Here is a 432500-nt window from a genome sequence, read left to right as displayed (position 1 = left end):
TTTTTTGTGACTTAAAGTCTCAGAAAGTTGCCAGGGACACTAAAAGGTGAAATGACTTTTCCCAGCGTCACATGTCAGAAGCAGGACTTTCACCTAGGTTTGCTGGACTGTAAAATGACCCTCTGGCCACTGTCTTAATAACAACAAATACAACAATAACAACATATTTATATGTGCTTTAAGTCTTCTCAAAAACCTTTCATTGCAATCCTAGGAAATAGGGTGAAATCTTCATTACCCCTATATTATAAATGAGGTTCTGAGGATTTAGGTAATTTGTCCATAATCATCCAATTAATAAATATTTAGAGCAGGATTTGAACCAATCAGTCCAACATTCTAGACACTGCCAGGTTTCCTCATAAAGAAAACAAAGTCTCAGAGAGGAGAAATAGTTAGGCCAAGGTCCCAGAGCTGGGACTCCAACAGAGATGGAGAATTAACAGTTAAATCATTTTAGTCCATCTGATGAGCAATGTGAACCTTTCCAAGATCCGTTTGGCTGAGGTGATCATCAGGTGTCATGAGAGAAGGCTGAAATGTGTGGCTTTGTCTTCTTATTATTTTGTTCTCCTTTGTAAATTGACTTGGTCAACTTGTTCAGTCATTCCCCAGTTGATGGGCATCCCTGCAGTCTTCAGTTCTTTGTCACCACAAAGAGAGTTGCTATGAACATTTTAGAATATATAGGTTCTCTTCCTTTTTCCCTAATCATCTTTGGAAACAGACCTAGTAGTGGTTCTGCTGAGTCAAAGGGTATAGGCAATTTAATAACTCCTTGAGCATAATTCCAGATTGCTCTCCAAAATAATTAGATTAGTCCCAATTTTTCCACATCCCCTCCAATATTTATCTCTTTCTCCTTCAATCATTTTAGCTAATCTGATATGTGTAAAATTATACCTCAAGGTTCTTTTACTTTGCATTTCTCTAGTAATGATTTAGAGCATTTTTATGACTAAATTGTTTTTTCATCAGAAAATTGCCTGTTTATATCCTTTGACTATTATCAGTTGGAGAACCATGTTCTTATATTTGACAAAGCTTTTATATAAATATATATATGTATGTATATATATATTTGAGATATGGAACCTTTATCTGAGAAACTGTCTATAAATTTTTTCCCCCAATTTTCTGCTTTCCTTCTGATCTTGGCTACATTTGTTTTATCTGTACCAGAACTTTTTAATTCAAAGTAATTGAAACTATCCATTTTATATCTCACATTGCTCTTTATTTCTTGTTTATTCAAAAATTTCTTTCACCTACCCATAAGTGTGATAGGTAATATATTCCATGTTCTTCAATTTTTTGTAATATCTTTCTTTGTATCTCGGTCATGTATCCATTTTGATTTTATCTTGGTAAATGATATAAAATATTGGTCTGTGTCCAATTTCTACCAGACTGCTTCCCAGATTTCCCAACAATTTTTATCAAATGATGAATAAAGACATTTGGAGAGAGAAAAAATGACTTGATGAAAGAAGTCTTACTATAGAGCTGAGTGTTTCCAAGATTTCTCTGAACCATCTCAAGAAAGACAGAATCCTTTCTGTTTATCACTTGTACTGTCACCAGAATGATTGAATTGTTATTTTCTTATTTTAAGGATTCACTTTTATTTAGTGAATCCCAGTGATACAATGCCTACCCCATGCATCATCTAATTCATTCTACATGAGTTATATTCTTATTTTAAAGGTTCACTTTTATATAGTGATCCCCAGTAATACAATGCCCACCCCATGCATCATCTAATTCATTCTAGACCACAGCTCAACCAAGTAGGTGGCATATCACTGACCCATTTCATATATGGTGAAATTGATGTTCAGAGAGCCTCAAGCACCAAAAGGGTGCAAAATAACTACATTTCAAAGGTTTTTCCTCTCCATTATGAGATACTGGTGAGAATGGTATTGGCTGCAGAGGCCAATATAGCCTTATTCATCACATCCATATTATTTCTATCTAGTATGATGCTTCTGATGTTTTGTAAGGTGAATTTTCTGTCTAACGACCTTTCCACATTCATATATTCATATTGGAGTGAAATCTGTAGCAACCAGTAAGGATTTGTCTTAAAAAAAAGATATTTCCTCATTGACTACGTTCACAAAGCCACACAACTATTACATGGCAGAGCTGAGATCTAACCCAACTCATCTAATGCCATGTCCAAATATACTTGCAATTGTAATGCCTATACTACAGCTGTCTTCTAATAATGGCCAGACATTTAATAAGTGCCATGTATTGGTGCCTAATTTACACACCTGCCATTTATTTGTTATTTTGAACAATTACAATGTATTAAAATGTATACCTTGATAAAATAGATAAATGATTATATATGTGTATGTGAAAAAATGTGAAAATTAGATATAAAAAAGAAATGAAGAGAAAAAAGAAAGGCACTTCAAATTTTTTTATATTAAAATTGAAATGCTTTCTAATTAGATTGCAGAATTTTTGTACCTAAGACCAAAATAAGCACGATTATATTTGAGTGAATATGGGGTAGATAATATTATAGCTGTTTTGCAAATATTTCGTATATATCTGTTTACTCATTCTAATTTTTATTTAAGCTCCTAGATGGCAGGAAATATTTTCATATTTTTGTCTCTCTTTGTATTTCTTGTCCTTAGAAGGGTTTTTGCACATAAATGCTTAATAGTATTTGCTTAATAGATGTGTATTGATTGATTACATCGAGGATTGGTACTATAAAAGAATGGCATTGTCTTGGTCTGATATGTTTTACAAGATAATTTGTCATTTGTCATTGTGTTATACCCTTTTCTCCATAACAGTGAGTGACAAAACCTTCTGATGCATGGCCTGTTCAATAATCAAAGGCAAGAATCACAGTCATTAGGTCAAAAATATTTCCCAGTGAAGCCAAGCTTGTGATGACATCTTCAAGGAACATAGTGTCCAAGAGACATCCACAAAAAGACGATAGTGGGCTTCTAACATAGTTTTAAGGGGGCATCTTTGGGCAATCACATGGCTAAAAACCTTCTGACCCAGAAAGATCTATGATGAACTCCACAGATAGCTCTGAAAAACAGAGATACACACTCTGAATCACTAGTAAAGTCTGTACACAGGTGCAAAGTAGCACATCTCATCTGTGGTCACCCACGCTTTTGCCTTGATGTTTTTTCCCCCAATATTTCCTTTGGATTCTAGTCCTCTGTTCCAGGTCTGTTGCACAACAGAAATGCTAAAGGGCATTTGTGACAGTCACACAGTCAAAGCAATGCTTATAATTGGAGACTAAAGAAGAAACATTTGTCATATGTTACAGATTTCCTAAATTCCTTTGATGTTGCAGGTTCTTTCAGAAACAGTATCTTTCTGTTTTTACTAGAGTAAAAATAAACACCAATTTGCAATTTTAGCATTTCACAAACTCTTTTTTACTCTCCTTATGGAAAAGATGAAGAGATGTGGGCTAAACAATGGTGATAATTGTTTTCTATGACAATGCAGTTAGGTGGATTTGGAACTGAATAAATGACAGATTTTAAAGAGTAATCATTCATAGATCAATGTCAAGTCTGGAAAGAGGGCTTCAGTGGAATGTCCCTAGAAATCCGTCCTTGTCCCTGTGTGGTTTAATATTTTAATAATACCTGGGTGAAGGTACAGATAGGATGCTTATCAAACTGGCAGAGGGCACAAATATGGGAAGAAAAGCTAGCATACTTGATGACAGAATCAAGGTCCTCATGTATCTTGACATCACTGAACAATCTGAAACTCAATAGGGATAAAAGTAAAAGTTCTACAAAATATCACCTTCGCAGGTATGATATAAAATGAGCTGCATCTAGAGAAGAGTTTGTAAAGGTTTTAGTAGGTCTCAAGCTCCATATGTGCCAACATGCCAATAAAGACAGCTGATATGGTCTTTGGTTGCATGAAGAAAGGCATAGAGCCTAGAATATGGATGGTTTTAGACCCGTTACACTCTACCTTAGTTAGGTCACATATACAATATAAGATACAGTTCTGGAAGCCATCTTTTGGGAGACTCATTGATAAATTGGAGATCATACATATAGCAACTAGTGTTGTGAAGGGTGTTAAGATTGTGTCATAGGAAGATTTGCTAGAGGAAAAATACCCTTAAAAATGATGTAGAGGAGAGATGAGCAATAGCCTTCTCTTAAGTATATGAAGGCTTGTCAAGTGGAAGAGGATTATGTTTCATCTGTCTGACCCCATGGTAGAGCTACAGTGGGTAGAAGTTGATGAGAGGCAGCTCAACGTAAGAGGAAACATCTTAATAATTCAAGCTATCCAGAAGAGGCATGAGATCGCCCATCAAGGAGTGCTGTTCCTCTTTGGAGTCAAAGGCTCACTTGTTGGGAATATTGTAGATACAATTTTGTTGAGGATTGGGTTGTACTAAATAGCTTCTGAAGTCTCTTGTGCCTCTGAATAATGTGATTCTATGAAGATTAGAGACCACGACGGTGGATTTGAAGGCAAGAGAATCCTGGTTCTGCTATTTACCATGTGACCTTCTGCAAATCTCTTCTCTTTGGGTCTTAGTAACCTCATCTGTAAAATGAATGGCTTTGACTTGCTTTCTAAGATCCCTTTTCAGCTTTAAATCCAGTGATCCCAGGATTGGGATCCTTCCCCTGATCCTTTGTCCCTCCAGACACAGCATGGATTGGGAAGATTTAACTTCCCCAGTCCTCCTTAGGCTTGTTTAGAACTAAATGGGAATCCCTTTCCCTACACATCTTTTTTTTCTGCCACAGACTGAGTTCTAAGTAACCTGGTACAAGGAATATGGAGCAGCTAAGTGGTAGAGTGGATAGAGTGCCAGGCCTGGGTTCAGGAAGACTCATCTTCCTGAGTTCACGTCTGACCTCAAATATTTACCGGCTGTATGATCCTGGCCAAGTCACTCAACCCTAGTTTCCTCAGTTCCTCATCTGTAAAAATGATCTAGAGAAGCAATGGCAAACTACTTCAGCATCTTTGTCATGGAAACTCCAAATGGGGTAACAAAGAGTCGGATATGAATGAAACCACTGAACAACAACACAAGGGATATGCCAATTGTAAACTATGCTTACTGTAAATATAGTATCCCATTTACAAACTCACAGGAAATACTATCATTCCTTAGGATTCTCAGAGCTCCCAGATTTGTATTTGTACCCTGGTAGGCTCTGGGAATGCTCATGATAATTTCTGCCCTTTCCAACCTGATGCTGAATTCCATTTTGTAATAGAGGCAACAGATCTGATACATCTTCAGGCCAGGCTGCTGAAAATCAGTGGTAACTTTCAGTGTTCCTCATCCTGTTTTTGGCCTTGAGGACTTAGCTTTAGATGATTTTCAGTGATGCATCTCAGTTACTCTTACCTAACTCAAGTAAAAAAGATGGAAATATTGTTTTATACAACTGTCCAAGAAGATTACTTGGCAAACAGCAAGGGCTCATGGAAGTCCACTGGGGAACAATATCTCAAACTCTAATAAGTTTTTTCATAAAAAATGATCTCCAGTAGTAGCTTATCCTTCATCTGTGCCTCTTACTCTTTCCTCGTGATCCCTGATAAATGCAAGAACATGTACCATGTTGCATCATTTCTGGTTACTCTAGATAAAGAAGCTATCCCTTCTGGTTAGTGTGACTTATCCTGGAAACTCACACATGTCACCTGAATGACTGAACTTGGCACAATTTCAAGTTTGTCTCTTTAGGGCTGAGAAGACTTATTAGGTTTCTAGAATTCTCTGGACTCACTTTAGCAGGACCTGCTTAGGAAGAGGCTGTTGATTGTGAGATGGTCATAGTGATGTACAGGATTGCTTTATTGTTTCCTAAATGTAGGCCAGCCTTTTTCATGAACTGACTAGGGATAACTCTCTGGGAACGGGTAGAGGAAGGGATAAGAAATTCATGTGATTTAAATGTAGAGATATATGTATGCATATATATTCTATATACATATACATATACATATTTCTTCTTAAAAAAAGAAAAACATGAGGTATACTAAATAAAACATGACTTCTGAGGGATGGTGGACTAATACATACCTTCTTGTGGGTCCCAACTTTCCACAGAGTATGTTTTAATTGAATGGAACCTTAAAAATCATTTAGTCTATTGGTATTTAACATGGATGTGAGGGCTTGTTTTTCTTTTTCTTTTTTAATAATATTTTGATAACTGTGTTTCAATGTGATTAGGTACTTTTGTAATTGTATATTTTATTTTATGCATTTCAAAACATTTTTCTATGAAGGGGACCACAGTATTCACTAGAGTGCCAAAGGGGTCCATGGCAGACACAAAATGGTTAAGAACCTCTAAGCTAATCTCTGATCAGACCCTTGTTCCATTGGTAAGGAAAGGCCCAGAAGGGTGATGTGATTTGTCTCAGGTCACCCAGTGAGTTTCACATATAGCTGTGTTTAGGAGTCAGATCTCCTTTCTATTGCTTCAGTACTCCACAGCACCAGATCATCTACCACCACCACCACCAGCACCACCACCACTTTCATGTCTCCTTCATTCACATAGGGACAGAACTTTATTAGAGATTCAAGGGAGACAGAACAGCCAGTAATGCTTGTAAAAAAGTCAAAGAGATAGAACAACCAGAGAAAACTATTATAGATGCTGAAGAAGACGAAAGTCTTGAGATGAAAGCAATGGCCAGATGCCACCAAGATTTCAAGGAAGATGAAGACTAAGAATGACATTGGATTGATTTGCAAGTAATTGCCAACCTTTGATTAGTTGATTAAGAAGTAATTGGTGACCTTGGGGAATGTGATTCAGTAGCATAGGATGGAAGGCAGAGAAACCAGCAAAAGAACAAGTTAGCTCAAATGAGGAAATAGATATGGTGGATATATTAGACTTTAAGAGTTTTAGAATGAGAGAAATTGGACATAATGTGAGCTATGTGGGGTCAAGAGAATGGTTTAGTTTAGTTGTTTTGTTTTTTTTTAATAGAAGTGAGCTTAGCAAAGGGTTAATGTCAGGAAGCCTTGATTTCTTCTGTATGGGATTGCGATTATTTCTGAGCATTTGTGATCCATAAGGAGCTCTTCCTTCTATACAAGTCTGTTTCTTGTGAGACAGCTCAAGCTGCTACTATTGTACTGGCCACTGGTAGATCAAATTGAGAGGCATTTACAAAGTGCTTACAAATGGCCCAGGCACTGTGCTAAGAACTGAGAAAAAAATAGGAGCAGAAAGATAGTTCATGTTCTTAAGGAGCTGGTATTCTCCTGGAGAAAGGTAATACATAAAAAAAGGAAGCTGAAGATGGGAGGGGAGGGGAAGCTACCCACGTTAGGTCATGGTGAAGAAATACATCTGGGCCATCAGGAGTGGAGCCCTGAGGAGAATGAAAGAACAGAGCCAGGTTTTCCAGCCAAGGGATTTCAGGGCTGTAGACTTTAGGCTGCTCTTTGTCCAAGCAGCCTACCTGGACACGCAGGGAGCTGTACACACAGTAGCTTCAGTGTGCCAGCATAGGCACTCTATCTCCCACCCGAAGCTTTGGGGAATGACTGTCACAAGGGGCCCCCCCGAAACCCTCACCTGATCCCTGGGGCCTTCCTTTGGGGGCATCTCTTTTCTCTTAGTAACTGTGTTGCCTATGTCTCCTTTCCTGCCCCCCCCCATCTGCCATTTACCCTTTCTATCTCACCCCCTGCCTCAGTCCAACAAACTCCTCTCCCTATACTGGCCCTGCACTCCTAAATTGCTGTAACCTGAACCCATTGCACCTCATTTTGAGGTCTCTGTTCAAACAAAACAAGCTTATTCTATCTTCAAATACTGAACAGTCCTTCAAATATTTGAGGATGGCTATCCTGTCCCTGATTAAATACTTTGATCTCTACTCTAAACATCCTCAGTTCCTCCAACTGTGTCCTTGTATAACATAAATTTAAGTTCCTTCATCATCTTGGTCACTTTCCATTCAACTTTCTCCAGATAACTTGTAAATAATCTTAAATAATAATCCTAAAACGTGCTGCCCAGAACTGTACATAATAATGAATGTATGAAAAAAATGCCTTAAGTACTTACTACGTGCAAAGTACTATACTAAACAGATAATACCAATAGAAAAGGAAGACAGTCCCAGCTCTTAAGGAACTCACATACTAATGAGGGACATAAGACATATTAATAATTTCAGCCGTAAGTCAGATGGCAAGGCCCAGTGGTCCATAAGAAGCAGCAGTAAAGCAGATGGTAACACATCTGTCATTTGCATTAATAAAAATATTGATTTTGTTGCTGTTGGAACATTTGAGGGTGTGAAGGACTTGGGTGTTGAGAACATACTTTTTGTTCTTTTGAGTCTTTTGTACCTGTTGCTGATGAGGAAATGGAGGCTATAGCAGCTGGAGGGGTAGTTTCCAGATCACATCTTCATAATGGCTTTTGGGGGCAGTCTGGAAGCAGTCCATGGGAGTGGGGGAGGGGGTATTGTCATTCCTGGGGCTCCTGAGTTTACCTGCTCTACAGTGGCAGTTGGTTGGCAGTTGGTGCAGATGGTGATGAATATATAGTCAACCTCTTCTCCACGGTTTGCTACCCTGGATGATAGCAGTGGTGGCAAGGCTAGGAGTAGAGCTGGTGGTCTGGGAGGGAAGTATATTGCTTCAGCTCCCTAGAATCTTAGACTTGCCTGCCCATCATGGCAATTGGTTGGCTACTGCCAGTGGTGGTGATGAGGAGGGCAGCTCCCTTCTCCATGGAGGTGGGGTGGTGCTTCCCAAGATGATCATGAGATGGGCAAGAAGAAGCAGAGCTGGTTGTCTGGGAGGTGCCACTAACCTGGGGCAGATAATCCTAATGTCCGCTCAGGACAATGAGCAATGGGGCTATAAACTTCTTCTAGATACCATGCTGGAGTTAATGTAGACTGAGGTAGTCAACTCTTTTGAATTCCAAACCAGATTGTTGACCCATGTCCAGCTTGGTGTTCACTAAATTCCCTAGACTTTTTAAGTAAGAACTTTTTTAAATTAGAATAATAGGATCTAGAATAGGAAGAGACTTTATAGATGTTCATGTCCAACTCCTTCATTTACTATAATGGCACTGAACTTTCATTTGCTTAGCTAACTAAACACAGACTTTGTAATCAAGGACATCTTTAAAAAGTGTGATCTCACTAATAATTATATACTAGTTCAGACTACTTTACTCTTACAGAAAGTAATACATCCATAGCTTCTCATTTTTTTTTTTCTAATCTTAGGGTAACAGATTTAGAACTGAAAGGGACTTGGATTTCATCTACCCTTTTACTTACCAGAAGGAACAGAGGTCTGATGAGATTAAGTGACTTTTCCAAGGTCACACAGGTAATAAGTGGCAGGGGCATGATTTGAATCCAAAGCCGGTCTTCTTTCCACCAAATCTTGGTTATTGTTGGTAGTTACAGGGTGAAGTGCTGGGCTTGGAGAAAGGAAGACTCATCTCCCTGAGTTCAATTCTCATCTCAGGCATTTTACTAGCTGTGTGATCCTGAGCAAATCACATAACACTGTTTACCTCAGTTTCCTTATCTGTAAAATGAGCTAGAGAAGGAAATGACAAACCACTACAGTGTCTTTGCCAAGAAAGCCCCAAATGGGTTACAATGAGTCATACAGGACTGAAAAAACAACAACAAAAACATCCATACAAGTACCCATTATCCTGCCTCGAGTTCCAATCACAAATCTCCTGCTCCCCGTAATAATGATATACTTTTTGCCACTTATTATTTACGAGTCATAATTGAAATAATGAGAGAGTGACTAGAAAGATGAAACGATTGACTCTCTTGATGAGTATAATGCATCCTTTATTAAGAAAGTATTATCAATTTAAATCACATCATTTTCCTTTCCATTCTTTGCCTAAATTTTAAATAATTTATTGCATTTAAGCAATAGGTATTTTTATCCTTTTGAGATAAATGCCCCTTTCCTCATCCAACAGAAAAATATAATGAACATGTGGACTAACATTTCCTAAATTAGTGGACCCATTCTTGTCTTTAAACTGAGCCTTCCTGTTATTTCCATTGCCACCAGAGGGAATAAGCATTTATCAAATATTATCTTTGTGATAAGCACTGTGCTAAGTACTTCTTCAATATTATGTCATTTGCTCTTCACAACAACCTGGGAGGTAGGTCCTATTATCACCATTTTATAGATAAGGAAACTGAGCAAATGGAAGGTGAGTGAATTCTCTAGCATCACATGGCTAGTAAGCATCTAAGGCTAGATTTGAACACATGTCTTCCTGACTCCAGGACTAGCCAGAAGTTTATCCACTGAACCACCTAGCTGCCTCCTAAGCCTCCAGTGGCTTAAGGAGTTAATGATTTTTTTTAAATCACACTTATCTTTCATAAATTTACCCTTACTTATAGCTATCCCTTGCCAGTGAAGGACACTTCAATCCAGCTTCATCACAATAAAGCCATCTGCTCATGGGACAGAGATGACAGACTCTTCAAGATTCTTATGTTTTTTTGCTCCAAAATTCAGCAGCAAAATTTCGCTTGTCATTGGTTAGTTCATTGGACTGAAGTCTGGAAGATTCCTCTCAGCTGTGTGATCCTGGGCAAGTCACTTAACCTTTCTCAGTTTTTTAGGAGAGATTAAAGCTCTTTGCAGACCTTGAAAGTGCCAGTACCTGTTGTTTGTTAAATGAGTGAACCAGGATTAACTTTGGAGCTACTCATGCTCAGACTTTGAAGGTCTGAGATCTATCCCTTATGTTCTTAGTTAAGCTTTTTCTTCTCTCCTTAGGAAGAAAACACTTGCCAAACTTCAGTGAGACACACTGGAGAGGAAAGAGCTTCAGGCACCCTGGTCCTCAATTGCCTCATCAAATATTAAGTCAAGGAAATAAAAGTGAGACTGATTGACAGAGATTCAATTACACCAATTCCTGTTTAATATTTGTTGTCTGTGATTCCTCACTTCTAATTGCTTGTCACATTGATTATTTTCTTAAGAAAAAAGCAGAAGAATCCTGCAATGGGTGTCTGAACTGATAAGATTTAGAGCTGAATGGGAACTTTGAGGTCAGCAAATTCTATCCCATCATTTTACAAATGAAGAAACTGAGACCCCAAAAATGGATGTGACTTTTTCATCAGCAAGAATACTGAACTCGGAACACAGATGGAATCCAATAAATCATACTGAGCATGGCAGGCAGCAGGTATGGAAAACATCTATTTGAAATTGGAGAAGATTTCTCAAAAGGCCCACCTGTGGCCTAGACTGACCTCTTTGCTTTCTATTTGGTTATTGCAAACCGGTGAGGGGTCTCATATGCATTCCTGTTCTTCACGGGGAAACTGTGAAGCAGCAGCAGGGGTTTACCCTCTCTTCAGTGAGGGGCTGAGAATTTACCCTGTAGTGGAAACCAAGCCAGGTAGTCTGAGAGAAAAAAATGGATTTGAAAGGAGAGGTGAGTTGTTGTGGTATTTTGTTTGTTTGTTTTTTTTTGCAGGAGGTCAGTAGATAGTGGTGGTGGGAGGTTGGGGAAAGAAGGAAGGTGAAAAGGAACCTGCTGGGGTTGGGGGACTAAGGGTTAAGGGAATTGTCTTATTTCACGTGATAAAACCCTTCAGGTCTCTGAATGAATTTCATCTCTAACAATCCACTGTGCTCTCTACCAATATTTTGTATTGACCTAGAATGAACAATTTAAATGTGGAATAAGCTAAAATTCAATATATGAAGTATTGTAGGTTTGTACTCTGAGCATCCTCTGCAAAGTCTTACAAAAATTACTGGGTTGAGATTTGACTTTACAGTATAAATGATACACCTCCCTCACAAAATAACCTATAGTACTGGGATTTCATACCTGACCCTTTAAGTTCAGATAGTCTTAGTCCTGGAAAAAACAACAGAGATTAGTTAACTGATCTGACTTAACTATCAATCTGTAAAAAGCTCCTCCATCTTCCTCCTTCACCTTCTATCCTCAGTGCACGCCAGTCTTGAGTGTCAGTGTTCACCTATGTGGTCAGCTCTTCTTATGTAGCTGAAGCCACATCCTGTATTCTTGTGGGCCATTGGTGATAGGCATTAACCTTGTGCTCAGTGTATGAATAAATGAAGAGTTAGTCCCTGTTTGTTTGTTGGTTGACTCGTTGGAAAAAGGAAATCTCAAGCTCCCAGAATCTCTTATAGAGGAATTGGGTCTGACTCTAAGGAGGATATTTGGGTTTAATTTGAAAAAAAAAATATTATAATATAGATTGAGCCCCAAAAAAATGATGAGGCAGGGTGGTAGTGGTATGTGAGACATTTGCCTTGAGATCAACAAAAGCTGGGTTCCAATCCTGCCTCGGAATCTTACTAGCTGTGTGACCAGGACAAGTCCCTTAAACTCTCAGTGTCACCGGGTAAGTTAAAGATGAACTACTGAACTGCATCACTGGAGAGAGTTTCTGCATTCATGAAATCGCAGGTCCTTCCTACCTTGTACTTTCACTAAGCAATGTTGCAAGTAATGTCTGTACAGTAAGTATTGTTCCCCTTACCGAATTGTAAATTTCATCTGGGTAGGGACCTTCTCTTGTTTGAATTGTGCACTACCTTCAGGTTAGCACAGCAGGCACTTTAAACATGTTTGTAAAAGAAATTTACCAGTTAACAAGTACTTACAAAGCAATGGTCCATCCCTGTGTGCACAGTCCATCCTGGAGATTTCTTTAGTGTGACCAAACTCTCTGCTCCCATACAGGTCAACAACCATACTAAAACTTAATCTTATAGTTGCCTGGTACATATAAAAAGTAAGTGACTTATCTAAGCACAGCTATTTTGAATAACTTGACACATATACATATTTACAAAATTTGTATGCAAAATAGGGACTGGACTTATGATTTAATTTGGTGATTCTAAGTGAGGAAACTCCATGTACCCATGATGATCAGCATTTACTTTGTAGCTTATAATTTTAGAGAGTTACTTGGGATACTGAGAAGTTAAGTGAACAGTCCAGGATTATACAGCTAGTGTAAATCAGAAGTAAAACCTGAACCTAGGTTTCACTGTTCTTTGTGTGTGCGCACATGCATGCAGGCGCATTGTGTGCACATTGGCATAAGCAGTTTAAACTGAAAGAGAAGAATTACCTGTACAGTGAAATTTCATAATTGACTTGGATGTTGAAGGCAAAAGAGGGTTAGTCTTTCTATGGAACTTTTTGAGTATAAAATACAAAGAATTTATCTGTGGGTCTCCTTTTCTTGAGACCCTCCACCTCATTTCATCACTTGAATACATCTTCCTCTGTCATCTCTTTTATCACTCCTATCTCAGAAGAATTCCAATTCATTTGTTCTTTCTTTCTCTCCCTCTTTTGCAGTCTGGCTTCCAGTTTCATCATCCAATCAAAACTTTCCTCTCTAAAGTTGCCGATGATCTCTTTATTGCCAATACCAGTGGCCTTTTCTCAGTCTTCATCTTTCTTGTCAAATGCTGCGGAAAGGTACTTTTAATCCCCTTCTCCTGAACACTCTCTTCTTTCTGAGATTTCATACCACATTATCCTGTGTTTCCTCCTGTCTCTAATTTCTCCTCAATTTCTTTTACTGGATTTTTTTTTTAAATTCTTACAATGACCACTAACCACATGTGTCCCCCAAATCTTTGTCCTGCATCCTCTTCTCCTTCTATACTCTCTTACTTGATGAACTCATTGACTCCCATGAATTTAATTATCATCTCCATGCAGATGATTCACAGATCCATATATCCAACTCTAGACTCTCTCCTGAATTCCCAAATTCCCAAATGCATTTTAGACATCTCGACTTGCATGCCCCATGGCTATTTTATACTCACAATATCTGAAATTGAACTCATTCTCTTTCACTCAAACTCTCATCTTTTCCTCCCATCCTCCCAGTCTCACTGAGGCTCATGACTTCCATGTCATCCTTGAATCCTCACTTTTATTCAAATTATTCAATTCATTGTCAAATCTTCTCATTTCTATTTCTATAATATTTATCATGTAAGTTCCTTTCTTTCTACTCATATGGCCTTCAATAAAAAAAATTAAGCCTTCATTACTTCTCTTTCTGGACTATTACAATAGTCTTCTAATAGGTTTTAATGTCTCAGGTCTTTTCCCAATCCAATCCATCATTCATTTAGCTACCAAAATGATTTTTTCCCCAAAGTACTAGTTTCAGCATATCATCCCTCCCAATAAAATTCACTGCCTCCCCATTAGCTCCAAGATCATATTTTTGGCACTTAGAACTCTTTATTACTGGGTACCTGTCTACCTCCCCAATCTTCTTAATTCAATTCTCCTCTACACACATTCTGATCCAGTTATATCAGGCAGCTAGGTGGTGCAATGGATAGAGTATCAGACCTGGAGTCAGGAAGATGAGTTTTCCTGAGTTCAAATCTGGCCTCAGACATTTATTAGCTGTGTTCTGGGCAAGTCATTTAACCTTTTTTGCCTCAGTTTTTTCATCTGTAAAATGAGCCAGAGAAGAAAATGTCACACTACTCTAGGGTCTTGCCAAGCAAAGCCTAAATGAGGTGACAAAGAATTGGACACATCTGAAACAACTGAAAAACATATTGGTCTATTCGCTGTTTCTTGAACAGAATATTCTGTTTCCAGCTTTCCATGACTTTGAGTGGCTGTCCCCCATGCCTTGCATGTCTTTTCCCCACACCTCCTCTTCTTCATTTTCCTAACTTCCTTTGAGATTCAGTTCAAATCCTATGTTCTATAAGAGATCTTTCCCAGTTCTCCCAATGCCTTCTCTTCAGATTGCCTCCCACCTACTCTTTGTGTACAAGACACATGTGCATTTATATAATATATGTACCTAATTATTTACATGTTGTATCTGCTATTAGAATGTAAGTTTCTTGAAGGCAGGGGCTGGTTTTCACTTTTCTTCATATCCCCAATATTAAAGAGTATTTAGCACCACATTAAAAAAAGTGCAATATAAATAACTGACTTTGAACTTTCAGAAATCAAACAACAAGAATTGCCTCTAGAGAGCCATTCATTAGTCTTCATGAGCATCATAAAAAGTCTTGTTTAGTAGTTACCCAGGAGCTAAATGTCTGTAAAGGAAACAAGGAGAGAGACTTTATTCTCAGGTCTTTTGATGGTCTGAATTTTACATAAGAAATCACTAGATCAATTGCTCAGTTATATGAATCTGGGAAAATAAAGCATCATTCTTGTGTCTCCAATCTATTTTCAGGAAAATTTAGGACTTTGTACTTGATTACAGTGAAATTTTATATAAACATTCTACCATATTTTTACTCATACATTAAGTTATAGGTACACTTTCTTCAAAATTTGGCATTCTCCTATAAATTTTGGTGGTTTGATTTCTCTACATGTTAAAGTTTTGCTTTTGGTTGAAAATATGCTCAATATTCTTTTTATTGGAAAAACTGAAATTTAGCTGAAAGTCAACAAAACTTTTTATTCATAGTTAAGAGATATGATAGAAGCCTATTAAATTTCCTAAACCAGTTGCCCCCCTATTCTCTTGGATGGGCAAGAAGGAGAGACTAATATTCAAAGTATTAAATTTTCATCAATATAATGTGGACAAGACAAAGAGGATTCTCTCGATTTATTTCTAATAGCCAAGCAATTACTTGAAACAATAGATTATTGCAGAATGATAAGAAATTTTTTATCTTTGTTAAAATGATCTCAAAGATCCCTTTTAGCTCAAATCTATGACCCTAATAAGCCAAACATTTCTGCTTCAAACTGCAATCCAGCACAGGCTGCTTTCTATCTAGATTCCAAAGAATCAGAACTCTTGTCCACTTAATTATTAAGTAAGAATGTTGAGAGGTCCAATAAGAACAACCTTCTACCTGGGTAGAGCATTTGGTACTTTTAAAAAAAATTGGCATTGTAAAAATACGATCATTCATGTTATGTGTACATAATTCTATTCTCTAATTACCTAGCCAAATCATTTCTATAACCAGTGCCTAGCAACTTTTCAGAAACTTAACAGTCAAATTTTCAGTATTTGTACTATTTATCTTTTTCCCCTTTTCCTTCACAACAATGTCAAGAAATTTACAAATCATCTAGTCTACTTTTCTCTTTTATAAAAGAAGAAACTGAGGTCCAGAGAGGTATTAATATGTCCAAAGTCATGGAGGTGGTATGTTATAGAGCCAGAATTTGAACCCTGGCCCTCTACCTCTCCACAGAAATACTGGTTTCTACCTATTTTCTTTCTGTCTTTTATTTGGATTTTTATCATTTATGTTTTAGTATAAGACTATACAAGGATGTTTAATTTTTAAAAATACTTAATCTAACCATGTTTACATAATTTAACACAATCTTAAAAATACTTTGAGTGTCAGTCCCTTGAGTTCTGTGAAAGGCAGTTGTATTGAGTCAAAAATTTGCCTGTGTTTCCACCCATTGGCCCTAGATCTGTCTTCCAGAGTAATACAAAGTCAAGCATTTTCTCATCCTCGTGACAATCCTATTGGATGTTATCATTTCTCCCTGCCCCCCAATCTTTACTTCATCATTCTAAGAACTCTTAAATTCTTTAGCAGAAGTTCTTGAAACACTGGTAATGAGTTCCTCTTACCACCCTGGTCTGGTCACCCTCCTGGATGTGCTCTGCTTTGTCAATATTTATATTAAAATGTGTCCCAGAACAGAATATTCCAGATGTTGTCTGACCTGGGAAGAGTATAGTGAAACTATTGTCAACTTTGTTTTAGACACTCCAATTTTATTAATATTGCTTAAGGTTATTATTAGCATTTTTTGCCTGGAATATCACAATGACTCATATTCATCTTGCAGTCAACTGCATCTTTTTATTTTCACAAGAATTTAAGCTAGACACTTTCCAGCCTGCACTTCTACTATTTATTAGCCTACCCATGGGACTTTACAGCTATGGTTAAAGTTCATTTCATTCTTCTCCTGAAATCTAATATATCTGGAAAGCACTTAATACAGTATCTGGGATGTAGGAGACACTTAATAACTGTTTATTCCATTTCTTTCTCTTTTCCCCCCAAACTGTTCCTTTAATACCTCATCCTAGATTGGGGGTGATGCTCAGTTCTCAAAAGCTTTACAAGTAGAGGATAAGTTTTGGTAGCTTCTAGCAAGTTGGAAATACTTTGAGTATGGGTCTAACAGAATTAGAAAAGATCTAAGCAATCTCTCTTCATCCAAGTCATTGATTATGTAAAACAAGACAGAACACCCATTGGCTGGTCCCTTTACTTTTTTCCTATGCCACTGAGGGCAGCAGACTAAAATTTCTTGTTTGTAATGGAGGCTCAGAGTAGGTGTGGTCATATTTACCTTTTTGGGGGGGTTATGCAGATAATTTGCTGATATTTTCTGCTTGATTAAAGCCAGCATGTGAAACTTCAGAGGACTACTTCTGGTCATATATGCCTAAGAAGCTTGTACTCTGCTAATGAGTCTTCTAATTGCTTGCTGAGCTGAACTTGGTGGATATACAAGAAGGGTATGTTGCTCCCTCTTTCTCTCTCTGTTCCTTGACTTTGAAACAGATGAGCTTCTGGGAGCTGTCCCCACCTAGAGTTCAGTGGGGGAAGGGTAGCTGCCCTATCTCCTACCCAGTTATGGTAACTATAAGCAGATGGCCACCATTGTCTTACTGTATTTTTTCATGGTCCTAGGAAAACATGTATCCTAAGATAAAAGAGGGTATAGAGACAGAAGCAGCCATGTGCTCACATAGCTAGGGGAGGAGACATGGCAGCCACTGAACTCACACATGACTGCTAGAAGGCAGAGCAAGACAGCTTCCAAAGAAAGGAAGCAGCGAAGGGGCAGGTTATCCCTTTTAATATACCCTGAATCCTGGTTTTACAGACAATCAGCAGATGTCTTTTCATCATGGAAGCCTCTTGGACATGTATGTCTAGGAACAGGCTTCTAAAGTTCTAAGAGATGGGTTTGAAACTGATAGGGAATATTTGCACATGCTCTGGAAGACCCACCAGGAAGGTCAAATCTGAGCATGCTTCATACCTCTGTTATATGTAAAATTATGGTGTTGGACTCAATGGCTGCTGAGGTCATGTTTGGTTCTAAGTCCATGACCCCATGCTCAGGTCATATCTCACTTACCCCCACCCCGAGTCTTGGGCAATTCAGCAAGAAGAGACCATGAAACTAGAGGCTTTCCTTTCTGAGCAAGTTATGTTGCTCATTCTTCAAGTAATAACTTCTACTGTCTAAACAACTTAGCCTGAAATGAACCTGTGTCCTTTGTCCCTTTCACTGGTCTTGCTTTTGGGAATAATACATAAAGGATTCATTTTTTCCTGGTACCATATTAATCATCTGATCTTTTAAAGCAAACATAGCCCTCTTCTGCTACAATCTAGGATATTTATAGCTATTCCCATTCTTATTCACTGAATCTGAGTTAGAAAAGCCAACTCTGAACAAGAATTTCATCTACTATGTTTGTAGCAAGTGACATATTTAAAGACCTCTAGGGAAGCAATTCCCAGGACCTTGTAAGACTTTTTATTCCACTCTGGATAAGTGTTTTTGTTGATCCTCTCTTCTAATTAGTTTTTCTACAACATGGTCCTGTTCAAGAAGTTTGTGACTTCCTGTAGTCTCTAGAATAAAATACAATCAACTTTGGTATCTTAAGCTCTCTCTTCATGTCTTGATCCAAACTATCTTTCCAGGGTGATTTCATATCATTAGCCATTCACAGGTTGTATGTTATAGTCAAACACCTCTTTTACTCTGTGTGTGTGACAATCTATCTCCTGACTCCATGTCTTTAGAAAGGCTGGTCTCCATTCTTGGCTCTCTTCAAGACTTTGTTCCAGAGCCACCTTCTACACAAGATCTTCCCTAATTTGATTGCCTGGTCTAATCCTACTCTCAAGTTACTTTGTATTTACTTTGTCCCATTTTTGCCCCCATGCTCATATTGTATTTTTAACACTAGAACATAGTATAGCGTCACACACACTTTTTTGTTGTTCCTGTTGCACCTTTGATTCAATTAATTAAGGAATGGTCTCTACAACTGCTCTGTAACTTATAGACATGGAGTATTCTCTAAATCACTGGAAATTAAGTGACTTACATAGTGTCCCAAAATCAATGTTTCAGAGACAGAGCTTGAAATCAGGTCATCCCGACTCCAAGGTAAGCTCTCTATCCACTGTGTCTTGCTATCTTGAACATATTAACATCTTAATAAGTTCCTCTTGAATTGAATTATTTCAGCAGCCTAGGAAATAATTGACTTGTGCCTGGTGACTTGATCTCATCAAGGGCAATTAAGTTACCTTACTATTCATTTTCAACATGATTTCCTTAGTAGCCATTTTTGTTTTAGACCAAAAATTATTCTCCTTGGCAAAGAATATAGGAAAAAAAAACAAATGTAAGTTCCTATTGTCACTATATTATTAATTATCAACAATTCATCCACTCCAAGAAGTCCTTCACTTTTTATGATCCTACTTTATTTTGCCAATATAGCCTAAACAGATACCCTCCTCTTCTATTGTTCTTAAATTCCACTGGTTTTATCTCATTTTGAGTGTTAGTTTCAGGCATACACAAACCATGGTCCAGGTGTCAGGTCTCTTGTTGGAATAGTCAGGTAGCATTTCTTTCTACCTTAGCCATCACTATCTTCCAGCCTGTGTTATACTTTATTCTTTTTGAGCTAAATAAACCTAGTTCTTTATATTGATTGGCATGTCATAATTTCCTGACCCTTCTCAATATTAGTTGCCCTTTTCTGGATACTCTTTAGTTTATTCATATCCTTCCTAAAAGGAGGTGGTATCCATAATGGAGCACCATCTTCTACATAGGCTATGACCAGGATAGGGAATAAAGAGTCTTTTTGTACTGCCTTAATTCTCTTAATGCAGCCTAAGATGTCACTGGCCTTCTTGGCTGCTTATCATACTTTTAGTTGACTATGGACTTACAATCCTAAAAATCCAGAGATCTCCAGCCAATGTCTCTTCCATCTGCTACTTGTAATGTTAATGATTATTTTTTAAATTTATTTATTTATTTTTAGTTTTCAACATTCATTTCCACAAGATTTTGAGTTCAAATTTTTCTCCCCATCTCTTCCTTTCCCCACCCTGAAATGATGTGCATTCTGATTACCCCTTCCTCCAACCTGTCCTCCCTTCTATCACACCCCTCCTTTCCCTTATCCCATCTCTCTTTTATTGTAGGGCAAGATAGATTTCTATACCCCATTACCTGTGTATCTTATTCCCATTTGCATGCAAAAACAATTCTCAACTTTCCTTCCTTAAACTTTGAGTTCCAACTTCTTTCCCTTCCTCTCTCCCTGCCTATTCCCCACTGAGAAGGCAAGAAATTCAGTATTTAGCACTGCATAAAAAGAGTTCAATATACATAACTGACTTTGAACTTTTGTAATTTTTTGGTTTCTCATAAAGTCATTAGCTTCCATCTGTTTCATTCTAATTTTTAAAGAACTATTTTCTTCAGTGAGCTTTTGAATCTCCTTTGCCATTTGGCTAATTCTGCTTTTTAAAGCATTCTTCTCCTCATCGACTTTTTGTGCCTCTTTTGCCATTTGAGTTAGTCTATTTTTAAAAGTGTTATTTTCTTCAGCATTTTTTGGGTCTCCTTTAGCAAGCTGTTGTTGCACTTTTCATGATGTTCTTGCATTACTCTTTTCCCAAGTTTACCTCCACCTCTCTTATTTGATTTTCAAAATCTTTTTTGAGCTCTTCCATGGCCTGAGACCACTGCATATTTATTTTGGAGGTTTTGGATGAAGAAGCCTTAACTTTTAGATCTTCCTCCAATGGTATGCATTGTTTTTCCTCATCTGAAAGGATGGAGGAAAATACCTATTCACCAAGAAAGGAACCTTCTATAGTCTTATTTTTCCCCCTTTTTTGGGCATTTTCTCAGCTAGTTACTTGACTTTTGAGTCCTTTGTGAAGACGAGAGTATACTCTGGGGACCTGTAAGTTCTCAGTTCCTCCAACGTGGCACAATCAAGGGAGAGGAGTTTACTCCTCTCCTGGCCTGTGCTCTGGTCTGGGAGCTACCACGAGATTTTCTGCCCAGGATCCTCTCCAAAACCTCCACCAGCTCCACCATGCCAGCACTCCTCTTCACCCCAGGGCTTCCACTCAGGGTTGAGACCCAGATCTGCTGCTTGATTCCCCCAGGGGCTTTAGGGCCAGGGCTCCAAAAATGGGTGATGCTACTGACTGGGGCTGCCTGGGACCACCTGGGGCTGGGCAAGAGGACCTTGCTCCCTTCTCACCCAGGTGAAAGAGCTTTCTCACTGACATTTGAAGCTGTCTTTGGTGTTTGTAAGTTGAGGAATATGGAAACTGCTGCTGGTGGTGCCCTGCAGCCTGTTCAGGTCCTGTCCCTGCCATGCCATTTGACTGAGGCTGGGCTGTGCTCTGCTCCACACCTGGTGCAATGGACCTTTCCTGTCAGCCTTTCGGGCTATCTTGGGCTGGAAATCTCTTTCACTCCATTGTTTTGTTGTTTCTGCTACTCTACTATTTGTTTAGAGTCATTTTCACAGGTATTCTATGGACTGTGGGGGAGAGCTCTTACAGGTTGTCCTTCTACTCTGCTATCTTGGCTCCACCCCCATTGTTAATTATTTTTAAGAACTAAAGTGAGACTATCTTTGTTGTCATTAAAACCCATCTGATTGAATTTCCTAGAAGTCAGAGTTTTAGAGGACCATGGAGGTGAAGAGACCTAATGGCTTTGCATAAAATGTTCATTGAAATTTTTCCATTCCTTTTAAAAAGTCCTCCTTCCAGGACCTCTATGGAACATTTCTGATTTCTGATATTGAGAGAATGGGAATACTAAACTTTTGAAAAGAAGGCCTTTATTTCTTTCCTGTCATCTTAAACTAGGGACAGAAGTAGAAGTGTCCCATATAGTCTCTGAGACTTCAAATTTGCCCTGTACTATTATAATTACTACATTATTTATTGCATTCTCAGTCTTGCCCTTAACGTTTAATCCTCCCAGGGTACTCTCAGCCCCTAAATCATTGAATGATGGTTCTAATATATCACATACATGATTCTTTTTGTTTAGGAAGTTTCCAAATGGTCTAGATTTAAAACATTAATTATTAGAATGATTAAGTATTATTTCTTTGTGATCAAATGTGAATAACTAGTCAGCAATGAAAAGTGAAAAAACTTGGATTAAGAAACTTTTCATTCATTATTCTTAATAAAGAAAAAATAATGGAGTATGTATGCTTTTAAGCTCCTATGTATCTTTGTCAATGACTCTATATTACACTCCCTGTCAGATCTCCAAAATTACCCATCTTAATTCCCATTCCTTTGCAGATAGGACTGTGATGAGAGGTCACTTTGCCAATGAATATCCATTACTGTATTATGTTTTCCAAATATAATATGTTTTAGTGAGGAAGCATGAATAATGGCCAGGACAATGAATTTGAAATCAGAGGACTTGACTTGAATTCTAAGCAGCTCTGATACTTACTACCTATATGATCAAATCACTTCCTCTCTATGGTCCTCAGCTTTTTGTTTTCATTTTTAAAAAGAGGACATTGGACAAGAAAAGGGGGGGTGTCTGCAAAAACTCTAGCCCATCTGGCCTTGCCTGGTTTTGTATACTCCAGCTAAGAATGGCTTTTTTTTACATTTTAAATACAATAAAACTTTAAAATGTAAGAACCATTCTTGGTTACCTGGTCTAACAAATGACGCATGAACTATATCCTTAAGGATCATTCCAACTCTAAATCCTGTGATTCATTTAAAATTTTGCTTCCTTATGAAGGCCTTGAAGACAAAATGATGATGGTGATAATTTTAAGAACTTTAACAAGTGACTGATGAACTTAAAGATCCTGTTCTCCTTCTGAGAATTGATTATTTCTCCTGCACTTATTTTTGCTGAGGGTTGAATGGGGGCAAGGTTAATGTCCATCAACTAAAGAGCTGCCTTAGCTACATATAAAGGTTTTGCTCTTGTTCAGTTATGTCTAATTCTTTGTGTGTTTCTCGGCAAAGATAATTGGAGTGGTTTGCCATTTCCTTCCCCAGATCATTTTATAGTTATGAGGAACTGAGGTAACTAGGATTAAGTGACTTGCCTAGGGTCTCACAGTTAATCAGTGTCTGAGGCCAGATTTGTCATCTTCCTGACATCAAGCCCAGCACTCTATTTACTGTGACACCAAGCTGCTCTACCTATATAGTTAGCCCTGGATATAATGAATAGCTCTTTTGGGGGCAAGGACCAGTTTAGTATATTAAATTTTTTCCTTCCTTATTGACTGTCCTAACTTCTACTTGTCTAAGAGAGAGAATTACGGAAGGAGATAAGTGTGAATCAGACCAAGTTGAAGTGTTAGATCCTTTCAATTCAAATAATTCTTACTTTCTAATTGATTCAAATAATATCAAGGGCTTATTGCAGGTATTTCATGGAAAACAATTCCTGTTGTTTTGCATTGTAGATGTTTGATTCTGGGGTGTCCAAGGAAGAGAGTTCATCTTTAAAGTTTACTTCTTCAACCAGAAAATTAATAAAACATAGCACACCTGTGGAAACCACACTCTCTAAAAGCATGATTTCCATAGAAAGTATATCCTACCTAAAAGAAGCTGGAAGTGAAAAAGGAACTCCAGTGGAGTCTCCCCTGCCCAAAACACCATTTTTAGAATTTTCAGCTCATCCAGAAACAAGAAATCTTAAGCTTATTGGCCAGAGAAAGAGGCTTTCTACAGTATCTGCTTCTGAGGAATCCAATGCAGAGGTACAAAATAGCTTGAACCTCTCTTCAGCCAAGCAGGGACATCAAATTCCTGATCCATTAACCAAGAAACAGAGTGAGATGTCCTTCAGAAAATGGTGCTGTTATGGATTACCTGGAATAAAGGACCCTGCCAAAAGAAAACGCCGTTTGAAGAAGATACGTGTGGTATGTAATGATTCCAAACACTCTTAATTACAGCCCTATCACTTATGGTTGCTATGAAACTTTTTAATATTGGGGTTACATTTCCATTGAATATTAGAACTCACTGACTTTCTTAGGCCTGTTTGGCTTAGGTTTTTTTCAAGTGTTAATTTTATATCCTATGTAGGCAATGCCTGTTTTATGATTATGTGAATTTTATACCCCTTATGTAGTGAGAGATCCTGATATTAATGGTAGAGACACTTCTTATCCCTTTCCTATAGTTTTCCTTTACTCTCAATGATGCCGTCCTTACCTTCTCTATTGGCTAACATTAATGCCGGCTTCTCATTTCCTTTCTACTTTGCCCTCCTCCAGAATAGGGTGCCTCCATCCCCATACCTAGCTCATCAAGTCTATTCCCATGGGACTTGCCAATAGTATTCCTATAGAAGCCACTTCTTCTTATGTTTGTCCCTTATATTACTATGGGAAGAATCACAGGAAAGAAATGTCCTGTCATTGTAAATTGACAGGATGTAAATCCCCATAGTAAATTGGGGATTATATATATGGGGACATCAAAAAAGGGCTAAATTCTATTAGTTCCTAAGATCTAACTCACAGCAGTTGAAAGGGTCTTTGATTTGAAGACCAAGAAATCTAGATATTCTATTGATCTCCTTCAAACATCAAAGCAGTTTCCAAACTATCCATTGTCAGAAGTGTGGTCAGAGAAGATAGTTGTCCCTTTTATCAATGGCAAGATTTTAGACTAGGTACAACTGGTCTGATTCTCCAGGATTAGATAGAATTCCTCTTATAGATTGGAACTAAAAATTCAGGGCTATCTCAAGAGCCTAGACATTCTAGGGAACATTGGATACATTCCATGGCTGAATTAATAGGTATCTAAATTAGTCACATTCAGGACCTGATCAAGAAAGAAGATGACAAGTAAAATTTCATTTTTTTTCACTAAATGAGCCAATTTCCTGGTGACTTTGCCATAGGTGAGTAGTGAGGAGAGTCATAACCTTATATTAGTTGTTGTGGAATCCATTTGCTCTACCATAGAGTACAAGAATCTAGGAGACTGTATTTGAACTATCTGAAGGCAATTCCCCATCCTAGGAGATGTTTTGTATGTCTAAGAATATCAAAGAAAGAGTTATTTGGTTTATACATTTGGGATCTTTATCTTACCTAAATTAGTCTCATATTATGTGTTACCATTTTATAGAAATGATTTTCTCTTAAACAGGCAAATGACTTGAGTCAATGGGAAATTCGTCAGCTTCAAAACATTGAAGAAGCCACACACCACGAATTAGTTATTGAAGACACAAGATGATCTTCCAAGAAAGCTTTTAAGTGGATTCTCTTTGAAATTTCTATAACTTCTTCCCATATAAAGAATGTTGTATTCTGTTATATCTAAATGAATAAGCCTCTTGTCTTGTGGTATAAGGCATACTTTTGATTATTGATATTTAATTGAATAAATTGGTTGAATGAGTTCTTGAAATGTAGGAATCCTCAGATCTAAGTTTGGAAACATAGCATTAATTCAGGTTTAATTAACATAGTACAATAAAAAAAAGATGATTGACCACAAAACTGCAAATCTATTATATACAACTTGCTATTCCTTTTAAATATGTAATAAAGTTATCATGTAAATTTTCTTCTTTCCTCTTCCTCCCCTCCCCCCCAGAGAAGGCTGCCATTAGACTCAAAAAAGTGTGTGTGTGTGTGTGTGTGTGTGTGTGTGTGTGTGTTTATGTAAAATTATTCTATGCATACTTCCATTTATCAGTTCTGTCTCTGGATGAAGCATGTTTTTAAAAATGTCTTTTATTTTTAATAAAAGTGTGTATAGATTAAGATTTAGAAAGGTGGGGAAGAAGAGAAGGGAGAGACTCTTAGAGCGGTGAGTAAAATAAAGAATAGGAGGGTAAGGGGAGAAGATAAGGTAACCAAGAGAAGGTAAAAAGAGAGGCTAAGAAGAAAAACGTGGGTAAAAATAAGAGGGAGGGAAATTCACAAATTGTAATTATAACTTAGAACTGGAATTCTATAACTGTGAATTGGATGTTTCTAGCAGCTCTCTTTGTGGTGGTGAAGAACTGGAAATTTCAGGGATGCACATCAACTGGAGAATGGCTGAACAAGTTGTGGTGATTTTGAAGGAATATTACTGTGCTATAAAAATGATGAGCTCAACAATCTTAGAAAAACATGGAAGATGCACAAAATAATAAAGAGTGAAATGAACAGAACCAAGGAAACATTGTATACATTAACAGTAATATTGTTTTAAGACACATATACTTTTAAACACAAAGAAGAAAAGAATGCAACAGGCTTAGATTCACATTGTGTTAAATCTCCTCAGTTCAAGTGTTTTGTAAGAGGAGAGCATGATTTTCTTACAGAAGAGGAATGTCTTACTCCTACTCTCTGCGTTACAAAATAAATCTCTCAAAACTCTTGCACCCATTTATAAGTAATGCTGTGGCTGCTGAGCAAAACCAGAGCTCTGAATTACCCAGATGTTGAAGGGAGTGGAATTCTTTTCCAGTGACAATTTTCCCAAAGTGGTAGTTTAGACTAATGCTCTGAATGTAGGGGTTGTATGAGATGATACATGAGGGTGAGGAACCAACTAGCCGGAAGATGGCTTACATCTCATTCTCTCTGCAATATGTTTTCTATTTCTAGTTAGAAGACCGCAGTCTTCTAATGTTTGGGGACTTAAGTCTAACAGTCACTGTTCATTTTGTCTATGTAACTGAAACTGACCCAACTCCTTTTATAATCGTAAATGTCTTAGATGTTGTTTTTCACACACCCCTTCTTTGTGATTCAATTCAACAAATATTTATTAAGCACCTAGTCTATGCAGGGCACTGTTGAATACCGTGAATATAAAAAGAAGGAAAAGACATTCCCTGCTCTGAAGGAGCTTACAGTCTGATGGGGGAGACAACATTCCAACAAATATATATATAAACCAAGCAATATACAGGATAAAAAGGAAATAATTAAAAGAGGGAAGGCATGAGAAGTAAGAGGGGATAAGAAAGACTTCCAGTAGAATGTAGAATTTTAGATGAGATTTAAATGAAACCAGGGAGGTCAGTAGAGTGGAAGAGGGAGTGCATTCCAGGCACGAGGGATAGTCAGAGAGAATGTCTAGGGATGAAAGAGTGTCTTGTTTGTGGAATAGCCAGCAGACCAATGTCTCTGGATGGAAGAGTAAGTTTGGAGAGTAGGGTGTAAGAGGATTGGAAAAGTAGGAGGGGGCTAAATTATGAAGGCTTTTGAATGCCTATCAGAACATTTTGCATTTGCTTCTGGAGGCAATAGGAAGCCACTGGAGTTTATTAAATAGGGAGGGTGAGCTTTGTGACATGATCAGACCTGCATTTTAAGAAAAATCACTTAAGTCAGTAGATGGAGGATGGAATAGAGTGTGCAGAGACTTGAGGCAGGAAGATCTATCAGCAACAGCCCAGATGTGAAGTGATGAGGCTCTGCACTAGAGTGGTAGTGATGTTAGAGGAGAGAGGGGGACTAATGAGAGATTTTGCTGTAGCAGCAAGCACCCTGACACATCCAGGATGACCTGCTAGCACAGGTTCTTAGATCTGCTTTTCTAAAAGGAAAGCAGTTTTTTAGGGGTCAACAATTTTCTTTAATCACATATACCAACAGAGAATATACAAGCAGATAAATAAAGAACAACAGATAGGACTTCTGTCTGACCATAAGCAATACATACGTCACAGATCAACAGACAGATCCAACTGTCTGACCATTCCATACATACATAGTTATCAGAGAGAGAAGCACCAACATCTGGGTTTTCAAAGACAAGGGAGAATCAATAATACCTACCTGGAGTCTCATCTGACAAATGAACCTTCTTCCAAAGAGTAAACTCTCAAAGTAAAATCTCACCATAGAGTATATATACACTTTTCAGAGCCAGAGGGCTCATTAGAGCCAGAGCTTCATTAGAAATTAACAAAAGATATGGACCTTCCAACAAAACAAGCCTCCCCTAATCAAACTTTGTTCAGTGGGTTCCACCTGAGGCCAATTAATGGGTGGGGAAGATCTTTAACTCTTATTAACATTATAGTTGCAAAGGTGAAATTGACAGGTCTTAGCAGCAACTTGGGTATTGGTGAACTTGCAAAAGTCCTAACTTTCTATAGGAAGCCTTTCCCAGTTCTCCTTAAACTTGATGCCTTTCCTTTGAGACTACTCCCAATTCATAATGTATAAATCTTTGTATATAGTTTTTTTAAATTTTTTGCATATTATATTCCCCATAATGAGCTCCTTGAAAGCAGGGACTATTTTTTTTTTTTTTTTTGCTTCTCTTTGCATCCAAAGCACTTGGCCTAGAGTCTGGTACACAACAGGCATTTTTAAAATGTTTATTGACTTGATGTCTTTGGCAAGGTGTTGTAATCTATTTACATAGATCAATCAGGGAAAATTGTTAAGAATGATAATTATTAAATACTTATTCTTCTAATTCAACAAACACTATTTTGTATCAATTATATGTCAGTCGTTATGATAGGTGATGATGATGCAAAGATAAAAATCAAATGTATCTAACCTCTAGTACCACAGATTCTACTAATAATATTACTAATTATTGTTGTTTTGTAAAGGCAGAGTAGCATAGTAGGAAAGAGACTTTTCTTATAATGAGGAAGACTTGATTTCAAGTCTTGCCTGTGATACATATTAGCTATGTGAATGTGAATAAATTATTTTATTTCTCAGTGACTTAGACATTTTTCTCAAAACTATAAGTGACAGCTAAGTTTATAGTTGCAAGCTTGCATTACTGGAAAATTTCCACCTTGGAGATCCCTACGTTGATGAAGTCACAGATCTTGACCAAATATATACATATACACATATATACGTATATATATATATATATATACGTATATATGTATGTATATATATACATATATACACACATATACACACATGTATGATTTCATGTGCCTATGATTTCAAAAGTTTATGGAACTCTCAAAGTGGAAACTCCCAATATAGAAACTACCTCTTCCAAATACTACCAAATGAGTACACACACACACATACACACACACACACACACACACACACACACACACCTCTAATTTACCATAAGAGCAGCATCACTGTAGCATGCAGATATTTCATATTGGTGCCCAGTGGCAAAAAACGTAATTTATCAGGGAGTAACTTTTTCACTTTAGAGACATGATTACAACATTGTCCAATAGAATTCTTTATGCTGGTTACATCTGATGGAATCATAGGAGCTAGAGTTCAAAGAAGCTTTAGAAGTTACCCAATCCAACCTGTGAATTTTACAGGTGAAAGAATGGAGGACCAGATAAGGTAAGGAATTTCAATGACATAGAAAACAGCAGAGTCAAGCTTTTAACTTAGGGCTTTTGACTGAATCTGGAACTCTTGTGCCAAATTTAGAAGAAATCCACATTATTGTGTTTCTCTGTTGGGCACTAAGAAAAGTTATTAAAATTTCTCAAACATCCATCCTACGTAATGGGGATTTCAACAATTAGATGAGGCAGTTTCAAGGTTTCTGGAATTGTGCTGGGTGAATTAGTCCAGAGCTATAATAGAAAGAAAAGATATATTAGGTCATTAAATTTGTCTTCTTGTTTGTGTGGAACATGTAGTGAATCATTTTAAATTCTCATGACTAAGAATATGACTATGTAGACACATTTCTTCATTGGAGTTTATTTTGTAAAATAAAACCTTATCTCATTTATTGCCTGGTTTTCAGGGAATTGAATGTTTTTGTTAATAGGTTCACATTTGACTATAATCAGATGATTCCTCCAAGACTTTTCCCAGCAAATAAATTTAGAAACATAGATTTAATGGGTCCATTTAACAAGAAAATATCATTCAATTCTATTCTTACATTGGTTCTCTGAGAATGTCAACTATGCTTGTCCCTGAACCATATTATCCAATGTGTTTACCAGAGATTATGGGGCAATAGAGAATAAATATGGATTAAGCTAGTATTTTAATAATTAAAGATTTTATACTAAACACTTAGCTTGACTTAGCTCTGTTTAAAAGGTATGGAAAATTAGCTCATTGAGCATCACAGGTAGTTCAAGTTCAAGTTCTGCTTGTATAGAGCACCTTAGTCATAGCCCATTTTCCAGACACATGTAATGTCACTCTTTGCTCAGCACTTTTAAGGGCCACTCAAACATCATTCTAAGTCATCCTGCCTTGGTTATAGTTAATTAATCATTTTATTAATATGTATTAGCATAGTCCTGCTGATTCCCAGTCCAAACAGCAGCTCTGCAGAAAATAGTCTTACTTCAATTGTATATTGAGGATTAAATTCATCCTTTGGTTATCTTGACTAGAGCTCCCATGATTCTGCATTTATTTTTGTGTGGCAATTTTCTCTTGTTGGTGTCTAATAAATCCTATGGGAACTGAGGACCTCCACTTGTCTTCTCCATCGTGCCTCTCTTGTATCATTGAGAAAAAAAAATACCTTCAGTAATATGTTGTTAAGATGAAAGCTAGAAAGGCTATTATAAATACTACTGAATAACCTTGTCCTTCATATCCTAGCAGCCTAAACCAGTCTCCTTTAGATCTTCCTCACTAGTTCTGAACTAGTCTAACCCCTTGGCTACTCTCTTTTTTAAAAGTTATTTTTATTTCATTAAATATTTCCCAATTACCCATAAAAATTTTAAACAATCACTTTAAAAAATTTGAGTTCTAAATTCTTTCCCTCCCTCTCACATCACCATGCTCCTTGAAATAGCAAGCAATTTGATTTAGATTATATGTGTAAGGTAGTACAAAACATTTCCGTATTAGCCATGTTGCAAAAGAAAACACAAACAAAATAAAACAATAAAATACAGAAAAAATTTTAAAAGCATGCTTCCATCTTCATTCAAAGTTCATTGTTTTCTCTCTGGAAGTGGATGGCATTTTTCATCATGGGGTTTTTGGGAATTGTCCTGAATCATTATCTTTATCAGAGTAACTAAGTCTTTCACAGTTGATCATCCTTACAATATTGCTGTTACTGTGTAGAATGTTTTTCTGGTTCTGCATACTTCACTTTGCATGAGTTTACATAATTCTTCCCAGATTTTTTTGAAACCATCCTGCTTTTCTTATCATACACCATAGCTTGTTTAGCCATTCCCCAATCGATAGACATCCCCTCAATTTTCAAGTCTTTGCTCCCACCACAAAAAGAGCCGCAATGAATAATTTTGTACAAATAGGTCCTTCTCTTTTTTCTTTGATCTCTTTGGGATATAGACCTTATACAGAGAGAGGAATTGCTATATCAAAGGGTATACATACCTAACCCTTTGTGTGTACTTTCTAATTTTCTCCAGAATAATGAGACTAAGTCACAATTCTACCAGCAGTGCATTAGGGTCCCAATTTTTTCTTATCCCATCCAGTGTAAGTAGTATTTCAGAGTTGTGTATATGTATATTCTCTAATAAGTAGTGATTTAGAGAATTTATATGTGGCCATTCATAGCTTTGATTTCTTCTTCTGAAAACTGCCTGTACATATCTTTGACTATATGTCAACTGAGGAATGACTCATATAAATTTGGCTGAGTTCCTTATATGTTTGAGAAATTAGGCCTTCATCAGAGAAACTTGCTGCAAAAATAAAAGTTTTCCCCATTTTCCTATTTTCCATCTTGTTTGGGCTGCATTGGTTTTGTTGCTAGAAATGCTGTTTAATTTCAGGTAATCAAAATGTCTATTTTACTTCCTGTAATCCCCTCTATCTCTTGTTTGGACATAAGCTCTTCCTTTAACCATAGATCTAACAGACAAATTTTTCCATGCTCCCTTAATTTACTCATATCAATCATTCTTTATGTCTAAATCATTGATCAATTTTGATCTTATTTTGGTATAGTGTGTGAAATGTTGTACAATACCTAGTTTCTGTCAAATTATTTTCTAGTTTTCCCAGAAATTTTGTCAAATGTTGAATTCTCACATAAAAGCTTGGATCTTTGGGTTTATCAGACACTAGATTACTACGGGAATTCACTAATGTGTATTTTGTATCTAATCTATTCCATTGCTCCATCACTCTGTTTCTTTGTCAATGTCATATTGTTTTGCTGATTACTGCTTTGTAATATAATTTGAAATTTAGAATTGTGAAACCACCTTTCTTCACTTTTTTTATGGATTGCCTTATAATTTTTGGCCTTTTATTCTTCCAAATGAATTTTATTACGTTTTTCCAGCTCTATAAAATAATTCTTTGGTAGCTTCATTGTTATGGCATTGAATAAATAATTAATTTAGGTAGAATCATCATTGTTTAAAATATTGACTTGGGGGGCAGAGCCAAGACAGTGGAGTGGAAAGATGCACATACTGTAGTTCTTCCTCCATGGCCCATAAAATGCCTGTAAAAATGACTCTAAACAAATTCTAGAGCAGCAGAAGCCATAGAATGACAGAGTGAAAGAGATTTCCAGTCAAAGGCAAACTGGAAGGCCGACAGGAAAGGTTTATCCCATAGGACACTGAGTAGAGCACAGCCCAGCCCTGGCCACAAGGCACTGGGAGGAACAAGACCAGAACAGGTCTCTGGGGCAGAATTCCCAGCAGGGAGGGTCTCAGATCCCTCAACCCACAAGTGACAAAGCTTCAAAGGTCAGTGAGAGGGCTTTCCCAGATGGGTGAGAGGGGAGCAAGGTTCCTCCCAAGCACAGGCCCCAGGTAGCAGTGACAGTAGCAGCAAAGAAGTGACAGCACTGCGTGGCAGTGGCTGAGTAGAGTGGCAACTTCCATTGTGGGAGCAGTTCAACTTAAAGCCCCTGGGGAAATTGAGCAGCTGATCTGAACCTCAGCCCTGAGCACTGGTCTGGGGTAAGGAGGAGCACTAGGACTCTCCTCTTGACAAAGGATTCAGAAGTCAAGTAACTGGCTGGGAAAATGCCCCAAAAAGAGGAAAAAAAGACCATAGAAGGTTAGTTTCTTGGTGAACAGGTATTTCCTTCCACCATTTCAGATGAGGAAGAACAATTCATACTGTCAGAGGAAGTCAAGGCTTCTTCATTCAGTACCTCCAAAATGAATCTGCAATGGACTCAGGCCATGGAAGAGCTTGAAAAGCAAGTCAACAGCTTGCAAAAGGAAGCCCAAAAAATGCTGAAGAAAATAACACCTTTAAAAATAGGCTAACTCAATTGGAAAAAGATGTCCAAAAAGCCATTGAGGCAAAGAAGGCTTTAAAAAGCAGAATCAGCCAAATGGAAAAGGAGGTTCAAAAACTCACTGAAGAAAATAGATCTTAAAAAATAAGAGTGGAGCTAAGGGAAGCTAATGACTATATGATAAACCAAGAAATTACAAAACAAAGCCAAAAGAATGAAAAATAGAAGATAATGTGAAATATCTCATTGGAAAAGCAACTGAACTGGAAAATAGATACAGGAGAGACAATTTTAAAATTATGGGACTACCTGAAAGTCATGATCAAAAAAAGAGCCTAGACATTATCTTTCATGAAATTATCAAGGAAAACTGCCCTGATATTCTAGAACCAGAGGGCAAAATAAATATTGAAAGAATCCACCAATCACCTCCTGAAAGAGACCTGAAAAGAGAAATTCCTAGGAATATTGTAGACAAATTTCAAAGTTCCCAGGTCAAGGAGAAAATATTGTAAGCAGCTAGAAAGAAACAATTCAAGTATTGTGGAAATACAATCAGGATAACACAGGATCTAGCAGCTTCTACATTAAGGGATTGAAGGGCTTGGAATAGGATATTCCAGAAGTCAAAGGAACTAGGACTAAAACCAAGAATCATCTACCCAGCAAAACTGAGGATAATACTTCAAGGGAAAAAATGGTCATTCAATGATACAGAGGACTTTCAATCATTCTTGATGAAAAGACCAGAACTGAGAAGAAAATTTGACTTTCAAATGCAAGAATCAAGAGAAGCATGAAAAGGTAAACAGGAAAGAAAAATTATAAAGGACTTTCTAAAGCTGAACTATTTATATTCCTACATGGAAATATAATATTTGTAACTTTTGAGACTTTTCTCAGTATTTGGATAGGTGGAGGGATTACACACACACACACACACACACACACACACACACACACACACACACATACACATGCACACGTGCACACATGTAGACAGAGAGCACAGGCTGAGTTGAATCAGAAAGGATGATATCTATAAAAAATAAAATTAAGAGATGAGAAAGGAATATATTGGGAGGAGAAAGGGAGAAATGGAATAGGGCAGATTATTACTCATAAAAGAGATGAGAATATCTTTTTTAATGGAGGAGAAAAGGGAGGAGATGAGAGGGGAAAAGTGAAGCTTACTCTCATCATATTTGGCATAAGGAAGGAATAACATACACACTCAATTTGGTATGAAAATCTATCTTACACTACAGGAAAGTAGGGGAGGAAGGGATAAGTGGAGTGTGGAAGGATGATAGAAGGGAGGGCAAATGAGAGGAGGGGGTAATTAGAAGTAAATTCTTTTGAGAAGGGACAAGGTCAAATGAGAGAATAGAATAAAGGAGGTGCAGGGTAGGATGGAGGGAAATATAGTTAGTCTTATACAACATGACTATTATGGAAGTCTTTTGCAAAAAGACACATATATAGTCTGTATTGAAGTGTTTGCCTTCTCAGAGAGGACGGGGCAGGAGGGAGGAAGGGAGAAAAGTTGAAATTCAAAGTATTAGAAATGAATGTTGAGAATTTTTCATTCTTTCAACTTTTATTTGTTTCTTGATATCTCATGTAATAATTAGCTTCCCCTTGCCCAATTCTAATTGTATCCCCTTTTTAATTTTGTCAATTCTATTTTTAAGGTAATTCTTTCAGTTTTTTTTTTTTGTTGCCTCTTTTACCAGGATGTTAACTGTCATTTCATAATTTTATTCTTTTGCTTCCATTTGTTTACTTAAATTTCCTCTACCACTCTAATTTTAAAAATCATTTTTAGCTCTTCTGGGAATTCTTCTTGGACTTGTGTGGAATTTACATTTTTCTTTGAGGCTTTGCTTATGGCTACTTTGACTTCTTTGTTTCTCTCTGAGTTTGTATCTTGATCATTCCTGTCCCCATAGTAGATTTTTATTCTATTGTTGTATATACATACATATATATGTAACATATATATGTGTGTGTGTATGTATGTGTGTGTATATATATACATATATATAAATAAAACCAGAGAATAAGAAATATTTATACATACATATATGTATATATGTATGTATGTGTGTATGTATATATGTATATACATGTATGTGTATATGTATCTATCTATCTATCTATCTATTTATCTATCTATCTATCTATATATGTATCTATTTGGTTTGACCATTTTTCAACCCTATTTCTTAATTTGGAGCAATGAGAAGGGGAGGGGATCTCTCTCAAACTCCAGAGTGTTTCGTGCTACTGTTTTCAGTGCTGATTTGGGGGCTTTGGAAGTTTTTGATATTTCCAAGGTGATATGATATGGGGGAAAGTTATGCTCACTGCTATCTTGGTCTGCACTTTAGTCCTTATTTAGGAAAGGTCCCTGATTCTCTGCAATTGCAATCAGTACTTCTCCTCAGGACTGCTCTTCCCTTGGGACTAGACACAATTCTAGTCCTCAGGGTCCCTAAACCCTCAAGGATGGAGATGATACTGCCCCTTAGGGCTTCCATTCCCTCTTGACTGAAAGTATTTATCTCCACCTTTGAACTATGACCATGAAGTAGTTATAGGCAATGTTCTTACCCAACAGTTGCTCCTTATGGCTCCTATTCCCCTTTGACCAAAAGTATTTTTCTGTGTCCTTCAACTATGACCTAGAAGGGATTATTAGCAAAGGAATTGTAAAACAGCATCTGTTCCTATATCCAGGAATAGCCTATAATCTTTTTTCACAAGTTATCAGTCCCTTCCTGTCTCTGGTTTAACTCCCAAAGCTGTTGTTGTTTCTATTACCACCATCAAGACCCACCACCATCATTTCATCCATGTAGACTCTGGCCTAGCCTCTTCCCCTTGTGTCACAGATCTCTCATTTTGACCTTCTTTATTGTCTTTGGCTGGAAGAATGTCTCACTCTAACCTTTTGTTGGCTTAGCCACTTTAGAATTCTGTTTGAAGTGTTATTTTCAAGTTATTTGAAAATTTATGTTGGAACAGGTCAGTTTTCTCTACTCTGCTGTCTTTGTGCTACCCGCTTTTCCCCCTGCACCATATTCAGCCCTTTTGATTATTCTCAAACCTTGAATCAATGTGGAGTTGGAATGGAGAGTTCCAAACAGAAAGCAATAGACCTGAGTTTTAGTCCAGATTACTGTTGAAACTTGGGCAAAGCATTTAACTCCTCTCAGCTTTATTTTCCTCAGTTTCCAAATGTACAAGTTTGAATTAGATGACCCTGAGGTTCACCTAAGAGGAAAATTAAGAAAGGTGTTGTGGTCAGTGGAAAGAGTCAGAGCACCTATGTTCAATTAAAATCCTCTGGCTTCAGTTCCATAATCTGCAATTTGAAGGATTTGGACTAGAGAACTTCTGAGGTTCCGTGTAGCCCTGACATATTATGATCTAAATTATTCTGTGTTTAAGTAATAACTAAGATTAATTTTGAACTTGAACTTTATGTTTTATAAAGCAATTCTATTTACATTTTTAAATTTTGTTTCATTTTCCTAAATCTATTTTATTTTGAAAATTATTTTACTCATACCTTTCATTTTCATAATATCTAAATTTCCCTCAGAAAGTCATTACCTATAGCAAAGAGTATTCTCAAATGAAAAAGAAAAAAAAACATAATTAACAAAACCTATTAATACATTGACAAAAATCTGAAAATATTTTATGTTCCATACTTATGGAACTCCATCCTCTGCAAAGAGGTGAGGTAGCGTCTTTTCATCTCTTCTTTGGGGCTATGCTTATTATTTGTAATTTTGTCACATTAATTTTGAATTGCTTTGTAGTTTTTGTTTTCTATTTTCAGCCTTGTGGTCATACTGTATTTTTTTCTCTATCTGCACCAAGTCTTTCCATGCTTCTCTGTATGCATATTCTACTGTGAAGTTTAGATTCAGTCAAAAGGCTACACTTGAGGACCTACAGGGTCATATGTGGCCTTGAGGCCACAGGTTCCCCATGCCTGAATTAGTTCAGATACAGGTTTTGCTACTTGATACATTTATTACCATGGGCAAGTTATTTAACTCCACTGCACCTCAGACTATTTGTTTTTGCTATCAAATGCAGGGATGAATTTATGAGATTACATTACAGCATCCTTTTCAGCTTTATATATATGATCTTATGATTTTTGCATATGGATATTCAACCAATAATTAATCCACCTAATTGTATTCTCAAGCCTGCCTCCATTCTTCTTTTCTACAAAGCATTATAAACTTTAGTGAATATTTAAACAAAATGTCTGGTCAACTATGTTTACATTTTCAAAATCTACCAGACCAGGAGCCCTATCCAGAGGAAAGAAAAAAAAAGAAAAGTTAGTCACATATGATTTATTCTAGAAGAAGCTGTATCACCAAAGAAATATTCACAGTGCTAGAGGTGACTATGAATATGCTGACATACTTCTCAATCACAAAGTAAAACAGACTCTCCATATAGAAGGCAGAAGAAAAACTTTTATAGAGATGTCAGAAAGCCAAATCCCCAAACCATAAAGCCAAATCCATCACAGTAACCAAGAAGTCAATATACATTATCATTGGAGGGGACAAAGCCATTCCTAAGCCTTCCCCCTCCCCCCAAGGCCTTCCCACAAATAAACACTCAGAAGCCTACTTGTCAGTTTACCTGTGTCCTCTCTCTCCCTCCTCTATAAATGCTCTCACTCACTTCCTCCCAGTTCTGCTCCACCCTTCCTATTCTACCTATGCAGCAAGCTCCTCCGACCACATGTGACTTAGGCTTCCATGTGATTTAAGCATATCACATGAACCTATTAATGAATAGGAAAGATCTTCTCATTTATATTACCATTACAGAAATCATGTTGGCTGTTTTTGAAAAGTGCTTCCTTTTTTAGATTTTCACTATGTCTTTAATAATGCTTTCTAGAACTTTACCAGGAATTTCAAGTCAAGTTTATTGCCCTTGCAAAATCTTTCTATTTTCCTTTTCTTGCAATTAGAACATTTGCCCTCTCTAATTGTCCTTCAATTCTTCCTGATTTTTCAAAGATCACTTAAAATGACTCAGTCAAGGGCAGAGCCAAAATGGTGCAGTAAAAGGAAGCTCCTTAAGAAGCTCTCCTCTGCCAGTCCATAAAATACTGTAAAAAATGACTCTAAACAAATTCTAGAGCAGAAGAAGCAGCAAAATGACAGAGTGAAAGAGATTTCCAGCCCAAGGCAGCCTGGAAGGCCCACAGGAAAGGTCTATTGCACCAAATGCAGAGTGTAGCCCAGCAAAGACAGTTTCAAAGGTCAGTGAGAAAGCTTTTTCACCTGGGAGAGAAAGGAATGCAGCAATCTAGCTCTAGACCCAGGTAGCTTCCATTGTTGGAGCCCTGGCTTAAAGACCCTGGGGGAATTGAGCAGCTGATCTGAATATCAGGCCTGAGAAGCAGCTCTGGGGTGAGGAGGAGTGCTGGCTGGCATGGTGGAGGCTCTGGATAGGGAATCCTGCTCACAGACCAGAGTGCAGGCTAGGAGAAGAGTAAACTCCTCACCCTTGATTGTGCCACCTTGGAGGAACTGAGAACTTACAGGTCCCCAGAGTATACACTTCTCTTGAAAAAGAACTCAAAAGTCAAGGAAATTGATGGGAAAGTTCCCCCAAAAGGGAAAAAGAATGAGACAATAGAAGGTTACTTTCTTGGTGAGCAAGTATTTTCTTCCATCCTTTCAGATGAGGAAGAACTATGTGTATCATCAGAGGAAGACCTAAAAGTCAAGGCTTCTTCATCCAAAACTTCCAAAATAAATATACAATGGTCTCAGGCCATAGAAGAGCTCAAAAAGGATTTTGAAAATCAAATAAGAGAGGTGGAGGAAAAATTGGGAAGAGAGATGAGAGCAATACAAGAAAATCATGAAAAGCAAGTCAACAGCTTGCTAAAGGAGACCCAAAAAATGCTGAAGAAAATAACACCTTTAAAAATAGACTAACTCAAATGGCAAAAGAAGTTCAAAAAGCCAATGACGAGAAGAATGCTTTAAATAGCAGAATTAATTAAATGGAAAAGGAGGTTCAAAAGCTCACTGAAAAATAATAGTTCTTTAAAAATTAGAATGGAACAGATGGAAGCTAATGACTTTATGAGAAACCAAGAAATTTCTCAACAAAACCAAAAGCATGAAAAAATAGAAGACAGTGTGAAATATCTCGTTGGAAAAACAAGTGACATAGAAAACAGATCCAGGAGACCCAATTTAAAAATTATGGGACTACCTGAAAGTCATGATCAAAAAAAGAGCCTAGACATCATCTTTCTTGAAATTATCAAGGAAAACTGCCCTGATATTCTGGAATTAAAGGGTAAAATAAATATTGAAAGAATTCACCAATCACCTCCAGAAAGAGATCCTAAAAGAAAAACTAGGAATACTGTAACCAAATTCCAGAGTTCCCAGGTCAAGGAGAAAGCAGCTAGAAAGAAACAATTTGAGTATTGTGGAAATACAATCAGGATAACACAGAATCTGTCAGCTTCTACATTAAGGGATTGAAGGGGCTTAGAATATGATATTCCAGAAGTCAAAGGAACTAGAATTAAAACCAAGAATAACCTACCTAGCAAAACAGAGTATAATACTTCAGGGAAAAAAACAGTTATTCAATGAAATGGAAGACTTTCAAGCATTCTATGAAAAGACCAGAGCTGAATAGAAAATTTGACTTTCAAACACAAGAATGAAGAAAAGCATGAAAAGGTAAACAGGAAATAGAAATTATAAAGGATTTTCTAAAGTTGAACTCTTTCCATTCCTACATGGAAAGATAATATTTGTAACTCTTGAAACTTTTTGGGTAGTTGGAGGGATTATACACACACACACACACACACACACACACACACAGACACATACACACACATATACACACACAGAGAGGGGAAGGGTGAGTTGAATCAGAAGGAATGATATGTAAAAAATTTAAAATAAAGGATGAGAGAGGAATATATTTGGAGGAGAAAGGGAGAAATGGAATGGGGAAAATTATCTCTCATTAAAAAGGCAAGAAAAAGCTTTTTCAATGGAGAGGAAAAGGGGGAGGTGAGAGGGAAAAAGTGAAGCTTACTCTCATCACATTTGGCTTAAGGAAGGAATAACATGCACACGTAGTTTGGTATGAAAATCTATCTTACACTACAGGAAAGTAGGGGATAAGTGAGATGTGGAGGGATGATAGAAGGGAGAGTAAATGAGAGGAGGGGGTAGTTAGAAGTAAACACTTTTGGGGATGGATAAGGTCAAAAGAGAGAATAGAATACATGGTGGGGCAGGATAGGATGGAAGGAAATATAGTTAGTCTTTCACAACTTGACTATTATGGAAGTCTTTAGGAAAACTACACATATATAGGCTATATTGAATTGCTTGCCTTCTCAGTGGGGATGGGTGGGGTGGGAGGAAGGGAGAAAAATTGGAATTTTAAGTTTTGGGAACAAGTATTGAAAATTTTTTTTAAATGTAACTTGGAAATAAGAAATACATGTAATGGGGTATAGAAATCTATCTTGCCCTACAAGAAAAGAGAGAAGATGGGGATAAGGGAAGGGAGGTGTGTGATAGATGGGAGGGTAGGTTGGGGGAAGGGGTAATCAGAATTCACAGTGTTTTGGGGTGGGGAGAAGGGAGAGATGGGGAGAAAATATGAAACTCAAACTCTTATGGAAATGAATGTTCAAAACTAAAAATAAATAAATTGGAAAAAAATGGCTCAGCTAGCACATCTGCAAGTTTTTTATGTCCTATGATATAATTTATCTGTTCTTGTATTATTCTTATTTAGGAATATCAGTTACCCAGTAATCATTTTTGTTTTGTCCTTGATTGTAAACTGTATTTGAGGTAGAAATAACACTGATGAAATCACAGATCCATTGAAATATAGAAATAATCTTTTAATTATTATTTAAGAGTTTTGAATAGAACTAAAATACAACATGTCTCAGTGATTAAAGAGCTGACCCTAGAGTCAGGAATACCTGAGTTCTAATACTCTCTCTGACATATACTGACTGTGTGACTCTGCTAGGTCACATATCTACTGTCTGCAGGTCAGGGGTGACAACCATGTGTACCCAGAACACTCCCCCAAAACATTCTGAACCAGATTAAAATGTAATTGAGAAATAATTAACAAATAAATAAAAATTAAATAAAACATAAATAGTCCTAGGTTGTCATGTACAGAGATCCTTTAATATCAACTAGTGGTCTCTGTTTCTATTTCAATTTGACACTACTGGTCTAGGCAACTCTAAAACTATGTTTCAGATAATGTGTTGACTTGCATTGGTAGAAGGAGTTTCCTCATTTAAAACTTGCCTATAGGGGGGCGGAGCCAAGATGGCAAAGTAGAAAGACGCACATACACATAGCTCCGAACCCACAAAACACAGAACGGCAGAGGGGACTAACCCAGGGCGAATTCTGCACCCAGAGACCACGGAATATTGGAGTGAGGGAGATTTCTGTTCTGGAGAGACCTGCAAACCTCTCGCGGGGGATCCTTCGCGCCGTGGACTGGGAGCCGGGGCGAGAAGCAGAGAGCAGCCCTACCGTGGCAGCGACAACGTGGGAAGAAGATCCGAGAGGGCTGCGAGACGGGATCTCCAGCGGCCACAAGGGTCCCCCCACCCACAGAGGGACCTGCAAACCTCTCGCAAAAGGTCCGTCGCGCTGCAGACGAGGCCCCCAGCCCGGACCTGCAGGGGCGGCAGCCGCGGCTCTGAGAGGCACAGTTCTAAGAGGGCTCCGGAGGCGGGATCTTCAGCAGCGGCACGGGCGCCCCCACCAACAGGTGACTGACAGGGGTAGGTGAGAGAGTCTCTTTGGCGGGTTGAGAGGGGAGTGAGGTGCCCCCATGGCTCGGGCCCCCCCGGGAGGTGGGGAACTGAGAGGCGGCTACGGACGGCGGATCCCCAAGCGGGCGGGAGCCTGGATCCATTGTGGAAGGTCTGTGCATAAACCGCCTGAGGGAATTGAGCCAGAGAGGCGGCCCTGCCCCTAACCTCAGCACCTGAACTTAATTTAACACTGAATAACAGCCCTGCCCCCGCCAAAAATCCTAAGGCGGGAAGCAGCATTTGAATCTCAGTCCCCAAATGCTGGCTGGGAGGACCAGGAGGCAAGGTGGGTGTGAGGAGAACATTCAGAGTTCAGGCCACTAGGTGGAGAATATGCCAAGAAAAGGGAAAAGAAATAAAACTATTGAAGGGTACTTTATCGGAGAGAAAAAAACACTTCCTCCCCTCCTTTCTGATGGGGAGGAACAATGCTTGCCATCAGGCAAAGACACAGAAATCGAGGATTATGTGTCCCAGCCCACCCAATGGGCTCGGGCCATGGAAGAGCTCAAGAGGAATTTTGAAAATCAAGTTAGAGAGGTGGAGGAAAGACTGGAAAGGGAAATGAGAGGGATGAGGGAGAAGCATGAAAAACAGATCAACTCCCTGCTAAAGGAGAACCAAAAAAATCTTGAAGAAATTGGCACCTTGAGAACTAGCCTAACTCAGCTGGCAAGGGAGGTGCAAGAGGCCAATGAGGAGAAGAATGCTTTCAAAAGCAGAATTAACCAAATGGAAAAGGAGATTCAAAAGCTCACTGAAGAAAATAGATCTTTCAAATCTAGAATGATACAGATGGACGCTTTGGACTTTTCGAGAAAGACAGATATCTCAGAACACACCGCGCAGATTCGAAAAATGGAAGATAAGGTGAAATATCTTATTGGAAAAACAACTGACCTGGAAAATAGAATCAGGAGGGACAATGTAAAAATTCTGGGACTACCTGAAAACCATGATCAAAAGAAGAGCCTAGACATCATCTTCCATGAAATTATCAAGGAAAACTGCCCTGAGATTCTAGAACCAGAAGGCAAAATAAATATTCAAGGAATCCGCAGAACACCGCATGAAAGAGATCCAAAAAGAGAAACTCCTAGGAGCATTGTGGCCAAATTCCAGAATTCCCAGGTGAAAGAGAAAATATTGCAAGCAGCTAGAAAGAAACAATTCAAGTATTGTGGAAATACAATCAGGATAGTACAAGATCTGGCACCTTCTACATTGAGGGACAGAAGGGAATGGAATAGGATATTCCAGAAGTCAAAGGAAATAGGACTGAAGCCAAGAATCACCTACCCAGCAAAACTGAGTATAATACTTCAGGAAAAAAAATGGTCTTTCAATGAAATAGAAGACTTTCAAATTTTCCTGATGAAAAGACCAGAACTGGAAAGAAAATTTGACTTTTTAACACAAGAATGAAGAGAACCATGAAAAGGCAAACAGCAAAGAGAAATCATAAGGGACTTACTAAAGTTGAACTGTTTACATTCCTACATGGAAAGACAATATTTATAACTCGAAACATTTCAGTATCTGGGCACTGGGTGGGAGTACACACACACACACACATGCACACACGCACACATACATAGAGACAGAGTGCACAGAGTGAATTGAAGAGGATGGGATCACATACTAAAAAACAAAAAATGAAATCAAGCAGTGAGAGAGAAATATTGGGAGGAGAAAGGGAGAAGTTATATGGAGCAAATTATCTCTCATAAAAGAGGCAAGCAAAAGACTTCTTAGTGGTGGGATAAAGAGGGGAGGCAAGAGAAAAACATGAGGTCTACTCTCATCACATTCCACTAAAGGAAAGAATATAATGCACACTCATTTTGATAGGAAAACCTATCTCATAATACAGGAAAGTGGGGGACAGGGGCACAAGCAGGATGGGGGGGAGGATAGAGGGGAGGGCAGGGGGAGGAGAATGCAATACGAGGTCGACACTCATGGGGAGGGAAAGGACCATAAGAAAATAGAAGTAATGGGGGACAGGACAGGATGGGGGAAAATATAGTTAGTCCTATACAACACAACTAGTATGGAAATCATTTGCAAAACTAAACAGATATGGCCTATATTGAACTGCCTGTCTTCCAAGGGGAAGGGGTAGAGAGGGAGGGAGCCAAAGAAGTTGGAACTCAAAGTGTTAGGACCAAATGTAATGTTATTACCACTGGGTAACAAGAAATACAGGTTAAGGGGTCAAGAAAGCTATTCGGCCCTACAGGACAAAAGAGAAGACGGAGACAAGGGCAGGGAGGGAGGATAGAGGAGAGAGAAGATAGGTCACAGGGGCAATTAGAAAGCTTGGGTCTGGGGGGAGAGGGGAAAAAAGGGGAGAAAATTTGTAACCCAAAAATGTGTGAAAATAAATGTTAAAAGTTTAATAATAATAATAAAAAAAGAGTTATATAAAGGAAAAAAAAAACTTGCCTATACAATGAAATTACTGATCCAGTTCCAATAGTATCTTGGAGTAGGGGAGTCATGATATAGAAGAAAATAATGACATTAGTCTTTTTTTTATAAAGCTCTTTGTTAATTACATGATTTGATTTAATGTTTACAATGACCCTATGAAATAATTGTTGCTATACCCTCCTTTTCACAGATGATGACTCTGAGGTTCAGGGAAGTTAAAAGGATTTGCCCAGGATCACAGTGCTAGTAAGTTTCTGAGGAAGGATCTGGACTTAGATCTTCCTGCTGAGAAGGCTATATCTCACATTGCCTTCAGTTTACAAGAAATGCTGTTAACTGATGTGGAGTAATGCCTTGCTACAGGTTTAAGAAAAAAAAGAAGGCTTCCCTGGGAAGAAAAGGGATTTTGTTCCCAGGGATTTGTCCTCTGTCTTGACCATTCACATTCTTTTCTTTAAATCATTCTATAGAAACAACATTGATGGGTTTAGAGGCTCTTCCTTAAATAGATGTGGATAGCACCACCAATAGCTTTGAATATCCATTGGCCATTTGGCTTCAGTGACTGGAGATCTCTGATTCTGCCAAAATTTTTTAGAACTGCATGTTCTGAGCTGCTTTCAGCAAAACCACTCCATCATTTAACTGATCAGGGACACTTTGAGTGGTGACAGTTATTTGGCAGAAATCAAGTCATGCTCCTAGAGTTGGCAAAGGTCATGCAAACATCATTGCCTCCTAAGCCCTTCCTGGCTCAGTCTCTATGGTTACTATGTTTGTTGAACTTCGGTATTGGTAGCTCCTGCTCCCCACAATAACCCTGCCAACCTAATTAGAGAGACACCACAGAACAAGGGGAATGAATAAGACCCAGCATGTGACAGAGAAAGAAACTTGCTGATGGTTAACTGACTTGAGCAAAGAGCAACTGAATGTCTTCCTGCACAGCAGCTGTGTAGAAGTTGCATTGGAGGCCAGCTGAATACACACACAGTGCTTGTATAGACTCCTCTGTGTGTGGCATTCATCTCTGACAGGCATGGGATTTGAACAGGGCTCTTGGTACCTGGAGTTTATGCACATAGCCATTGATGTAATTACTCAAGCATGCTACATTCCTGGGGCTTTAAAAGTCACATAATGATCCACACATCTTGGAAAGAGAGCGAATCTAATTCACTTCCATCCTGGTAATGAGGATTGCTTTTATTTTCTCTCCCTACCAAAGCAATTGACCAGTTCTAGGGACAATGAATTCAGTTAAGACATCATTTGAATGGATATGCCCCCTGCCCTCCTCTGCCCCCTCCTCAACTTGATTACTTACTTGTTCCTGGAACATTCAAGTAATTGGCAGAGTCTGGACAAAAATCTATTAATCTACTAACAAAACACCAGAGGCCCCTTTTCTCATGGCATATTTCATTCATTTCTTTTGTGCCAGGTAGACTGAAAGCTTTAGCTAAGCCTTATTACAATTCATGAAGTTACTACTTGCTGGTTGGTTATTTTTATAGAATCAAGAAGATCCTTGTGCTTTTTCATTCATCTAAACATACTTGAAGAATAGCTTGGCTTTTAAGAAATGTAGTCTAACCAACCTTAATAGAAGCCCCATTGAAGGATTTTTCCCATAGAAGCTACGTGGCCACAAAATATGGAATAATATATCTTATGAAAAATCCTAATTTGAGGTTGCCCAGAAGACTATAGAAAGACATCTGGGAGATAATCAGACTGTAGTATATTCCAAACTATGCCATGCAAACAGAGAAGCATAAAAAATGCTGCCAGGACAGATTTGACTGGAAACAAGTCTGTTGATCATGTAGAAAAAAAGTGCTAGATAAAAGAAAAAACAATATGAAGATTGCACTGGTACCCAGGAAATTTGCTGAGAAAGTATAGTTAGTAGAGAAGTACAAAAGCATCTCCTTTCTACAAACACACTTCCTCCCACCCCACCACACACTCCCATTCAGCCCCTGGGGAGAATGGGTTCAAAATTAGTAGTTGCTCCAAGGCATTCCTCCACCAGGTTCACTTCTGACTGTGGTATAGTTGATGGGCAGGTTATTCCTTGCTAGTTCGATATGGTGTCTGGATTGTGCAAACAATTTACTGCAGTGCTATAGGGCACTCTGGAAGGCTGGCTCCTTATCAGGCTCAGCTACTGTGGTTACTGGTAAACCTTTCTAGGGTCTCTAATTTCTAAACATCTTGTGACTTTTCCAACTATGTGAGGTTTACAAGGTTGTAATCTAAGATGTTCCATCACCTAAGATTAGGAAGTAATCAGTAGGGACAGAAGAAACAGGCTCCATTCATTAATGGCCACACAGTGTCCTGGGTGGAGAGATAAAGTAGCCAACACTGATCATGGCTGTCAGTACCTCTTTCTCACATAGGTAGAAGCAATATTTCTTCTTGTTCATTCAAAAGACACCATAGAGAGAGCCCCATGGAATGTTAAAAGAAATAGAAGAAAGCATCCAATGCATTGGAAAATCCAGTCTGACCACTTTCTTGGCCAATTGTTTTTTTTTTGGATAACGTTTTCAATGGCACTTCTTGAGCATGTCATCATTTGTATCATGCTCAACCTACTTATGCCCAATATAAATTTCCCTTTAAATTGCCCAAATTTTAATTCTTTGAACATCATGGTGTTGCAAAGAATCCCTTGGAGAGTACTGGTGGTAAAGAGTTGAGTTTTTGTTTAAGGGAGGAGGTTGAGGTCATTGAAAGTGCTAAACAATTTCCCAAATATGATCCAGGGGCCATTTTCTCTACCTATTCAAAGCTAGGCTCATCTTGCCTGGTCTCTCCAACACAGATGGGGACAGATAGACACAGTTAATAGGTTTCCCATTTAGCTGTAGATCATGATCAGGGCAATATATTTACATATATATGTATATGAATATATGAGTATGTATGTATATTTTCCATATGGATTCCCTTTCTCCTGTCATTACTTCTTTATTTCTTCTTTCCCTTTTTCTTCCCTCCTTTCTATAATGTTAATGTCCTGTTAATGGGAGTTAAAAGATCTTCCTCACCCATTAATGGGCCTCAGGTGGAGCCCAGTAAGGCAAGCTTGATTAGAGGAGGCTTGTTTTGTAGGACGGCCCACATCTTGTGTTAATTGCTAATGAGGCCCTGGGTCACAAGGGTTGTGATGCTCTCTGGCTCTGAAAAGTGTATATATATTCTGAAGTGAGGTTTTTCTTTGGGGGCTAACTCTTTGGAAGAAGATTCATGTTCCAGATGAGACTCTGGGTAGCCATTAAGGAGCCTCCAGGTTTTGAAAACCCAAATGTTGATACTTCTCTCTCTGGCAATTATGTATTTACGTAATGGGATGTAGGGTATGTTCAGGGAGTAAAAGTACCTTTGGTGTGATGGCTATGGAGCCCTTTTCAGGGCTCTTGCCATCTTTGTTGTCCACCTATTCCTCCTAATTCTCACCTGTGATTCCAAGAAGCTGCAGCATGCACAGAGGCAGTACCCTGGTAAAACCATTTTGGAAGACAGGCTATCACTAATGGGATCTCAAACCCATTAGTGAATTAGAGGGGTGTCTACCCCAAGCATGTGAAGACTTCCTCTGGTAGAATAGGTGGATGAGAGCAATTTGTTCCAACGGCCATAAAGGCAGATGAAGCAGGCGATGTGGAGTACTTAGAGCTTAGTTAGACACCAAAGACGCCAAGGTCATCCACTACATCCTGAATCATTGCCAGCCATCTTGACTGTGTCCTGCCACTGAGCTATGATGACTCTGGAGGAGAGAGTGAGGCTGACAACTTTGTGCAACTCTGCCTCACTTAAATCCAATTTACATACAAATCAAAAGACATTACCCATACTATTTCACTATTATGTCTCAAAGTCCTGTGGTGATAGGCAAGTAATGAAGTAGCAGGTGTGGATACATTGTACCCACACAACCCTGTACACAGGCGGCCCAGGCCATAACATCGTTTCTCACTGGAAGCAGCAGTGGAACTCGACAGCCCCTTGGGTGTCTGAGAAACCTTTTAAGGATCGCACTACTCACCTTCTGGTGTGAGGAAGGGGGCTAGAAAAGGTGTCCTAAACGTTGTCTGCTTACCCAAACCTGACCTGATTACTGCATCAGGAGGGGAATCCCACTATGAGGTCAAAATACAAAGAAATGTACAAAATGGCAGACTCATGACAATGTGATTGTCACTCGCAGAAAAAAGCCATGCCATCATCATCAGTGCCTATGCTCCCACCATGACAAACCCTGGTGAAGTCAAAGAAAAATTTTATGAAGACCTAGAGACCCTTATTGTCAATGTACCTAAAGAGGACAAATTTATAATTCTGGGTGACTATAATGCTAGAGTAGACTCAGACTACCATTCTTGGCAGGGAGTCTTAAGGAGGAATGGAGTTGGAAACAGCAACAGCAATGGTCATTTACTGCTGAAGACTTGTGCATCGCATGATCTTCTCATCACCAACACTGTCTTCCATTTACCTAAACAAAATAAAACTTCATGGGTGAACCCTCGCAGCAAACATTGGTATGTAATAGATTATGTGATTGTAAGGAAAAAAGACAGACAAGATGTAAGAGTGACAAAGGCAATGTGTGGTGCAGAGTGCTGGACTGATCATAGACTTATCCTTTCCAAGCTAAATATTCACATTCATCAAAAATGTCACCCTCAAGGCAAAATGACTACCAGAAGAATTAATGTCAACAAATAAGAGCTTTTCTCTGAGCTTGAACAGTTTATTGGTAACATGGAGGGAAAGTTGAGTCAACACACAGTTGGCAACAGTGGAGCAGAAAAGGTGTGGCAGTTTTCAGAGATTTGGTGTACAGCACTGCATTTGCTCATCTGGGTTAGAACACTTGCAAACCCCAAGACTGGTTTTATGAAAATGATGAGGAAATTCAGAAGCTGCTAAATGAAAAATTAGTACTCCACAGGATATATGAGCATGATAGTTTATCCACCTCTAAGAAGGCAGCATTCAATTCCATCAAAAGCAAAGTATAAGTAAAGCTCAGAGAGATGCAGGATTCCTGGCTCAGTAAGAAGGAGTAGAACAGAGGTCCGTACATAGCATTTGTAGATCTGACCAAGGTCTTTGACACCGTTATTCATGAGGGTTTATGAAAAATAATGTCAAAATTTGGTTGCCTGCAGAAGTTCATCAATACGTATGTCAATTTCATGATGGCATGTTCCCCAGGTTCTGGATAATGGGCAATGCTCTCGTGCTTTCCCAATCACCAATGGAGTGAAATAGGGCTGTGTGTTTGCTCCAATGCTTTTTAGCATGATGTTTTCAGTCATGTTGACAAATGCTTTCAATGAGGATGAACAAGGCATCAAGGTCAACTACCCTACTGATGGTAGGTTCTTCAATTTGAAAAGGCTACAAGCCAAGACCAAAGTGGAAAGAGTGTTGGTGCATGATTTTCTGTTTGCAGATGATTTTGCACTCAATGCAGCCTCTGAAGCTGAGATGCAACAAAGTATGGATCAATTCTCTGCGGCCTGTGCTAATTTTGACCTAATAATTAATACCAAGAAAACACAGGTGCTCCATCAGCCACCACCATGCATACGTGGAACCATCAGTTACAACAAATGGAGAAGTTTTGAATGATGTGGATAAGTTCACTTACCTTGGTAGTGTACTTTCTAGGGATGTACACATTGACAATGAGGTTGATGCACACATTGCCAAAGCTAGCTCAGTGTTTGGGAAGCTCCAAAGAAAGGTTTGGGAGGGAAAAGGTATTAGACTGACTAACTGAAGGTCTACTGAGCCATTGTGCTGATCTCATTGTTATTTGCTTGTGAAACATGGACAGTTTACCAGCGCCATACCAAGGAACTGAATCACTTCCATTTGAACTGTCTTAGGAAGATTTTGAGGATCACCTGGCAGTATAAGGTACCAGACACTGAAGTCCTTGCTCGAGTTGAACTGCCAACTATTCAAACTATGCTTCAGAGAACACAACTCTTATAGGCTGGCCACATTGTCCAAGTGCAAAATGTATGCTTGCCAAAAAGGCTATTTTATGGCGATCTCACATGGAGCAGCCAATCACATGATGGCCAGAAGAAGCGATACAAGGACACTGTCAAGGTCTCTCTCAAGAACTTTGGATTTGACTGTGCAACATGGGAGACACTGGCACAGGACTGCTCAGCATGGTGTGCCCACATCAGAAAGGGTGCTGTGCTTTTTGAGCAAAGCAGAATTGAGACAGCACAAAGTAAATGTAGGATGTGCAGATTTGAGATATCCACCCCAAATAGTCATATAGACTATCTGTGCCCAACCTTGGTAGAGCATTCCAAGCTCATCTTGGTCTGATGAACCACAGTCAAACACACTGAAATTTCACTTTACCATGGTGATGTCATTTTGATCCTCTTCAAAGATGAAGGACAATGACCAACCAACCATTTATGTAATGGTCAGACTGTTGATCTGTGATGTATGTATTGCTTATGATCAGAGAGTTAGAAGTCCTATCTGTTGGTCTTTATTTCTCTGCTTGCATTTTCTGTGTTGGTGAATGTAATTAAAGTAGATTGTTGACTCCCTTTAAAGTTGCTTTCCTTAGAAAAGCAAAAAAGATGGTAGTCAAAGGACCTGTGCCAGCAGGTCATCCTGGATGTGTGTCAGGATGCATGCTGCTACACCTCTCTCCCTTCTTCCCTTTTCATTCTCTCCTCCCTCCTCTCCCTCTCTCTTTGTTTGTCTTTCCTCCCTCCCTTTTCTTTCTTTCTTTCTTTCTTTCTTTCTTTCTTTCTTTCTTTCTTTCTTTCTTTCTTTCTTTCTTTCTTTCTTTCTTCCTTCCTTCCTTCCTTCCTTCCTTCCTTCCTTCCTTCCTTCCTTCCTTCCTTCCTTCCTTCCTTCCTTCCTTTCTTTCTTTCTTTCTTTCTTTCTTTCTTTCTTTCTTTCTTTCTTTCTTTCTTTCTTTCTTTCTTCCTTCCTTCCTTCCTTCTTTCCTTCCTTCCTTCCTTCCTTCCTTTCTTCCTTCCTTCCTTCCTTTCTTTTTCTTTCCTTCTCTTTCTTTATTTCTTACTTTCATTCTTTCTTTCCCTTCCTATTTTTCTTTCATACTCTTTCTTTTTTCCTTTTCTAACTTTTTCTCTTCCTTCCTTCCTTCCTTCCTTCTTTCCTTCCTTCCTTCCTTTCTTTCTTTTTTCTTCTCCAGCTAGGTGGTACTGTGGATAGAGCACTGAGTCTGCAGTCAGGAATACTTGACTTCAAATCCAGACTCACACGCTATGTCACCCTGGGCAAATCACTTATCTCTAATTACCCCAGTTTCTTTACCTATAAAATATAAGTTAGAATAGGTTAGAATAGCACCTCCTCCAAGAACTGTGAGGATCAAATGAAATAATATTTATAAAGTACTCAACATAGTGCCTGGCACATAGTAGGTGCTACATAAATGTTTGTGCATTTCCTTCTGGAATTGTTGGGTTGTGATTTGTTTGATCAGACCATTCTTTCCACATGCCCTTCTGAATCAAACTACCATCTTTTATCTTTCAGTTTAGAAGGGGGGGACTTTTGATTTTTTTTTTTTTAAAAATATATATATATTTCCTATTTTACATTCACTATTCAGTAGATTCTGAGTTCAATGAAACCCGAAACAATACTTACTCTAGCTGTGAGCAAACTCCACTACTCTGCAATTTCCACAGATACACATAAAGATAATGATAACAGAAGGTACTCTTGAACTGTTAAATCAAGTCAAATCAACCAATATCTATTAAACATCTGTTTGTGTCAAGAACTATATTAGGTAAGAATTTTTTTTTCTTCTTTTTTAAAATTTATTTATTTAACTTTTAACATTCATTTCCACAAAATTGTGGGTTCCAAATTTTCTCCCCATTTGTCCCCTCCCCCTACCCCAAAACACAGAATATTCTGATAACCCCTATCACCAATCTGCCCTCTCTTCTATTATCCCTCTGTTCCCTTGTCCCCATTTTCTCTTTTGTCCTGTAGGGCCAGATAACTTTCTATACCCCTTTACCTGTATTTCTTATTTCCTAGTAGCAAGAACAGTACTTGACAGTTGTTCCTAAAACTTTGAGTTCCAACTTCTCTTCATTCCTCCCTTCCCACCCATTCCCTTTGGGAAGGCAAGCAATTCGATATAGGCCATATCTCTGTAGTTTTGCAAATGACTTCCATGATAGTTGTGTTGTATATGACTAACTATATTTCCCTCCATCCTATCCTGCCCCCATTGCTTCTATTCTCTCTTTTGATCCTGTCCCTCCCTAAGAGTGTTGACTTCAAATTGCTCCCTCCTCCCATTGCCCTCCCTTCCATCATCCTCCCCACCCTGCTTATCCACTTCTCCCCCACTTTCCTGTATTGTGAGATAGGTTTTCATACCAAAATGAGTGTGCATTTTATTCCTTCCTTTAGTCGAATGTGATGAGAGTAAACTTCGTGTTTTTCTCTCATCTCCCCTCTTTTTCCCTCCATTAAAAAGTCTTTTGCTTGCCTCTTTTATGAGAGATAATTTGCCCCATTCCATTTCTCCCTTTCTTCTCCCAATATATTTCTCTCTCACCACTTAATTTCATTTTTTAAGATATGATCCCATTCTATTCAATTCACTCTGTGCTCTCTGTCTCTGTGTGTGTGTGCATGTGTGTGAGTGTGTAATCCCACCAACTACCTAGATACTGAAAAGTTTCAAGAGTTATAAATATTGTCTTTCCATGTAGGAATGTAAACAGTTCAACTTTAGTAAGTCCCTTATAACTTCTCTTTGCTGTTTACCTTTTCATGTTTCTCTTCATTCTTGTGTTTGAAAGTCAAATTTTCTTTTCAGCTCTGGTCTTTTCATCAAGAATGCTTGAAAGTCTTCAATTTCATTGAAAAACCATTTTTTCCCCTGAAGTATTATATTCAGTTTTGCTGGGTAGGTGATTCTTGGTTTTAGTCCTAGTTCCTTTGACTTCTGGAATATCATATTCTACACCCTTTGATCCCTTAATGTAGAAGCTGCTAGGTCTTGTGTTATCTGGATTGTATTTCCACAATACTTGAATTGTTTCTTTCTAGCTGCTTGCAATATTTTCTCTTTGACCAGGGAACTCTGGAATTTGGCCACAATGTTCCTAGGAGTTTCTCTTATTAGATCTCTTTCAGGCGGTGATCAGTGGATTCCTTGAATACTTATTTTGCCCTCTGGTTCTAGAATATCAGGGCAGTTTTCCTTGATAATTTCATGAAAGATGATGTCTAGGCTCTTTTTTTGACCATGGCTTTCAGGTAGTCCCATAATTTTTAAATTGTCTCTCCTGGATCTATTTTCCAGGCCAGTTGTTTTTCCAATGAGATATTTCACATTATCTTCCATTTTTTCATTCTCTTTGTTTTGTTTTGTGTTTTCTTGGTTTCTCATAAAGTCATTAGCCTCCATCTGTTCCATTCTAATTTTGAAAGAACTATTTTCTTCAGTGAGCTTTTGAACCTCCTTTTCCATTTGGCTAATTCTGCTTTTGAAAGCATTCTTCTTCTCATTGGCTTTTTGAATCTCTTTTGCCAATTGAGTTAGCCTATTTTTCAAGGTGTTACATTCTTCAGCATTTTTTTGGGTCTCCTTAAGCAAGGTGTTGACCTGCTTTTCATGCTTTTCTTGCATCTCTCTCACTTCTCTTCCCAGTTTTTCCTCCACCTCTCTAACTTGATTTTCAAAATCCTTTTTGAGCTCTTCCATGGCCTGAGCCCGTTGAATATTTATTTTGGATGTTTGGGATGCAGAAGTCTTGACTTCTATGTCTTTCCCTGATGGTTAGCATTGTTCTTCCTCATCTGAAAGGATGGGAGGAGATATCTGTTCCCCAAGAAAGTAACCTCCCATGGTCTTATTTTTCCCCCGTTTTCTGGGCATTTTCCCAGTCAGTTACTTGACTTCTGAGTTTTCTCTCCACACCCACCTTGCTTCCAGATCTGCCCAGCAAGTGCTTGGGGGATGAGATTCAAATGCTGCTTCCCAGCCTCAGGGCTTTGGGTGGGGGCAGGGCTGCTATTCAGTGTGAGATTAAGTTCAGGTGCTCAGGTGGGGGCAGGGCCACCACACGGGGCTTAGTTCCCTCATGGGGTTTATTCAGAGACCTTCAACAATGGATCTGAGCTCCTGCCTGCTTTGGGAGCCCCTGTCAGCTGCTGCCTTTGCTGCTGCCTCCCGAGGGGGCCTGAGTTATGGGGACACCCCACTCCCCTCTTGGCCAGCCAAAAAGGCCCTCTCACTGACCTTTGGCACCTGTGGGTGGAGGGACCTGTGCTGCTGCTGGAGATTCTGTCCCTGAAGCCTGCTCAGATCTGCTCCTCTCGGTGCTGCACACCCAAGGCAGGGCTGGGCTCTGCTCTGGGTCTGGTGCACAACGGATCTCTTGTGTCAGTTTTTCAGGTCTGTTTGGAAAAGAAATCTCCTCTGCTCTGTTGTTCTGTGGCTTCTGCTGCTCCAGAATTTGTTGGGAGTTCTTCTTTACAGGTATTTTATGAGCTGTGGTTTAGGAGCTAGCATATGTGCATCTTTCTACTCTGCCATCTTGGCTCCTCCCCCAAGAATTTCTTTTAAAAAATTTTTTTATTTTTGGAAGAAAACAAGCATTTCCATAACATAGTATAATAAAAAAAGAAGACTGTATATGAAACTGCAAATCTATTGTGTGCAACTTGGTACTCCTTTTAAAATATATAATAAAGTTATGTAAATTTCTATTTTTTCCTTTTTTTCTGCCCTCCCCCCACCCTAGAGATAGCTACTTTTAGACACAAATAGTTGTGTGTGTGTGTGTGTGTGTATGTATGTATGTGTAGATAAGGAGATATAGATACCTACATATCTCTCTATCTCTGTGTATATTTATTTCTCTCTTTGTGTGTGTGTGTGTATACATATACATATATATATATATATATATGTGTATACATATACATATATATATATATATATATATGTAAAATCATTCTATACATACTTGTATTTATCACTTCTTTCTCTGGATGCAGATAGAGGCTTCCTTCATATGTCCTTTGCAGTCAATTTGGGTATTTATAATAGTCAAGATGACTGAGTCATTCAAAGTTGTTCTTAAAACAACATTGCTGTTACTGCATACCACATTCTCAAAATTCTGTTCATTTCACTCTTCTTTATTTCATACAAGTCTATCCATGTTTTTCTAAGATTATCAAGTTCATCATTTCTTAGAGCACAGAAGTTCCATCCCAATCATAAACCACAACTTTTTCAGAAATTCCTCATTTGACAGCATCCTCACAACTTCCAGTTCTTTGCAAAAAGAGTTGCTACAAATATTTTACAACATATAGGGTCTTTCCATGTTTTTCTGGGACTGGCCTGCCCCGTGGGTTGCTCTGTTGAAGTCATATGCTGCAGTTTGTTCCGTCTTTCCCAGTTGATGAGCATCCTCTCAGTTTCCAGTTCTTTGCACCTCAGAGAGAACTGCTGTAAATATTTGGAGTGTGTAGGTTCTTTTCTCTCTCGTCAGATCACCTTGGGGTAGTGCTGCTAGGTGAGAATTTTGATCAAAATACAACTCAATTCACATAATCATAGATTTTGAGATGGAAGGAACCTTAGAGTTCAGGCATATAAGAGAAGAACCAGAAGAAAAAAAAAATCTCAAAAACTAAGAGAGAAGAGAATATTAAAGAGAAGAGGGTGATAATGTCAATAACAGCCGAAAGGTCAAGAATGATGAAGTTTCAGAAAAAAACCATTAGATCTGATTACTAAGAAACTGGTAACTTTGGAGATAGCAATTTCAGTTGAAAGATGAAGACAGAAACCAGATAGCAGAGAATTAGGAAGCTAATGAGAAGAAAGGAAGTGGAACCATTCATTATAGCTTTCTCAAGGAGTTTAGCTATAAAAGTAAGTAGTGATGTGAAACAATAACTAGCAATAATGAATGGGGAATATTCTGGAGGTCATTAGAGAACAGCCACCAGAATCTTGATTCAGTGATAAATATAGATTGTATGAATGTCAAAGAAAGAGTGATTACTGAGCAATGATGGTATAGCAGGAGCCTGAAAGTGGCAATGCGGAGCAAGGACTATTCCAATTCCTCCACCACTACAACTGACCTGGGGATATAAGTGAAAGAGCAATCAGTGCTGGAAAGGGTGGTCAGGGAACTAGTGTCATCAGAAGGGAGCCAGATCGCAGTGAGAACAAGAGGAAAGAAGGAGCGGGAAAGAAAAAGTTTTAAAATGAAAGCTGGTTTGTTACCTATGGAATAGACATCCCAGAGAGCACAATGGATAGATTAGGTACCTTAAGAGCAGGACATTGGTAGAATGGGGTTGACAGTGATATGAATCAGGGAATTGGGGGGAGGGTGCAAGAAAGGAATTTGAATAATAATAGATAAGATGAGGTGACTAATGGGATGTGAGTATGTTAATCGTTAAGGAATGAGTTCAAATAGATAATTATTGTCCAAAGAGGTTCAGCATAGGGGTTGAGGTGATCCAACCTGTAAGGCAGCTGACTATGGCAAGAAAGGGCTAGACAATGCATGGACACATGCAAGCTGATGATTATGGAGTTTGAGTGGCTGGAGATGGTGCCTACGTTTAGAACCAGTGGATGCCCTGGAAGGTTAGGAAGTGTTAAGAGGGAAGGGAAGGGTACACACGACAGGACAAGGCATTTACAAGAGCTGAGAAGGAAATGGCCAAAGAGTAGGGAGTAAAGAATCAGCTGCATGTCTTACAAGGAATGATAAAGTATAGCCTGAGAAACAAAACAAAGAACCTTTTCATCTTCTCCTTTCCAGGATTGTGATTTTGGCTTGTATATCTACATTTGCTTTATTATTTTTATTACTTAAAATGGTTTACACTAATGGAAAGTCATGAAATTACATTAAATATGATGAACAGGAAATTAATGAAACCTAGTCAAATTTCTAAAATCACAAGGAGAAAAAAAAAACAATCAATGATCTAGAAAAAAGTAAAACACAATTTTAGGTAGTTATTTATTTTCCTTAGAAAATCATAAAATATTCAAATCATCTGCAAAAATTAAAAACACTAAGAAAAGGATCATAAAGTTATATCCAAAAATTCTGGAAAATTAAAAAAAAATAAACATTAATTAAACAAATTAAAAAATGTTCTTTATTTCCATACTGCAAGTAGGGAAGTTTAAGGAGTGTGAGAGGAAATTCAGGAGAGAAGAAACCAATTAAATTAAGGAGGAGGAAGATGAAGGAAAAAACAGAAAGAGGGTGAGGGACAGAAAAAGAAAGCAGGGTTGAGGATCTAAGAAGGTAGAAGACAAGATTAGAAATTTGTAGGAGGGTAAAATCAAAGTCTGGATTCCGATATTCATTACTACTACTTTTTATGAATACGTAATAGCCAATTGTAGGGCAGCTCGCTCAGTGGGGCTATGAACAGCCCCTGAAATCAGGAAGATTCATCTTCTGAATACAAATCCAGCCTCAGACACTTCCTAGCCATGTGATCCTGGACAAGTCACATGGACAAGTCACTGCTTCGTTTAGTTTCCTCATCTATAAAATGAGCCAGAGAAGGTCATGGCAAACCACTACAGTCTCTTTGCCAAGAAAACCCCAGATAGAGTCATGAAGAGTTGGACATGATGGAAGTGATTTAACAACAAATACCAACTCTGTTATTTCTTCATTTCTTTGTATTATTATTTAGAGGCTATCTCATAGGTCTCTCAAGTTAGAGGGGGGAGAGAGAGAGAGAGAGAAAGGAGAGAGAGAGAGAGAGAGAGAGAGAGAGAGAGAGAGAGAGAGAGAGAGAGAGAGAGAGAGAGAGATTGAGAGAGACAAAGAAAGAGACAGAGACAGAGAGACAGAGAGAGAGAGAGATTGAGAGAGAGATTAAGAGAGAGAGAGACAAAGAGAGAGAGAGAGAGAGAGCGAGAGAGAGAGAGAGAGAGAGGAGAGAGAGAGAAGAGAGAGAGAGAGAGGAGAGAGAGAACACTATAGATAGTAGGATTATGCAGTAGAGATTGTAGGCTCTTCGGTTTATGAAAACTTGAAATTGCCTGTTAGCGTATCATTCTAATATGCCTTCATTACTTTTGGGACTCTAGAGGCAGTCATCTGCTTTTCCTTCCCCTCACACTTCATTCTTACTGAAGCAGAGGTATGTCTTTTTTCCATTTGCAGAGATACAAACCTCTCTCCAAATCTCTGCCCACTCCAAACATTAAACATATCAGATGAGGGTTTTTTTCATATAAATGCAAGAGGAGGAAAAACAGTGATAACAATGAGACGACAGGGAAAAATGGGAGTAAGAGTTCATTTGGACAGGAAGAAACCAGATTCTCATGCTGTTGGCTATGAAGGCAGAATCAGCATCTCTTACTGAGTTCATCTATCTCCAAAGGAGAGGAAATTGTCCGCTAGCTTAACCCAGATAGGAGCATTGAGATAATCCCTCTTTAAAGGCAAGTGAGGGGAAATACACTATTCCCTCCAGCCATTCTACAATCTCACCAAGAAACACCATCAGATCATCAGTTCTTGGATTTTGGTGGGAAAGGCTGTTCCTTAGTTCTAATTAACATGGTCTGCAACTAGAGTTCACCGAGTCACAAAGGAAGGGGCCTGAGTCTGTCTGTCTATCTGTGACTTTGTCTCTGTCTTTCTCTGTCTCTGCTTCTCTCTGTGTGTCTCTTTGTCCATCTCTGTCTGTTTTGGTATGTCTGTGTCTCTATCTCTGTCTTCCTCTTCTCTGTCTCTGTGTCTCCATCTCTTTATGTATCTCTATCTCTGTCTCTCTGTCTCTTTCCTTTTAACTTGTGAATACATTTGTTTATAGGAGTATATGCGAATACATTTGTTGATCGCTTTTGAAGATAAATGGTTACTACACTAAAGTTCCTGGATTATCTGGATAGAAACAATAACTCAGAAAGTTGGAGGTTTCCCACATTAAATTTGAACCATTCATGCCTGGAGGAAACTGTATTGATAATGTATTTTTGCTTAGTGTTAATGTAATTTTCTCTTTTCATAGGAATATCTTTCCCATTCATTAATAGACCCATGTGACCCAGACAGATCACATGGAAGTCTGAGTCACATGGAGCCTGTGGTGGGAGGAGCTTGCTGAACGGGTGGAACAGGAAGGAGTGGAACAGAGCTGACAGGAAGTTAGAGGGCAATCAGAGGTAGGAAGGATGCAGGCAAGCAGGCAGCTGGCTATTGTGAGTGCGAGATCTTGTTTGTGATTTGTTTAACAGAGCTGCTTTGTGGGAAATCTAGCAGGGAAAGGCCTGGGGATAGTGTTGCCTTCTGCATTGTTACTCTGTATAGATTTTTGTTACTATGATGGATTTGGCTTTCTGGTGTCTGAATAAATGTTCTGCTTCTGTTTTCCATGTGGAGTCTGTTGTATCTCATGATTCGGAATTGGTAGCTGGGGTACCCATGGCCACTATAGGTGCTGTGAATATCACATTGGCAGTAGAGAAGTTTATCATTCAAGCATTTTATCTTGATCAAAGAGACAGGGTAGAACTTTGGAGTCAGGAGAACTGAGTTTAATTCTGTCTTTAGAAATTAATAGCTGTGAAAAAGTCATTGAATCTTTAAGACTTTATTGTCTTTATATGTTAACTGAGGATAATTAAACTGTAAAATAAAGACAATGGTACTCCAGATTGGACAGTATTGTTTTGAGAAAAAAATGCTTTATAAACTTTAGTATAAAATATGAATTATTATCATTACATGATGAGAAATATTATGAGAACACAAAAAAGCTAGAGTCATATTATGGAGGGCCTTGAATGCCATGATCAGAAGTTTGTAATCTTTCAAAAAATTTATATTTTTCAATTCAATGTAATTTTTCAATCTTTAATAATTAGGAGTCATTGAATATTTTGGGGAAGAAGAATGACCTTATCAAGGCAGTATATTAACAATATCACTCTGGCAAAGGGGTGAAGGATGGGATGGACTACGAAGAAGGATGACTAATTAAAAGGCTATCACAATAATATAATTGAGAGGGCCAGTCAAAAGTCAATAGAATTTATTAACTGCTTACTGTGTGCCAAGTCCCATGCTGAACTGGTAGTAAAAACAAGGGTGAAAACCAACCAAACAAAAAAGTCCCTTTCATTAAAGAACTCCTATTCTAATGAAAGAGAAATTGTGTAAATAACTAGGTCTTTATAAGATGTATAGCAGTAGGTGGAAGGTAATCTGAGCAGAGAAGGCATTAGTAGCTGGATGTATAAACAAGAGATCTGAGCTGAATCTTGAAAGAATCTAGGTGAACAAAGAGAGCAAGAATGGATGAACTATTGATATGAGCTATATACACAGTTTAGATTTAGTGAAGTAAAATAATCTGAAATAAGGTGTGATCCGTATTGCTGAGAATGTTAGGATGAGTCATGTGTACTTTATTTTATGGACAAATGGGGAGAAGCTTTGATATTATTTGATCAGGGAAAGAAACTGTGGGCCTTACTTTTATATAGCAGTTTATCATTACAAAATATTATCTCATTTGATCCTAACAAACAAATATTAATACATATTATATATTGTCATCTTTTTATTTCTACTTTTTCAGAATTGTTTAAAATCACTTAGTAAGTTGATGGAGACTTGTGACTTAAACCCACACCTGACTCTCCATTCCTCTTTCCACTAAGCTCTGTCATTATTTATACAATCTACTGAGAATGGTAAAAGACAGGGACAACAAGAAAATTCTTTTAAAAGAAATTCAATAAGTATTTATTAGTGGGTCCAGAAAATGAAAGAACAGTAAGAAATGGAATGTAGTGCTCCATCACTGGAGAAATTTAAGCAAATCTGGATGATCAATTGTTGAGGATATTAGGGAAGGAAATCTTACTTAGGCAAAGATTAATCTAGACAAGGGGCTATTAACTTGGTGTCTATAACCTTGTTTATTGCAGAAAATATTTTGATAACCATTATTTCAGTATAATTGGCTTCCTTTGTAATCCTTTGTATTTTATTTTATGCATTTAAAAATCATCATTCTGAAAAGGAGTGCATAGTCTTTAGCAGACTGCCAAAGGGATCAATGACAAAAAGAAATGTTAAGAAATTTTGCTCTAAATGGTGTCTAAGGCCTGTACCAGCTCAGAAATTCTGAGGAATCCATGAGAATTGTTATTTCCCCAAAGAAAATAACTGTTTTTACTCAAGCAGATTTTCCTTTATTTTTGTTAAATTAGAGTCCAGAAATTATAATAGTGCAAACACTCAGTATAAAAGTTGCAATAAGAAATGTACATTCACATTTAACATTTCAGTCCATTCACTTTTTAACATAAAAATAGGACAAATATGCTCTTCTCAATTTAACAATCCTGAAAAAAGACTGGAAGATACTCTACAGTGTTCTATTTACATAAAAATAGACCCGTATTATTTATGCAAATCTATCATTAGAAGTTACCCAGTGATAACAAATTATTGTATTACTGAATAGATCTCTAGTATTTTCTTGTATATAAGCAACAGCAGTGGGTTATAGTAGTTGGAAAAAAATGACATTTTGCCCACTACTCTCTTCTTTAAAGCTATGAATATTAATTCATATTGTAGCTGAATATGTAAAGAGTCCGGAAAACTTCCATACCTCTTCTGCAGAGGTGGAAAAAAAGAGATGAAAATGGATTGACTTTCAATGAGAATGAAATTAATCTCTACAGGGGGATGTGTGGATATATCACATAGATTGCTTTAATTGTTGTGTTTGTGATTGCTATTAAAGAATGAAATCAACAATTAGAAAAAATGTAAAGTATTGATTAACCCCAAAAAACACCTATTAAAATTCAGTTCATTTGGGCATATGATATGTTGTAATGATGATATCTTGATCCTAAATTGTACAGAATAGCATCATTGTCCTGATTAAAACAATTAACCTTCATAGGATGAAAGGAAATTAATAGCTTAGTTATTTTGCACATGCTACATATCCTTAAAATGAAACAAACTATATTCCAAATGAATTGATAATTTCCCTATAATTTAATGCCAAAGTGTGAAATTGCTCCAAAACTTTCAGCATGTCAGCATCAAAGCATGCACAAGAATTTCGATTTTAACATTGCTAAAGGCAAAGTTGTATGACCCTCTAGGAAAGCCAAGTGCTTTGTGCTCTTATTGACATTCAGGGTAGGCAGGTACACCCTAATAAATGAACAGCCCCCATATAAGAATGTCCAGTCCAGACTATGCCAGGTGTGCATTCTACCAGAGATGAAGTGTTTTCTGAGCCATCATGCTACTTTCTTACCTATCGTTGAAGAGCCAGGTGTCTCGGGGGCTAACGGGGAAGGGAGTGTGGAGTTGGGGGGAGGGTTGGAAGAATTTTTGTGATGTTGCTATTTATAGTTCCTTTTAACCAGTGCTGTGGAATGACTTTTTTATAGGTATGTGGTCATAGAGAATGTTTAGGATCCCAGATTGATCTCTGAAAGCTCATTTATCCTATATTGTAGCAGATTAATAGCCAGATATGTTCAATAAATAGACTTTGGGCTATCCTTGAGACCTAACCAATATTTACATAATCATTTCTGTGTAAATAGATGTTCCAAGTTCTAAATTACTGATTTGGAATATCACCAATTTGGAATTGGGGACTAATGATTGGAGTTAAATTATTTCACAGAGGAATTCAATATTTACTAAAAAAAATGCACTAAATGATGAACTCCCCTGTCAGTTTACATTGTAGGATACAGACGTATTATTTTATATCTACCTTCCTTTCTCTTTGCTAGTTTTCTACCTCCTCAGTACTGAAAACATCTTGGCAAAGCTGCTCTGTCCATGTATTTTAGTCTAAAGTAAGAAAAGGGAATATGGAAATAAAAAAAGAAATAGCACAAAAAGAAAGCAATCAGAATATATTATAAATATATTACTAAACGTTTTAGGACAAAAATTACTTTAAAACAAAGCCCTGATGCTTTAATTCATGGATTAGATGTTAAGGTGCTATAAATCTATACTTGAAATGCCTCTGTAAATTGAAATGAGTGTAGAATTTCCCTCTCAGGCCTGCCATAGGCACATCCACTGGATGGTTTTCAGCTTCCATGTTACTGGAAAAAAAAATATGGCTTTGCCACATATGGAATTTAAATAGAGTAGGCCAATCATTTATTTTAGATTATTTTATGCTTAGGAGAAAAGGAAAGTGTCATTTCTAAGAGAAACATTACTTTATTTTATTGTTCCTTAGAAGATACACAAATAAAAATTCCTACTTTAATAGCATCTAATCAAATCATACATAATGAGCATTCACAGAACATTATATGTGTATGTACATATATACATATATCATATGTATATATACACATATATTACATCCAGAGGATTTGTCATACTCCTGTAAAGACAAGGAGGTAGAGGAAATGTTATGTTGTACTTTGAGACAAATGTGAACAATGATGCCCTCTGGTCTGTCCTACCAAAACATGAATGATATGTTTGGCAAAGCAGAGATGTTCAAGGGGGATGAGACTTGGTCCATGACATGGCCCCTGTCTAAGAGTGCCAACAGAGTAGCCTCTGGAAAAGCTCAGTGCTTTAAGGTCAATCTTCAGGTGCGATGTATTTTGCGGACATTGGTGTATAGATTCATAATAATAGTCAGTTTTGTGCTTAGTGCTCGTCCAAAGGAACAGTGATTTTCTAGAGAGTCCATTTGTATTACTTCCATTCTTAACTTCTCAATTACCAAGCAAGATTCATTGTTGTAGAAGAATGCCTCTGAAAATTGTATATTTCAAATAGAAAATTTCTATTTCACTTTGGCCATGTAAGTATGAGTGGGAAGTATATCCAATCCAAAATTTTAAGTTAGCAGTTATTGAGTAACTTAGGAAAAATTTGTGAATTTTTTTTTGGAGAGACAAATAAGATAAAATATTTTATCTCTGCCTTCTTTCAAAATATTAGGTATTAGAGACAAATGGATATATTTGTGATATATAATGGAAAGAGCCCTTACTGGTTCTGAAATCAGAAGACATGGGTTCAAATGCCATTGCTGATGCTTACTTCTTGTATAACCTCAAACAAGTCACTCTTTGGTCCTCAGTTTCTTCATTTACAAAATAGGAGAGGGAATGTGATCTAAATGACTTCTGAGGAATAATTTAGACAGTTATGATAATAAAAGGGAGATGGAGGTTGTTTCATTTTCCTTATGATAGTGGGCTATGTATCCAAATTGCTGAGACTCATGAGGAACTCTTTCATTTTGCCTTGTGCACGTATGTAAACACATGTATACATGTATTTGTGTATTCATTCTGTTCTCCGGCATATATAACAAGTGTTTAGATTTCTTTTTGGTTTGACTTGTGATTTGGATTATGATTATCTCAGTGGCGATAACTCCCAACTCATGATATGTAAACTCCCTGCACTCATTTTTATGGGCAATTCTCTAGTAGGTTACATTCTTAGAGGGTTGCCTAGGGCTACTAGGAAGTTATGTGACTAGTCTGGAGTCATAGAGCTACTAGGTTTCAGGGCCACTGTTGGAACTCATATCCTACTGAATTCAAGGCAGGTCCTCTGTCCATTCTACTATGCTGGCTTAAGAAATGTTGGGAATTGTATTAATGCTATAAATATATACAGAACAAAATCAAGCCTTTCCTAATTAACATTGGGGGAAAAAAAGTAGAACAAGGGAAAATCATGCCAATTAGCAATAAAACAACTAATCATTAAAATGCATGGTGGTTTTGGATTTATATCCTTTAGAACAAACTTTTTTTTTTTAACTGCCTTTGTTAGGAGACTTTGGAGGATGCCAAATCAAAAAGTGAAAACTGCAGTAGAGCAGCTGGTTGTGCTTACATGCCACTTATCAACTGATCAACTAATACTTTTATTAAATGGACTTATTTTTTTCAAATCAAAAAGAAACAGAAACATATCAAGTTAGTTTAAGGATCACTTTAGCATCTTGACTGGTTCTATGGATACAATCTTATTCAAAAATAAATCTCCTCTCAAATCAATTTTAATCATAGTAACAAAAATTTTTTGTTATTTTGCTGACCTTATATGGCACACATGGGAAACATTTCATTTAGAAGAATGTCTCCAGCTTACTAACTAGTTGAAAGGCACTGGGTGGAGTAAATTAGATTGGTACAAATTGTATAAATGAAGGTGATCATTTTTCATGTGTTAAAATATAAATCACATTCATCCTCAGCAAAAACGACAACCCAACATAATTTGAGAGAAACTGCTTATCACTTTGGTCTCATAGTACAGCCTCTTAAATAAGAAGGCAATTTGAGTAGGAGAACATAACTCCTTGAAGGCAGAGGGTTTTTTGTCTTGTTAGGTCATTGTTTCCCCTCCAGATGCACAGTGCCTGGTATATAGAAGGTACATGCTTGCTTAATTGAACTGAATTGCATTTTGAAACTATAATGCGAGAAATACCTTTTAACAGGAATATTTCATATTAGAAGTCAATTTGTTGAAAAAAGTTTAGCTATGTTTATGAAATGAAAAAGTGAAAAATCGTTTGTATATGTCTTGAAATATGCAAATAGTTCTATCATATACATAGATAAAATATGCTAGGAATGAATGGATTTTTTTTCTTTTACTTTGATTTGACATTCTGCCTATGGTCTATACAATTACTTTTACATAGGACAGGTGCATTTAAAAATCACTTAAGAAGGAAAGCATTTAATTGAAAAAACTTGTAATATTTGTGGAACTCACAAATAAAAAATAATTATATTGAAAACATGTTTTATTTTGGGTCATGTTCTTTTTTAGCATCAATGATGACACCTGGTTTTGTTATAAAATGGTCTTAGTTTCATTTGAATTCCCTGCCTTTAGTTGTCTAGCATTGTCTATTAAAGTACTTTTGCAGCCCTTTACATTCTTTAAGGTCCATAGCCTCTTCTCTCAGCAACAGTGTTTTTAAATCACCTTATCACAGTTGTTTCTATACTAGTGGCTCAGGTCCAGTTCAGCTGTGATCTGGAGATGGAAGGCAATAAATTAATGAACCACAGATAACCTATTTATTTTCCCCTACAAGTTGATGTGTGATCAAGTCTGTCTGGGTGATCAGCATTGATACTGAAGAAGGCCTAAACGTTAAGATTGATTGCTCTGTCATAGGTCAGTTTGGGAGACAGGTGTAGTAGATATGACCATTACCTTTTCCCCTATGAACTTGTCAGCTATGTTTATACCATCAAATCAAAGTAAGGAGGGGAGTAATGTTATGATTCATTTAATTAATTACAGTTAACATGGGTAATTATGTCCCTAAACCTTGTGTATCCTTAAGCACAGATCAGGCAATTGAAATTGCCTAGATAATTCCTTTCATTTACCATTTTGGAGACAAAAACCATTGTGCCTTCTAATTCTGTTACTTTACCAATCCTATTCCAGTTTTCAAATAGGTATCATTGTCCATCATCTTCAACCTCAGACAAATGCCTTCCATGATATAGTCATCAGATTGATCATAGATTCAGAGCACAGAAGACCAGTAACCAGCATTAGTCAACATCGAGAAAGTTCAATTTAAATGCTGGGTAATGTAACTGTGTATATCAAAGAGATGTGTAAATTAGTGGAATTCAAGAAACAATGTTGAAAGCACCTTTACTGTGAATCTTTCCCTAAGAAAAACAACATATATACAACCACTATACAATGTAGAAGCACAACATGGAACACAAGAAGTTTTGAAAGGCATAGGTTGTTCCATTTGAAGCACTTAAAAAGTTCAACACCAATTAAATAGCCAAAGCTTGATGATTAGGACCTGCTGTTTTGATCACAGTATATCCGTTGATATGAGACAGATGTAAAACATGACAGTGCTGCTCTAAAGACAGATAAAGGGAGGGGTCCCTTTATGATTTTAAAATCATTTACATTATTTGCTTGTTTCTTTTTTCCCCCAGAGGTTTCAGATGAACACATTTTGGATAAAATCCACTTCCTACACACTTCAGTAAGACAGATTGTGTTTGGGAATAGTCTTTATTAGTGCCCAGTGGGATGAGGGAAACAAAATGAGGCACAACCTATTGCTGTAGAAATATCTTCTGGCCAGTCAATCCAGCCTTCTTTATCATTAGCATTGGGATTTTTACCATAGATTTGGGATTTTAAAAGAATTGAATGCCATGGTGCTACATACAAAGAGTCAGTTAGGTATGGAAATTATGTTAAAAGAGAAGCAAAAATGATAATCGTGATTCAACGTTTTTTACCTTTTACCTTTAATTTGTATGGAGTGTTTAGGATTGCTTTTGCATAATTTCTCATACTTTTCTCATTACTTTCTTTCTTTTCTTTCCCTCTTTAGGCAGCCCCTTTCTGTCCTAGGCAGTTTTACTTATCTTTGGAGACTAGAAATCTAACCTTCATTTGTGCTTTGGATTTTACTCATCCGTTCCATCATCACTACTCTCCTCTTAAAACTCATGCTACTAACAGGGCTCCAGTGCAAGTGCACTGCTGGAAACGTAAAACTGAAGTAGGAGAACAGAATAAATCATAGTGGGAAGTAGGAAAGAATAAAACAGTCAGTGGATAGCCTTGTGTTGGTAGGGTGATACAAATGGTTGTGACCACTCTGACACGTACCAAACAGCTGTCAGGGCCTGACTTCTAGACTCTATGACAGCTCTAAGGTTCCTCTAAAAGTGTCAGGGAAGTTTGCAGGATTTATTTCAATACACTCTGGAGAACTTCCAACATCTGGTCTGAATCTGCATACATTCCTGAGATTCTACTATCTCTTAACCTTCTTAGAATATACTAGCTCACTCTTGAACTGGTATTTTCTTTGGACTACCCTAATTATAGCCCAATTCCAAAGGTAGTTCTAAGATAAAAACTTATACAAGATATAAAAACTCTTGTGGGACATAGGCAGAAATGACACTGTCCCTCCAAAGTCTGTTAGTGCCATTCACTGAGCTATAGGGCCAAATAGCATAACAACATTTGACTGCACCTACAGCCACAAAAGTAATTACATCAATAAATAAATCCAAAGCAGGTAACCAGATACCCCGCCCCCCCAAAGGGAAGAGATGCCTTATTTAAAAAAATCATGCCCTGAATTGACTACCCCATTATAATACTTCATTTTAGCATGTCATATTATATTAATCAATTTTGAAATACATATTTTTAAAATGGACATTGACCCTGGATTTTTTTAACACTTCATTAGATCTTATAAGTACAAATAAGTTGTACCTTCAAAGTGGTCCTTTTGAGATGTGATAATCATAATATAACTAAACTCAACTACTGGTCTAAATATTTTTGGAATGTATTGATTTCAAAGTATACATTACATCTTTTGGAAAAACCCAAACACACCCTCAAAAGCAGCAAATTTTCATCCTTTGAGGGAACATTTTTGGTACACAAAGCAACCAAAAGTTAATCAAAGATGATTCTGGTTAATTAAACTGGAAAGTACCATTTTTTTTTTCAGGAAGTGGTTTGGGGTTTAAAAAGGGAGATACAATTGATGATATTGATTTTCCTATGTATTTTTTGACCACAGATTGTGAAGTCAACTCTGTCAGAATTCCAAAACTTTAGATCTGGAAGGAGCCTTAGAGACTACCTAGAACAGTTCCCCTTATTTTACTGATGAGAAAATTTAGGCCTGTTGAGGCAAAGCCCAAGATCCCATAGGTCAGGTCAACCACAGAGTTAGGGTTTCAACCCAAATTCTCTGATTGACAATCACTTCTTTCCACTGACTGTGGATTCCTACTTTGAAGGGCAATACTCATTTTTTTTTGAAGGCTCAATCTTTATGATTAGCTTAGTGAAGAATTTTTTAAGTACAGTCCTAAAGCATAGTATATATTTCATTTATTTTCATGATGCAATTATTTTTGCTTCCTAAGATGAAAATTTCTAACTTATCAACAATGACAACAGTTAATAATATTCTTAATTTAAGCATGGTCCAATCCAAAATGGTTCTCCGCTCCCACCTTATCTTGTTACTTAAGAGCTTAGAAAGATACATGCCATTTAGATTGTAGATCACTGTTATATACATATGCCAGTGCTGAGAACAGAATTAGGAGCTTCCCTAAGCACCCATCTTAAATTTAGGGACAAGGGTTAAGTTCACAAGTAGGCAAATCATTTTGTATCTTAGGGACTCTTTCTTCATGTGTAAAATGAGGGAGTTGGGTCATTGTCTTTAAGATCTTTGTCAACTCTAATATTTGATGAACAAAGATACCCAAGTGGCAGCAAAGACAAACAGGGTATTATATTTACCCAGCCACTCTCTTTAATACATTGTCTCATGAAAGTAGATTAAACTTGGATAATTGAAACTTTTTGCTGAATATGCTGGAGCTTTTGGCAGAGACTGAACCATAGAGAGACCCTAGAGTAACTGTTTCATTAGGCATACTTTAAATCACAGAACAATGATACAGTGTCATATAATCAATATTTTTCATGATGAACTCAAAACTATTTTGATAAGAAAGATATCTCTCTTAACTTAGGTATTTGCACTAGAGAATACTTTTAAATTCCAACCTCCCTTCTATATTATAGTTGGACTTATATTCTACCTTGCTAAAGCAGGCAACAAAACTATTTTCTTTCTTTTTTTTTTTCATTAACAGTATAAAATCAGAGGCTCATGAGGAGTGGTAGAGAGACTAGACTGCAGCTCTGGGGGGAAAGAAATAATGCCAAAATGTTTTCATGTGGTTCTTTACTGGAAGCAAGTTTGAAAGTTAATTTGGGAGACTTTGGAAGCTTATAAACACAAGCTTCTCAATGGAAATTTAAATAGGAACAACTAATGAAAACTTTGAGCCAAATTCTGGCTTCCAAAATCCATGCCAGTTGGTTTAATATGAACTGTGCTCAGAAGGTCTGAATTTGTCTCTGCATAGAAACTGATGAGTGTGATTTTTTTTGTGTGTGTGTGTATCTGTATGTCAGTATGCATCCGTGTATATACACATGCAATGAGTCAGAATGTTTCTACCATATTTTTGTTTCAGATACAATAATTTATACCACTTCCTTGAACCAGCAGTACCTGGGTAACATCCCTACTTCTTTCTTTGATACTTGTCCAGTGTCAAATGAAGGAGTCCTCAAGCATCCAATGAATGTTTGCAATGTTTACATGATTAGTATTCCCATTCATTTTATGTTACAGTGTATAGAGTTAAATTTATTGCTTCTAATGATGGAAGGCGTGAAGTTTGAATAGATGGCTTTTACACTATGAATAATATGGATGTAACAATGAAATTATTGGCAGCAGGGGAGCTTTTTTCCCTGGGCTAGCATTTTCATTCAAAATTTGCTCAGTTGAATGCACATGCACAGACTGGGGACACTCAGTGTCAAAAATGATATGTTCAAGCACTTTAGAGACATCCTGGATTTTGTTTTGCTTTGTCACTTACATCAGGTATGAGTGGCATGCAAAGAGGAGCACAAAGAACGGCCATTTCCAAAGAGCTAGTCATCATCATGCAGGTGTAAAAACCTCTATTATGAAAAGCCATCAACATCCGTTAAAAGTGTGCCTGGTATGTGTGAGTGTGTGTGTGTGTGTGTGTGTGTGTCTGTGTGTATGTGTATGTGTGTGTGTATGTATGTGTGATGTCATTATTATGTGTGTGTTTTTGGTACAAGTGGACATGCAATTACCTATCACGGATAAACTATTTACAATTTTTTTCTCATAATAAACTCTTTAAAGTGAATAATACATTAAAGGCCAGCATTTGTACATTAACACTGTACAAGATTAAAAATAAATAAGGCAATATCATACAAGTTTATCACAAATTAAAAAATGTTGCTTATCACTGCAATACAAAACTCCAAAGAACATTATGGCTAAATAGTGCTCCTGTTACAACAGGGCCCATACAGAGCTTGGAATTGCTGATGATAAAGGAAATAGTTTGTTAAAGTGAACATACTCGTGCGAATCACTCACTGATACACATTCCCCTTTTCCAGGAATGGAAATCCTGTTGTTTATGCTCAACAGCTTTGAGCTTCTGGTCTGTGGCACCTACTAGTGTGATGTCAAGAGGCTTTTGTGTCTGCATACATTCTAGGCTGAATGGCCTATTGAGTCAGATTCCACAACAACTTGAGCTCTTTTCTAGGATGCCATTAGACATCATTGCCCCCATTAACTGTTAAGGCTAAATTCACTCTTTAGGGTCACTAGGCTACTGTTTTAGTGCCCTAGAACAGTCATGTACTGGAAGAGCTCTTTTTGCTTCCAAAAATGTACCTAAAGAACTCTACAAACATTAGCAAAAATGGAGTCAACATATTTTTACATGACCTCTTCATTTCTTCACCTGTGGCCACAAATGCACACACACATGCACATATGCACATGCACACACACACACACATCAATACACACACGCATTCATCCAACCATACACCTGAATTGACCAATTGGGAATGATGGGAGCAGGGAAGAGAGAGAACAGATCTGTGATTTCATTGGCATATGGAATTCCCAGCAAGGAGATGCTTTACCAATGCAGATTGGTACCTGGTCCATATATTACAGTCTTAGAGAGCTACCTGGGGTGCTGAGAAATAAAGTGACTTGCCCAGGGTCACATAACCAGTAGGTGCCAGAGGCAGGATTTGAACCCATGTCTTACTGATTCTGAAGCCATCTCTCTAACCATTATGCAACACAGCCTCTCTGACCAACAAATTCAATCAAACCACCAATTAATTCTATAAATGAGTGACTCCTTTGTTCCTTCTTCCCCCCCAGTCTTCCTCTCTCCCTCCCCACCCCTCCCTTCCTCCCTTTCACTCTATTCTTTCTGGAATTAATAGGCTACATGTTCTCAGAATGATTGAATTAGTTGTTTTTAAAGACACAACCATAGTCTCTGTATTGGCAAAATATTAACACACACACACACGCAAAACATCAAATATGACCATATAACAGGCTCTCTGAGATTTTAGGAAGAGCTAAATGTAAAACAAACCAAGAAAATTGTAAGGGGATGTGAATGTATTCAGCCAAACAATAGCTGCTATTCTAATGCTCAGGAGAGACATTTGCAGAGAAAATATATACAGTTCATCTATTTGAAGTATTCTGTTCATATTTGATTTAGTATATAAAACTCTTGGAACTATTTATTCAAGAACTTCATTGAATATTATTTTGTAGTTTTGAGATTATAAAAACTTGGTGGGAAAAAGTGCTGAGAGAGATTAATGGTTTGCGAATAGTCCCAAATATAAGGAAGGAGGATTTGGGACAGGAAGGATAGAAGAACAAATAAAAGACTGAAGAGTTCTTCTCATCTTCTGGTATAAAGATATTCATCATCACTATCATTTAAAGAGAAATCATGCAAATGAGAGTGAAACATTGTGCTTGCAATAAACAATCCTACAAAAAACATCATCAGAATTGGCACCTATTTGGGGAGGATGGGAGGGCTTCCTCAAACTGGAATGTTTTCTAGGTTTCAGGAATACAGATCAACTTAGAGGGGTTACTCCTGTCCTCTGAATGATCTGAATGTCATGACTATAAGGAAAAGAATACTCCCTTTGACAGGGTTATAGCAAGAAGAACCAGTCCATTAAGTCAGAGTTTGAATTACAAAGAGCTGTCATAAATCTCACGTACAGTGGGTGGGGTGGAGAGGAAGATACAATTAGGTGCTACAAAGAGGTGGAAGAAATTTGAGCCCTAGTGCTAGGTTGCTGGTGTCAGGTGGCTGAGGTGAAAAAGGCAACATTGCTGACTCTGGTGGGTAGCCCAGGATCCAAGCCCCACTTACAGAAGGACTGTACTACCCAGCCCTGACTGCCTAGAGAAGTTGCTGCCTTGTTCACCTGTGCCCTCCACAATATGGGGTTGGGGACCATCTTAAGAGATATGGCAGAAACCCTGAACAACCCCAAAAGAGTAGGGTAGGAATTCCCCAATGGGGCATAGGAGAGAAGGAATTCATTATTTCCTATCTCCATGCTTTAGCCTTTTTTTCTACCTTTTATTACAAAGTTTCTACCACTAAAATATGCTATGGGAATATATTCTCATTGTTAATAGAGGTATTACAACAGATGGTACATTTCCCTATTGTTGATATGAATTCATGCATTTGTGGACCATGTCAGATTGTTCATTATAATTATATCCTCTTCACAAATACAGTTCATATGAGTTATAGGCAGAAAGAATGTAAAAAAAAAATTCCAAGAACATGTGGGTGAAAAGAATTAACTTACTGAAATAAAATTAAGAATAAAATGGGAAAACATAATATAAGGGACTATTGTTCTCTAAAGAGGGATCCACCATAAAAAATGAAATATCAGATATCAACTCTACTCTTCATCTGAATTAACTTGAGCAAACAATTCTTAAAGCCCCCCAAAAAAACATATTTGGTTCCAAATACACCTTTGTGGTCTCTGCTGAACCCCTCTTGCTTAGGTGGACTCCAATTCTGGCTTCTTTTGATCAGACTTTTCCTACTACAACTCATGCTCTGATGTTGAAGAATCCTTCAATTGAAGTATCATGGGTCAGTTTCCTAGATTTTACTGGAAATCACTTACACACACTTAACCAGAGCATCCTTTGGTACAAATATGCCACTATCGTTACCTATTCCCTTGGACAAACTTCTTGGCTTTGAAACTGGTCATTTTTGTATGTCTGTTTTAATAGGATCCCAAATAATCTGACTTCATTAACACTTCTTTTCTCTATCTACCCATGTAATTTCCCACATGAACAAATTCTTCTGGCACTTATATTTAAGTTTGAATCCTTGACTGGATCCATTCATCCTTAAAGACTTTTTCTGGTTCAGATGAACTCTTCTACCCACACATTTAGGGAGGAAAATGAAGTCCAGTTGGTTAAGCGATACTTCTTCCCTCAAGAAATCATTTCATTTTTTTGTTCACATAATCTCTCCTGAGCATCTAAAGCTGGGACCCTGTAGGGTATCAGAGTAAGGACCAAATACTTCCACAGAGAGAATGCACCAATTACTTAGGTTTGTCAAGTTCTACTAGTATTTTCCGAGTTTTGTTTTGTTTTTTCTGAATTGTGGAACATACTGTGATTCTATTGAAGACCCTCATTTTTAATAAACTCTAATGAACTAAACTTTCTTTGCTAAACTCTATGATGAATTCATTTATTCAACAGCCATTCACTGAGCACCTACAATTTGCAAGGCACTGTGCTAGGCACTGTAGGGAATAAAAAGATGAATATGACAGAATTCATGCCCTCAAGGAATTTACAATTTATTAAGCACTACTCCTATTTTCACCCTGACTCCACATTACAATTTCCTCTCCCCAACTTTCAAAGGCAGAATGACCAAATGGAGTTCTCAAGGTAAAACCATCTTAAAGAGAAATGAACCTGAATTGATTTGTTTTACCCATGAACATGCCTTATCTACTAGTTGGCCACCAAACAACAGAACTCTCTGGAACAAGTATCCCAGAAGAAGTTTGTTTTCAGGAATAGAGACACCATTCTAAGTTATACAGTATATGGTCTAAATTATCATGGGCCATCAATAAGAAAAGCCATGGTAAGAAATGTTCCCTTCCCTCTTCTTTCCTGTCCCATGCATTCTTGATCACATTTCTTTATAGAACTTCCCATTGGTGTATTGATTACCTGGTTGCTCAAGAATCATAAGGGCAATGTTTTGACAGTAGGGGTGGTGATAGTAATGGTGGTAGCTGGGGAAGGAAAGTAACCCTGTAGATGATATGCTACCACACATGCTTCCCGATACCTGACAATTTTCTAGTTGCCACCTAGGATGCCCATCTTTACAGACAAACATGCTAAGTTGTGCTATAGGACCCAAATATTTCTCAGAGGCTGAGAGAACTCTGTGTGGGAGTTTTAGCTCCATCTGAAGTTACAATTCCATCTAGAAGGTATGTGTTCTTTTAACACTGTAACTTCAAGTTGTACAGCTTTATTACTATGGCTCCAAAATGGGATTACTGTAGTGAACACAAGATCTTTCTTAGGGACTTGACATTAACTACTATCTGTTCAAATGGATTAGCATTTTTACCAAATCAAAGTATCACAGAAGAGTTTGAAGGAGAATTGGGATTCAAATCTTAATTTTATTACTTACTGACTGTGTGACCTCAGGCGAGTCACCCATCTCTCTCTGCCTCATTCTTTTGTGAAATGAGGGAGGTGAACCAGATCATCTTTAAGGGCCACTGCTATGGATATTCTGTGTGATTTATTTTGATTTCTGCAACCCTTGATCACATTGATGGTAATGGTTAACATATTTATTGCTCTGACCCACTTTTCATCTTTCATATCACCAATCTAGTGTTTCCTGGATATTATGGTCAGATCACACTTGAAATTTACAATTTCTCCCTGTATTTCTTTTCCATCAGGGACCCTTAATGTGCTCTCTGCTTTTGGAAGGTTATAAAATCATTGGCACACAGATCTTGAACTATAAGGGAATTCAGAGGTCTTTTACTTCAACCTCATCATTTTAAAGTTGAAGAAAAAGAGGGTCAAGGAGGTCAAGTTACTTGCCCAAGGCCTGATCTGCACAAGTTCTATAACCCATCTCTTAGGTTAGTGGTTCTCAATCATTTTAGTCTCAGAACCCCATTACACTCTTAAAAATTATTGAAGACCTCCCACCCCCACCCCCAGCTTTTGTTTTTATAAATTATATCTTTCAATACTTGCTATGTTAGTATTACTATAAAAACAGTTATGACCTTATGGACCTCCTGGAAAGGTATCAGAGACTCCTAGGTATCCTCAGACCATATTTTGAGAACCAGTGGTAGAGATGAAGGGACTTTTTAAAGAAGACAAAGTAAATGCTCAACCAACATTCCTTGGAGTACCTCAGGTGTTTCCAAGGAGTGCCAGCAAAGTGTTGAATCTCCTTTAGTATCTCTCACAAAATTATCTTAAAATAAATACTTCCCTTATTTTGTACCCGTTGTGGTCTCTACCATCTCTTGCATAAATCCTATCTTGAACCTTCATTGGTTGTTAACATCACTAAATGGGGTAATCTCATGTGCTTGATTTATATCAGCCTGATCTGGAAACTCAGGAAGTCTGAGTAGGCTTACAAAAACCAGGCAGACATTTGGCACTTAATGGGAATCCCATTTTCTAGGATTCCTTTTGATTCCATGCTTTCCTGATTGATTTTGCCTTCATATACTTTGATCACATATTGGCATATTACATATCCTTTTTCATAATTTCCTTGTTGCCTTCATGTTTGCATTCTTGAATTCCTCCCCAAAAGCATCTAGGATCATTTGTCTTCTCATTCTTAACCATAACAATCTGGACACTAGGAAGATCATTCCTTCTGCTACTTTGCTCCTAACATAAGTCAGCAGAAGCCTCAGAGATATCTTTAGATCCAAATGAATTCAATAGAACCTCTTCTACCAACAAGCTAGAGAGTTGTAATAAAAAAGACTAATCTTGAAAGCCCACAAAATATGAATACTATTCATTCAAAAATCTAGACCTTTCAGTGTACCTATCCTAAAAACACAAAACTCTAAAGAAGACTATGCATACCCTTTAGTGAAAGAAAAGTTTCCATGAATATTGCTAGAATTTTTGAAACATTAAGTGGTAGGATTCAGCTGTAGTTCTCTGATCTCCTTCTGGCAATAACTTAGGACTAGTGCTACCACAACCGTATTTGCTAGTACTTCTCCTATAGACTCTCTAATCTTCATAAATCTAGACCCCGCTTAACTCTCTAGATCCTTTATATTTTTCAGATGCTCCTGAATTTAGATAACCTACTTTTCTCTTGGTTCTAGCTAACTCATTGGTTCTATTGCCCATAGTTCTTCCCTTCCTCTGAATACCCTCTGACCTTTAATGAAGTTTATAAGTCTAAAAAGATACATATATCAAATTCATAAAAATAAACCGCCATCACTTTCTACTTTAACATAGAATTCTGTAACTTTGGGATAGAGCACTGCTTTCTGGTCTTAAAATAATTTCCTTATCCTAAAATTGTCTGTTCAGAAAGATTAGGAATTCTAGACAAACAAGATGTCTGATAACATAAACTTCCTAAATGCTGTGTGTTTGTTTTTCTCCAAAACAAAACAAAATAACATATTGTTCAACTCATAAGAACTTAAAAATCATACATTGAAAAGATGAGAAATGAGATTTGTCTCCTTATTTACTTTGAACAATAACATTGGACATTAAAAATGAGTCTGGAGGGTTTTACAAGAAGCAAAAAGTCATCGAAGTAAAAAAAATCATTGGCAAGTAATACAAATATTATTACTGACGTTTATAGAAGGTGATGAATTGGTATGAAGCCCCTCAATCTCTAATCCTTAGCAAAGAGCTTCTTTTGGAAGAAATCCATTAGTAACAAACAGTCATGCAGAAGGAAAAGGGGTTGCTAAATATTATTGGCCTATTGCTGTACCTGAAGCATGGTACCTCTGGTTTGATCTGAACCCTGTGATTGATCATGGAGCAACCTCTGGGCAAAGATGCTTAGAGATGGTTCAAGTATTTGTCAGTATTCCATCAAGGTCCTGAGATCAGGCATTTTTTAACCTAATTTTGACTTATTGTATTAAATGTGATGCTGATTGGATGTCTTCCAGGGTTGTAAGAGGCAAGTTAGAGTGAGCAGATGCAGCTGTTTTGGAATTGGCTTAGTTCAATCTTGGATTAAACTGCTGACTTTTTTTAGGCTTGTTTATTAATTCAAACTCTGAGCAAAACTTTCACTGTTCTTGCTATAATTCCAGAATATGTTCCTAAGATCCCGTATCATATCCTCATCAAAATTTTAGGCCCAACTCTATCCAAACAATAATGGATATGAAGATGTGACATAGCTCCCTTATGCCATTGCAAATAAGATTTAAATAAATACATGTATCTACATAAATTTTTATGCCTATATATAGGAGAGTGAGTGTATATGTGTTTATATAGAGTTAGGATATATACACACATACATTATCATTTACACACACCTCTTAAGTATACCATTTACCTTTTTTAAAATTCCAAGAAAATTTCCTTGTTTTCAGAAAATCTGCATTATTCTCGTCCTAACACAATTGTTAGCCCTTGTTGCTTCCATTCCAAGGTTTCTTCTATGGAGCTTCCTGGCTTTCTTTGGTTGTGTTAGATTGGATCCATGGTTGATGCCACAAGCTATGACCTTAAATCTCATTGGCAAATATACATGCTTTCTGAGTTCACTTGCAATGGCACTCATCTAGGCTTCTTTCACAGCTGGCACAGAAGGAAGGTAATGGAGCGTTGGATTGGTATGGGTGCCGGCTGTCTGCAGGGCTCCAATCCCAGCTTTGACTGAAAAGCCAGCCACAGATGAGACAGAAGGGCAGCTGGTGCCCAGTTTTGTCTGAATGTTTGATTTCCCATATGGATACATTTTCCGTTCCAAGTTTAAGGACCTGATTTGAGAATTACTTCCATTTGCTTTTCCTTCCAGAAAATAGGTCAACATTTCACCTTTTCCCTTGACACTGACTTTCCCTCGACATGTAAATTCATAGCTACACCGCTTTAATAACCGGTGGACTTCTTCTGTGACCTGTTGGCAAAAAGAATTAAGGGTCATTCAATAAGCATTTACTTACTATATGTTAGGCACTATGCTAGGCCCAAGGGATGCAAGGCAAAAATTGTTGGCACTTAAAAAGCTTGGATTCTACTTGGGGAAGTAGACAGCCTATTCACAGGTAAGTGAATGGAAAATACATACAAAATAAACACAGAATTTGGGAAGATGGTTTCTTATCAATGATAAATATCCATTTTATCTTATTCATCTTCATGTTTTATCTCTTATTTTTATACTACCTTCATTTACAAATATACATTGCTTTCTCCTCCCCTTCCCAGACAGTTACATGTTGCAAACAGTAAGAAGGGGAGAGAGAGAGAGAGAGAGAGAGAGAGAGAGAGAGAGAGAGAGAGAGAGAGAGAGATTTCAGCAAGACTAAGCAACACTAATCAACACGTTAACCAAAGAATATGGCAAAATATGCACCTATAACTATCCATCTCCACAAGGAAGGGAAAAAGGTATATTTTCTCATGTCTTCGTTGGAGCTAAGCTTGGTCATTATAATATCACATCTTTCAGTTTCCTGTTTTTTCCATTTCTATTGCTGTAATAATTATATATTAAGTCTCTGACTTTGGTACTATACTTATATCAGTCTTCTCATACTTCTATGAATTCTTCATATTCATTATTTTTTAAGACACAGTTATACTCCATTATTCATATACCACCTTTCATTTAGCCATTCCTTAATTGATGGGTATCTGATTTACTTCTAGTTCTTTACTACTAAAAAATAAAAGTTTGGGTAGGGATATTTCAATGCGTATAAGATTCCCCTTTTTGTCTTTGATCTGCATGAGGTATATGCCTAGAAATGGGATCTCTGGGTCAAATGTCATATACATTTTATTCATTTTCTCAGGATAATTCCAAATTGTTTTCCAAAATGAATGGATCAATTCACAGTTCCACCAACATTACATCAGTGTGCCTTCAAAGGATCAGTTATAACCAGTTTTTGTAACTGCTTATTCTTCAAGTTAAAATTACACAAATTATTTTGTTTAATTCAATTCAGCTGTCATTTGTGGAAGGTTCTTCAATCACTTGGCTTTGGGGATGCAAAGATAAAAACAAAAAAGAGGTCTTTGCCCTCAAGGCATTCATAGTCTAATGGGGGATACATGTATACAAATGAATATGAAACAAGGTACAATGTGATAAGTAAAAAGGAGCCAGACAAAATAATATAATATAAAAATGTTAAGTAATGAATATTTTCATCTAGGATACTGATTCTAGTTCATCATCTCATTTTATAGATGAGGAAACTGCATAGGAAGTAGGGAGGCAGTGTCACATCTCATTATTATTCATGAATGCTTATCAGTCTCTAATTAAGGCTAATCCTACAAAGTTTTATGAAAACTAATGTTCCTAGAAGACTTATTTTAGAAAATAAATAACAGTGTTTTCTATGATTTGGTCAGTGTCCAGTTGAATGGCCCATCTTCAAAACAGTGATTGAAAATGTTGGGAAGATACTTCTAGTTGTGAAAGGTTAGGGCCAGGACTCTACCTGGAAGGCTGGACAAGGTCCAGATTGATCTCTGGGTTTTAATTTTGTTTTTTGTTGTTGTTTTACCAACACTTTACCAACTCTCTCTACTGACAAAACTTTTATACAAATGGAATCAGAATAACATGAACATTAAGCTCATCATTTAATGTAGGAATTCTTAACCTTTTTTTTTCTTTTTGATTTCATGAACCACTTTGGCAATCTGGTAGCAATCTGAAGGGGCCTATGGACCCCATCATAGAATAACATTTTAAATGCAAAATAAAACACATAGAATTACAAAGAAAACCAGTTATTTTGATACTTTTATCATATATATATATATATAAAGAATATGGACCACAGGTTGAGAATTCTGTTTAAAGGGAATTTTCAGAGGAAAAAATTAAAGCTGTCTATAATCATATGAAAAAATGCTCTAAATCACTATTGATTAGAGAGATGCAAATCCAAACAACTCTGAGGTACCACATCACACCTATCAGATTGGCTAACATAACAAAACAGGAAGATGATAAATGTTGGTGAAGATGTGGGAGAGCTGGAACACTAATTCATTGTTGCTGGAACTGTGAGCTGATCCAACCGTTCTGGAAAACAATTTGGAACTATGCCCAAAGGGCTACAAAAATGTGAATGCCCTTTGACCCAGCAATATCGCTTCTGGGACTCTATTCCAAAGAGATCATACAAGTGGAAAAGAGTCTCACATGTACAAAAATATTTATAGCAGCTCTCTTTGTAGTGGCCAAAACCTGGAAATCAAGGGGATGCCCATAAATTGGGGAATGGCTGAATAAGTTATGGTATATGAATACAATGGAATACTATTGTGCTATGAGAAACCATGAACAGGAAGACTTCAGAGAAGCCTGGAAAGACTTATATGAACTGATGCTGAGTGAAAGAAGCAACCAGGAGAACTTTGTACACAGCAAAATCCACAGCGTGTGAGGAATTTTTCTGGTGGACTTAATACTTCATTGAAATGCATGGGCTAAAAAATTTCCAATCGACTCTTGAGGCAAAATGCATTCCACATCCAGAGAAAAAACTATGGAACTGGATTGCAGATGGAAATAGACAATTTTCTTTTGTATTGTGTTTTGTTTTGTTTTGTTTCACAATTTTTCCCATTCATTTTAATTCTCCTATGCAACATGTATTTAATAGGAATATACGTGTAGAACCTATATAAGATTTTACATCATCTCAGGGAGGAAGTGGGAAGGAAGCGGGGAGGGAGGTGTAAGGAGGGGAAAAATTCTAAGATATATGGAAGTGATTTTCGAACTCTGAAAACAAGTAAAATAATTTAATTAAAAAAAGAGAAATATCAGCAAAAAACAAATTCCTGTTTAAAAGGGATGTGAAATCACTCAAGATTACCTAGAGGAAATGGTGGTAAGGAGTATTTAATTGGAGGAAGAGTTAGTTTTTTGCTTAAGTGATGAGTATGAAGGGGCTTTATTTTCATAAGATCCTGACTTTTTTCTTTTAAACACCAGTCGAAGGAGCTGCTCCCTTCTTCTCTACTAACTGTATCTCTGAGTTACTGCCTTACTAACTAATAGCCATAAAGTGCCCTCCATCAAAATATAGAGATCAGAGCAACTGCCCCAATTTACTATATACTCTAGGGATAAATCTGGCTCAGGTGATGTTTGCTAAAATGGAAACACAGGACTGTAAATGTTTTAATACCATGGTAAGAATCAAACAGGCGTCTAGTTGGAGATTCTTCTCATCACCAGGATGGCTGCAAGGTGATGACATTTTCAATCACATCTCTAAGATCACCACACAAGTTGTAGAGGGGCTGCCATCTACTGGTTGAGGGAATACAGCACTTACAAACATCACAAGTTCTTGAAGTATTGAAGAAGGATTAGGCTCCAGCTACCTTGACAATACAAAGATGTGTTGTGAAGTCATGAACAGGATGTTCCATGGGAAAAAAATAACATCAAGTCTAAGACTGTCTCATTTTCATATCAATTACTGTTGAGAGGAATACATAATCATTTTAGCAGGGCCAGATGTAGCATATGGTACTTAGGAGAGGAGTTTCGTGAAGCACCAAGGGAGGGGAACACCAAAATATTAATATTTGGTGAAAAGCTGTACTTTTCTCATCATGGTTATATGTGTGTTGCTCAGAAGAAATTACTATATATAGTCTATTAAACCTGTGAGGTCAAGGCATAGATGAGGTGAATGAGCAACTCATTCCACCATATTTAAACTAAAACTAATAGGTAGTAACTGAGGGTTGTCAGAAATGTATTCCAAATAATTCCAGTCAAGCCTGAAATACAAGAGTGTCATCAGAGCAGAAGCAAATCTGGGTCCTATTGAAGATCACTGATTGAACTAAACAAGTTATATTGAGAGGAGAAAGCAGTAAATTAGCCATGTTTTTGTCAGCTTAAATTTAGAAGCTGAAGAAATGATGATTCAAATATCTCCCCCAAATGAGGAAGAACATTTCAAACAGAAATAAATGATCAGCAAGGCCCCTGTGGTACGATGATTTTAAAAAAGAAGCTGGGTCTCTCATCAGATCCAAAGTAGACCAGCAAGGTAGATCTGCTCATTGGAGGTTGTTACAGTAAGCAGCTATTTTATTCTGAAGGAACATCAGATGAAGAAAACTTATAAAGGACACTTCAATATTTCAAAAGATCTGTGATTTCAATACCAAACTCCATTTATCAAGACAGATCCCAGCCTTTCCATGCCTTACTAGAAGGTCTTTGTGACTTGTTTTTTTGAAAAAAAAAAGTGCTACACTATGGCCAACCTCCTGGTGGTGAGCCTTTCTACATTCAGTGAAGCTAGTCCTGAAATAGCAGATTCCATATGTCACTGGACCTATTAGAGTTTTAAATCCTTTGATCTCACTCTTTGAAAAATCAGAAGATGTCCATGGCAGGATGAGAAAACAGAAAGTGGAGACTAGAAATTACATTAGCTGGAAAGCAGTGGTATAATGGAAGGCAGGGGCAGTGACCACAGGAATAGTGGAATGGAAGAAGATGTTTCACAGCACATCTTCTCCAAAAAACTTGAAAGAACAGTGACTTTTCAAAATTCCAACATCCACATGCTTCTAGTCCAGCTAAAGCAACAGACTGAGAATGAAGATGATGGGCAGGAAGTCTCAGAAATCTTCATAAAAATTTTAAGTTGCACTCTAAGTTTCAATCGTTTGGAAAAAAAAAAACAAAACAAGGAAACCATGGGCATGTTATGAGTTTCTTACTCCAGGAAAAGCTCCATAAGTTTGAGTTGGCCTGTTTAGCAAATCTTTGTTCTAAGGCAGCAGAAAAGTCTACACTCTGATCCCAGGACTAGTGGGTTTATTCTGAAGTTGACGATCCATAATATATGTGTGATGATATTCAGACCAATAGACCATTATTAGTACCCTGGAGCTAACCCTTCAAAGAAAAAAAAAAAAAGAAAGTTCCCCAAACTACGTTGTAGCTTAGAAAAACTCAATCCCACTCAGAGCAAGATTAGGACAGAAACTGAATCATGGCAGTCAGTCTAGCCTCCCTTGGATAAGGCATTCCTTACCGGTCTTCTATCAACAATTAATTCAAATGTGCAATAGTTAGAATTCTGATTCTGGAAATATTTGAAATGTAGCCAGGGTTAAGAATGCCATTGAATCTTGAATAGGTTTTGGGGTGACTTCTTTCAATGAAGGATTTCTAGGGTGATGAGTGAACCAGCAGCTAGATACTTACATAATCCTTCCTATGTCATGTATTAGAGTGAAATGATAAAAGAGGAAAGGATGAGGTGGGGCAATTAAGTAAGTAAATAATATGACATGGTAATGACTACGTCATACCACTAAATTTGGCACTATTTTTATTTTTTCATAGTTTTGTTTTGAATTTCAGACTATTGTGAAATATTTTGAAGCCAGATAAGAATATGTACAAGTAGCATGAAAAAAAGAGAAAGTTGAGTCTTATCTGAATGACAGGAAGAAAATAAAAAAAAAATACATTAAAAAAAACCTTTTAACAGTGCAAATATCTGTTAATTTTAAATAATGTCTTATTTTTATTTCAGCAGAGTATTCATTCATAACTCATTTATGCATTGCACTATTTGTTCTTAAAGACTGATCACTTAAGAAGAAGGGACAATAACTGTATTTTTTTCAAAATTTTACTGAAGGAACCATAGGGATCAAGGACTATTTAGCTAAAATTTACTATGGAGCACCATCTAACAGTGAACCAAGGTAACTGCAGCTTTATACTTTACACACCTGCATATAATTGTGACTCCTTGGCCACAAGTCATCTATGATGATGACTTCAAAGTGATAGCCAATGGGTTACACTTGAATAAAAAAAGGAGGGAGATAAGAAGAAAGAAAACTAGGGGATGGGGTGGGGAAGACATGCAGAAAGAACATGAGAATGGCTTGTAACAATAAGTAAGTTGACATTTCGATTTAGAAGATCTGGGTCTGAATTCCAGCTCTCTAATTTCCTACATGTGTGACTTTATGGCAACTCATTTTACTTTTCTGGACTTTAGTCTATACAACAAGAACATTGAACTAGATGATACCAAAGGTCCCTTCTAGCTCAGAATTCTTTGATTCTAGAAGTAAAGATGGAGTAAATATGGCATGCAGGAACAGAGAGAATGGAGTTTACTAGAATAGTCTAAAAAAAAAAAAAAGAGAGAAAGGTATATTCAAGTTGCCTTAATGGAGATAGCACGGTAGAATTCACAAGTTGGAAAGAGGAGTTGGGGAGAAGGATTGCCATAGGGTAGATCTAGGGAAACCAGATGAATTGATAGGAGAAGGGATCCAGTGGTATCAGTTTCAGCTAGAAGTCAATAGAGACAGATTTGAGATGCCAAACAGGAGATAACTTTACACAACAAACAGAACAGGTAAGGGAGAGGAGAGGAACATAGTTACTTGACTGGAAGGTTAAAAAAAAAAGGCTGATCAATTAGAAGAACCATAACTAAAAAATAAGTCAGGGGGTCTAGGACTCATGGACTAAGATAGAAATGGATGGAGCTCTGACTGTGCTTAGAAGGAATTGTAGTGCATTTTGAAATACCTCTCAATCTGTGCTGAACCCTTGGGATCTCATAATTTAAATCTGGGATAAAGAGAGTGGTATACATGAATTTGTGAAAAAGTGCCTCATCCATATATTGTTTATGTTACATACCTCCTTCACCCCCACACACAATTCCCTAACATTATACAACATCCCCCACACCATTTCCTCACATTATATAATATCCCCCTAACCCCACACATCATTTCCTCACAGTCATGTTTGGCTTTTGAACTAGGATCATAAGGGGATAAAGAGAGAATTGTAATGTTTAGCAGTAACTAATTAGGGAACATGAAAGTATAACTTTTTGTTTATTGCGAGTAGGGAAAAGTTTTTCAAAACTCCACATATTTTCCATTGAGAACAAATAGGAGCATTTATCCTAAGACCTAAGGGCCAAGAGAATAGAAGGTTCATGTCAGTTACTCTCAGATCTGAGTTATTCCTATCTACTGGCTGATCTCAGAGTAAGAAACCATGGAGTCCAATGGAAGTGGGAGGAAATCCAGTCTCAACCATTTCTTTTCCTGTGCCAAAGGGATTTGCCCATCAAAATAAGTCACTCAGACAAGGGAGTCCAACTGAAAATGCTGACTAGTGGATATGCCAGTATCTGAGAGGCCAAATATTTGGTCATGACCTAAAGGAAAAAGAAAACCAATCTATTTTATAGTTGAGAAAACTGAGGCACAGGTTAAGTGACTTGTCCAAAGTCACCTAGCTACTAAGTGTCTGAAGCTAGATTTGATCTCAGGTCTTCTAGACTCCAGGCTCAGTGCTCTATCCACTGTGCCATTTAACTGCCTTAAATATGTTCCCACTTCAAGTAGGAACCACTCTACCATGTTATAATAAACTCTACTTGCATATTTCAAGGGTATGTGATGTCATGGGTGTGGGAATAATCTTCAACCAATGCAGACTGCAATATATTTATGCCTTACTAGATGGCTTTGGGGGGTTGCTGAGGCCAGAAATGCTATAGAACCAACCACTTGAGGAGTCTCTTAAAACTTATGTTAGGTTAGTCTTCAGATGACATTCCATTTCTGGGCCAGCACTTGAAGCTTTTCCGTCCTGGCAAGGTCTGTTAGAATTTGTGCTTTGTCAAAACAGCCATCAAAGTCAACTATGAAAGGCTTAGTAAGTCTGATCAACACAATGTTCACCACAATTCCAAAGGACTCGATGTAAAATGCTATAGACCTCTAGACAGAAAACTGATGGATTCAGAATGAAGATTGAAAAATATTCTTTTCCTTCTAAAATTTTTCTTGCTTTTATTTTTTCAAAACATCACTAATGTGGAAATATGTTTTGCAAGAGTTCATATGTATAATGGGTATCACATTTCTTGCCTTCACAATAGGTGGGAGAGGGGCTGGAGGGAAAGAAAAAATTTGGGACTAAAAATAAAAAAAACAACCATCAAGAATATACAACAACATTGAAAGTAGGCATCGGGGTAGGGATTTACTATGCTTATTTATTAGTTTGGTAAGAATCATATCAGTGACTGCACAGCAGAAAAGAAAAAGGCAACAGAGAAGAAGGAAGAGGAGGAGGAAAGGAGAAAAGAAGAAAAAATCGTTGTTAACATTTATATAGCATCTGTTATGTGCCCAGATCTTTACATATATTTCTCACTTGATCCTCCCAACAATCATGAGAAACAGAGGCTGTTATCCCTATTTTACATTTGATGAAACTGAGGCAGAGAGGTTAAGTGAATTGCTTAAGGTTACACAGCTAGAGGTATCTGAGGCCATGTGTGAACTCAGGTCTTCCTGATTGTAGATCTAGTGTTCTAGCCAATGAGCCACTCAGATGTTGTGATAACTCACTTAACCTTCATAGGCATTAGGTAACTACCTAGGATTCATATTCTAAGTCATAGACACTTAGGGATAGGCATCATCAGATAAATTTCTCATATGGAGAGTTCTCATATTGATAAAATTACAGACTCTTTGTGCATTCCCTCATTCATAGCTACTCACAATTATTTAATGCTTAGGTATACAAAATAGCCTATTGAAGAAGACATACAGAACTAAGTTAAACAATATGGCCATTTCCTTGGAGAAGGGAAAACCTGATGCTTTGAGATGGGGCAAAAGGTTCAATAGCCTGTCTCTTTCATCACAGGCAAGCTAGGGGTCTGCCTTACATGGAGAAAACTCTACCCTGATCCTTTAAGGAACAAGTGGAAAATCAAGGCCTCCTGGGTGAAGGCTTCCTACAGATTTATGATAGACGTGAGAGAAAGAATGAAGACAAAACTTTCTTTCCTCTGTGGATGGCAACAAATTGGGATTGGGATTGGGGTAAAGGGTGAAGGCGTGAAGGATAAGGAAGGCGAGAGAAAGCCAGAAGTATTTATACCTTGAGAGTTTGGAATGGGAAAGTGGGGTTGAATGATTTTGCTTCTTCAGGGTTCGTATTGAATCAAGTGTGCAGACACACTAACAAGGCAAGCTTATGGTATAATGACCTTGTTTTTGGCTACATGAACCATATAGATATAAACAATACCGACTGCTATACAGAGGTTGATAAAAATTCATAAGGAAAATGTTCTAATAGTATCATACGGATAATGAATGCAGTTGGAAAAGTCAACAGAAATTTTTTAAACATTCAGGAATGTTTGTGACCTACAATAGGTCAGTCCAGGTTTTGCTTTTTTTTTTTTTACATTCTCTTTATTTTGCTTTTAATTTATGAAATAAAACAAGAATTTCTGGAACATAGTAGAATAAAAAAAAGATGATTACACTTGAAACTGCACATCTATTATGTACATTTTGCTATATCTCTAAAATATTGTGTAACTTTTTTCCCTTTTTGTTAATACCCCCACCCTACCCCAGTCCATCTTTTAGTGGCCACTTCAAGGACATAGGACTAGGAAAGACCTTATTCCATTAATCAATGTAAGGTAAAGGGTTTGAGTGCAGAGATATGGGGTATGTGTGTGTGTCTGTGTGTATGTGTGTGCGTGTGTGTATGACAAAGAGAGAGAGGTGTATCAAAAAAGCAAGGATAAGTAATGACTGGCAGTATGTTGAAACTATACAAAGAAAAGAAGGGAAAAAGAGAAGAAATTCTTTCAGAAAGAGAATATTCATATCTTTCCACTATGAAAGCCTGTTACAGATGAAAAACTGAAGGTATGCTTTCTTTTCCAATGACAATTTCTCTGCATTTGTAGGAAATTTAAAATATAACACTAGTGACTGAAAATTCAAAATAAGTTCCTTAAACTCAATAACACTGTAATACATATTTCAAACTCTTTAGAATATAACAAACCTGAATTTTCCCCTGAACTCCAGTACTATCCATTCGGCTGGCAACATTTACCGTGTTTCCCCAGATATCATATTGAGGTCTCCTGGCACCAATAACACCTGCCACTACTGGACCTACATTAATGCCTGGTGGAAAAAACAAATTTGTTTAACTTTGATAAGGCTTCACTTAAATGTAGAACAAAACTGATCTTGTTCTAAATCATTTTATTTAAAATGCTGTTAATCTTATTCTTGCTATATTAACAAGTATTTGTTGGCTTATGACTTTTATTCTACCTACTTCCTATGATGAGAATTTCCATGGTGTAACAAAAAGAGCCCTGGATTTGGAGTTGTAGTATGTGAGTCATAACCCTGGCTCTGCTGCTAATCTGACTTTGAAGAAATCATATCTCCAGGCCTTAGTTTAAGTGAGACTAAACCAGATTGGAGAGTTGGACTTTTGATTTCTAAGATCCCTGAGAGTACCAAATTCAATTATATTATGAACAATTAGATGTGTCCAAAACGGGAAATAGAATGATAAATAATTCTTTGTTACTGCATGTATTTGAAATATTTATCAAGAATTTTGTTGAGGAGGATATCATACTATGCAGGGATTTGCACTAGATTGCCTCTGAGTTATTTTCCAGTTCAGGATTCCATTTCGTGTAGTCCTCCCATATGTAGAGAGGTCGAACACATTTTTAAGATTATGATATAAATTCAGAATTACATGGTACTCTCACTTCCTTGGCCACTACCATGTTTAGGAAAAAGAGACATGGCTAAACATACTTTATTTACTTTAGGATCACAGCTTACCAACACGGAGGACAAAGTCGTTGTAAGATTGATAGTTGATTTCATCAAGGACATCGAACATCTCTATTGCAAAATCAGCTAGTGTGCTCAGATGTGAATAAATTGACTTCTTGGCCTACGTACAAAATAATCATATTATTACAATGGATCTTGATATGAGAAAAGCTAATTAGTCAACCATGTAGACATTTTACTGGTCAGTTAGCTACTTATCTGCGAATTACCAATAGCATTCAGAATTTGTATCCTAGAAGTATCTCATGACAAATAAATGGCCAAACATAGAGTACTTTGGATCAGTTGGCAGCTCATGTAGTTTCCTGGACTAAACTAAATGCCTGCTGGACTTATTCACATTTATACTTTACAATGGGATTTTATTTCACCTGACTCGGTAAGGATTAAAAAAATTCCTTTGTTGTACTACATTTTTCAGAGGTTTGTTGTGAAGAAAGATCTTTGTAAGTGTAAAAGTGCTATGCAAATGTTAGCTGTTCTTGCTATTAGAGTATTAGTATGATTTCTTGGGGAAAAAGCACTGAACTTGGAGTCAGGAAAACTATAAGTCTTCTTTTGAACCATAGGCAAGTAAGTCACTTAACCACCTTGAAACCTAGTTTACTCATCTATAAAAGGAGAATAATAACACCTCTTAGTTCTTGCCTCACCTTACTGTTATAAGGATCGAAACAGATAATAATACATATGAAGTGTTTTGGAAATGTCAAGGCATGTTATAAATATCAGTACCAGTTGTTGCTATTCCTTTATTAACTCTTCATATAACTTTTTTTTCCCAGTTTGGGCTCATAGTGACAATTAAAGTAAATGTAAGAATGAGTTGAGTCTGTGGGATTCTAAATTGTCACAGAGATCCAAAACCATAGTAGCTCTTCTAATTCCTTTGTAGATAGTAAAAACAAGCAGACAAAAACCCTATTCCTCCTTCCCAGTGAATAAGACTGGATTATAGAAAACATCACCTAACATCATGGAATGACCTTTACCACTCTTTAGCTGATGACCTGAATCTATGACCTTGGCTTGCATAACAGATTTGTTTTTGTTATCCATTTAATCAAGTCCGAAAGGTAAGTTGTTTGGGTTTGGGGTGTGTGTGTGTGTGTGTGTGTGTGTGTGTGTGTGTGTGTGTGTGTGTGTGTGTGTGTACTTGCCTGAGTGCTAAGTGCTTTTGTTTGTTACGAGGGCTAAGTACTTCAGTGATTTTTTGAAGCTGAAAATTTAGAGTTGCAATGATATCATTTTAAAAAATGTAACTTCGACTCCATTAAAATGAGAAACATTATTATCCAGGATGGCCAAATCCTTAAAATGAAATTATTCTTTTGCTGCAAACATTTCTTTTGTTGATTTCTAGTAATACTTGGATCTAATCCTCTATGTTTTTTGAGTTTTGCAAAATCAGTGGGACTGCTAAGGGTGAGACTATGTTGTGCTAGAGAAATATGTTTTATTTATTGTGTCCCAATAATTTGAAGAATTCCATTCATTCACCTTCTGTTACATTCATTTTATTTGACCCTCTCTCTACTCCCACAGTCAATCCTCTCTCTGAGGAAATAATATGGCAGAATCAAAATGCAAATATGTTGTCCACTAAAATGACCTGAATCCAAATGAATGTTTTGGGTTTGAACTTCAGATCTCCTTAAATCACCCCAGCTCTGCCACTTTATGTCCATGTGAACTTGTAAAAGTCACAAACTCTATGCACTTTTGTTTCTTTATATGGACTTGATCTCTAAGGTCCCTTCCATTTCTAAATTCTATGATCCCTTCAGCTTTGCCATTGTAATATAGATTTGTGATTGAGTGCTCTGGAGACCCACCAACATATTCATGAAACTTTATAGGTAGAAACATGGGCACCAGAATAACCCCTTGAGCCCAGATTTCACTGGGGAGCATTCCAGCACTGTAGTCTCAGCCTTATCCCTGAAAGCAGATGCTCTTTGTCTCTTCAGATTTCCTTCTGTCTATTGCCTTATATGTTGAGAGCTGGAAGGTATGTTGTGTATAAGCTATAGCTTTAGGGGTCAGGGATAAAGGTAAATAGCACAAAATTTGTTTTGATCTCAATCACAACAATAGTTCAGGTCAAAGACCAGCAATGCCTGAAGTATCGTGATCACAATCTGATTCTGTCTCTCTTAAACAGAGGGAATTAAAACCACATCAATCAGTTAGAGAAATCAAACCTCCAACCTACTTTTTCCTGTATTGATTATCTGTTGGGAAGATATTCTGTATATTTTTAAATGGAAATTACTCAGACTCACATTTCATATGAATGGATGTTGCCTAAATGTGTATAGGTTTTGGATCAGAAGTGTGAAAATTTAGCTTTACAAAAAGAGCTGGACTTGCATTAGACAAGACCTCTTCCTCCCTCCTTCCCATGGGAAGGTCATTTTATTTCTCTGAGCTTGAGTTTCACCATCAGCAAAATGGAGAAAACTATCTTTAGTATGACCCTCATAGTTTGTTTTAAGGATCAAATGAGATAATATACGTAAAGGATTTTACAAACCATTGGGTTCCATATAAACGCAAGTTATGATTTTTGTAGTTTCTGTCTTTTGGCTTCTTTTGATTTTGTCAAAGTTTTGATACCTGTACTTTACCATGTAAAGGATAGAAAGGATTCTTGTGAAAAGTCTGCTGGTAAGTACATTTTCTTTTCCGCATCCCACCTAGGCTGGGGGTGGGGGGAACTAGAGGGTATTCTATTGTTTACTGATAACTAACATTAATTTTTAACTTTGGTTGCAGTTAAAGTAGAGGAATTGAGCTATTTGGATGAATGCTGAAAATATAAAAGAAATCAGACGGATGGCCAAAGAACAGAATTTTTAGGCTGTTGCAATGTATTTGTATTATGTAAATATACACTGAGTTCTCTGCACATCCTGATAAAACTTTTAAACAAGTGTTTTCAATTCTGGACTAACTCACCTGCACTCACTTGCCATTGCTAAATCAAAGTGCACAAGGAAAACACCCTCTAGTAACATCACTATGCTGTGATCTGATATTGTGCTTTTTTTCAAAGTCATAGTTCAAAGGGCAATCAGCTTATTTACCTGGAAGAATACTGATGCAAAACTCAAGGAATTTGAGGAAACAAACAATAATTCAAGTCTATCAAAGGAAAAATAATCATTAGCATTCATACAGTCCCTAGCATTTAAAAAGTGGTTTAAGATTTGCAAAGCACTTTACATGTATGACCTCATTTGATCCCTATAACAAGGCCAAGAGGTAGGTACTATTATTACTCTTATTTTATTTATGAAGAAATTGAGACTGAAAGAAGCTAAGTGACTTATCCAGGGTCACAAAGCTATTAAGTATCTGAAATGGGATTTAAACACAGGTCTGCTTCTGTTCGATTCTAAAGTACTATCCACTGCACCACTTGCCTTCTAAGCCATTTGAGGAAGGGAAGAAAAAAAGGAAGGAAGAAAGGAAGGAAAGAAGGAAGAAAGGATGGAAGGAAAGAAGAAAAGAAGGAAGGAAAGGAAAACAAAAACGGAATGATATGTACCTCATCTATGTTTCTGTATTATTTCCCTGTAATAACAAAAAAAGTGAATAGGAAGAACCTCATATCTAAGGTATACTATCCCTAAGACCTAGCGCTGGACTCTGTACCCAGTTGGTATTTAATGTCTGTTGAAATGAAATAATATAATGAACTATTGATTATTCTGCCATTTCCAACAAGATGATTAAAATTGGGGAACATAAGTATATCTAGTCAATGATCTGGGCCTTCAGGATACCTTGTGGGATCCAGAATGAGAGACCTGTATACATACATTTCTTATTAGTAACTTGCATGCTTTTTAGGACTTACCTTAGTGCCTGTGGTTGGCACCAATCCCACTGCAGCCATATACGTACTTCCAATTGTCTTGATCTTTTCTAGGTCCTTATAAAATTCTTTGTCCATGAGCTTTGTTTAAAACATAAAACTGTTAAATATTACATAATATTTTAGAAAAGATACCACAGTTATCAGTTCTCATGTGCAATAGTATAGCAGATTAAACACACTATGAAAATCAAATTTCAGTAGATAGGCCTATCAGTCTATGAATCTATGAAGGATTTAGGGGAATTAAAATGGACTTGGGATATGAACTCAAGAATATGATCATAATGAATATTTTTTTCTCAAATAGCTGACAGCATCAGAGGTGTATCTGAGACTTGTTATTATAGATGATATTATGCATTATTATTGCTGATGTTATTAGGAAAGGAGATGGAGAAGGGAAAGGCACATGTCTTCTCGTTGTGTTTCTATGACTATATTAAAAAAAAGTTTGGGATGAAAAGTGTGTGGACTCATGAAAAGTAAAGGAAAAATGAGGGTATTTCCTGATTCTGGTCTTGAAAAAATATATTCTAGAAGGAAAAAAAAGACTGCCAAATTGGAAAAGGAATCTGAAATTAGAATCTGATGGCAGCTATGGGGGTGAACAGGAAGGGAGTATTGATTCTCAAGATCTGACAATGGAAAACAGTAGAGAAATTCTACAAGAGACAAGAAAACATTAACATTTCTCTCTACTCCCCCATCATTTAAAAAAATTATATCACTATGGAAATTTACCATTTATGCTTCCCATTAGCCCATGGGATAATGCTAAGAAAAGTTCATAAGGTAAGCATAATTTAATTGACAACAGAGAGAGAAAACTAGTTAGGCATTAAGTGAATGGTTAGGTAAGGATCCAGAAGAAAGAAAGGCTTCTGAAATGACAGATTCAAAACTGGAAGGGACCTTACACATCATTTCATGTGACATTATTTTACAGGCCCAGGAGGATAAAATTTTCTGCTTGAAGTTATGCAGATGAATAACATAGCTGAGTTTCAAACTCAGGTCTTCTGACTCTAAATTCAGCATTTTTTCATGGCATCACAATAGGAGATAGAGAATAACCTCAGCCTGATCAAATGCAGATTGGTCAGTGCTGCCAAAATTAAATTCATTGTAAGTAGCCACCTTATGTAATAATAAAAGCTTGAGGAAAGGCAGTACGGAATGGTGGAAAGGGGGCTGGCTTTGGGGTCAGATGTTAAGGGCTTATAAACTAGCTCTTTTGTTTACTTGGTCTTTTCCCTTGCACAAGTCACTTCTCATCTCTAGGCTCAGTTTTCTCATCTTTAAAATGAAGAATTTGGATTAAATGAGCCCCTCTTTTGGTTCTAGTTCCTATACCAGAATGAATTAGAAATTAGAACTTATTAGAATTATTTAATAATAATTAATAAAATTAGAATTAGAAAATCAATTAGAAAAACTAAGCCATTTCAAAGAGGAGTGTTTCATTCACAAAGGAGAACTTCTTTTTGAGACTAATACACTGGCAGCCTGGGCAACTACTTCCCTGTGCTTTGAAGCTTTCTTTCCAATTTCATCAATCAAAAACTGGCTATGTTACTGGATTAAATGTAGCATTTAACAGAAAAAGCTACATAGTCAATTGAGAAAGTGATTCAGTGCATTACTATAGAGAGATCTAGACCCTCCAGCAAAACATTCTAATCAATAATATCAAAATGATTGAAAATGGAGACATTACCTCATCAAAATCAGCAATAATTTCATTTAAGAGGCGCAAACACTCCACTCCCATGTTATTGCCATCCAGTTCGATGTAGAAATCATTGAAATTTGGGATGGAAGCAAACATCACGCCCACTTGTGAATAGGATTGGTAATAAAGATCCTGTAATTTTAGAAACATGAATTGCCTTGCATGACAAATGAAAGGGCATCATAATAAGCAAGTTATTATTGGGAGATGATGAAAATAAAAAAAGGCATGGCTTCCATAAGAATGAGTGTTCTATTGTATTATGTATTATGTAGTGCATATGTATTATGTGTGTGTGTGTGTGTGTGTGTGTGTGTGTGTGTGTGAGGGCTCTTGGATTCAGTACTAGAATTTAAAAATACACAAAGCTCAAACAATTCAAATGCAAAACCAGGTCTTAATATGCACCTTTTTGTTCCAACTTGTCAATCTAGTAGTCTTTTAAAATAATCACAATATTGATTCAGAAACACTTAACGTCTAAAATGATATGTTTCTCTGGCTCACTTTCTTTATTCCATTTCTACTGCCTTCTATCACTGACCCCCTTTGTCAGAGCACTGGAACCAGTCCATTCAAATTTAAAGGTCTTGACTAAGTTGTCCTTCTATGTCTAGTATAAATCACGGGAAAGTAAAAAATGGTGTGATTTAGCATATCATACAAGTGAATATGTGCTTGCTGAATTAATCCTTGGCTTTCCTAGGGGATCCCCTCAGGTGTCACCTCCTACAAAAAGTCTTTCTGAATTTTCCCAAGTGTAATTGTTTTCACCTTCATGTTCCCCTCTCTTTATTTAACCAAATAAACAATGTGTACTCTTATGTAAGCCCTCTGAGGGCAGGGGATCTTCTTTGGCTTTTGTCCTAGAATCTCTAGCACTTAGTACAATATACTGCACGTAGCAGGTGCTTGATAAATATATGCTTCCTTGGATTGCATATAGCATTGGTAGTATGTAATATACATAAAAATTGTTATAAAAATTAATTCCACAGCTATTTTTTAAAATGCAGAAACTCCAAAATAACTTAGAGGGAAAGTAATGCAACATTTTAAAGCTTTGTTTTTCAAAATTTATTTTTAAATCTGTGATTTTTTTCTATTTTCTGGAGGGAATGAAGGTTAAATGACTCGTCTAGTGTCATACAACTAATAAACGTCTGAGACTATTACTTAAACCGAGGTCCTCCTGACTCCAGGGGTGGTGCTCTGTCCACTGTACCGTCTAATGGCCTCTAAATCTGTGATTTCTAAAAAAGCCAAAAACCGAAAAAACCCCACCAAATTCTCTCTTTTAATAGATTTGTGTATCTGTCTTAATTAACACTAATTTCCTATCCCAAAACCACACACAAGATGATCAGAGTTATTGGAAGGGTCAGATGTGAATGAGACTTATTGCCACCATCATCACCAACATGATCTTCTGGATTATGACCATCATGGTCATTCTCACCAATGTCATGGTCATCACTGATAGCAGTGGAAAGTTTTAGAATCTGACCCTATCGTAAGGGTAGGGCAGTTTTAAGGGGAAAAACAAGGAGTACCCAAAATTCCCATAGGAATTTCATTTCCAGGAATGGAAAATATAACTTTGTAATCTTAAAAAATGGTTACAGTATATAAATAATCATAGTCCACCCTGTGGCAGCTAAGTGGCACAGTGGATAAAGAGCCAGATCTGGAGTTAAGTTCAGCCTGAGAAACTAATTAACTCTGTGACCCTCGGCAAGTCACTTTGTCTGTTTGCCTTCATTTTTTCATCGATAAATTGGGGATCATAATAGGACCTCTGAGGATCAACTGAGATGATGTACAATGGCTTGCACAGAGTAGGTGCTATAAAATGTTAGCTATTATTACTGATCTTCCATTATGATATATGATATTGCAGGTTCCTTATTTCAGGATGGATTATTTCTTTAAATTTTAAACCTGACTTTAAAAAAAATTAAGGTCTTTGTTGTCTTTGGATTTTGCAGTATGGTCATTTCTGGAGATACTTTCTCTATCTCAGTGCCCTCCAAATTGAGTCCTCTTTTAAAGAAAAAAATGCTAAACCAATATAGCCAATACAGTTACCACATATGAGAATGTACCCTTTGACCTAGAAGTCCAACCTCTTTGTCAGGAAAAAAGAAACCTGTTTCATTCTCTGTTCTCTGGATGATTTGTGGTTTTTTCAGTTTTTTCAGAGTTGGTTTCCTTTAAGAGGCCTTTTCAATTACATGATTGTAGTCATAGATAGTCTCAGTTTGATTTTAGCATCCCAAGCTGTATGGCTTAGAATGGTGCTACCTATGTTGCCTGGATCATCTGTGTTATAATTTTTTGATAGATACCCAAGCAAGTTCACATTTCTTACCATGTTCCTTGGATTGGACATAAGAAAGTGTTGTGCAACGTGGGCTGGCAGAAGGTTGAAGAGAATCCGCTTATTGTCCAGTTTCACTCTCTCCATGTCATCTCTCTCCTCTTCTGCCTGGGTTAGGGATAATATTGTAACATTTCTCATTTTTGTGTATTCAATGCATTTTTTTCAGGCCCAGTCTTTCTGAATATTGCATCACCACTCCACAACTACTGGCAGAATGACTGTGCCAACTAAAGCAAATTCTTGAGCAAATGTTCTGCTTGTTTATACTAAACAGTGGAAAGAGTGCTTGACCAAGAGTTTCAACACCTACCATTAAATCCTACCATCTTGGGTTAGTCACTTTCTCTATGCCTTAATCATTTCCTGAACAGGAATGCTATAAGTGTTTTGTTTTGTTTTCCCCCTCATTAAAGCTTTGGGTGCTATATAAAGGTGAGTTGATAACCATCTATTATTATTCATAGGTATGTCTTGCTGATGTGAAAATATGAAACTTCTAAAACAGAAGTTATGTGATAGAAGAAGCATCTTTTAAAATAAGTGTACCCCCTTATTTTTTTTAAATATCAGCTTACAGATCATTAGATAGAGAGGCTAGAGGACAGAAAAAGCTGGTGGATAACCCAACATTTCTCAACGATCACTGAAAAGTAAAGATGAAGCACCTTTGAAAGAATAATGCCATCCTGAGAACAATGTGGTTGGGTTTCTGCATGTTTGATTGATATAAACCTTTCTGGGGACAAGCTTATTCTACAAAACAGAATACAAGAGTAAAACTTGTTACTTTATCAAGTAGTGCAATGGAAACATAGTTGGATTGAGTCACTGGGTCTTCATTCAAGTATCAGCTCTGTCATTTCCTGCATATCTTTGACCAAGTCATATAAACTCCCTGGGCCTCAGTTTACCCTTCTGTAAGATAGTAAAACTTATAATGACATAAATCTCTCACAAGATTGTTTTCAAACTGAAGGCATTTTGTAATTACTCCATAATTAGCAGTAGTAGTAATGTTAGTAATGGTTATTTAAAAAAATACAGGTTGCTATCACTGACCTACAAATGCCGAAACCAATTGGATAAAAAGTTGACTTTGTTAGACTCAGTAGCTGTTAGAACATGCTGGCTTGGTTGAGGGTATACTGAGAATGTAAAAATATGCAAACAACAATTCCTAGAAGATCTCCAGCAAACTGCATAATCCAGCAAACTCCACAAAGTGGCATTGTGAATAATCTATGGGAATTCATGAATAACAATCACACATCATGACAAGTCAAGAGTAGGCTGTGACTGGCACTAAAGGAGAGCACAACCATGTCAAATGGGATTAGATATCCACTGACTTATTGTAACCTATACCATTCAGGAATTATGCTTGGTACACACAGCCCATAGTAATCCTTGGATTCTTATTAGGGCTCCAATATGGTGATATTAAGAATCTTCATTTAGTATATACAGTGTTTTATATGTATATTAAATATTGTATGTGAAAGAAAATTAATTTACCAGTTAAGAATGAACCTCAAGTTATAGGATATATTTTAAGTTAGCTTTCACTAAAATTTTGCCCCAATACCTCATCTGTCACAGTGACACAGAACATATCTCAACATATCCCTTGTCATATATGACAAGGGATGCCTCGTTTGTGAGTGAGAATGACTAGACTTCGAAGGATGTCAATAAAACTTCATTAAGCCAATAGAATGTTTCTTAGCAACTCAACTAAGGCCAGGGCCAGTGCCAAAAAAGAGACCACTTTCAATGAAAACCATCATTCTAAATGAACTTATTACATCACCAACATCTTCACCTACACTGAAAAAAAAGAAAAAAAAAACTAGGGCTTCAGGCAGTTCTGTGCCAAATATAATAAAAGACTCTGAATAAGGAAGACATGGAACATCTAGCAGAAAAATTGCCAGGAAGTCCTCTTCACTTCTTAAAAACAATGTAATCAGACAACTTATTTAACTGTAGTGTTGCTCCGTGGCAAAATTTTTAAAAAAAGAAAGAGTACATTGAGGAGAATTCTGCTTTCTTTCAGAGAGGTTAACTATCTGCCTTATTGTTACTACTGTGGGGAAGGAAGGAACGAATCTGCTACAGTTTTGAAATGTGTCCTCTTTGTGTTGAAATGGTTGTTTGCCTTTCAATATGCATTCAGTGATGTAAGCCGCCTCCAATTCTATGTCTTCCTACATTTTCTCCACTGGACTGCATGTGCCCAAACGAAGGTTACCTTGGTGACATACAATACATACGTTTCTAAATATAACACTCTATTTCTAGTTTCAAAGGCTGTAGCTTGCTGTAGCTGTCATAATTTCCAATGTTTCAGTGTCACCTGATATTTTTCTGCTGAAATTACATGTCAGAATAGTTCATACACTCAAAAAAATATAATTGGCTGGAGGAGTCCATTTATATAAGCAAGAAACAGAAGCAGTGACTTTTTCCTTTCGCTCCTGCCTTTCTCTCAGTCCTAAAATTATGGGGCCTCAGTTCCGTATCTATAAAATGAGGGTATTAGACTAGATGACTTTAAGGGGCCCCAAGTTCTCCTGTTACTTTAAATCTACAAAGTCATCATCTTGAGATTTAATTGCTAAAGAAAAGAACACATAGTTCTTATTTTTTATATTTCTGTGATAGGTGATGGTTGCATGCCAGGAGCAGTTCATAAAGTTTTAGTTCCATATAGCTGCAAAAATCCTTTTATTTTTCTTTCCTAGGAAATAACCAGTGTTTCAGAATCAAGTACGCTATTGTTTACATAGAAGCTACTATCTTGGAAGTATGCCAGTTATGAAATATTCATATCCTTTGGCTTAGAGATTTCACTTTAACACATAGCCCAAGGTGATCAATAACAAAGTGAAAGGTTCCACATACACCAAAATATTTGAACTATTTTTTGTGGTGGCAAAGAACTGGAAATAAAACTGATCTCCATCCTGGGGAATGGATAACCAAATCGTGGCACATGAATATAATGGAATATTACTGTGCTATAAGAATATGATGAATACAGAGAAACATGGAAAAATATACATTGATACAAAGAGACATAAATAGAGTCAGGAAACAATATACACAATGATTTCAGTAACGTACGTGTCAAGAACAATGAATGCAAAGCAATTTTTAATAATTAATGTTGCAAAACTATAAGGGTTACATTTGGCTCCAAAAAAGAGAAATAAGAAGTTATAAGTTGCCCTTCTCTCCATCTTCTCCCTCTTTCCTTTGTAGAAATAGGTCTGGATGAGAGTCTTCAAGCCAAAGATGGATCCCCACTTCTCAGTTGTGCTGGAAAAAGGATTTTGTGTAGTTTTGGATTGGACTAAATGGACACTGAAGGTCCTTCTAACTCAAATATTTCATGAACCTGTGACTATTGCATGATTGTGTTACATATGGTCTCCTTATAGATCCCTATTCAAAGCCCCAGATTGCGTGCTGTAGCTCCTTTGAAAAATCTGGAAACCATGTAACAAATTAGATATCACATGGCTCACTATTCTTTCTGAACTAACCATCTTTTTGAAGGATGTCATTTCTTAAGTACTGGGATGCTCTTAAAAATCCAATACTGGAGGTCAACTGGGTGGTAAAGTGGATAGAACACTGGTCCTAGAGTCAGGAGGACCTAAGTTCAAATGTGACCTCAGATACTTACTAGCTATGTCACCCTCGGCAAGTTAGTTAACCCTGACTGCCTTCAAAAAAAAATAAACAAATATAATACTGGCTTCCTAAAATGGGGCATTTCAATACTCAGATCTGTTTATAAACTCCTCCACTGTGGAGTGAAACAGATTTTAAATGCATATTTGAAATATTTTTTTTCCTATTTACTATTTACCTGGGAGAAGGAAAATAGGACCTCTTCATAGATATCTGTAGAATTCAGCTTATTAGAGAGCCCTTGATAATCATGAAGACTATACAGTGATTCCACTAGGCTGAAGCTCATTATTTATCCACTGTCATTAAACATTCACTTAAATGCAGCAGGTTTGACAGAGAAATGAAAAGGAACCCTTGGAACTAAAGGTGAAAAGTATTGTGGAGTACTCTCTTAAGAGACATGAGTAAGCACCAGTGTTTGTTATTTGAGTTTCACAGACTCTATGACTCTAAATGATCATAAACTGCAAAAAAACAAAAAAACCCCAAACCATCAGAATGTCAAAATAGCCCTTTGAGAGTGAGAGAAAAAGACGCAGCTAGAAGATTAGGAAGAAACTAGAACAAAATGAGAAAAGAGAAGGAATTTTATAAAGATGAGCAATGAACATATCAGATACAAGTTATTTCATTCATTCATTCATCCGTGCATTTGTTCACTCAGTAAACCATTATTAAGCATCCAGTACATGCACGGTGCTGTGCTAGATTCTGGGGGAATCATTAAGATCTAGTCACTCACCTTATGACCTAATAGTAGAGACAATACAAACACAAATATATAATATTCTACAAAATATTCACAATAACTATTGTTCTCTTGAATCCATATTCCTGTTGTAGCAGACGGAAGTCTAGACTTGGAGTCAAGAAGAACTGGGTTGGAATCTTGCTTTTGATATCTACTAGCTGTGTCACCATAAGCAAGTCATTTAAACTCTCTGAGTCTCCATTTTCCATCTCTAAAATGGGTAGTATACCTATAGTACTTACCACTCAGTGTTGAACTGAAACTTTAAATCTATATCAAATGCTCTACAGATTTTAAAGTGTGAAATAAATTCTGTCATCATCGTCATGATCATTGTCATCAGACCAACAGATTATCTTCCTAATTAGTATTATAGTATTTATAGCAAGGAAGAATGGACATCATTTAGCTCAATCCCCTCATTTTACAGATGAGGAAACTGAGGTTCACTGAGATAAAAATAACTTGCTAAAGATCACGATAATAGTTAAGTTACAGGAATCAGGATGTAAATCTATGTTTCTTGAACAATGAAGTCCACTTGTTACAGTGGCACACTGGCACCATTAAGCTTCTAATGTAATGAAATCTGAGTAATAATGTTTGTGTTTTTTTCTTGAATAACCAACTAATTGGTCAGCTTGATGATGGTCTACTTCACTTAGCAATTTTGTATATGGATGGGTGATTCTATGAAACCTCCAAGATATACATGAAAAGAAGTCTAACGCATAATAAAGTTGTACCTTTACCAGTAAGTCTTTAACCACAAGAGGGCAGGGGAATCACAAATAAGATCTGGAACTATGTGAATATAAGATACTACTTGAATACAAGCAACAATTGAAATAAGACCCTTTCCTGACATTTGGCTCAGAAAATACTATCAGCAATTGAGTATATTTTCCAAAGGGGATTTCTGAGGAAAATGTGCAATAAGATACTTTTATCTTTTTTTTCTCCCTCTTCAAGAAAAGGCATGGTTTAAGAGAAGAGATTTGTCAGAGAAATGAACTCACTAGTGAAGCTTTTGAGTTAAATTGAAGAGGCTTAAAGTACTGCCCTGAGTAACTCAGTCCAGGAGTGCTTACAGATAAAATTTCTAAGTTTTCAGTCATGTAAAAGATTTTTAAATTTATTTATTTCCCCCATCATATACCAACAAATTTACATTTTAATTGATGTATGCATGCTCTCCAGCTGTGGAGACTGAAATGTATCAACATCTGCCCTCTTGTCTACTGAACCCCCTGATATTTACCAGAGGGTAGTTTACCCAGCATCCATTGAACCTTCCTGGCTTCTTTCTTGACTTCATGAGGATACTAATGAAATATGCTCTTGTATTGAGCCCATCTTCTTTTCTATTCTTCTGTTTCTTTGATAACCTTATATCCATCACTTCTCTAATGTAATTATTTTCTATTGTGTAGCCTGCTCAACCTACCCCAAAGCTATCCACTGCCTTTCAATTGACATTAATTTCAATTTCATACTACTTTTTAGTTTTAGACTTTTTTTTTAAATCTGAGAATTAGACATTCTATAGAGATATCAACTTATCTCATGAGAGAATAAAAAGAAATTTTGATTCTGAACATTAAACAGAAACTGAGTTTAAGAGACAGAAAAGGTTTGGGGACCAAGGAGATCTTACCTATTTTCCTAGAATAGATGCTTTTTATTTTTCCTTGCTCTTAGCTTCAGGACTTTTTATAAGAGTATTTATAGATTGTGAGATTGTAGAACAGCAGAGTTGATGGGGACCTTAGAGGTAATCTACTGTCATTTTCTTATTTTGCTAATGAGGAAACTGAGGATTCAAGAGGATATGACTACCCTAAGGTCACACAATACTATATCTGGAACATTAATCCAGGTCATCCAGATCCAATGTTATTTCCTCAATACCACACTACCTTTTAAAAAGAATAAATTTATATATTTGATAACATTTTTTTCTGAAGTAAAAATAGGTGATATGACCTGACAGAGGACTTGCCTTTCATAAAGCCTCATGATGAGTACATTTTATTTTCTTGAAATCAGGCCTGTGTGATGCTTGACTTATTATAAAGGAAATATCACCCCTCATGGTGTTATCTAAGAATATCCATTTACTATCAGGGAAAAAGGATTGATGAAGATTAACCATACATAAAAATTCTTAAGTTCAAGCACAGTCCCATGACTCATAATTTACCACCCAGTGATACACACTGTGTTTTTACGAGGGAATATCAATGAAAATCCTATCCGAGGTGTGTAGCAGACAGCTCTAGCCAGCTCCTCAGAACCAATTGCTAAATTTTCAGTGTCAGCATTTATACCTCAGAAATCAGTAATCTACAAGTCATGGATTGTTTTTTTTCAATAGTACAGGTTTTTCAAAGTGTTAATAATGCAGATTAAGCTTAAAAGATTGTGTGCATCTGTTGGTGGAGTTATGAACTAATCTAGCTATTTTAGACAGCAATTTGGAACCATGACCAAAGGGCTATAAAACTGTGTATATCCTTTGATCCAGTAACACCACTGCTAGGTATTTATCTTGAACAGAAAAAAAGCCAAGGGGAAAGGACTTATTTGTACAAAAATATTTATAGTAGCTCTTTTTGTGGTGGCTAAAAATTAGAAATTGAGAGAATGCCCATCAGCTGCAGAATGGCTAAACAAGTTGTGATAAATGATTGTAATAGAATATTATTGTGCTATAAGAAATGACAAGAAGGATGGTTTCAGAAAAACATGGAAAGACTTACATGAACTGATGCAAAGCGAAGTGAGAAGAACTAGGAGAACATTGTACACAGTAACAGCAACATTGTATGATGAAGAATTGTGAATGACTTAGCTATTCTCAGCAATACAATGATCCCCCAGAACACATATGATATTGATTGGAGATCCTATCAGTGAAGATTAGTTATTTTTGAAAGCTTTTTAATTTTTAAGAGGCTCCTGTTAAAAGACAATCCTCCTTAGGAATGTAATACCTCAAGCTGATAAATCCAGCTAATGCATGTGGGTTAAAAGCAATACCTGAAAGGTGAGAGATCCAGAGACAAACTCTCCATTTCACAATTTTACCTAGGAATCTGATTCTCTTTACGAAGGTATAAATAGTATTCTAAACACTAAGACATCCTAGAGAAAGAAATGAAGGAATAGGTTTCGTATTTATTAAATCTTCAGGTGACATGAAGTTGGGAGGTATAACCTAAGACAGCAGAAAGAATCAAGCTTCAAAGATCTGTCATTAGGTTAGGTCAGGAATTCTGAAGTTTTCTATGTGTCATGGATGCCCTTTGTCAGTCTGGTGAAGCTGATGAACTACTTCTAAGAAGTATGTTTTTTTAAAAATACATAAGATTACAAAGGAAAACAATCATATTGAAGTATATGCAACAAAATATTAAAGAGACAAGATCACAGACCTGCAATACAAAATTCCAGGGTTAGACCAATGGCTGAAATTGACAATGAAATTTTACATACATAAATGTAAAGTCCTACGTTAGTTCAAAAAATCAATGGTTTAACCACAGAATAGAGACTATAGAGCTAGACAAGAATTAGCATGAAAAAGATTTAGAGTTTTTCATGGACTCAAAACTCAAGCTAAGTCAAAAGCATGACAGATTAAAAAAAGTGAATGTAATCTTAGGGTTCTTTAAAAGAAATATAGAATCCAAAGCAAAAGAAGTGAGAGTTCTGCTGTATTTTATCCTACTTAGAAAGGAGAAGAATCAGACAATAAGAAGGCATGAAGGGCTCATGATAATAATAATAACTTTGAGTGAGTATTTATATAGCTCTTTAAGATTTGCAAAGTGCTTTATATATGTTAAATCATTTGGAATCTGTCCTTGCCAAGTCACAGGGAGGCAAAAACTAAGAAGATCAAATGACAAAACTTACAAAGTTGAAAGCATTAAAGATTCATTGTGGTAGCAATCAGTGGAAAGTGCAGGAGATGTTCTATACCATGTTTTTGCCCGCTGAAGTGGTCTGTGGACTGATCTACAAGGACCTCAGTCTGAATTACTACTCAACCAATGTGAGAAACCAGTGAAATATGCATTTAGGGTTCCTGTCCTTGCCTGCATTTCTCCCTTATCAATACCTAGGACTCTCATGCTACCTCCAAGACCCCTCCAGACATTCAATCAAATAGAGAATCAAGAAGCATTTATTATGCACCTACTATGTGCTAAGACTTGACATTAACCAGGACTTGGCCATGAAAGACCCATGCACCCCATTCCTCCCCGTATTGAAATAGATTTTTCAGTGTAGTATAGTTGGGGGATTTCTTGGAGGGTATAGAATAATAACTTCATTTTAATATGTTTACTTGCAGACAGTGAAATAACTTGGGTTAGGAAGGGAGACAAAGCGAGGGCTCTAGGTGGGTCTGCCCTCAGTCTCCCTGGGGAATCTCAAAAAGTCCTTGCTAGATTGCGCAGAGTGGCTTCCTAGCCCCAGCCCCATATGGAGCCTAGTGCGTTGGTGTGCCTGGGAAGGAACAGAACCAGGCCAATAAAAAGGGTGTAATAGCCCACCTGGCCTTGTTCTTCTCCTTTCCCCAAGTTTTTAGCTTTTCCTCCTAGAGTGCTTTGGGGCAGTGAGCCACTAAAAACCTCAGCACACAAATGCCATCATTCTAGAGGCATGAATGCCATGAACCAAAATAGGGGAGTCAATCAAAAGTTTTCACAGTAAAGGCTGGGAGAACGGTTATGCTCCTCAACTTTGGGACCACGATGAGCTGCTGATAGAAAAACTTTTGAGGGGATGGATAAGCTTAGGCTTAGAACCCTCCTCTTGGTCCCCCCACATAATTCCCAAATATATGAATGTCTTGGAATAGCTTGCAGAGGTATGCTGGAAGGAACTCCTATCAGCTCTCTAGAAATCCATTTTTCGGTGGTAACATTTACTCTTCAGAAATCTGCAAATGCTATGAATCAGGGATTGATATATCACTTTCTTGACTGTATAGACTTAAGAAAGAAAAGGAGAAAATGTTAATTGTACAAATGAAACTTAAAAGTGTGTCAAGAATATATTTAGAGTGCTGGGCCTGGAATCAGGAAGATCTGAATTCAAATCCAGTCTCAGGCATTTACTAGCTCTGTGATCCCAGGCAAGTCACTTAATTGCTCTTTGCCTCAGTTTTCTCAACTGTAAAATGGTGATAATAATAACACCTAACTCCTAGGGTTGTGAAGCACTTAGCAAATGCCTGGTACACTGTAAGTGCTACATAAATGTTAGCCACTGTTAGTATTGTTTCTAGAACTGCTTGCTAAGCATTTATCAGCATGGCCCTCTGCATTGATCACAGCTTTGACATTGGGATGAGGCATTTCTAGGAACCTGGGAGACTGAGGCTGCAGATCTGAGAAGAGAGGTGAATTTGAAGCTTTATTGCCTATCTGGTCACAATAGCTGGACACAGAGTAAGGAATCTAGGGTCCAAATGTCATCTCTGAAACTTGCTAGCTAGAAAACCATGGAAATGTGACCACCTGTATGGTCCCCCTTTCTTTATCATATACTTCAAAGAAGAAAGATAAAGCATTTTATAAGTCTTAAAGAGGTCTGCAAATGAGCATTCCTATGTGGCCATTATCATTTGTTTTATGCTACCCCTTCTGAGGTCCATCTTTGAAGATGATGTGTCCTACATAAAGGATCCCATACCAATGAATCATAGTTGGTTGGTAGGAAGTCATATCAGTCACGATCCCTGACAGGATCTCTCCTTCCACCCACTTCCAACTACTGCTTATGGCAAAAAGGACATCTCCATGGAGATACCACTACAGTGACTTCACCAAGTTTAGTCAAGTTGATGACAAGAAAAGGCCATTGAACTTCCTGCTATCAGGGGGTCAGTTCTTTTGACTCCAAGTTCAGTGCTCCTCCTACTTCACCTGTCTACTTCAAGACAAGGTTTTGACAATGGCATTTCTTCCCTAAAGGGGGCTATCAAACTTTGATTGGTTGATCTTCAGGGCCCAACATAGCTTCATCTACTCAAACTGACCTGGTTGTTAGAGCAGCATTTATCAATTAGCTGGTTACAGTTTATTTATTTACTTTCCGAAAATACTGATAATTGTGCTATTTTGTTGCTGACATATGGTTTCAGTTTTCTTTTCTTCAGGGAAGTAGAGTTTTTATTCAGAAATTTTTTAGCATTTCTAATTACTTGGAAGTTTTTTTTTTTTTCCCCATGACTTTTGATTCAATACAAAGGTAGGGAAAAATTCAAAATGACTTGATTTTTTTTCTCCCCAAATAGAAATTTTAGGATTACACTATCCTGGAAAGTTCTTTTGTTTTGCTTTTGTTTTTCTATTAAAACCTTACATCTTTCTGGCTAAGAAATCAAAGGACCTAAGCAAACACTTTCAATATTTATTTTATCTCCAGGTTCATTGTACTCCAGGTTAAACAGTCCCATAAGAGTTCTGTTATTTGCTGCAATGATGTCACAACAGTGGCTGGATTAACCAAGATACAGAACTGAGGGTTAATGAACGCTTGGGTAAATAAGATCAAAATGTGGTGAAGCCTTCCATAAATTTGGATTTTTTTTTTAGCTTTTCAGCTCATCATACTAAATCCAAAGATACTGTAATAAACATTCATATGAGAGGTAAGTGGATTTCAACATGAGGATAAAGTTAGCTTTTTTAAAAAAAATATTTATTTTTAAGTTTTCAACATTCATTTCCACAAAATTTTGAGTTCCAAGTTTTCTGCCCATCTTTCCCCTCCCCCACCCCAAAGTGCCAAGCATTCTAATTACCCTTACCACCAATCTGCCCTCCTTTCTAACATCTCTCCCTTTCCTTATCATCATCTTCTCTTTTGTCCTGTAGGGTAAGATAAATTTCTATACCCCATTATGTGTATTTCTTGTTTCCCAGTTGCATGCAAGAACAATACTCAATAATTGTTCCTAAAACTTTGAGTTCCAACTTCTCCTCCTTCCTCCCTCCCTACTCATCCCCATTGAGAAGGCAAGCAATTCAATATAGGCTATATATGTGTAGTCTTGCAAATGACTTCCATAATAGCCATGTTATATAAGACTAACTATATTTCCCACCATCCTATCCTGCCCTCCATTTCTTCTATTCTCTCTTTTGACCTTGACTCTGCCCAAGAGTGCTGACTTCTAATTGCTCTCTCCTTCCTTTTCCCTTCCTCCCATCATCCCCCCCACCCTGCTTATCCCCTTCTCCCCCACTTTCCTATATTTTAAGATAGGTTTTCATACCAAAATGAGTGTGCATTTTATTCTTTCCTTGAGTCAAATGCGATGAGAGTAAGCTTAACGTTTTCCCTCTCACCTCCCCCTTTTTGCCCTCCATTGAAAAGTCTGTTTCTGGCCTCTTTTATGAGATAATTTGCCCCATTCCATTTCTCCCTTTCTCCTCCCAATATATTCCTCTCTCACCCCTTAATTTCATTTTTTAAGATATTATTACTTCCTAGTCAACTCACCCTGTGCTCTGTGTCTCTCTGTCTCTCTCTCTGTCTCTCCCTCTCTTTGTGTGTGTGTGTGTAATACCACCAACTACTCAGATACTGAAAAAAAAGTTTCAAGAGTTACACATATTGTCTTTCCATGTAGAAATGTAAACAGTTCAACTTTAGTAAGTCCCTTATGATTTCTCTTTCCTGTTTACCTTTTAATGCTTCTCTTGATTCTTATGTTTGAAAGTCAAAGTTTCTTTTTTAGCTCTAGTCTTTTCATCAAAAATGCTTGAAAGTCGTCTATTTCACTGAAAGACCATTTTCCCCCTGAAGGATTACACTCAGTTTTGCTGAGTAGGTGATTCTTAGTTTTAGTCCTAGTTCCTTTGACTTCTGGAATATCATATTCCAAGCCCTTCAATCCCTTAATGTAGAAGCTGCCAGATCTTGTGTTATCCTGATTGTATTTCCACAATACTTGAATTGTTTCTTTCTAGCTGCTTGCAATATTTTCTCCTTGACCTGGGAACTCTGGAATTTGGCCATAATCTTCCTAGGAGTCTCTCTTTTTGGATCCCCTTCCAGCGGTGATCAGTGGATTCTTTCAATATTGATTTTGCCCTCTGGTTCTAGAATATCAGGGCAGTTTTCCTTGATAATTTCATGAAAGATGATGTTTAGGCTCTTTTTTTGATCATGGCTTTCAGGTAGTCCCGAAATTTTTAAATTGTCTCTCCTGGATCTATTTTCCAGGTCAGTTGTTTTTCCATTGAGATATTTCACATTATCTTCCATTTTTTCATTCTTTTGGTTTTGTTTTGTGATTTCTTGGTTTCTCATAAAGTCATTAGCCTCCATCTGTTCCATTCTAATTTTGAAAGAACTATTTTCTTCAGTGAACTTATGGACTTCCTTTTCCATTTGGCTAATTCTGCTTTTTAAAGCATTCTTCTCCCTATTGGCTTTCTGAACCTCTTTTGCCAATTGAGTTAGCCTATTTTTCAAGGTGTTATTTTCTTCAGCATTTTTTTGTGTCTCCTTTAGCAAGGTGTTTACCCACTTTTCATGCTTTTCTTGTATCTCTCTCATTTCTCTTCCCAGTTTTTCCTCCACCTCTCTAACTTGATTTTCAAAATTCTTTTTGAGCTATTCCAAGGCCTGAGCCCACTGAATATTTATTTTGGATGTTTGGGATACAGAAGTCTTGACTTTTATGTCTTTCCCTGATGGTAAGCATTGTTCTTCCTCATCTCAAATGATGGGAGGAGATATCTGTTCACCAAGAAAGTAACCTTCTATGGTCTTATTTTTTTTTTCCCTTTTTTGGGCATTTTCCCAACCAGTTACTTGATTTTTGGGTTCTTTGTCAAGGATAGGGTATACTCTGGGGACCTGTAAGATATCAGTTCCTCCAAGGTGGCACAATCAAGTGAGTACTGGTCTGGGCGCAGGGAAAGATTTTTGTGCCCAGAATCTTAGCAGAGTTTCCTCTCCACAGGCACCTGACCTCTACTTCCGCCAAGCTAGCATTGGGGAGTGAAATTCAGTCAAGCTGAGGGGGCAGAGCCACCATTCAGTGTGAGACAAAGACCAGCTCCTTCAGTGTCCCCAGGGGTTTTTACAATCCAGCCATGATCTCAGGCTGCTGTAGGGGCTGCCTTGAGAACTGCTGCTGCCTGCCTGATGTGGCCTCTGCAGATGCTGCCTGAGGCCAGAGCTATGGGAAGGCCCTTCTCCCTTCCTGGCAGCTGAAAAAACCCTGTCACTGACCTTTGGTGCCTGTGGGTTGAGGGATCTACAGACTCGTTGCTGCTGCAAACTGGAGATTCCACCCCTCAGGGCTGTTCACGAGCAGGCCTGAGAGGCCATGGCTGGGCTGGGCTCCAAGCCTGGTGCAGCCAACCTTTCCTGTGGGCCTTTCAGGTCACCCTGGGCTGGAAATCTCCTCCACTCTGTTGATCTCCACTTCTGCTGCTCCAAATTTGTTGAGAGTCCCTCTCTACAGGTATTTTATGGGCTGTGTGGGGAGATCCTGTGTATGTGTGTCTTTCTACTCTGCCATCTTGGCTCTGCCCCCTGAAGGTATTCTTTTTTCAGGTAGTGCATTTGAGAGCATGTGGAAATATAATGAATAGAATCCTGAACACAAAGTTAGGAGGAATTCAAAACCTGCCAAAATATTTGCCACTTGTATAACCTTGGCAAAGTCACATAGCCCCTTTGGGCCTGTTTCCTGAGAGTAAAACAAAGGGTTGGACTCTAGAATCTCTAAGGTTCTTACTTTGTTGTTTAGTCATTTCAGTTGTGTCTGACTCTTTATAACCCCATTGGAGTTTTTTGTTTGTTTGTTTTTTGCAAAGATATTTCAGTGGTTTGCTATTTCCTTTTCCATTTCATTTTACAGATGAGGAACTAAGGCAACCAGGGTTAAGACACTTGCCCAGAGTCACATAGCTAGTAAGTGTCTGAGGCCAGATATTTCTTCTTGCCTCTAGGCAAGTTAAGCTGCTCAAGGTCCTTTTGAGGTTGGGCTAACATCCCTTCCAACTCTGAGATCTTTTCTTGTCTGTTTCCTCTTAGGGTACTCCCATCTTCTGGTTATTTGGCTGTTATCCTTAAGCCCTTGTTCTCTTTCACGCTAAACATACAGTTAGTTGCTAGAACTAGCCCATTCTATATTTTCAATATCCCTCTGGCATATATAGCCTCTCCTCTCCATTTACAGAACTGCCACCGTCGTTCAGGGCCACATCACCTCTCATCTGGATTATTTTAATAGTTTCATATTCAGGCTACCTCTCTCAAGCTTCTTTCCACCCCAATACATTGTTCACATAACCATGAAAGTAATTCTTCCTGAAGAATCAGTCTAAACATGTTATCACCATCCCTTTAAAAAAAAAAAAAAAAACAGAAGAGGAAAAAAATCTCTATTAACTCAAGGATCAGATCTAAATTCCTTTATAAGATACTTAAAGGTCTTCAAAATTTAGCCCCTTCCTCCCTGTCTACTCTTCTTACCCATTACCCCTCTCCACATACTCTTTCTAGACATGTTGGCCTATTTTTGGTTCTTTACAAATGACACTTCACCTCCTCTGTCCCAGTGCCTGCAATGTGCTTCCTCATCTCAGCCTCTTAGAATCTCCAGTTTCCTGTAAATTCAGATTAAGTGTGGCAGAACCAAGATGGCAGAGTGAAAGCAAGGAATTCTCTGAGTTCTTCCCCAAAGCCCTCCAAATACCTGTAAAAAATGATTCTAAACAAATTCTAGAGCTACAAAACCCACAAAATGACAGAATGAAACAAATCCCCAGCCCAAGACAACCTGCAAAGTTGACAAGAATGATCTTTCACACCAGGCAGGGAATGGAACGTAGTCTGGCATGGGTCACACTGGCACAGATGGGCTGGAGCAAGCCTCAGGGGACTGAATCATTGGGAGCTGTGGCAGTTTCCAAATTTCTCAACCCACAAATGCCAAAAAGGTAAGTGAGAAAACTCTGTGAAACCTGGGTGAAAGAGGAGGACACATGCTGGCTGAGTCTGGCCCCAGCCCCAGGGCAATGGGGTGCTGGTGGTGGTGATGGCAGCAGCAGTTGCAGAGGCGGCTTCCAGAGCTCTGGACCCATAGAAAGTGAGGGATCCAGCAGCTGATACAAAATCCTGCCAGCCTGGGAGAGTATACTCACCCCCAGCCCATCTGAAGCAGGGTCCTACTTTGACAAAGAGTTAGAAAGTCAAGTGTTTGGCCATGAAGATGAGTAAACATCATAAAAGAACTCAGACTCTGGAATCTTACTATGATGACTGGGGAGATCAGGGCATACAACCAGAGGACAGCAGAGTCAAAGCTCTTACATCAAAAGCACTCAAGAGGGATATGAATTGGTTGCAGGCCATGGAAGAACTCAAAAAGGATTTTGAAAATCAAGTAAGAGAAGTAGAGGAAAAATTGGGAAGAGAAATGAGAGTGATGCAAGAAAATCAGTCAATATGTCCTTTTGAGGTTGGGCTAAGTAGTCAATAGTTTCTTAAAGGAGACCCCCAAAATACTGAAGAAAATAACACCTTAAAAATAGACTAACACAAATGGCAAAAGAAGTCTGAAAAGCCAATGAGGAGAAGAATGCCTTGAAAAGCGGAATTGTCCAAATGGAATAGGAGGTCAAAAGCTCACTGAAGAAAATAATTCCTTCAAAATTATAATGGAACAAGTGGAAGCTAATGACTTTATGAGAAATCAAGAAATTTTAAAATAGAACTAAAAGAATGGAAATATATAAGGCAATGTGAAATATCTCATTGGAAAAATCACTGACCTGACAAATAGATCCAGGAGAGATAATTTAAAGATTATTGGACTACCTGAAAGCTATGATAAAAAAAAAAGAGCCTAGACATCATTTTTCAAGAAATTATATCGGAAAACTGACCTGGAAACTAGAGGGTAAAATAGAAATGGAAAGAATTCACTGATTGCCCCTGTAAAAGAGGTCCTGAAAGGAATATACTTAGGAATACTGTAGCCAAATTCCAGAGTTCTTAGATCAAGGAGAAAATAGTTCAAGAAGCCAGAAAGAAACAATTCAGCTATTGTAGAAATACAATCAGGATAACACAAGACTAGCAGCTTCTACATTAATGGAATGAAGTGCTTGGAATATGATAATCTGGAGGTCAGAAGAGCTAGAATTAAAACCAAGAATCACCTGCCTAAAAAACTGAGTATAATCCTTCATGGGAAAAAAATTGGATATTCAATGAAATAGAGGGCTTTCAAGCATTCTTTATGAAAAGACCAGAGCTGAATAGAAAATTTGAGTTTCCAATACAAGAATAAAGAGAAGCATGAAAAGGTAAACAGGAAAGAGAAATCATGAGACTTATTAAAGTAGAACTGTTTACATCCCTACATGGAAAGATGATATTTGTAACTCATGAGACTTTTCTCAGTGTTAGGGTAGTTGGAAAAAATAGATAGATAGATAGATAGATAGATAGATAGATAGATAGATAGATAGATAGATAGATAGATGGATGGATGGATGGATGACACAGGGTGAGTTGAATATGAAGGGATGATATCTAAAAAATAAAATTAATGGATAAGAGAAGAATATATTGGGAGGAGAAAGGAGCAATAGAATGAGGTAAATTATCTCACATAAAAGAGGCAATAAAAGGTTTCAGAGTGGAGGGGAAGAGGTGAGAAGAAATGAGTGAACCTTACTCTCATCCAATTTGGCTAAAGGAGGAAATAACATACACACCCATTTGGCATCTTACCCTACAAGAAAGTAGGGGGAAAGGAGGTAAAGAGGGATGATAGAAGGGAAGACAGGTTGGGGAAGGGGTAGTCAGAAGTAAATACTTTACAAAAGGGACAAGGTCAAAGTAAAAAATAGAGTTGGGGGTGGGATAAGATGGAGAGAAATATAATTAGTCATTTACAACGTGACTATTATGAAGGTGTTTTGCACACATGTATAACTTATATTGAATTGTTTGCCTTCTCACTGGGGGTGGGTGGGTAGGGAAGAAAGGAGAGAAGTTGGAACTCAAAGTTTTATAAACAAATGTTAAAAAATTGTTTTTACATGCAATTGGGAAATAAGATACATAGGTAATGTGGTATAGAAATCTATCTTGCCCTTCAGGAAAGTAAAGGAAAAGGGGATAAGAGGGGGAGATAATAAAAGGGAGGACAGACTGTGGAAAGGGGTAATCAGAATGCATGCCATCTCAGGGTGGGTAAGAGGGGAAAGATGGGGAGAAAATTTAGAACTCAAAATCTTGTGGAAATGAATGCTGAAAACTAAAAATATAAAAAAATAAAATTCAGCTTAAGTACCACCTACTATGTAAAGCCTTTCCTACTGTCCTTCTCCCAAATGACACCCCCTCCCATAACCACTTCCTAGTTCTCTTGTATAATGTATATACTTTTATGTATACAGGTTGTGCCTTCCTACCCCTCCACCCTATTGGAATGTTAATTTCTTGAAGGGAAGAACTTTTTCATATTTGTCTTTGAATACCCAGCATTAGTTTGGTACTTGGCATATAGTAAGCACTTAATGAATGTTTGTTGATTAACTGAATTTTATGATAGTCCAAGTCTTCCATCCTCAAAATGGAGAAATTAAGTGACTATGGTATGAGTTACTCATTACTATTTGCCTAAATTATTATAGTAACTTTCTTATAATTCTTCCTGCTTTCCTTGTTCAACCTCCATCCAATATATTCTTCATAACAATACCAGAATGGTCATGTATATTTATGGGTTATCTCTCAATGAGCATAGGGACCACATTTCATCTAAATTTTATATCTCCATCAATTCCAATGCATATTGTTTTCACAGTAAGTTTCTCATAAATGATTGCTGAAGGAATAATATTTCTAATCAGGTCATGTTCTGGTGGTAAGTCAAATATGCTAGAATAGGATCTTAGACTCCATTTTTTGTATTGATCCCTTTGGGCCTTAGTACCTGCCAAATTAAAAACACATTTGCATATTATTTGGGGATATTTTTCTATATCTTACAGAGATTTTTTTTTCAACAACAATAAACACAAGAATATATTGATTTTATCTGTTCTAGTTTCTACCCCCATTTGGATGACCTCAACAAAATAAGCCAGGCAGGTTTCCATGATGCCACAGTACTAGAGAGAGATTCCAGTGCCCACAGGTTACTGCATCATTCTACTTTACCTCAGAAGAGTTTTCAAACTGCAGGTCACCCCATTGCATGTCCTTGGGAAAATATGCCAACTGTACTCTGGGCAATCTAGCCCTGCTTCTGTGGCAGGCTACCACATTGGCCAGGATACTGTTGGGAAATGTGGTATCAGGGAATTTAGCAATCAATAAAAATACCTTTTTTTCCTCCAAAAATTCAGTTTAGAGAATTTACCATTTTGCTTGGCTTGACATTTAAAAAAATATATTTATTTCCTACCCATCCATCCCTAATAGCCAGAAGGTCATTTTGCATGCAAAAGTGACAGCATGGTAAAATGGACAATGTGCTGGCATTGGAGGCTGGTTTGGAATCTTGCCACTGACACCAGCTATTTGACTCTGAAAAAGTCACTAACTCTTTCTAAGCATTAGTTTTCATCACCTCTAAAATGGGAATCGTTACCTCTAGTACATGCATTATTTACCCTGGGATCCACAGAGTGCTGCTCTATGGATAGATTTCAGTCTGTGGTCTTAGATGAAGGAAAAAATACATCTTTATTTTTTATCAACTTTTAACTAAAATTTAATATTTCTATTAACTATGATTTTTTTTTTGAAATCTAATCAGGGAACTATAGGTTTCACTGGATTACGCAGAACACACAAAAAATTTAAGAACTCTTACTATCATAAAGCAATATCAATAATAAGCATTATATGCTCCAAGTGCCTTGCATTCAAAATTATTTTTAAAAAATCCATTATCTGAACTATGAGAAAACATAGATAGTGCAACAGTACATAGTAGGAAACTTCAATATATCTTTCTACATTTTGGGCAAATTCTATCAAAAAAAACAAACAAAAGGAAAAGAAGAAACTGAACAATTTCCTAGAGAACTTAGAGTTGAAAGACATTTCATATTCTGAATGGGACAGCACAAGAATATACATTTCTTAGCATCACAAAGAACTTTTGCAAAAATTGACAATATAACAGGGCACAGAGATATTGCAAACAAATGTAAAAAGGCAGAATACATTAATATATAATTTATAGATCATAATGCAGTAAAAATCTTAACTAGCTCAGTGACCACAAACAAAAGATTCAGACCAAATGATAACAACAATTGAATCCTAAATAACAAATGGTCAAAAAAAAATCACAGAAACAATAGCTATGAAAAAGAAAATGATAATGATGAAAGAACATAACAAGATTTCTGGGAAGCAACTAAAGCAGTCCTCATGGGAAAAATTCTATCCTTACAAACATTCATTAACAAAATAGAAAAAGAAAGGATTAATGAATTAAATATGTGTCTAAAAATTCAGAAAGCCAACTAAAGCCAATCGAAAACATGCATAAACGAGTAGATATTAAGAATTAGAGGGGAAATAGGTAATATTGGAAATAAAAATAGAAAGATGAATAAAATTAAAAGCTCATTCTTCAAAAAGATTAATAAAATTGATAAACCCTTGTATAATCTGATTTTTAAAAAGAGAAGGAAATAAAATAAATAAACCATCAAATAAGCAAAGTAAAATCACAGTAAAACCAGAAGAAATAAAATGAATAATCAGAGCATGTTATGCATAATTATATGCTAATAAAACTGAGAACACAAAAGAAATAGCAAAATATCTTCAAAAATATAAAAGACTGAACCTATAAAAAACTAGAAAGAGATCTTAAACAACCCAATCTCAGAAAGGGAAATAAATCCAGTTGTAAAGGAACTCCCAAAGGAAATAAAAACTCCTGATTCTGATGGACTCACAGGATAATTCTATCAAACTTTTAAAGAACAGTTAGTACCTAAACTTCACAAATTATTTTAAACAAAATAAGAACAAAAACATCCTGCCAGAATCCTTTTATGAGATAAATATAGTTCTAATACCTAAACCAGGGAAAGATAAAACAAGGAGAGAAAACTATAAGTTAATACTATTAAAAAATATTGATTCAAATTTTAAATAAAATGATGTTTTACAGACTACAGTTATTTATTCAAGAAATCACTCACAATAACCAAATAAGATTTATTCCAGAGATCACAAGATGGTTCATAATTAGGAAGAAAATCAGCATAATCATATAAAAAATGCAAACATCCAAAACTACATGATCATTTCAATAGAAGCAGAAAAAGCCTAAGACAAAATACAATATACCTTTGTGCTAAAAACCTTACAAAGTAAAGGCAGAGAGGAATCTTTTTTAATATCCTAAAAAGCCTCTATCTAAAACCAAAAACAAACATGAGAATACACTGGAGCCTTTTCCAAGAAATACAGGAAAGAAGCAAGGATGCCTGCTCTTTCCATTACTACTTTCATTCTCAAAAGCCTAGCACCTACAGTAAGACAAGAAGAAGAAACTGAAAGTATAAAGATAGGTAAAGAGGAACTAAAACTATCCCTATTTGCTGCTGATATGATGGTTTACTTGGAAAATCCTAGGAAATCAACAAACATGATAGTGACAATTAGTAGTTCCAGCAACGTTGCAGGCTACAAAATCCTCAAAAATCAACAGCTTTTCTATGTAATTAATATTATATTATAATATAATAATATTACACATTATTTTGGATTACAAAATTCAAGAAATAGCATCGAAAGTGAAATCTCATTCCAAATAATTACAATATGCATTAAGTATTTGAGGACTGACCTACCAAAGCATACAGAAAAAATTTGTATACATTCATTTAGAAAGTGTCCTTTAAGGAACTAAAGAACAACTTAAATAGTTGGAGTAATAGGCAGCACTCATGGCTAAGCCATGTCAATATAATAAAATGACATTACTACCAAAATTAACCTATAATTTTAAGGCTACAACAATCCAATTACCAAGGGGATATGTTATAGAGGGCAGCTGGGTGGTGGGGTGGATAGAATGCCTGGCTTGGAATCAGGAAGACCTAAGTTCAAATTCGGCTTCAGATACTTATTAGCTTTGTGACCCTGGGCAAATCACTTAACCCTGTTTGCTTCAGTTTCCCTTATTTGTAAAATGAACTGGAGAAGGAAATGGCAAAAACCACTCCAGTATATTTGCCTAGAAAACCCCCCGTGGGACCACAAAGGGTCAAACATGACTAACAACAAAAAACACTATATAGAATTTAATAAAGTAATACCAAAATTCATTTGGAAACACAAAAGATCAAGAACATTAAGTGAAATGATGAAAAACAATAAGAACAAAGAGGGAATAGTACTCTCAAACCTCAAAGTATATGATAAAGCAGCCATCATCAAAACCATCTGGTAATGGTTAAGAAGTGGAGAGACAGATCTATGAAACAGAAACAGTACAACTCAATAACCTGGTGTTTTATAATGCAGAAAACATCAATTATATGACCAGGGTAGGGGTGGTGGTAGGGCGTGGGGACTCATTACCTGAGAAAAATTGCTGGGAAAACTGTAAAGCAATCTGGCAGAAATTATACTTAGATGAATACTTCATATTCCACACTACATTCTAAATGGATATATAATCTTTATATTAAAGATCATATTATAAAAACAACTAGGAGAGAAACAGATCATATACCCCTTATGACTCTAGATAATGTGAATCCCTTCAAGAGCTGAAGAGGTGACAAAGAAAAAAAATTAGTATTATAATCCTGTGACTAATTAACACTGACTTTTAAAGAGTACACTAACATACTCTTGACGCCTTGAGTAAACGTAATATCAATGACATATAATTTCAACATTCGTTGTCAAATATTCTTCAAGTAAATTCTCCTCTAATGTACAGAAGTGACCCTAGGGTCTATAAACTATGGGCAAGTTCTTGCAGATTCTACTGAGTTTTGGACTGGTTCTGTCATAAAAGGACTAGCTCCACTCACCCAAAAGGCAGGTTGCAGGCTGATAAGTGTTTTGTTTTGTCTTTTGGTGAGGCAGGAGTAGGGGAAGGAGATTTCTGCCCAAAATGTCTCTAGGCTTGATCACTCAAGGAAGCCTCCATGGCCAAAAATATTCATCACTTGATGACCACCCTTCTGGTGATGGCTCTATCTGATCTCAGCTAATCTAATGTTCTATTGATAGACAATCCAACACCAGGACCACTCTAATACTCATAACACTTAGTATTTATAAAACACTTTATGGTCAATAAATGATCAATGCCAGCACCTATTTTACAACTACATGAGGTAGATGCTATCATTATCCCCATTTTACAGATCAGGAAACTGAGATTGAACATAGTTAAGGGACTTACTCAGGGTCACACAGCTGTTAAGTGTGTAGGAAAGAATTTGAACTCAGGTCAATCTGATTTCAGGTCCACTGCTCTATCCACTGGGCCACATAGATGCTTCCACATCTTTATGGTTTTGTAAGACTAGTCAATCTTAGGCAGCTAGGTGGAGCAGTGGATAGTGTGCCAGGTCTGGAGTCAGGCCGACTCATCTTCCTGAATTCAAATCTAGCCTCAGATACTTATTAGCTGTGCGACCCTGGGCAAGTCACTTAACCCTGTTTTTCTCAGTTTCCTCATCTATAAAGTGAGCTGGAGAAGGAAATGGCAAACCACTCCAGTATCTTTGCCACATGAGGTCAGGAAGAATAGGACAGGATTGACCAACAACACCTACAAAGACTAGCCAGGGTTTGTCCCTAGCGTGGAATCATGGTACTTGTCAAAGTCACTGAATGTTAATAGTGGAAACCACAAGAACATGTTAGGGCATTCATATTATGCACTCTTACACTGCATTAACAAGAACCCACCACTAAGGGCCACTAAATATCAAAGTTATTCAAGTAACATAATTAGGGATTTCAAAGGATAATCATACAAGAAAAAAAAAACCATCCCTAGGCTTTTGGTCAAAGGTTGAGAAGGCAATTATTTAAACATCTATTTATACATTCTTTAACCTCTCATAAAATTTCAAGAAATCATCAACCAGACAAGTATTTAGCAATAGGCTAGGATATTTGAAAGCCTACACATGTCCACATTTTAATGTATTCCCATAGTGCAAATGGTAACTGTGCATGAGCAAAGTCTAAAGATTCATGTTTTTGCTCAGGTTATTAGAAAAATAGTATATTTCTTGTCAGGCAACTACTATGCAAATATATGTAATATGCATAGATGAATATGTATATATATATTCTTTTGCATTCAAGCTAATGATAGTAGCTCATCTTCCCAGTTACCCAAGCTTACAACCTCAGTGTCATCCTTGGATCCTCACTCTTACACCACATATATAATCCACTGCTGAATCGTGTTACCACAATCTCTCATATAAATATCCCCTTCTCTGCTTGAAAACAGCCACTTGAGTTCAAACCCTCATCACTGCTTGCCTGGATAGACCAACGCCTTCTACTTGTTCTCTCTTCCTCAAGCCTCTCTATACTCCAATCCATTCTCTCCACACAGCTGCAAAATGACATTTTCTAAAGTGTAAGAATGACCATATCATCCACCCTTGGTAAGTTCCAGTGTTTTATCATTACCTGAAGGATCAATTATAAAGCCTTCATTTGGGCTCTTAAAATCCTTTACAACCTAATTCTGTCCTACCTTTAAAGTTTTCTTATACCTTACTCTCCTCCACAATCAACTAAGCTTGCTTCTTTGCTGTTCCTTGCATGTGACATTACAACTCCCATTTGAGCATCTTTTCATTGGTTATTTGTCATGCTTGCAATTTTCTATTCTCTTACTTCCACCTCTTAGTTCTCCTAACTTCCTTCAGGACTCACTTCAAAGTTCACTTTTTAAAGGAAGCATTTTCTGTGCCCCCCTGGCTGCTAGTGACACCCCTGTTTTATTACCTTCCCTATATTCTGTATGCATCTTGTATGTAGCTAGTTAATTACGTTATCTCCTCTATCAGGACTTCAGCTTCTTGTGTGCTAGAACCATTATTGTTTTTCTTTACATCTATTTTTCCTTTTTTTTCTTGATGATAGTTTTTGTTTGTTTAAAGCCAATTATTACTCTTCTTGACTGAGGTTTTAGCCAATGGTTTTGCCATACATAAACACTTCTAGGGAAAGGAGAAGGGAGAAGGGGTTTCTTACCTGTACAGCCCAGAGGTAGTCCAGACGTAACTTCAAGTCCACCTGCCTGGCATGAAGGGCCAGAGCACAGGAAAACAGCAAAATAGCCAATATGGGTTCATATCCACGGAGGTAAAATGTGCCACCCCTTAGGAGAAAAGACAAGATCAAATTAGTGATTAGTTCCTGAGGCCAACACTTGAGCTTAAGAAACTTCGTTGAGTAATATCATAAATGTAATTACTTTGGAGATACTATTCTTATATATTATAGATAGAATCTATTCTCCTGAATACAGAGTGAAGCAGACTATTTTTGTTTGTTTGTTTCACCTCTGTTTTTTTTTCTTTCTTATGGTTCCTCCCATTTGTTTTAATTCTTCTGTACAATGTGACTAATGTGAAAATATACTGACCAGGAATGTATATGTAGAGCTTATATCAGACTGCATGCCATCTTGAGGAGGGAGGAGGGAAAGGAGGGGGAGAAAAAATTACAACTTATGGAAGTAAATGATGCAAATTAAAAATAAATAAACTTTAAAAAGTAGCTCTATTTTTGAAAATGATATCTACGGTAAAACAGAAATGTAAAAGACATTAATATATTAATTTTTAATAAAGAAACCTCAATCCTTCAAAATAAATTTTCTTCTTTATCAGTATGTCCCAGTTCACTTTAGAAGCATTCAACATACTGAAAAAGACTTGATATTTTTTCCCTGAAATATACTTCCCTAAACATAATGATAGAGTATCAATAAAGCTATTTCTTTTCTCTATTTTCATTTTTTTTATTAAACAAAAAAATATATTCTTACCCTCTTCCTCCCTCTCCCACTCTTGAGAAGGAAAGAGAACAAGAGAAAAAAAAACAACCTTGTAACAAATATGCATAGTTAAGCAAAACAGATTCATGGATTTGTCATGCCTAAGAAATAAACATCATTTTTTCTCCCTAAGTCCATCACTTCTCAGACAAAAATGGAAAATTTTATTGATCATTGGTCCTTTGGAATACTTGATACTACATTGATCAGAATTTTTAATTGAAAGACCTGGAAATTCTGATCAATTAAACGACCAAACCTCAACTCCAGAGGACTTATGGTGAAACAAAGAACCAACTTCCAGATGGAAAGGTGATGAACTCAGATTGCATATTAAGCCATAATTGTTTTGTTTTGCTTTTTTTGGAGGGGGAAGGAGGAGGAATTTGAATAATATGGGAATTTATTTTGCTTGACTGAATGTCTATAATTTGTTTTGTTTTTCTTGCTTTTTCAGTGTGTATGGGGGAAGTGAGAGGGAGAAAATTCAGAGCTGAAAATATTTTAAAATTGATTTAAGAAAACTGTTGTCTTAAGAGTGGGAACTACATTGGAATTGTTGACAAATAGCTGATACCCTCCAAAGAGACCCATTAGACCCCTCCCCTAGTGATATTCCAGTAAATTCGCTTACCCCACTGCTTTTCTGTACCCACTGAGCTCCAAAACAAGTATATACAAGACTGTAACCAAAAAGAGAAGGATCATTTTTGGCAACGAAGACACACGGAGAAATATTGCCAGCGTCAAAGTTCCCACAATGCAGGAAAGGAATGTGTGATGGGCTGTGTCACAGGGCAGGACATTCTTTGTCTTATTCATTCCTCCAGAAGAAATAATCACTAAGGATCTGTTGGAATTAGTGTTCCATGACCAAGGCATGCAGCCCACCTGGGAGAGTAAGAAGAAAGGGATGTAGAAACGAAAATCTTGTAAAGTAATAATCCATTTTGAACGCACACACACTATCCAACACAGTCCAAGTATCTTATCTGTGAAAATATTTTTAGTTTAGAATAGGCATCTAGCTGTAATTGATCATTTGAAAAGCTCACACTTCATGTGGTTACAATGAGTTCTGTATATATTATTTCATTTGATCTTTAAAACAATACTATAAGCTTGTATATCATTCATATTTTACAGATGAGACAGGAAAATAATTACTCATATTTATCTAGTGCTTCAAGACTTACAAAGGACTTTTCTTTCAACAATCAGGTGAGGCATATAAGGCAAACATCATTATTTTCATTTTACAGATCAGGAAAATGAGGCTCATATAGACTGACTTTCTCAATGTTTCACAGCTAACAATTTTTTCTTAGACTTTATACCTCCCTCACCTCCCCAACCTCCAACCTCAATATACATATAGAAATACATATTACACCATGTTGCCAGTCTCCTGCCTCTCTGAAACAAGGATTAGCACCAGATAACCTTTCCACTTAGTGAAATCTATCCTACTTCTGGGATATTCTTATACCATAGCATTCTATCAGTTAACTTCCTGTCCTTTCTACATGAAAACCATGGTGAGAATTAGCTCTCACTCCCCATCTTTCCTCCAGAGGCTAAATAAGGCAGAATCTACTGCTTCTGTCTTACCTTGTTTATTGGAAAACCTACAGAGGGAATCTTCGAGAAGATTCACTACAAAGATTCATTGTGTTTTGTTTCTTTATAAGGTATTATTGAGAAAAATCAAAAAGGACCAACTTGGTTAGACTCTTCTGTGCTAAATCATGTTTACAAAGTTGGACAAAGTTGATAATCTTGTGTGTTTATAAATACATACATACATATGTATACGTGCATACATATGGATATGTTAATCTTCAAATGAAATAACTAAGTCCAGATTATTTGAACATATTTTTGAGGCATCATTTCAATGAAATGTCTTCATTCCATCCACAAAACAAGGAGTCCAAGAATTATTTAGGTACATATTGAATACCCAAGGCTTGTTGAACTGAATTTAGTTTAGTGAGATATTTCATCTCCCCAACACCATGCTTTCCTCTCTCAGATTACTTTCCATCTACTTTAGATATATCTTGTATGTATCTATCTTTTACATCTACATTTTCTGCCTATTAGAATGTAAAGTGAGTAGCTTTTATCTTTGTTTGTGTAATCAATGCTTGGCACAGTACCTGAACTACAGTAAATACTTAATAAATGCATGTTGGCTGGAGATGATTCATTTCCCCAATTCTTCTATTAAATAATTTTGCCTCAGTTCTACACCTTGTTTCTTAAATTTTCCTCCAGGAAAGACTGCATCTGATTCAGGTTCACATATCCATTATCACAATAACTTGGCATGGTTCATGTCACAGACATGTCATAATTATATGTCATAGACAACAGTTCAATAAATGTTGATTATTGGCTGGAACTGAAATTAATCACATGATTTTAAAAGGAAAAGGTTAATACTTTTATCATTTGAGTGGAAGATCTCATAGACTAAAAGAGTTTTAGAAATGGATATTTAGCAGAATATCTTCCATTTCTAGAATAAAGTTGTCACTCTTTTCTTATTGTCACCCCCAATTCTTTCTTTAAGATATGTGTATGTATATGTGTGTATGTTTTATATATATGTATGTATACATATATGTGTCTATAATATCATATTTTGTTGTTCTCTATGACTGGGACTTTAACCAGGAATTCTGGGACCTGGGGACAAATTGAGTTTGAGGAGAACATGGTACACAAAGGATTTTTTTCCCCTAGTCAAGTGCTGTTAGAGAGAGTATTGCCAATCTTCTAAATATTCTGGCCCCAGCTCCTGAAATATGGCCCATCTCAGGAAGATATTGTTTTAGGGTGCAGTTGTGTAGGAGGGATTGTACTTCCCAGAAGAGGGACAGAAACCTGAGAGACAACACCCGGGCATGGAGTGGGTGACTTCAGTTGGTAAGAAATAAATTTCCCTACTCAATGTTGGAGCCAGTCACCTCACCCTCATTATTGCTCCATCCATAACCCTGCTGTCCCATGGGCCAACAAAGATGGAAATAGTGTTACAGAAGCCATGCCAATATAATGCAAAGATAATGGGTTGAAAATTTTAAAGGGTAATTAGTTAACTGGTTCTTTTGCCTTCCACAAAAAAAACCCAGAAATGTTTTCTTGGATGGCAATGTAATATAGTTGAAATAATATTGGAATCGGATTCACTAAAAATCAGAGTTTAAATCCTGGCTTAGACATTTATTTCCTATTTGACCCTTAGGTAAGTCACTTAATTATTCTGAAACTGTTTCCTTATATGTACTACCTCATAGGGTCATTGTAAAGAAAGCACTTTGGAGACCTTGAAGTACTATATGAGTGACAATTATTATTATTCCTTGCAGATCTTTTTTCACTTAATTCACTTTTTTTAGACTTCTCGAAGATAGTTTTTGTGCTGACACTACTGATAATCTTCGAGCATATATATACAAGTCTAAATCAATTTTTAAAAATATGACTGACATGTTCCCAACCTTTAAATTTCTTTGCTGTCAAGTTAATCCAATTTTAGAACAAGAAAAAGGGGATATGCATAAAGAATGAACTGCAATAATGCTGGTGATAGGGGACTAAGTATGACACCCACTATACAGGTTTTCTGTATTATAATAAGTCCTACAGACTTGATACGCACATCCACATAGAATTAGGGACAGGGTCTGACCAACGGTATAACTGAAACTGCCATTAAAAAACACTTGAAGTAGGGATTAATATTTTATTAAAGCTTTGTCATGAAATGTAATTTCTAGACATCTGCCAGTGAAAGAATCTCAAGTTTTAATTTGCTTTTACTTCTATTATTTATTTACACAGAGGAACTCAAGATATTTGATGGGTTTTAAGCAAATTAAAGGTTGTTGTGAGGCAGGTGACAAATAAAGAAAATGAACAAACAATTTTAAAGTTGCTGAATCTGTAACATGGAAATATGTCTTGCTTACAGACACAGAAAGTACAAAATAAATTTGAAATAAATACTGTGACTTTTACCTACACTTGTAAGTTTTAGTGATTTTCATTATTCTGGGACTCTACAAACAATCCAGTGTCTGAAGTTGATTCCACACTAGCCTAGGTAACTTATAGTATTTATGGCTGACGTAGCAGTATGATCATACTTGTAATACTGCTAACAACACATATGGCTTTGAAAAAAAAAACAAAAAACAAGGCAGGAGACCAGTATGAGGAGTGCAGACCAGCCTGACAGAGCAGAGACAGAACCCAGAACAGGATTCAGGGTGCCCACAGCAGTTCCCAGATTCCTCAAACCACAAACACCACAGACAGCTTCAAAGGTCCGTGGGAGGGTTCTTTCACCCAGGAGGGGAGCGCAGTCTGGACCTCCAGCAACAGGCATTGCAGGGGCAGCTGCCATTTTCACAGAACTCCACCTAGAGCCTCTGGGGGAACTAAAGGGCTGGTCAAATCTCAGCCCTGAGTGGAAGCCCTGGGGTGAGGAGGAGCACTGATGGTGCAGCTGGAGGTGGTTGTGGTGAGGGAATTCAATTGCAGATTCTGAGCAGAAAAGTTTTTGGTTGCTCCCAGACCAATGTGCAGGTCAGGAGAGGAGTAAACTCCTTTGATTGTGCCACCTTGGAGGAACTGAGAACTTACAAGGCCCCAGAATATACCCTCTTCTTGACAAAGGTCTCAAAAGTCAAGTCACTGGCTGGGAAAATGCCCCAAAAAGGGAGAAAAAAATCAGACTATAGCAGGTTACTTTCTTAGCAAACAGCTGTTTTCTTCCATCCTCTCAGATTAGGAAGAACAAAGCATAAAATCAGAGGAAGTCTAGGCTTTTGCGTCCAAAACCTCCAAAATACATTTGCAATAGTTGCAGGCCATGGAAGAGCTCAAGAAGGACTTTGAAAGTCAAGTAAGAGAGGTGGAGGAAAAATTGGGAAGAGAAATGAGAGCAATGCAAGAAAATCATGAAAAACGAGTCAACAGCTTACTAAAGGAGACCCAAAAAATGCTGAAGAAAGTAACACCTTTAAAAATAGGCTAACTCAATTGGCAAAAGAGGTTCAGAAAGCCAACGAGGAGAAGAATACTTTAAAAAGCAGAATTAGACAAATGGAAAAGGAGATTAAAAAGCTCACTAAAGAAAATAGTTCTTTAAAAATCAGAATGGAGTAGATGGAAGCTAATGACTTCATGAGAAACCAAGAAATTACAAAACAAAACCAAAAGAATTAAAAAATAGAAGACAATGTGAAATATCTCATTGCAAAAACAACTGACCAGGAAAATAAGTCCAAGAGAGACAATTTAAAAATTAAAAATTAAAAATTAAAAATAATTAAATAATAATTATTTAAAATTATCTGAAAGCTATGATAAAAAAAAAGAGCCTAGACATTATCTTTCATGAAATTATCAAGGGAAACTGCCCTGATATTCTAGAACCAGGGGGCAAAATAAGTATTGAAAGAATCCATAGATCACCTCCTGAAAGAAATCCCAAAAGAGAAACTCCTAGGATTATTTTGGTCAAATTCCAGAGTTCCCAGATCAAGGAGAAAATATTGCAAGCAGCCAGAAGGAAACATTTTGAGTACTGTGGAAATACAATCAGGATAACACAAGATCTAGCAGCTTCTACATTAAGGGATTGAAGGGTTTGGAATATGATATTCCAGAAGTCAAAAGAACTGGGATTAAAACCAAGAATCACCTACCCAGCAAAACTGAGGATAATGCTTCAGAGGAAAAATGGTCATTCAATTCAACAGAGAACTTTCAAGCAATCTCAATGAAAAGACCAGAACTGAATAGAAAATTTGACTTTTAAAGACAAAAATCAAGAGAAGCATGAAAAGGTAAAGAGGAAAGAGAAAACATAAGGGACTTTCTAAAGTTGAACTGTTTACATTCCTACATGGAAAGATAATATTTGTAACTTTTGAGACTTTTCTCAGTATTTGGGTAGGTGGAGGTATTATACACACACACATACACACACACACACACACACACAGAACACAGGATGAGTTGAATAAGAAGGGATGATACCTAAAAAAATAAAATTGAGGGGTGAGAGAGGAATATTTTGGGAGGAGAAAGGGAGAAATGGCATGGGGTAAATTATCACTCATCAAGGAGGCAAGAAAAAGCTTCTTCAAAGGAGGAGAAAAGGGAGGATATGAGAGGGAAAAAGGGAAGCTTACTCTCTTCACATTTGGCTTAATGGATTGACATGATCACTCAGTTTGGTATGAAAGTATATCTTGCACTACAGAAGGGTAGGGGAAAAGGAAACAAGTGGGATGAGGGAGATGATAGAAAGGAGGGCAAATTGCAGAAGAGAGTAATCAGAAGTAAACACTTTTGGGGAGGGACAAGGTCAAAAGAGAGAACAGAATAAATGGTGGGGAAAGATAGAATGGAGGGAAATATAGTTAGTTAGTCTTACACAACATGCCTATTATGGAAGTCTTTTGCAAAACTACACATATGCAGCCTATACTGAATTGCCTGCCTTCTCAGTGGGGATAGGTGGGGAAGGAGGAAGGGAGAGAAATTGAAATTCAAAGTATTAGGAATGAATGTTGAGAATTGTTTTTGCATACAACTGAGAAATAAGAAATACAAGTAATGGGGTATAGAAATCTCTCTTGCTCTACAAGAAAAGAGAAGAAGGGGATAAGGGAAGGGAGGAGTGTGATAAAAGGGAGGGCATATTGAGGGAAGGGGTAATCAGAATGCAATGGGTTATGGGGTGGGGGGAGAGGACAGATGGGGAGAAAATTTGGAACTCAAAATCTTGTGGAAATGAATGTTGAAAACTAAAAATAATTTAACAGTACCTGAATCAACCAAAAAGTAAAAAAAGAAAAAAAAAGCCAAGTATTTAAATAGTACCTACTAGGTGCCAGGAATTGTGCTAAGTGCTTGACAAATATTATCTTATTTGATCCTCACAATAACCCTGGGGGGAAGGTGTGCTATTATCTCTAATTTATAGTTGAGGAAACTGAGACAGAGTCAGGTTAAGTAACTTTCTCAATGCAACACAGTAAGTGTCTGAGGTCAGATACAAACTCAAGTCTTTCTGACTGTGCAGTGGGGAAGGGCAATGTTATTTTGACAGGACTATGAAGATTTTTCAATGGCAAAATGTTTACTGTATATAGACTCTTGTATAGAGCTAAAAGAGAACACCAAGATTTCCTTACTTCTTCATTTTTCAGATGGTGCAGTGGATAAAACACTGACCTTAGTGTCAGGAATATTTTTGTTTAAAATCAGCTTTGGACTCTTACTAGTTGTTTGATCCTGGGCAAGTCATTAACCTCTGCTTGCATCAGTTTCTTCAACTGTGAAATGGGGATTATAATAGCACTTAACTCCCAGCTATAATGTGATAATCTGCACAAAGAGCTTGGTACACAGTAGACACTTAAGAAATGCTTATTCTCTTCTTTTCTCCATCCCTGCATGGATATGCAGTTCTAGTTGGCTTCAAGAGTCAGGGTAACAGCTTCATTTGTGTTTTAAACACACACACACACACACACACACACACACACACACACACACACACACATGATCCTCAGTGTAGAAAGAAGAAAGTGAAATTCCTACTAACATTCTATTTATCCCCAGAATTAAAATAAGGAGAATATTCTTTCCATATCCCCATTCACTGATACGTCATGGTGTAATGCAGTGATGACAATGACAAAAAATAATAGTAGCTAGCCTCTACCTCTTAGGGTGATTATAAACCTTAAAGTGATTATTATTCCCGTTTTACAGATAAAGAAACACAGCTAGTACACATCTAAGACAAGATTTGAACTCAGATTTTCTAACTCCCAGTCCAGACACAAAATCTACCTAGCCAGCTTATTTTCTATTTCTATTTCTAGAGATATCCTTCAGGTTGTGAAAGTGCCTGTTAAATCATCATATATTAACATATGTTGAAGATATTTTGGTCTTGCGTGTGTTTCTATCTTAATTCTGAAAGTTGATCATCTACATATGATTTTAATGGTAAGTCTTCATGAAGTATATTCCATTGACCAGGGTTGTTTCTTTCCTTAGTTCTGCTGAATTAAGAGTTTACAGTGAGTACATGCACAATGGAGAAAGATTTGTTGTTCAGTTGTTTCAGTCACCATCTGGGTTTTATTGTCAAAGACAGTAATATGACTTGCCTTCTCTTCTCTAGCTCATTTTACAGATGAGGAGTTGAGGCAAACAGGGTTAAATGACTTGCCCATGGTCATACATCTAGAAAGTAACTGAAGGTAGATTTGAATTCATGAAAATGAGTCTTCTTGATTCTAAGACTAGTGCTTTGAAAGATGCATGCTCCTAAAATATTCTGGAAATGGATTTAGGCCGATGTAGGTAGATTCAAATGTAAAGTATTGTTTAGGAAGTCAAAGGGCAGAAATTGCAAGTTTTTGTTCTTTAAGGAGTCAAAATATGTTTAAGAAGGTAAGGTCTTAGGAGTATGAATCTTTCTATCTATTAAAATTCTATGTTCAACTTTAAAATTGGACTCTATAGTGTTCTGACTAGAGGCTACTACACTTGAAGAGTTAGTGACAATGTGCAATTCAATTAACAACAATATTGCTGAAATTCTGCCTTTGCATTACAAAGTTAAATACTCACCACACATCCTTGAGCGACAGAGTAAAGCAAAATCACGATGAAAACACATAAAACAGTACGAATTTGAATTGTCAGGCACCCTGGAAAACACTGAAGAAACAAAAACATTATTAATCTTAACAAATATTATTTTAATCACATTTTTAAATATTCTACAAATGAACACTTAGAAGGAAGCCAGCATTTCATATCTTTCTATCTGGTCTCTCCCCCATTATGTAACTTCCAGCTTTCTGAGTTACATTCCTCTATCTCCTGTTTCCAAGAACATACTTTAGAAAGCAACAGTATGGTACCTTGGAAAAAACAACCATAGAGATGAAGGAGCAGCTTTCAAAAGTTCTACTCTTGTGACCTTGAGAAAAATGTTTCATTGATATTTTTGTCTTTATATTTTGCCATTATCATTCCTCCCTGTACCACCATTCCCTCTTTCTTGTGACAAGAAAACAATTATATAAATATATTTGTTGTAAGAAAAATCTTGTTTGACAATGTCTGTAATATTCTGTATTAGTAGTCTCCTGTCTCTTCTGTGAGCAATACTCTGCTTCAGGATATTTATCATTTGTCTTTTAAACTCAAAACTCAACTTCCTTTTGGTGATTTTTTAATTTACATTGTTGCTATTTTGCACATTGTTCTCTTGGTTCTGCTTATTTTCCTTTGTATCAGATCACATACATCTTCTAATGATTCTCTATCATTTCTTATGGCAAAATATGTTGATTATATTGTAACCAGAGGTTCAAAGTCCATTTATGTAGGTCTCTCCTCTTTGGTGAAGTCTGATTGCTTAATGATATGAAACTGTGTGAGAAGTAGAGGTGGTAAGAGCTTGGGAGGAGAGAGATCTTGCATTTCTTTCTAACATCCATTTTAAAGAGAAAAGAAACATGGTACTAGATTCTCTTCAGGGAGAAGCCCCTGAGGGGAGAAAGAGACTCTGGGAAGAAGCCAACCTCTACAGGATTCAGCATTTCAATCATGTCTCTGTCACCAGTCAGGAGCAAATGAATTTATCCCATGCAGAGGTATGGTTAGGAGTTCTGAAAGCCAAAAACAAGGCTTGGAAAGGAATGAAAACCATCTTGGTCTCTTCAACAAAATGGAGGCCCCAAGAAGAACACCACAAAAGTAGAAAGAGATGGGCCTACTGAGGAATATTCCATGTTGGAAGGCACAGGGAGGGTAAATTACAGCTTGTTGAGGGAAGCTCAAGGTTGAGACAGAGGCAGAAGCATGGTTTTGAAATCTGAAAGCAAGAACAAGGCAAGGAGGCAAAAATACACCATATTTTGTTTTTGTTTGTTTGTTTCAACCATTTCCTATATGTACCAACTTTACAAATAATTCTTTGTCCCCATAAAAAGTGCTACTATGAATATTTTGTTAGATTGTTGTTCAGTCATTCAGTCGTGTCTGACTCTTTGTGACCTTGTGGATGGTAGCATGCCAGGCAAATACTGTCCATGGAGTTTTCTTGGCAAAGATAATATAATAGTATAACAGGGCATCACCTTTTGTTATATCATTCCTTGATTTCTGACTTTGATTTCCTTGGCAAACTCCATCACTTTATACATAAGGAAACTTAGTTTCTGATAAATGGTATGACTTGGTCATGTTATACAGATGGGCAGCATGAGAGGTAAGATTCAACCCAATTTCTCCATTTCTAAATGTAATTTTTTTTCACTACAAGGCAGGGGTTTTTGATGCAGAAATCAAAAGTTGCTTTTATCCTTTATCTAGGGCAAGGGAAAACAGATCCGAATCAGCAACAGAAGCTTTAGAATTCTTAACCAGACATCTGTAGACTTGTTTTTTAAAGCATCTTTTGAAAATTGTGTTTCATTATAATTGGTTTCCTTTATAATCTTATTTTGTATTATGCATTCTGAGATAATGTTTTGGGAAGGGGTTGATAGGCTTCACTAGAATGCCGAATATCATGCATGCATACACACACACACACACACACACACACTTGTACACACATGCACACACATAAACACGCAGGGTTTAAGAACACTTGCTTTACATAAAAAATCCAAGGATGAATACTGGGGGGGAAAGGAATTAGAGTAAGACAAATTATCAAATGGTGATATTTTTTAATATATGTGACTACTCAGCTAAAGCTTCTCAAACCTTCTGCTTTTTATGGGTGCCTTTCAACCTACCGAAAGTAGAGTTTAGAACTGAAGGGAAAAAGTTGTCATCTTTTGGAAATTAAAAGGAGATTCTATTTGAAAAATAATCCAAAAGCGCGTTTAGATTATTATTTTTGCTCCTGTATTTTAAAACTCAATTGCTTTATTTTCCGTCTTGGTGATAATTAATGGTTCTTTTGGGGGAGTCATAGGGAAGGACATATTGAAAAACATAAATGATATAAAAACAAAAGATATTAATTTTTAAAACATTGAAATTACTTTAGTTAATGCTTTCAAATTGTCCCTTTTTAGTTTGAGATCAACCTCCAGTTTCTTATATTTCAAATGAAACATCAGTAATTTTCTTTTAAAGGGAATACTAATAATTTCTCAGAATCTTCTGAAGCTTCCTCTTTGTGTAAAATTATATAAAATTGTTGTGCTTTCCTCTTAGGTTTGTTTGGCATAGCTAAAGTCATCAGAGGTCAGTTTAATTTTTTTATCTTTATGAGGCCTACTTTGAAGTATGTTGACTCTGGGGTCAACGGCCTTGGTTATCAGGCTACAGATCTTGTTGGTAAAGACGTGTATTTCTAAAAATACTCATTTGAAAGATCAATCTATTTAGCTGAGCACAACAGAAAGAGAATCTGAGAGGAAAGAATGATCCCTCTATAACATCAGTTATTAAGAACTTATTATGTATACATGCCGCAAAGTGTTAAACTCAGTGACAGGTCTTGAAATGATCCTGTTGGGCTGAAACATGGTAGATGTATACAAGAACAGCAAAGCATCTGGATATAGTTCAAAAGGCAGTGGAGAGGCATTACAAGTTTTGGATAATGGAGTGATGTTATCAGAGCTTTACTTTAGAAAGATTAATATAACATCTGCATGTAGTATAGACTGGTACGAGGGGAGACTAGAGCTAGGAAGATCACTTAGAAGGCTCTTATCACAGTTTAGAAGAGAGGTGTTGGAGATCTGAAATAGGGAAAAGACAAGAGGAAATAGAGAAATAGAAATAGAAAATAGAAAAGAGAAATAAATGGTTCTATAAGAATCAAGAAATATTGAGTTCAGAGAATTCATCGGATTTGGTGACTGAACAGAATTGAAGCAAAGGACAAGAAAGGGCTAAAAAATTCCTGATGTTCAGAGCTTGAATGACTGGAGTAAAGGTGGCAAGCCTACCAGAAATAGGGTATGCAGGAGGAATATCTGGTTTGGGGGAAAAGATGAATTCACTTTTGGACATGCTCTTCAGACATAAATGTTGGTCTCAAGCTTGGGAGAGATTTAAGGCTGACTTTCTGACACTTATCCAGTTGGACCTTTTATCAAGTTCTTGGTTACAGTCTGAGGAAACTGGGTATATAGGAAGGTATATCATTCATGGAAGCCCAAGTGTAGTTTAGTTGAAGAATAAAGTCTCCATATTCAGTTTTATAATTTTAAATCCCTTAGTTACCCCATAAAATTTCTTTTGGAGAAGTCCCAACCTTGTTTCAGAATTAAAGAGATCATTGTGGAGGGGGGGAGGAAAATGTAGGGGACCTTAGAAACTGGTCATGATTCAGATAAAAATTAGGGATAGAGAGAAGCAGCTGGGCAACCAAATAGTATAGTGAATTGAGGGTGAGGCCTGGAGTCAGGGAGACCTGATTTCAGATCCAGCCCCAGATACTTACTTATTAGCTGTGTGACCCTGGACAAATCATTCAACCCTGTTTGTTTCAGTTTCCTCATGTGTAGGAAATGAGCTAGAGAAGAAAATGATAAGCCACTCCAGTACCTTTACCAAAAAGACACTAAATGGACTCACAAAGAGTTGGACACAACTGAAATAACTCAACAACAGAGAAGCAGCTAGGTGGTACAGTGGATAGAGTGTTGGACCTGGAGTCAAGAAGACTCATCTTTGTGAATTCAAATCTGGCCTCACATATTTATTAGTTGTGTGACCCTGGACAAGTCACTTAACCCTGTTTGCCTCAGTTTCTTCATCTGTAAAATGAACTGGAGAAGGAAAAGGCAAACCACTCTATTTGCCAAGAAAACCCCAAATGGGGTCATGAAGAGTGTGATATGACTGAAAAATGACTGAACTGAAAAGAAGCACAAGGTCAGGAGTAATTAGTGATGACTTCTCCTTCACAATGACTTTGAATCCACAATTGGATATGGTATAGACATGTGAAGAGGTAGGATAGTTTATATTTCTTGTCTGTGAAGAAGGAACCTGGTAAATGTTTGATGGCTGGTCAACATGTTCCCTTAGAATATATTGGGCCACAGAGTAATGAAGATATTTTCTTCCTAAAAACCATCTTTTCATCAAAAATTTCAACAAAGATGTGCTTCTTGTAGTTTTAATGGTTATGCTTTCTAAAAGCATTCCCTAGCCTAAGAAACAGCATAAAAATGGAGCTAGCTATCTTTGAGCATTCTCAAAAAAACAGACAAGCTAGTCAATGCAGTGTTCTGGAACATTAGACTTGGAGTCAGGTGGACCTGAGTTCAAATTTTGCCTCAGATATTTACTAACTGTGTAACCCAGAGTAATTTCTGCATCTGTGAAATGAGAAAATAAATAAAAGCACTTATAAGATGAGATAATATATGAAAAGTGCTTTGCCATCTTTAAAGTGCTTTATACGTACTATGTTATTATTATTAAAGTTCATAGGATTTAAAACAGCAAGTGTCCTTAGAGACAGTCCGGTTTAGCCTTTTCTTTTTATGACTGAAGTAACAATCCCAGGGAGGATAAGTGACTTTTTGCCCAAATTTACAGTAAATGGTAAAGCTGAAATTTGAAACCAGAGGCTTTGATTATATAGATCACCCTTTCCACTATCCTGTGAAATATAATACGAGGTTGTTATTGTTTTTTGCCTATTTGGATCTGTTTGTATAACACGTATAATACTAAGACATTCTTTATTATAAAAGGAAACAGAGTAGGTTGCTGTGGAGAAAAGGGGCAACTTTCTCTAGGACATACAAAAGGAAAATCCCCTAGGAACATGACCCACAATTACCTAAACATCAACACAGTAGGTTGCTGGGAACATGCTTCTAAGCACATTCTCAACAAAAGCAGAACTGACATTACCACTATTCTTAAAAGTTTCTGAAATAATGGCATGTCAGCATCTCAGGAGCTGGAAATGGAGAGGAAATGGCATTTAAAAGGTGCTGGAAACCTTAAGAAGAGGATGTCAACAGTGTGACAAGCATGATAAAGTATAATTGGGGAAACAGTTTAAATCTTAGAACAAAACACCTGCTTTTTATGGAACAAAGGATATTGCACAATGCACCAGGAGTAGTATAGCAGAGTAGAGGGAGAGCAAGAAGGGGATCATTCTTTGACAAGGGAATCAATTCCATCATATTTTCACTCTGCACACTCTAAGGGTAATCCCAGTTTCAGTGAAATGTACCTGAAAACATAGCTCCTTTTTCATTCCTGATTCATTTGTGAAATTCAAATGGAACAGATTAATTTAAAATAAGCAGAGAATGAAACAATCTTTAGGACATTATCTGATTTTCATTGGCCTGTTTTGATTAGGAAAAGGAACTAGGTGTCTTCCTGTTATATCTCCATAATATCTTGGTCATGATAGTCAGGTTGGGTGGTGAGGGGGTTGGACTCACAGGTGTAAGAGCAAAATTGACACAGGCAGATTTCATGTTACAAGTGATGATCTCAGAGACACTGCCAATAATACTGAGTGCTTTGCACATAATGGACTTTTAGTAAGTGTTTATTTTGACCCAGTACCCCCTCAATGAAGTTGCCATGTTTTCCAATTTGTATTTCCAGTGCTTAGCACAGTGACTCGCATGTAATAAGGACTTAATGAATTTTTTCTCTTTCATTTGCCTGCTTCTGCATTCATTAGAGAAATATTAGGAGAGAAGTCAGAGGTGATATGGTAGGCAGGCAAGGGGAACCGGTAGCCTTGGGGCCACATGAGGTCCTCTATGTCCTCAAGTGTGGCCCTTTGACTGAATCCAAACTTCACGGAACAAATCCCGATTTGTTCTGTAAAACTTGAATTCAGGCAAAGGGCTGCACCCAAGAACCTAGAAGACCATATATAACCTTGAGGTCACAGGTTCCCCACCGCTGGTTGGAAAGCAAGTTAGATTTGAAGGAAAAGAAACTGGGTTCAAATCCCAGTTCTGCTTGAGTAAATTTGGGGAGATGGTTTATCCTCTATGGGACTTCGTTTCTTTGCTTATAAAATAAGGTACTAGAGGACTTCTGACATCCTATTCAGCTATGCATCTACGTTCAATGTAGATATATAAATTGTTCCACTGATTTAAAGTGCAAGGGAGTGGGGTAAGATAGGGGCATAGGACTGCAGACTAGAAAGGTGAACAACAATGTCTGAAAAACTTCTACATCAAATGATAAAACAGATGGCATGTGAACCCTTAGACATGAATGAGATGATCACTATGAGTCTACTTGAGTTCACTGAAAACCATCCATGCAAAATCTTGACCTTTTTGACAAGATCCTGAGGCAATGTGGAATTAAACAAATGATTGGACCAGGAATCAGGCAGTTCTAGGCTCTGCTGTGCTCTCATCTACCTGCAGCATCCTGAGCAAGTTATTTAACCTTGTGGATTCTCATTTTCCTTACAAGCAAAATGATGAGACCAGACTACGATTATTTCCATAACCCTTTCAGTCTCTAAAACTTTATGACTTTGTGACTCAGTCCTGGATAAATTTGATTGGGAAATTTTTCAGCATGTGACCACAGAATTCTAGTGTTACCATTTGAATATGAAATCAAAAGACCAAGTCAAGTTGGGCTTTCATGTCTGAATAGAACTGCAAATATTTGTATATGGCTAGGAAAATAGGGAGGAAGACCTCCAGTACATTGGTGGCTCCTCTGTGAAGAATTACAGAGCAATATGGATGAGAATTCCTCAGAAAAAAGAAGAAATGGCTAGGTTGTAAGGTACACTGATAAAGGGAATAGCCATATTGATGAAATCCCAGAATTATTGGGCTAATGGAATATCAGACTAGTTGTATGGAATGTCTCTGTGTTTAAAGAACTTCATAGTTCACTATATTTTAAATGTACTGTCAGATGACTCAAAAATCCCATGAAAACTTGACCTCCTGATGCCACAGTTAGAGCTTTGTTGTGGCGATCGATGGTTCTCTCCCAAGGTAAATTGTTTTGGATTGCCTTCAACAAACTCAGTGGTGTGTAGTTATTATCAGGATTTACTTTTGCTTATTCTAAAGGTAATTTATATATGGGTGTGCTTAATTTATCAAGTACTCTGAGAATGCCTAGCAATGCTCTTCTTCCTTTTGATGAGAATATATTAATCTTAGGGTTAGGGGGCCTATATCATTAATATGGTATGAATTTTTCTTAGGATTCTTTCCAAGTCTGCTTTGGCTTTATAGTTCCTAATGTGCACATAAAGACTGTTATTATTTTTATCATTATTATTACCCATATCATTCACTGCATGCATTCTAATCACACACAATAATCAGAAAAGGAGCTGGGTCATGCAGTGAGATTAAGGGATAATTGATCAAAATCCCAAAATGTTGCACTGATGTCCACATAATGTTTAAAGCTCTAGGGGGTAAATTGGGTAGCTCCTCTATGAATAATTTATGGGGAGAATTGGACAAGGGTCATACAGGATGAGAAGGTAATGAGAGGTTGTGATTTTTTAGCGATGAGATAATGTGGCAAGGGCAGAGCTAGTAGTACCTGTGGAGCCAGAAAGCCTGAATTTAAATTCTGCCTTAAATATTTACCATAGGACTTAACCAAAAAGTCACTTAACTTCTCTCAGTCTCAGATGCCTCATCTGTAAAATGATAATACTATTGGCAACTACAATACTATTGGCTCCAATCAAATGAGTGATGTAATGGATACCATTTTGCAAACCTTAAAAAAGTACATAAAAAACAGCTGCCCCTGCTACTGCCAGTGCTTTTCTATTGCTACTATTACAACCACTACTATTGATGGAGAGAGCACCCAAATGGATGAGAATATATTCTATTTAAACATGGAAATATGATTATATCATAATATCCTAGGAAAGACCATCAAAATAGCATATGATCAACAAGCTGTGTGTAGAGATGGAGAAAAAATATGATCAGTTATTTGACACTGAGTATTAATATACTGTAGGTGGTTCCATTACCCAAATTGCTTACTCCAAACAAGCCCCTTCTAAAAGAATCATAGTCAAATCAGTCTGCTTTCTCATCTTCCACAGAACTTTGTATCTTTCCAAGTGGATTCATATGTCCTGCCGTATATAGAAAGGTATACAAAGAATGAGCCAGGTGGACTGGCATCCCCTAGATGAGCATTCCCACTGGCCCCGAGGGAAAGTATCTACCCTACTCTTTATGCAGTCAATGATTATATGCAGAGTTATTTTCATAAAACTGACCACTCTTTCTAGAATATGTATACCAAGTTTTATTCATCTTTTTTGATCTAACACAGAGCTTTGTACACTGAAGGGATTAAATAAATATTGGTTAAATTAATGATAATCAATTAATAGTGACCTCTCAAAGACTTTTAAAATGGATTTGAATTGCCTTTCATTATAGAATCATAGGATTTTGAGGCTGAAAGAGAATGTAGTGATAATCTAGTTCTACCTCTTTTTTAAAGATCAGGGAACTGACCACTAGAAAGGTAAATTTGAACCACTTCATGTGACCAAGAAATGGCAGCAATAGGATTCAAACCCCAGTCAGCAGAGGCAGAGTACTATAGTGAAAAGAAAGAGCACTGAACTGGAGTCTGATAACGAGGGTTCCTAATTCTGCCTCTGATGCTTACTAGAGTAATCTGGAGTAGTCCACTTAATCTCTTGGGGCCTCTAAGATTCCTGCCAACTCTAAATCTAATTATGTCAAATATTGCAGTTTCCCCATTACAGCTGCTGTATAGTAAGCTAGAATTGTCCATCTTTAGTGTGTTCATTCTTCGCTGCCAAAGAAGACCACGCCATCAGAGAAATAATGACATGACTTGCACTTGACTTTGTTTTGAGTGAGGGAGGGCTGTGTAGGTCACCAGTCTCACTTTTCCTCCAGAGACATCTGAATCCAGTGACCAGATATTCATCAGGATGACTGGAGATGACCCAGGATGAAGTAATTGGGGTTAAGTGACTTGCCCAAGGTCACACAGCTAGTGAGTGTCAAGTGTCTGAGGTGAGACTTGAACTCAGGTCCTCCTGACTCCTGCACTGGTATTCTATCCACTGCACCACCTAGCTGCCCCATGGCATCTAGTAGGCACTTAATAAATGTTTGTACACTCCCCTCAATACCACAGTCAGAGGAGGGGAGTTAAAGACATCACTAAACAGAAACTGTATGCCACAGGAGAGATAAGCACTTAACTCAATTTACTCCAATGAAGTCAGTCAAAACATTAAACTCTTTGCTGAAAATGGTAGGCCCAATGAGGTCAAAATGATTAAATGAAGAGAAAGAAGAGTTGAAAGTCTTTTACAGTTAAAATAGAATATAGTAAATGTTTCACTTATTCTCAAATACTCAGTTTTAACTAGAGCATTTAGCACAGCACCTGGGCTTGGTGGAGTTATATAAATGCTTATTCCCTTTTTTTCCTGTGTATACCTTAAGAGATTTCTTATAAAAGAGACAGACACCTAAATAGAATTTCCACATCCAAATATCAAAGCCAAGACTACAAACTAAAGAACAGATGTTGTTGGTCAGTTGTTTCAATCATGACCAACTCTCCATAACCTTTTTTATATCTTTAGATGAACAGGAAGTCAATTCAGTATGACTTGAGCAGCTTGAACCTTGGGCCCTTCAATCAAGTCTTAAAGATAACTTCCTTGGCTTGCCAGAAAAGAACCACCTCAAACTTTACACGAGAAAGGGAGTGAAGGGCAGACAACTCTAATTCTGGTTTTGGAGCCAAAGGACCTAGGTTCAAATCTTAGCTTATTACCCATGTAACCTTGGGCAAATTATTTAAACTCTCTGGGACTTGGTTTTCTCAACTGTAAAATGAGAGGACTCGATAAAGTGATCCTTTTAGGCTGAGAACTCCCAGCCTGTGCTGAACTGATACTTTCTGAGGGAGAGTCGGTCTGAACTCAGTCTCCATTTATTGATAACAAATGCACTGGCACTCCAGATAGCGATTTCAGTCATCAAGTATTTGGATTTGTAAACGCTTTGTTTGATTTTGAAATTTCCTCTGTGCCCAATTGCAGTTCTTTCACAAGGCAGAAACAGAAGCTATTTTATCATGTGTTGGCAATTGTAAGACCCCAAATCTGTAAAGTAGAGCACACAATTCTCTTTTGTGTGGTCTATCTGGTCTTTGGGGCAGCTAGATGAATAAAGCACCAGTCCTGAAATCAGGAAGACTCATCTTCTTGTGGTCAAATCCAGCCTCAGACACTCACTATCTGTGTGATCCTGGGTAGTTAACCCTGTTTGTCTTGGTTTCCTCATCTGTGTAGTGAGATGGAGAAGGAAATGGCAAACTAATCCAGTATCTTTGTCCATCTTTAAAGATTATGTGAAACATAATGCCTTTAGTACTTTTGAATAGCTGAGTTTACTACTTACTGAGATTAAACATGCATGCTGCTCAAGCTACATAATGCTTTGAAAGCTTGACTCTTTGTTAACATCTGTCTAAAAAAAAGTATAGTTACTAAAAGAAAGGCCTTGAGTATTAAGAAGGGAAAAATATCAATAAGATTCTGTTCAGCTTTTCGCTGACAAAATAAAACTTAGAATTAAGTCAATTGTTCAGACAGTTGAAATCGATGAATATTTTCACTCAAATTACCTGGGAATAGCTATTTCCAGAGATGATTAGCCACTGAAACTTGACTTGTTCTCATTGAGTGACATACCCTAGACAACTATGTTTGTGCTTATCTATTGGCTGTTTACTAAAGCATCTATTTACCTAACACCACATCCCTTTATCATGGTGGTAACTTTTTGCCCATAAAGAAAAATATTTTGATAAGAACATCACTACCTCTCACTTGTCAAGGAAAACTTCCTTAATTGTGACAAAACTATAGGCAGGCATCAATATATGTATGTCTATAGTATAGTATTTCAGACCAGACTTTGATAGATACATATTTGGTTCATGTTATAGTTACCTAGAGTGGAGGAAATAACAAAAATCTGAATTATGTGGGGTAAGGATTTTTTTATACTATATCATGGAAGATATTGGAGAGGTTCATGAGGCCAGATGTTCAATTCTGTTTCAAAATCCCACAAGTATAAAGATCTAGAAAAGTGGAAAAGTAGAACACAAATCTCTAGTGAATTTGTTCAGTGCAGACAGTTGTTAAGGGGAAAAGAGGATCATAAGATTTAAAACTTTAGGAATCATATGGTCTAACCCTCTTGCTTATTTTTTTTAACTGTACTGACATATTTTTTAACCACTTTCATTTCTAAACATACCTTTCCCTTCCCTCCCCAGCAAAACTCCTTGTAACCAAAAGGAAAAAGCAATCTAGCAAAATTAAACAACATGTCAATTCAGTATGACAGTAAATGCAATATTCTATAACCCTTGCCCTCCACTTGTGCAAAAAAGGGGATGGAGAGACTTTATCTCATCCTTTATTTGAAGACAAACTGAATCATTATTGTTTTCAATTATACACTGCTGTATATATTGTTCCCCTGGTTCTGTTTTTTTACTCTGTATCAGTTCATTTATCTTCCCATATTTTCTGAATTCTTGATGGTCATTATTTGTCATGCAACAGTAATATTCCATTACATTCATGTACCACAATTTGTTTAGCCGTTTTCTCAACCAGTGGGTATTTACTTTATTCCCAGTTCTTTGTTACCACAAACAATGTTGCTAGGAGTGTTTTGATGTACATCAACCTCTCCACTCGTTTCTGAGATGAGGATATTTTTGATTTGATATCAGCTTCTCCCTTGGACTTAATTACATGCATAATCAGGGAACGCTCTACTAAATCTCTTCATCTAACAGTTTAAAATCACTGACACAATTAATACAAAGTCAAAAAATAAGCGTATACCTGAACTCGTGTGACGTGTAGATACATAATACAAGCCACTAGGAAGCATATGCAAAACACCAGGAGAACCAGGACGATGATACTCCTAGGGAGAGAAATGAATTAGGGCACTGATTCAGTCATGTGAACATTTCTATACTTGTTCTTTCCACCAATATTCTTGTCATGTTCTTTTCCCTAATTCTTTTTAAGGTTCAACTTAAAGCTGAGCATGGTGGCACAGGTCTCTAATCCCAGCTCCCTTGGAGGCTGAAGCCAGCAGATCTCATAAACTCTAGAATTCTGAGATGCAGTGGGTGTTTGCACTAAGCTTGGCATCAATCCAAGGAGCCCCTGGGGGAAGTGCATTAGGTCAATAAGCTTCTGAGCCAGTCAGTGGTGGGATCAGGCCCATGAGTGGACACTGCACCTCTAACCTTAACAAGAGAGAGAGAGACTCAATTTTTTAAAATAGAAACAAAAGAAAAATATTCAACTCAAATGTCACCTCCTTCTTCAGATCATTTTTATCTTTTTTTAATCCACAATGCCCACAATTGTGCCCAAATAATGTGTACTTAATGCTTATTGAACTCAATTGATAAGATGACCTTGGGTTCTCAAAATCTATGCCAGCAGAATGATAGACACTATGTCTGTCTTCCTTCCTTCCTTCCTTCCTTCCTTCCTTCCTTCCTTCCTTCCTTCCTTCCTTCCTTCCTTCCTTCCTTCCTTCCTCCCTTCCTTCCTGTCAGAAATGAGGTGAATTAAAACACCAGTTGAAATTTTAAGAATCTGTACTATTGGCTAGATTCTTAAGGAATCTGAGCCTTTCTCTTTTTTTTAACTTGTACCCCTGGTGTTTTACAAAATGCATGGAGCTTAATAAATACTTGCTGATTGGTTGACTGATTGATTAAAAACTATCCAAGATCCAGATTAGTACAAATATGGGATGAGCTAATTACCAGATTTAGGGAGACACATTCAAATGCTAACTGTGTGACCTGGGATATGTCACTTAACTTCTATCTGCCTCAGTTTCCTCATTTGTAAAAGTTGGATAATAATGGCATTTACCTCCAAGCACGTTCTGAGGATAAAATGAGATAATATTTGTAAAGCACTTTGCAAAATTTTGGATTTGCTTGATAAAGATACTAGAGTAGCTTGCCATTTCTTTCTTCAGCTCATTTTATAGATAAGGAAACTAAGAGAGAGTTAAGTGACTTGCCCAGGGTCACAAAGTTAGGAAGCGTCTGAGGTCAAATTTGAACTCAGGTCTTCCTAACCCTGGGCCAGCCCTCCATCTACTGTGCCACCTAGCTGCCCCTCTATGAATGTTAGCTGTTAATATTAGGTAAAATGCTTTATGTGCAATATTTCACTTAATCCTCTAAACAGCCCTCTCAGGTAAACAGCAAAGGTAATATTATTGTAGAGATAAGGAAACTGATTCACAAAGGAAACGTGTCTTGCCTGAGGCTCCACAGCTAATAAGTGGTAGGACCAACCCCCTTCATCCAGATTTTCTCAGCCCACTGGGAACAAAGGGTGCTATTTCACTATGTGGAAGAAAATGCTGGCAAACAGAGTGCAAGGCCTCTCATTTTAAGCCCCTAACCGCACTTCTCAGTCAGGAGCATAGCTGGGAGGGAGTTTTCTTTCTAAACATTTTCTATGCATTACTTATGATCAATCAATATTTATTAAGTCCTTACTATGTTCCAGGTACTGTATTAAGCGTTAGGGATACAAAAAGAGGAATCTCTCAAAGAGTTTCCAATGTAATGGGGGATACAAGTAAAAATCTACAAAGCAAGTTATATGCAGGATAAACAGGAAATAATTAATAGAAGGGAGACATTAGAATTATGAAGGTTGGGGAAGGCTTCCTGTTAAAAATGGGATTTTAGTTAAGACTTAAAGGAAGGCAGGAAGATTAGTAGGTGGAAGCCATGGAGGTCAGTACGCAGAACAGAGGAGGAAGAACATTCCAGGCACGGACAATAGCTAGAGAAAATGCCCAGAGCTCAGAAATGGAGTTTGTTCTGGGGATGGCCAGGAGGTCAGAACTCACTTGATTGAAAAGTATGGGTTGGAGAAGACTGGAAAGGTAAGAGGGGACTAGATGATGAAGAACTTTGAATGCCAAAGAGCATTTTGTATTTGACCCTACAGGCAACATAGTGTTCTTCCAATTTTTCTTTATATTTCTTACTATATGAAACATGTAGAGATTTAACAATGGATTTAAAAATTTTTTTAATGAAAAATGTTTACATTTTAAATTTTAAAGTCACATATGACTCCAATTTGAAATAAAAGGCACCAATGAAATCTTTCAACCTAATTGTTTTCCCAAATGTTGATTTATTGTTTTGGAGTCACAAGGTTCACTTGAAAAAGTAAAACCACAATCAACGTAATTAATCTTTGATTGGGAGGAGTGGATTAAGGGAGCAAAATACTTAACAAGGTTTTCAACTATATTAAAGTTGGAAAAGCTACTCACTGTGGGATTATTAGAAGGTAGACAAGGCCAAATAAGGCAGCTAGAACCAGTGAAAGGACCACAGCACTGGTGAAATACTCATCTTGAAGCTGGTGATACTGTGGAAGAAAAAATGTTGGAAATTAGATGCTGAGGAGATGCTTGAAGACATTCAACTGAGAGGCATACAGGGAGAAACAGAGCCTCGATAACAGTCATAAAGGGAGTTTATGAAAATGTTATATTATCTCAGGAATTTTAAAAATGTTAAAAGAAAAATATCTTCTCTTACTCCCCAGTAAGCCAAAAAGAAAAATGCAAAAAAAGTCATAGAAATCAAACTCTAAATATTAACTAACTTTCACATGAGGCCTTGAGCTCAAATTTTTAAACCAGAAGCACTTACTTTTTCTTCCCGTTCTTTATGTTTGTACTTGAGGGTAAAGAAATTCAAGTCTGCCATCTCAGACTCTGTTTGTCGGGCTTCTATCAAACGGCTGATATATCTGTTGACTCGAGTTCCTGGAGTGGTGTATACAATGTTTGTAGAAAAAGAGGATCGATTCCTGAGTTTTTCAGAGGCTGTCCTTAATGCTCTCCTCTGCAGTATCAATGGAAACAAAAAGACTTGTCTAAAACCTTGATTTTTAAAAAGATCATACAAAAAACCTCATTTGACACAACATGTGTTCGTTTTCCCATCAACAAACAGCAACGGTTACCACTAAATTGTCCAGCGTTAATCAAACTAGGGACTCAGAAACTCTAAAGATGCCAAGAAGCTGACCCACAAGCCATCAATATATTCTTCTCACTCAAAAAATAAAAGGATATTTGGAAAATATTCTGGTCTCTACATTTCCCCACACATTGTATTTGTATTTAAATGCTTACTTCAGTTAATGTTTCATTTGACTTCGCACTAATCTCAAGAGCTCCGTAATGTAAATATAATCACTACCCCCATTTGACAGACAAAGAAACTAAGAAATGAAATGACTTTGCCCAAGGTGACACTGACAATAAGCAGCAGAGGGGAACCTTCAAACCAATGTCCTGTGACTCTGAATACAGGGTTCTGCAACCACTTCAAAAGACTCCCCAGGTCAAACATGCAGGAACCATACTTGCTGAAGCTTCTTTGTTGAGGATTAGTTATACAGTTTGTGAAGATAATTACTTATATGGTTGTGGTATAAATGTTGATATTAGTGTTGGGTAGAGAAAAAGAACCCTAGCCAGTTTCTTTGTTTTTCTCTTCGTAGTTATGAAAACAAACCTGTAATACAGAGGAAATTGGAAATGAACATGGGGATCTTAGGAAAAAAAAGTTTACTTGAGGGCACAAATAAATATTTAAGTATCAACTCTGGGTTATAAAATATGGATCATAAAATATGATTGACTTTTATAGAATCTTGAGATTTAGAGTCAGAAGGGATGTTATGGATCAGATAATCTAGAGTTCACCCATCTTAAATTTGGGCTTTGCAATGCATCTTCCATGACAAAGGTGAACGGAAATCTCTCTATTCTAACACTTCAGTTGATAATGATGACTTATTAGTGGATCATTTTCTTGCATGCCATTTCCATTTCTTCATAAGCTGTGAGAAAGAAATATTTTAAAGAAAGTCATGAAGGCCAATGGACAGTCAGAAAGTGTGTGTGTTATAAGAGACAGATGGCAAAAGCATTGCACTGGTGTACCTGGAAGTGTAAAAGACTTAAAGGAATGAGAACAATAGCTAGCATTTATGGAATACCTGAAGGTTAGCAAAGCATTTTACAGATGTTAACTCATTAGATCCTCCCAACAATCCTGTAAGGTAGGTGCTACTATCACCTTCATTTTACAAAGGAAGAAACTAAGGTTGGAAGAATTTCAGTGACTTGGCCTAGGGTCATAAAACTAGTGAGAAACTCGGGTCTGTGTGACTGTAGGTCCAGCTCTCTATCCAGTGCATGACTTAGCTGCTTGAGGAAGGCAGGCCTGTAGTATATTGAGCAGATTCTCTAAGGAAAATTTATGCCAGGGCAAAATCAAGACAAGATGAAAGATATGACTAAATTGCAATCAGGATCAATGGAGGACACACTTACCTCAGTGAGATCACAAGTTGATTTAATTATTGAATGCGTCTTCTCTCATCTCCTCCTTCCCTAAAGTGTCAGAAGTTAAGAAAGCCTCTCTCCCTTGCTAAAACTAACTGCTCCCACAATTCTCCCATTCTTCTTGCATGTCTCTCTCTGTCTCTCTCTCTGTCTCTCTCTCCCCCCCCCACCGTCTCTATCTCTCTGTCTCTCTCTCTCTGATCTCCTCCTCTACTGTTCCTTTTCCTTCCCTTCTACCTTTTTACCACAAGCTATAACTATACTTATGCTCCAGTTAAAACTCTCTCTCTCTAACTTACGTGTCAGGCTCTGTGGTAAGCACCACAATAAAAATAATAATAGTATAGCTACATTTATATGGCACTTATGACATGTCAGCAATGTGTGAAACACTTTACAATCATTATTTCATCTATCTCACAACAACCCTGGGAGGTAGGTGTTATTATGGTCCCCATTTTACAGATGAGAATACTGAAGAAACCAAAGTTAAGCGACATGCACAGGGTCACACAACATCTGAGGCCACAACTGAAATCAGGGCTTCCTGACTCTAGACTACAGTGCTATACACCGTATCAGTTGGCTTCCTCAACACCATGCATCAGCTGCCATTTCTCTGTTGAATTTCCCTTATCACCTTGAACCTCCTCACTCTGGAACATCCATCCTTCCCTAGGGCCTTCTCATCCTGGAATATTTCTCTGTCACGCTGGCCTTTTTCTCCCAGTCATTAGTCCTTCTTAGGGCCTCCATTTCGTGGAAGGTCCCATGCTAGCTAACCTTCATTCCTCTCCAGGCTCTGTTTCTGACTTTCTGGACATTGATACTTTACCTCCATGTCTACACCTACCCTGACCTCCCACCTTTATCACAACTTTCTTTTGTGTGTTATCTTTCCCCTTAGTCCATTGATGGTATGGACTGCCTTTCTTTGTGCTTGTACTCACATCTCCTGTGCTCACACAGTCCCTGAAACATGGTCCACACTTAATAAATACTTGCTGTCTTATTATTTGTTTGTTTTTCTACCTCACTATTCCTAGTTCCTAGCAGAGAGTGCCTATTTAACAAATGTTTGTAATCCGAAGTAATGAAGACAAGATGTTATCTCAAGTCAGTTACATTCTACAGGAAAGGATCCCTCCTGTTTGGAGTTTTAGTTTTCATTCCTATTTCTGTTTTGTTGTTTTACTTTTCCCACAGCAGAACATTATTCTTGTTTTTCCTCTCTTGTTTGTTTGTTTTTCTCTTAACTAAGCACTAAGCATCTCTAATGAATAAATCTGGGCAAAATTGACTATCTGTCAAAACTCCTGTTACCAAGATATCAACCTGGCTCTGAACAACAATTATAAATAGATAGAGATGATATGGATATAGATATGGAGTATATAAAAAGACATAGATGTAGATAGGTAGATGTACCCATAGAGTCTTGTCTTTAGTTAAATAGAGAATTTGGGGCTGAGTTGAAAACTTAACTCTTAGGGACAACCAGGGTAGCCCCTAGTATGTTGCAAGGTAGAAATGGGGGAGACAACTCAGTTGTCACTTCTACATTAAATTATGTCTTTAAGTGTAATCACAAGTCTCAAAGTTGTTCCAAGCCTTTTGGCTGGCTATTTTTTACTTACAAAAAGCTATAAATGGGGCTAAGCAAATGGAGGAAATAATAATCTTGTCCCTAAGACATTACCCTCTTAGCTCTATGGTAGAACAAAAGAAGCTTAGGGTTTGAAAACTAGGGAACTCTAACCCTCAGAAAGGTTTGGTGAGAATTAAATAAATAATCATTTTCCTGATTTATAGCCCAACCTTGTAAGATTAAGACTGGGAGGCCTATGGAATATTTACCACGAGCAAGAGTATTATTATTTCTCATGGTGATCCGAAGCTCAGGGACCAGGAAGTTGAGTCTAAAGAAAAGACTGAATGGTGGGCCTTCGCTTCTTGGGAAGACCATGCTATTTGTTCTAATGGTGCCAATGGCTGAGAATCTCCTGCTGAGGAGATGCAAGGTTTGGTAGCTATAACTATTAGGAAACAACATGGAAAAACATGAAGGAAGACTTTTTTTAGTCCCAAGCAAGGGTTTCTGCCATTTATTGAAAAAAAAATGAAGGAAAAGCCCATGGATTTAAGCTACTTTTCTCAAGGAAAACATAGTAAAGGATTTCAGTGGCTCCAGAAGCTGGAGGCAGAGAATTCAGCATTCAGTCAAGTAGCATTTGTCAGAAACTACAAGGTGAGTCATGAATCAATGAAGCAGCCAGCAAAGCAGTAAAGGGGTATTCACCAGAGCAGTATCCAGAAGGAACCATACATCCCAACTAGCAATGTTCACTGAACAGCTTCCAGAAGAAGCTGACTGGCCAAAAACAGCCTGTAGAACAGTATCCAGAGGAGGGTAAGAGACCAGCAGAGAGCAGGCCTAGTGGGAACACAGAATATTATCACTAGAAGACATCAGGAGCTCTAAATTGTTGGAGCCCTGCAGTTGACCCCTATATATCCTCTCTGTCTACATATGTCCTCCAGATATGATCTTTGGGTACACCTACTCTTGAGTGTATATGTATGGCAGAGCATACCCCAGTTTTACTGGAGAAGGGTATGCTTTCATTAAATGCTTTAACTTGGAACTAACTGAATCTTCTGGATTACCACTAAAGGAAAGCACATTAACAGGAGTTCTGAGCAATGGTTTTAGGAGATATAGACACCAGTGGTATGCTAGTAAATGTTTAACAATTGGCTCTCTGAATGACATACTATTAAGTTTAATTTACATTATTAACATTTCCCCTTGACTTAAATCTCATCAACAAAACAAGAAATCAAGTCCTAATTTGCAAATATTTTCCAATTTCCAAGGTGTATTTCCAAGGTGAATAGTTTACAATTGGCTTTCCCAAGCAAGTATAAGCTAACTTCAATGCATCCCTGATTTAGACATATAGAACACCTTGAATCTGAGGGGCCTACCCTGTGAGTTAAAGGGTTCCCCAAGGGGCTACATAAGGAATCAGTAGGAAAAATAAGTAGAAGGAGAAGAGTTAGTGACTATAGAAGTCTTCAACTCTGGGTCTAGGCACTAGCCTCAGTTTGTTGCTACTACCCTTGATACTGGAGATTTAAATAAAGTTATAGTTTGGGGGCTAGAAAATCACTCAATACTTCTCTCCTAAATAATGGCTTCCATTTCTATAGAACATTAGGGCCCACATCCCTCATAATACTTCTGTGAGGTAGGTAGTACATATGTTATTATTATCACCTTCACATGTGAAGGAATGTCTGAGACCTTTGGTATCTGAAGTACCTAGATTTTCAGAGTAGATTTATTATGATCACTTAGTAGCCTCTGGCTGCTGGAACTGGAGATAGAATAATTAGATCCCTCTGGCTTTCCTCCATTCCTCTGCTGCTGCTTTCCCTACTCTTTAGAATACTATCTATCAAAGCTGTCTCTGATTGTAAAGCACAATAGGTCATGCACACAGTAATCCAAAGAGAGAGGAATAAAACTAGTTTCCTAGTTCAGTATTTCATTAGGGTTTCCCCTTTCCTTTTCATTATAAATGTACATATGTCCCCGTGTGCCACATTCTAAAGTTGAAGTATGAAGTATTAACCTGTTTTGTGTCTGCCTGTAAACCACCTCTTTAAGAAATGCTGTTTTTCATCTGTCAACCCAGACCTTTCTACAAAGACAAAAGACTGTAAAAAGCTTAAAAGTAATCTATAGGAAGGGAAAGGAAATGAGAATGGTAATAAGGCAGGAATAAAGCTCTAGGGGTGAACATTCATTTCAGGATTTTTCCCTAGTAGCAAGACACTCAGCTCATAATCTAATTGCACAATGAGCTCGATAAGATCAATCATTTCCATTTCTATTTGCACTAGATGTATTCATTATCCACCCCCAGGAATAGGTTATAACCTCGGTGACAGCTGACATTGAAAAAAATGTATTTGTTATGAAATTCAGGGGTGGTGAAGATTTAAATCTGTGGATTTCTGGCAGTCAGGAAGTTTATTTCTGTGATTAACATTTTAGTTTTGAAGTCTCTGGGAACCAGAAACACTAAAAGGACTTGTAGAAATGGGGTCTAAGAACCACCAGAGGTCTCAGGTCTTTTGGAGCCAGAGATATTAAAGGACCTTAAAAGAGACATCAGAGCTGCCAGTCACTGGTTGCTGAGAACAGGCTCTTCCATTCAGGAAAATCCAATAATCAGGTATTTTTACTGACTCAGATGCTCAGATGGATTTTCCTTTCCCTCAGGTATTTGAGAAAACAAATTCTCCACTAGTCAGTCAGTCAATAGGCATTTATTAAGTGCCTTACCATGTGCTAGATAGTGTGTTAAAGACCTAGGATACAAAGAAAAACAAAGGACCACCTTGGCCCTCAAGGATCTTATGATCTAGTGGGGGAGACAAAATGCAGACCACTGTGTACAAACAAGCTATTATACAAGAGAAACAGGAAATCATTATTTGAGGGAAGGTACTACAATTAAGAAAGGTGCCTTGTGGAAGGTGGGATTTTATCTAGGATTGAAAGGAAGACAGGGAAATCAGGAGGAAGATGGGAAAGGAGAGAAGTCTAGGAATGAAGGATAACCAATGAAAATATCCAGAGTCAAGAAGCAGAATGTCTTAAATGAAAAACAGCAAGGAGGACAGTCACTGGATCAAAGAGTAAGGGGATGGGGGAGTATAAGATGTGAGATTAGGAGGGGCTGGGATGGTAAGAATCTGAGTTATGAAGGGTTTTGAACATCAGAGAATTTCTTGTATTTGACATTATAGGTGATGGGAATCTCTGAGTTTTATTGAGTGGCAGAAGGGGTTGTGACATGGTCTACAGAACTCTGTGACCATGATGGCACCACTCAAATGATGTTTTATCATCCTATGCCTAGCAAATGTTGACCTCCTCTCCTAATCCCTGTGATTCCCATTTATTTGCTATTGGTATCTACTCTCTTATTTTCTCATCAATATACCTTAGCCCCACTGCTCTTGAAACTCCATCCAATTCTATCCTCCCCTTCTGTTAATCTTTCTGCTACATTCTCCTCCCCCTGAATCCTATTCTTGTGTTAACAAACTTTCTTTAGCCTTTGACCCTGTTCTCTGATACTACCTTCCATGTCCTTGCACACATGGAAACCTGACTCCCTACGGAAAACAATGGCTTTCTGGACACCATTTCAAGGATTAGAAGCACCTTTCCTTCCATTCTTAGGCTGGTAACATTTGGAACAATAGGCCAGGAGTAAGAGTATAAGATTCTTTGCTCTTCACTCTTATTTCCTGCCATCATAAATGAGCAACCATTTTTCCTTTGGTATTTAATCCATCCATTTATATCACTTTATCCCAAAGGTTTTTAATATGAGTGTGTGTATGTGTGTGTGAGGGAGACAGGGAGAAAGAAAGACAGAGACAGAGACAGAGACAGAGAGACAAAAAGAGAAACAGAGAGAGAGAGAGAGAGAGAGAGAGAGAGAGAGAGAGAGAGAGAGAGAGAGATGGATCCCCTTAACAGTCTGTTGAAATCTATAGAAGCTTTTTCAATATCAAAATTTTTAAAATCATAATTCAAGGAAATGGTAAATTTCAGATAGAGATGATTGAGATTAAAGCCAAATTTTTTTTTTCTCATTTGACTTCATATGGACCCCAGGTTAAGAAGCTTTCCCATATTCATATCCTTGCCACTGTTATCTGCCAACCTTCAAGACCCTCTCCTTCCTTTCTCAATGAATTCTATACTTGACTCATAGTTTTCCTCTCCACACAAACCCTTACTTTCATGCCTGGGAACTTCAAATGTTTGTTGACCAATGATCTATTGATTCAAACATCCTGGCTTTCTAGTTCATCAGCCTCTTTGACTCCATTAACCACATCTGAATGCAAGCTCTGACATGCACAGGGGTGGACATAACCTTGATCCTCTGATCAAATCTGAGGACAACAAGAGCCTTTTATAAGGGAAGGAGGTAGAAATAATATTTTAAAAAGCTCATATGTCTACAGAGCTTGAAAGTTTACATAGTATTTTATAAACTTTTTTTTACTTAATCCTGATAATGTCCCTTTGAAGTAGATGGTCACAAGTATTATTAACTTCATTTTAGAGATGAAGAAACTGATTCAGAATAGGAAACTGACCAGTCACTTAGGTAGTGAATTTTACCACTAGGATTCATACCTAATTCTTCTGACTTCAAATCTAGGGCTCTTTTCACTATAGCAGTCTTCTTATTTCTCCTTTTTCTACTGTGGCTTGTAACAGCCTAGCTTCAACCCCAGAGCATTTTAATAAGTTTGGTCCATTATAAACAGAATAACATTAAAGGTAGGCACTGGACTCCAGGTCATCAGGCAAACCACAAGTTCTTACTGCCTTCTCCTCCTCTCCTTTCTTTCCAGCTCCTCATGACTTCCTGAATTTGCTCCTATATTTTCCCATTCCTTTGTACACAATGGCTTTCAAATCTGACTGCCCTCCTTATGTTTCATTAATACTTGTAGTGGGGGTGCAAGATACAGGAGCAGAGGATGGCAAGGATATCATATAGTTCTTAGGCTGTGTAAGAAACACTAATTTAACTGTTGGCATTCGGTGTGTCTTCTTTGTACAATGATCAAGTTGCCACTCTAGGAGAAACTAAATTTCATCTATTTACTAACAATCTCAGTATTGAAGAAACCAGAAGCCATTAAAATGGAAGGAAGCTTGGTAGGTTCACCTTAAAGAAATTAATAAAGGAGTTGGCTGAGTTAGTTGGTTTTCTCACGGAGACTGAAGGCTACAGCAGAACTTGAAGAAAAAAGACTTGGCTCAAATTGCTTATTAGATGTCTGACCCAGAACAATTTACTTAACCTCTCTGTTCCTCAGTTTTCTCATTTGTAAATTAAAAAGGGTTAGATTCCATGGCTTTTAAGTTTCCATCCAGTTCCAAATTTATGATCTGCTAAATAGGTCCCATTCTCTGATATATTACTTACTATCTGTATGGCTTTGGACACTATTTCTCTGACTGCAGTTTCCTCAAATGCAAAATGAAAGGGTGGGATTAGAAGATTTCACAGGTCCATTTCAACTCTAAACCAAGATCTCTACTCTGCTTCCCTAGGACTAAGCACCTTTCTGAAGACCTTTGCAGTGATGCAAACCATCCTTGTCCCTTCCCATTACCCTACCCCCCCCACAATGGCTGCTGCCACCTTATTTTAAAAGTACCAGTGTACAGAGTCTTAGCTGTGATGATGGAGAGGATTTCCATAGTTTTACTGGAAGGCACAGGTCAGTTCGGGACACGGACTGTGAGAAATGAGTTTTATCACAAGAGTTTAAAGATGAGCTCATTTACCTGCTATGGCAGCATAAAGAAGCCATATATTCACAGCTGTTCAGGTGAAAAGGACCAAGAGCTTGATTTGAATACAAGATTTTAAAAGATAATAGTGTGATATAGGTACTAGCTTTTGCAATCTCAGGTTTCATCGCATCAAAAGATATATATAGTATCCAGATAATGGGGAGTTATAGCTCCACTGGAGTTTGTAATGGACAACAGTGTACAGAATTCCCAATATTTTATATCTGTGGTATTGGGTCTAGTTAAAGTTAAAGAAAGATGTTGGTGATTTAAAGTTTATTCAGAGAAGAGTCAAAAATACAAAACCAGGTCATGTATGATTGAGGGAAGTGAGGATGTTTAGCTTGGAGAAGAAAGGGTTTAGAGAACAGAAATGAAACCTTTCTTCCAAAGACTGATGGTCAGTCACTACATGGAAATCAGAGAAAGGCAAGTAGCTAAGTGATGAAGTGGACAGAGCTTAAGACTTGGGAATGGAAAGACCTGAGTTTGAAACCTACTTTAAATATACATATAAGCTGTATATCCCTGGGTAAGGCAATTAACCATTTTCTGCTCAGTTTCTTCATCTATAAAATGGGATGGATAATAGCACTTACTATATGGGTTGTTGTGATGATTCAAGTGAGTTAACATATGGAAATTGCTTTGGAAACTTTAAAATATAAATGCTGGTAATTATTATCAGTGACCTTATTCCATGTGTCTCCAGAGACCCCTTGAAAGTTGAAAGTTAGAAACAAATTTATTCTCCATAAAGGAAAATTAGAATTATTCAAAATTTGAATAGATTGACTGAGATTCCCTTTACAAGACATCTAAAAATAAAGGATGGATGTTCACTTGTTGGGGAATATTGGAGAGCAAATTCTTCTTCAAGTATATGTTAAATGAGAGAAGTTTTCAACCCTCAGATAGTCCTAGGAGTTAGCTTCAGTTATGGATTCTTTCAGCATCCTATAAATCTCTCCCTATTCCAACTTCGGAATATTGTTGTTGTTGTAGTAGGAAGTGACATTTGACTGGTGATCTTACCGACAACCTTCTTCAGATATGAGAATCATCAAATCTAATGAGAGATTGTTGCTTGGAGCTCTTATTTCCAAAGCAATGGGATCCCTGAGGATAAGGGCTTCCAGATGGGTAAGAGGAATTAAAAATTCCCCAAAGATTTTAAAGTACCTATTACATACAGCACTCTGTGTGGTAGGTGCTAGGAGAATCACAAAATTTAGTGAAGATAGAGGAAAAATGTGAATATTAAACCACCTTCTCAGATAAAATACTTGATGTTAACTTGCTTTGAGAACTCCTAAATCCCATAAAATGAAAAGTCAAACGACTATTACTACTCCTGGAAACTAGGAACATTCTAACACTGACAAACTGAGGAAATGTCCTTTTACACTCTTCAGAATCTCTTAATAGAATAAGAGGCGGAGATCTCTGCAATGGCAACTCCCAGATATTTCCACTATGGCTCAGAAGTAAAGCATCAGGTGACGTAATAACCCCATCTACTGGCACAGAAAATGAAGCAATAGCATCTTGGATTCTTCCAGCCATAATTTTATACCTAAATTTCTAGTTAGGTTAATGGTCATGAAACAACTTTTCTAAGAACACTTTGGGAGTCTTTTTTGCCCTTATCATGTATATTCAACCTTGCATTTTGTGTGTGTATGTTAACACACAAACATATATATATATACATATATATGTCTGTATATAGTGCATATATACACATATATCTATAACATTCCCTCAGTAGATCCACAGTTGCTTGGAGAGAAGGATTATGTCCTTCTAATTGTTATCTCAACATTACCAGCTTTTAGCACCACATCTTGAACATAGAAAACACTAATTAAACTTTTGATAAGAGTCTCGCAGACTGTGGAATGCTAATATCAACACTCTCTAAATAGGAATGGATTTTGTTTCAAAAGTTGATTTGCTGATCAATTGCTTGAAATTCACAAGAAGAATGGTAATTAGGCTTCCAGCCTATCCGAAAAAGATTCAAGAACACATTGTAAGGATTAAAATATTGTACATTTACTATAGAAAAGTAGAAAAGAGTCTGTAAAAACTAAAGTGTTTTGTGTCTTCTTGTCACTTCGTGTGATGAGACCTAGCACATGAGAAGGAGAAAATGTTAAAGTGATATTAAACAGGGTGTGATTGCCTTAGAGTAGAAAAAACAGAAAAAAAGATCTGAGAGTTATATGGAGACTGCAGTGTAAATAAGACTAAAAACAAGGAGAAGTAGACATGGATTATATATCATATAAGCCTAAAGATAATATTTCATCTCACATTATACTGATTTTTGTCCCTATTTGAGTATAGGAGCTGAGAAGTTTGTATAACATCTTCCTTCTCCACCAGGTGGCATAGTGTATAGACAGCTGAACTCGGCATCAGGAAGATCAGAGTTCAAATGTTACCCAGATACTAGCAGTATGCCCCTAGGGTCACTAAACATCTCTCAGCCTTACTTTCCTCATCTGTAAAAACTGAAGTAATAATGACGCCTAACTCACATTGTTGTAAAGATCCAATGACAAAATCTGTATAAACTGCTTTGCAAGTTTTGCATTATAGTTTTGCTTTATAAATAAACCTTATAGATATTTTAAGTGCTATATACATGATAACTATTGCTGTTGTTATGTTTACTTGACTTATTTTGAATACCAGCTGTACTGATTCATGATCTCCTTCATTAACAAGGATTATCTTATTTTGCTCTTAGGTAGAGAGCCATTGCAAATATGAGGAAGGTCCAGTGGTTGATCCAAGAGGCTGGCAAGTGGTCATATCCCATTTTGATAGGAATAAATCTATGATTTCCTTGATATAGTGAACTCTCAGGTGAGGGGACTCCCTCTATCGATGCAGGTTAGCCTGTCTTGCAAATTACAGACTTATAGAGTTAACTAGACATTGACTTACTCCCAGTCACATAGCCAGGATGTGTCCAGAGACATGACTAGAACCGGGGTTTTCTTGGCTTTGAAATCAGTTATCTATCCACCATACCATGCTACCTTTATATCATTCTAAGTCCTTTATTCTGGCAAACTAGAATAGGAAATTAAATAGTCCAGGCACATAAAAGATGGCTCAAAATTATGTCCCTTACACCTTCTGCCATTCAGGGATTTATTCTAATTAAGGGACTTTTCTTTCTGAATAGAATACTGCAGGGATGGTTAAACCAATATCATTCCTGTTCTAATGTCAATTCCTTTAATAGCCAGAATCGGGATAATGGAAGCCATCTAGTGAACAAGAGGTTTCAGTGGGAAGTGGAGAATAATTCTGATGACATTTCAGCAGAGAGCACACCAGGGAAAGGTTGTAGAATCTTAGATAATACGGGTTTGTTGCTTGGAACTCTCATTTCTAAAGCCACAGGATCCCTGAGGATAAGGACTTCCAGATGGGTAAGGGAAATGAAAATTTCACCCAATATTTTCTGTGTGGGTTGTTGGGAAAAAGGGGAGAGGAAAGAAATAAATTACTGAGGAAAGAATAAAATTCCTGTTTAGTAATATTGTCCAATGTTTATATGATGTTGGATTTATTATTATTATTAATTACACTCATGATATCTTCACATTTTTTAACACTTTGAGGTTTATAAAAAGCTTTCCTTATAACAGTCTTGAAAGATAGGTGGTGTATATATATATATGTATACATACATATATATATATATACATCATGAATGATAGGCAGTATATATATTGGCAATAGGGAGGTTGAGGCGCAGATGAATTTGAGGATTCAATAATGACTTGATACACAGCTTAGAGAGAGGTGAGGCATGAAAGCAAATCTCTGATCCAAGATCAATACTCTTTCTCTTATACATGCTCTCCAATCATATAGACTGATATGAAAATCATCTCTGTATTTGCCTTTCTTGCAAGTGTAAGGTCATAGGTTATGATATTGGGGCTTTTGGGGGGGGGGATGTGTAGAGGAGATTTGAATGGGGCTTGTGAAGAAGAACTTCTTTTCTTCAGGTAGTATAATAAGTAAAATTAATTGGCAGCTCTCAGTAGTGTGGCCTAGATGGTTATATATTCCTTTCCTTTAGGAGAAGGAATTTTTTCCCCTTCCAGTATAGAAAAAAAATAAACTACCCCTAACCAAAAGAGCTCTGCTCCTAACCCTATCCCATCCCTCAATACAGAAGAAATCAAGGTTTTCTCTTCTGGTCAGCTTATCAGTGAAAGAACTGGAGAAGAAGTCCCCTCCTCCCATGCACTATGCATTGATAAGGCATCTACATGGAGACAGTATGACTAGGAGCCACAGGGGAAAGAAACTGGTTATAAGATCAGGCATGCTGAGAGGAGCCAAGGGGAAAGACAACGTTAAGCACTGTCTCAGTCTTTCACTGAAGTATCCTGACCCAGGGACAACAGCACAATACCTTCTAGCTACCCAGAGATAGTCTGGAGCCTAAGTATGCTTTCACAACTTGACCCTCAAGTTATAGAGAAGCTGCTTTTCCTCAGCATCTCTGGGAAGGATCAATAATGAGACTGCATTCATTTGGAAATAAAAGCTAAGAAATTTTCTTTATGTTCATTTCTTTATGGTTCTGCCTCAATTAAATATTTCACTATTTCAATGTATGGTTCATAGTTGGTTAATAGTAGTAAGTTGGATATTTAGACTCATTTTGGTGTTAGAGGTTCCCAGATTCAAAGTGAGATGTGGGCTCAAGTCAAATGATATGATTATCCCTCTTAATATCCCTAAGCTGAACCCACATTCATGAAAAATACAGTGTTGAACCATATAATTACACCAAAAAGACTTCATATCTTAGATTGCAATTCAGATTTAAGGGACATTTGTAAAGGTTTTAAGATTCCATTAAAAGGGATTTTCTGAATCCCCTTTCCTGAAGTTTCTTTTTTCCTTTTAAATTTAGAGAAATATATTTGACCATAACCCTACACAGAGTCATGAACTAGAGAGCAGTTTTCTCTTTTCTTTCTAATCTATTTATCATCATCCAAAGCAGATAAGCCACAGATAAGCACCATCTGTGGCAACCCATAGACATATCATTGGAAGACTCTTTACTACCTTGTCATCATCCTCACAGGTCATGACATTGGAGAATGGGATTTCAGCTTTAAACATCTTCCGACAGTGCATTAGCTGGACCAACAAGTAACAGACCGTTTTGAACTTCATCCTTTTGGCTGGTTTTATATCTGAGAGAATAAGTCCAGGAAATATCTGTGTAAATGAACAAGAGGTTAAAAAAAATGTTAAAATAAGTTGTAACAATCACATTGATTAAATATAGATAGCTAATAGATTAATGGAATAAAAATGGTTTCTAAAGAGCCTTCTTTGTCAGAAACTTTATTATCAGAAACAAAATTAACATGTAAGAAATATGGATACATTCCTTCTTGAATGCAAGATAAGGAAAGAGGGTAGCAGACAAACATATCGTTAAATGCTAACAGAAATAAAACTAAAAGTGGTGAAGAATATAAAATCGACATGTGAAAGTACTGAGACAGAGGAAAGCACAGGTTGGGTTTATGTAAAAGTCTGAGTGAATCTCAAATTGCTCTCAAATATATAGGTAGGGAATGGAGAGGAGGGTAATAAATGGTTGACAAGGAGTCTGTGAAAGGGTATGTTTCAAGAGAAGACTGACAAGGGACATTTTCTTCCCCCTGCAGTTTCTAGGAATGGGCCTCTAGTAACAGTGGGAAAAATAGAGAGGTAAGGAGGTGACAATCCAGCTGTGCGCCCTTAAATGGATTGCTGTCCTCCATTCTTAAAATCCCTTTGCACCTGATTGTCAGTTTCTGTAAATACCTTTAAAAGGATAAAATATATAGATCCATATCTCTCGAGATAAAAATGATAAAAAAGCTAAACCACTAATGCTAAGGTATCACACTGAAATGTGTTCACACAAGTGCTTCCAATGGTAACCCAAATATTTTGCTTCTTATGTCTCTAATGTATTTACCATGGATAAAATATGGTATGTTACTGTTTTCTGTGTCCAATATGAACCTTATCCTGGTATCAGACTTGACTTTCCATAAAAATGAGGGGCTGTTATCACATCCAAATCCAAACACTGTGTCACTCCATACTCTGAGTATCTCACAGTCTTAATGGTACATTCTTCAAAAATGTTTGCTAAATTGAGTTGAAACTAATTGAAATGAAATACCCAATAACATAGCTCAATAATGAGATTGTTCCCTGTCTGAATAGGTTAGAAGAAAGTGAAATGAATAAAGAAGGGGAAAAAAACCAGGTCCAAGAAATGGTGGCCAGAAATGCAGAAGGTACTATCTATACCTTTTCCTAGGGTCAGTCTTAGGACTGCTATTTTTTGTTTTTTTGCTTTATTTTCTTTATTTTTTTCTTTGTAACCTCAGCACTTTGCACAGTTCAAAGAAAAAAAAAAGTGCTTAATAAATGTTTGCTGCCTCAGTGATCATCAACTGGAGTGCAAGAGAGGGTAGAGGACAGGGAAAGAAAAAGAACATAGAGGGATATGCAGGTGTAATGAAGAAATGGCCAATGACAGCCTAGACCTTCAAGTATGAGCAGTATTCCCTATCTTCCAACCTATCACATGGGCACTTGATGAGCCTTTTTCAGCCATGAATGACTAAGGAAATGTGCTATATAGTTGATGAAGAATTTCCTAACTGCCTTTAAAGCTATGACACTGGCTCAGCAGAGGATGAAACAGAATTGAGTGAACACAAAATGTTTGAGTGAATGATGTCTTTCAATGCTTGGAAGCAAGAAAAGCAAGAATTCATGCGAATTACTGGATAGGGAAATCCTTTCCCCAGCCAGCCATCATGTGTGCATAAATAAATGGCACCTCTTTCTTTTGTTTCCTGTGGTTTTTCTTTTCTGATCATAGGTGAATGGATACCCAGAGATGAAATTGATCAGGTTACCACTTTGTGAGCTTTGAAAAGCTGGAAGAGACATCAGATACCCAGCAAATAGATCTGGTAGCAGGGTCATCCAGTAATTGCAGCAGTTCAGTCCAATGAGGACCTTGGGTAGCAGGCAACAAATATTCTTGACCCAGTCCACAGTGGAGTGGTCCATCAGCTCAGACACTGTGATCTTGAAGGAACCATCCTAGCTGATCAATGGAGTGAGTTCTCTGTCACTCATTCTAAAACTAACAAGGTAGGGATGCTGTGAGGGAAGAAAAGGACTCCTATGGCCAAGAGGTACCCCTTTAGCCATGTGCTCTCTACCTGTGTGGTTCAGTAACTTTGTGCTTCAAATTTTAGCCCGCGGATGAGTGAGTCTTTCAATTTTGAGAGATGTCTGTAATTTCTATCCTTGTAATATATGCTCAGCAAATATCCCTTTGTGAAAGCTAATTCATGTTAAATATCTCATTGATACTGGGGACATGCTATATGGGGCCCTTCTGCTCCATGCTGGCTGTATGACCTTGGGTAAGTCACTTAGTCCTTCAGTACTATAGGTAATTCTTTAAGGTAAGAAGGCTGGCCTGAACTAGCACAAGAAATTTCCTCACTTGGTCTACCAATGAAATCACAAGTCAAGCACCTCTGCCCACTGGAGAGGATTCTCAACATAGATTTTAACACATTGCAGTGTTCTTTCTAGGAAACTTATTAAACTATTGGTGCATTTTAATTATGATTCACTTGCATTATTTTTATGCAAGTCATTCCTCAACACAAGGTGTCTATACTGTTAAATACCGAATGAATGTCTCATTTCCATAGCACTTAAAGGATTATAAAGTATTTACTTCATAACTGTCAAAGAATCCTAACCCAAAACTATTTCAAATGAATCCATCAATGGGGCTGTTTTCAGTCACACCCAACTCTTCATGATATTTAATATTCTCCTGGGAAAAAACAAAAAAAGATACTATAACAAGTAATTTTCCTCGGGTAGTGATCCTATGGCCAAACGGCTCAAGACCCTGGGTCTGGAGAATTCATATCAGAAATGAATCAACTTCTGCTTAATGAGCACTGAAAAATGATGGAAAAGTCAGGTTTCCATTTCAGCCATGCCAATTTCAGGCTTTCCTTGCCCCCAAAGGGAGGAAAGATAACGGCTTTTCTAGCTTATGAGCTGATTAGAATGCTTCAGGACTGGAAGGAGGAAAGTCATGAAGGTGCATTCACAGCACTGGAAAGATCCCTGCCCATCTTTTACTACTCTATTACCAGCTAGAGAAGGGAACACTTGGGGTAGGGAGATCTATAGGATTGTTTAGGAGTGCCAGAGAATAGGCAGATTATTGTTGCAGGGGTAGATGCAGGGATCAGCCTTGGAGAACAGAGTTCTCCAAGGGAATGTTAATAGAGTATTTGGAGAGTCTAGGCTAGGGAGAATGAAGAGTGTAGAGCTTTATTGGAAGTCAAAAGATTGAGTGAGTGAAAAGGGAGAGTGGGAAATGCTGCTCAAATGGTACCAAAGCTTTTGTCTTGGGTCTGCCTCCTGTGCTGGGAGGGAAGGGATATTTGTTTCAACTGAACTTAGTGGCTACTATTCCATCCAGCTTACACTATTGTGGGACTAAGTGATAGTGACAGCTGGGGGATCAGATATGGTTTAGTCTCCTTATCTCAATTGTACCAACTGAGCTTGCTTCTGGCTCCAGTCTGAAGGGCACAATGGTGGCCCTGGGCAAGCTACTTAACAAAGTTTTGAAAGACTGGTTGATTAGTAAATAAAGAAATAGATATGGATCAGTGTAGCCCTATCACAATTAAAGACTCAGAGTTGGGGGAGACTTTAAAGACCTGATTCAGAATTCAACCCAATGCAGGAATCCCTTCCATGCTACTCCTGGCTATCCAGACTCTGTTTACATATCTTTAGGATCAGGGAGTAGGGGAAGGTCTTGGTTTCAGTTCTGCCTGGAACACTTGTAAAATGAGAATAGTAATACCTCTGGCATCTTCTTTACAGGGTTGTAATGAGGCATGAATATGAGCAAAGTCTTTTGAAGTGCTATACACTTGTTTGATTTTTACTATTGAGGAGCTGACCCTGGCTCCCATGTTGGCTACCAGTCCATCAGCGGACAGGATTGTAACAGAACAGCCTTTATGAATATGCTATGGTAGCTGTCACCTACTGTAACAGAGGGGAGCAGCTAGGTAGAACATTGGATAGAGTGCCAGGCCTGGAACAAGGAAGATTAATCTTTCTGAGTTCAAATCTGGCCTAAGACACTTACTCAGATCCTAGCAAAGCACTTAACCCTATTTGCCTCAGTTTCCTCATCTGTAAAATGAGCTAGAAAAGGAAATGGAAAACCACTCCAGGATCTTTAACAAGAAAACCCCAAAGGGGCCACAAAGAATCAGACATGACTGAAAAACAACTCAATAACAAAACTGTAACAGAGAAGCCTCCCTCCTCAACAAGAGACAGGATAGAATCCATAATCTGCTATTAGCACTGATATAAATTAGGAGGTTGATGGTCTTTAAAATCTCTTCTGGATGAGATAAGAAGACACCTGACTCATAGCTGTGAGAGCTGGAAGATTTACTGACACCCCACTCCATGCTCAATTTAGCAAAATATGCAATCCAACACTTTCATTTTACTGATAAGGAAACTGAGGCCCACAGACATTAAGAAACTTGCCCAAACTTTCCTGCCATACCACCTGCGCTTCACTTAAAGCTTGCTCTCTCCCTCCCTCTCCCTCTCCCTCTCCTTTCACACAGGTTGCCATGTTCCCCTGGAGATTACCTCCAAAGAAGCCTCCATACTAATTTGCAAGTCTCTGCCCAGATCCACCATATCATGAGAAGCACTAGCCACACTGCCCCTCTTTTCTTCTAGATGACTGTGTTCTACTCTGCCCCTACACCACCTGCCTAGGCTCCATGTAGATACTCTTTCTCTCCCCTCCCCCTTTTTAATTTTTTTTTTTAATTTTTATTTGACTTCCCCTATCAGAATATTGGCCTATTCAGAGTAGAATTTCTTTTGTTTTCTGGTCTTAGGATCTTCAGCACTTAGCATAGAGTTTGGTACATAGTAAGTGCTTAATAAAAGCTCTATCTATCATGGATATTTAGTGCATAGATGGGATTCATATCTATATCTCCTGACTCTAAGAGTTGTCCTCCTTTAGAATACCACCTTGCCTTTCCCCATAAGTATTGGTGGATATTATTTATTATAAAATGTATGTTTACCTTAGAAGCATAAGATTTTTGTTTTAAAGCAGCAGAGACCTTCATTAGTCATTCAGCCTATCTAAATCTGAACCAACAGGTCACAAGTCAGCAAGTACAAAAACTGATTTCACTCAATACGCTATGCATTAAGATCTCTCCTTTCAATAATGTATGGGGAGTGTGTGGAAGGTGAGGGTGGTGGTGGTGCTAGAGCTTAAAGGATCCAGTTTAGCATCAAATCATTCCCAGGACTATGTACAAGGGAGATTGGTTTTTCCATCTTCTCCCCTGGAGGTTTGGGTTCTTCTTCAGTGGTCTTGAATTCTTAGTCAAAACCTGATCTGTAGAACAACTGAGATATTAACCCAACTCCTAGTCTCCTTAACCTCTTTGGGACTAAGGGAGCACAGGGCTGCTAGTCTAAACCCACTTATTATGACTGCCAAATGAAATGGAGCCCCACTGGAAAGCCCAGGCCTGGGCTAACTCACCAAGGTAACAGTTCCTGATTGGTTTCAGGAACTGAGTAGAAAACTCATTCAATTTGCAACATTTGGTTATGAGTGATGCTTTCAATTGAACTAGGCTCTAATTCCCTAAAACTATATTAAATGGAACAATTTAGAATACATATTGGGAGACTAAGTATCTCATTACAACACAAATCAAAGAAATTGCCTTTTGATAGAGAAAATCTTTAAGTTATTATGTAAAATGTTTGCATATGTAAATGTTTGCATATGTTTGCAAATGTTTGCATTATGTAAAACATTTGGAGAATCAGCAAAACAGACATATACATAGAGACATATCATGTATATATACATATATACACATACATATGTACACATAACTACATATGTGAGTGTGTGTGTGTGTGTGTGTGTGTATACTCCTAGGAAGTAATGCAGATAAAACACACTTAACATGACTTGAAACTCTAGCTTCCCAGGGCTCCTTGTTTGTGAAAAAATGTTTATTTTCACATTTAACAAAGTCATTTCTGATATTTTTGCTTGACTGATAAATATGAAAACTTGTACCTCTACACAGAATCCTTTATTAAGTACACAGTGGATACAGTGCTAGACCTGGAGTCAGATCAGGAAGATCCAAGTGAAAATCTTGTTTCAGATAGTTACTATGTGTGTGACCCTAGGTAAGTCATAGCCTCTGTGTGCCTCAGTTTCCTCATCTGTAATATGGGAATAATAATAGCACCAACCTTATAGATTAAATGAGACATTTGTAGAAGTACTTTGCCAACTTAAAAGTGCAATGTAAATGCTAGTTATCATTATTAAATCTCAGATTGGCTTTACAAACATAATTTTGTTATACAATGTTTTGGATGGGTTTTCAAAAAAGCACCTATTAGAATTCACCACCAATTTTATATTGTTAATAGTTCATTGATAAAGAATAGGCCTTCCTATGGATAAAAATGCAAAGCAAAAGTGAACTATATTTATTATCCCATTAAAATATGCCTATGTGCATATTATATATATATCTATTACATATTAATTTAAAGCTATGATGGCACTGTGTTCCTGTATTTGAGGATTTAAGTAATATCTCAAATAGATAATTTGTTTTCTTGATTTTAGGTGATCAGAGATGATGCAGGGTCAACAGAGATGTCAAAAATCATCCCCAAATTTTCTTTCTCTTGATTCTTTTTTAATTCTTATATTGACTGCAAAGTCTTCTTTTTTTCTAGTAAAGAAATATGTTTTCTCTCAGGGTAAGTACCATAAATGTATATATGTGTATGTATGTATGTATGCATACATATATATAGTGTGTCTAAATATATATATATGTATATATACACACACATATATACATATACACACATATTGGTTGTTCTTCAGTCATGTCTGACTCTTTCTGAACCCTTTTGGGGTTTTCCTGGCAAAGATACTGGAGTATTTGCCATTTCTTTCTCCAGCTCATTTTACAGATGAGAAAATTGAGGCAAAGAGGGTTAAGTAATTGTCTAGGATAACATAGTAAGTGTCTGAGGCCAGACTCAGGAAGATGAGTCACTGTGACTCCAGGCGTAGCACTCTATCCACTGCACCATCTAGCTGCCCTATATGTATATACTTGATGTGGCTTTAACAGATTTTGCACAAACTATTATTTACGTCTGAATCACAGATAACATACAGCTTTACATTATAAATAGCTTGTAACTCTAACTACATGGTAGAATCAGACAAGCAGTCATTTGAAAGCCCTTACTATTCAATGAAAAATGCTCATTAATTACCCATAGTAGATCACCACGTGTTTCCCTTAATTCAGAAATCTGGCAATCTGCTAGGACTGATATACCAATAAAAATATTTTGAAAAATAATTTTGATGGCACATTTCCTTCTCACCATAGAATGAACACTACTTGATATTTGATTATCATCTGATATTAAGTAATCATCATGTTTTCACTTCAATTTTCTAGAAATACCTTCCTTAGTGGAACATCAGAGGGTGAATGAAAAGTCACAATGCCTTTCATTGGCATAAGGTACTGTTATTCATTTTCTAGGTCTACATACTGAGGAATAAAAGCACAATGTCCTGTTTCAATAGAGCAATTGTACATGAGATATTTCCCTAATATCTTTCATTTAGTGTCAGGTTGGAAAACCATTTTTTTAAAAATTATTTTATTTGTTTTCAGTGTTCTACAATCACTTCCATATATCTTAGATTTTTTCCCTTCCCTCCCCTTCCTTCCCCCCTCCCTCCCTGATCCCTCGCTGAGATGGCATACAATATTATACAGGTTCTGCACATACATTCTTATTAAATACGTTTTCCCCTTATTCATGTTACATAGAAGAATTAAAATGAATGGGAGAAACCACAAAACAAAAGAAAACATAATACAAAAGAAAACTGTCTGCTTCATTCTGTGATTGAATTCCATATTTTCTCTGAATGTGAAAGATATTTTGCCTCAAGAGACCTTTGGGAATTTTTTAAGTCCTTACATTGCAATGAAGTACTAAGTTTACCAGAAAAATTTCTCACACACTGTGATTGTTGGAGATTGTAGGAGAACTTCAAAAAGTTCTCCTAGTTCTGCTCCTTTCACTCACCATCAGTTCATATATGTCTGTCTAGGTCTCTCTGAAGTCTTCCTGTTCATAATTTCTTGTAGCACAATAGTATTCCATTACATTCACATACCACAATTTATGCAGCCATTCCCCAACTGATGGGCATCCCTTTGATTTCCAGTTTTTGGCCACCACAAAGAGAGCTGCTATAAATATTTTTGTACATGTGATACCTTTTCCCATTTTTGTGATCTCTTTGGGACAGAGTCCCAGAAGTGATATTGCTGGGTCAAAGGGTATGCACATTTTTGTAGCCCTTTGGGCATAGTTCCAAATTGCTCTCCAGAATGGTTGGATGAGCTCACAGCTCCACCAACAATGAATTAGTGTTCCAACTCTCCCACATCCTCTCCAGCATTTATCATTTTCTTGTTCTGTCATGTTTGCCAATCTTATAAGTGTGATGTGGTACCTCAGAGTTGTTTTGATTTGCACCTTTCTAATCAATAGTGATTTAGAGCATGTTTTCATATGACTATAGATAGCTTTAATTTCTTCCTCTGAAAACTGCCTATTCATATCATTTGACCATTTATCAGTTGGGGAATGACTTGTATTCTTGTACATTTGACTCAGTTCTATATGTATTTTAGAAATGAGGCTTTTATCACAGACACTCGCTGCAAAAAATCTTTCCCACTTTTTTGCTTCCCTCCTAATCTTGGTTGCATTAGGTTTGTTTGTGCAAAAACTTTTCAATTTAATGTAATCAGAATTATCCATTTTGCACTTTTCTATCTGTTTAGTCAAAAATTTTTCCATTCTCCATAAATCTAATAAAAAAATACACTATTCTTTGCTCCACTAATTTGTTTATAGTATCAATCTTCATACCTAGATCATGTACCCATTTGGACTTTATTCTTGTGTATGGTGTCAGGCATTGGTCTATGCCTAGTTTCCACCACACTGTTATCTAGTTTTCCCAGTAATATTTGTCTAACAGTGAGTTCTTATCCCATAAGCTGGGGTCCTTGGATTTATCAAACCATAGATTGCTATATTCATTGACACTGCGTCCTGAGTACCTAACCTATTCCACTGATCTACACCTGTGTTTCTTAGCTAGTACCAAGTGGTTTTGATAATTGCTGCTTTATAATACAATTAGAAATCTGGTAGAGTTAGGCCACCTTCCCTAGCATTTTTTTTCATTAGTTTCCTTGGTATTCTGGACCTTTTGCTCATCCAGATGAATTTTGATATTATTTTTTCTAGCTCTAAAAAATAATTATCTAATAGTTTGATTGGTATGGCACTGAATAAGTAAATTAATTTAGGTAGAATTGTCATTTTTATTATGTTGACTTGGCCTACCCACGAGCAACTGATGTTATTCCACTTACTTAGATCTTACTTTATTTGTGCGAAATATTTTGTAATTGTGTTCATATGGTCCCTGGGTTTGTTTTGGCAGGTAGGCTCCCAAATATTTTATAGTTTCTTCCCTAGCTTTAAATGAGATTTCTCTTTCTATCTCTTGCTCTTGGGCTTTGTTAGTAATATATACAAATGCAGAAGATTTGTGTGGGTTTATTTTGCAACCTGCAACTTGCCAAAGTTGTTTATTATTACAAGTAGTTTTTTACTTGATTCTCTGAGATTCTCTAAGTATATCATCGTACCATCTGCACAGAGTGATAACTTAGCTTCTTTTTTGCCTATTCCAATTCCTTCGATTTCTTTTTCTTCCCTTATTGCTATAGCTAACATTTCTAGTACCATATTGAATAATAGGAAATCCATTTTTTTCTGCCAATTGCTAGAGCACAATAATCATAAACCAGCTTTGATAATCAATACCATATTTCTAAGAACTGTTACCAAATGAACCTTAGGTTAAGGTAACAGGCAATAGAATGAACACTCCATAGGTTTTCTATTACCTTTTGGATCAAATATAAAATCCTCTGTTTAACTTTTAAAGCCCTTTATAACCTGCCCCCCTTTGCAGTCTTCTTATTCCTTCCCTCTTTCCCCTCCTTTCTTTCCACTTCCTTCCTACTCAGCAATCCAGTGACACTGGCCCGTTTTCTGTTCCTCATAAAAGACACTCTACCTCCCAACTCCAAGCAATTTCCCTAAATGCTCTCCCTCCTCAACTTGGTCTCCTGGCTTTTCTGGCTTCTTTCAAGCCTCAGCTAAAGCCTCACTTTCTCTGGGCCATCTCTAATCATCCTCATTTATATCTTGCAAGTGGATCCAGATAATTCTGGAGGAGAAAGTGAGACTGGTGCCTTTGCACAGCCCTCCCTCATTAAAATCCATTTCACTTTTAAGTCATGGCAATACCTTCCTGATTTCATGGTCCATGAGAGGAAGAACAGACAACAAAGCCCCAACTTCTACAAGGACCTTTCCTGCTTCTCCTTACTGCTAATGCCTTCCCACTGAGATTATCTCTAATTTATATCCCCTTTGTACATAGTTCTTGGTGTACTATCTCATCAATAGACTATGAATTCCTTGAGAGCAGACATTGTTTTAACTTTTCTTTTTAGGGCTTAGCACACATTGTGTGTGCTTAATATTAGGTTAATTAATATTAGATTAATTAATAATTAATTATTAAGTACACATTAGGTGCTTAATAACTATGCATAACTTGTCTTAGATGAAACAATGTTACCAGGCCCTTCAGGAATCTTGATTATACTCCAAATTAAACCTCTCTTAAAACCCACAGCAAATGAGTTTCTAAGAAGAGGTTATTAGAAAATTCTGTGAGAGATTCATTTGGTTTCCATTCTCCTTAAACGGAAGCAATTGCATTGTCCTCATTTTTGAGGAAGACTGAACCTTAGATTAGATCACATTCCCTTCCCCTCAGTCTTTTGCTAAAGAAAAGTGGAACAGTTCCACATCGACAAAATCAGGAAACTTGGGTTTAGAATGGTACAGTGAATTTAATTCAGTGTTTTTGGAAGGAGCTCCTCAAATGTCTTGAAAAAATATTTGCTCTTACTAATAATTAAGCCATGCTGGGAAAATTATCTCAGTGATTTTATAGAAAGAAAAGTAAAATGAATATTTAATCTTTTATATTTGGCGTATGTATGGAAGGTGGCTATTCCAAAGAAGTTTCACTTCCATAAGGGTAAGGATTGAACCAGTGATTTTATTGGTATAGGGAACTCCCATCCAGGTAAGGAAATTCCCTCTTTCACTGCCTGTCAGCACCTTCTTTGCAATTTCTAGTTGCAGAGAGTTGCCAAGAACACTGAGAGGTAAGGGAATTGCCTAGGATCCTACAGTCAATACGTGTCAGATGTGGGACGTGAACATAGAATTTTTTGGCTCCTAAGCCCCCTCTTTACCATATACCATCTGGTTTCTCTTCACTTCCATAGAATGAGGAAATGCCTCTATGGCATTTAGAGAGCATGGATTGGCATGAGGCCACACCTTGGTGGAGAATTCCCTTAGGTGCTAGCCCTGAGGAGAAGTAGAAATACTACAATTCTACGTATCCATGAGTAAATGTTGAAATAAAGAACGTGTAAAGCATTTGAAACTGTAGTGTTAATGATTTAAGTACAAAAAAAAAACAACTGGAGAATATTCTGATATCTACTTTTAGAATAATTGGTAGGTGGTTCATTTATAACATGTGCTAGCTTTCCATTTCGAGACACAAAAACACTCAGAGGCAGAACTACTCTTTGGGAGAAGGTAGGGCTAATTTAACCTCCACACTGCCAAAACATAAAAGGAGTATGTGCGACTTTAACAGAGGTTTGGTTATCTCTGCTTTTGTGCTTCATGGCATTGCATTCATTCTTCCCATTTTGCGATAAATGTAAGAGATATGCAAAAGATAGAATGGCATTCTCATATATGACCATATTTTAATGGTTGAAAGTGGGGAAGAAAACACGATGAGTCATTTCGCTCCATAAGTATCCACTCCCCAGTCATTAAAACGGACACTTTTGGAAGCTGGTTTATTTAGCTGCTTACATCTATTGTACCAAGTAGATTCTTCTTCATTCAGTGGTACAAGTACAGTTTCCAAAAGTGTCCAACAGCTGAGGCAAGAGAAGAATTTGTTCTGCATTAAATAACAAAAGATGACATCTTGATTTAGCTAGATAAATTCTCTAGATTGTTATGATCCTTCCTCCTTGCCCTTATCCATGGCAATCAACTGAAGTAACATTTGACAATGAATTCTGCTATCTACAGCCTGTGTAAACTTGGGCACATTGTTGCCCCTTTCTGGGTCTCAGTTTCCATTTCTATAAGCATTAGAAGTTTGGTTTAGGGAGTTAAGTTCCTTTTCTGCTCTCAAATGTGCTTTGAATCTAAAATTATGTTCTGCCATAGGAAATATTGAAATTCCAATATTGAAATTCTGGGGATACCATCAGTCCCTTTCTTCTTGCATAGACATTAAGGCTTGCTGTTCTGTGGGTGTAAGAGCTACAAATTAGAAAATATAGGCATATACATTTAAAAAAACAGTTTCAAACAGGCAGTTCGACATTATAGAATAGCAGAGGCAAGAATTTACCTACCTTTCTCCGATGGGATGGTACGATAAAAAAGGTTTCAATATTATGTTTCTTCAAGAAACTGTTTCTCTCATGTCCAAAACCTGGTTCTACCTCATAGTCCCCGTTTAGGCACTCTAAGGTCGTCTTTGTGATATGAACCTTCCTAGAGAAAAGGAGGCAGATGTTTTGGAAGGAGAAACATTACAAGAGCTCCTAGCTACTTCAAAACTCAATTCTCACCATGATGAATGCTTCATTGGAAGCACTGTTATCAGGGCTAAGTCAAAACATTTTGAGACTTTATCTTATGTAAAATATAAGAAAGTCCGCAGAGTATTGCTTTCATAGGAGGGCCATGGTAACCAATAAGTTTAGTATTTATCTTTCCTCATATACAAAGGTGAGTCACCTTGAAGAAAGAGGAGGAGGGGTAGGTAAAGCAGAAAGAAAAGAGATAGAGAAAAGAGAGAGGAAAAGGAAGAAGGAGCAAAGGAAAGTGAATCATGGCAGAATTGTTAAAAAACTGAGCATGGCTCCAATGAAGAGATAGGAGATACCCCACCCCCTACTCCTTCACGGAGCTTGTGGGGTTCACAGGTAGAGAACACTGCACATCTTTTTAGATTTTTTTTAGTGTCTTGATCAGTTTTGTTGATGTTTTCTTTGCTTTCTCTTTTTCTTTAAAGAAATTCTTTGTGACAAAGTATGACTTTTGGGAAGAGGGGAAGATGGGGATGCTAGGAGAAATCTAGACAATATTAAAACAAAATACTTTTTAAAATAGGAGAGAAAAGAGAGAAAAAAATGAAATAAAAAGGGGAATCATGAGAAAATGGTAAACGAGAATAAGAAAAGGGAACAAAGCAGAACCATTTCACCACATAGGCTGGGAAGTCCCATTAAAGTCTTCCAATTTGAACATTGTTACTTCCAAATGATAGGATCCCTTCCCCTCCCCCCCCAAAAAATCCCTTGGAAATTCTGACATCTGGTATAAATTCTTTAAAAATCATGTTGGAAAGGTGGGCCTTAGATCAAGAACCATTTTTCCCCCTTAGGAAAGTGGATTAAGGTAAGTAGGTGGCACCATGGAAAAAGTGCTGAACTTAGAATCAGGAAGACCTGAGTTCAAATCTAGCCTCAGACACTTAATAGTTGTGTGACCTCAAGCAAGCCTCAGTTTCCTCATCTGTAAAATGGGAACAATAATAGCAACTACTTCCCAGGGTTGTTGTGAAGATAAAATGAAATAATATTTGTAAATTGCTTTACAAACTTTAAAACACTATATTAAGGCATTACCATTTTATCATCATTATTATTATTCATGGTACCCTATCTTTTAAGACAGTAACTTTGGTCCTGTTCCTTAGTGCTAAGATCTATCCTTCTCCATTGAAAAGAGCTACAGGGGTTGGGAACCTGCAACCTTGAGGCCATGTGTGGCCCTCTAGGTCCTCAAGTACAGCCCTTTGACTGAACCTAAACTTCACAGAACAAATCCTTTTTATTGGGATTTGATGGGATTTCATTGGGATTTGAGGACCTAGAGGACCACATGCAGCCTTGAGACCACAGGTTCCCCAAGCCTGGAAGATGTCTATGGAGGAGAAGTCCCTTTGTTTACTCCAGGAGAGAGAGGAGTGTCCCACCTGACTTGGTTATTTATTCAGTTCAATTCAACAACTATTCTTGAATATTAACCCAGGTTGTATTTTAATATATATTTTTCTTTCTCAAGATTCCCCAAAGTCATCCTGGGGCGAGTCATGTTGGAGGGAGGACAGGCTATGTCAGTTTGAACAACTCTCTCATTCCAGGTTAGAAATGACTTGCTTAGAGATTAATGTTAAATTAAATAAAGTTGTTTCTGGAAGATGAGCCTAAAAAAAACAGGGAATTAATATGAATACTTCTTTCTTTGAAAAACCAAATGTTTTTATTAATAGTCAACTCATTATTGTATCAAGGATTATATGGGAAAATGTTTCAAAGAGTAAAAATTACAGTCTTTCTTTTGATATTCCCTTCAGAAGGAAGAAGGCCTTTCATCCTGTTGGATTGGGATTAGTTTCCAAATGCTCGCCAAAAAGAGAGCTACACTCAATTTAGATTCATCGTGTGCAGAAAAATGGAAAGAGGTGGAAGGCAGCCTTGAATGTGCTGTTATCTCAGCAGCCTGAAGTGTGACTATTTGCAGCCTCCAATCACCTAACTTAAGACTAAGTAGTTCCATTGGCACTAGGGGACTACCTTGCTAACAAAATAATTTCTCCCTAACTCACTAATCCTCAGGTCCTTGGATCGAGAAATCTTGGAATCAGCTCTGCCAAACTATTTGGTCTGGCACCTTGTGTTTGTGCTAGAGGTTCGGTCTTCTTGCTCTGTGGCTCTTTGGTTTAGGACAAGGACAGGGCAAGAGAGAAGAGCCTGGAATATGGTGATAATGAAAGAAGAGAATGAGGGACACAAGTGAGAGAAAGGGATAGAGGAAGGGAAAAGAATAGAAAAGGGGGAGGGAAACAAATAGGAGGGGAAAAGGAAACTGGAGAGAGGAAAGGAAAGAAGAAAAGAAGGGAAGTGAAGGAAAATGAAGGGAGAAAAGTAGGGAGGAAAATAGGAGTAGCACTAGGTAGGTACACAAGGAGCACAGGAGGCAGAGAGGGAAAAAAGGTGGAGAAAAAAGAGAAGAAATGAAAGAAGAAAAAGGGAGGGAGAGAGAAAAAGAGAGGAGAATAAGGAGGAAATGCAAGGAATTCCCTTTACTGGGAAGTGCCTCAGCAGCTAGGTGGCTCAGCAGATAAAGACTCCTCTTTGTGAGCTCAAATCTGGCCTCAGACACTTCCTAGCTGTGCGACCTGGGACAAGTCACTTAACCTTGTTTGTCTTAGTTCTTCATCTGTAAAATGAGCTGGAGAAAAAAATGGCAAAACCACACTATTCTCTTTGCTTGAAAAAAAAAACAAAAACCCAAAGAGTCAGGTACGAACAAAATAAATGAACAATAGCCCCAGCACTTGTTGGGTTTGGTTGTGTTGTTGTGTTCGTCCTTCATTTTCAAGAGATTATGGCATCAGAGAAATGATGACGTGACTTGCACTTGACTTTGTTTTGAGTGAGAGAGGGCTGTGCAGGTCACCAGCCTCACTTCTCCTCCAGAGTCATATGAATCCAGTGACCAGATATTAATCAGGATGACTGGAGATGACCCATGATGCAATAGGAGACCTTGGCCTTTTTTTGGCTAAGGCCTATTCAGGTATTCACTTAGAATGAGGTGATGCCCATTCAGTGAATATTCAGTCCTCTTTAAGAAGTAATCAAGGAATGGCACCCTAATGTATTACTGAAAACCCTAATGGCCAAGATATGGAGGTGGAAGGGAAGTAGAAAGAGAAAAAGTTCTTGCCCATGACACCCAAACCACTCCACCATTTTCTAGCACTGCCTCTTGGCCAAACTCAACCTTGTACTGGAGCATCTTTGGGTCACAAAGACCCCTCAAGAACCTTTTAAAGTAGAGGTTTTGTCTAAAGTAGTGATGAGTGATCACCAATCATTGTGATTATAATGGAAAAGATCCTTGACCAGCAAGGGGAACTACAAAGACCAGGAGTTGAGTGAAACTATTTAGGTAGAGGTCTGTCATAGAATGGAGAGGAAAGCTTCATACCTATAGTATAATACAGGCATATAGGGCACTTGGATTCTATTCTCGGACATCTGTTGTGTCCTCCAAAGTCACTTCGTGGTTCCACTTCACTGTGGACATTCCACTGAGGGAAATCCACTCAAAAGGGTTTGGAAGTCAGAAGATCTATATTTAAACCTCTGCTTTGCCACTTAATACCTATGTTACCTTGGGCAATTTACCTACTGTTTCTGGGTCTCAATTTCTCCTTCTATAAAATTAGGGGTTTAGGATTAGAACATCTTTAAGTCATTTTCCAGTTCCATAATCTATGATCCTACTGTCTTACAGATTAAATATGATTAGAAAATCAGGGAGAGGCAAGAAAAGAGCCAGTCTCAGAAATAGGCTGCGTTACCACCTACTGCCTCTCTATGAGGGAAAAAGGGTTTGTGTTAGAAGGAGCAAAAGACTGATAAAGGCACCTGTGCCTCCCAGAATTTGACTATGAGAAAATTAAAGATTTTGTGATCAGTGATCAATAGAGGGGAGAAATATGTGGTTCTTTAAAATGGAAGTCTACTTTTGTTAATCATACTCTCTAGATCCTAAGAAAATCCTTGCTAGCAAATTTCATAATCTCCAGGGAAATTCTAATTTATATGCACCTATTATAAATATTTTCCACTGAATGAAACATAGACATCACACATATTTTAGAGAAAATATTCTCTCCAGGTTCAACTCTCTCTCTCTCTCTCTCTCTCTCTCTCTCTCTCTCTCTCTCTCTCTCTCTCTCTCTCTCTCTCTCTCTCTCTCTCTCTCCCTCCCTCCCTCCCTCCCTCTCCCTCCCTCCCTCCCTTCCTCTCTCTCCCTCCCTCCCTCCCCCCCTCTCTCTCTCTCTCTCTCTCTCTCTCACACACACACACACACACACACACACACATCTCATAAAACTAAATTCCAGATTCAATCCCAATGTGCCCTTACATAACACACACAACTTAGACATATCCAAGGACTTCATAAGAGCATGGGCAGGTTCTGCCTTATCATACTAATAAACACTAATGGAGATTCTCTGGTTGACCAGTGATTGTCTATACTTGTTGTGTTCCATCTGAGAATGTTAGGATAATAGTGGGCATTGCTCTATGAGAGACGTGGGAAGGGATGAAGGCACAATTACTACTGTGTGCCGGACGCTGTCCTAAACACTATACAAATAGTATCTCAGTTGATTCTCACAACAACCCTGGGATGCAGCTGCTATTAAGATGCCCACTGTACACTTGAGAAAACTGAGACAGACAAGGGTTAAAGATCTAACCAGGGTCACACAGCCAGTAAGTGTGTGAAGTGGGATTTGAACTCCATCGTTCCTGGCCCCAGGTCCTGGGCTCTATAAATCGTTCTGCCTAGCTAGGTAAGAAGAAGGAAAAAATCAATGACATAACAAGACAGGAGGGTCTGAGAGGACTAGATCCATGAAGGAGGAGTCTATGGAAGCTATGACACATTTAGGAAACAAAAAGTTGGGTAAAGAGGAGGTGGGAATGAAACGAAGCATCTTCATCTCTCCTGCCACGGGCCAACAGGATGCTGGTTTCTAGGAAATATGGAGATTGTCCATTTTCAAAACTCAATGAGCCTATAGTTGCAAGGATATGTGGTCTAACTTCAACACCTTCAGGCTCACAAATCATAGGGTGGAGGCAATTTTTAAACTTGCCCTGTGTTGTTTTCTTTCTACGGATAAAGACACTAAACTTGTCCTAAGAAATAAGCCAAGGCGTTAACCAGGCAAAGGCATCAATGTTTACAGGCTGTTCAATCTGACCAAAAGGGCCGACACGGATTACAGTTCACATGAGGCTCCTTGTCCAATTCAGAATGAAAAGCATCCTCTTCTGCATCTCAGTACATATCATTCCTTCTCACCATTGTCCTCATAAGGCATGACATGAGTAGACAGAGCAACTTGCTTAAGGTCATGTGAAAATCAAGGGCAAAGCTTCTGGATCTGAGATTCCTTCCTCCCATTAAACCGTGGTAAACTGAATTAATAAGGATGCTGGAGCATATTCAATATTCGGCTTTAAGGTTATCATCGTTCAGAATGTTTGTTTAAGGAGGCTTATTGCCTGTAGCTGTTGCTGATGCCTTTTGGTTGTTACCTCCCCCCCGCAATTCCTATTGTGACAAGCCAAAAACTACACCACACCCCCCAAGCTTGTTTCTGTTTTTAACCCTACCCTTAAATGATGACTAATCATATCTTTGGACACTCTGATTTATAGTAATTAGACCATGAGAAGAAAGAGAATGCATTTTCCTAAGTGAGCAGTTTGCTCTTAAGACTTTTATTAAAATTAGGGATAGAATTTCACACAGTGTGAAAGAAAGCATCGCAAACAGAGAAAGCTGACTCTCTGAGAGCAGTGTATGTATTAGGACATATGCATTGTATTATCCAACACAGATCATGGCACACTTGGAAAAGCAAGAAGGAACACATGTTGCCTAATCATAGGAATGTATATGTATTGTGTGGATTTATATGTCTGCCTCTTGAAGATTTAGATATTTTGAGTTTGTCATCGTCAGAAATATTTCATTTATTTATTTGGGGGGTGTAGCAGAAAGGGAAGAAAGGAGTTCCAAATCTGTAGTTTCATGTAATTCCCACTCCGTGAAGATCTCCGTCTCTTCAGTTTTAGAGCCTTGCCTCAGGCACAGGGAGAAAATGATTTGCCCAGTCACAAAGCAAGTATGGGTCAGAGACTGGACTTGAATTTAGGTCTTTCTGATTGCAAGGCCAGTGCTATATCGACTACAATAAGCACTCTGTTTTAAACAAAAGATAATTGAGTCTAAAGGAAAGATGTTAACATGAGATGCACAAAGCATTATTTTGCTTTTTTCTAGACCTCAGCACAATTCACACCACCTGGTAGGCACTGAATCAATGCTTATTGATTGACTTTATATGAACAAATAAATTAGTAATAATAACTTTAGAAAGGCTGTGGGGATGAATTTTGATTCATTTAAAAGATATAATGTGCCTGTAATTAATTTCTAAAATCAATTACATGTATATATGCATATATAAATATATATGCAAACATATATACATATGCATAGACACACACAACATATATATCTATGCATCTTGCTGGGGTTTTTCTCCTTAGCCTTTAAAGATTTAACTTCATACTGACTTTTTGGGAAGACAATCTTTAAGTTCTACACTTATACACATAAGTCTGAAACAATAAACAATCTTGATGTAATCAGTATAATTTTCTGAGACTTACCCAGGTAATCCTCCAGTCTCCATTACATTTGCTAGAGTGACATCATTTGACCAGACATCATACTGCCATTTTCGAAGTCCTAGCACCCCACACAGGACACGACCTGTATGCAGTCCCACTCTCATGTTGAGGTCAACTTCAGTGGCTTCTGCAACAGACCTGAAATGGACAAGAAGGGATCTTAATTCCTTAGAGATCACTTTAATTTTTAATTCTTATGAAGTAATGGTGCTGTATCCTATGTTTTCTAAGGTACCATATTAAAGAGATTTTTTTCATGGTTGTAAGAATTTCATTCTTAAGAGCTCCCCCTTGAACTAGATCCCCACCCCCGCAGCAAGAGCACCCCCAGGATTTTCAGGTCATGGGATTGTATCTCTCAAAGAAATCTTCAAAATCCACTCTTACAAAATCTAGGGTGCTAACATTCAGTTTTCTCTTTATCACAGATTCTAAGATTCATTGGTTACTACCTCCCAAAGATCTCAAATCTACTTCAGAAACCAATTCCTTCTGATTATTTCTTCCTCCAATTTTCAAAGAACTAGATTATTATCAAGACAACTTAAAAATTATCAAACATTCTGTTTATCAAAAAGCAAGCACCAGCAAGATGTGTGGATATTTGAAGCCCCCACACTATATCATGCTTACATGATGCTTTGCCATGTGTTTCCTAACTCATCATCTATTTCTCTTTCTGGATAAGTGGTCTATTATGTAGTCTCATAATTATATTACTTCTGTATTCCCCTTCATGGATTATTTAACTGAAATGTTTTCCAAGTTACACATCTCCTCCAGTTTCTAAATGTTCTTGCATGAGACAACACAATTTAACTGTCCCTCTTATCTCTTTGGAGGAAAAGCTCCATCTTCTACAGGGAATCCAGCAGCTCCAACTCAGTGTGATACCAACAGCGTGATATCTAAAATAGAGCTCCAAAATTTTATCAGTCCTTCTTCCCTTTCTTCTCTATGTCACATTCTCTCACTCTATCAAAGGACTCTTCATTCTTTTCAAAAGCTTACAGAACAGGTAGACATTCCTCTGGTCAGTTATCATCCTCCCCATTTGGAAGGACATCTTGCATTTGTTTCTATCCAGCTGTTACTTGACACAGGCAGAAAAACAAACATAATGCTCTTTCTGCAAAATTCCTTTTCCCTTCTAGACTTGATGACAGTAACAAAGTTCTCAATTTTGGGTTGTTTTTGTGGCTAACTCTCATAGAAAACTACCTAAATGCCAGACTCTTTAGTTACTTTGGGGCAGTCTTACCTACTGAAGAAAAAGAGTTCCAGTAGTCTTTACCTTGCATAGAACACTAGCATGCTCAGCTAATATTGGGGCACAATTAGTAGATGCCTGCCAACGTCCTAATGCAAAAAAAGTGCTCAGTTGCCTATAGGAAGGAGAAATTGAGTTTAAGCCTCTTTCCATTAATCAGACTTCTAACAACTTCCTGTTTTGTCACTTATCTGCATACGTATATGTGTGTGTGTATATATATATATACATACAATATGTGAAATTACATGCGCACGTGTAAACATGTGGTTTTATGCATGCATATAATACAGTAAACATGTGTATACATGTGCATACACACATGTATACATACATTATATGTGTGTGTGTACAACATACACACACATGTACTGTCATCCCTCATCATTTACATATTTCACATTCCCAGTTTGAGTTATTCATGGGTAATAAAATGGGAATTTATGGACATTTGTGGCACACTGCAGAAAACTACAGATGACACATATATAAAAAATCAAGGTCATAAATATTGCAAATTACTAATCACTTACTACCATAAGTCTATATACATCCACAAATTCATATACACCCATATATATGTACATGTTTATTATAAACAGTTAAATTTTGTTAAAATTTTCAGTGTGTGCTAAAGAACTGTAGGCTTCACATCTCTTTGGGAATGCCTCCTCTTTCACTCTCTACCACTCAGACTCAGCTACATGATTTTCTCTCTTGGTGATCTTTGTACCTCATACTTATTGTAGGAAAAGGAAATCAGTAAAGCGGTTGCTGCAGTTACAGAGTAAGAGTGCAAAGACTCTGCCAAGTGTGCAAGATACTAATCTCTCTTGAGCAGAAATGGCAGCTTTTTTATGACCTCAGCATGTTGTTTTACTTTTTTTTGTATGTCAAATTAATTTGACCAGAATTATTATAAAATAAAGGTGGGGTGATTTTTCACAGTCTTGAGGGTCCTGCACCCCCAACTCCCACAGATGTCATGCTATGACTGTACATACGTGTACATGCATGTGTGTGGGTATGCATGCCACCACCCTACTCATATGTATTGTCTCTCCTATTAGAATGTAGACTTTTTGAGAACAAGGACTGACTAATTTTTCTATTTATATTGCCTTGTGTTTACTTATCACAGTGCTTTACATACAGTAAGTGGTAAATAAATGTTTCATTCTTTCATTCATTTATTCATTCATTCCAACATACCTTGTGCATCCTCATCTCCAGTATTCTTACAGACCCTTTTCTCTATTCCTGGGATTTGCTTTTTCCTTCTCTTCGTTGGCTGAAATCTATCTACATTTAAAGCCCAATTAAAATGGTACTACCAGTTCTCTGAAGCCTATCTGTATCCCCATCCTCCATATCCAGCTGGTAAAAGACTATCCCCTCAGATCTTATCTTACTCCTTGTTTTACAAATTCCTAATGCACTTATTATGTTGCCTGCACTTTATATGCTGCTGTTTTCCTAGAAGATATGCTCATGCCTAACCTAAGCTTTGCATCTTTCCTTACAACAATGTAAGAACCTTAGAGATGACCATGGTTCAACAAATGCCTGTTGAATAAACAAATGTGACCATATTATTCAATCATGGCCCAGAGTCTGGAGTATTTTTTAAATCAAGTATTATTTACTTCCAGTTAACCTTAAATATATTTTTTTCAAAGTCTACAAACTTTAAGCAAAGCAGGTTTTTTTTAAAGTCTTATGTGTAGTAGTGAGGGAGGTCATAACAAAGAAAAATCATCAAACCATTTTATTCCTGCAATCACAATTTTTTCAATGAATTCACATACATTTATATACTCCAGAGCATATCTAAATTCAGTACATTATAAGGGGCATTCTAGAGAAAATCCTCTCAATTTTTTCTCTATTATACTTCAAATTTCTAGAGCCAGAGCTATGGAATAATTAGGAGGAATTATTATTTGAGAAATTTATACAGTAGAGGGACCTTGAAATTCTTGACCTGTAAGTAGAAAATTCCAGTTTAATACACTAATCACTGATCCTACATGCACACATCCCCTACTCATTGAACAACTGCAGTTCTTCAATTCAATCCCTGGATGTCTTGGTTGCTATCATCCATGCTTCCATGAAGTAACTTTATCAACTAGCTGATACTGTTAACACCTTGGATTCCCAAAATAAAGATGCTAGCTTCTGAGTGAGACATTCTTTAAAAAGAACATCTGGGACCTCCAAATGTGATGAATAAGAAGGCAAACGAGCAGGAATTTGCCTTGGCTTCCAAGCCATAAGGCTTTCTGCTGTGGCAGCTGCCACATATTGATGAGCAAAAAGAACATAGTGAAGGCAGATTGAATTACTTGAATACTCAAAGAACTGAGCTCAAGACATTCACTCATATTGACAGGAATGACTTTAGCAGAAAAGCTTTAGTTTTAAAATCAGTCTGCTATATAGATCTAAAGGAAGTTGGAAATAAGGCTAACTTAAAACAAAATGTACCCAATACCAAATCATCCACTGTTTCCATCTTCGTATGAAGAAAATATCTTGCCATATGGATGTGGTGACCAATCATAATTTGAAGATAAACAGAACATACATTGTGGGATATATTTCTTTTGGAATTTCTATTCATCTAAACCCTTCCAGGAATGTACTCTACAGTGGTTTGCCTTGGTCAGACCACATTTGGAGTACTCTATTCAGATCTTGATACCACACTTAAAACAGCACAATGATAAACTGAAGATTTTCCAGAGAAGAAAAGCCAGAATGGTGAAGAGCCTCAGGACTATGCCCTAGGCTTACTGTTTGAAGGAACTAAGGTTATTTAGCTCAAGGAAGAGAAGCTTCCAGGAGAAGAGAGCTGTTTTTAAGCACTTGAAATGCTCTCCTATAGAAGAGGGATTCTTGGCCCCAGAATGCATATTACTAAGAGAAACTAAGAACTAGGAGGAATAAGTGGAAGTTGTAAAGAGGTTAAAGGAGTGTGGGCTACCTGGAGAGTCAAAAGAAACCTTCAGAGGAATCTCAATGACCACTAGTTGGGTAATCTTGAATGATTTCTGTTTAGGTAGAGATTAGAGTAAGAGCAGTACTGCATGATTGATATATATATATATATATATATACACACATATACATGCACACATATATACACACATACATACACATATACATACATATATACATACACATATGTGTATGTATGTGTATATGTATGCAGGCATACATACATACACATATTTTTCTGTTGGATATTGTGAAAACTCTCTTATTGGGGTTGACCAATATGGTATCAGGCTACATCAAAAGTGGATGATTTCCCCAATACTGGAAATCTTTCAATTGGAGATTAGATGATTATTTGTCAGTGGTATTACAGAGAGGATGCTGATCAGGTCTGGGTTAGCAGTAAATGATCTCTGAAGCTCCTTCTTGGCCTTCTTGGACAATCAATTTGGTTTTTGATTGGTTGGTTTGGTAGTTGTCCTTCGTTCTTGAGGAGGACCAAAATGATAAAGTGAAGTTTCAGTGTGTCTGACTGTGGTTATCAGACCAATATGAGCTCGGAATGCTTCACCACAGTTTGGGCCCAGAGAGTCCATGTAAATATTTGGGGCGGATACTCTAAATTTGCGCATCCTACTTTTACTTTGTGCTGTCTCAATTCTGCCTTGCTCATAGAGCACAGCACCCTTTCTGATGTGGGTACTCCATGCTGAGTGGTCCTGTGCCTGTGTCTCCCATGTTGCACAGTTAAATCCAAAGTTGTTGAGAGAGACCTTGAAACTTTCCTTGTATCCTTCTTCTGACTACCATGTGATTGCCTGCCTCATGCAAATTCTTCATAAAATAGGCTTTTTGGCAAGCACACATTTTGGACTTGAACCACATGGCCAGTTCATAGGAGTTGTGCTCTCTGAAGTATAGTTTGAATGCTTGGCAGTTCAGCACGAGCAAGGACTTCAGTGTCTGGTATCTTATCCTGCCAGGTGATCCTCAGAATCTTCCTAAGACAGTTCAAATGGAAGTGATTCAGTTTCCTGGCATGGCACTGGTAGACAGTCCATGTTTCACAGACTTACAACAATGTGATCAGTTCAACAGCTCTGTAGTCATAGAGAATGTTCAGGCAGGACCAGTACCTTTGATGTGATGGCTGCCTAGCCCTTTCAGGACAATCAATAAGTAGTTATTGGAATAAAGATAAGCACAAAATTTAAATTTTATCAGAGCAGATTTTTAAATCCCTTTTTTAAGAAGTCACTTATCTATATAGTGGTTAAAAGATCAATAAACTAGGACCTTGGAGAACCATATTGCCATATAACATGCTTTTGACTGAGGTTGACTCTTCGGTAGGTGGAAGAAGAGGCATTCTGGGGCTCATTAAGAGCCATGGGGTTTATAGTTTTGGAGCAGAGGTTCTTCACCTGGGGTCCATGAACTTAATGTTTTTTAATAACTATATTTCAGCATAACTGCTTTTCTTGATAATCACATATTTTTCTTGGTAATCCTATGTATTTATGCATTTTAAAATAAAATAAATTATTTAAAATAAAATATTTAAAACGAAAAATCATTCTGAGAAGGGGTCCACAGACTTCATCAGACCACCAGATGTGTCCATGACACCAAAAAAAAAGGTTAATAAGTCTTGTTTTAGAGGAATTAAGATTTATCATTCTCCCAGGTCTCCTCTGAGACCTGGCCTTTGCTGGTTGGGATTATGTGAACTGGTGGCAAGTTTGAACTGGTCTGGAGGAAAAGGGGGAAAAGAGTATAGCAGAAGGAGAAAGAGAGAGTTGTGGCAAGAGTCATGGGACAGTTAAACTGATTGGGATTGAGGCTAGCAGCAGCTTGACTTAGCTTCTACTTTATGATGAGAACTTAGACTGTGTCTTATTGAAAGAAGAGAACTATGAGGAAGTCCTGCAAAGGTCACTCTTTCCCACTTTTCCTCTCCCAAACTAGGTGCTGTCAAGAATACTTTTCTAATTTATTACTTTGCTACATACTATGTTATTTCTCTCTGTCGATTTTGGCTACTTTTTCACAAAGAATTCTATGCTTTTTCATGAAATTTGTGTATTGCCTTTGTGTGCTTTGGTAGCTTCCAGAGAAGGCAGAGAGAAATAACAGTTTAACTATGTAGAATCTAACAGACTATAAAAATTTTCTTTTTCAGCCCAGTGGCTAGCTGCCACCTGGGGGAATGATAAGCTGTTTATTAAAAAAAATTAATAATGACTATAAACTTTCCAGAAGCAGAACTTCAGTATAAAATGTGAGACAGTTGGATCATTGAGGATACTACTATGTAAAGACAGATGTTATATAATGGGAAAGAGTGCTAGATTTGGAGTCAGAGAATGAGTTCAAACACAGCTCTGCCACTGACCACCTGGACAACTTTAGATTGGTAATTTAGCTTCTATGGGCTTTAATTTATAAAATGAGAGGGTGTTAGCAAGATGTTCAGTAAAGTTCTTTCTAGCTCTAAATGTATGGTCCTAATCTATGAATGCTTAATGGAACAGAAAACTGAACCAATTACATAAATACATTTTGTAATCTGCTTTTGAGGAAAGACAACTAAATCTTGGTAATTTCAATTATCTCAAAGTTTCAAACTCACTAGAAAATTATGAAATCTTATAATTATGAGATTTATGAACTCTCCATCCTACATTGTTCCTTAATAATAAAGTTTTCATTTTCGTTCATTCCATTCTATGAATGGAAACTACTCCCCTTGTCATCTCAATAATGGCTTATGTTCATCAATAAAACAGTTGGAGGTAAACTGGACCTGGAGTCAGGAAGGTCTGAGTTCAAATGTGACCGCAGACCTTTGCTAGCTGTGACTTTGCCCAAGTTACCTAATCTCTGTTTTCTTCAGCTTTCTCAACTGTAGAATGAGAATAATGTTAGCACCTACTGCCCAGGGTTGTTGTGAGAATCAAATGGGGTAAAAATTGTAAAATCCTTAGCACAGTGCCTGACACGTAGTAAATGCTCTCTCTAAATGTTAGCCATTTTTTACTATTACTAATATTAAAAGGATTCCTACATGGGTCCTTACGCTGGCTGAGCTGTAGCTATCATCACTATACCTTTAACCAACATGCAATAACCCCAATCTATTGCATGGAACCATGGCAGCAATCCATCCAGACTGTTATGTGGTTGAATTTCCTACTCTGTGCTCATTCATTCATTCATTCATTTGTGTGCCATAAGCACAGTTCACAAAAAATTAAAATGAGATGTATGTCAAAATAATTTCCACTTCAAGAGAAACCCTATCAGGTTCAAACTTTTTTGAAAACATAAACTGAAAAAACTAAGTGACTTTACATTCCTTTCCCTTAAAATTGGCATTCTTGAAACATATGCCATATGAAAATGGGAAAGTCACTCCATGTCTAATCCTCATTTCCTCATCTATAAAATCTGGCTCATAATACTTTGAATATTTATCTCAGTGTTTTTTGAGGACAGTTTTTTGCAAATCTTAAAGTTCTATAGAAATGTGACTGGTTATAAAAATCATTGTAATCAGTTTTCATTTACGTAATAACTTTTTAAAAAGTGAAGTTGAATCTGAAAAGATACAAAGTATCTTTGAATATTATTGTATACCTTTTAGAGCCCTTCTGATGAAGTTGCCCATACTTAACACCTGGTGTTTGGAAAAAGAACAGACATACACCCTAATTAAACAGTGTTTTAAGACAAGTTTTATGCTGCATTTGTTGGACAGATAATTTAACATAGGTTGCTCCTGTTAAAATATGAATTAGCCCCATGATGAGACCATTATTACAATGTGTTAAAAAAAAAAACCCAAACAATCTTACATTACGGATGAGTAATTAGTAGGTGGCAAGCGCAGTATGTATGAGTCAATGGAATAAAATGGCTTCCCTTAAAGTTAATGGGAACTGAGGTAGCACAAGAAAGGACCATAGTGTCCAGGGAGAGAAAGGTTAAATTTTGCTGTATTCACTCGGTCCTGCTCACATTTCTTCTTTTGTACATTGTTCAAATAAATCCCACAATGGTCTAAATTCTCCTAGTTTCCTTGTACCTTATTCATTCCAGAAGATTTTTTTTATTCTACTTATCTTCCTTTCACACATGGCATGCCTAGTGCAGCTTTTTTCCCACGAGTCAGTCAGCAACGAAAGTAGGTTTGTGTGAGAATATCCCTGTGTTTTAAGGTTAGAGAAAGAAAAATGCTAAATATTTCTATGAACATATTCCCAAGAAATAAGCATCTGAATCCTCTGACAGAAGATCATTTCCTTCTGGTTAAATATTAAAAATGCACTTGATTCAAACACTCAAATGTGTAGTCAACACAGGCTTATGATTCACAAGCATTTACTACAATTTCTCTCTCCACTTTAACATTTACTTCATTCAATTTCTCTTTCAAAGCAATGATGGGAAATTCATTTTACCTTTCAGAAAAATCTGCATAATGCTTGAACACATCTGAACTGACTGTCATGTTTCAAGATATCCTTATGAGAGTGTTGTCAATGAGCCATTAGCTTACAATGGAAGGCTGAAAATGTTGGTCAAATACTGACATATGGGAAGATAGGAGTGAGAATTTCCTTCTTTTTCTGTAGTATGCTGGAGTTTGTATGAAGCAAGACATGCTTTTTGTGAATCAGCTTAATATGCTTTTATGTATATAGATTTCAATATGCATTACTGTGGGAGGAGGAGGAAAAGGGCAGGGAGGCTCTGGGCCCATGGTTTCTTTGGAGTGTATTACCATTGACTAAGTATTTAAAGTAACAGGAAGTCCTTTAAAACTTAAAAGTGGTAGACAAGTTGTTAATCTGCACATATTCACATATCCCATAAATATATAGGGTGATCTATAAGACAAGTTTGTTCATTTATACATATTCACATATATCTCATAAATTCATATGGTGATCTATAAATGTATTGGTGTATATGGTTATGCACCTACAGAGTGATTTGTTTAAATGGCAGTTGCTTGTATTGAATCCTTTCTTAAATATGTCAAATTTAAGAACACATCCTAATTCAAAATGAGAAATATATTTTAGGACACATAAAAATCAAGGAACTTGTTTTGCTTAACTTTGCAAAGTTTCTGCAAAGATATTATTTGTTTTCCTTTTAAATTGGGAGACTGCTTGTTCAATTGAAAAACAAAATTTTGAAAAGACCATTCCATAATGCTAATTGTCAGCATTTCCCAAATTCCCCAAATTGTAGAGAGAGTCAAATGGATTAAAAGTGACATTTGTTAAATGTCATGTTGTGTTTTCTTAAGTTCTGATCAAAACCAATGGATTTGAGCATGGCATCACCTGGGATTTCTCAGAACCACTACCAACAGGGATAGACATCTAGATTCAGGATAAGAGCTTTTAAAATGATGTATATTGTTCCAAATCCAAAGGACTTGGCCAAACAGGTCCCAGGACCACAAGGAGCTACCTTATAATTATATCAGTCAATTTCATAGGTGGTTCTGCATCTAAACATCTCCCCACAAAGTCTCCTCTTTTACCACAAAAAACAGGATGAAAATTCCATTCCCAGTATCTCTGCAAGTGGCAATTTTGGCAAATAAGTCATTAAAGAATCCTTGCTGCTCTAGAATGTGTTTCTCCCTTGTGCAGGAATCCAGCTGGGACCTAAAAGACCCAAGAAGTTTGTCCAATATACTTCACCAAAACACCTTCTCAGACTAAATTAGAAATGTCATTTTCTAATGAAAATGGAACTCCCTATCATGGTAACTAGGAATTTGTATGTCATTCCCATTGTAATTTTAGAGTATTTTACTTTAGGGATAAAAGCATGCCATGGAAACAATACTAAAATGTATTGAGATTGAAAGACTTAAAACTACAGTTTATGGCACAGAGGGTATAGACTCCCGCATTTCTTTCACATGATTATCAGAAGTCAATTAGAATACAGAAATTGTTCCCTAAGCCCATGGTGGTTGGAAAGTGAAGTGGGAGGGTGGTGATAGATAAAGGGATCTGAAAGAAGAAGATCCATTAAAAATGTTAAATGGGATCATCTGTTAATAGAAGATAACTCTTACTGGGCAAAAAATATTGTCCAAAATGATGTCATCGTCTAAGCACTGGGGCTATTTTGCTTGTGAAGCCCTTCTGGCTCCCCTTCTGAGATACTCACGTGATAGTGTCAATCATGTCCAGCCCCATTTCGACGCAGCAATGGGCATGGTCGGTTTTGGGCTGGGTCAGTCCTGACACGCAATAGTAGCAGTCCCCCAGGATTTTAATTCGTCTGCAGTGGTTTTCCTTTTGTAATAAAAAACAGAAACATATATCTTAAGATTGTGACAAATGATAATGTGTTACTAAAAAGTCTTTACCCTAAACTGGGTAAACTTTCAAGGAAAATTGAACAAAGCCTCACCACTCTCTTTAGCTATATCATGAATCCCTTTTGTTCTACAGTTTCACTGAAGCTTTTAAGTTAAGTAGGCTAACATTGGCATTAATAGATCCCATATTTAAGAAGAAATGTTAAAATCAATAGCATATCCTATAGCGTATGTTTAAGTGAAGACACAGAATAACAGCATTTAGACTTGGAGGCGACACTAGGATCATTCAATAAACATAAGACCATAGATCAACAGTTGGAAAGGACCTCAGAGGTCATTTAGAAAAGCTTCCTTGTTTTACAGGTGAGGAAACTGAGGTTCATGGAGGTTAAGTGATTTGCCCAAGGTCACACAGAAAACAAATGTCAGAGAAATGATTTGAACCCAGGTCCTCTGACTTCAGGGCTAGTGCTCTATCCACCTTACCATACTATGTCATAGTCCAAACTCCATCTTTTAGAGATGAGGAAGTGACCTGGTTAACGTTATACAGGTTTTCATTATTAACAATCCAGGATAGAAGGACAGAAGCTGGGATTTTGTTAATATAAGAAACTCTCCAGTCTTTCTACCAGTGTAAGCCAGCATCTTCTCTGTAACCAAGAGCCTGACCACAAAAAGCTAAAGCAAATTGAAATACTAACTCAGAAGAAAATATGAAAACAACTATATTTTTCAAAGAAAAAATATACAAAGTGTACACAAGTCCAGCAAGAGGTTCTGGAAGAGTTAAAGATACAAGTGGGAGAGGAAAAAATTGCAAAAAGAAATGATAGTGATTCAGGGAAATTATAAAAAGGGAAATAATAGCTTAGTAAAAGAAGCACAAAAAATGCTGAAGAAAATAACACTTTAAAAAAGAATTGGCCAAATGGTAAAAGAGAAACAAAAATTCACAAAGAATTGATCAAATGGGAAAAGAGGTACAAAAACTCACTGAAATAAATAATTCTTTAAAAATCTAAATTGGGCAAATGGAATCTAAGGACTCCATGAGACATTTTGCTGTTGTTTAGTCATTTTCAGTCATATCTGATACTTCATGACTCCTTTGGGGGCTTTCTTACAAAGATACTACAATGGTTTGTCATTTCCTTCTCCAGCTCATTGTACAGAAAAGGAAACTGAGGCAAACAGGGTTATAAGTGACTTGCCTGGGACCATATATCTATTAAGTGTCTGAGACTGGATTTGAACTCAGGTCTTCCTGCCTCCAGGTCCAGCATTCTATCACTACACCACCTAGATGCCCTCCAGAAGACATTATGAAACAGAATCAAAGGAAAAAAAAATAGAAGAAAATGTAAACTATCTCATTGGAAAAACAAACGACCTGGACAGTAGATTAAAGAGTAGTATTTTAAGAATTATTAGAGTACCTGAAAGCCACAATCAAAGAAGGAATCTATTTTAAGAAATTATAAAGGAAAACTGCCCTGATATTTTAGAATCAGAGGGTAAAAATAGAAATTAAAAGAATCTACAAATCGCTTCCTAAAAGAGATCCTCAAATGAAAACTCTTGGGAATACCGTAGCCAAATTCGAGAGCTCCTAGGTCAATGAGAAAGTATTACAAGCAGGCAGAAAGAATTCAAATGTTATGGAGCCACAGTCAGAATCACACAAGATTTGCAGCTTCCACATTAAAGAAGCAGAGAACTTGAAATATGATATTCCAGAAAGCAAAAGAGCTAGGATTGCAATCAAGAATAACTGACCGTGCAAGACTGAGTATAATCCTTCAGGAGAAAAAAATGTCCAATTAAAAAAAAATAAGGCAGGAAGGAAAGCAGGCACGCAAGATGGAAGGAAGGAAGGAAGGAAGGAAGGAAGGAAGGAAGGAAGGAAGGAAGGAAGGAAGGAAGGAAGGAAGGAAGGAAGGAAGGAAGGAATGGAGAGAGGTAGGAAGGGAGAGAGGTAGGAAGGGAGAGAGGTAGGAAGGGAGGGAGGGAAGAAGGAACAAAGGAAAGTAAGATGGAAGTAGGAAGGAAGGTAAGATGGAAGAAAGTAAGGTAAGATGGAAGGAAGAAAAGAAGGAAGAAATGGAGAAAGAGGGAAGGAGGAAGCATTTAGGTAGATACTGATAAATAGGTATTATTTTTCCTTTTTCTTGTTTTCCAGTCATTTCTTTACAGATGAGTAAACTGAGTCAGAAAGAGGTTGTTACCTGACCAAGGTCACATAAGTAGTAAGTGAGGCTAAATTTGAACCCATTTCCTAACTCAGGTACTAGCATTCTATCCTCTGTGTCACTTAACTCTATACTTCTTGGTATTTGTCTTGTGAATAAAAATAGTCTACCTTGTATCACTGGAATTTTTCCAGTTCCAGACACACACACATACACACACACACACACACACACACACACACACACACAAACACACCCCTCAGAAGAATCAGTCACAGTTCTACATCTAGACTTTATAAATACAAAGAAGAAACTTATCCTACTTCTAGCCTCTTGACACCCAGGAGACTGAGACATAGTATCTATGATCATATCCAGAACTTAACCTCAAATTTATCCATAATACTGAGAAGGGAACATCTGTGTATGTGTATGATTGAGTACATGTATACATATATTTTGTTAAAGAGCATAGCTTATTGTGATAAGGAAAAATCTTCCTATTACCATACTTTGTTAATACTTTTTTATATTCTTACTCAAGAATATATGTCATTTTAACATAAATGAGTGTTGTATTTAAACAAAGTTTTCCCCTATATTTATTGTTATAGTCCTACAATTTTTATTTTTTATTAATGATCTATTATACTAATTATTTTCTAATATCAAACCATTCTGCCATTTCTGCTATAAGTTTAACTTCATCGAAATGAAATTTCAAAATGTATTACTATATCCTACTGGACAGTATTCTCCTTTTTTTCCCTTTGGTATTCATTCATGACACTGGTCTATAATTCCCTTTCTCTGTCTATGTTTTCCTAGTTTGGGAATGAGAACCATATTTAGCTCACAGAAAGTACTGTGTAGAATGCTGTCTGTCTCTATTTTTGAAAATGCTTTATATAGCTTAAGAGTGTCTGATAGAATTCACTAATGAATGAATGTCTTTCTTATCATGACATCTCACAAAATGTGTATTTCATTTTTCTGATATTGAATTACTGGAATTATCTATTTATTGTTTTGCCAATGTATTTAACATTTTTATTGATAGCCATTCATTTCTTTTATATTTTCTGTTTTAATGAAATTTGCTTGTCATATTCTCTATGAAAAATCTTCCTTCACTATCTGTTGTGGTTTCTCACCTCTTATTTTTAAATTTGTTGATGTAGTTGTCTTCTCTCTTTGTTTCAGCTAAATTAGCCAACAGTATGCAAACTGCAGTGGCATTAAAAAAAAATAAAACAGATTTATGTTTTGCTCACTAATTTAACAGCGTTGGGTTAGTACTAATTTTCCTCCTTTCAATTCTGTTAATTTGTCATTTGATTATAGTAATGAGGTCTTCTTTTCTGCTTATTGTGACTGAAATAATATTCCAGCTTTCTAATAAAAAATCTGCAATGAAAACTCATTTTTTCTTTTTCTCCTTTATTAATATAGTTAAGCAAATAAATTTGTCTCTGAGAACTCTTTTAGCTGGATTGCATAAATGTTTATCATTTTTATTTGTCATTATTGTCATTACCTTTAACACAGTTGGTTATGTCTTTAACTTGGCATTTGACCTAATCATTCTTAAGCAAATCCTCATCATTTAATAATATTCATCTTGCTAGCATTATTTTAATTTTATTATGTTCTATAAAAGCAGCATTTAAATGTTTAATCTTCATTTATATTCTTTATAACTTAAGTATGATCTATATCAAAGATGCCACATGAAATCCAAAATACTCAAATTTGAGTATTCATCATGTACATTTGAATAAAAATTAAATTCTGTAACATATCCATTCAATTGTTTTCACCCATTTTTCAGAGTTCTGTGGAATGTTTAAATATCTGATTGTAATAGGTACCTATTAATATTTTTCTATCTATAGCCTTTAGCAATTCACTTAACCTTTCCTTTAAAATTTAGATGTGGTACCATTAGATTCATATGCATTAAATATAGATATAATTTGTTATAATCATTATATTCTTGTCATGTTAATGATATCTAACACAATATATGGTTTAGCAGCAGGATGTGGGTAGTATTCTCCCTTATTGAAAGGACCGGGCTATTTCAGACACAGAGACACAGAGAGAGAGGAAAGAGTTTCCACATCTGGAAAATCTAGTCAATGAACAAGGTCCAAACAAACTGTCTAGTGAAAGATAAATTTTTGTTAGTTGGGGTTATCTAGATTAAAGTCTTGGCTCTATGGTCTTCAGGATGTCACGTAACCTTTCAAAGTCTCAGTTTCCTCTCCTGTAAAATGAAGATAATAGTAATGATAATAATAATAATACATCCCATGGTCATTTGTCCTATAATCCTAAATAAACTATAGAAGTGCATTATTACCCTTGTCTGGATAGCTCCTGGTAGGAAAGCACAATTTTATTCCTCAATAACTTTTTAGTTTATATGATATATAGCCCTCTATTGTTTGTGTGTGTGTGTGTGTGTGTGTGTGTGTGTGTGTGTGAGTGTGTATGTTTGTTTACATAGCCTTTGGAAATTTCCTGATAATAAGAGCTTTAAATATTAGGTATATTAGAGAATATCCAATTTAATTCCATCCAATAAACATATATTCATGTGAGCATGATAATTTTTTAAAAATGATTTTGTTTTGATTTTACTTACACTTTATTCCCTTTTTAAAGTCAGGTATTTCATTGATAAAATGCATGTGAACATTATCTGGGTAAATGACTCTCCGTTTCTCTTGCTGAATATGTTAGCCAGAGACTGAAATCACTTCATACAGTCTAAGCTACCCACCATTGCCATAAATAGTCTTTGTAAGTTTGATCATGACAGATTTAACCATTGCGTTCATCTCCTTGATTTTCAATGGTCATTCAGGTTTCTTTGCCTGCTCAGGCCAATGCTTCGGAGCAGATCTGACAACCCAAGTAACTAGCTGTGGAAGAAGTAATGGGAGAGGTTGGGGAGAAGGATGCAAATCATATTTTCCTATAATTGAAAAGATAACATAAAGTGTCTGAAAGGAAAAATATGTGAGGAGAAGTAGGATCCCAAGCTTAATGAGAACATTCCTGGTTTCCTCTATGCACCAAATGTTCGTAACACAGATATAACAATGGAATCCCCTCCAAAAAGCTACGTATTTGCACTGACATTTAAAGCCATCTGCTTGAAACACACGTACACAAAATAGGCGCATATAGCTAAACTATCTTTAGAACACTATAGATGAAATGAACACACTCCAAAACTCAGCTTCAAATATAGAATTGTAACTCCCACCATTTGACTTTTCTAGTCTTGTCCCTAGGCTGCTAAACATTGCTAGAGATAGGGGCTGTTACCATACACTGTATATTCTTGCTTCATACTTTCTGCTGTATTCTCACTGGTGCTCAGAAATCTTTTTATCATATTTTAGAGATTCCCTAACTCATATCCTGAATTGACTATTTTGAACCCTTCCTTAATTTCCTTCATCTTCCTACACCCAGATTCATAGTAGATGATCATGACTCCTACTTTACCGAAATCGAGATCCCCTTGTTGAGGTCCCTCAACTTTCAGTTTTCACATTTCAAAAGTTCTCAGCATATTCCTCCTTTCATATTTCCCTCCCTTTTGTCTTAAAGAAAGGAATAACTTTTCTCCTTGGTGAGGCATTAGCAGGGACCTGTCCCCTTGACCCTGTTGCCCTCAATTATTCCCTTAATTCTATAGGAGACTATAAGACCTTATAACATTTTCTTTCTATATTAGTCAGAAGCTATCTACTTTTCCTCATGTAGCTCTCCCTTTCATGTCTCTTCTTTCTCTTCCTCCATCTAATACTACTTCTACAACCACTATCACTACCACTACTACCACCACCACTACCACTACAACTACTTTAGCTGAGAATTACTCAGAACATTTTTAAGGTTTACAAAGCACCTTAGATACATTATTTAATTTGTTCTTCACAATATTATGAAATAGTTATGAGAAGTGAATGACATTCAGTTGGCTAGGCAGTCATTGCATAAGTTCTTCCTATATGCTGTGGAAAAAATATTGCAGATAAACAAATGAATTGGGACCAGAATTTAATAGGAAAAGCAAATTAGGCTATATGGCATTTGGCAAATCATATTCCACTTTCAATGAGCCTAAGTTGATCCCTGAAAACAAAAGCTTATCTTTTTAACACAAATATTCCTTTTGTAAAGGGTGAATGGTTGCAATTCATGGAACATTACATGACTGGAATATACTGTGAAAAAAAATTGCTTGAATTCAAAAAGTGACATAAAAGTAAACTCCATGACAATATGTGGTGGATAAATGAGGTGGATCAATGATATAGCAAGAGTAAAAAATAACAAATATGATTGTAGAGTCATTGACAAATGGAAATACACACAAGTACTATAACGTTACTCCTCTGATAAAAATCCTACAACGGCATTTTATTGATTACTGAGCAAAGTCCAGGCTCCTTAGGCTAGCACTCATGATCCTCCAAAAATGTAAACCTTTCATTATTTCTAGTCTTAACATCTACTATTCCCTACTTTACATTCTAATGTATTGCTTCTTGTACATATCTACTGCTATAATGCCTGCATGCCTTTGTTAACAGTAGGTAGATTGTTCTCTTTTCCATATCTCTGGTTATTGAAATATTATTTATCCTTTAAGATCATACCTCTCCATGCACCTTTTCTCAAAGATTGTAATAGGGATCATTTCCTTCTTGGATTAAGCATAGCATATTACACCTCTGTGTATTTCTTAATACATTTAATTCTGCATGATCATAGCAATTTTATATAGTTATGATATATCTACTCTGACCCTCCTCGACTGGCCTGTTTCATGTGACAGAAGCAATTTGTTAATTATGGCACATCCCTCAGAACCCAGCATAGTCCTTTGCACATAATACGGGAATAATAAATCATGAATGAATGTTCCCTTGTGCTAATATGAGTCATAACAAATTATTCTGAGCATCAACATGGCCCTTGGGGCTATCTTCCTTTACATCTAGGCAGTCTCTAAGTCCTTTTTCAGTACAGATTATCTGTAATGACTTCATAGATCACTGGAATCAGGAGCATTTATTGTCAGAATACCCCATAGAGCTCTTTGCATTCATAGAGAGGAGTCACATATCCACAGGGACGTAAGGTTTACAAAGTAAGTTCCTCACAAGAACCCTGTAAGTTAGGAAGAATAAATATTTTTATTTTACAGATGAGGAAAATGGAGCAAGGAAAGGTGAATTGACATGCTCAGGTTAGCACAGAGAGTAAGGGTCAGAACCTGGACTTGGACCTCAGTATTCTGATTCCCAAGACCAGTACTTACCACTATACTGACTTGCTCCAACATTCTTATGTACATATACTTGCAGGAATTTTGATTTTCATCTTGATTCTAAATTTGAACCTGACACATATAGGCAACATACTCTCAAATATGGTGGGTATATGGCAGGTGTAAACAGTCTAAAACATATTGGAAATGATGATGTACAAGAGTGGTGGCATAAAACGTAACATCTAAGGAAAGGCATGCTCAGAAAAGGAGGTGGACAAGTTGAGCAGCAAGGGACAGATGATGAACAATATTCTATATGACCTTCACTTAGGTGTATATAATTAAGAAACCTAGATGAAGGTCCTCAATATAAAAGGATTTTTTGAAGATGTATTGGAAGACATGAGCAAGGGTCAATAAATGAATGAATTTATCATTCAACATGCATTTATTAATCAACCAATCTAGCAACAAGTATGTATCAATTACCTACCTCAGCAACTATATTTAGGTGCTGGGGATAAAAATACAAAGAATGAAATAATTCCAACTTACAAGGAGATCATAATAAATAGAACAGGCAATGTATGTATACATAAATTTAGGCATCATGAATATAAAATGAATAAATGCAAATACATACAAAGTAATTAAAAGAAAGGTAATTTGGATAGGGTGGATCAGGAAAGGCTTTGTACAGAAGACATTGCTTGAACTATATGTTAGAGAAAGACAAAGAATCTATTTGGAAGAGTAAGGCAGGAATTGTCATTATAGGCATGCAGGATGGCCAGTGCAATAGCATAAAGATGAGAGATGGAGAGGTATGTGTGAGGAATAAAGAGGAAGTCAGGTGGGTTAGAATGCATGATGCAGGTTAGTATAACATCCAAGGAGAATAGAAAGATTGGTTGGGAATTTGTGCTAAATGCAAAAACAGTCATAGCCTTCAAGGAACTCACAACATGTAGACAATAGGTACATGCACAGTATATACAGTGTGGCTGAGAGGTTATCCCAGAAGAGAAGACACTAGCATCAAGGGTATGTATGGTTGATACTTAAGATGTATCTGGAAGGAAGCCAGGGAAGCAAAGAGATAGAGGTGAGGAGGAAGAACATTGCAGACAAAGAAGATGGTCAGTACAAATGAGACCAGAGTCCAAATGCAGCAGAACAACAAGTAAAGCAGCTAGCTATATTGCTGAATGTATGGAGGAAAGGAGAGTACAATAAAACTGGAAATATACAAAGGAGTCATGTTTGAAGAATTTGTAATGCAAAATAGTGCTTTATGTTTGATTCTAGAGGCAACATGCATCCCCTGAAATTGTTTGAGTAGAGATGATATGAGCAGATCTACGCTTTAGAAAAATCACCTGGCAGCTGAGTAGAGAATGGATTTAAATTGGAGGAGACTTGAGGCAGGGAGGTCACTTAGCAGGGTACTGCAGTAGTCCAGGTGAGAAATAAAGAGAGCATGACTACAGTGGTGGACGTGTGAACGGAGAGAAGAAAATGAATACATGTTGTGAAGGCAGAGATGACAAGATGTGGCAAGCGATTGAATATAAAGGCATGCATGAGAATGAGAAGCTAAGTAGGATGCCAGGTGGGAGTTTAAGTGATTGAGAGGATTATGGTACCCTCCACAGTATTAGGGAAGTTTAGAAAAGGAGAAATTTTGAGGGCAAACAATGAGTTCTGCTTTGGACTTGTTGAATTTTCAATTGGTCTATGGCCATCCAGTGTGAGATGACCAAGATACAGTTGGTAATATGCAGAGCTGGAACTCAGGAGAGATTCAGGGTGGATATAAAGATTTATAGACCTTAGAATCATCTGTATTAAGATGACCATTGAGCCCATGGGAAGTTAGATCACCAAATAAGATAGTATAGAACAAAAAGTGAAGGCCTAGGGTGAATGAAGAATTGGCATAAGATGGAGGGATCAGAGAAGCAGGAAAAAGCAGTCATAGAAACCTAGCAAGGAGAGAGTATCCAGTAGACCACAATCAACATACTCAAAGTCTGTAGAGGGGTCAGGAAGGATAAAGACTGAGAAAAGGTCATTAGATTTAGCAATTAAGAGATCAATTTTAAAGTGGAAGTGAGAAATTTCAGTGGATTAAAAAAATGGCATGAATGTGCTAAGATTTGCACCACTGAAAGGAGAACCCACACAGATGAGATAATGGATCCCAGGATAATGAACATACAACTGAAACAGATACCAACTAACCCAAACCCTGCTTTTTACAATTAGGAAGCTGAGATGCAGGGGGGCTCACTGAATTATCCTCAAGTACAGAAAAATAGAATTTCCCAACCTTCTTTTCCATAGAAGGATCTAGATTCAGGGGAAAATACCAATCGAAGGACACAAATAAAAAGCAACTTAATTTGAAAAGAGAGAAATATGAGTACACTCATCTGCTTTATATATTGAAAACAAGTAACACAAAGTTCTAATAAGTGCAATGTACTCCAATTTAAAATGTATTTTAATTCCATATTATGGCCAATTAAAAGAGAAACCCCAGACAAGAAGAAAACAGAAATAGTTAATAAACAGATACATAGTCAGTGTTGGTAAAATCCCTCAAAGGCAAAAAATGAAATTCATTTATTAATACTCTCATACTTTGAAAAACACTCAGTACCACCCACTCAATTTAAAAAAAAATGGGTAAATATTGTCAAAATCTATTCTAAAAACATGGGTGTTAGTTCTTTCATTAGCACCAACATTATAGAGGTTCTCACGCACTTCATATGTATGAGCACTTCCCTCATAAGTGAGAAAAATTAGATTTCTTTTTTCCCCTTTCATTTCTCTTTTAAATTCTGAACAACCAACTTCCAACAATAAAAGTCCTATCAGCAGCGGCAATGAATCCAGTTCACTTGATTCAAGCAGATTCTGTTTAAAAATAGTTGAACAAATCAGTCCCTTAGGGATAATAAAAGGCTCACAGTCTGTTAGCATTTTCAACATACCGCATTGGGCAGGCAGGCTGCCCACCTGCAGGAGTCTCACTAAGAGAGGACTAAAATAAACTGCTGAACTCCCGGAAGGCAAAGGCACAGTTAGTCACAGTCAGGTGGTGGCCAGAATTCTGAGTACCGATAAAGGAAATCTTTCAAGTTGTTTTGTAACTTTGCTAAATTGTTCAAATGTCTGGTTTGTACATTGACTGATCCACATTGCATAACACATATGGAACATTCCCTAGTTCTGAATGCATTCGCCCTACATGATGTCTTATGGAAAGATAGATGGACTTGTAGTCAAAAGAGCTGGCTTTTAAACCGGGCTCTGCAACTAACTGGGTAACTGATGTAGGTCAAGCCCCTGAACCTTCCCAGAGTCTCAGTTTCCTCCTCTGCAAAATGATTCACAAATTTACTCATTGTTCTTCCTTTTTGAAACATTATTGATAACATACACATATCAAAATTCTGAAAAAAAAATGCAGAAAATAATATTATCCACTGGGAAACAGGTTCAGATTAAAGTTTCTAAAACTGCTTATTCATTGCCTAATTCAGTTTGTCACCGAAAACTAGGATTTTTTTTTCTGCTTATCCCTTTTAAAAACAGTACCAGAACGTCTTCTCTCTCTATGACTATCTAGGACTCGGAGTTGGAAGATTTCAATACAGAATCTATGAAAAGAGCCTGCATATCAATTGCCCTCCTAACTATCTTGGACCCTACTGCCCAATCAAACTTTTACTTTGAAACCTCCTTTGGGGTACTTAAAAATGTCAATGCCACCTTTAGGGCTTAGCATAATGCTTTAACATAGTAGGTGCCTTAATACTTATACATAGTAGGTGTGTAATAAATGTTTGTTGACTCACTGACTTTTATATCCTATTAATTAAAGCAACGTAACATGAGAGGTAAGACATGAGTTGTACTATAGAAAACATGATTAAATGACACACATATGTGATATGTTGATGTGATATATGATGTGCAATATATGATATATGTATGTATATCATATAATATATGACATATAATGTGTAAGCCTTTTTTGAAATATGGGTACACAAGTCCAGTAACTGTCAGTGTCCACACTGTCCTAATCTTCAATAAACATGAAGGAAAAGATGAAATATTACAAACAAAATATTGTCTAAGAAAGGATATTGTTCAACTGAAAGAAAGAAGGATTCTGTCTAAGCTTGCAGAGTACATGGTTTATCATCACGGAAGGCAAAGCTCAAAAACAGCAGCATGAATTCTAAGAAAGTACTTTAAGGCTAACTAAGAAATGATAAAATTCAATTGTATTCAGCCAAAATCTTCCCCCCATACACAATAGGAACAGTAGGAATAGAGGGTGGGGGTTAGAGAGAGAGAGAGAGAGAGAGAGAGAAAGAGAGCAATCATGCATGTGACATAAGTAGATCATCTTATCATCTGCCGTCCTAGCTGGAGACATTAACCTGAAATCACACGAGAAGTATCTCTGATATTGTTGATCTGATCTGGCCATTTCCCTTGCATTTATGTGAGAAACTTGGATTCAGAGGCAGAAGAATTCTTGGAGTCTACTGAGTCTACTGAGTCCAATCATCTCATTTTACAGATGAGGAAAAAAGACTCAGAGAGCAGGTGACTCTCTGTAAGAATCTATTGAAGAAAGCAGATATTCTGTGATTATTACAGCTGGGGTATCTGTTCCTTTTATTAGAGTTTGTTAAAGTACAAGGAAGCAAAAGTGAATGACCCATAGTGATGTTAGTGGTTCATTAGTTATTATACATTGCTCTAATTGATGAATGGGCTTATATGTGGATTTTCAATCATTAAAAAAGAATCTGGAAAAAATGTACAACTCTAAATTTCATAGAATCTAATTTTTCTTTTTTTAGCTAGAAGGGACCTCAGAGATCATCAGATCCCACCTAGGATGGCCTTCATTCATTTATTCAGTCATTTTTTCCTTCCCTTTTCCCTTTCCTTCCTTTTCTTTCTTTTCCTTCTTTCTTTCCTTGCCTTTTCTTTCCTTCCTTCCTTCCTTCCTTCCTTCCTTCCTTCCTTCCTTCCTTCCTTCCTTCCTTCCTTCTTTCCTTTCTTCTTTCCTTCTTTTCAGATGAAAAAGAAGTCCTGAAAATGAAATCATTTACTCAAGGCCACAAAGCTATGAGAGGCTGATTTTAAATAAAAATCCCAGCTTCCACTAGACCAAGCTGTTCCTGTGCCACACTATCTCATGTCTGGTAATCCAGCTGAGGGAAAATTTGAATTGGTCAGGGGCCAGGGCCAGGCCAAACTTTACAGAACAAATCCCATTAATAAAAGAATTTGTTCTATAAAACTTGGACTCAGTCAAAAGGCTGTACTTGAGGACCTAGAGGGTCACATTTGGCCTTGAGGCTGAAGGTTCTCCACCCCTGGTTAGGCAATCAGGTCTATTATGTTGTTGGGGTTTTTTTCCCCACTTTCAAAATATCTAGCCCCAGGGACCATAGGATAAGGCAGATCTATCATGTTGTTTTTGTTATCCCATTCTCAAAATATCTAGCCCCAGGGACCATGGGCTAAATCTGGTGTTTCTGGTTTGTTTTGTTTTTTTTTTTGTTTTGCTTCACTTTTTGTTTTTGGTTTGTTTTTCTTTTTACCTAGTCTATTTTCTCTAGGGCAAATATTCTTAACTTGCGGACCATGACTTTTTCTTTTTTAATATATTTTGACAACTGCATTTCAATATAAGCAGCTGCCTTCATAACTCTAATTGCTTTATTTTATTCATTTAAAAGCATTATTCTGAGAAGGGCTCCATAGTCTTCATCAGATGGTCAAAGGAGTCCATGGCACAAAAAAGGTTAAGACCCTCTGCTGTAGTGGCTGTCCCTCTAACAGTGGCTCTCAGCCTGGCTGGCCACATATCCTCTTGAATCCTGCCACCACTGTCTCTTCCCTTACGAGGACAAAAGCAGTTCCCCACTAGAGGTGCTCCAGATTTTGCTCTCAGACCACCTTTCCTTCAGTAAATCACTTCATTTTCCTCGTGAGAATGCCAACAGTAGCAAAAGCAATAATGTAAACTGTTCTCTGTCCTAGCTCCAGATGTAACTGCCATTTCCATTTATAGAATCAGAGGATTTGGAGCTAGAAAGGACTTCAGAGATCCTCAAGTTCATGACTACCGTGTCCCATCATGCATACATACTTAATAGATAAGGAAGTTGAGGCCCAGAGAGGTGAAGTGAGTTTTCTGAGGTCTCATAGTTAAAAACAGAGCAAAGACGCAAACCTGGGTATATAACTTCATATCCAATATTTTTTCTACAACATTATAGTATTGAGTATATAACATTATGTTGAGTATACAATTATACTATTAATTCTACTGTTGATACATTTATACTTAATTGAGAAATAAAAAATATGAAGGAAAAAGGGGGTGTGGGAAGCAAGAGAAAAGAGGGTAAATGAGAGAAAGGCTCATTCAAACAAATTTTTTTTTAAATGCAAATTGAAACAACACTAAATCCTATAAATCCCGCACAATTGAGGATATAAGGATAGTGAGGAAACAACAAAGGAATGGCAAAGAGTTTTGTCCTAGAGAATGTCAGTGACCTCTCTGGCTCTTCATTTTAACAGAAGGCTCAGCAATGTTGGTAGAAGCTGATGTACCACTGGTAGTTCTCTGGAAATAGTTGAGCAGGCAGTAAGATCCCCAAGACACAGTACTTGTGAACACGCAGGTCAAAATAACCAAAAAAAGATCCAATACAACAAGGGTCAATCTAATCTCTGCTTAGCACACAGAGTGGGCAGAAGGGATGGACAGAGTTTAGGGCCAGATTCTGAGGCCAACTTAATGAGACAGAAAAAAAAACAAACCCATGTACTCCACGCTGGTCAAAACACATCTCTTATTTGCTTATATTCTCTTCCTGGGATATCTCATCTGTTCCTCCTGCCTCTCATCACATATTTTTAAGTATCTGTTGAACATTTTCACCTGGGTGTCCTGTCATGAAACTTGGTATATTTAAAATTGAACTTATTCTCCCTCATTCTTAAAAATTACCAACAAAAATACGGCTCTTCCCCATGACTTTCTATTTCTGTTCCTTGCTCCACTTTCCCGGTTACCCAGACTTGATATCTTAGAATCATCTCTTAATCTTCAGTAGCTCTTTAAGTTAAGTCATCATGTCCTTCTGATTTCAGCTTCATAATTCCTGTTCCATTTATCCTTTTCATACCTTCTTCCCTAATTCTTGCCTTTATTACCTAACACTTATAATCACTCCTAATTGTTCTTTCTCTTTCTAGTCTCTTCCAATCTATTCTGAACAACACAGCCAAATTAAACCTAATAGTATTTATCAAGAATCCACGTTGAATGACCTGCAATGGCTCGCTACTTCTTATAACCTATAGTCCAAGCTTCTTAACCTAGCTTTCAAAATCCATCACAATAGTGCTCCTACTATATTTATAGGGCAGCTAGGTGGCACCATAGTGCATAGAGAACCAGGCCTGGAGTCAAGAAGATTCATCTTCGAGAGTTTAAATCTAGCCTCAGACACTTACTAGTTGAGCAACCCAGAGCAAAGTTTCCTCATCTGTAAAATGAGCTGCAGAAGGAAACAGCAAATCACTCCAATATCTTTGTCAAGAAAATCCCAAATGGGGTTACAAATAGTCAGGCATGACTGAAACAACTAAACAACTTATGATTTTATCACCTTCTACTCTTTGAACATTAGTTAAAATATTTTCCTAAACCCTCATTCTACTTAGTTCCATCTTCCCAATCCATATACCTTATTCTTTCTCTATGCTTTTTTGAGGGGCCTTTCTCTTTACCTATAATGCTCCTCTGTATGTTTATTTGTCAAAATTTTATACATCCTTCCATATTTGGATCACTCTAGTCCTATCTCTTAGAAGTATTACAGTGAGTTATTCAGGTGGCATGTGTCAGATGAGAAAGGAATCCCCCCACAAGCAGCCCCATGTATATTTCCCTTCTAAGGAAGTGAAAATCCTCAGAATAGAAGCATCAACCTTTACGTCAGTGTGGGTTTCTGGGGGCTGAACATGGGATTCAGGGGATGGAGCCAAGATGGTAGAGTAGAAAGATGGACTTGTAGAAGCTCTCCCCCCATAATCCATAAAATACCTGTAAAAAATGACTCTAAACAAATTCTAGAGCAGCAGAAGCCACAAAAGGAAAGAGTGAAAGAGATTTCCAGTCCAAGACAGCCCAGAAGGCTAACAGTAAAGGTCTATCATACCTGACTCAGAGCACAGCCCAGCCTGGGTCATGAAGTGCAGCAAGGACAAGACTGGAGCAGGCTTCAGAGTGCAGAATTATGGGTAGCAGCTGCGGTTCCCAGATTTCTCAATTCACAAACACCAAAGACAGCTTCGAAGGTCAGTAAGAAAGTTCTTTCACAAGTGAGAGGGGAGCATGGTCCCAACTGAGCCCCACTTCCAGGGCTGTGGCAGCCACTGCCACAGCAGCATCCACTTTTGGAGCCCTAACCTAAAGGCCCTGGGGGAACCAAGCAGCTTATCTGGGTCTTAGTTCTGTGTGGCAGTTCTGGGGTAAGGAGGAGCACCGGCACTAAAGCTAGTGGTGACTGTGGAGAAGGAATGTTACTCATAGATCCTAGGAAGATAAGAATACTTGGGGTTGCTCACAGAACAGAGCACAGCCCAGGAGAGGAGTAAACTCCCTTGATTGTGTCTCCTCAGAGGAATGAGAACTTACAGGTCCCTGGAGCATACCCTGCACTTGACAAAGGACTCAAAAGTCAAGTACCTGGCTGGGAAAATGCCCCCAAAAGGGAAAAAAAATAAGACTTTAGAAGGTTACTTTCCTGGTGAACAGGTATTTTCTCTCATCCTCTCTGATGAGGAAGAATTAAGCATCCATCAGAGGAAGACATAAAAAAAATCAAGGTTTCTGTATCCAAAACCTCCAGAAAAAATATGCAATAGTCTCAGACCATGGAAGAGCTAAAAAGGAATTCTGAAAATCAAGTAAGAGAGGTGGAGGAAAAATTGGGAAAGGAAATGAGAGTGATGCAAAAAAATTATGAAAAGTGAGTCAACAGCTTGCTAAAGGAGACCCAAAGAAATGCTGAAGAAAATAATATCCTTAAAAATAGTCTAACCCAAACAGCAAAAGAGGTCCAAAAAGGCAATGAGGACAAGAATGCTTTAAAAAGCAGAATTGGCCACATGGAAAAGGAGGTTCAAAAGCTCACAGAAGAAAATAGAAATAGTAGAATAGAATAGAATATTTGAGTTTCAAATACAAGAATCAAGAGAAACATGAAAAGGTAAACAGGAAGGAGAAGTCTGAAGACACTTATTAAAGTTGAACTGTTTACATTCCTGCATGGAAAGATGCTATTTATAACTCATGAGACTTTTTCAAGTATTAGGGTAGTTAGAGGGAATATATATGTAGGTGCATATGAGTAGGTACGTATGTGTATATTATATATGTGTAGGTATGTATGTGTACATAGGAGTACGTGTATATATATGTATATATATGCACATATATACATATATATGTACATAGACAGAGGGCACAGGGTAAGCTGAATATGAAGGGAGAACACCTTAAAAAATTTACCGTTGAATGGAATGTACTAGGACTAAGAGAAAGGGAGAGGTAGAATGTAGCAAATCATCTCACATACAAGATAGAAGAGGGGGGAGATGAAAGGAAATAATTGAGCCTTACTCTTATGAGATTTGGCTTAAGAAGGAAGAACACACAATTAATTGATATGGAAATCTATTTTACCCTGCAGGAAGGCAAGAGGGAAGGGGATAGGAGAGGGAAGATAATAGAAGGGAAAGCAAATTGGAGAAGGGGATAATCAGAAGCAAACATTATTTTGGAAGGACAGGTCAAGGGAGAGAATAGAATAAATGAAGGGTAGGATAGGACAGAGGGAAATGTGGTTAGTCTTTCACAACATGATTATTATGGATGTGCTTTGCATTGTTACACATATATGGCATATATTGAATTGCTTGTTTTTTCAATGAGGGTGGGTAGGGAGGGAGGGAGAGAATATGGAACTCAAAGTTTTAAGATGAATGTTAAAAATTGTTTTAGCATGTAACTGGAAATTAAGCTATACGGGCAATAGAATATAGAAATCTATTTTGCCCTACAGGAAAATAGAGCGGAAAAGGGATGGAAGAAGGGTGGGTAATAGAAGGGAACACAGACTGGAGGAAAGGGTGGATAGGTGCATGCTTTCCTGGGGTGAGAGGGATGGGGAGAAAATTATGAAATCAAATTCTTGTGGAAGTGTTAAGAACTGAAAAATAAATAAATTATATATATATTTTTTAAAAAAGTAAGATGTCACCTAGCTTTATAGTCATTTCCTTTTTCAGGGGGAATTCAACCATGGTTGGCTCCATGGACCCAGGGAACTTCATGCAGCCCTGTGGAAAGAGGATATCTAGAACGTCAGGTGTTTCCCTGAGGCAATCCCATGGTTTCTTCATTGCTGAAGGGTATATACTGTGCGTGGTGTTGTTATTACTCTAGAAGACTTTAGGGTCCTGGGGAAAATTTAAACTCGCTCAGCATGGAAGAGAATTGTATTGCTAGGCTTTTGTGAGTTCATTATATATTTTCTGATTTTTCTTAGGGATCTTATGGATCCTTCGGACTTTGTGGATTTTCTTCAGGGCTTTGTACTTGATAAATTCATGTTGCCCTAAGTGTATTTATGTGAACTGAGGATAAATTTCCCTACATCTGTAGAAACCTAGACACAAGCTATTTTCAAAAACTTTCCCCAAGCTAGCTGCGGATAGCAGCATAAAGAACTGAAGAGAGAGAATGTATTCCTTACGTCATACCAGATCCATGTTAACCCAGAACTTGGGATGTTTGAACACAGGTTAAGAAGGGAGTAGAACAATTGGGGTCAGAAAGGAGCAGTTGGAGAAAAAAACCCAAAATAAATAAAACCTCACAAATTGAAGAAAAATATGATAAATCTAATATTCTTATTGTTAGAGAATGAAAGTTAAGGAAATTGGTCTAAGGCTGAGGGAGTAAAGTGTTAAGGAAGTTCAGAGGCAAGGAATGAAGAGGAAAAAGGAACTTGCTACAATGTTAAATGATTCCCAAAAGCAGAGCTGCTGTCTAAAGTTGGGGTTTATAAAAGGAACTCAGATAGAAAGTGACTGTGTTTTGTAAGGGTCAGGGAAGAATAAGGGATTGGGTTTAAGCTTACTTAGGATGAAACTAAAAATCCTGCCAATAACAATAGCAACGTTGATATTTGCATGAAAGTTAATATTTACAAAGTGCTTTACATAGGCTATGCCATTTATTTCTGACAAGGGTATGCAGATAAATATTTAACAACCAGCTCTCAGGGTGGGAGTGAGGGACATACGTAAATACACTTTTAAATTTAATCTGCATCATTAACATTTTTAAAAATCATTTCCTTTAGGCTGGACAATCAACAAAACAACAAATCAAGCCCTGATTTGTATAATTTCCCTATTTCTGAGGTATAAATGCCCAATCAGAAAATTCAATAATCAGCTCTGGAAGATCTGGTTCAAACTGATTCTAGCACACTCCTGTATTACACTCACACTGAGACAGATAATATTATCCTCATTTTCCAGAGGGAGAAACAGAGGTTCAGAGAAGTGAAACAACCTACTGATGGTCATACAAGTAAATATCAGAGACAAGTTTTAAATTCAGGTCCCACCTAACTTTATGTCTTCCCAGTATGCTTCTTATATTTGGGAAACTGTCACACTTGATTCTGTTTTTTTTAAATGAAATCCTGCCCTTTTATCTTTAGAAGTAGAGTTTTCCTTCTAAATGGACTATAAAGAATGCCAGCCTTTCAGTACCTTACTACCACTAGGGGACTGTGGGCCCCTCAATTACCAAGGTCAAAATCTAAAGAGGAGGACACTCGTTAGATTCTCTGGCACTGACAGAACTGATGAGCAGAGAATAAAAGAAGAAGTGGGTTTGAAGTTGTCTTCATGGAGATTCTGCATGCCAGATGATAGAGCATGCAAGTGAAGTTAGCCTTTGGCAGTTAGAGATATGAGAGATGGGGATAAAAATGTGCTCACATTCAATTATTATTCAATATGAGTTTAATTGGCATAAAAAAGTTTTTTTAAGATGTCCTTGCTAATAATTTAGTTTATTATCATCAAAAAGCATTTATTAAATGCATAATTCCATATGGTGTTGCCCATAGATAATTTAGTTTCGGTCCTTTGCTTCAAAAAGTTTGCAGCCTAAGTTAGCAACTTAAATGTCTTTTTTCTCTCCGGACAAATTTCTTCCAAGTTATATAAAGTAAGGATAGGAAGGATTATGAAGCAGCCAACAGAGCTGATTGAATACTCCTTTTCCAGCCTTCCGTTCATAGTTCAAAATGACTGAGAGCAATCTGTTTCATTATTAAATCAGTAACAATGATTCACATTCAGATAGCACTTTGAGACTTAACAAAGTTCTTATCCCCTATCGACACAGGTTAAATTGTCATCTGACTATTGCTAATTTCTAGATAAGGAAACTGAAAAAAAAAAGAGGGAAAGTGAGGAGCATGGCAGAGTGAGCACAGAACTTAGGGTCAAGACTTGGGCTCCAATCCTGGTTCTACCATTGAGTACCTGTGGGCAGCTCACTCTCTTCCCCTGGCCTCAGTTTGCTTCTTGATAAAATGAGGGCTTTGAACAAAATGCCCCTTTTATATTTAAATCTATCATCTTCTGATCTGCCCTCAAGCATACAGCTAGTAAGCACTGGAACCACATTTAAAACACTATTTTCATTATTCCACCTTAGCGCTGTCTCCACTCTACGAAGACATCTCTCCAGAACATCACCCTGATAGCAGACTTTGGAACTGTACTGTCATTTTGTTAGTGCAAATAACATTTTTAAACAACTTGGATGGTAAATGGGAGGGAGGGGGGAGGTATGTGGGTATCCTATATTCCAGTCTTTTACTTAAAAAAGATGTAACTAACTATTTCATTTGTTTTCCTTCTAGAAGGCAACTTTCTCTGAAGGAGCAAAGCTTTGTTCTCTGTACAGAAATGTTTGAACGTTAGCAATGCCCAAATCACCCTTCCCGTTCCTCTGAATTTCCTTAAAGGTAAAGATGATGGCCAGAGGTGCTCGAGTCATCTGAGCAGTAAACAGCAAAAGAGAATTTCTTGTTTTAAAGGAATTCTAAGGAATATGTGTGTATTAGGTTTTAATTAATGTTTGTATATTTATATGTATATATATAAATCAGAATTCCTTTAAAATACTAGAAATATAAATGTTTCTTCTAATATATATGTATATATATATATATATATATATATATATATATATATATATACATATATTTTTATGTAAAGCCCCCACTCCACTGTAGTCTACATGTAACTGCTCAGAATGAAGCCTACAGGAAATACAGTCCCTCATATTCTGTCTTGTTATTTGCTGGAATATTTTCATTGTGGGGTTTTTAACTTCAGCAAAAGTTCATTATCTAATAATCATACCTTATAGTCAGATAAGGTTTTCTAGTTTCCAAAGGCCTTTTCTGTATATTTATTCCTGCTAATCTTATGAATGCATGAAGGTAAACTACTGAATTGTGACAGGGTTGTGATCTGCATCTGCAAAAGGGATGTCTACATCAAAGAAATCATAATTCCTTGAAGTGCTGAAATACTGAAAAAAGTAAGGAAATAAATATTTACTAAGTGCCTACTATGTGCCAGGTACTGCGCTAAGCACTTTACAAATATTGTCTCATCTGATCATTAAAACAACCCAGGAAGGTAGGTACTATTATCTCCATTTTACATGTGAGGAAACAATGAGAAATTAAGTCATTTGCCCAAGGTCACATAGGTAATAAATGTTTGAGACTGGATTTGAACCATGGTCTTCCTCACTCCACATCCAGAACTTATCTGCTCTGCCACACAACTGTCTAGTGCCTTTCTATAATAAATAAAAATACGTTTTTTATTATGAATGCCTTGCAGATTCTCTCCTTTGCTGAAGCTCCTTTCTTCTCCTCATGTTCCTAAGGTCCATATTTGCTTTCTTTTTACTGTTGTCTACCTCCTTTCACCCAACCCTATCTAGAAATCCTGACAATTCAAAGGATCATGGATTTAGAGTTGAGTGAGACCTAGAAGCCACTGAGTCTAGCTCCTCCGTTTTACAGAAAACTGAGGCACAAAGATAAGGGGGTGGCTATCTTAGGATCAAACAGCTAGTAGTATTTCAGGCAGGATTTTAACCCAAGTCTTCCTGACTCCCAAGTTCAGCAACTAATGCATAACACAGCGCTGTTTTCTCTAGACTCTCAAGATAATTGGTCTTGTAGGGACAGGGTCTTGCATAACTTCCCTTTTAAAACTTTTCCTTGGGCAGAAAGAGGTAGTGTGGGAACACATGTGCAGTACATGGAGGATAGTAACAGACATTGCAGAACTTAAGAGGGTTAGTGAGAGAGGGGGGCAGGGAGGAACCAGGACAAGGCAGAGCCAACAACTCAAATGGATGGACTCGGCAATCTGATCAGAGATTTGTATTGGGAAACACAAGGAAATATAGATCAATATATTCATAAAGCATGGAAAGGAAGTGAGGGCCAGGAAAGAGAGCTTTAGGGTCTGAAACAATCACAGCCATCCATTACCTCCTCTGTGATAAAATGCCTCTGTTGCCATTTAAAGCCCTGTCATTTAATTGCTCCCTGCCTCAGTTTCCTTATCTATAAAATAGGAATAATAATAGCGCCTACTTCATAGGTTAGTTGTGAGGATCAAAAGAGATAATGTATGTATAATTTTTTAAAATCTTGAATTATTACATGAATATGAGCTATTGACATTATTACTATTAGACTTGTATTTCAGTTATATCAGGTAAACGTGGCACATAAGCACTCTCTTGCATTCATGCACACATGCACACACACACAGAAAAAGCCCTGGATTTGAAGTCGTATCATTAAGGTTCAAACCCCCAGCTTTACTTAATAGCTTCATGTTCTTGGGTAAGGCACCTAATATTAAAGAACTTCCATCTCCTCATTTGTAAAATAGTAATAAATGATATTTAAAGTAGCATTTTAAAGTCTGTATAACACAACATATCTTGTCTAATTTAAGCTTCATGACAACTATGTGTAGTACACAATAGTTATCTCCATTTTACAAATGAGAAAACTGAGGTCGAGAGAGATTATAATTGCCCTATACATCGTCACAAAGCTAGCATGTGTCAGCAGCTGAACCCAAGTTTTCTGAATTTAAAATCAAGTGCTTTCTCCACTACATAACACCCCCTGTATTGAAAATGGTATGTCTTAAGGAGAAATGTTTATTTAAAGCACTACATGAATGTGATCTGTTAGCCTGACGCTAATGCTACAAAGTTTGGAAAGCTAAATACTTCATGTGCAAATTATTTATGAATTTCACTTTTACTCTTATTCCTAGCTATCACTTCCAATATAACACTGTTCTTGGGCAATTGTGTCCTATCTTTGAAAAACTCATCACTTTAAATTATTTCTGAGATAGCTTCAGTGGGGAGTTGAGAACTCACCAGCCTACAGTTCTTTGGTGATCCTTACAACATATCATCATCATCATCATCATCATCATCATCATCATCATCATCATCACCATCATCATCATCATCATCACCATCATCATCATCATCACCATCATCATCACCATCATCATCACCATCATCATCATCATCATCATCATCATCATCACCATCATCATCATCACCATCATCATCATCATCATCACCATCATCATCATCATCACCATCATCATCACCATCATCATCATCATCATCATCACCATCATCATCATCACCATCATCATCACCATTATCATCTTCATCATCATCATTGCCAACTTTTATATAGTACTTTTTATGTGCAAGGTTCTATGCTAAACACTCTGCACTTATTTCATTTGATATTCACCACAATCCAACAAATACCATTAGTATTCCCATTTTAACAGTTGAGGAAACTGAGGTAAACAGAAGTTAAATGATTTGCTTAAGTTCACACAGCTAGTAACTGAAGCTTCATTTGAACTCAGGTCTTCCTGACTCCAAACCTGCACTCTATACACCACACCCCCCACCCCAACTGTTAACTGTATACACAGAACGAGATGATCCCTATGCATTGCTAGTTCTTACTATTAGCTTTACTACTCAATGGATCTGTCATGCTGTATCTATCAGTATAATATAAACTTCTTGAGGGCACAGTTTTTATTTCTCATCTTGTACTTTTATCATTTATTCCTGCTGCAATCACAATAGTTTATCATTGCTGTTATCCTTCGTTGTTTCAGTCATGCACAACTCCTTGTGAGGCCATTTGGGATTTTCTTGGGGAAGACACTGGAGTGGTTTGCCATTTCCTTCTTCTCCTTCTCCTGACAAAAGTGAGGCAAATAGGGCTAAGTGGTTTGCCCAGGCTCGCAGAGCTAGTGAGTATCTGAGGCCAGATTTGAACGCAGAAAGATGAGTCTTCCTGACTTTAAGTCAGGCACTCTATCCTGTGTCATTTAGTTTACCATAATAGAAAGCTAATAGATGCTTGTTGAATTGAATTTAATTGGATCATGAACTATCGTGATTTTAGAACAATAAAATTTGTAGAGCACTTCAAAGATATATGTGTGCATATATGTTTACATATGTATCTATACATACATATGTGTGTATATACATGCGCACACACACATATATATATATACACTTATATAGACATACATACACAATCTCAAATGTATTACTAAAGATGCCTCATACACAAAAAGAGATGTAAATGACATAAAGATGACAACTACTCTGGGTCTCAGTTTTCTCATCCCTAAAATGAGGGGGTTGAACTAAGACCTAGATACTAAGCTCTAAAATTCCTTCAAGTTCTAGATCCTATGAGCCTATACTTGACTAAAAGAGTAGGTAAGCTGATCCTGCAGCAAAAGAGAGATACGGATGAACAACCCAATTGCTGCTCTGGTAATCCAGAAACACATTTTTTTAAAAAAACCCAGAACTATTAAGCATTATATAAAAACTCTTTGGAGAATTTATGGAAAGTCATGGGCAAGAATTACATAGAATCTCAAAATTCTTCTTGGATGAGTTGTGATCTTTCTGTCTATTATCTATCTAAACACATGGGCTTCAGTTCAATTATTTTAAAAACCCATCTAAATCATAAAACCAATTCTTCAAGCTAAGCTTATGGCTAGGTTATTCCTACATGAAAGTCTTACTCCATTGACTCCTCGTGGTGTGTATTCCCCAAGACTATAAATGTAAGCTATAAACTCTGGCAGACCCTATTGATTTGGAAAAACTTGAACATAAGATCCATGACTGAATGTCTGCCAATTTTTCAAGAATAGGACTAGCTATATTTAAAGAGGCTCATTGGGGACTGACTGATAGATAAAGAATCAGTCAGAGAAATTTTTGAAGACCGTCTCTCTCCTAACTTGGTGGAAGTGGAAGAAACACTCAAAATCATGGATCCCTGGTAGATAAAGTGGATATTAAACCACATACATCAATTATTTTGTTTTATGCTTGATTCAGCAGTTTTAGGCATAGAGATACAAACACAGGAGTAGTATGGACAGGTACCTAGCTACAGAATAGCAGTAAAGAAGTCCAAGTACCAGTCTTTTCTTTTTTTATTACTTTTTCTAGTATGAATCTATAAAATTCATTAATCTTACATGTGTGTTGTTTTTTCACCTGAAAAGGAACATTATTCCTCTAAACTGATCTGTAGTCTGTGAACTTGAATTTTTTAAAAATTTTGATAACTGCATTCAAATATAATTGGTTTCCTTTATAGTCCTATGTGTTTTATTTTGCTGCATGTAAAAAAAAACCAAAACATTATTCTGAGAAGTGCGGAGATTTCCCCATGCTGTCAGGGAGTTCATGACACAAAAATGATTAAGAGTCCCTTGTCTAAATGGAATTCATGAGCCAATGTTTGAAGAGTACTTTGCACTACTTAAAAAAAAAAAAGATGTTCATATTTTTTTTACAATTGCCTCATCCATAGAATGTTGGGTGTCCATTATTGACAAATAGTTTTAAAAATGCCACCTTGTCTATTTGTTTTTTTCTGAATGCCTCAAATTTCATTTCTGTATGGTTCCCACTTGAGATACCAAGGAGAAGCCTTAAATCCCCTTCCCATTCATTCATTCATACAATAAACATTGGATGCCAACGGGTTCCCACACAGTCTCAGTTAACAAGAAATGTCTTTCAAAGGAAATCCTGCAATTATACATCTTACTTTCAACTTCCCCAGTTAGAAAACTGTGAGTTGAGAGATATATCAGTAAGCTTAGAGAAAGAGTAGGTAGTCAAGGTTAGTGTTGTTCCTAGTTTCCAAGAAGGATTGTGGAATAGGGAGGAGGAAAATAGAAGAAAAAGAAAATGTAGAGAATTCTGTATCTTCTCCTAGTAAGTAATTCTTGAGTGCTTACAATGTGCCAGGCATTACGTCAAGCTCTGTGGATATAAAGAAAGGCCAAAATATGGTCCCTTGCTTTGAGAGTCTCACAGCATGTTAACAACTTTGTGTGTGTGTGTGTGTGTGTGTTTGTATAAACACACACAAAGTATATACAATAAACATATATATGCATATATGTATGAATATATATATATATATATATACAAATGAATCTCTGTATGAATGTTACACACACAGAAAGAGAGAGAGAAAAGAGGACAGAGAGAGGGAGGGGAGGGGGAGAGAAAAAGAGAGAGAGAGAGAGAGAGAGAGATTGGGAGAAGACAAGGGAGATCTCTTGCAAAAGGTTAAAATTTGAGCTGAATCCTGAAGGAGTCCAGAGAAGCCCATAGATGGAAGTAAAGAGGGAATACATTTCAGACACAGGATAGAGCCAGAGAAAAGACAAAGACTGTAAAAACCTTGGGGTGTTGGAGTGTTGTATGTAAGGATCAGCAAACAGCCCAGTGTTGCTGGATGTAGAATATATAGATGGGGAGTAAAGTGTAAGAAGTCTGGAAAGTCTGAGAAGGGGTCAGGTTGTAAGAGGTTTTAGAAGCCAAACAGAGTTTTATATTTGATCCAGGAGGTAATAGGAAGTCACTAGAGTTTATTGGGGGAGAAGGGGAGATGTGGTCAGACCCGCACTTCAGGAAAATCATTTTGACAGTTGAGTAAAGAATGGATTAGAGTGGGAGAAGAAAGGGAACAAGTAATCATTAAGTACCTACTAGATGCAAAGAACTGTACTAAACACTTCATAAATATTATTTCATTTGGTTCTTATAATAACCGTGCAAGGTAGGTATTATTAACTGAAGTTAAGTGACATGCTCAGGGTAACTTAGCAAATATGTGTTTTAGGCAGAATTTGAATTCATGGCTTCCTGGCAAAGCTCTCTACCTTCCTATATATACCTTCCTATACTATAGGAGTGGGGAGATATTTGAGGCAGGGAAACCAAGTAGAAGGCTATAGTAATAATCCAGGCATAAGGTGATAAACGCTTTCACCAGGGTGGTAGCTGTGTAGGTAGAAGGAAGGAAATATATGACAAAAGTGTTGAGAAGTTAAAAGTGACAAGATTTAGTAACAGATTGGATATGCTGAATGAATATGAGAAGGGATTAAAGGATGACACATGAAATGAAGCCTGGGTGACTGGGAGGATTGTGGTACCCTTGTCCATAATAGGGAAATTGTGAATAAAGGAGAGTTTGGGGAGACAGGTCACAAATTATTCTTTGAATGTATTGAGTTTGAGATATTCAAAAAGAAGCTGGTTATTTGAAACTTGAATTTAGGAGAGAGGTAAGGGCTGGATATATAGACCTGGGAATCATGTCCATAGAATTACAGATGCATAAAACTATAGAATTATAGTATAAACGTGTTCTTAGGGTCTATTTATTCCAACTGCTTTATTTTACAAATGAGAGACTTGCAGGACAGATAGGTTAAGTGATTTGCCAAAGGTCACATAAGCAATAAGTGGCAGACTTTAGACTTAAACCAAGTTCCTGAATCCAAATCCAGCACCTTTTTCCAATGGACTCCTAAGTGAATTGAAATGAATTGCATTAACGTTTATCTTCAAAGTGTAGTTTTAATGTTTTTTGAAATTATGAATTTCTCAAAGAATCCTAGGTATGCCCATGACCTAATAGGAATATTAAAAATGCATTCTAGGATCAAAGCCAAGATAGCAGAGCGGTAGAGAATAGCTCAGTGAGTTCACTGCCACAAACTCCTCTAAACAGATCTACAAAATGCACCAGACTGAATCCTAATGGAAAAACTCAGAAAAAAAGCACAGAGAGTCATTTGTGCAGGCCACCTTGGCATAGAGAGAAAGAGACAGAGGGGACTACAGACAGGCCAGGAACATGGCACACAGACCACTACAGAGCCCTGGAAAAAGTTGTACACCAAGGCAAGAGGACATTCCAGACCAATACTGGTAAACTCCCAGGCACATACTAGGGCACTGTGATTAGGACAGGTGTGAACTGGCAACTTTGTCTTACTACCCTATTTGGGTCACACATTTAGAGGGGACTGAGAAGAAGACTTGCCTAGGGATGGGCTGTTTGTGGGTCAAGTGGCCCTGAGTTATGTATAGAGAAAAGAAACAGCTGAGAAGCCAGCAAAAATAATGGTGCAGGCTGGGCTTCAGGCAGGGAGCAAGGTCTTGCTTCTAGCACCTCACACAGCCTATTGAGGCATAACTAAGATAGGAATCCCAGACTAAAAGTTAGCCTAAAATACTTTCCCTCTGAAGAAAACTTTCCAATGGTCTGATAGAGGCTGAGTCCAGCAGTCTTTTCTTACATAGACCCAAACCCAGGCTTCAAACTTGCAGTGCTCAGACCACAGAGATAGCAATCAGATTTTGCCCTGGATCAGACCACTCTGGGACTATTGGAAGCTTGCAGGAAGCAATCCTGTCCCAGACATCCTAGAATAACACAATATTCAATACTCTAAGAAAGCAGCCATAAGGCTAGCCCATAACTTCACCCAGGAAGTGTGGCAAAGCCCAGTCCTAGCATTAAGACCAAAGTCAGGAAATAAGCTGTAAGAATGAGTAAACCAAAAAAGAATTTCACTATGATGAGCCATTTTGGTGGCAGATAAACTCAAGACACAAAGCAGAAGAAGATAATGATCCCAAAATATCTACAAGCCTGGCCACAAACTGAATTCGAATTCCTTAGACACTGGACAGAAATTTAAAAATAAAAGAGGCCAATTAAAAAATAAATTAAATGAGAATATTTGAGGAAAAAATTAGAAATGAAGGAAGAAAAAATTGGAAAGGGAAATAAATATCTTGACACAAAGAAGTACAAAACTTTTCCTAAGCAACACATTCCCTAAAAATTAGAATGGACCAAATAGAAGTCAATGACTCCATGAGACCATAAGAAATGTTGAAGTTAAAAGGTTAAAAAATTGTAGAAAATGTGAGATATCTCATAGCTACAAACAACTTAACTGCAAAATAGAAAACAATTAAGAATCATTGGACTGTCTGAATGCTAGGACCAAAAAAAAAAAAAAGCTTAGATATTGTATTCCAAGAAATCTTAAAACTACTCAGATTTCTTAGGACCAAAGAGAAAAGGAAAAATAGAAAGAATATACCAGTTACTCTCTGAAGGAAGTCCTAAAAGAAAAACTCCCAGGAACATCATAACCATAATCTAGAGCTTCCAGGTCAAAGAAAAAAAAAACACAGCAAGCAGCCAGAAAGAAAGAATTCAAGTACCAAGGAGCTACAGCTAGAATCCCCCATGATTTAGCAGCCACACCTATGAAGGAGAAGGGAACGTAGAATATGATATTCCAGATGGCAAATGAGATGGGCTTATAGTCAAAAATAACTTAAATAGTAAAACTGAGTAAATGCTTCAGGAGAAAAAGTGGACTTTTAACGAAACAGAGGATTTCCCAGCATTCCTTTTGAAAAGACCAGATAGCTATAAAAACTTGGAAGTTCAAACGTAAAAGTGTAAAAAAACATAAAAAGATAGATATAAATGAATAGTGATAAAGGACTAGGATATATTGCTGATATCCAGATATGGAGATTTACCTGTAACCTCTCTGAACCTTATCATCACCAGGGTTCAAACTTTTTGAACAATTAAGTTCAATTAAAAGCCAAATTAAACAAGGATAGCGAGTGGTTCTGTTATGTCTTGATGATCTTAAGGAAAAAATGGAAAGAGAAGAAGAGGAATACACTGAGGAGAGGGCAGGAAAGTTAGGGAAAACTATCCCACATAATCACAGTACACAAGTAGAATCTTTACAAATAAGGAGGAAGCAATGAAGGGAGGAGTGGCTGACACCTGAACCTCACCCTCATCTGACGTGCACAAACAAAGCTGAGTTCAGAAATACATGTACTCAACGTGGAAATAGGAGAGGAAAGGGAGAAGGGGAAGGGAGAATTACAAAGAAGGCATATAAAAGGTGTGTGTGTGGGGGAATTTGTCCTAAGTAAAACAGATAATAAGGATATATAAAAGTATTTATAGCTCTGTTTGAGGTGGCAAAGAATGGGAATCTAAGGGGTCCCCATAAATTGAGGAATGGATGAACAAGTTATGGTATATAAATGTGATTATGTTATATTGTGTGTGTTTGTCCTTCGTTGCCAAAGAAGACCATGCCATCAGAAAAATAATGACATGACTTGGTCTTGACTTTGTGTTGAGTGAGGGAGGGCTGTGCAGGTCACCCGTCTCACTTCTCCTCCAGAGCCATCTGAATCCATTAACCAGATATTCATCAGGATGACTGGAGATGACCCAGGATGAGGCAGCAATTGGGGTTAAGTGACTTGCCCAAGGTCACACAGCTAGTGAGTATCAAGTGTCTGAGGTGAGATATGAACTCAGGTCCTCCTGTCTCCTGCACTGTTGGTCTATCCACTGCACCACCTACCTGCCCCATGTTATATTGTAAGAAATAATGAAGGACATAGTCTCAGAGAAACCTAGGAAGACCTGTATCAACTGATACAGAGTGAAGTGAACAGAACCAGAACAATTTAAACAATGGCAACAATAAGACAAAAGCAAACAACTTTGAAAGAATTAAGAATTCTTTATGTAATTACCAACAACAATTTCAGAGGACTAATGATGAAACATGCTACTCACCTAATATACGGAAGAAAAACTTGGAATGCAGAATGAGTCATTTTTTAAAAAATGTGGCCAATGCAGGAATTTGTTTTGATAGGCAATACATTTTAATGAACTTTGTTTTTCTTATGTCTCAATGAGATTCACAGGGGGAGAGGATATATTTTTAAATTAAAAAAATAATTTAAAATTTCAATTTTTTTAAAAAGTGCACTCTAAACCCAAGGAAAAAGTTCTGTATTTTGTGTTAGCTTGGAATTATCTGTGCCTCCTTACTATAACCATGAACATCTCAATATTGCCTTATATATAATGAGAATAAATTAGGAATTTGGGGCTCCTCTAGCTACGAAGCAAAAATCTAAATGAGGTGATTTCCATGCATAAGCATTGATCATCTTTCGATGGTGTCACTTAAATACAAAGCATTTCAGTATTCAAAGGATATACGATCTATTCAGATGAACAAGATGAAAGAGAAACATCTGTATGTGATTTTCATAGGATTATAGTTGGAAGGAACCTTAGATGCCTCCTAGTCTACCCCCATGCCATTTTTACAGTTGAGGAAATTGACGTTCAGAGAGGAATAATGTCTTCCCCAGGATCACACACCTAGTATATGTCAGAGGCCAGATTTGAACTCAGATTTTCCTCATTTCAAGTCTGTTATTCTTTTTGTTTTATTTTGTTTTGTTTTTTTAAATCCAAATCGCAACAGAGAATATATCCAAAGCACATCAACCATCGTTCCACTTGGAAAGCAAGGGTGGATTTACTTACTTGTTATTGTCCTTCATTCTCAAAGATGACCAAAATGATATCACTATATTGGGGACAAGATACAGTGTATGTGATTGTGGCTGATTAAACCAGTAAAACTTCTAAGGCTCTACCACAGGTTGGGCATCAAAATATTTGGAGTGTAGATGTCTCTAAATTTGCACATCTCACATTTTGAGTTACTGGAATTCTTCTTAGCTCTTGGAACACAGAACCTTCTTTAATACAGGCATGCCATGCTGAGCAGTCCTGTGCCAGTGTCTCACATGTCTTCACAATCAATTCCAAAGTTTTTCAGAGAGACCATGAGAGTGTCTTTGTTTCAGTTTTTCTGACTTCCATGTGAGAACTTGCCTTGTATGAATTTTCTGTAAAATAGTCTTTTAGACAAACATACTTTTGGCATTTGAATAACATGGCCAGCCCACCATAATTGTGCTCTCTGTACTGGAGTTTGAATGCTTGGCAGTTCGACTCAAGAAAGGACCTCAGTGTCTGGTACCTTATCTTGTCAGGTGATCATCATAATCTTCCTATGACAATTCAAATGGAAGTGTTTCAGTTTCCTGGCATGGTGCTAGTATATTGTCCAGGTTTCAGGAGCATACAACAAGACTGGCATAATGACTCTTTAGACCTTCAATTTGGTAGGAATTTAATATCTCCTCTCCCACATTTTCCTTTGGAAATCCCCAAACACTGAGCTAGTTCTGGCAATGTGTGTCAACCTTATCTACATGGACATCCCTGGAAAGTGTACTGTGAAGGTAAGTGAACTTATCCACAGTCATTCAAAATTGCTCCATTTGTTGTAACTGATGGTTTTATATATAGCTTGTGTAGTGCTGGCTGGTGTAGAACCTCTAATTTCTTGGTGTTAATTATTAGACCAAAATTAGCACAAGCAACAGAGATAATAGATCCATACTCTCAGGCTCAGAGACTGCATCAAGTGCACAACCATCTGCAAACAAAAAGTCACAGACCAACTTCCTTCCCTTTAGTCTTGGCTTGTAGTGTTTTCAAGTTAAATAATTTACGATTAGTGTGGCAGCTGACCTTGATGCCATTTTCATCCTGGTTCAAGGTGTCCAACAACATCACAGAAAATACGTTAAAAATATATATAAGCAAGCACAGAGCTCTGCTTCACTCCATTGATGACTGGGAAAGTGCAAGAACATTGTTATTATCTCGAACTCAGGCAAGCATGCCATCATGAAACTGATATACAATTTGGATGAACTTCTCTTGGCAGCCAAATTTTGCCATAATTTCTCACAAGTTCTCACAACTTAAAACTTGAAAGGCCTTGTTCAGATCAATGAATGTTGGATACAGACATCTGTTTTGTTCCTGGCACCAGCAAACACCTTATCAACCATTCCTCAGCTCTTTCTGAAGTCATACTGGCTCTCAGATAGATGGAAATCTTCCAGGTGATGGATCAGCCTATTAGGGAAGACTCTGGGAAGATTAAGAGACACCCCCCCCAATCTGGTGATCATCATAGGACAACTCATTTCATTTTCATTTCTAGAGATAAACATTGGAGGCATCCTTCAACTCTTGAAGGATAACATCCTCTTGCCTTATATAGCCCAGAAAACTTCTATCAGCTTTTGTATGAGCAAAGGACTCAATGCCTTATAAATATCAACTGGAATATAATTAGCATCAGGCACTTTGCTACCTGAGAGGAGCCTAATGGCATTCAAAACCTCTTCTTCAGTTGGAAGTTTGCTACAGAGGGACTGACTTCAACCTGTGATATACAGTCAATGGCTTCAGTGTGGATTAATGATGGTCTGTTGAGAACACTATGGAAATGTTCAGCCTATCTCTCCAGAATCATGTCTTTATCACTATTCAACATGACTTCTTCATCACTGAGTACCTGAGATGTACCATAGGTTTTTGATCCATAAATAGCCTTCAGGGCATCATAAAAGCACTTTGGATTGCTACTCTTAGAATAAAACTGAATTTCATCTGCCCTCTTTTTGAGCCAAGAATCCTGTATCTCTATAAACTTTCCTAACACTTTACTGTTGATAGAGTTAAACACTGACTTCTTAGAGATGGATGAACTATCCTACTGGTAAACTCTGTGGAGTTCTCAATTTTTGTTTAGTAGTTTCTCAATTTCCCTATCATTTTCATCCAACCTCTGGCCCCAGTGAGTAAATACAGTGCTGTACACCAAATCTCTAAAAGGTGCCCACTCTTTTCATGCTCCGCTCTGGCTATGTGTTAGTTCAGCTTTCTTTCCAAGTTAGAAATGAACTGGTCCCACTCAGATAAGTATTAACATCAAGCTTCTCATAGTTGTCTTGCTTTGGAGGCACAACTTTGGTTTAATGCAAATGTTTAGCGTACAGAGTGTAAATCTGTGATCAGTTCAGCAATCGGCTACACGTTGCCTTTATCTCTCTCACACCTTGTCAGTCTCTTCTCCTTGCAATGACAGTCTATTAAATGCTGTGAGGATGTGTCTGCAAAGTTTTATTGCATTTAGGTTAGTGGAAGACAGTAGTGGTGTTGAGGTCATGAGACACACAAGCCTTCAGTGGTAACTGATACTTTTGCTGTCCAACTCCATTCCCCTCAAGGACTCCCTGCCATGTCTGACTGTCTGTGCCTACTCTGGCATTAAAGTTATACAGAATTATAATTGAAAAATTGATGATTAGGGTCACCAGATCTTCATAAAATTTTTCTTTGACCTTATAAGGGTTCATCATGGTAATGGGGGTGTAGCACTTTCCTGCAAATGGCAATTGCATTTTCATGAGCCAGTCATCCACTCCAATTGGTATGAATACAAGCTTGTTGACTAGATTAGTTTTGATTACAAAACATAAGAGCTTCATGACACTCTCCATCACTACAGCCACACCAGAAAAGCATGGATCCAGTTCCAACTTGGACTTCATTTGCCAACTTTGTTTCACTCAGGGCTGCTATTTGGATGCAGAGTTCTCTCACAACAAGAATTATTCATCTTTTGGATCTACTGAATTTCATGTTGTCCATAAATGTGCACACATTCCATGTACCGGTGGTGAAAAGAATCATCTTCACAAAAGTTTTTGTACTTTTTTTGTGTTTCAGCTACAGAATAGGATCCCTGCCCACCATGGCAAGCAGGCCAGAGTTGGTTGAAGTAGACAATCTGGGGAGGCAGCTTTTCTAGCCCCTTTCTCATGCCAGGAGGTAAGCAGTGTGGCCCTTCAAAAAGGCTACTCAGACACCCAGGTGGCTGCTGAATCCCACTGATACTTCAGTCCAGGGAGATGATCCTCCTGTGTGTAAGGTTGTGACTACAGTTCCCAGTGTATCTGAACTTGCTTCTTCATCACTTGTCTGTTGCCACAGGACTTTGAAATAGGTAAAAATGGTCATGGGTGATGTCTTTTGATTACACATAAATTGGATTTAAGCGAGGGAGAATTGCACAAAGTTTTTGGCCTCACTCTCTCCTCTAGAGTCATCTGTGTCCAATGGTAAGACAAGTCTCAAGATGACTGGTGATGACCTGGGATGCAGTGGATGACCTTTGTGTCTTTAATGTCTAACCATGCTCTAAGCACTCCATAGCACCTGCTTTAGCTGCCTTCACAGCCATTGGAATAAAATGTTCTCATCCATCCATTCTTCTGGCAGAAGTCTCCATATGTTTGAGGTGGACACCTCCCTAACTCACTGACAAGTCTGAGACCTCTCAGTTACACTCAGCCCTGTTTAGTCCAGTTACCAAAACATTTTACCAGGGTGCGGCCACTGATCATGCTACAGCTTTTTGGAGCCACAAGTGAGAGTTAGATAAATCAGGTGGACACTAAAGGTGGAAAGCAGTCCTCATACCAGTGGTACTAATTTTCCCTGAATACACTACCCCCTCCAACCCCCTGGTTGGAGTAGATTTGCTATTAAGTAGGTCAAAAAGGATGTAAGCTTCAATTTCTCAAAAGAAGAAATGCAAACTGTCAGCAATCACATGAAAGAATATTCTAAATCACTAATGATAAGAAAAATATACATTAAAACAACTCTATGGCTTGGAAAGATGAAAAAAAGACCAAACTGATAAATGCTGGAGGTATTGCTGTGGCAAGGCAGTCTACCCAGGCATAGCATGATCTCTACTCTTATACTCTTGGCTGACTTGCTCACTCCCAATCAGCCCAGGGAAGTGCCCCCACTATGTTGCTATAAATCAAACTTTCAGAGTTCTGGGGTAATACTGGTATGGGGCTGGGGAAAGGAGATGGAAGCTTCACGATAACTATTTACTCCTTTATCTCCGAAATCCCCAACAGTTACATGCGATCCATCAATATGATTCCAGTAACTGAAACTTTTTTTCATTACTTAATGATAATGCAAAAGCATTATAATCACATATGCTCATGCCATGACCGATAGCAACAATAATCAAACATCAGAACTACTTTATGATAGGAAAATTTAAGAATAATTAAAATATGACAGTCTACCCATAAACCTGGCTCATGGTCTCCCAACAATAAATGTGTCCTTGAGGAAGAGTGGGCACACACTTAGAGAAGTTTTTAAAAGAGATTCATAAATGGGGGAATCCATTTGCCTGGGGCAACTTGCAACCTGGAGTATAAGATTGGATTTCCTTGGTCACTGCAGGGACAATTGTACCCCATTAAGCTGCTTTTCTGATAGCTGCTACCCTTCTCACAACTTTTCTCCTGGACAAAGCTGCTATTCTTCTGCTGCCAATCAATGCCAGCTTCTTCTCACTAACTCCTATCACCAGAAAGATAATAGACTAGGGCCATAGATACAAAATGAGGCAGATGTTGTCAAACATTGCCGATATGCTGGATTGCTTTGATTAACTGCACTTCTTTGTTACAAATGAGGATTAGAATGGAGTCTGAGATAGGGAAGTCATTGAGAAGTGACAAAACTTGTTTTTTCAAAGAAGTATGAAAGAAATTTGTTTTTTAAAAGAAAGGCTAGATTGCCTTAATCTTATAGAGTTCATAGCACTTATATCTACCAATTAAAAATGGTTACTTGGAGATACACCCAATGGTCCCTTAGAAGAATTAAGAGAAGAAAAGCAACTGAGTCATTGTCAAATAAAAATTGGGGCAGTCCTGAGCTCCTGAAATCACCCAAAGAATGAAGGTACACACCATCACTAAAACGGTAGTTTTAGAACATTACTACTGAGACAGCTGGAATTCTTAATAGAAATTTCAGGAAACCCAGAGGCTTTCTGACTCATATGCAAATTGAAAGGAAGAATCTGCTATTTTGTGCATGAAAAGTGACTATTTTTATGAGTTATTATTAGTTAACCTTGGGTGGGACTGCCCCATGGTGGTATGGGGCTCTAGAAAATCCCAGTATGACAACTGATGAATGTAAAATTGGGTTATGGTGAACACTATGAGTATCTGTAGCCTGTAGTTTGTCTATTGATAGCGCTCAGTTGTGTAATTACAGTGTAGTTTTATGAAACTGTATGTTATGTAAAATTATAAGAAAATTCATGTAACAACAACAAAACCAATTGATAAAAATTAAAGTTGGGCTCTCCGCATTCCAAAATCTATCTTCTCTTTTGCCTTAATTAATTAGAGTAAGGTAAACATTTAAGACAGGTCATGGTGACTGAAAGTTTACCCTGAATATGTCTGGGAATGGGTGCTTGAATTAGTTAGTTATCTGGGCTCATAGTTACATTGCCATACTGAGGTATCATGGGAGAAAGACAGGAATTAGTATGTGTCAGGCAAATTTGGGCTACTCCTCCCCCAAACACACACCTTGGCCATTGTCTTCCTTCATACCCCAGTGGAAACAGCCACATGCATACCTTGGTCTCAAAAGCCTTGGCAATACCAGTGCTTTTAGTCCTGGGAAGCAATCCTTTTGGGGCGTGATATGATTTTTATCAATGTAAATGATATTAAAGGTAAGCAATTTCTTTCTACTTTGCCAATGCATTACCAAGACTATTACATTAAAAAGAGCATGAGTAATTCCATTTTGCCTTTATCTGTCATTTTGTGAAGTTAAGTTCTAACTTCTTGTAAGTCACCTGACTACAGGGAAGTCACAAGACAAAAAACTTACAAGACTACCCTCCCCCCCACCTTGGTGTTTCCCAATCCTTTCTACCTATAAGAAGCCAAGTATCTCAATCCATACAACACTGTCTTTTTATTCCCTTCAATTATGTAGGAACTATAAAAATTAAAGTTCTAGGCCCTTATGATAGTGAGATCCTTGCACCCAATTTGTTTCTGAAACCATATTCATTGTTAGATAAATAACTGCCTGGACAGAACCACTTTATGTCTTTGTTATATCATAATTGTTATGGTGACCATGAAGGGACTGAGACTGTGAGTCTCCATGTGATAACCAGACCTTCACTGAAGGAACACCCTACGACACTCTGATAAGTTTTCTTTTGATGAACTTCCTTGGCAAGGAGCCACCCATGCCCAGACCTCCAAGTCCTCCCAAACCATATGCAGATGGTTGCCTCCTTAGAGATGAATGGTCCCTGACAATGGTGCCAAAGATACCAGCTCTAATAAGCCAAACACTACCCCACAAGGTAAGTTCTTATTGGCCTGGGATCAGGGGAAGCTTCCTGTTCAGAAGGCGATGACTAAAACTAGAGCTCTCAAACGATGCAAAGACTGGTCAAAGGTATGTAAGAATCTCAATAGGTCCCAGATTTGACCTGAAGAGGGAAATTTAAATCACTGAAAATTATAGGCCTTGAGGTGACTTTTGAGGAAATTGTGCACATTGACTTTTTGTTTAAACTTGCAGTGGGAAATAGCAAGGAAAACACTCATCAGCAAGTCCATCTATATATCTATTTTGTATTGTTCATATTTTATGTCTTGGTAAATCAAACTAACTTCTTTCTATGGCTTAATCAGCCAAAACGAGAAGAGTGCCAAGAATGAAAACTTTTTTTTTTATATTCACATTAGTCATGTTGCAAAGAAGAATTAGAACCCATAGGAGGAACCACAAGAAAGAAGAAATAAAACAAACGAGGGAGAGAGAGAGAGAGAGAGAGAGAGAGAGAGAGAGAGAGAGAGAGAGAGAGAGAGAGAGAGAACAGATCCATAGTTCTTTCTCTGGATGTGGATAGCATTTTCCATCACGAGTCTTTTGGAACTGGCTTAGATCCTTGCATTGTTGAGAAGAGCTAAGTCTATCAACATTGTATAATGTTGCTGTTACTGTGTACAGTGTTCTCTCAGTTCTGCTCACTTCACTCAGAATTAGTTTATGTCTCTCCAGGTGTTTCTGAAGTCTGCCTGCTCATTATTTTTTTATAACACAATAGTATTCCATTACAATTCATATACCATGACCCATTCAACCATTCCTCAATTAATGGGCATCCACTCAATTTCCAATTCTTGGCCACCACAAAAAGAACTTCTATAAATATTTTTGTACATGTGGGTCCTTTGGCTATTCATATGATCTCTGGGATACAGACCTAGAAGTGGTATTACTGGGTCAAAGGTTATGCAGAGTTTTATAGCCCTTTAGACATAGTTCTAAACTGGTCTCCAGAATGGTTGGATCAGTTCACAACTCCACGAATAATGCATTAGTGTTACAATTTTCCCACATTTTCTGCAACATGTATTATGAATGAAAACTTTCCTATGGAACTTTCAAAATCTTCAGAGGGTTGGAGCTTGTAAATTTAAAGACAGATAAAAAGGTAATCTTTTCCTCTAGTCAGCAAATATTCATGACATTTTAAACTAAATTTCTGACTGAAATGTATGTTTTCTATAATAAATCTCTAAATTGTAGTCTGAATATTTTATAAATGCTGAAAGATATGAGTTTTGGAGTACCACTATGTAGATTCTGTTTTAAGGAAAAATAAGAAATAAGATAATTTGGACTTAAGAAAGCAGGGAAGGTAAAAAGAAGTAAGGAGTCAGAGGAAAAAATAAAAGGTTAGTTTCAAAGTTGGTAAGCTTTAATCAAAGACAAATGGAGGGATATAAAAGGAAAAGGAAGAAAGAAAGTTTAAGCAAGTAGGGATGAGAGGAGAACGGGAAGAAATGCTGAAATAAGTTAAAATCTATTTACACTAACAGTGTGAATGGGGAAGGGGAGAGGGTTGAAAGTGAAGAGCTAAGAGGTTTTGGAAAGAGGTTTGAGAAGAGTTTGATCCCATTGAGATAAAAGAATTTGAGAAACTTTTAGAGAAATGCTTGTTCACAATTTCAAAAAGACAATATTCTATCAAGTTACAACACTTACCAAATGAAAACTCTTAGAAGTAAATGTGCAGAGTGAAATTATTTGAGTGGTGTTGCTAATCTGTCTTTGGAGGACCATTTAAAGGACATGTTGCAATCTTTAGGGCCTGCCAGGTTCCAAAGCAGGAGGACAGGAACATGAGGCTGAGGGTTTTCTGGTATTCAAACTGTCAGGCCTGGAGTCAGGAAGATTCCTCTTCCCAAGTTCAAATCTGTCCTCAGACATTTACTAGCTGTGTGACCCTGTTTGCCACAGCTTTCTCATCTGTAAAATGAACTGGAGAAGTAAATGGCAAACCACTCTAGTATCTCTGCCAAGAAAATACCCCCCCCCCAAAAATATATATATATGTGTGTATGTATGTATATAAAATCATTGGTTTCCAAATGTTTGTAATAGGATATATAGGTCTTAAATATATTTTAGTAACAAGTTCTCAAAATTGGATTATGAATTTTACAAATAAAATTGCATGATAACTGTAAAGAAAATGAAACTATTTTTCTATTTTGAAATCTGTCTGCTAATTTTAAGAGACAGAAAGGCTCATTTTCCAAGTCAGGCCTTCATGGATTTTTTTTTTAAAGATTCTTCCTTCAGCCTCATGATGGCAAGTGTCCCTATCAGATACAGGGTTTAGGTAAAGATAGAAACAGCAAATGGCATGTGAAAACTGAAATTCTCTGAAGCTTCATGTGAATTATGGATTCCTAATTTAATATTCTTCTTGTAACTGTGTTGCCAATAAGATGAGAACTATAAGGCTTGAGCTAGTTTTCACCAAGTGAACTTGTTATTGGAAAACCAAATTTAGGAGATTGTACTAAATTGTATTGAGTCTTATTACTGGTAGATTTGAGTAGAATTACCTAGGAATATCTGAGAGTGACAGGAAGAGCCCCCTTCAGAACTGCCCTGAGAATGACATGTATTCCAGAATGTCCAAGGGAAAATGTTTCCAGGGACCAGACAACTACTCAGAACACCTGGTTCTCAAGATGAAGCGTGCTAATTATATGGACGATGGGAGTGGGTTACCAGGTGACCGGGAGACTTGATGTTGTTTAATCTGATCATGACTGTATTGCTTCAGCTTTTTGTTTCATGGTGGTCTTTGTTTGCTGAGTTTTCTTGGGTTACTGTGATACACCCTCTCAAATTAGTTCATGATAAGTCCTCTAAGTAGTTTGATCTATAGCCTGACTTAACTTACCTATAGAGTCAACTTAACAAGGTTCATCTCCTCAGGGGTGATATAACATTAAGACTGCTTTATCCCTTATGTCTCTTACCCCATCCCTTTGATGCTCCTTAAGGTAGACTATCATTCTGTCAGAAATCTCCACTACATAAAGTGTTTAAATAAGTGGCAATTGAAATCCCTGGGAGCAAAGGGGGGGAATGTTACATTAAAAATTACACAAGTGATTCTAGTTTGCCTTTATCATTTTAGGAAATTAAGTTCCAACTGTTTGTAAGTCAGATGATCATGAAAAATCACAAAACCGTAAGGGTGCAAGGGTATTCCCCACTTCTCACCTCAGTGTCTCCTGATCCCCTCCACCAATAAGAAATCAAGTGTCTCAATCTCTATAATCCTGTTTTTCTACTTTCTTCAATTATATAATAAATGTAGAAACCAAGGTTCTTGGTATCTATGCTACCTAGAGCCTGGAACCCAATTTGCTTTTACAATTGCATGAATTGCTAAATAAATTATTGTATGGATGTTAACTGCTCAGTGTCTCTAATCTACCATAACAGATCCACAGGACCTTCTGAGTTATAGATAAAACCTATCATATGAGTTGTTTTCTATATGAGAATGTGAGGTGTTTTAGAAAACATGAACTATCTTACTTTCCTATTTGTTTCTCCAGCACAGCATATTGCTTTACACATAGTAAAGTACTTAATAATTTTTTTATTCATGCATTCATTCATTCATTTATTCACCAATGAAAGTGGCAACAGGATGACTATCATGAAAGAATACAAGCTTGCGCTGATTCCTCAAGGGAGACAATAGGGAGTGGTTGACCTTAATCCTCACCCCACTATAGGGCATTATCCTGATCTTTTTCTATTGTGAACTTTCCCGCAGCTTTGGATTTTCCCCCCATGACTTGGTCCATAACTTTCTGTCCTATTGATCTTTTGCCTTTGGAAATTTTTAGCTTTGTCTTCAGCTGGGCCTGTTGATCTGCTTGGATGTCTTTTATGCACCATGCCCTCACCCTCAAGGTATATTCTTTCTTTGTGGGCCTATTTCTTTCCAGCATGCATTAGTCTTTTATTTCCTTACATCCTTCACCCACAGAGCATGGGAACTAGGCAAAGAGAATCCCTTTCTTTCTGTGCTTGCTAATGAAATAGGACTGACTTTCACACAGAGGCTTTTAGAAGCATAGGTCATAAGAGAAAGGCAAGACATCCAAAAGTATGAGAGAGCTATTAGAAGGGAGAAATGTGAACTGGGTTAAGACTCCAAATGACATGAGTTAGTGGCATAGTGTTAGTCACAGGGAGATGGGCTTTGCTCACTGACCCAACAGTCACATGTCTCTTTTATGTGAGTGCCAGTCTCACTCACTGGAGAGTTTTAAAAGTCAAGGTTATTGAGTCCATGTAATGCCCATATTTACTTCTAGTTCTGTCCTTAGCAGAGAATCTGGAACATAGTCATGCATTCATCTTCAATCTGAAGTAAATCTTTGGAAAACTGAAATTTTAGTTTCCAATAGCCCGAACACCCTCAAAAATGGATTCATCATCCTCACCCTTGCCCAAATGTAAATACAATCTGCCATTAAAAGCCTGCTCTGATGCCCTAAGACAGGAATTCCTAGCCTGGAGAATGAACTTTTTAAAAATATATTTTGATAACTGTATTTGAATATAATTGGTTTCCTTCATAAGGGTTTTGTTTTATTTTATTTTATGCACTGAAACACATTGTTCAAGAAGGTTTCCTTGAAACATCTCTATTCTTCAAAAAAAAAAAAACCAAGCCTCTTTAAATAAAAAATAGGTATTTCTCATCAAGGGATCTTGAACTGTTTGATGAAACCCTTTGACTGCTTCTCCTACTCAGTCCTTTTATTGTAATATGCTTTAGCCTAATCATACCCACTTTGCAGCTCTCCAAATTTTAAAAGATACAATGAGTTTCACAAAATGTCTCTTTTAAGTTAAAAAAATGATATTTGAAAGTTCAACAATTCAATGATTTTTGACAAAGACACATAAATGACAGTGATGTTAAATTACTGTAGCATTAAGGAAAAATCCCTTTGTAGTTAGTTACCCCTCCCCCCAGCACTTCTGAGTGATGGTAGATCTCATTTATGAGGTTCTCCAACACACAAAGGGAATGAGGAATACCCATTATTCTGTCTATGATGTGCAGTTGGATGGGGAGCTCTTGGAGCTAATTGATTAGTACATGTATTGTAGACACTGAAAATATACCCACAAATAAACAGAAGAAGAAGAGTTGTCTAGATTTCCTTTGGGAAAGTACATAAATTCTTTTATTGATCTAATGATACTCCCTGAATAAAAGTCCATCTTTTTAATACCATATCCTTCTAGTGATGTTACTAGACTCTAATTCATGGAATGCCACATTCTTCAAAGAAATTGAATCAAGTATCATCCAAAGGGCAAAAAAGAGGTACATTTTGGGTGTGAGCAGGCTGAAATAATAAAAATTAGGGGTTATGTAGGAGAAGCACAAAGGATTTCATCAGAGAAATGTATGTTTAGAGGATAAGATAAGCCTGATACACAAGAAGAGTGGAAAATGATGACAGGACAGCTCATGTTCCATTGGCAAAGGATCCAAGGGTCCTTAATCTAGGGTCTGAGAAATACACACACACACACACACACACACACACATGTGTGTGTGTATATTATATATGTATATACATACATATGTATACACAAATACACTATATATTAACATATATCCAGATATGTAGATAGATAACAGTTTCAATATAGTTGTATTCCTTTCTAACAGTATGTGTTTAACTTTACTGCATTTAAAAAAATTAATCTGAGAAGGGGCCCATGGGCTTCCTCAGACTGCCAAAGAAGTCCATGATACAAAAAAAGAGTGATACCAAAAAAAGTTCAGAATTCTTGAAATATAAGATGCACATATTGGGCATCTTTCTTGTGGTTTTCCAGAAGGAAATAGACTAGAATCATACCAACATCTGGTACTGCTTGAATTGTTTGTTGTTTTTTTGCATGTGGAATGCAATCTTTTGAATAGAAAAGTACCATATAAAGATGGTAAAATTTGAAAAATAGTGTTGGATTTAGAGTCAGAGGACCTGGGTTCAAATTCAGATTCTGTCACTTTGTACTTATGTGTCCTGGGAAAACTGATTGGTTTCTCTGGGCTTCAGCTTCCTCATTTATAAAATGAAGAAATTCAACAAGATGGCCTTTTAGGTCCCTTTTGTCTTTTAGCTTCCTTCAAGACTCAGTTCAGATCCTACCTTCTAAAGAAAGCCTTTCCCCATTCTCTTCCTTCCTTCCTTCCTTCCTTCCTTCCTTCCTTCCTTCCTTCCTTCCTTCCTTCCTTCCTTCCTTCCTTCCTTCTTTCTTTCTTTTTACACAGAATAGGACCTTGGGTAGATAAAATTATTTTCATGTTGTCTTCTTCATTACAATGTGAGCTCTTTAAGGACAGGGATTGTGTTTTTGCCTTCTTTTTATCCTCAAAGACTTAACATAGTGCCTGACAAACAGTAGGCTCTTAGTAAATGAGTATTGACTAATTGATTGATCTTTAAATGCTTTAATTGGTATTAATTTGCATTCATTACAACAAATGGCAATGATTGTTTTCCTCAGTGGTTAGTTGTTGGTGTATGCTAAACTACCTTGGTATTATATAGTAATAAATCTTACTCTCCTACTTGTTCCTCTCACATTCTCCAAAGATACTGAATCTGCTCTTCACCCTCACCCCAGCTGCCACACTGCTCAATTATTTCCCACATAATCCTTGGTAGCTACACCCTACATAGGCTTACTTCATCATTTCCTTCATTAATACCTTAGAATCCCTCTTCTATGTGACTAAACTTGGACTTATATTAACTAGAGCAGTTCTGGAACCATGGATCAATCCACATTCAGCAGTGTAAGGAGAGCATAGCTAGCTAGTATGCTCCATCACAAAAGGACAGTTTTGACAGAGACATGAAATGGAAATCTTCAATTTGCCAATGTCTATTCTTTCCTTTCTGTGGTATGTCATTTCTGACTATGTGCTAGCTCCCTCAGCTTTAGAGTCCTACAAAGAAAAATAAAGTAAAACTCTCTCCCATCTCACATACTGTATTTAGATTTAGTGTCTGTTGACACTCTGATTTATTCCTTTGAATCACAATGCTAACCCCATCCTCTTTTCCTACTAGAGTTCTTTCCAAATGTATACTTGCCTAAATGACTATTTTACGGAGAGTTCACACAGAGCAAGTGCTCCCATGGTGGTCAGAAGAAGAGATACAAGGACATGCTCAAGGTCTCTCTCAAGAACTTTGGAATTGACTGTGAGTCATGGGAGACACTGGCACCAGACTGCCCAGCATGCCATGCCCTCATCAGAGAAGGTATTGTGTTTTATAAGCAAAGAAGAATTGAAGTTGCTCAAAAGAAACACAAGATATGCAAATTTAGAGAATCCATCTCAAATGTTCACATGGACTATTTGTGTGGTTGAGCATTTCAAGCTCAGTCTGATGCTCCATTTTGGTCCTCTTTGAGAAGTAAGGACAACAACCAATCTTTCCCTCAGGGACACTAATTGTCCTTAATTACTATCACATATTTACTCCGTTCAGAGAATCATAGGATTGAATTATAAGGAACCTCAGGGATCATCTAGTCCAACTATCCTATTTTATCAATGAAGAAACTGAGGCCCATTGATGTCAACTGGCCAACATTTGACTCTAAATCCAACACTATTTTTCTAATTTTGCCATCTTGATATGGGACTTTTCTATTCAAAAGATTGCATTCCACACACACACACACACACATACACACACACAAAATAACAAACAATTCAAGTAGTACCAGATGTTGGTATGATTCTAGTCTATTTATTTCCTTCTGGAAAACCACAAGAAAGGAGTGTGCCCAATATATGCATCTTATGTGTGGAAGGGATTTGAAGCCTTGACTCTAAACCCAGTGCCTGTTTTACTATACCACACTTCACATACATACACACACACACACACACACACACACACACACACACACACACACACACACACACTACAAGAGGATGAAGAGTGTACAGAGTTATTCCTATAAGACCTTCTTAACTTTTGCTACTAGGTTGTAGAAAGTTGCTGGTAGAAGAGGAGGTACAAAACAGCAATTCACAATCCAGTATTTTAACTTGTCTACTGATGCTTTCAGAAACAGACTTTTTTTTTTCATCTTCCCTTCAACGCAGCTTTTCTCCAGTCTTAAAGGAAAATAAGAATAATTGCAGTAGTAGTAAGGATGATGATGATGATGATGATGATGGTGACAGCATTTATATATGACATTTTGACATTTACAAATACCTTTATAAGGGTGATCTCATTGGATATATCCTTCATCTTTTCTAAAGCTAAGCACTCAATGTGTGCTCTCAATCCCATCCCACTGTAACCTCATTTCCTCTAGCATCTGCTTCCTCATCACGTACTCTCTACCATCTACAATTGATTTATTTTTGGGGGCTCTTCCACTTTGTCTCCACAAAAACAAACTTTTCCTTGGCCTTGCAGCACCCTCTAGTGACCATCCCAATTCTTCTTTCTTTTCATCTTGAACTTTTAGGAAAAGTGATCCATGAGAATCCACAACTCTTCTCTACTTATGTTCTTTCTCTGAGACCTCACCAATCTCAAGAGTAGATGACTCTCAAATCTATATAGAATCATAGGATTTAAATCTGGAAAGGATAGTCCAACCCGTTCACTTTGAAGCAAAGTAGCTCCCTTAAAGTCAACAGTTATTGACAGGTCCTCTACTACATAATAATTTGACTGATTGATCTTTAAATGCTTTAATAGGTATTAACTTGTATTCATTACAACAAATGGCTATGATTGCTTCCCTTCATGGTTAGTTGTCAGTGTATTCTAAACTACCTCTGTATTATATAGCTCTCTCCACCAAAATGCACCATATTTCTCACCCTGACCTCATATTCCCTTCCTATTTCCAGCTGCCCACTATAAGGACCCCCAGTAGCCTTTCTACTTGACTAAATGAAGATGCCTCCAGGGAGGCTCAAATCCCCAGAGACATCCTACATAAAACTCTGTAAAGTCCCCTTTCATGTAGCCCAGGAGACTGAATATCAATTAGTGGTCACTTCCCCAGGTATTCTTCCCCACCATGAATCAGCACTGGTCCCTGGTCTAGGACCCCTGCTTCTCCTCTTTCCTCACCATGCCTGTTCCTACTTTATTATTTATTATAACATCAAACCTCCATGGATTTTACTAGTTTCAGTGAGCTCAATTCTGCCTATAGCCCCCATCCTCTGACTACCCATTCTTATGGTATTTCCCCTCAATAAAGAAGTCTTGCTTTGCTTTCTCTCTACTGACTCTGCCTTATAATGTGCTCTGGGTTTCCTTATTCTGTACTTTGAAAACTAGAGCTTCATAAGCAAGACACCACTGATCATTTCATCTTTCAGACTTCAAAGCTGCCTCAAAGTCTACAGGTTTCAAATGCAACTCATCCCAATCCTCCCTAAACCAAGACCATACCCTATTTTCATCCTCTGTTAATGATTCAATCTTTGTCCTTATCACCCTGGCCTAAACATTGAAGTTTTTATTTCTATCTTTTTCCAAGACCTGTCAGTACTCTTCCTTTGTAATATCCAGATTTCATCTGCATGCCAATTACTTTCAATTTCAGGCTTCCATCATGCAAATTCTTACAAAAGGCTTCTAACTAGCCTCATGGCTCACCACAGTCCATCTTGTTTATTACTCCCAGGTTAATTTTCTTCAACTCTCATTTTCATCATTAATTTACATCAATTACTTTAATTTACAGTTTTCTTTCCTTGAACTTTAGCACTTGGTATTATTGTTTTTACTCATATCTTATTCATGACTTTAGTTATTGAAATATGTGTTTTCACATACACACGCACACACACACACACAACCCTGCTGTGTCACATTGTTTCTGAGGGTTCGGGCCAGATCTTATTTCTCTTTGCATACCAGTACATGGTAGTACCCCATACAAAGTAGGTGCTTAATAAATATTCAGTGAATTCAGGTGCAACATTTCCCTGCCTTAAGTAACTTTAATAACCACCCAGATAGTTAAAGTACGAAACACTTGATCTGGCATTCAAGATCACCAATGATCTTGACCCAATTTATGCTTTCAGGCTTAGCTTTCACTAGTCAAAAATGTCAACCTCCCTTTGTAGTAGCAAGCACCCTGACACATACAGGATGACCTGCTGGTACAGGTTTTTAGATCTGCTTTTCTAAAAGGAAAGCAACTTTTGAGGGTTCAACAATTCTCTTTAATCACATGTACCAACAGAGAAAATACAAGCAGAGAAATAAAGACCAACTGACAGGGCCTCTGATTGTCTGACCATAAGCAATACATACATCATAGATCAACAGACAGATCCAACAGTCTGACCATTACATATATACATAGTTACCAGAGAGAGAAGCACCAACATCTGGGTTTTCAAAGCCAGAGAGGCTCCTTACTGGCTACCCAGAGTATCATCTGGCACATGACTCTTTTTCCAAAGAGTAAGCCCCAAGGCAAAACCTCACCTCAGAGTATGTATGTATATGTGTGTGTATATGTGTAAAAATAGATATGAGCATGTGTATGTATAAGTATATATATGTATATGTGTGTATGCATACACACACACACACATATACACACTTTTCAGAGCCAGAGGGCATGATTCTCGTGACTCAGTGCATCATTAACAATTAACAAAAGGTGGGGGTCTTCCTACAAAACAAGCCTCCCCTAATCAAACTTCCTTTAATGGGCTCAACCGGAGGCCTATTAATTTGCAGGGAAGATCTTTAACTCTCATTACCCCCTTTCAATGCTATCCTCTGAGCAGATTCATTCCTGCCTCCCTAACTTTACTCTTACTGTTATTTTTCATGCTAGTGATAGAACATCAGTATCCCATCCATCCAAATATTACCTATTCTTCAAGATTAACTTCAACATCATTCATGAAGCTTTCTTCTCCATTACCTTGAAGTGGTTTATCCCTTCTTTGAACTCCCATCATATTTCCTGATCCTTCTACCACTCCATTGAGAAGCCATGGCAATATACAATCAATTGCTTTAGCTGGTTAAGCCTTCTCTTCCTCACAAAGCTAGAGACAGTGATTGTATTTTCTACTTTTTTGTATTTCCTACTTTTTCTTTGCTTTCCCCGACAGTGTCTACACCATAGGCATGCAAACATATTTTGAACTGTTTTTTTCTTGAATTGCCTTAGGGAAGTTACTACTTAAAGGAACTGTGCATTGAATTCTTTGGTTTAAAAAAAAAGAATTTTTTTTTTGTAGTGAGAACAGTTACACCCTAACTTGCTCATTTTAGAAATACCTCTGCTATACAACTGTCATAAACCACATACTTTCTCCTCATAAAGTTTTTTTAATCTATCATACATTGCACCTCATTTATCCAGATAGTATTACCGAGCAAAAAGCTATTTCATATAAGTGAATTTTCCACAAAATGCAGTTTACTTCTATGATTTATCATTTAAAAAAACTTAGCAATTATTGAGGGAGATAGTTTTAAAATTCCTAAAACATTATCATCACCTTTTAGTAACCCTTACCCACTAACAATACTATATTTAACTACCTTTCCTTTTTTTCTTAGACTCCTCAAATAGAATGGAAACAGGGATGTACTGTAGCTAGACTGAACCAGTTTAGGAGACCTGCTTATTAAATTTTCAGTTGGAGAATTTAAAACTTAGAAATTGGTCAATGCATATACCAAAGTTTGAATTATTGTTTTATTAATCATCTATATGTAAAAAAGTGATAGATAAAATGTTAAGCAACACTGATTATACTTAAAGTGAGCTGTAGGTACTTTTTCCCTAAGTTTGTATTCTAATACAATTGGTTTTATTAAGCACATACTCATCTTCTTAATAGATGATCAACTTTTTAGAAGTATAGGATCATTATTATGAATGACAATAAAGATACCATTAATACAGTAGGACTCTCTGGTGCCTTTTACCCCTCTACTAAATGACTTCACATTTGATTTTTCAAGTTTTGTGTAAGGGCAGGATCAATGATTGGCCCCAGCCCATTTAAAAGAAATCCCTTAGATGTGAACTCTCCTTGATTGGTCTGGACAGAGACCACTCAATCAAAAACATGCCAGTTAAATTCAACAGGAAGTCTGTTCTGATTGAGAGGTACTTGGTCAAGCCCTGAGGCACTTACAGAAAATTAGGACTTAATTCAGAACTAAAGAGAGATTCTGAGGATCTGGATATGGAGAGGAAATCTTATGGACAAAAAGGGCTGATCTAAAAAGAATCTGCAAAAGAAGAAAGATAAAATAAGATTGAGTTATAGCAGAGAAAGAAGAGATCAAAGAGGGTCAACACCCCACTTAGCTCTCAGATCGAAAGATTCGGGCTGATGCCACCTAATGTATTTATCTTCTCAAGGACCAAAGAAAGTTCCAAGAAAAGGTCTCTTCTCCCCGCAACTTCCTCTTTCAATGCCTTTGTATTAATAGATGTATTAAGATATTTGTTTCTTTTCCCAAGTGTTCCAGTTGAGCTGAGTTTTGCTTCACCACAAAGAAGCCAGGAGTTAGCTAGAAGTAAATATAAATACAAAACAAGGCATAGAACCGATCTTCTGTTTAAGAGTTAGAAATTTTCTAAACATGGGACTCAGAGCAATTGTAATTGTAAGTTCTCATTTAATATAAACACTGTAAAATAGAATAGAAGACAATATGTTGTCCCTAGGCTTAAAACAATCTAAATATTACAAGAGGGTGTTAAACTTGAATGCCTTTTATCTTTTTTCTAGCTTTTCCTGTTTACTTATGGCTGGCCACAATTGGTTGCTACTTTTTTTTTTTTTTTTCTGTTTTAGGTGTGACTACCTTTGGTTTCCTTCCCTCTTCCCCTTTCTAATTGGTTGCTTCTGATAGGATTCTGGACAGAAAACAGATAACCAAGGTTGTTAGAGCTGTGTCAAAAATGGGAAAAAAAGAGGTTCTGAATGAGGAATTGAGGGGTTCTCTTTGCCTTCAGTGGTTTAAGTTTCAAGTTTGTCATAGCCATGAAGTTATCAGATCTTCTTTTTCCTGCTTTTTAGACACTATTTCAAATAGTTAAAGAGTAAGCCATCTCTAGAAAAGATGGCACTGGAGATCCCTTTGCCACTGGCCTGTTATCACTGTTAACAAAAATGGTGTCTTTGTGATAATTAGACATATGTCAATGAGTCATTTACCTAAACATAGCATAAATGTGGAGGAGGGTAGTAACTATGCTGCCTTTTGGGCTCTAGGATGTTAGTGTTTCTGTATTAATTCCAGCTTCTCTCAAATAAACAACCACAGAACAATCCTCCCTACCACAAGTCTGATTGCTTTCAGATAGCTTTACCATCTGATCAGTTGTAGGCAGCACAAAATATTTTCATTTTTTTCTATTGTACTCTTTTACACACACATCAAGAATAGGATACACTCAAAATTCTTGACTTTAAATATTTTTTTAATCAAAGATGCACTGGCTTTCAACATCATATGTGTATATATACATTTTTTCAGACATACTCTGTATTTTTCTAATCTAGTAAATGCAGTGCTCAGCAGAAGGAAAAGAATTAATGCAATTTTTAAGCTCTGAAAATTCATGATGTATGGGTCTTACAGTCCAACAGTGCTTAGCAATCAGTCTGTTTCCTATTTCAAACATTTGTAATTCACCTGGGACATTATCATTCAGAAAGCAATTCAAACTGAATTGGAAGGGGAGAAAGGATATGCTTACAGTGGCCAATTCATCAAACTTGCCAAAGAGTTCATTCAGAAGCTTCACCAGTTCTTGAGCAGTGCACTGGGATGCCAAACTAGTGAAGCCCACGATATCTGCAAACAAAATGCTGCAAAGAGAAAAAAGGAAACATTAGTGCCATGTGTAGTGTGTTTTCTCCATATTCATAATACTCCCAAATGAGGCACAGTTCAGAAATGCACATAAAGTGACTGGAGAACCTTGAACAACTCAACATTCTGAGCTCTGATTCAATATGTTTGGGACAGCCTTCTTGGAAAAACTTAAGGTCTATTGCAAGTTCTGATAGCCTTATCCAGTGGAATACTGGGAAAAGTGTTAGATTTGAGTAAGAGGTGTTGCATTTGAATCTTAGTGTTGCTAGTTACTGGTGATCATGATCAGGTAATTGAACTACTCTGAATCTCACTTTCCTCATCTAAACAATGAGGGGGGGAGGATGGAGTAGATCAGGGGTTCTTCACATTTTTTGCTAAGATGTTAATGTGTTTGTATGGAATGCACTTATTTGGCAGTCTGGTGAAACCTATGGATCACCCCTCAGAATGTTTTTAATGCACAAAATACATAGGATAATAAAGGAAACTGATTGTAATGAAGTACAACTGTCTATTTAAAAAAATGTTCATGGACCCCAGGTTAAGAACCTTTACATTAAATGATATATAAGGTCAATCAATCAATAAACTTTAATTGAGTACCTACTATGTGTCAGACAATATGCTAAGTGTTTCACAATCATTATCTCATTTGATATCTACCACACTCCTGGGAGGTAGGCACTATCGCTATGCCCATTTTATAATCCATGCTGCCTCTTCATATTGAAAGCCATTACAACTTTGGTCAGGTCAGCTGGAAGATTACATACTGTATTTCACCATATGAGATTCACTACTGCATAATCATTGCACCCTGTTTTTTTTTCCCATCTAAAAACTGGTTTATTACCTTTCATCAAGTAATTGTTGCCTAGTATGAATCTGTTCATCATGCTGCTTAAAAATCACAACAATGTATTAACCAGTGGAATATGAATACACATTTATCTCTTACATTTCTAGCCATCAGCCTGGAATTCTGAGCACACGTGCATTGTCGGTATATTTCTGAAAGTTCACTTGCACGGTTTGTTTAAAGTGCTGTAGTAATAATGATATTGTCACTCAACCTTATGAAGAGTTGTAGGTGTAAGGGGAGTGGGCAGGCAGGCAAAACTGCCATCTGTTAAATCAAGTGATATGGTAAGGCTTGCATCTTCCCAATTTTAACATATATTCATGAGTATTCTGTGCATCCTAATATTTCACCACATACCATTTAGCAATAAATGATTCTTAAGTAATACCAGCACAATTAAAAAGAAAAAGATTCACATAATGGTCACACCCCACTTTTTTGTAAAAACTTTGTCATAAAATCTGTGATGAATATGTGGTGAGATATGGTATTTGTTTTTGTTAAGTTATTTCAGTTGTGTCTGACTATTTGTGACCCCATTTGGGGTTTTCTTGGTAAAGATACTAGAGTGGTTTGCCATTTACTTCTCCAGCTCATTGCACAGATGAGAAAACTAGTGACTTACCCAAGGTCACACAACCAGGAAGTGTCTGAGGCTGGATTAGAACTCAGATTTTTATGACTCTATCCATTGCATATGATCATATACTCACTTTCTATTCCTACAAAATGTTTTTGGAAACTCTGTGGCACTATCACAAGACAATATTGAACATACTTGGCTGATTCCTTGCTCATCCCCTGACAAACCAACTGTATGTCAAACTTCAGCCACTGTTGAAGTAGAACATTCACTACTATTTGTTTACTTTGTCTTTGTATCTCCAATCACTTGGTGAAGTACTTTACAAATAATAGGAGTTTAATAAGTGCTCATGCAGTTGAACAGTTGAGAAACAGTGGGACCAAAAACTGGGCACCAGCCATGTACATTCCTGTAGAAGACTGATCTTTGGATGAGGATACTTGGAAAAGAACAAATATAAACCACCCACTATCTGAGGAGTCCAGGTAAGATAGGATTCTGATCCAACACTTGATGGAGTGGTCTGGTAACTAAAAAGGTGCTTAATAAATGCATATTGACTTAATCCATTGACATGTTTTAAACTGCTCAGAACCAGATTCTGTGCTATGGGAGACAACCCAGCTTTGACTGCCCAGACCATATTTCCACATAGTCCTATGAACTTCCCCTAATGAGTAAATGTGAAGATTAAGTTCCCTTAATTGTCAATGTTTTCTCCGAGTTGTTTTTTTTTTTTTCAATTGTGAGCAGATGACCATGTTATGTAGACAATAAATGATGGGGAATAAGTCTGAGTGTTATAATTAAGTAGAATGTACACAAGTTAATTTGGCATATTTAATGATAAAGAAAATTGTCTGCCATATGATAATTATGCATAAATAATAAGCAATTTATGTAAATGACTAATTATTTTCACAGGCACACCACATTTGTGTAGTGTTTTCCTCTCTCTTTAGTTCTATTTCTATTATTAGCACAAAGCCAATGATTTTCCCTGATGCCATCTTATTTGGCTTCATTTTCCTCTCTCTTCTGTCTCTCTCAGAAGGATCCCAGGACCACATACTTAGAACAGGAAGGGACCTTGGAGTCTATCTAGTCTGATTCCCTCATATTATGTGAAAAGCCCAGGAAAATTAAGTCAATTACTTAATGTCATGCTGGTAAGAAGGCTTCGAACACAGGTTCCCTTTTTCCAAATCCAATGCTCTTTTTTCATAGATATATACATCCTTGTGTGCACACACACTCTAAATGAAAAAAAGGCTTGATCTGGACTCATTAACTATGTCCTTTGAGTCATTTTTCAGTGATGTCCACCTCTTCATGACCCCATTTGGGGTTTTCTTGGCAAAGATACTGGAGTGGTTTGCCATTTCCTTCTCCAACTCATTTTACAGATGAGGAAGCTGAGGCACACAGGGTTAAGCGACTTGCCCAGCATCACACAGCTAATAAGTCTCTGAAGCCAGATTTGAACCCAAAAAGATGAGTCTTTCCAACTTCAGGGCCCAAATTCTATCTACTAGGCTACCTAGTTGCCCGTTAACAATTTCCATGTAGTCGGAATCAGGGTCTCCTTAATCTCTGATGCTTCATTCCAGGAAAGATAATGACATACATTAGAACTTGAAATACATACGTACATTAGAACTAGAAATGGATACTGCTTTTACTAAACTTTTAAGGTTTTATTACAACTCCAAAAGGAGTTTGCCAATTTCACCAAAATTTCCTTCTATCCAATAAGTTTCTGTGAATTGGTTTATTTCATTTTTGTACATTTGAGTCACACTACAAATATTCAGGCAGCTAGGTAGCACAGTAGATAAAGCACTGGACCTGGAGTCAGGAAGACTCATCTTCCTGAGTTCAAATCTGGCTTCAGACACAGCTGAGGGACCCATGGGCAAATCACCTAACCCTGTTTGCCTCACTTTCCTCATCTGTAAAAATGAGTTGGAGAAGGAAATGACCAACCACTCCAGCATCTCTGCCAAGAAAACCTCAAATGGGGTCATGAAAGCTGGACATGACCTGAAACAACTGAACAAAACATACAACAACTACATGATCTTTCAGATGACTTGACCAAGGTTTTAATGACTTTGCCATACAAAAAGGCAGCATGGAATAGTGATTAGAGTGTTGGACTTGAACTCAGTACAACTGAGTTCAAATCTAGTCTCTCACAGTTATTTCATATGTGGCCTCTTAACCCCTCTGTGTATATATACATACATACATATATATACATATGCACACACACATGTGTGTATATTACCCATCTCATAGGGTTTGCGTGAGGCTAAATCAAAGTGTTATTTGAATGTTGGTTGTTATTAGAAATTCTTTAGACTTATTACTGTTTCATACTTCCTAGTATTATAGTTTAGAAGGGAAGGTTCCAGGAATGGGTGTAGGTCAGAAGAGGCTTCCTACAGATAACATTTGAGCTGGCTCTTAAGGAACACCAGGGATTCCAAGAGGTAGAGATAGACATTTAGGGTATAGGGGACAGCCATGGCAATGTCATATAAAAGGGAGATGAAGAGTCATATACGAAGAGAAGTAAATGAGCCATCCCACTACTGCAGCAGTTCAGTGATTGGCATGCCATAGTCACATCAAATGGTTCCTCCCCAGAACCATGTGAGTCTTCCACTTGAAAAATGTCTTAGCCTTAGTTCAGTGTAGTGGGAAGGGGCCTATTCACACTAGCAGCTCAAAGTCTGGCAGATAGCTCTTTCTTCAGGGTTAGTTGTGACAACCTCTCTTCAGACCTTGGGTATCCCCATGCCTTTTCCTGGAATGAAGCATTAGAGATTAAGGAGAAACTGATTCAGGGAATTTGGATATAGTTATGGGAACTCTTGATGGTCATAAGCCTAAACTAAGCCTTTTTTATCTTATGAAGTAGGTGTGTGAGTGCGCATGTGTGTGTGTGTGTATGTGTGTGTGTGTGTGTGTGTGTGTGTGTAATTGTTACTCAATCATTTCAGTACTGTTTAACTTTCATCACCCATTTGGGGTTTTCTTAGCAAAGATACTAGAATAGTTTGCGATTTCCTTCTCCAGCTCATTTTACAGAGGATGAAACTGAGGCAAACAGGGTCAAGTGAGTTGCCCAGAGTCACATGGTTAGTAAGTGTCTGAGGTCAAATTTGAACTCAAGCCCTCCTGACTCCAGGCCCAACCCTCTATCCACTGAGCCACCTAGCTGCCAAGAAGGAGGGAGAGAGAGGGAGAGGAAGAAAGAAAGGTGTGTGTGTGTGTGTGTGTGTGTGTGTGTGTGTGTGTGTGTGTGTGTGAGAGAGAGAGAGAGAGAGAGAGAGAGAGAGAGAGAGAGAGAGAGAGACAGACAGACAGACAGACAGACAGACAGACAGACAGAGAGAAAGAGAGAGAGAGACAGAGAGAGAGAGAAGAGAGAGAGAAGAGAGAGAGAGAGAGAGAGAGAGGAAGAGAGAGAGAGAGGAAAAGAGCCCACTGGATTTGGAATCAGAGGATGAGTTCAACCTCTTTTGGAGGGAGAGTTGAATTCTATGAAGGATCTTCTTGTCCTTTGAAAAATGTCTAGTTATCAGGTCCTAAATGTTCTTCCCTTCTTTTACCTCTGTAGGGAATCTGGAACGCATCCCTGGTTCAGATAATCTATATAACACAGATAGTGCATTGTCTAGACCTCTGTATGCTCTGGAAAGAAACTCCTCCACTAAATTGTATGCTATTTTTTAAAGAGCTTTCTCCAACATATATAGCCTTTTATGTATTAGGCAAACCCAATCCCAAGGATCCCTTGTGGGGAGTGAATTTCATCATTTTTCACCAGCAATATAACTGCTAGACAGACATGGTGCTAATTTTGGCTTAACTTGTGATTACCAGTGAGTGCAATAATGCTAAAGTGCTAAAGCCCACAACAATGAAAAATCAATAAGCAAGTCTGTACAGCACGAGTTTAAATTATTATCATAAAATAAGAGGGACAATGAAAAAACAGTTCAAAATGGGAGTCTTAGCAGGAATTATTATTATTATTGTTATTATTTCTGCAAAATAATCAAGGTAGTTCAGTCACAGGAACTGCCTAGACTACCACAAAAACCTATATTGAAAAAAAAATCCCAAACTAAGTCAAAATTTTGAGCTGAACAGAACCTTAGAGGCTTTCTAGTACAAACCTCCTCCTTTTCCAGATAAGGAACTGAGGCTCAGAGAGTTTAAGTGACTTGCCCAAGGTCACAAAACTAGTAAATGTCAGACGTGAGATCTGAATCCAGGTGTTATGACCCCAAGCAACATTATGTTGAATCCAAGCTGATCATTAAATTTTCTTCGCCAATATGTCGGTCTCAGAAATTGACAAACTCTACAAATCAGGGCTTAATTTATTGTTTTTATGGATTGTCTACACTTGAGAAAATTGTGGGGAAAATGTTAACAAAGTAAATTAACTTAAAATGGGTCCTGTGTATAGCTTGAGTCAGTTGTTACACATTTAGGGGAACACCCCTTCACCTAACCAGCAATCTTTCCATTCTACTGATCTTCCCACGTGTCACAGTTTGGAAATATTGTGGAATAACCCCTACCAAGGGTTATTAACCCATTTTGCGTCATGGGCCCTTTAACAACCTAGTCAAGCTAATGGACCTTTTTTCAGAATAATGTTTTTAAATGCATAAAATGAAACACATGAGATTAAAAAGGAAGCCAATTATACTGACATATTATAATTTTTTTTTAAGTCCACAGACCCCAGGTTAGGAACTCCTGACTTAGGCTGTTATGCATTCCCCATAACACCAGAGGGTGCTCTGGGGTTACTGGAAGTCATGTCTGATTCCGAGAGTCACCTTTGTCCCCTTAATTCTCTGTAGGGAGCTACTTTTATAGGTAGTAATAATTATCTAATTAGTCTAACGGTTTGTTTGGTCAGATCTCATCTCCATAATCTACTCCCCTCATGCCTAGTGTGTGTGTTTCCTTCTTGAGTTTTGGTGGAAATCTTCCACAAAGGCATAACTACGTACAGATCTTAAGTATATTACCAAAAGGGAAGAAAAAGAAATAGGTCAGTGTATCCAGTATGAGTGTCTTCTGCTAGGTTACACAACTCTATTAAGGATTAGAACCCTTTCAGCAAAGCAGGACCCAAGCAAGAGCTTAGCATCTCTTCCTCACTCCTCCTTCCCCTGCTCCCTGCCCCCAGCTTGCCCACCTTAGGATTTTCCCACTTCCCCAAGTGTCAGTGTGGAAACAGGCCATGTGTATCAAGAAGTAGAGGCTCTTCTATTAGTCTCTGTTGCAGAGAGCTCTGAGAACTCTCAGATGAGGAAATTTTCTTTACCTGTGCAGGTCAGCATGTGTGTGTGTGTGTGTGTGTGTGTGTGTGTGTGTGTGTGTGTGTGTGTGTGTGTATGTGTGTGTGTCTCTAAGCCGCAGAATTTGAACCCCTACCTTCTTAACTCTGAGCCCAGCTCTCTCTCCCCAGGCCATAATTTACAGACCAAAATTCATAGACACATTCCAATACCTCTGTATCCTCACATCCTATGCCTTAGTTCCCAATAATTGGGCAGGGTTATTTCACTACACAGTCTTACCTACAAAAAGGATCTATTTTTAATTCCCTTACCTGGACTTCAAATTCAAGTAGAATATAAAAAGTATAATTCTCAAATCATGAAAGAATGAAGTGTTAAATAAAGTAGCTCATGACATGGATCAGTTTCCATAACAGGTAAAACCTGGGGGAACTTTTCAGCCTTTCAGAACATGTACTTCTTTTAGCCAAGGAGATCTTAGGGGTTGGACAAATGACCTCTAAGATTTATTTCTGCTCTGAATATAGGATGCAATGATAATTTGGAGAATTTAACCCTTCCACATATCTTAGTTCCAAGACAAAGATAATACAGCTAGAAACTGTATCACACAATCTTGATCATGCCTGCAAAATCAAACTCAAATTATTCAACGTTTCACACAACATTGGGAATAATGTTGATTTCCAAAGCCCCCTAACGAGTCCATGAAATACAAGAGATTTTCAAAAATAAAATAAGCATCATTCAGAAGTCCTACAGAAATAATACACACTGGCATGATGCAGGAGGGAAACATTACTTTCTACATGATAGATTGTTAGAGGTATTTGAGTCAATAGTTAAAATTTCAGTATGAGCTTCATACCTTGGAAATCAGCTAATTACAGAGACAATGAAACAGCAGCTCAAAATGGAAAGTGGAAGAGAGTCTTAAGAAATATATCTATATATCTACATACATATACACACATATGTATGTTCTGTGTATATATGTATGCCTATATATGTGTGTATATTTGTATATATGTGTCTATGTATACATAGACACACATATAAACACACACACATATTTGTGTATTTCAATCTGTTCTCCTCTTTTTCCAAAGATCCAATCTTAGGAGACGAATTATGACTTTGTGATTTGTCTAAAATCACAGATCTAACAAGGAACTGAGATTTGAATTCTTGACACTTAGTATAGTCTTATTTCCACTACTCCATACTACTTCTTCATGTATCCAAATTTCATCACTGCATGATGAGGTGGTCAGCCAGAACTCAGTTCTAATAACTATCATCTCAGATCTGACATTCACATCATGGCCATGCGCAAGTGAGTAAGTCACTCACCTGAGCCTCATTTTGGCTATCTGTGAAATGGAGGTGGCAACTTATTTATGCTATATACAGCTGATTTGTACATAGCTGTGTTCTCCCATTAGACTGTGAATTTCTTGAAAGCAGGGATTGTCTTTTGACTCCTTTGTATCCCTGGTGCTTAGCACAATGCCTGAAACACAGTGGGCACTTAATACATGTTTACCGATTGATTGTCAACTAGTATTGCCTGCCTTATAGGATTGTTGGGAGGAAAATTCTTTGAAAATCTTGCGATGCTATAACAGTGTAAGTTATTTTTGCTATCTCTGTCCTGAAGCATAGAATTCACATTTGTAATCATAGTTTAAAAGTCTCATAATAATGAAAATATTTGGAATTAGAATTTCCCTCTCTGCCCTCTGTTGTCAGAGTGTGGTAACTATATATAGATATATGGTGTAAGCAAACATCGAAATGCCAAAAAGACACTCCATTTTGGAATTAAAAATAGTTCCAACCAAAATATCTTCCTAGAGACTTGGGAGAATATGTAGTAGCACAATCCTCATTACCCAATTTTAAATTCAGGGTAATGTAATTCACTGAGTGGCAGGCCCACATAAAGGAACTAAATTGTGACAGCTGAATGCGTTAAAAATATCTGCATGAGGATGTGATTATAAGGCAAAGAAAGATTTTTTTTTTAAATTAAGTATCAGAATCATAAGGCTGAAAAGATTTTTGTAGGCAGGCAGTTAAATTCCCAGTTTTCAATGAAAAGACCCTTGGACTTGAAACCAAGAGAGACCAGGGTTCAAATCCCAATTCTTATAGATGGGCAAGTCACAAAACCTAATTCTAAACTCTAAACCTTAGTTTTCCCATGTATAAAATGGGAACAACCTTACATGGTTGTTGTGAGGAGTAACTGAGATAATTTGTTTTTCTGCTTGTTCAGTCACATCTGACTCTTAGTGACTCCATTTAGCGTTTTCTTGGCAAAGAGACTAGAGTGGTTTGCCATTTCCTTCTCCAGCTTACTTTACAGATGAGAAACTGAAGCAAAATAGAGTTAAATGGCTTGCTAAGAGTAACACAGTGAGGAAGTATCAGAGACCAGATTTGAACTCAGGAAGATGAGTCTTCTTGACTCCAGGCACTATGATCTATAGCTTGCACCATCTAGCTGCCCCAAGATAATATGTAGAAGGCATGAATAATATGTCTCAGGCTATGCTGGCGTCACATCATTCTCAGGAAAATGGATTGTTAACATTTTTAGGAAACATGACACCTTGGAAATTGGCGAACTACAAAGTGGAACTTGATTTATTGTTTTATTAATTGTCTAGATGTCTCTGATGGAGAAAATGTTAATAATGTTAAAAATATTAATAATATAGATAATCTTAAAAGTATGCCATGCCCTTTCAAGGGTCAGTTAACACTTACCAGTATCCCTCTAGCTATTGTTACTATTTTATCATCATTATAACTTATAATAACTGCATTATCTACCTCTGATGGAAATATTTGTCAATTGCTTTGTAGATATCAGATGGACTGGGAATTGGGTTTTCTTCCATCTCAGAAATTCTCTGATTTTTCAACAACTGATAAAGTGTTCAAGTCATACAGTCCTTGGAGGGGATAAAATGGAGAGACGTGAACTGAATGACAGCATAATTAGATGGATTTTGGACTGGTGTGGAACTTAAGAGTCTTTGCTAACACTTTCATATCAACATGACAGGAAGTCTCCAATGGAGCACCCCAGGTATCTGCATTTGACTCCATGCTGTTTAATGTTTTTAATGATGATTTTAATTAAGGCAAATGTGAAATGCTTATCATATTTGTCATTGGCACAAAGCTGAGAACTAGGAAGGCAACGGCAGAACCAAGATCCATAAAAAGATCTAAACAGGCTAGAGGACTGGGCTAATAAGATGAAATAAGATAAATGTAGTGTCTTACATTTAAGTACAACTAATCAATTTCTTTTTTCTTTTTTTTTACATTAATACATATTTATGGAATAAAACAAACATTTACATAACACAGTATAATAAAAAGATAATTATATACAAAATTGCAAATCTACAAAGCATAACTTGCTGTTCATTGCAAATATACATCAGCATTATCATGTACATTTCTTTTTTTCCATCCTACCCCTTCCCCATCCTAGAGATAGCTACCATTAGAAACAAATAGATGTGTGTGCATATGTGTGTGTGTGTGTGTGTAAAATTATTCTGTACATACTTCTATTTATCAGTTCTTTCTCTGGATGCAGATCTTTCTTCATATGTCATTTATAGTTAATTTGGGTATTAATGACCTATTCCCTCAACATCATTCTTAAAACAATATTGCTGTTACTGTATATAATATTCTCTTGGTTCTGATCATTTCACTCTTCGTTATTTTGTGCAAGTCTTTCTATGTTTTTCTAGGTTCATTGAGCTCATCATTTCTTATAGCACAACAGTATTCCATAACTGTCACAACTTGTTCAGTCATTCCTCAGGTGATGGGCATTCCTTCAATTTCCAGGTATTTGCACCACAAAGAGAACTGTTTTGAACATTTTAGAACATTTAGGTCCTTTTACTTTTCCTTAACATCTTTGGAAATAGATCGAGTAGTAATATTGCTGGGTCAAAGGGTATAGGTAGTTTAATAACTCTTTGGGCATGATTCTAGATTGCTCTCCAAAATGGTTGGCTCAGTCAAGAAATACAAAATGAGGGAGTATAGTAACTGCCCTTCAAAAGTTCTAGGGGTTTTAGTGACTTGTGAGTTCAATATGAATGAACATAGGTGATGTGGTCATCAAAAAAAGGCTAATGCATTTACAGACTGAATTGAGAGAAATGAAATCCAGGAAAAAGGAGATGGTAACTCCGCATTCTGCCCTGGTCAGACAATAACCTTAGTATTATGTTCAATTCTGGGTACCACATCTTACGAAGGATGTTGATAAGCAGGAGATTTTCTAGAGGAGATCAAGATCAAATGATTTAAGATGACTAGGTCTTCACAAAGAGGTTGGATGATGGCTGTTGGTCAGGTACATAATTCAGATATTGTTTGGACTAGATAGGTCCAAGGTCCCATCCAACCCTAAAAAATTTAATGGTCCTGTGAAAATAAAACTATGCATTTCCTTCCCCCACCCCACCCCCCCAAAAAAAGGAAGAAAAAAATGATGGCACTATGCACCTGAATCTTAGCTTCTCTCAGCTCTTCTTGCCTAGTCTTTACTTTCCTACAATTGACCATATCAGAGGATTTAGAGCTAGAAAGGGACCTTAGAAATTATCCAGGTAAACTCTGTTAGTCTAAAGTTGAAGAAGGTCAACCTCAGAGAAATGAAGTAATTTATCTGATTAAATACAACTGATAAATTGGGGGAATTATGATTTGAATTTAAATCTTGAATTCTAAATCCATTATCCTTTCCACATCAACATGCTGCCTTCCCTCTCCATAGGCCCCTTTGTACCCTGAAGTATTGTCAGACTTAGTTATTCCTCCTCCTAAAGCTCCTTCCCTTTCACCACTGTGATCAATCTGCATCAGTTTCACATGAAAAGAGAAGAGGTCAAGGATGTTCACGGGGGCTATGCAGAAGCTTATTTTGAGCTCATATGTCTAACAAATCTTCTTGCTTTTTGAAGTCATACCATTAGCAACAGGGACAACATAGCACGCTAGGTAGAGGATGGGACTTAAAGTCAGGAAGACCTTGGTCCATCTTGTTTCTAAAACTTCCTAACTTGGATAAATCACTTAGCCCCAATATACCTCAGGCAAGTCCCCAGAAATAATGCTTTAAGTCATTGCAAGTTGTCATCTGTACAAGTAGAGAGACTTTCCATACCTGATTCTCCCTACACCAAAGCAATCACAGATATTGGGCATACAAATCAAATGGTTTCCCATTTGTATTGAAGGGTAGTAGCAGCATCTCATAGTGGACAGAGTGGTAGGCATGAAGTAAAGAAGACCTTAGTTTCAAATCCACTCACATACCAGTTCTATGACCATCAGTAACTCATCTAATTTCATTCAGGTGCAGTTTCTTCATCTGCAAAGTGAGGATATTAATACCTATATTACACTTACAGGGTTGCGGTGAGGGTTAAATGAGTCAATAATGTATATTAAATGCTGGGTAAGCTTTAACTTGCTACAAAAATATCAGTTGCTGGCGGATTATATCATCATTTGATGAAAACAAAGCTATAGAAGTAACTTTCACCACAGGAGACAGAGTTAGAACTCAGGTCATTTCCAGTTTGCCTTACCTTGAATCATAAATGCATCATTAACTCAAACCCTTTGTTGGCTGATTTAATTTGTGATACTGGTTTAATTTAATCACCATGAAAAGAGCATCACTGCCCCATTGCTTCAGCCTTTCCACAAATAAACATCTCTGCCCACTCCACTAACAGACCCTGCTGCTCCTTCTGAACCACTCCTTGTTGACACACATGCTCCAATGTGACAGCCACTTCCCAGAATACAAAGGAGCTTTCATATAGAAGACTTATGCTGTTTAGCATAAGGGAAAGTAATAGAAGTAACACAGGGACTGATTTCCAGTTCATGTAAGGGAATACTTCACAATTAGCTATCCAAAACTGAAAAAGTTTGCCTTGGGATTTAATGGGATTCCCAAGAAAAGATTTCTTCAAATTGGAATTGAATGACCACTCATCACTGAGGTTATATAGAGGATTTCTGATCAGGTGGGACTAACCACCCCTGGACTAGGTGGTCTCTGAGATCCTGCCAAATCAGATTCTGTAACTAGGACTTCCTATTGACCTCAGAAATAAACAAGTGTTAGAAGTACCTTTGCCGTGGCTCCTGCCTATTCCTGCCCTAGATATGGCCAGGAACAGACAATAATATATGGATTTAAACAGGAACTCTAGTAACTAACTGAATAGAGTGGTGGTAGAAGGGCAGGTATCAACATTCACAAGCAAGTCCAGTAGGGAACTCATTGAGTCAAGCTGTTGGGGGTAGAAAAAACAAAGAGTCAGCAGAGCTCATAGTGAGTCCTATTGTTGTTGTTTCAGTTGTTTCTAACCTTTCCTGATTCCATTTAGGGTTTTCTTGGCAAATATATTGGAATGGTTTGCCATTTCCTTCTCCAGTTCATTTAGATGAAGAAACTGAAGCAATCGGGGTTAAGTGACTTGCCCAAGGTCACACAGCTAGGTAGTGAGTGAGACTGGATTTGAAGTCATGTCTTCCTCAATCCAGGCCAGACATTCTATCCGCTGCACCACCCAGATGCCCTATTGAGTCCTTGGGAGAAAAAAATCAGAAGAAAACTGACAAAGGAAGGCCTATTATGTCCAGTAGCAGAATAAGACATTGCTTTGGAATCTAGAACAGAGCATTTTATAACTGAGTAGTTTTATTATTATCCAATTAACATTATAATTGTTCTCATCAGTCCTGTAGAGAGAGTATTGCATTTGGAGTTGAGGGATTTGAGTGTGAATCTGAGGTTTCCCATTAATACTTGAGTAACTGAGCAGATCTCTTAGCCTCTTTTGATAGTTCATTTTCCTTGTTTTCTAAGTAAGGGAGCTGGACAAAGGAGTTTTATGGTATCTTTCAGGTCTAAATGAAGAAGAAGGAGGAAGGAGAAGAGGAAGGCTAGGGGGGAGGAAGAGAAGAAGGAGAAGGAGAAGGAGAAGGAAGAAGAAAGAAGAAGAAACAGATGAGGAAACTTAGGTGAACAGAGGCTAAATGAATTGACCAGCATCATATATCTAGTTGATATCTGAGCCAGAATCTGAAGTCTGGTCTTCCTGGCTCCAGCTCCAGTAGTCTATCCATTGTGCTACCCAGGACAGGGAAATATCATCTACAGCGTGATCATCGTCATCATCATCATCATCATCGTCATCATCATCATCATCATCATCATCACTTATATTTATAGAGTTCTTTAAAATTTGTGAAGCATTTAATAAACACAAAATTTGATCCACAGATACAAATATTTGTCAGCAACTTACTATCTTAGAGAGCTTCCTGAGACAAGGTCAAATGATTTGTCAAGTCACAAAGCTAATACGTGTCAAAATGTGAAGCCAGTTATTTCTAAGTCCAAAGCCAGCCCTTTCTCCATCATGCCATGCTACTGTCTCTGGTAAGTGAAACACCAGATGTATTATTGTCCCGTTATCTAAATGAAAACTGTGGGGCAAGAATGTTTAGCAGTTAACCTATAAAGATTTGGAACCCAGCCTCTCCTGACCCAAATCCAGGGCTTTTACCCCAACACTGAGTGCCTCGCTGTGAGAAAGTGAAACAAATGCATGGAGGTTTGGAGTGAAGACTGGAGGTAGGAGAGATACTAATAGGAAAAGTCTCAGCCCAGACACTCCTCCTACATCTAAGCCCTCCATGAAGAAGAGGTTGGAAGGAATCCATGACTGGACTTCCCTCCCCTTTCTGTAATGTTGTGCTACTCCTTATCATGGGGGATTAACATTTATTTCAAAAGCTAACTTGTGAATTCTCCCTGCATTAAGACCAATTGTGCCTGCGAAGGTCTGAGAAGGAAGGCAAAATATCTGAATGGGTGAGAAGACAACAAGCAAACATTCATTACTTCTTTCTACCTGATTCAAAGACTATTGCCTTGAACTCCTTATGAATTATGCCGTTACCTTCTTTCCTGTCCTCCATAGCATATATGGAAATGCTGGACCCATCATGGGCATTTGATAAATAACCAGTGACTTGATCTGTCAGCTGTAAACAGGATCAAATGAAGATACTCTAAAGCAGAACTATATTCAACTCTGGCATATCTATGCCAGCATTTTTTCATGTTTTCCATTTTCTCTATGCCCACTGGCCCACCACTATTAAGAAGTGAGCTTTTAAACATTCCTTCAAAAGCCCTGAGGTCAATTATGCTGGGTGCTGAAAATATAAGAAGAAAATGTATATCTCCTATGTTACACTAGGAATCAATCCATCAAAAAACATTTATTATGTTCCCGGCATTGTACTAGGTGTTGGGGATACAATGACAAAAATGGAACAGTTCCTGTCCTGCAGAGATATTAGAGGTGGTGGGGGGAAGGGATTTAGGAAGAATCTAACAGAATCACATTTCACTAGCTTTTAATCCTAACCATTGCATGAAATATAAAAACCAACCATGGTGGGCAAACATTTGTTCATGCTGCCCTCAAGTATTTGTAGCATTAACTGTTGAAAGGGCATCAGAAATCATCTAGTCAAGGGGTTCCTAACCTTGTTCGTATCATGATCCCTTTTGGAAGTCAGATGAAACCTGAGGACCTCTTCTCTGTTGTTGTTGAAAATAATGTATTTCAGTCATGTCCTTCTCTTTGTGATCTTATTTAGGGTTTTCTTGGCAAAGATACTAGAGGGGTTCACCATTTTCTATTCTTCAATGCACTCATTTTACATATGAGGAGCTGAGGCAAACAGGGTTAAGTGACTTGCCCAAGATCATACAGCTATTAAATGTTTGAAGCCAAATATGAACTCAGGAAGAGGAGTCTTTCTGACTCCAGCCCTGGCACACTATCCACCTACCTTCTCTATCCACTGTATCATCTAGCTGCCCCTCAAATAAAATACACAGGACTAAAAAGGAAACAAATTGTACTGAAGCACACTTATCAAAATATTAAAACATTATGAACTCCAGGTAAAAAAACCTTGACCTATTTCAAAGTCCAACCCACTCATTTTACATACGGGGAAGCTGATGAACAAATTCTTTCCACTCTTAAATGAACCAGAACTCTTTGAACTCTTAAGTGGATCAGAAAAACAAGTCATAAGTTAAAACGGAAAAATTGAGAAAGGAAGTTTTTGAGATTTCAGTGCATTCTCTTTCATGCTTAACTCTTGTTGAGACTAGTGAGCATTTCCTGTGCTGCACTGCAGAAAGAATTAACTGCTATTAGCTTTGAAGCAGTAAGTATTAAGGGACCTGCAGCTGGAAAATTGGATGTACAAATGGAGACAATCAGAGGGAGCCCCGAAAGGCTAAGAAATAAGCAGAAATTACTTCTTTGTAAATAAGCTTAAGTGGGGGTGGGGTGGGAAGGTAGAACTTTGTCCATTTTGCAATCAAGATGTTGGTTTCTATTTTATTATGAAACAAGATTCTATATTAAGTAAAAGACTGCTGTGTTAACATATTAGAATTTTAAGGATAACAGGGTCACTATAAAAAAATTTACCTAAATCATAATGAAGTACTCACTCATTCTGGGATGCTCAAATAAATTAGATATAGCAGACATCAGGTATTAAAAAATACCGAATCTCTCCAGTACCAAGGTCTTCCTTTTCCACTCCTTACCAACCCATACTTGGGGACAGGGGAACAGCTTTCAAACAGAGGAGCAAGGGAGGGCCAGAAGTTCATAATGGGAATAACATTTGTAACTAAGCTGAAGACCTCTGGGAAAAGGAAGGCTTTGGCAATGTTGAAATCACAAACCAGAAAGGTCAGGGACCCCTCCTACTGATTCTCAGTGAGATGCTATGAAGGCAATGAAAATGATAATCAGATCTCCACCTTTCGTTGTTTTGGATGTCTTCTGTCCTGAATGGGACCAAGGACTAAATGGGGATTTTGATATTGTGCCCTCTTACGACTACAGAGAGAGCTTGAGTTTGCAGGGAATGTCTTAGGTTAGATGGAGGGGAAAGGGAATAAGCATTTCTGTAGTGCCTACGATGAACTAGGTACCTAATAGCTAAGTGCTTTTATAAATATTATCTCATTTGTTCCTTGTCAAAATCATGTAAGGTAAGTCCCATTTTTACAGTTGAGAAAACTGTAATAGACTGAGGATAAGTGATTGCCCAAAGTCACACAGCTAGAAAGTTCCCGATATCAAATTAGAACTCAGGTCTTCCTGATTCCAGGCCTGCTGCTCTGTCTACTATGTCACCAGTGGATATCCTGATAAACTAAGGTTCAGAACTGATACAAGTTAGAACCCTCAGTCTTATGAAGCAAGTTACTTGTAGAAATCTTTCCTTATCTTCCCAGTCTAATGTAATTTGTCACATCACATCCTCTTGAAATATTCTTGGTTTGTCCCTTAAGAATAAGGACTTAAGGGGCGGAGCCGAGATGGCAGAGTAGAAAGACGCACATACACATAGCTCCGAACCCACAACCCACAGAACGGCTACAGGGGAGTAACTCATGGCGAATTCTGCACCCAGAGGCCACGGAATATTGGAGCGAGGGAGATTTCTGTTCCGGAGGGACCTGCAAACCTCTCGCGGGGGGTCCTTCGCGCTGCGGACTGGGCGCCAGGACTGGGAGCTGAGTGCAGCCCTACCGTGGCCACGGCACTGAGAGGAAAAGATCCGAGTGGGCTTCGGGGATGGGATCTCCAGCTGCCACGCAGGTCCCTCCACCCACAGAGGGACCTGCAAACCTCTCACAAAAGGTCCGTTGCGCTGCAGACGCGGAGCCCAGCCCAGCCCAGACCTGCTGCAGCCACGGCACCAAGAGAAACAGACCCAAGCAGGCTTCAGGGACGGGATATCCAGCGGCCTCACAAGTCCCTCCGCCCACAGGTGACAGGGGTCGGTGAGAGAGTCTCTTTGGCGGGTAGAGAGGGGAGTGGGGTGCCCCCATGATTCGGGCGCACCCCCGGGAGATAGAAGCTGAGAGGCGGCTGCAGAACGGGGCTCCCCAAGTGGGCGGGAGCCTGGATCCATTGTGGAAGGTCTGTGCATAAACCCCCTGAGGGAACTGAGCCTGAGAGGTGGCCCTGCCCCGACCTTACCACCTGAACTTAATTCTCACACTGAATAGCAGCCCTGCCCCCACCAAAAGCCCTAAGGCTGGAAGCAGCATTTGAATCTCAGTCCCCAAACGCTGGCTGGGAGGACCAGGAGGCGAGGTGGGTGTGAGGAGAATATTCAGAGGTCAAGTCACTGGCTGGGAAAATGCCCAGAAAAGGGAAAAGAAATAAGACTATTGAAGGCTACTTTCTTGGAGAACAGACATTTCCTCCCTTCCTTTCTGATGAGGAAGAACAATGCTTACCATCAGGCAAAGACACAGAAATCAAGGCTTCTGTGTCCCAGCCCACCCAATGGGCTCAGGCCATGGAAGAGCTCAAAAAGAATTTTGAAAATCAAGTTAGAGAGGTGGAGGAAAAACTGGGAAGAGAAATGAGAGAGATGAAAGAAAAGCATGAAAAGCAGATCAGTTCCCTGCTAAAGGAGAACCAAAAAAATGTTGAAGAAATTAACACCTTGAAAACTAGCCTAACTCAATTGGCAAAAGAGGTTCAAAAAGCCAATGAGGAGAAGAATGCTTTAAAAAGCAGAATTAGCCAAATGGAAAAGGAGATTCAAAAGCTCACTGAAGAAAATAGTTCTTTCAAAACTAGACTGGCACAGATGGAGGCTAAGGACTTTGCGAGAAAGCATGATATCACAGAACAAAGAGAGAAGAATGGAAAAATGGAAGATAATGTGAAATATCTCATTGGAAAAACAATAGATTCAGGAGAGACAATTTAAAAATTTTGGGACTACCTGAAAGCCATGATCAAAAGAAGAGCCTAGACATCATCTTCCATGAAATTATCAAGGAAAACTGCCCTGAGATTCTAGAACCAGAGGGCAAAATAAATATTCAAGGAATCCACAGAACACCGCATGAAAGAGATCCAAAAAGAGAAACTCCTAGGAACATTGTGGCCAAATTCCAGAGTTCCTAGGTCAAGGAGAAAATATTGCAAGCAGCTAGAAAGAAAGAATTCAAGTATTGTGGAAATACAATCAGGATAACACAAGATCTAGCAGCCTCTACATTAAGGGATCGAAGGGCATGGAATAGGATATTCCAGAAGTCAAAGGAACTAGGACTAAAACCAAGAATCACCTACCCAGCAAAACTGAGTATAATACTTCAGGGGAAAAAATGGTCTTTCAATGAAATAGAGGATTTTCAAATTTTTTTGATTAAAAGACCAGAGCTGAAAAGAAAATTTGACTTTCAAACACAAGAATGAAGAGAACCATGAAAAGGTGAACAGCAAAGAGAAGTCATAAGGGACTTACTAAAGTTGAACTGTTTACATTCCTACATGGAAAGACAATATTTGTAACTCTTGAAACATTTCAGTATCTGGGTACTGAGTGGGAGTACACACACACATGCACACACGCACACATACATAGAGACAGAGTGCACAGAGTGAATTGAAGAGGATGGGATCATATCTTAAAAAAAAATGAAATCAAGCAGTGAGAGAGAAATATATCGGGAGGAGAAAGGGAGAAATTGAATGGGGCAAATTATCTCTCATAAAAGAGGCAAGCAAAAGACTCATTAGTGGAGGGATAAAGAGGGGAGGTGAGAGAAAAACATGAAGTCTACCCTCATCACATTCCACTAAAGGAAAGAATAAAATGCACACTCATTTTGGTAGGAAAACCTATCTCACAATACAGGAAAGTGGGGGACAAGGGGACAAGCAGGGTGGGGGGGATGATAGAAGGGAGGGCATGGGGAGGAGAATGCAATTCGAGGTCGACACCCATGGGGAGGGATAGGATCAAAAGAGAATAGAAGTAATGGGGGACAGGATAGGATGGAGGGAAATATAGTTAGTCCTATACAACACAACTATTATGGAAGTCATTTGCAAAACTACACAGATTTGGCCTATAATGAATTGCTTGCCTTCCAAAGGGAAGGGGTGGAGAGGAAGGGAGGTAAAGAAGTTGGAACTCAAAGTGTTAGGATCAACTGTAATGTTCTTACCACTAGGAAATAAGAAATACAGGTAAAGGGGTAAAGAAAGCTATCTGGCCCTACAGGACAAAAGAGAAGACGGAGACAAGGGCAGAGAGGGATGATAGAAGAGAGAGCAGATTGGTCACAGGGGCAATTAGAATGCTTGGGTTTGGGGGGGAGGGGATAAAAGGGGAGAAAATTTGTAACCCAAAATTTTGTGAAAATGAATGTTAAAAGTTAAACAAACAAACAAAAAAGAATAAGGACTTAATCCCAACTGTATTCCTATTTTGATTATTTATCCCTCTGCCCTACCTCCCCTGCTATTCTGTGGGTTCTTTTCAACCAGAGACCATGTGATATTTATCTTTGTATCCCCAGAACTTCTGGACCATAGGAGTTGACTGGGATGAGGAGCTCTATCTAATGACAAAAGTCTTTGAGTGAAGCTAGAGAGCCTGTTTTCAGATCCTGGCTGTGCTACAAATTGGCCTTCTGAGGTTGGGGGAATCATTAACTTCTGTGCCTTGGTTTCTTTATCCACAAAACAAATAGTCTTGGTCTTATCTCTTAAGGTCCCTTCTTTCTTCAGACCTGTGAAAATTGTTCTATAAAATGGCTACTAGACAAATTCATTTTAAACCAAAAGAAGTTTGCCATGCATGTCTACCATGAGCTCTTGGGAAAAGGCCGGTCTACTTGTAGGTAGACCAACCTTTTTCAAAGCGATCACATGCCTCAATATACGAACAGGGCTTCTGTGACAAAATGTCAGGAACTTTTATTTCTCCTCTAAAAGAGTATAAATGGAATTGAAGTAGCAGTGAATGCACATGTTCAAATTCCACCTCATACACTTATAGATCTTTGGCTATGTGGAAAACCATTGAACCATTTCCACATGTCTTCATTTCTTCATCTGCAAAATGAGAGGTTTGAATTAGATTTCCCTTCTTTCTCTAAATTATGATTCTATGAATTATGTAACACATACTTATTTAATCTCTAAACTATGGGTCTATCAATTATGTATCAACTTATTTAATAATACTGTATACATAATAATTCTACTCTGACTTCCAAAAAAATACGCATCTTCACTTATGTAGCAGTCTTCACTTAAAGATTTGAAGTCTTCAAGTGGAGATTGAATGATTACTGGTTTGGGAAGGCATAAAGAGGTTATTTTTTTCAGCTATGGACAGATTCTATGATCCTGGAAACATTCTAATACTGTATTAAAGTATACAAATGGTTTTCTGCATGACAACTTTGTGATATAGTTAATGCAAACTATTATTATTTCCATTTTACAGATGAGGAAACTAGGGTTTTTACTTGGGCATGGATACACATCTAGCAGGGATCCAACCTGGGATCTAAACCTAGATCTCAAGATATTAACGTCCAATGTTCTTTCAAGTCTTGCATAGTATCTCTTATTATATACCAATTTTTCTATTAAACCACCTGCATCCTCTTAGATTCAGTCAGTCAAAAAGCATTTATTAAGCACTCCTTGTGTGTAAGCACTATGAGGGGAGATAGGGCTACAGGAGATAATATGTTAAGAATACGTAAATACAAGATATATACAAAGTAGATGTAGAAGGTAAGGCCTGAGTTCAAATCTTGCCTCAAATACTTAAGTATATAGGTGAGAGACAGACAGAGAGAGAGAAACATTTATTATACAACTATTGTAAACAAAGAGATTACAAACACATGCATGGAGTGTGAGGGATAGCTGGGCTTGGCAAGATGATGATCCAACTTGAGATATCAAAGAACCAGGAAATGGCGCTAGTAAAACAAGGTCAAAGTGACCCTATCACTTCACGAATGGGCAACTGCAAAGCCTTATCATAGCACAGAAGTAATTCTGAGTTCTCAAATTCTATACTTATAGAGTAATATCATCTTGGACAATTTTGACAAAGTTGGAAAGCTATAAAATAAGATTTCCAGCAAATTATCACCTGCCACTTGAAAACTAGTTTAGCTAAGTATGCAAAAGCTCATCAACATCAAGTTAAACAATAGATGATAAATTATTTGGCCATGGTGACTCATATAAAGAATCACAAAATCTCAGAGTGGGAGACACATTAGAGGTCATTTGTTCCATCTCTTAGCTAAACAGGAATTGTTTCTAAAACCTACCAGTATGCCTCCAGACTTTTCTTCAAGATTTCCAATGAAGGGGAGCCTGGTGGGGGGGTGGGGCAGAGTCAAGAGGATGGACTAGAAAGACGGACCTCCAAAAGCTCTCCCCTATAGCCCATAAAATACATGTAAAAATTGACTGTAAACAAATTCTAGAGTAGCAGAAGCCCCCAAGGCAGCCTGGAAGACTGACACGAAAGGTCTATTGCACTGGGCATGGAGTAGAGCACAGCCCAGTGTGGGCCATATGGTGGAAGAGGAACAGGACATGGAACAGGCTTCAGGGAGACACCAGCAGTGCAGTTCACAGATTGCTCAACCCACAAATGCCAAAGACAGCTCCAAAGGTCAGTGAGAGAGCTCTTTCACCCAAGAGAAGGGAACACAGACTGGACCACAAGCAGCAACCACTGCAGAAGCAGCATCCATTTTGGGGGCCCTCCACCTAAAGTCCCTGGGGGAAGTGAATAGCTGATCTGAATCTGAGCCCTGAATGTTGGCCCGGGGCTAAGAAGAAGTGGAAGACCAGGAGAAGAGTAAACTTTTCCTAGATTGCACCACTTTGGACAAACTGGTAACTTACAGGTCCCCAGAGTATACCCTCCTCTGGACAAAGGACTCAAAAGTCAAGTAACTGGCTAGGAAAATGCCAAAAAAAGGGGGGAGGATAAGATTATAGAAGGCTATTTTCCTGGTGAACAGGTATTTTCTTCCATCCTTTTGGATGAGGAAAAACAATGCATACCAGCAGAGGAAGACCTAAGAATCAAGGCTTTTGCATCCAAAACACCCAAAATAAATATGCAATGGTCTCAGGTCATGAAAGAGCTCCAAAAGGATTTTGAAAATCAAGTGAGAGAGGTGGGGAAAAATTGGGAAGAAAAATGAGAGCAATGCAAGAAAATCATGAAAAGCAAATCAACAGCTTGCTCAAGAAGACCCCCCCCAAAAAAATGCTGAGGAAAAAAACTCCTTTAAAAATAGGCTAACTAAGTTGGGAAAAGAGGTCCAAAAAGCCAATGAGGACAAGAATGCTTTAAAAAGCAGAATTAGCCAAATGGAAAAGGAGGTTCTAAAGTGCATTGAAGAAAATAATTCCTTAAAATTTAGACTGGAACACGTGGAAGCTAATGACTTTATGAGAAACCAAGAAATTAGAAAACAGAATCAAAAGAATTAAAAAATAGAAGATAATGTGAAATATCTTATTGGAAAAAAAATTGAACTGGAAAATAGGTCCAGGAGAGACAATTTAAAAATTATGGAACTACCTGAAAGCCATGATCAAAAAAAGAGGCTAGACATCATCTTTCATGAAATTATCAAGGAAAACTGCCCTTATATTCTAGAACCAGAGGGTAAAATAAATATTGAAATAATCTACTAAATGTCTCCTGAAAGAGATCTGAAAAGAGAAACTCTTAGGAATATTGTAGCCAAATTTCAGAGTTACCAGGTCAAGGAGAAAATATTGCAAGCAGCTAGAAATAAAAAATTCAAATATTCAAATATCCAATAAGGATAACAGCAAGATATAGCAGCTTCTACATTAAGAGATTAAAGGGCTTGGAATATGATATTCCAGAAGTCAAAGGAATTAGGATTAAAACTAAGAATCACCTACCCAGCAAAACTGAGTGTGATACTTCAGGGGAAAAATGGTCATTCAGTGAAATAGAGGACTTTCAAGCATTCTTGATGAAAAGATCAGAGCTGAAGAGAAAATTTAACTTTCAAACACAAGAAAAAAGAGAGTCATGAAAAGGTAAACAGGAAAGACAAATCATAAGAGACTTACTAAAATTGAACTGTTTACATTCCTACATGGAAAGACAATATTTATAACTCTTGAAATTTTTCTCAGTATTTGGGTAGTTGGAGGGATTACACACACACACACACACACACACACACACACACATACACACACACACACATATAGACAGAGAGCACAGGGGAGTTGAATAGGAAGGGTTGATGTCTAAAAAATAAATTTCAGGGGTGAGAGAGGAATACATTGGGAGGAGAAAGGGAGAAAGAAATGGGGCAAATTATCTCATAAAAGAGACAAGGAAAAACTTGAGAGAAAAGCAAGGAGGTAAGAGGGAAAAAGTGAAGCTTACTCTCATCACATTTGGCTTAAGGAGGGAATAACATGCTCACTCAATTTGGTGTGAAAATCTATCTTACACTACTGGAAAGTAGGGGAGATGGGGAGAAGTGGGGTGGGGGTTATGATAGAAGGGAGGGCAAATGGGAGGAGGGAGTAATTAGAAGTAAACACTTTTGGGGAGGGATAAGGTCAAAAGAGAGAATAGAATAAATGAGGGACAGGACAGGATGGAGGAAAATATAGGTAGTCTTATACAATAAGTCTATTATGGAAATCTTTTGCAAAACTACACATATCTAGCCTATATTGCATTGCTTGTCTTCTCAGTGGGGATGAGTGGGGAAGGAGGAAGGGAGAGAAGTTGGAACTCAAAGTCTTAGGAAGGAATATTGAGAATTGTTTTTGCATACAACTGGAAAATAAAAAATACAGGTAATGGGGTATAGAAATCTATCTTGCCCTACAAGAAAAGAGAGAAGATGTGGATAAGGGAAGGGAGGGATGTGATAGAAGGGCGGGTAGATTGGGTGAAGGGGTAATCAGAGTGCACATCATTTCGAGGTGGGGGAAGGAAGAGATGGGGAGAAAAATTGGAACTCAAAATTTTGTTGAAATGAATGTTGAAAACTTAAAATAAATCAATAAACATAAAAAATTAAAAAAAAAAAAGCTTTCCAATGAGGGAGATCTCAATATGTATAGAGAAACAACATATTGATAGTCATCTAGCCTTTTCTCTTAGGACCTTCAGTCACCCACTAAAGGCAGTCCTCTTTTTTAGCTTGAACTCTGGCATGCTTTCCCTTTAATTCTGTCTAAATTGCCTTTTTTTGCAACTTCCACCCACTGACCCTTGTTCTTCCCTCTAGGACTAAGCAGAATAATTCCAATCCTTCATCCATTTAATGGTCCTTGAAGTAATTGAAGATAGCAGGCATAATCCCCTAAAACTCCTTTAGGCTAAACATCCAAAATTCCTTCAATTGATATTCTTACAACATAGTCTCAAGACCCTTTTTACCATCCTGGTTGGCATCTTCCACATTCTTCAGCTTTTTAATGCCCTTATTAAAATATAATACCCAGAATTATTTACAATATTCTAAATATGATCCAAATAGTAGAGTATAGTGGACTATGACTTCCCTAGTCCTGCATATTATAGCTATCCCTCAATAAAGCCTAAGATTTGGGTTTTATTTTGTCTTTTTTTATTCTTGTTGATATAACAGACTACAGACTCATATTGAGTTTACAATTTATGAAAACCACTAAATCTTTAAAAAAGTGAACAGTTAGGCAAACAATTATTCTCATCTTGTAATTAAGAATTTCTTTTTAACCTAAGTGTGACTTGACAGGTATCCTATTAAATTACATCTTATTATATTTGGCTCAATATTATAGCATGAAAAGATCCTTTTAGCAACTTGCCCATCATAAATGCATTAAATATCCCACCCAGATTTGTCTTACTTGTAGATTCAATAAGAATTCCAACTCTGCTTTTATAAAAAAAAATGTCATTGATAAAAGTGTTTAAAACAATAGAGCCAAAAATTCTGGGGCACTCCACTGGTGACTTCCTTCCATTTTGACATCAGACTATTATTGACAAGGAGGCACTATTTTGCAGCAGTGTTGCTCCAAATCCTTTATTTGGAGTAATCAAAACTGGATTTTATTTTTGGCTTGGCCACCACATGACTTTGTGCAAGTCATTTAATCTCTCTGGGTCTTAGTAAACCCAGAGGTAAAAGACAGGGTTAGACCAAATGACCTCTAAGGTCCTTTTAAGGTCTAATTCTATAATCTTAATCTTTGAGATCTTTCATTCAACAAGTTCTGGAATCTACCTGACTGCTGATTCTATCTCACATTTCTTCATCTTTCTCATAAGAAAATAAGAACATATGAAAAAGAAAAGGCTCACAGGCTATTCTTAGTCCACTAATGAAGGATGAGGTGCTTAAATAATATGTCAACAAAGCATCAAGTAAGCACTATACAACTGCCAAAGAGTGAGTGACTTGGACACCAAAGGTCTTCGTCTGACATTGCCATGACCTGCTACAACACAGCTGCATTTGTAGCTCCAGATGAACTGAGGAGCAAAAGGAATAGGATAGGAATGAGTATAAACTTTGAAATTGTTTTCTAGTTGGGGAGCTGTCATCATTTCTGTAATCTAAATCAAGAAACATTTATGGGAATCAGGATGGTGGAGTGGAGGCAGCAATCCAGCTGAACAGTCCCCTCCCAACAACTTTAACATAAATCCTCAAATCAAATTCTGAAGGAGTAAAGCCAATAAAATATTGGGGTAAGATATTTTTCTAGCCTAAGACAATTTAGGAGGTTGGCAGGAGAGGTCTGTGACACTGGACTGGGGTGCATGAAGCACCACAAATGGTGGGTCATGGAGGCTGCTATAACAGTGGCAGAAACAGCTTAGGGGGCTCTAAACCCAGAGATGTTAAGGGGGTCAGACAATTGGTAAGAAAGGGATTACAGAGGATACTTTGCTGGCACCAGATGAAAGATGGGGTGTTGTGGCAACTCCATTGTCTATACACAGTTCTGGGTGACAGCCCTGGGTTGCAGTTCAAGGACAGAGAGGAGCATCAGTAGTCAGTCACAAGGGAGCAGGGGCCCTGGTCCTAGTTCCAAGGCAGAGAGGAGTGCTAGTGCTTGTAGTAGCAGGGAATTAGGGGCCCTTCCTAAGTAATGACCAGAGGACAGACCAGAAAAGCAGTGACCACACCTCTCCCCCAATAATACAACCTTGGAAGAACCAAAAACTTTCAGACTCCCAGAACTAGCTCTGAAAAAAAAAAAAACCCCACAAAAAAAGCCTAAAGCCTGCGACAGTCTACCCCAAGATGAGCGGAGCCTAACAACATAAAGTTCAAAATCAAGCTATAAGCTGGAAAATGAGCAAATTTGAAAAAAAAAAGAATTTGACAATAATAAGCTTCTATGATGGCAAGGCAGACCAAGATACAAACTCAGATGAAAACAACAACATAAAAATGACTACAAACAAAGCCTAAAAGAAAAATGTTAAATTGTATTCAAGCCTAACAAGAATTCCTTGAAAAGTTAAAGAAAGGGACAGAGTGGGAGAGGAAAAAATGGAAAAAGAAGAGTGATGCAAGAAAATTGAAAAAAATTAAAGAGATACAAAAAAATAGTGAAGAAAATAACACCTTATAAAATACAATTGGCCTAATGGTAAAAGAAGCACGAAAATTCACTGAAGAAAAGAATGTCTTAAAAAGCAAAATTGGGCAAATTTTTTAAAGTGGTCGAAAATCTCACTGAGGGAAAAGTTCCTTAAAAATTAGAATTAAGCAAATGGAAGCTAACAACTCCATGAAACATCACAAAACAATTAAACACATTCAAAAGGATGAAAAAAATACAAGAAAACATAAAACATTTCATTGAAAAAACAACTGGGGGGGTGGAGTCAAGATGGCAGAGCAGAAGGATAGACCTGCTCTAGCTCTACCTCCATACCCCATATAATATCTGTAAAATATGACTCTGAACAAATTCTAGAGCAGCAGAAGCCACAAAATGACAGAGTGAAAGGGATTCCCAGTCCAAGATATCCTGGAAGGGCAACAGGAAAGGTCTATCGCACCAGGGTCATCCTTTCCATGTGGCTCAGTATGGGCAGGACTGGAGCAGGCCTCAGGGAGCCAAATCACGGGCAACAGCTGAAGTTCCCAGATTTCTCAACCCACAAATGCCAAATACAGCTTCAAAGGTCAGGAAGAAAGCTCTTTCACCTGGGTGAGAAGGGAGCAGGATTCTGTCCCAGCCCTGGTCTCAGGGTGTGTGGCAGCAGCCAGCAGCTTCCATTTTTGGAGCCCTCTGCCTGAAGACAATGGGGGAATTGAGTGATCTGGGTATCAGTTCTGAGCGCAGTTCTGGGGTAAGGAAGAGCACCGACATGGTGGAGCTGGTAGTGACTGTGGAGAGGAAATCCTACTCTCAGATCCTGGGCAGATAGAAATGCTTGTGTTTGCCCACATACCAGAGAGCAGGTCAGAGGAGGAGTAAACTCCTCTCCCTTTATTGTGCCACCTTGGAGGAACTGAGAACTAACAGTCTCCAAAATATACCCTCTACTTGACAAAGGACCCAAAAGTCAAGTCATTGACTGGGAAAATGCTGAACAAAAGGGGGGAAAAAAGAAGACTATAGAAGAGTATTTCTTGGCAAAAAGGCATTTTCTTCCATGCTTTCAGATGAGGAAGAACAAAGCATACTTTCAGGGGAAGACCAAAAGTCAAGGCTTCTACATCCAAAGCCTCTAAAATAAATATGCAATGATCTCAAGCCATGGAAGAGCTCAAAAAGGATTTTGAAAATCAAATAAAAGAGGTGGAAGAAAAATTGGGAAAAGAAATGAGAGCAATGCAAGAAAATCATGAAAAGCAAGTCAACAGCCTGCTAAAGGAGACCCCAAAAAGTGCTGAAGTAAGTAACGCCTTTAAAAACAGATTAACCCAAATGGCAAAAGAGGTTCAAAAAGCCAATGAGGAGAAGAAGGTTTTAAAAAATAGAATTAGCCAAATGGAAAAGGAGGTTCAAAAGTGCATTGAAGAAAATAATTTTTTTATAAATTAGAATGAAGTAGATGGAAGCTATTGACTTTTTGAGAAACCAAGAAACTACAAAATAAAACCAAAAGAATGAAAAAATAGAAGACAATGTGAAATATCTCATTGGAAAAACAACTGATCTGGAAAATAGATTTAAGAGAGACAAAATTATGGGACCTACCTGAAAGCCATGATTAAAAAAAAAGGCTAGACATCATCTTTCATGAAATTATCAAGGAAAACTGCCCTGATATTCTAGAACCAGAGAGTAAAATAAATATTGAAAGAATCCACTGATCACCTCCTGAAAGAAATCCTAAAAGAAAAACTCTTAGGAATATTGTAGCCAAATTCCAGAGTTCCCAAGTCAAGAAGAAAATATTGTAAATAGCTCAAAAGAAACAATTCAAGCATTTTGGAAATACAATCAGGATAACAGAAGATCTAACAGCATCTACATTAAGGGATCGAAGGGCTTGGAATATGATACTCCAGAAGTCAAAGGAACTAGGATTAAAACCCAGAATTACCTACCTAACAAAAGTGAGTAAAATACTTCAGGGGAAAAAACGGTCATTCAATGAAGTAGAAAATTTTAAAGCACTCTTGATGAAAAAACCAGAGCTGAACAGAAAATCTGACTTTCAAACACAAGAATCAAGAGAAGTATGAAAAAGTAAACAAGAAAGAGAAATCATAAGGGACTTACTAAAGTTGAACTGTTTACATTCCTTCATGGAAAGACAATATTTCTAATTCTTGAGACTTTTCTCACTATTTGGATAGTTGGAGGGATTATATACATGTAGACAGGAGGCGCAGAGTGAGTTGAATAGGAAGGGATGGTATCTAAAAAAATAAAATTGAAGGGTGAGAGAGGAATATATTGGGAGGAGAAAGGGAGAAATGGGATGGGACAAATTATCTCTCATACAAGAGGCAAGAAAAAGCTTTTTCAGTGGAGGGGAAGGGGAAGAGATGAGAAGGAAAAAGTGAAGCTTACTGTCATCACATTTGGCTTAAAGGAGGGAATAACATAAACACTCAATTTGGTATGAAAATCTATCTTACACCACAGGAAAGTAGGGGAGAAGGGGATAAGTGGGGTGTAGGGGGAATGATAGAAGGGAGGGCAAATGGGAAAAGGGAATAATTAGAAGTAAACACTTCTGAGGAGGGACAAGATCAAAAGAGAGAATAGAATAAATGTGGGGGGCAGGATAGGATGGAGGGAAATATAGTTAGTCTTTCACAACATGACTATTATAGAAGTTTTTTGCATAACTACACATTTATAGCCTGTATTGAATTGCTTACCTTCTCAGTTGGAATGAGTGGGGTGGGAGGAAGGAAGAAAAATTGGAACTCAAAGTTTTAGAAATGAATGTTGAGAATTGTTTTTGCATGCAATTTGGAAATAAGAAATACAGGTAATGGGGCATAGAAATCTATCTTGCCCTACAAGAAAAGAGAGAAGATGTGGATAAGGGAAGGGAGGGATGTGATAGAAGGGCAGGCAGATTGGGTGAAGGGGTAATCAGAATGCATGTCTTGGGGTGTGAAGGGGCGAGATCAGGAGAATATTTGGAATTCAAAATTTTGTGGAAATGAATGTTCAAAACTAAAAAGTAAATATATATTAATTTTAAAAAGACTATCAACAAAAGAAAAAAAAACTGATCCGGAAAATAGATTGAGGGGAGATAATTTAAGAATTATTGGACTATCTGAAAGTAAGCCATGATTTTGAAAAGAGTCTAGACACCTTATTTAAAGAAACTATAAGGGAAAACTGCCCAGATATCTTATAGTTAGAGGGTAAAATAGAAATTGAATGACTCTACCAATCATCTCCTGAAAGACATCTCAAAGTGAAAACTTCCAAGAATATTATAATCGAATTCCAGAGCTCCCAGATCAAGTAGAAATATTATAAGGAGCCAGAAAGAAAGCATTAAAATATCATGATGCAGTCAAGATCACACATGATTTAGAAGCTTTTACTTTAAAGAAGCCTGAAATATGATATTCTGAAAGGCAAAAGTATTCAAATTACAACCAAGAATGACAACATATCAAGTAAAACAGAATATAATCCTTTGGGGAGGGGAAAGGAAAACCACCTTATGGTCATCAGAAGTGACAAATGGTAGGGAGGACATGGTAAAAAAGGTAGACTCATGAATTGTTGGTGGAGTTGTGAACTGGTCCAACTATTTTGGAGAACAATTTGGAACTAAGTACAAGTTAATATAAAACTAGGCACATATTTAAATGCAGCAATATTACTACCAACAAGATAAAAGATGTGTGTGTGGTTGTGTGTGTATACAAAAACATAGCAGCTCTTTTTTGAAACTGAGGAGATGCTCAGCAATTGGGGAATACCTGAAAACGTTGTTGTGGGATGTCATTGTGATGGATCATTATTTTGCTATAAAAAATAATGAGAAATATGGTTTCAGAAAAACCTGCAAAGTAAAGTGAGGAGAATCAGGATATCATTTTACATAGTAACAGCAATATCAACTATGAAAGACTTAGTCATTCTGTTCAATATATTGATCCAAGACAATTCACAAGGACTCCTGATGAAAATGTTTGTCTCCAGATAGAGAATTAATGAATTCTGTGTTCAAATTAAAGTAAATTTTTTTACTTTATTTTTCTTGCTTTTTTGTGACATGGCTAATATGGAAATATACTTTCCATGATTTCACATGTATAATGGGTATTATTATTGTCTTTTCAGTGGGCAGAGGAAGGGCTGGAAAGAGAATTTGGAATTCAAAAATTTTTTTAAATGTTAAAAATAGATTTTAAAAATTATAAAAAACTAATACATCATTACAGAGAAACTGATGAAAGGAAAAAGAACACAGGAATTCCAAATTATCCCAGTGCGCAGATCATTGTAGGATCTTAATAAATGCTTATTGGCTAACTTATTGACTTTCCCAAAACTTACTTTCATTTCTCCCACACACATCACACTTTCATAATTTTACGTAAGTGACCTTCTCTATCTGGAATGTATTCCTTCCTCATCTTATTGTATTCCCATCCCCCATCTTGTCACATGTCAACTTTCCTTCAAAACACAATTCAAGTGTACCATTTTCCAGCCAAGACTTTTCCTCCTCTGCTTCCCTCATTAGTACTCTCTTCCCATTTTAATTCATTTATATTCTTTTGTATGTACTTTCTATTTATGTATTCATGCACATGTTGGACTCTTCATATAGAATGTGAGTACCTCAAATTTCCTTCCTATGTATTCTGAATGTACTTTTCTTTTTAAATGTTGCTTTCCCCACATTAGTGTAAATCTGTTGGAATAGGGACTGTTTTGTTTTTGTCCTTATATTTCCAGTGCTGAACATAGTATCTGATGTACAGTAAGTAATAAATGTGTGCTCCATTTCATTGAGTAATGAGAAATTCGTTTGAACTACCCAAAGCAACCCAGAAAAGACTTTCTAACCTCTAAAAAGGCAACAATAAACAAGTAAAACAGAGTCTTCATGATGATCTGGACAAGGTCAATTATGATTATTAAATGTTTGGGTTGATTTTTGCTAGCATATGTGTTTAGGTCACATTATTATAGATTACAGATGCAGTATAATGGATTGTCTCTGCACTTTATAATACAGGAGGGCCCTCATTATTGTCAATATATACAGTGCATTTGTGGACATTTTATATGATCATGGCAAAGTTTTACTATTTCTAAATGTTTATGGAAGTTTATAGCTATTATATATTTTCTTTTATGATACAGCTATGATTCTTTTGAAGATGAGTCCTTGAACAACTCCTACTTAAATTATTTTTCATTTGGGAAAATAGGATTTCCTTTACCACAATCCACTTTACAACACAGTTCCCAGAAAAAAACAGCATGATAAACAGGGCCTGCTTATATTCCAAATGAGTTACCCATCAGGCTTTGGAATGGATCTATAAACCTATGTCAGATTTTTCAACATCATGGCTTCTACAAAGAGAAGTTACTGCATGCAACAAAATATATCTTTCATATACCATCTTTATTATTTTTCCTTGTTTTCTTCCTGATACCTACTCTCATCTTCCATCTTCCTACATTCTACCCTTCTTGAAAATCCAATTCATGATCTATATAGTCCATGAAACTTTCTGGGGCACACATACTATCCTCTTCATTTCCTAACTTTGTAGGGTAAAACAAATCTTCTTGCATATACCACAAAATTAGCACTTTATCATATAATATTCCCTGCTCTAATAATAGAATATAGGTTTGGAATGGACTTTGCAGATCATTTTGTCCAGTTCTCTGTTTATATATGAGGAAACTGAGGCCCTTCATTTTTCATGTGTGGACGCTTTAGTCCCCATATAGATTTTGTTTCCACAAAAAAGGAATTCAACAGGGATATGGAAATGGGCTTGAAGAATAACTAGGATTTGGATCAGTGAGATGGAGAGTAAGAAAGGAAAGGATATTCCGAGGCAGAGAAACATGAGTAAATATTTTGAAAAACATGTGGTAGCCTTTAAACTGGATGAATAAGGAACAGAAAGTCACTGGAAGTTTTGATCCAGTGAATGGAAGGATATGACAGAATTTCAGAACAGGAGACATTATAGATCATCTATTCAAATTCCTCATTTTCAGATGGGGAAAACTGAGGTCAAGAGCATACAAATGACTTCTCTAAGATCATGTTGCTTGGCTAGCAGAAAAGCTGAGGTATTTTCTTCCACTATACAAGGTTAATGAAAGTGATGCTTAAAGAAAGACAGTCTCACAGGATAGTGGGGTTATAGTGGAGGCAGAGAGACCAACTTGGACACTACCTTTTCAACGAAGAAAAGGAGAGGTACATTTTCCCATCTTGTAAGAGTTTAAATTTTTAAAATGCCATGATTTTATGCCTCCATGATCAGAAGAATGATATTACCATTGAAAGATAGAAGATAGTATGTAAAGTAGAAAGAAAGTTGAACTTGGAGGAAGGAGACCAGGCTTTGCCACTTAACTGGCTATCTGTGTGACTTTGGACAAGTGCTTTCCTCTCTTAAGATTTCAGATTCATAAAAAGTGTTGTTCTCCACAACCCCTTTTAGCTCTGATGTTCAGTGACTCTAGGTTGGGAAGAAGGTACTGTTGAGAGGGGAGAAAAAAGATAAATACAACTTTCTTCTCTTTTTGGTCTCATAACTAAAAGCTTATTTATCTTTCTAATAACTAGGGCCATTTTTCTTCCTCCTGTGCCCCACATTGTTTTATCATTGTTCCCTCTGGCCTTTAAGCTTTCCCTTTCTTCACACCCTGTCCTAGAATCAGACAGAGCTTGTCCCACAAGTGAGATGAGATATATTTTGATGCCAACGGATCCATCAGATAAGGGGCTATTTAATGAACATTTATTGAATGCCCCTCTGTACAGAGCACTGTAGTAGGTATCACATGGGGATACAAAGCAAGAGAGAGTCTTTGGCTTTGAAGCAGGTATAATCTTAGACGCAGCTTTCAGGAACATTGCTCTAGATTTTATCAGTCCTACCACATTTCCCCAGAATCTAACTTAGTCCCCCAGGGAAAGTCAGCCACAGTCAGAAACTGCATTGTCTGTCAGAAGAGTTCTTTGCTGAAACAGTGTCTTACTAGATAGTTAAAGGATCTCAGAATTTGACAGTGAAATGGACTTTAGATACCAGCTAATCCAACCATTCAAGTTTATAAAAGAGAAAATAGGTAAGATGTTTCTATGGTGTATTTACAAAACTATGGGGGCAAGAAATTGGAGGTATCTCACTGGAGGGGTTACCCACACTCAAGAAATTATACCTAGCCTCTAGGACTTTTTGTGACATTTGGTTTTAGTCAAGGGGCCACACCTGAAGACCTAAAGGTGTTCCCCACCCCTGCTCTAGGGCTATCTAATTTCTAAATATTAAATTTGTCAGTCTGCTGTTTCTCAAAAATCACTCCATTCTCTCCCACTCCCATGCCTCAGCTCACACTGGGAACACTGTTCTTTCCCCTCTTCACCTGTTGAAATGTCTTAATCACTCTGCAAGGAACACCTCAGATACCACCTCCTACATGGAGCCTTCCCACATTCCAACAAGTGGAAACTTTCTCCTCCTCCTTATGTCTCCTTTTCTCTCTATTCCTCCCAGGTACTTATCCCTTTCTAAAATACATTCTAATATACATTGGTCACTTGTGCTCCTCAATTATTTTCCTGATTACTATAAGCTCTTTGAAGCAGGAATCACCTCTCTGCCCTCTTTACATTTAGAGTCAGTATACATTTTAAAGATGTAGTTGAATCTCCTCATTTTACGTATAAGAAAACTAAGGCCCAAAGTGAATAAATGATATCCAAGTTTTTACACCTAGAAGTTAAACTCATCTTCTGTTTCCAAATGGAATTATCTTTTCCATTATACTGTGTGTCTGTACCTTGCACATAATAGTTTTTAATAAATGTTCGTTCAGTTGAATTATCCAATAGAGGCAGTTTGCTTGAGAGTCAGAGGCCCTGGGTTCAGATTCCACCTCTGATACTTACTACCTGTGTAAACTTGGCCAAGTCTCTTCATCTTCCTAGGTCTCAGCTCATTCGAAAAATGGGGGAGTGGGACTAGATGGCCTCTAAGTTCCCTTTAAATTCTAAATCTATGACTCTATCAGTTAAATACATATTACCTGCTTGGAGTTGGGTACACAAAGTCAAAAATAAAATGGTCCTGACGTCTGGGAGCTTATATTCAATTGGATAGGAACAACATGCTTGCAGATAAATAAAATTAACTAGCAATGATATGGTACTTTAACATTTGCATTGAATATATGTTATTTCATTTGATCCTAGCAATTCTTGGACAGAGGTGCTGTTGTTATGCTTATTTTGCAGATGAGACAACTGAGTCTGAGAGAGGTTAAGTGACATGCCCTGGGTCACAAAGCTGATGAATATCTGAGGCAGAATTTGAATTCAGATCTACCTGTCTACAAGTCCAGTACTCTAAAAAGACAGAAGGCTAACAGCTGAGAGAGGCTTATCAAGGAAGTCTTTATGAAGTAGATGGCACCTGACCTTAGCCTTGAAGGAACATAAGGATTCTAAGAGATGGAGTAAAGAGAACATACTACTTCTGGTGAATGGTTTAGTAGCTTGTAGACCAGTTTAACTGGTCCATATTTATTTTGTATATTGGATAATGAAGATTAGCACTCTTATCAACAATCCAAAGGCTGCAAATCCCTCAAAGGTTGATTTACTCTGCATTCTGTAATCACTATCATCACTGCCTACTTCTTTTTAAATGTTATCCATCCTCTCTAGCTTCTACCAACATCTTCTTCCAATGCCTCATCATGGCACAAATGGGCCCTCAAGTTTTCAAAGGTGCTGCCTGTCAGATACAATATGTCACAAAAATCACAAACTCAAACCCAAATCCCCTCCATAACACCCAGACTTTTTTTGGATATCTTCAAGGAAGAGGAACTCATTACCTTCTGAAGGGCCTTTTCTCTCTTTTGGATAGCTTTAATTGTTAGATTGATTAAATCAGAAAAGCTTCAAGTAAAGCCCTTGTAACAGACCATATGACTCTTATTCAAGGACTAGTCTAAGTATTGAAAAAGGCTCATTACCACAAAGTTGGTTCATGAGATGATAAATGTGTTGGCCATGGCAATTCATGAAATGTGGAGTATTGCTGATTCACAGTCAGGAAAGGGCCTAACCACATGGATCTTTCAAAATTTTCTCCACATGATATCACAGACTCTCTTCTCATCTGATGAACACAGAACTTTTAAACTCCTAAACCAATGCAACATTCCACTTCTCAACATTCATATTTCAGTCCCAGTTACTTTTCAGTGCATATTCACATAAGCGTATTAAATCTTATCTTTTTTTTGCAGGGTTGATCCTACCTGACATTGTCATGCCTTTGAATGTAAATCTTGTGAAAAATTCTTTCAGGTGGCTTCAGAAAATCTTCCTTCATTTCCATGGCAACATTTCTGGGCAAAAGACTCATCAGGAGCCTTTCCTATGGGCCAAAATGAAAATAACAGTAATTATTATCATTATTATATTATTATTAATAAAGACACAAATTAGTTTGCATTTTTTTTTTGTTTTTCCTCTATGCATTTTGAACTATTACAACACTGTTGTAATACATTCTTGAAGTACCACTATGTATACAAGGTGTTGTGCTATACTCTGAAAGAGATACACATACAGATAAGACAGTCCTTATCCTCAGTGCACTTAATATCTAGTAGAAAAGACATTAAAAATATGGTATTCTCACAAGCTAATGTGAGTGAGTTCTGTTGTATTTAACCTTCACTTCCCTAATTCTTTATAAAGGGGAAAGAGAATCTCTATTAAGATTTTGCACTGGCACCTAGCACAGTGCTTTGTCTATAGTAACTATTCAATAAATTCATACCTGACTATGGATGATATCACTTCTTTAAAATTAAAAATAAAATGAATACCACACTAGACCATCTGTTCATTACCAAACAGTTATACACAATGATGATCTAGACAACATGGTATGACTTCAAGATGGATGGGACCTTAGAGTCATTTAGTTCAACATTCTTAATCTTTCTTCACTAAAAGCACTTCATCCTCTCGGACCCTTGTATCATTGCTCATGTCTAAAATGCTCTTTCCCCTATCATGATTGGTTGAAACTCTTCCTGTTCAACATATAGCAATTTAGAGGTTACTTACTACAAAGCCTTTTTGATTTTGCCAATAGGAGACAATCTCTGTTTGAATCTCTCATATCCTTTTGTATGCATGGCTTTAATGTACACATCACATTTTAATATGCATTCATTACTTGTATCCCTGACATGCCCTAACCTCTTACAAGGCCAGAATCATGATTTCATCTTTGTATCTAGGATCATGTATGATCTAGAGCCAGAAGAGATTTGGGGGATTTAATTCAACCTCTGCATTTTATTGATGGGGAAAAGGGCAGAGAGGTCACTTATAAACTTTTCTAATGAATCCACGTATAAATGGTACAAAGAAGACATAAGTCCAGGTCCCATGGGATTGCAATTTAGATCTCTTTCAAATATATACTGCTATCTTATGATTTCTGGCAATTTTTTCAATACTTGGAAAGCCTCCCCCCACAAAAGAAGCTTGTATTAATTTAACATTCAAACATACATTCTTTAAGCACCACTATGTGTACAAGGTGTTGTGTATCCCTGAAAGAGATACACAAACAGATAAGATAGTCCCTATGCACTAAATATCTAGTAGAAAAGACATTAAAAATATGGCATAAAATACAATGTGATTACACAGTAAATACATTATTATTTGGCCTACTAACCAATATAGATATACAGGATTTTAAAACAAAATTTCATCTTTGAAATTTATTTCCAGTGAATTTCCTTATGCTCATAAAGACATAGCTTTACCACATTTCAGTCAAGAAAATATTATTAAATAGTTTGCATGGGGTCTTAAACTTCAAAAGGCAACAGCCACCAAACTTGTCCTCCTTATGTTTATCCATTAACCCATGAGGGTTCAAGGACTATGCTAATTACCCATTATCCCATTTCCCCAAGTCATCTCAAAGTCATATTTAAATTATCTTTTATCTTTTTGTGCATAGGATTAATAGAATGCTCAACTTGAAGAATGTTAGAGGTCTGTCAATGCTGTCAAGACACTTGACAAAGTCAAACACTACATTTTCTGAATTTAGGCTGCCACTAAGCATAGGCTGTAGCCCTTAAATAAGATGCTTTTGAAAGGATGTGTATTCATAGGTATGTGTATGTGTCTGTATGTGTGTGTATCTCAATAATTTTAAAGCACTCTTAAATCTTGTATAAGACAGACTTGGGAAGAAACACATAACCCATACTGAGGCCACTATTCTTATGCATAAGATGCAAAATATAGCCTAAATAATAGAAAAATTACATATATTAGTGGATAGCTTAATAATAATGTTAATAATAATAACTAAGATTCACATAGTATCCATTATATGTGCCAGGTACTGTGCTAAATATTTTACAAATGTCACTGCATTTGAATCTCCTAACAACCTTGGAAGGTAGGTACTATTATTTTTTTCCATTTCACAATTGAGAAACAGAGGCAAACAGTAGTTAGGTGATTTGCCCAAAGTCATACAGCTACTAAGCACATAAGGTCGGATTTGAACTTGGGTCTTCTTAATGCCAGACCTAGAACTCTATCCATTGCACTACTTAACTGACTACTCTAATCATAAAATTCTTAGAATTGGCTTAATATCAAATTGAAAGGAGAAGTCACCCAATGCTATGCTACTTGTTGTAGCAGCAAGCACCTCGGCATACACAGGAGGGTCTGTTGTATTTCTAAAAAGAAAGCAACTTTTGATGGGTCAGCAATCTGCTTTAATTACATTCACCAACACAGAAAATACAAGATCAACAAACAGAGTTTCTAATTGTCTGACCATGAGTAATACATACATCACAGATCAACAGACAGATCCAACTGTTTGACCATTACATGCTTATAGAGTTACCAGAAAAAGAAGCACCAACATCTAAGTTTTCAAAGCAGGGAGTGGGGATGAGAAGGAACAGCTACCCAGTGTCTCACCTGTCACAGAAACCTTCTTCCAAGCTCCCAAAGCAAAACGTCACCTCAGAGTGTATATATATATATATATATATATATATATATATGTATACTTTTCAGAGTCAGAGGGCACAACCCCCATGACCCAGTGCCTCATTAATTAACAAAAGGTGTGGGCATTCCTACAAAATAAGCCTTCCCTAACAAGCTTCCCTTAATGGGCTTCAGGTGAGGTCTATTAATGAGTGGGGAAGATCTTTAACTATAATTAATATTATACCTGTCCTCATCCAATTCAACATTTTTTATTTCAAAATTTGGATGGCAAAAGTAACCATGGTAATATTGTGCTTTAAGAAAGGATGAGCAGGAAGACTTCAGAGAGGCCTAGAAAGGTTTATGTGATCTGATGCTGAGCGAATGGAGCAGAACCAGGAGAACTTTGTATACAGCAACAACCACAGTGTGCGAGGAATTTTTCTGGTAGATTTAGAACTTCATTGCAATGCAAGGACTAAAAAATTCCCAATGGTCTCTTAAGGCAAAGTGCCTTCCACATCCAGAGAAAGAACTACGGAATTTTATTGCAGAATGTAGCAGATCATTTTCTTTTGTATTACGTTTTGGCTTGTTCTATTATTTCTCCTGTTAATTTTAATTCTTCTACACAACATGACAGGTGAAAATGTATTTAATAGGAATGTATGTGTAGAACCTATATAAAATTGTATGCTGTCACAAGGAAGGAGGGGGGAGAGAGGGAAGAGGGGGGAAGGAGGAGGGAGGGGAAAAAATATAAGGTATATGGAAATGATAGTAGAACATTGAAAACAAATAAAATAGTAATAATAATAATACATAAATAAAAAAAGAAACCATGGTAATAAAATCTACAGATGACACAAAATTTAGACGAATAACTAATGCAATGGATGAGAAAGTTGTTTCCAAATTGTACTGAAAAGTTAAAAAATTGGACCAAAATCATTAACACAACTTTTAACAGACATAAGTATAAAATCATTCTCAAAGTCCACCTTGTCAAAGTGTAGAATTGATCCTGGGAATATTAAAGACTATGAGCATGTAATACAATCTATGAAAGGTCTACCAAACTAGAAAGATTAGGATTACAGCCCCAAGGAAAGGCTGTTTGTTTGTCCTTGAACCAGTTTACCTAAACAAAGAAAATATACTCAGTAGGCTCGTCAGTAGCTGCCTAACTCTTTGGTGAAAGCTATCAAAGTCGGACTCTGAAACAGATGATTACATCAGGTTTCTCCCATCTTGTAGATGCACAATTTACTTTTTACTAAGAAATTAGAATTTTCTGCTTATACATAATTAATTCAATGGATTCATGATCTTAATCCCTTCACTAGAAGGGATCAAAACCTATACATTCCTTCACTCCCTATGTGGTCTTTGCCCATATAGCCCCATATGTTGGCTTGGGTTGTATGAGAGAAACAATAGTCAGAAGACAATATGCAAGAATCTCCTTGTCCTCTGCTTTGGTCATACCATACCTGAATGGAACAAGAAAGAGTAATTGTGATTACCACATTTTAGGATGGCCATTGACAAGTTGTAGTACAAGTGACCAGAATGGTGAGAGGACCAGGGACTTTACCATAATATGTTCCAGTGAAGGTAGTTGGGATGGTTAGCCTATGGAAGAGATAACTTAAGAGGGATGTAAAAACTGCCTTCAAATATCTGAAAGTCTGGCAGGTGGAAGATGGATAAGACTTGTTCTACTTGGTCCCTAAAGATAAGACTAAGCAAATGGAAGAAGTCTACATAGAGAGAGATTTATGCTAGAGCTAAAAGGGAAAACAAAAATTCTTAGAAAGCCATAAGAAGGTATAATTGTCTATCACAGGAAGTAGTGAGCTTTTCCTCATTCAAAATATTTAAATAAAGGATGATCATTTTTAGGGGATTTTGAAAAATTTAACTTTTAGATAAAGGTTAAACTTGATCTCTCAGGTCTTTTCTAACACTGAGATTCTGGACATTGTACTGATCTAGAATAGGGGTTCTTAATCTGGGACAAATGAACACTCTTTTAAACAATTTGTAACAATTTAAATATATTTGGTTTTCTTTGCAGTTATTTGTATTTTATTTGATTGATTTGAAAATGTTTTGATACGGGTCCATAGGTTTCACTGGACTGTCTAAGGGGTTCAAAACACAAAAGAATGTTAAGAACTTCCTGATCTAGTATACTGGCAAGGGCTAGGAAGGAGAAGAACACTTAATAGAGATGTTCAAGTCATAGATGGTAAAGGTAAAATGGTGAATAGGAACCAGTATGCAAATGAAGACAAAAGCAAAGATGGCAGCATGAACTTCAAAGGAAGAGAGAGTGCCACATGGCAACAGCAGATCATGTGTCTAAAAGTAGCATCAAGGCACAAGGATTATGACGACTCTTCTTCTTGACCCTGGAAATATTTTTAGATTTCTGATGCTATTTTCCCCCTCTGTGAAGGTTGAAAAACTCCCATAATTAAACAGTTCTTCTACATCTATAACCCTGGAACTGCCCAGCTGAAGACAATTAAGTAAGAAGATTCTAGCTGACAGCATTTCCAGTTATTACAGGTGCCCTCTGTGAGATATGCAGTGATAGGTTCAATTTTATGGGAGGATTGCTTCACTGAATCAAATGGAAGATTCTTTAAGTTGAAAGAAATTGTAAAGCTGAGGTGACCAATCGGTCAGTATTCAACCAACTTGGTTGGTATTCTATCACTGAAGCTGGTCACTTCTTATTGAAGCATTTGTTGTCCACTTGTTTTTCTTCTTTATTTTGGTAACCTTACTTAGAGGTCAATCAATAAAAGAAGCATATCTTTCACACACAAGAAAAAATTCACTTCCCAGTCAGACCCAAAGCCCCCAAAAAAGGGGAAAAAATACAGGAACTGATGCTTTTAACAAGAGCATAGCTGCAAAAGGTTGCATTGAATTGTCTGGTTTCTCAGACAAGTGCTTTAGATTGAATCCCAGAATTTCAAACCATCCTTTGTGTCATCAGGCAATAGGTAGATAAAACCATGAAAGTGTCTCCTAATTGAAATGTATCAAAAAAGAAATGCAAATAGTAGATGAAAATCACACCTGAATGACTGATGTTAAATAAATACTAAAGTCCTTTCAAAGCCAAATGTGAAAAATCTCTTTGTTCAGGATTATCACAGTGAGAAACACAAATTATATTCTTCCGTTACATGTATTATTTTTTCCTTATTAAAAAAAAGCCATTTTAACATTTCTTTTCAACATTACCTCACTTGAAAGGAATACAAATCAAACATTTCCTACTAAACCATTTCTTCCTTAATTCCTTCAGCCCAGCCCACCCATCTTCTCCTCAATTAAGATAGAACAAAGTTCATCAGTCCCAAATCTGGGTTAAACAATATCTTTAAGAACAATTTGGGAAGTGTAGATGGGGTTTCTAGTCTCTTCAAAGAAATTGTATTACAACTGTGTACAAAATAGGTTTGTAGGAAGCTGAAGAATGCCTTCAACAAATTAAATGAATTACACTATTAGTACATCCAATGTTGGCATATTGGAAAATTAATTTTATATAGACTAAGCCTTAAGTGATCATATAAGATGGAGTCTGAAAGGACCAATACAATATCCCAAGGCTGATGATACACACACACATACACACGCACATATACATATACATACATATATATACATATACATACATATACAACAATTGGATGGATAGATGGATAAGCCAGACAAATAGATAAAAAGATAAATAGATAGATGCATGTATACATATACATACATGATATAAATATATATGATTCTGAGCATTCCAAAGACTCTGCAAAAGTACATGTGTCAAAAAGACTATTTTACGGAGAACTCACACAGGACAAGTGTTCACATGGTGGTCAGAAGAAGCAGTACAAGGACACTCTCAAGGTCTCTCTCAAGAACTTTGGAATTGATTATGTGACATGGGAGACACTAACACAGGACCACTCAGCAAGGCATGCCCGCATCAGAGAAGGTGCTGTCCTCTATGAGCAAAGTAGAATTGAAGCATCTCAAAAGAAATGTGAGATGTACAAATTTAGAGAATCCACCCCAAATGTTCACCTGGGCTATTTGTGCCCAAACTGGGGTAGAAAGTTCCAAGTTCATAAAGGTCTGATCAGCCAGAGTTGGACACTGTAACTTGACTCTAGCATAGTGTAGTAGCAAGCACCCTAGCACACCCAGGATGGCCTGCTAGCACAGGTTCTTTGATCTGCTTTATAAAGGAAAGACAGCTTCAAAGGGATTAACAATCTTTCTGTAATTAAACATATATGTCATTCATTAGTTCAGAGGAAAGGTCAACACCTTGAACGTGGAGAAAATACAAGCAGAGAGATCAACAGACAGGATTCCAACAGTCTGACAAAGTTATACAACCACCTACATAAACCACCGGATGGGGGAACACAAATAACATCTGAGTAGTGAGGAGGGGGGATTCTTAGCAAATGCTTACTCAGAGTCCCATTCAGGGAATCAAAAGGTCCTTCTCATACGTGAAACCCCCAAAGCAAAATACCAACCTCCCTGTATGTATAGTTTTCAACTAATAGGCTCAGAACCAGAAGGCATCACAACCCATGTGACTCAGCACAACTGTAAAGTACCAGGGTTCAAAGGAGATTGAGCCTTCAGATGTTTTCAATGAGCCTGGGAAACTGAACTCCAAAAAGAAAACAAAAAAAAAATCCCACTTTGCTTGCTCTTACATATAGCGATGTCATTTTAGTCCTCTTCAAGAATGATGGACAGCAACCAGGTCCAAGTATGTCCAATTATACATGTGTATGTTGTGTAAGGAGATTGGGAAAGAGAGACAGAGAAATTGATTGTGTGTGTGTATGTGTGTATGAGAGAGAGAGAGAGAGAGAGAGAGAGAGAGAGAGAGAGAGAGTTTGTTTAAAAAAAGCTAGACCTGTAGTTAAATGAGTATAGAGAGCTCTGGGTAAGAAAGATCATCACCAATGTGGCACCCCCTGGAATTTATAGATTTAGCTAATTGCCTGAGAAATTAAATTGCCTAGGGTTATTATGCAAGTGTTTGATAGAGGCAGGACCTGAATCCCAGGCCAAATCTCTATTAGGCAATACTATTACATGCGTGTGTATATGTAAATGGATTCCATTAAGTCCAAGTTACAGGTGAATGCTAAAGTCAATTTTAGGGAGACCCCTTCCCTGACTTTCAGATCTCCCATACGAATTTTTTTTTCCCTCATCTAGTAGGAAAAAAAATCCCCAAAGCAAACAGCATTCAAGCATGTTTGCAATCTTACAAAAATCTCCAATGAGGCTCTATCTGCTTTGGGATGATTTAAAATTAAAAACCTAGGAAGCTAAAATAAAAGCAGCCAGTCATTCCCCAACTCCATCTTAAAATCTTCCCTCCTCTCTATTTCAATGTACCATAACATTCACCATACAAATAACCACAAAAAATGTCTTAATTGATCTCTCTGCTTCCAGCTATCCCTCCATTAATCTATTCTCCACACCACTGCTAAAATAATCTTCTAAGAATGCAAATCTAACCATGTCACTCTCCTGCTCAAATATTTTTCAGAGTTCCCTACTGATCTCAGGACAAAATGTAAATTTCTCAGTCTCTCTAATGGTCCAACTCTCTTTTATAGCCATTTCAAACACTGTCATCTGTCCTCATCTTTCACATTCCCTCTTTTCTGCATTCCCTAATCCAAAGACCCTGCTACATATTTTGCAGAAAAAAAAATGACACCAATCTGAGAGTTCATCCCTCCCCCCTCCTCCAGCTCTTGCCTCATAAAGATATTATCTTCCACTGTGTCTTTCTTAACATCACTCTCAGATGAAGTGGTGCTTTTCCTTTACGAGGTAAACCCCTCTAGAAGCACTCTTCATTCCATCTCTTCCAAATTTCTCCAGAAAATTGCCCTCACTATTATCTCCATTCTGTAGCTTATCTTTAATCTCAATCTATAGGTTGCTTCCATGCTGCCTACAAACTTACCCTGTCTTCTTCATCATTAGCGAGCAAACCAACAAAATGTACTCCATCTTGCCATCCATACCAGTTATTAACTTGGGTGATTCTGCTCTTTCATGGCTAAAGTCTTTAAGAAAACCATCTAACTGGTGCCTTCACTTTCCCTCTTCTCATTCTCTTCTGAACTCTCTGCGATCTGGCTTCCAAAGTCTAACTAAAACTGAAAGTTTTAGAAAAATTTAGAAAAACTAAAATTAAAAAACTTTTAACTAGAAGCTCTCCAAAGCTACTAATGATGTCATAGTTATTGATTCTAATGGCCTTTTCTTAATCCTCATCTTTTCTGATCTCTCTGTACCATATGACTATTGTACCATATGATTACTGTCTTCTTCTGGATTCTTTCTCCTCTCTAGACTTCATCACACTAGACTCTCCTGGTTCTTCTTCTATCTGTCTGACTGTTCCTTCTGTTTCTTTTGCCTTTTTCCACACCTCACCCACTAACTCTGAGTGTTCCTGAAGATACTGTTCTAGGTTCCCTCCTTTTTTGTTGTTCAGTCATTTCAATCATGTCCAACTCCTCATGACCCCATTTGGGGTTTTCTTGGCAAAGATACCAGAGTATTTTGCCATTTTCTTCTCCAGCTCATTTTACAGATGAGGAAACTGAGGCAAATAGGGTGAAGTGACTTGCCAGTGGTCATAGAGCTTGTAAGTATCTGAGGCCAGATTTGAACTCAGGAAGATAAATCTTCCTGACTCCAGACTCTGTGCTCTATCCACTGTGCTGCCTTCTCTTTTTGTTTGCTCTGTTTCACAAAGTTCAACTATCACCTCTCTGCAGATTATTCTCAGATCCATATATACAACCCTGCATTCTCTACTGAGCTACAGTCATGCATCAACTGCTTCTTAGACATCTCTAACTGGATGTCCCATATAAACATTTTAAACTCAACAAGACAGAATTCAACATCTCTCTCCCAAACCATCCTTTCTTCTGGGCTGCACTGTCACATATAACATCCTCCCAGTCAGCTAGTCCTTTCACCCTTGATTCCTCATTCTCACTCACCTCTCATATCAAACTAGTTGCCAGATCTCAGCACGGCATCTCTTACATGTGTTCCTTTCTCTCCACTCAAACAGCTGCAAGCCTCTCATATGAACTACTAATATAAAACCATCTAACTGCTCTCCCTGCCTCAAGATTTTCATTACTGCAATTCTTCCTCATGTTCTAATACAAATTCAAAGGCAGTTTACAAATATCTCATTTTATCCTCACAAAAACCCTGGAAAAGTGCTATTATCATCACCATTTTATAGTTGAAGAAACTCAGATAAACAGAGGTTAAGTGACTTGTGCAGGGTCATATAGCTAGTAAGTGTCTGGATATGGACACTGGAAAGTAAAAGATATGTATGAAAATGACAAGTGGTCCAGTTTAATTGAAGGAGAGATTATAGGAAAAGAGAAGTAAGAAATAAAACTGCAAAGAGTGTTGCCAGAATGCAGACAATTTTAAATGCCAGTAAAAAGATCATATGATTTTGAGCTAGAAGGGATCTTAAGATCATTGGGTCTCATAACACTTTGAACTTTATTCAGAGTGTAATAGGGAGTCGTTGAAAAATTCTGATTGGAACAAGAAAATAATCAGAACTGTGCATGAGTGAGATTAGTATGCCATCACAGCAAAGGACAGATTTCGATGAAGGGGAGCGCAGAGGTAGGAGGCAATAGCCCAGATGGATAGAAATAAAGGCTTGTACATCTTGTCATGTAGAAACAAATAACAGACAGTGACTGACTGATTGTTTTCAGTCATTTTTACTTAGAAACTCATCTAAACTAGTCAGAGGTTGTTTAGATTCACATGGCCCTATTTAAAAATCTGTGTCAAATACTGCAATTGGTATAATAATGTCAAATGGAAGGAAAGGATCACTTAACACTGTTCTTTTCCACATTACAAAATGCATAAAATTTTCTTTTATTCTCTCTGGGAAGTTGATTCTCTGTAAATGGAAATTGATGGAAAATGTAAGGATGGTAAATTAGAATATCAAGCAGAACTATTTCACTACCTTCAGAAAAATACTGTTTTGAGGAAATGAACTTATCAATGTGGGATTATATCATATAGATTTCCAGAGTTAGATAACACTTTCATATATCTTATGGTTCCTATCATTTAATGAATTGAGGTAATAGTGTATTTGCACACACGAAATGAGTTAACACTTGTAAAGCCTTTTGCAAAATGAAGAGCTGTATATAAATATTATTATTAGATTATAAAATAAATAAAGTCATATATTATAGGTATATAAAATGTGTAAACAGGTAAAAAATAGCATGAAATAGTGAAATGTGTATTAGGCTCAGATGGAGACTCAATCAATCAACAAACATCTATGAATTGCTTATACTTTTGTCACTATTGACCACCCTCTCTTCATATATACTCTCTCCTCTCTCTGTTCTGTCATGTTACTACTCTCTCCTGGCCCTTTTCCTGTCTGAAAAAAAACTACTATTCAGTCTTCCTTGCTAGCTCATTATTTAGTTCAAGCCTCCCAATGGTGGGTGTTTCCAAAGATTCTGTCCCTTTTCTTCTTCCTCCATGCTTTCTCCTTGTGACCTCATCAGCTCCTATGGGCTTAATCTCTCTTCCAATGACTCCTACTTCTATGGCCTCATCCCCAGTCTTATCCACGACCTTTAATTCCATATCATCAGTTGCCTATAGGAAAATTAAAATTTCATGTTCTACAGAAATCTCAAACTCATAATGTCTAAAGCATAATTTTAAAAAATCTCACTCTTTCTCTGAAATTCTACCTATTTCTCTCAAAGACAATGACATCTTTCCAGCTTCCCATGTTCATAATTTTGGTATTTTTCCCAACTCTTCACTCTCTTTCACCATATCTACCCAACGTTGCTCCCATGTGACATCTTCTCTCAACTCGGTTACCACTTTAGGCCAAGTCATCTCCTCCTATCTATATTATTGTAATAATTTCCTTTTGGTTTGCCTGATTCAACTCTCTCCTCACTTCAGTTCATACTCTACACAATTGCCAAACATAACAATGTTGGCATGAAATTGTTAGTCATAGGTATTTCCCTTGACATGAAATTGTTAAAAGGTAGGTACTTCCTTTGTGTTCACATTGCAATAAACTAAGGAAATGAGAAATGACATATGTTGCCAGTTGCAATTACTCTGTTAACTTGTTTTGTTCAATTGTTTTAGGGAAAATGTACTCATGGGAAAAATAAAGGTCAGCTAGTACCTTCACTGGTCACAATACCTTACCTGTGAAGAAACTGGCCAGCATTAGTTAAGACATTATTAGGGATATGACAGACTTAAAAAAGAAATAGGACAAACATGTCATGAGGTTCAGAGACAACAGATTATGGCCATAGTCATGTATTTGTATGCCAGAAATATCATACTAAAAGAATGAGTAGAAAACCTTCAATTAATTAAGAATGCCTTCTATGTACAGTTTTGAAGAAAACATAATCAACATTTACAACTCAAATTAATTCAACGAATGATTATTAAGTGTGTGCAATGTTTAAGGCTCTGTGCTAGGCATTAGGGTTTAAAATAAGACACAGAAAGCTTGAATTCTGCATTGGCAGATGGAGTACCCTCACTGTATCCAAAAGAGGTGATTTCTCAAAGTCACACATAACTCTATCATACTCTAAGGAAGAATTATAGAAGCATGGCAGACAAGAAGGGATGATTCACATTTTGCAGATCTAATCTTCTAACTTAACTACTAATTTTCATTTTTTTATCAACCTACAATTCTGTTCATTGTCTATCTTTTTAATTTCATTACTATCCAAATTATGGTTATAATGTAAGATCTTTTCCCTACCTTGTGTTCAAATGTGCTCTGGTGGTAACAAAGTACAAACATGAGTTTATACTTACGCAAAATTGCACCAAAGCTACAATGATGCATTTTCCAACATTCTGATTTTTCTTGAGAATACAAGGGTAAAAGCAGTGAAAAATATGTATTGCTTGTATTATGAATGTTAACTTGGTTATTTCCTACCTCTTTCATTCTATGGCAAAAACAGATCAAGTTCAAACTTGAGATCCAAAAAGAATTTCTCTTCTCCCTTGACTTCAGATGTAACCTTTATGTTTTATAGAGGTTTTGAATGAGTTACCTCTGAGGTTGGGCTATTTATGGATTACTTTCTAAAAGAAACAGAATGCTCCTGCCAGTTCACTTAGTAAGGTATGGAAGGGAGAAAATATTAAAACTTACCAAAAAAAAGCCAAAATATATTCTGGGAAAAAGGCAGCATTAAAAAAAAAAAACAAAAACTGGCCACTTAGGACTTGCACAGGTTGTGTAGGGCTTTTTGTAGTTCTAGCCCACTAGGAATTCGTCTTTCCTCTGTGGAATATTCTGACCAGCCCCTTCTCCCATTTAACTTCCTATGTTAACATTCAGAAATGTGTTATTTGCATTTCAGGATTCAGCAACAAATCCAGTGTCTACATATCAGTGCCTACAATGTTCCGAGTGCACTGTGGCAAATGCTGGGAAAGATATAAACAGTCTCTGACCTTGAGAGTTTATGATCAAGTATGACACATACATAAGAATAATTTTAATTAAAAATACATAGAAGGGGAATTACAAGTAAGCGGGGAGCAAAGAACAGATTTGTGATTTCATTACTTCATTAGTTTAGAGAACACTTGGTAACTTAGATTTGCCTAGGGCATTAAGATGTTAAGTTACTTGTACATCATGGACAGAATCTGAACCCAGGTATTCCTGACTCCAAGGTTAGCCTTCTGTTCACTATGCCATGCTGCCTCTCAGTAAAACCCTTAGAGAAGTGAAAAGCCAACAGAGTGTGAAATGGGAGTGAGCAGTGTTGTCATTAATAAAAATAGAAATCAGGAAATCCTACATGGTGGGAGTGGCAATTTAATTTGACTTTAAAGGTAAAGGGAGACCATTCAAGGCACAGAGGAGAGCATGAACAATGCCATGCCACTGGGAAAGGAAAGTTTAGGGTATGTTTGGGTGACAGAGAGTGTTCCAGTTTGCCTGGTATGTAGAGTAAATGGAGAGGAGTAATATGAAATAAGGCTGAAAAGAGAAAGTGACAAAAGACTGGAAAGGGCTTGGGATCCCTAGTTAAAGAGTGTGAACTTTACAGAAAAACTGTGAACACAGTAGTGAAATGATGTACGCATAAGAAAAATTAATTTCAAAATGGTAAGAAGAATAGATTATAGCAGGGACAGAGTGAAGGCAAAAAGACTTTTTATGAGGCCATTGGAAGAGATCAAAGAAGTACTGATAAGGGAACACTATTAGGGTACTAGGAATAAGGCTAGTAATAATAGCTAACATTTAAGTGGTAGTTTAAGATTTCCAAGTAATATGTGTGTGTATTGTATACACATGCACACACATACACACACACATAGAAGTACATTTGATCCTGACAACAACTCTCTGTGGAATAGGGACTGTTATTATCATAATTTTATAGATAAGGAAACTGAGTCTCTAAAAGGCAAGTCACTTATCTAAGATTGTAAAGTCACTCAATATCTATGTCAGGATTTAAATCCAGGTGTTTCTAACTTCAAATCCAAAGCTCTAACCACTATTCAATGTTGCCTCTGAGAAGAGGACTTCGATTGAATGAGAAAGATTTATTGAGGTGGAATCTACAGGACCTGGTAACTGATCTGCTGTGAGATGTAATGGAGAAGAGAAAGAGTCATGAGGTGCACTTCAAGCTTGTGAAAATGAGGAGATCCCGTTCTCCTCTTCTTCCTGCTCTCATCACCAACGATTACATATACTTGCTTAGGCCATAGTCTTTTTTTGAACTTTTTCCTTCAGAGAAATTGATTCTCTGAAATTAGTTTTTGCTTAGCCAGTTTTCCTTCTCATAGAGTCCCTGGTTCCTTGTCACCTGTTCATAAATGAGTTTGTAAATTAGGTATGTGGAAGTCTGAAGTCATGATGCCAACTCGGTGAGAAACAATGCATCAAATAGGTAAAGGGATTTTTGTACACTCTCAGGGTGAGGTACAGTGTCAATGCGCATCTCCTTGGTGGATCAGACAATCCACTAGGTAACAGATAAGAATGCCCAAATAGGAAACCCCTCTACAAGATTCCCCAAAACCAAGGCCATCCAAGTTGTTCTTGAAGATGGGGATCCCACTACCTCTCAAGGCAGCCCATTCCACTTTTGGACAGCTCAGCTCTCTCTTATATTTCATCACTGACCTCCCTACTTTCTCCCTCCTAAAAATATCTGTCCTATTTCAGCAGAGTTATAAAATATTCTTTCTACCATAATCACCCTACTTATTGCTGTGCAGTGTTGGCATCTATTGTTCAACCACCTAATTTTCTTCTTGGCAGTACAGTGGATAAAGAATTAGATCAAGATTCAGTTCTGTCACTGACTGTGACCTTGTATGAGGGATCCAACCCACTCACTGTAGGTTGGCTTTCCTATGTCATGTGGGGAGAACACCTGCCCCTAGCTAATTCTAAGAGTTTTGTGTTGTTTGCTAAGATAAAATAAGCAAAAATGCCTACCTTTTCAACTTACTACATTTTAACTGCTACACTCACAGTTTTGTGAATAAGCTGCATGCCCCCCCACCCCCACCCCCCATCACAATACAATAAAGCTCTTTTAATTCAGGAACTCTTGTTTGTTTAATTTGGGTCCCTGGTTCCTAAATAGTTCTTTGTGCTTAATAGGTACTTAATAAACACTAGATGAATTTAATTTAATTTAATTTGGGGACAAATGTGCCTTAGATTAGTGAAATAGTGTACTTTGAAGTTGGCAGAAACTTCAGAAGTATATTACAACCCCACATTTTCCAGATCCCAGACTTAGAACTGTAATGGACATCTGCCATCTCCTAATAGGTCCTAGTCTCTGCATTTGACAGATGAAAAAACTTTGGCACATAGGTCACCTGCCCTGAGGTCACCTGCCCAAGGTCACAAGGTTGTAGGTTGCAGAGCTGCAACTTAAATCGAAATTTTCTGCCATGAAATTCAATGTTTGTTCCACTGTATGAGATAACAGAATAAAAAAGTTCATAATTTGCCCACGGTCATGCAGCTAATTAGTAGCAGAGTTGGCATTGTTATCTCAGATATCCTAACTCCTAAATCAGTATTTTTTTCTTCTACTACATAATACCAATCTTATACTAGAGTTCTTTTTGGTTTTATGCCAATGTGTGTATTATACATCTGCACGTTCAAAGAAAGACAGAAAGAAGTAGGTGAGAAATTTTCAAATATTCTAGTTGAGAGTCTGTGAACATGGTATTCGATGAATTAGAATGAACTGGAAAATGACTGGTGTAAATTTGTATTTACTACCAATAACTAAGTAGATCTGAGTTTGGAGCAAGAGAAATGGGGGTCCTACACAGGCTGGCACAAGCCATGGCTCAAAGCCATTGCCTCCAGGGCTCTCTGCAGGATCAGGAATAAATTGGCAAGCAAACATGAGGAACAGGCCATTCTCCCTAACAGTTTTCCATGAATCTCTAGAAGGTCAGGAGACCACAAGACAGTAAAGATAATCATGGAAACCAGAAGACACAGGAACTAAATGGAATACTCTAAATGCCTGCAGAGATTATAATTTGCTTGTGTTTCAGCAGGACAAAGTCACTGTTTATGTATGCTATCCACACAACCTGGATTCAACCAAAGCCCTCATGTCATGAGATGGGAAATGGGGTGTCTGAGACAGAAACTGTAGTTTATGTAGAAGGAAAACATTCTGAATGAAGGAGTGCTATGAGAACTATGTGATGGGTTATTAAGTGGCATGATGATAGACTAATAACGGAGCTAGATTTGGTGGTGTGGTTGGTATACTGGGTTATGAGCAGCACTGATATGAATTATAATATGTAAGGCATTGAAAAATCTTCCAAAAGCCCGAAGATAAAAGATGGACAAAGTACTGCACTGTTCTCCAGTAAACATTACAGGAACCAGAGGAGAGCATCCAATGCTTTGGGTATATCTCTTATGGATATGGGAAAACATGAACAAAAACATACAGAACAAGAAGGTTTAGCTTGCCTGTTTTGTACTCAAGTAGGGCATATACCATCCTTGAGGAGATCATAGATCTACTGAGGAACTGAGTCTATTAGCACTATTATCAGCATCATGGTCAGTTGGTATTTTGGATAGTTCAGTAATCTACCACCATTAGCTTCTCCAGTAGCAGGTATTATGTCTGGCCACCCTCAGTTTTAAAAATGTAGTCATTTTAAATTTTGACATTAGTAGAATAGTTCATATAGATTTATACTGTTAATCTTTATACACACTCTAAAAACTGTGTTATTATTAGTATCCTGTATCCTTCCCCCACCATTTTTTTCCCACTATTCTGCCACCATTACTTAAGAAACATAAGTTATACAACTAGCATATTATAGTCATCCGACACTATGGTCAAAAGAATTGAAATTGAAAATGAATCACCAAAAATATAAAGGTACCTGACAGATATAAACAGGCTGCAATATATTACCATTAAGGAATTGGGTATAAGAAGTCATGGAAAGACTATTATTAGTTAAACATATAATTGGAAATAAAGAAAGAACTATTACCTAGAGGATGAGAATTACTGAAAGAGAGATCATGTGTTCCACTAGAATCTGCAAAATGCCAAGAGAATATGAAGAAGGTGCCTGGTATATTAGGTGGAACTCCTACTGAATAGGGCAAATAGGTAAGAGGAATCCCACCAGATGAGCAGTCATGGGCAATTTGTGATCTGTATCATAGGAAAGAATATTTACACCAAAGAAATCACACGGGAATTCTGAACCATAGTTCATAAGGGAATGATAGATTTGTAGAATTTTGAGAGATTGGCATAATAGTATGAACACTGGATTTAAGGACAACCGATACTATATGTATTATCTCAAGTGAGTAAATTCAAATTCCTGGGCTTGTTTGGTTTTTTCTTTTCTGTCTTTAATGATTAAGTTGGATTACATTGTCTCTAAGGTCATTTTTACCTCTAAGGCTTAAGACTTTATACAGCTGAATATATTTGTCCAAACTTTGGATGAAGAACAAGGGGGGAAAAAAAAAGAAAACAATTGCTATCCTTAGCTTGCTTCCCAAAAATTCTGTGCCTTTGCTTTGACAATATTCTGCTCCTATCCATCAAATACCGATAAAATAAAGAACCTGCAATGATCAATATTCAGGTCTTCCAATACTGTTTCAAAAAGAATTGAGTGTTGTTGAAGTTTGATCATGTTATGATAAAAGGATGTCCATTGGCTTAAAATTGCCAGTGTTTAGTTTTAGCTGGAAATTGAATATTGTTATCTACCTTGTCCCATAGATGGAAGTATCCTTATGATAGAAGATTGACATCAGATTTAGGCTAGAGATATAGCTCTTTAATAAACTTTATGCAAGGTTTCACGATATTGTATATACTTTAGGAGAATTAGAACATTTCTATGGAAAAGTAAACCAACTTTTAATGCTCAAAGACGTAGGGTTTTATTGTAGGCATATATTACTTAATAAAAAGAAAGGCTTTGTGGCCTAACCCAACATACACAGGAGCATGTGGGGGAAAGAAATAAGAATATATCTGAGACAGAGTCACCCAAGAGACAAGGGTATAGTTGAATCTTGGAGGAGCAGGCTACTTCAATGGCTTAGCTAGCAGAGAAGTCCTGGCCCTAGGTAAAATGATCTTGAGGATACAGTTATGGGAGAAGAGATTTGTAACTTGTGAGACACTGCTTCCAGACCCAGTCCTCAGGTTAGAATCAACACTAGTAGTTCCTCACACCTTTACATGGATACTCTTTGTTCATGCCAACCAACAAAGCTGCTACATGATAGAGAAGAGGGCCAAATGTTTTATACTCAGGAGAAGGCCCTCACTCAGGTGTTACCTGATTGGTTTTTCACTTCTGATGTAACAAACAAGTAGATGTCAATTCACAAAGCTGGAAGATTCTAGAAAGTGGGGCAAGGGGGTGGGGCACAGAAGGAAAGGGAATTGTACTAGGCAGAGAAGGAAGGCAATCTACAACAGAGATTGCCTGTTCACAAGTGAACCTAATGGTAACCACCTCTAGGGTGAGGGTGGGGGAAGGCAAAAAAAAAAAAAAAGAGAAAAAAGTTATTTGATAATTTTATTATATATTTAAAAGGAATAGCGAGCTATACATAATAGATTTGCAGTTTTCATGTACAATCATTTTTTTTCCATTTTACTGTGTTATGGAAATACTTTATTTCTTAATTTCAGAATAAAATAAATTAAATATTAATAAATATAGAAAAAGTCTTTAACATAGAATTAAAATAAAAAGTAAAGCAAGGTCCAGAAAATCAGAGATTTTTTCTTGACTACCAGATGCAGGGGCCATCACAGATCACTGCCCGTCCCCTAAGTGTAATGTGCAGAGGTCTGGGACAGTCACAGAATAACAAGACACCCCGGGAACATGAATGCTGCACACCCTCTGAACACCATTCCCAGAACACAAGGTGATCAGCAGGCACTGACACAGATATGAGGATTGCTTCCCAGAAACCGCCCAATGCCACAATCGCACTGCTCATCCATGCCTGAGAGTTCAACCTGGCTTCTCAGCTCCCTTGTCTCTTGCACACTATCTCTCTGTAAACACAGCATTGTGCTGCCCAACCTGAGGATCTTCCCAGGCCATGCTTCTATCACTCCCTTCCCTGAAGAACCCTTAGAGATTCAGCCCCAGGGTGGAGACACAGATCCGGTGGGTCAGGGGACCAACCCAGCTGTTGTTAACATACAGTTAACAGTTCAGATAATAATCAATAATGCCTGATTTCCTCCCCCTCCTCCATTAGTTTCTCCTTCTTGCATGGTGTTTACAAAGCTGCTTATTACATGGACCATAGGATCCTTGCTCTAAAGATGGAAAAGACCCCCAAAACTAGCTAATCTAATAATTAATGGTCTTTTGAGCACCTTTAAGTGCATAGGTTTCAGTTTCCTCCTTTGTAAAAGGAAGGAGCTGGATTGGATAGCCTCTAATGTCTCTTTTGTGATTTTCTGAAACTCAAGGATGTTGTGACTCTCTCAACTGGTAATAATTATAAATCATATTTATTTATCTGCTTTTCACCCAAGAATTCTGAGATAGAGAGTGCAGCTAGGACTCCAACCTAAGACCAAGGCTCTGTCCATTCCATTCTTGTTATTTTTTTTGAGGAGAAGGACTAACAGAAATTCCATCTTCCTGAGGATATGTTCTCGTAAATATATCATGGATCTATCACACAAAACTAGAGCATCCTTGGTCCTTGGAACTTGTGTGGAAGTCCTGAGGAATAAAATGGAAGGTTTCACCTTTACTATTTCTTTAAAATAAAGCTTTTCTTCATGTTCAGAAGGTGAGTAATTGGGTTGTAACTAAGATCTGGGGTAACTGATAATGCTTCATCCCTGGTAAGGATATTGGGATGTTTATAATCAATTTTTAAATAATGAGTTATGGTGTGATGTTGATATTTTTAAAATTATGATAGTTTAAAAGTCTTTGTGGTAGTTATTTCCTCTTAAATATTCACATGGAAGCTTTCTCCAGCCCTGAAATTAACCTGTTGGAAGGAGTACCTTTGTCCCCTGTCCCAGGAAGAAGTCTAAGTCAGGAATGAATGTCTTCATTCCTCTCCAAGTTGCATTTGTGACTCTCTCCTGGATTTTCTCTATCATGTCCCTACCACTTTCACCTTTCCCCCACTCATCCCTTTCTTTTGTATATTGTCTTATCCCCCTCAGAATGTAAGCTCCTTTAGGACAGAGATTGTCCTTTCTGCTTCCATTTGTATTCCTAACACTTAGCACAGTGTTATGTACATAGTAAGCATTTAATAGATGATGATACATCAATTTGTTGAAGTTCAAATGAAAGTAAATAGACAGAAAATATTAAAATGTATAAGTGACATCTAGAAATAATAATAATAATGGTTACCATAACATTTACTCTATTTCACTGAATGAACGGGTAATTCTTCTCAATGGAAATATGTCATATTACATGGACCATAAGATCCTTGCTCTAGAGACAGAAAAGACCCTAGAGACCAGCTAATTTAATATGGTCATTTTAGAGATTAGAAAACTGAGATCCAAAGAGGCTAAGTGTTTTGCCCAAGGTCACAGAAGTAATAAATGGCAGAACTGGGACTTGAATTTAAGATCTTGGGCTCCAAATTCTGTACTCTTTTAACTGCACCATGTTGTTTCAGTGGAAGATGGACCCATTTGTTTTGTGAAACTGAGAGCTGAAGAAGCTATGACATAACCCAAGTTCCAGTGACTCAAACCTGCCTGATTAATAAAGTCGATACTCCTAATCGTGGAATTCAAGATTTTCTACAATATTTCTTCAATACATCTCTCCCATCTTATCCCTTATAATTGCACAGTTCAGGCAAACTGGATTCATCCCAAGCCTCTGTTTTGCTTATACCTTTCCCCCTGTAACTTTTGCTCATAGCTATGCATCAAACTCAGACTAAACTCTTCTTTTCCAATGGTGGGAGGGAATTCAATGAACAGAAATAAGAAGATGGCAATTTGTCATGCTAATATACAAAAATAGGCCCATTTTCTTTACTTTTTTGTGCCTAACTATACTTTCTCCAATTAGATTGTAATCTCTTTTTATATGGATGATTATTATTTAAAAAAATTTTTTTTATCTCTAATCCTTTCTCAATTGTGTTGTGGATCCCCCTTTGGCAGTCTGGTGAAACCTATGAATAATACATTTAAAAGGATAAAACAAAATAAATGTGATTTCAAAGGAAATCAATTATAATGGTATGTCAATATCAAAAGAGTTTTAAGAAATAAGTTAGTGGATCTGTTATGACTTTCTTTTTTAGAACTAAACGTAATTGATGAACTCATGTTGATAATTTGAATTCCTTAGGATTTCTATTTTGTTGGTCATCCATCCATAACTAGCTTTCAACCTGGATTGACTTGTGATTCTGTACATTTATTTTCATAATATGGGTGGGGTATTGTAGCATCCAAACTCCTGGTGTCAGTGACAAAATAGAAATCAAGGATCTATAGGGGCAAGAGGCTTCTTGAATCAACACTTGGTGGTGCCCTCTAAAGATTATAGACAAATGTATAGTCATAAATATTCTACAAAATATTTCAGTATTGCCTAAATGGTAACTTAAGAAAGGCTATAGACTTGTCGCTTAGCAGTTCTAAATTACACAAGGGCCATGAAAAACAAAAACATTTGATCTGAAATAGGGTTATAACAATGGAAAGGGAAAGGATGAATCCCAGACATACTAATGAAGAAGAATGAATGTAATTTAGACATTAATTAAATATGAGAAATGAAGAAGACATAGGAATAGAAAAAAGGAGAAAAGAAAAGTAGATGTCTGGTGAAATGAAAAAAATAAAAGAGAAAAGCTCTGACAGTGGAGAAGGGAAAAGAATAAATGGGGGGTGAAGGGGAGAGAGAGAGAGAGAGAGAGAGAGAGAGAGAGACAGAGAGAGAGAGACAGAGACAGAGACAGAGACAGAGACAGAGAGAGACAGAGAGAGAAGTAAGGAAGTAAGGAAGGGAGAAGAAGACAGATAATAAAATTTCCAATTATCACCCAGACCTGTGTTCCTGAGTCTTAATGTACATCTCCCTTAAGATATATATGAGGGAACTTAATATCATGTAATTATGTTAGGAACTAATTACTAAAGTGTGATCCATCCTTTTCTTTCTATTTCTATTAAGATCCAACTCTTGAAAAGGTCAAGAAGTTTTAGAAGGGTGTAACAGTATCTTCCCCCAGACCCAAGGCATCTACCTAGGCAAGGACCCTTACTTTTTGTCTACCCTGTAAAAAAAAAGTCAGCTTCAGCTAGAGCTTTTCCCTGGGACATGTCTCCTTGTCCTTGATCCCTCCTTTACAGTTTAGGGCCACCCAGTTCAAGAAGGAGAAAACTAGTCAGATAGGTCTGGATTGAAATGGCTTCCCTTGCCCAGATGCCTTGCTGAGTCTCATGATAAAGCCACTTTCTCAGCAGGAGGAGCAGAAGACTTTTAGCCCACCATCTCCTTATTAAATATCCACAATCAGGGTTGAGTTTCAATTGTCAGGGAAGTTTCCCCTCAGAAGGTATACATCTGATTTAAGGTGTTGCAGTCTTCCTTGGATCAGAAACCACTGATCACCAATTTATTGATTATTAGCTAACTTAATTAATATGTTGATTATTAAGGACCTGGAAACTCTATCTTGCAGGGTTTAATTCAGTACAGATTTAGAGAAGCAGTAACAGGCACAGTGGCCACACCACACACATACATCAGCAGATGAGCTAAATCAGGTAGAGGGTAACCTACAGGCCACAAACCCATCAGTGAGTTAGGGGGATGTCTACTCCAACCATGTGAAGACTCTCCTTGGCAGCATGAGAGGATGAGAAAAATTTGCTCCAATGGCCACAGAGGTGATTGAAGCAGGCACTGTGTCAGGTATGAAAGATGCCCAGGTCATCGCCTATCATCTTGATTTTTCTACTGCCATTGAACAGCAATGACTCAGGAAAAGAGAGTGAGACTAACAACTTTTCACAACTCTGCTTCACTTAGATGTAATTCACATGCAAATCAAGAAGATCACCCATGATGTCACAGGTCTTTGAAAATGAAGGCGGAATAGTGACAACAAAAAGTATAGGCACAATAAGGAGATACTCCACTTCTCTGTTAAAAGACAGCTGTGGGAACCTGTTTACATGGTGACCAATGGGACTTGGTGTATTTCTAGTTGTTCTTTTTCGTTATTTATAATATTTCTATTCTGATTATACCACTGACTATCCCTTCCAAATTTGGTTATTTCTACCAATATCTTATCCTGATTGAACCAACCTGGGTTTGCCTGTTGACACCCTCACCTTCTCCTTTCCCTATCATTACAACTCCCATCACTGACCTAGCACATGCTAACTTTTTTTTAGGAACTTCTGCCTGCCTGCACCTAAGACCAATGTCATTAGCTGTCAGTACTTACCTCCCCTGACAAAGTACCAGGGCTTTGGCTCCTGGGACCATATTGCCTCTAACATGAGGAAAAGATACTTTCCAGTCTCTGACCTTGTCCTACAGTCTGTTGGTGGAGTTCCCTTGATGCTTAATTAAAACAGAAGATCATACTTTTACAGGGGTCAGGGCAATGAAATCTATGATGATTCCAAAAGCAGCCCTCAGAAATTCAGTTTTCTATAAAATACAATAAAAATCTCATTCTATGGATGCTCCTGGTTGTTTTTGTTCTGGCAGGATAAGAGGAGCCAATTGAATCATACAAGACAGGCCTAGTTTAGAAGGCAGGCAATCTACTCTCCCCAAGAATAAAATTAAGTACATTATAACTTTTGAATGTTAGCAGGGCCTATCATGGAGGGCTTGCAATTTGAAGATATCTCTAAGTCCTAATAGAAACTTCTGAAAGCCCCAAAGCTAGTTCACATATACAGTGCAAAACCTTCAGGAATTCCATAGGAAACCAAACCTTTATTTGACAAATAAACTTTGAAGTTGTTTGAGGATAAAAGAGGAGCTTTCTAAGAGCCAATGCCCACACAGTGCAAAAAGGATTACAGGTATTTTAAAATAAATGTTGGAGAGCTTATCAGAATTTGAAAGAACTCTGATAAGAGATGCTCTGCAGCTTATAAAAGTACTCAACTAACACAAACCCACATCAAAGGCTTTTTTGAAAACATTTTTTGCAGTCCCCTCATCATTTGAAGCTTTGGGCTACACCAAAATCTGGCCCAGTAGAAAAAAAATTAGTCCAGAGCACCAAAGAGAGGCAAAACAGTATGTCTGCTTCCTGTAATCAGATTATGGTAGGCACTTAATAATGTTTAGAAATGAATTAAGGATGACCTCTGCCCTGCAGTCTTCTGTGACGTCAATCTCTCCAATTTCTTGTAGCCTTCTGTCTGAACTCCAGATTTTTACTTTATCACATCTTGGTTTGAATAATACTTATAACACATGCTTTATTTATATTTAGATTATAAACTCAGAATGACAGGTGTTTAATCTAATTCCTTAAATTTAAGTGACACAAGGGAGGCCTGGGGAGATTAGAGACTTGTCCAAAGATAAACAGATAGTAAGCATTGGAGGCAGGATTTGAACACAATTTTTCTAAGTCTTTCTCCTTTCTTCTTTGTGATGGGGTGGATATCATGTTTCACCTTTGTATTTCCATTGCTTGGATTAGTGCTTTGCACGTAAAAGGAATTTAATGAATATTGTTCTTGAACCATTTTACCAACTGAAGCATCTTGTACTTACTGGTCCAACTGGACATCAGCTATCAGATCCTAATGTTTGCAGGAGGTCCCTTCATCAACATCACTTGTTGCCACCCAGCAGAAAAACCGGAGTGTCTACAGAGGCTCTGCTATCACCACACTAGGATACAGAGGCCTGCACTAACACTCATCTGGACTATTATGATAGCATCCTAAGAGAGCCTCACATTCTCCCTGCCATCCTTCAAAGCTTCCAGAATAATCTCTCATACATAGATCTTGTCAGGACATTCCTGTTCAATATTCTTCAGCAACTCCTGATTGGTTACAGCATAAAATTCAGACTTCTTTTTCTGGCATTCAAGGCCCTCCACTGCCCAATTTCAACCTATTCTCCCAGTCAGCTATCCTCCAAATACTTTATCCAACTAGGGAGAAGAGCTCTCTGTTCTTCAAACATGTCCTGACTTCCAGATGTTCTCTTCCAAATGTTCACTCTTAGTCATCCCTTTGCTGAAAATATCATTCCTCCCCTTCTTTGCCTGTTAAGTTCTTTTCCAACCTTTCCAGTCAGATTCAAAGACTATCTCTTCCACAAAGCTTTCCTTAATTCCCAACCAAAAACCATTTCCCCTTTAGTTCTCAAGCAGAATCTTTTCCTGTACCTCCCAACTGCACTTATCCTGAAACATTTGTAAATATTTATCTGTGTTTATCTCCTTTATAAAGTGCATGGTCCTTTCGGACAGAAGCTACATCTTGTCTACATTTTGTACCTTTTCCAGTGCCTAGCCGGTCTTTCACATGATAAGCACTTAATCAACGCTTATTAAAGAAAGATATCTTGCCTCAGTCAGTCTGCCCTGCCCCTACACCAGCACTTGGCCAAGGAAGGTAAAATCCTTACCTTCCCCATTTACCTAACAATAATAAAACAGAAACCAAATAAACTTTCATTTGCCCTTGAGATCCAGGGATTGTTACATAACACACCATCAGTGCAAATGGAGAAACATGTTAGCTTAATCAATGTCTACAAAAAGACTCAGCAAATACAATTAGCTCTCAATTATTTGCCCTAATGAAAGGTCATAAAATACATTCTCCCAAAGGTATATACAAAATTTTCCAGTTCTATTTTACTTTGAATTGCTTTTTTAAATTTACATTTGGATACGGGTGAATCTGATATTCTAGGAATTCCTTCAAAATAAATTATGAAGGCATCTTTTTAGGATCTGACCCAAGAGTTGCCTGAACTGTTCGATTTTCCTCATCTTTCTTGCAAGTCTAGCAATCTTTCCTGTCCATTTTAGCAGACATAGCATATTAGATCTAGAAGGAATGGCAGAGATCATTTAATCCAACTCTTCAATTTCCATATGGGGAAACTGAGGCCCGAATAAATTAAATGACCTCCCCAAATTGTAGACTCAAGTAGTATATAATAGAGATAAGAACTAAATCTTACAAAAATACCAAAGCTCAGAGAAATAAACTAAGATCTTATCAACTGAATTAACTAAAGAACTGGGAGGTAGTCTAGAATATGACCAACTTAAAAAAAAAAAAACTTTGAATTTAGAAGGCTAGTTAACTAGTTAGTAAAACCTTTTGGCTTTCTGTTATATTTTCTATATACATCCTTGTTCTGCTATAAGATAAATGCATCCTGTATCTTTAAGGAACTTTTCTGATTGTGACCCCATTCAGATTAGAGGTCAGTTGTTAAGGATGCCAAGAAGAATTAACTGAGAAGTATATTAATTAGTCAATAAGTACTGTATGTCAGTTCAGCCTCCAAAGCATAGCACTGTATGTTCCAGCTACATCCCAGGTCTAGGTCTTTATTAATGAAAATAGACCATTTAAATATATCCCACTATGTTTCTGATTATGGTGGACAATATTCACCATTCTTGTAGGATTCCCTACTTCTTACTTTAGCCTAGCATTCTATGTCCCCTAAAAGATGGCCCTAAATTACTTCTGCAGCTTTTTTTCCCTATTATTCTCTATTTCACAGATTCTATGGCCAACCAAGCTGGTCTATTCAGTGTTCTCCAAACATAACCTGCATTTTTGCACTTCTTGGCTTTTATTTATACCAGTCTCTGTGTCTTACAATGATGCCTGTCTTTCCACTTTCCTCACCCCTAGTCACTGTCTCTGGAATCCTATCCTTCCATTAATACCTTCCTCAAATGTTGTCATCCCTATCAAAATTTTCCCAGTAAGAATTTGTGTTTCCCTCCTTGGAACTCTCAGAATACTTTGCTTGTTTCATCCCTTTTAAACTAACCATGTTCTATGTTGTTTTACAGTCTACTGCCTTATTCAGAGCTGGGACTGGGGGAGACAGCTGCCTAGCATCCAACACAAAATGATGGACATCGTTTTTTTTTCACTATTTTTTATAAATGCACATGGGCTCAATGCTAAGATAATTTCATTCTGCATGGCACAGAAGTTTTGGATTTGTGAGAAGGTAAGCCATATGATACACTGAAGACTCAAAACTTCTAGCAGACAGTAAGGCAAGAGAGATACAATTGATTAAATTTTGACTAAGCTAAATAAGGGTTCTTTTCTTACCTTCTCCATTATACTGTTAGCTTTATGAGGAAAATAAGTACATCCTCTTCAACTTTGTATGTTTCATATGCACATCCAGTAAGTGTCTGAGGCCAGACTTGAACTCAGGAAGACAGGAATTCAGGTCCATCTCTCTCCATCTACAATACCACCTCACTCATCAAGGAGCAAGTAAAATCTTCCACAATTATACCTTGGCTGTGTGGTACTGTGCTTTCCTCAGCCCAAATGTTACCATGTTCTTTTTAACTGGAGTGCTACAGAGCTCTTGTAGCCAGGGTAAAAATCTTTAGCTGACCTCTCCTATTATACAAAGCTTTTCAGCCTCAAAAGTCCCCTCTCCCCAGGGGAATCTTATGTAGATGAGTGCCTAGGGGCAAAGGTATGAATGCAGTCTATGCCCTGGAGGCAAGTTCATCTTTTACTGGTCTTTTCATATGCAATTGAACTATTCCAACTTCCTACACACCCCAGCCTCTTAGGTAGGGAATATCTAATTTGCATTTGAAGGCATTTCACTTTGCATTTCAATGTTTCCTAACTTTTAGCCTCTGAAGACCTTAATTTCAAAAGTATCTTCTCTTACACCTTAAAAGAGGACTAGTATCCTGAACAAGGTATAGAGACTGGACCAATGATTTTATTGGTATAGTTACCCACTGATGGTAAAATTCTCCCTGCTCATATAGGTCAGCACCTTTGCAGCAACTTACAGTCAGAAGGAACAATGTAGGGTACCAAGTACAGGGTCTAGGATCACACAGTCAGTATGCATCAGAGGGTTGATTTGATCTGAGCTTCCTTCCTGATGGAGCTCTCTACTACCCCACACTGATTTTCTGTCCAGGACAACAGATGTAATTATCTCATTGATTCAACCTTTGCCAGATTGCATCTGAAGTTGTTGTCTGTTTGTTCTCAAAGTGGGCCATAACATCAGGAAGGTGATATCATAATTCGCAAGTGAACTGGATTTAAATGAGGCAGGGCTCTGCAAAGTCCTCAGCCTCACTCTCTCCTTTGAAGCCATCTGGGTCAAGTGGCGAGATATAGAGCAGGATGACTGGTGACAGACCTTGATGTGATGGGAGACCTAGACCTTTTCAAGCTAAAGTTATTCCTAGATCTCAGTTTATTTGAAGCAACACGCATTCAGTGATTAAAACTAGGTAAGAAATGAGGCAAAAAAATGATCTCTTTTACCTAGACAAAAGAAAAAATCAATCAGGGAGGGGAAGACCCTCAGTGTTTCTGGCCAAAACTGAAATAACTGCTATTTTATATTCACTCTGAGCCATCAAATCCAAACAATAACCAAAATGAACTTAGATTGGAACTTACTGTTGGCCCTTGAGTGAGAGTCAGAACGACTTAGTTTTAAGGTGTAGTACTTAAAAAAGAAATATAGCCCCCAAACTCCAAGAGTATCTTGCAGGGTTTCAGCAATCAAAATTTATATTCCTTTGGGCAGAGCACACACAGGTATGTGGACAGAGGGAGAGGAGGGAGGGAGAAGAGAGAAAGGAAGGAAAGAAGGAAAGAAGGAAGGAAGGAAGGAAGGAAGGAAGGAAGGAAGGAAGGAAGGAAGGAAGGAAGGAAGGAAGGAAGGAAGGAAGGAAGGAGCTATATTGCCCACAACTAGAGCTGACTGATTGGGTCCCCAGTGGGGCAACTACTACTACTCACAGACTGTTGTTTGTCCTTCATTCTTTAAGAAGACAATGACATTGGGAAGGTGATGTCATAACTTACAATTAAATTGGATTTAAGTGAGGGAGGGCTGTGAAAAGTTACCAGCTTCAATCTTCTTCTGAGCCCTCTGGGTCCAGTGGCAAGATACAGATCAGGATGACTGGAGTGGCCTCCACACCTGAAGTATTGTGTCGAGATCTAGGCATCACATTTTAGAAAGGACAGTGATAAATGGAGAACCATTCAAAGGATGGTGATCAGTATAGCGAAGGGCCTTCAGACTGTGCTATATTGGGATCATTTGGCAAAATACGGGTTGGTATGCCTGAAAAGGAGAAAATTTGATGGCAGTAAAATTGCTGTCTTTAAGTATTTCAAGGGCTGACACGTGGAGGAGTGAGATTTATTCAGTTTGGTCCCAGAGGCAGAACTAAGAATAATAACTTAGAGTTGTGAAGAGTCAGATTTAGGCTTGATGTAAGGAAAAATACAGTAACAATTAGAGTTGTCCCAACGTAGAATGGACTGTTTGGGAAGTAGGAAGTCATCTCTCATTTGACGTATTTAAGGAAATGAGTGTGTTAACTGAGCATTAGCAATTTCACTTTGTTTAAAGCCTCCATTTTGTGACTAAACAGTTGTGTATTTTTTTTTTCTGTAATAAGAGAAGCACTTATGTATAGACTGGTAAAGACCTGTGTGTCCCCTTCCTTCCCCCCAAAATTTTCTAAACAACTACCCCAAATCTGGCAAACAACTGATAACTGATAATGATCAATTAAGTCTTTGATTAGCAGTTTCCTTGCATCATTAACTTAGGTAATTAAATCAGTAATCATAACTTAAATGTAAGTTGCAAACACTATTAACCAGAATCATAAAAATTCACCAGAGGCCCTAGTCAGCAGTTTGCCTCTGAGGAGTCACCAGGCCTTCCTCCAAGATGAGGGTATTAAAATATCCTACATCAATCGGGAGAAGGGCTAATTGACAGAATTATCTGATTGCCACCTCAGTGCCTCCAACTAGACTGAGAAGAAACCTTGGCATAAACACAAGTAGAAGGTATGTTTCCTAGGACCCTTAGGAATCAGGTAGGTGGCTTAGGGAATAACATTTAGATTGCTGAATAGATAATCACACACTTCTGACTAATAAATAGTGTTTGCATGCATGGATGAGCATAAGTTAAATTTTAGTGTTTCAGCTATACTATTCAGCAAATGAAAAAGTAAAGCAGGTTGGTGTATATATGATGTTCGACAAGGTGGATGACTAGTTGTCCGAGATTTATAGAAGAGGAATTCTGGGTTCGACTAGCTAGTCACTTCCAGTACTAAAGTTCCTATGATTTAAGGACCTGAGACTCAGTGAAATAGTTCTTAATGAAAAAGTTGTAATCCTAATGAAGCAGGAAACAAAATTTGCCACTGATAAACTGAAGTGAAATTCTCCATAGATGAAAGGTGATGATATAAAATGCTAAAGATATAACTGATCATATAAATTCTTCAGAAAGAAATTTGGAAATCATAGGCCATAAACCATGTACATTACAGAGAAAAGGAGGATGGAAGAAAGGTCTAGGAGGGGGAGAGAGAGGGAGACACAGAGAGCAGGGAAGAAAGAGAGAGAATTTTAATGACTGTCAGCACTTATCAAAACTACCCTATACCAAAGTAAGACACCACAGTTATGGATTTTACGTAGTTTCATTTTGTTTTGGGTCCAGATCTCTGATTTCACTGGCATACAGAATTCCAGGTGAGAAAATTCCTTCTAATAATAAGTATTGGGAACTGTTCTGTAATGTACACATTTAGAAAGTTCCCTGAGATATTGAGATTTTAAATGACTTGCTCCAAGGTTACTCAACCAGAAATATAATATTTGAAACTAAGCTTTCCTAAGTCTGAGGCCTCATAACTCCATTCAAAGGGTCATGTTTTCTCTGACTTAGAGACATGTTGATAATAAAACTGATTAAAATCGAAAGCTATGCATGTATAAGTGAGTTTTTCTCACAAAATGTTGATGTGGATCAAAAAGGCTCACAAGGCCCATATTCCGTTTTTTATTGGCCAGATCGTATCCATAATATTGCACTCAGTTCTACAACCCAAATCCTAAGGACAGTGTTGACAAGCAGAAATTCACTTAGAGGACGTCAACTAAGAGAGTGAGGGGTCTGTACTGTCCATCCTAGGAGGATCAGCTGAAGGACCTAGACATTCTTAACCTGGAAGTTATAATAGCTAAACATTTGACACCTGTCATGCGGAGGAACAAGAGGAATTACACGCTATACAAGGTGGCAAAAATCAGCACCAAAGAATAAAACTTAGTGAGAACTTGGTACTTCAGGGAAGCAATTTATAGCTTTGAATAAGAGATGGGAGGAAGGTTCTAATAATTAAAGTTTGTTATTGTTTTTTCACAATGAAACAAGCTACCTTTTGAAGTAGTTTGTTTTTTTGTCACTGGAATGATGAAAGTAGAGACTGAATGATCAGCTATAGATCTGCATTGTAAAAATCTGAAATTTATGTGCTGGGCAAGTGATTATAATGTTTTGATAGGTCTCTTTCAAAACTATAATCCTAAAATAATCTATGTTAGTAAAGAAGTTAACAATGCAGAAAATGCTTTCTGTGTCCCCAAGTTGGTAAACAGTCTTCTCCTCAGGCCTCACATAGCAATCTTTCTACTACGTTGTAAGTTCTATGAAAGCAGAGATTATATTTAACTCCATGCTAGACCCAAAGAAGGCATTAAATAAATGTTGCTGCGCTGGTGGATAAGGCAAAAGGAACAAACATATATTAAGGACTTAGAATATATCAGGCACTGTGATAATACCTCTTTACAAATATTTACAAATACAAAGATCTTACTTGATTTTCATAATAACCTTGGAAGGTAGGGGCTATTAAGTGGGAGATATAATATGGAGGATAACCCCATTTCATAGTTGAGAAAACTGAGGCATTTGGAAGCTAAGTGACTGGTCATGCAGTAAGTTTCTGAGGCCAAATTTGTAAGGCACTTAGCATGATGCCTAGCACATAGTAGGCACTATAAATGCTGGCTGTGAGGATGATATCTCCACTCCCATTGCTCTTTCCACTGAGGCAAAATGTTACTTGAAGAACCAAAATATAAATACCACAATGATAACTCAGCATACATCAGAGTAATTTTTTTAAAATAAGAGATGTGAATATAGAATTTCAGCTCCTGGAGGACAAGTACTGTACATTTTTGCCAATGTATCTCAATTATCTAGCACCAATCCCCACATGTTGTAAGTACTTAATAACTATAATTTGCTAAACTGAATAGAATGGAAGAGAATGTATCTCGCTCCTCGTGTTATTATTGTAATAAACTTTCATTTCTTGGAGCTATAGTATCAGCCTGGATTATTCCACTCCTTCCTGATGGTGGCACAGTGCAAAAAGGGCTCAATCTGTAGTTTGAGAAGCTGGGTTCAATTCTGGTTCTACCATTTCTTACTCATTCAATCTCAGATAATTAATTTAATGTCTCTGAGACTATTTTCTTGATGATAAAATGTAAGATTGAACTAGATAGGTCCTTCCAGTTTCTAAGGTCCTTTCCAGCTCTGATCCATGTCTTTCATAAATTTTGAATTTTCCCAAGCACCTAGCAAAGCACCCACACACAGTTGGTGCTTAATAAATGTTTACTTTATCAATTTGGAATTTTCTACCAACTCCATTTGGAGAAATTCTCCATGTTTCTCGGCACTTAGTCTGAAGACCTAAAATCTTTTTCCAAAATAAACTTGCATATGTTTCACATTTCCCCAGATGCAGAACCTGATGCTTTCTCTGCAGTTTTCTCCAAACCCGTCAGGAAATACTCCTTAGTAAATAAATTTCATAAACATTTTGGCAACATTGAACTTTGAGAATCATAGGATTCTGGAAATAAACTTTGATACTATTTATCCCAATCCCTTCATTTTATGGAGAAGGAGACTGAGACCCAAAGAGGTAAAGTGACTAATTCAAACTCAGGTTTTAACTGAATCTAAAGTCAAGGTCTTTTGACTTGAAATTCAGTGAATTTTCCACTATACTAGGATGATTTGAAAAAAGTAGACTTCTTTAAAAATAAGATTTTACTGATGTCTTGTTTTTGTATCTCCTAAATTTCCTCCTGTATCTCTCTCTTTCCCCCTCCCAGACAGTCATCCCTCATATGTAAGATTTGTTTGAAAAGGACCAGTTATTTTTTAAAATATATTTCTTTATGCCCTACATCTGCCAAGTCATTCAGAACAACAAACTCCATGCGCATCTGTCACTTTAAGACACTCCTTATGAGACAAATCATTAAGTAGGACACATGGAGAAGCACATCTCTTTGATAGAAGAACATTCTAAGATTCTTCTGTGCCCTAATGGAAATAGAGATAGCAATACTCGAGAAAACACATTAACAGAGTGCGAAAGGAAAGAGTATTGGCCTTGAGATAAGACCTAGTTTTAAACCCTGCCTTTAATGCTCACCCTTTGTATGACCCTGGAGTCACTGAGCTCCTCTGATCCTTTCCTGCCTCCAGTATAAGATGGGAGTGGCAAGAGTCCAAGGACAATGGCCAAGTTGCCTGAACATCCTCTAACTTCTGCTTGCTGTGCAGCTACTCCTAGCCTTACCCCCATCTACCTGCCTACAGGTGTTCCCCTGCCAGTATTCTTCTTTCTTCCTTCAAATAGAAATTAGGGAAAATAAATATATTTGAGCTGTCATTACCAGTTTCGAATACATCTAGGAATTAGAAGTATTTCATTTGTTTTCCTTTTCTAAATACAGAGTCTCACTTTGCCTTAATTCTTCTTTATAATATCTGAGCATAGCCTAAGATGACTCCTTTTTGGATCAAACAATGAGAGACAGGATGGAAAGGATGGAGCCAGGAGACAAGGTTCAGGGCGAAATGTGTAAAAATGAAAGGGACAAGGCAAGAGGAAAGAAGGAATGAAAAAGGAGAGAAGCAGAGGAGTGGACACTAGGTGGCGCAGTGGACCTGGAGTCAGGAGGACCTGAGGAAAAATTCAGGCTGATACTGGTTGCATGACCATGGGCTAGTTATTTAACCTGACTCAGTTTCCTCATCTATGAAATAGGGATAATAATAGCACTTACCTCCCAGGATTATCATGAAGATAAAATCAGATATTTATAAACTTTAATGCACTAGGTAAATGCTAATGTTGTATAACAGGGCGCACAGTAGATCTAAATTTGATTTCCAACTCTCACTTATCAGATGAACAATTACTTCCTCCTCTGGACCTCAGTTTTCTCATCTGTAAAATGAAAGGACTAGACTACATGATGTCAAAGGTTATTTCTGGAAGAATTCTGCTTATACATTTAAATACAACACTTTCCACATCTGTGATGGCTATCACTAATATTTGTAAGCAATTTGTGACAACTGTATGGTTGAAATTTATAACACAGAAGTGGGGCTGAGTCCTCTCAGATGAGATCCCTTTGAAGATCCTCCTCCTGCAAAGCTGGCTCAGGTCAAGAAAGTTTTCAGGCCATTCTCAGAAAGCAATGCCACTAGGTAATAAAATACATGGAATTAAGAAATCATACTTCCTTGCTGACAGCCCAGCCCCAATTCCTCAAGCATTTTATCCTTATTATGAAGGGAAAGGGAAAAGAACAACTTCATTACTGATGAACTAAGCTTATGTATCCTTTGAAGAAAAATGTTAGTATGGTATCACAAGGTTTAATTCCATTTCAAGTAAAAAGTTCATTATTTACTTTTAAAAAATATTTATCAAATGAACACATCTCCCACCCTACATAACTACTATCATTTTCCCTCCCATCCATTAAATGTAGTGGTTGCATGGGTAGGATTTAATTTGAGATAAATTATGTGGGTGATGCAACTTTAGAAGTCTCTGATAATATTCTTTCAAGCTAATGTGCTTAATTGGGGAGCATACATAAAATTAATAATAACATAATGCCTTTTTATTCTTGTCTGATTCTTTAAAAGAAAAAAAAAGAAACGTAAAGAAACACAGAGCAAAAAAAAAGTCCCCAATGCACTGTGGTCATGAATTTTTCATGCTTCACAGGCACCTTTGGTTGTGGGATCTTTGGGTCTAATATTCATTCCCACAAAAAGGCAAAGAAAACAAACTCTTCAAATGCAAGCAAACTAACAGAGGGATGCTCTAGCGGTTTTTTCTGTGCACTAATCCAGTCTAAAAGAAAACTGACAAACAGCACAGTAGAGGCACAGAATGAGAGGATTTCAAGTTTCCTATTGCTAGTTTCTTTAGTTGAGTCAAAAAATGAGCAGGGAAAACATCAAACATGCCATAACTGGGGAGATCTTCCTATACCCATCAACAGGAAGAAGAAACACTGAATTTTTTTCTAGCTGACAAAAAAGACAGCCATTGTCAGAGTTTGAATACAAAGTGGTAAATATGTAAAATATACCTAACTAAATGTGCCTAAAATAATAACTACAGAATGTGAGCAGAGTCTTGACATACCTTTTTTTCTAGCCTCTCAATATAATGAGAAGAAGATGACATATTTTTTGGACTTTGAAGATGAGTTAGTCTCCTATGGGATATAAGAAATCAGCCATGAGAAGGACACTAGAGATATACACCTAAAACAAGGCGAGGAAAATTCGTATAACTTTGCTATACGGATTTAGGTTAATATTTAGGAGATTCACTGCCATATGAATTTCTTGGGGCAAGTAATAATTTTGATATAATCGTATTTTGTGCAAGTGATTGTCACGTACCTGTTCATGTTCATTTCATTGGTCTCTTTTGTTGCATTTTCATGTCATTTTTTAAAAATGTATATTATTCCAAGGAAACAGGTAAAATTTAGGTCTCTTAAAAATGACCACCTTTGCCTAGATTTTGCATGTACTTGTGGGGGAGTCACAGATTCTTTTTTTTTTCTTTTGGATAGGAGGTAGATATTTTGTACTAACTGATCTTACACTAATGCTAATTAGTCTGTGAACCCCCACTGGTATGCTTCCCATTGCCATTAGGGGTTTATTATCAATTAGCTTTTAGAAAGATATATTTTAAAAGGAGGTACAGTAATTTAAAAATTTTTGAATATATCTTTCTAAAAGTTAATTGACATCAACCCTTAATCACAATGGGAAGCATACCAGTGAGGGCTCACAGACTGAATAGCCCAAGACAAGCCAAACTCAATCCCTCAGGGCTACCTCTAGGCTTGAGGGAGTGGAGTTGTCATGATCAGGGGTCCCAATTCATCTCATGAGTGGGAGCTAAAGTATGTGCAACAGAAGAGATAAATAATATCTGTCAAAATCTTATGAACTCCATGCTAAATCACGCGAAACAAGAGACTACAGAAAAGAAAGATGTTGTAGATGAAAATGTTTTAAGATGTAAAAGGATTTATTGCAAATCAATACATCTAATTATTTTATTTTGTCCCAATTAACTCATATACCACTAAAAATGATCATCTTAGTGTAACCAAGGGACAATCAATCAGTGAGTTTAGCTATCATAGAATATAAAAAAAAAATGAAAAATGAATAAATGGGAGAAATGCAAAGGAAAGGAGACATTCTGTAGCAGAGGCATAACTGAGGTAGGGAAGATAGGAATTTTGTAGAAGGGCAGTAACATTTAGAAGGTGCTCAAAGTACCCACATTTCTTTAGCATAAGAACAAATGAGCTTAACAATGCATTTACAAGAAAAATCCCTTGTGTCCCCATTTGTGTGTGTGTGTGTATCAGTTATGTGTGTATATATATATATGTATGTATATATCAGTTGAACTTCTCCAACATAGTCCACTCAGCCTTGCTCCTCTGTTTCACTCTTGCTCAAACCCTCCCCCCCATTCTACCTCCAGCAACTGAATCGCCACAGGCACAAAAATAATTTACCCAAATTATTTTCTTCCTATTCAGCTTTTGTAAATTAAAAGTGAATTCATGAACTATTTTATGAGAGCCTCAAAAAATGGTAGTTTGCCTTTTTCCCAGCAAATACCTATGATATGGAATTAACAACTTGGTGAGGGCTCAGCACTAGCAAAAAGGCTAGGCATGTCTTATATGGAGCCAAGACTATAAGTGGGAAGAAAGACCAAAAAAGAGAGAGAGACAAAGGGTAATGGTGGGAGAAAAATGAGAGAGGGCAACAGAAAGAGAAGACGGGACAGAAGAAAGGAAAGGAACAAGCAATCCTCTAATATTCTATATACAGTCCTAAATTTTTTAGAATCGTACATTGTAAAGTAATAAGCACACAGTACTCTTTTGTTTTTTTACCCCGGAATTTTTCTCAAGTTGAATGCAACACAAAAGTACAGAATATATTATAATATTTCACATTCCATTTTCCTCCCAACCTAACAAAACACATATCTCTGTTGGATTCTGGAGGAGATTAATGAAATGAAAACAATGAAATATAAATAAGCACTGAATGAGAATTTAGGTCAAGACTTTTAATTTATTATTTAGAAGTGCGCCACTGAAATCAAAGCCTTAAAATATGCATCATTTATACTTTCACATGTGAGCAGGCTTTGTGGCCTTTTTTCTTTATAGTTAAACATTCCCAATCATCATTACTTAGACATAGATTCTTACCCATTCCTGTCTTTAGTTGTGTCCAACTCTACATGACCCCATTTGGGGTTTTCTTAGCAAAGATGCTGAAGGGGATTGCCATTTCCTTCTCCATCTCATCTTACAGATGAGGAAACTCGAAAACAGGGTTAAGTGACTTGCCCAGGGTCGCAGAGCTAGTAAGTGTCTAAGAAAATATTTGAACTCAGGTCTTCCTGACTCCATGCCCAGTGCTCTATCCACTGTGTTACCTAACTGCCTATTCTCTTCCCAGGAAAATAAGCAATGATCCCTTTTTTTTTTTTTTAACTGCCTGGTAAGTTTTCCTCCAAACAAGCCATATCTTTTTCAAATATGAAATGGCCAGTTATAGTCTAGCCAAACTTGGAAGCAAGAAACTTTATTTAGAAGTGATCCTCCTAATCACACTTGCCTTTGGATTCCCATGTGCCTCTCTACTGACAAATGGGGTTGCCTTACCCTTATTCTAACTTAGCTAATATGAGAATATTTGGCATCTTGGTTACTTTCTCCCTTTCCTATCCAAGGTATGATGTAAATGAACTTGAGTGTCATAATGTTGAGAATCTTTCAAATATTACCTCTTCCCTAGAATATTTATATTTAAAAGATAATCCACTTCTATTAGGATAAAGATGAAACCATATACTGTTTGAGCTGCAGGACTTATTCTGAATTTTTTTAATTCCTTTGAAGTTTGATTGTATTTTGAACTTGATAGCTAATATATTCTAACCAGAGTAATGAGCACAAAATAGATACTATGGCATAGTAGAGAGAGAGTCAGCCATGACATTAGGAAGACTTGGGTTTAAGTCTTGTTTCTGACCCATGATAACTAGGCAAATCACTTAATTTTTCCATGCTCTAGATAACTATAGGAATATAAGTTACAGGGGAATTGCCAATCTATATTGGTGGGGAGCATTTCTACACTGGGAGTTCCTACCACAAAATTACACATCTAGACCCCAATAAATGAATTAATAAAGCCAAAACAAATACACATGCTTTAACCATTCTATGTGTTAGAAAAAAATAAAGAATAAGCTGATTACAATTCCCTTCCAGAATAAGATATAAGTGAATGTTGTACCCAGAAGCCATGAGGCCAAGTTAAACTGAAGTTTGTTAAAATTAAAGACATATGTCTTTTATTTGAGTACTTAAATGCATACATTCAGTGTTGTTACTAAGGCCAAAGAAAAAGATGAGAAATCAAGAGTGATCGAAAACTGACCTGTTTTTCATTTTCATCTTCCAGCCTCAGCCTGTCCTCTATGCAGTTCCTGGCCTGTAGAAAAGCCTTCCTCTGAGCCCTTTCTGTCAAAATCCTCACAAAGACCCCATACAAATTTACACTGACAAAAAGCAGAGCATTTGCCCCAAGCTGTAAAGAAAAAAAAATAAAAGAAATATTTTAATGTACAAATTTTTCATAACATTTCAGTTTTTCCTCCCTCCACTTTTCACATGCAAAGAATGTGATCGATTTGGTCTAGGACTTCCCAGTTTCCAAAGTCTTTTCTTAGAGTTCACCAAGCTCACATCAAGAAGATAGGAATTCTAATGGGGGAAGCTTCGTTTTTGAGGGTTTTGTAAAGAAAGCTTCACATTTGAATAATTTCATGCTTCAGCCTACAAGGCCTGTAGCAGAATCAGACATGAGGGTGTACCTATGAATGGGGCTGATTGACTGTAACAGATTCCGGTGAGCGCTAGATAAGGTAGTCTACCATCTGCTAGGATATAACACACATTGGGCCAAAATAAGAGACAACCCCTGACATGAGATTGGTTTTTATTTTTTTTTAGACATATGAATAATGCCAGAAAATACTCCTTCTCAGAGAAGGTAAATATTTATTTTTGTAATAAGTCTAATTAAACATGTTACAAAAAAAGACTCAAAACCTCTAACGGACAGTCACATGCAAAGAGCATAATTTTCAAAGCTGAGAAGAGAAAGGCCATTCTCAAATCTTTCCTGGGAATATGTGATTGCTTTGCCCTCTTTTGTGTCTCCACAAATGGCTAGGAAACCAGAAGTGCTAGTCCCTGAGATTCAACATGTATTTATTGGATAATGTGGTAGGAATAATGCCCCAACCCCTTCCTCCTTACTCGGTAAGCTATTTTTTTTTTCTTAAAAGATATTTAGACATTCTATGAGACTTGTGTAGCTCAAGGGACTAAAGGTTCAGACTTGTGACATCACTACCCAATTACTTTTTGCAAAGCAGCCAAAAGAACTTCTAGAGGCACCCAGAGGCATGGCTTGGAAGATCATGATGCAGGCAAATGAGCTTCTCTCAACTGAATCAACTCAAGATGTATACAAAGCCTATCCTTGTTGAATATCTTTCTAATGCTATGGTTAAATAAATTTCCCTTTGATAAATGCTGAATGATTTCCAAATGTCTCATTTTGTTCTAATATTTAACCTAAAGTTTTGGGAGACTAACTTGAATCAGGCTCAACTCAGAATATATTACCTACTGCATCTAAGTTTCTATGCATGATACAAAGAGACATCATAAGATCAGGTCTTTAACTTTCAAGAATTTAGAATGTGATCGATGCATAAACATACGAACACTTAAATAGCAAAAGAGAGAAAACAGTGAAAATAAGTAATTTAAAATAACATGAGAATTGTAAGTTGAAACCATATCATTTTCTACTTCAGTTATTTCATATATATGAGAGAAAAAGAAGTAGACCTAAGAATTGTGTCCAAAGTTTCTGTAGACTCACAGGTCTTATTTCTCTCTAACAATTAGACAAAATATTGGCAGTGTAGCAGCAAGCTCATTTCAAGGATTTCAGCTCTGTGACGAAGTCGGCAGTCACACAATACATACATACCTACATATATATTTATATATCCTTACCAACACAGATCACAACCTCTCCACCTTTCATGAGTTGGCTGAAAAATTCAACTCACCAAACTGGAGATTCGGAGCTGGAAGAGACCTTGAATGTCAATGAGTCCAAAGTTTTCATTCTACAGATGAGGAAATAGAGGCCCAGAGATGTCAAATGACCTGCCTGGTCTCACAAACGAATAACTGTAGATAGTGAGAGTCAAACTCGGACTGACTACTAACGCCTGCTGGACAGTTTTGTGGCAGTCAATTTCTTCATACCCTGAGAAGTAGGTCTAAAACAACAGTTGTGCAATATGTCTCCAGACACACACTAGAAGATTTTCCAGCTTTGTGTAAGGGTTCTTATCCTGAGGGTCCATGCATATATTTTTAATATTTTGATAATTTTCCATAGCATTAGTTTTCTTTTAAATTATATGTATTTTATTATATTCATTTAAAATATTATTCTGGGAAGGGGTTTTTAATCTGGGGAAGGCAATGAACTTATTGTTTTAAAAATATTTTGATAACTATATTTCAATATAATTGACATATATTTTATTTTATGCATAAAAAAAACCATTATTCTGGGAAAGGGAAAGTCCTATCCATACTGGCTCTGCTTAGGTCAGTCAGAAGGGAATATAAGAATATGAAATTCAGGACAAGACCCCCAGTTTCAGTCCAGATAGTTAGACAAAATGAGAAGTCCCTTCGCCCTGGGACATAGGTTTCATACTTCCAGTCCTTGCTTTTCAATATTCTAAGAATCCTAGGTGGTACGTACAGCTGCTGGGACTTTCAGACTCCTTATCCATGGTTTATAAGCTATAGTGTCTTGCCATGGTGCCAAAAGTTGGATATGTCTAGGGGAATTCCTATGAGTCACATATTCATTACCAGAAATGCTCCAACAAGGAAAGGGACAAACTGAGATGGGTGGTACTCAGGTGGAGAGTGACTCTAGATGTTTGACTATATGGGGAAATCTATATTAGAGCTAAAATAGAATCAAAGAGGTTCCTTCTTTCCCTGACCCATAGTCAAGGGGGTTAGGAAAGGCCAAAGCCTGATACCAAATCAACCCCACCAAGGCAGAAATGGCAGGGTGTTATTGGCTAATGATAAGGGGGCATAGGGTTTGTACCTCAATATGCTAATGAGATGACTCTAACATAGTTGTGAAGGATAGCCATAGTGAAGGGGCTAGACCATTATGGTCATATCATAAGGCACTCCCAAGTAGGTTGGCCAAATGTCATACAAAAGGTGGTTAGTCTTTACTAAACTACCAAAGGGGTTCATGCCACACACACACACACACACACACACACACACACACACAATGCTAAGAACCCCTGTATTAGAGACTGAACCCCACTAGAAGATCTTTGGAAAAATGAGAATATCCTCTTACTATGAGAAGACAGTTGAGTAGGACTTTAAGCAGGAGAATTCAGAGCTAAACCAATACAGATATAGATTTTATATTACAATATATATGCCTGGAGCTTAGAGGAATACTGGATTTCCACCTGGAAAGGCAATGTAGAGACCATTTAGTCCAACTTTCTCATTTTATAGTTGAAGAACAGGAGGACCAAAGGGCTTGAATGACTCATCTAAATGAACATAGGTAGGAAGTGGAGAGTTAGAAGTCAGGCCAACCCAGTTTTTCTGACTCTGGATCCAAGCTCTTGAACTGGCCAGAGTTGAGGAAGGGCAGGAAAGAGGGATCCCAGGTAGAGCTCTTGTCTAGACATAAAAATACTACTCATATCTCATTGAAGTCCAGGACTGTGTCTTACAGTGCTTTGTAGGAAGTAGCTAATGAATCAACATTTGTTGAACTGAATGCTGAATATATTCATAGTACTTCTACCAGAAAAATAAGTAACTACTCCTTAGCTATCAAATAAACTGCTCTTGACACATCAATCTTATTAGACATAAAGTCATAGGACTGTGAAACCATATAAATAGACAATATCTAATTTTAAAATGGAGGAATTGAAAAATACTGAATAATGACTCTTTTTAATAGAATACCCAAGAAAGTTAGTGGTCTGACCTGGATCTCTTTGGCACCACAGTTCACATGATCCATTTGGATGAAAATTTTCTTTGTTTCGTTTGTCTGGGAGGTTTGCTGCTAAGCTTATGTGGTGTTATAGAGGTTAGCATTTACCAAGTCAGTTTTATACCCAGTTTCCTTGGTGATTTTCTCTTACCAGTGAGGAAATTCCCAGAATTAAATTTTAATGTGGAAAGATTCACCCTATCAAACTTTACAGAAAACAGCAAGCCATTCGGTAAATAAATGTTAAATTGTACCAAACTCAGAAGTCAAAGTGAATGACCTCACTTGGTTTTGTTTGTTTTCTGTTTGTTGTTTCAGTTGTGAATATAAGCTATATAGGTCTGATGTCCATGAGCAGGTGACAATTATAATTGAGTGTAGCCAGTTTGATTCATTTAATGACATGATATTATTAAATGTGAATAGTAACCAGCTAATAGAAGGAACTAACATGTTATTTTGAAATCATCAAATCAAATCCTTTTAGACATGACAAGAGGAAGGAGAGGGGAAAACTGAGTAGGTTGGGAGGCTGCTCTAAAGCCCTACTACGTATCCCTAGATGCATAATCCAGAGAAAGGAAGGCATTGTCCATCAAGTCCTTTATGGGCAAGATGAACCAGGAGTTAACAGCTTGACAAATGAGCTTCCTTGAGGTATTGGAAACCAAACATGGAAGAAGCTAATATCTGGAATCACATCTGGCTTAAGGGCAAGGCAGTATTGTCACCCTCTTCATTAAGAAGTAAAGGTCTGACAGAGATGCCCAGCCAGCAAAGGAAAAATGAAATAAAACCAGCTCATGGGACTGGCTACACATAGGAAATGTTTCCTTCACATACCACCTCCTGCCTCCTCCCCAGTTCCATCCCCCCTTTCCCACAATTGTTCTTGATACTGTCCAAAAAGCCAACAGTTACAGCCAGATGAAAAGAGCAGTAGATTAGGGCCCCAAAGCCTAAATTCTGAAGGTCCTGGCTGAGTCACTTCTTAGCAGGGGTATGCTGGTCCTTCAAAAAGTAAAATGTGCACACAGCACACTTTTAATTTTAGTATGAATTATTACGATTTTTCTCGATCACCTTTTTAAGTGTAGACAATCAATAGAACAGAAGCCAAGCTGTGATTTGAAGCATTCACTGATTTCAGCTCTGGCCTGGAAGTCAGCTCCAATACTAGTCATGCCACCTGGGGAAAAGCATTTCAATTGAATACTTCTGAGGCTGAATTTTTTCATCTACAAAATAGGAATAATAATAACCTATGTCAGGACTGCTTCATGGTATGGCTGTGAGGATCAAGTGATACAGAAATCAATCAATGGATCAGAAATCAATCAAAAAGGAAGCTGTTTCCATCCTGCCCTCAAGGAGCTTACATTTTAACAAGGACTTCATTACAGATATCCAATATATTAAAACTGAATATAACAATTTAGTTTGTGGGAGTAGCATGGCAAAGGGTAGGGGGCAGGAAATACTCATGAATGCAGAGTATGAGCTGAGTCTTAATAACAACCCCCCACACACATCTCCCACTCCCCCCCCACAGGAATTCAGAGAGGCAAATGCTAGGAGGCAATGTCTGGAGGACCACAAAGGCAAGGGCACAGAGACAGAAGATGGATAACTATATAGTGAAAGGGGAATTAGTCCAGCAATGTTGGGTCAGTGGATATGGGGAAGGAAGTAATATGGAATAATATAACATATGGTAAACCAGTGATTCTCAAAGCATCGTCCTTAGGCTCCAAGACACTGTCAGGGAGTCTATGAGGTCAAAATTATTCTTGTAATAATACTGAGATGTTATTTGCATATTAAAATATTCCTTCCTTTCCCAACTCCTTATCTGCATGAGGCCAGATTTGCTTCATATACTTCAACCAGAGCAAAATATCATAATGGATTAAAATCAGAAGCAGATATGGAAATTCAGCTCCTTTCAGTTATCAGACATTAAAGAGATTTGCAAAGACACACAAAACAATGTCACTCTTCTCACTAATCTTTGTTTTAGAAAATAACAATTTTTCATAAAATTATGTTAATGTTAACATTGATGGGCTTATCTTTAGATGAATGAGTAAATAAATATTTTTAAATATATCATTTTAAAATGTCTAGTATAGTAAATGCGAATAGAACCAGTACACATAAATGAAAGCTCATTAGGGTCCCCAATAACTTTTAAAGAGTATAAAGTAAGAACAAAAAATTTGAGAACCACTGATGTATATGGAAGTATTTTGAAAAGTGAAAATAACAATATTATTAATATACATGCAGTATTTTTATTACCCCAATTGGAAAGCATGAAAGGAGAAAATATTTCTCTTCAGATTCAAATCTTGATTAAGTAGAGTGGGAATATAATTATTAGTGAAATATCTTGGTCAGCCTCCTTAAAGGGATTTGTATGTAATCATGGACAATAAAGGTTGAGCAGGAAGAGAGGAAATGACAATACTCTAGGTAACGGCATAGCAAAACAGCAGCACAAGATAGATAATAGATAGTCAGAAATGATAGAAAGATGATAGAGATACATGATAGAGAGATAGTGATAGGTGACAGATAGAAAAAGATAATAGATATAGATGGATGATAGATATAGATGAGATACATAATAGGTGGATAGATAGATGATATAGACATAGAGATAGATGATAGAGACAGAGAGATGGACGTAGATGTTAGATAAAGGACAGATAGATAATAGAGGAAGCAGTATCAACAAAATCTCGTAGTTTGAAGAGATCTTAAGTTCATCCTGTTCACTCTTCAGTTCAGCTCTAAATCTTTGCTGAGTGGGTTCCTGGTTCAGTTTCCTCAATTTTTTTTCTACATTTCTTTATCACATTTCAGACTTTTTTTGTGTATCCATCGTAGCTTGTATTACATCAATACCTCCTGGGAAAGAACTTACTAACTCAAGTTGCATTTTCAGATACCTCTGATTATTCAGAAATTCTCATATTGAAGAGAAATCAGTATCCCTGTAGTATTTTCCTATTGGTCCTCATTTTGGCCTCTAGGAGCCCTATGACCTACCCACAAAAAAAAAAAATCCAATCCTTTTTCTACAAGATAAACTTCCAAATGATCAAAGATCAGTGGAATCCATTATTAAATAAAAATATTCCTTATTTATAGGATTTCAAGTTATCTTATCATTCAAGTCCCTCTCATGTGAGCACATTCCCACCTGCCAAAGTTTCTTTTAAAACACAGGCATACAGAGACAAATGTCAACAAGATCAGGTGTGATTTAACTGATAAAGGGGTGTATGATCTCCTTTGATTTGTATACTCTCCTTGTCTGATGAATCTAAAGATGTCTCCAAGGAGAGATCTCATTATCTTTTTTGGAAGCCTGTTGTTGACTCATCTTGAGTTTGTGGCCAAGATAACTGAAATTCTCTCATCCTATTCTTATAAGATTTGTTTTTTTTAACCTAAACACAAGACTTTACATTTTTCCCTATTAGTTTTTATTTTACTAGATTATTCCAACCTGTAAAGACTTCTTAGGATTTAAATTGTATCCTACAATGAATTACACAACCCTTTCCATTTCATATGGAAAAAATATAGTCTTTTGTTTAGTATTTGAAGTCTTTCATGGTTTGACTCCAACTTATCTTTCCAGATTGCTCTTATGTACTTCCTTTTGTGCATCCTAGAATTCAGAAGACCCACTCTACTTGCATTTGTGGATTCATGAGGTTCTATGTCTGGTAGCTCTTCCTTTTTTCTTAGATTTTCCCCAATGGCTGAAATGCTTTCTTTCATCTCTGTTTTTTGGAATCTTTAGCCCCCTTCAAGGTTCAGGTCAAATACTACTTCCCACATGAGACCTTTCCTACTTAACTTGACTCTCTAGTATGCTTCCTACCACTGTGATTCTCAAGTCTCTCATTCCCAATCCAATCCGCAAAATTTAACCTGTGAGCAATCTGTCTAACATTTCCTTTTTTCTCTCTGTCAGAGTTGTTTTTAGTAGAGTGTTGTTTTGAGGATATCCCTGTAGGTGTGAATCTCACCAGTGACATTCTCTTTCAGATACATGCACACAATTGTATTTGAAGATTTTAACTACTCTTATAAAGGGATGGGAAAAAGCTTAAAAACGGCTTTTTTTTTTCTCCTGAGACCCCAAAAGGCATAGTTAAATTCTCCAAACACTGAATGACAGATACTTTATCATTCTAAATTTTTTTCTGAGTCTAAGAAGACCCTGTCTCCCATTCCTGTTTCACATCAAATGATAATGAAGTCTGTTTGAGGCTTATTCTAGATGTACCTGAAGCCTCAGGGATAACTTGTACCCAGGGTCAGCATAGAAGGAGAATCTCTGGAAAAATAAAGTCATATTCACTCATGATCAGTTAAGTCCTTTGATAACTGCAAGAACTCCTAATGATAATGAAAGCAGTCATTATGGAATAATGACCAGACAGAATGCACGTGTCACATCCTAATTTTCCTTAGAGCCTTATCATACATTTATCCATTAAACAAATATTAATTAAGTACATATAATGCACTGGCCCTGGGAGAAAAATAAAGATCAAAGCACAGTCTCTGATCTCAAGGAGCATATAGTCTTCAGTGAGTGATTCAATGTGTACACAGGTCAATATACAAAAGAGTGTGTAAAAGGAGGATAAAAGTGTTATCAAACTAGTTGAAAAAAAAAAAAGATGCCTCCCAGCTGGAGGCATGATAGAGGAAATGACACATTGGAGCTGTGCTTTGAAGGATAGGTTAGATGCCTATAGAGAAAGATGAAATGAGGACGCTACAGGCCTAGAAAGTAACATGTGCAAAAGTAGGGAGGAGGTCGGAAAGCGCTGGTATTATTCAGAGGACAGTCAGTAGCCCAGTTTTATTAAAGTGTAGAGTGCATTAGGTGAAGTAGAATAAAATAAACCTGAAAAGGAATGGTACAATTTCTGAGTTCTAATATTCAGCAGAATCCACTTAGTCTAATCCATCAGTAAATATTTCATAACATTCATGAAGAAGGGTCATTTAGCTTCTGCTTGAAGAATTCCAACAATTCCAATTTCCTCTCAAGGAAACTCATCCCACTTTTACACCACTCTAATTAGTAGCAAACTTGTCCTTAATATCATACGAAACCTCTGTCTCTGTGCAGCCTCTACCCACTATTCATAATTTTCCTTTTTGGGGCCAAGCAAGTAGACATCCCCCTAACTCATCAACAGGTTTGAAGCCTTGGGTTACCCTCCACCTAGTTTAGCCCATCTGTCAAAATAGTTTGTGCACCAACTTCTTGGAGTCATAGGTGAGAGCTGGCTGAATCAGGTGGACACCAAAGATGGATGAGCAGCCCTGAAAAAAACTCAGCAAGCACTCAAACCAGAGGCACTAGTCTTTTCTTGTTTTCCTGACTCTAGGAAAAGATCTATGTTTTACAAGTCAAAAAGGATTTCTTTGAACACACTACAGAAGTACAGAAAAATATGGATCTGTCTTTGTGTCTTAGGACTTTGGTAAATGGGGTCAAAATCACCAGCTCAGGTGAGATAGTAGGGATGTATGTGAGTTTTATTGTCAGGTACTTTTCGGTAGCTATAATGATACACGTAACATTCTATTAAGAATCAAAAAGATCTTTCCAGAATTCAAATTGGTTCTTAAGTTTGACATGCCTTTATTAGGTGGAATTAGTCAGGTACAACCTTTAGAGAGTGCTGTAGCTCTTGATTCCTTGGGCTAAGAACTGCTGACAGTTTTCTTTCTATTCATGACCACTTCTCCAAAGATTTCCCTAAATAACTTATAAAAAATGATCTGCACTTTGCCTTTACAATTGTAATGTAGGAATAAGTTGAAGAGAAAAAACATCTCTTTTTCCTACTAATTTGACTTTTTTATTTGGGTCATGTCAGTTTCTTGCAAGATAGAATATTTTGCTGATTTCTCCTTTTCTCTGATCTGCCAATTTTATATCTTGTTCATTAAAGAGAAAAATGAAAGGGAAAAAAAAGAGGGGCAATACTCAGATTCCTGTTTGCATATAAATTCTGAAAATATGTCAACATTTTTCATATATATTGTGTATATATATATATATACATATATATATATATATATATATATTTTTTTTTTTTCACAAATGGAGAAGCCATTAGGGAAGATCTTAGCTTTATTTGAAATGAAATCCAATAGTGTATACAGATCCATTAAAAAATTTATATATATACATATATATATTTAATAAGTATGGCAGATTTGCTCCAATATCAATTCCTTTATTAGAACGTAGACAAGGTCTGTCTTACTTGTATTTACATCCTTGGTTCTTAGCACTCTGACTGGCAGGTATCCCACAGGTCTCTGAGTTGAGTCTTCTTCCCTCTATTTCTTCCCTCTATAAATACTATTTCACTTGATGATCTCATCATGTCCTGTGGAGTCATATACCATGACAATGATCAAACCTATGCATTTAGTACTGAGGGTGCTACCATGCTTCCAGTCGCCCAGGCTCACAACTTAGATGTCATCCTCAAGTCTTCACTTTCCCTCACTTTCATATCCAATCTATTGGCAACACCTGCTGATTTTACCTTCATAACATCTCTCATCTATGTCCCTTCTCTCTCCTAACACTACCACCACTCTGGCACATTCAATCAATCAATGAATGTGTATTAAGCACCTACTGTGTGGCAGGCACTGTGATATGCACAGGGCTTCATCAGTTCATGTTTAGACTACCTTATTAGCTTGCTAGTGATCTCCCTGCCACATATATACCAATATACATACACATACATACGTGTGTGTGTGTATGATAATATGAGTATAGTCTAAAGGGGAAGGCACTAATAATAATTCTGCTTCTTGCAAAAAGTTGGACATTAGCTGAATTCCAATCTGGCCTTAGACAGTTACTAGTTATGAGACCCTGGGCAAGTCATTTAATATCTATTTCCTTAATCCACTGGAGAAAGAAATGCAAACCACTCCCATATCTTTACCAAGAAAATCTCTTGGACAGTATGGTTCACTGGGTCACCAAGAGTTGGACACAAATGAACAACTGTAGCTATTTGTCCTCTGAACCCTGTATTCTTGTTTATTCATGTTTCTGAATAGGATCACAATATTTACTTTTCTAATCTTTATTGAGTAGAGAATATTGGTTAGATGATCAGTAGAAAATGCTTGGAAAAGTAAAATTTCAAATGCAGAGTGGTTTTGTTGGTTTCTTTGATTGATTTGGGGTCTAAGCTAGTAATATTTTTTCTTTATAGAAGTTTCCTCCAAACATGCAGATCCACAATTCTGTAAAGTGGAGTCTCAAGCACTGAGAGGTTTCAATGACATCCAGGGTGACAGTTAGTCTGTGTTGAGGCAGAATTTGAGTTAAGTTCTACTGAGACAAGCTTTTTTCCATTGTATCACATTGTTTGAGGAGAATTATGAAGTATTCTGTTATATATATATATGTTATAAGGACAATTTTTAAAGTTTAGTGAACTGAATACATTAGATAAAGAGATGGGAATTTAATTATACTAGTGTCCCTATGGAAAATGACAGAGAATTTCATTGATGCATATCACCCAGTTATCCTCTGCTCTATAATCATATCAATTGTGGATTCAACTTCTATCTAGCTTCCCTAGAAAATTATAATAGCAGTTTACTATATCAGGATTTTTCTTGAAGAATTAAGCAGATTATAAAAAATAAATTTTTGGGAGGAGGCAACCTATAATTTCATATATATAGGAAGCTCCCAGTGTGGAAACACCCTCCACTAATGTCAATGGACAGTTTTAGGTAACTTAAAAATCTTAACGAATTGCCTGGGTCAGTGAGAGGTTAAAGTGACTCCTCCCTGTTCATACAAGTAGTTTGTGTCAAGCAAAGACTGGAACCAAGGTCTGCCTGATTCCAAAGCTAGACCTCTATCCATCATGACATGCTACCCCTCAAACAACCAAAATTATAACAATAACAACAATGACTTGCATTTATCGAGAACTTTGGAGTTGGTAAAATGTATTTTACCAGTGTCATTACTGTGATGTGGAATAAAGAACAATAATATTAAGGGAAGGAGTCCTTTGATTGAGATCTGCACATATTAGTCAGGTGACCATGGGCAAATATTTTAACCTTTCTGAGCCCAAATTTCATCAGTTACAAAATGTAGGTTACAATATTTTCCTTATCTGCCTTGTAATAATTAATATTGCACCTAAGGCAAAAGGCAATAAAAAGTTGTAAGTTGGGCTATGGTGTGCTAAGGACCCCTGGTGACTTATGTAAAGTTTCCGAGACTGGGAATTATAATTTAAAAAGTGGGCGGGCCAGTCATGGAACAAGAACAAGAGGTGACAGATGGGCAACCTGACTGGTGCACTGGTCCCAGACATGTTGGAAGTATAAGGGCAAGCACACACAGGACACTCTATGCAGCTATATTGGAAGTTAAAGGATAAGACAGAAAGGAATGATCCATATCCAGATGGGCTGAGTGATTGTGACCTGAACTGGTAGAGGAAACACACCCCACACTGAGAAGTCACATATCCACAATCAAATAGAGTCATCATTTGCCTACTTGCTTACTTTAGTTAATGAGAAAAAAAAAACCCACTGGAAATTGTAAAATGTGTTTATTTAATTTAAGATATTACCATTATCTCCATTTTGCAGATAGGCAAAATGAGGCTTATAGAAATTGTAACTTGCCCAAGGTTACCTTAAGTGGTAGAAACAGGCATTGTTTTTTTTAATCCATCCCATTCCCTCTACCAAAAAAAAAAAAAATCAAATAAAATACACAATAAATCACTCATTTGGCTCTATTTCTCTATTTCAAACCAAATCATATGAATAAGAAATGATTTTTTTCCCATCTGACTCATTGATTTTGAACTAGGTATAATTGAATGGATTATTTTCTGGTTTTCCTCTTCAGCACTTATGCAGCTGTATTAAAGCTTTCATACAAACCATCACTCTTATCTGAGTACAAAATTAAGTTTCCATTGTGGATAAAAATTATAGGGCCTAAAATGGGTAGTTGAGATTACAGGAAACAGAAAATCAAATGAAAAGTCAAAATAATTTCTACTGCTGAAGGGAGGACTTGGGAACAAAATCTTAGAATTAGATTTTTTTCCCCTCTTCATTGTACCTTTAAAAAAATTTCTGCTTATTGTTCTTTGAGGAGGAATGGCATCCTAGTATCATGGGGAAAAGATGTTACAGGAAATAGAAAGCTTGTTCTTATGCCTCATTTCCCTTGTGGCAGTTCTTTGCAGTGCAGATTATGTTTGTTAGCCTGAGGCTGGGGCGTAGCCATACTTGTGCTCTGTTAGCACATCAGAGAAGGCAGAGGTATGGGGCCCCTGGGACAACCATAGCCAGCACCTCAGGGAAATGTAGTGATCTGAAGCCCTTGACAGAGTCAGTTTCAACAAACAAAAAAAGCAAAAAGAATACCCAGTTCTGATATTTAAAAAGGATCCTTTACAATACTGTTTATGCTACTCTATTATTGTTCAGAGACAGAAAGAGAGAGACAGAGAGAGAGAGACAGAGACAGAGACAGAGACAGAGAGACACACAGAGACAGAGACAGAGACAGAGACAGAGACAGAGACAGAAAGACAGAGAGAGAGAGACTACTTTCCATCAGTGAGACAGCCACATGGCTGGTGCTTCAGGTGTCATTTTTTCATGGTTACTACTGCATTTCCCTTTCCTATGAGTTCTCTCTTGGGTATATGCTGTTGTTAAGCTGCTGAAGTAGGTCTGGTCATATGTTGTTCAGCTGGGGAATGAGTGATCTCTAGCAAGTTTAAGGTTCAAAGCTACTTCCTGAATTTATACCTAATGAGTTCACAGCCTCCTTACTAGCACCTCTCCCATATAACAACATAAAGACCTAACTAACCTTTGACAAAGTAGAGAGGCATTTTTATAGCAGCAGGGCAAACCTAACTAGAAGCTGTTTCTTTACTTCCAATGATTTTCCCAAGTAGAGGTCTTGTATCATGTTTTCATTAGAAATCATAGTGTTAAAAAGGAACTCTTGGGGAATCTAGTCTGTCCCATGCTTGTCAGAGAATTTCCTCTACTACATCCCTGAGAAGTGATGACTCAGCCTTCAATTAATGGTCTTCTCAGGTGGCCCATTTATTCCACTTTGAGATATTGCTGTTAGGAAATTTTTACTTACACCAAGAATGTCTGTCTCTTTGAAACATCCTTTCATTAGTCTAGGAGGCAGCTAGATAGTGCAATGGTTAGACTACTAGGTGAGAAGTCAGAAAGAACTGAATTCAAGACCAGCCTCAGACATATACTAGCTGTATGACCCTGGGATGAAAAAAAAAAAACAATCTCTGCCTCAGTTGTAAATTGGGAATAATAATGGCACCTACCTTATATCAAATGAAATAATATTTGTAAAGTTCCCGGACAATAGTAGATATTTAACAAATGCTTGTTTCCTCCCTTGCTTCAAACAATAGCTTTCTGAATATAGCCTAAAATTATATTACCTTTGGGGATTGGGGGTGCAGTATTCATATTAAACTTGCAGTCCACTAAAACTACTAGTTCATTTTTGTTAATCCTGCTATTTAGCCATTTTCCCTTCATTTTGTACTTATGCAGTTAACTTATTGATTCCAAGAACAGTCCTTTACATCTTTTTCTCTTCAAATTTCTCTTATTACATTAGATGCACATATCTAGCCGTTGCACATTCTGGGAGATCTTGACTCTCTTCTGTAAGGTAAGAGTTGTCCCTCCAAGCTTTGTATCATTTGAAAATTTGATAATCTCTGATAAAAATGTGAAGTTGCATAGGTCCAAGATAGAGCTCTCAGAGTTAGAGGAAAGCTGTACCATGTATAGCCATGAGTGAGCACAGTAAGGAAGAAAAGAAAAGAGGGGAAAAAAGGAGGACTCATAACCAAAGAACTCCAATAATGCACAAGGTTGAATTGGTTGCTTTGGTTTGTTTTGACTTTTTTTTTTTTAAGGAAGGTGGGGAGAAGGATCTTTTTGCTCCACCAAATTATTAAGACACATAAATAATAAGAAGAAATGAAGACTTCTGGAATATCTCCCCTGTCCAATTCCACAAGAAACTATTTAAACAAACAAAAAACAAACCTGAGAATTTAAGAAGAAAAATGCCTATCCTTAGTTTCAAATAAATATCTGGAAAAAGTCACTTTGATACCTTCAACTTCCCCATGATAGGAAGATAATGTCAATGGGAATCTTCCTATAATAATTTGAGATGAGACATCAACAAAAAAATGGGTCTTTTACACAGATGAAACCCCTAGGGGGGAAAATACCCTGAGGGGAATGGGAGAGAGAGAGAAAGAACTTTTGTTCTATCCAAAAATATCTCCAAATTTCTCTTATTTTTATTTAATGGCACCAACCAAGAAAGGGGATTGTGCTCCTGACCTTCAGAAAGGTTCAAGAACAGAGAAACAGCTCTGTTTGATGACCAGGGCTAGATCATGAGAGATTCTGAACCCATATATTAAAGCCACATCAAGTAGGGAAAAGCTCTCAGATTACTCCCATGTGCCAAGCAAAAACTAGACATCACCACAAATCAGAAACCTCTGCATGCTTATCTGGATTCATTATCTATGTGACCTTGGTCAAATTCCCTGGGCTTCAGCTTGGTTTCTGATCGGCCAAATAAAGGATTTGGGCTATATGGTTGCTAAGGTTTCCCTCCATTTGCTCTAAATTCTATGATCTGGGAAAGTCAGGGAGGGCTTCCTCATTTCTATCACCTTATTGGATCTCAGTGTCATAGGATTATGAAATCATCAGCTTAGACCTAGAAGACACATTATAGATCATATGACCTAGTTACAGACAATGAATTCTTAACCTTTTCTGTGTCATGGACCCCTTTGGCAATCTAGTGAAATCAATGGGCCACTTATCAGTGCCACATTTTTAAATGCAATAAATTAAATACATATCTATATATATATGTGTGTGTGTGTGTGTATGTGTGTGTATGTATAAATATATAAAAGAAACTATAATGAAGTACAGTTATCAAAATAACTTTTAAAACAAGTTTGTAGGTGCAGGTTAAGAACCTCTACTGAGGATTACCTAGCCCAACTCTTTCATTTTACAGATGGGGAAAGTAATGCTTAGAGTTACTTATCCCACGTTCAACAAGTAGTAGTAAGTGGCAGAGCCAACATCCATTTCCTCAGACTCCAAATCTAGCACTCTTTATACTGCACTCTGGGATCATAATTATTAAAAGTTCATAGTTTGATAGGTGCTGATAGCAGCAGAAACTGGGGGAGTCTATTTCCCTTAATAAATAATAGAGGGGGCAGCTAGGTGATGTAGTGAATAGAGCACCGATGCTGGAGTCAAGGGGAACTGAGTTCAAATTCAGCTTCAAACACTTGACACTAGCTGTGTAACCTTGGGCAAGTCACCTAACCCCAATTACCTTGCCTTTCCCCCTCCAAACACAGGAAAAAAAAGAAAAAGAAAGAAGTAATGTAAAACCAAAATTAAAAGGAAAGCAAGAAACGGGGGGGGGGGGGGGGAAGGAACTCATTTTTTTAAAAAGAATGTTTAGAAAAGATATTAAATTTCTCTGATAAACACCTTGTTTCTCAAATGGATAGTGGATTAAGCCAAATATATAAAACATAAGAGCCATTCCTTAATGGATAAATGGTCAAAGGATATGAACAAACAGTTTTCAGAAGAAATCAAAACTATCAAGTCATGTGAAAAAATGTTCTAAATTACTAATAATTAGAGAAATTCAAATTAAAACAACTCTGAGGTACCACCTCAAACCTTTCAGATGAGTTAACATGACAAAAGAATAAAATGACAAATGCTGGAGGAGATGTAGAAAAATAGGGACACGATCACACTATTAAGAGAGATGTGAACTAGTCCAACCATTCTAGTGAATAATTTGGAACTATACCCAAATTACATGTCTTTAACTCAGTAATACCACTACCAGATCTATATCTCAAAAAGAGTAAAGAAAAGGAAAAAGGACCTATTTGTTCAGAAATATTTATAGCAACTCATTTTGTGGAGTCAAAGAATTGAAAATGGAGGAGCTGTCCATGAGTTGGGGGATGGCTGTGGTATATGATTGTGAGAGAATACCATTATACTATAAGAAATGATGAAGGAAGATGGGTTCACTAAAACTTAGTTGTGTTTGTCCTTTGTTGCCAAAGAAGACCGTGCCATCAGAGAAATGATAACATGACTTGCACTTGACTTTGTTTTGAGGGAGGGAGGGCTGTGCAAGGTCACCAACCTTACTTCTCCAGAATCATCTGAATCCAGTGACCAGATATGCATCAAGATGACTGGAGATGGCCCAGAATGCAATGGGAGACTTTGGCCCCATCAGACCAAGATCTATTCAGATACTCACGTAGGGTGAGTAAAACTTAGTAAGGCTTACTGATACAAAATGAAGTGAGCAGAACAAGCAGAACATTGTACACACTAATAACAATAGTTTAACGATGATTGAATGTCAAAGACTTAGCTATTCTAGTCAAGACAATGATCCAAGACAATTCCAAAGGACTCATGACAAAAAATGCTATATACCTCCAGAGAGAACTGATGAATTCTGAGTGCAAATTGAAGCATACTATTTTTCACTTTTTTTCTTTTTTGTTTTTTCCCAATATGGCTAATATGGAAATATGTTTTGTGTGACTTCACAAGTATAATGGGTATCATATTACCTGCCTTCTCAATGTATTGGGAAGAGGCTGGAGGGAGAGAATTTGGAACTAATTTTTTTTTTAAAAAAGAATGTTTAGAAAAGATATTTTTTGAAAAAAGAAGCAGTGGAAAGATTGGGCCAACCCTTCCTTGCCTGGAAGCCTACCCAAAGGGTACTTTGACTGGACATTTTGAATTCTCTCTGCCTTCTCTTTTAGGACATAATCCCCCAGAAGGTAGCTTAATCGTTACAAATCACCAATTTTCATTACCCTGCTAGAATACAACTTACAAATGTGGTTTAGTGAAAAGAAGGCTAAACTTGGCTGAAGAAAACTCTTGATCTTATGCATGTCTCCCTCTTGGAGTCTTGGTTTCCTAATTTGTGAATTGGGGGCATTATTATTTATTATACCTACCTCTCAGGGTTGTTGCTAAAACTAACAATGTATGCAAAAGTGCTCTGCAGACTATACAATGCTTGATAAATAACAACATACATGTACACAGTGTTGACATAACATCTCATTTGTGAAGCATCATGTTATCATAGAGTACCAGCTTTACCATCAGGAAGACTGAAATTCAAAACCAGCTATGTGACTATGGGCAAAAGTCACTTCATCTCAGCCCTCAGGCAGCTATTCAAAACTAAAAGTTATGGATGAATTGATCTACCTGCTCTACTAGAGGGAATTTCCACACTAGGAGATCCCTAACTGATGAAATTATGAATCTAGATCCCTTCCAAAAAATTTCACACCAACCCAGGGGTGGGGAACCTGCAGCCTTGAGGCCACATGTGGCCCTCTAGGTTGTTGGGTACAGCCTTTTGACTGAGTCCAAGGTTTACAGAACAAATCCTTTTATTAATGGGATTTGTTCTTTGAAGTTTGAATTCAGTCAAAAGCCTGCACTTGAGGACCTAAAGGGCTGCATGTAGCCTTGAGGACACAGATTCTCCATCCCTGCACCAACCTGTTAGATAGCTACTACAGTTATTCTTGTCCTCTCCATTTTATAGATGAACAAATGGAGGTCCAAAGCAGTTAAATGACTTTCCCAAATTTACAAAGTTGTGAGAAGTGGGGTTTAAAACCCGGTCTTCTGGATGCCAAGATCGATATTCTATTCATTACTTTTGCCAAAGCAGAAGACTATCTATAAAGGTAAGGTTATCATCATCACCATATAATATTTGTCCATCATTTTCAAATCAGTTTAAAAATCCTAAGACATTTGGCTCAAGCCTTTATGGGGGGATGGTGGAAGGATAGGGGTGAGAAGGAGAGAGTAAAATTAATTTAGTAGCTATATCTTTATTAGATGGAAATGGCAAATCAAATGTGTTGCTGATATTAAAAGCTGTGGTCCTCAGCTTTCTAGCTGTGAATAAAAGCCCAATGGAACCATACTTTTGGAAAAGTCAATCTTCTCTCCTAGAATCCAAAAATCTCAGATAAAAAAAAAACCTTAAAATTCATCCCGCAGAACCCATATCTGACAAACATCTCTAACATTATTCTAACATGAATGTTTATCAATCCTTTACTTGGAATGAGACCAGTGATCCCAATATCTTCCCATTTGGAGAATGCTAAAACTGCTGCCATCATCCTATACTTGGTTTGCTAATCTCCACTTGTAAAGGATTCTGATGCTGATATGAAAGAGAACATATTTCTCCTAATTCTATGCTAGCCAACAGTGAGATGGCTTCTTTCACTAGATAATTTTCCATATACTCATCTCTCAGGGTGGACAAAACATGTGGAAGCCAAAAAGTAAAGATGAGGAGTTTGGTGATAGATACCTTTTCTGCTATCAAAGCAGTCACATAATTCACTTTGTTTGGCAAAGGAAAAAAACACCTAAAATGGCTACATGCAGTGACTTCATCCGATCCATTTCAAAAGACAACAAGATAATATAGAGACATTTTGGTAGAACATGGTCTTTGACAAAGAGTTATGTTATACAAATGATGTGGCTAGGGGCCAAGATCAAATTGGACTATAGTAGCAAGATGGATGTTTGCCTAGAAGTCCTTATCTAGAGTATTCCAGGTCCCATTTGTAAAAAGGGAGAGCCTCATGATGTATTTCATAAAACCCCATTATAAGCCTGGATCAGATTTCCCATACAAAGTTTAGAATGAAAAATTTTTTTTTCAGTATGCCTATCTGATGAAGCCAGCTGGAAATGAGACTGAATATTTGTAGCATCCTAAGGTAAAGGTGATAAATGCTCAAAATAAGAGTTTAAACTGGAATTTTGGGGGGAGAGTTGCAAGTGAGGGATGGAGACTCACCTGAAGCATTGCCCAGAGGAAAAAATAAAATTCTTTTTAAAAGACTGGTCACTTTGAGGAAGAAAGGAGGGAAAGGTGTCCAGGAAAGGTGAAAGGTTATAGCTGCCAAAAGGAGGAACTACTCTGTAGGACAACACTAATAAGCACCCTCTAAATTCCTTCCCCCACACTAGTGACCCCACCCTAGTTACTGAACTTCAAACTTCATGGCTCAGTTTGAATTTGGAAACCAATGCCGACTTTTTACAAAAGCAAATACTGGTTTCTAGCCCATAAAAATAAACTTAAAACAAAAAACCTCACAGCCTCCCTAATCTCTGTACTCATGGCCATGATTTTAACTTCCTTCCAAACAATTTTTGTTGCAGAACACAATGAAGGTTGATGACTAAAATATGTGAAAGAGAGAAATTTGTATGGAGACAAAAAAGAATGAAAAACAACTGGGCATGGATTTCTCAAGTTTATAAAAGGAGAAATTTAATCCTCAATCTACATTCTGCTCTCTTCATAGACAGACAGATAGACAGACAGATACATATCTATATCTGTCTAATGCATATATGTATATGAGTAATATATAACTATATTATATATATATATATATAATGATATAAGAAATCATCCCAAATAGTCCACAACAGTAGGGCACACATCACAATCCACCAAGATTTCTCAAATCAATAACTCTCAGGGAGAATTCAATGCATATGTGTTAATATTCATACAGAAAGTTAAGGCTCAAAACAGTAGTAATTACTGGTATAGTGAATAGACCTCTGGGCCTGAAGTCATTTAGACCTGAGTTCAAACCCAGTCTCAGACACTTACTAGCTGTATGATCCTGAGTAGATCACTTAAGCTCTGTCTGTCTCAGTTGCCTCAACTGTAAAATGGGCATGATTAACAGCACCTCCCTGGCAAGAGCTTGAAGGAAATCAAATGAGATAACATATGTAAAAGAGCTTAGCACAGAGCCTGACACATAAAAGGTATTAGATAAACTCTTATTTCCTTCCTTAATGCAAATAACAGCAAACAACCAGTTAACAAAAATGAAATTTAATTTCTAAATGATAACAAGCATATGTACATGGGTACATACATATATACATACATAGTACAAACATATATCATCGTACATACACACATATATGTGTATGTGTCTATGAGTGTCTGTGTGTACATATACAGTTTAAGATTTCTCACAACTTGAAGTTGCTAGTTAAGGAATTCTTTTAAATTAAGGGAGAGAAGAGCAACAGGGGGAAAAGCATTAGCTTTAATACCCAGAGCTTATGGTTCAAATCTTGGTTCTGACAATTCCTATCTGAGTTACCCTGGTCAAGTCAGTTAACTTCTCTCAGTTTTAATTTTCATATCTATAAATTAGAGATCACTTTCTCCTCTCTCTCTCTCTCTCTCTCTCTCTCTCTCTCTCTCTCTCTCTGTGTGTGTGTGTGTGTGTGTGTGTGTGTGTGTGTGTCTCTCTCTCTTTTTCTCTTTCTTCCTATTCCCTGGGGGAAAGGTATTCTCTCCTTTGCCCAAATCCTACCAATTCTAAATCTATTCAATTTGTAGTTGGAAATGTCAGGGAAATGTTTCAGCAACCGAATCTTGCCTTTCTATCTATCTAACCATCTGTCTATCGATTTGTCTTTCTATTCTAAGATGCATAAAGAAACTCCATCTTGCTAAATTAAAAAAAAAAAATCTGTTCTTGACAATTTTTTAACAATCCCTTGATGTTTTGGATTCAGAAAAGCTCCTTGTAAAGCAAATATTTTTCCACAGGGAAAACAGAAATCCAACACAGTATTTTTTGGAAAAAATAATAACACCCTAACTGTTGTAGTTCTAGGAGTCTTTTTGGAAAATCACAGAGTATTGTCTTCCTCTGGGCTCACCCCTCTGCAGTCACATAACTCAGCCGAATAATCAGCAATGAATCCATAAGATTTATGATTTTATTGATCCTGGTCATGTTTCTGCTCAGGATTCATCTTAATGAGAACTTCCATTTAGATTAAAAAAACAAAAAAAAAAGCAACTTTGCTTATAAGTTACTTTATCCTGGCCCAAGGGAATGCTCTTCATGTCTAGGAATCCGCTGACTATAGATCTGAATCTCTTAGGGATCACTCCTCATCCCCTCTCTTTGTTTGGGCATTTTTGTCTCATAGATTAGTCCAAAGAATCAGCCAGCTATCAACATTAGTCAATGATCCCATTTAACAGATGTTGTAAGGTTTCAGGTTCTTTAATTACGTCAGTATTCAATTTTACAGATGTTGAAAGTTGGACATTTGGTTTAGTCAACAACAGAAAGGAAGCTCCCTGAGGACAAGGTTTTTGTTTTTTTTTTCTCTCTTACCCTGAGTCCTTAGTACATAACAGGTGCTTAATAAATGTTCATTGAATTGAATCAACATATTTATTGAGCATATCTCTTCCTCAAATAAAGGGTTATAGGATTTAGAGTTAGAAGAGATTTTAGCTCTGACCTAGTCCTGGGTTGGGGCCCCTGGACAAGAGTTCCAGAACTGAAAAGGTTAAGTTCTTCAAAGGAAACTCTCAGGTCCAGGCAAGGTCACATCAAAGATAACAAAGACAAGCCTGTGTGACTGAGGAGTAAAGTACTATCATGTACCTTCCCAAAGAGATCCCAGTTCTACACAATGATTAATCACTACCTCTCTTTGACTCCAAAACTGCTGAAAATAATATCAGGACTCAGGACTCATTTTATATTTTAAATGCCCAGCAACATTTCACAAACATGAATTTCCTGAAAAACAATGAGCCTGGAATTGCTTGGCAAATATTAGATAGTGCCTGGTGAAACTGTCTTGTAAGGAACATCTCATTCTTATGTACTCCAGCTTCTCCCCAATGCCACTGAGGCAAAAGAGCAGCTAAGGGATGACTTAGCAAGTGATAGAAAACATGTATTAAGCATTAGTGCATAGCCAAGTTAAAATGTATGTGTTCTGACAGTCTTCATCTTGTCCTCTCTCTATTAAAACATCATCCAAAATTAAGAATAATAAGAGCTAGCATTTATATGGAATTTCAAGGCTTGCAAATCACTTTACACATATTTGGGGCAGGTAGGTGGCTCAATGGATAGCGTGGACTCCAGGTCTGACGTCAGGAAAATTTATCTTCATGAGTTCACATCTGACCTCAGACATTCACTAGCTATGTTACCCTGGGCAAGTCTCTTAACCTTTTTACTTTAGTTTCTTAATCTATAAAATGAGTTGGAGAAGGAAATATTAAACCACTCCAGTACCTCTGCCAAGAAACCTCAAAAACAGTTACAAAAAGGCAGACCAGACTGAATAATAATGCACATTTTCTCATTTGATCCTCAGAACAGTCCTGAGATAGATGCTCTTATTTTATATCCTCACTGAGAAAGCTGAAATAACTTGCCTGGGATCACACAGCTAGTACTGAGGCAGGATTTGAACTTGGCTTTTCTTTATTCAAAGGTCAGCACATGATTGGCTACCTCTCTGCCTGTATTTTGGTTTTTTGGAGGCAATGAGGGTTAAATGACTTGCCCAGGGTCACACAGCTAGCAAATGTTTGAGGCCAGATTTAAATGCAAGTACAAAGCCTGGTGCTCTATCCACTATATCACCTAGCTACCCCCAGATGCCTCTATTTATGAATTATGCTATTAGGTGATCATTATGGATTATGTTACATGAGGTGTAACACAGGATGCAAGGTGGTACAATCTGGTCTCTGCCCTCACCAGAACTTACAATCTAGTTGAAGAGACAAGATGTAGGAACTTTTCAGAAGTTAAAGTACAAAATCTTTTGATGAATCTGTGTGTACTCCTGCTAGTAATGCCAGTGACAACCCCACGTATCTTCCCATCCACAGGAACTCCCCACTAAATCCTTTACAATGAGCAAACTTTATGTGCTGAGAGCTTCCATGTACTGTCTTGACACTGTATGAATTTTAATACATCAGGTGAGTAGGTCATTACTTATCCCTCATTCATTAGTCCATCTTCTTTTCTGTTCTGATATCTTACTGTCAATATCTCTGAAACTTTATCCCATCTGTAATTAATTCTTCAATGATAATATGTTACAACTACTCACACATAACATGAGCTTGACCATTATCCTTTGGATAAGGCTGAAAATTTAATTCTTTAGAGACTTTCCTACATCTCAGCTCACAGCCACATGACATCAGCACAAGAATACTGATTTTTTAAAAATGGGTCTTTGTATCAGGGAAAACTTAGGGTCATTAAAAGCATTATACAATTTCCCTAAAAGCAATTCAACTTATTTTTCTGTTATTCAATTCAGGGTCTAGTTGACTGCCCTTCCCTGGTTTCTAGCTAAGATTTATAATTCTAGTGCCTTCCTTCTGCTAATTATCTTGCAAATAGCTTAAATTTGTATATATTTGTTTCCACATTGTCTCTAATAGATTGTGAACTCCTTGAGGACAAGATCTGTGCCTATCTTTTGCCTTTTTTTAGCACTTAGCATAGTGCTTGACACGTAGTAGGTGCTTAATAAATATTTATTGATTGGTTGATGAACCAGCTCCAATTTTCATTTCCTTACTTCTCCCCTGCCCCCCATAGGTAAACTCCAATGATTATGGATTACATTTAGAAGGCTCTGCAATTTCCAGAGCTAATCCAATCAGCACGATGTCATGTACAATTAGAAGCATATGGAGGAGCTCACCACCTCTAGGGAATCCAATTTCCATTTGGACTCTATACTAGACTTTTTCCATAACAATGAAAAACAACTTTGGTGGGCACCAATCATTTCATTTTTTAAATCACTTGATATTAGCAATCAGAGAGTTATATGTGTTGTTATATCTTCTGAGGAACTGTGTGTAATTTTGGTTTGTGCAATGGAGCAAGCTTGCTAGAGGAGAAACCTTAAAGTGGAATTTTTCTGTACTGAATCAGACACTTTTCTATAATCAGCAAATAGAAAGTACAATGGGATATTGTATTTTCTGTACCTTTCAGTAGACAGATTAGGGCTCCTTAAAAAGAATTTTAAGTCATCTGCATAAAAAATGATAAATGATCCTGAGAGCCCAGGAGATTACCAAGGAGGAAAGTAGAGAGAAAGGGAGAGAGGAGAAAAGAACCCAAGATAGAACCTCCAGGAATACCTATATTCAGGCACAGAGAGACAGAGAAGTGGTCAGGTAGGTAGAGCATTATTAAGAAACAGTAGCTTCCCAGAAATCAGAGGACAGAGGGTCTAAGAGGAGAGGTTGGTTAATCATGTTCTCTCTGAGGAACAAAGACAACCTACAGAACACTGCAAGGGGATTAGGACGCATACACATATCACACAAGGGAGGAAGGGTTGGTGTATCACAAGGTGGAGCAGGAATTTCAGGAAAATTTAGCTGCACTACGAGCTCATTCATGATGCTCATGCCCCAATTTACCCTCTGATAGACCTTCCAGAAACTAAGGCAGTGAACTGGATAGAATGTTAGGCCTGGAGTAGAAAGATTCATCTTCTAGAGTTCAAATCTGGCCTCAGATACTTACTAGCTGTGTGATCCTGGGCAGTCACTTAACCCTGTTTGCCTTAGTTTCTTCATCTGTAAAATGATCAGGAGAAGAAAATCTCAAACCACTCCAGTATGTCTGCCAATTAAACACAAATGGAGCCATGAAGAATTGGACGCAACTGAAAAACGACTGAACAAGAGCTTCCAGCAACATTGGATGATGTCTGAGGCTAACCAGCAACGTCTATGATTTCCTCACTGGTATTCATAGACAAAGTCCTGGGGGTCTTCACCATGGCACAGAGCTATGGCTCTGCCAGTTGGTTGCAATATCATTATATATATTTGCCCCAAAAGAATACATTAGTGCCTCTAGTCTCTGAATAATCATTCTCTTGCTTTACCTGACTTAAAACTATAACCAGTCCCTGATTGCTATAATCCATAAAAGTAATATTAATTCATTTAGCAGTTGGCAAATATATTACAATCCATGGTTTGAGTTCTATATTTCAAATTTCCCACAAGAGTATGACTTCCAAACTTCTTGTATTTCCACTTAGATTGCTGAAAAATGTCTGAAATGAGTAATAATGAGCATCTCTTGCTTGCGTTGCTAATAACAACCTTTTGAACATCACCTAATATCCCCAGAAATGCATTGTATATGTTTCAGCTATGACTGGAATGACAGAAGTCCCAGAGGTTGGAACAATGATTGATAGTTTCACTGGGAGGATTATGTAGGATCAGATTGTTTGAGGTAGTCAATGAATAGCTGGTGAATGCTGAAAAGAGGAAAATAGTTTCTCCTAACAAAAAGGTTAGGGACTCAGTGCAATAGAGTATTATGTCAAATTAGGACACGTAACACACAAAAGGAAAGCTGCTAAATATCTTTGAAGCTCAAAGACTAAAACATAATTTTCAAGAATTTGACCAGTAGCGCAAGCCACACATACATAAAATGAATTGACCCATTACTGATCAGTCCCAAGTTTCTAATCTTTGAGTTACTTGTACAGGAACCCACTGTGTTATTTGGTCCTTTTCTGGAATTCTTGGGCAAAAGAGGCTGACTTTTTTGCAGCCTTATACTGTGGCTCACTTCCTCTAATGAAATCTTGTTCTGATGTCTCATTGTGTCATGGAGGTGACCCTGAACTCTTGAAGGTTATGCCAGGGGAACACTAGCCTTGGTCAAAAAGGCTGCCACGCTAAAAAAGGCTTTGGGTTTGAACCTAGTATGCCGCAGGGTGTTTCCTGTTGAAAAACCAGCATATGTAAGTTCAGAGAACCCCATCATTTGATTGTTCATCAGATCTATTTTTTATTTGTCTTCTTTTGTTTTTGTTTTGTGGTTTTTGTATACAAAAACCATGGTATATTGTAGAAAGATTGTGAAGTTTTGAGTTAGGAAACTTGGGTTTCAATCTCATGTCAGTTATTAACTATCTGTATGACTTTGGGTGAGTCATTTCTAATGAAGGTATTAGATTAAAAGACCACTAAGACCTTTTCTGGCTCAAAATCAATTTTCCTCTTACCTTGTAAGCTTATCAAGATTATATACTAAAACAATGAATAACTCAGGTGTCGAATGAAATGTTAGTTTAGAAGATTTGGATTAAATTTGAGCCTCGGATCCTTCCTAGTAGTGTGACCATGGATCGATCATTTTATTTCTCCAGGCCTCAGCATTCCCACCTGTAAATTGAGGATAATAAAGTCCATCTACTGGACACATTTGCTGTGAGACTAAAATGAAAAAAAAAAAGTCTATAAAGTTGTGATGATTATTGCTGTGATCTGGGTAGGTGAGGAAGCACTCATACTGATGAAATCACCAATTTGAAGCAATGAAGAAGCATGCAGCTCATTTAAGTGCTTTTCTTTGCTGGTGTTCTTTTACTTCCTTTAGAAAAGCAGCTTCTCTTTCCATAAAAGAAGACTGGGTAATGCTTGTGTTTATATAACACTTTTCCTCCAAGGATCATACTGTGCTTGGCAATCACCCTTTCATCAATCCTCACATCATTCCTGGGAGATAAGTTGATATAAAAATATAATTAAGCACATTTTACAGCTAAAGAAAATGAAGTCCCATAGGGCTGTGAGGGTTTGGGGGTGGGGTAAGCAGAACAGAGACTTTTATCTTCAATAAGGACAATATTTTTTGGAAAAATGTTTTGAAAAAAACTGGTAGAAAATGAGAAATTATTAGAATTAATATGAAGGATTTTCTTGGAAAAGGAAAGATAGACTACTCCCAGTAGAATGAAGGCCCTCTGGTCTTTGAGAGAAGAGGGGAATTTCATTTTTCAGCCAGGTTAAATATGCAGACATGTCATATTTAGCTGGAAACTGAGCTCTTCTTTCACAATCCTAAGATACCAAGAAAATGGAAAAATATTTAATCTTTTGGAGGTACAGTGCTATTGCCAACATCTCTATTTCAACAGAGGACATATCCCAAAGGATTAGTACATTATTAAAATGTCTAAATTAATATTAAAGATCTTGGGATACCCAGATTGATTTCCCTTAGCATTATTTTACTTACAGAGAGTCATCATTCAAGGACATCAAAGAACCAACCTTTTGCAATGTTTGTGATACCAAGATTTAAAAAAGTATTGCAATGATTTAAGTTTAGGTAAGGCTTGGAATCTCATAGGTTGTCACCAAGAAAATGTATGGCAAGCATACAGACTTACTTCTTCAGAAGTACTCAATTATTTTTTCCTTACATAACTTTTATTTGTAGGAATAAAACTTCATTTTTTCCCCTTATCATCTACACTTCTGCTGAAAAAATCATTCTATGTTTCTTAATTACTCTTAAATCAATTCATCAAGAAGTTAAAATTGTATTTTTCAATGAATTACTCTATATTTTAACCAATTTCTAAGTTCAGATTATGAACTATTTAAAAAATAAATGAAATATTATATATATATATAGTTTTTGCATGATCTAAATTTTCCCTTGTATCCCTCCCCTTCCATCCTTTCTGATCCTTTCTGAGAACCATCTCATACAGGAAAAATTTTTTCATGGGAAAAAAAGAAAAGGAAGAAATAATTAGTAAAATTGATCAATATGTTTTTCTTAAAAAGACTAAAAATATATGCAATGTTTCATGCTCAAAGACCTCCCACCTCTGCAAAGAAGTGGGAGTATATGTGGGAGGGATGGAGGCAGAGCCTCCAAGGACAGAGGCATTGATATAAGGTTGCACATATACCTAGAGAAAGGCCAGTCTATCCATGTGGCTCCTATAGGAACTGCTACAGTACCTGAGGGCTGAGATCAGAAAGATATCCTCAACAAGTGGTCATCCAGCCATCACTTGGGAACCCATGAACTCCTGAGATGGCTCATTCCATGTGTAGATGGGTCTCACTATTAGGAACTTTTTCCTCATAGTAGGCCAAAATCTACTGATTAGTAACTTCTAACTATTGCTCCTAGCTCAACAACAATAAAATAAATAAATAAATAAATAAAAATTTTAAATTCATTAAGTCAAGTCAACAAGTTTATGTTAAGTGCCTAGAAGTTGCCAGGCACTTTGTTAAGGGCTGGAGATTTAAAAACAGGCAAAACAAAACAAAACAAAACCAAAAAAATAAAAGCCCTGGATCTCCAACATCACAGTATAACAGAGTGAAGATGGGTGGAGAGGGAAATAGATAACATGTAAATAACAATATAAACAAGATATGGGCAATATAAATCAAGAAAGTCTTTCTGTGGAAGGTAGAATTGTATCTAAGATTTGAAATGTACCAGGAGATGCAGATGAGGGGGATGAAAATTCCAGGTATGGGGGGCAGCTATGAAGTCAGTAGAGGAAATATCTTACTCAAAGAACAGCAAGGATACCAGTGTCATTGTATCAGAGAATATGTGAGCAATCAGGATGGGGAGAAAGGTGTAGAAAAGTCAGAATGGACAAGGTTATAAAGGGTTTTAAAAGTCAGAGGGAGTATTTTATATTTGACAATAGAGGCATAGGAAACTACTTAAGTTTATTGAATAGGAGTGTTTGTGTTCGTGTGTTTATGTGTGTGTGCAACAGCAAGAAGAACAATGGCACTGTGTAATAATACTGCAAAGGCACAAAGGGAGTAGGTTATGGAGCATTTTAAAAGACAAAAAGAGACATTTCTATTTTATTCTGGAATACGGAGTGATTGGACTTAATAGAGTAGAGGGGGAGGAGGGCACTGATATGGTCAGGCCTGCATAGGAAAACTACTTTGGCAGGGGAGTACTGGATGTATGGAATGGAGAGATACATAAGGCAGGGAGGCAGGACAGTAATGCAATAGACCAGGTGCAAAGTGACACGAATCTACAAGGTGGGGATGGTGGTGTGAGTGGAGAGAAGGGATAAATATGAGGGATTTTGTTTGTAAAGATAGAAGCAACAAGACGGGACAACAAACTGGCTATGGGGTGAGTGTGAGCAGGGAGTCAAATATGACACTGCAGATGCAGGTCTGAATGCCTGAAAAAATGGCGGTGTCCTCAACAGTAATAAGAAAATTAGGAAGAGGGGAAGGGTTTACAAACAATGATAGTAACTTCTGTTTTGGATATGAGTTCCACATGTACAAGATTCAGTCCTAGATAGTGTGAAGGTTTTGGAAAACAATTTTATAGGAAAGCTAAGCTTTTCAAATAGAATTGTTCATATCTATTCCATTTAATAATATTTTCTTTTTGTAATATATTGTAGATCCCAGCGTTGCTAATCCTTTCATAATAAGGTGACTCATTTGAAGATAACTGAGTCCTAATTTGTCTCCTTGTTTCTGGCCTTTCATCTCTAATCTAGCTTCAACATAACTAACCAATTAATACTAAGATTCAGGTCATCCCTCTAGCCCAAAATCTTTAGTGTGTCTCTTATGTCTTTAGGATAAAATACAAGCTCTTCAATTTTATATTTAAAGCTTTCAACATTCTGGCTCCCACCTACCCATCTAGACTGACTTACATCACTCCTTTTCACATGCCAAACTATACTCTCAGCTATTCCTAGAAACTCAACATGTCATCTTCTATTTCTGTGGCTCTGCATAAGCTATCCCCTCTACTTTAAAATGCTCTCCTTCCTCACCTCTGTTTCTTAAAAAAATGATTGCTTCCTTCAAATCCCAGTTCAGGGGACAACTCCTGAGTCAAATAAAAATTGTTCTATATGTACTTATCTGTGAATAAGCTGTATACCCCAAGAAAAAATGAGCTTCTCAAGAGCAAATAATTTTGTTTTGATTTTTGTATCTCTAGTATGCAAACTACAGTTTACAGTGTCTAGTGAAGGAGAATGGTGAATTAAAATGAATTGAATATCAGGGATTTAGATATCACCAAATCATCTCACCAGCAAATTTGTACTCTGGGGAAAATCAGACAGCAAGCCTTTAGAGCTATCTAAAATAGTCCAAATTCAAATGATGAACCATAAAAGAATCAGGTTTTGTTTTTTTGAAAGATGAAATAGTTCTAGCACCACTCACCAATGCTTCAACCTATGACACTAATTTGTTTCAACCAATAGCAAACTGAAACTTGAAAATTCAAGGCCAAAAAACAAACAAAACAAAAAACTCTAGTTAACAACCTTTTATAAATAGGCTAAAGAACTCAGAATAGAATAAGATCTATTAGTGTTTTATATAAAATTCTTGCCCTTTTCCCTTTATTTAATTCACTTCCCAGGCAAAAATTGCGGCCCATTGTTATCAACTGAAAAAGAGAAATCTACAATCCCATTAGGCTTAGACCAAAATTTAATTCATGGGGAAGACCTTTTAGTCAATTTAGGAAGGAAGAAGTTCAAGTAGAACATCTGGACATTCATTTGAGAAGTTGATCATTTTCTTTAAGACTTAGATGTCAGAGAGCAATTGACTGGGATCACTCTAAGGAAAAAGCTTCTGGAAAAATAAGGTTGAAAATCTCCTTCTGCACCATTTCTGGATACCTAAAGGAAATTCCAGCTCTAGAGCTGGTTTGTGACAATTACCCTGGCAAAAAGGCAATTGACTAAGCCAATAATTGTTTTCTTAACAATAACCCTGGGAAGTCCGCAGTGCATTTACATTATCTCCATGTTAGAGAAGAGGAAACAGGATTAAGAGGCCTGCCTAACAATTACAAGGAGCTCAATACTTTTTTTTTTTTTTGGCACCACAAAGTGAGCTGCTATAAATATTTTGTACATGTGAGAACCTTTCCCATTTCTATAATTTCTTTGGGATAGGGTCCCTGAAGCGATATTGCTGAGTCAAAGGGTATGCACATTTTTGTAACCCTTTGGGCATAGTTCCAAATTGCTCTCCAGAATGGTTGAATCAGCTCACAGCTCCACCAACAATGAATTAGTGTTGCAACTCTCCCACATCTTCTCCAAGATTTATCATCTTCCTGTTTTGTCATGTTAGCCAATCTGATAGGTGTGATGTGATACATCAGAGTTGTTTTGATTTGCATCTCTCTAATCAATAGTGATTTGGAGAATTTTTTTATATGATTATAGATAGCTTTAATTTCTTCCTCTGAAAACTCCCTCTTCACATCATTTGACCATTTATCAATTGGATAATGACTTGTATTTTTGTCCATTTGACTCAGTTCTATATATTTTAGAAATGGGGCCTTTATCACAAACACCGGTTACCAAAAGTCTTTCCCATTTTCCTGCTTTCCTTCTAATCTTGGTTGTATTGGTCTTGGTTGTGCAAAAACTTTCCAATTTAATGCATCAAAATTATCCATTTTGCACTTCATAATGTTCTCCATCTCTTGGTGAGTCATAAGTTTCTCCATTCTCCATAAATCTGACAAATATACTATTCCTTGCTCCCCTAATTTGTTTATAGTATCAGTCTTTATATCTAGATCATGTATCCATTTAGACTTTATTCTTGTATAAGATGTCAGGCATTGTTCTATGTCCAGTTTCTGCCATACTGCTATCCAGCTTGCTCAGCAATTTTTGTCAAACAATGACTTCTTATCCCAGAAGCTGGGGTCCTTGTGTTTATCAAACAGTAGATTGCTGTATTCATTATCTACTGTGTCTTGAGTGCCTAACCTATTCTACTGGTCTATCCCTCTGTTTCTTAGCCAGTACCAAGTGGTTTTGTTGATTGCTGCTTTATTATATAATTTGAGATCTGGTAGGGCTAGACCACCTTTCCTAGCATTTCATTTCATTAGTTCCCTTGATATTCTGGAACTTTTGTTCTTCCAGATGAATTCTGATATTATTTTTTCTTGCTCTAGAAAATAATTATCAGGTAGTTTGATTGGTATGGCACTGAATAAGTAAATTAATTTAGGTAGAATTGTCATTTTTATTATATTAGCTCAGCCTACCCATGAACAACTGATGTTTTTCCACTTATTTAGATCTGACTTTATTTGTGCAAAACGTGTTTTGTAATTGTGTTCATAATGGGGAGTAGGTGAACACATTGTGGTATACGAATGTAATGGAATACTATTGTGCTATGAGAAACGATGAACAGGAAGACTTCAGAGAAGCCTGGAAAGACTTTTATGAACTTATGCTGAGTGAAAGGAGCAGAACCAGGAGAACTTTGTACACAACAACAACCACAGTGTGCGAGGAATTTTTCTGGTAGACTTAGTACTTCATTGTAACACAAGGACTTAAAAAATTCCCAATAGTCTGAAGGCAAAATGCCTTTCACATCCAGAGAAAGAACTATGGAATTCAATCACAGAATGAAGCAGATCATTTTCTTTTGTATTATATTTTGATTTGTTTTATGATTTCTCCCATTCATTATAATTCTTCTATCCAACATGTATTTAATAGGAATGTAAATGTAGAACCTATATAAGATTGTACTCCATCCCAGGGAGGGAGTAGGGAGGGAAGGAGAAATGAAGAAGAAGGAGGAGAAAAAAATCTAAGATATATGGAAGTGATTGTTGAAAACTGAAAACAAATAAAACAATTAAAAAATAAAATAAAATAAACAAAAGGAGCTCAATACTTGAGCTTCGACTCAAACCCAGGTTTTCTGATCCTAAAATCTGTTCTTTTACCACTATACCATGCTATCAATGCCAGTGAAAGTCACCTCAAACCCTTGTAAGGATTCTCCCTATAGAGATATTAGTCAAAAATATATAGTTAGTAGTTTCCAGTATCAGAAAGAATTGAAAGCATTGACTGCCAGTCCCATGCCTTCTAAAAGTCATAAATGAGAGAGCAGAAAAGGCTGCATCAGAAAGCATTACCAAAGACACAACCTTCATTCACCTTTAGACACAATCTTAAATGGAATTAAAAAAAAAAAAGTGGAATGAGCACTACAGACAAAGGCACTGAAGTCACTCTCCCTTGGGAGAGATAGACATAGAGAGTGGGAGAAGAGACCCCTGGAAAACATGAAATTGAGATGGAATAGTTACCTTATAGCAAAGAGCTAATCACTTTTTGGGAAGGGGGGTGCAAGATATGGTTGAGTAGATACCCTTGCTCTGCAGTGAAGATGAAATGAGTTGAAACCCAGCCTCAAATACTTTCTATCTGTATTACTCTGGCGTCCAAGTCTCTTACTCAGAGATTTTTCAACTGTAAAATGGGAGTAATAATAGCACGTGTTTCTTGGGGTTGTTTGGATCAAATGAGATATATTTGTACAGCATTTAGCACATTGCCTGGCACACAGTAGGGCTTATATAAATGTTTATTTCCTTCCTTCCTTCCTTCCTTCCTTCCTTCCTTCCTTCCTCTTCCTTCCTTCCTACCTTCCTTCCTTCCTTCCTTCCTTCCTTCCTTCCTTCCTTCCTTCCTTCCTTCTTTCCTCTTCCTTCCCTCTTTCTTTCCACCATCCCTCCCTCTATAAAGGCAAAAGAATCCCTCAGAATATCATGTTGTAGTTGTTTGTATGTCATCAGTCAGTATAGGACTTATTATACAACAGAGAAAACTAACCCCAGAACAAAAAATCATCTTCCCCAAAGGTGGCTCATGGAACTCTTACTGAAATCAAGGCTAACTAGAGGTATAGTTGGATGGTCTCCCAGTTTCTAAGACTGGCAGATTGTTAGCTCTTGAAGGGACCTTAATCTTAGTTAGAAACCACCTTGTTCAATTCCCTCATTTCTCAGAGGTAGAAATAGACACCAAGAGTTAGGATCAGAGCAAAAACGGGCATTGCAATTCTTCTGATTCACACAGTCTATTGCTTCCAGTGAGCCTTTCCAGGTCAACAGCCCAGGCAGGCTCTTAAGACTCAGCACAGGAAGCTAAGCAGGAGAAGGGAGGGGGAGGAGGACTTTACGTCTTTCCAGGCTCACCTTGGCCCCAAGCTCACTGTCCCACTTTTTTTTGGCCCCTCTGGAAAGTTTAAGCTGCCCTGGTGAGCAAAGCCTAAAAGAAAAGAAAAGCCTGAGAATGGGGCACTCAGGGGCTGTCCCTTAAAAGTCTTCTGATCTTGCCTGGTCTGAAGTGCTCTAATATCCCATGGTCTCCGTGACAGGACTGAAGTGCTGAGGCTAGGAAAACCCCTAGGCTTGGGGGAGCATTTCCCCTCCTAGGGAGAGACCAGAATCCTTATAGTACTCTGACCTCTCATTCAAACTAACCATACTGGCTCTTGGCAAAGTCTGAGAAGCTAGGCAAAGGCAAGGGCCTTGGAATGGGGAGCAAAATGGGTCCTCAGGAAGGCATGTCCAAAGGGATGGTGGAGGCACTTTGCCTCCTTAATGAGGGCTGCACTGAAGCCAGCTTAAAACACGCTCACACAGATGGTTAAATTTTCAGTGTATTTACACCTCATAAATCCAGCAAATGCTACAAAGTAAGGTGGATTTATTGTTCTGTAGATTGTCTAGACTTAAAGTGACAGAGAAATAATGCAGATTAAACTTAAAAGCATGTCAAGCATGTGTTGACGGAATATTTTTGGGGGTGGGGTGGGGAGAGACAGTTGTTAAATGTTTATCAATGCACTTCTTCTTGACCCTCACCAGAGTGTCTCTCTATTCATAGACAAATGAGGGCAGGAACCTTTCCCTACTTGCTACTGGTGTCTGGGATGTCGTCTCTCCCAGAGAAGGCTGCAAAGGAAGCACTGAGGGAACCAGCTCTCTGAGTAAGCCTCCCACATCCCTTCCTACCCCTGGGCTGCAGCAGAGCTCTTACTGACTCTGGGCGTGCCTGAGAATCAGAAAGAGAAACCCTAGTTGCAAACCTACTCCTGTCTCCACAGCTACTATCTTCTTGCCAGCTCTACTCAAACAGCTCCACCACCCGGCTCTGTCCTGTTTCCTTCTTAGAGAAGGCCAGTTGCTGCATGCCAACGGTCCTTTAAGTCTCTGGCCCTAAGTCAAAGTTCTCACCCTTGGTCGATTGCCTGCATTAGGACAAAGCCCCATGTCATTGAGTCCCAGTTATGCCTCTGGATACACTCATCATTCAGACCCTTAGCATTCTGGCTGAGCACAGGAAGTTCATGCAAGATATCACCAGTAAAATATAGAACATGGGATGACACAAACACATGTGTAACAGAGAAACAACCAATGGGGATCCAGTCCTCAGAGCATATGCTGGGATTTTTGCCTGTGGCCAGCTGCTGAATAAAGAAAGGTTTGCTATGCCAGCTCCAGAAATCCAGGAATGTGTAATGTAGGGGAAGTGTGACCCCCAATTCAGAGCATATCAGGGAATTATCCATTTTCTGTCCACTCATTTGCCCAGAAACACATTGAGAGTGTATATAAAAGGCATAAACAAACAATCTCTGTGTCTCTCTGCCTCTGTCCATCTCTCTGTGTGTCTATGTCTGCCTTTCTCTCACTCCCTTTCTCTGACTTTCTGTCTCTATATGCCTATCTCTGTCTGCCTGTCTGTCTGTCTTTCCCTTTCTCTCTGTCTGTCTCCATTTCTGACTGTTTTTCTCTGTGACTCTCTGTCTCTGTTTTCCTCCTCCTCCTCTTCCTTCTTTCCTTTCTTCCTTTCTTCCTTCCTCCCTCCCTCCCTCCTGTCTCTCTCTCTCTCTCTCTCTCTCTCTCTCTCTCTCTCTCTCTCTCTCTCTCTCTCTCTCTCTCTTTCTCTCTCTCTCTCTCCCTCCCTCCCTCTCTCTTTTGTAACTGTAACATGACAAGGAAGAAGAACTCTTAAGAGGCTCTGGGTTAGGGAGAGGCCTCAGGCTCTCTCTCTCCCACCAAGGCTGACACCTGGTAGTGAACAGCTGGTGATCCTCTTTCTTTTCCAGTTGTTTTCTGATTTTAGGCAAATTAGCATTAGGAATAGATCAGACCAAGTCACAAACTTATGAACTTCAAAGTTGAAGAACCACTTGTAGCCCAGTGACAAGAGTCCCTAGAAGACACTGTTATAGCCACCACAGCCAGAATGGGAGAAAAGTCAGTTAATTCCTTGAGGAATAGAGTGACCCAGACCAGGGATGAATAATCCTGACAACTGAGACATCAAGTTCTTCAAGCAAGTGAATAACTTTATACCACATTTAGAAGTTAACTTGGATGGCAGGCATTTCTGTAGCAGCCATGATGTCTGAGCCCACTTTCCCCAGGGACTTAGGAAGTAAAGCATTAAGTGTGCATTGTTCTGAGGGTATATGTTTATATTTCAGTTCTTGCTATATCTTCCCAAAAAATATCCTTTTGTAAAAGCTAATTGATGCTAATTGCTTGTCCACAGAGGATTCCTCCAAACCTCCATTTTAAGAAAGTTTCCAGGCCAGCCATGCTCACTCATTTGCTGCCCAGTCAGCTCTGGGGCTGACTATTTCTGACTTGTCCACAATGACCTCACCACATTCTCTCTCTCCTAACCTGTTAAGAATTCTTTTACATGTTGCCTTCTCCCATTCGAAGGTAAGCTTAAGAGTTGGGACTAATTTTTATTTCTCTTATATATGTATTCCTAGCACTTAGTACAATGCCTAGCAAGTGCTTAATAAATTATCTGTCCATCTATCTATCTCTGTCTATCTATCAATCTGCCTATGTGCCTATCTATATGATATGTAGGAGATAATAAACTGGTTAAAGGATATTGGAGAGATACTAGCTGGCAATGTTGGGTTGCTAATCACTGGCAATTGATATTTTGAGGAACACACTTCATGGGAACTCAATCCAATAACATCAGAGCCTACTATCCTTCAGGGGTATCTCTATATATGTATATATGTATGTATGTGTGTGTGTGTGTATATATATATGCATATATATACATATATATATATATATATATATATATATATATATATATATATATACACGTATACATACACACATAGCTAGCTAGCTAACTAGCTACAGATAGGAAGATACATACATAGATAGAAAATAGACAGCTGTGCTCCAGGGACCCAACCTGCCAAAGTGAGTCGGGGTTAAGAGAGTAGCTCCAGAGCATGGCCTATGTACACAAGGAAAGGCTATTCAGAAATAAGAGATCTCCGGGTTCAAACTGGTCCACCCTGAAAAAGCGTTACCTAGTGCTTTCTCTGCCTCCAAAACAACTCTATATCCTCAGAATAATGGGTCAACTAACAGATACTAGCCCAGCTATTCTACTTCTGCTTTATTTTATTGTTTACAAGCACCCTCAAAGAGAAAGGTTGATGCAGTCATCATTATTGCCAGAAGATGTTTGGGGGTGGGGCATAGCTCAGCTGCTCTTAAAGAAGCAACAGAAATGACTATCCAGAGTCCAGATTCCAGATCATCCACTGTTTCGAGGCTAATGACTCTCAGAAGTGTGACAAACCTAGAGTTGTACAATAGATCAAGTCTGATGATAACTCTTTTTAGGGATTAGATGCTGAATTTTTCATTGTAGAGGGAACTCATGGGGAGGATATTGTCTCTATCAAAGCAGGTCAGCACTTTTTCTATAACTTAAATCCTTAGAGAGCTGTCCAGGTTAGAGATATCAAACACAGGTAGATACGCCTCTGGCCATAATCCTGACAGCTTCAGAACCAGATAAAATGGAATTGGAATGTATTTAACAAAATATAATAAATGAATATGAATATATTATATACAAATATAAATATTTATCTTCAAAATATAATAAAACAGAGACAACATTGCATTTTACAATTAAGACAAGATGTGGCCAGCAGGGATCCTTGTTATTGAATAGTGCCCACCTTCTTCCCCCTTAATTAATCCCATTATTGGTTTGGCACCACTCACCTAGTGACTCATTTTAAGTAACTTTCCCAAAGACATACAGTCAATATATGTAAGAACTTGAACTTAAACTTCTTGACTTAGAAATTCTATCCATTATACCATGCTGTTTCTCTAAAAAAAACATGATTATATATATACATATATATAGACAAGTATTCTGTATACACACATATTATATACATGTGCATGTGTGTATATACATGTATATGCATTGTGTATTTATAAGAACTTCATCTGTATGCATATAAAACAAACATATATATGTGTATGCATTTGTACACATTCATATTATTTTAATAAGCATTTATGAATGTGTATATTCATACATGTATATATGTATGTATATATACCTCGTCACATCTTCTGATATACCTATTCAAATGAAAAGATTTTGACCTTTCTTGTTTTATTTGATATCCCTATTTAGCCTTAAGAGGATTTGCTTTACATTTTCAGGGACCGATTTATATTTCACAGCAACTCCAAGCAACCAAAAGATTAGAGAATCACCGTGAGGTCATCTTCAAAGTTGCATAATTGACATATGTCAGGATAAGTTTTCTTCTCAGAATACCGATGACTTCCTAGTTCCATCATATCTGACAAAATGAAGAAAGTGTTAACCTGATTTTAGGTTTTCCTCACCTGTCCTTTTGTTTTTCAACACCAAGTCTCCATTATTGTTGAGTGTGTGATGGGAGAAATATCTCCCACTGAGTTCATATGGCAGGTTACTGCTGCCAAATCTATTACAATGCAAAAATTATGGGTGTAGAAGCCTAGGCTTAATTATGTTTAAGCACAGGTTCAAAAGGAGAAAAATAGCCCTGAACAAACATTAGAGTTTCCGACAAAGCCTTTATAGAGATAATTATGTCAGAGAGACAGAGAAATATAGAGTACATTTTAAACATATAACAATCTTTATGACCTATTAGGTCATACGGGTCTAGTCAAACAAATTTATTATCTCAAGTTTCCTTCAATTAAGATTGAACAAACTAAGTAAGTATAAATTTGCAAACAGTCTAGGTTACAGATTTAAACACTGAGTTTATAAAGTTCAATTCCGACAAAACTACAAAGCTACATTTTAAAGAAGTCACAATCAAACAAGTTGGGGCAGGGGGGATTAATTTACATGTCACAAAGATAATCAGCATCAAGGAAATTCTTATGCTATGTTCCCTACTTCCTCTGGTTTGGTCTCTTGTCTTCCCTCAGTATCATAATTCCATGAGACAGATTTTAGCTAGCAGAGTTTAATATTAACAGGAAACAGACTTCAGTTACCCAAATGTTGCAGGATGTTGCAGGTATAATAAAAGTGAGTAAAAGGAAAATGACTAATTCCTGTAACAAGTGTGGTGCCACTTATGTCGCTTTCATTGATTTTTATTGATTTCATTGTCTACTCTTCTGTTCTCTTTTGCTGTTCTTTGCATTAAAAATTCAATTACATAAACATCAAGTATCAGTAGGGGTTAAATGACTGTTAATTTGGGGAATCTAGAATGTGCAAAAAAAGTTCCCCTTGAAATAAAGGTTAATTGCATTTTGCATTTATGAGAAATGGATCTATGAGGGGTTTTTCAAGTACAAATTAAAGTCATAAGATGGGGGAAGCCAGTATATATTAACAGGATCATTGATTTAGAGCTGGATAGGACCTTAGAGATCATTTCCCCACTTTTTTGGTTGACAGATGAAGAAACTGAGACTCAGAGAAGTGAAGTGTGTTGCCCAAGATCATGTAGTGAATGAAACTCCCCAACTGAAATACACAATTCTTTAGAGTGAATGCCATTAGGGTATATAGCAGATAGAGAGGGGCAGAGTCAGGAAGACTTGGCTTCAAGTCCTCCCTCTGACATGTACTGGCTGTATGACCCTGGGCAACACTCTTGACCTCTAAGTACTCCAGGCAAATCTCTAAGACTCTAAGTTTCAGAGAAAATTGTGAAAACATGAACTGGTAAAGGAAGTTTGAGATCATAGGTCCAATCCTCTACCTATTATTTCTTTTTCTTTGTATCCCTAACACCTAGCTCATAGCAGGAAATGAATAAATGCTCACTGAATAATTGATTGAACCCAAATCCCAAACCTGTAGGCTTTTTAAGATCAAGTTGGAAAGACAATGAAATTTTTTCTCAAAATTTCATGGGATGAGAAAGCAAGCTTTATGATAAAAAATCATTTATCTTCTAAAAACAATTTGACATTCTGTCTTTGAAATAAACTTGATGCCAAGAAGCACCCCCCCCCTTTACTTCAAAGTGATGGCTCATTTATCTATACATATTTTTCTCCATAGTGATAAAACCCAGAGTGCAAAATAAAGTAGAAATGTGTTATTTTGTGTCACCTACCTTAAAAATTAATAACCAATTCCTAAAGACTTTATCTTGGTAGTTCATTACTGACTAGGGCTCATGTCAACATCCAGAAAGTTAACAATACTCTTTCCAATTATTGTTTATACAGCCCTACATCGATGAGCACCTTCTACAATGATAGGAGATTTTGAGAGAACATGAGGGCAATCACCACTGCAGGAGAGGAGCTCCAGCACAGAATTTAGATTAAAATGGGATATCTTATAGACAATGAGATCCTTCAGATGTTCCTTTTTGTGAAATGTATAGCACTGATTGCAGCAAAATCAGAGTATTGCACAGAACACATGGAAGAGATCCTAGAAGCACTCACATGAGCATGGTTTGGCAGTCCCACAGAAGAAAGGCCAAGTAGATAAAGAATGATTATTAACATTTGAACATTCTTTTTTTTTTTTTTTTTTAACATTTTAAAGCTTATCTAACAGTATCTATATACAGGGCAGACAGTATAAATGGGCACTCAACTGGGCCCTGAGCTGAAAATGGGGAAGAGTGGGTTGGTTAGCTTTCAGGAAGTTGCAAAAAGATTTTACTAACTCCAACCTTGCAATGAAAGCAAATAGCCATCTTGTCAATACTAACATTTAATCAGAATTTCTATAGGACAGTAAGATGTGGAATGGTACTCCCTCTGAAGAATTAAAAATGAGTGTCACACGGAAGACAATACAGAGACATAGGTTGCAATGGGCTGAAACAAAGAAAGGTGGAAGAAAGTGTGAGAAAGAGAGAGAGAGAGAGACAGAGACAGAGAGAGACAGAGAGACAGAGACAGAGAGGCAGAGAGAGAGACAGAGAGAGAGACACAGACAGAGACAGAGAGAGACAGAGACAGAGAGAGACAGAGAGAGAGAGAGACAGAGACAGAGACAGAGAGAGACAGAGAGACAGAGACAGAGAGGCAGAGAGAGAGACAGAGATAGAGAGAGAGAGAGAGAGAGACATAGATAGAGTCAGAGAGAGAGAGAGACAGAGGAGGGAGAGAGGCTTGCCACAGGTAGGGTTACCTTCTATGGTGAACTTTGGGGAGAATGTGGATGACTAGAGTTGCAAAAGATTGGTAGAAATGGATAAGTTATGAACTGAAAAATTTTTCCTACATTCCCGATTCCTAGAATGGATCTAACTTATTCATAGTGAATGATATTTTGAAAATAGTGGGGTTATCTATTTACTTTTTAGTAAATATTTTTGTTTAGAAATTCACTGGGGATGGTTTTTCAATTTCTCTCCTGTTCAGTTTGAATATGGGGATTATGTTTAGTTCATAGAAGGAATTTCTTTCTCTATTTTCTCTCTCTTTCTCTGTTTTCCTCAACAAATTGTGTACTGTTTGAATTTGTTGTTCACTTGTGAATTCATTGGGTTCTGATTTGTTTGTTTTTTTTGATGAGGTGGGGCAAGAGTTCATTTGTAGCCTGTTTGATTACTTCTTTCTGTGCTGTCATTTAAATTCAACTTTTCTTTTTCCATTAATATGGATAATTTAGATTTTTGTAAGTATTATGCTTTTTTTAAAAATTAATGTTGTGGACATTTGATTGGGAAAATAGATTCTAGTGGTTCCCTTTATTTCTTCCACATCTGTTGTGATTTTTCCTTTTCTTGTTTTTGATATTGGTGATTTGATTTTTTCCTCTAAAAATCAAATTAACCAACAATTTCCCTACTTAATTGGTCTTTAAGAAGCCAACTAGAGATTTGTTTATTAATTTGCTTCCTGTTTTTAATTGTGTTCATCTCTTATTTTCAGGGTTTCTATTTTTGTGTTTATCTCGGGCTTTTTGATTTGTTGCTCTTATAATTTTTGGTTGGTTGTTTAATATTGATCTTTTACTTATTCATTTTGTCAATAAATTTATTTAGGTGTATGTATTTCCCCTATAGGGACTTCTTTGACTGTAGTCCTCTCATTTTGATACACTGTTACATTATTACAGTCTTTGAGGAAATTATCTTAGGTTTAATTGATTTGCTCTTTTGTGAGTGCCCATTTGTCAGAAGCCTTTCTTTTAATTACCCTTATTATAATTTTATTGCATCATGATCAATAAATAATATGTTTAATGTTTTTAATTGACAGCAGAGTTTGACCAGTCAAGTGAGTTGATCAACCATTTTCTTGAAGAACTTAGGTTACTGTAGACAGGTACTGACTAAATTTGGGAATAAAAACAGCATACTAGCAATTTCAATTTAGCAGGAATTATAGGAGCTGAGGTCCAAGGACAGGGATAAAACAAAAACTAAATTACTTCTAACCAATCAGTCATTTAGCAACTGCTCTGCATCTGGGATCTGTTTTGTTCCAGGGATACAAATACAGCAGTGAGATAGTTTCTTCCCTCAAGAATCTTATACTCTCCTAGAATTGTGTTCATCCTTCTTACTTCTGCCCTTTAGCATTAAGGAGAACACCTCTAGACATGCCACAGACTTTCAAATATTTAGAGAGATATCCTGTTCCTAGGCAACTAGGTGGCTCAGGGGATAGAGTACCAGGCCTGGAGTGAGAAAGATTCATCCTCTTGAGTTCAAATCTAGCCTCAGACACTTATGAGTTTGTGACCCTGGGCAAGTCACTTAAATCTGTTTATCTCAGTTTCCTCATCTGTAAAATGATCTGGAAAAGGAAATGGTAAACCAGTCCAGTATCTTTGCAAGAAAACCCCAATGGGGTCACAAAAGAGTTGGACATGACTGAACAATAAAATTATATTACCTTTTTTTGGTTGTCATACCACATTACCAACTGTGGTTGAGTTTTAAGTCCATTAACACCTCCAGATTCTTGACTTGTGTGCCTCACCTATTTTATAATTATGAAAAACTATTTGAACCTGAATACAAGGTTTAATATTTATTACTTTTGATTTCCTTACTTAGAAAGCTTATTAGATCCAGTCCAATGTTCCAATAAACCATATTGCCTCAGTATTAGAAGATCCCTTATTTCACTTGCTTTGTGAGCATAGGCAAAAACATGTTCACAAAGCAAGTGAAATAAGGGACCTTCTAATACTAAGGCAATATAGTTTATTGGGAAGAGCACAGAAATTTGAATCAGGAGGGATTGGAATTGGAATTTTTACTCTCATCATTTCTAACTCTTTGACCTAAGAGCAAATCACTTCATCTCTCTGAGTCCAGTTTTCTTGTGAATGAATGAATGAAAAAGAATTAAAGTTATTTATTAAGCACTTATTATGTGCCAAGGTTGAAGCTAAGTGTTATGGATATGGACAGAAAAAGAAAACAGTGCCTACTCTCAAGGCTCAAACTCCAATTGGGGAAGGGGTCTACTGCAAATTGGATGGATACAACCAGAGGTCCTAAGGGTTAAGAGTAGCGTTGAACTTCACTTAACTTAGTTTCTGGTAACACCTAGAAGTTGTTAGGGTACATTCTGGTGTCTGCCTTTCAGGGTATGGAATCTCAAGGGAATCAGTCCACCACCAGTGGCAAAAGGGGAAAAGGGTCTGAGTAGAGTGGGGAACCTGGGTTCCCTCAGGCAAGAATGAGGATGGGGAAGTCAGTGTCTAGGCAGGAAGTAGAAAAAAGAGGAAGGAAACATTGGCAGGCACAGAGGGGATGGAGTCTTTGTGGGGAACTGGGATAAGGAGAGATCTTATTAATAGCTCCCTTCTCACATGTAAAGTAGGATGAACAAGCATATTTAATCAATACCTCATTCCATTCTAAAATGACATATTATTTGGGAACAATATGGGGAGATAGCTAAGACCTGAGCCCCCATTCAGTGTCTATTTACAAACTAGGTAGGTGAGAGAAAAGGATTTGAGACAAAATTATAACAGTGATTTAAGTAAGCAATCAGTCTTGGGATAATGGATTTAGATGTAATAAGGACCTCAGAGGCCATCTAGTCTAGGGGTAAACTTTACCTCAAAATGTAAAAACCATGCTTAACCCATGGCTGCACCCAAGCAGGCAGAATTTGGCCTGCTGGGCTCAGTCTAAACCCCTTATATTAAAGAGAAGGAAAATGAAGCTCAGAGGCTTGCCCGATGTCACACAGGTAGTGAATAGCAAAGCCAAGGTTTGAAACTTGGCTACTGATTCCAACTACTGCACCTTTCTCACTGCATTTTACTGTCGTTGTGGCTGCTACTGCTGTTCAGTCACAGCTGATTCTTCATGACCCCATGGACCATATCAAACCAATAATATCCATGGCGTTTTCTTGACAAAGATATTGGAATGGTTCATCATTTCCTCCTCCAACTCATTTTACAGATGAGGAAACTGAGACAAACAGGGTTAAGTGATTTGCCCAGGACCACACAGCTAGGAAGTGACTGAGGGACACATATGAATTCAGGTCTTCCTGATTCCAGGCCTAGTGCTCTATCCACTGAGACCTTAGCTGCCTCCATGCCTTACGCTATCTTCTAAGAAATAAAAAGCCAAGCACTGGACTCATATATTCTCTTCCCCTGTACATAACCAAGTACAGTTTCTCAAACTCATGCTCTGATGGACAGGGCCACAATTATAAGAGCCCAGACTCCACTAGTGAGGAAGGGTTTCAATTTCAGTGCCATCTTCCTTGTAAAATGGGTGGAAAATGTCTCCTGCCTGAGTCTCCATGGCTCCATCTTCTGACTCTTACTGCCTTGAGGTTTCTCCAATCTCTCTCCTGTTGTTCCTTGGCATGGTTCAGGACTCCCACTGCTGCTTTCCACTGGGCCCCAACTTGAGGCTCAGAAGCTTGCTGTTCTACTGTGTCTCTGGCGAGTAAGCTGCTTCTGCTATTCAGCTTTTTGGCTGCCATCTGCTGAAGCTCCACCCTGCAGCTCCTCACTCCTGCTGTTTTAAGGTTTGCAAAGTGCTTTTTTTCTCCCCCACCATAACCCAGGTCCTTCCCAACTTACAGTAGCCAATTGCCCTGGCTTCACTTCATGCCTGGAATGAACAAAAATCCTCTTCACTTTTCCTTCCCAGAATCTCTTTTTTATTTCAAATATCTCCTTCCACATGAAGCTTTTCCTGACTTCTCTTATGGGATGACCTCAAGACCCTTCCATTCCTAGGCAGGATACTCCCCAGACTATCACTAGCTGCCACACCATCCACACACCCAAAAACCTTTTATCTCTTTTATCTTTTATCTATAGCTTTTCTTAGGTATTCCTGTTTGTCACCCCAACCCGTGTGTAAGCAGCTCCTTGATTTTAGGAACTTTTTCTTTTTTTAATGTTACCTCTGTCAGGTACTTGATAAATGCTTGTAGATTGACTGATTGATTGACAGGGCAATTACCTTTAAATGTCACCTCTTGAATTCAGCCTTCTTTGATAAATGACAGTTTTGCCACCTTATATTTATAACATGATAAAACTTCAAGTCTAAATATATTCGGGACTATCTACTCTCAGGTTGATAGTGAAATTCAGTTTTTCAATATTCTCCTCCATATCAGCATTTGGGCAACAGTAGGACAGGAGCAGGAGAGATAAGAGAAGAATGGGACGGTAGTGGTAGATCCATTGTAATTGGGAGCGCTGTAAGTGTCCAGCAAAATCAGTAAATATAGGGAGGAGTACATCAATTGTGCCCAATGAGAATTCCACACAGTTTCCAGTACTAGAAACGAGTAACACATCAGGAATGAGCAGATCCAGCTCATTCACTGGGCAATGGTGAAGAGGTATACCATCAGAATCACAGATGCTTACACTTGGCAGAAAAATTGGCAATTATGTAAATGCAGGTGTTCCATATCTGATATGGAAGTCTCCTTTATGACAGTAAGGTATGAAGAAAAGAACACGGAATTTCTAGACAGAACACCTGGGTTCAAATCCTAGCTTTACTATTTAATGCATGTATAAATTTAGGCAAATAATTTCTCTTGGCTTCACTTCCCTATATATAAAGTTTGGCAGGGGGAAGGGAGAAGTTGAGCCAGATGATCCCTTGTTGTTCCTTCCAACTCCAAACTCTATAACATATTACTCCTGACCACCATTCCCCTCAACAGCTTCTTAGGAAGTTTATCCTTAAAATGAACCACCATCACATTTCAGTTTCTATCCACTGGCCATATTCCCACTTTCTGCACATATATAGAGCAAATTTAACTCCACTTCTTCTAGAAAAAGGAATAGTTTAAATAGACATGTTTGAGAACTAAAATAAAGCTGACTGTTAGGAAATATACTTAATCTAAGTCTATTTAAATCTATAGCTCTATTAGCCTGGGAATTACAGGCATTAAAAGGATTGAATTTCAGAGGTGGGGAACCTGTGGCCTTGAGACTACAGGTAGTCCTCCAGGTCCTCAAGTGTGGCCCTTTGACTGAATCCAAACTCCACAGAACAAATGCCCTTATTAAAAGGATTTGTTTTGTAAAACTTGAACTCAGTCAAAAGGCCATATCCAAGGACTTATGTGGCCACCATATGGGACCTGGAGGCTACAGGTTCCCCACCCCCAGATTAGATCATTGTACTTACTAAACTACCATTATTTTTAATCTCACAGAAGATATAGCCAAAAATGTCCATAAAGTACATAAAGTTTTCAAGAAAACAATGATAATTGATACTTGTATAGCACTTTCATGCTTTCAAAGCTCTGTACATATATCTCATTTGTACTTCACTATCTATTGACAAACCCATATTCAATATGCAAGGAAAATAAGAAAATATAATCAGAAAATATTTAGTTATAAGGTGGACTGCTCTATAAGAGCACATCATAATTATTTTTATTGTTGCTGGTTAAAATATATTTCTTAGCATTTCTTAGCATCAAATATCCACTTTTCCATTTTTCCAATTTAAACTGATCAGTTATTTACAATTCTAGTCTCTTTTTGAGTCACAATACTCCCCCCTCCTTTTTTCTAGCTTCTTGCTTCTAGATTAAATTGATTCGCTTTTTTTTAACACTTTCTTTCAACTATATTTTCTATAGAATGACCTAAAAAAGATTTAGATTCTCTCAATAGGCTTAAATGGTCAGCCTGAAAACTGTCTTCACAGCTGCAGGTGAAGCTTTCAATTCATTAATCCTATATACATTCATCAAGCATGAGCAAGCAGTGACAGACTCTAAGAAACATTTGCATCCCTTTTATCCTTTTGCAAAATTCATGAGGAATTGTACCTGATAAATTTTTCAGGGGCTACTGAGTTATTTTCAAATCTTCTAGGCATAAACTCAAGGCCCCAAAGAATGTCAATTGGGATTGAACTGTACTCCGCATGAAGTACAATATGATTGCACTTGGAAAGAGAGTGAAGTGTGTCTCTATTGTAGAGCTCCGCTCGCTCAGAGAGTGAATATGACTCCTTTGTGTTGGCAATTGACAACTTGCACAAAGCCCTTACATTTGTACAGTTTTTAAGTGCTATTCACAGAGATCCTTCTGGAGGTGCTTTAGAGTATCTAAAGAGAATGAGTGGGTCTTTTTTTTATACAATTGTGATGAAAAGGAAGGTTTGTCTTTGACAATATATTCAAAGCATTTTACTCCAGTATGTAATATTTAGTAAGCATTTTTAACCCTGGGGGGAGGGTATGACCTGACAATGTATAGTATTTCAAAAGGCTGGTCACTTAAAGAAGGGGCTTTCCAGAACATCCATTCTTTGGCTGAACATATATTAATTGCTTATGACGCTATAGCATAGCAGGGCATGCCAAAAGCAAAATAAGATGGCTCCAGACCACCAGGCCTTTACGTTCTCATGGGGGTGGGGGTGGGGAGAAGATATAGTAATATCAGTGAATGCAAAGTTATATACAAAGTACATACAACATATATATAAGTATATGCTGTATATATCAGTATATACAACTGATATACACAGAATATATACATACACATACATACACACACACATATATATGTGTGTATATATATATAAAAATACAAATTTTATACGACATGATTCCAGAAAGAAGGGAGATAACAACTGAACAGATTAGGAAATATTCAGCTTAGGAACTGATATTTGATCTAAGAATTCTAAGAGGCGACGGTGAAGAGGGGACATGGGAAGAAACCTATGCAGATGCACTGAGGTAGGAGATGGAATACCAGTAAACAGATCAGATTATATACAGACCAAATGAATACATAAAGAATACTATAATCATATAAGGAGGAGTGGTATGAAACCATTCTGGAGAAATAGACTGGAGTGAGATTAGGAAGGAATTTAAATGCCAAACTGAGGAATCTGTACTTTATCTTAGAGGTAAAGGGAGAGTCGCTAAAGCTTTTTGAGCAAGACAGTGACCTGATTAGATCTATGCTTTGTAAAAATCTATTAGGTAGCTGTGCAGAGAATGAATTAGAAAGGAACAAGACTGGAGGTAGAAGAGCCAGAGTAGTGGCAGGTGAGAGAAGAAAAAGGAGAGATGCTAAGGAGATTGTAGAGACAGATAATTTAGCAACTGGTCAGATATTCAGGATGAGGGAGAATTTGGAAACCTGGGTAACAGAAATATGGTGGTGGAGCCCTTTAAACAGATGTAGAGGAAGCAGAAAATAATGAGGCATAAATGGGACAGTGTATATGAACTTTAAGTGTTATTCAGATGTCATATGTCATTAGTTACAGCCAACATTTATTAAACTTAGGAAAGTGTCAGAACATAGTAGTAGGAAATAAAAAAGCTAGTCCCTGCTCTCAAAGAGTGCACAGTCTAATGGGGAGATGATAAGCAAAAGACTATGTAGGAATAAGATAGAGAAATGCATATACATATATATCTATGCATATAGATATATATGCATAGATAGATATAGATAGGCATATAGAGGCATCTAGGTGGCCCAGAAAACAAGGTGTGGAGTCAGGAAGCTTTGAGTTCAAATCCAGACATTTACTAGCTGTGTGACCTGGGGCAAGTCACTTAACCTCTGTTTGCTTTAAATCCACCACTCCAGTATCTTTGCCCAAAAAAGGAAAAAGAAAAAAGAATAAAAAAGAAAAGAAAAGAAAACCTACGGACAGTATGGTCCAAAGGGTCAAAAAAATCAGATACAAGTGAATGTCTGAAGAACAACAAATATGTATAGACAGATAGATAGACAGACAGACAGACAGACAGACAAGAAGAATCAATCAGCAAACATTAAGCATGTGCTATGTGTCAGGCATTGTGCTAAGCACAGGGGATACTAAAAGAGGCAAAAGACAGTCCCTTGTCTCAGGGAGCTTACAATCTAAGGGGGAAACAACAGGCAAACATATATATACAAAGCAAGCTGTATACAAGATAAAGAGGAAATAATTAACAAAGGGAAGGTACTGGAATTAAGAGGGGTTAGAGCTTCTGGTAGAAGGTGGGATTTTAGTTGGGACTTAAAGAAAGGCAGTAGTCAAAGTAGAGGCAAGAAAGTATTCCAGCCATAGGGGACAGCCAGGGAAACTGCCCGGACCCAAAAGATGGATGTTTTGGTCATGGAACAGCCAGGAGGTTTGTGCCCCTGGACAGAAGATCCAGGATAGGAGCAAGAGGGAGCAACCAGGTAAGCAGGAAGAGAACCAGGAAAAAAAAATGTTATCCCAAAAACTTAGAAAAAATAAAAAATCTAGGAGGAAAGAGTGATCAGCAGTGTCAAATGTGCAGAGAGGTCAAGGAGAATGAGAATAGAGTAAAGCCCATTGGATTTGGCAAAAAATAAAAATAATAGTTAACATTTATATTGCAGTTATTGTGTGCCAAGCATTTTATAATTATTATCTCATTTGATCCATCTAACTAGCCTGGGATATAGGTGCAAACATTGATCCTAAGATCAACTAATTCTAAGAGATCACTAATAACTTTGGAGAAGGCAGTTTCAGTGGAATGATGTCAGAAGCTGGATTGTAAGGGGTTAAGAAGAACGAGAGGAGAGAAATTAGCCTTTTCAAGGAGTTTAGCTACAAGGGCAGAAGAGATAAGGCAGTAGTTAGTGGGGATAGAAGGATCAAGTAAGTGTTTTCTCAAGATGGGGGAAACATGGGAATATTTGTAGGCAATAGGGAATGAGCCGGGAGACAAAAAGAGGTCAAATATAAGTGAAAGAGTGTGAATGACAGAAGGGACAATCTGTTGGAGAATATGGGAGCACTTGAGCAGGTAGAGGGTTTAGCCTTGGTCAGGAAGAAGGCCACTTCATCAAGGAGAAGAAGTTCACAATGGATGGCCCGTTTTTTCTGCAATTTATGAAAGGTTCTCAACTGAGAGATTAGGGGGTGCGGGAGCCATGGGAGGTTTGAGGAGGAAAGAAAAGCTTTGGAAGAGTCACTATAGAGAGTGGGATAGTGAGTTTATAAAAAAAGTGTAGTAGGATTGCCTAGAGGCAGTGAGGGCCCAGTTGAGGTTGTGTAACATAAATCTGTAGCGAACTCAAGCAGAATGGTCTCATGACTTTCTCCATCTTCCTTCTGCAGCAAAAGTGTAGGAGCGGTGGTGAATGGTGAGAATCACCTAGGGCTGACATTTGGCTGGAAATAATCCATGATATGATAGGGGAGTTAGGGATTTAAGAGAAGAGGGCAGAGTAGAGAAAGTTCAATTGATTCATCAAGGAATCAAGATGGAGAAAAGAAGAGAGTGGCTAGTAAAGGGGAGATAGCCCAGGAGAGAATTGAGAGGTCAAGAGATTGAAGGTCATGGTATGAAGAATAAGGTTTTATAAGGAAGGCAGAGGGAGAGACAACTAGATTATGATCAGATAAGGGGATTTCAGAAGTAGCAGCAGCAGCAGCAGCAGTAGTTTTTGGTTTTCTTTTTTTAAATTTAGACATTGCTGAGACTTTTGGAGGCCTGTGTTATGCCAGTTGTCTTTGACATTTTTATTACATTCCCTAACGATAAAAAAGAATACAGAATATATATATATACATACACACACACACACATATATATATATTTATGTATAAAATATTCGTGTACTGCTGGACTAATAATTTACACATTATTAAACTTGCACAAACTAGAATATTTTTAAAGGAAGAGATAATGATGAAATATCTGATCCTAGAATCAACAGGGAGCCATTGAGGTTTATTAAGTAGGTGAGTGACATGGTCAGGCTTGTGCTTTAGGAAAATCATTCTTCCAGCTGTGTGCAGGATGGATTAAAGAGGGAAAAGACTGGAGGCAGAGAAAGCACTTAAGAGGCTCTGACAATAATAGCTCAGGGTTGAGGTGATGAAGGCCTGAATTAGAGTACTGACTTTGTGGGTGGATAGTAGAGAGATATGTGATGCTTCAGAAGCAAAAAAAATGGCAAGATATTGCCTGTATACCTAAGGTGAGGGACAGTGATGGGCTGAAGATGGCAATAAGGATCTGTGTCCAGATGGCTGCAAAGACGGTAGTGCAATTGGAAATTTAGAAGGGGTTGTGTTTGTACATAGATAGTGTGATGACATCTGTAATAAAGTCTTCTAGTCCTCCATGCCTGCTTGTTCTATTTAATTCACTATGATCCACCAAAAGCAAAGGTTTGGGAGGGAGAGAGGGTTCTCACTAGTTGCCACAGAGCCCATCTCTCAAGGGAGCCTGCTACAAACAAAAAGGTGACCTAGGGGCTGGAGGTAGCTATATTGAGGGGAAGGGAGAGATTCCCACTGTTACATCTGTAGCTATGGAGGGCCAGATTGATGTTAGATTAAAACTACCCTGAGAGGCTGAAACCCACCTAATGAGCTGGGAGGTTGGGACTGCTGAGTGCTTTTTGTCCTTCATTCTTGAAGAGGACCATGATATCAGGGAAGTGATGCCATGACATGCAAGTGAATTGGATTTAAGTGAGGTAGGGCAGTATAAAGTCACCAGCCTCACTTTCTCCTCTGGAGCCATCTGGGTCCAGTGGTCAGATATGGATCAGGACAACTGAAGATGGTCCAGGATGCAGTGCAGACCTTAGCCTTTTCAAGCCAAAGTCTTTAACAGGTCTCTGTTTGACTGAGGCAGCACCCATTTAGTGATTAAGATTTAATAAAAAAATGAAGCAAAGAATGTCTTCTTAAAAAAAATATGTAGAAAGGTAAGATCTAGCTTTCGTATCAAAGGGAGGGGGATGGTGTACTGAGTGTGGTTGTGTTACAGATAAGCCTCCATACCATGACTGGCTATTGCAGAGAGAACAGAATGTAGAGAGAACATCATTGCATCCTCTGGTTAGTGACTTCACATGCTGGGGTAGGGTTGGGAGTGAGTCCTTCCTCTGGCTGAGGGAGCCTCACCTCCCACTCTGGAAACCATTGCTCTCCGAGATCTCAAAAATACATAAAAGAGTGAATAAATGCTTGACCGATTGTGTTAATGCCTAAGATATTAAGCTCAGAAATCAGACTCTATTGGAATTATGTAAATAAAGTAGCTAAAATGTTCATACCCTTTGACCCAGATACTCTATTATTAGACATATAACCGAAGTAGGTCACCGACAAAAAAAAGTTTCAAATACATCAAAACATTTATAGTAGTTATAGGCTATCAATTGGGGAATTACTGAACAAACTGTGGCACACAGATTTAGTGGAATATTATTGGATTGCAAGGAAAAGCAAATATGATGAATATAGAGAAGCAGGCATAGCTTTACATGAACTGCTGCAAAGTAGAGTAAGCAATCAGGAAAACAGCGCACATAACTACAACAATATAAATGGAAAGAACAACAAGAAAACATCAGAAACGAAGACTGAATAATTACAATGAACAAGACTGATCCCAAAGGAGAGCTATGAGAAGGTACCTCCTCGAATCCTTTAAGGGGGAAGGGAATCCACAAATGTGTAACACTGTATATAGTGATAGATTTTTTTTAAAAAATGACTTGGTATTTATTGTCAATTTTTATACTATTCTTTATTTTTTAAAAAATTATCTGTTATAAGTTGTGGTATATGAACGTAATGGAATACTATTGTGGTATAAGCTATGATGAACAGTAGGACTTCAGAAAAACCTGGAAAGACTTTTATGAACTGATGCTGAGAGAAATGAGCAGAACCAGGGGAACATTATACACAGCAACAGCCACAGTGTGCTAGGACTGTTTCTGATAGACTTAGCCCTTCATAGCAATGCAAGAACAGAAGACATTCTCAAAGGACTCTTGAGGCAAAATGCCATCCACATTCAGAGAAAGAACTATGGAATCAGAACTCAGAATGAAGCAGACTATTTTCTCTTGTGTTATGTTTTGTTTTGATTTTTCTCATGGTTTCTCCTACTCATTTTAATTCTTTTATTCCACGTGACTAATATGAAAATGCGTTTCATAAGAATGTATGTGTAGAATTCATATAAGATTGCATGTCATCTTGAGGAGGGAGGGGAGAGGGAGGGAGAGAAAATTTAAAACTCATGAAAGTGACTGTTGAAAACTGAAAACAAATAAATGAATTATTTTTTTTAAAAACTACCTGTTATAAAGATTGCTCTCTGGAAAGGCTTAGGGGAGGGGACGCAAGAGGAAAATCTAAGCAATGTAAAAACAAAAGATAAAAAGAAAAATCTTATGTTCTAATCAAGTGCCAGAGATGGTACACTTCCAGAATATCTAGAATAATAACAAATGATAATTCTCACCAGTAGGAGACATTACAGTTGATTATACCTAAAGTTAATAACTTTTCCTGGTACTTTCAGGTGAAAATGATCAGAGGTTTCTCTGAACATTAATATCTTACTCTATTTGAATCTGTTTTTGTTTTTAAGATATCAATAAATGAAATTAAATTTAATTACATAAAACACAAATCCATGAACAGTGAATGTGTATAGTTTTTTGGATCACTAATTTTACTTTGGATATTACTAATGGAGCAAAAATAAACAGACTATACAATTTTGAGTTATTCAGTCAAGGACTAGACTACCTTTTTACCTTCAATGAAAAAAATAACAGATTTACTAAGAGAATTTAGAGGCTGGCAAGGCAATAAACATGTAATCAAATACTACTATGTGCCAGACAGTGCCAAATACTGGGCATATAAGTACAAAGGGGGAAAAGGAAAGGCCCCACCCTCAAGAAGTTTACATTCTAATGGAGGAAGACAACATACAAAAGGAACCTGAAAGGGGCTCAGGAATGCAAGGCCATGATGTTAAACTATAGAAAGTGAGACATAGAGCCAGGAAAGCAATGAAGGTTGGTTAGTTTGGACCTCTCCCCATAATGGAGGCCCCAGGAAGAAACTTCCCAACAGAAGAAGGTGGGGGTACGCGAGAGAGAGGAGTCAGCATGGTATTTGAATGGCCCAGGAGGCAAAGACCACAGGATTGATGGATTTCTGGGTAAGTAAGTCCTAAATTCTGAGGAGAGTGGGGAGAGAGTTGAAATAACATGGTAAAAAAGTCCAGAAAGTCAGAAACAGAGTCAAGAGGCCAAAAGCAAATAACATTTCAAGGTGAATTGTTTAATCTGTTTGATAGATGCTAGTGTTGTAGTCAATAAATCCTTGATGTCTACTCTTTGGGGCACCATTGCCTATTTCCTCAACTGCAAACGGTAAATGATGCTTATAGTACCCATCTCACAGGCTTGTATAAGAAAAGAATTCTGTAAACATCGAAATGTTATATAAATGTAAGCTGTATTTTTATTGCTACTAAAATAGCACCAGGTGTTTTTAAGAACACAAAATCGATATGCTAATTATGGATTATTCTTATAATTATATGTACTACAATGATGGCTGTCTTATGACCATGCTACATAGACTTAAAATAATGAGCGACATTTCTATAAAAATATTCTAGAATTCACAGTTTACTAATTAAAACTGCCCTTGCCCAAGTAATTCAAATTAACAAGGCCCTACTTAATTTCCAACTATGAAATTTTAATAAATAGGAACCCTCCCCAAACTGCTAAAAATAAAACAATTAGGATGGATTGAAAGCTCCCTTCATCTGTCTAGAATTAAAAATTCTACATTTTCTGATTCTTTTCAACAAATCTTTTTTAGGAATCATTTTATTTTCAATAAGTGAAGTTGTGAGTCTTCTTTACACTTAGTTTGGTTCTACAAGAGTTCCAAAAATCATCATTATTTGTGAGGACCAAGAAAACTTTTCTGAAGAAAGCTGGGTCTTTCAGTAACAAGTATCAACTAAGTCCCTTCTATGGTGCTAGGCTAGGTGCAGGGGATATAAAAGATAAAAAAAAGTAAAAAACATAAAGGAATAGTCCTGGCTCTCAAGGAGCTTTCAAAAGGTAGATCTGGAAGAAGCAGGTCCCAGTTATAGAGATCAATTAATTAATGAGTCAAAAAATGATATTAGCAAAAATCATAGGTTTTAAAACCATAGAATGATATTATAAATCAGGGAATATTTACATTTGCTAGAACAAAGGATACCTAAAGACTGGAAAAGTGGGTGCAGCCAGATTATTGAGGCTCTTCAATCCCAAGGAAAGAAACTGAGATATTATTCATTAGGCAATGAGGGCCCTTTAGTAATTTCTGAGCAGAGGTATAAGAAGATCCAGTCTGTATCCAAGGTAGATCCCTCAGTTAAGAACAAAGAATTTCTCATTTCAGTGGGCAAGAGTGGAAGGTGGAGAGACCAAAGGTGAAATGACAAAGCATAACCACTATGCAGGTTTCTACATAAAAAGTATAAGACCCTTGAATTCAAATTAGAGATTATCCAAAACTTTGAATTAATCCCTTGCTCATCAGGAGTGAGATAGAAATTTGACAGAACAGATGGTCCTTGTATAGTACACTGCACACCAAATTACCAAGCCTTTTACTAACCAGGGGAAAAAAACAAATTCCAGATACATTCAGTAATTTCAAAGGCCTAGTCCTTCATTGCTTGGACTTTGGATCTAGAATTTGCTGGTAGAGCATCCGGGTTGATTTTCACTGACGTGACAAAGGAAAAGAGGTTTCTAAGGCAACAAGAATCCAACCTGTGTTAATTGGACAACTAGATGTATAGAAAAAAAATTTGCTTTTATTAACAGTATGTAAGCTTTCTAGGAAAAAAAGTATCCCTCATGAATATTTCATTCACTCTAACTATGTAATTAACACAGGTCAGCATAAGGTAGTCTTTGTTAGAGTTAAAAATCAGCACCAGAAAATAACCCTTATTTTCAAAGCACTTTTATAATTTTGAGTATTCATGTTCTTTGGTTATTTGGTAGCAAAATAATGGACAATAACAAAGCCTCCAGTCTGGAAATAAGAACATTTTTTCTTGATGATGCAGAGTTTATAAATGCAGAGAGAAAGAAAATTCAGAGTAGCATTTTCTGTGGTGTGAAATGGATTAAATCAGTGCCATGGCTTAACTTGGAAAAGAGACCATGTTCAGGGTTATTGACCTATTGCCTTCAAATGTTCATTTGGGAAAAATCAAGCTTCCCCAGAATTAGCAGATGAAAACAATTATTCATTTCAGTAACAGCAGAGTTGTCACCTCTATGGGCATCTTTGCTCTGTGTCACTGAGAGCCACATTTTTCTTAGAAGTCTCAAGTTGGAACAGTAAAAGGTGCTGAGTTTTAGATCTTCGTTGGTCAGGAAGATGAGTTGCAGTTTCCTGCTTGTTTAGGTTACCAAGCAAATAATAGAAGAGGTAGCTTATGTCCTCTTCGTAACTGCTTCTACTTCAGCTGACAACTCCCAGACTTCTGGAGATCCCAATCCTCTGATTTACTCAAAGTTTACACCATTTCAGATTTATACTTACGGGATAAGTTTTGAGGCTTTGAAATTATGTTAATAACTCATGTTGCTAAAGCAACGGGATGCTGACAAAGTTCTTTCCTCAAAGCCATACCAAAGGTAGTTAATCAATCAATCCAAAGAATGCACTAAGAATAAGAGGTCACATTTATGTAGCACTATAAAGTTCATGAAGTGTTTCACATATGTTCTCTCATATCGTCACAACAACCCTAGGAGGTAGCTGTTATTATTAACCTCATTATTCTCAGGAAATTGAGTCTCAGAAGGGTTAAGTGACTTGCCCAGGGTCACATAGCCAGCAAATATCTGAGGCAAGATTTGAAATTAGGTGTTCCTGATTCCAAGTCATCCCAAGCCCTGTAGCCATTGTGTGACCTAGACAGAAGAAAGATACTGTTGCACTAGACTCTGGGGATACAAAGGCAAAAATGAAACATTTTCTGTCCTCATTAGGCTTACATTCTACTAGAAAAAACAACATGTACACAAACAATTAAGTACAAATAATAAGTATACAAAATAGATACAAATGAACTTGGGGAGCGAGGGTGGGCAAGAGAGAATGAATGGCAGAAAAAAAATAAGAGCTGAGACAACATTTGAGCTCTGCTTTAAAGGAATCTGAAGATTCTAAGAGTGAAGGAGTTTATTTCCAGTGTGGGGGACCATCCTATGCAGAATCCAATTATACTCCTTCCCAGTCAGATAATACCTGCAACACTTGCATCCAGTTTTGAGGATGAACAGGAGGGACATAGATGGACAGGGATCATCCAGAGGAAAGTGACTCAAAACTGCATCATGTGGAGATTGGTTGAAAGAGACAAGACATGACTAAGAGAGGACATGATGGCTGTCTGCTGTATCTCTGATATCTGACTTCCAGGACGTTGGACCTTAAGCTGCCTGAAAATGCAACATCTATTTCTTCCTTCCCTGCTGTTACCTTGTTATGCTTTGTACTCTCCCTTTTTAGACCTAAAACACCTCCCTGATGTTTCTTGCCTTGCTGACCTCTGTGGACATACATCCATTGAGCTAGAGTAGCTACTTAGCCATTCCTGCTTAGCGGGAGCCTTGGCCCAAGATTCTTTCAAAAAGCCCTATACTTTTGCTGCACAATCTCTGGTGTCTTACAATCTGAAAAGTCAGGTTCAGCATTCTGGACAAAGAGAGGGTGAACACAAATGTTCATAATAAAAAGACTACAACTTTAGGAAGCTAGATGAGTAAGAGTCACCTCGTATTTCATATTCTGGGGGCATTTGGGCTCCTCATTATAATATGAATTCCCTGGCCCTGAATCTTGGCTCGAGTAACCTGTCTCAATCCCTTGGATCTCAGTGCTCTGGAAACAACCTGGTACCAACTAGATCTGGCTTTTCAGGTCATGCTTTCATTTTTTATAATGCTGAACCGACTTAGCCTCAGGTAGAACCATGATGGCTTTGACTCTATTGGAATGCAACACTATTAGCTAAGAGCAGCCCTTATAGAAATGGAGAAGAAAAGAGATGTTTAAATTTAGGGAAGGTGGAAACAGGTTAGGTTGAGAAAGAGAAGTCCTAGAATAAATGCCATGGGAGACCACAGGTAACTGAGGAAGAGAATGAAGGCACAGGAATTAGAGGGAAAGTTGGGGTTTGGCATTGCAAGGAATATAGGCAAACATGGAGTCAGCGGGCATAATCCTTCTGGGAAGATGCCAGACAACTGGGCATTACAATCTTTCCTGCCTTTGTTCCATAAAGCTCCCCAGATTTTGCCATCTATGCCGCTGTGACTAATTCTCAGTCATTGCCAACCAAATTTCCATTACACATTAGAACTCTTGGACTTTGTCATATGTCCAGCCACTGCACTCTTTTGGTTGTTTATGCTTTCCAGATGCCCTGAACCCAAACTCTCCAACAAACATGAGAATGTGAGCTCCTTGAAAGCAGTTAATTTGAGAAACTTTTATTAATCACCTATTAGGAGCAGCAGGGTGGTGCAGAGGATAGCACGTTGGGCTTTTAGGAAGGAAGACGAGTTTAAATCTAGCTTCAGAAAGTTTATAGCTGTGAGACCTTGGGCAAGTCACTTAACCTCTGTTTGCCACTGGAGAAGGAAATAGTAAGAAAATAGCAAACCACTCCAATATCTTTGCCAGAAAAACCCCAGGGACAGAGGTCCACAGGGTTATGAAGAGTTAGTTGGTCACAACTGAAACTACTGACTAACAATAGGCATCTATCATATGCTAAGTATCATGCTAAGTACTGATGATGTAAATATAAAAAAGACAGTTCCTACCCTCAGTGAGTTTACAATCCAGGACAGGAACATGAACACACACACAGACGTTGAGAAAGTGGGTGAAAAGCAAACAAAGGACTCATTGTGTGGGCATGATGGAGAAGTTCAGAGGAATGCGGCTGGGTAGAAAATGAAGAGATGGCTGGCCTGTGCTCCTCCTTAAATGGAATATCTGGGAGAAAAAGCAGGGATTGTTATTATACTTCCATTGTTAGCACAGTGTTTATCATATAGTAAGCACCTAAAAAATGCTTTTCCATTTTATTTCCTTGTTTCCTTCATTTTTTAATTCTTACTTTAAAATATTTCATTTTCAATTTTCTGTTGTGTTTTTAGTCCTCTTTATCTGCAAAAGAGACAGAAAAGCAAAGCCATAAATGTACCACTTGAGTATGTCTAAAAATTCTCCTGCAGGGTCAGAGTCTTAGACTAGATGGGACCTGAATGATCATCCAGTAAGTAATAAAATCAGTATCCGGAGGCATCTCTCCGTACAATTGCAGGATTTTCTTGTCACATGTAAACAATATCACTTCCTCCCAGATGATATAAACTCCTTTGACAGTTCCTGGCCTTTCTTCTGATGGATTCCTGAATGTCATATGCTTTCAAGGTGGCCCATTTCCTGCATTCCACTAACTTGTGTGACACTCTCCCCCCCACTTCCCTAACTTCCCTGCAGCTTAAAAAAATTTTAAAAAAGAAAAGAAAATGGGGGTAAGCCTGGGCAGACAATGCAGAACCTAGATTTCTTGGATTCTGCTGAGCCTTTTGGCACAAAGGCTGCCTGAGTGTTAAGGACAGAAATGATGCTCCCTTAATCTCTGTAACGTGTAGTCACATTGTCTTAATATGTACGATCTTTCCTTGAAGCATTCTCAATATCCAACGTACTTCAGTAAAGAGGAGTGATTAGAAAACTTACAGTTAAATCCCACTTATAGCATGTCTTAAGACATGTCATCTAAGAAATCTGAAAAATTCTAGCATTTCACATCTAAAATACTAGAAAACAGATGTCCCAGCTCTATGCAGCAAAATTCTCACAAGATTGTGGATTTCTAATGTGAAATTCAAATCTCTGAGAGCCCGGACTGGGGAGATATATGTCCAATAAATCCATATGTTCATCAGATGACTTGGTGTTTGGTGAAGCAGAGGTAGTAGGGGATTTTGTTATAGCATATGTTCAGCAATGTCCATCCATGCCATCAGAAGCACAACATGCTCCTTCTCTTCAGGCTTTTGGTTTGCTATCCAATTAGATGGATAGATGTTTTGCGTAAGGATTCTAGAAAACAGTAACTGACATAAGATTTTGCAATATGTCCCAAAACAACAATTTATTTTTTTCCCCCAGAACAGGCACCATGCTTAATTGTATAACAGATTTGTGAGAAGTTATACAGTCTGCAGTTTTTACAGCATGTAGAACATCCCTGTTGCCAAAGTAAGTGCTGAGTCAGGTATCCCTGTCAAGCAAGGAATGAGCATACCTTCAGCATGACTAGACTTAATTATTGCGAACGCCTGTGATCAAAACGCCATCTCAGAATCATATTACAAACTTCAACTAAGGTGATTCAAAATTATCCAAAAATGGAAGTCAAAACAATTACTCTCACTACATTATACCTCCACAACAGAATCAATTTATTTTGTGAATTGTGTGTTTCTATTTTTAATTCATCTTTTTAAAGATATGAAGCTTCAAGCACATTAAAAAAGATTCATTTCTTAAAAGTTTGTAATTAGATATTCTTAAGATGGACTACATGAAGTGCCGTTATTCTCAAACCTACCACTGCTTGATGAAAGCAAATATAAATTTCAGGAAAGGGAAGAAATAAGGAGGACATTTTTCTCTCCCTCTTTTGAAGATCCCTAATAAAAAATGACATTCTAATTGTTGACAAAGTGTATTAAGAACATTGAGAGAGCAGGAAGAAAATCATGCACAACATGACCTTGCTTTTGAGAGACCTGCCTGTTTGAGATGAGGACCTTTTAGGATATATTAGTATATCTATCTCCATCTCTAGCCAGAACCAAGGTTTCCTAGAATCTTCTTCTAGCTATAATTAACAACTTTGGCCTAGATTCACTCTTATTTAACTGGAAAGGAAAAAAAAAATCTGTCAGAGAAGAAACAGATATGAGACAGAAGTAGTCTGCAGCAATGAACAAAATCGAAGAAGAAATTTAAAGCCAGGTCAGGGGTAAACGCCTATAATCCCTGATAACAGGGAAGATGAGGATGGTGGATCTGAAAGATGGTAGATATTAAGATTGTGTGACTATATATTACAGAGATTAAAGGAGCATCATTTCTGTCCTTAACACTCAGGCAGCATTTGTGCCAAAAGGCTCAGCAGAACCCAGACAGGTAGGGAGTTCCAATCTGTAGTATGCTGAGTCCACACTCGTTAGATATTAATTTGATAGGCACCTGGGAATGAGGGACTGGATCATTAGGTTCTCCAAGGAGGGAAGAATAGGAAAAGGAGAAGGTCAAAGCTCCTATGACAATCAGAAGGGGTTGGTGCCCATGAGTAGTCACTGTTCTTCCAACCTGGGTGAAGTAGGAAGACCCACACTAAACATACACACATGTTTGAATAAATGAAATTTACTTTAAAACTTCAACTCTATAGATATAGGATCTGCCTATGTGATGTGAGAGAAGTTTGTGTAGGTGAAACTTAAGGGTTTTATCTGATTAAATTTTGAGAGTCATCAATGTGACATGATTGCCACAAAAGACAATAATGGAAATAGATTGCATTAATAGAAATGCAGGGTATGAAATAAAGCAAGAAATATGAAAACATTGGTCTAAACAATCACTAAGGTCTTTTTCACCTTAAGTCCAGGACCCAACCTGTCGATCTGGGTTCTTCTGTATTATTTAGACTACATAGGGAGCAGTACTCTGTCTCTGGGAACCACATTTCAAGGGAGATTAGCGAATAACCAAGATCATGAAGGGATTTGAAACCATGTTATATGAGGAAAACATAAAGAAAAGGGAATGTGTAGATGATAAATGAATTTTATGAGAGATATGGCAGTTATGTTCAAATACTGTAAGGGCCATCATGTGAAAGCAGAATTTGACATTCTTTGTGGCTCCCGAGGGAACAAATAGACAAACAACAAACCAACTCTGTTGGTTAAGAGAAGTCAAGTTTGGGGTCAATAAAAGAATGATCTTCTCAATAATTAGAACTGCCCCAAACTGTAATTTTTTGCTTTGGGTGGTGGTGATTCTTCCATCACTAGAAGAATTCAAGCAGAAAATAATTAACCACATACAAGGATATGGTAGATAGGATTAATGATTTAGGTACAATTGGGACTTAAAGATCTCTGAGGTCCCTTCCCATTTAAAGAGTCCATGGTTCTATTCTTTCTTATATAGGGGATTCCTGGATGGTAATAGGAGGTTGGAAGAGGGAAGAATCATGTAGCAGAGAGCTGGGTTCCAAATCTGGGCTGTGCTATTTACTATCCATATGGGATTGTAGGATAGAAGAAATTTGTGGCTTGAGCCCTCAATTAGGGGCTTACTCTCTATTCACAAACTGGACAGGTGACATAAAAAGGACTTAATTGAGACTGAATTGTGAAACACCTAAGTAATCAGTCTTGGGATAATGGATATAGGTTCAGAACAGACCTTAGAAGAAATCCAGTCCAATGTCCTCATTTTACAGACGAAGAAACTGAAGTCAAGAAAAGGTAAATAACTGACCAAAGTCACACAAGTAGCACAAGAGGGAGACGAGATTTGAACCCAGGATCTCTGACTTCAAATCTAGCATACTTTTTAACCTTATCATTCTGCCACCTATACTGCCTTGAGCAAGTCAGTTTCCTGACCTCTAAAATAAAGGAGAATAGCTAACTTCTACTCAAGATCTCTTTTGGTTCTAAATCTATGAGTTCTTTCCATTTCTAAATCTTATGACCATTACAATCAATGTTTTTTTTTTTTTTAAAATGGATCTGATCTGAAAATATATCTTTAGAGAGCACATGCACCGGCCACATGGTGAGGATAAAGAGTAACAGGCAAGATAGTCAAAGGGATCCACTGGTACCCTAGTCATGTTGGGAGAAATTAAAGACCTCCAGCACTTTAGAGGGAACCCCTACATGAAACCTATGGAGGGGTGTGGACAGAAAACAAACATATGGCTGGGCAAGGATGGATTGTATCTGCATTATTGGAAGGTACTTCCCATTGACGAAATCACAGTTATATGAGTATTTTAAGTATATATGGTGGGTAATACATATAGGGTGAGTGTGTGTGTATATATATGTGTGTGTGTGTGTGTGTGTGTGTGCATGCATAAATACATATCAGGTCATTCAAAGGACAATGTAGATGTAGGTCAAGTAAATAGACTATGGCATATTACTAATGTGGATTTGGAATGCAAGGAGTAACATCGAAGACATCATCCAGGAAATCTATGATTTTGCACAGAAGTAGTCACTTGGAGAGGGAGAATTGATGAACAATTTGAATGCTGTATTGACAGTCACAAAATGACAAAAGATAGAGATAGAGGGAGTCTCCACTACGTAGGCTGCCTCTCTTATGGATGATTTATAGGAGAAAGTATGGCAAAGAATAAAAGGACACAGAAAAAAGACCATGGTGTAGTCATGACCCTATTGAAGTAATGAGAGGTGAAACATGATCACAGCATTTATTTGAGCATTTTAAGGTAGGATAATAATATTTTCCCCCCAAAGCAGAATATAGCAAAAAAAAAGAGAGATGTGGGAGAGTGCTTAGGCTGGGTTTTAGAACATAGAGAACATTATAGCCAAGAACATTTCAGTCTGGGAAGTAATTTCCTACACACTTTCCTTCCACCCACCTCAGACAAAAAGAACTGAAACCTATCTCATGCTTATGTCCTCAAGATGGGAAGTATAACCTATATAGAAACATTTTCCCTTATCACTTTATGAATAAGTTATTAAGTAAGTGTAGCTTTCAAGTCACCTATTGACTTTTAAGGTTACATATTTGTTAAGAATTCAGTGTACTTGGGAAAGTGAAAATAAGAATTTACAGTGTTCCTAATATATGCAGAGATGTGTTCTGTCAATAAGGTCTTCAACCAAATAACTATAATTCCAAACCATTCTGTTTACACTGGCATCCTTTAGCTTATTGACACACCGTCATTCCTAGCACAGAAGTTCTTAAAGTTAGTCTGGATATCCTTGGGGATCCCCAAGATCCTTTTCAGTGGGTTCATGAGATCAAAACTATTTTCACAACAATATTAAGATGTTCTGATTTCAACCATACTAAATATTGGTAAATATAACTCATGTAAACAAAAACTCTTGGGGGGGGGAAGTCTCAATAAAGTTTTAAGTGTGTAAAAGGGTGGTAAGACCAAGAAGTCTGAAAAACACTGTTCTGTCATTAACTTCTTTAGTACCTCACTGTAACCTTGTTAAAGAACCTGAGCACCAACGTCAAGAAAATCATTACATTTCAGAACTGGAAGCACCTTAACAAGCAACCACTTTCCCCATAATTGTCCCCTCTAGTAAGATATCTTCCACCATGATTGCCAGTCATCCTATCCTCATGTATTGAGGTGGATTATCACTAAGGTTCCTTTTTTAGTAACCCTGGTCTCTGGAGTTAATTCCAAAGAAATTTTTGCATATGGTAAGGGGAAGGGATTAAAACTGATTAATATCAATAAACAGTTTTACCATTATTTTATCATCACACCTCCCTTTTCAGCCATCTTGACAACAGGATGCTATCTATCAGTTATTTTCAAGTTCAACTAATTAACAAATCAACTTTTTATTAAGCGCTTACAATATCCTAGGCATAGTACTAAGAACTAGAGATAAAAATACAAAGAATGAAACAATCCTTCCTCACAAGGAGCTCGAGACCCAAAATAACCATATTTAAAGTAAAAGAAATATAGGTAAATGGATTTTCAGCCTTGTGTTTTTCTTACTGAAAAAATCATGCCATCAACTATGGTTGCTTTCATTTTTAAAATTTCCCAGATTTACTACTGTCATGGTTCCTGTGCTGAGAGAGATATGAAAAAAAGAAACTGTTTTTATTACTAAGTTCTCAAGGAGATGCATTTCTAGGAACTGTATGTTATTACTTTGGATACAAAAGTCTTTTATTTGAAAACACAATGAAACTTGTAAACTCTTTCCCCACAAGAATGCTAATAAGATCTATGTTTTATGAATCATAATATTCTTACTATGATTGTCTGACAAACAGCAGCGATACTACCACAAAAAATCCTAAGTTGTGCAATGATAAATCAACTAAAGTATCTTTTGGGGAAAGGACTGAAATCATCAAATGTAGTCTTACATTCTCTCCTTGTTTTTCCTCACCAAGTGCTCCTAGGCCAAACAATGCTTTGTTATATCTTATTCAATTCTTATATAATATTATATCTTTATTATGGCACAAAAGCAAAAGCAGACTTTTTCTCTTAAAATAGTACTAGTAAGGAAAAAACCTCTAAAAAATTCATGATCTTATAGCATGGGCACAGTGGTCCTTTCAGAAAGTGTTATTTATAAAGTGATGTAGTTTTAAATTGAACTTTTTATTTTTCAATAGAATGAAGTTTGTGAAAAACACAATTAAATCATATTTTTATTTCTCATCTTCTAGGTATACATGTGTTATCTCAGTGAACATTTCCTTTTGCGGTCAAGGACAATGAGATTCAATGGAAAGAGCTTGGGGTTACAGGATCTTAGTCTGAATAGTTACCCTAATATTTATTATCTGAATGACCTTGAGTAAATCATTTCACCTTTATGGGAATCTTGTTTCCTCACCTATAAAGTGATGGAACTGGACTAGACCTCTCAGGACCCTTCCAGATCTGGGTATATGATCCTAGGATCTACCTCAAGTTTGAGGGGAAGAATTCAGCTTTATTCATTTGAGTCATTTTTCAGTGATGTCTGAGTCTCCATGACCTCATTGGATTTTTCATGGCAGAGAGATTGGAGTGGCTTGCCATTTCCTTCTCCACCTTATTTTACAGATAAGGAAACTGAGGCAAATGGCATTAAGTGACTTGCCTACGGTAACATAGTAAGTATCTGAGCCAGATTTCAATTCAGAAAGAGGAGTCTTCCTGTCTCCAGAGCTGGCACCTTATCTATTGTACCAATTAGCTGCCCAGTGACCTCAGAAATACTGTGGTTGGGATGAAAACAGATGTGCTTGTTCAGTATTTACTTATAGATTTAGGCAGCCAGGTGATAACAGTGTATAGAGCTTGGTGTCAGGAAGTCCTGAAATCCAAAGTGAGATATTTATTATGACCCTGGGCAAGTCATTTAATCTCTGTCTCAGTAACCAGTGGAAAGCACTTTGTAAATCTGAAAGCACTGTTGTAAATGCTATTATCACTACCAGTGGTAATATTGCAATAATACTAATTCATTGATCATTCAACTCTAACAACATATGAAGTAGTAGAATATAAATTTGATACAACCTTTGCTTATCTGCCATCAACTACATTCATGGGCATGGCGTAAGGAGGTATCTGGGTTACAACCCCCCACTGCAACATACAAAAAACGATGTCACCTTAAACCATTCATTGAGCCTCAGTTCCCTCATTTACAAAATAATATCTAATATTTATATGACACTTTAAGGTTTACAAAATGCTTTGCATATAAATTGCCTCACTTGATCTTTATAAGGTAAGTGCTATTATTATCCTCATTTTATACATGAGAAATCTGAGACAATTGGAGGCCAAGTGATTTGCTCAGGGTCTCATGGATAGTAGGTGTTTAAGGCAATATTTGATGTGAGGTTTTCCTCAGTCTAAGTAGAGCGCTCTCTCTGTTAAGCCATACTGAACCCAAGAGAACAATTCTCCTTTATGCTAAGGAACACATGCCTCTCACTGTACAGATAAGGTTGTCCTGAATAGGTGTGAATCACTACTACCTCCAACCTTCAAGGATCTGTCACTTCATCCATGTCTGTCTTTCCACCACTGACACAGATTAAAACCCCTCTAGGCCTTGGTAATTGGTCTTTGGAATTTACTGGAGTGGAACAAAATCATCCCCTAGTGGCCCATCTTCTAGTGATGAATCTTTCCACACACAACTAGACTCATCCTCAAATGAGAGCTGTACAATCCACCACTGGGACATACTCAAAACCTTTTCATCATAGTAAAAGCTGCTAGAGTTCACCCTGCACAACTATTAACCTTGAGAGCTTCAGGTCACCCTCTCACCACAATGAGATACTGGAATAACATCTTAGAGGAGGTGGATGCATGGTGGTGAAGGAGAATCACAACTTTACTGCAAATCCAAGATAATATTGGAATCAGTTAAAAATCAAATTTTAGAGATTTAACAAAAGACACGGTTAGGTTAATTTCATTAAGCGAGCTGGGCAAATTACCATGATGATAGGTTTAGAAAGAGATTTTTAAAGGCTGATTCCATTGCTCTACTCTCTTCAAGTGATGTCAAGAATGCAGATTATCCCACAGGTCAATGGATACATTCAGAACTTCCCTTGGAACACAACCCTGATTAAAACAAATAGTTCTTTGGATAAGAACTTTGGGCAATTCTTCTTTCATTTAATCTGTTATTTAACAAATGCAAATGTTGGACTGATTTTTCTGACAGCAAAGTGCACTATAATTGCGTTAGCAATACTTAAAAACATACACATTTTTTTAAGACTAGAAGGCTAAACATGTAACCCATCCACAACAGGATAAATTCCATTACAGAGACCTCACCTTGCCAATTTCTCCTCTCCTAAATATATCTACATTTCTAGTCAGTTCCAGGAGGAAAATGATTCTCAAGTGGGATCCCATCTAGGAGAAGGAGGAAGAGGAGGAGAAAATGGAGGAGGAGAGAAGAAAAAGAGAAAAGACAGTATAGCAATGTTTCCATACCACAACTCAAGATAATAATAATAATATTCAGTTGGGGGAAAAAGCATAGTATCTTTCTTCTGCCCCAGGAATCATATTTATGATAATTTCAACACAAATGTCCCTTTTTAAATTATATTTCTTAGTATATCACTTCCAAGTAATTTTAACTTTAAAGACTTTTTGTTTCCCATTAGTCATGTGGTTTCAAAGTGAAAGTTCTTCAATATAAAATATGCTTTTGAAATATATGTGAATAGGCTGAGTTGAGACACCAGTGTATGTCAGTTAATAATCCCTTCGGTTACCCTAGAGATAAGGTTATTTATAAAAAGCCGTTAATATTTTAATTGACACTAACATTTTAAAAATATATTTGGATCAATTTGAAAAAAAAATATTACTGAGGATTCATTTTAAAATGAAAAGAAATACATCTTAGACATGTAAAATGGCCCATATATCTTGCCATGAAATGCGAGTTATTTGCTTTCTGCTTGCTAAAAAAGATAAAAGCATCGGTTAGTTAAATGTTTATGTTTTTACTCCACAATGCTCTAGATAGGATGAAGTATACAAAATCAAGTATTCAGTGAAGGGCTAGATAGGGGAGAGGGCTCTTGGCTTCCAGGTACAGGTCCACTTATTCAATGTGAAACTTGTGGCAAGTCATTTAACCTCTGTGTGCTTCCGAATCTTCAGTAAATGTTTCTATTGTTACTGTCTCCATGTACCTTGGAAGGAAAGAGTTTGAGAAAGTGAAAGAAAGAATCTTGAGGCATTTAGACAAAGGGTATCACATAAATCCGAGACCCAATTCTCATCCTTATTGTATGGTTCATGAGGAGTCATTTTGGGTTGGTGGAAATACTTTGTCCAGAGTATGACTATTTTGATAACAAAAAAACTGATTCTGATACATTTCTGTATTAGAAACCTTAACTATTAAAGTGAAAGTATTCAAATGATACATAAATAAATCAGTCTGAAAACCAACTAGGAATTGGGATGAAGGCAACAGAATGAACCCAGCCACTCAGTTATGTGGTGGGGGTGGGGGAGTATTGGTTAGTAAACAGCTATTTGATTAAGCCTGGACCATCAGCCAAAACCAGCAACTTAACCATTTGCCTTGCAGCCCCTCCCGTCCATATTGGACAACTATTCTGGAAAACAACTGAATATATCCCAAGAATGTGATACATCCTTCAAGGTATTGTAATAATCACTTCAGGTGTGAGCTCACTTTTTTTCAGGAATCAAGGTGTGTTGAGGAGAGTATGCTCTCCATTTGGGAGGTTGTTGAATTTCGGTACTTGTCATACCTTCTCAGTAGTCTCTTTATCAGAGCTAATTGGTATTAATTAGCTAAATGTTAATTGGGGAGATGTTAACTAGCCAAATGACTGCAAAGTCACACACTGATTAGGGGCTCACCAGTAATGCCACAGAGTCATCTCTAGAACCTTGAAGGGAGATTCAGTAGAACACTCTCGAGTCCTAACCTGTTAATGCCAGTAAGTTTGGAAAGGGAGTCTAGAGTCTATATGCACACAGCAGGTATATACAAAGTAGATATAAAACAGCCTTAGTAGGGAAGGCTGTAGTACCCAGAAGACCAGCAAAGGCCTCCTGCAGAAGGTAAGTTTTGAAGCAAACCAGAGATTCTAAGAGGCAGAGATGAGAAGGAAAATCATTCCAAGAACAAAGGATAGTAGGCACAAAGATGAGAGATGGAACTATGTCTGAGGAACAACAAGTAGATCAGTGAGGCCAGACCCTACCTAGACGGTACAGAGAAGAATATTAAGAATACTAGAAAAGTAAGGAGGAGATAAGAGATTTAAATTCTAACCAGAGAAGTTTATATCTGATACCAGAAATAAGAGAGTCACTGTTGTTTATTGAATGGGGAAAGAGGCAGTGTGTGACAGGTCAGTTCTATGCATTAGGGAAAATCCACTTTTTGGTAGTAGTGGTATGGAGGGAAGATTGAAGTGAGGAGAACCTTGTATGAATAGTCCAGGTAAGAAATGACGAAGGATTGAATTAGGATGGTGACTGAATGAGTGAAGAGAATGGGACATATCTAAGTGATGTTGGAAACACAGGGACAAAATATGACAATTGACTGGATACATCATGGTCTCTGACTTCTCTCAGATCCATTCAGCAGACTGTAGAGCAAAGAAGGAGGATAGTAGAGGTAATCCAGGGTTAGGATGTGGTCAGATACAATCAGCAATAAGACAAAGGAAAAGGAGAATTAAAAAAAAAGGAATAGTTTGTAAAATTATAACTTCTTAGTATAGTTTGAAATCTGAAAACGCTAGACCTCTGTGGTTCCTGGTTTATTTTGTTTTCATTATTTGGAATGTTGTTCTTCACTCTTTAAAAGGACCAGTGACATCAGGAGGGTGATGTTTCAACTTGCAAGTGAACTGGATTTAAGTGAGGCAGTGCTGTGCAAAGTCATCAGCCTCACTCTCTTCTCCAGAGTCATCAGAATCCAGTGGCAAGACATAGGTCAGGATGGCTGATGATGGTCTAGGATGCAGTGGGAGACCATGGCCTTTTTAAGCTAGGGTTTTTTCTAGGTATCAATTTCCTGAGGTAACATCCATTGATTTAAGGTTAGGTAAGAATTGAGGCAAAAGATGGTCTCTTTTACCTACTCAAAAATTAAAAAAAAAAAAATCAATCTGGGAGGGGAAGAGCCTCAGGGTTTTTGTCCAGAACTGAAACAAAAACTATTTACACTCACTGTGAGCTATGATAACCCAAACAAGGAGCAAATGAGGCTTGGGCTGGTACCTATTAGTGGCCAATCTACCAGAACCAGAGTGATTTGGGTTTAAAGGCATAGTCAAGTAGTTCCATTTGAATCCCAATGGACTTTATCAAAGCCTAGTTTTCCAGAGCTATATTTTAAGAGACCATAAACGAAAAGTACATGGGACAAAAGAGTTCATTGGAGACTGTGCCTCAAAATGAATTTTGTTAGGATTGTACTTCCTTCTATAAAGTAATAACTTAATAGTTTAATAAGAATAACACTGTAAAATTAACTTTCATTATGATAATGCTTTAATGATGCTATATTTTTAAAAAATTATATTGGCATAGTCCAACAGGGAACAATAAACTCCAGTTATTTAGGTATAATTTTATGTCCATAAGGCTTGTTCTGTTATATTTAGGTAAGTCCTAAGCATGTCTTGCTAAGCTTATTTACAGATACCTTATGTATCTTGCAGTTAATTTAATGAAGTTTCCCTTTCCATGATTTACTCCTGGTCTTTGTCAGTATTGTACAGCAGTGCTAATGATTTATGTGGACTTATTTTGTATCTGTCTACTTTTTAAAAGAAAACTGTAGCTACTTCTCTAAATGTTTGTAATTTGTTCTTCTGTGTTTACTTTGAGGTTGCTAATTCATTGACTCAGAGATATAAACTTTTCCCTAAGGAATACTTAGATGCAACACATAAATTTTGAAATGCGATCTGGTTTTTGTCAGGGCAGCTAGGTGGTACAGTGGGCAGAGTGCCCAGACTGAAGTCAAGAAGACTCATCTTCCTGAGTTTGAATCAGATTCAGATATTTAATATCTAGGTGACCCTGGGCAAGTCACTTAACCTAATTTTCCTCAACTCTTCATCTCTAAAATGAGCTAGAGAAGGAAATGGCAAACTACTTCAATATCTTTGCCAAGAAAACCCCAAACGGGGTGAGGAAGAATAAACATGACTAAAATTATTGATCAACAAGAACCGGTTGTTGTCATTCTCTTTAGCATGGTCAATTATCGTTTCTATGATTTTTGACACATTTTATTATTAAAAATGTCCTTATATAGTCTCCACTTAAGGCTATCTTTTACTTATGGTAGCAAGATTAATTGCAATTTTTATTGTGTTATGCCCTGTAGAAAATGTTTAGTATTTCTGCCTTTGCATATTTATGTTTCATTCCTTAATGTCCTGGCACTTGATCAGGTTTTCTAACGATGCAATATACAATTAATGCTCAGTTATATGAATAGTGTCTAATGTTCCAAGTCAAAAGACAACACAAATCTTTTATGTTTATTTTTTTAATCTATGAAACTCTGCAATTTACTTTTTGTGGTTTTTTCTTATATTGATTCAGCTCCATAAAGGTTATTAAAGCCTCCTTCGATGGCGGTATTATTATTTATGTCACTTTGCTGCATGTTATTTGCCATTACGTTAGTTTTCACTTTCAGAACTTATGACACTTGGAGTATGTATATTTAAGGGTGATATTGTTTCACTGTCTACTATGCCTTTATGCATAATGTAGTTTCCGTTTTTATCTCTCTTGACATGGTAATTTTTTTTTGTAGAGATATTAATTCTTTCTCATCACCTGGGGGGAATTTTACATATTGCTCCAACATTTTAAATGATATTTTGTCCATTAAAGTTAATATGCCTCCCCAAAAGACCCCTCTACACTTTCCAAATGGCCAAAATAACATTCAATAAAAATCTAAGAATAGGAAATAGATTACAGTCTTCAATCAGTATAAGTAAATAGCTTCTTAACATTAAAATTAGGAAGTAGGCAAATTCACACTGTCACAACTCTGACTCTGTATGTTTTTCTTTTAATATATCCAGCCTTATTTACTCCCTTCAAAGTTATAATTACTTTCTGTCTTTCTGTCTGTGTGTCTCTCTTTGTCTGTCTCTGTCTCTTTCTGTCTCTATCTGTCTCTGTCTCTACTACCACCTCTTTCCTTTTGATAGTCACACGTATGTGTACAATCACGTTGAAGTGCAAAGGGTTACTGTCTGCCTTTTGTTCTTGATGAGGAAGTGATACCATGACATACCAGTGAATTGGATTTGAGTGAGAGAGAGACGTGCAAAGTCACAAGCCTCAGTTTCTCCCAGAGTCATCTGGGTCCAGTGGCCAGATATGGATCAGGATGACTGGAGATGGCCCAGCATGAGTACAAAGGTAATTTGGGACTCAAGCCATAGGCCTTCATCATAACTCTCAGGAATTCAAAATTTTTTGATGTGATTTTTTAAGTGAACAAAGGTTTTCAAATATAAGAAGGAAAGGTAAAAACATAAGATATAGAAGATGGTTTTTAAGAGTAGTGGAAAGCACATTTGTTAGTTTGGGTATGCTATTACAATAGTTCTTCCTTAACCCTTGGTGGTTTTGATTAAACAAAAAGGGCAACTCCATCCAATATTTGCAATCTGAAAAGTAAAGATACCAAGAAAAATGCATTAAAGATTTCTAAGAAGCATGACTTAACCACAATACAAATCTCATTGTCTCATGAGTCATGGAATGTTTAACAGCAAGTTTCAACAATCTAATGCAACAGGGCCTGACACTTAGATGGACAAAACCACTCCCTGATCTTTGTCAAACAACCATGACAGTTTCTTGGATGCTAAAGATCTCCCAACCTTTAAACGCTGACCTTCAACCCGACTTTATCATTTTATGTATTTTCATGTACACTGTAGACAAGGCACCCCCCCATCCCCCTATTCTAGCAAAACTAGAAAGGAGGCATCTACCTTTTTGTGTAACATTCTTGTCCTGGCTTCCCTGGGAAATGTTTTTATGCTTTTGACCAACCATGCCCTACTTTCCCTCATCCTAAATTATCTATTCTGTCTTAACTTCCACTGGTTTCTGCTCGGTGATAAGTTCTTTTATTTGATTTTTTTTAATCCAACTAAGTTTTTAATAACTGAAAAATGACTTAATGTGTTATCAGCCATATAACTTCTATGTTCCAACAGAGACTTTTAATGTTAATTCAGTGATACTGAATAACGAACTAATCTAGGAATCCTGGCCTCTGTGGCAAGAATCAATGAAAAAAACAGAAGTTCCTAACCTTTATTGTGTCATGAGCTCTTTTAGCAGTCTGGTGAAGTCTACTGACCCCTTTTCAGAATAATGTCTTTAAATACTTAAATGAGAATAATAATATCTAGTATTTATACGATACTTTAGGGTTTGAAAATCACTTTATAAATATATATTTATAATAAATATGAATATTATAAACATGTATTTATAATACTTATAATAAATATGAATATATTATTTGATTTTCACAACACTGAAAATTTAGTGTGCCTTTACTATCCCCATCTTACAGATGAGGAAACTGAGGCAGGCAGCAGTGACTTGCCCAGGATCACACAGCTAGGAAATGTGAGAGGCTGGATTTTAATTCAGGTCTTCCTGACTGCAAGTCTAGCATTCCATCGACTGCAACACCTAACCATTAGCGTAAAGGAAACACATTGCACTGAAATACAGTTTTACATTTTTTTTATCAAGTTCAGAGACCTCAGGCTAAAAGAACCCATTTAATAAAGTAATAAGCAGATGTTTATATGGTCCCTAAAGCTTGCAAAGTACATAATTCACATTATCTCCTTTGAATCTCATAACAACGTAAGGAAAGCACTACTAGCATTACTATTTCCATTTTCTGAAAAATGTAAAGGAAATTTAAGACTTTCCATATTTTACAAATATTTACCTATTACCTATACTTATTATGTGCTTGACACTGTACTAAGAATTGGGAATAAAAATAAAAATAGTCCTTGTCCTCAAGAAGGCTTACATTCAACCAGGCTAGATGACTTATGATGTCCTCTTGAGATGTGAGATTCTGTGACTGTGTTTCTCTGTTGGTGACAGGAGAGAATGGAATATTGGAGGGCCTAGGAAAAATTATGGAGAGTAGCCCAAAGATGCATATACTTATCAGCTATTTTTAATAGATATTTGAAAAGCACACACAGCAAGGCTTATACCAGGAATTCATTTTATTCCAGATTCAGTAAACATGACAGTGCCTTAAGGATTCTGTGCTAAACAAGAGTGTGGAGAGATTCAGTTTGTTTCATTTTTTGTGTTCCTAGGGTTACTCAATGCCGGGAACAATATTTCTACCTTCTCTGACTTCCTTAAAATCCCTGAAGCCTGAAGAGAGACAAAAGAAAGGGCAAATGTAACAGCTGTGACTCGGGTTATGGGGTTTCTCTAAGTAGTTGCAGAGTTCTATGGAAAATCTATCTTGGGAACACAAATGGGACAGGAAGCATTTCTAGGGCACTGATCAAAGCACATTCCCAAAGAGAAGACTAGAGCCGTGCTCTATTGTCTTTGAAGAGACATGGACAAGTTGTACTCAAACTATGGATATTTTTCATCTTTCATTTGATTGTCATTTTAGCTGCTTATCTGAATTAGTCATTTTATATGTCATTCATTTTTAGTATAATTGACTTACAATTTTTCTTTCCTAATATCCACTTTCCTAGACTTCTACAGAATGGTACAGCTAAGCTCAACATAGCCCAAAGGTTATGTTGCTCAACATCCTCTCTGAGTACAGGTGCAGAATACCCTTCAGGGACAATGGGAGTTTGCTCTAAAAACAGCCTTGGTTATGAAATCATTAATATTGACAATGTCAACTAACAAAAGACAAAGTTAATTCTACAGATGAATATTTTATGTGAAAGTCTGAATGTATGGAGAAGTGAACATTTGCTAGGTCTTTCTCAAGCTAAGGCCTCTTCTGAGGTACTAAGAATAAATTTACCTCAATAAGTAATGGTTGATGTTGTTGTAATAAAGAATTTATACTATATTTAGTATATTTAGAAAGAAAATTAAAGGATATACCAGATTATCCATTGAATTATTTGTATTGAATTTCCTCTCTAGAGTAAACACATAGGAATAAATGTCAAATTGATGTAATTGACCTAAATCATTTTCTTACTACATTTTAATTCTAGACCATTTAGGCTAATTCACTCTCAAACATATCTCAGTTGTATAAGCTTCTCTCTTTTCATAGGACTTGCCCAGCATCAGTGTCTAATGGTTCTGCTGCTTCCTGGGGATATTCTTGATGGTGAATGACATCTGCCAATTATCTTTTTATTCTATTTGAATGATTCACATAAACAGAGGTTGCTTGAGAGATCTTGATTTTTTCTTTTTTTTAATGAAATGTAAACAAGATTGAAAATTGTTATGCTAAAGTCACCAGTTCAAAGACCTGTCCAGTAGAAAAGACTACCCCAGGGCAAAACTGTGAAGTGACCACTTTGTCTTTGGTCCACCACCTCTCAAATGATAGGTACCCAACCTTGACTCCTTGATGAACTAAGTTGACAAGTTGACAAGTACTGTCTGTCAACATACTGAGTTTCTTAAAGACACCTCCCAATCTCTATCATCTCTTAACCACTAAACACACATATACACAAAGAGACATACTACAATTTGTTTATTGTGTACTTCATCACTTTGAGGACTGATGGATAACATATTGGTATTTTAATAAGAACCTTCAGGAAACAATGCCCTTGTCTTTCTTGTGTATCCCAAAAATGATACTCTAATGATGGGGATTCAGGTCAAGTAGATGTGGATGGTTGGTATGATATCAAGCCTTTTAGAAAGGCAAAACACCACTACCACCACTACGACAACCATCTCATAGTCATATACTATTAAAAGTTTTCAAAGTGCTTTCTGCACACATTCTCTCATTTTATCCACACACCCTGCAAAGCAGACTTAGCAGATATTATTAGCCACATTTTATTGACGAGGAAACTGAGGCTCAGAGATGTTAAGCAAACTTGACCTAATCTTGGCTAGTAAATTGAAGAGTTAAGATAAGACAGCAAATCTTCCGATTCTTCTTTTCACTGTGCCCTCCTCAGGAAATATCTGCATTCTAAAGAGCTAAGTTACTAAGAAAATGCATTCAAATTCTGCAAGAAGCTTTAATAACCTGGAGAATCACTCAAATCACATTACATAGGTATAATAGCCTGTTCTGCTCATTGATAACTATACAATTTTCATCTGTATTTGTCATCAATATGATATAGTAATGATATCCTTCTAATGGGGGGGGATTAGACAAAGTAATAACCCTAGTTATATCCACATATGCTTTGGAATGCACTTCTTAGAATGTATTACTGTAGCTTTTTACCTTAAAGAGGGCAAACTCCAATGAGTCAGAGCCCACATCAAACAGTGATGCTCAACTGTAAGAAAAGGAAAGAGGTTTGTTTGTTAACTAGCTCTGACCTTGGAAAGAAAAGCTCCCTTATCAACTCATCTCTTTCTTCTTGGGGAACCCTCACTTGTGATCAGTTTGAGTAAATAGAGCCTTTGATGTCTTTGGGGACATCAAAGGAAATACAACAGTTCCCTTTCAGACTACTCTTGATATCCCCTCACTGAGTACCATATGTTATTATATTTTCAGTGAGTAAATAATAAATAGTGATGGTTTGTGTTGCTGTTGTTTGGGGGTTTTTTTTTGGTTTTGTTTTTTTTTTTTCCTGTCAAAAGTTTCTAGCACATAATAGTAATAATGGGCATGGGATGGGGCAGAGAGAGGGAGTCAGGCAGGGAGAAGAGCAAAATATCCGATATTGTCCATCTTTCTTTAATCTGTTTACAGTATCTCTATAATCAATAGCACCTACACTCTAAGAATTATAGATCTGCGTATATATGTACATACTTAATATGTAGATAAATATGTATGCCAAAGTTAATATTAAAAGGTCTTTCTGACCATAAACTTCAGAAAAGGGGAACAAAAACCACACACACTACTGAGTGCTATATATTTTAATACTCTCATTATAGTTAATCTTCCTAAACTCACCATGATGTTCCAGTGCCATTAACAACACAGTGGTAACTTTATCCTCCAAAGGATAATAAAGGACTGAAATAAATCCCTGAGAATTCTGTCTTCAACCTGTAGGAACTCAAACAACTTAAACATGATACTGAGGATAACTGTAACCTTTTGGCACAAAGAATAGTTCCTATCAGATATCTTCTATATTATACACCAACACAGCCTGCCGGTGATTTTCTTGCCCCCGGCCCCAGAAGATGCCTATGTATATCTTTAGACATTCTCTTCTATACTTCTATGAGAAAATTAGAATTATTTTCAATGTCACACATAACAATGTATGCTCTTCTCCCGTGATTAGGGATCAGGATAGGCACCGAACCTGTGATTTCATTAGCATGAGGTAACTCCCTCTTATACAGGGTAGCTAGAGGAAGACTCATCTTCCTGAGTTAAATCTGGCCTCTAACACTTACCAGCTGTATGACGCTAAGTAAATTACTTAACTCTATTTGCCTCAATTTCCTCATCTGTGAAAAGAGCTGAAGAACGAAGTGGTACACCACTCCAGCATCTTTGCCAAGAAAACCCTAGATGTGGTCAGGAAGAGTCGGATACAAATCAGCGTATAGTCTTAAAAAGTTTATTAAAGCAATGAGAGGGTAAAAACTTATTCAGAATTATAGAACATTATGTGTTAGTGGTTGGACCTGAATGTAGGCCTTTCTGGCTCAGAGGCAAAGCAATTACTAATAAAAATTTGAATAAGTCAGTGCTTCTATAGACACGTTACTTCTTGTTACCACCAACTTCACTGAAGCAAAGGATGGACACCGATAAGCTGGAAAGCATATAGAGAAAGGGAATCAGGACAGCAAAGTGACTTGAGCTCATCCCATAAAAGAGTCAGATGAAACAAGTGAGGATGTTCATTTAGCCTAATGACAAGAAGACCCAGCGAGAAAGCAATAATTGCCTTCAACTATTTTAAAGGTTGTTACAGGAAAAAGGGATTAAATTTGTTTTATTTGATCCTGGAAGGCAGAAGAAGGGTCAATTAGTAGAAGTTTCAGAGAAGCAAATTTAGGTTCAATTCAAAGAGAAAATTCTTCAAAATTAGACTTTTTCTAAAGGGAAATAAGCTGCTCCGGACAGCTTTGGATCCTTCCATCACTGGAGGTCTCCAAGTAAAGGCTACATAGTGTGTTGAAAAGGGAAGTTTTTTCAGGTATAGTTGGATTAAAAGGCCATAAAGCTGCCTTCTAAATCTGAATCCTATGATTCTATGAAGTGGTAGGAAGCAATCTTGACATTCTGAATAAAAAAATTGATGATTTCTCCATTTTTTTCACCCTTAGTAACCAGGAAAAGAAATCCCTGTAACAATGGAAATTAAAGTCTATTCTCTGCCCTAGCCAATGCCTAGGCATTTCAGTAGTTTATATTTTAGGAATTAAAAGAATGTCCCTAATATTATGATTGGAAAGAGCTTATTAATAACAACAAAAGAACACCCAAGTTTTTCTGAACAATCACTTTAATATGAATAGAATACAAAACTGCTGACAATCTTGTACATTTTGTCTTGACAAACATCAATCCAATCTTCTCTCAAGGTATAGAATACTAGTTACTCCATCTAACACAAGGGACTTTCCCCTTTTATGTGACTTAGACCCAGGATTGTACTGGTAAATGTTTAACAACCAGTTCTCAGAAATGTACTAATGCACTTTAAAGTTTGATACGTATTATAAATATTTTTTCTTTTTTTCTTAATTCTACACAACTAACAAAACAATCAATCAAGCCCTGATTTTTTTTTTTTTGGTCATTCCTTAGGTATAAATGTTCACACTGAAAATTTAACTACCAGCTGACCAGTTTGAGTTAACTCCAACAAACACTTGCCTTTGGCAGCCTAGTCAAGCACATAGTTTCCTTCTCAGATTCATGTTTTTAAATGCAGAAAATAAAAACAGGAGGTTACAAATGGAACCAATTATATTGAAATATAGTAGTAAAAATTTTTTCTTAAAGCAAGTTCATGGAACCTAGGGCGGCAAGGTGGCACAGTGGAGAGAACAACAGACCTAGAGTCAGGAAGACCTAAATTTAAATCTGACCTCAGACACTTACTAGTTGTATGACCCTGAGCAAGTCACTTAATTCTATTTGCCTCAGTTTCCTCTTTAAAATTAGATGGAGAAGGAAATGGCAAACTACTCCAGAATCTTTGCCAAGAAAATCCCAGAATGGGGTTCTGTAAAGTCAGGCATGGCTAAAATAACTAAACAACAACAACTTGGATGATGATGAGAAAGTAGCTCCAAACTTTGATTTGGGTCTAAGCAAACTATGAGGTTTGCTGCATCTGTACGTGAGTACTATGCAACTCTCCATTCTAAACCTATGTGGAGAACAGAAGAAGTGAAGAATGACAGAGAAATGTAGCTTTGAGTCTGTGATGTTCCAGAAAGGTTTCTGTTTTGTATTGATGTTACACCTTGGGAATTCTTGTGCCTCTACAAATATATGTTATATAATCTCAACTGGTCCCTCACTGCAGCAAGGCAGTCCTTTTAAGCCTCCATAATTGTCTCACCACTCTACTTGCTAGAGCAACTATAACTCTTTCAAACATTTTCATTCCTCCTCAAGTCTCCCATGACATCCCTCTTCCCACCCTCTTAGCTAAGGACCTTGACTCATACTTCACAAAAAAAGTAGACAATTTCCTCTTCATGTCATATAACTCAAATATCATTCCCCATTATATCCTTTACCAATATCACATCAAAAGGTAGTCCTCCTCAGCAAGGGAAACTCATGAACATGCACCCTTGATCTCATCCCCTCTTGTCCTCTCCAACACCTCTATCTTCCCCACTTTATTTCTCTCTAATCTTTTATCTCTCAGTATCTACTGTCTCCTTTCCTATAACCTCCACCCTTGCGGGGGTGGGGTGGAGGAACTTAACTTGATCCAATAATCTTCCCATTAGCTATCTTCCTTTAACTCTCCTCCCATTCCTTTTTAAATGTTTTTTTTCATTTTATTTGTTTTCAGTGTTCTAAATACATCTTAGATTTTTTCCCCCTCCTTATCCCCAACCCTCTTACCTCCCCTCTCCCTCCCTGAGATGGCATACAATTTTATATAGGTTCTACACATACATTTCTATTACATACATTTTCACCTTAGTCATGGTACATAGAAGAATTATAATGAATGGGAGAAATCATAAAACAAACCAAAACATCATACAAAAAAAAAACGATCTGCTTCATTCTGCAATTCATTTCCATAATTCTTTCTCTGGATGTGGAAGGCATTTTGCCTTAAGAGACCACTGGGAATTTTTTAAGTCCTTGCGTTACAATGAAGTACTGAGTCTACCAGAAAAATTTCTCACATACTGTGGTTGTTGCTGTGCACAAAGTTCTCCTGGGTCTGCTCCTTTCACCCAGCATCAGTTCATATAAGTCTTTCTAGGTCTCTCTGAAGTCTTCCTGTTCATCATTTCTTATAGCACAATAGTTTTCCATTACATTCATACACCACAATTTATTTAGCCATTCCCCAATTGATTGGCATCCCCCTGATTTTCAGTTTTTGGCCACTACAAAGAGAGCTGCTATAAATATTTTTGTACATATGGGACCTTTTCCCATTTTTATGACCACTTGAGGATACAGTGCAAGAAATGGTATTGCTGGGTCAAAGGGTATGCACATTTTTGTAGCTCTTTGGGCATAGTTTCAAATTGCTCTCCAGAATGGTTGGATAAGCTCACAGCTCCAACAACAATGAACTAGTGTTCCAACTCGCTCACATTTTCTGTAGCATTTATCATCTTCCTATCATCTGATAGGTGTGAGGTGGTCCCTCAGAGTTGTTTTGATTTGCATCTCTCTACTCAATAGTGATTTAGAGCATTTTTCATATGACTATAGATAGCTTTAATTTCTTCCTCTGAAAACTGCTTGTTTATATCCTTTGACGATTTAGCAATTGGGGAATGACTTGCATTCTTGTACATTTGACTCAGTTCTCTTTATATTTTAGAAATGAGGCCTTCATCACAGACACTAGTTGAAAAAATTCTTTCCCAGTTTTCTGCTTCCCTCCTAATCTTGGTTGCATTGGGTTTGGTTGTGCAAAAACTTTTCAGTTTAATGTAACCACAATTATCCATTTTGCATTTCATAATGTTCTCTGTCTCTTGTTCAGTCAAAACTTCTTCCCGTCTCCATAAATCTGATAAATACACTATTCTTTGCTCCACTAATTTGTTTATAGTATCAATCTTTATACCTAGATCATGTACCCATTTGGATTTTATTCTTGTGTACAGTGTCAGGCATTGGTCTATGCCAAGTTTCTGCCACATTGTTATCCAGTTTTCCCAGCAATTTTTGTCAGACAGTGAGTTCTTATCCCAGAAGCTGGGGTCCTTGGGTGTATCAAACAGTAGATTGTTATATTTGCTGATTACTGTGTCTTGAGTACCAAACTTATTCCACTGGTCTGCCTTTCTGTTTTTTAGCCAGTACCAAGTGGTTTTGATAATTACTGCTTTATAATACAATTTGAGATCTGGTAGAGCTAGGCCACCTTCCTTAGCATTTCTTTTCATTAACTCCCTTGATATTCTGGACCTTTTGTTCTTCCAGATGAAATTTGATATCTTATTTTCCTTGCTCTAGAAAATAATTATCTGATAGTTTGATTGGTATGGCACTGATTAAGTAAATTAATTTAGGTTTTCCTCCCATTCTTAAACTAAAGCCTTCTACACTAGGCTCCTCTAGTTCCTCTCTCAGTGACTTCTAAATACATGACAATCTGGTTTCTGACCTCATTCAACTCCCCAGGTACATCTTCATAGCCAAATATAATGACCTTTTTTCAATCCTCATCATTACTGAACTCTCTTCAGACTTTGACACAATCATTCTCTTCCCTCCTCACCATAGTTTTTGTGACATTACTCACTCCTGGTTCCTCTCTAACCATCTGATCCACTCCTTCTCAGGTTTTGCTGCTGGTCCTTCAACCCTATCACATCCACAAATCTTAGGTGTCCCCCAAAGTGTTGTCCTGGATCCTTCTCTCTTCTCCCTCTTTACAATCTCACTTGGTGATCTCATCAACTCCCATGGGTTTAATTAATTCTTTACCGATGACTTCCAGATGCACATATGTAATATTCTTAGTCTTTTGTCTCACATCACCAATTGCCTTTTAGACATCTCAAATTAGATATCCCATAGATACCACACAAAATCAACATGTCCTAAACTGAACTCATTATCTTTCTTCCCCAAACCTCCCCTTTTCCCAGCTACCCTATTATTCTCCAAGACAATACCACTTTTCCAATCACCCAGGCTCAAAACTTCAGTACCATCTTCAACTCCTCATACTCCACATACCCAGTCTGTGGTTAAGTCTTACAATTTTGACATTCATAATATCTTGTATATGGATTACCTTCTTTTCACTCATAGTTGGCATACTATTGCACATTTTCATCAAATTCATGCCTGAACTGCTACAATAACCTTCTGGTTGGTCTTCCTTCCTCAAGCTCTCTTCACTCCAGTCCATATTCTATATAACCTCAAAGATGCTATTCCTAAAATGCAGATTTGAATGGGTCACATCCTTACTAAATAAATTCCATTGGCTCACTATTACCTCTATGATCAAATATAAAATGCTATGTTTTACATTTAAGGCACTTTACAATCTGGTCACTTCCTCCCTTTCTGGTCTTATAAAACTTTCCTCTCCACTCCAGGCAGTAAGATCTAGATGGTCTTCTTGCTATCGCAAACACATGAGACAGTATCTCCTAATACCATGTCTCTTCATCACCTGTTCCCCATATAGAATTCTCTCCCTCTTTGCCTCTATCTCCTGGCATCCTTCAAGGCTCTACTCAAATTCAAATTTCAGCAAGATTCCTCTTTCTGGTCTTCCACCCCAGCGCTAGTGTCTTTCCATTGAGATTACCTTCTATTTACCTCCCATGCATACTCCTTTTACATAGTCATCTCCTTTGAGTTTTGAGTCTCTTGAGAGTAGGAAATCACCTTTTTGTATTTCTTTGTATTTTTTAGTGCTTAAAACCGTGCTTAGCAGATATGAAGATTTAATAAATGCTTGTCAAATGATTAAATACTGAGGTCACACTAAGTTAGAAGGAGCATATATAAGTACATACACGTTCTGATGACTGCAGGAACTTAGTATCATAGGATTTAGAGACACACATGTCATTATAGCTTGTTTAGTCCAAACTCATAGCATTGAGCCTCAGGGCTGTAAAATAAATTTCCCAAGGTCATACAGGCAGGCAGGAAGTCCGACAAGAGTTGGACTTCAATGGATGTCTTTCAGCTACAAATTCAGAGGTCTTTCTGCTATGCCATGATAACTAGTTCAAGAATCTCATGAATAGTTTTGTCTCTGTTCATTCAAGACTACTAGAGCTCACCCTTAAGTATTCAAGGACCATGATCAATATTTATTGGTTAATCAAAATCGGCTTCATGGTTTTCTCCTCTATCCCTTGCTTGCTTGGGTCATTCACACAGTGTCTAGCATTTCCATTAGAATGATGGCAATTAGAGTCAATGCATTGTCTCCTTTTTTTTTGAAAGAGCTTTGATAAGAAAAAGAGAGTTAAAATCCATAACTTGAAATAGAGCTTAAATTATAAGCTATCGTTATTCTCTCTTACTCTGGGGAAAAAAAAGAGTTCAAGGATCTTTTAATAGTCCACTTCTAAAAGGAAAATTTCATCAAGATTAATGGATCAACAGAGTCAGTTTGAGTGGATTCCTGTTCCTAGAAGACAAAATTTCATTTTATTTTCATAGAACTTTATTTAACATATCCTCCCCTCACTTGTAAGTGGTACTTTCATACAAAAAACAACTGTCATCTTATTCCATCCTCCTTGTACCACTAAAGGCCCCACTCAACTACCACATAATCTACTGAGAACAAATATTTAGAAACTCTTGGAGAATCAGTAGGTTCAGAACTCAAAGAGAGGAAAACTGGAAAAAGCAGGCTGAGGTGGGGGAACAGTCAGACATGGTCTCTTAAACATATTTTACCAACTTCTGATTATTTCCCTGACCCCAAGCAAAGACTAAACTTGGTTACTAAATGCTGATCTTGATTGCACTATTAGAATTCCATAAATTAGTGGATGATTTGTGCTAACAAGCCTCCTTTTGTGAATCACGAATACTCCTGCTTGGATTGGATCAGCCATTCACATGTTAATATTACTTAGTTTGATTCAAGTCATCATCTATTAAGGGTTTGTTATATGCTGTGAGATTGTTTCCTCATAATCTGTGGTTGTTTGAGAGTAATTTTCAAAGATTCTCAACCTGGGGTCTGAGAGCTTATTTTTGTTAATAGTGATAACTGTATTTCATAATAATAGGTTTCCTTTGTAATCTCATGAATTTCATTTTATGAATTTAAAAAATTATTCTGAGAAGGGGTCCATAGATTTTACCTGGCTACAAAGGGGTCTGTGACACATAGAAAGAATAAGAACCCTTTTTTTTAGAGCATGGGGTACTCTGCGAGGAGAGGCAAGAGAGAATTCTTTTGGATAGTTCCATATATCTTGTCCCCTTCTCTATTAAATGTAAGGTACTCTTCAAATCTTAAAAGTGCCACACAAATATTAATAACAATAACTAGCTACTTATAGAGAGCTTTAAGGTTATTTGATCTTTACTATAAGCTTGGGAGGTAGACACTATGATTATTCTTATTTTACACATGAAGAAATTGAGTCAAACTTGCCCAAAGTCCATCTAATTTAGTAAGTCTTTGTGACTGGATTTGGGGTCAGATCTTCCTGGCCTTCGATCCAATGTTCTACCCACTGGGCTACTTAGTAAATGTGAGTTATAAACATCATTGAGCTATATAACATTTAGATATGATAGCCATTATCATTATGGATGCTAGTATTCTTTTCTTATGGCTATGCTGCAAGTGCCTTAAGAATATAGAGGAAGGCTGATTTCATCTTTGCCTCCCAAGCACTTAGAACATGGTGCCTTGAGAACAGTGTGTACCTCATAAATACTTGTTGAATTGAAAAGAATTTCCTAAGATAGGTAAAACTCAAACATGCAATAAAAGTCAATAGTAACAAATGGGAATTTCAGTATAGCTTCAAAACACTCTTTCAGAAGGATATTTTTTTTCAATATTATATCAAAGTAACTGCAAATGCTACAGAGTGATGAGGGCGTATAATAGTGCATACATGCTAGGTAAGCTAAATCTACCTCTTTCAAAATTGATTTCCCTATATTTCAATACCATCAAATGACAGGGTAGCAGTGAATATTCTAAGAAAGATGCATTTTTCAGTATAGTATTCAGTATAGTGGGACCCATAATAGGTCCCACTTAGCTCTTTCAAAATTTGAGTGGATTTTCCCGGACAAATTTATCCTAAAGCAGCTATGGTTTAAGTGAAATAAAATGTGCCAGCACCCTAAATTCTACCTTTTATTCTGCTAATGATTTTAAGTGAACAAGCGATCCTTTCTAAACTCAGCCCAACAGTTCTTAATGTTTCATGGATAAAAAAAATCACAGAAAGACATGCTATCACTAAAGCATATTTGCAAGTTTAATTATAGTCAATTATATAAATATTTTTAAATTAAAATATTGTTTTTCTGGTTTATTAATACTTGCAAGAGACTCTAAAATTCCTAAAAATGATTTTTACAAAAATAATACTTTACATTGGGGGTAATCAGTCTTTAAACAAAATGTTCTTCTTATACTGATTAGTGTGACAGTACACAATAGTACCTATATTTTTTTTTTGTCTTTTTGTATATTTTGTTTTTGTTTTGTCTTCATGGAAACATTTATGAGTAATTTTCATTAAGGATGAAGATATGCTACGATTCAATCTTTGACTGAAGCTATACAAAGCAAGAAACCTCAACAAACACTTATTGAAATATACTTTTATCCAGAGTCATAACTAGGGTGTAGAAAGCAGGGTTTTGTCCTGGGAACCTTGTAGGGGAGAAGAAATTTTGCTCCCTGACAGTTTTCCGTCTGTCCCAACTTTCATTACACCACCTTAAAGAGTTTCACTCTTCTCATAGGACCTGTTTTCCTCCACTATCATGTCTCCTACAAAGTGGGCAGGCTAGGAGTCAACTGTGCCACAGGTATTAGGGCATTGATCTCTCTTACCACAAATGTAACCAACTGCTTCAATCTTCACTCACTGCTTCCGTCAAGCCCTGGAATTCTTCATTATGGTTCTGCTTATATCAAGGTCTCCTATATTTCAATAATAATTGTTATTTAAGTTTTGTAGCTATCAAAAGGGTTTAAGCCCTCTCACATTGTGAGGAATATAGTTGTTTAATACATTCTTAAAACTAAGAGTGAGAAACTTTCTAAATTTGTATTTAATATATATGGTGATGGAGAAATAATAAATTCCCTTTTCTATATTTGGTATTCACCTATAAACATAAAAAAATCTTATTTCTTCTCAGGTCAGAAGGAAGTTTGAATAGCAAACAGCATAAACATAGCAAGTTCCTTAGAAATTCTTCAAAAATCATTTAATATTTAACATGATGGTTCCTGACTAGCACAGATGGATAACGGTACAAACTTTCTTGTGGTTGGGAAGTTTGAGTTTACTTTCCAATAAGGTACTCCAAAAGCATAGCACAGCTATGACAGCCATGTAAAAGAGTTCAGTAACCCAAATTCAAAATATGGCTTTTTTTTTTAAATTTCTCTTCTCGTGCTTTCTGTATCCTAGAAGGATCGCTTTCTAACTCCTTTCCTCATCCCTCCCTCCCTTCCCTTGCCACAGCTACTTTGAGTCCATTCCTGTTTCTCAAAGTGGACCCTTTGACTTAAAAGGTCTATGGATCCTTCTAGTCATATAACTTCTACTGTGTGCATCAATTCTATATCCACAGGGAGATAAGGTGACCAAAATTCTTGGTGGGTCAGAGATGATATTATATGTTTATATAGATATACAGAGACATTCTTGTCCTTCTTATACTGACAAAATGCGATTTTCCCAACATACTCCCTTCCAGTGGTCTTTTTTTAAAAAATCTATATCCTCATTCTTGTTGCTATAATATCTCATTTCTCTTTTAAAAATCTGACCTCATTTGACATTCTAGGAGATTTGGGAAATGAACGTCCGTAGAATGTTCTCTTTATGCTAAATGGACTACCCAGATGTCAATCATGGTGCCTCTAATGGTTTCTGAAACATGATCAGTTCAATCACTCAACAACACTTATTGAAACTTGGTAATGAAGAAGAATAAAGAGGAGACAGGGAAGGACAAAAGGAAGAGGAGGAGGAAGAGGGAAAAACGGAGCAGGAGGAAATAAAGAAGGAAATGAAGGAGGAGAAGATTTTTAAAAGATATGTGAGAAGCTATAGCAACATGAGAGAGGATACTGATATGAAAAGATAAAAAAAACCACTGGGAGGTAGTATGTTGGAAGAATCATGTTTTGTCAGTATAAGAATATTATAAAATGTTTTGTGTGTGTGTGTGTGCATGTGTGTGTGATAGTATCACTAGTCCATTAGGAATTATCATCTGCTGATCTCCATGTGGATATAGAGTAGATGCACACAGTGGAAGTTATATGACTAGAAGGATCCCAAGGCTCCTTTCAGAGAAAGGAATTCACTCAAAGTAGTTGCAGCAAGGGGAGGCAGGGATGAAGTAGTGCTATTACCATGTCCATTTTACTCATGAACAAAACTGAGGCAAACAGGTTGGGTGTCTTGCTCAAAGTTACACAGTTAATAAGTCTCTGAGGTTATATTTGAACTCAGGTCTTCCTGACTGAGTCCTATGCTTGATCTAGGTATAAGACAAGACCTCTGTCTGAGAGGTTGTGACAGAACTTTTACAATGCTTCCTTATGACTCTTCTTATTTCCAGACCCTCCTCTTTCGAGTCCATCCTCAAGCAAGCTGACAAAGTAATCTTCCTAAACTGTAGACCCTGCTGTATCAGTCCTCTGACTGTATATCTTTAGTTGTGAATAGTACCAAGGATAAAGTACCAACTCTTCAACTTGGCATTTCAAGCCTTTCACAGTTTGACTCCAACTTCCTTTCCCAGATAACATTTCACTTGACTCGCACAGAATCATAGCCATATCTCATACTCTACATTCCAGCCAAACCAACATATTTACTGTTCCCCATGTCAGTATTCCATCTCTGTGTCTTTGCCTAGGCGTTTTCCCATGCCTGGAAAACAATGTACCACCTTTCCCCATCCTTTACCTCTACCTCTTAGAATTCTTAGCTTTGCTGACCAGTCATCTCAGGTACCACTTTCTCCAAAGACTTTCCTCATCACTATTTGTTATTGCTTTCTCTCTCCTCCAAGTATCTAGTATTTTCTCATCAATGTATGTATACTATTTCCCTTAGAATGCAAAACTTCCTAAGGGCAAGGTTAATTTTTGTTTGTGTTTATATTTCTCCAGTCTCCAGTACTAGAATTAGAGATCGTCCTATTCTTTTATTTTAAAGATAAGCAAACTAAAACCCCCAAAGGTTAAAGGACCTTCTTATTTGTGGAAATTTAAAATAAGTCATGGTGTCATAAATAAATCTGTCTATATGGATTTTCCCCCTCTCCCCAGCATTTACCTGTGGCAGACTTACCTATTTTTGCTAGTATCAGTGCCCCCATAGATGACATACCCCTTAGTTAAGTATCTCAGGCATGTACCCAACATGCATCATTCTAATGAAGCATCCTTACAGGTACTCTGTGGGTATTTAGAGAGTCCAGAGGATGATGGTTCCACCTACACTTACAGGGTTTTGAACTGCAGGCTTAACCACCTTTAGGCTTTAGTTTCAGAATAAACAGCATAGATAGAATTCTAGCCTATGTCCTCAGATACCAAATCTAATGCTCATCCTTTCACACTTTTCAGAATGAGTTTCAGGCTCACTACTGTAACCCAGATAAGCGATTTGCTTTTATTTTGTCAAATGCTCTTGCATGGTCACTATTTTAACTGTTAGTTCAGTTATCTTTGCCTCAGCAGAATTTCTCCTTTTAAAACAAGCACCTAGTTGGAGTTTTTTTTTAAAAATTTTCTTCCTATAAGTATGAATTCTGCATATTGCCAATGGCTATCTGACTTTTACTATTTATAGAGGAGAACTCAGCATAATGAAATGTAGTTCATTGACACCGATAGGCAACCAATTGCATACCTCTGAACTGTCATCACAAAAGAAGGCTTCCCAGATTCAACATCAAAAGGAAACACATCTAAACTTTAAAATAAGAAAGCTTAGAATTGGATATTTTAAGTAATATAAGGTGACAAGAAATACTTTTAAACTTATTTAAAGAAAAAAAAGGAATGTCCTAATGTATTCACCTTCAAGAATCTCATAATCTAATCAAAGCCTCCAAGGAACAGAACCTGATTCATTGTACAAATGTCTAAGGACACTATGGGAAAGCTGTAACATCCAAAATATGCAGTGATATAATAAATCTTGCCTGAGATAGTACACACTCAAATGTTTTTTAAATACCAATATCTTTGAGAAACTGAGGAAAGAGAGAGTACAGCAGGAAAGCATATCATTTACTATCTACCTGTGCACAACGAAACAGAAATTCCAAAATTCAACTAAGTCCACAAGCCAGAAATGTTAATAGTAAGTTAAGAGTAAGCACTGTGTTACTCTTAAAACATTTCCTGTGAAATCAATCCTACTAAACTGACCAAAAGACATACACAATTTCTTTACTAAATCTGTCACCCATAATCATTATCCAATTAGATCCAATTTAGAATAGAGCCCAGGCTGACAAATAGGCTTTCTCTAGCTGCTACTTATAAGCAGACATAGAGATGGACTGCTGACAAAACTCTTCAGTTTTTACCTGCCTTCATGACTTATGATCACCAATCACTTAATGAGAGATTTAAGAAATAATGGGGCTATGAAAGGCTGTGTGATATTGCAGAAAGGAGAGATCTAAGGTCAAGCTTTTCCTTTGACAGTTACTGCGTGACCATAGACAAGTCACTTAACTTTTGAGCTTCAGTTTCCTTACCTATAAATTTAGGATAATAAAATCTCAAGTACTCAGCCATAGCTAATCCATAAAGGTTTATAATATAAAAACATAGCAGCAAAAAATTTTAAAAATGATTTATCTACAGAACAAATCTTAAAGATATTCCAGGCTAATTCTATTTATTTTACAGATGGGGAAATGGTGGACCAGAGAGAAGAAATAATTTGCCAAAGGTCATCTAGGTAGCAGAACGTGGATGTGAATTCAAGACACAGGTTCATAGGTCTAATGCTAAAGAGGACCTCAGAGGTCATCTCATCCATCAGCTCCTTTTACAGTTAAGGAAACCAGGATCCAGACAGGTAACTTGTCACAGGTCACACAGGCAGATACAATTAGAGGTTGGATTTGAATTCATGTGCTCTGATACCAAATCTAGTGCTCTTTTGCAGCTAGGTGGTGCAGTGCCTAGAGCAGCAGTACAGGAGTCAGGAGGACCTGAGTTCAAATCTCACCCCAGACACTTGACATTCACTAGCTGTGTGACATTGGGCAAGTCACTTAACCCTAATTGCCTCATCCTGGGTCATTGCCAGTCATCCTGATGAATATCTGGTCACTGGATTTAGATGGCTCTGGAGGAGAAGTGAGGCTGGTTACCTGCACAGCACTCCCTCACTCAAAGCAAAGTCAAGTGCAAGTCATGTCATTATTTCTCTGATGGCATGGTCTTCTTTGGCAAGTAAGGACAAACACATACCACATCCCACTCAGAGGACTGTGATGAAGATCAAATGAGACAATATATGCAAAGTACTCTAAGGTTTACAAAGTGCTATACAAATAAATCATTCCACGAGATCCATTTTTACTGTAACTGATCATTGTATCTACAAAAATTTATAGTCTCATTTAAATGTGACAGTCTCCTAGACTTTGAAGTAATTTTGAAATACATTGGTTCTGAGCGTTTGATCACTTTCATATCAATGAAGAAAATGGAAGCATTATAATGGATTAATAAACCTTAAGAGAGTTGGAAAGGTTCATGGGATCTAAATTCTCTTCCCACTAGTTCAGATCACAATTTACTCGCAAACTCTAATGTACTGGAGACATTCCTCTGATTCTTTTGACAAGTTGTGAATGCCAGAGGGTCAAGCTGTTTATGTGTTATCCCTCAGTTTAACAATACAGATAACTTCAAGTCCTTTATAACACTTTTCACATGCAAATCATTTTTGGTAATATGTCGCTGTTCATTAATACTCAACATTCATCCTCTCATCATACTGAGAGTTGCTTGTAACTTTGATTTTTCTGGAATCATGATATTCTGAGATTTCTTGCCATAGAGTGTCATGGACCAAACACTGGCACTAATAAGAAAGATGGGCTTTCACAGCAGAAATCAGCTTAAAAAATCACTGAAACCACAGCAAGATAGTGGGGCTTGGCACTGGAGATCATGAAGGATGCACTAGCTTGAAATAATCCATCAGCAATCTATGCTTTGTGTGCTCTTTGAGATCTTTAAGGGTTTCAGAGAATGGGAGCATAGCAAAGGCAAGTTGGCATTTGACCTTGAGACTGCTTAGTAGGATACAAGTCACTCCACAAACATGCATGCATGGAACCTCTCATTTTTTTTCTCTATTGCACATAATTGCCCATGTGCATGGTTGCCAACACACATGTGTGCCATTGGCAGCGCAAAATTGAAAATAAGGTTACTAATAAATTACTTGAATAGTTGAAGTAGCAAAGTTAAACGTGCAAATTTGATGATCACTTGTAAATACTGCAGAACAACTGGCTTCCCTCCAATCCAGTTCCCAACACGTAGCCAGTCTTGGTCCAGCCCTCAGTGGATAGGTCAAACAGAAAAGAGGAAGGTTCCCTACCAGTTCATGAATCCCATGCATCATGAGAATTGTCACTGGAGGTACACTAGGGCATAAAGGTAACCAGAGAATTCTGAAAAGTTTTGTTCAGTCTGAGGACCCTGAGGCTACCTTAGAACATATCATACTAGGCATGTCATTCCTGGAATCAGCTATCACCAACAGGAAGTCAAGCAGGGAAGGACTTATGTCCTATACCCCAAAACTCAGGAGATATTTTCATGAGATCAGTTCAGACTTCAGTAAATCATAGCTGGGTTAGTACTCCAATATAGGTCCTACATGAAGAATCCTTTTCAGCTTCACAAATACAGAAAGTGATTGCATTATTCTTAGGTTTTCAAAAAGTTCTGCTATGTATGGATCCTACGAATAATGGTTTAAACTGAAATGTTTACCAGTAGATTGGAATACCCTAGAAACCCCATGATTGGCATATCAATTAATAAGCCCTCCAAATTATCCTGCAGACTGGCCTTGAAGTATATTTCTACATTAATACTAAACATTGCACATCTCCTTCTCAGTTGTTCTAATTGTCTGAAACATTCTACCATATATATTAGAGGTAAGAGATAGGCTAAACTGTACCTTCTGTTTATACCAGAATATGCACAGATTTTGTTATTTCCACTAAAATATCACTTACCTAAGTAGATAGAAATAAAAATATAATTATTACCCATTGCCCAAAGAACTTGGTATTAAATGCTATCCCAATACTCATGTCACAGTGACCTGTTCCACTATGAAAGTATTTTAAATGACTTATTATAAATTGAACATTGAACATCAATGAAACTAATGAAATATATTTTTAACTATTTACACACTACATTATTAATTTCAAAGCCTAAAGTATTATAAAAAAAACTCCAAACATTTCCATCCTACCTTCAATGCTTTGTCCATTCTCTTTCATTTTCATCTCATGATATTGGTGAGGCTGTATTCTTTTATTTTGCTACATTATTTCCAAAAGGACTTTCAAGAGTTCTTTATATTCCTCATTTTTGCCTTATTTGCATGCAGTTTTAATTGCATTATAGTATTTCATTACATCAATTTAACATAATTTATTTAACCATTCCATTATTGTTGGACATTTATGTGGCTTTCAGGTTTTCCCCTTGCAATTTTGAAATAGGATAGTTTCTTTTTAAATTAATTGTTTCTGATTACAATTTCAGGACACAGTCTTGAACAATGGAGCTGTTGGGTCAAAATGCATAATTATTTTCTAACTTGAATTGTGTATAACCAGATTGTTCTCCATAGCAAATTCTACAAATTTATAATTTTACCTGTTGGGTGTGTGACTGTATCTAAAAGTTATTTTAATTTGATTTTCTTTAGTTACTTCTAATGGAAAATCTTTTCTTTTTAATTTGATTTTTTATTTTTCCCCCAGCATGTAAAAACAATTTTTAACATTTGTTTCTTAAAACTTTGAGTTCAGAGGAAATGAATGTTGAAAACTAAAAATAAATAAATTTTTAAAAAAAGAAAAGAAATTTTGAGTTCAGAATTCTCTCCCTCCTTCTCCTCTACCCTCACTGAGAAGACAAGCAATTTTATAGAGGTTATACATGTGCAAAACATATTTCTATATTAGTCATGTTATAAAAGGAAATATAGACCCTCTCCCCCCCAAAAAAAATTAGGAAGCTTTAAAAAAGTATGATTCAATGTGCATTGACTCTATCAATTTTTTCCTCTAGAGCTGGAAAGCATTTTTCAGCATAAGACCTTAGGAAATGTCTTAAATCACTGTATTGCTGAGATTACCTAAATTATTCATCGTTGATCATCATATAGCATTTCTATTACTGTGTATACTGTACTCCTGGTTCTGCTCACTTTGCATCGGTTCATGTAAGTCTTTCCAGATTTTTTTCAGAGAGCATCTTGCTCATCACTTTTTATAGCACAATAGTATTCCATCACAATCATATATCACAACTTAGTCAGCCATTCTCCTATTGATGGGCATTCCCCCAATTTTCAATTCTTTGCCACCAATAAAAAAAATAAGATGCTATATATATTTTTTTGTACATATAGGTCCCTTTTATTTTTTATCACTTTGGGATACAGATCTAGTAGTGGTATTGCTGGGTCAAAAAGTGTGAGTGGTTCTATAGCCCTTTGGACGTAGTTCTAAATTGCTCTACAGAATGGCTGGATCAGTTCATAACTCCACCAACATTGTCTCAGTTTTCTCATATTCCCTCCAACATTTGTCGTTTCCTTTTTCTGTCACATTAGCCAATCTAATATGTATGGGATGGTACTTCAAAGTTGTTTTGATTTGCATTTCTCGAATAAATAGTGATTTAGTGCATTTTTCATATGCCTATAGATAGATTTGATTACTTCATCTGAAAACTGTCTGTTCATGTCCTTTGATCATCTAATGGGAAATCTTGATTTCTGAACATCACCTAACTCAATGTTTCCTAACCTTTTAAAGTATAAGGACTCTATGTTTAATACTAAAAATTTTCAAGAATCTCACATAATACTATTTATACTATTTGGTATCTAGTGACTAAGAAAAATACATGATGGTAAAAACAGTATCAGGAATTTGATACTGCTTTTAAGTGAATCTAAATTTTGTTATTCACACATTGTTTGTGTGTATTTGAAAAATAGCTCTGTATGAGACATGTTATTCGTTCTGCCTCAAAGCCATAATTAGCAATACATTCATAAGGCAAATTCTGTTATGGGATCAAGCAGATGTACAGAGGACAATCAGTACAGAGGACAATGTTATCAGGCAGATAACATTGACTAGGAAACTCAAGGGAGAAACACAGTGCCAGAAAGTTGGGGGAAAAGGAAAAATGGAGGGAGCAGAAACAATGGTAAGGCAGGAGAGAGGTGAGGACTTCATGGCAGAAAGTGCCATGACTTTGTCCATGGAAAAGCGTTGAACCCCTCCCCCTTACCTCATCCTAGTTACAGAAATGTACCATCTATAGAAAGAATATTTACTTATTTATTCTGCTAAAGGATGTAATAATTTGTAGTAACTGTGGTTCTCCAATCACAAGTTACACAACATTTGGAAAACATCTATCCAGAGTATACTTTCTTAACAGGCAACTAGCTGGATGCTCCATGAGCCAAGCAGGAGACATAGTCCTTCTAAACTAGAAAACCTACCTGGATAATCATTGCAACCTGAGCAGCATTCAAGTTTCCTTTTCTCATTGGCTAGTTAGAGTTGTACAACCATAAACTATATGATTACAATTGCTACTACACCTAAGGGAAGCCAGTATAAATTATGACTTGTATAATCCCACCTAAATATTTCAGGGAAGTAAATCAAGAAAGAATTAGAATTAGAATTTCTGATCAGCCTCTTGGGGGTAGGGAGCACTTGGCCGGCAAGGATCTCCAACTTTACTCTCAGATGTAAGGAGGATCTAAGAGTTGGGGTAAGATTATAAATTCATAGCATTTAGAACTGGAAAGAAACTCAAAGGACAGCAAGGGCAAGCAACTACTTCATTTGATCCACAGAGTCAGTACTCTGCAGCCTCATTCAACCAAGTACAGAAATGAGTCCTTGGAGTGACACTTCAAAGGAAATATGCTTGATGAGTCTTGGTGACTATATGTAAAGAATATGGTACAATCTGTCGTAGCAAAACAGCACATAAAAATCAATTCTTTAATTTTATACATGAGGAGATGGATGGATCAATTGACTCCTTTAAGATCACAGAATTAATAAGCAACAGTCAGGAATCAAACCCAGATTTTCTGATTTCAAATTCATTATTCTGTTTCCTAGGCCATGATGCAAGAGTTAACAACTCTCCTAGAGATTGGTTTAATGAAAAAGGATAAACCTCTGCCCCAGCAAGACAGGAAACCTTAAAGACTCCCACCCCTTAGTCCTACCACTAGCACCCAGTGCATAAAAAAGATTGCAGAGAGAACATGGGGGATGCCTGGAGTTACCAACTAGAGCAACACATACAATACAGCAGTACTGGCAGTGAAATACACCAGGGAACATTCGAATACATCTGCTTGCTCTTCAGACCTTAAAGCCACCTCCTAGAGGCAAAAGAGCAGATCCCCTGGGGCAATATCTTTTCTAGAAGATGCATTATGCAGGGACTTTAAGTAGTAAAAAAGCAATATTCCTTGTGAGACTATGATTCACTTGTCAGATAGGGTATTATGTTACAGGAATTTTCTTTGCCTTAGAAAACAAAAGACTTTTCTTCTGATATAACTATTGTGACTGGGAAGGTGGGAACAAGTTTGTTTTTTTAACTCCCTTCTGTGTGTAGATAGCATGAAATGTGATCCTCACAACCATCTTATGCAGTGAGTGCTATTATTATAGCCAAAATGTTGCGGAAACTGAGGCGGGGATTAAGTGACTTTCCAGGGTCACACAACTAGGAAGCATCTGAGGTTGGACTTGAATCTAGGTATTTCTGACTCCATACCCAGCTCTCCATGTTAACAGACTGACCACTGGAGAGATTTCTCCAAGTTTCTAGATGGGCTTGGAGCTAAGTGAGATGGAGAATCCCACAAATATAATACCTGCTACACCACAGGCATCTTTGACACAAGGTATATATACTCCTCCATACATGAGAGCAGAGTTTTATCAGTTATGGTATAAAACAGAGCAGTCCTGACAAGTTGAAAAGACCATCTGAGAGTATCACTTGACCACGCCATCAGAGATGGTAAAAGCCACACTAGCACTGCATTTTCTGGATTCAAGCTCATGCCACATGCAATTGGTGGGAGTAGCCCTGAGAAGCCAGTCTCCCCATTCTCAGAAAAGAAAGTAACCAAAATCCGCAAAACCATCATTGTTAGGGCAAAACACCAAATCTGAGGGTGCAGAGAAATGGTATCTCTACAGGAGACAGTATGATGGAAAGAACACTAAACTGAGACCAGGAGACCCAGGCTGTGTTCAAGCTGTGAATGACTTTGAAAAACTCAATTTTCTAAGCCTCAGTTTCTTTGCTTTGTAAAATAAGTTGAATGAACTACTTGCTTTTAGTTCAGATGGTCTATGAGTATTGCCATAGGCTCCAGATTTAGAGCTAGCAGTGGGTGGGGAAAGGCAGGACCAGAAGGTCCTAAAGAATAAAGTGACTTGTGTGAGATCATTCAACTGGGAAATGCCACAGAGTCAGATTCAAAGTTAAGTCTCTTAACCCCAAAACCGCTGACTTTTCTTCTATTTAACATGGCCTCTCAACTTATTTAATGTTTTTCACTCCACTGTGTGTACGTATGCTCAATATGTATATCTATATGTACTATGTATGTGTGCACATGTACACAAGTATTAAATATCTAAATAATAGTTATACATGTATATATGCATGCATGTGTATCTGTGTACATGTGGAAATACACACACTTGATATTCACAGAGGATTAGACTGGGAGGAGACAGGACTGAGTGATCCAGTCAGATGACCCTAGTATCTATGAAGGTTTTTGAATCCCACCAACTGCTCCCTCCTATAAAGGCAATTCCCTAAGAAATATTCCTTTATTCTGGGAACAATCAAGAATCAATGGCTCCAAATGTTTAAATTACACAAAGAAATAGGACAGGAGCATAGAACAGCAAGAGGGAGCACAGTTATTTGCAGTTGTGCTAATTTTATATCTTAATCAAATTCTGTCATACTAATGGACTCTCTCTCATCTCAAGTATACAAGGTTTACGTAGCTAATTAAGAAAAATTACAGTGAATATCATCCCTTCCCCCTCCTACCCCTTTGGGACCCCAAAGAAAAAGGAAAGGAATAAATAAAAATCTAACCAAGCAGTTTTTAAAAAATCAAAAGCTGTCCATTGGTGGTAGAAACTTTCATTGTGATATTTTCTCCACAAAGCCTATTGAAAGACAGTTTTAACATCTAGTAAATAAGTCATATTAATAATTGTTCTAAGTATGCATTGCATTTAACAAAAATAAATAAAAGTTGCACTGAAAGTATCCTGCCTTTATCTACCACCCAAAACAACATTGTAAGGCAGGATCCATTTATTCAATGAGCTCCCTCAATATAGAGTTTTGCCCTACGGGGACACTACATAAATGCAAATATTCACTTTAACTCTCACATATATTTAACTCTCACACAGATAAGTAAACTGCATCTCTTTTCAACTTCAGAAATAGAGTTCATTGAGCTTCTGCCTTAGTTTGTCACATCTTTCCCTTGAAATACACATCATCAAGCTAGCCATTTATACGCAAGTAGGATATTTTCTCTCATTGAAAAGGGTAACTGTCAGGTGGTTTAGAAAGCTTTGAAACAAGAGTCAATTAATAGCCACACATCAGACAGGTAGGACTATGTGACTGTAAATGAACAAGAAGGGATTCATTTTATCACTAAAAACAGTATTCCAGAGAAGGAAGGAACATGGGAGATATTCTAGTCGAGTCACTGGGCTGCAAAGAAGTTAAGGGACAGTCGAGAAGCTAGTCATCAGCATAGACAGGAGTAAAACCCAGGCCTTTTGGTTTCTTGTTCAATGATTTTTCCACATTATACCAGGCTGCTTTACCACCTACAGCTTTCCGTTGTTTTCACCTGTACCAAAGATACCAAAGGTCCTCTGGGCATGTCATGTAGGGAATGTTTGTCTTGTCATGCAGGAGGTAAATTTGTTAGTCCCATCTCTTACTTCTTAAGGAATCTCTGATGCTGCAAAAGGGATGCTGAATTAAACAGACGTTTTCTTTCTTAGAGGGGGAAAAAAGATTTTCATTTTACACATATGGTGTCCCTGGTGTTTTAAAAGGCAAATGCTAACCGGGCACTTAAAAATAGACCATTGGCTTATTAGGGTGTATTGTAAAGCCCAGATTATCCCTTCCTTTTCCTCCCTGCCCCCACTAGAAAACCTTATTTCGGCCCCAGCTCAGGGCTGTGTGCCTATGAATAATCCTTACTAGGCAAGTCTCTGCAGCTGTGATTCCCAGGTTAATTGTAGTGGATGTGTCCAGTTCAAGCCTGCATGTGAGTGTGTGCAGTATGCCCAATGTCTGTGCCTTGGCCTCAACCACTTGGCTAGCGTTCGCCTGGGTGACAGCGACCCATTCCTTTGGAAGTGCTCAAGTAAACCCGGGGAGAGCAACGCCAATAATCCACGAAATCCATCTCCCAGACCTTGATTACTCTTAATTTAGTCATTTCGGATGTCGCAGAGAAATTCCCTCCCACAGCATCACGTTTGTTCGGAAAAGATTTAGATCTTTTCCATTCCCAAAGCTAGTCTCCACGCGGCCTCTTTGAAACGCCCCTCATTTCTCCCAAGTGCGGAGCATGCCCAACACAAATGGAAGCGGCTGCTCAGGGAGTTGGGAAGGGTGTAACGCAAACCATAACACATTTGGCGTCTTGTGGTAGACAGGCAAACAGGTATACACACTCCTCTTCCTCTTCTCCAGTCCGAAGGCCCCCAGACACACACACACACACACACACACACACACACACACACACACACACACACACACACACACACACACAGAGCCTTCTTTGCTCCAGGCACAGGAGAAAGTCCCGAAGAGCTATAAATAAATAGCAGCTCCAAGGGTTAACGCGAAAGGAGTTTGTGGTGGAGGCTGCCCCAGCAGCAGTAGCAGCATCTGCCACCGCCTCGCTGGGCCCGGTCCCCGGGATGCTGCAGAGCTAAGGAAATATTTCTCGCGTTCTTGGGCAGGTGGAAAGTTGGAAGCCGTGTTAAGTTGCAGGCTCTGAACTGCGTGAAGGCAGAAGGATGCGGGAGTAAGCGCAAGTGAGGTAGAGGAAAGAAATACTGGGACAGGAAGAATAGGGCAAGGACATCTCCCAGAAATTCACGTTGCCCCTGGAGGTCTCAGTTTCCTGATGTGTAAAAATAAATAAATAAATAAGGTTTTGCACTAAATGACCTCTAACGTTCCTTCCAATTCTAAAACTCAGATCCTGCGATCCCTGGACCAGGTTTTCGGAGTTTCGCTTAGCTCTCCAATCCCCCTAGACGCCTCCGGGAGCCCCCTCCTCTCGCCAGCTCTCATGACCTCACCCAGCCTGTTTTCCCGGTATATTTCCCTTTTGGGAGTTTAACCTGCTAATACTCGGCAGTCCTTGCTCCTCTGACCTGTCAGGACAAAGTAGGGTCAGTGGGCTTTGTGGAAATCTTGCCTAAACTCCGATGGTCCCTTGACTCCATGCACCCTGGTGGAGCCAGGTACCCAACCTCCCCAAGCCTTTGGGTGGCCTGCGGTCTCTGTAAAGAAGCCTTCGATGCAAACGCGCAATAGCCGGACTAGGATCCAGCTGCAAAGGGTAGGCGCACACAGGTATACACGTCCTAAAGCTGCCGCGCGGGCAGACACGAGACCGCTCCAGGGGTGGAACACACCTACACACTTACACACATAGTCACTCTCCTTTACCGCCGCCCCTTGATGTGTGTACACACGCGCACACGAGTCCCTTGTCCTGAGTCCACACACACACACACACACACACACACACACACACACACACGACCCTGTCTTCTAAACAGGCTCCCTTCTCTGTACCCTACAGTAGGACCCAGGCGTCCATTCCCTTCCAATGACTGGAGAGAAAAGGGAGAGGGAAGGAAGAATTGGGGAAGCAAGGGGGAAAGCAGGGAGTCTGGGGAACTTGGGGAGCCATGGACTCACCGTTCTCCAGAGTCGGTGTCTTTTGGCAGTCACTGAAGTGGCAGTGACTATGAGGTGGGAGACGGACACCACTATCCCAAAGATGATGGCTAGCAGGCTCCGCACAGGCAGCAGGGAATAGGAAACGAAGGTGACCAGCATGAGTTGCCACATTCCCTGCTCTGGGGAGGTGGGAGGCTCGATGCCGTAGGCCCCCAGTGAAAAAGGGCAGCAGAGAAAGGCGAAGGTGAAACTGAAAAGCAGTGTGAGTTTGACGATTTGCTGGAGCTGGGTGACCTGTAGGTACTTGACATTGGTAACGATGAAGAGGGAGAGGAAGATGATGCAATGCACGGGGTGCGAGCCCTTGGAGATGGTCAGGTTGGGGCCGGACATGAGCTCCCCCAGGGCCAGGGTACCCGTCAGGACGATGAGTACTGCCAGCGCCTTGAGCGTTGAGGTCTGTTCCAGTTTCAGGTTGTAATTCCGGAAAAGGGACTCGAGCTCCTTGCAGTCGAACTCGTCCTCACACGCTATGGCCTCCAGAAACACCGGGGAGCCCCCCGGAGGGGCGCAACCGCAAGGGGGACACTTCCTTCTCTTCGTTTTGACTTTCCGAAACGGTGTTTCCTCCATGTCAGTGCCATGCATAAACCCCAGGGAAGAGATGCTCCGAGGGCCCCTCCTCCCCCGTTCCTCTCCAGCTCATAGAGGGGCTCCCAGGGCGCCTCCGAGGTAGGAGCCGCTGCCAAAGCCGCCGCCGCCGCCGCCGCCTCTCCAAGAACCAAGCACTAGGGCTACAGAGTCACCCCTTGTCTCCCCTGGACTCAAAGGATAACAAGCTCCCGGTGATCCCCCACACCATCCAAAGAGCCGGAATCGAGCAAAGCCAGACGGAAAAAAAGTCATGCAGAGGCGAGAGATGGGGTAGCTTAGTCGGAGCTAACCTAGCCTGCCCCCTATCCTCTCCTCTGCTCTCCTCTCTGCTTGCGGAGGAATAGGAGCGCGTCCGGGAGCATTCCGAGCAGCGGGCTGCGCGCTAACGGTGGTGGCAAGGCTAAAGTCTGAGCGTCAGGGGGCAGAAAGGGCGAGGGCTGAGAAATGGACAGCGGGAGGAGCGAGGACGGGGAAGAAGCGGGGACAGGAAGAGGAGGACAGAGGAAAGGAGCTAGGGAGAGCGAAGCAGGGAGACAGGGTGATCCCCTTCCTTCCTACGTTCAAGAGCATTTCTCTGGGGCGCCGACTGGCCTGCGCCTGCGCACTGGCTGCTTGAGAACCCAGACACGTCTCCCCAATCCGAGCAGATTGAAAAGAAGAAAACACAGATCTGACAACAGGACCACGCTGGAGTCCGTTTTAGGCTCCCATCTCCATGCTCTCCTCCTTCTCCCCCTCTTCCTCCTCTTTCACCTACTCCTGGCTACACATACTGGGCTGCTAACCCCCCGATCCCCTCGCCCCCCCATTCTCCAGCTCCCTCGCTTTCCACTTTAGCATTTGCACAAACGGAGCAGCTCTGCACCTACAGTAAATAGTCTTGTGCGTCTCATAACCGATAAAGGGAAGGAAGCCAGCCAAATGCCCCTTGCGTGGTGCGGGTCTCTAAAGCCATCCCGTCAGAGCAGGACAGTGCAAAAACTACCCCCCCTCCTCCCATCCCAGTCAAATCAAGCTCATTTACTCAGGAGGCTAGACCTTCAAGGAATTTCATTCCCCTGGACATAGAGGGGTGGCGGAAATCAGTGGTGCAAGTGTTTGGTGGGGGGTAAGAGGGAAGTGGAGGGACTAAAAATGAAGGTGGTTCTCCTAGTTCACCCAAAGTACGGAACCTGGGAAGAGTGAGGGAAATGCAGGGAGAAGGAGGCGCAGAGACAGGAAAAGACAGAACACCATAAATCATACTTTTCGGAGGTGAGGGGGACAAGATCTCCCCTAACAGATACTCCGTAGGGCAGAAGAAAGGTTATTGTGGTGTTAGCTTCTCTGAGAAACAACAAAGATTAAACTCGTGGGTCCAAAGACTATCCAAAAGAGAAGACAAATGCAAAAGATCCTTGACTGTGATAATGTACTGAGGCCCGGGAAGAAGCCAGAGCCAGCTAAGTCCCAGTGGTCTCACCTTAGAGAACGGATCAGGTAGTGGATACCAGTGGTAGGTGCAGTGCATGAAGTGTGCCTCCTTTGAGCCTGTGAAGAGTGAGAGGAAAGAAAGAAAGGAGATGCTTCATTTAATGATAAAAAGTATTATAATGAATTCCACACACTTCAGGGTTCTTTCTCTCTACACATCCCCTAGCTTCTTAGACCTCATTATCTGTCTCAACTATCAGATCAGAAAGAGGATTATTTGAATAGGGCAACAAATCAGTCCCCCAAAGACATCATGTCCACTAAAAGAAAAGCCAACATAAATTATGACCTAATAGTGAGTTATTTTATGGTCAGATTGGTGACTATATGTTTTAAGAACTTGAGTTTCATTGCAGTTTTTTTTTTTTTCTGGGAGAGAAGACTACCTATATCTCATTAAGGTCTGGCCATATCTACAATATTATTCTTTCATGGTCTAATTTTATATACATCCATCCCTAAATGTTAACTATATGGAAGAATATTTCCTCATTATTTTGTTTTATAACTGCATTCTTTATTAAATCAGAAAATATATTACTCTAGCCTAATTACTTTTGTAAAAGTAAGGCTAAAAACATTCAAACTTATGTTTAAAACACAAAGATGAAAAGGGTGTATAAAAATTAATGTGCCAAAAAAACCCTCAAAAAGCCATATATTTTATTCCAATTTAATTCAACAAATGTTTATTAAGAGCTTATCACATGAAAGACAATGAGAAGCTAGGGATGCAAATGCTATATATAATAGATATCTGTATATATCTATATCTATATGTGTGTATGTGTAGGTATATATAAAATCTCTGCTCTCATAAAATATATTTATTTACCCCCCTACTCCCCTACTCCAGAGGTCTTATAAATAAGATAGGGTTAATTGCTTCAGCAGGATTTTTCTATGCATAATTATGCCTTTAATTCAACCAAAGATTGATTAAGTTTGTTCAAGGCCTTGGGCCTACAGAGGTAAAAAATAAAAATGTAATAATTCCTGCCCTTGAGGAATTTGCCTTCTCTTTGGGGGTCTTGAATTAAAAAGTATAGTAAGTAAACAGTAGGTGTCCAGATTAGGACTACATTTGAAATTTGGTAAATCTGGCTTTTGTAGGTTCCAGGCAAGAGCCAAAAGATTTTGCCAATTCATTTTGGGCAATTTGGTTCTTTTTCTTTAAAGTATAAAGCCTTTAGAATGCAATTACATACAACAATTAAGATTTTACATTGTTGAATTCCCTGTCCATGAGAATACACACCCAGTGCCTGAAGTCAGTAAATGTTGAATAACAACAACCATTAAGAGTCAAAAACAAACATGCTATATACGTGATCACAACAAGTGTGTTCTGCTTTGCTGGGGAAACCATCTGTTCTTGCTATCAAAGATTAAACAAATATAAAAGCACTAATATCATTGTTAATTGCATTATGGCATACATTGCCAGCAACAACAATTAAATTTGGCTTCCTTCTTGTAACTACAACATACATGTTCCTTTTGCTTAAAAAAAAATCAATCAGCAGCATAATCTGGGCATATAAATTTAGAAGAGTTAGGAAACCATAATCCCTTATCAACATGAATAAACAAAGCTGTGTGCTTTCTTTAATAAATTAAAGTAATAACAGTATAACCCATAAACACATCTTAGCCTTAGAGATTTGTTTCAGTTATTAAATCTTTTGAAGTGAAGTAAATGTATCAATCTAGTTATTCTGGACGTGTATCTAGATAACCATTGAAAATTAATCTAATATGGAAAAGGTAGTCCATTGTAAAGAAAACTTTTGTTGATTTTTTTGTTGCCTGGCGCCCACACACACACACACACACACACACACACACACACACACAGTAAGTGCTTAACTTAGTTTTGTTGAATTGAATTCAATGAGCTTTTTTCTGTGAATAAATAGTTAAGGTTGTCTTTTTGACTGGTGAGTTGTTAGTTCAATTTTCTGTAATATCTTATGAAAAAATTTTCTTTGGGAAGAGAAGTACTGGTTGAGAATAAATTGAATTAAGAATTGTTCATACAATCACTCACCAGCAGGCACTGTGGCCCCCTAGGGAGAGTAACTGACTGAGAGTCAGGAGACTTTAGTCAGAAACCCCTATCAGACATTGATAAGGTTTTATCAGGAGCAAATCACTTAATCTCTCTGGGACTCAGTTTCCTTGTGTGTTGTGGGACTCACCAGATGTTTTCTGAGGCTACATTCAGTTTTAATTTATGATCCTTTTATCTGATAAAAAAACTCAGGATAATAATACTAGCACCACCTTCTTCACAGGACTGAGGTGAAGAAAGTGCTTCACATAAGGTGCTACAGAAATGTAAGTCCTTATTACAGGAGAAGCAGAATGGACCTGTAGCCCTCTGCAGCTATGTAGTCCATAGAGATAATGATGAATCTAAGGTGATAAGCCCTGTATAGTTCACTTCAGACAACGGACATCAAGTAATATTTATTGGGTTTTTTTTTTTTAAAGAAAGAACTTGACTATTTTTTGGATAATTTTATGGGTGCTACATTTTAATTTTGTATTTTTTGACAGGCAGAAAGAGAGTACTGAAACATTTTGTAATTTTTTGAAAAATGTGTTACTAGGTTGTTGTGATTGGTGTTATTTCTTTGAGGAAAGGAGAGGTATGCTACACATTGCAAGATGTGCAAATAGGGCATTAAATGATTTGCCCAATTTTATATAGATTATTTGACAGTGGAGCCAGAATTAGAATCCAGGTCTACTAATTCCTAATGCATCATTCTAGACACTGACATAGAGGTAATCAGGGGAGCCATCCAGTTCCACTGCACTTCAAATGGGTCAGGCCTTGAGCTCTGGTCCTTTCCAGTGAGTCGCATACTCTGGTCTCTTGCTAAAGAGTATGAGTGAGTAATAGCTCCTGGTCACTATGTATCTTCATGATTGAGGGCCATGTTGAAGATAATTGGCAAATAAATAAGAAAATAGCTATCCCCTCAGCAGAGCACAAAAGCTAGTGAAAAGCTCTGACTCATCTGGATGGATCTTGTAGGGTCACATGTAAGTCAATTCTCTCTTGGATCTTTAGCAAGAAGGAGAAGAGATATCTCTTCTTTGTTTCTATAACACCCTTTACCCTACCCAACTCCTGCCCTACTGCAGTGACCATAGTGGTCCTCAGTATGCATATGGCAATGGCAAACCATATATGCTTGCCCGGGTGTGGACAAGACAGACCCTTGCGTCCCTAACTGCCTCTTGTGCATTATTTCTCCTTCCCTGAACACAGGTCACCAAACAACAATCCTGAGAGATGGATGTTTCCATTTTCATTGGCTACTTTGATAGTCCAAGAGATTTGAAATTCATGAGTTAGGGTTAGTTTCCCTTAGGGAGATAGGGCAACTACATATTTCTTCCAGGAGAAGATCACTTCCATGAGGTTGCTACACCTAAAGGAACCATAAAAAGTCTAAGCTATTTCTTGATGGTCACAAGATTGGGACTTCATGAATTGCTCAGAGAGTACAGATCCAATTTGAAAGTGAAATATCTGTTTAGCAATTCCACAAGTCTTCCGTCTCCCAGGACTCTATCTTCCAAGAGAGTATGATAGAGGTGATGGATTCTTGATTCATAGTTAAGTATTTGTTAAAAATAAATTTGTCAGACTTTTATATTAGGGGAAATACACAGATATCCTATGCCTGGTATGCTGCCTTGTACAATAAATACCTTTTTATAAGGTACACTCAATACTTTACAAGGAACATCACAGATAAAAGCCATACCTAGGCTTCAACATATAGAAGTTTTTCAGAATTCTAAAGTGGCATGGTGACATTTTGGGGCAGGTAAAGTGAGAAAAACCTGATTCCCTCTTTTAAAGGTTCAAAGCTAGAATCCCTTGTAGGAGAGGGGTCCCTATGGCTAATATATTCTACCACACTGCTTTCTTCATAATGAAAAATTGAGCTCATCTCTTTAAGTAAAGGACAGTAAACTTCTCAAGTGGTCAGATTCATTGTATGAGAAAAATTTAGAATCATAGGTTCATTTAGTCTAAACATTTCATTTTTCTCTGAGACTCAGGGACTTTCACACAGGTAGTAAGTGATTTCTCTGATTCCAAAGTTGAATTCCAACTTTGAATTAAGATCATACTTTCCATTAGACCATGCTGTCCCTCTGATGGAAGCTGATGGAAGAACGGTATACCCAAGAGGTAGTTACATGAAGATCAGCAAGGAATAAGATCAGCAGAACCAAAAAAGGATGAATGACTGGGAAATTGCCTTAGGGTTGAGTGCTTAAAGGAACTTTCAGCAGTGTGGGATCAACACTATCACCTCCTTAGCAAGAAGACTTAGTTTAAACAGGAAGCTACCACAGAGAGTGGGCTGTGTGATCTCCTTCTTTGTTCTCCCCCTACTCTGGAAGCATCTCTGAAGGCAGCCTCACACCAACCTCCCGACTTCTGTATCAACTCCTTCCTCTCCTAGGCAAAATTAATTAAGGGTGCTTTTTGTGACATGCCTCAGGTTCATTTTAGGATAACTTTTCTAACCCCATGAATTCCTAATTATCTCTAACACTGAATTTGGATTATAGATATATTTCAAATTCTGTGTATGTATACATACATATATATGCATATATTCCAAATTCTGTATGTATATGTATATGTATATATATATATAGACTTTATAAACTAAAATAGTGATAATAGCTCTTATATAGCACTTTATGGTTTGTAAAACACTACATGTTAACTCTTTTGATCCTTGTAACAACACTATGAGATAGCCAGCTATTATTATATTCATTTTATAGACGAAGAAACTGAAGCATAAAATGATTCACAGCTCTGAAAAAAATTTTAATAGAGCTTTTCAATACTTGGATAAGTATAAAGACACTCTTATAGGGATATGGAGGTGGTTCAGAAGTACCAAAACTACAGATACTTTGATTTCTCAGGGGTTCATTTTGAATACAACGTTTATGTATTATTTTCATGGTAGAAAATAAAAGTACATAGATACATTACCACTGATCCAACAACATGACCCACAGTCATTATTTTAAGATTTAAAAATTCTCTGGGATAATTGGTATAGGTAGAGTAAAAGGAAATTTTACTTGTACTTTCTAGATAAGTTAGCACAATGCTAATGACTATATGTATACATACATAGATATGTATGAATCTACAGTACTTTTGACAAATTTTTTAAAAATCCATGTTCTTTTCATCTCCAATTTTTAATTGAAATATCTTCCCTACCTACTATTCCATGTGACTATTTTCCATCTCTACAAAATTTTCATTACAATAACATGAAATGTATTATGTTTGATTAATATATGAAAAGGAAACAACCAGCATTTCATAAATGGTATTTCACATGTTTAAAGGCACATTATTGCCTGAAAGGTTTATAGCAAGAGAAACCTATGGACTAGTTCTCAGAATATTTTTTTTTAAAATTCATTGTTGAAAGAAATGTTAAATGCAATTAGAGGTTAGTGAAAACAAAGATTTAATTTATTTTCCCCTTTCAAGTTTATGTATCTCCTAAAATCTATTCCAAATATCCCTATTTGGGGTCTGTGGACCCCAAATTAAAAACCTGTGGTATATAAAATATAAAAAACTACTGTTTCTATTGTTTGTTGACTATAAAAATATATTTCATTTTTTTAAGCAAAATATCATCTTAAATTCTCTCCCCACATAAGGTATTTCTCATGTATGCTAAAATCACACAAGAGTCTTCAAAAGATTTAATTATAGCAGTGATTTTGATGACCTATTGGTTATTAATGTCAGCAAGTCATAAAAGAGGAAGATATTTGCTTCTCAAAGGTGTTTTTAGTGACCTAGCACAACTGTTATTTAGTCATTTTTTAAATTATATCCCCATTTAGGATTTTCTTGGCAAAGACACTGCAGTAGTTTGTCATTTCCTTCTTCAACTCATTTTACAGATGAGGAAACTGATAGCAAACAGGCTTAAGTGACTTGCCCAGGGTCACCCAGCTATTAAGTGTCTGAAGTTGGAATTAAACTCAGGTCTCCCTGACTCCAAACTAGGCACTCCATCCACCGTGCTACCTAGTTGCCCAGCCTAACATAATAACTTGCAATGTTTACTCATATGATGTTCTCAAACTTTGATTCATTCTATTCTGACATTCATGGGTATGTACATGTCTAATTTTAGAAAGACAAAATAGCTGTATTTTCTATCATCTTAATGGCAGATTTTTAGTTTTGTTTATCAAAAATGATACCCAAGACACAAAAAACCTGTTTGAATATAAGAACTGGTAAATTTTCTATTTCTGAGGAGACAGGAGCAGGGGGACCTATACTCTGTCACAATGATAAAAGATACAACCTTAAACTATTCATTGATTGGCCAAGATACTGTCTTATAAATTTAACTTACTACCCCCTCCCCAAAGAGAATTCTTTCACAGTAAGTAGCTTTTACTAATGATATATAAGCATGGTGACATTGTTGGAAGTGAAATAGGAACAAGGGATATTCCCTTTGCAAAACCTCATTAAAAAGTGTACTTTCTCTTCTTTTACTGAAATCAGGGCCATCCCAGGAAATCTGGGACATATGGTCACAGCATGTGACGCAATATAATTTCTGAAGTCTGATCCCAGTTTTTCTATTTTTTCTCCTATCTCACCCAGGTAGGAAGAGCAGCAGCTACTCATAAGCCCAATCCCACTAATAACCAGTATGGAAGTTTTGACCTGCTCTGTTTCCAACCTAAGCCAGTTCAACCCTCTTTAGAGAGCCTGGTTGCCCCTCCCTCCTGTGACCTTACATATTGGTGGTAAATTTTTAAAAAATGATTTATTTTTAACTTATGAAATAAAATAAGCATTCCCATAACATCCCATCTGCTTGTTTATTGCACCTCAAGCAATCTACCAGCCTCAATCACCCATGTAGCTAGCTACAAACATGTGCCAACATACCCAATTCTAGTTCTGTAAAAGTGCTTTGATGCAACACAAACAAGCAAATATTAAGCACCTAGTAAGTGGAAGAGACCATGTTTGGTGCTCAGGATACAGAAATGAAAAATAATTCAATTCTTACCCTCCATTTCATTCTACTGATGGGAGCCAGATTGTTTATTGTTTGTCCTTCCTTTTTAAAAAGGACCAATGACATTATGGGGTGATATCTTGACTTGTTCATGAATAGAATCTAAGTGAGGCATTGTTGCATAATTATCAGCCTTAGTTACTCTTCCTGAGTCACTAAAGTCCAATAGTAGGACAAAAATCAAGAAAATTGGCAATGGCCCAGGATTCAGTGGATAACCTTGGCATCACTGAGGTATGACCAAATTCTAAGCCTCTATAGAGCCTACTTTCACTGCCTTCATGGACTTCTCATCCCCCCATTTTTCTGATGGAGAGGGAAAGCTCTTCACAAATTT

General features: G+C 37.4%; 2 protein-coding genes and 1 long non-coding RNA gene across 6 annotated transcripts; 2 read left to right on the top strand and 1 right to left on the bottom strand.

Moving 5' to 3' along the window:
• Window positions 1-10670: 10670 nt before the first annotated feature.
• On the top strand, window positions 10671-25668 carry CCDC201 (coiled-coil domain containing 201). Of its 3 annotated transcripts, XM_072598104.1 has the most exons (4): window positions 10671-10936; window positions 11041-11249; window positions 23605-24069; window positions 25313-25668. In XM_072598104.1, exons 2-4 carry the CDS (start codon window positions 11163-11165, stop codon window positions 25400-25402), a joined length of 642 nt encoding a protein of 213 aa, XP_072454205.1. In that variant the 5' UTR covers window positions 10671-10936; window positions 11041-11162; the 3' UTR covers window positions 25403-25668. The 3 variants fall into 3 exon arrangements, with proteins under 3 accessions (XP_072454205.1, XP_072454206.1, XP_072454207.1); XM_072598105.1 differs by lacking the exon at window positions 10671-10936 and having other exon boundaries at window positions 10965-11249; XM_072598106.1 differs by lacking the exon at window positions 10671-10936 and having other exon boundaries at window positions 10971-11501.
• A 36241-nt stretch (window positions 25669-61909) lies between these two features.
• Window positions 61910-424145, bottom strand: ADCY1 (adenylate cyclase 1). Of its 2 annotated transcripts, XM_072598102.1 has the most exons (20): window positions 422925-424145; window positions 320489-320638; window positions 281104-281222; window positions 244223-244334; window positions 192083-192210; window positions 181588-181746; window positions 174658-174799; window positions 161891-162046; window positions 147659-147853; window positions 147274-147371; window positions 144780-144864; window positions 132488-132577; window positions 124449-124705; window positions 123007-123133; window positions 98262-98378; window positions 95876-96022; window positions 94138-94236; window positions 90258-90372; window positions 89449-89573; window positions 61910-79458 (listed from the first exon to the last, which is right to left on the bottom strand). In XM_072598102.1, the coding sequence occupies exons 1-20, from the start codon at window positions 423552-423554 to the stop codon at window positions 79120-79122; spliced, it is 3390 nt and encodes a 1129-aa protein (XP_072454203.1). In that variant the 5' UTR covers window positions 423555-424145; the 3' UTR covers window positions 61910-79119. The 2 variants fall into 2 exon arrangements, with proteins under 2 accessions (XP_072454203.1, XP_072454204.1); XM_072598103.1 differs by lacking the exons at window positions 61910-79458; window positions 89449-89573; window positions 90258-90372 and having other exon boundaries at window positions 94121-94255.
• Window positions 90481-96233, top strand: LOC140497307 (uncharacterized). The gene is made up of 2 exons (XR_011964607.1): window positions 90481-90651; window positions 91168-96233. It is a non-coding gene; the product is annotated as an uncharacterized lncRNA (long non-coding RNA).
• Window positions 424146-432500: the final 8355 nt, after the last annotated feature.

This window comes from Notamacropus eugenii, chromosome 3 (genome assembly GCF_028372415.1).
Source record: "Notamacropus eugenii isolate mMacEug1 chromosome 3, mMacEug1.pri_v2, whole genome shotgun sequence".
NCBI classification, from domain to species: domain Eukaryota; kingdom Metazoa; phylum Chordata; class Mammalia; order Diprotodontia; family Macropodidae; genus Notamacropus; species Notamacropus eugenii.
Note: the sequence above shows the minus strand (reverse complement) of the source record. Positions and strands in the feature narration are given on the sequence as shown.

Bases quoted from the DNA above. Each gene is read 5' to 3' on its own strand.
- CCDC201 (XM_072598104.1), top strand. From the start codon at position 11,163: ATGGATGTGACTTTTTCATCAGCAAGAATACTGAACTCGGAACACAGA. The intron at 11,250-23,604 runs GTATGGAAAACA...TTTGCATTGTAG, and splicing joins CTGAGCATGGCAGGCAGCAG to ATGTTTGATTCTGGGGTGTC. The intron at 24,070-25,312 runs GTATGTAATGAT...TCTCTTAAACAG, and splicing joins GTTTGAAGAAGATACGTGTG to GCAAATGACTTGAGTCAATG.
- ADCY1 (XM_072598102.1), bottom strand. From the start codon at position 423,554: ATGCATGGCACTGACATGGAGGAAACACCGTTTCGGAAAGTCAAAACG. The intron at 147,854-161,890 runs GTAGTAAAGAGT...TTGATACTGCAG, and splicing joins CCTGTGAGGATGATGACAAG to AGGAGAGCATTAAGGACAGC. The intron at 147,372-147,658 runs GTAAGTGCTTCT...TTTCTTCCACAG, and splicing joins ATAAAGAACGGGAAGAAAAA to TATCACCAGCTTCAAGATGA.